The 414,401-nt window shown below is 42.2% G+C and overlaps 4 protein-coding genes and 1 pseudogene across 9 annotated transcripts; 1 reads left to right on the top strand and 4 right to left on the bottom strand.

Annotated features, from left to right (window-relative positions):
- Positions 1 to 39,045: 39,045 nt before the first annotated feature.
- Positions 39,046 to 225,064, bottom strand: XXYLT1 (xyloside xylosyltransferase 1). The gene is made up of 4 exons (XM_059920798.1): positions 224,469 to 225,064; positions 192,544 to 192,691; positions 113,450 to 113,582; positions 39,046 to 40,619 (listed from the first exon to the last, which is right to left on the bottom strand). The coding sequence occupies exons 1-4, from the start codon at positions 224,970 to 224,972 to the stop codon at positions 40,223 to 40,225; spliced, it is 1,182 nt and encodes a 393-aa protein (XP_059776781.1). The 5' UTR covers positions 224,973 to 225,064; the 3' UTR covers positions 39,046 to 40,222.
- On the bottom strand, positions 115,437 to 116,249 carry LOC132365389 (NADH dehydrogenase [ubiquinone] flavoprotein 2, mitochondrial-like). Its single transcript, XM_059922094.1, has one exon. The coding sequence runs from the start codon at positions 116,247 to 116,249 to the stop codon at positions 115,503 to 115,505; it is 747 nt and encodes a 248-aa protein (XP_059778077.1). The 3' UTR covers positions 115,437 to 115,502.
- Positions 225,065 to 227,319: 2,255 nt separating the features above from the next.
- Positions 227,320 to 228,334, top strand: LOC132364739 (heterogeneous nuclear ribonucleoprotein D-like). The gene is given in 1 exon segment (XM_059920799.1): positions 227,320 to 228,334. A coding segment is annotated over 1 exon segment (939 nt). The 5' UTR covers positions 227,320 to 227,349; the 3' UTR covers positions 228,289 to 228,334.
- Positions 228,335 to 232,983: 4,649 nt separating this feature from the next.
- Positions 232,984 to 391,762, bottom strand: ACAP2 (ArfGAP with coiled-coil, ankyrin repeat and PH domains 2). 6 transcript variants are annotated; one of them, XM_059920801.1, is made up of 24 exons: positions 391,501 to 391,762; positions 338,321 to 338,378; positions 329,611 to 329,730; positions 328,759 to 328,812; positions 297,111 to 297,169; positions 288,805 to 288,988; positions 284,592 to 284,636; positions 281,623 to 281,718; positions 275,775 to 275,849; positions 270,569 to 270,681; positions 265,919 to 265,939; positions 262,791 to 262,842; positions 261,416 to 261,516; positions 260,697 to 260,799; positions 254,452 to 254,660; positions 253,740 to 253,809; positions 252,115 to 252,206; positions 250,199 to 250,383; positions 248,953 to 249,045; positions 247,709 to 247,896; positions 247,174 to 247,283; positions 245,433 to 245,543; positions 243,167 to 243,228; positions 232,984 to 237,515 (listed from the first exon to the last, which is right to left on the bottom strand). In XM_059920801.1, exons 1-24 carry the CDS (start codon positions 391,551 to 391,553, stop codon positions 237,415 to 237,417), a joined length of 2,355 nt encoding a protein of 784 aa, XP_059776784.1. In that variant the 5' UTR covers positions 391,554 to 391,762; the 3' UTR covers positions 232,984 to 237,414. The 6 variants fall into 6 exon arrangements, with proteins under 6 accessions (XP_059776784.1, XP_059776783.1, XP_059776786.1 ...); XM_059920800.1 differs by having other exon boundaries at positions 260,697 to 260,802; XM_059920803.1 differs by lacking the exon at positions 265,919 to 265,939 and having other exon boundaries at positions 260,697 to 260,802.
- On the bottom strand, positions 274,863 to 275,011 carry LOC132365679 (U1 spliceosomal RNA; annotated as a pseudogene).
- Positions 391,763 to 414,401: the final 22,639 nt, after the last annotated feature.

A 414,401-nucleotide genomic window follows, 5' to 3' on the forward strand; every position in this document is an offset into this window, starting at 1 on the left:
CTTTACCAAATTCATTGATTAGCTCTAGTAGTTTTCTAGTGGCATCTTTAGAATTTTCTATGTATAGAGTCATGTTATCTGCAAACAGTGACAGTTTTACTTCCTCTTTTCCAATTTGTATTTCTTTTATTTCCTTTTCTTCTCTGATTGTTGTGGCTAGGACTTCCATAACTATGTTGAATAAGAGTGGCGATAGTGGACATCCTTCTCTTGTTCCTGATCTTAGAGGAAATGCTTTTAGTTTTTCACCATTGAGAATGATGTTTGCTGTGGGTTTGTCATATATGGCCTTTATTATGTTGAGGTAGGTTCCCTCTATGCCCACTTTCTGGAGAGTTTTTATCACAAATGGGTGTTGAATTTTGTAAACAGCTTTTTCTGCATCTATTGAGATGATCATGTGGTTTTTATTCCTTAATTTGTTAATATGGTGTATCACATTGATTGATTTGCATATATTGAAGAATCCTTGCATTCCTGGAACAAATCCCACTTGATCATGGTGTATGATCCTTTTAATGTGTTGTTGGATCTGTTTGCTAGTATTTTGTTGAGGATCTTTGCGTCTATATTCGTCAGTGATATTGGTCTGTAAGTTTCTTTTTTTTGTGATATCTTTGTCTGGTTTTGGTATAACGGTGATGGTGGCCTCGTAGAACGAATTTGGGAGTGTTCCTCCCTCTGCAATTTTTTGAAAGAGTTTGAGAAGGATGGGTGTTAGCTCTTCTCTAAATGTTTGATAGAATTCACCTGTGAAGCCATCTGGTCCTGGACTTTTGTTTATTGGAAGACTTTTAATTACAGTTTCAATTTCATTACCTGTGATAGGTCTGTTTATATTTTCCAGTTCTTCTTGGTTCAGTCTTGGAAAATTGTACCTTTCCAAGAATTTGTCCATTTCTTCGAGGTTGTCCATTTTATTGGCATATAGTTTCTTGTAGTAGTCTCTTATAATCCTTTGTATTTCTGCAGTGTCAGTTGTAATTTCTTTTTCATGTCTAATTTTATTAAGTCCCCTCCCTTTTTTTCTTGATGAGTCTGGCTAAAGGTTTATCAAATTTGTTTATCGTCTCAAAGAACAAGCTTTTAGTTTTATTGATCTTTGCTATCATTTTCTTCATTTCTATTTCATTTATTTCTGCTCTGATCTTTATGCTTTCTTTCCTACTACTGACTTCGGGTTTTCTCCTTCTTTCTCTAGTTGCTTTAGGTGTAAGGTTAGATTGTTTTTTTGAGATTTTTCTTGTTTCTTAAGGTGAGATTGAATTACTATAAATTTCCCTCTTAGGACTGCTTTTGAAGGTTTTGGGTCATCGTGTTTCCATTGTCATTGTTTTCTATGTATTTTTTTAAATTTCCTCCTGGATTTCTTCAGTGATCTCTTGGTTATTTAGTAGCACACTATTTAGCCTCCATGTATTTGTGTTTTTTACTATTTTTTTCCTGTAATTGATTTCTAATCTCATAGTGTTGTGGTCAGAAAAGATGCTTGATATGATTTCAATTTTCTTAAATTCTCTGAGGCTTGATTTGTGACCCAAGATGTGATCTATCCTGCACAATGTTCTGTGTGCACTTGAGAAGAAAGTGTATTCTGCCACTTTTGGGTGGAATGTCCTATAAATGTCAGTCAAATCTATCTGGTCTATTGTGTCACTTAAAGCTTGTGTTTCCTTATTTATTTTGTTGGGATGATCTGTCCATTGGTGTAAGTGGGGTGTTAAAGTACCCCACTATTATTGTTTTACTGTCGATTTCCCCTTTTATGGTTGTTGGTATTTGCCTTATGTATTGAGGTGCTCCTATGTTGGGTGCATAAATATTTATAATTGTTATATCTTCTCGGATTTATCCCTTGATCATTATGTAGTGTCTTTCCTTATCTCTTGCAACAGTCTTTATTTTAACATCTATTTTATCTGATATGAGTATTGCTACTCCAGCTTTCTTTTGATTTCCATTTGCATGGAATATCTTTTTCCATCCTCTCACTTTCAGTCTGTATGTGTCCCTAGGACTGAAGTGGGTCTCTTGTAGACAGCATATATATGGGTCTTGTTTTTGTATCCATTCAGCCAGTCTGAGTCTTTTGGTTGGGGCATTTAATCCATTTATATTTAAGGTAATTATCGATATGTATGTCCCTACTACCATTTTCTTAATTATTTTAGGTTTGTTTTTGTGGGTCTTTTTCTTCTCTTGTGTTTCCCACCTAGAGAAGTTCCTTTAGCATTTGTTGTAAAGCTGGTTTGGGGATGCTGAATTCTCTTAGCTTTTGCTTGTCTGTAAAGCATTTGATTTCTCCATCGAATCTGAATGAGATCTTTGTTGGGTAGAGCAATCTTGGTTGCAGGTTCTTCTCTTTCATCACTTTAAATATATCCTGCCACTCCCTTCTGGCTTGCTGAGTTTCTGTTGAAAAATCAGCTGATAACCTTATGGGGATTCCCTTGTATGTTATTCTTTTGCTTTTCCCTTGCTGCTTTTAATATTTTTCCCTTGAATTTAATGTTTGTTAGTTTGATTAATATGTTTCTTGGTGTGTTTCTCCTAGGGTTTATCCTGTGTGGGACTCTCTGCACTTCCTGGACTTGCGTGGCAATTTCCTTTCCCATGTTAGGGAAGTTTTTGACTGTAATCTCTTTGAATATTTTCTCAGACCCTTTCTTTTTCTCTTCTTCTTCTGGGACCCCCTATAATTTGAATGTTGGTGTGTTTAGTGTTGTCCCAGAGGTCTCTGAGACTGTCTTCAATTCTTTTCATTCTTTTTACTTTATTCTGCTCCTCGGCAGTTATTTCCACCATTCTATCTTCCAGCTCACTTATTCATTCTTCTGCCTCAGTTATTCTCCTATTGATTCCTTCTAGTGTATTTTTCATTTCAGTTATTATGTTGTTCATCTCTGTTTGTTTGTTCTTTAGTTCTTCTAGGTCTTTGTTAAACATTTCTTGTATTTTCTCGATACATGCCTCCATTCTATTTCCAAGATTTTGGATCATCTTTATTATCATTACTCTGAATTCTTTTTCAGGTAGGTTGCCTATTTCCTCTTCATTTATTTGGTCTTGTTGGTTCTTACTTTGCTCCTTCATCTGTAACGTATTTTTTTGTTGTAATTTTTTTTTTTTTGATGGGCGGGACTGTGTTGCTGTCTTACTGGTTGTTTGGCCTGAGGCTTCCAGCAGTGGAGTTTGTAGGCTGTTGGGTAGAGCTGGGTCTTGGTGCCAAGATGAGGACCTCTGGGAGACCTCACTCTGATTAATATTTCCTGGGGTTTGAGGTTCTCTGTAAGTCCAGTGGTTCAGACTTGTTGCTCCCACCACAGGAGCTCTGGCCCAACCCCCAGCCCGTGAACCAAGATCCTGCAAGCTGTGCAGGGTGGCAAAAAAAAAAGGGCAGAACGATAACAAAGAGTAAAAAATAAAATAAGATTAGAAAACTAACAGATATGTTAGAAAAAATAAAATATAAATGAAACAACCACCAGAAGGTAAAACAGAACCACTTTAGCAAAAAACAGAAAAAAAAAAAAAAAAAAAGGGCCAGAAAAGGCCTTGGCTGTGGGGGTTGGGGCTTAGGTGGGGGTGGGGCTTAGGCAGGGGCAGGACCTAGGCTTAGGACCCAGGTGCCGGAAAAGGCTTTCGGGGGGGTGGGGGGCTGGGCTTAGGCTCAGTGCGGCCAGAGGGCTTCCGGAGTGCCTCTGGCCTCTCAGTGCGAATGATCAGGCCCGGGACCTCAACAGGCTCCCCATTCACCTCTACTCTTCTTGCCCCCTGCCACGCCCCTAGGACCCACATGGCAGAGGGGGCTGCAGAGGGCAGAGGACCATGTCCGGGACACCAGCAGGCTCCCCGGGGCCCGAGTGGGCAGGGGAAACGCAAGCTGCTTTCTATCCCCGATCCTCCGACCCCCAAGGTTCCCTCTCCATTCATCTCTACTCTTCTTACCCCCACCTCCCTCCCACACCCCTAGGACCCATGTGGCAGGAGGGGGCCCCAGAGGGCGGAGGACCTGGCCCAGGACCCCAGTAGGCTTCCCAGGGCCTCAGTGAGCAGGGGAAAGGCCACCCGTATTCCCACCCCCCACCCCTGCCCCATCCTCTGAACCTCTGAGGGTACCTCCAGGCATGGGAACCCCTCCCCTCCCCCAGCCACCCCTCAGGGGCACTGGTCCCATCTGACCTCCACTTCTCCTCCCCCCTTGCTTCCCTCCACATCCTACCTGTTCACTCGGTGGTTCCTCCCATCCCCTTGGGTGTCGAGGTTCCCCACCAGCATCTGGTAGGTGCCCTAGTTGTGGGGAGATGCTAACTCAGCATCAGCATTTCTCTAATAAATAGCAATGTTGAGCATCATTTCCTGTGCCTGTTGGTCATCCGTATGTCTTCTTTGAAGAAATGTCTATTTAGGTCTTCTGCCCATTTTTTAATCAGGTTGTTTGTTTTTTGTTGCTGTTGTTGAGTTGTATGAGCTGTTTTTATATTTTGGAAACTAAGCCCTTGTCAGTCACAACGTTTGCAAATATTTTCTCCCAGTCTGTAGGTTGTCTTTTCATTTTATTTATGGTTTCCTTTGCTGTACAGAAGCTTGTAAGTTTGATTAGGTCCCATTTGTTTATTTTTGCTTTTGTTTCTATTGCCTTGGGATACTGACCTAAGAAAACATTGGCACAATTTATGTCAGAGAATGTTTTGCCTGAGTTTTTCTTCTAGGAGTTTCATGGTGTCATGTCTTATATTTAAGTCTTTAAATCATTTTGAGTTTATTTTTGTGTATGATGTGAGGGTGTGTTCTAACTTCATTGATTTACATGCAGCTGTCCAACTATCCCAATACTACTTGTTGAAGAGACTCTTTTTTTCCATTGTATACTGCCTCCTTTGTCGAGGATTAATTGACTGTAGGTGTGTGGGTTTATTTCTGGGCTCTCTGTTCTCTTGCATTGGTCAATATGTCTGTTTTTTGCCAATATCATGTTGTTTTGATAACTGTAGCCTTGTAGTGTTGTTTGAAGTCTGGGAGTCTTATGCCTCTAGTTTTGTTCTTTTTTCTCAGGATTACTTTGGCAATTCTGGGTCTTTTGTGGTTCTATATTAGGATTATTGGTTCTAGTTCTGTTAAAATTGTCATAGGTAATTTGATAGGAATCACATTAAATCTGTAGATTGCTCTGGGTAGCTTGGCCATTTTAACAATATTAATTCTTCCACTCCAAGAGCATGGGACATCTTTCCATTTCTGTGAATCATCTTCAATTTCAATTTCCTAAATATTTTATAGTTCTCACTGTATAGGTCTTTCACTGCCTTGGTTAAGTTTATTCCTAGGTATTTTATTTTTTGATGCAATTTTAAATGAGATTGTTTTCTTACTTTCTCTTTCTGATATTTCATGGCTAGTGTAAAGAAATGCAACAGTTTTCTGTATATTAATCTTGTATCCTGTTACATTACTGAATTCATTTATTACTTCTAATAGTTTTTGTGTGGAGTCTTTAGGGTTTTCTATATATAGTATCATGTCATCTGCATAGACCTTCTAATTTAAAAAAACTTTACTGCTTTCCACCTTTGTCCTCCCACCCCATTTTCTGGTGATCTTTCCCAAATGTATCATTCAACCCTATTATTAAATTTTTTATATTAGTATCATTTCTAATTTCCGAGAATATGTTATGATCTCTGGCTGTTCTTTTTTTTAATAGCTTCTATTTGTGTCTCATGAATTTAATACCATCTCTTCTTTCTGAGGATATTATTATTTATTTTGACATTTTCTTTATCTCTGGGTATTATCTACTTCTTCTGGGTGCCTTTTTTCAATTGTCTTGATCTGTTTTGTGTTGGAGGTTTTCCTCAAATATTTGATGGAACTTGACTGTGCCTTTGTGTCCAAATGTTATGGGAAACTAAGGCACAGGTGGGATGTAGGAGACTGGCGAGCTGCCTTGTGGGGTGAGCAGGAGGTCCATGGTATTTTCACTTGGGGTCCCCAAAGTCAGTAACTGTGGGTACTGGGCACTTCAGTTTCTCTAGAGAATAGAAAGCTCCTCCTCTTCCTGCCTGCCCAAGGATAGATGCCTAGCTTCTAGGGAAGAGGCTGGGGCAGGCTCATCTGTCAGGTTACAAATTCTTGTTTAGTCTGTTGTACTTAGGGCTTCATCACTGCCCTCCCACTCTCAGGCCTCCCTGGTTCATTATTCAGAAAACAAAGTTCCAGTTTCCTGCCAGATTAGGGAAAGGGTACTCATTGGTGAGTATCTGGGCAAGGACTACTTTTCCTCACATGGATTTTCAAAATCCTCTCCCTGTTTTCAGCCCCCATTTCCCTGGCGTCACCCCCATCTTTCTTATCTAGTGCTCCCTACTCCTGTTCTTTACAGGGGTTCTGCAAGGTGGACCAGATTCCTTCCTGCTGGTACCCCCTGCCTTCAGGCGCTTAGATTTGGGCTTTCTCCTCTCTGCTAAATCATTTCTCGTCCTTCTGTCTACTTCCTATCTTCATATATTGTGGTTTGAAGTTACAGACTTCTCACTTCATCAGACTTGGAGTTTTACTTTAGGTTTTTGTTTTATTTTGTTTTGGAGGTGATTTTCAAGAGGATAATGAGGCGGGTACAATATGGCCTCACTTAACCATCCTGAAACCACAAATCTGACTCTCAGATGGATAGCCCATAACCAATCTCTCCCCTGAACTCCAACAGTATGTTTGAAACTTCTACTTGGTTGCTTTTTTAAAAAAAATCTCACATTTGTTTTCAACAAGACACGATTTCTTCTCCCCTAAAAAAAAAAAAAAAGGGCTGCTTCTCTCTAAGCCTTCTGTATCTTAATAAAGGCATGCATCAAACTGCTCGAGCCGAAAACACAGGAGAAAGCTGTAATCCCCCTCTTTTATTCATACCAGCCTTCCTGCAGCCCTTTTCCTTGGCAAGGCCTGGCTGCTATCCCTTCAAAATATATCCTATTCTTTCATTTCTTATTCCACCTTAACTGGTCACCAGTTCAAGCCTACATCTTTCTATCACCTTTTGCCTAAACTGTTTTATCACCTCCTAACTAGTCTTCCTCCTGACACACTTGCCCACCTATACTCTACTTTCTATACAATGACCAGATCATGTCACTTCCCTAATTCAAATTCTCCAGTGTCTTCCCATCACACTTTGGATAAAACCCCATTCCTTCCTGTGGCAGATGAGGCCCTCCTGATGTGACGTCTCATTCTGACGCCACCTCCCTCCCTGGCCCTCCTCTCTGTCTTCAGCTACCCTGGCCCTCTGACAGTCTTTTTCCTTCCTTGGTGCCTTTGCTATTGCTGTTCCCTCTGCCTGGCATCCTCTTCCCCTAGGGTTTCACAGGGCTGTCTCCTCCTTGTTCAGTTCTTGGTTCAAATGTCACCTACTTCCCTGACCATTAGTTCTAAAGCAGCACCTCCCACTCCAGTCACTATGAAATCACCTTTATACCACTCATCACTGTGTAAGATGATCTTGCTTGTTTATTGGTTTATTTCTTTGTTACCTGTCTCTTTCCATCAGAATATAAGTTCCATGAGGGCAGGGACCATGTCTTTCCTGATCACTGCTATATCTCTAGTGCCTTGAATAGTGTTTGATACACAGCAGGAACCAAATAAAGACTTGTTGAATGATAGAAAAGTTGGAAGCCAGGAGTCCTTTGCTATTGTACCAGTTCTACAACTTTCAGGCTAGGCAAGCTTAAGCAAAGAACTTGACCTCTGTGAGCTTCAGTTTATCTTATATGTACCATGGGGATAATGGTCCTTGCCTTTCCATCTTTGATGGCGGGGGGAGGTGGTTGGTACACTGCTGTAAGGCTAAATGAGGTTGTGAAAGTGAAGACCCTCTGTAAGAGCTTGTTTATGAACTGTGAAGTCCTCTGAACATGTACAGGAAGGCTCCCATTTGCATACTTCCCCTGCCACTCCATTTATCCCAAGAGGGAGTGGAAGTGAAAGGAGGGCTGGAAACGGAAGAGGGTAACAGGGTTTAATACCCTTATTTCAGAGAGAAAGGCCCCACTGCCATTTGTACAGCAGGAAGCATCTGGGTGGTGTGTCTATAGTTGTTACACATTCCAGACCTGAGGCTAGTGGGGCTCCTGTGCTTCCCTGCAAGCTGAACCCAGAGAGGGCTTAAGCCAACCTGGTGTCAATCTGTGACCAAAGACTTCCTGGATTACACTCACTCAGCTGAAGTCCAGAGCATCTATAGTGTTTGTTGATGACATCTTTTTTTTTCTTTTTCTTTTTTTTAAGAAAAAGAAATCACAGCCAGCACCGTCTGGCACTGGTAAATGTTATCTCGGTTGGGTCAGGATGGTTCTTTCTCCATTTTGCTAAGATCATTAACCTTATTTTTAATGTTGGCTGTAATTTTTTTAAAGGATTTTTCTGCTTTCTAATGAGGCTTTTATTAATCCCCCTCCCTTCTCAGGGTTTCAGCCCACGGGTGTGGCTTGAACTGGGAGCTGAGCAGCACGTGGGCTAGAACCACAAATCAAATCCCTGCGGCAGCATGAGTTTCCATCAAGCCCCTTTTCACCAACTTTCAAGCCAGACCCAGCCTGATTCCCCTTCCCCAAACCATCTCCCTCCCTTCCGGATCTCTGTTTGCCTGTGGGATGCCCAGTGTGACTTTCTATAGTACTTCTTACAAGAAGTTAAGATTACCACATGGAAGGGGGGGGAAGGGAGAGTGATGAGAGTATGGAAGGGATTTTCATAGGATCCTGGTCCTGTAGTTTTTAGAGAGGAGTCTCCTTTCTAGAAGTAGGCAGAGCCTCTAGAACTGGAACCTGAAAATGCTCAGGTGTAGAGGGTAAATGTTTCTTAATGAGGTTAATTGTGGAGAAAAGGGCAGGGAATAGGCTTGGAAATCGAGAATCTCAGGGTCATCAGGAACACCAAGGTCAGGCCATTCGAGCTCCCATCTGTTGCTCAACATTCATCTCATGTTCTCTCACAAGAGGCTGTGCTGGCATACCTCCAGTGACGTGGAGCTCACTACCTCTCTAAGCCTCTCTTTCCCACTCTACGTCCACCTCAGGATTATCCTCCTCGGTCCCACTGAGCAGGGCTAAGGGAACATTTGAGGGCATCCTCTAATCAGATACTGGAAATTTTATGGGCAAAACAATTGCCACAGGGACTGTCAAGTCCCAGGAATTAATTTAGCTTGAAGAAAGGACCAATGTGAGCGCAGAATATTCATTAAATGGGGACACAGAGGGAGCTTTCCTGGCATGAGTGTTGACTTCTGGGCCTCCACCTATCTCCCCTAATTTGGCTCTAATGCTACATCCTCCCAGTTGCTCAGTGCTCTTCCACTGCCCCTCCTTTGGCCCTGGGATTCTATGATGTGGGCAGCTCTGGGCCTCTCTCCACTCTTCCCTCTTGCTCCGAAACCCACTGGTGCCATTTCTCTTCTCTACTCAAGGTGTGAGCATGGTTTTCACTTATTCATGCAATCAAATGACAAAGATTGAATGAGTGCCCACCATGTGTCAGGCACTGTGTCAAAGTGCTGGGGGCACAAGGATGCCAGGGTTCCTGCCTTCGAGCGGTGCAGAGATTACCGGCAGAGTTGGAAGATTGGCAAGGCAGCAAGGTTACAGTGGTGTCTGGGCAACAAACCCGTGGGCCCCACGTGACCCAGTCCCAGCCTTTTGTGGCATCCAACATCATGTAGTCCAGCAGCCAAAGTTAAATGCAACAGCAAGGTCCATCTCTATTTATGTTTTGTGAAAAAGGGGAAAGGTGATCCCATTCATAATGCCCTGCCACCAGTGTCATCATCTCTTATACTTTCTGGAAAACTCCTCATGTCTCCACATGCCCCCCATACTCTGGATCCCTCACTCATGACTCTTTTCTTAAAACAGGCCCTAGCACTTCTCTGTCCTTTCCCCCCAATAGTCCAGGCCTCACAGCTGCCTGTCAAGGGGCCCCTGGATTCCTGCTTCCCTCTGCAGGCCAGGCCGGGGACTATAGGATGCTACGAGTCAGAGGGTCCCGGACCTCCTAAATGCCTGCTGCGCAGGAGATGGAGACCTCTGCTCAGTGTGACTGCTTTCTCTTACAAGAAACCCTTGACACACGAAATTCTCCACACTGTTACAGAGGGACGCACAAGTGTTGTGGGTGACAGAGGAGGGATATCGAACCTCAGGTTGGGGTTCAGAGAAGGCTTCCTCTGGCCCTGAGCTGAGCAGTCATGGAGGAGCAGGAGGTGGGAAAGAAGAAATAGAGCAAGGAGCAGGAAGGGGGCTCTAGACAGAGCCACACCAGACTTGGGGCTCATTTCGGGAAGCACAGGACCGGGCCATTTGTTCCTTCATCTTCAAAGGCTGTTGACTAGAAAGACTGGATGTGGATCAAAGCGAGCTCTTCCCCTGAAGGCAGATCCACAGACACGAGGCAGCAGCCACTCTCTGCACTTCATACATTTTCCACTTTCTTGCCGTGTGGTACGAAGTGACATCAAGCACAGGTTTCAGACTCCCCCACTGAGTAGGTAGGTCAAGGGCAGTCACACAGACCCCACTTGCCTCACCCAGACTATGCCTGGGGGGCTTCCCCCACCCCCTTGGTGACTCCCTAGAATACAAAGATGCCAGGTTGGATTTTATTTTTATTTAGTTATTTATTAAAGTATTGTTGATTTAAAATATTGTGTTAGTTTCAGGTGTACAGCAAAGTGATTCAGATATATATATTTCAGATTATTTTCTATTATAGGTTTTTGCAAGACTGAATATAGTTCCCTGTGCTATACACTAAATCCTTGTTGCATATCTATTTTATGTATAGTATTTTGTATCTGTTAATCCCACACTCCTAATTTATTCCTCCCCCCTCCTTTCCCCTTTGGTAACCATAAGTTTGTTTTCTGTGTCTGTGTGTCTATTTCTGTTTTGTATATAAGTTCATTTCTATCATTGTTTTTTAGATTCCATGTATAAGTGATATCATATATTTGTCTTTGTCTGGCTTACTTCACTTAGTATGATAATCTCTAGGTTCATCCATGTTGCTGCAAATGGCAGTATTTCATTCTTTTTTATGGCTGAGTAATATTCCATTGTATATGTATACCACATCTTTATCCATTCATCTGCTGATGGACATCTGAGTTGCTTCCATGTCTAGGCTATTGTAAATAGTGCTGCTATGAACATTGGGGTGTATGTATCTTTTCAAATTAGAGTTTTTGTCTGTGCCAGACATATGCCCAGAAGTGGGATTGCTGGATCATGTGGTAGTTCAATTTTTAGCTTTTTAAGGAACCTCCATACTGTTTTCCATAGTGGCTGCACCAATTTACATTCCCACCAAAAGTGTAGGAGGGTTTCCTTTTCTCCACACCCTCTCCAGCATTTATTATTTGTAGACTTTTTGACAATGGCCATTCTGACTGGTGTGAGATAATGCTTCATTGTGGTTTTTATTTGCATTTCTCTTCTGCCCATTTTTTGCCTGGGTTTTTTTTTTTTTTTTTTTTGATACTGAGTTGTATGAGCTGTTTGTGTGTCTGTGTGTATGTGTGTGTGTGTGTGTGTATGTGCATATATATGTATATACTTTTTTTTTTGGCCATGCCACACAGCGTGTGGGATCTTAGCTCCCCAACTAGGGATAGAACCTGAGCCCCCTGCATTAGAAAAGTGGAGTCTTAACCACTGGAACACCAGAAAAGTCCCTGTATATCTTGGATATTAACCCCTTGTTGGACATATCGTTTACAAATATTTTCTTCCATTGCATAGGTGGTCTTTTCATTTTGTTGATGGTTTCCTTTGCTGTGCAAAAGCTTGTAAGTTTAATTCGGTCCCATTTGTTTATTTTTGCTTTTAACTCTTTTTGTCTTGGGACACTGATCTATGAAAATATTGCTACAATTTATGTCTGAGAATATTTTGCCTATGTTCTTTTCTAGGAGTTTTCTGGTGTCATGTCTTATATTTAAGTCTTTAAACCTAAATTTTGAGTTTATTTTTGTATATGGTGTGAGGGAGTGTCCTATTTTCATTGATTTACATGTAGCTGTCCAGGTTTCCCAACACCACTTGCTAAAGAGACTCTTTTCTCCATTGTATATTCTTGCCTATTTGTCAGAGATTAATTGCCCATGGGTGTGTGGGTTTATTTCTGGGCTCTCTATTCTATTCCATTGATCTGTATGTCTGTTTTTGTGCCAATACCATGCTGTTTTGATTACTGTAGCTTTGTAGTATTGTCTGAAGTGTGGGAGGAATATGCCTCCAGCTTTTATCTTTTTCCTCAGGATTGCCTTAGCAATTCGAGGTCTTTTTGTGGTTCCATATAAATTTTAGGATTATTTGTTCTAGTTCTGTGAAAAATGTCATGGGTATTTTGATAGGGATCACATTAAATCTGTAGATTGCTTTGGGTAGTATGGACATTTTAACAATATTAATTCTTCTAATCCAAGACCAAAGGATATCTCTCCATTTCTTTTCATCATCTTCAGTTTCCTTTATCGATGTTTTATAGTTTTCAGCAGATAGGTCTTTCACCTCCTTGGTTAAATTTATTCCTAGGTATTTTATTGTTTTGTTGTTGTTGTTGTTTTGTTTTGTTTTTTTTTAAATTTTATTTATTTATTTATTATTTATGGCTGTGTTGGGTCTTCGTTTCTGTGTGAGAGCTTTCTCTAGTTGCGGCAAGTGGGGGCCACTCTTCATCGCGGTGCGCGGGCCTCTCACTATCGTGGCCTCTCCCGTTGCGGAGCACAGGCTCCAGACGCGCAGGCTCAGCAATTGTGGCTCACGGGCTTAGTCGCTCCGCGGCATGTGGGATCCTCCCAGACCAGGGCTCGAACCCGTGTCCCCTGCATTGGCAGGCAGATTCTCAACCACTGCGCCACCAGGGAAGCCCTATTGTTTTTTTGACATGATTTTGAATGGGATTGTTTTTTTACTTTCTCTTTCTGATATTTCATTGTTAGCATAAAGAAATGCAACAGATTACTATATATTAATCTTGTATCCTGCTACCTTGCTGAATTCATTTATTTCTTCTAATAGTTTTTGTGTAGCGCCTTTAGGGTTTTCTGTGTATAGAGGAGTATCATGTCATCTGCAAATAGTGACTGTTTTACCTCTTCCCTTCCAATTTGAATAATTTTTTATTTCTTTTTATTGTCTGATTGCTGTGGCTAGGACTTCCAATACTATGTGGGATAGAAGTGGTGAGAGTGGGATCCTTGTGTTGGAATCCTGAATTTAGCAGAAAGGCTTTTAGCTTTTCACCACTGAGTACTATGTTGGCTATGGGTTCATCATAAATGGCCTTTATTATGTTGATATATGTTCCATCTAACTTTGGTGAGAGTTTTTATCATGAATATATTTCATCAAATGCTTTTTCTGCATTGATCATATTGTTTTTGTCTTCTGTTGGTGTGGTGTATCAAATTGATTGATTTGTATATGATGAACAATCCTTGCAACACTGGAATGAATCCAACTTTATCATGGTGTATGATCCTTTTCATATATTGTCAGATTTGGTTTGCTCATATTTTGTTGAGGATTTTTGCATCTATATTCATCAAAGATATTGGCCTGTAATTTTGGTTTTTTGTAGTGTCTCTGGTTTTGTATCAGGGTGATGGTGGCTTCATAGAATGACTTTGGGAGTGTTTCCTCCTCTTAAATCTTTTGGAAGAGTTTGAGAAGGTTCAGTGTAAGTTTTTTGTATGTTTGATAGAATTCCCCAGTGAAGCCATCTGGTCCCGGACTTTTGTTTGCAGGGATTTTTTTTTTTTTTTTAACAGATTCTATTCACTTCTAGTGATTGGTCTGTTCAAATTACCTGTTTCTTCCTGACTCAGTTTTGGAAGACTGTATATTTCTAGAAACTTTTCCATTTCTTCTAGGTTGTCCGATTTGTTGGCACATAACTGTTTGTAGTATTTTCTTATGATTTTTTGTATTTCTGTGGTATTGATTGTTATTTCTCCTCTTTCATTTCTTATTTTGTTTATTTGTGTTCTCTTTCTTTTCTTCTCGGTGAGCCTAGCTAGAGTTTTATCAATTTTGTTTAAATTTTCAAAAATGACAGCTCTTGGTTTTATTGACCTTTCCTATTTTTTTTTTTTGATCTCTCTTTGATGTATTTCCTCTCTGATCTTATTTCTTTCTTTCTGCTGACTTTGAGTTTTATTTGTTGTTCTTTTTATAATTATTTTAGGTTGTTTGAGAACTTTCTTGTGTTTTGAGGAAGGCCTGTATCGCTATGAACTTCCCTCTTAGAACCGCTTTTGCTGCATCCCATAGATGCTGTGAGCTTCATTGTTATTTATCTCGAGGTATTTTCTGATTTCCCCTTTGATTTTATTGTTGACCCACTTGTTTTTTAGTAGCATGCTGTTTAGTCTCCATGTGATCATTTTATTCCTGTTTTTCTTTCTGTGGTTGATGTCTAGTTTCATACCTTTGTGGTCAGAAAAGATGTTTGAAATGATTTCAGTCCTCTTAAATCTGTTGAGGATTGTTTTGTGTCTGAGTATGTGGTCAGTCCTAGAGAATGTTCCATGTGCACTTGAACAGAATGTGTATTCTGGGTTTTTTTTAGAGGTAGTGTCCTGTAGATACAGTTAAGTCCAACTGTTCTATTATGTCATTTATGATCTCTGTTGTCTTATTGATTTTTCTGTCTGGAAGATATGTCCATTGATGTCAAAGGGATATTAAAATCTCCTGTTATAATTGTATTCCTGTTAATTTCTCCCTTTATATCTGCTTGTATTTGTTCTATGTATTTAAGTGTTCCTATATTGGGTGCATATATGTTAACCAGTGTAGTATCCTCTTGTATTGATCCCTGTATCATAGTGTCCTTCTTTGTCTTTCTTTATGGACTTTGTTTTAAAGTCTATTGTGTCTGATATGAGTATTGCCTCCCCTCGCTTTCTTTTCATTTCCATTTGCATGAAATACCCTTTTCCATCCCCTCACTTTCAATCTATGTGTGTCTTTCACCATAAAGTGGGTCACTTATAGGCTGCATATTGAAGGTCCATTTTGTCTTTTTATCCAATCTGCCACTCAATGTCTTTTGATTGGGGCATGTAGGCCATTGACATTTAAAGTAATTACTGATAAGTATGTATTTATTGTCATTTTAAACCTTTTTTTTTTCCAGTGGACTTTGTAGTTCTTCTTTGTTCCTTTCTCCTTCTTTTTGTTTTTCCTTCTATGGTTTGATGGGGTTTTTTTTTGTATTATGCTTGAGTCCCTTTTTTTTCCCAGTTTCTGTGAATCTATTGTAAGTTTTTGATTTGTGGTTACCCTGGTTTTCAAGTATGTTAACCGATAACTGTATCTACTTGCTTTAGACTGGTAGTCATATAGTTTCAAACACATTCTAAGAGATCTACATTATTTTACTCCCCTCCCCCACATTCTGTGATTTTGATGTCCTATTTTACATCTTTTTTCCCATTTTTAAAAAAAATTATAGTTGATTTACAATGTTGTGTTAGTTTCAGTTGTGTTAGTTTCAGGTGTATAGCAAAGTGATTCCATTATACACACACATATATATCTATTTTTTTCAGATTCTTTTCCCTTCTAGGTTATTACAAAATACTGAGTATAGTTCCCTGTGCTATACAGGAGGTCCTTGTTGGTGATCTACTTTATATATAATAGTGTATATGTTAATCCCAAACTCCTAATTTATTCCTCCCCCCTCCTTTCCCCTTTGGTAACCATAAGTTTGTTTTCTGTGTCTGTGTGTCTATTTCTGTTTTGTATATAAGTTCATTTCTGTCATTGTTTTTTAGATTCCATGTATAAGTGATATCATATATTTGTCTTTCTCTGTCTGGCTTACTTCACTTAGTATGATAATCTCTAGGTTCATCCATGTTGCTGCAAATGGCAGTATTTCATTCTTTTTTATGGCTGAGTAATATTCCATTGTATATATATACCACATCTTTATCCATTCATCTGCTGATGGACATCTGAGTTGCTTCCATGTCTAGGCTATTGTAAATAGTGCTGCTATGAACATTAGGGTACACGTATCTTTTCGAATTATGGTGTTCTCCAGATATATGCCCAGGAGTAGGATTGCTGGATCATATGTTAGTTCTTTTTTTTTTAGTCAACAATTTTATACACATCACTGTATACATGTCAATCCCAGTTGCCCAATTCAGCACACTACCATCCCCACCCCACCGTAGTTTTCCCCCCTTGGTGTCCATACGTTTGTTCTCTACATCTGTGTCTCAACTTCTGCCCTGCAAACCGGTTCATCTGTACCATTTTTCTAGGTTCCACATACATGCGTTAATATATGATATTTGTTTTTCTCTTTCTGACTTACTTCACTCTGTATGACAGTCTCTAGATCCATCCACGTCTCAACAAATGACTCAATTTCATTCCTTTTTATGGCTGAGTAATATTCCATTGTATATATGTACCATATCTTCTTTATCCATTCGTCTGTCGATGGGCATTTAGGTTGCTTCCATGACCTGGCTATTGTAAATAGTGCTGCAGTGAACATTGGGGTGCATGTGTCTTTCTGAATTATGGTTTTCTCTGGGTATATGCCCAGTAGTGGGATTGCTGGGTCATATGGTAATTCTATTTTTAGTTTTTTAAGGAACCTCCATACTGGTCTCCATAGTGGCTGTATCAATTTACATTCCCACCAACAGTGCAAGAGGGTTCCCTTTTCTCCACACCCTCTCCAGCATTTATTGTTTTTAGAGTTTTTGATGATGGCCATTCTGACTGGTGTGAGGTGATACCTCATTGTAGGTTTGATTTGCATTTCTCTGATAGTTAGTGATGTTGAGCATCTTTTCATGTGCTTCGTGGCCATCTGTATGTCTTCTTTGGAGAAATGTCTATTTAGGTCTTCTGCCCATTTTTGGGTTGGGTTGTTTCTTTCTTTAATATTGAGCTGAATGAGCCGTTTATATATTTTGGAGATTAATCCTTTGTCCATTGATTCGTTTGCAAATATTTTCTCCCATTCTGAGGGTTGTCTTTTCGTCTTGTTTATGGTTTCCTTTACTGTGCAAAAGCTTTGAAGTTTCATTAGGTCCCATTTGTTTATTTTTGTTTTTATTTCCATTACTCTAGGAGGTGGATCAAAAAAGATCTTGCTGTGATTTATGTCAAAGAGTGTTCTTCCTATGTTTTCCTCTAAGAGTTTTATAGTGTCCAGTGTTACATTTAGGTCTTGAATCCATTTTGAGTTTATTTTTGTGTGTGGTGTTAGGGAGTATTCTAATTTCATTCTTTTACATGTAGCTGTTCAGTTTTCCCAGCACCACTTATTGAAGAGACTGTCTTTTCTCAATTGTATATCTTTGCCTCCTTTGTCATAGATTAGTTGACCATAGGTGCGTGGGTTTATCTCTGGGCTTTCTATCCTGTTCCATTGATCTATATTTCTGTTTTTGTGCCAGTACCATATTGTCTTGATTACTGTAGCTTTGTAGTATAGTCTGAAGTCAGAGAGTCTGATTCCTCCAGCTCCGTTTTTTTCCCTCAAGACTGCGTTGGCTGTTCGGGGTCTTTTGTGTCTCCATACAAATTTTAAGATGATTTGTTCTAGTTCCGTAAAAAATGCCATTGGTAATTTGATAGGGATTGCACTGAATCTGTAGATTGCTTTGGGTAGTATAGTCATTTTCACAATATTGATTCTTCCAATCCAAGAACATGGTATATCTCTCCATCTGTTGGTATCATCTTTAATTTCTTTCATCAGTGTCTTATAGTTTTCTGCATACAGGTCTTTTGTCTCCCTAGGTAGGTTTATTCCTAGGTATTTTATTCTTTTTGTTGCAATGGTAAATGGGAGATTTTTCATCATTAGTGTATAGGAATGCAAGATATTTCTGTGCATTAATTTTGTATCCTGCAACTTTACCAAATTCATTGATTAGCTCTAGTAGTTTTCTGGTGGCATCTTTAGGATTCTCTATGTATAGTATCATGTCATCTGCTAACAGTGATGATTTTACTTCTTCTTTTCCAATTTGTATTCTTTTTATTTCTTTTTCTTCTCTGATTGCTGTGGCTAGGACTTCCAAAACTATGTTGAATAATAGTGGTGAGAGTGGACATCCTTGTCTTCTTCCTGATCTTAGAGGAAATGCTTTCAGTTTTTCACCATTGAGAATGATGTTTGCTGTGGGTTTGTCGTATATGGCCTTTATTATGTTGAGGTAGGTTCCCTCTATGCCCACTTACTGGAGAGTTTTTATCATAAATGGGTGTTGAATTTTGTTGAAAGCTTTTTCTTCATCTATTGAGATGATCATATGGTTTTTCTTCTTCAATTTGTTAATATGGTGTATCACATTGATTGATTTGCGTATATTGAAGAATCCTTGCATCCCTGGGATAAATCCCAGTTGATCATGGTGTATGCTCCTTTTAATGTGTTGTTGGATTCTGTTTGCTAGTATTTTGTTGGGGATTTTTGCATCTATATTCATCAGTGATATTGGTCTGTAATTTTCTTTTTTTTGTAGTATCTTTGTCTGGTTTTGGTATCAGGGTGATGGTGGCCTCATAGAATGAGTTTGGGAGTGTTCCTTCCTCTGCAATTTTTTGGAAGAGTTTGAGAAGGATGGGTGTTAGCGCTTCTCTAAATGTTTGATAGAATTCACCTGTGAAGCCATCTGGTCCTGGACTTTTGTTTGTTGGAAGATTTTTAATCACAGTTTCAATTTCATTACTTGTGATTGGTCTGTTCATATTTTCTGTTGCTTCCTGGTTCAGTCTTGGAAAGTTATACCTTTCTAAGAATTTGTCCATTTCTTCCAGGTTGTCCATTTTATTGGCATAGAGTTGCTTGTAGTAGTCTCTTAGGATGCTTTGTATTTCTGCAGTGTCTGTTGTAACTTCTCCTTTTTCATTTCTAATTTTATTGATTTGAGTCCTCTCCCTCTTTTTCTTGATGAGCCTGGATAATGGCTTATCAATTTTGTTTATCTTCTCAAAGAACCAGCTTTTAGTTTTATTGATCTTTGCTATTGTTTTCTTTGTTTCTATTTCATTTATTTCTGCTCTGATCTTTATGATTTCTTTCCTTCTGCTAACTTTGGGTTTTGTTTGTTCTTCTTTCTCTAGTTCCTTTAGGTGTAAGGTTAGATTGTTTACTTCAGATTTTTCTTGTTTCTTTAGGTAGGCTTGTATAGCTATAAACTTCCCTCTTAGAACTGCTTTTGCTGCATCCCATAGGTTTTGGATCATTGTCTTTTCATTGTCATTTGTCTCTAGGTATTTTTTGATTTCCTCTTTGATTTCTTCAGTGATCTCTTGGTTATTTAGTAACGTATTGTTTAGCCTCTGTGTGTTTGTGTATTTTACATTTTTCCCCTGTAATTCATTTCTAATCTCATAGTGTTGTGGTCCGAAAAGATGCTTGATATTATTTCAATTTTCTTAAATTTACTGAGGCTTGATTTGTGACCCAAGATGTGATCTATGTTGGAGAATGTTCCATGTGCACTTGAGAAGAAAGTGTAATCTGCTGTTTTTGGATGGAATGTCCTATAAATATCAATTAAATCTATGTGGTCTATTGTGTCATTTAAAGCTTCTGTTTCCTTATTTATTTTCATTTTGGATGATCTGTCCATTGGTGTAAGTGAGGTGTTAAAGTCCCCCGCTATTATTGTGTTACTGTCGATTTCCTCTTTTATAGCTGTTAGCAGTTGCCTTATGTATTGAGGTGCTCCTATGTTGGGTGCATATATATTTATAATTGTTATATCTTCTTCTTGGATTGATCCCTTGATCATTATGTAGTGTCTTTCCTTGTCTCTTGTAACGTTCTTTATTTTAAAGTCTATTTTATCTGATATGAGTATAGCTACTCCAGCTTTCTTTTGATTTCCATTTGCATGGAATATCTTTTTCCATCCCCTCACTTTCAGTCTGTATGTGTCCCTAGGTCTGAAATGGGTCTCTTGTAGACAGCATATATATGGGTCTTGTTTTTGTATCCATTCAGCCAGTCTATGTCTTTTGGTTGGGGCATTTAATCCATTCACGTTTAAGGTAATTATCGATATGTATGTTCCTATGACCATTTTCTTAATTGTTTTGGGTTTGTTTTTGTAGGTCCTTTTCTTCTCTTGTGTTTCCCACTTAGAGAAGTTCCTTTAGCATTTGTTGTAGAGCTGGTTTGGTGGTGCTGAATTCTCTTAGCTTTTGCTTGTCTGTAAAGCTTTTGATTTCTCCATCAAATCTAAATGAGATCCTTGCCGGGTAGAGTAATCTTGGTTGTAGGTTCTTCCCTGTCATCACTTTAAGTATATCATGCCACTCCCTTCTGGCTTGTAGAGTTTCTGCTGAGAAATCAGCTGTTAACCTTATGAGAGTTCCCTTGTATGTTATTTGTCGTTTTTCCCTTGCTGCTTTCAATAAGTTTTCTTTGTCTTTAATTTTTGCCAGTTTGATTAATATGTGTCTCAGCGTGTTTCTCCTTGGGTTTATCCTGTATGGGACTCGCTGCACTTCCTGGACTTGGGTGGCTATTTCCTTTCCCATGTTAGGGAAGTTTTCAACTATAATCTCTTCAAATATTTTCTCTGGTCCTTTCTCTCTCCCTTCTCCTTCTGGGACCCCTATAATGTGAATGTTGTTGCGTTTAATGTTGCCCCAGAGGTCTCTTAGGCTGTCTTCATTTCTTTTCATTCTTTTTTCTTTAGTCTGTTCCACAGCAGTGAATTCCACCATTCTGTCTTCCAGGTCACTTATCCGTTCTTCTGCCTCAGTTATTCTGCTATTGATTCCTTCTAGTGTAGTTTTCATTTCAGTTATTGTATTGTTCATCTCTGTTTGTTTGTTCTTTAATTCTTCTAGGTCTTTGTTAAACATTTCTTGCATCTTTTCGATCTTTGCCTCCATTCTTATTCCGAGGTCCTGGATCATCTTCACTATCATTATTCTGAATTCTTTTTCTGGAAGGTTTCCTATCTCCACTTCATTTAGTTGTTTTTCCTGGGTTTTATCTTGTTCCTTCATCTGGTATATAGCCCTCTGCCTTTTCTGTGAATGTGGTTTTTGTTCCACAGGCTGCAGGACTGTAGTTTTTCTTGCTTCTGCTGTCTGCTCTCTCCATATGGTAGTTCTATTTTTAGTTTTCTAAGGGACCTCCATACTGTTCTCCATAGTGACCGTATCAATTTACATTCCCACCAACAGTGTAGGAGGGTTCCTTTTTCTCTACACCCTCTCCAGTATTTATTATTTGTAGACTTTTTGATGATGGCCATTCTGACTGGTGTGAGGTGGTACCTCATTGTAGTTTTGATTTGCATTTCTCTAATAATTAGTGATATTGAGCATTTTTTTCAAGTGCCTTTTGGCCATCTGTTTGTCTTCTTCAGAGAAATGTCTGTCTAGGTCTTCTGCCCATTTTTTGAGTGGGTTGTTTGTCTTTTTGATATTGAGCTGCATGAGCTATTTGTATATTTTGGAGATTAATCCCTGTTGGCTGCATCATTTGCAAATATTTTCTCCCATAGGTGGTCTTTTTGTTGTGTTTATGGTTTCCTTTGCTGTGCAAAAACTTTTAAGTTTAATTAGGTCCCGGTAATTAGGTTTTCAAGTATGTTAACCCATAACTAAATCTACCTGCTTTAGACTGGTAGTCATATAGGGTCAAACACATTCTAAGAGGTCTACATTTTTTTACTCCCCCGCCCCACCCACATTCTGTGCTTTTGATGTCCTATTTTACATCTTCACGTTTATCCTTTTGCTATTATTGTAGTAGTTATTATAGCTTTTACAGTTTTTTTGATTTTTTTTTAACATATGTACTGGCTTATTTAAGTGATCTTCAATTCTTTTATTTATTTTCCTTTCCTATTGATTCTTGTTTCTTTTCTATTTAGAAAAGACCTTTCAATATTTCTTCTAGGGTAGGTTTAGTATTGCTGTATGCTTTTAGTTTTTGCTTGTCTGAGAAATTCTTTATCTCTCTGACTATTCTAAATGATAATCTTGCTGGGTAGAGTATCCCAGGTTGCATTTTTCCCTTTCAAGATTTTGGATATATGGTGCCACTCCCTTCTGGCCTGCAAAGTTTCTGTAGAGAAGGCAGCTGATAGTTTTTTGGAGGTTCCCTTGTAAATGACTCTGGTTTTCTCTTGCTGCCTTTAGAATCCCCTCTTTAATTTTTGCCATGTTAAGTGTCCTGGTGTGGGTCTGTTTGGTTTCATCTTGTTTGTGACCCTCTGTGCTTCCTTGATATCTGTTTCCTTCTTTAGCTTTCGGAAAATTTCAGCCATAATTTCTTCAAATACATTTTTGATCCCCCTTTCTCTTTTTTCCCCTTCTGGAACCCCTATTATATGTAGGTTGGCACTGTTTATATTATCCCATAGATCTCGTACGTTGCTTTCATTTTTTTTTTCCATTTGTCTTTCTGTCTGCTCTTCTGATTGGGTGATTTCCAGTATTCTATCTTCCAGATCACTTATTTGTTCTTCTGCATTATTTAGTCTGTTATTCATTGCTTCTAGATTGGTTTATATCTAGGCAATTGAGTTAACTAATTTTGATTGGTTCTTCTTTATAGTTTCTAGTTCCTTGTTATAGTGATCTGCATTTGTATCAGTAATCTTTCTTAATTCCGTTGGATTTTTACTGCCTTTTTTTTTTTTTTTTAAATTTATTTATTTATTTATTTTTGCTGTGTTGGGTCTTCGTTTCTGTGCGAGGGCTTTCTCTAGTTGTGGCAAGCGGGGGCCACTCTTCATCGCGGTGCGCGGGCCTTTCACTATCGCGGCCCTTCCCGTTGCGGAGCACAGGCTCCAGACGCGCAGGCTCAGCAATCGTGGCTCACGGGCCCAGTTGCTCCGCGGCATGTGGTATCTTCCCAGACCAGGGCTCGAACCCGTGTCCCCTGCATCGGCAGGCAGATTCTCAACCACTGCGCCACCAGGGAAGCCCACTGCCTCCTTTTTGAACTTGGGGTCTAGTAGACTGGTGAGGTCTGTTTCATTGTTCTTTCAAAGGATTTCTCTTACTTTTTTTAAAAAAATTTTACTTATTTATTTATTTATTTTTGGCTGTGTTGGGTCTTCGTTTCTGTGCGAGGGCTTTCTCTAGTTGCGGCAAGCGGGGGCCACTCTTCATCGCGGTGCGCGGGCCTCTCACTATCGTGGCCTCTCTTGTTGGGAGCACAGGCTCCAGATGCGCAGGCTCAGTAGTTGTGGCTCACGGGCCCAGTTGCTCCACAGCATGTGGAATCTTCCCGGACCAGGGCTCGAACCCATGTCCCCTGCATTGGCAGGCAGATTCTCAACCACTACGCCACCAGGGAAGCCCTCTCTTGCTCTTTTAATTGGGAGTAGTTCCTGTACTTTTTCATTTTACTTAGCTTTCTCTATCTCTATGAATTTAGGAGAAACTGTTATCTACTGTGGTCTTGAAGGGCTCTTTTTATGTGGGAGCATCCCTATGTAGATGGTGTGAGTCCAATATTTTTGGTGCAAGGGCTGTTTTCGGTATGGATGCCAGCTAGATCTTTCCTCAGAGTGTGTTGGCCATTATCCCCTTAATAGGGGGTGTGATTAGTGTTGTGGTGACCAGAGCCTGTACTGGATGTTGGGCAGGGCCTCCTCTGTGCTTTGTGACTGTCATAGCGCTGTCAGGAGTGGGGTCTGCTCCCCAGTTGTTGGAGTAAAAGCCTTGAGGGTCAGGTTTCATAAGGCTCCATTGCCCTTGAGTGCATGCTCTGTCCCAAAGGAGGTGATCACTGAAGCAAGTGAGGCTTGTGTGGTCACAGAGAACCTAGACGCTTGCACAGGTGGCGCATGTGGTTCTGCCCAGAAGCAGCCCAAGGTCATGTCCGTTTCTCTGTTGTGTTTGTCCCAAACCTAGTGTTAGGCTGTGGTGTGCGTGGGTCAGTGCTGGGTGCCAGGGCACTGTGGCTACAGGAACTGAAGTGGTTGTGCTCCTGCCTGGGACCGGGGTTGCCTCTTTGGCAGGCTTCTCCCAGGACTTGTGAGCCCCAGATCTGGCTCCAAGCTGAGGTGTGGGGTGGGCAGAGCTGGAGTGCTCTGAACCACTGTGTACTCCTCCCCAAGGTGGCACCACCTGGTGTTTGCTCTGACAAAGTCAGATGCGGCCTGACCCACCTCCACTGTGTGCACGCCAGCAAAGTCTGCCCAGAGGACCTGCCCTGCCGTGCACGTGCTGACAGTGGGCTCTGAGGTTCAGACTGGACCACACTACTCGAGGGCAGAGTCCAGGACCCTCCAGCCCCTCGATCTGTCCCAGTGGACCTCCCAGCAGATGAAGGGGCTCCCCAGGGCAAGGGCCTGCCCCTGTGGACCTTCTCTCTTTTATAGATCCCTCCCAGGGGCGCTCACTCCACCCTGTTTTTTTGTTTGTTTGTTTGTTTTTTTGGTCCTACCTGGTTATGTAGAGATCTTTCTTGCAGCTTTGTTTATATAAGAGTTCTTCTGCCAGTTTCCAGTTTGTTTTCTCTGAGAATTGTTCCACAGGTACATTTTTTTGGATGTGTTTGTGGGGGGAGATGAGCTCCACTTCATCCTACTCTACCATCTTGATCCCTCCTCCCAACGTGGATTTTAAATGTTTATTTCCAGCTAGGCCTTGAAGGTACAGACTCTGGTCCAACTCCTTTGTTACAAAGGATGCAGGTAAGGTTAGAGATGGGATGTAAGGTGCTCAGGGTCACACGGCAAGTCGGTGGCTGTAGCAGGGCAAGACTGAGAACCCTAGCAGCCCAAGGCCCACCCAGACCCTGGATAGAAAAAAGTCCTTAGCTCACACTTATCCACAGAGCTCAGGGAATTACCTTATTCCCAGAAAATGGTAGCTCCCTGTATCTATCATAGTAATAGCCACCATGTGTTGGAACTCTGGTCCATGAGTTGGGACCAGAGACTATGATACTTATGTTATTTCACTTAGTCCTCACAATGGCCAGCAGGTGGGTATAACTGGGAGACTCAGAGAGGTCAAGTATGTTCCTCAAGGCCACACAGCCATGCTATCTCTCACCAGGGGTTGGGGTTCTTGTCGCATACTCCAGGACGCATCCCTCACCCCTAGTCCAGGTCCTAGGGTACCCCTCTATATGCACCCATAGCCCCCTCTCAGAGCACCCATGGTAGTGAAACTACCTCACTCTGTGAGAACTTCTGCTGGAGTAGGGATTGGCTCACACTCTTCACCACTGTGACCCCAGAATCTAACCCACAGCGGGGGCTTGGTAAATATCTATGACACACACAGATGAACAGTGTCACAGCTGGTTTATCAGCTTGGGTCCCCCTCCTCCAAAGCCCGTGCTCTCTGCACAGAATTATTCCTCTGTCCTTTTCCCTACAGTACGCAGGAGGTAACCCCAGTAGAGGCTCACAACTTTAACATCAGCCCTGGCAACAGCAGATGCTCCCTTGTGTTTGGTGGGGTTCCTGACCTTTGGAGAGCACCCCACCTGTCAAGTTGGCCAAGGTCTTGCTCTTCCTGCCAAGTGGAATCCCTACAGCCTGTCTGTGTGCCCTGGGCCACACACAGATCTTGGAAAGTGCAGAGGCAGGTAGGATCCAAGTCTGGAGGGAAGGGACAGCAGATAAGGCCTTGCTCCCTACAAACATCAAATGACCTTCCCTTGTATTCCCAATTGGACTGGCCTGGCACCTTGGAGTATGCTGGCTGTAAGAGCAGGACAGTGTCACCAGGGAGCCTGGGCCTGAACTCCTGCTCAAAGAAGGGGGCCAGGAAATCCGGAAGAGGGTACAGCTGAAGCAGGAAATGCCCACAGCTGAAGGACTTTGAGAGAAAGAGCAAAGAGTAGTTCAGAGGAAAGCCGAGGAGGAAGATGCAGGAGGAGGGCTGTGGGCAGCTGGGCTGCAGGGCCAGGGCTCCCAGAGCGGACACTGGTGTGCTACCCAGACTCCCCCTGGAGCAGCCTGTGTCATGACTGGACAGGAGAGGGTTGAAGGCCCTGCTGCCAGGCTCCATCCAGGGCTCCTCTGCAAGGCTGCCCCAGCTCCGGAGTTCTGTATGAGACTGGTTGAGGCCTTCGTCATGACCGCCTCACAGCTCAGCTTCTCCCTGCCCAGTCCTGCTCCCCTCCCCTCCCACAGAACCCTCCCCAGGAAGCCTCCTGCTCATAAGTCACCTCAGAGCCTACTTCCTGGGTGGGGGGAGAGCATAAGCCCTGTAAGGAGAGGTGGGGAGTGGTGTGAGATCATAGCACACAGTGGTTTGGACACAGGGTGAGATGGTGGGAGCCCCAGCTGGGAAGTTTCAAAGCACGTGGGGTGGTGGTAGGGGATCCTGGGGACCCCTGGGGAAGGAGGCTGGGCCAGGGAAGGCAGGCGGGAGAGGAGAGGCCACAGGGCTCCCAGGGAGATGCTGCAGGGGAGGAGGGTTGTCACGGCTTCCTGGATTAGAGATAAGGTTAGTTTCCCTGAAAGGTGGGACAGGATGAGATGGACCCAAGTTTACACTGAAGCTGCCTGTGACTGCGAACAAGGACTTACATTTTTCAAAGCACGTGTTCACTTAGCCTTGCAAGATTATCGACATCCCTGCCACTTTATGGCTCAGATTGTTGCTAACAAAGGAGAATTACTTACATCTCTGACAGCACGCCTTCAAGCACAGAAACTCTACACACATCTAGCAGGAGCTCTTAGCCCGGCTTCATGCTTCGGGTAAAAGCATTCTGTGCTTTGGGAAGTGCCAGGCCCAGGTTGGATGAGGGTTAGAGCGTTACAGCTTCCTGGCTGCCTGGGATGTGACAGAGGAGGCCTTCCTGAGAGAGGGCAGGATGACATAATGGGGAAACACTGGGTTCTACCTGGGGCAGCTTGGATGTGGTTCTTGTCTTTCCTTTTGTTGATGTGGTCTATCATATTGATTGCTTTGAACATATTGAACCATCCTTGCAACCCTGGCATGAATCCAACTAGATCATGGTGTATGATCCTTTCTGTGTATTGTTGGCTTCAGTTTGCTCATATTTTGCTGAGGATTTCTGCATCTATATTCATCAAAGATATTGGCCTATAATTTTGTTTTTTTGTAGTGTCTCGGTCTGGTTTTGTATCAGGGCGATAGTATCTTCATAGAATAACTTTGGGAATGTTCCCTCTTCCTCAGTCTTTTGGAAGAGTTTGAGAAGGATCAGTATAAGTTCTTTGTATGTTTGGTAGAATTCCCCAGTGAAGCCATCTGGTCCTGGACTTCTGTTTGCAGGGAGCTCGGGTTTTTTTTTTTTGTTTTTTGTTTTTTTTTAATTACAGATTTGATTTCACTTCTAGTGTGATCAGTCTGTTCATGTTATCTTTCTTCTTGACTCAGTTTTGGCACCCAGAGGGACTCCACACCAGGGCCAGAAACACCCCAGGCTCTGCCCGTGTTGCATGGTCCTGCTCAGGCCTCTGTACAGGGAGCGGGGCTCAGAGGATTTGCCCCAGTCCTCCCATCAGGGAAGGGGGGCTGGAGATAGCAGCTGGCCTCTAAGGCTCTGAGAATGTGGGGTGCTCGCGAGGCTGCAGGGTCTGCATGGAGCAGACAGGTCTCCCTCAGAATGCAGGTACACCTGGAGACACCCTGGGAGCTGAGCCAGCCCCAGTTAAAGAAGCCTTCACTCCGGAAGCGTTTTTGATCTTTACAAGCACCTTAGGGAGTGACTGGCCAGTCCGCTCATTGTGTCCTGCAGGGCATCTCTACTGGCTGGGGGGACTCAAGGCTCCCCAGGTTGAGACCCATGGTGGTGTGGGTCCATCTATCGAGCAGCTGTGCCTGGGAGGCACTCGGGCTGGTCACATAAGCTGAAAGCTCAGACAAGATTTTTGGTTCTCTCTCGATTTTAAATACCGCTCCCAGCCCCGCAGTTTGTCTGTGTTCCTCACTTTGCCTATCCTGTTTGAGGGGAAGGGAGTGTGCTAACAGTACATTTTGAGTGAGTTTCCATTTGAATGGGCATAAATTCCAAGTTGGTGACTGGTGAGTGAAGGTCTGAAGGTTCTGCATTTGATTTCAGCTCCCTGCCATGTGCACCCCAATGGATGCAGAAAATCATGTTACTTCCAGCAGAGCCAGGGCGTGGGGCTGCTTGGAGATCTAGGCCAGTCCACTTATCCCCTGGTTTTCACAGATGAAGAAACTGATCCCAGAGAAGGGAGAGGGTTTACCCAAGGACCCCCAACCTCCTGGGCACACCCAGGCCTCTGCAGAGTGGCGTGGCTAACAAAAAATCAGACGGCCTACAGGCGAGTGTCTGGTCATCCAGTGAGTTTAGGGATGACATTTAATGTGCCCCAAATGGCTCATTTATTATTTTAAAACAGTGTTTTCAGTAGTAACTCTAAGAATTCCCTTGCATCTGTGTATTATTTCTCAGCCTACCAAGCCCTTACGCAACTCTTTGCTTCCAACAACACTGCTTTGAAGGAGTTCTCATTACTTGTGTCTAGAAATGAGGAAAGAGGTGATCTTGCTTGTCCAAGATTGCCCAGGTAGTGAGGGCAGAAGGTGGACTCAAAGCCAGGCCTGTCTCAGGTGAGAGTTTCTCTTTATGGTACCACCTTGCTTGCTCAGAAATCTCTGCTTGCCCTGCCAAACTCCATGTTCAGCCCAACCTCGGGGCTCCACGCTGAGATCAGGTCTTAGGATAGGTAGAGGTTTGGCCTTTGGTTAAAACATGTGCCAAGTCACGGCTGCACTTGCCCCCTTAGCCCATGAGCCCCCGGGGTATCCTAAGTTGGGCCCACTGAACCAGCACGTCACTCCTTAGCTTGATGAGATGTTGTGGAAAGGGGGATGCTGTAGTTTGGTTTTGACACATATACAAGAATAAATCTCTTCAACGAGACCGCAAGCCTTCCAAAGGCCATTGTCATTTGTGTACACACAAAAGATGACGGTATCAGATATGAAAGCAGTCTAGAGATGCTATTTATTAGGTCCTTTTTATTTGGAGAACAAGGGTATCCATAGGGAAAGTTGAAAACCCAGAGCCTATTTAACCAAGATTGTTTTCTTATGGATGATGGTAACCATGGCCAACTGTGAGCTGTAAAGTGGCTAGGATGATGCTTACCTGTAATCGGAGGGAAAGCGGGTGGCTAGAATTTTATAGCCTTTATTGTTTATCTTTTTTTTTTTTAAATAAATTTATTTATTTATTTTTGGCTGCGTTGGGTCTTCGTTGCTGTGTGCAGGCTTTCTCTAGTTGTGGTGAGTGGGGGCTACTCTTCGTTGCGGTGCGCGGGCTTCTCATTGCGGCGGCTTCTCTTGTTGCGGAGCACGGGTTCTAGGTGCGCGGGCTTCAGTAGTTGTGGCACGTGGGCTCAGTAGTTGTGGCTCGCGGGCTCTAGAGCGCAGGCTCAGTAGTTGTGGTGCATGGGCTTAGTTGTTCTGTGGCATGTGGGATCTTCCCAGACCAGGGCTCGAACCTGTGTCCCCTGCATTGGCAAGCAGATTCTCAACCACTGCGCCACCAGGGAAGTCCTATTGTTTATCTTTAAAAGTAGTTTTCACTATGGAAAATATAGAAGTAAATACAGATGAAAATTAAAAAGCACTTAATCCTACTACCCAGAAAGGTTCTCTTTTTGGACTTCTGTTCAATTCATACTACAGGCATATGTTCCACTCACACAGCACAATTAATTATGTTTGCGTTGCATTGATTATAACAGGATCCCAATCAGGAACCAGCCTTCCAGGATTTGTCAAAAAGTTGTGGAAAAGCACAGGAGCACATGATGGCTTTGTTAGTCTGGCTGGGTTTCCTGTTGAGTTATTTTGCTGTTCACCATGGAGTTGTAAGGTCAAGGTTACTTGTGACAGAGAAGGGGGAAACTCCTGAGTAGGTGATCTCAAAGGTAAACAAGATTCTGTTTGGCTTTTGCCCATTTTGATCAATCAGTTTATTGCTTTTTCCTTGTAATGACAAAATACATTCATAGCTATAGAAACACTGTAACTACTGAAATTATTGCAGGAAAAATACCTCTGCTATTATGAGTCTAAAATGCTCCAGTGTTTCACTAACTTTTTTCCCCATTAAAATAATTGTTTTTTTTAATGTGGTGTTTGAAACACATGATTTGTTTTAGGAGTTGAACTAATGAAATACAGCAGAACAGGCAGGCTCTCTGTCTCTTTATATATTTACATACACATATACGTAATTTAAAAAATAAAATTAGGATCATACTATGCATATAATTTTGTATTTTGCATTTGTTACTTAATAGCATATTATAAGCATTTTCCAAGGCGTTTTTCAAAAATATGATTTTTAATGCCTAAAGTATTCCATTATATGTCTGTAACACACATTATTATTATTTTTTTTAAACATCTTTATTGAAGTATAATTGCCTTACAATGGTGTCTTAGCTTCTGCTTTATAACAAAGTTAATCAGTTATACATATACAATATGTTCCCATATCTCTTCCCTCTTGCATCTCCCTCCCTCCCACCCTCCCCATCCCACCCCTCTAGGTGGTCACAAAGCACCGAGCTGATCTCCCTGTGCTATGCGGCTGCTTCCCACTAGCTATCTATTTTACATTTGGTAGTGTATATATGTCCATGACACTCTCTCACCCTGTCACATCTCACCCCACCCCCTCCCCATATCCTCAAGTCCATTCTCTAGTAGGTCTGTGTCTTTATTCCCATCTTGCCACTAGGTTCTCCATGGCTTTTTTTTCCCTTAGATTCTGTATATATGTGTTAGCATACTGTATTTGTTTTTCTCTTTCTGACTTACTTCACTCTGTATGACAGACTCTAACTCCATCCACCTCATTACAAATACGTCCATTTCATTTCTTTTTATGGCTGAGTAATATTCCATTGTATATATGTGCCACATCTTCTTTATCCATTCATCTGTCGATGGACATTTAGGTTGCTTCCATGTCCTGGCTATTGTAAATAGAGCTGCAGTGAACATTTTGGTACATGACTCTTTTTGAACTATGGTTTTCTCAGGGTATATGCCCAGTAGTGGGATTGCTGGATCGTATGGTAGTTCTATTTGTAGTTTTTTAAGGAACCTCCATACTGTTCTCCATAGTGGCTGTATCAATTTACATTCCCACCAACAGTGCAAGAGAGTTCCCTTTCCTCCACACCCTCTCCAGCATTTATTGTTTCTAGATTTTTTGATGATGGCCATTCTGACCGGTGTGAGATGATATCTCATTGTAGTTTTGATTTGCATTTCTCTAATGATTAATGATGTTGAGCATTCTTTCATGTGTCTGTAGGCCATCTGTATATCTTCTTTGGAGAAATGTCTATTTAGGTCTTCTGCCCATTTTTGGATTGGGTTGTTCGTTTTTTTGTTATTGAGCTGCATGAGCTGCTTGTAAATCTTGGAGATTAATCCTTTGTCAGTTGCTTCATTTGCAAATATTTTCTCCCATTCTGAGGGTTGTCTTTTGGTCTTGTTTATGGTTTCCTTTGCTGTGCAAAAGCTTTTAGGTTTCATTAGGTCCCATTTGTTTATTTGTGTTCTTATTTCCATTTCTCTGGGAGCTGGGTCAAAAAGAATCTTGCTGTGATGTATGTCATAGAGTGTTCTGCCTATGTTTTCCTCTAAGAGTTTGATAGTGTCTGGTCTTACACTTAGGTCTTTAATCCATTTTGAGTTTATTTTTGTGCATGGTGTCAGGGATTGTTCTAATTTCATACTTTTACATGTATCTGTCCAATTTTCCCAGCACCACTTATTGAAGAGGCTGTCTTTTCTCCACTGTATATGCTTGCCTCCTTTATCAAAGATAAGGTGACCATATGTGCGTGGGTTTATCTCTGGGCTTTCTATCCTGTTCCATTGATCAATATTTCTGTTTCTGTGCCAGTACCAAACTGTCTTGATTACTGTAGCTTTGTAATATAGTCTGAAGTCAGGGAGCCTGATTCCCCCAGCTCCATTTTTCGTTCTCAAGATTGCTTTGGCTATTCGGGGTCTTTTGTGTTTCCATACAAATTGTGAAATTTTTTGTTCTAGTTCTGTGAAAAATGCCAGTGGTAGTTTGATAGGGATTGCATTGAATCTGTAGATTGCTTTGGGTAGTAGAGTCATTTTCACAATGTTGATTCTTCCAATCCAGGAACATGGTATATCTTTCCATCTATTTGTATCATCTTTAATTTCTTTCATCAGTGTCTTATAATTTTCTGCATACAGGTCTTTTGTCTCCTTAGGTAGGTTTATTCCTAGATATTTTATTCTTTTTCTTGCAATGGTAAACGGGAGTGTTTTCTTAATTTCACTTTCAGATTTTTCGTCATTAGTGTATAGACATGCAAGAGATTTCTGTGCATTAATTTTGTATCCTGCTACTTTACCAAATTCATTGATTAGCTCTAGGAGTTTTCTGGTAGCATCTTTAGGATTCTCTATGTATAGTATCATGTCATCTGCAAACAGTGACAGCTTTACTTCTTCTTTTCCGATTTGGATTCCTTTTATTTCTTTTTCTTCTCTTATTGCTGTGGCTAACACTTCCAAAACTATGTTGAATAATAGTGGTGAGAGTGGGCAACCTTGTCTTGTTCCTGATCTTAGTGGAAATGGTTTCAGTTTTTCACCATTGAGGACAATGTTGGCTGTGGGTTTGTCATATATGGCCTTTATTATGTTGAGGAAAGTTCCCTCTATGCCTACTTTCTGCAGGGCTTTTATCATAAATGGGTGTTGAATTTTGTCGAAAGCTTTCTCTGCATCTATTGAGATGATCATATGGTTTTTCTCCTTCAATTTGTTAATATGGTGTATCACATTGATTGATTTACGTATATTGAAGAATCCTTGCATTCCTGGGATAAACCCCACTTGATCATGGTGTATGATCCTTTTAATGTGCTGTTGGATTCTGTTTGCGAGTATTTTGTTGAGGATTTTTGCATCTATGTTCATCAGTGATATTGGCCTGTAGTTTTCTTTCTTTGTGACATCTTTGTCTGGTTTTGGTATCAGGGTGATGGTGGCCTCGTAGAATGAGTTTGGGAGTGTTCCTCCCTCTGCAATATTTTGGAAGAGTTTGAGAAGGATAGGTGTTAGCTCTTCTCTAAATGTTTGATAGAATTCACCTGTGAAGCCATCTGGTCCTGGGCTTTTGTTTGTTGGAAGGTTTTTAATCACAGTTTCAATTTCAGTGCTTGTGATTGGTCTGTTCATATTTTCTATTTCTTCCTGGTTCAGTCTCGGCAGTTTGTGCATTTCTAAGAATCTGTCCATTTCTTCCAGGTTGTCCATTTTATTGGCGCAGAGTTGCTTGTAGTAATCTCTCATGATCTTTTGTATTTCTGCAGTGTCAGTGGTTACTTCTCCTTTTTCATTTCTAATTCTATTTATTTGAGTCTTCTCCCTTTTTCTCTTGATGAGTCTGGCTAATGGTTTATCAATTTTGTTTATCTTCTCAAAGAACCAGCTTTTAGTTTTATTGATCTTTGCTATTGTTTCCTTCATTTCTTTTTCATTTATTTCTGACCTGATCTTTATGATTTCTTTCCTTCTGCTAGCTTTGGGGTTTTTTTGTTCTTCTTTCTCTAATTGCTTTAGGTGCAAGGTTAGGTTGTTTATTCGAGATGTTTCCTGTTTCTTGAGGTAGGCTTGTATTGCTATAGACTTCCCTCTTAGCACTGCTTTTGCTGCGTCCCATAGGTTTTGGGTCGTCGTATCTCCATTGTCATTTGTTTCTAGGTATTTTTTGATTTCCCCTTTGATTTCTTCAGTGATCACTTCGTTATTAAGTAGTGTATTGTGTAGCCTCCATGTGTTTGTATTTTTTGCAGATCTTTTCCTGTAATTGATATCTAGTCTCATAGCGTTGTGGTCGGAAAAGATACTGGATACGATTTCAATTTTCTTAAATTTACCAAGGCTTGATTTGTGACCCAAGATATGATCTATCCTGGAGAATGTTCCATGCGCACTTGAGAAAAATGTGTATTCTGTTGTTTTTGGGTGGAATGTCCTATAAATATCAATTAAGTCCATCTTGTTTAATGTATCATTTAATGCTTGTGTTTCCTTATTTATTTTCATTTTGGATGATCTGTCCATTGGTGAAAGTGGGGTGTTAAAGTCCCCTACTATGATTGTGTTGCTGTCAATTTCCCCTTTTATGGCTGTTAGTATTTGCCTTATGTATTGAGGTGCTCCTATGTTGGGTGCATAAATATTTACAATTGTTATACCTTCCTCTTGGATCGATCCCTTGATCATTATATAGTGTCCTTCTTTGTCTCTTATAATATTCTTTATTTTAAAGTCTATTTTGTCTGATATGAGAATTGCTACTCCAGCTTTCTTTTGATTTCCATTTGCATGGAATATCTTTTTCCATCCCCTCACTTTCAGTCTGTATGTGTCTCTAGGTCTGAAGTGGGTCTCTTGTAGACAGCATATATACGGGTCTTGTTTTTGTATCCATTCAGCCAGTCTGTGTCTTTTGGTGGGAGCATTTAATCCATTTACATTCAAGGTAATTATCGATATGTATGTTCCTATTCCCATTTTCTTAAATGTTTTGGGTTTGTTATTGTAGGTGTTTTCCTTCTCTTGTGTTTCTTGCCTAGAGAAGTTCCTTTAGCATTTGTTGTAAAGCTGGTTTGGTGGTGCTGAACTCTCTCAGCTTTTGCTTGTCTGTAAAGGTTTTAATTTCTCCATCACATCTGAATGAGATCCTTGCTGGGTAGAGTAACCTTGGTTGTAGGTTTTTCTCCTTCATCACTTTAAGTATATCCTGCCACTCCCTTCTGGCTTGCAGAGTTTCTGCTGAAAGATCAGATGTTAACCTTATGGAGATTCCCTTGTGTGTTATTTGTTGTTTTTCCCTTGCTGCTTTTAATATGTTTTCCTTATATTTAATTTTTGACAGTTTGATTAATATGTGTCTTGGCGTGTTTCTCCTTGGGTTTATCCTGTATGGGACTCTCTGTGCTTCCTGGACTTGATTAACTATTTCCTTTCCCATATTAGGGAAGTTTTCAACTATAATCTCTTCAAATATTTTCTCAGTCCCTTTCTTTTTCTCTTCTTCTTCTGGGACCCCTGTAATTCGAATGTTGGTGCGTTTAATGTTGTCCCAGAGGTCTCTGAGACTGTCCTCAGTTCTTTTCATTCTTTTTTCTTTATCCTGCTCTGCAGTAGTTATTTCCACCATTTTATCTTCCAGGTCACTTATCCTTTCTTCTGCCTCAGTTATTCTGCTATTGATCCCATCTAGAGTATTTTTAATTTCATTTATTGTGTTTTTCATCGTTGCTTGGTTCCTCTTTAGTTCTTCTACGTCCTTGTTAAATGTTTCTTGCATTTTGTCTATTCTATTTCCAAGATTTTGGATCATCCTTACTATCATTATTCTGAATTCTTTTTCAGGTAGACTACCTATTTCCTCTTCATTTGTTAGGTCTGGTGTGTTTTGACCCTGCTCCTTCATCTGCTGTGTGTTTTTCTGTCGTCTCATTTTGCTTATCTTACTGTGTTTGGGGTCTCCTTTTCACAGGCTGCAGGTTCGTAGTTCCCGTTGTTTTTGGTATCTGTCCCCAGTGGGTAAGGTTGGTTCAGTGGGTTGTGTAGGCTTCCTGGTGGAGGGGACTATTGCCTGTGTTCTGGTGGATGAGGTTGAATCTTGTCTTTCTGGTGGGCACGTCCACGTCTGGTGGTGTGTTTTGGGGTGTCTGTGGCCTTATGACATTAGGCAGCCTCCCTGCTAATGGATGGGGCTGTGTTCCTGTCTTGCTAGTTGTTTGGCATAGGGTGTCCAGCCCTGTAGCTTGCTGGTCGTTGAGTGAACCTGGGTCTTGATGTTGAGATGGAGATCTCTGAGAGATTTTTGCCGTTTGGTATTACATGGAGCTGGTAGGTCTCTTGTGGACCAGTGTCCTGAAGTTGGCTCTCCCACCTCAGAGGCACAGCCCTGATGCCTGGCTGGAGCACCAAGAGCCTTTCATCCACACAGCTCAGAATATAAGGGAGAAAAAAATAAAAAGATAAAAAGAGGATAAAATAAAATAAAATAAAGCTATTATAATAAAAAATAAGAAAAAAAATTAAGAGTAAATGTATTCAGAAAAAAATTTTTTTTAATTTTTAAAAATAGATTTATTAATTTTTTATAGTAAAAAAGAAGAAAAAAATTTTTAAGAAAAAAATTTATTAAAAAAATTTTTAATTTTTTAAAATAAAAAATATGAAAAAACTTATTAAAAATTTTTTTAATTTCTAAAAATAGAAAATACGGAAAAAATTATTAAGAAAGCATATATTAGGAAAAAAAAATTTTTTTTTAAGTAAAAAAAAAAAAAAAAAAAATGGACGGACCTAACCCTAGGACTGATGGTGAAAGCAAAGCTATACAGACAAAATCTCACCCAGAAGCATACACATATACACTCACAAAAAAAGGAAAAGGGGAAATTAATATATCCTGCTCCTAAAGTCCACCTTTTGAATTTGGGATGATTCGTTGTCTATTCAGGTATTCAACAGATGCAGGCACATCAAGTTGTTTGTGGAGCTTTAATCCGCTGCTTCTGAGGCTGCTGGGGGAGATTTCCCTTTCTCTTCTTTGTTCGTACAGCTCCCAGCGTTCAGCTTTGGATTTGGACCCGCCTCTGCATGTACGTCGCCTGAGGGCGTCCGTTCCCCACCCAGACAGAACGGGGTTAAAGGAGCAGCTGCTTCGGGGGCTCTGGCTCACTCAGGCCGGGGGAGGGAGCGGTACGGAGGAGGCGGGGCGAGCCTGCGGCGTCAGAGGCGTTGTGACGTTGCAGCAGCCTGAGGCGCGCCATGTGTTCTCCCGGGGAAGTTGTCCCCGGATCACGGGAGACTGGCAGTGGCGAGCTGCACCGGCTCCCGGGAGGGGCAGTGTGGAGAGTGACCTGTGCTCGCACACAGGCTTCTTGGTGGCGGCAGCAGCAGCCTTAGCGTTTCCTACCAGTCTCTGGGGTCCGCGCTGATGGCCGCAGCTCGCGCCCGTCTCTGGGGTCCGCGCTGTTAGCCGCGGCTCGCGCCCGCCTCTAGAGTTCATCTAGGCGGCGCTCTGAATCCCCTCTCCTTGGGCGCCGCGAAACAAAGAGGCAAGAAAAAGTCTCTTGCCTCTTCGGCGGCTGCAGACCTCCTCTCCGGCTCCCTCCCGGCTCGCCGCGGCACGCCAAACCCTTCAGGCTGTGTTCACGCCGCCAACCCCAGTCCTCTCCCTGCGATCCCACCGAAGCCCGCACCTCAGCTCCCAGCCCCGCCTGCCCCAGCGGGTGAGCAGACAAGCCTCTCGGGCTGGTGAGCGCTGCTCGGCGCTGAGCCTCTGTGCGGGAATCTCTCCGTTTTTCCCTCTGCGCCCCTGTTGCTGTGGGATCCACGCTGATAGCCACGCGGCTCGCACCCGTCTCTGGATTTCATTTAGGCAGCGCTCTGAATCCCCTCTCCTTGCGCGCCGCGAAACAAAGAGGCAAGAAAAAGTCTCTTGCCTCTTCGGCAGCTGCAGACTTTTTCCCGGACTCCCTCCCGGGTAGCACCAAAGCCCAAGCCTCAGCTCCCAGCCCCCGCCCGCCCCGGCGAGTGAGCAGACAAGCCTCTCGGGCTGGTGAGTGCTGGTTGGCGCCGAGCCTCTGTGCGGGAGTCTCTCCGCTTTGCCCTCCGCACCCCTGTGGCTGCGCTCTCCTCCGCGGCTCCGAAGCTTCCCCCCTCTGCCACCCGCAGTCTCTGCCTGCAAAGGGGCTTCCTAGAGCCTGGAAACCTTTCCTCCTTCACGGCTCCCTCCCACTGGCGCAGGTCCCGTCCCTATTCTTTTGTCTCTGTTATTTCTTTTTTCTTTTACCCTACCCAAGTACGTGGGGATTTTCTTGCCTTTTGGGAGGTCTGACGTCTTCTGCCAGCGTTCAGTGGGTGTTCTGTAGGAGCAGTTCCACGTGTAGATGTATTTCTACTGTATCTGTGGGAAGGAAGGTGATCTCCGCGTCTTACTCTTCCGCCATCTTGCCCCTAACACACATTATTTATCCACTCCCCTATTCAGCATTTTCAGTTGCTCCCAAATTTTTTCTATTATAAAAAAGGCTGTGATAAACAGTGACTCTCTGTCCACATCTCTTATTACAATAAATTTTAGAATCTGAATTACCTTAATGAGGTTTTCACAAGTATCAGTGATAGTGTGTCACTATCACACATAATACAATGCTTGGCACACAGCAGACATTCAATAATTGGTAGCAATTGGACTTACCTGGTGGCGCAGTGGTTAAGAATCAGCCTGCCAGTGCAGGGGACACGGGTTCAATCCCTGGTCCGGGAAGCTCCCACATGCCACGGAGCAACTAAGCCCGTGCGCCACAACTACTGAGCCTGTGCTCTAGAGCCCGTGAGCCACAACTACTGAAGCCTGTGCACCCGGAGCCCATGCTCCGCAACAAGAGAAGCCACCACAATGAGAAGCCCGCGCACGGCAACAAACAGTAGCCCCTCACTCACTGCAACTAGAGAAAGCCTGCACGCAGCAACAAAGACCCAACACAGCCAATAAATAAATAAGTAAATAAATAAATGAAATTGCCGTCTCTCAAAAACCACTAAAAAATAATAATAATTGGTAGCAATAAATAGGAAATCAAGTCCCTAAGAGGACAGACCCGTTCTGTCAGAGCTGAGAGTTAGGAGAGACATGTGCTCCGTTTCATCAGGGGATGATGTAGGCGGACAGTTAGGGGTAAGCAGATGAGAAGGGATGGGGTGGTGGGTTTTGCTCCCAGAATTAGACCGGCTTGTCAATACCTGAAATGAAATGATTCTCCATTTTGAGCCCAATATAACCTTCTCAGACGTAGTCCCCCTTAGGCCCCAGAGACCCACTGTGAGCACACTTATTAGCTTAATCACGTGGGAAGGGAGACTCTGAATGACATCGATCACACTCTTGATTCAGATCCTTCAGGTAGCGGGAAACTGTGATCAGAGAGCAAACAGCATAAATCACTGTGTTCTCAAAGATTATTTATTAGCTATTCTCACTCATGGTGGAAAAAAATTAATGAAATTGAAATAAAATAAGATGAAAATCCAACAACACTTCTTCCCCAAGGACCTCAGGTAGATTATACAAAATGGACCAATAGAGGCTTCATGTTTGTAACTCACTTACAGGAGAACTCATTAAAGCAGAAATCAAGTAATGACAGCCTAATTTCTTGTAAGGTATAGGGTCTGACCTGGTGCAATAACGTCACAAGGATGAGTCTTCCAAATAAAGAGACTAGAATGCTTGTAAGTCTAAGAGTGACAGCCCTTCCAAGCTGCACGGTTACACTCGGGCACTGCTGGGCTCCTCTTTGGAATGAGTCTTCCCAATCCAGACAATTCCATCACCTGTCCTTGCGGGTGGCCAATCTCTTCTTTGATGGCAGATTTGATTTCAGAGCAGAGTCTGGTCACCTGGAGCTGGATCAGATGAATAAGGGATAATGAGGTTCTGTGATGCAGTTGGGAGGTAAATGCTGTGAAGGTTAAAATAATGAGACCAGTTTTCTTATGTGGGCCACAGGTGCTGCTGAAGGCCCTCCCCAAAGAGATGGGATCTTTACATCTCCACCAGGCGCCACGAGCATCGTGAGACTAACCACACAGCCTCCTAGGACGCGCGTGTGGAAGGCTAGCATTCCTTTGGATGCTTAAACTCTGGGCTGGTTGTTAAAACCCTGGCTCATGCATTTAGAGCTCACTGGGAGCTACAGCAGTACTGTTTGTTCTGTCTCGCCTATCGATTTAAAATAAGTTTATATTTGGTCTAAGAAAGCCCAGTTCTTAAAAGGATTTCCATTCTTTGGGGGCTGAAGGCAAGGGGCACCGTTTTGTTTTTCTTCCTTCTTTTCAAATGCTCGCTTCCTAGCCCACCGGAAGAGGTCTATGTGTTTGTCCTTCATGACGCCTGGCCCCTGGAGGCAAAGGGTCCAGAGCACCAGTGGGGGCAAAGGGTCCAGTCATCATTGGAATGGCTTCAGGACAGCGACCCGTGCTGGGAGAGCTGCAGCACCTGATCACAAGGACGTCCCTGCAGTGTCTCTCTAGGAGTTCAGACACTGCCCCGGGCCTGTCCGAGAGGCGCCCCTCTCCTTCCCCAGATCCCGAGCCCAAGGGCATGGTGGGCGAGGAGGCGCCTAGGCCTCTGGGATAGGGGTGTTGCAGTTCCCGTGGTAGATCTTGACGTGGCCCTCACACCGGAAATAGGCATCGAAGACGTCGCTGTAGCCGTGGTCCCTCCACCAGGTGCAAAGCTGCCGGTTCCAGGTACAGTCCAGCACGTGGAAGAGCTCAGGATGCTCCATGCCGATCATGGTGAAGAAGTCCTGGTCCCCGAGGTGACCCCGGAAGTGGTACTTGTCGGCCAGCTGCTGCACCTGTGCCGGCTCCAGCAGGCGGCCGTACAGTGGGGACTGGCGCATGGCCTCCAGGTTGAGCAGCACCACCCCGCTGTTGAAGCCGGGGAGCCCCTCAGGGGGAGGGCCCCCGACCCGGGTCTTGGGGTTCTCATGACGGAACTGCCAGAATGTGTGCCTGGGAAGGGGAAAGAGAACAGATTTAGCCTGATGTGTGTGTGTGGGGGGGGGAACAGTCTGCCAGTCCTGTTCCCCCGGGTCCTCACAACCACCCAGGAGGGAGGTTCCATTTTCACTCGTTTTACAGCTACGAGAACTGAGACATTCTGAGGTTCCGAATCTGTGTCACACCGCCAGCAAGAGGCAGAGCCGGTCTGAGTCTCCCAAGTCCAAGCCTCACGTTCTTCCCACCACCCTCAGGATGACATCATCATCTCCATCAATCACATCTGTACAGACTTCGTGAGCACCAGGCACTGCATCCTACGAGACGGGTGTTCTCAGAGGCAACACGTCACCTCATGCCTGAGGACACTGCACAGAGAGGTTCAGAGACTTCCCCAAAGTCACACAATCAGCAAAGAGCACAAGCGGGGACTCAACCCAGGCATCCGGCTCCAGCGTCCGTTTCTGAGGTTAGTAACAATCTAGGTGGAACTTTCCACCCCCTTGTCTTTGTCTGTGATCTTGAAAAGGAGAGGAGAGAGAAAAGTTGGGAAACAATTCTGAATGGTGATCAGGTAAAGACATAGGGAGCTAAACACAGGCTGAATCAAAATCATTTTTTGCTTCAGAACAAGTCTCATTCATTAAAACCCCATGCCTAGCATTTCTGAAACAGCTCAGGTCCACCCATGGGTCAAGTGAAAGTGGCTATGGGACAGCCAAGTAGAATTATAGCAATTTTAGAGAGCAGGTCCGCTCAATTTCAATTTCTCTCTCTCTAGGCAGATTTAGAAATCTGCTCTAAGTCCACTGGATGTTAGAGCCAAGGGCCCCCTCCTAGGTCCTTTATCCACATGTTTCCATCTGGAGACAGGAAGTCAGATCCAGAAACCTCCCCGTGGGTGACAAGGTTAGAGCATGAGCCACTCTGTTCTGTAGCCTCTTTAACAGCAAGTTCCTGCACAGAATGGGCACAGGAAGGGGCAGAGAAAGACCCAGGCTCCATACCTGCAGAGATGCCGTCACAGCAGAGGGGCCTGCGACTTGGAGGAAGGAGGAAAGACGCAGGGCCCTTTGTCGTGGGCAAGGGCAGGAGTGGGCTGGGGCGTGTCCTGCATCAGGCTCCATCCCACCTGTTATACCAGCTTCGCCTCTTCCCTAGAGTCTATAGGATGGGGGATGCAGCATAGCAAAACCAGCTCTGCCCCCGGCCTGGAAATGCCACCCTCTGGCCTCCCACAGAGCAGCTTCCCGACCAACGACAGGGAGGAGCTGTGCAGTGGACGGCGCACGGGAAAGAAAACCAGAGGCCTGACCCGGGGTGGGCCACCCCGATGCATTTTCCAGTTCAACACATTTCTCCGGGTCTGGGAAGAGAGAAAGCTTCCTTGAGGTCTCGCATATCACAAGGGGGCCGAGAGTTTGCTCCTGGCCAGGGTAAAGCATTCCATTTGGACATTCTTACAAGTGGAATACACAGGTTCATTGTCTGAATTTCACCATAATTGGACTGTGAGTGGAACAGAGCTCTGGTGCCTACTTGGTGATAACAACCTTGGCAAAAATAAGCTTCCAAAGCAAACAGAGATGCTAGATCTTTCTAGCCACTAAAGCCTGCAGTGATGGGATCATAGCGGGGTTAGAATGCAGTTTGACAACTGTTAGTTCATTTTACCATATTTCTTCCAAATGGTTAATTTCAGGAACAGGTTGCAAACCAGCTAAAATTCTACCAAATAGACCTGGGCTACCACGGCATGGTAGAGGAGGGACCCTCAGACCAGGCAAGGTTTTTTTTTTGTTTTTTTTTTTAACTATTCTAGTTGGAAATTTTATTACCCCGCTCTCAGTAACTGATAGAGCAACTAGACAAAGGATGTGGAAGATCTGAACAAAGCTATCAACCAACTTGACCTAGTCGACATCTGTGGAACTCTCTACTCAACAACAGCAGAACACACATTCTTTTCTCCTGCAAATGGAACATTCACCAAGATAGACCATAGGCTGGATGACAAAACAAGTCTCAATATATTGAAAAAAGTTAAAAATCATATAAAGAATGCTCCCTAACCAAAATGGAATTGCACCTGACATAAACTAGATAGATAGAGAAAATTTCTAAATATTTGGAAATTAAGCAACACACCTTTAAAACAATCCACTGGCCAAAGAAGAAATCATAAGGAAAATCAAAGTATTGCAAATTGAATGAATAGTCATGTACCCTTTCATTCTCAAAAGCAGGTGACCAGCTGTCCCATGTCCTGAGAAACTGTCCTAGTCTCAGGCAAACCAGGACGGTTGGTCATCCATTGAAATGTTTGGGTTCAGACTACAAGTTATGTGTCACCGTAGGTACAGGGCTTTTCTCTCCCACTATCTTTTTTAAGGGGAGGGTTGTGCTATTGCCAAGGCACTGGATTCATTCTCCAGAGAGGAGAGACCCGGGGGAAAGGAGAAGATGGCAGCGGAGAGGCAGAGCCGGTGCTCATGGAGCCCCTGGACACCTCATGCCTCCATCAAGCCCACCGATCCTTCTGTACTTCCCCCACGGTTCTGTCCTCCCCTCCCAGAGGACGGGCGGGGGAACGTGGCACGGGCTGGTGGTGTGGGCGTAGCGGTCACGTCTGTGAGGTCTCCCAGCACCGCCATCACCTCTGCCTCCTCAGCACCTGGCACAGCAGCGCCTCAGGAACCATGAAGCGACGATAAGGACTGAGGAAAAGGTCAGTGCAGCTCAGGCTATGTGGCCTTCGATGTCATCTGGCACCAGGGGCAGGAAGAGGTCAGGACAGTTGCTGCTGCCGAGAAAAAACCTGCTGCTTCTCTGAGCCCTGGATCCACCGCTGCCCTGCTGCCAGGTCTATTGTGGGGGAGAGTGAGGAGCAGGGACCCACGAGAGGGTGCTCAGATGTTTGAGAAAGGTTCAGAAGGGTTTCGACTCTTGAGCAAGCTGGGGAGCAGAGGGCCATCGGCAGCCCCGGGACGCCCTTACCAACCTCAGCAGGGAAGCTCCCCCAAATCTTCTTGTCTACACAAGAGTGACCTGGCACTGAACTTGCTGGGCTCCGGAGGGCAGGGCCAGAGGCAGAGAGGTAGATGGAACATCCTTCCAGGCAGAGACCATAACCTAGGTGGCTCTTTGGGAACATGCTGCCTAGGACCACTGCTTAATCAAGACATAAGAGGCATTTGATAACAAACAGGCAGAAAGAACCAGGTCTGGGACATCAGCACATTATGATTTGTGAGGAGAAGCAAGGGAGGGAAAGGAAATTGGAAATGCAAGCTGCCTGGGGTGTCTGAAGCAGAAACACAGCCTGAAAATGAACCAATGATTCTCTAAGTACAAAATTACTGCTGTTATTTAAAGTGTTCCTACTACCCCAAGATGCACCCAGAAAAACAGAACGGCCGCTTAGGGGAATGGTGGGTTTCTCTGGCTTCCACGGCAGCTGGTTCTTGTGGAGGAACAGTGCTAGCCTTGGGGTAGAGAATGATAGAGGGACGTGGAAGGGATGAGAACTCATGTAAGGGGCTCTGATCCCACGTGGAGCAGCCTAACGGGGTGGGGTCCCCAATTCCACACCCGCGGCAGCACATGCGGGCTGCAAAGCCCTCTTACAATTCTCTACCTCACTTCTCTCCTAGCAGTGCAGGGACATTGTTGCCTGCATTTTAACAGAGGGAACAGAGGCCCTCAGTTGTCAGGGGCAGGGCCCCCACTCGGATCCAGGGCCTCTGATCTCCAAGGTCCCTTTAATCTTTGACTACTTCAGATTCCACCACAGGCTAACGTTCCAAGGAGCAGCACTTGGATTTCACTATTATTTCTGACTTTGGTTGGCAGACCCCAAGGCCACGGGTGCTGGGGACCAGGCCATTAGGTGATGCAGCCACTGCTGGCTTGGAGGGTGGTGGTCACGGAGCACCCCAGACCCTTGCCTTCCTCATGGGGCCTGGGCTGACCATGTATATTCACAGGGCACTGCCAGTAGCACATGCTGAGGCTGCAGGAAACCTCTGTATGAATGAAGGAATCCGGTTCTGAGAGCTTCCAGAAGTTTCTCAGATTAACCTCCATGGCTACAGCCCAGCCATGTGGTGCTGCCTAATTGTTTCATTTGGGCCTGTGTGGAGTCTTGTTCCCACCCCCATGGTCACCTGGAGACCCACACTAGAGGGGATAAGGTTTCTTCCCCCTTAGAAATAAACTTAACTGTAAAACGAGGCCTCGTGCAGATGGTCCATTGTAAATACCGAGTCCTTCCAGAAGTCGACGAGGCTTGCTGGGAAAGCACAAGCGAGGAGCCTTCAAGCACATTCTTCTAGTTATGGGTGATGCATTTTCTAAATTTTTTATATCGAATACGTCCTAATTAATAATCATAAAAAGGACTATTAAAAGCTAGTGGACTAGTTCTAGTGAGGAAAACCCATCCTTACAGGAAGGGGTGTTTGAAGTATTATAGTTTTGAAAAAGCAGAGCCATCTCCTCCCTCAGGTCTTTCCTCTGATGACCATTGCTAAGGTCACTCCAACAAGTCTCTCAACCAGAGGCCCTGGCTGAGAACCTAAAGCTCACGTCCTCCAGAAAAGGACCCACGTTGCCGTGAATCGTCCCTTCCTCCTCCCCGCACACCACCCCAAATCACAGACTCTTTTGCCTCCCTGTTTCTTCATGATTTTTTTCTCCTGGGTTGGCCTTTCTCAGCTCCTAAGGCTCAGTTTTCTACTTTCACTCCCAAGCAGGGAGAAGCAAAGATGGGAACACACACTGGGCCCGGGCAGTCTGCACAACACCCCTCAGGAAGGTGCTGGGAGCCTGTGCCGACTCAGGCTGAGTTCAAGCCGTAGGTTCTCAGGCTGAGAAGGCCCTGTTGTAGGTCTGGGATTCACAAGGACGGCCTCACACGCGGCACATCTCACCGTGGCTCACCCCTCAAGTGTGCCTCAGAGTCGAGGGCAAAGTCTCTAAGGAGCAAGGGAGGCCGGCCTCCACCCGGGGAAAGCTCGCCGTCTAATCAGCAAAGACTGGAATCAGGAAACACTACTTCCCTCATGCCCGTGCTTGTGTACCAGGCCCAATCAGCTCTTGTTTGACTTGGAAGGGACCCTGTTTTCCAGTCGTCAGAGAGGAAAGGCCAGGAGTGAAGAGCCGTGCTCAGAGGCGGCCCAGCGTTCCACCCAGCCCCGGTCCTGCGAGGTGACAGGGGACAGTTCTAGGGGATGCGGGGATGATTTCACAGCAGTGGCACTGTCTCTCTACCCTGCCTCGGGCTGAGGCTGAGGTTCTGTGGGACGGGCGCTGACCCTTCATTCTCTAGGGGAACCACTGTCTTGTGGTATCAAACTGGAGAGGGCGTGGACCGCATGGAGCTGTGGGCCCTGCGAAGCTTTAAACTGCCTGTTTCCCTAGGGCATTTCTTACCACCGAGAGTCACAGCTGACCCTTGTTAGGATCTCCTGCTGGCAAGGCCTGAAGCAGGGAGGTCTCTGACTGCTGGTCAGAGAGGGTAAGAAATGTTCCCAAAGTCACACAGGTTATCAGTGGTAGGACTGACAGGGGCCGCTCATTGGCACTGGTCAGTCAGCAGAGAGGTGCCCGAAAGTCCACCCTGCCGTGTCTCCTAGTTCTTCATGAGATGAACAGGAACACCAGAGAGCACACTGAACTGAGAAGATCAATCGCTGATCACTCAGATACTTAACAGACCCAACCCATGCGGAGGTGAGTGGGACATCCCTGCCCTCAGGAAACAGGCAGTGCAGCAAGGAGCTGAGACCTGGGTGTGAACACACCAGCGGTCCTGGGGTGGGGCTGGGGGGCTGCGCCTGGACCCTGGATGCCTGGGCTAGGGACTAGTGGGGTGAGCCCCTGGGCCTCTCAGGGCCTTGGTTTGCTCAGCGATCACGTAGGGATGGGGATGAGACACCCCTTAGGGCCGTCCTGGACTCCAGGAGCAAACACATGCCAGACCCTGCCCAGCGCCAGGCCCCTAGGAGTGGTCCTGGCTGTCACCATGGGTGCTCAGCCACCGAAGGCAGACGCCCTCCCTGCCCAGGCTCTTCTCAGGGTGTGGTGGTATCTCAGGGACCAGCCCTCGTCCACCAGCCAGGCGTCTGCAGGTTTTTGTTTCGACACGGCTTCCTGCTCCAGGGAGTCTGGAATGACTGTCTGTCTCGTTACCAAAGCAGCACCGGCTATGATCCGTCTACCTCTGTGGGACTCTAAAACCTGGCAGAACATTGGAATCAATCATGGAGCGTGAACACCCCTGCCGGCAAGGCTCTGACCTGCTGCAGGACAGCCCTCCGAACGCCCCCAGTCCTCCTTTGCTCTGGAGCCCTATGGGCGGCTTCAGTGGGCCTGAGGCCTCCCCTGGCACAGCACCACCAGGGCGCCAGCCGCTCCCCCGTGCCCTCAGGAGGGGTGGGATTCCCCTCCCTAAAGCATCTGTCCCTTACCCTGGCCCTCCCGCCATTCCCCGGCCTGCCGGACGTCTCGGCTGTCCTCCCACACCTGCTGTCCTAGAGCTGTGAACAGGTGGGTGGGGCTGGGGAACCCATCACCACTCAATCTGACAAATGGCTCTAGAGCACTGAGGTGCCAGCACTGGGCTGGGCCCTGGAGGGCTGCATGGCGAGGAACTGGGGGAGGCACAAGGGACAGAGATGATGGGGGAAGAGGCACTGCAGGGTTCAGCCAGGCAGACGGAGCTCGGAGGGGCTTCAGGCCTAGGCTACTACAGGGGTGGCGGAGCCGCCAACAGCACGGCGGGGCTGGGAGGATGCAGAGGGGAGTGACCACGTTCAGTCTTGAACAGATGCCCAGCAGGGAGCTGGACACAGGTGTGTCACAAGCACAGTGCAAAGCAGGCAGGACAGAATTCTGGAGGGTGCTGACATTTAGCAAAGGGAGGACGAGGAGCGAGGACACAGGTAGGACCTTTGAGTAGCCGAGCCGCCCGTCCCCCACACTGACGTGGGCCCTGGGGCCCTCTATCTGCCGTGGGACTCCCTGAGGAGCCGCACCGACCTCCAGCTGGACCTGCAGGCCCACTGTGTGCACTTTAACCCTGCATCCCCCAGCCCTGTGTCCCAGGTGCCCAAAGTGCCCCCAGCCTTCCTCCTTCACCCCTTCATCCCCATCCAATCCAGTGGGCCTCCTAGGCCTTCCCTCCCCAGGTGCTGCCCTCCAAACCCTCTTACTGACACCGACTGCCCATTCTCTGCCTCCCATTTGAACAAACACTGATCAGGACAGAATGACACCCCAGACAGCACTAAGTATCTCCAGCCCTCCCTCCCCAAGTGGAAACCAATCCTGCTGCCACTCCCCCAGACTGCAGGGATGCACCCTGCCCCCCCCGACACACCCTTCCAGAGCTGCCCCCCCACCGTGCACTGCAGCCACGCCATCAGTCTAGCTGCCTCCTCGCCTCCTGCTCGTCACCTCTGCCCACCACCCATACCCTCTTCTTCTCTGCTCCATCCCTAGGGCACCCTCAATAATTTCAACAGCCGTGATGAGAGCGTCACCTTGGCCTCAGGGTTCTTCAAGCCCCACTGGAGCTAGCCACTTGGCTCCCCCTTCTGTGCACCTTGCCACCAGAAGGCACTCTGCTCCAGATTTAATGTGATTCTCATCAAATTACCCATGACTTTTTTTTCACAGAACTAAAACAAGCAATCCTAAAATTTATATGAAACCATAAAAGACCCAGAATTGCCAAAGCAATCCTGAGGAAAAAGAACAAAGCAGGAGGCATAAGACTCCCAGACTTCGGACAATACTACAAAGCTACAGTAATCAAAACAGCATGGTACTGGCACAAAAACAGACATATGGATCAATGGAACAGAATAGAGAGCCCAGAAATAAACCCACATGCCTATGGTCAATTAATCTTCGACAAGGGTGGCAAGAATATACAATGGAAAAAAAACCAGTCTCTTTAACAAGTAGTATTGGGATAGTTGGACAGCTGCATGTAAATCAATCAATGAAGTTAGTTAGAACACACCCTCACACCATACACAAAAATAAATTCAAAATGGCTTAAAGAATTATAAGACATGACACCATAAAACTCCTGGGAGAGAACACAGGCAAAACATTCTCTGACTTAATCATACCAATGTTTTCTTAGGTCAGTCTCCCAAGGCAATAGAAATAAAAGCAAAAACAAACAACTGGGACCTAATCAAACTTACAAGCTTTTGTACAGCAAAGGAAACCATAAACAAAATGAAAAGTGAACCTATGGACTGGGAGAAAATATTTGCAAGCTATGCAACCAACAAGGGCTTAATTTCCAAAATACACAAACAGCTCATACAACTCAATAACAGAAAAACAAACAACCCAATCAAAAAATGGGCAAAAGACCTAGACAGACATTTCTCCAAAGAAGACATACAGATGGCCAACAGGCACATGAAAAGATGCTCAACGTAGCTAATTATTAGATAAATGCAAATAAAAATAACAATGAGGTATCACCTCACACCAATCAGAATGGCCATCATTAAAAAATCTACAAATAAATGCTAGAGAGGGTATGGAGAAAAGGGAACCCTCCTACACTGCTGGTGGGAATGTAAGTAGGTGCAGCCACTATGGCAAACAGTATGGAGGTTCCTCAAAAAACTAAAAATAGAGTTGCCATATGATCCAGCAATTCCACTCCTGGGTATACATCCAGACAAAACTATAATTCAAAAAGATACATGCACCTCTATGTTCACAGCAGTACTATTCACAACAGCCAAGACATGGAAACAACCTAAATGTCCATCAACAGATGAATGGATAAAGATGTGGTACATATATACAATGGAATACTACTTAGCCATAAAAAAGAATGAACTAATGCCATTTGCAGAAACATGGGTGGACCTAGAGATTATCATACTAAGTGAAGTCAGAAAGAGACAAATACCATATGATATCACTTACGTGTGGAATCTAAAATATGACACAAATGAATTTATGAAACAAACTCACAGACATAGAGAACAGACTTATTGTTGCCAAGGGGGAGGAGGAGATGGGGAGAGATGTATTGGGAGTTTGGGATTAGCAAACACAAACTATTATACATAGGATGGATAAAACAACAAGGTCTTACTGTATAGCACAGGAAACTATTCAATACCCTGTGATAGACCATAATGGAAAAGAATATGAAAGAGAATGTATATATATGTATAACTGAATCATTTTTGCTGTGCAGCAGAAATTAACACAGCATTGTATATCAACTATACTTAATAAAATTAAAAAAAAAAAAAAAAAAAGAAGGCACCGTCCTCCAGGGACAGGGAGCTGAGACAGATCCCCTCTGACCACATCCCTATGGAAGCTGCCAGTCGGCCCCTTGGGAGTCTCTGGGGCCCACTTCTCCTTATTTTCTAGATTGTCAGTCTTTCCTGGCTCCCCTGGTTCCCCCCGCCCCAAGTCTAAAAACTGCCCCCCAGCACCTCACCACATGCCTGGAACGTGACAGTATTGAAAGCCGCAGAGAATGAAGACCCAGAAGTGCTGCAGGAGGTGCCCGAGACCTTTGAGAGGTGAGCGATGGAGCCTAAGAGGCCGGACACTTGGCCCTGGGGACACAAGAGCAGGGGGAGCAGAGGCGGGGCAGGCAGATACCCCGGCAGCAAAGACAGGGCACAGGGAAGCGTATTTACAGACAGGGAAGCGAAGCCACATGCCAAGTTCCCTTGGGATGCGTGTGCCAGACTGAAGAGAAAGGAAACAGGATGAATGGCAGGGTGGCACTTTGAGGAACGATAATCATGATAATGGCTAATATTTAGTGAATATTATGTGCCAGGCCGTTTTAAGTTCTCATTTAACGTTTGTAACAAACCCATGAGGTAAGAACTATTATCTCCATTTTATAGATAAGTGTGATAGGAAGATATAAAACATTTGCCCAAGGTCAGAGGAGCCAGGCAGAAGAGTCTGCCAAGAAGAGGGAAATCCTGGGACGCACCTGAGCCTGAAGGAGGGAAAGAAGTAAGAAGGTGCAGTGGCTCTGAGGTGGGAGCAGGGGATATTTTAAAAAGCTCATTTTTGGTCAACTCTAAATCTTGGGAAGGTAAGAGGTGAAGTCATCTCTGGAGATAGAGGAGCTGGGGTGCAAGAAGGGCCTGAGAAAGAGAAATCGTCTATGAGGGCCCCTCAGAAATGCAATAAGGAATCAATAAAAGATGAATGAAAGAATTTTCTGGAGTAGCGAGGGCGTGAGGAAGCTCTGGATTGATAACCAGGATGTGCCTTATTCACCTTTATGTCTTGAGGAGAGCCTAGCATGGGCATTTGATTCCCAGCACACCCGTGAGAACTACTAAGTTTCAAATGAATGGATGGATGAATGGATTAAAGAATGAATGAACAAAAGAATAAGAGACTGTAAGATCAGATAGCAGAAATTTAAAAGAGGGGAATGTTGATGAAGGTGGGGGAACAACAGTTCAGAAAGGCAGTTGGGAGACAGTGCGCCCCGGACCCTGTGAGCTGGGGCCATGTAGGTCTTCACCGGGGGGAGCCAGGTCTCCTGCAGGGTGAGGATAGAGAAGGCAAGGGAGAAACGTTGGTCCCATGAGCTCTAGAATCCACACCTGTGATGAGATGCGGGTGTGACAAAGGTGAGCCATGAACAGCCGCAGATGGTAACCTGACCCAGTGGTGCCCACAGCTCTGTGGACAATGCCCTTCCCAGCGCTGGCTCTGGAAGAGCCCCTAGCTTCCAAGTAGCGGGGCTTGTACATCACTGCTAGGGAGCAGCTCAAATCTGGTGTGAGCCCTGGGACCAACCAGGAGACTGCAGGGCCTGCAGCCAGCAGGCTGGGCTGGTCACAACCCACGTGCAGGGGGCCCCAGTTCAGCTCCACAATCCTGCCCTTTCCCAGAAGTCGGGCTGAGGGAGGGACTTTCATCAGGGTGAAGACAAAGCCAGAGAGAGTCACCTTCAGAATTGGCTCACTGCTCCCAACAGCCCCGTGGCACTAGGGGACACGGGAGAGAAGTGCCCAGGACACATGCCGGGTGTTTTCCGGTTCAGTGAGCAGAACGTAGGCGTGTGCAGTGAGGGTGATGGGGAGGAGCACGGGTGGAATTTAACCTTGTGTCCGCACTAAGCTCAACACCCATCCAGCCCAGTGTCCTTCACCCTGGTGTGGCTGACCCGGGCACAGAGGCAACCGAGCTCCAGGAAAATGTGTTACTTCCCAAGCCCAGAAGCAGTCTGTGAGCTGTCCCACTTCATCTCAGCTGACCTGTGCCTTTGCCTGCCCCTGCTCGCTGTCCCACACACTGTGGCACGGGTCTTGGTCAAGGGTAAAACAAGTCATCGGCATGTTGACACAAACACTGGGGCTCTCCTCTCACCTGGCAGGCACACGGCAAGGCACCGTGGGGGGACAGCGACAGGCTAGACACAGGCCCTGCCCCACGGGAGCCTGTCACGGGCAACAGCACTTCTCAGATGTCACCATGCCAGGGACTCACCTGGGATCTTGTGAAAATGCAGATTCTCATTCAGATGCTGCATTTCTGACAAGCTCCCAGGTCATGCTGATGCTGCTGGCCCGACGATCATACTCAGAGGGAAAAAAAAGGTATTTTTAATAATTTTATAAAGAAATGAAAACCACATGAGTAGCAGTGATATTTTATCATGAAAATGGCCATGAAATAGGTGGCACGGCCGCTTGCAAATTTTTATGCTAATATTTGCTGAGCCTTCTCACGTTGCACAGTCCTGGGGGCCTGCTGGGGAGAGGCTTCCTGGAAGCAGGGCGCTTATGGTGCCAGGAGGGAGGGCCCAGGTCTGCCGCCTTCCATCCCCAGGGATTAGCGGTCAGTCTGGGGTGGAGGGGGAGGCAGGTATGCATTAGCTGTCCACTGACTTGAAAAAAAGTGCCGGTGCATGACGGGGTTAAGAGGTTCTGAGGCAGACAGTCCGCGTTCAAATCCTGGTGCTCTACTCACTACCCTGCACAAGGTGCTAAAGTGCTTTGTGCTTCAGTCTCCCCATATGGAAAAAGGGTTGTTGTGAGGATTTTATGAGATAACGCAGGTAAAACAATCCCATCAGACGAGATGATGGAAGCCAAGGACACACGTCACCTTCAGTGAGAAGCAGTGTGGGTTCTCTGTGGCTCAGTTCCCACCCCTGCCCCATTGAGATGACCCCTGGGGTCTCTCCTCCAGTTTCCCCAGCACCAGAAGCCTCTGTCCTCATCAACTCCTTCTCACCCATATCCCTAAGTCTTCAGTAAATATCTGTTCAAAGCCTGGTACAGACCAAGCGCCGCACCTGAAATAATGAGGAGGAAGAGGAGCTGCCATCACTCATGCAGCCCTTACTCAGCTTTACATACATTCTCTCAATCCCTCACGACATCTATGGTCAGTACAGATGAGGAAGGGAAGGCTCAGAGAGGTTAAGCAACGTGCTTGTGGTCACACAGCCCTCCTGCGAGGCTAAGCCCAGAGGTGAGGCTGCGGGGGCAGGAGGAAGTGCCCTCCCTGCTTAGTGTTGCACTCCCAGAAGGGCCCATGAATGTGTGGAGCCTACAGGGTGGGCTCTCAATCTCCTGTGCTCTCACCAAGTTCAGAGCTGGAGTGAGAAAGAACTCAGAGAATGGATTCTCAGAGGAGGTCTGGTTGGTGGAGCAGAAGACAGGATAGGGGATTCCACACACCAAGACTGGGGATGGGGTCTGAATTTCGTCAGGCCAGTTCCAACCATGGAGCAGGCTATGTAAGGGTAGACGGATAGCAGGAGTGAGCCAGCGTGCTCCCTGCCCCAGGTGCACTTAGAGGCAGGAAGCCTGGTTCCAGTCGTGGCTCTGGCCCTGGAACCAAAATCCCGTAGCTGAAGAAACCTATAGAGATCACCCAGGAACACAGAGAGTGGAAGCAACTTGCACAAGATCACCCAGCTGAGACATAACAGCTCACATGCCCAGGCACCACAAAGCTGCCTGAGGGCCCTCCCACGCCAGCAAGATGGCAGCCTCAGCTTTTGTCTCATGCTTTCCAGATTCTGACCAAGGAAAAACATACTCTTTTTTAGGGTCATAGTACATCAGTTCTTTCCCTAAAATACTTTGGTCAGCCCTTGCTGCCTGTTCTTCACTTGCCGTCATCTAGTAAGTTTAACCACCCAAGGATGCTCTCTGCAAACCCCCCACCCCTGCACACAATCCCAGGACCCCATCAGCCTTCGGAACCCAACCGCAGGGACCCATCCCAGGGGCCTAGAGTGTGCAGGGCACTGAGGACACAAAGGTGAATCACACAGAGACCTCTGTCCCGCAGGAACCATTTAGGATGGGACAAGTAGTCACCACACTGGGGACGGCTCACCTTGGCTCTTGGCAGGGAAGTCTCTCTGGCGATGCCGGAGACGGGCATCCTGCCAGCCAAAGGAGCTCAGGGTAAGAAAGGGAGGCCACAGAGGCAGCCACTCCCAAATTCTCTCAAAACACTGAAACCCTCCAGAGTCCATGCTTCATCCGTGTGGCCGCAATGTCTTCATGTGGACAAAGGGCCATCCCCATGAGACTTAAATTATTCAAGCATTCTAAATCCTCCTGCATGAGGTCAAGCAGGCAAAGAAACTATTGTCATTTGGAAGTTCAGGTTGAGGACAAAAGGAGGCTCAGTGGGGTCCCTGCAGGATGGTTCAGAGAAGGGGTGTGCGCTCTGGAGAGAGAATATCTAGGTTTGCCCCCAAGGCTCCACCCCTTTCCAGCCTCTCTGCAAGGGACAGTGACTTGGGACCAGTGTCAGAGAGTCCCATCCCCAACCCCGGCCCTGCAGTGAAGTCAGAGAGAAAGGGAGCAGGCGTTCGCCTCCCTGTGCCCCTCACACCCCAAGAGCCCTGCCCTGCCTGTGGGCTGTGGTGGGCGTTTATGAGCCGCCATCTGTGTATGGTGACAAGCTGACAGAGTCCAGGACGGATGAAGGGAGACCATCCTGGGCTCATTCTGACCATTCCCCCAGCGGCTGGCCCGGTTTAGTTCATGCTCTTGGGCCCCTCAGAGCCTCGCCCTTTGGGGGTGGTGATGGCACAGCCCATGTGCTTAGCACAGGAAAGAGGCCCTGGATGGCGGGCTGCGCCAGCCTCCTCCTTCACCCCGGGGCTGGCCCGGAGGCAGCCATGCCTTCTGTGCTGTGTGGGCCTCCTGCAACTCCGTGGTGGCCCAGATGCAGAAGGACTCTGGGGCTCTTTAAGCCTCTCCTCACGCAAGGGCTGCAGGGGGGCCGTGTGCGGGGCAGGGCGGCAGCATTAGAGGTCGTCTGCAAAGAGCACACTTGAGCCACACAGGCCTGGCCTCCAGCCCACCCGAACACCCAGCTTGTTCCCGGCCTGCTGGTGTGCCCTCACAGCTGGCTGCCCTCTGCGCCCCGAAGCCCCGCGGCTTGGCACTCCACTGCGCTGTCTTCGCTGTTTTCTTTCTTTTAAAGAAGGGAAGAAGAAGGAATTCCACAAAGCAAGCTGTCCTCCTGACAGGCCAGCTCAGAGCGCAGCTGAGCTAGGCTAAATCAAAGAGCAACATTACCAGGGGGTTATCTGAATTGTCTGGCTCAGAAAATACACAACTCCTCAAAGACGGCCTGGGATCCCGGCAGCTCCTCGTGCACGGGTCGCTGGGACTGACGCCCCTCCCAGTCTCTAAACATGCCAGGGGGTCCAGCAGAGACTGCAGACCTGCAGTTCCATTCAACAAGCACAGGGATTCAGAGCAGGGGCTGTGGAGTCAAGCCTGGGCTGCAGTCTCAGGGCTGCCCCTTCCCAGAGGTAGGGCCTCCAGCCAGTTACTAAACTCTGAGTGTGGTCATCTGTAAACCTGAGAGAATGAGATCTCTTTGAGGCTTAAGTTGAAGTGCCAGGGGAGAGCCTGGCACATTTATTAATTGAAGAAATACTTACTGAAAACCCACTATGTGCTAGACACCATTCTAGGCCCTGCGATACAACAATAAACAGGAAAGACAACTATGATTCCTACCCTCGTGGAGCTTAGTGTCTGGGAAGGATGCAGACCAGCCAGCAGGCAATCACAGTTCTGAGTGATGAGACAGGATGGCATAGCAATGGGGAGCTTTAAGACCCCAAAAGAGAGGCTCCTCACCCAGTCTTGAGGGGTTCAAGGAAGCCTTCCTGGAGAAACTGGTATGTGAGCCCCGATGTGAAGACTCAGGCAGGTGAAGAGCAGAGGTGGGCCACAGCGCACCTGGCCTGGGGAACTGAGTGCAGTCCAGCCCAGCTGGAGATGAGATGGGCGGCGGGCAGGGGCCAGACTAGGAAGGGTCCTGTGAGGAAGGTCAGGGAGGCTGACCTTGATGCCGAGGATAACAAAGGGTTAAAGCGAGGCAGCCTGTGTATGAGGAAGGTCACCGGCTGGGCGAGGGATGGCCTGGAGAAGGCAGGGCTGGAAGCAGCCAGATAGCTGGGGGCTGCTGCAGTGACCCAGGGGAGCATGGCGGTGGTGTCGGGGCAGGAGGGAAGCGGAGGATTCAGGAGATGGTCAGCAGGCGCGGGACAGGACCTGAGGACTGACGGGTGGATAGAGGGACTGAAGGACGGTAGGAGCTCCGTGCCCGGGTTTCTGTCCTGAGCACTCTGGGCGTGGCATAAATGGCAACAGCTATGTAACCATGATCACCGACTCGCGCAGGGACACGGGCCAGGTCGTTGCCCTGTCCGGGCCTCGTTCTCCCACCTGTACAACAAGGAGACGCTCCCAGCTCAGACCTGTGTGTCTCTGTGCCACCCCCTACAACCGCCTCAGTGCCGGCACATGCTCACTCCTCCCGCTTTTGTGCATTTCTCCAAACACAGGACCAGGCCGGGAGGACGCGGACAGGGACAGCTGTGAGACGCTGGCCGGTGTGGCCCATTTAATGCCGACGTCTTTGCAGACGACGTAGAGCAAACCTGCCTTTCCCCTGCTCCTTCCGGACCACAGTCACCCTCACCTCATCCAGGGCTGGTGAGCGTCCCCTGCTTCCCTGACACATGGGGCCAATTTCCTAGGGAGATGTTCTCCCCTCCAATCTGGAAGCGTGCCCCTTAGCTGCCTCCTTGGATCTGATCTGCTCAAGTCTCTTCTCCATGCCTTCTAGATGGATCACCAGAATGTCTGCCGAGCCTGGGAGGCTCCCTCTAAAGGCAGAGAAGGATGGGAACTACCCTGGCCCTCTGTCCCCACCCAGCTCTCTACTCAGGTGCCCACAGGCACGCCTGGGGCTCCTGGAGCTGGAAGAGCACTGTGGAGAGGAACTCCAGCCCCACAGTACCCAGGGCCTGTGACCTCTCAGCTCTCTCTGGGGTGGAGGGCCGGGGCCTAGCCTGAACCAGAACCGCCAGCTGGGATTTGAGTGCACATGAAGAGGGGAATTAAAAGAAGACAGATCAAAATTGGCCTTAAAATTAGACGCTAGTCCAAGCCACTACCTGCGGAGAGTGACTAGAATCCTCTGCAACGACAGCGGGCTGCCGGACACCACTCCTGGAGCCGTTCTTCTGGAATTCTCTGGCTGTTCAGGGGGCAGCTCTTCCTCCTCCAGGGCTCCTGGCCGCCCTCTCCCTGCCTTTCTCCCCATGGCCGTTCAGGCTGCCCAGTTGCTGACTGAGGAAGAAGCGTCCTGACTAGAACCACAGCCAAAAGAATCAGGTGCTTATTTTCACCCCTGCACCCCAGGGGGCCCTCATCCTGAAAACTCTGGCACCGCCAAGAGTCGGAGGGGGGGCTGCAGAGCTGCTCTGCTCTCCGCCCTGTGTGGAACCTGCAGGGCCGTCTTGCTGGGGAGGCCCCAAGTTCCCAACTAGTTCCCAGCCTGAGAAAAAGCAAGAAGAAACCTGGGCTGCGGACACACCTTGGGAAGGAGGCAAAGAAGACAAGGAATGAACCCACGCGGCAGAGCCGGGCCAGGCGCCACGGAGCCCAGCACCAGCACCTTGCCCACACCTGCACCATACCACGGGTGGGCCTGCATCTTCAACACTCCCCTTCCCTGCCGGACCTCCTCCTTCCCCTCCCCAGAGCCACCTGGCTCCTCGTCCAAGACCTAGACACCTGCCCACACGCACGGAGCCCACAGGGGCCCGACCAGGCCTCCTGCCTTTCATTCCGCCCAGACACACGTGCGCAGGGCTGCTGACACAGGATGCTCCTCCTCCTCGCTCACAGCCGGACTCCTCGTGGGAGATCTCAGGGAACTTTTACCAAACGAAGCCCTTCTAGCCTCTGCCCTCCTCCTCAGAGGCCGTCCAGGTGCAGATGTCTCACGTAGCCGGCTCCGAGCCGCCCGCCTCTCCCAGCAGCCCCAGTCTCCTGATGCAGATGCATGGGGCCACGAGGCCTGTGAAGGTGCCGATTCTTCCCTCTTCACGCCGTCTGCTCGTCCACACGGGCAGGAACCGCGAGGCTGCACGGTCAGGGGCCCCTCTTGCGTGGGCTGGGCAGGTATTTGCTGATGCCATTCTGAGCAGACAGTGCTGCCTCTCCTCCGTGGCACTCCCGTGTGACTCGGCTCAAGTCTGCCCCTGGGAAGGTTTTCTCAGCTAAGTCCGCTCTTCCTCTTCCCGGCTCAGGCTTCTCTTCCCTGAGAGCTGTGTGGTGAATGGCAGGGCTGTGCAAACCTTACTGTGCACACAGAATGTCTGTCTGGAGATCCAGTTAAATGTAGCCGGGGTTCAGCAGGTGAGAGGGGTGGGATCCTGCATTTCTGACAGGCTCCCAGGTGATGCTGCCGTGGTCCACAGGCAACACTTTGGGGAGTGAGAAAGCAGAGGAAAGAGACTTGGGATGCATGCGATGTTCCTGCATTACATGAGGTAATGCAGAGCCGAGAGCCCCTGAAGCCGCGGGTGCCCACAAATGCAAGTTCTTTTCCTTTTGCTTCAGTTTTCTCCCTGTAATAGTAGGAACGAGAGACCTCGCGAGAGGTATTGCCAGAGAATTAAATGAAATAACATCTGAAGACTGTGGTGCACAGCAGGTGACAGATGATGAGAGTTCTCCCTCCTTTCCTTCTGCTGTTAGTCCTGTGTCTGGCACATAACCTGTGTCCCATATGATCAGGGAGGGGGCTGGGAGGGCCCGAAGGCCTGTCTCTTAGACTAAGGGTCTCCACATCCAGCTCTGAGTGCCTGTGCGTGTGGTACTGGAGAAGTGGGTTGTTCAGGTCATGCTGAAGGCTGATTCCTCAAGTGATTTTGTTACTTGGATACGTGTGCATGAGCACGGACGCCTGCTAACACATGGGAGGGGCCATACAGAGCAAGGACCTACAGATGGCAGCCAGCCTGGAGAGCCCTGGGTAAGGCCCCAAGCCCTGCTGCCTCTTGGTCGGGGCAGCAACCACTGGAGAGGACCGTGCGTCCCCACTTAGTCTGATCCTCACTGTAAGTCAGCAGCTCAATAGAAGAAAGGTAGGTGCTTTTAGAATCTGCATTAACCAGTCTGGCTGGGGAAAGGACCATTCATCAGAACCCCTCCTTTTTCCTGGCCTATAGGTACTCAAGCTGCTTCAGAGATCTTGCTTGTTTCCAGGGAAAGGCTAGGGGCTCAGGGAACCAAGCTCAGTATGTGATATACAGCAGTGTTGCTTCTAAGGTTTAAGGCAAAGGCAAGAGGAGAAATCAGACTGATGGCCAATTCATCTTCAGTAAGCATTTACTGACAGCAAGTCTGCATCCTAGCCTCCCCTGCCCCCCACACATATACTTAATCTTTTCTGATTAAGATCAAAAGCAAACCCCTTTGATCTGAATCAGAAAATTATGCTGTTTCAGCTCATACAACTCAATATCAAAAGAACAAACAACCCAATCGAAAATGGGCAGAAGACCTAAATAGACATTTCTCCAAAGAAGACATGCAGATAGCCAACAGGCACTTGAAAAGATACTCAACATTGCTAATTATTAGAGAAATGCAAATCAAAACCACAATGAAGCATCGCCTCACACCGGTCAGAATGGCTATCACCAAAAAGTCTACAAATAATAAATGCTGGAGAGGATGTGGAGAAAAGGGAATCCTCCTACACTGTTGGTGGGAATGTAATTTCGTACAACCACTATGGAGAATAGTATGGAGGTTCCTTAAAAAACTAAAAATAAAGCTACCGTATAATCCTGCAATCCCACTCCTGGGCATATATGTGGAAAAGATGAAAAGTGTAACTTGAAAAGACATATGCACCCCAATGTTCATAACAGCATTATTTACAATAGCCAAGACATGGAAACAACCCAAATGCCCATCAACAGATGATTCGCTTAAGAAGATGTGGTACATATGCACAATGGAATACCACTCAGCCATAAAAAGAATGAAATACTGCCATTTGCAGCAACATGGATGGACCTAGATAATATCATATTAAGTGAAGTCAGTCAGACAGAAAAAGACGAATATCGTATGATACCACGTATATGTGGAATCTAAAAAATAATACCAATGCATCTATATACAAAACAGAAAGAGACTCACAGACATAGAAAACAAACTTATGTTTACCAAAAGGGAAAGGGCGGGGAACAGGGATACATTAGGAGTATGGGATTAACAGATACAAACTACTACGCATAAAACGGATAGGCAACAGGGATTTACTGTATAGCACAGGGAGCTATATTCAATATCCTGTAATAACCTATAATGGAAAATAACCTGAAAAAATACATATATATAAATGAATCACTTTGCTGTATACCTGAAACTAACATGATATTATAAATCAACTATACTTTAATTAAAAAAAAAAATAATGCTGTTTCATCATACTTGTAGAGGGTACCTGCTGAGACTGGGGGATCCCTCTGGCATGGTACCGGCCCACATCCAGTGCAGAGGGACACATGTGGCCAGAGAGGGAGCATTGAAAGTGATGGTGGTGCAAACACAGAGGTCAAGGGCTCTGAGTAGGAGAGATGACATGTGAGCCCCAGAAACCATGCTCTGTTCCCAGAGTGCATCCCTAATATACATACACACACGTGCACATGCACACACATACACACATGTATTTCCTCTGCCTTCGGGAAGCTGAGGTTCAACTTCCCAGCTAGTTCTGAGTTCTGCTTTTTTCAGAAAGAGGTACAAATTTGCCAGGAGGCCATTCCTTCTCCAGCCCCAGCCCTTCTCCATGCCCTGATAACATTTCACACAGCTATTTAACAAGCAAGGTTAAGGTTTCTTTTAACTGGCTATTAAAATCAGAGCACAGAGACAAGTTTTGTAAAGCTTGGTTTCCATAGAGGATAACTTTTCTTCTGTGGGTTTAAAAAAATGAGAATCTTGATTGAAACTGCAGGCAGCCACATAAACAGTAAAGCCCACTCAGTCTTCCAAATGCAAACAGAATGTGAGGATCTTTTCCCTGAGGTTAAAAGGAATGCAAATTCATATGATTTGTTTCCAAATTTTTTAAAAAGGTGAAAATGCTAGTAAGACTGCTGTGAACTCAGATGACACTTCCAAGTGCAGGCTGTACTGATTTTTACCTCGCCACACTCCTAAGAAGACCTTCCCTTGGCATCCAGCTTCTGAGGCTTCCTCTTTCTCTGTTCTTGTCTTCAAAAGAACAGGAAATGCCAGCAGGTTTGTTTTTCTCTGCCCCCGGGGTGCTCCCGTCCCTTTTATCAGAACAGTGGCAACTTCAAGTTAGAGGCAGCTCCTGGGACTAGTTTCAGAGCTGAGCTGGTTTTGATGTAAAAATACATACATACATATGCTCACATGCACGCGCGCACACACACACACACACACACACACACGCATATTTACTGGTAGCTGACATTTACTAAATGCTTATTACATGCCAGCCACTTTAAAAACAACTTACGTGAATTATTTCATCCTCACAACTTTGTGACGTAGGTTACAACAATGGCAATGATAATGGCAAACACAAAGCAGCACGTGTCAGCACATGTAAGCATGTTCTAAGTGCTTCACACACTTGAAGCATTCATTTACTCTTCACAACCTTGTAAGGCAGGCGCTATTATTATCCTCACTTTATAGGTGAGGAACCTGAGGCTTAACAGAGGTTGAGAAATTTAGCCGAAGCCACTCACCTACTAAGTGGTGAAGCCTGGGTTCAAACACAGGCAGCGGGGCCCCAGTGCCCCTCTAACGATTCCATCCTCACCGCCCCTCAGTGGACAGGAGCGCCCTGGGATCATTCCACCTAGAGAGGCACAGCCCCGAGCATCTACTCTGTGCAGTCCTGCTGCTTCCTCCAGGGGCGCCTTGTTCAGCAAGGGAGTGTGGGTGCAGAAAAGACCCTTACACACAGAGCCTCATACAGAGCAGTCAGCTGGGCTGAAAGACCTCTTCATACCAAATGTTCTAGACAGAGAAAGATCAGACTAGTGGAGGGGAATCAAGAAAGTCCCATGGAAAAAGAGATAAGCAACAAGGATATACTGTATATCCTTGTTTTTTTTTTTTTTTAATTCATATATATATTTTAAAATCAAACACAATTAAATAGAATATGGTTTAAGTACATGAATACTTCGCTTTAGAAGAATAACAGAGGTGGTACATGGTACCAAAAACTCACACACAGCCTTTCCACTTCTTCTGTTGATGAAATAGTGTGCGTCTATACAATCAAATATTGCAGTGGAGTAAATTCTCTGTTCATTCAAGACTTTCTCAAGGACAGAGGTGATTAATAATTATATATTCATATGTACATATATATACACAGAGAATTATAGCCACTATCGTCTAATAACCTATAATGGAGTATAATCAGAAAAATACTAAATCACTATGCTGTACACCTGAAACTAAATAATATAATCTTGTAAATCAACTATAATTAATTTAATAAAAAAGAAAGAAAGGCCCATGGAGAGCACAGCCTCAGCAGTGAATGAGGAGGAAGGACTGACAGAGGCCCAGTGTTGGGGGTGGAGGAGTGAGTGCGCCAGGGGCCTGGAGGCGACAGAGTGGCGGAGGAGACAAATATTGTTGAGTGCACGCGTACAAACCACCTAGAACAGGTAAATTCACAGGCACAGAAAGGAGACTAGAGGGTACTAGAGGCAGAGGGCGGGGGGATGCGGAGCTATTGCTTAACAGGTACAGAGCTTCTGTTTGCGGGTTATGAAAATATTTCTGAAATAGTGGTGATGGTTGCACCACACTGTGAATGGAATTAATGCCAATGATGGAATGCTTAAAAACAGTTAAAATGGCAAATTTTATGTTATATATATTTTAAAACACACACACACACACACACACACAGAAGCTGAGGAGAAGCAGCCAGTGGGCCCAGACTGTCAAGGTCCCGGGAACCACCGTCACTGCACTGCCCTGCTGCTGAGCCCAGGTGCCAGGGCTGCCATTCCTTCCCTTCGGGATCTGAGGGCTGGAGCCCTGGTGCCCGGCGATAGAATCCGACGCCTGACAGCCTTGTTCTTTGCCTGCATCCCCAAGGCCAGCTGCTCACTGGACCCCACCCGGGGCCTCTCCGCCCTCAGGCTGCCAGTCTCCAAGCCGCCTCCGGGCCCTCGGTCCCGCAGGGCTGTGGCTTTCCTTTTCTCACTGCTTCAAGTTCTGCAATCACAATCTGTTTTCCAAAGCTGTGGATGCCAGAGGAAAAGCCGTGGCAGCGGCAGACTGTGTAATTAACGTGGAATGTTCCGAGGGAGCCGAGGACATGTGGGACAGAGGTCAGGCTCTAAAACAACAACGCTTTCTGCTGCAAGAGGACTGTTTTCTCCTTTCCTTCTCCCTTCCCGGGATATCAAAACAATAAACCTCTGGGAGACAAAGAAATAAACCTGTCCTGCTTCACACGTACAAAGCAGGCCCTGGTGCAGGTGCGGGGACCCGCATGCGGGGCAACAGTTGGACAGACGATGCTCTGCCTCACTCACCACCTGGGCCTCCTGACTACAGAGACACACCTGCAAACACACACCATCGAAGCTCCCATCAACCCAGCAAGGTCACCTGGGGCGCACTGTCAGTCTGCATGCAGTCAAGTCAACAGAAGGAAAGTCCACTTTTTTAAAAATAATAAACTGGTTCACAAGCCCCTTTTCCTGTGAAAGTGAGCAAAGACAGAACTACTGAATAGAGAAATAAATGCACTAATTGCATTTGAAATCCTGTTCAGTATAGAGGTTCTTGAGAAAAATTTCTGTTTTTCAAGTGTAGCTTTGGTGATATTTGGGATCTGTTTATTGCTGGGCACAAAAAGGGGAGGGAAGAAAAAAAGTCTCACTTATCTATACTTTAAAAAAAAAAAAAAAGGAAGCCAGATTAAATAAAGTATCATAAATAATTCTCCAGAAGAAAAGTTTGGTGGAATCTGGAATTTCTAACTCCTATATAAAATCTTCTGAGAGCCTGCATTTGAAATGAATCTTTGCCACTGCTTCATGTATCACTGCTATATGACTGCTTACAACAAGTGGTCCAGCCATGTCCGTCCCCCACTCCTCCTGTGGCCTATGGACCTCTGACAGACAGGTGGACAGGGCTAGTTTCCTATTCATCTCTGAATCTCTGGTCTGCAACTACCTTGGGATCTTGCTCAGAAAGTGTGGCCTATACCCATACATGGAAGTGAGTTACAACTCAGCATTTTGACTGCCAAAATAACAAGATGGCATGATTTAGCTAGCATGGCGTCAGGGTTCGACCCCTCTCGCAGAAGGCAGATGTCTACAGAGTCTTCTATGCTGACCCTGGCTGGGGTGACGTCATGCTCCTCGCTGCCTTTGGAATTAACTGCAGCTCCTTAGCATAACACAGGAGACCCCCACGACCCAGCCCCTGCCTGCGTCTGACCACATCCTCCGCTGCCCCCCAGCCCTGCCCCTTGTGCTCATCCAGACCGGAGCAGCTGGAGTCTCTGCAAGTGCCACCTGCCAAGGCCTCCTCTGTGCTGCTGCTCCTCTCGGCCGCAGTGTCCTTATCCCTCCTCTTCATTAAATCCCAGCTCAGAGGCCACATCCTCTGTGTAGCTCCTTCCTCCGGGCCTTGGACACATCCGTGGTTACGGTGTCTATAATCATCCTGTGTGTCTCTCTGACCTATCAAGCTGTTGAGTTCTTGGAGGACAGGGCCTGTGTCTCTTTACATCTGAATCCCTGCTGCCTAGCCCAGTGCCTGGCAGGAAGTAGGGACTCAGTCTATATTTATTAAAGTGAATTTTTCCAGACAGGCACACTCTCACCACCAAGTAGTAAGGATAAAACATGCCTTTTCCGAAATGGCTAGACTCCACGTTGTGACCACCCAGCCAAGGCCGTGGCCAGTGTCTGTGAAGGGCTTTGGGAGCAACTGAAGCCACACCCAGCCTCAGTGGGGTAGCCACAGAGCACCTCACAGCATATGATAGTGAGGCCGCAAACAATAAATACCTCATTATCTTCAGAGCCTGCTGGGCCACTTGCCAGGGCCGCGCTACCCTTTTAGAGCCTGGACGTGCACCACCAGACTGAATGTAATCTACTTAATTAATTTACAGCACAGAATAAACACTGTACCCCCAGTGCTGCCCTCACTCAAGCTGCTCGAATCACATTGGGAAAAACCCACGGTGTCTCCCTGGCAGGTTAGCACCAACACTCCCAGGGCATCGCCATGGTGAAACTGGTAAACACACCCCCTTTTGCAAAACCTCTCCCTTCCCTCTTATTAATTTTTCTAGAAATGTATACAACTTTCATCTGCTTTAAGTAAATGTTTGCAAACGTTAATTAGCCCCAGGGATACTCCCTTAGTACACTACACATTTCAGTGAGATTTGGGCAAAATACGGTGGTTATACATGTATCTCTGATTAGCATATGTTCTGAATGAAAATGAGAGCACCTGGCCCAATTTAATTAAGATGAAATATATGAAACTGGGATGTGTCAGAAAACATGCCTGGCAGGTCTGGTTCCTGATTCTACATTTTTCAAACAGTGAAGTTAGACTGAATGTTTTCTGATTTGGCTACCTTTTACATCTCTAAGGAATGAAAAGCCAGTACCTGATGGGGACAATGGGGGCTAAAGCTAGTGACCATCAGTGCTGCAGGCAGCAGATGGAAGGTGAGGCTTGGAATCTTACACGGAAATGGCGATTTGCTCAGGACAAGAGACTGGGATTTGAGGCCACGAGGGTGGGCCTCGTTTCTCAATGTCAGCCATCCGGTGGTTTGGTTGCAAGAAAGGCAATTCCAACCAGCAGCCTATATTCATCATTTCTGGAATAGTAAGGCATACACGCTCTCAGGGCCCAGAGAGAATCAATCTAGGTAAGGCAAGAGAGGGGTTAGATTTTAAAAGGAAAATGTTCTTTGCCTTTCAAAGCCTTTCAAAGGTTACTGACATTCACCATCTCTGTGCTTTTACCTACTCGGATAAATGAGGGAAGAGGCAATGCTCTGTGACACCTCTGGAATCCATCAAGGGGCAGGTTGCTAGGCAAGAGAACTGTGATTCAGGGCTTGGGCCACTAGAATAAAAACTAAGAGAAACGATGCAGGCCTGTCAAGTAGCCAATCTGAATGGCATCCTTTGACCTCATGGAATAAGAGAGAGCCCCTGTAATATCTCAGAAGAAAACAGGAGCAGGGATCATGCCTCTGACTGCTAAGCAGGGCCAGCACAGGCCGACGGTACCTCCTGTTCCTGCCAAACCGTGTGTTCAGACACGGCCATCCAACAAGGGTACAGAAATACCACGCTCTAAAGGTACATAGCTTCAAGTCTGTTGTTTGGAATTCTGAACACGACTTCCTATAAAAACTATCTCCTCATGGTGTTTGGGCTCCTTTTTATACATGAAACACAGAATGACCTAGAGTTTAGAATGGGAGGACCAATGGTGAAGGGAAAAGGGGTGTTCATGGCCGTGAAACTGATGGGTCAGCAGGGGCACTCTGGGACCACATTCCCATGACGATGGCCAGGAGGGATCCACGTGTGTGTGCGCGTGTGTGTGTGTTTTGTGGGAGAGCAGGTCTGTGAGAGAAACATGGGGCTCCAGAAACAGAAACAGAAGCTCAGGGAAGGAAATGAAAGACAAGGAGAAACACCAAGCAGAGGTGAGGATTCTGAGTCCCAGTAACTCCTCAGTTGAAGTCTTTCTCTCTCAAAGGACTCACTTCCCAGGTGGGAACAAAGGTGAGCTGTTTCGCTGAGGCCAGGAGGGGGGAGTGGGGGCAGCAATAGACTCCCGCTGTTTGCTGGACCAGGATGTCCGTAACTCAGCTGTTCGCTATGATTAAAGAGCATTATGCAGGACCACGTGTTCGCCGAGCAGGATCAAGACCTCCAGCGCCCACAGGGCCAGACGGTGATGTGAGCGAGTGAGGCTGGGGCGGCATGTGTGGCGGAGGCGCTGGGGAGGGCTGGAGAGTACGGGCCATCAACACAGCCGCCACGCCTCAGTCCTGGCCATGGGACCTGGAGAGAAGGCAGACACAGGACTGTCCTGCCTTCTGAGTTTTAAATAAAAGTATAAAATATCCTGATTTTAAATGGTGGCAACTAATACATATTAAGAAAAAAATGCCACAGGAAAAAAAACCCAAAAAAACACTCTTCTGCCTGGTTGGTGGGATACTAGTTTGCAGCCCCTTTCCCAGTGCCTATAGTCAGAATAAACCGTTTGGTTCTTCGGTTCCCAAAGCTAGTTACAGACCAGAATCACTTAGGGTGTAGGTCCAAAATGCAGATTTAGAGACCCACCCTAGACCAACTGAATCCGAATCCCTCTGGGAGAAACCTAGGAACCTGTTTCTTGAGGTTGTGATTATGATGTGGCCACACTGACTCTGAGGAGCCCCTGACACGTTCGTTATTACTTTCCTTGGCTTCATTGGTACAACCAAACCCTCACTTTTGTCTCATACCTCTAGTTCATAATGAGAAAATAATATTATAAGAATAATAAAATGACAACACCACAAAAAATACCGACCAAGGCTTCTAAAACTTCTCTCCAGGGAAAGGACAGAGGCCAGCGTATGGGAGACCTGGGACACAGCTGCTGCCGAGTGTATAAAATTGTGTCTTCTCTAAAAGATTTATAAAACTTTAATATTCTACTCTATAATATACCCATATATATTTTAATATACCAATTTTCCCCCTACCAAATCTTTGAGAAAAACCGACTCCGGAGGAAGATGAAGTACGTTTATCCTGTGATTTGGAGGGCCCCCAAGAATTCCCCCAGCACAAGTGTCCCAGGATATTTACCAAAGTTTGAGAAGCACACACATATCTAGATCCATACTATTTCATTTAATCTAGGCCCACTGGCAAAATGCCACATGAAGTCCACAGGTGGGAGGTTACATGCAAAATTATTTGGCTTCTATTAAGACTTCTATTTAAATTTCTGCTCCCAAAAAAAGGCATGTGTGTGTGTTAGAAATGTGTTAGATGGGGGAGAAAATGATGACATAATAACAAGAAATCATCCTTCAACAACATACAGCTTTCAAAGGTTAATGGCTTAAGAGTGGTTTATTTACATTTTTTTTTTTTTTAATAAAAATAAGCAGTCAAAGGAAATTAAGCGCTTAAACTGCTCTAAAGGCCCTGCTCATCTGGGCAGCGAGGGTCACTTTTGGAGGATTTGCTCACTGGGCGGCTTTGTGGTGTGTGCAACTCAGACTCCTTTGGAACTAACAATCCATCCCGGAAGCTCCAGCCACGTGTATACCTCCTGTCTACACACAGGCCCCAGAGCAATGGCCTGCAGACCTGTTTCAGCCACCCACTGGGGCCAGAGGGACCTGAGTGCTATCTACAGGCAGCAGAGCCCCTGCAGGCATTCTGCCATTGTCTGCATTGTGAGGCTGCAAGGAAACCAAGGTATTCCTGCTGGGCTTAACTTTTCCTTTCTTGGTGACATCGCCAACTGCCACCAGCATTTAAAGTCACACCTCCTGTTTTCCTACCTTCTCTGACCCTAATATCATTACTTCTTAGTAAGCTTAAAGCTAGGGTCCCTGGAAATATTACATTTTAGTAAGTGTGAGAATTCCTGATTAATTTCGGGCAGCATTTCACTGCTGTGTAGCACTTAACTATTGATCTGAATGCCCCAGGTGTTGATTCCTATGGAAAAGATGCTTTAAATTAAATGTGGGCTCTTTATGTCACAGTGCCCAACTTGTTGTCATGAATAAAGTGATAATCACACAATCAATAAAGTTACTTCATATTATTACACTAAGGAAAGTGATAAAAGCTCTTTGTGGAAGCCAAATATACACCGTCATTCCCTCAGTCACTAATGTGCATGATGGCTTTATTCTCACCCTCACCCCACCCCCAAGAAAGTTCTGCCCCAGCTGGGACCCAAACCCACCTTCTCTCAAGGGATCAGCCACTTCCTCTCTGGGAGCCTCAAAATGGTGTCTAAGTCCCCTCAGCTGGAACGTTCCAGAGCTCAGTGCTTCTAAGCTGTTGTGAGGGAGGAGCCTCGAGAAGGTTCTCCCACCCGCATGCAGACCCGGGAGTGGCACAGGTGAGACCCCTGCTGGCGAGGCGTGACCCTGCACCCACACCGAGGGGAGGGGGGCCTCCCAGCAAAGAAGCTCTGAGGGTGCCGCATCCTCTTTCCAGCTTTCTTTCACCACTGTCTCCTCTGACTCAGGATATAATCCACTCCCCCTCCTATACCGACACGCTGGACAGCCCACTCCCCAGACAGGCGACAGAACCCGACCGTCAGCACTTACCCCTCCTGGGCCTCAGCTGAATTCCCAGACCACCCCCTAGAAGGGCGGGGGCGGGGAGGGGAGAACACACTTGGAGCCCTGCATATCTGGCCAGGGTGCCCACACATGACAGACAAACTGCCTGCTCCCGATGGTAATAAAATCAGGGGCTCCTCGGAGTCTTTTTCTGTTGCTAACAGGATTAGAAAATAAGAATAAATCCCAAACACACAGAGGCACCCCACCTCTGCCTTATGGAGAGAGAACATTTGTTCTGTTTTGCCTAGAACGACCTTCCACCTTCCATTTACAGCTTCCCTTCAACAAGACTAAAAGCTGTCTCCAAACTCCTTTCAAAAAGAAGCAAGGGGGCCACAAGGTGCCAGGGGGCAAAATTAACAACAGCAATCTGTACTCTCCCCACCATTAACCCCTTCCCAGTGTTTCCCACTTGGAGTGGATCTGATGATCAAGCTCGGTCAGGGCGGCCTCAGGAGGCAGGCGCGGTGGAGACGGCCACCTCACACCTTAAATGGACACGTCGCCCTCCAGCCACGGCTTCATGGGCAGCAGGACCCTTCTTCCACGCCAGCTGCCTGACACGACACAACAAACAAAAACAGTCCTGTCGGGGTGACACAGCTCTAAGGCCATTCAGCTCTCACAAAATCGAGCTCTGTCCCATTTGAAGTATGGTGACAAAATCCCTCCCCCACTGACCCGGCTTCAGCAGCCCTCTGTCCTCACCCCGCCCGCACGGCGGAGCCGAGCCTCTCATCTCACAGGCCTGCAGGGGGCGCCCTGGGTCGCCGGCTCGGACTTCCAGTTCTGGGCCGCGTCAACCACAGCCTACGGCCCCTCCCTCCGCTCTTGTTTTTCTTTACTAAATATAACTGCATATTCAACCAACCAGGCATAAACGTTAATTAGAAGTGCAAGTCACTACATTTACAAAAACATGACATCTGAGCAAGACATAAAAAAAGCCTAAGAACTAGGTATAAGTGGAACCCTTCTCAAAAACCTTCAACTGTTATCGAATCGCTGAATTTAACTCTTGTTTCACTCATTTGAGACTTAGTAACATCTTTCTCCTTTTAAAAAAAGTCAATTTCTTGTTTGTAAAATACATGTTCAAAATAAAAAAGCTGGAAAACTCTATAAACCATAAAGAACAATAAAGAACACACACAACAATCTCTCTCTCATACACACGCACAGAGACCCGAAGCTAGAATTCAGGGTGTTTCAGCAAAGCAAACCCCAGGATTACCCTCTACCACATGCTACTGTTACAGTCATTTCCCACAAAGTGTTTATCAATAATAAGTAAGGCAGCTATCATCTTGTAAATCAAGCATCACACTCAGAGTTTTACCTGCATTTTCTTTAGTTCTCAAAACAACCCCAAAGGTAGTATTATTATTTCCAATATATCAACAAGGTAGCAAAGTCTCAGGGAAGTGAAATAAACTAGAAAATGGCACAGTCGGGATTTTAAATCACCGCAGTCCATCTGCCCTCAAAACGCATGCTCTCTGCATCATACCAGATGCTTTCTCTTTGTTTTTACAGACCTCCACTCTTGAGCAAGAGCAGTTTTAAAAAGGAAGGCACATGCATGGTGCTTCCACATGAGAGGCCAACACCTCCACAGCCACCTTCATTACAACTAAGAAGTTCCTGTTCGAGAGAGAGAGAGAGAGAGAGAGTTAGTTTGCTAGGGCTGCTGTAACAAAGTACCACAAACTGGGTAGCTGAACAACAGAAATTTACTGCCCCACAGTTTTAGAGGCTAGAAGTCTGAGATCGAGGTGTCAGCAGGGTTGCTCCTCCTGGGGGCTGTGAGAACCCATCGGCTGCCTGCCTCTCCCCGAACTTCTGGTGGTTTGTTAGCGATCTTTGGTGTCCTTCGCTTATAAAAGCAAAGCCCGATCTCTGCCTTCATCCCCACATGGTACTCTCCCTGTGTAAGTATGTCTGTGTCCCAATTTCCCCTTTTAATAAGGACATCAATCATATTGCATTAGGACGCACCCTCATGATCCCACCTTAACTAATTATATCTGTAATGACCCTATTTCTAAATAAGGTCACATTCTGAGGCACTGGGCGGTTAGGATTCCAACATATGAATTTGTCGGGGGACACAATTCAACCCATAACAGTGAGTGAGAAAGAGAGAAATATATGGGGCAGGGAGGCAGAGGATGGAAGGGAGGGAGGGAGGAAGGGAGAGAGTAAGAGAGGGAGAGGGAGGGAGAGCGGGAAAGGAGAGGAGGGGGCTGGGCTGACTGGGGCTGGGCTGTGTGCACTCCCTCTGGCCAGGACACGTCCCCAGGGCGGGTGTGGGATGGTGTCGGTGTTTCTTATGAAAGGGGTGCCCCTGTCATTGTGAACATCTGTAAGCAGTAGGTAAGGGACATGCTAATTGTGACCAAGTTTGAATACCACTGTGCCATCTCTGGCCCACCCACTGTCCACCACTGGTAGTGACTCTTGAATCATATATTGTCCCACAGAATTCTGCTGCCTTCAAGCTGGTAAGGCTGACAGATGGGCTTTGAATATATGCTGCCTCAGAGAACCTTGGGGAGAACTTACCTGTCAAAACAGAATAGAATTTTCAAAAATACAAACTCAACTTAAAGATTTAAAATAGAGGTAAGGTGCCCTTATCCCATGCCTCCTGCAGGGAAAAAACAATACGTAAATATAAGACATCATTTGCTCACCCCAATGGTGAAAGCTTGCTTCAAATAGAGCATGTGTGCTATATATGCAAAGTGTACATTAAGATGGGCTGTAAACGCCGTAGGAACTCATTTCTTCTGGTTTACTTGGCATTACTGTCGCTGCATAAGTGTTGTGCAAGTGATGTTGGTGCTAATATCAATCAGCAAATTGGTATACCACATCAGCTGAAGTGAGAAAAAATGGTTGTAATTATTCTTAAAACCAACAGGACCTTTTCTAACAAAGAAGAGAATCCATAGACTAGGAAACCGAAACAAGGCTTGCTGACACCTCAGTGACATTCTGACAAAGGGCTACAGGAATCCAGGTCAGATTCTGTGAACTATTACAGCTCAACACGGGGCAACTGATAAACACCGGTTTAATGGATGCTTGTGGGTTTTCCAGGCCCGGGAAGATCTGCACACACCATCCACTCTTCCCACTCCGGCACCTGTACTGCTCCCCTGTGAGGCAACACGGGGCAGGGCCGATACGCCCACCCTGCCCCCGCTGGGACCACGCACATTCTCATCGCCAAGCCCCAGGAGGTGGGGGAGCCACACAAGGCAGCCAAGAGAACACAGGTTTTGGAGCCTGATCTGCTTTTCAGCTGCAAGCCATGCCACTCACTAGCTGAGCTCTTTGAGCTTCAGCTTCCTGTAAGATGGGAATATTATTACACGTCTAGAGGCTGTTATAAAGATTAAACAGCATTTTGTACAACTAGCCGTCGCACAGAGCCTGGCCATAGCCAGTCCTCGGTCAGTGGAACTTTCTGCTCTTCTTCCCTTCCATGAGAAGGATGGAGCCCTCTCAGGGAACAATCTCCATCTGACTGGACCACAAGTATGAAATTTAAACAGAGTTGGAGATCCAGCGGGAGCTCAGAAAACCCCCAACATCTGGCACTGTCTTCTGACAAGCAAGTATGAAAGTTTTGAAAGTGTATTTGGGGAGGAGGGGTGTATTAACATACATTAACACTTCTTATGTGCCAGGCACTATTCTAAGAACTTTATATACTTTATAATAGTTGAATTCTCACAACAGCCCTGTGAGGTAGGTTTTATCCTGATCCTTACTTAACAGATGAGGAAACTGAGGCACAGAGAGGTTAAGTGGCTTGCCTACGGTGACAGAATACGTGGTGGAGTCAGGACCAAACCCAGGCAGTGTGGACCTAGCACCCATGAGCTTAACCACACTATTATGCTGCCCTTTCTTGTCAGAATCCTTTCTCTGCAGCTGGTTTGGGATTTCCCCCTCAGTTTAATGGATGTTTTGCTCCACTTTTTGCTGTTGTTGTTGTTGGAGCTAGATATAATTTTTTATTGAAGTATAAGGTGATTTACAATGCTGTATTAATTTTCCCTTCACTTTTTTTTTTTTTAACATCTTCATTGGAGTATAATTGCTTTACAATGGTGTGTTAGTTTCTGCTTTGTAACAAAGTGAATCAGTTATACATTCCCTTCACTTTTTAATCATTCACTCCACAAACAATTGTTGACACTGACTCTGAGCCAGAAGCTGGGAAGACACAGCTGGGCTGGGAGGGAGGCCTGTAGGGCAATCCACAAGCCTAATGAATGGGCAGAAAGGGGCGAGGGCCAGGAGAGGAGGAGAGAAGAGCGCTCTGGGTGTTCAGATAGGGCGAGAGTGGGCTCCTGGGGCTGATGGTCACAGGATGCTATGGAGAAGGTGTGATCGAGCTGGCCGTGAAAGAGAGGGTTTCGCAAGGGGGGAGACAAGCGAAGAGAAGCCCCCCAGGAGGCAGGGGGGGCTCAAGCAAAGATAAGGTGAGCGCCTGGCACAGCAGTAAGGGAGCATGAGTGTCCAATCTGGCTGGAGCGCAGCGGGCCAGTCACAAAGGCCTTGGATGCCAGACCCCCCAGGGGCTACAATTCACAGTGCGTCCCAGCACTCAGTTATGGAAGCAGGGATCTGCTGTAGAACTCCCTCTGGATTCTGCTCCGTAAGGCTGGTAACCCATCCTCCTGCAGAAACTGTGCCCCATTCCAAACGCTCTCCAGGAAAGCCACAGGGGGCCACCTTCTCTCTCCTCAACCTGGAGCCCTGAATACAGCTGCCCTGATTTGTCCCCCCAAAACAGGGGGCCTGAGGGATGATTACTGGCCTGGAGAGCTGGGAGAAGCCGAGAATCATGAGCCTCCTGACTCCTACCCACCTTGAATCTCTTTTTATTTTCTTGCATGTAATAAATAAACCGTTTTGAGCACCTCCTCTGCATAAGGTGCTGTGTCAGGATCTGAGAGGAGGCCAAGAGGCTTCTGCCCAGGGCACATGATAGCTCCTGAATTCCACTGTGCCCCTATTTCGAATCACCTCTTGCCTCCAGGCACTAAACACCCTGCCAGTTCTGCAGCCACAAGTTGCTTTCAGCTTTCACACCCCCAAACTCAGAACTCTCCCACAGGCCCCTTTGAGACCCAAATCATTGTCATTTCTCTGACACCTAAAACACATCCCCCCTCCCCCGCCCCCCGCAAGGCCCACAGGCAGTCATGTTATACAACCATGTCATGAGCAGGAAAAAGTGCTTGCTAATTACAGGGCTGGGAGAACATCCCTTTACATGTTTAATAATGAGGACCAGGATTGGACATGAAATCCTAATGACCCACAACAAACACCATCTCATGCTGAAGCTGGCATGACTTAGTTCAGTCATATTTCCTGCACCTCTATCGAGCTTGTCACTCTGGAATCAGGCAGAACTAGGTAAAAATAAAAATATAAAGCTTCTGGAGCACTCAGGAAGGCAGCAATGCTTTATGTGCGTAGAACGGCGGAGAGACGTGAAGGAACTCTCCCTGTCGGCGCAGTGGAACCACGTCCCTGGGGAGGGAAGAACCTACCCACAGAGGGGGCCACCACCTGCAGAAGGCGCTGCAGCCCGGTCTGGGAAGAACCCAGGGTCTGGCCTCTGTGCCCTCATTCCCTGGGGCTGGGTGGAGGTTGAATTCTGGAGTGTGAGTGCAGAATGCCCCCACCCATCCCCACTGGTCAAAATCCTACCTGTCTGAGGTAGACATGCAGTTGGTTCCCCCCAGACCTCCTTCTCACTCTCCTCTCAGGAGACCAGACCTGGGGAAACTACGTTTCGCAGACTCCCAGGCAGCCAGAGCTCTGCATGTTAAGTCAGGGTCTGCCGAGGAAAAGTCCATGAGATGTGGAGGGAGGGAATGCAGCTCCTGGCTGTCACTGCAGGTCACCCCGAAACCAGATGTCCTGCTGCCGCTTCCAGGTATCCAAGAAGCAGGGCAGTGGAGGCAGCTTCTTGTCCAAACTCTAATCCCTGGACCTCACCTTAGGGTTGAGATCCTTCAGCTTCCTGGAGAGTCCAGAAACAGCTGTGGGGCTGGCAGCTGTACAATCTAGGAGTCATTCAAAAGGCCCAGTGTAGAACCAGCCCCTTCACCAATGCTATAAGCACCGAATTCCCAATACTAAAGCCCTTCTGCTTATAATACCTGGAGTGGATTCTGTTTCCAGCGCTGACCCTTGGTGGATAAACCATCTGGATAAACCGAGCAAGCTCGAATGCCACGGAACCATAGTAGAAATGCTCCTGGGAGCACCGCTATTTAAAGGAGCACCGCAAGACTCAAGGCGTGGACTAGTCAGTCCCCAGGGCAGCCCTGGAGGAAGGCCCTAGGTATTCTCACCTTGGAGCTGAGATGGAGGGCAGGGGGGAATGGGGGGCATGTCTGTGTGGAGGTAGATGGCAGAAAGTGCAGGCCAAGTGTGTCAGTGCCAGGACCGGGGCTCCGTTACCTAGAGGCTGATGAGGTCAGACCTCAGTGTGAAAAATGGAGAAGTGGAACCAGTAGCCAGGCTCAAAGGAGAAAGGCTGAAGCTGGGTGACAGAGCCAGTGGTGAGCAGCTGGGAACACAGAAGATTGCACCGGACTGAGAGTCAAGGCAGCTGAAGCATCCAGTGTCTGCCAGGCAGTTGCTGGAGCAGGCTGTTGATTAGTGTGAGCCCGGGGTTCCCATAAGGCTCAACGACAGGGAGAACCAATTGGATTTGGGTGTGTTGAGTTTTCTTAAACTGAGGTATCCCTGTCACCAAGGGAGAGGGGTGCTGCATTCTGTTAGGTGACATTACTAAGAGACCTCATGGTCAAGAGACAAGAACTTGTGCTACTGTGGGCCGTCTAGTCCATACTATACTGGATCTACTGGTGCATCTCAAAAGTGTGCAATGGCAGCAACGTTTCTGGGCAAGTTCTACTATTTTTTTTTCTCACAGCTTTAATCAATGTGCTTTAAGCCAGTGCTTCTCAACCTTCAATGTGCATCCGAATCACTTGCGGGAGGTTGGGGGGGGGGGATCTTTTGAAAATTCAGGGTCTGATTCAGTGGGTCTGGGTGCAGTCCAAGATTCTGTATTTCTGGTCCAGACCACAATATGAGTAGCCAGACTTGAAGCTTGGTAAGCATCAGTCAACATGTGAACTACTTACAGATGCATTACCAAGTGCCAAGTGTCTGTTCCCTATTTCACGGATGCAGATCTCACATCAGCAAAAAGTTAAGGAACTAGCCCAGGGCCTCTCAAGGGATAAGGAGCAACTAACCCACACACCAGCCTGCCAGCTCTCACCTGCTTACAGCTCTGTTTTCTGCTTTCCCTTACCCTACCCTGGGACCCTTGGGAGAATATGATTTAATTTCTCATTTCTGTGGACTCTAAAACCTGTGCCAGGGGGAGAGAGGTGGGGAAGAGAAGGGAGTTGAGGGGAGGGAGACAGAGATGGAGGAGGGAGGGGGAGGGGAGGGGGAAGGGCACGGAGAGCCGACTGTCACCCAGGACCAGGTGAAGGCTGTTATGGAAACACACCGTTTCTTGCCAGTTGACCCAGAGTCTTGTTAGTCCCTTCCCCTGGGATCCTAGGAGGCAATTCATGGCAGAACAATGCAAATAGCAAATAATCGTATGAAAGGATGCTCAGACTCGACAGGAGTCAGAGAAATGAAAATCAAAGTAACAATGAGATATTACTGTTTACCCATCAGAAGGCTGACACTAACAAGGAAGTAACCATGCTGTGGGGATGGGGAAACAGGTACTCTCACCAACTGCTAATGGAAATGAGGACTGTTGTAGTTTTTTGGGAACACAATCTGGAAACGTCTATCAAAAATAAAAATACTGGGTTCCCTAGTGGCGTAGTGACTGAGAATCCGCCTGCCAATGCAGGGGACACAGGTTCGAGCCCTGGTCCAGGAAGATGCCACATGCCGCAGAGTAACTAAGCCCATGCGCCACAACTACTGAGCCCGCGAGCCACAACTACTGAAACCCGCGCACCTAGAGCCCGTGCTCCACAACAAGAGAAGCCACCGCAATGAGAAGCCTGTGCACCACAACAAAGAGTAGCCCCCGCTTGCCACAACTAGAGAAAGCCTGCGTGCAGCAGCAAAGACCCAACACAGCCAAAACTAAATAAATAAAATAAATTTCTAAAAATAAATAAAATAAAATAAAAATACTATACCCTTCAGCTCAGTGCTCTTACTCTTGGGAATCTACCCCTGGGAAATAAAAGCAGTAGTTCATAAGGATACACACACATATACAAGGATGTTTATGGAAGCAGTTTATGGATGTCTATGGAGATAGTTATTTGTAAATTAAACAAAAAAAAACTGGAGACAAAGTGAATACCCATCAATATAAGAATGGTTGAATAAAATAAAGACCATCCCTTCCAGGGAATAAAAAGAATGAAATAAGAGGTATACCAGCTGGCTTGGAGGGATTTTTCTATGAAGTACTGATGAATAAGAAAAGCAGTATGCAGTGAATGTGATTGATTTTGTAAAACAATTACTTAAAAAAATCTTGTAGACATATGTATGTGTTTATGTGTGTGTTTAACTGTATAATTTTTATAAGCATAGTTAAAAGTATGGAAAGATGCCAAGTTATTTAAATGAGTTATTCAGTGTGGAGCTAGCACAGGGAAACAAGGGGAACAACGAAAACAAAACCAGTGCGTCTCTCCCTATGTCATTCTGTGTGTGTGTGTGTGTGTGTGTGTGTGTTTGTCTGCGTGTGTGTGTGTCTCTCTCTCTCTCTCTCACACACACACACACGTTCCTGCATTGAAGAATGATGAAGTATGAAAAGGTCACAATTTGTGGAGTCCTTGCTCTCCTCCATCCACGCTGCCAACTTACAAGGCTGCTGGAAGGGCAAACCTGCCACTCTGCCACACTGCTGTTGCCAGCAGATTTCTTCCATTGCCTGCAAGGTGTGAATCTGGAAGGTGTCGTGCCAGCAGTCACGACAGCCCAGCTGCATGCAAACTAGCTCTTTTTTCTATAGAAAAGGCCCATGTTTTCACTGATAGGCTCTTGCTGCTACCGCTACCACCATCACCATCCTGCTCACCCAGAGAAATGAAGGCTAAGACCAAAAGCATGGGCCGCACATGGGGAAAGAGGCCAGTGGCCTCCTCTTTCCCTGATCCTCTTCATCCTTTGGGGTACCTCCCGGAGCCCCAGCCTGGATTGGCTCAGTCCCTGTGGGCAGCTGTCCCTAAGGACACCGTGGAGGGCACCATCACAGGCCAATAGGTGTAAAGGTAAATGGCCATCTCATTCTCCACTCAGGGCCGGAGTTGCCATTCCCTTAACCCCACGTCACAGCCTCCTTAGCAGAGGAACACAAATTTCCAGGGAGAGGAAATTCACTCTGCTCTGGACAACATATTCTATTTTCTGAAAACTCTGCTTTTTAGTGAGTTCCTTCTTACATTGTGCTGAATGTCACCCCGTCCAAGCTTCTACTCTCTGGTCTAAGTCCTGCCCCTCCCCCCGCCCCCGGAGACACAAGGAACAAGCGTATTTCCTCTCTCACATGAAGACAGGGATCACATCCCCACGGGCTCTCTCTTATCTTGACTAAACATCCCCAGTTCCTCAGACTGGTGCTGAGCATACATCTCAGGAATTTCCTGATGGCAGGTCAAGTTGTTACTTGGACAAAGATGCCATGTGTCCAAGCCCTCCAAAGGAACAACCCTGCACCGTCTCCAGCAGAAGAAATCTGAAGGAGATACGGAGCAGGCTGGGGAGGAAGGCAGTTCCAAAGGCCCTTCTAATTCCCCAAGAGCCCTCCTCTGAAGAACGTGAAAGAAGCCCACCACTGGTGTTCCAACACAAATCACTGCAACCCAGCTTCCACGCTCAGTCCCAAGTGCATCCCGCTGAGCTTGTCTGGCCGTGACTTACACAGGGAAGGCTGCACAGATGAAACCAGGCATGGACAGGAGGCACGGGGAGAGGCGATTACACTGCGTGTCCTCGAGAAGGCAACGAGCACCTTGCTCCCTTATAACCACCTGCCGAAGCGCTATGGGCTGGAGCGAGGGCACTGGGCACACCAGGCTCACTGGCTGGCTGTGGGCGCCTGGGCCGCCACAGGAGAAACGAACCAATTCAGAATTAGAGAGACCTGGGCCTGGGATTTTAGAGCCTCAATCCTAGAAAGAGCTTTCAAGGATAAAGACAATAGTGGGTCCACAGTGTTTTAGGACTTCCCGAGAAGCGGGGGCAGTAAGCTTTCAAAATTTAGTTCCTTGAAGAAGGACGCTTAGTAGGGTTCTAAGAGCCCTGTGTTCATCAGGGATCTGTGTTATTAGCTGAGCAACATCGGGCGGGTCACTTCCTGCTTCCAACCTCAGTCCTGCCTTTGATAAAACAGGTATCCCTTCCAGACAATGAAACAGAAATAAAGATCCAATAAGGAAAATTACTATGTACACTGGATTGCTATATGACTGGCAGTTAACGGTATCCAGTAAGAGATAGGGTAGCTAGTAACTGGTATGAAACTATGGTGACCAGGTGATAACTTTGAGCCGCTTTTCCCAACAAGATGAAAAAAATGGACTAGATAGAAACTGAGTGAGCATTAAAGCTGATTACAAGTATAAATGTGTCCCTAGCCCAGGCCCCGCACAGAGGAGGAGGCTGCCACTGGGAGATGGTCTAAGGACTTTCCACAGCCATCGGATGGATGCTCCCAAGGGAGAGGAAAAGGGGCAGTTTCACCCCCGCTCTCCCGGAACAATGCTGAGTCTCCTGAATGCCTCTTTTGTTCCATGCGGCACAAAAATCACAAATATTTTTTAACTACCCTGTGTTTTTGTAGCTGTTTGTTCTTTTCTCAAAGGTCCTAAGATCACAGAGAGGCTTCCAAGAACAATAGCTAGTAACCTGCTCTGTGCAGTTGAAACAACAAAGCTGAGGGTTTCTGGCTGAAGAAGGGAAGGCTGGCAGGAGGGTCCGGGTTGGGCCAGTGGGGTGCAGTCCTGTCCCTGTGCTCCCCCTGGAACAGGAAGTTCTCACTGGGTCTGCAGGATTCCTGCGGGATGACTGGGGCACTTGCTGCATTTCTCCAGGATCAGATTCCAGTCAAAACTCACATGGTCTCTCTGCTCTCTGAAAATGAAAAGCTTAGGTTTCTACCCTGTTTTCTGTCTAAGGCCTCCATCAAGGCCCCAGGAAGGGGATGATCTGCTCAAAGAAGTGAAGAGCCTAGACGTCCAGTGGAGGGCCTCCCCCTGCCACTCTGCTGCTGTAGCTGTCCCATCCTCTTGGGGTGTCCTCCCTTCAAACACCACTGTCACCCCTCACTGCCCAAATGCCCCCACACAGACCACGGAGAAGGACAGCTTAGTAAAGAGCCTCAGAATGTGAGTGGAATCATGGCTCCACTATTTCTTGGCTCTGAGGCTGACCTTGAACGAGCATGTCAACGATCTGCGCCTCAGTGGTCTCATCTGGAAAATGGGGGTGATAATAATGATTTTACAGAATTGCTGGAAGGATTAAATAACATTCCATATAAAGTGCTTAGCACAGTGGCTGGCACAGGGTGTGCACCAATAAACGTTAACTTTATCATTCCCATCAGCAGTAACAGTATAAGTACAAGCATCTCTGTATTGCTATTAGCGTCACTAGCGTCAGTATTACTTCTTCAGTGTTCTCCTCAGATGAGCTGGGGTCTGTGAAGAATGATTAGTAATTGCTAAAAAGCAAAAGCTCAGCACCTGTTTCCACCTGTTTCTAATTTCACTCAAGATGTCCCTTCTCTGCGGCTCAGTCACTGGAGGGGAGGACAAGGTGAGCCCCATGCCGGCCCTTAGGGTGCTTACTGGAAGAACGGCGTGGGGGTGAGGCCCTGGGCAGCACAGCTCCTGCAACCCGTGCCCTGTCCCGCGCCCGAGCTTCCGCAGAGCCAGGGCTCCAGGACTTGTTTCCCGGAACCCTCACCTGCCACGGGGCCTGGGCAGTGCTCCCTGCTCCGTAGTCGCAGGCAGGGCTGCGCAAGTCGCGGGTTGAGGGTGGCCAAGGTTGGAGCCGGGGAGCACGGGGGGCCCATGAGCTATGTCTGGCCGCTGCCACCTCCTCCTTGAGCCCCTCCCCTGTGGCCCCAAAACCTGAACCCAAATACCTGCACCCATGGCATCCTCAGTTCAGCTGACATGTTGCCCTTGGAGACACTACACTTACTCAAAGTCTCACTGAGCTACGTGGAGGCCTTGGAGTCACCCAGCGGGTCTGAGGCTGCCGGGCCAGCCAGGTGTCTGTCTTTCCACCTGAGGACGTGGCCGACCCTCCCCTCAGGCCGGCCTGGGCCCTGTCTGGCTGCAGCTCCCCACGACTTCCAGGCAGAAACTTAGCCAAGTACTGCCCCAGCTTAAAATTCAAAACAGACAGGTTAGGAGAGAAGGGGGTCCCTCTAGTGCAGAGAGGAAGTGAAGGAAGTCTGGGTCCCTGTGTCAGAACTGGTGCAGAGAGGCACCCGGGGCCCCCTGGCTTGTCCCAGCTCTGCTCCTTTACCTCCTACTGGCCCTCACACCCTCCTGAGAGCCCTCAGAGCACAGATTCCCTGGACATTCGTTCCTCTACTGAACAGCCCCTGAAGGCCCCTTGGCTGCCCGGCCCAGCCAACTCTTTTATCTGTCTCTACACCTCACTATCAAACTCCCGTGGACCACAGCAGAATGCTCTCTCCTCCCTAAACCTGCTCTGTACTTTCTAACCACTGGGGTTTGGGGCTGAGACACGCTGGTTGTACACTGGAAAACGACACCCCAGACTAGAAAGGCTGAAGGCCTGTAGCTGAGACTCCAGGAAAAACAGGGTAGAAATCTAAGGCTCACCCCAGTTCTGCCATCAACTGGCCCTGCAACCTTAAACGAGGCTGACCCCTCTCCAGGCCTCGGGGTCCTTAATATAAATAGCGGGTACAGGACCCAGTCATCTCCAAAGGTACTGCTAGCACTGAGACTACATGAGAAACTCAAGACTCCAGGGCCCTTGTTCGTCATCCTTCCCCCACCCATGCAGACGGGGGAAGTAGGCTCTCTGATCTCCCCCTTCCCTCCCCTTCTCTCCAGGCTCCAGGGGAAGGTGGAAAAACCAGCTCAGTGTCTAGCCAGGAAGTAGCCCATGGCTGAGCACCGGCAGCCAGGCCCAGCAGTCTCCACAAGAGGATGCTCCCAAGCCCTGCTTCCCCTGAGCAGCCAGGCTCAGCTCCCCTGGAGGCAAGTCTCTCCGAGGGGAGAGGGGACTTGAAGAGGTGACAGCCAGCACTAATGACCACAAATTAGCAGGGAAGCTGAGAGAAGGAGGGAGGAGAGCCCAGCTGCTTTTTTAACCTTATTGATGGCACATAAACCTGCCTCACAGTCCCATCAGCGTGACAGCCAGGATGGATGTGCTACCCTTGGCATCGCAGCGCCTGAGAAGGAAAAGAGCATCTGGTGTCCCAACATCACTGCTTGCAGCACTCCAAGAAGAATGCTCTGCTCACTGTGCTCAGAGCGGGGCGTGTGACACGCTGGAAAGGACACGGGGCTGTAAGCCAGGAGGCCCGGGTACCGGGCAGGCTCTGCACGAACCAGCTGGGTAACCTTGACAGTCACTTTCCTCTGGTCTCATTTTCCTACACTGAAAAATGAAGGAGCTGGATGAGATGATTTCTATGTTCCCATTCAGCTGTGACATTCTATAAGTCTACTAAATGGGAATGAGAATCAGATCTAATCAGCTAGAACGAATTCAACCAATATTTTTAGGTATCTCTAACTTGCAAAAAAAAAAAAAAGATCCTACATAATTTTTTTCTGAATGGCTGGGGATGCTACAGACAGAAGAAGGAATCTATCGCAGTGGCTATAAGCCCCCCACCACCCCAGCACAAGGGGCTTGCCTGAAGCCTGCTGTGGGCATCTACTCCCTAGAGCCTCACTGTCCGCAAGCCCACCCAACCCTCTGAGCTGGCTGACATAATCAGAGTGGGATTAACCTGTATCAATCTTCGCTCTTCCGACTGATGAGGCTTTGGGGACTCTGGGACAGCATCGAAGTACTACTGTCTGAGTCATTAACATCTGTAGCATAACAGAGAACTCTCCCTGGAACATCTCTGGAGGTAGAAGACAAGTGAGTCCCAAGGGTTAGAAGGCCTGCGTCTGAAGAAGCTCGTCCACTGAATTATTAATGAAACCCTGAACACTGCTCAAGTCTCCCATGACAGATGGTTTTGCAAGCTGATGGTTCTGAGGCCAATTAAGAACGATCGTGGATTCCAAGGCAGTGCCACCAACAGTGAGTGTCTTCAAATGTCTCCAGAATCTGCTGCAGAAAATTTGGTCAGCTGTCTCCTTGAACACAGACGTGATAATCGCAAAGGAGGAAGGGGTGCCAGATGCTATGGGCTCTGGGACCACTGCCCCACACCAACTCCTGTCCTACGGCACAGAGCGTCACCAGAGCCCTAGCTACAGAGTGCTAGAGCAGAGGGGCCTTCAAAGGTCTCCGGATCAGCAGGCTCTGTGGAGTACCAAAGCCTCGGGAAAATAGGTGCCATGTGAAGAAAGGAACCTGGGTCCAAAAGTTTAAAAAAGGTTGCACTCAACAAAGCCAGGCCAGACTGCATACTCTAGAACTTCTCAGAGCCTTTAATGTGCTCTGTGAATTGAGAAAAGGTGAATATATATATTTACATAAAATATTCAATTTCCCAAACTTATCTCATCATGAAATCCTTTTCTCCAGGACATGTTCTGAGATTGGTTTTCCACGGAGCTCACCTTGAGAAATGTAACCCTAGACCACACAGCCCTCATTTTACAGACGAAGAGACTGAGGACCAGAGTAGTCACAGCGAGCCGGAGCCTAAGCAGAGTCCTTCATGCTAAATGGTCATGTTCTAGGTGCTTGGCAGCTGCTTTAGGGTAAACGTCAAGGCTTTCTCCAGTAGCTGACAAAAGAGCTGGGGGCCGAAATGCTTCTGGGAAAACAATGGGTGTGAATCTAAGCCCCAGGACCAACCTGGAGGGAAATGGTTTGTATTAACAGCGTGAGAGAGCTCTGAGACCTTCTGGCTTGGTACAGAAGAACACTTTCTTCCCTGTTAATAATTTGCTTAATGTTTCTATGTCTGCCCTGCTAGACTGTGAGCTCCAAGGGGTAGGGACCATGCCTATTTTATTCATGAATGCAGCCCCTACCCCTGGCACAGGGCCTGGCGAGCAGACAGCGCTCGGTAAATATTTGCTGACCGATGGACTAAAGAACACGTGCCTTAATCTACTTCCAAGGACTCAAGACACCTTGACGATGAGCCCTCTTGCTTCCAGATGCAAGAGCCCCATGGAGAAATGAATACAGACTGTTCCTCAGCGCCATGGGCCTGCCCCTGCTCCTTGGGGATGTGGTCAGCCAGGCTCCCACTAAAGCCGACCAGAGTATGGAAAGGGCTTGACTCCGGAAAGGCTGGAGTCAGAGCCAGCATTGGAACCATCCTCACGGATGCAAGACACATCTGTATTTCCTAACAATGATGCAGGGTGAGCAAGGTAGCTACGAGTTATCTGAAATATGTGGGAGAAAGCAGATGCAGTAGGAATATACGGTATCCCAACTTCTTTCAAGCCAACCCAGGATCCATTCATTTATTACATATTTACTGACCAGATACTCACGAGGAAAAAGAAAGAAATGAAAGGCTTGGTCTCCGCCCTCAAGAAGCTCATGGCCTAGAACGAGAGAAAAGATGTGTGTAGAAGTAACCACAGAACAAAGACGACAGTTACCAGAGATACACAGAGAAACTCTTTCCCTAAGAATAGGACAAAGAGTCTGATTTTGACAGAAACCTGCAGTGATATTAAATTTGGGGCCTGAAAAATGATGCTTGTAGCCTCCACTCCTCCCTTTGACTACAACAGTCCCAAAAATGTAAGGGATGAGGTGAAGGTGGGGAAAGCCCGGGGCCCGGATTCCTTTCATTCCCATCCCCTTCCTCTGGAGGCCTCAGGAGTTAGGACGCAGCCCAGGGCAGGCCTCCTTAGGAAGTGCCATGAAATAGCAGGGTCCTAGCCAGCAGGGTCCTAACCAGGAGGGGTGTGGGAGGGAGCTTCCAGGAGCGGGGGAGTAGCAGAGCCCAGGGTGAGCAGAGGAGGGCTGTGACAGCCATCCTCCAGGCTGGCCACCTGCTTCAAACCTCTTGGGGTGGGGAGTGGTTCCCAATGAGAATCTAAGCTCAGTGAATTTCCTGGTAGTACTGGGTGGCCCCCAGGCTTCCAAATACAAATTATCCCAACAACGTCAAGAAACCACATTGCTTTTCAACCGAAATCCTGTCTGAAATAAGTTGAAATGTCCACAATCAGGATCTGCGGCCAGGAGTGGGGTCAGACCGCAAGGCCCTGATGGCGCCAGTCTGGAAGCAGGGGCTGAGCCCTGCGTGGGGACAACCCCAGGAGTCAGGGGCTTTCAGTCCACACACATCCATCTTCCACAACAGCGGAGCTCGATCAGACGACAGCGCCCGCTATCAGGGAAAGTGGGCAGAGGGCAGTTCTGGGCAAGACAGACAAAGGAGAGCCCTGTCCATGAGTCCTTTCCTTTGTCCTTGTCACGAAACGGTCTCCTCTGAAAAGTGACGGCGAAAACAGGAGACAGGATGTCTGGAGATGGAAATGGAAATATGGGGGCTGCTGTTCCTTGAGGGGGCCCCTGAGCTCAACTAAGGGTGGCCTTAATATGCACATGCCCACTGAGCCTCCCTGAATGGGAGAGACGCAGAGGAAAACAGTGTTGCCCAGGAATCAAGGTAGTGGGGCCTGAGAGGGGCCAGGCAGACAAGGGACAACGTGAAACCAACACGAGGGTGCATTATCTAGACTGCAGCTGGAGGCATGGGCGCTCGGTCTAGCCAGGACCCAGACGAACGTACAGGGGCCTCCCAGAACTGCTCTCCAAATGGCCAGGAGGTTGGCACCTTTGCCCCCAGTTCCCATGCCCTACAGATGCCCCAGGGCGTGTCTGAGTTCTCATGAGACCGCTCACTACAACTGGAGCTGAAATTTGAGCTGGCCCAGGGCATGTGACTCCACAGGCTTCTGCTGCAAAATGTATCACATATTTCACCATATTTATTTTTTTCTTGGTCTCCAAGAAGCTAAGTGCTGACTGAATCCTCGATCAAAGCAATTAAAATATCTTACTTTTTACTTCCTCTTCCTAGATTTAAAAAAATCTTTTATTTTTCTATTTTAACATTACCTATAATATCTCCTTTATTAGATGCCACCTTAAAAATCTTTGCAAGTAGATGGGGGTCTGAGGTATAAATAAATCAATAAAAATATGTGAATTAAAATTTTGATTCAAGCAACTTTCTGGCAAGTTCATGACAACCCTTGAGATCACAGAGCAAGATAGCAGGGAGGACTATAAAACCACATCTAGGAATTACTGCTCTGCAGTCAGCAAATGAAAAATGTCAACTCTGACCAACGGCCACATCACATACACACTCTGTAAGGTTATTTTTAAATTTCTCTTTTGTCGTAGACCTTCCTTGAGCAAGCTGATGCAGTTTTCTTTTTCTTTCCTTTTATTTTTTAATGAGTTGCGTTCCATTCCTAATTCACGGAGGTGGAAACCCACTCCCACTGTCAGCCTGAGGCAGGGTAAGGCCCCGCCCAAAGGCCATCAGACCCCGTCTGAAGAAGCCGCACCAGCACCATAGCAATGGGGGGCGGGGGTAGGTATTTGTTCATACACCCACCCTCCCGGTGCTGGGCTGGCCCATGGGTGCAGATGAGGCCGAGACGCTGCCTGTGCTTGAGAACGCACAGTCCAACAGGCGCTAACAGAATCACATTCCCCCGGTGGAGGCAGGTCAGAGTTGCCCCCTCATTGGTAACCCAGATCTGTCATTCTGCAGTTCCTGCATTCACTTAGCGAATGTTCTCAGAGACCCTGCGTGCCGAGCACTGTGTCAAGTACTGGAGACATAGAGGTGATGAAGACACAAGTCCTGTCCTCTAGGAAGGAGCTCATGGATTTAGATTGGACCTTCCAACTCTGACATTCCTCAATCCTGTTCAGTCTTGACAAAGACCCCACAGGACAAGTGACTTACAGGGAAAGAAACATGCAGGTACAGAACGTCCATTCTTAAGAAAGAGATGATACAGAAAAACAGACAGCCCTGAAGGGCTCCTCCTCCTTCCCTCAACCTGATCCCACCCCCCAGGCCCCGACCCAGAGAAAACAGACAGTCAACAACAAGGCCACATGTCTGTCAGCTGGGCAGGGGGACTCCGCCTCTCAGAAGCCCTTGTTCTGCCCTGGTCGCCTAGTGGAAAAACACTGGAAATCTGGTGGGAGGTGATTTGATTTTCTTGCCTGGTTGTGATGCAATTATAATGCTATAAAGCAGAGGGGCCAAAACACTCTCAGAGGGAAACAGAAAGAAAGAGTCCTTTCATCTTCGTATGTACCCTTCTGCAACTTGAGGACAGCAACCAACACCTGGTCCATTTTACAGAATGTTCTCCCGGTGGATTTTCAGGACTAGGCTAAGAAATTAAAAGAAGAGGGCCTGAGGGGTAAGGGTGGGAAGAACCTGAGCTACCTGGGAGGGGAATCGCCTTTTGGAAGAGTCCTTGGGAAAAGAAAGACTCAGCTCCCAAGTAAATCCGAATGTTCAGAGATTAGTGCTTGAAAGAGAGGCCTTGGGAAGGCAGGGACAGAAAAAGTGAAATCTAAGCTTTTGAAATTCTCTCCGAGTGGACAGATGATGAGAAAGGAATCTGAAGTGTCTCTGAAATGATTACGTAAATCATCAAAAGAGATGATTGTGCAAATGTATAATCTCCCATCACATAGAATGATGATACACTACGAGAACTGGAAGGGAGCGTAAAGATTAGTAAATCCACCTCCCGTTGTACAGACCATTAGTGAACCCAGAGTCCAGAGAAGTGAAAGAGCCTGGAGTGCCAGGAACCCAGACCCCACGGGGACCACGACCTGTAACTGCGCGTGGGCACACCGCTGGCTGCTGGCTGACTCACGGACACGTGTTCCAGGCCTGCTAATGCCAACATGGATAGCTCAGACCCAGTGCGGCCCCCAGGAGGCAAATGACCAACCAAAGCCTGCGTGTACCCCAGTGCCTCCAACCTCACACGCAGACACCATCACCCACCAGAATGTCCAAGCCGGAACTCTGAGTAGCATCCTTGACCCCATGGTGCCCTCGTCCTCCTACCCAACTCTCCCTCCCTAAATCTCACCCCTGTCCCAGGCATTCATGCTTTCACTCCTCTCCAGACTAATCTCCATCGTGCAGCCAACCAGACCTTCCTAAAATGAAATGAAATCAGGCCTCCCCGTCCCCCACAGGACAAAGAACAAATGCCTTTGCGTGGTTTCTGAGGCACTCCATGTCTGACCCTTACCCTGCCCACCTTGGCACCCGGGACTGAACTCTCACAGTTCCCTGAAGCCCCCGGCCACTGCCGGTGCAGCAGTAAAACTCTCTTTACCTAAAATGTCCTTTCTTCTTGGCCAATTCCTACTTGTCTTCCAATAAGTCACCTTTTCCTGATGCCTGCCCTGATTACCCCTAGTTGAGTTCAGGAGCCTCTCTATGTGTTTACAGAGCCCCCATCACAATACTGATATCCATTCATTATTTGCTTACGTGAATGTCTCCCCCATTGTACTGTAAGCTCCTTGATGGGGGAAACTTTTATTTCTGTCTCTTCAGATACTAAAACACTGGCACACAATAAATGTTTGCAGTGAAAGAATGAATGAATGAATGAACGAATGAGTGAAAGCAACCACCAACACCGAAAGATTAGTCAAGCTGTCTTGTCCCAGTGGCCAAGAAAGGAATCCAAATGCAAGCTGAGTCATTTTAATTCTCTTGGAAAATAAAAGGGCAGCTCGATCATAAAAATGAAAAGAATTTTTCATCTTTAAAAAAATGACTTTATACAGATTTGTCAGTTACTTATGTGTGTTCCATTCTGGAAAAAATATTGCGTGGGGGAAAGGTGATAGGCTACAGATAGACAGGGAGAGTGTTAAAAGATGTCTCCTTCCGTGAAAAACAAAGTTTAGCACATACATTGACGTCTACACTTAAATTGCAGCAGTATATCTACTCCCACCCTTATTTTTTTTGATAACACTTTTATCGACACATAATTCACACATCATACAAATCATCCATTTAAAGTATAAAATTCAGTGGTATTTAGTATATTTACAGAGTTGTGCAGTTATCACCACAATCAATTTTAGACCATTTTCATCACCTCAAAAAGAAAGCCAGTACCCTTTAGCTATCACTCCCACGAACCATTCAAACCCAACTGCCCCAGCCCTAAGCAACTATTTTGGCCTATTCAGGACATTTCATACAAATGAAAGCATAGAATACGTGGTCTTTTGCGACTGGCTTCTTTCATTAAGCATGATGTCGTTTCATCCATGTTGCAGCATGTGTCAACACATCATTCCTTTTTATGGCCACATAATATTCCCTTATATGGATATACCACATTTTATTTATACATCGTCAGTTGATGGACATTTGGGATGTTTCCACTTTGTGCCTCTCATGAATAATGCTGCTCTGAGCACTCATGTACAAGCTTCTGAGTGGACATATATTTTCAATTTCTTGGGCATATATGCATAGGAGGAGAAGGGCTGGGTTATGTGGTTATAACTATGTTTAACTTTTTGAGGAACAGCCAGGTTGTTTTCCAAAGTGACTGCACCATTTTATGTTCCCATCAGCAGTGTGTGAGGGTTCCAATTTCTCCATATCCTCGCCAACACTTGTTACTGTCTGTCTTTTTTATTATAGTCATCCCAGTAGGTGTGTAGTGGTATCTCACTGTGGTTCTGATTTCCATTTCTCTGATGACTAATGATGCCGAGCATCTTCTCTTGTGCTTTTTGGCCATTTGTATATCTCTCCTGCTTTCTTTCCAGGCTCAGTAAATACTCAGTGTAATGCACTTTTCCCAGGACTTCCTGGTAGATCTCTGGGTCCCTCTCTGAGGAACACTGGGTACAGCTCCTGCAGCTCCCCAGTGGGAAGGACTCACTCACTAGCACCTTTAGAGATGACTCTGGAGCTGACTTTGAAGTGACAATGATTCAACTCAATAGGGGACCATGCAGACTGATGTCTTCTAGAAACTACTAGGAGGGGCTTGGCTGGGAGTGAAAGGTTCAGAGATGAGTGATGATGATAGAACTTGCTTGCTTTCAAAAACTTTACAGTCGAGCTGTGGTGACACCATAGCCATAAGCAAGGAGCTTTGGAAGCAAAGGGAAAGGGAGATGTGCTTCCACCTTACGGGTGATGCGTAGATCAGGGAAGGCTTCGTGCAAGTAGCTATGCTTGAGCTCAGCTTACAAAACAAGCAGGATTTCAACAGCTGGAGTTGGGGAAGGGCATGCCACGCCGAGGACAGGCATGCGCAAAGCCTTGGAGGGAAAGGAGAGCAGAGGCAACAGGCGATCTTGAGGGGCTGGACTCAGGCCAGCACCTTTGAGAATCTAAACAGATGCACCCAGACCCACACACAGCTCACTGTGCATACAGCTTCAGGGCAGGGGGAGGGGAGTGGATGGAAATGGGTCTGAAAGATCAGGTTGAAGCCAGATCAAAAGGGGCCTTCACACCATACTGTATGTGGCTTTGTCCTGCAAGCCACAAGGAAGGGAGGCCGACAGGGCCCCAAGGTGGCAGGATCCCCAAGGGTCTGCGCAGCTCAGGACCTGCAAATGCAATGCCACGGCCAAGACCCGCAAGTGGCAACATTCAGGCGCCTCCCTCCATGATGCCGTGCGGCCCCCTCCCCTGCAGCCGGCCCTCAGAAATGAATCACAAAAGTGCTCTCCCTCTTGCTGACCTGTTCCTCCAGCCTGTTCCTCCACCACCGCTGGGAGCAGCAGCCTCTCTCTGGCACAAGCATCCTAACTGCCAAAGCTCTGACCCCCATGTGGCTCAATCACCCTAGAATCAGAGCCCGAACTAGCTGGAGAAGGTCTCTCTTCTCACCCCCTTCCCAATCCCCACTCATTTCTAAACACACACAGTCATCACCCATGAAAGGGCCATGCAGGCCACTGCCAGCACGACACGTGCTCTGACTTGGTCTTCCACAATGCAGGTGGGTTTTTCAGTCCCAGCTCCACATTCTCATCTGCACCATGCAAGCAAGGGCAGGCCTTGGCTTTGCAGCTACCTGTCCTGGAGCAAACTAGATATATAGCATTTGGCTCGCTATCACATTGCTATTTCTGCTACTGCAGCAAAATGCACATGTCGGCAGTCATGAAGAATGGCTTGGAATCTGCTGCAGCAGGAAAATGCATCTACAGAAAGCCCCACTCCACTTGTAAGACACTTTTTCTACTCTCTTTCCTCCACGGTGGTTACAAGTCAATGACGCAGTGACGCTTCAAACTGAGAGGTGAGAATCTCCTCGTGAGAAGACTGTCCTCTGAGCATGAGCTGGGTAGGGCTGGGCTGGCAGAGCAGCCAGCAGGTGACAAAATGCTATGGTAAGTGTTTATCGGTGGCCCGGCATAGCAGGCTATTTTCACCACACAGGATGCAACGTTACGATACAGTAAAAAGAATACCGGATTATGCTTGAGGCCTGGTGCCTCCATTTTCTAGTTTTATGGCTTTGGGTAAATTCTGTAAACTGGGGACACTAACTCTCCTGGTTCTCCCCTAAGGGGCTCAGCGACTAGATGCGGCAATAAAGAAGTCTGGGCAGGTGGTCAGCATCTGGGAGGGCCAACAGGAAGATGCCAGAAGCCAGCCAGCCAGCAAGACTGCAGAGAGCCAAGCAGGGCCTCCCTCCTAAAGAACTAAGGAACCCAACAGGGCTGAGGCAGTAGGAACTCAGGCATGGGGGCTGAGGCTGGAGCCTGGCTGTTGAGCCGGAGGCTGCGGGCCCAGGGCCTACGTGGTGCTGTCGCTGGGCCATGTCTGCACCGTACACATTCCGCCTCAGGAGCTCTCCCCCACCTTCAGGGTCCTCAACCTCGGTACCACGAGGGCAGCCGGCCCACATCTGACTCCTTTCTGCGTCCCCAGCGCCCGGCACTGCCTCGACAGAGCAGGCCCCAAACACCAGCGATGAGCTTCATTCTTATTTCAACTTTAAGGAAAAGGTACCAAACGAACCACGTGGGTCCTTGGCACCTCCAGGTGACCACATACTCCGCGGTCAGAGTGTCAGCCCGAGCCCAGGGCTCCACACTGGGGCCCCAGGGAAGGCGACGGCCCCCGCCACAGGTTAGTGAGGGAGCAGCTGCAAGACCCGGATGCCAATTCTCACGTTGTCAGCGCCTGCCCTCAATTCCTGTCTAAACAGACCCAACAGTACGGGACACAATGCTTCCTTCGCATCCTCTCAGAAACACAGACCACCACCACCGTCCCCCCCAAACCCAAGCAGGAAACAGACTGAGATTCTCGCAGGCAGCTAAGCATAGCGAGTCATCTCAGGAGAGCGTTCCTTCTTTGGGGGCTGGACAACCACAAAGGGGGCACCCCTGGGGCCCATCAGTGCCAACCCGCACACCCAGGGAACAAGGGCAGCACAGGGATCCCGGGCGGTGTCATGGTCTGAACCCAGTCTCCACGTTTACAGGCTGTAGCACCCTGGGCGTGAGTTTTGCCTTTCTGGGCCTCTATTCTGTCACCTGTAAAATGGGGATAGAAACAGTATTGACCTCATGGAGCTGGGATAATTAAACATCCAAGCACTTTGAACGGTGCTTGACACATGGCCCACGTTCACTAATTATGAATTATTATCGTTATTTACACAGTCTACTTCTGTTCCCCCTTAATTTAAACTGCAACAGAGGAAAAAAAAGCTTCTGAGGCGCCAATGACATGGGTCTCGCTGGGGAGAGGAGGTATAGCCTTCTTGATGCACCAAGTCAGAGCTGAATAGCCAAGGAGTGATGCCACAGTTTTATTCTTCATTTACATGGAGGAGACCCCGAGGAAGCTGGATGCTCAAAGTCTAATAATAAATTAACCTTTCAGAGACGGATGTAGCCCTGTAAGGTTTCTGCAGATTTTCTAACAACTCTGTGAGACACACAATATGACTCTCATTTTACCACTGAAGAAAGTGTAGAAGACAATTCAGTTTGCTTAATTCCACGCATAATCCTCTATCAAAACTGTATATTCTGACAAACTGAATTTTCTAGTTTAACCAAGGCAGAAGTAGCGACATTCTGTCAACTGAATCTTCCGGTTAATGGAGTTCCAGGGAAACAGAATCTTACAGCATCTTATCCAGAAAGACCTTTTTTGGGGTGGAGGTGGTGATGGTCTCAGGAGCCATGGAATGAGGATGGTGCAGACAAGGAATCAGGCAGATCAAGGAGCATGAAATGGGGAGAGAGAGGCAGCTGAAGCTTGAAATGCAGCTCCTGCTAAACGGGAAGGCGGCTGCCAGGCTGTGACGAGGAGCGGAAAGTCCACGTTTCCTGAATGACATCGGAGTCACGGCAGCTACATCTGCAGGTAGACAGCTTTGCCAGCTCTGTGGAGGGAGAAGAAGGGAGGGGCCTTTCTCCCAAAGTAGGAAGAAGAAAAAATGTTGGTGCGTCCAATAGGTGCCCAAGAGTTCTAGAAGGACTGCAGGCAAACACGTGACCAAAGACCATCTGGAGAAATTGTCCCATACGTGACAGCATCTACCGGGCCCTAAAAGAATGTGTCGGCACCCAGAAAACCAGATTTTCAGCCTCTCAAATGATAACGTTCCATATTTTAATCACCTCTGCTGGAAGAACCACCACAAGGAGATGATCTGCTGTTTAAACCTCTCGGATGCGTTTTCTTTGCGAACAGTCACCATGTGCTGCATTGCATATTTAACACAACTGCTTTACTTATTTTACAAATACTCACACAGCACTTGTACCAGGCGTTGTTCTACGCACTGGACAAACATTAACTTGGTCAATCCTCACAGTTCCATCCCTACCCACGAGGAAGGTACTGTTTTACAGATGATGTCCCCAGGCACAGTGAGGTCAAGGGGCCAGTTCAAGGTCACTCAGGCAGTGAGTGGCAGAGCCAGAAGTCAAACCCAGTCCGGCCTGTGCCCTTAACCTCTCCACTATGCTGCCTCGTGAGCCTCACCCTCAGCCCAGTTCTGAGAGGGAGGAATGAAGTGACCCAGCTTCCCGAACCTGAGAGGCTGGGCCCTTCCTCTCCACAAATGCTGGGACCCCCTGCTCCCCAGAACCTCCTGGCCGGCTAGACAGTCAGAGCCCTGAATGCCAGGGCAGAACAACAGCTGCACACCAGAATCCCCTGCGTGCGAAGCTTAAGCTTTTCAAAACCCCTAGAGATCAGCCCAGATGTATACCAGAGACATCTAGGGGTTCAGTTCCCTTTTATCCCCATATAAAATTTAAGCTAATTTTTAGGTGATGATAGAAACAGTACGGTCTCAAAGCTGACTTAGAGAAATCCCCCAAAGCTGTGACTAACGCCCCATGGCCATGAAATCCATCTGTCAGGAAGCTCCAGGGAGCAGAGGCCCTTGGAGCTAACAGCTGTGAAAATGTACTGTCCTCACCTGGCGGGAACACCAGAAGGTGCAGGCCCCACCCAGACAGCAGGAAGAAAAAGCAGGTCTTTAGGACGGCATGGTTTGGAAAAGAGTGACAGACCGTGCTCGTCCCTGCTTGAAGCTGCCAACATCCATCTCACCCTGGTTCTCTGGCCTGAGACGGCCAAGCCAGCCCACCCGTCAGAAGAAATGACACAAACACAGAGAATCTATTTTTTCCTTAAAACGGAGACAGGAGACTATAAGTGAAGAGGGGAAAGCAAGAGGAGGTGGTCTGCGCGGCCACATCTGGGGACGTCCCTGCAGGCCCTGAAGTCCTTCCAGGCGACTCCCAACAAACGGAAACATTTCTGCCAGACCCTGGCTGTCCCAAAGCTTTCTTCTTTGTCCCTTTCTTCTTTGAATAGCTCCAGACATCCTGAAAACCTTGCTGGTCCCTGTGCTCAGAGCATGAGCATGACCCCTGCTGATCATTATGCCCCTGGGCTGCGTGCAAGGCCCGGGGGGAACGGGGTCCTGCAGGGAGTCGGCACACACATTTGTATCCTTGCAGCAGTCAGTCAACCCTTGGAGGCTGGGTGGGACTCAGGAAAAGCTACAGGCTGGGGCCCTGGTTTCCCAGGTAAGAACAGCGTGCCCACAGAGCCTTGCTCCAGAGCGGCCTCCTTCCTGCTGCTTGGTGCCTGGGCCAAGATGGAAGGCTTTTCCGTCCATATTTCCAACTTGCTGATGGTCAGGAGTGGAATGACCTTCCTTGGGGAAGGGAGAGGGGTTTGTGTGAGGGAAGGGCTATTAGCCACACAAAAGATCACTCAGAGGAAATGAGAGCTTCTCTGCACATCTGAATATCTGAAGGACTTTTTTGGGGAAGAGTACACACACACACACACACACACACACACACACACAAACACATCTTTGTGTGGCCCCAGAGTACCGAAGTGAGGACAATGGGTAGAAACCACAGGGAAGCAATTTTTATTTAACTTTATATACAGAAAAACATTCCAACGAACTTGACCAACAATAAAATAATGCGCTGCTTTGGAAGTGGCAAGTTCCCCATCACGGGAGGTAATCAAGCTGAGACCTAATAAGTCAGGGACGCTTTAGGGAGAATTTAAACACAAGAAAAGATGCCCTCAGCTGTTTCTCCTATTCCTGAGATTCTGTAATTATTTTAACAGAATCTACAACTGTCTGTTCGAGTTAGGAAAGACATTTCAATTCATCCTTCTCAGGTTATAAAAGAGGAACCCAGGGCAGGTAGAGAGGAAGTGACTTGACTGGAGCCACCCAAGGCTGTCTCTCCATCCCCTCATCCAACAATTATTCAGCAGGATGAGGCAGGCTTGTTAAGCATGTCAGTGAGAGCAAAGAGGCAGCAAGGAGATGGGAGGGAAGGAGGTAAAGTACAGGTGGATTAAATTTCCAAGAGCTGGTGACACTCTGAGCACCTTCACACCGCCCTGGAGACCCCAGGATGGCTCTGCACACAGTCCCCAGGCCTCAGCAGCAGGAGGTTGAGACCACAGGAAAGATACTATAGTAGAAACAGGCTGCTCTTGCAGTAAGGAGCAGGATGGGATTTCTGTAAATTAAGGGGTAGATACCGAAACTCATCAGATTCAAAGACACCCACAGTAAATCTTTCCTATCATCTTAGATGGGTCATGGATGAGGAATGGATGGATGGATGGGTGGATGGAGGGAAGGAGGGAAGGAAAGAAGGAAGAAAGGAAAATGCTCTAATACTTCCCTAACAGTAAGAGATATTTAATCGAAGTCAAGCTGCAGACTATCACAAAAATGAAGCCCATGCCCTCTAATAACTAAAAACATTCCCTCTTTGGTATAAAAGCTATGAGTGGCCTGACTGGACACAATTCACACTAAAACCTACACCACTGAGATTCCCCCAAAACCCAAAATCCCAAGAAACAGACTGAGAATAGCCATCCACAAGTCTCTTTAATTACACACTCACCACAGCAGCCATCACCAGGGACATCACTGTGCTGTGAGGAAAAGTGATAAAACTATTTTTGCCAGAGGGACCTGTACAGGTCAGAGCAGAAATCCAGCCTTTACCAAATATAACTGTGAACAGAGGTAGGAGGGCAGTTTGCACGGGGCTCAAACACTAAGGAGGAACTTGAGTGCCCTTAAAGTTTTTAATGGAAAGACTGTGTGTCTTTAACATGCAAGTAAGTACAGTCTTTCCTGGGTATGTGTGGGGCATTGGTGCCAGGACCCCCCAGGAATACCAAAATCTGTGGATGCTCAAGTTCTTTATATAAAATGGAGTAGTACTTGCATATAAACTACATACATCCTCCCATATATTTTAAACCATCTCTAGATTACTTATCATACCTAACACAATGTAAATAGTTGTAAATACAATGTAAATTCTATGTTAATAGTTGCCAGTGTGTGGCAAATTCAAGTTTTGCGTTTTGGAATTTTCTGGATTTTTTTTTGACCTGTGTTTGATTGAATCACGGATGTGGAACCTGGGAATAGTAGTTGGAGGGGTGCAACTGTATATGCTGTAAATCCCAAAAAAGGGGACTCAGGCTGGGAGATGGCTGGGCGTGAGGCTGCAAAACCTCTCCAGATCTGCTGCCTCATAATTCAGGAAATAGAGGGCAGGGGCCAGGAACGACCCCTCTGGGACCTCAGGCACAGAGAAGACAGGGACCCGAGTTCTAGTCCTGACCATGTGACTGAGTGACCCTGGGCAAATCTAACCCACGCCCAAATCAGTCTCTTCTGCAAAACGGGTATAAAACTATCTGCCTTCCCACTTTGCTGGGTTAGTATGAGGAGCAGATGTGAAAGCAACCTGGAAACAGTTGAGCCCTGCTCAAGCCTAAGGGACTGCAGTGCCGTTCCAACCACTGGCAGGAGCCAAGAAGCTGCCGCGGGAAGCTCACAGCTCACAGCACGCACCTGAGCTGCCAGCAAGGCGACTACATGGCTGTCCAAGGACCTGGACAAGAAAGGATCAAACGGAGGTCTGAGGAAGCAAATAGCTTATTCTTTGCCTCTGGAACAAAAGCCTTCATCACACGAGTCTAGATGCAGAAGACAGGTTCTCAAACTGAGACATGACCCCAGGGAACAAGTGTCTAGAAGGAGGTGGACAGACTTCAACTCGGTCAAGTCCCGGGAGACTGTCCATAAGCTCAGGCTTAGCTGCGGGCAGCCCTGGTCACCCCGCACGGTTATGCCAGGCCATGGTGCCCATGCGCCCCAGAGACCGTGCTCGCATCAGCCAGCTTGGAGAAGCCGGGGCAGAGAAGGGGCCCTGAGACAGTGGAGTGACAGAGAGAGTGGAGTGTGACACTCCTCTGGGTTATGGGGGTGGAGTGGCACATAGGGACGGTCACATTATAAGGAGAAGCTTGAAATGCTTTAATACTGGTACTTCGAAAACCCTTGACACCGTATGCTGTGAGCTGTTTTCAGTCTGTAATTTCCAAAACACAGATGGCTACTCACGGTCAGCTCCAATCTGGCCAGTTTCTGCACCTTTGCCATTGGGCTTTCCACACTGGTCTCTGGACCACGGAATAGAAAAGCGAAGTCATATTTTTTATCATGGCCAAGGGACCCAAAAGACTGTGAAAAGAAAAGGGCCAGCGGCAGCTTCGTGTAATGCAGGATACAGCCTCTTCCTGCACAGCACGCTGTCTTTCCAAGCCCGGACAAAGTCCTCCTGGCTTCAAAAGGCGGCCCCACCTCCCGCTCTACAGTAGCCCCTCTGGGGACATTGTCCACTACTGACCAGCACCAAGGGAAGATGTGGATTGTGTAGGACAGCAGGTGGGGGGGCCAAGTTGCTCACTGAGCACCTCTGTGCCTGGTGTTGTGTGATGTGTATATGACATCACTTCGTTCTCAACTGTTCATTGAGCACCCACTAAGCCAGTGATGCTCAAACAGGGGAAAGTGAAGGCAGAAACTCCAACATCAGAATCACCAAGAAGCCTTTTCCAAACACATCCTTTCACCTGCATTGCAACATGTGAGTCACATATCTCAAATATGCCATGGCACAGGGAGCAGAAATCACTTTATAACCAATATGCTGGGCATATCCCCATTTCACAGATGAGGAAACTGAGGCTTTAAAAGGTTTCAATATATTATGCAAAGTAATATGACTAGTAAGTGGTGGAACCAGGAGTCTACCCAGCTCTGTCTGACTTCAAAGTCGGATAATTTCCCGACATTCTAGTCTATCTTCACAATGCAATGAGAGCATGTACAATATAATCCCAGAAAACCAAGTGATTTGGTTTTATCCCTATGGCTAAAGTTCAGTCCCCTCTACTTCCTTGATCCTTCATGCCATTATCTGAAAATAATAACCAAGCCTTAAAACTCCAAGACATTCTTAGAGGACCAGAATTGGACGATGGCTACAGGAATGGTTTCAGTTGAAGGCTTCCAAATTGTACTTGTGAGACTGGGAGAGAGAATGGCAATGTTTTATCAGCCAAGGGCCCTGTCCGCAAAGAGTTCATACCTTTGTCGGGGGAGACACATACACACACACACACACACACACACACACACACACACACACACACACACGAAGCATCTGGCCTCCAATTTATGACCTGTTGAACGATCTCAGGGCAGTTAGCGCTGAGGAGTGGGGTTTACAGCTGGGAGCAAGGAGGCCCTCGGTGGGCTCTCTGGAAGTGGGGGCTTCCCACGTGGGCCTTGAAGGACGACTGGGGCGAAGAGCAGGATGGAGGGAGAGCATCCTAGGCAGAGGGAAGGTCATCCCCAAAGGCCACACATGTGGGTGAGCACCTGTTTGGGAGATAGCAGGGGTTCAGGGTTCCTGTACAAAAGGTATAGGGAGCTTGGTGGGAGCGGGGAAGGTGGGGATGTGGGGAAAGGCAGACTGAAAAGGTCCCCGAGTGGCGGGCTAAGGCGTGTGGACTTTAGAATTAGCACAACGTCTAGCATACAGTAGGTGGTCAAGAGAGTGTGTGAGAGGTAAGTCATCATTTAATTTGGGGCCCGGGAGGACAGGGATGGGGTAGGCTGCCCCTCGGCTGCAAAACACGCAGCTGTCAGTGAGCCAAGAGACGGTGTCCGGCGTGAAATGAAACTGAAAGTCAAGTGGACACTCTGGCTAAGAAGCTTCTAGGCAGCAGATAATGGTGTGAAGTGATGCAGAGGGAACCAGGGCCTTCAGCGTCAGAAAGAGCAGCAGGAAGGAAGCAAGGTCCGGAGGCACCTCTGAGTTACGGGAATGCGACCACTGAGAACTTTACAGGGTGCTCAGCCCCTCGGCTGCAGGCGGGGCCAGCTGTCCAGACTGTATACTCTTGAGGGTGGGGCCTGTGGCTTGTCCACTGAGCCTGGTGTAGAGAAGGCCCTCAACAGATACCTGTGGAATCCTTAACAGCTAAGCTACTAGTCACCAAGTTAGCATGGATAAGCTCAGATGTCCTGGGATGAGAGGACAAGGGCCACCTCCCAAAAATGCACCCAAGACCGAAACGTCCAGCTCTCGTTAATTGCCTAAGGTCTTGATCTTGGGTGAATCCAGGGCCAGCCCCGTGAAATCCGCAGAGTCTGAGTTTCCACTCCATTCCCCTCCTGGAGTTGGGCTGTGCTGGGCTGGGCTGCCCTCACCTACAGCCCCAGCTGGTTGCTCCCAGACGAGGACCCCTCCCAGCTTCGGAGATTCTGCTCCAGACGTAATACAAGCCCATGCAGGAGGCAGAGGCGACATTTCCTGAGCCCTCCTCCCGCGTCTGGGAGTGCACAGAAGCACAGGGTCAGCCTTTCCCAGTCACAGGCTGAAACAGTGCAGCCCTGGTGAAATTCTGACATGCGGCGAGTGCATACTAAAAGCTCTTGGGAATTTTTGAGACCAGCCAAGAATCAATAGTGAAAACAAAGCATTTACACTTTTGAGAGGCAGTCGTCTCACCTTCACTTCTTTCCTCTGATTCCTTCCACATGGAATCATGGCCAAATCCCAGTGGTTAGTTCTCAAGTTAGTATCTACATAGTTTGAGCACTACCCAAAAGGGAAGCTCAATCTTCCCATTCAATCCAGGGCCAATCACAACTCCCACACTGACACGGAAAACCAGGAGAAGTGGGGGGCAGGCCTAGTAAGACGCATTCATAGAGATGGGCTGCTTTTACTCTTCACCTTGGAAGTCCAGTCAATAGCCAAATTCCAGCCCAAGAATGGCCCAACATCCCCTTCCTGGTTCTAACAGATGGTGAATCCAGATACACTGCCAACCTCAGCAGTATTTCTGACCCTAACTACCTCAGCCTCTCACAGCTCCCTCCCCCTGCCTCATCCCCGGTGGCCCAGTCTTTTTCCTTCCATCCTTCCCTGCTCTGCGGCCTCGAGCTTAGAGTGATAACACATCCTCGGGTGGCCCAGGACAGACTTGGATTGCCCTTGAGGTCCTGGGGTGATTATTAACAGCATCCCCTTTTCACTCTCAAAGTATTCTAGTTTAAACAATAAATTAATGGTGAAATTAAATGGTCACCCCACCCATGCTGCACTTCCTCCAGGACTATTTCTCACAATGTTTATCTTTAATTACAACAGTCAGCCAGATCTAGAAAGTGGAGACTAATCCAGACTACATCCAGCTTCCTTCCCTCCTTCTCTCCTTTCCTTTAAATTTTACCCCCCATTTTGTTCCAAAAGGATTTATCTTAGTTAGCAAAGATGCCAGCAGGCCTCCTATAGAGAGCCACAAGCTTACTACAGGTGTACCCAAGTTTGGCTCTAAGATTTCTGTTAGTCAACTGAAAGCAAAGGACATCTAAACAGTTGTACAGAAGGGGAAACCAATTCATTATCCAGGAGAAATAGGACTATTCGTGACTCTAAGACCAGGGAGAAGAGTCTCCAGCTGGGCCGTCAAGGAGGCCACTCTGTGTGTATTGACAACATCCCAACATCCTCACTTCCACGCCTGTGCAGACAGCAAGGCCCGGGGGCTGGAGTCTCCGTGGGCCATCACTTCCCTGGCTTGTTCACGAGGCAGCACCGAACAGACAGGATGGTGGATGAAAAGCAGTGAATGTACAACTGCCGCATGACTCCAGGCCTCTCCTCCTTCCCTCTTGCCTTGGGTTTCTCTCCTCCTCTCCTCCCCGTCTAGACCTTCAAGCTCCTCAAAGCACCTTCAGACACTGAGAGTAGTTCAAAGATGTTCGCATACACATTAAAGTAGTTGCCCACTCTGATAAGTGGTAAGTCTGGGGATCTTTTTATTTTCTGCCCAAATTACACTTCTGGACGAGAATTATGATTGGCCTTGGCATTTTATGATTAGGTAAGTGTGAGGTCAATTAGAAAAATCATTTGATGGAATTTTGAATTACCAATAAAAATCAACTATTTCAAGTATAGGGAGAAAATATTTGAGAAAAAGTTTGAGCACCCAAAAACTTTTGCCATCAGCCTCCAAGGACCAGCCAACGACCAAAGCCTTCGGGAGGTCCAGGCCAACTGGAGGAGGCATTTGGTCAATTTTTTGCCTCAATGAACTTTCAGACCCAAAGTCTCAAACAGGCAGTTCTTGGGCTGAATCTGGTGCACCATTTTGTTTTGTTTGGCCAGCAAACCGTTTGCTTAATTGCCACTATTTTAAAATCAGGAGCTTTTACATTAATAACACATATTTCTGGCTTCTCTTAGAAAAAAAAACAAAACACCTGGCAACACCGGGCCCATATTCATGCAAAATAAACAAGATAATCAAAAACACCAGTTAAGAACCAGGGAATAGATGGGTTTTCAATCAACGGCTCTCCTTCCTTCTGTGTCACAATCCATTTTTAAACCTTCAAAAACTTGTATTACTTCCTGGAGGCATTTACCTGAAACTAAACTGCTACAGGCTGGATCCTGAGTTCCTGAATCACAAATGATTCTTGTGCCTGTTACAAGATGTTATATTCACTGGATGATCCTCTTTTCTTTTGAGAGCCTAACCAGATGTTCTCTCATTTTACACTTTTTAAAACAAAAAGCCACTCAGTATCTGATCCTGAATGTGACATGGCATGTGGACTGGAGACTGGGGCTCCTCTGCTCTGGTCTGTGCAGGTGGCTGGTGGGCACCTATCCTCACAGATATTCCATTTACCCACACATCTCTCCTACGTTCCAGCTGGCTGTTTCAGCCCCCTCTGCACCAACAAGGCCTCAAAGGCCCTCTCTACTCCTTTTATACAAAATATATTGCTTGATCATCTATCTGATGCATTTAACCTTTGACAGCAGCTGAAAGGATGTGAGGTGTCAGTGGAAAGGGGGCCTGAAGGACCAAGGTCACGCCGTACTCTTCCCAAACCCTGCTGACATCTTGGCAGGAAAGAGGAGGCAGAAGAAATGCGGATGCCTCTCCTGTACTCTAGTCATTCCTTCTAAACACACGATTCACGTTTATGCTTTTACCTTGCTTACGTGCCAACTTCCAGGCTGAGAGCTGAATACCAATGAACTACAGTTACATTATTAGGAACATGAAAATCTTGTTCGTTGCTGACCCAGGTTAGAGCACTAGAATTATACTGTCTTCTTTACAGTTCCAAGCTCACGATCCTTGGGTCCAACAAGATAAGATGGTCCTAGCAGTTAGGGCAAGGGTTTCGCTTGCTTATACTCTGTGTAGACACTGGGCTTCCTGTTATTAAGGGAGACAGTGTTTCCTTACAGGGCCAAGGGGTCAAGGAGAACCAGAGAAGCATCCAAACGCACTGGCACGCACTCCACGCTGCCTGACAGTAATGAGGCCCCACGAGCATCTCCATGACCTCACATTTCTGAAAGCCCATCAGGAGCAGCAAGCCTCATAATGAGTACTCATCTACAGAGGCAGGGACAGGCAGATTATTATATAGGAAGCAATTCTGGTTCCTAAATATGCATCTCCTTTTACAAATAGTGATAGAAAAGTCTTGAAGATAAGGACGCCAGGGACGGCTAGGTGCCTGGATCAACGTGCTCCTACGGGCAGCTCCTTGATGTGGGGGTCAATTCTGCCCCCTCCAAACAGAAGACCATGGGAACGCTCTACGATCAATAGCAAATGGCTTGTTTAAAGAAGTCACCCAACGCAGGAGTCAGAGGTAAGGCGTTCAGTTCAAACTCAAGTCCAGTTTAAAAGCTTGATATTTCTGCAATTTCAATTCTGCAGCTAACCTAGTGGCAGAGGCCTGGGGACTGAATATCCATTCCACTTAATCACCTGCAGAAATGCAGTCATGTGGCTGAAATGTGTACCCGAGGTAGCCATGGAGCCATATTGAAATTCCCCTCACGTGGAGCCAGTCATGCCTAACTTAGCCCTTTTCACACACTGTTTGTCACAGAAAGTCCCTCTTGTACCTATGTCACTGTGATTCAACTCTGCTATTTTGCCTCTTTTCCCCAGGAAGATGCTTACAGATAAGTCTTTTTTGCTGCCTAGATTACAAATGAGGTTCTCTCAACAAGATGTTTATTTGGCAAAAGAAACAAGTTGTAATGCAAAAAAAGGATAGTCCTCCGGGCCTGTCATCCTTTGCTGGGCCTCCGTTGGACCACCTGCCCAGGCCCACCCCCCAGTGGAGCCATCCAGGGCGGCAGCCCCGCCAGCTAGGCTGCCACCTCCCGGAGGACAGGTTCTAGTTTCTCTCTCCTGCTCAGCCAGGCCCACAATAAAAGCCCACTGGGTGAGTCTTCTATTTGTGCACAGGGCCAGGTCCGTCCTAAGCATGCTTCCTGGAGGCTATACCCCCACAGCAAATCCAAGCGCCCTTCCAAGAGACCTTTCAGAAGAAAGAAGCATCACACACACACACACCCCTTAGAATTCTGAAGGCAGAATATTAAACTGAGGATGACGTTGGCCACACAGTGAAGTTCTCAGTCCCACGTATTTGTGGCTCATCCAAGGGAAACCTCTAAACAGCAGCACTGACTTGGTATTTGCCTCTTTGGCATTTGTGTCTTTACTGAATTTCATCTGCCCTATCTCCCTCACATTATAATCTCCTTGAAAGCAGGAACCATGTGTTCTGCCTCGTAATTCCTCAAAGCACCTCATCTTACGGGTCACACGCGATGAACCCAATAAAAATTAAGAATAACAATGTTTCCTATGGATTGTCTTTAAAAAGAAAAATGTGAAAGCAATTTCTATAAAAACACCAGTGATGGACTATGGACCTTTACTTAACAGCTGGCCGACACACTGTTGAGGAAGCATCCTCTGATTAAACAATGGTTCCTTTATATGTTCAATCAACAGCTACTATGTGCCTGGCACCCGGTCTGCACACCCTAAAGCATGCAACCTGGCCTCACCCCATCCGCTCCTTCATTTCCTCACTCATTCTTCCAGTGACATCTGTGTCAGTCAAGTACCATGCCATGGATCTTACTGATTCAGTAGTGCCAGAGGACTCATAATGCACAGGATGACAGAAGAGCTGAAATGAGTAGTGTTTTCAGAGGAGGGAAGCCCCTCACATGGTCCCCACCAGGACCTCATCTCAGCCTGAGCACTCGGCCTTTGGGAGCCTCCCTGACTCCCATGGCCTTCAGATGACAGCAGATGTTCACAGCTTCCCCGGCGGGCACAGCCATCAGAGAGGAAATAATTATATTAACAGTAACACAATTCCACTCAGGTTTTCTGTATGCAGCTTTTTCCTTTTAAAATACATTTTCCCAGTGGTGTCATTAAAAAATAATAATCTTCTAATAGATATTTTTATCTCCACCACAGGGCAGGTATTTCTCTCCCCTTTTACTAGTGATTCCTGGAGGGGCTACACCACTGCCTGCAGGTTACACGGGCTCCGCAAAAGCAGTCAGCCCTGTCTTCTAAATCCCAGGGAAGAAGGAATATGGGGCTTCTTTATCAGTCACTAGTTTAAAAGCTGGCAAGCTTTTCTCTCTTTACTCAGATTTAACTCTAATAGAAACTGACAGGTTCAATCTTGGTTAATTTTTTTTAAAAAACACAAGAACAAGAGCCGAGAAGTTGGGCTTCCCTGGTGGTGCAGTGGTTGAGAGTCTGCCTGCCAATGCAGGGGACACGGGTTCGAGCCCTGGTCTGGGAAGATCCCACATGCTGCGGAGCTGCTAAGCCCGTGAGCCACAATTACTGAGCCTGCGCGTCTGGAGCCTGTGCTCCGCAACAAGAGAGGCCGCGATAGTGAGAGGCCCGCGCACCGCGATGAAGAGTGGCCCCCACTTACCGCAACTAGAGAAAGCCCTCGCACAGAAACGAAGACCCAACACAGCCATAAATAAATAAATAAATAAATAAATAAATAAATTAATTAATTAATTAATTAATTAATTTAAAAAAAAAAAAAAAAAAAAAAGAGCCGAGAAGTTGATCCTCAGGTGTCAGCGGGAAGAAGAAAATCTACTACTTTTCACCTCCAAGCCCCATGCTTACTCATCCTGAAACGACGGCGGGGACAGGTTCTCTTAAAAGCAGAGCTTCATGCCTAGTGAGCAATGGACCTGAATTTATATTGGCCGTAGAATCTTCAAGACACTACTGCTACATTAACGTCCTGACATAAGACAATCTGGAGAGGGATGGAAGATGCTGCTTGGCTAGATGTTAGAGCCGTGTCTGTCTGTTTTCCTCCCTCATACAAACTGATTTCAGACCGAGAAACGTGAAGACAAAATGACACCATGAGTTCACACAACCTCTCAGCTCCAAACCCAGAAACAAGCACATAGAATTGTTTTTTTTTAAATAATGGATTTTAAATGACATTTACTGATGAAATGGTATGCTGTCTGGGTTTGCTTCAAAATAATGGGGGTGGCTGGGGAGGAGGGAAGAGGAAAAGTGGAGGGGGGTAAAGATGAAACAAGGTTGGCTCAGAGTTGATAATTACTGAAGCTCCATGAATATTATAATACTGAAGCACCCAGGATACTAGATTCTGGACAGAATACATGATTCTGTCTACCTTTGTCTATGTTGGAAGTTTTCCAAAATAAAACATAAAAATAAAAATAATTATATTGGAAGACTAGCAATGTTTAATAAAGGAATACTGACTTAGGTATAAGGATGGCCAAGATACACTGTTTAGCGAATAAAAAAGATGCACAAGGGTATATAAAGTATGAGTCCACTTATACACACCATGCATGCACACACACACACACACACACACACACACACACACAAAACTGATAAATCTGTAGAAAATTTCTGGAAAAATAATAATCCTCATATACTGTTTGAATTTTTAATGAAAATGTATTACTCTTATATAATAATTTTTTAAATTCAAGGAATGTAGCAGGGGAAGGGAAATAGTAGGGGTGAAAAATGAGATGAACATTTCCATGAACCAGAAACCACTAGAGCCAAGGGCTGGAGTCCGGAAGCAGGTAGCGACCGGAAGGTCACGTTCTGGAGGGCACTGAAATACCGCAGGCCCCCAGCCAGGCTCACGGTGTGAAACAGGGGACCGGTGCCTGCCTCAGGCACAGTCTGTCCTCCTCATGTTCCCCCCACCACCACCTTTTCCTTCCTCCTCTGCTGCGATCTTCCGTACACATACCTTCCGCCTCTTTGAGCTCCTGGTTTCTGATAGAGGCATGTTAAAATGTCACTCCATCATTGTGGACTCATTGTTTTCTCCTTGTAATACTGTCAGTTTCTGTTCTGCAAGTACCTTATATTGCTTCGGGTATATAGTAAAAGTATAAAACAAGCCTGTATAGATGCTAAATTGCTGATGGTGCTTTCCTCAGGGGAGGGAGGGAAGAAGGGGAACAGAGCAACAACACCCTAGCTGCAAGGAATCCAGGAAAGAGAGTCTCCAGCCTTTTTGTCTTCCATAAAGGGAGGCAGGCTTCTATGGCAGGACATTCCTCAAACATGGGAAGGGGTTTCAGATGCTGAGAAGCCAAAATATCAGCACTAATTATGCTAAATTATCAGTTGCTCCAGTTTCACATACCATGAGGAAACTGAACCTCAGAGGTTAAGTGACTTCCCTAAGGTCACAGAACCAAGTGGCTGAGTGGAACTGGATAAAATTGCTACCACCAGTAGGAAGTGCTACTCTGTGCCAGGCACACTGTTTAATTTGGCCTCCAGTCAACTCCACCATATACAGTACTGTACAGTGCTATACTCTCCAGGTCTCAGCTAAAGAAACTGAAGCTCAGAGAGATCAGGAAACTTCCCCAAGGTCACACAGCCATGAGTGGCAGAGGTGGTATCAGTCCACTTCCTCCCCTCCTACTTCTGTGCTAGTCCTCACTTCCTTCCCAATGTCCCTGAGAGCCCTTCTCCAGTCCCAGGAGTGGGATAAAGCAGCCTGCAAATAAGCTGGACATTTTCATTCCAAGCATCTGGAAAGAGGTTAGGCTGGCACAAATGCTATCAATAAAAACCACATGACCCAAAAAGGTAAAAGAGTGGACACTATTCAAATATTTACCACAAAAGCAAATTCCTGCCTGGTGGGGTTATCAGCAGCTGACAGGATTAGCCTGCTGCTTCCACCTCATGGTGGGTTTGGGCTCAAACCAGCACACAGCCAGCCTGTGGAGCCAAGAGAGAATGAACCGGAAGCCCATGGCCCCCACCAACAAAGCTGCCATTCAGCAGCTCCTCAGGCGGCAGCTTCAAGACAGAGTGACCATGACCAATGGCTGTGACCCCAGCTCCTCAAAACACAGACACACACACACACACACACACACATTCACACACTCACTCATTCCAGGCTCAGCAGGAGCCCTGTGACCTGGCTAAGCCACTGCCAGGCTTCCTAGCCCCAGGGGCCTCCCCTGATGACCCAGGCCACAGTCTGGGCCCCGGCTCCTGCAGGGGGTGGGTGGTGGACCTCAGGCCTGGTGCCTCACGGAGACTTTGAGGGCTGCCTCCCAGCCTCCCTCCCTCCCAGCCTCCCTCCCTTCCAGTCTCCCACTCTCCCAGCCTCCCACCCTCCCAGCCTCCCTCCCTCACACCCTCCCACCCGTTTCCCTCATAAGCTCCAGTTCCACACCCTTTGTTCCTGCTCACTCAAGGATCTTATAAAAAAGCCAGACCACTGTCCTCTGCTAAAAAGGGAGGGTTTAACACTTTGGTAGGGGTAGAACTGCCAGATTTAGCAAAGAAAGAAGGGAAGAAAGGAAAGGGAGAGAGGGAGAGAAGGGAGGAAGGGAACCCAACAGGATACCCAGTTAAATTTAAATTTCAGATAAACAACAAATACTTGTGTAAGTATATCCCTATACAATATTTGGGATATACTTACATAAAACAAGTATTCGTTGTTTATCTGCAATTTGATTTAACTGGGTATCCTGCATTTTAACTGGCAACCCTATATGGCTGGGAGTGGGGTAGAAGAGGAGGTATACAGAAAAACACATCAGCTGGAAAGGAAAACACAAATGCAGTTGTGATGATTAAGGAGGGAGGGAGACAACGCCTTTACTGAGAGTCTCTTTTACACCAGAAACTTGCATGTGCATTATTTCATTTGAGTGTTCCAGTAATTCTGTGTATTAGACATATTTATGCCCACTTACAGATGAAAACACAGAAGTTCAGAAAATCAACTGACTTGCAAAGTGTCACATGGATAATTCGTGAAAGGCAGGACTATAATCCACGGCTTCTGAGTATAATCTGAGCACTATTTCTTCTACATATGGCTGCTTTGCCTGCTGATACACCCTTATAATTTTTATAGGTTGTACACAAAGCGGATCCAACAGTTTTCTTTACTTTTCCAATACATTCATAAGGAAGTAAATTCTAAACGGCATCCTGGACTAACACATATTTGCAAAATACAGTCGTCTATTTACAGAGATCATTCTACTTACAGAGAAAGCACTAGACCTTTCTCTCCTTTGGGCCACTTATCCCAACTAACCACACTGCCCAGCTAACCACAGTTCCCTGACAAAGAGGCAGAGAAAGAGTCAAGACGGGAAGGACAATGTTCCACTCAAGATGACCACTGCTCCCCAATTTTTAGATGAGGAAGGTCATGAGATATTTGACTCAACAAAATCTTACAGGGACCCAAGAGGAAAAGGCTCCTCTATCCCTATGCCAGCATCCCACGAGCCATCATTTTCCCGAAAACACAGTTGATTTGGTGTTATGTTCTGGGGGGGGAAATTGTTTTTTAAAAAGCTATCTGTCAAAAGGACAGTGGGAAATACTTTCTCCTCCAGCCCCCCAAGCCTCTAACATTTGTGGCACACAATCGAAGGGAAACAGCCATAAAAATGACTTAATATGTGCTTTTTTTGAAGTACAGTAACTGTCGGACAAGTGACTATAAAAATAACACAGCTGAGAAGGTCTAGATTTATTTCTGCTTAGTGAATTTCCAGATCAGAATGTGCTCTGTTCATCAGTTAAGTTTTGCTTTTGTGCTGTTTGGTTTCTAAATTTTCCTTTCTTTTCACAGATGCTAGCAGCTTCTGTTTATGACAAAATCTTGCCCATCTCACAGTCCACACTCAGGGAGACCACGTGGCAGTCAGGCCCCACTGCCAGTTCCTGGGGGAGGGGCAGTGCCCACAGAGGTGGGCAGACAGCCGCGGGGATTCCCCACCAGCTACGATGGCCAAGTCCATGGAGATGGGGCTGAGCCTGTGTGAACATCACAAGGGCTCGGCGCTGCCTGCCCTTGCTCAGGCCCTGTTTACTCCCCTGTCTTCATCCCCCCTCTTGCTTCTCCCACCCCTCCCTACAAACACACACACACACACACACACACACACACACACGCACAGACTCCAAAGTGGCAGACAACTAACACTTGATCTTTTGGGCCACTGGAGCCTCCAGTTTTCTTGTGGAAGATGGCAAAAAACCACACTCTGTTTCCGCCCCAGCCAGCACCAAACATTCTCAGCCTGAAACAGAGGACAAATACCCAAAGGCAATTACCCAGAACTGGCGGGCACAGATTAGCGCCTGGCAGTCATTTGCAGACTTACTTATCAGAGGTCTTTAGAAACATTTCAGCTGGAGGGGGGTGGAAGGCGGGGAGAACATGGACAGACTTTTAATTTCTGTTGATTCTGAGGGCGCAAGCCCTACAAACAAGGCATTTTTTTGGACTCTGCCAGCTGCCCTGACGCAGGGGTCTCATCTGTCTCATTGTACAGAATGATAACTAAAGATTCCGAAGGTGAGAAAAACTCAACTTCATTTTGGATCTAAAATCTTTCCAAGATTTCTTTTGAAAAAGCCAATTAAATTGATTTAAGTTTCACTGTTTGTAAAATCCTCAAGGTACAGAAAACATAAATTCTGGCCAACACCATTTACATTAAGTGTGATCAGGTTTCCATTTATATTACATGAGAAGATTCCAAACCGAGGCTTGGAGGCCTCAGGGCTCTAACTGCACTTAATAGTTAGCCTGGTCTAAGGATCCCTGGGGCACTGGCCCTACGGAGCAGTGAGGAGCTCACCAGCTGACAAGCAACCTCAGGTCAAGGAAAGACGATGCGGAAATGGTGAGGGTTGGAAGGGCTGGGATCACAAATGCCAGGGCTGAAAGAGGGAGGCCTCGGAGCCCACCTGCTCCCATCCTCAGATGCAGGAGCCCAAGCGTGGTGGCTGAGCAGGCACCAGCACATAGGACATCAGACCCTCAGTGCTCCTTCCATCTCCTCCCAGGATCTTCGTTCCCTGACCAGGGATCGAACCCGTGTCCCCTTGCAGTGGAAGCGTGGAGTCTTAACCACTGGATTGCCAAGGAAGTCCCTCCTCCCTTTGTTAAATCAACACCCCCAGACGTAAGATGCACCTTGTATGAAGGTGAGGGAATGAGGCAGGGAGGCTGCTATAAGTACAAGGGCAGATGTTTGCCCAAACCTCCCCCTTCCCCACACACAGCAGAGTAAAGGGCTCCACTTTGTCACTCTGGGGTAACCTGCAGGAGGATTATGTAAGGGAGAACAGCCCACCAGGCCCAGGAGTTATCGACTCATTCAGAGGCCTTGCAGGAATTTCCTGTTGTGTGATCTGGGTCTTGCAAATAACTACAACCAAGCCGAGGCTGTCACTCTCCTCTCTCTTAGAGGAAACGCGTGTTCTTGAGTCACCAGTTGCCGGTGCCCTGCAGCTCTCCAAAGACTGGGCCTAGCTCTGAGAATGCCCACAGGGAGCCAGCAGGAGGGTGTGCACTGAGAACGAAGGGTGGGCCAGCCCAGGGAGCAGTGAAATCCCAGCTCCAGGCTCTGGGTGAGCTATGGCTCTGGCCAGAGGAGGAAGAGTCAGCAACATGGAACTCTCTGTATCCAGGGCCGTGGGCCTAGTTTTTAACAAAAACCTGCATGTGCTTCTGCTTTTCCTTTCCTTTTTTAATTTTTTTAAATTGTAAGACGTATACTACGTACAAAGGAGTACATGCAAACACAGGCACCGTCCCTCAAGTGGAGCACAAAAGCAACGCAGGCCTCCAGCGGCAATCCCCACCCGTGTCTGCGTTCCCACCACTCCCCCGCTCCCTCCAGAGGCGACGGTCATGCTGGCTTTGGGAACCATCGTTCCCTTGGTTTTCCTTATGATGTTCACCACTTGCGTATATATCCCTAAAGATTACATTTCCATTTTGCCTATCAATGCACATAGCTAGCTCCCCGTCTGCTCGTTTTATCTTTATATAATACTCAGTTAGATGAATATATTATATTTATCCATTCTGCTGTCTATGAGGATTTAGGTTGTTTTGGGTTTGGGCTACTACAAATAATGCCACGACGAACACTCTTGAATGTGTCTCCTGGTCCTCAGGTGCTGGAGTTTCTTCATGCTGCACACCTGACAGGGAAACACTGCAGCACGAGAATGCGCTTTTCACTAGGAGATGCCAATCTGTGTTCCAAAATTATGCTGCCTCTCCCTCCCTGAAAGACACTGATAAACCCACTCCACTTATACAGAGGAGGGGTCACGGTGACTCGAGGCCAAGAAAACCTAGTTCATCACCAGACTGGCAAGTTAAAGCTATATCTTGATACCTCCTCTATAAGACAAAGCCCAAGATTTTAAAATTCTGAGCTGAGCCAGAACCAACAATCCAAATGGCTGGGCTTTCCACAAGAAAAAATGTCACAAACTCTGCCAAATGAATGAAGTAACATCTACGGATTCGGTGCAGACCCACCTGCCCATACTACTAAATATAAGCAGTAAGTACAAACGTGTCCCTGAGATATTCAGCACAGAAAGTCTGCAGACCGATCAATCCCAATCTGCCGAGGGTGGAGGGGGAGTGAGGAGGGGTCCTGGAGGCCGCCCACCAGCTGCTGCCACATACCTGTACACTGGCTGCATCTCCCTTGCTATGCCAATGACGGCGCCGGGCAGGAAGTTATCGAACTCCTCAAACAATTCCCGGATGTTGGTCTTGTACTTTAGGTCTAGGTCCAGCTGAATTATCCGCAGGATCTCTGGAGGAAAGAACAATACAATAATGAGACAGACACACATCCTGGGAGGCTCAGCCTCTGACAGAAAATGAAGTGGAAGGTGCAGAAAAGGGTACTGGATTATTCTTGCTGTCACTGAATAATGCAAAGACACTGCTTGAAACAAAGGCCCTTCGTCTACCAGCAAGCCCCCACTCACTAGAAGCCTTCATAAAAAACAGTGGCCCTGTAGATTTCCTTCCAATTGCAGACATACAGTTTCTATAAAACTAGGTAACCAGATCCCCCAGTTCAGGCCACTGTCCTGGTGTAATTGTCAAAAGAGCACCATTTCATTCTCAAAAGTATCTGATTTAGATGATACGGTACATGGACACCCTACTGAAAGCTCAAAGCATACAGGTGTTTCTCTTTGGGGTACAGGTAGTAAGTCACCCACAGAAGTCATTATTGCTTCAGGTTCTTATTACTATATATTTCTTCAAACCTTGATATGTGTGGAGTTAGGATGCTGACCCAGAGAGAAACAGCTAAAAGACCTAGATACTGTTTTTTTTTTTTTAACATCTTTATTGGGGTATAATTGCTTTACAGTGTTGTGTTAGTTTCTGCTTTCTAACAAAGTGAATCAGCTGTATGTATACATATATCCCCATATCCCCTCCCTCTTGCGTCTCCCTCCCACCCTCCATATCCCACCCCTCTAGGTGGTCACAAAGCACGGAGCTGATCTCCCTGTGCCATGCAGCTGCTTCCCACTAGCTAGCTATTTTACATCTGGTAGTGTATATATGTCCATGCCACTCTCTCACTTCGTCCCAGCTTACCCTTCCCCCTCCCCGTGTCTTCAAGTCCATCCTCTACGTCTGTGTCTTTATTCCTGTCCTGCCCCTAAGATCATAAGAACCATTTTTTTTTTTTTAGATTCCATATATATGTGTTAGCATACGGTATTTGTTTTTCTCTTTCTGACTTACTTCACTCTGTATGACAGACTCTAGATCCATCCACCTCAGTACAAATAACTCAATTTCGTTTCTCAAAAACTAGTTTTTAAAGACAGTCTTAAAAATAATCATATTTACAAGCATCATAGTTACTAGTCTGTCATAAGATCAAGGCCAAACAGTGACTTTGAGAAATCTTGAAACAACTGGATTAGTTTAGATCTATCCCTGAATTAAAGCTGGCTATTAATTTTTTATTCCAGCTTGCAAAACTCATATCTAGTTTCTTGAACTGGATATTGTACACAAAGGGTTTTATTCTTTCTTCTAAGTTGTAATATGCATTCAGCTGAGGAGTATATTTCCCATATCCACCGAACTTTCCAACTCAAGTTACACTTCCAGTTTCTTCCCCCAATTAGTTTTTGTATACTTGCAGGGTCAGGTTTTGTTTTGTACCTTCCTTCTTTAAAAATGATAAATAGTACTTCTAGAGACAACTACCCTATCCTCATTACACCTACAGTCTGCTTGATATGTCACTTACCAGTTGAAATTACAGTAACAATTCTGTGCTGTAAATATAAAAATGTTTAAAGAGAATACTGACAAATAAGGTTTATAGAAAGATCATATTAACTTAAGACTTGGCTATGGCTAAAGATGGGAGAGCAAAATGTATTTGAAATTTGACAGAATTTTTACTTCACAATAATTTAATATTACTGATAAAAGTGAAGGGGCAGTTGAAAATGGGTAATACTGAAATAACTGTTAACTAGCTTATGGAATAATGTGTTCATAGTTAGCCAAAGATAGCAGAAGACTAAAATGGTGCTCTGAAGTTCTGACATGGCACTTACAGCTGCAAGTTGCTAGGTTACAAGCAAGGTGTACACAGATGGAAATGAACAAATAATATAAAAAGTCTATGTAGATAGATAGGAGATTCATATTTTATTTCTCCAGTGACATATTTACAGTTGAATATAAATTAAAGGCCTGCTTGCACACCAAAGCCAGGTCCTTTAGGTGGTTCAGTCAAAGAGGTAAGACCTCCGGCTCGCTCACATGAGAAGCATCCACTCCTTGGCCCAGGTTTTGGGATTTTGCCAGCCTTGAGTTCATCAATAATTTTTTCAATATCCTTAGGTGTCAGATCCTCAAAGTAGTTGTCATTTATTTGAACCACTGGTGTGTTTACACAGGCCCCTGAACATTCCACTTCTATAAGAGTGAAAAGTTTGTCTGGTGTAGTCTCTCCAACCTTTATTCCAAGCTTTTTCTGAATGGCCTCCAGTATGCTGTCGGAGTTACAAAGCACGCAAGGCGTAGTAGTGCAGACTTGAACATATTTTCCAACTGGCTTTTGGTTATACATTGTATAAAAAGTTGCTACTTCATATACTCTCAATGGAGGTAATTGTAAAACTTCTGCAACCTTGTTCATAGCAGAGATGGGCAGCCATCCATTCTGTCTTTGGGCTAAATCCTGGCCTGGAAGCACAGCTGCTGCTTTATGCCCTTCTGGGTAGTTTTTTACAATGGCCTCTATCCTCTTATAGTTTTCCGGTGTGAAATCAAATGGAGTAGCTGGGTTATTCTCAGGAGTATATCTGTGCACAAATAAGGCTCCTCCAGCTCCATTCTGCACAGCTGTCTTATGCAAATTCCTTATATGTCTTCCCCACTGGGCAGCGAAGCCAGCCGCGCGGGCCCAGAGCACCGCGGAGAGGAACATGGCAGGCCAAGCTGCGGGCCTTCGGGCCGCGCCAGGCCTACTGTTATGTTTTTAATCCACTGTCTGAAAGACTAACTGAGCTATAATTAGACAGACTGACTCTCACAATCACCTGGCTCTTAAGAGCTGTTTGCTTCCGTTGCCCCCAGATGACTCAGGGGCGAGAAGGGAGGAGAGAGGCGCTGAGTTCATTCTCCATCCTTCATCCAACAGGACTGTCTGAGCTCCTGGGCCGGTGGTGCCAGCAGGGGACCAGACACCAAGCTGACTGGGCCTTGCCCTCAGGGAGGGACACTCAGGTGACTGAAAAGTAAGGAGGGACCTAGTGCTGACGTGACGTGGAAGAGGGGCCACTCGGGGTTAAGTGATGAAGGAGAAAGAGTAGTACTAAGAGAAGGCCTGGCCTGGGAATCAGACCACAAGGGAGCAGATTCCAGTTCTGTTGCTGATTAATTCTGTGACCCTGGGGAAATTATTTCACTTCTCTAGACCTTAGTTTTTTCATTTGTTAGTGCGGATGATACAGTGTGCCTCGTGAGGCTGTGACGCCGAGAAGACGAGATAACAGGTGGGAAACATCATCCAGGCTGTAGGCGCCACAGGAACCCAGGGTCTGGAGAGTAGGGAACTCACTAGAGCTTGAGGCAGTTGAGGAAGACTGAACGGAAGAAGGGGACTTGGGCTTGAGGAGCAGTGAGCTAACAGCACCACCTACCCAGAATGCCGGGCTCCCCCCTCAACTCTCCACCACCCTTTCATAACGGCCCAGCCGCAGAGCACAGCGCCGTCAGGACCCACTGCCCATGGAGGCCCCCTGAAGACAGGGACCCCATCTTTGGCATCTTGGCCTCCGTCCACACATAGTGCGGGGCCTGGCATTCAGTAAATACTCAGGAACGTTTGTGGAATTCAACAGTCATTCTCTAGATTAGTTTATGAAGACATCACAGCTCATGATTCAAGAAAACTGATTCATTTGTCTCTGTTCTACTTTCCTTTGTGATGCAGAAACAAATCAGTAATTGACATCCCATATGAGTTTTCTGAAAAAAAGTAAGTGCCAGTAGGTGAGAATCCAGCTGCCCAGGCCAGAGGGGAGCAGGCTGCCTCTTGGGCCCCTGTGGGAAGCGGGTAGATGAGAATGGGCCCCAGGCCAGCTCGGACCCGGCGGCCTGCCTGCCTTCACACTGCCCACCCCACACGTAAACGTGAGCAAAACTGCCACTTTCCCTCCTGCACTAAAGACAATGATCACAGCTACCTAGAAACTAGGAAGGGTGATGACCCAGGAGCCCGGAGGTCAGCAAGCCCATGTGGTGACACGGCTGCCTCCTAGAAGCTGCCCTAAACCGGGAAGGAGAAGAGAGACAGGCCACAAGGTGGAGTCTCGGGGGACCTGCTGCTCTCAGAGGTGGCCCTGGGGAGCAGAGGTCAGGAACCTGATGGTGACCTTAGGGAAGGACACTGTGTCCCAGGAGAGAATGTCCAGGCATGAGCTGCAGCCATCAAGAAGTCATGATGGGGAGGCCCCACCGCACACACCCCCCTCCAGCCATTTCTCTCCTTTCTTTCAGTCCACCTCCTGCGTCCCGAGCTCCCAAGTCCAGGGTTTCAGGCAGCTCTTACACAAGGTAGAGCAGAGCCCTCATGAGACAGGGACAGGATGGCACCATCATCCCAAACAGAGAAATCACATCATCGCCAGGGGTGGGGATGGCGAGAGGACAAAAGGGTGTTTGACCTGGAGATGGGAGGCCTCAAGGAAGTATGGTGGTAGTTTTGTGGCACCGTCAGGGCTATGAAAGAAAGGGAACTCTCATCCTCATGGCCCTGGGAGTACTTCCAATAATATCAGCAAATGCCACATAAGAAGCACCCTTTCTCCAAGTGGTTTTTAAGTGTCCAGTATTATTACACAGGCGACAGTTTTATTTCTCATAACCACCCGACATGTTAAGTGAAGTTATTCCCATGTTTAAATGAAGAACCAGAGGCTTAGAAAGGTTAAAAAAAATAGCCCAAGGTCCCACAACCAACAAGTCTCGGAGCTGGGATCTGAACCCAGGTCTGCAGAGTGACAGCCTGGCCTAATGAGAATTATGAGGAAGTCCTCTATATAAAAGCGGTAATTTCACTATAATTAGAGAAATTCCTGATCGAGGTGCCATTCAGTCTGTCAATCAGTCATTCTCCCTTGAAAGCTTACCATGTGCTATGTGTACTCTCTGGTCTTTCAAGATCATCTAAATCCTACTTAATCTGCCTGAAGCAACCCGAATACCTCCTTCCCTGGCCTGCCTGGACAGGACCTGGGCAGAGGGCCGAGCTCAAGGACATCAGATTCTCTTGAGGAGACCCAGTTCTTGCATCTGGGCAGAGCCTGGCCTTGTCTTAATACGCCCCTCAGTAAATCTGAGCACTTTCCCAGACCTTTAGGGACTGGCTGGGAGTGAACTTGGGAAAGTCAGGTGCAGCCCTAAGACACAGGAATTTGAGATGCTTTAATATTTTTTATAACTCCTCCTTGGTAAAGCACCTTTCAGGAAGGATTTGCTTCAGCTTGGGAAGACTTCTTTCAAGAGGGCCTTCACCACACAAGGTTAACTGATTAGGAAGGAAAGAGGCAGCAGCTCCAGCATGAAGTGACCCCTTCACACCAGTGTCAAAGGACTGACCCAGTTGTCAACTTTCAGGTTGAGGCAGGAGGACACGCCCTTCTATTCAGGGAGGCCAACAGCTCCCAGCACAGCCTGCACTAACATGCAGGCATCTGTCCAGACAGTTATCCTTTTATGTAATTGTGAAATAAGATGCCAAGTTGTAAATGTCGCTGCTGAAAAGAGGTAGATGCTTACCAGGAAGGCTGGAATTCATTAGGATGAGATTTTTTTAAAGGGCCCTGTTCCTCTGGTCCTTGATATAGTCATCTCTGTGGGAACTACATCCGGAGCGTTTTATACATAATGCTGAAAGATTGTTTTGAGGATGAAACAAGGTCGATATGTGGAAGTAGCAGCCACAGTGATGGCCCAGAGAAGATGCTGGTTGGAGGACAGCTGTAATGACAGCAGTAAGACCACTGAAATGTAAGGAATAAATGAATGAGATAACTGCCCCCAAAGCGAAGAGGAGATGAAATCTATAAAGCATGGGGGAGAATGTCTGAGCAAAAGGAGGAGTAGTAGTCTACAAGATGCAAAAAAAAGTCTTGCATCTCAGACTGGTTGAATGTCCGCCATGTCAGAATCCCATGAGAAGAAAGCAAAAAAGGTAGTGGACAGAATAATCTAGGATAATGGATTTGAAAAGGGAACCTGATAATAACTGAGGCCAATATATCCATTTACAGATGGGGAAACTGAGGACCAAAGAAGCAGAAGGACTTGCCAGGGATTACACAGTCCAGCTAGGTGGCCAAGCTGATCCCAGAACTCAGGTCTTCTGACTCCCTAGCCAATGCTCTCATGTTAACTAGCCCCCCTGCCACCACCCACTCCCAGCATGGACCATGAACTCCTAGGGAGCAGAAGATACTGTGTAATGGCCCAAAGGGTTGTGCACAAGACTTGCCAGGCACCCAACACAACTAGCTCATGGAGGATCTGCAAATTACCCATGAAAATGTAAACCTGAAGATTAATAAGTAGTAGCCAAAGAAAAGAAAGACTTCCATGACCCACACAATTTGTAGTCAACTTTTGGAAATGGGAAAATGGCTCTCCATATTCTCACATTAACTTCAGGCAGAGATGTTAAAAAAACAAACAAATCTTTACATTCCTCTAAGAACACACCTTGAGCTGTGCTAAATTCAAAGGGAAAATGGAGACTCAAGCTCAGCGCCCCGTGTGAGAGCCACAGCAACCAGCAGTCAAGCATTGTCCGCCCCGTGCCCACCATCCTCTGTTCTAGACAGACCTGTGCATTCCCGGGAATGTGTCTGCTGCTACATTCAATCAGTTGGGTGAGGGGTATTCCGACCAGCCCCTCAGACTTAAAATCTTCTCACATATGTGTTTAAATCACAAAAACAAGAACTGAAGTATCAATGTGTGCCTAGGTCATGTTCTCAGGTAGAAGGAAGCTTGGCTCACGTGTTAGGAAGAGACCTGTGTGTGCACCTGGTGTTTGAGGAACACACTTGTGGCTGGTCATCCTCCTCAGGTGAGTTCAACTCCCTGATGCTGGTTGCCCAGGCCTCTTGGTAAATGATGGAACCTGTAAGAGCTTCTGGCATTCCCACCTCATGGCTCAGCAGCTGGAGCTTTAAACGCTGGTTTCCATGGAGGACAATAGTTTGGCAAGAGCTCAGAAAAGCTGACGTGGGCTATTTCAGGAAATGGAAGAATTGCTGCCTACAAGGTATAGAAGGTGGTTCAGGGCTCACACAGGACTGGTGAATGTGTGATCACAAGATAGGATCCACTGAAGTATGTCAACTTAAACTGGTAAAAGATGCTCAGGACCTAGGTGGGCTTTCTGGTCTAAGACATACTTCCTCTTGAGCTTCAGCTCCAGGGGATAAAGTAAAAAATGTGGTGCCATCTTCACAAGAGGAGGTCGGCTCGCCTCGTCCTCTCATGCTCCAGTTTCAGGCTAACAACATGGTGCCACTCGGTTCTAACAAGTTGGAAAAGGAAAGACAAGATCCCAAGTGCTGACTCAAAATGCGCTTTCAAGACCTTCAAATCCCCATTACCAACATCACCACCCTGACCCTGGATGGCACTGAGGAGGTTCCAACTGCCCGGGTGATTGTTCTTGGGGTTTAGAAAGCCCATCCCTGCAGCTGTGTCTGAGGCCCTGAGCACCAGCCGGGCTGGGCTGTAGGGTTGATGCCTCTGCACAAGTGCACTGCAGAAGGCAATGTCCATGGCCTTAAAACCAGCTGGGAGGTTCCCAAGTCAACGTTCTCCGATGGAAACAGACTTGAGATAGCTCATCATCAGCCTCCAATTAAAGCAGCCACAAGGCATGTCATCTGACCATGGATGGAATTACAACCCGGAGTGAGTAATTACGGATACCCGCAAACAAACAAAAGGATTTTAAAAAACCTCCTTTCCTCTCCCCTCCCTTCTCCTATCCCCAGAAACAACAGACACATCTTAACACACACAAAACAACACAAAACATAATCGGTCAGGAAATGATGAGAAGGTAAGACTCACTTAGGTAAGCACGGAGCCCCCCATCCTGGGCAGCAGACGGGCCTTCTCCAGGGGCAGATGAACCATGCAAGCACCTTCTCTCCCTTTGAGTTTTTGAAAGAGCATCAGAGCTTCCCAGAGATAAATATTTATAACACATTAAAGGGCCCTCACCTCTGAACATCAGCCCAAGCTTTCCACTAACCCGGATGGGGCTTGGGGAGGAAGGGAAATCATGACAACTCCACGCAATGCGGGGCATCATGAGGCTGAGGACCTGGAAGCAGCTGCTTAGAAAGGGAGCTCACTTTCTCATTGTCTGCTTGGCAAGATTGCAGCAATTTGCCACCTGCTTTATCATCATCTGGACCTTGTTAATTGCTGCTCAGCAGCACCTCTGGCCTGCAGGATCCAAAGGGCACCTGAAAGGGGTGGAGACTTCCTCTAAAGGTAAGAGGCTCCTGACCGGGGAGGAGACAGTCCTGATGTGCCACACCAGCCACACCAGCCCGGCATTTCCTGCTAGAGGGTTTCAGGCTGTGTGTGATGGAGGGCCCGCCATTGCATTGCACAGACACAATCTGTGTCCCCGAGGGGGTCCGAGGGCTGCGGTGGTTCTCACATCCAACAGGGAACTTGGGTCACCTTCCAGCTGGGCTTTTCCCTGTCCTTCAGAGCTCCTTCTCCATTCCCTTCCCCGTGCAAGGCCCAGCTGCAGGACAGCTGGCTAACTATGGGAATAGCTGGCACGAAGGAACACAGTGGAACATGCCAAGCGTCCAAGGGGCTCTTCCAGCCTGGTCAGCTAAACGCTCCCTCCCTCGGAGCAGGGAGAGGGTATCTGTTGCAGGCCCATGCTGGGGTTTTACAACTACTGACCCAGCTCACGAACCTCCACTCTGCTCTGCTGGGTGGGTATTAGGACCTCCCATCTTCAAATGAGGAAGTTGAGGCTCAGAGAGTTTTGGCGACTCACCTAGGACAACCTGGCAAGGAAGTGTCAGAGTTGAGGGCAAGCACAGATTTGCCTCATACAGGTTTCTGAGAAAAGCCTTCAGACATCTCTGAAGTCCCTTTTCAAATTCCATTATCTTTAAAAACAAGAAATGCTGCCACATCAAGAGCAAAAATACCACACAGACGCAGAGCATCTCAGGCAGAGTTGGGGTTTCCCACAGCCACCTCCCTCAAGGCCCCCACCCTCAAGGAACTTGAAGACTATTGGGGTACCCTTTCATTGAGCAAGGGCCAATGGAGAAGTTTCAGGAAAAAGAGGTTTCATGCCACAAAAGTAAGTCGAAAGGAAGTTCTGAAGCCCCATACTTGCTCCGAAGCCCCACGCTTCCCTGCCTTGCAGGTCCCTGGATGGCCAGGATACAGCAGTGCTCGGGTCTGCAGGCTCAGCGCAGCCAGGAAGTCCCCCAGGCTAATCTATGCTTTCCACATCAGCAGCCGGCCCCTCCCCTGAGGGAGGAGGGGAAGGGAAAGGAAACGGAGTTCACAAGAGTGATTAATACAACCCGTTAGCAGTTCTGGTGAAAGGCTTTGGGGCCAAGAGGTTGAAATTAATGACCAGAGTCAGTTTTATGTATTAACTACAAAGCAAATTCTTTCTTCTAGCCCTACTCACCCCTCTCAAAATTAAGCATGGAGTGTTAGCTATGGCTCAGCCGTAACATTTTTTACAACTATCAGCTCCTGTTTTGTGGACAAAACAAAGTATTATGAAAAGACACGGTTTTCGCTTCAGCAGCAGTGCAACGGGAGTCTCCTCCCTCATCCTTAGCACCTTCTGTGACTTGGTATAAATCATATCCTTTAGGATAGGACAGAATTTATTTTGAACTTGGCTGAAAAACTTTAGGAACATATATAAGACAACACATAAAACACCCAGCCTCAATTTTCCTCTCACTCATATTGCCAATATGAAATTACAGCTCATGTACTTCTTTATGAAGTTCAATATGCAGGGGAAATTGAATTTTAGATTTGAAAAGCAGAAGAGCAGAATATCCCACTTTCTTTCATTTCTATGGTATGGATGTCCATGGTCCCTGCTGGCCTCTCCACAGCTTACAGCTCTCTGATGTCTGCTATAGACTTTATTTCTTGTCTCCAAACGTGTAAACTCTCCTTCCTGTTGGGGGCAGGACCACAGTGTGACTTTGTTCACCAGCACTGAGTCTATGCCTGGTCTCTGCTCCTCACCAGCAGGCTTTTTTTACGGACCCCTAGGGACGGCAGCTGTAGAAAGCAGTCCTCTCTGGGCAGAATAAATAGGTATTTTCTGGAAATGGCGATACAGCAGTTACCATGGGTCTGCCCAAACGGTCAAAGCTGGACTTTGCAAATTCCTCATTCTGAGGTTTTTTTATTGGAAGTATGTGGCTCTTGCTTCTAATCCCATCTGCCCTCTCTCTTTCCATCTTCCAGCCACTCTCTTCCTCTGCGGTGGCATTTGAACCTACCCCAGACCCACAGATTCCATTCAGAATTAGGGAAACTAACAAAGGTTTTATCCCATTACCTTGCAGTTCCTCATCCCCAAGCTCTGCCCTGACACACACTCCTGTCCCTGGGCCTGGCCAGCACCCCCCCACCGCCCCCTTCGGTTCACTCAGATGACAATGACAATAACAGGACTGATTCCTTATATTTTACAGCACATAGCGATGTTCAAAGTGCATTCCCAGATCACAAAACTCTTTCCCATGCTTTGGCTCATTTAATCTTTACAACAACCCTAGGGGGCAGGTGCACCTCTGTGGGTTGGGTCCAACTGCACATAGCAGAAGACCTAAAGTAACAATGGTTTAAACACACATTAGACCATAGCTAAGCCATCCAGGGATGGGATGTCTGCTTTGTGAAGTTATCAAGGGGCCAGGCTCCTTCTACCTTTTCATTCTGCTATCCTAGGTCTGGTTTCCATCCTCAAGGTCACCTCATGGTTCAAGATGGCTACTGATGCTCCAGCCAACCTGGCTGCATTCCAGGCAACAGAAAGGAGGAAGGAGGAAAGGCCCTCCCTCTTCTTTGCCCCCTGCCATAAGGCAGACCTTTTAGGCAACCTTCCTGGAAGTCCTTAACCATTCTTCTTATATCACACCAGACAGAATTTAGTCACGTGGCCACACCTAGCTGCAAGGGAAGCTGTGGAATATATTCTTTTACTGGGCATAATGCTGCTCCCTAATAAATGGGATTCAGTTAAAAATGAAAAAGGAGAGAATAGAGCAGCAACTAGCAGTAGTTCCACAGCAAGCAAGTATTCATTCCACCCACTCTGCAGATGAAGAAGTAGAGGCCCAAAGAGATTAGGTTTTGCTAAGGTCACATGGTCAATAACGGCAACCCAGGAACTAAGTCCACATCATCGGACCCATGTCCAGACTCTTTTTCCTTGTGCACAAAGTCCCCTTGCTGCAGTGGAGCCACTAGCGTGTTCCTGCCTGGACTCCTGTCTGCTCACCTTCCAGACCGTTGCTCAGCCCTCACCTGTTCCGTGATGGCCTACCATCACCTACCTACCTACCTACCTACTGAGATCTGCGCCCGCCAGTCCTGGATGCCATCGTGAAGGACGCCTGTCCTTCATCGCCTGCCGCTCACTTCCCTCCCTGCCTGGCTCCTTGCCCTGTGCCCCAACCTGTCTCTTCAAATCTGGGCACGGTCACTAGTAAGGTGAGCCAAGCCAGAGCCAAGCCAGACCCCAGCGAGCTGGAGCACACCCCAAAACTCCGTAATGCCCGCGGAGTTCTGTGAGAAGGATGCCTCACCTGGGCCCCACCCCACAAGGATGGTTGACATCTCCCAACACTGTTTCCAGTGGTGAACCTCTTGTGTGGCCGGCGCCTTGTTCCATTCTGACACTGAAATCACATTTCCTGCATGCTGCGCGGCTGTGCGCTAGAGCAGGATGCTGACCTTCAGGTCTCTGACAACAACACCTAAGCAAGCACAGGCAGTTTTGCCTTCAAGGTCCCAGCACCCTGGCCACTTCTTTCACTTCACAAAAAACAAAGGCTTCTGATTTTGGCAGCAGTTCTTCCTGGTGTGAACAATGGATCCGTCCCTCTTTCCTGGGGCTGACCTGCCTGAGTCCCTTTCACCCAGCAGACTCATCCTTCTCCAATGGGGCTTACAGCTCACCACCACCCTCAGACTCAAGGCTGTGGGTCTCCTTCAGCATCCTCTCTAGCTGATACAGCGGGAGGACCTGCAAGAGAGGGATGGGTACCACCGAGATGCTTACACCAGGAGGGTAAGTGGATCAGGCAGAGAATAGCCAACTTCTCCCCAAGGGAAGAAAGCCTGCCCTCGGGCACACGCCTGACTTCTCCCTGGGACCATGGAGGAGTTGAGGAAAGAGAGGCCCCACATCATTCCCTGTGCCCAGAAATCCACATTATGGCAACTTGCAAGGAGAAAAACCAGTTTCTCCACTTTATGAACCCAGAAATACCCCTCTGAGACAGGTGAAGATCTACCCATCCCCTTACCTTTTGAAGCAGGAGAAAAAAATCTGTTTTTCTTTCTAAAACATTAAAAGATTTTAGTCTTTTCAGGTGGAAAACCTGTGACGGTTTGCAAACTGACTTGGCTATGGTCAAATGGCTCTCCAGGTTTCCTGCCTCCTGAGCCAGGCCTCCTGAGAAAATGTTACATTATTTTGACTTTTATGCTACCTTACAAAAAGAAAGATGGAAACCATGGCAAAATGAATAGACAACCCACAGACTGGGAGAAAATATTTGCAAATGATGCTACCGACAAGGGTTTAATTTCCAAAATATGCAAACAGCTCATACAATTCAATAACAAAAAACCACACAACCCAATTAAAAAAATGGGCAGAAGACCTAAGTAGACATTTCTCCAGAGAAGACACACAGATGGCCAAAAGGTACATGAAACGATGCTCAACATTATTAATTATCAGAGAAATGCAAATCAAAACTACAGTGAGGTACCACCTCGCACCAGTCAGAATGCCCATCATCAGAAAGTCTACAAATAACAAATGCTGCAGAGGGAGAAAAGCAAAGGAAAAATTTACATTCCTACACTGTTGGTGGGAATATAAATTTGTGCAGCCACTATGGAGAACAGTATGGAAGTGCCTTAAAAAACTAAAATAGAGTTGCCATATGATCCAGCAATCCCATTCCTGAGCATATATCTGGAGAAAACTCTAATTCGAAAAGATACATGCACCCAAATGTTCATAGCAGCACTATTTACAATAGCCAAGACACGGAAACAACCTAAATGTCCATCAACAGATGAATGTATAAAGATGTGGTATATATATACAATGGCATATTACTCAGCCATAAAAAAAGAATGAAATAATGCCATTTGCAGCAACATGGACAGACCTAGAGATTATCATACTAAGTGAAGTAAATCAGAAAGAGAAAGACAAATATTATATGATATCACTTATATGTGGAATCTAAAATATGATACAAATGAACTTATTTCCAAAACAGAAAGAGACTCACAGACATAGAAAACACACCTATGGTTACCAAAGGGTAAGGGGGGAGGGAGAGATAAATTAGATGTTTGGGATTAACAGATACACACTACTGTATATAAAATAGATAACCAACAAGGACCTATTGTATAGCACAGGGAACTGTATTTAATATCCTGTAATAAACCATAATGGAAAAGAATATGAAAAAGAATACACACACACATATATATACACACACATATATATAACTCAATCACTTTGCTATACACCAGAAACTAACATAAAACTGTAAATCAACCATACATACTTCAATAAGAAAAAAAATGAACTATCTATCATCATCTATAAAATGATGAGGTTCCCATATGCCTGGGAACAAGGTACTGGGCTAGGTCATTTCTACATATTTTACCTAATTTAATCCTTACAAGTAGGGTTTATTGTCCCCATTTTATAGTTTTCTCCCATCCAAAATACAGTCTATGTTTCATTGCTTTCATCCCTGTTTACCAAGGTTAAGAGGAGCCCCTCCTGCTATGAATCTAAGAAGAATTACCCAAGAATGTGGAGCAGTCAAAAGACTGGCCCCTATGCTGGGAGTCCAGATACCAATTTTCATTCGAAATCCTTTTTATAACTTGTTCCCAACACAGACGCAACAACTGAAAAGATTCTACCAAATTGTACTTAAGCACTGATTGATTCATTCACTTGTTTTAATTTTAATTTCATTTAATTAATTTAGTTTCTGGTTTTTAATTAAAATTATTTGTTTTAATTTTTAAATTAAAGACATAAAATATAATGCCAAATTGACATCATTGCAGATGAAAGAAAAAAAAAGAAAAAAAAATTTAACCTCTAAATATTTTAGTAGGTTCTTCCTACCAAACAAGGACACTCTCGTCATAACGGTACAACCGTCAAACCCAGGAAATTAACATTAATGCATCACTACCGCTTAATCTGCAGTCCCATTCCAAATTTGTCAATTGTCCAAAAACAAAAACAAAATTTATGGTCCAGGATGGCATATGGTTGTCATGTATCTTCAATATGAAATAGTTCCTCAGTCTTCCCTTGTCTTCTGGGACCTGGGACAATTTGAGGAGCACAGGCCAATGATTTAGTAAAATCTCCCTAAATTTGGGTTTGCTAACGTTTCCTTCTGATTAGACTCAGGTTATGCATCTTTGTCAGGAACAGCACAGAAGTGATGCTGGGTTCTTCTGACTCCATCTTATCAGGAGGCACAACATGTCAATTTGTCCCATTATTGGTGATGTTAATTTTGATCCCCTGTTTTTTTAAAACAAGTAATGAAATGTGCTCTGCCTTATTTAATGAAATGTGGACTTAGGAGCTCTGGGCAAGTGTGAGTAGGCAGGATACTAGGTTACAGCCCTGGCTCACAGGCCTGACTCTGCCACTGTGTCTGGCCTTGGACGAGCCACTTCTTCTCTGAACATCAGTTTTCCCAGACTGTAAAGACAAGGGCACTGGAGCAGATGCTCTCCCAACCCCTCCCAGCCCTGCATCCTTGTGACTCTGAAGAGAGGTGGCCTTTTCCCCTCACTCATAGCCCAGCTGCTTGTCCTCAGAATAGCACAGATATATTAGGCACAGAAGATACTCCTCACTGTGTTGACCTTAGCCATGCCAAGCCAAGCAAGCCATAGTACTGTGTGCCCAGTACTATGTTAAGTGTGGAGGAGGTTCAGAAATGAATGACATTGTTCACAGCCGCAAAATAGCCAAATATAGTAGCATTTTCATTATATATTCTTGGCTGCTGCCACTGCTGTTTCCAATGTTTCCTTATCACCATTCTCCATGACTATTCAACATGACCATATGGAAACTAACACTTACTTAGTACCTACTAAGTGCCAGACGCTGGAATACTTTTAAATCTCCCAATTTCCATTTAACAAATGGAAATAACTTGCCTAAGGTCACACAGCTAGAGAGTGACAGAGCAGGAATGCACATCAGGCCTTTCTGGCCCTAGAGTCTGAGCTCTTTGGCCACATAATACTCCCTTTAAGCGTGTTTACTTTGAAACTGTCCCACACCCTGTGTCAGTTACCTGTAGCTGCGTAACAAACCACCCCAAAACTTAGTGGTTTAAAACAGTGTACGATTATCCCCTATAGTTCTGTGGGTCAGCTAGGCTCAGCTGGGCTGTCCTCAGCTGGGGTCTCCCATATGGACACCAGGAGATGGTGGCCAAGGCTACAGTCTTCCAAAGACTCAGCCAGGCTGGATGGCCACATCACACATTTTGCTTGCGGTTGATGCTGGCTGTTGGCAAAGAGCCCAGCTGGGGCTGTCAACCAGAGCACTTTCATGTGGGCTCTCCCTGGGGTCTTGGCTTCTCCCAGCAGGGCAGCTGGATTCCAAAAGGGAGCTTGCCAAGAACAAGTGTTCCAAGAGACCCAGGCTGAAACTGCACAGAGCTTAGAAGTCAGGCTGCATCACGTCCACTGGGTCTTATCCACCAAAAACAAGCTACAGAGCCTACCCAAATTCCAGGAGAGGGGACTGCACCCAGGTGTGAATGCTGGGAGGCGTGGCTCCTTAGGAGGCTGTCTTTGGGGACCAGCTATCACATTCCCTCACCCCATAGTGGAATTACAGATTATTTTAAATTTCTTCTTTATGCTATTGTAAATATCCTACCATATATATGTATGTATTTTTGTAATGACAAAAATAAATAAATTAAAACATATAATATTGTAATTATAATGTTATCAGTATGTCAAATATACACTAATGTATTATATATTTATGTGCGTGTGTATATATATTCACACACATATGCAGCTAGAAGAAAATGTGTATTTTTAAAATATTTGTCCATCTTTTCAAAAAGGACATGTATTGCTTTTAAATTAAAAACATTTCTAAAGGGATTAATTAACTACCTCACAGAAAATACCCATTTTCTGGCAAAGTCGATCAGATTTAAGGCATTTTGCCATGACCTCAAGTTTCTTTAAGATTCTTCTCAAGGTGGCCAGTTACCCATTTTTATAATCTTTTTCCTAAGGCAAGTCCATCTAGAAACTTCTGCCTTCCTCCTAGTTCACCACAAGGTGGTTTTCTGGGTTTCCAAATGCATTTTTTAAAGAAAAAGCAAACAATAAGCTGGGAGTTACTCTCAACTGGTTTCTTTTTCCTGTTATTTATCTAATTGTATTTGTGCTACATTTTCCCCATCTCCTCTTGCCAAGTAAATCTTGGAAGTTCAAGGCAAATGGCAGGTGCTTTGGGTATCTGAGCAGCTTAGAAAGACCCTCAAGTCTATTGGGATGAGTCTCTCAGAGGCCAAGTTGCATTCTCAGAGCTCCAGGCCTAGAGGAATCCCCAAAAGAAAGATCAGCCTTAGAGATACATGAGGACGCAAGATCAAAAAAGGGAAAGTTCAGTCAACCCTCTGCGGCAAGGAAGGTAGCCTGAGGCAGAGCAATCCCCCTCCTGCCAGGTGAGTGACTGTGTAAACCTCACGTGGACAATGATGGCTGAAGGCAATAGAGCTGTCACTGCCCCAGATGTAGAGACCCTCGAAACGCAACACCCAAGCAGCCAGGGGGCCCCCCTCCGAATCACGTCTGCCAAAGGATGCTGCTGAGCCTGGACTGGAAACTTCTGAAATTGAGTATGGAGAGAGCAGGGAACCCAGGCAGGAGGTGACAAAAGTGGGACTGAATTCTCCTGCCGGCCCGCCTTCCCAAAGGAGGGCAGGCTCTGACCAGCCAAGCACGGGCATCTGTGGGCAGAGTCCGCATGCATCAGCGGCTCTGGAAGCCTGAGGAGGCTGATTTGTTAAGTCAGTCCGTGCTATTTTTACTCACTTTCCAACCATAAACCCACACTTCAGATTTCATTGTTTGGGGTGGATTAAGAAATTCAACTTGGCCTTTCTTGTGGTTTCATTTCCTGAATGCCTGCATGAAGGAAAAACTTCAGCATTCCTATGGAAACATATGACATTTTAACCTTTTCTTGACAGGAGGGTGTCGGGTGATTGGTGTCTTGCCTGCTCTCTAAACCTACACTGCTCTGATTAAGCGGGGAGGCCATGGCCTGCCCCTTCTCTCCTCTACCCAGGCGGGTGGAGTCCCACAGGTTAGTGTTTATGGTCTGGCTCCTGGAATGCTAGGTCAGGGCAAACCTGCCTTACGAATATTCCGGTCCAACATTAGGAGATGAAGTTGCCTCTGTGCAATTCATATAACTGTTCATTGTGACATCATTAGAGTCCTTGGTGATAAACATCCAGGTACAGAGTTTGGTAACTGCCGGTGATGGAAGAGTTGAACAATCTTAAAACTATTCCCAAACGATTTCAATTATAAAGCCAGGCGTGACTGTGTGGTCACAGAAACAACGAACACGTACCAAAAGAAAAAAGAATGTGTCTTTTCTGTGGAAGCCAGGACGAGTCTTATTTTCTTTTAAAAATACTTCCACCTTCACTTATATCTGAAGTACAGTCCTGATGCTTGGTAACTTTAATTCCTTGAATATAAACAAGGTTTCTACAACTTCAGGGTCTTCCTGACTGACCAAAACACTTCTAGCTCAGGCCGAGCTATGAGTTTCTATTCAAGGATAGAGTTTTCTCCTTTTCGAAAGAAAAATCTGGAACCGCACCAAATTTTCCTTCTGCATCTAATGAGAGGCTTCAGATGCTGTAATAAAAATGGAAACTCGATACTGCTAGAAATAAATCAAGCATTCAGGAGGAAAAATGCTGCCCCAGGAAGCTGATCGCTAGGCACTGATGGGCATGAGCACGGCCCTGCATTCCCGCCCAGGAGAAGCGCCACGCCAGCCCCTCCGAGGGACCATCCCACCAGCAGCACACGCGGCCGGCGCGCACGGCACAGAGTTCTAAGACACCGGATGCCTCCCTGTTCGTGATGAACAACTCTGCATTCTTTCGATCGTTCAACAAATATTTACTACCCCCAACTGTATGCCAGGCACTGTTCTCGCCACTGCAGATGTATCAGGGAAGCGACAGGCAAGGGCTCTGCTTCTGTGTCACTCTCTGTCTGCACAGGACGACTTCAGACAGCAGTAGGTGCTGTGGAGAAGAGAAACAGTGACGGGGGCAACACGGCACTGTGAAGGGCTACAAAAGTTGGGGAAACAGACAGGGTCTTTGGAACAAGCAGCACTTGAGCTGAGACCTGCCAGATGGGGAAACAGAAATGCAAAGACCTGGGGGAAGCAAAGGCAAAGGGAGCCACTAGTGAAAAATCAGGGAACATCTTTAGCGCATCTGAGTGAAAAAAGGAGAGAGAGGTATGAAAGTCGTGGCTAGAGAGCAAGGCAGGCATCAGACCCGCAGGGCGGGGGAGCAGCCTGATTTGGCAACGTCCCTGCTCCGTAGACTTGGCACCTCTCTGTGCCTCTGTCCCCGCCCAGCTGTCCTGGTGCCTAATTGGATGTGCCCCTTGGCACCCTGGCTGTCTGGGCTGTGCTCCTAGCCTCTCAGCTTGACAGATGTAATTCCCCCCACCACCACCCACTTAGGGAGCCACTTCTCTCCATCACATAACCTTTGGGAGGCTGGGGTCCAAAGACGGAGGCTTGGAGGCTATTCCTAGAAGCAGACAATACCAGGAAGACTTAGGGGCACGTGTGCTCTCTCTTTCCTTGTCATTATGGGCTGGGTCTGGTCCTGGCCTCGGCTCTCTTCTGTGCTATTACCAAAACAATTCCTTTCCTCTCACCAACTGAGCTGGGGAAAGCTGCACATTCAAGCAAACCAAGGCATAATGAGGGTGGAAAAATAACCCCATGGGTCCTTTACCCCTTCCACATGTTAATACCTGGGAGAGATCAGGTTAAGTGATCACCAAGAGCAGAAATAACTGAAAAGCAGCCATAAAAGGACTCTCCGCAGCCTAACAGCCAACTGGCAAGGAGTAGGGGGTGAGTATCTGTGTACTTAATTCATTCAATTATTAGTTGAATAAACCTATAATACCTGGCACTCTGATTAGGATAAGCAAAACGAGGTCCCTGCCCTCAAACTGCTGATAGGCTAGTGATGGAAATTAACTAACAAAAATAATCATCTCAGGAAGCCTGTGATAAGTGCTCAGGAAGGGAGGGGCAGTGCTGCGGGGACGGTGAGGGGACAGTGAGGAGAAGAGATGGCATTCAGCGGGGCCTCGTCTTAGCCTGCTCCAGCTGCCATAACAAAATGCCGCAATCTGGGTGGCTTAAACCGCACTGATTTTCTCTCAGTTCTGGAGGCTGGAGTCCATGATCAAGGTGCCGGCAAATTCGGTTTCTGACGAGAGCTCTCGTCCCAGCTTGCAGATGCCCCCTTCCCGCTGCGTCCTCACACGGCCTTCCATCTGTGCTCACGCAGAGACAGTGCTGTGCTGCTGCTGCCTCTCTGCTAAGGACAGCAATCCCGCCGGGCCAGAGCCCCACCCTCAGGACCTCATTTAACCCTAATAAATCCCACAGGCCCCATCTCCAAATACCAGCACCCCGGAAGCTAAGCTTCAACATAGGAATTTCGGGGGGATACAATCCAGTCCATAATAGGCTTTGAAAGACACATATGAACCAGAGTCTGTCTGTGTGGGAAATGGCATTACAGAAAAGCAAAGGCAGAGACATGAGAGCCTGGAAGACTTCTGGAGAGAGCAGAAAGCAAGCCAGTTTGGCTGGAGTAAAGGATATGTGAGGGGCGCAGGGAGAGATGAGGCCGGAAAGGCAGTCTGGGGGCACGTTATGGAGGATTCCAGTGCCACATCTCGGCAGGGAACCAGGGAAGTTACTGATCATAAGACTGACAGGATCAGGCCTGCAGACTGCATGGCTCTCCCAATCCAGGCTGGGGAGGGGGACAGTTAAAAGGCAGCTGCAGTAGGCAAGACAAGAGGTCTCTGCTTTGAAGCAGAGGCTCTACTTTAAAGCCACGGCTCAGAATGGTGTGCTGCTGCGGACATGTGAGCTCGAGCTTTTCTCGGACTGGCCGACTGGAGCCCACCCAGGGTGGTGGGGAGCAAAGCTGAGGTCCCTATACCCGGGGCTGCGTACCCCAAACTCCCCTCTGGGCAGCAAGAAACCGCACAAGTCCCTTGACAGAAACACTTCTCTTCTCTCAAGCTGCCCAGTGGGGAGCCCTGGCACAGCATGGCACGGCACGGCCAGCTAGGAGGCAGGGCCACGCACAGCTACTTGTGGCCACAAAGGGCTGGGCTCCAAAGGGAGCATTCCAAAGGGAAGTAAAAAGTGGGGGCTCTCTCCAGTTAGGCTGAACTCAACTGCTTCTCACCTGATCAAACCTCCCTGTGCCCTTCCGGGCTGACTCTGGAGACAGGGAAACTGCAAGAACAGGACCAGAGCTGCCCGAGCCACCCACTGCCCTGCCCTCCACGGGGCCCACTGGTGGAAGGAAGGAAGAGGGGCCTCCAGAGGTTCCAGGGAGCTAGACATACCCTGTGAGCCACGGGCGGTAGTCCTGACAGCACAGATAAGACCCTGTGGTTTCCTGGTGAGGCTAGGAAGCCGGCGCCTCTCACAGGGTGCCAGTCACACATGGTCTGCCTCGCTGTGGCCCCTGAGTCCACTTGCTCATCTGCAGAACAAGGGGCTAGGCCTAGGTGGTCCCTCAGACCCCTGCGGGTTCTAACCCTACGACCACCATCACAGCACACACACCACGGAGGCAGCCGACCTAGGCGGCTCCTGACGCCAAACAACATTCTGAGTTTCATGAGACCTGGCAGAAGAACATCTCCCAGGGCGCCCTCAATATGCGCCTAAAAACTGGCATGAAACTGTACTGTATTAACTGGATCTTATTTTCTCAATGATTAAAAGCATCATTTCAAAGCTCTTTCATTTTCCTGTCTGGTTTTCAAATATACAGTCAGCTTCCTATTTCTCCCAATTACCTTCCCCCACCGTCCCTGCTACAGCAGTCAAATAACTCAGGCTAAAGGGAATCATATTTTAAAGGATGCAGGAACTGCCCCTCCCCACTCAGCACCTGCTTGCCATCCACGGGGGGCACCAGCTCCCACCACAGAGCCATTCTTATTGCCTATCAGAGGCCACGACCACCCTTCCCTGAAGGAAAGGAACCAGGTGTCACTCCCGGGGTGTCTTCCACAGGTGGCGAGTAGATCACAGAACCTGTGTCAGCAGGGATGCTGTTGACACAGCCTTTGGCTTTCTCACTTTGCAGGGGGCAGAGTCACCTAGCTTGGCAGAAAGACAAGAAACCCATGGCACAAAGAGGACCCAAGTCATATGGATGCTGCTCTGGTGATCTTTTTTTTTTTAAATGCAGACTGTGGATGATCCCATCCGTCAGCTTCTTAAAAACCAAGTCTCAGGGCTTCCCTGGTGGTGCAGTTGTTAACAATCTGCCTGCCAATGCAGGGGACACGGGTTCAATCCCTGGTCTGGGAAGATCCCACGTGCCGCGGAGCAACTAAGCCCGTGAGCCACAGCTACTGAGCCTGCGCTCTTGAAGCCCGCAAGCCACAACTACTGAGCCCACGTGCCACAACTACTGAAGCCCGTGCGCCTAGAGCCCATGCTCCACAACAAAAGAAGCCTGCGCACCGCAACGAAGAGTAGCCCCTGCTCATCGCAACTACAGAAAGCCCGTGTGCGGCAACAAAGACCCAACACAGCCAAAAATAAATAAAATAAAATAAATTAATTAAAAAAAAAATGCTTTAAAACACCAAGTCTCAGAGCAGCCAGGAAACAGCCTTGCCACTGGCAGTCAGGAAAAGCTCATTCTCCCTACCCCATTTCTGTCTCAAGTCCCCAGCCCTTCAAAAAAGGATAAGCCTTTCACCTATGAGGGGCTGAGAAGAAGGATCCTGGACTGAGGACCCCCATGGACCCAGTCCAAGGACTTGCCTGGACCCTCTTGCTCTAGGCACCCCATTCTTCATCCTCTTAGGACTTTTGTACCATTTGCAATTACACATTTAATTGTTTACTTATTTAGGGTCGGCCTCTCCAGGGAGGCTGTAGGTTTGATGAGGATTTATAATGTTAGCACCGAGCATAGCACTTGACACATTCAACAACTGCTGTTTTGAAAAAGAGGAAACATAAGATGTTCCCAGAACCAGACTCACTTGGGAGGGAGCTACCCACTTAAGAAGCTCAGTGTCTGGTGGAGGCAACTATAAAACAGTCATTCCTCAGAGCCAGCAGGGCTGGGCCCCAAGGGTCACAGAGGTGGACAGCAAATTCTGCTGGGGAGGAAGGTCAGAGAAAGACACCCAGGAGGTAAGGTTCAACCCACCTTCTTAGAGGACAAGTGGCAAGACCTCACAGGGAACAGGAGGGGCCTCAGGTTGACAGAGCACAAGGCAAAGCTGACCGACGGGAAAGGAAGCTGCCTGGAGCACTGGAGTAGGATCCTGGAGGCCCGCAGGCCAGTGTCGCTGGGAACTGGGCGGTGGATGACGATTTACCAACCAGAATGTAAGTATTTCCGATTTTTTACAGCCGGATGGTCATGCAGTATGCACTGACTGAGCCCCAGCCCTGTGGACAGGAACAGGGGGCAGAAGCCATCAAGACGTATGTATGAGGCATTTCATGATGCATGTAAGTTAAATCATCATGCTGCACACCTTAAACTTATACAGGGTTGTGTGTCAATTATATCTCAATAAAACTGGAAGAGAAAAAAAGAAAATTGTACATATAATTTTGCCTACTGCCAAACAAATAAAATCATTTAATATCTAAAAGTAGAGGTCAGGGTATAAGGGAGAACTGGTGAGACTTTGTGACAATCTAAGGGGGAAGGAGGAAGGAAGGGAATCTAAGATGAGTCCCTTGCTTCTGGCTCAGGCAACCTATCATTTGCCAGGATAAGAAACGGCAAATCTGGGGAAAGGAAGACAATCAGTTCTGGGTTACATGTTGATTTTGCTGTACCTATGGGTATTCAGATGGGGATTTCCAGGGCCAGTGCTAACTGAGACTGTTTAAAACAGGTATCCAGTGGACATGGTGGTAAGAACATTACCAGTGCTCACCCACACCCTGTTCTCCTGGCTCCTTGCAGTTGGGTGGCCGTATGACGAGTACCTGGCTGATGGACCGTGAGCAGAGGTGATGGGTGTTACTACTAAACAGTAACAGTGAAAGCCACTGCACCGCCCTATCTACTCTCCCTTTGCAAGCCTGTGTTCCAGGGGGGCGTGGCTACAGGATGGAAGTAGTCTGAATCCCTGGGTTGTTGCTTGAAAGGAAGTTGCCCTAGAGAGTGGCTACACCCAGAGTGAAATTTTCTTGGGAAAGAAACAAATATATACGAAGGCACTGAGATTTCAGGGCGTGTTTGTTACTGCAGCCCAGTCTAGCCTAGCCTTACTACTGCAAGAGTCATCAGTGTTCAGTGTACAGGCAGCAGCTGAGGTCAAGCCATGGACCAGGTAAGCGTGCACAATCTTTCATCTGCCCACACACCTGAAGAGAGAAGAGGCACCCCTGCCCTACTCTGGGGTACAGATCATAATCTTGGGTGGAAGGGGGCTATACAGACTGTCTAAATCCCCTTCAGGCAACTCTGATATTTGCATTCATCCTCCACCCCCATGATCTGAGAATAACTGGATGAAATGAGGAGAGAAGCAGATCTAGGGAATATGAATCCCAGTTCTGGGCCTCAGTCTCAACACAACAATCCATGCTTGTGAACCATCAGTGTGCACCATCTCTCTGATATGCCAGTATAACTTGATTAATTTACCACGTCTATTAAGCTCCCTCGGCTTCCCCAGTCCCTCACATCTGGAGAAGCACTGACATTGAGGAGGCTGGAGAAGTGGAGGAGAGTGACATTAGTTTGTATCTCCCAGTACAGCCTGCGTGCGCTACCTCCCTTTTGCCCAACTAGGGACTCAACACGCAAAAGGCAGAAGTCTGGGGCTGGAACTAACAATGTGAATAGCTCAGTAAGAAGATGCAAGTCACTGTTCCCATAGCAACACTCCTGACCTCACAGAACACATGCCTACAGTGTCTGCTGAAAATGTGATTTTAGACGTAGGATATGGCCAATTACTCAGAACGAATGGGAAGGAACTCTCAAATCCCTCACAGCTGACGTCCCCTCTCCAGCACATCAGTGACCACGTACCACATCCTCTCTCTGGGCCTTCACACTAGCACAACCAGCCAGGAGTCCCTGCTCGCGGCAGCTCTGCCCCTTCCTCAGGCTGGCGCAGGTGTCCTCCTGCCAAACTCCTCACCCTCGTATCCGTGCAGAAATACCTGCTCCCTGACAGTATTGGTCTATACAGTTCTACTGTCTGCTCGTGGTATTAATTAGGCATTCGTGTGTCTGTATGGTATGTGCTGTGTCTCACCCTCCTTTTATCCCCAGCCCAGGGAACAGGATCTGAAGGAGGCCCTCGACTGCAAGACGACCTCAAGTGCATGAATTCAGGACGCTCTCTTCAGACTTACTCTGTTAAATATTTCCACCAAGGACTTGTTAGAAGGTAGCGAAGCAGACCCATGAGACTCAAGGTCAGGAAGCAGAGACAAAGAATGGTCATGTGACTCCAGTTTTTGATATTTCACTGCTGACAGCTTTCAAGCCTCATGCCTCCTCTTCCCCTTCTGCCCCACACCTGGGCAAGCTGACAAGAAAGACTGGGGGCTCCCTCCTTTGATGCTGGTGGGATGTTCAAACCACACCAGCCCTGGCCTGTGCGGAACCCTCACCCCAACCGCACCGCACAACCACCATAAAAACCCCACGCCGGTCTCCTTTCCCTACTCTTGCAAGTCGTCTCAGACCAGTTTGGGAAGCCTGCCCTACTCTCCCCAGGAAGTCTCATTATGTGCTCTCAAATTTGGGGGGGGGTGTTTATTCTGGTATACACGGGTGGCCACAAAAAGGGGATACACAGGGATTTGCTGTGTCTGCAAGCACTGCATCTCCAGCAGGACTCAGCCATCAACTAAGAACTCCCGTGCAGCTCCGTCAACAGAGGCATACAAGAATACCGCCTTGCTCTGTCCTCCAGTTTGCATCCGTCCCTCTCACAGTGCCCACCTCTGAAGTACTGTGTTCCAATCTGGACCCCATATTTGAAGGGGGGCAGAGACCAACTGAAGCATCCCCAGAAGCAGGCATCTGGACCGTGAGCAGTATAGAAATACTTCCCCTGGGGAACACGCAAGGAAACCGGGGCTGTTTCCCCTGATTGAAAGTTGCCTTTGATTTTCTAAAAGAAAGGAACTAGGCTTCTTCACCGAGGTCAAGAGTTGGTATAAGCGTCAACATATAAAAGCAGGTTTGGGACAATGTAAAAAAGAACTTTCTAAAACCAAAACATGTCTGAAGATGAAAGAGGCTGCTTCTGGCGGCGGCAGTTCCCTGTCGTTAGGAGTCCAAGCAGGTTGTGCTGCACAACCTCATGCTTCAGGATGTCACGGGGGTAATTCAAGAACTGACGAAAGAATCAAACCTTCCAGTTTTTTCCAACCTTGAAATTCTCTGACCCAACGTAGCTACTCCCGTATCCCCATTAAAAACTACAATGTTCAATAGTCTGACCAGAAAAAGGATAGGGAAGTTCAAGGACTGGTTTGTAGTCACGTCCTATTTAAACCAAACCTGAATCTCAGCCAAAGAATCAGTAAGCTAAAGAGATATGTGTGTGTGTGTCTGTGTATGTGCGTGCCCACGCGCACGCACTCATGGAAATAGGTGGGGGGGTAGGGAGAAATGGTGATGAGATACAAACTCCAGAGTGGATACTATCAGGTTACAAATGGGTAATCAATCCCAAGAAACAGAAACAAACTAGCCTGATACACCCAGAGGAAAGCAGTTTCTAAAGGGGAACTCAATTTCATCCTTCCTGGGAGCGAAACACTGAACGGTGATTTCCCAAATTTCACTCAGAGTAAGTAATAAAGATGCGGCACAAATTTTAAAGCAAGCCACGACTACCAAATGATTTCCTACGTGTGGCTTCTGCCCCAGGAAGCCCTGTGCGTGCTGTGTGACTGGTGTGCACCTCTGAGATCGCTGTGCTCCCCACGCGGCATCCCGTTTCCCCTCCCTCCCACTTTGTCTCCCTCACACGTGGGCAGCCCCAGGCCAGGACAGAACAGGACGGGGGTGAAGTGGAGAGACAGAGCTGCTGGTGAGCAGCACCAAGGAGAGATGGGGCTCTGGGGTCCCCGGGAAAGCACTCTTGACCTTGCAGAGAAAGGAGGGGAGCACGGAGGGGAGGTAGACATGCAACACCTCTGGGAGGGTTTGACTCAGATGGGCAGATTCATTCCTATAACTCCAGATCCCCAGATCTGCGCTGATGCTGGGGGAGGGGGTGGCACAGACAGTCCCTCAGTAACCAGAGAGGTCACTTCCATCCTGGAGACCTGGCTGGTCAGGGCCAACAAGGAAGGAGTCTCAAAGGTCTGGGGATGATTTATTCCTCTGGCCCGCCTGGTCCTCAAAACTTATTTCCTTTGGCTGATGCCTCCCCTGATTCCCAAGCCATTTCCTGTTGCTTTTCTCATTTCATCATTCCCTTTTGAACAATTTCCTGTTCCTTTTTCTTTCTATGGAGGCTGTATTCCTCTTCCTGGCTCTTTAGCCCTTGGAAACAAGCAAACAAACAGATAAGGGTCAGCCTCTGGGGACAGTCCCCGTGGCCCCTCACAGCCCCAGAGCATGATGTGGCCCCATCTGGCCAAGAGGACCAGGCGGCAGTGGTGGCCAGAGCAGCCAGCGCCACTGCAAACGCGACCAAGCTCATGGCCCCCCGGCTCCACACACACCAAAGGCAGATTAGAAAGGCATCCGCCGCTCCTCCACCCCACAATGGCACATCTGCTCTCCAAGAGCGACAGCAGTACCGGCACTCCTTAGGAGAAACCACAAGAACTCTCCTGCTATCACAGGATTTTGTTCATAAGAGGTTTTCAAAGACAAAGTGGTATAAGACCTTTAGCTGTAAAAAAAAAAAAAAAAGCAAGTGACATGGTTCATCCCCCCTTGGCTAATGAGGGTTGACCACAAACCAAAATATAAAATGCCCAGTTGATTCCAAAGAATTAAGTTTAGACAAAAGACTTGGGGTGAAGGTTTCCCATGTGTCCAATGGGCAGTGAACAGAAATGGGCCAGGTGTTTAGAACTTAGAGTCCATTTTCTCTAATAAAAGACATAAAAGTGTTCATTTATTTCAGAAGTCAATGCTTGGTAGAGCTTTGCTTCCTCCTCTCTGATGAGGACACCTATATGAATGAAGACAATTTCCCTCTTCGCACTGGCCACCAGGCTGAAGAGCTGCTTCTGCAGCTATGCATGTCTTTACATCTTTTTCTATGAGACCTAAGCTTTCATTTTCTATATATTTACTCCCTGGCCCTGGATCTCTATTTGCCTTTATCTTTTTAACTTTGTTATTTTAGTGAGCACCTCAAATGCTCTGAGGAATAAGGCAAGGGATTAAGTAAGAAGATGGTAATAGATATCAACAATAATAGTACATTATCATTGTTTGTATGCTTACCATGTGCCAGATACTGTTTTAAAGTCTTCCTGTTATAAACACTCATTTGGTTGTCACAACAACCCTGGAGATAGGTATATTATTATTATCCTCCCTTCGCAAAGGAGGAAATCTGGGCCTGGAGTGGTTATGTGCCCACAGGCAGTATCTGGCAGAGCTAGGGTTTGAACCAGTGAAGTTTTCCTCCACGGGCCATACCCTTACCCAATGTGCTATACATTGGAAATATGAGGGGGAGGTGAATGAATTGTAATAATTAACTCACATACAATGGTTAAGCTCTCAGGCTAAATTCTGAAGCTAGTTCCAAATGAGCTGCAGTATTTTTCTTCATGGCCCTGGTTCCCCAAGATCTCCAGTGAAATGAGCTACTACGCTTTCTGTCTCAAGGGACACCCCACTTCTCCAAGCCAATTCCAGACCGGTATGACTAAAAACTGCCATATGCTGAGGTCCTGCCTTGTGCCAGACACTGTGAAGAGCACATTAATTAATTAATCCAAATCCCCTGATTCTTAGTCATCATGTTCCCAAATATTGTGCCAGCCACTAAACCAGGTATGCGCTCATGGGCAAGTCACCTAATCTCTCCGTGCTGGACTTTTTCACGTTTAAGATGGGAATACTACAGTACCTATTTTCTGATCGCACATGGTGGCTGTGTGGATCAGGGGTCAGCACCCATAAAGCACTTACAGCAGTGGCTAGCATCTGGTAATCGCTCAGTTAACGTCAGCTCTTGCTGCGGCTGCTGCCGCTATCACCTGATGATGACAACTACATAAAGCAACCTGTTTATCTATCAAAGCAATAATAGTAGCTTTCACTCTACAAGGGACTGGAATGCAACGTCTTCATTCTAAAAGTTCTAAGTCTCAAATCGCTCTCCAGATAAATCAGTCAGCCCTGTATGCAAGTGGTCAAGCCTCAGGCCAGAGAGCCAGACCCACTAGATGAGCAGAGTGTGTCACTCCCAAGGCCAAAACTTGTAAACAGCCCTGCAGAGGAGAAAACATCCTGCTGGTGTTTCATTCTCCTTCCTCCTCCTGGAAACCTAGCAATAAGCCAAGGTCTGCCTTCACCATGAAGAGGTGAAGATAATATGAAAAGTCTTGGTGGAAGGAAGGAAATTTAAAAAAAGAACCAAAGACCTTACATTTTTCATCCCTTTATGTGAAATCTATTTTTTTTTCCTCCCAACAATAACAACTACCTCCCTATAGAAGGTCAGAATTTAAACCATTAAGTTGGGGCTGCCAAAACAGCTCCCTAAACACAAAAAGCTTTACTGAGAATTTCTAGTGTGCTTGGTGCTAAAGCATGTACTGAGGATAAAAGAACTTCCCAACCTAGAGAACAAGTAGAAAAAATTAACTATGTTACTAAAGCTTACATCATGTGTTCATTTACTTCATCTCCTTTATTTTCTATAAAACCCTGTGAGGTACATATGATCCTCCTCATTTACAAATCAAGAAACCGAGGCTCAGGCATGGTAAATAAATGAAGACGTTCACACAACCAGAGGGCAGCAAAGCTAGGCTGAGGTTCAGGTTTGGGAACTCTAAACTCATCACTCTGTTCCCCCTACTGTCTGCCTCCCACTGAACTCTTGGATTCCGACTGGGATTGGCCTGCTCTGGGGCTCTCTGAGAAACCAGTTTCAGCTGTTGTAGCCACAGAAGAAGGTCAAGTCATTTCCAGGAATCCAGAGGACTCAAGCCTCTCCACACGGGGATCAGGACTCCCCTGTGTTTGTGAACAAGAAGGAAGTGAAATTGCCCAGAACCCAATTGTTACCTCAGTCCACAGGACAGGGGTAATTTGGAAGCAACTCAGATTCCAGCTCTCAAAACCCCAAGAGCTGAAGGGAACTAGTGTGAGGGTTGAATAGCCAGAAAAAGGTTGAAGGCCTGAGACTTCCCAGAGTCAAAGAGTTCCGTGACCCACTTGGTGGACCTAGGTCATCTGTGAGGCATCTCATTTTAAGAGAGAAGCACCATCCTACATTCTGGAATAAAAATCCTCTGTTAGAAGACAGGCTGAGTTTATCATCTAGAGAGGGGGAGAAGGAAAAAAACAAAGATAAAAATTAATGGCCTACTTTGTGCAACACTTCCTGGCATCTATAAATGCATTTAGTCTTCATGATGGCCCTGTGAGGTCCACCAGAGACAGTCAGAGCAAGATACACAGATGAGCCCTGCACCAAGGCCACCAATGGAGAACCCCATCTTTTATTAACAGTGAGTTAATTCAGTGCAAAGGAACAAAGGACAAGCTTGGTGATTGCTTCATTCCTACAATGACACTACACGAATTTTTCAGATAACACCTTCCAAAAAATGCTAGGTGTAGAATGCAGACTGGTTGTTAACACAGCGTGTGGAGCCCTCCACACTTCAGCTGATTTCCTTTCGTATTTCAAACTGTCAAATGCCATTTGATCATAACAAGGGGCTAACAGAACAGCATCCATCTTCCCTGTCTTTGCCTTTAAATTGAAAACACGACTGAAATCCCAGCTCCCCTCAGTGGCTATCACCATATCCCCAGACCAGCTTAAAAGAAATGGCCTCCTAATTCTGGAAGTTTAACAAAATCCTCGATCTTGGATTGAGTGTCGTGTGCAGCGTGTGTACACGGCCCACCAAGCTGAGGTGTCAGGTGCAGCCACTGGCCCTGGGGACTCTGTCTGAAGTGTCGGGTGTGAGGCCTCTGCTTGAGGCACCCTTTGAGCAAGTGACACCAGACTAAGCACAAAGGAAAAGAGAAGGGGAAAAAAGATTTCCCTGCTCTGCACTTTCACGAGTTGGATCATACGATATGTGGACTTTTGTGAGCAGGTCTTACATTTAGCATAAGGTCTTTCAAGGTGAAAACTTCTCTCTCAAGGGGACTTCCACAGAATCTCTCCACCATCCCAGTGCACCCCACCCGCCCATCCCCACCCCTCCATTGGTGGGGACCCTGAGTAAATGTGTCTTTTCCCTCTGGAGCCTCCAAGCTGGGAAGAGCTGAGGAACCACTGGTTCAAGGGAAGCAATCACAGCTTGCGGGAACTTGTTTCCCAGGCCAGAGGTCAGGCCCAAGCTCCTCTGGTAGGAGCTCCAAGTCCAAACTGCTGGACTAACACACAACCATGGAACCCAGGGAATAATATTAATCGGAGTGAGGCCTCCCAGAGGTCCTCCTCTCAGCACCAAGACCCGGCTCTATCCAACTGCCTGCAAACTCCAGTGCTGGACGTCTCAGGCCAAGCAACCAGTAAGACAGGAATACAGCACTATCCATCAAAAAAAAAAAAGAAACACAAAAAAAATATGATACAGACAAAGGAGCAAGGTAAGAACCTACAAGACCAAATAAATGAAGATGAAATAGGCAACCTACCTGAAAAAGAAATCGCAGTAATGATAGTAAAGATGATCTAAAATCTCAGAAATGGAATGGAGAAAATACAAGAAACATTTAACAAGGATCTAGAAGAACTAAAGAGCAAACAAACAGTGATGAACAACACAGTAACTGAAATGAAAAACACTCTAGAAGGAAGCAATAGCAGAATAACTGAGGCAGAAGAACGGATAAGTGAGCGGGAAGATAAAATGGTAGAGATAACTGCCAGGGAGCAGAATAAAGAAAAAAGAATGAAAAGAATTGAGGACAGTCTCAGAGACCTCTGGGACAACATTAAACACATGAACATTCAAATTATAGGGGTCCCAGAAGAAAAAGAGAAAAAGAAAGGGTCTGAGAAAATATTTGAAGAGATTATCATCAAAAACTTCCCTAACATGGGAAAGGAAATAATCAAGTCCAGGAAGTGCAGAGAGCACCATACAGGATAAACCCAAAGAGAAATACGCCAAGACACATATTAATCAAATTATCAAAAATTAAACACAAAGAAAAAATATTAAAAGCAGCAAGGGAAAAACAACAAATAACATACAAGGGAATCCCCATAAGGTTAACAGCTGATCTTTCAGCAGAAACTCTGCAAGCCAGAAGGGAGTGGCAGGACATATTTAAAGTGATGAAAGGGAAAAACCTGCAACCAAGATTACTCTACCCAGCCAGGATCTCATTTAGATTCGATGGAGAAATTAAAACCTTTACAGACAAGCAAAAGCTAAGAGAATTCAGCACCACCAAACCAGCTTTACAACAAATGCTAAAGGAACTTCTCTAGGCAGGAAACACAAGAGAAGGAAAAGACCTACAAAAACAAACCCAAAACAAATAAGAAAATGGTAATAGGAACATATATATCGATAATTACCTTAAATGTAAATGGATTAAATGCTCTCACCAAAAGACACAGACTGGCTGAATGGATACACAAACAGGACCCATATATACGCTGTCTAAAAGAGACCCACTTCAGACCTAGGGACACATACAGACTGAAAGTGAGGGGATGGAAAAAGATATTCCATGCAAATGGAAATCAAAAGAAAGCTGGAGTAGCAATTCTCATATCAGAAAAAATAGGCTTTAAAATAAAGACTTTTACAAGAGACAAAGAAGGACACTACATAATGATCAAGGGATCAATCCAAGAAGAAGATATAACAATTGTAAATATTTATGCACCCAACATAGGAGCACCTCAATACATAAGGCAAATGCTAACAGCTATAAAAGAGGAAGTAAACAGTAACACACTAACAGTAGGGGACTTTAACACCCCACTTTCACCAACGGAAAGGTCATCCAAAATGAAAATAAATAAGGAAACACAAGCTTTAAATGACACATTAAACAAGATAGACTTAATTGATATTTATAGGACATTCCAACAAAAAACAACAGAATACACTTTCTTCTCAAGTGCTCATGGAACATTCTCCAAGATAGACCATACCTCGTGTCACAAATCTAGCCTTGGTAAATTTAAGAAAATTGAAGTTGTATCAAGTATCTTTTCTGACCAAAATGCTATGAGACTAGATATCAATTACAGGAAAACCCTGTAAAAAATACAAACACATGGAGGCTAAACAATACACTACTAAATAACCAAGAGATCACTGAAGAAATCAAAGAGGAAACCAAAAAATACCTAGAAACAAATGACAATGAAAACACAACGACCCAAAACCTATGGAATGTAGCAAAAGCAGTTCTAAGAGGGAAGTTTACAGCAATACAATCCTATCTCAAAAAACAAGAAAAATCTCAAATAAACAACCTAACCTTACACCTAAAGCAATTAGAGAAAGAAGAACAGAAAAAACCCAAAGTTAGCAGAAGGAAAGAAATCATAGAGATCAGATCAGAAATAAATGAAAAAGAAATGAAGGAAACAATAGCAAAGATCAATAAAACTAAAAGCTGGTTCTTTGAGAAGATAAACAAAATTGATAAACCATTAGCCAGACTCATCAAGAAAAAAAGGGACAAGACTCAAATCAACAGAATTAGAAACTAAAAAGGAAAAGTAACAACTGACACTGCAGAAATACAAAGGCTCATGAGAGATTACTACAAGCAACTATGCCAATGAAATGGACAACCTGGAAGAAATGGACAAATTCTTAGGAAAGCACAACCTTTCCATACTGAACCAGGAAGAAATAGAAAATATAAACAGACCAATCACAAGCACTGAAATTGAAACTGTGATTAAAAATCTTCCAACAAACAAAAGCCCAGGACCAGATGGCTTCACAGGCGAATTCTATCAAACATTTAGAGAAGAGCTAACACCCATCCTTCTCAAACTCTTCCAAAATATAGCAGAGGGAGAAACACTCCCAAACTCGTTCTACAAGGCCACCATCACCCTGATACCAAAACCAGACAAAGATGTCACAAAAAAAGAAAACTACAGGCCAATATCTCTGATGAACACAGATGCAAAAATTCTCAACAAAATACTAGCAAACAGAATCCAACAGCACATTAAAAGGATCATACACCATGACCAAGTGGGGTTTATCCCAGAGATGCAAGGATTCTTCAATATACACAAATCCATCAATGGGAAACACCATATTAACAAACTGAAGAATAAAAACCATATGATCATCTCAATAGATGCAGAAAAAGTTTTTGACAAAATTCAACATCGAGTTATGATAAAAACCCTCCAGAAAGTAGGCATAGAGGGAACTTACCTCAACATAATAAAGGTCATATATGAGAAACCCACAGCCAACATCGTTCTCAATGGTGAAAAACTGAAACAATTTCCTCTAAGATCGGGAACAAGACAAGGTTGCCCACTCTCACCACTATTATTCAACATAGTTTTGCTGAAGTTTTAACCACAGGAATCAGAGAAGAAAAAGAAATAAAAGGAATCCAAATCGGAAAAGAAGAAGTAAAACTGTCATTGTTTGCAGATGACATGATACTATACATAGAGAATCCTAAAGATGCTACCAGAAAACTACTAGAGCTAATCAATGAATTTGGTAGAGTAGGAGGATACAAAATTAATGCACAGAAATCTCTTGCATTCCTATACACTAATGATGAAAAATCTGAAAGAGAAATTAAGGAAACACTCCCACTTACCATTACAACAAAAAGAATAAAATACCTAGGAATAAACCTACCTAAGGAGACAAAAGACCTGTATGCAGAAAACCATAAGATGCTGATGAAAGAATTTAAAGATGATACAAACAGATGGAGAGATATACCATGTTCTTGGATTGGAAGAATCAACATTGTGAAAATGACTCTACTACCCAAAGCAATCTACAGATTCAATGCAATCCCTATCAAACTACCAATGGCATTTTTCACAGAACTAGAACAAAAAATTTCACAATTTGTATGGAAACACAAAAGACCCCGAATAGCCAAAGCAATCTTGAGAAAGAAAAATGGAGCTGGAGGAATCAGGCTCCCTGACTTCAGACTATACTACAAAGGTACAGGAATCAAGACAGTATGATACTGGCACACAAACAGAAATATAGATCAATGGAACAGTATAGAAAGCCCAGAGATAAACCCATGCACCTATGGTCACCTTACCTTTGATAAAGGAGGCAAGAGTATACAAGAGAGGAAAGACAGCCTCTTCAATAAGTGGTGCTGGGAAAACTGGACAGCTACATGTAAAAGAATGAAATTAGAACACTTCCTAATACCATACACAAAAATAAACTCAAAATGGATTAAAGACCTAAATGTAAGGACAGACACTATAAAACTCTTAGAGGAAAACATAGGCAAAACACTCTATGACATAAATCACAGCAAGATCCTTTGTGACCCACCTCCTAGAGAAATGGAAATAAAAATAAAAATAAACAAATGGGACCTAATGAAACTTCAAAGCTTTTGCACAGCAAAGGAAACCGTAAACAAGACGAAAAGACAACCCTCAGAATGGGAGAAAATATTTGCAAACAAAGCAACTGACAAAGGATTAATCTCCAAAATTTACAAGCAGCTCATGCAGCTCAGTATTAAAAAAAACAAACAACCCAATCCAAAAATGGGCAGAAGATCTAAATAGACATTTCTATATACAGATTACCAACAAACACATGAAAGGATGCTCAACATCACTAATCATTAGAGAAATGCAAATCAAAACTACAATGAGGTATCACCTCACACCAGTCAGAATAGCCATCATCAAAAAATCTACAAACAACAAATGCTGGAGAGGGTGTGGAGAAAAGGGAAACCTCTTGCACTGTTGGTGGGAATGTAAATTGATACAGCCACTATGGAGAACAGTATGGAGGTTCCTTAAAAAACTAAAAATAGAACTACCATACAACCCAGCAATCCCACTACTGGGCATATACCCTGAGAAAACCATAATTCAAAAAGATTCATGTACCACAATGTTCATTGCAGCTCTATTTACAATAGCCAGGACATGGAAGCAACCTAAGTGTCCATCGACAGATGAATGGATAGAGAAGATGTGGCACATATATACAATGGAATATTACTCAGCCATGAAACGAAACGAAATTGAGTTATATGTAGTGAGGTGGACAGACCTAGAGTCTGTCATATAGAGTGAAGTAAGTCAGAAAGAGAAAAACAAATACCATATGCTAACACATATATATGGAATCTAAAAAAAAAAAAATGGTTCTGATGAACCTAGGGGCAGGACAGGAATAACAACACAGATGTAGAGAATGGACTTGAGGACATGGGGAAGGGAAGGGTAAGCTGGGACGAAGTGAGAGAGTAACACTTACATATATACACTACCAAATGTGAAATAGATAGGTAGTGGGAAGCAGCTGCATAGCACAGGGAGATCAGTTAGAGGGGTGGGATAGAGAAGGTGGGAGGGAGATGCAGGAGGGAGGGGATATGGGGATATACGTATTCATATGGCTGGTTCACTTCGTTGTCCAGCGGAGACTGCCACAACATTGTAAAGCAATTATACTCCAATAAAGATGTTAAAAAAAAAAAAGAAAATCCTCAAAATGATTCAGAAGAACCCCTCCCCCCAAGAAGCCTGATGAGTCTATCTGATCCAGGTCTATTTACCCAGAAACAAGGTCACTCCCTCTTCAGGTCTCACTGGACAATCAACACAATCCCTCCAACTCCCACACAGCTTGTAAAATTTCCAATATTCAAATTAGCACAGACGCTGTGGGCTGAGAAAATATTCTGGGGAAATTACTAATCCTGAAGGAAGTGTCTATAATTCAGTTAAGGAAAAAAATCTGAAGTTCCCCCCTCATGTCAAATCACTCTCATCTTCACCAAGAAAATGGACTACATTAAAAAGAAGAGTTTTATATATTCCTGTATCTTAAACGATCCCTTCAGTTTCATTTTCTCAAATGCTGGGTATTTTATTTGGCTCACTTTACAGGCTGTACACATCAGAAGTCGTAGCAAGGAAGGTTTGGTGTCCCTTCTGGCTACCCTTCCACAAAGCAGCAACTGCTCCGCAAATGACCTCACTACAGGTAAAGAAAAAGAAGAGAGAAGGGAAAAGGAAAGAAAAAAGGGGGGAAAGGAATGAAAGGACGGGGAGTCCTGGAGTATTGAGAAGAAGGACTGTTCTGAGAAATATAGAATAAGCTGGGTTTTGGAAGGCTCATGGTCTCAGAACTTAGAAGACTAAAGAATGGAAAAAGCAGCTTGGGTGGGGAATGTTCCATCATGATAATGTGACTAGTAGAACACGAAACTCTAAGCACACCTACACGTAACGGGGAGGAATAACAGCCTGGAAGGGACCTTCCCCAGAACCAGCACCGGGAGGAGAGATACACCTGAGCAGAAAGCCAGCCGCTGGTATCTTTGTTTGGGTCCTGCTTCCGGAGGAAAGCTGTGGTCTGGGGGAGTTTTTGATCTGTTTTTGTTTTTTCACTTTGATCTCTGAAGTCCCTTAATGACCATGGGTAATGAGGTCAATTTGTGCTAATTTATAAAAAGCAGCTTTCTGACTTTAGAGCTGTGGCACAAATGACTCTAGCCCTCCGCTCTGAGGTCGTGGAGTTACCGGGATGGGCTGACCTGGTCGGAGAGGCAGGTCCACCCGCCCGCTGGATGCTGAGGGACACAGTGGGGACAGCGGCTTCACTATCTTCTTTCAGGGCCCTCCTGAATGTTGAAAATGAGCCCTGACTCTTATTCCTCTCACAGGGGGCTCATATCCCTACTCTGCACCTGGATACCCACCTCTCCTTTCACAACAAGCCCAGAAGCCCCTCCAGCCCCTCTTCTCTCCTCTCCTCAGTCATTTTCACTCAGATCTGTAACCTCTTTATTTTCCTGTGAAGGCCTTCTCCTCCCTTAGCATCTGAAGACTTCAGACTAGAGCTTTTCCAGCTCCACCATCACTCTGACACCTGCCCTGAGGGCTAAACTGCCCCCTTACTTAAAAATTCCAAGCCACTTCCCTCCTAAATGCCTGGACTGGCTTCTTCAGCTGCCTTCTGGTACACACTATGTTTCCCTGAACTTGAAAGCCACCGCAGAGCTGCTCCCCAGACTATGTCATCCTCCTCTTCAAAACCTTCCAAAGCTGGCTCCTTGACCACATGCCACAAACAGAACTCCTCTTTGGGCTTTGATGTGCTCCATGGGGATCCTCAAATCCAGGCCACTCTCCAGGCCATCCCACAGAAGAATGCATGAAAAAGCACTTAAGTCACTAGTTGAAAATGCAAACCATGTTTCTCCCTTGCTGAAAACTCCATCAATGGTTACAAATCCCACTGTCCCGAGGATAAAGTCCCCAGCTCTCAATCCTGCATGGCCCGGCCCCACCCACCCCTCTAGCCCCGGTCTGCAGTGCCCTGGGCTCCAGCAACACTGGTTAGGCCTCCGTGTTTAGGGCACATCAAACACCTTCCATCCCCAAGGCCTCTATCTCCCTTATACTCTCAGGCTGTACCCCTCCTGCTCTGCTTTCTGGCCCAGCTAAATCCCACCCATCCGTCAGTCTCACCTTAAATGTCACCCTCTCAAGGAAGCCTTTCTAGCACCCCACACACACAAACCCCGAATCCCCACTAACACAGCACCTGCAGCTCCCCTCACTGCCCTTCTCACAACTGCAATTAATTAACCACCTGCTCAATTATCTGATTAATGTCTATCTGCACTGTGCGCTCCATGAGGACAGAGGTCACATCTGTTATTCTAAACCCTGTACCCCTAGCACTTAGGGCAGGATTTGGCTCACAGCTGGAATTCAATAAATCTTTGCTGAATGAATGAGGGAATGAAGTCTAGTGACAGCTCCTCCATCTACCTGAGTCTGCTTACTGGCAATATTGGCTGAAGATTTGCTTCTGATTCCCCCAAATTCCTCTACTGTGTTCCTTCTTTCGATATCTTCCCCACAGGCATTACCCAATCCAATTTTTTCGGGAAATTTCAAATTATCTATGTAGTACTGTGAGGAACCATAAGAAGACAATCAATCAGAGAGGCAATCTCCCCCAATATCTTGACCTAATATTTACTGGTGTGACTTAACTCAAGAGCTGCGGCATATAGAAGGAGAAAGAAATGGGATTCCGCCTCTGGAAACTATTCCACTAAGCTTCTGAGATTGTAATTGCACTGCACCCAAACTGAGGTAGAATCCCAGTTGCCTGGAACTTTTCATTTGTAGCCAGAAGTGAATGATGCAGGCTGCATTCTAGTGAACACACTCTTAATATTATGGGAAGACTTGAGGCTAAGGACATGCCTGGACATGATTAACAAAGTTGTGTACTTGTAAATTAGATGAATGCCAGGAAATATTTAAAACTTCCCTATCTTACTAAACACTTCAAAGATACGTCCTTGTTTACTGTCAACCTTTTACCCCCCAATTAAAAAAAGAAAGGGCAAATTCTTTCTCTCTGACAAAGGCCCTACTAAAGAAATTCACTGTGATATTAAATGCATCCAAAGGAAGCGAGTTCAACTAACGCCTCAACTAGTTTCCTTGGCTCTAAATTTAGATGTAAGAATAAACCCCTGTCCTTAGGAAAGGTTTGATTCCAGAGATACCACCTCTAGACAGGAAAAAAGTCTAAAGGACAGAATTAAATTAGCGTACCTCCCAAAGGTATAGTTAACAGAAATAGTCTCTAGCCAGCTAGCCACAAATGTAGGACTTCCCTTTACTCTCTGGGGAAGGAAATCCAGGAAGCAAGACTGAAACAATCCTCTGTGCTGGCTGGAGGAGACTGTGGGGCGGCAGGACCACAGGGACGTGCATTCTAGCAACAGCTATATCTGATCTGCAAACTTTCTTCTGCGGTTTCCTCTCATTTCCTAAGCTGGGCAGGCAGTGAGGTAAGGTATGCTGGCCCCAGGGAACTCTCCAGAAATCCAGATTCCTGCAAAGGCCCCAGTGAGGTGAGCTCTGCCAGGCATTTTCCAGACTAAGGGCCAAAGATGCCTCCTGGGTGCACATGGTCTTTCCAACCTTAGACCCTCAGGAATCTGAGGCCCCGATCACCAGCCAGCACTGGGTGATCATACAGGCCTATCCAGCTCAAGGTTCAACATCCAAACCTGCTTGCTCCCATTTCTATCCATAGTGCACTATCTCAGAACCACAGAATCTTGGGGTTGGAGGGTCAGAATTTCTTCCAATCATTTTACTCCATCAAGCGCTTACTCAAACATTTTGTGATTTAACTTGACGGAGACATCTCAGAGCCAGAAGGTGCAGCCTGCAAGAACAACATCAGACTGGCCTGAGTTCAAGCTCTGCTCTAGCTCTCACCAGATGTGTGATCTTGAGTCACTTCATCTCCGAGCCTTACTTTCCTCACACAATAACAGTCAGCAATAATTATGCTCACATCCATTGAGCACTTACTATGTACTAGTCAGTGTGCTGAGTACTTTACACTGATTAGGTAATTCAAACCACCCGAGAACCTTATGAGTTGAGTACTATGTTATTCCCATTTTACGTAAGAAACCAAGATCTAAAACATATGTGACTTGCCCACTATGCTACACAGACAGAGGGGCAACCTCTAGTGATCCAAGCTTAAAAATTAAAAAATTAAATTAAACGAATATATACTGAGCAAAGACATCAGAGGCCACACACTGGAGACGAGACAGATTTCACAGATTTACTCCAGGCAACTACTAAACAAAGAAAAGAACAAATAAATAGAAACAACAACCACTGGGGGAAAATATCAGAAACCAGAGTTGCTACAATAATGATAACATATTATAAAAATGTTAAGTTTTCAAAAAAAATCATGAGACACACAAAGAAACAGAAAAGTGTGACCCATACTAAGGAAATATAGCAGTTAATAGAAACTATTTTTTAATGTACCCAGATGTTGGATTTAGCAGAAAAAAATTCAAAGCATATATTATAAATATGTCCAAAGAACTAAATGAAAACATGTTTAAAGAATTATAAGAAAGTATGATAAGAATGAATCAACAAATAAAGATTTTTAATAAAGATAAAAAAATTTTTAAAAACCAAATGAAAATTCTGGAGTTAAAGAGTTCAATAACTGAAATGAAAAGGTACTAGAGGGGCTCAACATAAGATTCAAGATGGCAAAAGACAGAATCAGTGAACTTGGATATAAAGAAACTGAAATTATCCAATCTGAAGAATAGACAGAAAATATTATAGAAAAATGAACCAGAGCCTCAGGGACCTGTGGGACAACATCAAATATACCATATACATATAATGAGAGTCTCAGAAGGAGTGGGCAAGGGGAGATAGAAGAAAAACTATCTGTAGAAATAATGACTGAAAATTTCCTAAACTTGATGAAAAACATCAATCTACACATGCAAGAAGCTCAAAGAACACCAAGAAGGATAAATACAAGGAATTCTATAACTAGACAAAGCATAATCAAACTCTTCAAAGACAAAGAGAAAGAGAAAATCTTGAAAGCAGTAAAAGAAAAATATCTAGCAAAAGTGAAAACAAGATAAAGCATTGCCAGATAAATAACAACACAGAAACTCATCATTCAGACTAACCATGTAAGTAAGAAATACTAAAAGTCCTTCAGGCTAAAAGGAAATTATGTCAGATGGTAATCTGAATCCACAGGAAGAAATGAAGAGCACCATATTAAAGATGTGTTAATATAAAATATACAAAATTTTTTCTCATTTCTTTTCTTAACTTAAAAAACATAAAATTGTATGAAGCAAAATGATAACATTGTATTGTTGGAATTATAACATATATACATATAATTAATATGGCAATAGTAGCACAAAAGGAGGGAAAGAGAATGCAGCTTCACTGGAGAAAAGTTTGATTTTACAGGAATTAAGTTCCTATTAATCTGAAGTAGATAGTGGTAAGTTAAGATGCACATTGTAAGCCCTAGAGCAACCACTAAGAAAATGACTCAAAAAATACAGTAAAAATATCAACAGAATTGAAATGCTACACTAAAATATTTTTATTTAACATAAAAAGAAGGCAATCACAGAACACAGGCACAAAAAAAGACAGAAGACATACAGAAAACAAACAGCAAAATGGTAAACGTAAACCCAACCACATCAATCAATTATATTGAATATGAATAGTATAAACATCCTAAACAAAGGCAGGAATTGCCAGAATGGATAAAAAGCAAGATCCAAACTATGTGTTGTCAATAAATGACACACGTTAGATTCAAAGACACAAATTGGTTAAAAGTAAAATGGGATGAGCTATACCATGCAAACAATAACCATAAGAAAGCTGGAGTGGCCAAGTTAATAAGAGACAAAATAGACTTTAATGCAAGCATTATTATTAGAGATAAGGAGGAACATTCTAAAATGATAAAAGGGTCAATACATCAGGAAGATGTAACAATTATAACATGCATATGCACCTAAAAACAGATCCCCAAAATACATGAAGCAACAACTAACAGAACTGAAAGGAGAAACAGAGGATTCAACAACTATAGTTGGAAATTTAAATACTCCATTCTTGGTAACTGATAGAAAAGCTACATAGAATATTAGCAAGGATATAGAAGCCTTGAACAATACAATCAACCAACTTCACCTAATTGATATATATAGAACACTCCATCCAGTGATTGCAGAATATACAATGCACAGATTCAGCACACTGAAGTACACATGGAAGATTCCCTGGGATAGATTATATGTTAGTCCATAAAACAAGTCTTAATAAATTTAAAAGGTTTGAAATTCTATCAAGTATGTTCTCTGTTTACGAGTAGAAATCAACAACAGAAAGAACCTGGGAAATCTCCGAATGTTTAGAAATTACACACTTCTAAATAACCCACTGGTCAAAAGAGAAATGACAAAAGAAATCAGAAAACATTTTCAACTCAGTGAAAATGAAAACACAGCATGTCAAAATATGTGAGATACTGGACTTCCCTGGTGGCGCAGTGGTTAAGAATCCACCTGCCAATGCAGGGGACATGGGTTCGAGCCCTGGTCCGGGAAGATCCCACATGCCATGGAGCAACTAAGCCCGTGCGCCACAACTACTGAGCCTGCACTCTAGAGCCCGCGAGCCACAACTACTGAGCCCTCGCACCACAACTACTGAAGCCCGCACGCCTAGAGCCTATGCTCCGCGACAAGAGAAGCCACCTCAGTGAGAAGCCCGCGCACCACAACGAAGAGTAGTCCCCGCTCACTGCAACTAGAGAAAGCCTGCATGCAGCAACAAAGACCCAAGCAGCCAAAATTAAATAACTTAATTAATTAAAAAAAATATATGTGGGATACAGCTAAAGCAATGCTTAGAGAAAAATGTATAGCTTTAAATGCCTGTATCAGAAAAGAAGGATCTCAAACAAATAATCTAATCTTCACCTTAAGAAACAAGAAACAGAAGAACAAACTAAAAACCAAAGCAATCAGAGGAAAGTAAATCAAAAAGAGTAGAGCAGAAATCAACTAAAGAGAAAACAGGAAAACTCTAGAGAAAACAAGAAACAAAAAGTTGGTTCTTTCTAAAGATCAAAAAAATTGACAAATCCTTGACTAGACTGATGAGGGAGAGAGAAAAAATGAAAGAGAGAGAAAGGAGATAAATATTACAAAATGATGAATGAAAGAAGGGACACCATTACCAATCCTACAGAACAACTTTATGCCAAAAAATTAGACAGCTTAGATAAAACGGAAATCTATAGAAAGACATAAATTACCAAAACTGACTCAAGAAGAAATAGATGATATGAATAGGTCTATAATAAGAAACTTATTTCACAACTTAAAATCTTCCCACAAAAAAAAAGCACAAGCCCAGATGATTTCACAGGTGAATCCTATTAAATATTTAAAGAAGAAATAGTACCAACCCTTTGCAAAATCTTTCAGAAATTAGGAGAAAGAGACACTTCCCAACTCATTCTATGAGACCAAAAACATCACAAGGGAAGAAAATTTTAATTCTTAACAAAATATTAGTAAACCCTACATACCAACATATAAAAAAGATTATATAGGATAACCAAGTGGGGATTTACACCAGGAATGCAAGGTTGGTGTAACATCCAAAATTAATTAATGCAATACATCATATTGATAGAATAAAGGACAAAACCAGTGATCATCTCAAAAGATAAGATAAAAACTCTCAATAAACTGGGAAAATAAGGGAATTTCTTCAACCTGATAAAGGGCATCAATCAGTTTTTTTAAAAACCTATAGGTAACCATAATACATAAATGGTGAGAGACTGAATGCTTTCCTCCTAGGATTGGGAACAGGGCAAGAATGCCTTCTTTTGCCACTTCTATACAATGCTGTACTGGAGGTTCTAGCTAGTGCAATAAGGCAAAAAGATAATATTAAAAATTTTAATTGTCATCATCATCTAATTAATTAAAGGCATCCAGATTGGAAAGGAAGAATTAAGACTGTCTTTATTCACAGATGACATTATCCTGCATGTTAAAAATCCCAAGGAATCCACACAGAAAAACTACTAGAATTGATCACCTCCCAGAGGTCCAACCTCCATATGCTACATTTGGGGATTAGAATTTCAACATATGAATTGTGGGCAGACATAAATATTCAGTCCATTGCACCTAAGAATCTACCCAACAAAAATGAAAACATATGTTCACACAAAACACACACATGAATGTTCATAATAGCATTATTCATAACAACACAAAATGGAAACAATCCAAATGTCTATCAACTTGTGAATACATGAACAAAATGTAGTATATCAACACAATGGAATACTACTCAACAATTAAAAGGAATGAACTACCAATACATACTACAACATGAACGAACCTCAAAAAGATTATGCTAAGTAAAGAACCCAGATGCAAAAGATAACATATTGTATGATTCCATTCATATGAAATTTTCAAAAAAGGTAAAGTTATAGAGAAAGAAAGAAGATCAGTGATTGCCTATGGCTAAGGGTGGGAGCAGGGATTAACTACAAACAAGCATAAGGTAACTTTTTGGAGTGATGGAAAGGTTCTAAAACTAAATTGCAGTGATAGCTGCATAACTCTAAAACTTAACCGAAATCATTGAATTGTGCATTTACAATGGGTAAAATTTATGGTATGTAAATTGTATCTCAACAAAACTGGGAGGAAAAAAAGACAATGTATGTTTAAAAAAGTTTTTTAACCTTAAAATTTAGCAGCTGCTATTACAATGGTTACTGATGCTATTAAATGTTGTGGTGTTGGGCCTTTCCAAGTGGAAGCCCTCCAGTGATAAACTTTGCTACTGTCTCATGAATATCCTCTTAAATGAATTTAAATAAATCACTTAGAACAGTGCCTGGGTCTTAGTAAGCATTATGTAAATACAGGCATATCTCAGCGATATTGTGGGTTCAGTTCCAGGCCAGTGCAATAAAGCAAATATCACAAAAAAGCAAGCCACATGCGTTTTTTGGTTTTCCAGCACATATAAAAGTTATGTTTACACTATACTACAGTCTATTAAGTATGCAATAGCATTATGTCTTAAAAATATACATACTTTAGTTAAAAAATACTTTATTGCTAAAAAAAACTGAGCCTTCCGCAAGTCATAATCTTTTTGCTGGTGGAGGGTCTAGATAGCTGCTGACTGATCAGGGTGGCTGCGGCAATTTCTTAAAATAAGACAACAATGAAGTTTCCCACACTGACTGACTCTTCCTTTCATGAACAATTTCTCTGGAGCATGCAATGCCATTTGACAGCATTTTACCCACAGTAGTATTTCTTTCAAAATTGGAGTCAATCCTCTCAAACCCTACTGCTGCTTCATCTACTAAGTTGATGTGGTATTCCACACCTTTTGTTGTTATTTCGACAATCTTCACAGCTTCTTTACCAGGAGTAGATTCCATCTCAAGAAACAACTTTCTTATCTAGAAGAAGCAACTCCTCATCTGTTCAAGTTTTATCATAAGATTGCAGCAATTCATTCACATCTTTAGGTTCCACTTCTAATTCTGGTTCTCTGGCTATTTCTACCACATGTGCAGTTACTCCCTCCACTGCAGTCCTGAACCCCTCAAAGTCATCCACAAGGGTTAGAATCAACTTCTTCCCAACTCCTGTTAATGTTGATATTTTGACCTCTTCCCATGATTCATGAATGTTCTTAATTACATCTAGAATGGTAAATCCTTTCCAGAAGGTTTTCAGTTGACTTTTCCCTGATCCATCAAAGGAATCACTATCTATGGCAGCTATAGCCTTACAAAATGTCTTTCCTTTTTTTAAAAATTGAAGTATAGTTGATTGACAATGTTGTGTTAGTTGCAGGTGTACGGCAAAGTGATACAGATATATATATATATATATATATATATATATATATATATATATATATGTATTTATATTTGTATATATTCTTTTTCAGAGTCTTTTCCCTTATGGGTTATTATAAAATATCGAGTATAGTTCCCTGTGCTATGTAGTAGGTCCTTGTTGGTTATCTATTTTATATATAGCAGTGTGCATATATTAATCCCAAACTCCTTATTTATCCCTCCCCCTTTACCCTTTGGTAACCATAAGTTTGTTTTCTATGTGTGTGAGTCTGTTCCTATTTCGTAGATAAGTTCATTTGTGTCATGTTTTAGATTGCACATATAAGCGATATCATATGATATTTGTCGTTCTCTGTCTGACTTACTTCACTTAGTATGATAATCTCTATCTTAAGTCTTTTTTTTTAACATCTTTATTGGAGTATAATTGCTTTACAATGGTATGTTAGTTTCTGCTTTATAACAAAGTGAATCAGTTATACATATACATATATCCCCATATCTCTTCCCTCTTGAGTCTCTCTCCCACCCTCCCTATTCCACCCCTCTAGGTGGTCATAAAGCACGGAGCTGATCTCCCTGTGCTATGCGGCTGCTTCCCACTAGCTATCTATTTTACATTTGGTAGTGTATATATGTCCATGCCACTCTCTCACTTTGTCCCAGCTTACCCTTCCCCCTCCCCATGTCCTCAAGTCCATTCTCTAGTAGGTCTGCGTTTTTATTCCCGTCTTGCCCCTAGGTTCTTCATGACCATTTTTTTTTTTTAGATTCCATATATATGTGTTAGCATATGGTATTTGTTTTTCTCTTTCTGACTTACTTCACTCTGTATGACAGACTCTAGGTCCATCCACCTCACTACAAATAACTCAATTTCGTTTCTTTTTATGGCTGAGTAATATTCCATTGTATATATGTGCCACATCTTCTCTATCCATTCATCTGTCGATGGACACTTAGGTTGCTTCCATGTCCTGGCTATTGTAAATAGAGCTGCAATGAACATTGTGGTACATGACTCTTTTTGAATTATGGTTTTCTCAGGGTATATGCCCAGTAGTGGGATTGCTGGGTCACATGGTAGTTCTATTTTTAGTTTCTTAAGGAACCTCCATACTGTTCTCCATAGTGGCTGTATCAATTTACATTCCCACCAACAGTGCAAGAGGGTTCCCTTTTCTCCACACCCTCTCCAGCATTTATTGTTTGTAGATTTTTTCATGAAGGCCATTCTGACCGGTGTGAGATGATACCTCATTGTAGTTTTGATTTGCATTTCTCTAATGATTAATGATGTTGAGCATTCTTTCATGTGTTTGTTGGCAATCTGTATATCTTCTTTGGAGAAATGTCTATTTAGGTCTTCTGCCCATTTTTGGATTGGGTTGTTTGTTTTTTTGATATTGAGCTGCATAAGCTGCTTATAAATTTTGGAGATTAATCCTCTGTCAGTTGCTTCATTTGCAAATATTTTCTCCCATTCTGAGGGCTGTCTTTTCGTCTTGTTTATGGTTTCCTTTGCTGTGCAAAAGCTCTTAAGTCTTTCTTAAATAATAAGACTTGAAGGTCAAAATTACTCCTGATCCATGGGCTACAGAGCAGATGTTGTGTTAGCAGGCATGAAAACAACATTAGTCTCATAGTACATCTCCATCAAAGCTCTTCGATGAACAGGTGCATTTTCAAGGAGCAGTAATATATTTCTTTTAATATATAAATTTATTTATTTATTTATTTTTGGCTGTGTTGGGTCTTTGTTGCAGTGTGTGGTCTTCTCATGGCGGGCTTTTCTTATTGAGCACGGGCTCTAGGCGTGCAGGCTTCAGCAGCTGTGGCATGAAGCTCAGTAGTCGTGGCTCATGGGCTCTACAGCACAGGCTCAGTAGTTGTGGCCCATGGGCTTAGTTGCCCTGCATCATGTGGGATCTTCCTGGACCAGGGCTTGAACCTGTGTCCCATGCTTTGGCAGGCAGATTCAACCTCTGCACCACCAGGGAAGCCCAACAGTAATATTTTGAAAGGGATCCTTTTGTCTGAGGAGTAGGTCTCAATGGTGTGCTTAAAATGTTCTGTAAACCATGTTATAAACAGATGTGCTGTCACTGAGGCTTTATTGTTCCATTTCTAGAACACAGGCAGAGTAGATTTAGCATAATTCTTAAGGGCCCTAGGATTTTCAATATTAAACGAGCATTGCCTTCAATTTAAAGTCACCAGCTGCATGAGCCCCTAACAAGGAAGTCAGCCTGTCTTCTGAAGCTTTGAAGCCAGACATTGATTTCTCCTCTCCAGCTATGAAAGTGCTAGATGGCATCTACTTCCAATATAAGGCCGTTTCATCTACATGGAAAATCTGCTGTTTAGTATAGCCACCTTCATTAGTTATCTTAGCTAGATCTTCTGGATAACTTGCTGCAGCTTGTACTTCAGCACTTGCTGTTTCACCTTGTACTTTTACGTTACGGAGATGTCTTCTTTCCAAAAACCTCATGAACCAGCCTCTGCTAGCTTCGAACTTTTTTTCTGCAGCTTCCTCACCTCTCTCAGCCTTTATAGAACTGAAGAGAGTTCGAGTCTTGCTCTGGATTATGCTTTGGCTTGGAATATGTGGCTGATTTGATCTTCTATGAAGACCACTAAAACTTTCTCCATATCAGCAATAAGGCTGTTTCACTTTCTTATCATTCTTGTGTTCACTGGAGCGGCACTTTTAATTTCCTTCAAGAGCCTTTCCTTTGCAATCACAACTTGGCTAACTGGTGTAAGAGGCCTAGCTTTCATCATATCCTGGCTTTCACCATGTCTTCTTCACTAAATTTAATCATTTCTAGCTTTGAAAGTAAAATGTGTGACTCTTCCTTTCACCTGAACGCTTAGAGGCCATTGTAGGGTTATTATTTGGCCTAAATTCAATATCGTTGTCTCAGGGACAGAGAGGCCCGAGGAGAGGGAGAGAGACAGGAAAACGGTCAGTGAAGCAGTCAAAATGCATAGAAAATTTATCAAGTACACCATCTTATACGGGTGTGGTTCATGGTGCCCCAAAACAACTACAATAGTAACATGGAAGATAGCTGATCACAGATCACCATACCAAAATGTGACACAGAGACATGAAGTGAGCAAATGCTGTTGGAAAAATGGTGCCAATAGACTTGTAGGATGTAGGGTTGCCACAGGCCTTCAATTTGTAAAAAACCAAAAAACAGAAAACAGAAAAAAAAAAAAAATGCAGCATCTGCAAAGCACAATAAAGCAAAGTGCAATAAAACAAGTTAGGTCTATATTCACTACAGTTTACCCTTGAACAACACAGGTTTGAACTGTGCAATTGCACTTACATGCAGTTTTTCAATAAATACGTACTACAGCACTACATGATCTGAGGTTGGTTGAATCCGCAGAAGTGGAACCACAGATATGGCGGGGTTACTATAAAGTTATAGCAGATTTTCAACTGCTTGGAGGGTTGGTGCCCCTAACCTCTGCATTATTCAAGGGTCAACTATATTATCATTATTATTATTATCATCCTCAATGTCCTTATTATTAATGTGACAGGCATGCCTTGAAGTGCTCTGAGAAGGTGATCCTGAGCCCTCCAGGGGTGGCCATTGTGGACTCCCTCCTCAGAGGCTCTAGGGCAGCCAGAATTGTTCCTAAAAGGAGTCCCACTGAAAAGTGGCCACATTTCTTCCATTGGATAGAGCCTCTTTTAGCCTTAAAAAAAAAAAAAAAAAAATGTCATCTGTTTCTTATTTGTTCCTTTGTTCTTGGAACCATTCAGATGCCTGAGGAAAGGCCGCTCCTAGTGTATTGTAAAAGAAAAAGATCCAGGAATGACAAGCCTTTGTGTCCCATTTGCTCAGCTCTTAAAGCACCCCCTTCTGCCCACCCCACCAACTCGGCTCACAGAGCTCTCTGGAACAGCTCTGAGGGGCAGGGCAGTGCTGTACTGGGAGCCCTGCCTTCCCTGCACCCCAGCTGAGCCCCTCCTGGCAGGCCCAGCCCCTCCGGGGGCAGGATTTCAGCAATCCCAGCCACAGCTGCAGGCTTTCGGCTCGGTAAGCCATCCAGGGTGCTTCAGTGAGCCTGAGACTTGCCCTGACCTCCAAGCCACAGTCCCTTTTCCTCCTCACTGGAGGTGACCCAGTGTGTGTCTGGGATTCTGTCTCAGCTTCCTTGCCTAGCACTGCTGTTCCTCCCGGCCCGAGGCCACAGCCTGCTTTCCCAGATCACCTACAACCTCCCTTCTTCAGAAAGCTGAACCCCATCCCCTGTACAAGGGCCTTGGCCAAGAAGTACCCTAAACGTCGGCCTCTCAAAACACCCGGTAGGTTGCCATGCCCTCTAGAGCAGCGCTGTCTAACAGAAATTTCTACAATGATGGAAATGTTCCATATCTGTGCTGTTCAATGCAGTACCTACTAATCACAGTTGGCTATTAAGCACATCAAATAATGACTAGTGTGACAAGGAACTGAATTTTTAACTTCATTTACTTTTAATTAATTTAAATTTAAGTAGCCACATGTGTCCAGTGGCTACTGATTCAGACAGCACAGCTCTAGATACTGAACACGGGCCTAGCAATCCCCTTGGGTGCTCCCTAACCTCATCCACTGACCCTGCCCCATTCCCCCACAGCACACACCGGCCCTGGCTTCCTCTGCACCCCTTCCAGCATTATCACAGGACCAGCGACCCAGACATACACAGATACTCCCCCGGGGCAACAGGTGTGCTCACGGGGGTCTGAGGACTGTTCCTTTAGTATTTCAGCAACACATTTTAGGAGGAGAAAACACACACAGAGCGAGAGACCACACAGATGAGTCAGACCCGTGACGCAAACAGGAAGGATGGATGAGGCCCCTGCTTTCCCTTTTGAACTCTGAATAAATAATGTGCCTGGAATTTTGTCATAATTTCACTATTATACTAAGAGTTGGGGACCAGATTATGTAAAACAAAATTTAAGAGTCACATCAGACAGGAAAAAGAGATTATTATAAAATGCGTTGCAGGAACTAAAATACCAATGTAATGAATAATATTAGAATGAGATAAGACTAAGTCAACCATAATTTCAAGTCCTTAATTGTCTTTTCATGCAAATTTTTTAAAAAGTAGCAGGTTTCAAGACAGGCAGAGCAACTAGAAGAAGGAAAATCCTTTGTTTTGCGAGTGATATGTCCTTTTAAAAAGACAGTGTTGGTCAATTATCTCACAGCATAACCACCTTGGATTGAAAAAAATCAATATGCATCGAGGCAATTATTTTCTGCACCTCCTGCTACTGAACTGGCAATGAGTTTTCATGGCTCAATCAGTTTTTAGCTTAAAACAATAGCAGCCAGTCTCTATTTCTATCTGAGATATTTACAGCAAAAATGGAATGCTATTACAAACTGTTTTAGGGAAAAGACAGACTGAGAGTCAAATATTAGTGGTAAAATATTAAAATGTTTTAATCCTTTGGTTCAGTAATCTTACTGTGATGATTTATGAAATAATATTCGAAAAGAAAAACTATATACCTGAAGATGTTCACAAGCATCATAATCTAAAATGGCAAAAACTGAAACAATCTAAATAAATTAAATGTCCTATAAAAAGGGACATGATTAAATATCCACTTCACTCAGGCTCACACTTGTCCATGATCCAGTGAGACTGCTCGTCAAGGTCACAGATGACATCCACGTTGCTAAATCCAGCCCTCATTGTACTAACCAGACATCAGCATTCGACACAAGTGATCACTCTCCCTCTCTAGAAATGCTCTGATCATTTGGCCTCACACATTTCTCTAACCCAGACCAGGAACTTATAGAAAAGCAAACCCAGAGGCTTCCCGGCAAGGACCTACAGGCTCAAAACTGGGGGGAAGCTTAACACTGGCCCCACCCACTCATTACCTTCCATTCAAGTTGGAGACAGAAGCCAACCTGGGCTGCACCTGGCTCCAGGGCTAACCACAGGCTTCACCCTCAGCTCTCCCTTATCCATAAGGTCACACTAGCCAAACTGAGATGAATTCATGACGGCAGGTAATCCAATAACTGTTCAGCTGGGGCTTGGAGATAGAAACTGTATGTCAGGTTCACCCAGTTCTGTCTGACTTGGATTATAAAAACTAAGTTGCATTTCCTGACTGTGGAGTAATTATTGGGGAAAACATCCCAGAAGTATGCTTCACAAGGGAGGGATGCAAACTAAGGAGGTCATAATTGGCACAGCTGATTCATATAAAGGATGAGTAACTCTAAGTAGGAAATAGGCTCCTAGAAAGGAGTCATACAATGTAGAACATCTCCTCTCACTCCCCCCGGAGTTTTAGAAAAGAGCCAATCAGGAGCAAGCTGCCCAGGCATTTCATCCTGGGGAAGGCCAAGTGCCTGAAGAAAGAGTCCTAGGACTCCTTGATAACCTTTACTTACTCCATAGTAAGTAAAGGTTATCAAGTACAGAGACTCCAGGGCCTGGGTGTCCTGAGAGCCAGGCTGTAGGGATGTCCCAACCGAAGCCACACGAACAAGGGCAGCAACAGTGAGCACCCATATAACACTTGTTGTGCGCCCCGTATCATCCAAGCACGGTAAATATATTAACTCAATCGTCTTCAAAGCAGATACTATTATTTTCATAACTAAGTGGCAGAGCTGCCTTTAAATCCAGGCAGTGTTGTTCCAGTGCTCTTAACCATTATGTAACACATAACAAAACCTTTAACACAAACACCCCAGTCATCAGAGGAAAGTTCCATGGTGTTCGCAAGGCCAGGGCGCCCACAGTTCTTGATACCCAATTTGGGAAGTGACTCTTCTGTCACAGGGAGCAAAACACTCCCTCCACTCCCCACAGAGAACATTGATCACTACAGAAAATTCAGATAAAAGCCGCAGAGTCCTCAGATGGGAGCACAAACACCAGTTCTCGAGTTAATAAGTAAATATTGATAGGCATTTTGCCAAGCACACTGGAAAAAATAAAACTCTATAAAAATCAACTGATAGAGGCTGCTGCTTGGAAATAAATTTTTTAAAATAGATTTATTTGTTTGTCTATTTATTTGTGGTTGCGTTGGGTCTTCGTTGATGCGCGCGGGCTTTCTCTAGTTGCGGTGAGCGGGGACTACTCTTCGTTGCAGTGCGCGGGCTTCTCATTGCGGTGGCTTCTTTTGTTGTGGAGCATGGGCTCTAGGCGTGCAGGCTTCAGTAGTTGTGGCACGTGGGCTCAGTAGCTGTGGCTCACGGGCTCTAGAGCGCAGGCTCAGTAGTTGTGGCACACAGGCTTAGTTGCTCCGCAGCATGTGGGATCTTCCCAGACCAGGGCTCGACCCCGTGTCCCCTGCATTGGCAGGTGGATTCTTAACCACTGAGCCACCAGGGAAGTCCCGGAAATAAATTTTGATCAGTTGCATTACCAGGGATGGAAATTAATCTGCAACGTGAATGAAGAGTTGGGATATGTGGGTGCTGCCCTTGGGCCCGGGCACCGGTGTGGGAGCGGAACAAGGGCCCACGAAGAGGCCCCACTGGCGGGACCAGAGGCAGAATCCAGATCAAACATCCACAGTCTGTTCCCTTAGCCACTGGCTCAGGGGTCCCATCACGACCTTGGGAGAGAGGAAGTGGGATTTTATCCAAAGCCCCTCAAAATATAACCTCTGTGGCTCTGTATACCTATGGATAGAACTAATCATTTCCAACAGATCTTGTTGCCACCTTCATAAAGGTCCGAGCTCAAGGGCCTCTCCAGGGGTTATCATCCACCTGTCTCCCATGAGGACTCGAGGTGTCCCCTGGAAGATGGACATCCTGGCAAAGCTCAGGTTGCAGACACCCCCAGCCCCATGACACACTCATGTTGGATGTTAGATAAGTCCTTGCCCTTCTGTGTTCACTGAAAATGAGAGAATTGGACTTATCGACCATGAAGGTGTTTCCCAAACTAGTGTTTGAGGAACAGTGGCCTGAAAGCCATTTAGGATGATGTGGAAAGAAGTGTTCCATGAGTGAATCAATCTGGGAAATGCCGCTTAATCAAAGTTAAATAGATTTCCTTGTTGCTGTTCTCCAACTCTCCAGTATGATGAAGCACACTATCAATCTCCAAGGAGGGAATGAATGCTGTGTTTCCACATATTTTTCCATCACTGCTTTTCACATTTCCTATAACAGTCTTCCCTGGAGCATGCAGTTTAGGGAATGCTGCTCTACAAGATTTTTTTCAGATCCAGTGCTCTGGAAGACCATGGAGCAGCCAGGGTAGCAGCCCAGGGCTGGAGTCATTATGCCTGGGCTTGAACTCCAGCTCCAACCCAGCCAGCTGGGTAACACTGGCCATGTTACTTAACCTGCTTTCTTAGCCGTAAAATGGGATAAATGACCCATTCCCAAGGGTGGATCACGTGAGATAAGTCATCAAAGTGCATAGCACGGTTCACTGGAAGCAGTAGTGGAAACAGTGGTAGTGGAATTCTATTAACTCCTTTGGAATCAAGCCTGGAAAATGCTTTTCCCAGTGCTTACCAAGAGACGTGCACCAGGACACAGAACTTGCCTTTTGTCCTTACAACGTGGCTCCCCGCAAGTAAGAGTTTTTTTGTTTTTTGTTTTTAACATTTTTATTGGAGTATAATTGCTTTACAATGTTGTTAGTTTCTGCTGTATAACAAAGTGAATCATCTGTATGTATACGTATATCCCCATAACCCCTCCCTCTCGTGTTTCCCTCCCACCCTCCCTATCCCACCCCTCTAGGAGGTCACAAAGCACCAAGCTGATCTCCCTGTGCTATGCGGCTGCTTCCCCCTAGCTATCTATTTTACATTTGGTAGTGTATATATGTCAACGCTACTCTCTCACCTCGTCCCAATTTACCATTCCTCCTCCCCGTGTCCTCAAGTCCATTCTCTACATCTGTGTCTTTATTCTTGTCCTGCCCATAGGTTCATCAGAACCATTTGTTTTTTAGATTTCATATACATGTGTTAGCATACGGTATTTGTTTTTCTCTTTCTGACTTACTTCACTCTGTATGACAAACTCTAGGTCCATCCACCTCACTACAAATAACTCAATTTCGTTTCTTTTTATGGCTGAGTAATATTCCATTGTATATGTGCCACATCTTCTTTTTCCATTCATCTGTCAATGGACACTTAGGTTGCTTCCATGTCCTGGCTATTGTAAATAGTGCTGCAATGAACATTGTGGAACATGTCTCGTTTTGACAGGGTATATGCCCAGTAGTGGGATTGCTGGGTCACACGGTAGTTCTATTTTTAGTTTTTTAAGGAACGTCCATACTGTTCTCCATAGTGGCTGTATCAATTTACATTCCCACCAACAGGCAAGAGGGTTCCCTTTTCTCCACACCCTCTCTAGCACTTACTGTTCGTAGATTTTTTGATGATGGCCATTCTGGCCCGTGTGAGGTGATACCTCATTATAGCTTTGATTTGAATTTCTCTAATGGTTAGTGAGGCTTAGCATCCTTTCATGTGTTTGTTGGCAATCTGTATATCTTCTTTGGAGAAATGTCTATTTAGATCTTCTGCCCTTTTTTGGATTGGATTTTTTTTTTTTTTTGATATTGAGCTGCATGAGCTCCTTGTATATTTTGGAGATTAATCCTTTGTCAGTTGCATCGTTTGCAAATATTTTCTACCATTCTGAGGGTGGTCTTTCGTCTTGTTTATGGTTTCCTTTGCTGTGCAAAAGCTTTCAACTTTCATTAGGTCCCATTTGCTTATTTTTGTTTTTATTTCCATTTCACTAGGAGGTGGGTCAAAAAGGACCTTGCTGTGATTTATGTCAAAGAGTGTTCTTCCTATGTTTTCCTCTAAGAGTTTTATAGTGTCTGTCCTGACATTTAGGTCTTTAATCCATTTTGAGTTTATTTTTGTGTATGGTATTAGGAAATGTTCTAATTTCATTCTTTTACATGTAGCTGTCCAGTTTTCCCAGCACCACTTATTGAAGAGGTTGGTTTTTTCTCCATTGTATATTCTTGCCTCCTTTATGAAAGATAAGGTGACCATAGGTGCATGGATTTATCTGTGGGCTTTCTATCCTGTTCCATTGATCTATATTTCTGTTTGTGTGCCAGTACCATACTGTCTTGATTCTAGTAGCTTTGTAGTATACTCTGAAGTCAGGGAGCCTGATTCCTCCAGCTCCATTTTTCTTCCTCAAGATTGCTTTGGCTATTTGGGGTCTTTTGTGTTTCCATACAAATTGTGAAATTTTTTGTTCTAGTTCTGTGAAAAATGCCAGTGGTAGTTTGATAGGGATTGCATTGAATCTGTAGATTGCTTTGGGTAGTAGAGTCATTTTCACAATGTTGATTCTTCCAATCCAAGAACATGGTATATCTCTCCATCTGTTTGTATCATCTTTAAATTCTTTCATCAGCATCTTATGGTTTTCTGCATACAGGTCTTTTGTCTCCTTAGGTAGGTTTATTCCTAGGTATTTTATTCTTTTTGTTGCAATGGTAAATGGGAGTGTTTCCATAATTTCTCTTTCAGATTTTTTGTCATTAGTGTATAGGAATGCAAGAGATTTCTGTGCATTAATTTTGTATCCTGCTACTCTACCAAATTCATTGATTAGCTCTAGTAGTTTTCTGGTAGCATCTTTAGGATTCTCTATGTACAGGTATAGTATCCTGTCATCTGCAAAGTGACAGTTTTACTTCTTCTTTTCCAATTTAGATTCCTTTTATTTCTTTTTCTTCTCTGATTGCTGCGGCTAAAACTTCCAAAACTATGTTGAATAACAGTGGTGAGAGTAGGCAACCTTGTCTTGTTCCTGATTTTAGAGGAAATGGTATCAGTTTTTCACCACTGAGAACGATGTTGGCTATGGGTTTGTCATATATGGCCTTTATTATGTTGAGGTAAGTTCCCTCTATGCCTACTTTCTGGAGGGTTTTTATCATAAATGGGTGTTGAATTTTGTCGAAAGCATTTTCTGCATCTATTGAGATGATCATATGGTTTTTATCCTTCAGTTTGTTAATATGGTATATCAAATTGATTGATTTGCATATATTGAAGAATCCTTGCATTCCTGGGATAAACCCCACTTGGTCATGCTGTATGATCCTTTTAATGTGCTGTTGGATTCTGTTTGCTAGTATTTTGTTGAGGATTTTTGCATCTATGTTCATCAGTGATATTGGCCTGTAGTTTTCTTTTTTTGTGACATCTTTGTCTGGTTTTGGTATCAGGGTGATGGTGGTCTCGTAGAATGAGTTTGGGAGTGTTCCTCCCTCTGTTATATTTTGGAAGAGTTTGAGAAGGATAGGTGTTAGGTCTTCTCTAAATGTTTGATAGAATTCGCCTGTGAAGCCATCTGGTCCTGGGCTTTTGTTTGCTGGAAGATTTTTAATCACAGTTTCCCAAGTAAGAGCTTTGGTGACCACTGCTCACTGACCTACAGTCAATTGACTCATGTGAACCCTCTCCTGGACTCTGTAGGGCAGATCCATGACTACACTGTGACATGAAGTAAACCTAGAAATATCTGTTTAGACTGGGCTGGGAAGAGGGGGTCAAACAACCTTGTCCTATTCTGACTTCATCAGCCACTCGTTTAAGGATAAAAGTCACTTGGTGGAAAGAGCCCTGGACCACAAGAAGGAAATCTGGGTTCCCATCCCTGGTCCAATATGAGCCCCAGGGTCTAATGTGCTCTTGTGCTCCACCACTAGCCACCTCTCTGGACCTCAGTCTCCCCATCAGTAATATTTAGGGATGAAGTGAAGATAGGTTCTCAATTGGAGATGAACATTAGACTTATTCAGGGCACTCTCTGGAAGTAATCCTGTCTAGATCCAACCCCAGACCTACTGAGTCAAAAATCTCTATTTTCACTGCATATAAAAATCACCTCAATTTTTTAAAAAAAATCTCTGAGTGCTGGAACCCAGGCAAAGTATTTTGAAAAAACTCCCTGGGTGATTCCGATCCAAAATACTTGCCTGGATGATTACAAGCATCCCTTCCAGCATCTTATAAAAGGCCACCCGACTTCTGGGTTCCTCTATGAAGAAGGTGTCAAACATACTGCCTTTCAAATCATTGGCTGGACGAGGTCAGGATTGTTGGGAAGGGTCCTCAGTTCCTGCAGAGAGGTGCTCTGTATATCCTGGGAAGCCCAGCACACACTTTTACCCAGCTGCTTCGGGGACATTCCATACAGCTACCTATCTCTGCAAGTCCAGCTGAACCCTCTGCCTTTAAGCCATCCTAACACTCTCTCAAACCATGTGCCAAAAAAAGCAAGCACCAACTATCCCAGATCCTCCTCCCCAACTCTATACTCACTTCATCCCAAGTCTTGTCTTGGTGCTGTTCCTTGTTGATGATCCCATTTCTGCCCTTCTGGACTCCGAATCTGTACTGGAGTCTCAGGCTTCCCTTCCACAAAGACCCTTGCTTGGGTTCACTCCACTGGCTTGTCACACTTTGGGCTATCTCAGGTAGAACACCTATCCTGGCTGGCCCCATACACATCCCAGGGACCATCTAAAGCTCACAGAACCTGACTGGCCAAGGGATAAAGGCATCATAACCTGAGGCCCAGAGGGACCCAAAGCCTTGGCATTCTGTTTAATTCTGAGTTTGGGTCTTAGCCACCTCTCTGCTCCTCTCTTCCATCTGCACAGGTAACTGAGCATTGGATGAGGCCAATTTCATACTTGGAACAAGTTTCTGGAGCGTTGAATCTCACTCTGTTCCAGTCATCAGCACAAAGGGCTATAGAGAGACATAATAATGTGAAAACAAAAGAAATAAATGTAAGTGTTTAGAACTAATCCTAAAATCAACACACAATGGAATAGAGCAGAGATTGCAATGTAACCTTAAGGAGACCAACTAGGTCCCTGGCCAGGAAAATTGGCAGTAACCTGATAGAATACATTAATAAGTCTTAAAATATAAGCTGTCAATCAAAAGACTGAGAATCTCAGAAGCGAATGTGACAGCGCCCATGTGAGCCCTGTTTTGGGAGGAGGAAACCACAGGCATGGGCTTTAGAGCACATGGTTTCACTGCCCACCATCCCGTCCATCTTCCCTTAAATTTCTATGTACACACTCCTATATGTATAGCCTGACAAGTCTACCGGCAGCCCCAAAGATGAAAACCTAGGAATCCTGAGAACACTGTCGATTTGGCGTCCACAAGCCCAAGCTAAAAGGATATCCTCAGACTATCAGCTCCCTAGCTTCTAAACTTCTGTATCCAGAGTCACTCACTTGAGTCACCTCGAAAGAAGAGTTGCTTTAGATGAATTCAGAGAAGAAAGTAGGCCAGAACAATTCTTAAGGATAATAATAGTTCATTTATCTATTAACACTACAATTTACAGACTGCTTCATCAGAAATCATGAAATAATGTTTTTTATAATCTTGAAGTGAAGAAGACTTTTCTAGGTGGGACACAAAATCTAAGTCACAAAGGACTGACACATCTGAGAACACAAATATTTTTAGACTTCATGGGGGAAAAAAGAGTCAAAATGTAACGAACTATAAAAAAAATATTTTCAATGTATATCAGGGACAAAGAAAAAACCCTAATTTCCTTAATAAATAAAGAGCTCCTTGAAATCAGTAAAGAAAAAGTCAACAACTCAACAGAAAAATGGGCTAAGGATATAAATAGTTCCAAGAAAAGTAAATGCAGTGGTTCTTACCATATTAAAGGAGATCCAATTTCACTCAAAATAAGAGCAAGAAAAATTAATATTCCATTAGATACAATTTTTCACCTATAAAATTGGCAAAGATCAAATAGTTTGCTTACATTCTGAGTTGGGTATGGGGAAACAGACAATCTCATTCATGCTGGTGGATTTAGAAATTGATATAGACATGATGGAGGGCAATTTGGCAACATCTATCAAAATCTTAAATGCACACACTTTTGACTCAACAATTTCACTTTTAAGGATTCATCCAACAAAATCCTGCATATGTGTAAAATCACGGGTGAACAAGGTAGTAACTGCAGCATTGTTTTTAATTATAAAATTTGGAAATAATCTAAAGGTACATCAACAACAGACTAGTTAAGTAAATTAAATTCCATACAATAAAATACTCTGTAGGGTGGGGGAGGGATGGATTGGGAGTTTGGGATTAGCAGATGCAAACTGTTATATATAGAATGGATAAACAACAAGGTCCTACTGTATAGCACAGGGAATTATATTCAATATCCTGTGATAAACCATAATGAGAAAAAATATGAAAAAGAATGTGTATACATGTATAACTAAATCTCTTTGCTGTACAGAAGAAATTAACACAACATTGTAAATCAACTCTACTTCAATAAAATAAATTTTTAAAAATAAAATACTCTGTAGCTATAAAAAGAATGAGGCACCCCTAAACACACTGATTTGAAAATATCAACAAGACATTAAGTGAAAAAAAAAATAAGGTGCAGAACCTTTCCAGGGAGTTGAGAACTTGGTGGCAGGGATGAGGGTAAGAAGACTTATTTTATTTTCTCTGTATACCCTTTTGTGTTTTCTGAATTTTCTACCATGTGGCAGTGCTTGAAAATAAGACAACAAAAATTTAAAATGAGTTTCATCAATGTAGTAAATCTATACGCATCGATATCTAGACGTCTATCATATTATTAAGTGGGGGAAAAAAGCACATCTCATTTATATTGAAAAAAACCTCTTTTGTTGTGTGTTGACATATGTGTGTTCATAAACGCATAGAAAAAGGCTTAAAACGAAACATACCATCTATTTACAGTGCTCACCCTTGAGGAGGGGAGTAGAATTGGGGTAGGAAAGAGAGAACCAAGGAATCTGTGCACTGGTTACCTTTAAAAATCTGCATTTTAAAGATTTTTCTAATTGACCACCCATAACTTTTTGTTTTGATTACTGTATTCTTTGTTTCTAAAAGTTCTATTTGGTTGTTTTTCAAATGTTAGGTCATTTTTTTAAAGTTCCCTTCAGGTATTCTCAGGCTTGTATTTTGTTTCTTTAAACACGGTTAGCATACATTTTTTATGATCCGAATCTGTTAATTCCAACATCTGAAAGTCTTAAAGGGTCTGCTTCTGCTGTTTCTTGTTTTTGCTGGTTCTCACTCATTGTACCTTATTTTCTTTGTGTTTGGTTCTTTTGAGCTGTGCACTGTTCATCGTCCTTGAAAGTTATTTGTGAGAAAGTAGGTGGCCAGGGCAACACTCAACTAAGGTCCTGCCAGGTTTATGGATCATCCAAACCCCCTTTTACTTGTAAAAAGCAGGCCCTGGAGTCAGGCAGTCCACGTTCTGTCCAGCTCTCCCATCAGTGCGGTATCTTGGGACAATTTACCTGATCCCTCTGGGCCCAGTTTTCTCACCTGTAAAGTAGGGGACTGTACCTCCCTCTGAGCTAATGGAAGATAATACAATATAGTAAGGCACTCAGCACATGCCTGGCACAAGGTGAGGCTTCTCTAAATCATGGCATCTATCATTACTGTAACATTGTACAACAAGGATCTGACCCAAGGAGATGGCAGCAAGAATATGGAGAAGGGGAGGGCAGCTGGGAGGGAACAACTGGGAATGGGGTCTCCCCCTAAGGAGCCTGTAGGCTTTGTAGGCTTTGCGGGACCGAGAGCCACGCAGGCTGCATCTCAGCACTTCTCACAGGCCACCTAGTCCACAGCAGGTGCTAACAGAAGTGTTACAGAAAGTAAGACGCGTGTGAAAGGGACTGTGTGATAAACAGTGTGCCCCCTGGGCCCTCAGGTCCTCCAAGTTTGCTACCCAGAGAGTGATCGCCCACAGAAAGGCCACTTGGAAGTCACAGAGGTCCAAAGAAGAGGGGCAGAGTGCCACCAAGGCAACACCCTGGCTCCTAGAGCCCCCGCCCCCAAAGAGGGAAGACGTGTCAGGGACAATGAGACAGGAACAGCCAGCAGGTTCCGTGCAGAGCAGCCCCAAAGAAACTCTAAGTGCCCTAGGGCTGCAATGCCTGCTCACACCTCTGTGCTGCTTGGACGTGAACGTTCACACCAGGGTCCTCCACTGCCGGACCTTCACGACCATTATTTGTTAATTCAATGACTTGTACCCACCACTGCACCTCACTGAAAACCCTTTTGGGTCCACATATCCTTCAAGAGAGCAGCAGACGCAACTCCAACCCCAGGCCTGGGACAGATAGCGATACAAAAAGGGAGCATGCTGGCACTAGAGAAAACCCACAAAAGAAGCGAGTCTAACAACACTGAAATCTCATTTTCTAGAACACAAGGAACACAGATCTGGCAATCCCTTGGCATTTAAAGTAAGGTGCAAACAGCCTGACAAAACCATCCTCTCTGCTGTTAGTGTCTCTTCAACACAATTCCTCTGCGCAGTGTTTTTCCGTAAATCTATTACTGATTCTTCACAGCCCCCCGCTGCGGAACGCTGGGAATGTCATTCTTGATGCTGAAGGGGCTGGAGGCCAGGTAACTGCTGTGCTTCTTGTCTGAAGTCACCCAGGAACCTGGGGACATTTAGTCAGGTCAGCCCCTGGAACAGAAGCTGCCACTAACATCAGGGACGTGGGTCAACAGCTCAGCAAGTGATGGGGGAGGATTACGACCCTGAGGAAGTTACACGTGTGGCAGACACAGCACAAGGGAGGAGACGAGGAAAGTGCTTTGAAAAAGCCTCACATTTTTATTTCTAACAGAACGTGGAATTTGCTGCACACGGTGTTCTAGAAAACCGTCATCATCTTAAGCAAATCTGGTGCGAACCTATGGCTAAAAGGGCAGCAGGCGCATGCATACACACTCACACGCTGGCATCTCCACCTTCCGGTCAGCAGAACTGCCAGCCAGGTCAAGAAAGATGAAAGGTGACTGGATGACCCATGCTAGCAGGCAGGGTGTTGGGCGGGGACTACAGTCTCATGGGTCACTCAGGCAACCTGAGTATCTCATTCCCCAACCACCCCTCCCCCCCGCCATGTTCTTTAAAAACTAAGCTGTACTAAACATGCTTGATGTGCGGCTACCCTGGTGGTCCAGCTGCCCTGCAGAATCTAGCCAGGCTGGGAAACGCAGGCGCGGATAGTCAGGAAGCATCTACCGTACTTCCCGAAGGTGCTGTGATGCCATTTTCAGATATCCCACAAAAGAGAAGCACCAATAATCTCAGTTAGGGAGAGTTTATAAAGCAGTTTCACATGTATCATCTCAATCATCCAAGACAATCAGGGCATGGGTTTCTATGCCAAGTTGGTAGGGCAGAAAAGAGAGGAAGAAGGAGAGAAGACCTATAGACTGAGACTCAAGCAACACTCACACATTGCTGGTAGGCATGTAAAATGGTACGGCCACTCTGGAAAAACTTGGCAATTTCTTATAAAACTAAGCATGGAACTACTATAAGACCAAGCTACTGTTCTTTCAGGCATTTATTCCAGAGAAATAACAATTTATGTTCACACAAAAACTTGTATGCAAATGTCCTAGCAGCTTTTTTCATAATAAGCCCAAACTGGAAACAACCCAGATGTCCTTAAATGTGTGAATGGTGAAACACACTGGGGTATATCTATACTATTGAATACTACTCAGCAATAAAAAGGAATGGATTTTGATACATGCAACAACTTGAAAGAGTCTCCAGAGAATTATGCTGAGTGAGAAAAAAGTCAGTCTTAAAAGGTTACATACTTCATGATTCCATTTATATAGCATTCTTGAAATGACAAAAGTATAGAAAATGGAAAACAGATTAGTGGTTGCCAAGGGTGGGGTGGGGAGTGTGAGGAGTGGATGTGGCTATAAAAGGGCAACATGAAGGAGCCTTGTGATGATGGAATGCTCTGTGTCTTGACTACATCAATGTCAGTATCCTAGTTGTCATGTACTGTAGTCTTGCAAGATGGTACCACTGGGAGAAAGTTGGTAAAGGATCTCTATATTCTTTCTTACAACTACATATTCATCTACAAATAACTCAAATTTAAAAGTTTAATTTACAAAAAGAGAGAGAGGAAGACTTAAGAGACATGTAGCCCTTGTCTGAATCCCGATTTGAACAAACCTATAAAAACACATTTCTAAGACAATTGAAGAATGTGAACACTGCTTGGATATTAGATGATAATAAGGAATTGTTAATTTTGTTAAATGTAATAAAGATACTGTGTTTATGTTAAAAAAATAAAGGTACTTATCTGTCAGAGATACTTATCAAAGTATTTAAGAAGAAAATAATATGATATCTGGTGTGTGCTTTGAAATAACCCAGGGTTGAGGGAGAAGGCAGTGGGTGGGAATAGAGATAAAATAAGATAGGCCATGAGCTGATAACTATTGATGCTGGGTGATGGGTAGGAGAGAGTTCATTATGTTATTCTACTTTTGTATATATTTGAATTTTTCATAATAAAAGGTGCAGGAAAAGGCCCAGAGAGGACACTCACTGCCTTGCCTAAGGCCACACCATCAGTAAGAAAGAGAAGTAGATGCCAGAGGCACCCAGCTACGCTGTGAGCTCAGAGCTGTGGCTCTCTAATCAGCGTCGGGCACTAAGCAGCCCGGCAGCACAATGGTGGAGGCCCCAAGGGCCCAGGAGACCCAACCTTCATCAGAGATGCCACGTGTCAGGCTGAGCGGGAGGCTCGAGCATATCCTGCCCTTCTGCAACAGAAGATATAGACATTCTCAGAGGCCACGCGACAGAAAAACCGTGTGTTCATCTGATCCACCTTGGAAAATGGCCAGATCGGCCCTCCTTGCCCTCTGTATGTACAGATGGCCCACCCTGTACAAGAGGCCACTCTAGGGAGAAAAGGTAGGTCATGCTCAAATGCCACATTCTTCTCAAAGCCTTGCCCAAATTCCCTGGCCAAAGGTGCGCCCTCCTTTATCCTCTCACAGCTCTGATCAGTTATCTGTTGCCGCATAACAGGCTAATCCCAAACTCTGCAGCTGAAAACGGCAAACATTTATTATCTCACAGCTCTTGAGACACTTCAGCCACAGCTCAGCTAGATGCACAGGCTGCAACCATCTCAGAGTTCACTCATGTGGCTGTTGGTGGGCCTCAGGTCCTCTGGGCTGCTGGCCAGAGACATCAATTCCTTATCATGCAGGCCACTCCACAGGGCAGCGCATAACATGGCAGCTGGCTTCCTCCTGGGCAAGGGCTCAGAGAGAAAAAAGATCTCCAAGATGGAAGCCACAGTCTACAGTAACATAATCTCAGAATCTTTGCCATATTCCATACACTAGAAGTCAGTAAGTCCAGCTCACACTCAACTGAAGGGCATGAACACCAGGAGGTGGGGATCAGTGGGTGCCAGCTCAGAGGCTGCGTACAACACCCCCCAAAGTCCACGCATCTGTATGACAGGAATTTTAAATTCCTTCACTAGAAAAGTCATGAGGGCAAGACCCACATCTGATGCACGCCTTTTCCCTTCCCCTCCCCTCCAGGGCCACCACAGACAGCTGCTCTGTGTCTTGAGAGCAGCAATCACACACCTGTCCCCTCCCACGCCCTTGCTGAAGAGGTAGGCACCGGTGGCCGGGTTTGGGACCACATGACCCCGCCTGCGCTGGTCCCAGCTGACTGGATCAATGACAAAAAAAGTCAACAATTCACGGCCTGCAGGCTGGCCAGAAGATTCTCTTTCAGGCTCTGAAATGGAAAGTACCAAGAGATGATGCCTGTCATGGGGAAGTTATAACAAACCAAAGCCCCACGCAAGCTTCGGTTCTGTGGGAACAGAAAGAAACACGTTTTTAAAAAAGCAGTATAGAGAGAAGAAAATGGAGAAGTATAGACAGAAACAGAGGTACCATTAGAGAGAGGGAAAGAGAACGAATCACCAGAACAGACGGGTCCCCAGAGCTGCCCCAAATTACAAGCTCTCTCCTGTAATAATCCCTCTTCTTGTGTTAATTTGCATGAGTCTCGCTTTCTTAGAAGAGAAGAAGAAGAGAGGGAGGGAGGAAGAGCATCTAGGGCTCCTGGAGGGCCATCAGACGAGGGCCACAACACCCCATCAGAAGGCTTGCAAGAGGGAGCCTACTTGAGGTTAGCCACCAAATCAGCTCACGGTCAAAAGCTCACTCCTATCCCAAGCACTGTTGGTTCCCCAAATTCCACAGTTCTGTGATTAATGACTATAAGGGACAAACCTTATTATGTGATAGATGATGCTTTTAAAAAATATATCAACATTGAACCTGACTACCCCAGTTCAATGTAGAGGGAAAACCTTCACCCACTGGACCCACTCACCTCTCACTGCACCCCACACGCTCGCTCACCTCTCTCACTCACCTTCTCTTCTCAGAGGAGTTATGTCCCAGAGCCTAAGATGGGAGTAAGATTAGGGCAGAAACCAGCTAAGCCTGGTTAAGAAGTCAGTCCTGAACTAAGGCAAGAAGCTAGTGTGAGGGAGAGAAGCCACAAAGCCAAGCTTTAAGGCCACCTTTAGAGCTACCTGTGATAGCTCCCTGAGCGACAAGCAGCTCTAAAGCAGTATTTTATCACCAGAACTCCACACCTGTGGGGCTGATCCTATTCACTTAGTGGACCCCCTTGCCTGCTGAGACTTCTTCTGCATATGTGATGGGAATCACCCCCACCCATCCACCAAGGGCTTTCAGATTTTACAAAAAAGTTCAGGTTCACGTCATGTCCCATCCGCTTGACTTAGGACTCTCAAGAGGTTTTCACCCCCCAAAGGTCCAGGTCCAGAGGCTGCCCTGCGGACACCCTGCGGGCTTGCAGAGCCTGCCCTCTGGAAGCCCTTCTGCTAGGCAGCACGGTGACTGGGGGGTTATGTGGGGAGGCATTACGCGCCAAAGGAAGAGCTGAGCAAGGCCAGGAAGTCGGAAAGCCGAGGGCACGTTTGACCACAAACAATTTCAGGCAGCCACTCGGGCTGGAACACAGCATGGCTATGGGGGAGCAGCCAGAAACTCTGCTGAAGGGAGTGGGGAAGGGGGCTAACAGGGGCAGCGAGGCTTCAACCCCTGCCGCGCTCTCTGTCTCTGGAGGCCCAGGCACGGCACGGCCAGGCACATTCCAAAGGACGTCCAGAGCCAGAGTAAGTGGGCGGGGAAATGGAAGGAAGAGCAGGCCTGAGATTCATTCCAAGATGCTTAACCAGTATCAGCAATTACACACACGGCTTGCGTAGAGAAATAGAGTTTTCTCCTGCCAGGGGACGATGCACAAAGACAGGGACAAGGAGAAGATGCTCGTTAATGTACTTAATGTCAACCGCAGAGGTGCTTGCTGGACACGCTGGACTGATGGATTTGGGATCTGCTGCCACCTGAAGAGACAGCATCCCTAGGGCGTGCTGGCCTCCGCCCAGGCTGAGAGGCAGGCTGTCCAGCACCACCCTCGCCCAGAATACCTGCCCATCTCCTCCCTCACCCGCAACCCCGCAGCCCTCAAGGCCTGGCAGAAACCCACCTCATCCTCCTCAACGAAGTATCCCCTCTGAACGCTGGCAGAACTGATGGTATCTGGCCCATTCTCCATGCAAATAATCCGACACAATCTCCCCAGACCAGGCCCAGGGCTGCTGACCTCTAACCTCTGGCTCCGCGAGTACCCACTCGCTTGGGCTCTCTCCCGACCAGAAGGCGAGCACCCGGAGGGCAGGGCAGCTGCACCCACTGAGCGCCCAGTGTATGGCAAGAGACAGCCGCCCCTTCACAGGTGACAAGTTGCCGAGAATAAACGCTGCTTAACCTCTTGACGTCAATAAATGTTGGCTGATACCTTTGACTGGTAGCCAAGAATTTAAAAGAGGATCTTGAAAAGTCAAAAGACAGAATCTAATGGGGGGACCAAAATGGAAGGTATTACTGTTCAATTTGGCAACTGTCTTCATTAGCTTACAAAGAGCTCCTGGCATTAAGTTAATAGAAAGTGGTCTGTGTCACCTTATTACTTTTAGCATTTTATGGGAAATCTGCTCAGTCGTCCCCTTTCAGAGTAAGAAGACTGAAATGCCTCAAATTTTTTCCATAGGAGCTGCCAGAAAACGGTTTTCACTGCAACCACTGGACACATGTTTATAACCTTTGTTCAGTATTTACTCAGATGTTTTCACCCAGGCAAGTTCCTGAGTATCTGTTTGTCCTTTTGCTTTCTTCCTCAGGAGAACTCCTGCTCCTCATGCCACGCTGAACACTGGCAGTCAGGGCATCACAGGCTGCAGCAGGAAATCAGGACCCACCGTGCTTCCTCAAGGCTTGAGGGGACCCATCAAGAAGCGGTCGTCCAGAAAACCCAAGCTCCTGGTTGTGACTAACACACAAAGAACATCCAGTTTCTCTGCAATTTATCAGAAGCTGCTGGACTTCATCCCCAGGCAGTTCCAAACGGGCTTAAGAAAAAGTGTTGAGGCAGTGAGTCGGTTCTGGCATACGAAGGTGACCCACAAAATAGGCTAATTCAAGATACACGCCTAGGGGCTTCCCTGGTGGCGCAGTGGTTAAGAATCCACCTGCCAGTGCAGGGGACATGGGTTCAAGCCCTGGTCTGGGAAGATCCCACATGCCGCAGAGCAACGAAGCCCGTGCGCCACAACTACTGAGCCTGTGCTCTAGAGCCCGCGAGCCACAACTACTGAGCCTGTGCACCTAGAGCCCATGCTCCGCAAGAAAAGCCACCGCAATTAGAAGCCTGCGCACCTCAACGAAGAACAGCCCTCGCTCGCCACAACTAGAGAAAGCCCGCGCACAGCAACGAAGACCCAACGCGGCCAAAAATAAATAAATAATTAATTAATTAATTTTTAAAAAAAAGATACACGCCTAACAGAAACGTATTCATTTAATTCACTTGACAGAGATTTCCTGAATGCCCACTACGTGCGTGGTACTATTCTAGGCACCGGGAGCAGAGCAATGAACAAAACACATAAGACTCCCTGCCCTCGCAGAACCTACATTTGGGTATGGGAGACAGACGATGAAAGAAGAAAGTAAAATACATTCTGTGTCAGATGGGATAAGGACTATGAAGAAAAATAAAGCCATGCAGGGGTCGTAGCAGGGTGCTCCAGAGGGGATGGGTACACCGTTACACAGGATGCTCAGGGATGCCTCACCAAGGAGGTGACAACTGGACAAAGATCTGAAGTAGGTGAGGGAGCAAGCCCTGAGGATCCCTGGGGAGGCTGGTCCAGGCAGAGGGGGCAGGGAAGCTGGTGCGACTGCAGGAGGATGAACAAAGGAGAGCTCAGGAGGAGAGGAGCGGAGGGGAGCTGACGGGCAGACCTTTAAACAGGACTTCAACCCACGGGCATCGTAGGCAACATAAAGAGAGGGAACCAAGAGCGGTGAGGCTAGAACAGGTGGTTTCCAGCTACGATGCCACTGAAAGCCCCTGCGAGGAGGCAAAAATGGCCAAACAGATTGTGGTCCGTAGCCGTAAGTGGCCAGTCTACACTCTGGATCTTATCCAACCCCTCAGGCTGTAGGTGAGGACCTGCCCCCTGGCCAGGGAAAGGCCTTGCCCACGGGGCTCACGGAAAGGTGGCAACAGAGTTAGAAACTGCAGTCAGCTGTACCTGGGGTGGCCTTCAGGGCCACACAGAACAGGCCGGCTTCCTCTTTCCCAGGACGGCCCTTCAGAAGGCATCGAGTCTTCACAGACTTAGAGAACAGACTTATGGTTGCCAACGGGGAGGGATGGAGGGGGAGTTTGGGGTCAGCAGAAGAAAAGTATTACATATAGAATGGATAAACAAGGACCTACTGTCTAGCACAGGGAACTATATTCAATATCCTGTGATAAACCATAATGGAAAAAAAATGTGAAAAAGAATGTATATATGTGTATAAGTGAATCACTTTGCTGTACAGCAGAAACTAACACAACATTGTAAATCGACTCTACTTCAATTAAAAAAAAGAAGGCAGCAAGTCTTCTCCGGTGCGCAGGTCCGGTTCCCTCAAGGGTCCATTTCGGGATGGCACGGCCGCCCTCTGGGTCACCCTGCTCTGAAACCACTCCAGCTCATCACTGCCACAAAGGGTGCCCTGCTTGCAGAGGGGCACCAGACATACATCGCCCTCCTTCTAAACAACTCTGTTCCCCATGGCCCCACCACGTTTCGTGATCCACAGAAAGTTTTCCTCACGCTTTTAGGTCTCGGGCAGACTTTGGGCAGCCCCAAAGCCACTTCAGAGCTGCTCAGGAAGTAGTTGTGGTATAAGCAACAAAGAAGCGAGTAATTAAAGCGCCATGCCCAGCCGGAGGCTCCCTGGGCTCCGCTGCAGGGAGAGGAGGAAAGTCTGACAGGAAGTGCCTTTCCCTGCGGGCTGAGGCGTCCTGCGCCGCTTGCCCACCCTCAAGAGAGAGCTACGCCAGGGTGGTGTATTTACTACTCTAGTTCGAGGGCAGCATTTCTTAAAGTGAGTCCTGTGAAACAGCCCTGCCTCAGAATGTGAATAAGGATTCCTCAGAAAGGGGTTCTGTGATGTTACATTTGAGAAATACTGGGTGAAACTAAGTTAAACTTCTTTTTTTTAACTTCAGCACTTATCAGAGCTTTTTTTTTTTTTTTAGACATCTTTATTGGAGTATAATTGCTTTACAATGGTGTGTTAGTTTCTGCTTTATAACAAAGTGAATCAGTTATACATATACATATGTTCCCATATCTCTTCCCTCTTGCATCTCCCTCCCTCCCACCCTCCCTATCCCACCCCTCTAGGTGGTCACAAAGCACCAAGCTGATCTCCCTGTGCTATGGGGCTGCTTCCCACTAGCTATCTATTTTACATTTGGTAGTGTATATATGTCCATGCCACTCTCTCACCCTGTCACATCTTACCCCTCCCCCTCCCCATATCCTCAAGTCCATTCTCTAGTAGGTCTGCGTCTTTATTCCCGTCTTGCCACTAGGTTCTTCATGACCTTTTTTTTTTTTTTTTTCCTTAGATTCCATATATATGTGTTAGCATACTGTATTTGTTTTTCTCTTTCTGACTGACTTCACTCTGTATGACCGACTCTAACTCCATCAGAGCTTTTGATGTGCTGCTATGCACCGGACCCTCCGGGAGGAAAAGCACCAGTGACACGTGTTATTAGTCCCAGGGACTAAGACTCTTCAGACGCCGTCTCAGCCCCCGTCCAACCCTAAGACATCTGTACAGTCATTTATCCCCGTTTTCTAAACAAAGAGTCAGCGGTACAGAGAAGCGAGGCTGTTCACCCAGAGCCTCTGTTAGGAGTCAGGAGGGGGTTAGGCAGTCCGAGATGTTATCTTGAGCAGAGAACTCGGAGAAGCCCCAGCGAGCCCTACTCCTGAGGAGGCTTCTGAGACATTTAGCCACCCCAGCAGTCATGGCGGGTGGGAAAGTCAAGTACCACCTTGTTATCAGCTGGGCTGCTACGATGCAGGACTCCCTGGCAAACCAGGCTGGAGAATGTGGCTGAGGCCCAAAGTCTCAGCAGGACCTCACTCTCCTCCCGCACAGGTAAGCCTGAGGGGTGCAGGAGAGAGAGGGAAACGGTGCCCCCCACCCCGCCCTGCTGAGGCAGCCCTGTTCCCACCACGGCTCCTGTCTCAGGAGCCAGCAGAAAACTCCAGAGAGAAGGGGAGCCGCACTCATGCATGAGACCTCTTACGCAGTGACCGCGCCCACTAGTAAACAGGGTCCTCGAGCCAGTCGACATCACTGTCCTCTGAAGAGGAACCGGGGAAGGGAGAGAGCCCCCCTCACCACAGCCGATTCCACAACCACACTAAACCACCCCTCAGGCCACTTCATCCCTGAAGTAAGCAGAGGCCGTGGGACTAACTGTGGGTACAGCTGCCGCCTCTCCCACTAAGGATTTCAGGAACTGGCAAACCAGTTAAAACAGCATCAATGAGTTTAGGGGGCCCCTTGCTTCTGCTTTCTTCCGATACTGAGCCTGATGGGGTAGGGGCAGAGAAGAGGCCACCCCCAGGATCCCCACCCCTTCTCCACTGCACCCCAGGTTCCAGAATGCATGTACATACTGCTGCAGGACCCCTCCTACCAGACACATGTCTGCCTCACTGAGGGATGATTAAACATTGGTTATAGACTAGCTTCCTGATTTGGGTTCTAACTGAGCGAAATTATAAAGTTCCAAAAGCCAGCCTTAAAAGCCTTCTCTGTTTTATAAAACTGCTATGAGACAACAGTGGAGAATATTAATGACCCCCCCCACGGTAGTGAGTAAAAGCACAAAAAGCACAGAACAAAGAAGTCCACACTGAATATAGCTTTTACTACATTTGTCAAATTTCACCTAAGGAAAAAAGAAAAAAAGAAGATGGAATTTTAAAGGCTTTCTGCAAAAGACTGCACACTGATTCAATGTTTCAAGGAAGGAATGAATGAATGAGAGCTGCCCGTGTGGATTTTCCCATTTTGGTTTTATCTCTAGCCTGCAGGCTTCCTAGCCCTGACTGCATTCTTTCTCACGTGGGCCTGTAAACCTGGGCTGAGATGCACCCCTGCACGAATTACCTGAGATTCACACCAGCTTTTTCCATCCAGCGCCACCAACCCAAAGTGGATCCAAGAATGTCCTCACAAGAGTCCAATCGTCTGCCTCTGGCCTCAGGACACCAAGGCCCCAGGGACAGATCGCTGAAAGAAGGATGCTCAGGGGTGATGGCACCCACGATGCCAGGAGAAAGGGTGCTGGGAGTAGGACTGAGCCACCCTCTACTCATCACCAGTTGCCTTTTCGTTCTGTTCTACAACAGCAAGCATGACACGAGGCTTCAAGGATGTGACTCTGGGGCAGAGGACACTCAGGGCCCAAGTCCTATATTTTCAGGGAGTTTACAACATTTTGCATTTGCCTGATCTTTTTACTCACAAATCTCCTTAGGAAGCATGAGCAGGATGGGGCTGACCGTGTTGGTAATAATGATGTGCTATGATTGCACAGATTTCAAGTACTCTGATTCTGGGAGCTGGTCTTGGGAGGTGGGGGGGAGAAGCATTTTAAGCTGCATTACTCTATTTCCAGCTCACAGTAACCCTGAGGGGAAGGCAGGTCAGAGATGGCAATCCTCACCTGGGAGACAAGAGGTCACATGACTTGCCCAGGATCATCCAGAAAATCTCCTTCTCCCATATCAGAGGCTCTTTCCAAAAGGCAAAAGTGGGTGGCCTAAGTCTGAGAATAACTCCAGCCCCACACCCTTTGGTGCTGTGTTTGGAGGCACATCTCATACTGCCACAATTACTGGGCACTCACCATGTGCCAGGCACAGTACTGAGGGCTATCGGAGGTATCATCTCGTTAATTCTCGGAATGCCCTGACCACAGGCCAAGTCAGGAGAGGCTGCCACACTCGAACCCACCCCTCCTCTGTGTAGACACAGGATTGTACAGAACTTCACTCTTCAACTGCAGGCCGGGAAACCAACAGAAACACAAGGCACCTGGAAACATGACCCTATAACGTGCACAAACCAGAGCGGGCAGCCGCCCAGGCTCCACTGGGGCCCAAGGTCTATAAACGCCAATCTCCCATGGAGCTGGTTTTGCCCAAGGCTCATCAAGAAGCTGGAAGTTTTCGCTCGGAAGTTTCCATACCCCTACCTCAACAGACACCAGGGTAAAAATGGTCAAGTGCCCAGGCTAGCCTACAGAAGCCAAGTAGATACACAGCTAAAGCTGAGCTCTATGGCCCAGGCCTGGGTTCCAGGTTCCAGGGCCCAGGAGCCAGACTCATGGGGTCTAGGAAGGAAAGTACTAGAAGAGGAGAGCAGGGTCTCCTCGACCTTTCCAGGACTGAGACCTCATCAAGGTCTCATCAGGCAGTTGGCCTCCTTCCTCTCAACCTCCTTCTGCCTAGACTCAGGGGTTTCTCAAGACATGCCTGAGCCTATCTCCAAAAGACCCCAGGAGTGCACCAGGCTCCAAAATCCTTTTTTCCTCCTTCCATCCACCTTTCCCTGAACCTCATTTGTCATTATTTAACATATTCATCTCATTCCCTTGGGTCATCCATCTCCATTCAGTGTCAGGGGAAAGCAATCAGACTGGAGGCTAATTCACACCAAGTTTAGTTAGCACGTGCAAAGGACTGACGGGCAACAGGTTCCATGGCAGGAATATCTGCCTTGGTTTTACAGGGGTTTATGAGCTCAGAGTGGAAGACTGTCTGCTCTGCCTACTCTCATAAATTCTTCACTTCCTTTTGTTCTTAACCCACAGAGTTGCTAAAAGCTGAAGTTAGTTCATAACTGTTCCCACAGCAGCCAGTGTAACAACATCTGCAGCCCCTCTCATGGAAAGAGGGAGGCAGTGCAAAAGCTGGGATGCCTGTCAGGTCTCACCCGGCACTGCAGTTCACCTTCTGGATGTGACATGCTTGGTACACACGTGCACATGCACATACACACACACTCCAGATTAGCTGCTGCTTGAGGTCAGGGAGTCCACCTGTGGGTCTCTCACAGCCTGTCCAGCCAATGGACACCCAGTAAAGATATGCAGCTGGACACCAACAGGTCCCCCGGTAATCCACTCCCAGCCTTAGACCCATCGTAAAGCATGGATCTGGTCAAGTTCCTCCCTGCCGGCATGCTCACAAAGGCTCTGTCCCCTGTGTTTGGAGCAAGCCCCCCGCCTGGCATCCAAGCCCCCATACACATACAAACCTCCTTTGCCCACCTCTTTCATCACTGCTTCCCAGTACGTGCCCTAATGTGTTTGTCAAAAGAGGTGGTGTGCTCTCTCCCAAACACTCACCACACTCTTTCCAACTGCCTGAACTGCTCACTACCTGTTTCCACAATGACATCTTACCCACCCTTCAAAGCCCACCTCAAGTACCACCTCCCCTATGAAGTCCTCCTACTTCCTGCCAAATGCCTGTGACTCATCCTCTCCTGAATGCTCAGCACGGTGTGGATCTCCCTGGTGGTCTTCATGACGTCCTGCCTAATTGTTGGACCATGCCACCCATCCCACCACCATGAGCCCACCAAGCGACAACCCAGCAAACATCTCTGGGACACCCGGAGTGCCCAGCACCACGTCGTGCAAACATCAGACCCTTGGCAAAGGATGTCTATTGGCAAAGGGTTGACCACAGGACAGGAGAGCCTTCCAAGGAAGTCTCCCGGGGCCTGTGGCCGACCCTACCCACTGCTGACTGTCTGGGCACCTGCCTTCCCTGCCCAGGGGATCCCCACCTCAACCATGGACCAGGCATCGTGGCTCAATCTGGGTAAGGGCTGTTTTTATGGTCCGTGTCTCTAAGCCGGGGCCAACAGTTCCTTGGAGCCGTGTGACAAGGAGAGGGAAGCTGCTCTTTGCACCCTCCAGCTCCAGTTGGGAAAAAAAATATTTTCTTTTCCATTGCATAATGCTTCCAATGGCGGCAAACGCAACACCACTGACAGGAGATAAAAGCCCTGTGGGTGTGAGTGAGGAGCAGAGAGAGGCTGCGTGCCTGTGTAAGAGACATGGGCAGGCAAGTGTGAGCGGTAGGACCAGCCAGCCACACGTGGCTCCTCCAACAAGCAATGGAAGGAAAAACAAGGTCTGACTAAAATCAGAGCTAGTGCGTTCCACCAGTAAAGCCCCTTCATTTGTCTCTGAGGATGTGGTCTGAGCAGAAGGGGACAGTCGGGGCAAAACACAAGGGGTTAACCATCGCCCACCCAGCCCAGCCAGGCCCCCTCCACAGGGCTGCAGCGAGGGGCCCAGAAGAGGAGAGGAGGCCACGCTTTGGAGGCCTCAAGGGGCTGTGCAGGTACGAGAGGCTGGCACGCAGGTCTCGCCATCAGAACGAGCGCGGTTGGTCAAGGCCTCAGGAACCTGCGGGGAGGCCCAGCTCACCCTAGAACTTGGAGAGGTGGCCTGCCCTCAGCTCCTAGCTTCCTCTCCTGTCACGTGGGGACAGCAACTGAAGCTCGAATACAGCTGCCTCAGGTCCCCCTGAGAGGCCAGACATCAATGGGCTTAGAAAACTGTACAAAATCTGGCACGTGCAGGCTGAGACAGTGGGGCTGGGGCAGTTGACACAGGCTGGCTTTGTAAGGCTCACCTTTGGCCCACGAATTCCACCTGAGGGGAGCTAGCCTAAGCGCAACAAAGAGTAGCCCCCGCTCGCCACAACTAGAGAAAGCCCGTGCGCAGCAACAAAGACCCAACACAGCCAAAAATAAAAACAAATAAATTAATTAATTTAGAAAAAAAAAGCACAAAACAACAGCAATTTCTATGATTGAAAACAATGAATACAAAAAAGGCAGCAATAAAGAGCCATGACACACTCAAGACAGCACTAATGGTGCTGGAAAACAAAGCATCCTTCTGAAAATTGCAGTAATTCCAAAAGATCTGCCTGGTAGGAGCTTTGCAACACTGCCAAGTGTTGTGCAGCAGCCAGACTGCTCGGTGGAAACACCCAAACTCAGAGGGGAACTCCAGGACTGTACGTTTTATTTTATGATTATCAAACTTTAGTTAACTCCTAATAACGTGCTTCTTAGGAAGTGGGCTTTGAGTGGATGTAAAAATGAACCTCTGGCAGTGAATCATTTGCCTAAAGAACCCAAGAAAAGAGTCCGTGTTTGGGTCGGCACATCGCACACAGCTCCTTCCCCACCTCCTGATGTCGGCCCGTCAGAGCCCACAGATCACCTGGAGGGACACCTATGATCTGATCTACTGCATAGACAGCAAAGCTCCAGGCAAAGCCTCTTCTCCGCAGACATGGCCCCGGGGGCCAGGCCAGGCTCCGGGGCAGGGCAGAGTCAGCAAGGCAGAGGGGCGGCGAGCTAGGTCCCTAACTCTTGTCATCTGCACTTACAGTTCACAGCCTGGTCCATGCCAGGGCTGTGAGGCAGAAGTATCTTCTCTGTCCTGACAACCCTCTCCCTCTGGGTGCCCCAAAGCAAAACCTGGCCAAGAGTTTAGCACGTGATGGGCAGAGACCTACCAGCTGATGAGGAAGGGAGGGAGAAAGAGGGAAAGGAAGGTCAGGCACGCCTCCTCCCAGATCTCCCGGTCCTTTGCCAGTTCTTCTGTCTCAGAGCTTCATTCAAGGCCAATCCTGCATGCAAGACAACAGGACTGGGCAGGCCCCTAAGGCCCATCTAGTCAAGACATTTCAAAGTGCAAGTTTAACCATGAAACCTTTTGCCCAAATAGAATCCTGCTCCCAAGGCTGATCTACAGAGCAATCAAGAGGGACTGCTAGGAGTGAGGTGGGGATGGGAGAGAGAGGCAGGAAAAGGGTAGAACCCCTCTTCCTCCTGCTCCCCAGAACTAAAGAATCCCATAGGAGATTCCCGTAACCCTGGACTCTTCACTAGTTCAGCCTCCTCACCTCTAGGTAGGGAAACTGAGGCCTCAGCAAAGACACACAGGGGTTAGAGGGAGAGCTGGGACCAGCCCCCACGTCTGTCTTCTCCCCTGGAATCCAGGAGAGGAGGAGCCACACCTTCCTCCAGTCTGAGATGCCCACGGCACCTGCACAGGGCCTGCCCGGAGGGATCACACCTGCCCACCTGAGGGGAGAGAAATAACTGCTTGTCACTCAACTCCTCGGTCAGCTCTCATGTGTAACCTCCAGGGCTATGGCGGGGGACGGGGGGACTTGGGGAGCTGACCAAGCTGCACCTGGTCTCCTCACAGAATCATAAATGCCAGCTCTCCTCCCCGTGCCCTTTAGGTGAGTTTGTTCCCTATCTCCTTCAGACCTGAGCTCACTGAAGCTCCCTGAGCTCTTGCCTTACAGCTAAGAGAACATTCAGAGGCCTCTGTGGTGAGGAACTTGCCCTATGGAGACAAAGTCCCAGCCAAACGGTGGGCTAGATCTTCCTGTGCAATGACAACCTGCCAACAGGAACCCAGCCTCATCCTCTGACTCCTGAGTTCCTGCTTCACCAAGAATTCAAACAGTGGTGCTCCCGACTCCTCTCCCACCCTGGGCTGCTGGGCTGGAGCAGCGGGCCTCCACCAAGCGGCCGGGCCATCCCCTCAGCTGTCGGGTCCCGCCTGGTCTGGGAACTGCAGAAAACTCAACTAGTCACAGTTTGGATAGCTGCTACCCCAAGACCCCAGAACTCCCCTCCTCACCCCTAAAATGCTCAGCTCATGGTTCACTGCAGCCAGAAACGGGGGCTGGGGGCAATACCCAGGGCTCCAGAATCAATCATGGACAATTCGGAGGAAATGAACCCAGAAGTCTGGAACACCCCATGAATAAGACCCCCACCCCCTTCAAGTCTTCTAGTCCAAGGATAACCTGCCAGCACTTCCACACAAGGCCAACCTACCACAGATCAGACTATCACATCTCTTCTGCCCTGGAGGGACTAAAGCCCAGAAAATACTTCAATCATTCATCAGGGTTTCAGAAAAAGTCCTACTAAGTCATAATTTGCACCTCTCACATCTATAGATTTGATATTTTAAAGTCAGATAAGTACAGGTTCAAACCACAAAAAGCATGATCACAGACTGGGACGGAGGGTTATCTAGTCCAACCTGCCATTTTACAGATAAGCAAACTGAGTCCCAGACGGGGCTGCGTGTAAGGAGCAGAACCCAAGCTGGAGCCCAGATGCCCCGATCCAGGGACTCCACACTGCACAACTCACACTGTGAACTTGTGGATGGACTCCAGCAGCTGTGCAGCCCAGGGCCCTGCCCTGGAGTCTCTGTGCAGGAAACTCTGCACATAGAGGGCTTGGCTGGCCCCCTTGCCCTCTCCCTCGCGTTGCAGTGGAGCTCTTCTCTCTGATACGGGACACCAGCAGTATTGGGGCCAGGAAACCAGATGCAAAGTCACACCCCAGGGGCTACTGCCCCGCAGCTCAGGTTACCTCTGGGCATGATCTGATGCATGGCCACCGAGAGGAAGAAGATAGAGTCGCTGTAGTAGGTCCCGGAGCCGGCACTGAAGTGCTTCTGCATGGCCTCCACGACGGGGAAGAGCTTGTCCGTCAGCACACCGACATCATGGAAGACAACCTGCAGGAGGGCACGGGAAAAGGTGGAAGTGAGTACCCTAGCCGGGCACCCGGCACACGCGCCGGCTGAGGAGGGGACAGACCTCTCCAGGGCCCACGAGCATAGGACTTGGAATCCCTAAGAGCTAACGAAACGGGGAGCAATGGGGAGTCCGCAGAGGCTGGCTGTGGGGAGGGGGATGCCCAAGTGTGAGCGTGTGCAGGCAGGCACGTGGCGGGTAGTGAAAGAGAGCTAGGAGCCAGGATGGGGAATGGGAGCAGCCCCTCGTCTGCTTCTGAACTTCAAACTGGGCCACCCTGGAGGAAGCTCTGTGCCCAGTGACTGGAAACCAGGTTAAAGCACGCTCCACCGCACGCAAGAGGCGCTCAATAAACGCACCCAGGCCACAGCCCACATGTTCCTCCTCCTCCTTCTTCAACGCTCACAGACATCTGCTGCTGACCTTCCACCTGCCTCTTCCCTGGTGGCTAACAGGACAGGACGAGCCTGAGAAACGGCTGTGAGCTGCTCGGCCACCACCACCCAGACTCCAGGGCCAAGAACCTGCCTGAACGGGGCGCCGACAGTGAAAGGAGGGGCCATGCGAGGCCCCGTCTGGCTAGCCTACGCTCTCAGTGGCCCTGCCCACAGGAGAAAAGACAGGTGTGGGTGGTGCCCGAGAAGTCCCCAAGCAGGTAGGCTCCATTTTGTCACTTGCCTCTGCCCTTTCCCTCGACTCTGCCCGGGCCAGCCCGCGGTGTCACCCACCCAGCCCACAGTCCCAGAGCCGTCAGTGGTCAGACGGTTGGAATAAGCACCTTTGAAGGCCCTGCAGCGGCCAGCTGCCCCGTCTGCTTCTTCCTTCTTTAGGTTCTGCTTTTGGCCAGAAATCTGTTTTTGTCTTAACTCACTTAAGTGTTTGCTTTTTATCCTCAGATCCACTTAAATTTCTAAAACACTTAGAAAAGTGTTTTAGAAAAGTGTTTTAAAAACTTTAAAAAGGGGCTTCCCTGGTGGCTCAGTGGTTGAGAATCTGCCTGCCAATGCAGGGGACACGGGTTCGAGCCCTGGTCTGGGAAGATCCCACATGCTGCGGAGCAACTGGGCCCCTGAGCCACAACTACTGAGCCTGCGCTCAGTAGGAGCCTGTCTGGAGCCTGTGCTCCGCAACAAGAGAGGCCACGATGGTGAGAGGCCCGCGCACCGCGATGAAGAGTGGCCCCCGCTTGCCGCAACTAGAGAAAGCCCTCACACAGAAACGAAGACCCAACACAGCCAAAAATAAATATAAAAAGAATGATAAATAAATAAATAAATAAATAAAAATGCAATAAAATTAAAAAAAAAAAACTTAAAAAAGAAATCTTTTGCATTCTGTTGTTAGTCCTTATCATTCCCTAGCTGGAACTCTTTAAATTTTTTATCTCTTCATAGAAGTCTTTTTACAACTTCTTGACATTTCTCTTCTAATGCACTATTTTCCTTTATCCTTTTACTGACTGCTTTTTTTCTTTTACTTTGACTTTTTCCTTTTCTGTGACCTCTCAGCCTGGGATGGGGACTCCAGACCAGTTCTGCTGTTTCTCAACACAGGTACCAAACTATGGCTTTGGCCTCGAACACCCCACATGCTTCGTTCACCTGACATCCTGGCTGCACGAGAATCACAAACCCCACAAGCTTTTCCACCTCCTGCCTTGCCCCCCTCCAAACCAGACTCTGTTGTGCCCCTTGAGTAATTTTCTAAACATACAAATTCATTTCTCTCTCTCCTTGGCTTCAAAGCTTCATATGGCTCCTCAGTGCCCTGGGTTACAGTCCAAATGCCCCAGCAAGGCCCTGCGCTAGTGGCTCTGGCTACCCCCCGGCTCTCCCTCCCCTGCGGACTGAGCAGAACCGAACCAGGCAGTCCTTACCCTGCCCACCACACCTTGGTGTCCTTTGTCCTCACGTGTCTGCACGTGCTCTTCGCACCGTCTGGAACTCATTTTCCCAGCCACCATCTGCCAGGTGAACTCCCATCCAGTCTTCCAGCCTTGCTCAGACACCCACTCCGGCCTCCCCATGGCCTCCCACAATTCGTCACACTGCCCTGCACGCCCTGTGTCATAGGGAGGAAGGCGCCATTTCCCTGTCTGTCTCCTCTGCAGGTCCTGTTTCTGCATCGGCAGGATGGGGCACTCCTGGACGCCAGGGGCTGGGACTGCTCTTTGCCCTGGGCCCAACCCCAGGCCGTCAGGACAGGCTCGCTGAACTAAATGAGCTGCATTTTGCACAAGTTACTAGACCTCTCGGAGACTCAATTTCTTCATGGATAACACGGTAATGATGACACCTCCCTCCCAGGTGGCTGTTAGGACCACCTGGGACAAGCAGATAAAACACCTAGCCCACAGCCTCTTCAATAAGTGGTGCTGGGAAAACTGGACAGCTACATGTAAAAGAATGAAATTAGAACACTCCCTAACACCATATACAAAAATAAACTCAAAATGGATTAAAGACCTAAATGTAAGGTCAGACACTATAAAACTATAAAACTCTTAGAGGAAAACATAGGCAGAACACTCTATGACATAAATCACAGCAAGATCCTTTTTGACCCACCTCCTAGAGAAATGGAAATAAAAACAAAAATAAACAAATGGGACCTAATGAAACTTAAAAGCTTTTGCACAGCAAAGGAAACCGTAAACAAGACGAAAAGACAACCCTCAGAATGGTAGAAAATATTTGCAAACAAAGCAACTGACAAAGGATTAATCTCCAAAATTTACAAGCAGCTCATGCAGCTCAATATCAAAAATACAAACAACCCAATCAAAAAATGGGCAGAAGACCTAAATAGACATTTCTCCAAAGAAGATATACAGATTGCCAGCAAACACATGAAAGGATGCACAACATCACTAATCACTAGAGAAATGCAAATCAGAACTACAGTGAGGTATCATCCCACACCAGTCAGAATGGCCATCATCAAAAACTCTACAAACAATAAATGCTGGAGAGGGTGTGGAGAAAAGGGAACCCTCTTGCACTGTTGGTGGGAATGTAAATTGATACAGCCACTATGGAGAACAGTATGGAGGTTCCTTAAAAAACTAAAAATAGAACCACCATACAACCCAGCAATCCCACTACTGGGCATATACCCATAATACAAAAAGAGTCATGTACCACAATGTTCATTGCAGCTCTATTTACAATAGCCAGGACATGGAAGCAACCTAAACGTCCATCGACAGATGAATGGATAAAGAAGATGTGGCACATATATACAATGGAATATTACTCAGCCATAAAAGGAAACGAATTTGAGTTATTTGTAGTGAGGTGGATGGACCTAGAGTCTGTCATACAGAGTGAAGTAAGTCAGAAAGAGAAAAACAAATACCATATGCTAACACATATATATGGAATTTAATTTTTAAAAAAAAGGTTCTGAAGAACCTTGGGGCAGGACAGGAATAAAGACGCAGACATAGAGAATGGACTTGAGGACACATGGAGTGGGAAGGGTAAGCTGGGACGAAGAGAGTGGCATGGACATATATACACTACGAAATGTAAAATAGATGCTAGTGGGAAGCAGCTGCATAGCACAGGGAGATCAGCTCGGTGCTCTGTGACCACCTAGAGGGGTGGGATAGGGAGGGTGGGAGGGAGACGCAAGAGAGAGGGGATATGGGGATATATGTATATGTATAGCTGATTCACTTTGTTATACAGCAGAAACTAACACACCATTGTAAAGCAATTATACTCCAATAAAGATGTTTAAAAACAAAAATAAAAGGAGATAACCATAAAAAAAAAAAAAAAACACCTAGCCCAGGGGTTGCCACGCTGCACTTATTCCTAAGTGTTAGCATCCTGTGCCCACCCTCACCCCCTCCTCGGTCCCCTGAATTCCCTCAGTTCACAGATGAGTCTTCACTCATGAGCCAGCTTTTCCCTCTGAGCCTCATTACACCTCCAGCCACTGCTGGAAGCTGGAATTTAACAAGAAGCTGGAAGCTGACAAGAGGGCCTTCAGAAATGGAAGCCTCTGTATTCATAAAAAAGGAAGAGAAATAATGGATACATACAAACACACGCACACACACACACACACGCACGCATGTGCACACACACACACACACACACACACACACACACACACTGAGCAGGGCCTGCCACAGCTAAGCTACGAGGGAGAGAGAGAAGCGGCCAGCTTCCTCCCCTACCTGGGCCCCCATCTCACCCCAGAGCTTCACAGGAGACAATTACATCCCATCAGCATTAATAGATTTATGAGGACAAACTGTACTAGGTACGTTGTTCCAAACACTGTACGGTAGAGCCCGCTCCAATGAATATTTCAGATAATAGATCTACTTAAAGATAAATTAATATGTTCCATGGAATACACTTTCTGCAGCAAGAAGCAAACCACAGACACTGCAAGTGTGAATCAAAACACCCAGGCCTGCCAGTGTCTAAAACAGGTTTGCAAACTGTGGTCTCCTAAGGGCAGGGATGGAGTCTGGCACTCTCTGAAGCCCCCAGCCCAGCCAGAGGCTGGTGCCTGGCAGGGGGAAGCAAAGCAAGAGTGATGGAAAGAGAGGGAAAAAAAGGGGGGGGGGGGGAAGAACATGGCACCCCTCCCTCTGTTCCTCCTCCTTTTCAAAGCCCCCACTTCAGAGGCTGCAGGAAGAAGTACCACATAACCTGGAAACCTAGGACCACAAGGTGACACCCATATTGAAGGCAACTGACCAAAGAGAAGATCCAAGACAACGGTTTACACCAACTGAGTATACTTTTTTAGGGACGTAGCTTTAAAAGCCAAATCATTACTTGTAAGTTTTATTAATAAATTTATACATATTTTAAATTAAAAATCCTATGCATTATTATTTCCACCCCCCACCCAGCTTAGAAGCTGATTTTTTTCAAACGCTTCACGCGCCTCCTCAACATGAATGCCTTCATCAATCCCAGAGTCAAGCTGAGTCATTCAGAGCAGTTTTCCAGCACACGTCATCCTCAGCATCCATTCAAGATGTTTTGGATACAGCCCCTTATAAATGTTTTTGTGACCACTTTAAAAGGCTTGCTCGTATCAATATTCCACATTTATAATTATGAGATCAAAATCCCAGAAACAGTGGCTAAATCTGTGTTAAATTGCTTTGCCTCCTTTTACCTTTAATGAATGCTGTCAAGTAAATCCTAGAAGCGCCCCCATTCAATAATGACTGAAGCTGCTTCAGGCTAAGGTGGTCTCAAGCTGTACTTTGTTGTTCGAAATAAAGCATGTAGTTCAGAGAGTGCCGTGTAAAATAAGAGACCGGAAAGACTCATCTCTCTTGCGAAGGACAGTCTGGGGATGGGGGGAGAGGTGAAGCTTGCCTCACAACCACCACGCACAGCACCTTCTCAACACTTCCTACACGGGAGGCCAGAGCCCCCAGAACGGCAGAGCCTGGTGCCAGGCAGGGGCAGAGGTCTAGGCCCTTGTCTCGTTGGCACAGACAGGCCTAAAGAGCCAGACCACTGCTCCGCTGAACAGCCACTGGGGACATAAGCCATGCCAAGCCGCAGCTGAACGTGGTAGAGAAAACTCAAGTAGCACTTGGCGTACCCACTGGGAATCAGGACACACTGAGTTCTTGGAGCCAAGGAGGGAGGCAGTGGGGCCGGCCCTGCACAGAGGGAGACGCCAGGTTTCCAGGAAACGCCAAGGTCTGCCTGAAGAGCAGCAGCTCCTCCAGCGGCAGGCACAGGGCCGCGGGGCGGCCACAGCGCCCCCCGCGCTCGGCTGCCCCTGGAGGAGCTGCTGAAGGGCAGAGTGCCAGCGCAGCGCTCGGGGAAGCCTGCTCAAATCGCGGGGGTCCACGCACTGCAGGAACAGCAAATAGGCGTCCGCTTCTCCCGAGGGGCTGCCGGGGCACTGGGCAGGAGGGCTGCGGTGCCCACGTCTGGACTCGGCAGGAAAGTGCCGACGGCAACGTCCTCCAGGGGGTTGGCAGAGTCGCCGCCCACAGGGCTACCGCCCTGCTCCGTGGGCACCAGTTTTGGGTGGAATCACACCTGTGCTGGGCAGTCCAGTCGGGGCTGGAGCGGGCAGTTCTGGGTTCAGACGCGAACTCCACCACTTCATCACCTGGCAACCCTGGTCAAAATACCGAAACTACCTCGTCTACAAAATGGGAGAGAATCATGGCGGCGGTCTCACAGGCTTTGGTGAGGAATGTAGGAGGAGCTCAATAAAGGAGAGTTGACACTATCACTCCTTCCTTCCACTGTAGCTAGAATGCCTTTTCCATGCAAGAGTACCTAGATTTGATAAAAGAATACACTCTGTAATCAACAGCCCAAGATACGATACGGCAATAATCGGAGCTGCCTGGCTCTGCAGCACTCGAACGGGGTGGGGTGTCAGGGGGGTTACTGAGTGGGCCCCACCACAGGCCAGTCAGCTCCCACAAGCACACTCCTCCTTTGTGTAATCTGAGTAATCAATTCCAACAAGAGCTGGAGGGGAAATGATTTCCTGGGAAAAAAAAATTTGTTTTCTCATTGATGTGCACTATGAATGTGAAGGCATATTTTTACAATGGAAAGAAAAACCTGCTAACAGACTGGCAGTCTTTCCTTCTTACAAACATGCCAAAGACATTTATTACACCTCAGGGCCTTTGCACCAGCTGTTCCCTCTGTTCAGAACGCTCTCCCCCAGAATCATCGCATGCCTCGGTCCTTTTAGCTCTTCTGGTGTTGGTTCAAATGTCACCCCCTGAGAGCTTCCCCGACCAAAACAGTAGCTACTCTCCCCAACCCCCCCATCCCCCCAACACACAACCAGTCCTGGCTATTCAGTTATCAGATTTCTTTTCTCCAGAGCACGTATCACCACCTGACACATTAATTTTTAAGTATTTAGTCATTTTTTGCTGTCTCTCCCCAGGCCCCAACCAGCCTACGAGGCACCATGAAGGGGGGACCTTGTCTTTCCTGCTCATCGCTATGCACCCAGCTCTTAGCAAAGTGCTTCATGCCCGGTAGAAGTTAAGCAACTGCTTGTTGTAGGAAGGAATGAGCAAATGGATAGCAGAGATAAAGGCATTCAGAGAGGGGGGGTGACAATGACAACCTGGCCCAGGACGCAAAGCGGCGGCCCTGCAGGCCTGGAGAACTTGGAGGCTCCTTCCTAACCCCAGGATCTCTCCCGGGCCTGTCATGTGCTTCCTCACTTCCATCCTGGCTCTTCTCCCAAAGGAGAGGAGTTTCTTCCCCATGGGACTTATTCTAAGCCATCAGGAATATGGGTCTTCTTTGCACCTTTAGCCTGCTGGTTAGAATGTCAGGCGGGCCTGGGCTGCAAGATCTCACTTTGTCAGAAGGAGAGCTGTTGCCCAATACATTTTGTACCCAACCTGCAAGCTGCTTCAGAATAATTATGCCCTAGCTTTTAATTTTACATCAGAAATGATATCAAAGGTATGTCCTTAAATGAATGAACGTCCTGGACAAAGGAGCTATAGAGAGATGACTAAAAGATGGGTAGAGCAACGGAGAGATATACTGATTTCTTTTTTTCAAATCACTAGCAAGTCCTAAAAACACTATCAGTTATCAGTGGCTGCATGTTGTCCCCCTCCAATAACTTTAGCTCCCTTTGAAAACAAAGACCTCCCAGGATAAGTGAAAAACACTATAAATTTGTTAGTTTTAAATGAAAAAACTAAAAATTATCATTGATGAGCAGTTTTCATGGAAAAGAAAAATGTAAATCCACAGGTTGCCACCCCTCCATGCCACCTGTCCTGTTGTTCATCTTCTGCAAGATGTCCTAGATGTAATTCGATTGTGTCAGGCAGAACCACAAGCAGCTGAAGAGGAAAAAAGAAGCCAGCCCACCTAATTTCCAAAGTAATTTCTAACACCATTCTCATGACCCAGTTTACTAACAGCGCAAAAGCTACCGCCCCTCCCGCTACCCTCACTACAGGGCGTCCTTGTCCAGTTCCTTCCCCGCCCCCATGTCCACCTCACACTTACTGCGCCATCAGCAGTGTCTGGATAACCAGGTGTACAGTTAATGTTCTGGGACCCCTACAAGATTCCCAACATTGCAGCAGAGATGGGCCACGTTCCAGTTCTCCAAAACCTCGGTATGACCGAGGTAGGATAGGACGAGGAGGAAGCAGAACATAAGACGGGAAGGCCTGGCACCTGTAGAGAAGGCCCCCTGGACGGTGGGTGACTGACAGCAGAACAACCTCACCATGGGGGGATGTGTCCAGCAAGGCTGTGAGCTCCAGCCGTACTGCCAGGAGGGTGGTCTGGACCCGAGGTCCCTCATCTTCAGTGCGCGCAGGCCCTCACTGGGGAGTCCGGTAAAAAGGCAGACTCCTGGGTCCTGACCCCAGACATGGAGTCAGGGTCTGGGGTGAGGCTCAGGACTCTTCATCTAAAAGCCACCCCAAGCGATTCTACTGCAGGCGGCCCCTAGACGATTTGAGAAGGGGGGTGACAGAGGGCCCCACTCGACTCAGTGCCAGTCGGCCTGCCTCAGGGAACTGGATGGGTTCAGCTCTGGATACACATGCAGCATGGCCCTGGGCAACCTCTAGAGTCTGTCCAAAGGAGAAGACCAAGGTGACAAAAATGTGAGGAGCAGCTGAAGGACCTGTGGGTGTCTGCCCAGGGGCGAGGGTGGGCGGACTTACATAATCTCACACAAGTGCCAAGTCCTTCTCTCCAGCCCCGCCCTCTATCCCCACTCATGTTTCCACCATGTTTCATTTTCTTGCCTGTAATGGAGTGAGGATAAATGGCAACGATTAACCCCATTCCCCTTTGAGACCTCAACTGTCTGTTGACTCAGGAGCCCTAACAAGGAATCAAGGAAGAGCAGGCCATCATGTCTGGAGGAGAGGAGGCCCCAGGCTCACGAACTGGACCCGGTGCCCTCTGTGTGTCCAGTTGGCTGCACCAACTTTGCTTCCCCCTTTACCCAGAGCTCGTCCACCTCACCTCCAGTGGTGGGACAGTCTTGGGCAAGCAGATAAAGAGATGAAGACCTTGTTTGCACAGCAAGGTATAAACGTTATATATACAAAAACAAGCAAGAAAAAGGTTGGTCTGTCTTGCAGGTGCTCCACTCTTAGACCTTGAAACACCTGGGCCTTCCCAGTGGATTTCCAGGATGACCACCAGGAACTACGGCAAATCACTGGGACGGAGGGTGAGCAAGGATCCAAGAAAAAACAAACATGCCGAGAGGAGTAGAAGAGACAGAGGAATGGGCCCAGACGCCCCTCCAGGGCTGACTACAAATGAACGATAAGGCGACTCCAAAGGAAAAGTGGGGGCAAAAAAAAAAAGAAAAGGTGTGTGCTATCTTTCCAGGGTCTGCACGTGTCCGTGACCAGCTGACAAACAGTGCCATCGGATGGGCCACAAGCCCTTGCTGAGATTCATGACATAGCTGTGGGGTTCCATGAGCATAAATCTATAATTTCTACAGCACAGTCCATCCAACACCCACAGCCCCACGGCCGTCCCCACCACCCGCTGTCCCGCCTCCCACTCCCAGGGCCAGTCTCTCAGCACTGAGCAGTCATTCTTAAATGCACCCAGTCGCCCCCTACCTTTTCCAGCACTCACTGAAGAATCTGTTTAGTGATCTCAAATAATCTGTACATAGTGGGTATAAACATTCCTTAATTCACTTCTTTTATAAATTATGAGGTTTGGATTGTTTAGATTTAATACTGAATTTTCCTGACAGTTGGATCCAGTTTTCTACAGAATAATGTTTTCCACCCCAAAAGAAAAGAAAAGGTATGAAAGAGAAAGAAAGTAGGGAAGGGAGAAGAGATGGAAGGAGAGTCGTGACCCTGCAGTAAAAGGACTTTATTGTGAAATCTTAGGGTAAGTGTCCCAGCCCGCCCACCCACCAAGGAGTTGGGCTGTCAGGTCTTCTTCACCAGATTCCTTGATTTGTTCTTTTTCGTGTGGTCATCTCCCATGACCTATGACCTCCCAAGGAACGCTGCCATTGTACACAAGTGGCATCCAAAAGGATGCACGTAGCCCGCTTCCTGCTTCCACTGGGCAGGCGGGAAGGTGGCCTCAGCCAGGCCTCCCACACCCCCTCCTCGGTCCCACACTACCCCCCCTCCCTTCCTGGCTCTCTGGGATGGGGACACAGCGGGCGCCCAAGCAGGGGATCCGTGGCCCGCAGAGCACCCTGCTGAGCTCAGACTAGCCAGCCAGGACAGTGTCCATAGTTTTCTGAGGCTGCCTGCTCTCCTAGGTTTCCTGAAACCCCCTCGTCCCATGCTCCCCGAGATGTGGTACACACCTCTGGAGGGGTACAAAAGGGACTTCTAAAGAGGCAAAGAGACCAACCACTTTAATGCTCATAGACTTATTTTGATATGTAAAACACTTGAAAAATTAATTTAAAAAACACTTTAGAACTATGATTTCACAGATATTACCTAAGGAGAGGCTAAGGGAAAAAAAAGTGAGTCAGTTTAAAATACATATTAAGCAGCTAACGCTGCAGGCAGTTCTAGAATACTGGCAAAAACAGTGAAGGAAACAATCAGTGGCCCGACTCTGGGGACACTGCTCATGTCCATCGCTTCCTTCTGAGGGTGAGATGATGTGTTTAAAATGCCGAGCGCAGCACAGGCAGCCAGGAGGCGTCCACAGGCTGAGTCCCTGCCTTCCCCAAGGTCACACATGCTGATGTCAGGACTGGATCTCCTGACGCCCCGTCTGCAGCCTGCCCACTAAGTCCCCGCCTTAACGTCAAGCTGAGACTGTCTCTCCCCAGGCCACATCCCATTCCCAGCACTGCTCTGAGCCCTGCCACGCGAGGTACTGGCACCTGCTCATCGAGGGACCACAAAGGAACAAAAGGAAACAAGGGTCAGGCAGCAATGTGGACAACCAGGAGTCCATCCGACCCTCACCAATACCATGTCCTTCATGAAGAAGGTAGCCATGGCCCTCGGAGAGGCGGAGCCACCCGCTCCAGGTGGCCTGGTGGATGGCCAAGGCCCAGATTTGAGGCCAGGCCTTTCTGATTCCAGAATGTGGACAACCTCCGTGGCCTGCCCTCATGCCACTTTTCTTATTTTATCCCCTCGCCGAGGGGCCGAGCCCCGCTGAGTGTGCACACTACAACCCCAGCTCTGTCAAAGAGGTACATGTCCTTTACAGCCCTCTCGAGGCCACAAGCCCATGTCCGAATAAACACTTCTCCTGGATGGGCCCAGCATCCCCCCACCTCTCCCCAGCCCCCCAGCTTCCACCTGCTCCCCTGGGCTAGGACACTGGCCCCCTAACGGTCTCCACTTCATTCTGTCCAGGGTGACCCTTCTCTGCTCAAAACCCAGAAGCGGCCCCTCCCATTACTCCAACAAAGCCACAACCCTCACTGGGACCGGCCTGGACCTGCCCTCCTCCCGCTAAGCCTGCCCCCGTCCTACCACGCCCTCCCATGACTCCCACGGCTGCAGCCCACGGCCCCCCTGCTGCTCCTCAAACATGCCAGGCACCTGCTGCCTGTCACCCATCCTGCCACCCAAACGCTCTTCCTCAGTAGCTGCCTGGCCAGCACCCTCACTCCTCCAGGCCTCTGCTCCAATGCCACCTTCTCAGTGACGGAGCCCCTGCCTATCCAACTAAAGATCGTGACAGCCCTGCACCCCTCATCCTGCTAACAGCCTAACTCACCTCGGAGGACGCGGTACAGTTTGCTCATCTGCTTCTCAAGGAACAACAAAAAGATGAAATGAACCCTAGCCCTTTGCGAGCCCTTACTACACCGTGTCCCAGGCAGCAAAGCAGACAAGTATTATTGGCTCATTTACTCCTCTTCCTGCCAGAAGGTAAGCTCCACAAGGGCAGGGGTTTCGACTATTCCTCTGTTCACTGACACACCCAGTGTGTATCAGTGTCCTGGGACAGTGTGGGCACCTCTCAGGCACACAGTAAATTCTGGTTCCGTGGAGGTTTCACACGGCAGCAATGCTGCAGGGGCTCACACGGGCCTTAGAAAGAAAGCCGCACTCCTCTGCCTCTGGCTTCCGTGAGGTCCCCGAGGGCCAGCAGCGACCCCTGCCTTCCCCTGTGTCAGCATTAATCTGCTTTGGCCTTCAGCCCTGGGATCTGAGGTCCTTCCCTCAAGCTGTATGAGAGCACAGACCATTCTACTGAGGGGACAGCCAGGTCACTGGTGAGCGCCAGGCCCCTGCTGCCCTGCAAAGCAGCCGCCCAGCCTCCACCCTGACCTGCCAGCTGCCCACGGCTCAGGCCCAGCAGCTGTGGCTAGGATAGTGGAGACCCCTCTGCTCGTTGCAAAAGCCTGAGTGGGTGAGCAACACGGGCAGAGCCAAGAGGCCATATGTACAAGTCACTGATTCGACCCCTCATGTCTCAGAGAGGGAAAGTGAGGGCCAGTGAGGGAGGCAGGGCTCTCCCCGGGTTACATGGCCAGTCCCTGGGAGAGGCAGCCCCAAAGCCAGGCCCTGCGCCTCCCAGACAAAGGCACTCCACCTGCAGCTGGAGGCACCCTCCTCTACAGAGATTCGGGAAACGCTGGGGAAGACTGGGTCAAGTCTCCACACAACCAGAGAGCTTGCAGTGGCGCTCAGGAACACTCGAGTCTGCCCTCAAAACTTCCCTCCTTCCCTATTCCCAAAGCTGTCCTCAAGCTTCCACCTCCTGTCACAAAGGCAGCCGGACCCACACAGGAAAAGGGAGGCTACACCAAGTGCTCGGCAGAACCCGGAGTGGGCAGGGAGACCGCTGCCCTGGAGAAGAGCTTGGCAGGATCTGGGAAAGATGCACCTGGACCAGGAAAAGCCCTTCCAGGTGTGGAGTCTGGAGAAACTCAAGCACAGATGTGTATGCAGATGTGCACCCAGATGTTCACTGCAGCAATGATTGTGAAGACAAAAAAGTAGGGGCAACCAGAGGGAAAATGGATAAACTGACATCTTCCCATAATGAAATCCTACATGGCAGTTAAAATGGCCAAACAAGACCTGCCTGTATCAACATGAATACATCTCAAAACCATAATGTCGAGTGAAAAAAGAAATAGCAAGAGGATATAGAATGGGAGCATTTATATAACTGTTTAAGATATAAAAAGCAATATATATATTTTACATATATGTGTATATATGTGTGTGTGCATGAACACATACATATGTGGTAAAAGTATAGAAACAAATTCCACAAAGCATACCACCTCCTTGTGTGTGATAGTGAACACCGCTGAGGCAGCAGGGAGAAATAGGGTGGGCTTTAGCTAGATCTATAATATTTTATTTCTTTAAAAAATAATCTAAGCAAACAGAGCAAACTGTTAGCCCCTATTTAACTTATATAGTAGGAAAATAGGTATCATATTTTTTCTCAATTTTTCTATATTTTGATACTTCATAATTTAATGTATAAGGATAAAATGTTAAAAAAATGTTTACTGAAGTATAGTTGATTTACAATATTGTGTTAGTTTCAGGTGGACAGCAAAGTGATTCAGTTATATATATGTTTTTTCAGATTATTTTCCATTGTAGGTTATTACAAGATATTGAATATAGTTCCCTGTGTTATACAATAAATCCTTGTTGCTTAAGAGAAATTTTTTAAATAAAATACCACATAAGGGGCTTCCCTGGTGGCGCAGTGGTTGAGAATCTGCCTGCCAGTGCAGGGGACACGGGTTCGAGCCCTGGTCTGGGAGGATCCCACATGCCGCGGAGCAACTGGGCCCGTGAGCCACAGCTACTGAGCCTGCGCGTCTGGAGCCTGTGCTCCGCAACGAGAGAGGCCGTGATAGTGAGAGGCCCGCGCACCGCGATGAAGAGTGACCCCCGCTTGCCGCAACTAGAGAAAGCCCTCGCACAGAAACGAAGACCCAACACAGCCATAAAAAAAAAATAAAAATAAAAAAAAAACCACATAAGAGGAGAGAAAGCAAGGCTGTGTAATGTAAATGAGCCGGCACACCCTTTATTACAGAAAGCCAAGAGAGTGGGCTTGAGGAGCATCACTGCTGGGTCCTGACTTTCTAACATTAATTTGTAGACACAGGACCATTTAGGATTGTAAAGTGCTCCTTGTAAGGAGTCAAGAAAGTGTTCCTGGGAACAATTCAAAAGAAGTAAAAAAACAAAAACAAACAAACAAACAAAAAAACCACAGAGATGTTCTCTGTGGTGTTATTTACAGTGTGAAAAATCAGGAACTTACAGAACTGCTTACAAAAGAAACAGGACAGTAACTTATACTATACCCACACAAACAAAAAGGGCAAGATGAGACAGAAAGATGGGAAGATGTTTACGAGACGCACCACCACGTGTGGGTCCCGTATTAAGTGAAATGAGCAGAAAACCCCTTCTCCGGCTACAAAAAAGGTACCCGGCCAGTGGACAAGGCTCGAAGGGAACCTGGACAAATGAAGACGGTATATTCGATCTACAGTTTTATACTCTTGGTAGAAGCTGGGCACAAAGGGGCTGCTGTCACTGCTCCCGCCTGCCCACCTTTCTCTAAGCCCTTCCTCCTCACACCCCTCCCGAGGTCCGGGACTCTGATTCCTCAGAGCTGAAGACTCGTGGGGCAACAAGAACTCCCTCGCATTTTTCCAGGTCCTAAAAGATCCCCCAAAGATTTCCAGAAATCCATTCCAGATGCTGCACACGTCACAGAACAGGGCTCCAAGTCAACAGCTCCAGAGAGAGCAAGGTCCTACCTCACCTCCCAGAGCCAGGGGCTTGAGACAGAGCTTTCCCCTGAGTAAAGAGAAATGCTTTGCATTTGCCCTCAAAGCTTTACGGCTCTGTGAGAGCCACACCAGTGACTAACTTCAGTTGCTCATGTTTCTGATCAAAGCAAAAGCTGCTTGGGGAGCCAGAAGAACAGACAAGGAACCGCAGCTGACCCCCTAACGCCCCACTTCCTCTGCAAACACTGCTCTCCACACTCACTGAGCTATCTAACAGGCCAGTCTCCACAGCTGAAGGAAGTCACTAGCCAGGTTGGGTCTTAGGCGGGAACACGTGGAAGAAGTGAGGCTGGCAGACAAGCTCACACCAGGGAGCCCCTTCCACTGGAGACTGCAGGTGACTGGTGCCCCTGAGGCTGGGCAGCATGTAGCTGGGCACGCCATGCCCCGTCCATCACCCACTCCTGGCTGAGTGAGCCACAGCACAGCCAGACCCCGAGTGGGCGCGCGATCAGGGATCTGAGGCTTTGGCCAAGACTCAGGCGTCAGCAGTGCCCAACCCCGGGGACCCAGGACCGAAGTCTCACCCTACACTGACCACAGGTTAAACTCACGTTAAAACAGACAGTCAGCAGCCAAAATCGCAAGCATCTCGCCCTGCCAACCGCAGGCGCGCAGGTCCATCTCCCTCCAGGGGCACTCCCATATCGAGGTCTCCTCCCCAGGAGCCGTTCTCCCAAGCAGAAAGCTTGCTCCTTCCCCACTGTGAGAGAGCTGGGGACCACAGGATGTAATGCTGCTCAGCGGACCCCAGGCCTCAGTCACCCTCTCACTCTTACTCAGCACATACACCAACTGTAATAAAGTGTTCAGACCGGGCCACCTCTGTGCCAAACTTGCTCTTTTATTTTATAAGACAAACCTGAGCATTCAAGCGGCCAGCTCGCACAGCCCAGGCTGGGGGGTGGCCACCTGCACCAGGATCTGACCTGGGACACAGGATAAGCAGGTGCAGACCAGCAGGGCAGGGCCATGAGGTGGTATTCTCAGGGTGGACCCAGACAGGGGACTGCCGCTGGGAGGCAGAAGGCAGACCTGGATGGCCTTCACTGAGGACGGGGCCACCGTGCCTCAGGTCCACAGCAGGCCCGTCATATGTGCTGGGCACAAACAGGTCCTTTAGACGCATTGCATCATTTCATTTCATCCCCATACCAACATCTTGAGGTGGGTGATGGTGTTGTGCCCCTTGTGCAGATGAGGAAGGAGATCAGAGAAGGCAAACAACTACCCACCGCCTCCCAGAGGGATGAGGTGGACCTGGGATCTGCCCAGGTCCATCTGTAGCCAACACCACGCTCATTCGAGAAGCTCCTGCCCACCCCTGCGCCAGGCCACACCGAGAGGGACAGAAAGCCAACACGGAGCCCGGCCTCAAGGCCTCCCATCTGGCAGCTTCACCATCACTGCAGACAGCACAGGGGAGAAAAGAGGCATCAGAAGACGGACTCAGGCAACAGGTCTCCAGAGAGAGTGGACTCTCCAGGTAGGGCGAGTGGGATGGTAAATCAGAAAAAGGTACCAGAGAGCCTCCTGCGTCATGTGCGTCACCTCACATAATGGGGAGCCCGCTCCCCGGCACCCGGAGATCCTTGTGATACAGCAGGACTGGGTTTGATGGGGTGCTGACCGAGGCAGGAGACAGCAGCGGGGTCCTTATACCTCCACCCCACACACACAGGCTCAGCCCCCCTCCAGCCCCGCGTGCGCTGAGCCTTTCAGAAGGCTCTGGGGCCTGCACCTGAGGAGCCCAATCAGCTGGATTCTGGAGCAGCTGCTCAGCGGGGCAGGAAGCAAGGCCATTCAATGTACACAAAACACAGGAGACCGCAGGGCAGTCACAGGGGGGTGAGATCTGAAAAATGTGTCAGGCTAGGGACAAAACCAGAAGACAAAACAATCACACAGAGACCAGCACGGCCCAGAACTGGCTTCAGAACAAACGAAACGGACGGCAGGCAGGGAGGCGGTGTGGGCGGGAGACCTGGTCCCAGGCCCCTGTCCGCTGACTAGCTGTGTAGCCTTGAGCGAGTCATTTGGCGTCTCTGGGCCCGTTTCCTCACGGGTAACGTGAGGGGACAGGACTACATGGCCTTTCCAGTTTCCTCTGCCCTGACCTCTTGTACCTGCTGCCACATGAGGGAAGTGGGGCTCCAAACACCACGGTCCTCTAAGATCCCACGTCCTCGACAGAGGCTCCCAGCTGGTTCTCAGGGCAGAACTTGGAGAAGAAATGAGAGAGCCACTCAGAGCAGGCTGCAGCCCCCCTGCTCTTCTCACACCACCCGGTGACAAGGGAAAGAGGACACGTGTGTGAGGCCCCTGGGCACTGCGGGAGCCCTCCTGGGGGAAGCCCAGCTCTCCCAGAGCACCCCCTGCTTGGAGGGCCTGGGACGAACCACCAAAACAAACAGACATCACAGGCATCAGGGCACAGAGCTTACGAGTCCGACAGATCGTCTCCCATCCAGGCTCCACCACTTCAGAGCCCAAGCTCTGAACCTGCTTTGCGCTCAGGATCCTCACCTGGGAAACCTCTTCCTAGGGAAGAATCTCTCCCTCCTCACAGGACTGATCACTCTGAGGTTAAATAAGAGAATGAAGGTGGAATCCAGCAAGGGGCCCACCACTTCAACGGCGGCAACTGTGCGATAACAGCACTGATGCTGCGAGACACCTGAGAGAGTCTGGGCGCTTCCAAACCCCGCCCCCCACCCTGAGGTGCAGCCTGGCTTGGAGCAGAGGCCGGGAAATGAACCAATATCTCCCAGAGGGGCAAAGCAGAGTTGGCAAGCAGGACTTGGGAGGCTATCCCAGAAAGAGATGAACAATGGCTTCAAGACCCCCCAATCTCCTACCCTCCCACTCAGGAAAAGTCTGGAAAGGACACGTGTTTTACAACTTGCCAAGTCCAGTTTCAACATGCCAGTAAGAGAGCTATGGAATATCACTCAGGCCTAGAATGTCCCTGCCCATCTTACAGATGAGAAACCGAGGCTCAGAGACACTGAAAGCCTTGCCAGCGGAAGCCGAGGTCAGGGAGAGCCCTAGAGTCCAGGATCACGATACCTGGCAGGACTCTGAGAGTGAGCCGATGGGCAGGGGCTGGGCTGCTTATGGGAGAGGCTGAAAAGCAGCCCCAGGCACTGCTCACCAGCTGGGGGCTTTGGGCAGATCAGTGGCCACTGCAGCCCCGTCCTCCCTATTTGCATAAGGTGAGAGAGAAAAGCCAAGCCCCTCCTACCTCCTCCAGACCCCCATCAGTATCTCTGCATAGTAATACACGGGGGGGATAGTTCTGAAACCCCGGAAGAAGTCTCCAAACACACACCTGGATCTTCCCGGCTGGTTTCAGACTGGACAACTTCCTGTCTGGAGGACCTCCGTTAAAAGGTGCAAGGAAGACTTCATGTAAATCGAGAGGCCTCTCTAGAGGGCAAGGGCTCCCAATGTTGCCATGCACATCCTAAGGTGTGAGAGCACGCTCACAGGACGTCTGATGGGGCCAGGTGCTCAGCAGCCCACCCGCGCCAGCTCCACACGCTCGTGCTGGGTCTGACTCTACGCCAGGCCCTGCAGTACACCATGTCCTGAGACACAGAAGGAAACAAGACAGCCCTGCCCCCAGGAGCTTGCACAGGGGCCAACTTCAGCACAGCGGGACTCACAAGAGAAGGGCTAATGCAGGGTGAGGTGGTCAAGGAAGGCCTCTTCACGTAACTGGCACCCACCAGAGCGTAATCTTGAAGGGCGAAAAGAATGAACCAGATAAAGGAGGGCTGGGTGTTCAGGAGAGGAAGCACCTGAGCAAAGTCCCAGAGGCATGGAGAGGCTTCCACAGTTACGGGCAGCTCGGTAAGCAGAGACACACGACAGCCAGCCACCCCCCGAGATAGCCAGCCTCACAGGCGCTGCAGCTCCCTCCGCCTGTTCTGGAGCCCTGACGGCCCACCAGCCAGATGGCCCCTCCATCCCGCGCTCTCCTCCCCCATCTTCTGGTCATGACTCTCCTGCCAGGTACAGGAGACAAAGCCGGTCTGTTGCCCCAGCTGCCTCCGTTCCCTCCTCTGCAAGATTGGTAGAGTCCCACCCCAACTTACAATGGATGCACATCCCCAAAGCTCCCTGACTCCTACAGCCCCTCCTCCACGCTCACAAAGCCAGCCCCAGGCCACCTGGAATCCCCCGCCTGGTGTCTTCCTGCCCCCCAGACAGTGGCGGCCAGGGGCGCCCGGAGCAAAGCTTGCACTCTGCCTGATCCTGTACAGGTTATCAAACAATATCAACTAATCCACCTGTCCACCTGCCAGAGCTGGTGAAGCCCCTCCAGAATCCTACAGTGACCAGGACTCAAGGAGCCCGACCGTCTGGGCAGGTCTCACGGAGCCCATGTCTTGGACTGCCATGCTGATCTGGTAAGAACCAGGCCCCCTCACAGCAGTTGGTGGGGTATGAGCCACAGAGGGTGAGGCCCAAGACCCCACTCAGAGGGATGCATGGGAAAGGGAAATGAGCAAGCTCTGGGGGATGTGAGTCTCCCCTGTAGCCTGGCTTTTTAAAATCACAGGTTATACTTCGCTGAATTCCCAAAAAGATTATGAACAACTGCTGTGTGCAATCAGACCGAGAAAACAAACACCATTAAGAAGAGGTAAGCAAAACAGGAAAAATTCTCACTTTACTATAAACAAGTTTGAACTAGAACCTTCTAGAAACTTCTAGAATTGGAACTTCTAGAAAGGAACATTCACAAAAAAGATGCAGCAAAGCACAGTCCAGCTTCCCCATCCTGATAAGAAACAGTGGCACCTGCTCCAGACCACAGGCCAAAGCAAGCTAGCATTTGCTGAGCCTGTGCCCAGAGTCAGGCGCATGCTAGGCACGGTGGGCAAGGGAGAGCTGGTGATCAGGCCCTCTTCCTTCTAGCAGAAAAGAGAAAGCATGGACACATCTGAGCACCAAATGAGGCCACAGTCTGGGGTGCTTTCAGAGAGAGGTAAACAGTGCACTGTTAAGGGAAACGGGGGACGGAGGGAGGGTCAGAGAAGGAGAGAACACTGAAGTTTGGGGAACTGAGGAAGACTTGAAAGAACATGAGAACACCCTGTGCTATGGTCTGATTGTTTGTGTCCCCCCCCAAAATTCATATGTTGACATACGAACCCCCAGTGGGATGGTAGGAGGAGGTAAGGGCTTTGGGAGGTGCTTAGGTCATGAGGGTGGAACCCTCATGAGTGGGATTCATGCTCTTATAAATGAGGCTCCAGAGAGCATCCTAGCCCCGTCCACCACACGAGGACACAGTGAGAAGCTGGCAGTCTGCAAACAGGAAGAGGGCCTTTGGCAGAGCCCAACCATGCTGGCACCCAATCTTGGGCTTCCAGCCTCCAGCACTTGTGAGAAATAAATTTCTACTGTTTATAAGCCACCCAGTCTGTGGTATTTTGTCATAACAACCTGAACAGACTAAGACACCCTGAAATAAACCTGGGCATAACGGTGATTTTCGCGCTCAATCCACTGCTCTCCAGTTGAATCAAAGATGTTGTGCCTCCCAAAATGATGAGAAAAGGGTCCTCCCCGCAACACCTACTCAGGTACCATTAGTAGCAGTCACCACTAATTAGCCACCTGCCACGTTCCAGGGCCCCGGTGGTGCCTCATTTTTGCCTCACAGCCACTCTGGTAAGGTCCTGTGTGAAGGGTCAAAGGCTCAGAGGGCTTACATCCAGGGTCCCCCAGTTCCCAAGTGCCATAGACTGCATCTGGGCCCAGGTCTCAGGCTCCAAGCCACGCGCCCCTGCCCTGGGGCCTCTCCGTGGCAGGAACAGGACTCCTCTGGTGCGGGAAGGGTGGTGAGCCCCATCGAGGAGAGAAGAGGAGGCCGAGGGAGAACAGTGTGCGCCCACCAGGGACCAGTGCAGGGCAACAGAGGCCGGCCTCTCGGACACGCTGTCCCACCAGCAGGAGGATCACTTAATCACGGCTGCTAACAGTAATTACCCCAATAAAGAAAACAAATGGCTTTAATTTAAAAGACATTACGCTAACAGCAGGCTTTGTGCCAGCCGACAGGGCCTGGCTCAGCTGCTCAGAACAGGCACCTGAAACAGGAATGGGGGCACACAGAGCTGCCTCTTGGGGCCAGGCCTGACCATCCTGACCAGCCATCCTGACTGCCCTGAGCAACCCACAGGCCAGTGTGAGCGGCCCCAAGGCCAAAGGCAAGAGGCCTGGACCAGGAAGGGTGTGAGGAGGGGAAGCAGGGAGTTCTCCTGCCCTGCCAGGTACCCTGAGAGCCTGCCTGCTGCCGCAGGGACGGGAGGCTTCCCTTGGGCCCCTCCAGTCACAGCTGGGCTCCTCCTCTCCACTGGTGGTCTCACTCAGCCAGAGACAGACTGGGGAAGCTGCCACTCACCATGGGGACATGGCTGGAGGTGGGGATCCGAGCCCATCTGACTGCTGAGGACGCGGAGGCTCCAGGCAGCTAGGCCACAAGGGGCCTTCCAGGCCCAGCACCCAGGTCACAGCACCCTCCCCACCATGCTGTCCTCTCGCCCAAGTCCCCACCAAGAGCCAGGATACACGGGGCCGCTGACAGAACGCAAACCCTGCGACTCTGGCGAACTCACCGTAGGGGAGGGGCTCCACCTTCAAGCTGCTCCAAGAGGCACAGTTCCCCTTGCTAAGCAGAAGCGTGCCTCCCTTTACCGGAGGGCTCGTGCTAGGTGTGATGGGGACCCCAGAGGAAAGGATGTGCCCTGGGGAGCTGCGAGGCCCGTGGGCAGCGCCCAGCTGGGGTCACAGGGCAGGGACCAAGGAGGGGCGAGGAGGATCGGGATGCGCAGAGACCCACCCCGCACCCCATCCACGCTCTTCTCTCCGGCTGTGCTGCAGAGAAGCACTGAGGCCTTCTCCATCCAGGATCCAACCATCCCAGCTTGTTTTCCATCCACCTTTTTCTAAGGGCCTCATCAAAACAGGTTTACACACACACACACCCCCATCCACCGCCCCCCCCCCCCGCCCCCGGTGCAGGAAGGAAATGACCGCCCATAATCGCCAGGCAGATTCCCTTTCATTTCAGTCTTCCTTTCTAAAACCGGGGCGAGGGGGTGGTCAGTGAGAAAGGGGAACGCTCGTGGAGAAGGAACAAAAACAGCTCTGCTTGCGCCCCAGGCTTCCGTGGAGGGAGAGGCAGAGCGGGCTCCAGCCGAGCAAACGCGGTGCAGCGGCGCCCTCCACTGGCCGCGCGGAGCGCCGCACACGACTCGATGCGCAGGGGACGTGACCCCGCCTGGGAGCAGCAGGGCAAGCTCTCCCCCTACTGGGTGTCAGCGAGGATGCGGTGACCACCAAGGAGGGGAGGCCCAGTGTGGGCTGCACTACTGCAGCTCCTCCTCCATCGGCCTGGGAGGACCCTGCGCGGATTCTAGCCCTGGAGCTCCCTCCAGCGCGCAGCCCCAAGCAGAGGACAAACAACGTGGTTTCCCTCGGAGGAATACAGCTCCCCCGATACTAACTCCCTGGTCGTCTCAGGCACTGGACAGCTGGAAAGCTGGCCCCGAGGGAACAGCAGAGGTTTGGCCCGCTAGAGGTCAGGGCGGTGTCTCCCCTCCCCTCCCCAAGCCAGAGGGATCCTTGGAGACACAGGAAGAGGCTCCGCTGGGATGGGGTAAGCGACCCTGAATCCTGTCCACTCTGCTGTGGGGTTTAGGGTGAGCTGGCCCTCACCCACCCTCCCTAAAGGGCCAGAGGCTGCTGAAAACACTGACAAACAGAAGAGGGAAGAGCTTGGGCTGCGTCTAACCCCAGCGCTGTGCGCACTGCATAAATCACTGCCTCGCCTCCCAGGATCTATCAGCTCACCGGGAGGACGCTGCACCCAGAGGTTCAGAGTTTCCTTCCCGCTCCAATACCTGGTGATTCTGCAAGGCTCTGGCAGCAAGCACAGTCTTTATTCAGAGTGAATGTTTATCGGGGGCATCCGGGCAGGAGGATGATACAGATTGCACACCTCAAGGGCTCCCTGCCTTGTCCTGCCCTCCTACTCCCCAAAGCATGTGATGCAGTCCAGCCCCAGGGCTTAGTGTGGGAGCTCAAGTATGTCACCGGATCTCTCAGTCTTGAAGGCTCCTTCATGGGTCGCAGTGATGCTCAAGTGAGACGTTTCTGCAAGCACTTTCATAAGCTCTAAGTGCTGAACAAATATTGTTACTATTCTCCTAATCCAGTCTTCATACTAATAACAGCTCCTCATTGATTTCAGGCATAACATTACTCTACACATCAAAAATCTCCAAACCGTGTTCTTCAGAAACAAGTGTTTCCAGAGATGTTACAACATCTTTCAGGATGGGGAGGGGAGTCAAGATACCTGGTTTTTCTTGTAAAATGTATTTTCGTAAATATGTAAGAAATATACCAAATACATTTAGTTGGCTGTCCTTATCTGTACTTAATCATCTCACCTTTAGTCATTAGGGAAATGCAAATCAAAACCACAATGAGGACTTCCCTGGTGGTGCAGTGGTTAAGAATCCGCCTGCAAATGCAGGGGACATGGGTCAATCCCTGGTCCGGGAAGATCCCACATGCCGCGGAGCAACTAAGCACATGCACCACAACTACTGAGCCTGCGCTCTAGAGCCCGCATGCCACAACTACTGAGCCCACATGCCACAACTACTGAAGCTCGTGTGCCTGGAGCCCGTGCTCCACAAAAAGAGAAGCCACCGCAATGAGAAGCCCACACACCGCAACTAGAGAAAGTGCAGGTGCAGCAACAAAGACCCTACCCAGACAAAAATAAAATAAAATAAATAAATTTATATTTAAAAAAACACAACGAGATGCTACCTCACACCCACTAGGATGGCTAGAATCAAGACAGACAAGTGCTGGCAAAGTTGTGGAGAAATCGGAACCCTCACACATTGCTGATGAGAATGTAAAATAATAATACAGCTACTCTGGAGAAGGCTGGCAGTTCCTCACACTTACTATATGACCGAGCTATTCCATGCCCAGGTATATATATACCCAAGAGATCTGAAAACACATATCCTCACAAAAAGTTGTAAATGAATGTTCACAGCAAATTATTCACAATAGCCAAAAAGTGGAAACTCAAATGTCCATCAACTAATGAATGAATAAACAAAATGTGGTATAGCCATACAATGGAATATTATTCAACCATATAAAGGCATGAAGTACTGACACATGCTGCAACATGAACCTTAAAAACATTACACTAAGTGAAAGAAGCCAGACACAAAAGGTCCGTTTATATGAATGTTCAGAATAGGCAAATTTACAGAAAGCAGGTTAGTGGTTGCCAGGGCTGAGAGAAAAGGGGGAATGGGAATGACTGCTGATGCGTATGGAGTTTCTTTTTGGGGTGATGAAATGTTCTGGAATAAGGATCATAATTGAACAACCTTGTGAATATATTAAAAACCACTGAATTGTATATTTTTTGATATTAAGCAATCTGTCTACAAAGCCAATAATAAGATATATTTCTGATTCTAATGACATCATGAAAGAACTGCATTTCAATGATCTGTGACAATGTTATAGTAAGGGAGATCTCAAATTTTTCCAGTTTTGTTGAACTGTATATTTTAAAAGGGTGAATTTCATGGGATGTGAATTACATCTCAGGTTTTTTTAACCGCAAGAAAATGTAATCATCTGTCTTTCAAAAAATGACCTATTGGAACAGAGAACAGTCAAGTAATCATAAACAATGACTGTTACCCAAAGCTGGAACACTTCATACATGCACTGAAGCCCCACAGCAAAATCACCCAGGTGTCAGTGTATTTCGTCTACATGATGATCGCTGGTCTTATGTTATGGGCTTTGCCTTACAATTTCAACAAATACCTGTGAAATTATCCAGAGTATAGTGTACATGATACAATAATGCTATACAAATTTCTTCCCTACAGATCCATGACTAAAGCTTTCCATGAGAAACATGCACTGGTACATGAACTACTACAGTTGTATCATGAACATATTATAATTTAAAAGAGTTCCATTGCATTTGGTAAATTCTCCAAATTCTATAGTATAAAATGTCAGTTAATCTTTTCAAAGAGCCTCTCACTTCAGGATACATTTCTTTGATCACCTCTTTCCCAGACGGTCATAACTTAGTCAAAAGGTTCCTTCTGGTCAAGGTTCCTGCTGCTGTGACATGCCGGAGAAGCTGCACAACAATGTCACCTGTTTGTCATTAGCTTAATTGAGACAGCCAGCATCGAGGTCTTTACCCTCAGGCTTCTTTCAAGCCCCAACTATGAGCTGAGGCTTTTCAAAGCCACTCACAGTTTTGCTCTTGCAGTAAAAGAAACTCTGCAAATTCAGAAGAGGTGTGCAAAGAGCTTTAACACTTTTCTTGTTAGCCCAGTCCTCAGCACACGCTCCTGAAATCCAACAGTCTCTTTTAAGTGTGGAAAGCACAAGGCCTCCTTCTTGTTCCTACGTGTTATCTGGAGACAAAGCAACCCAGCCTCGTGCTCTGAGGAGGCTGAAATCTGATGTACGAGGGGCAGATCCCCGAGGACTCTTCTATGATTTCTTGGGTTGAATTAATATAGCTATCAATCAGTTGACTATAAAATATTACTGAGAGCCTAGAAAGTGCCAGGAACTGTGCTAAAAATATAACGGTGATGGAAGAAGAGGGAACACCTCTGTTTCCATTGTTTCGCGCCATCCATATGGAGGACCCCCCCCTAACTTGACCAGCACTCCCCGCCTCCTGCCCCCTCCTCAGCCCTCCTTCCCGACCTGTGCACACTACCACCTCCCTTAGGGAAGGAAGAGGAACTGCTGTGATGGGCGAGTTTGGGAGGCAGGCTGCCCCAGCATCCTCTCCTCTCCTCTGGAATTAGCCTCCGAGAGACTGCCCTCCCTGCAAGGCGGCCAGCGGCCGTCCAGAGCTGCCTGTCCTTTCAGAAGTCTGTCTGGTCTGTACCCCGGGTTGGGAGGCGCCTGGCCCTGTGTCTGTCTGTCACGCCCAACTCAGGCCAGAAACAGGGGTGACATTTACGGGGTGCCTGTCCACTTCAGCAGATGAAGAAGGTAAGTAATGCTCTGCCCCCCGCGGAGATGATACTCCAGTAGGGAGCGGCAGAATGCAAACTAGGAAACAGGGTAGTGACTTTCCAAACTTGCTTCCTGATGTCCAAAGAGCTCTCGCTCTCACTTCCTTCAGCCCCTGCTCAGATGTCACCGAATCCATGGGGCCTTCCCTGACCAGCTGTACAAAACAGCCCACAACTCCACACCCCAACACAGGAACGCTCCCTGTGTCCTTATCCACCTTTACCTTTCTCTATACAATGGATCACGATCTGACTCACTCTACGTGGACAGGTTCGTTTGTTTAAAGTCGATCTCCCACACACCCCCAGAGCCCCAGAATGGAAGCTCCATGAGGGCAGGGACTGGTTCTCTTCCCACTGGCACAGGCACCTAAAACAGGGCCTGGTGCCAGGGAAGCGCCCAGGAACATCTGCTGAATGAATGAGCACATGAGTACGTGCTACAAACAAGGTGATGGGAAAGATAACGAGGGCTAGGGTGGCTGCTGCTTTAGAAAAGGGGTTCGGGGAAGGCGTTTCGGAGTCGTTACCATCTGAGTGATAACACAGTGACGGCACAAGAGAAACAGCACAGGAAGCAATCCTGCTGTGCCCCTGAGGGTGTCCCACAGGGCTGGGTACGCTCCCCCAGGCCTCTGCAAGGGGCTGGCCACCCCGAAAAGGAGAGAGGAGATGGCTACAGGGTCCCGTCAGCGCTGAGTCCCCAGAGGTCGGCAGAGTAGAACCATGCTGTGAGGCTGGACACACAACAACGGACGCAGCAGCACTGGACTCCCTGCACAATACAGCAAGGCTGCGTTTAATCCTTACCGCCCCGTGGGGGATGGGTGTTTAATCCTCATTTTACAGGAGGCCCGGGAGGCCCTGAGAGGCGCGGGGGGTTGTCCACAGTCACCAGCTAGTAACTGGCCACTGGGGTTTAAACTCAGTGCTGTCTCCCTCCCTCAGGACCATGTTGTGCCCAACCCAGCAGGTTTAGCAACAGGACAGGCTGTACGTGGAGGTGACGCTAAGCGACACGGGTACCTGGGTGGCAGGGGGCTGTGCCTGTCCCCCCTCTGTGTCTCCTGCATTTGTGCATTCAGGGTCCAACACACAACAGGTGCTTAGTCATTCATAGGGCTTCCACATGCACGGGAGGCTCCTGAGGGAGATGACTGGTTGCCTAGCCCAAAGCTTCCCCTCCTCTCCTTATTAACTATTTTTAACTGGAACTCTGCTTTGGTTCTTCCTCCATCCTGCGGCTGCAACACAGATGTGATGACTAAAGCTCTAGCAGCCATTCTGGCCCATGAGGACAAGGGCCACTCTGTGGGGATGGTAAAACAGAGCTGGAGGGGCCTAGGACCCTGATGACGTCACGAAGCTCCTGTGCCAGCCCAGGAACGCCTCCTACCTCTGGACTCCATTTAGATGAGAAATAAAGCTCCATCTTGCTTAAGCTACCACTATGTGGGATTCCCATGGCATATTCTATCAAACTTAATGCAAAAGGAAGCCTTATGGAACACAAGCCTGGACCTAAGTTTTAGAAGGGTGAGATCCCACTGGACAGACAGAATGAGACAATAGATGGCTCGGAAGCAAAGCGAGCAAAGCTCCAGGAGAAGGGACAGCGTCTCCTGCAGCTTAGTGGGGAAAGGCTGGACAAGGAAGCTGAGGCCAGCAGCTGTGGGCCTGGAATGTTGGAATGACCTGGAAGACAGCGAGCCGGGAGCCAGGGGGTTCTGAGTGGTGTGATAAAAGCCCCATTTTAACAAGATGAATGAGCCTTCCCCAAGCCAGCACAGCCAGGATAGCCTGAATGAAAGGCAAATGCTCCCTGAAGGTCTACTCTGTGTCAGGCATTGTGCTCACAGGGCAGGCCGCACAGAGGCAAGGATGCCTGAGCTGGGTCTGAAGGTGGGCAGGAAAGCACCAGGCCCTTCTGCATCCCTTTTACAGCAGGGACTTCCATGCCTGCTGCCACAGCCTCGTACAGATTCAGATTTCCAGGCCCCATCAGGAGATTCTGACCCACAGGCTGGGGCAGGGTCCACGAGTCTGTATTTTGAATAACTGTCCCCAGGAGATTCTGATACAGTTAGTCCACAGACTTATTAAATGAGCTAGAAGCAGCTCCTATCCTGGTACCTCGAACATAACAGGTTTGGATGTTTATTAAATAAGTGAACAAATAGTATATTTCCATAGTGTTAGGAGATAACAAACCAGTGGATTTTGAAAGACTTTCAATAATGATTCGAAACAAGATTTTTCTGGTTAAGTGAATAGCTTTTTAGCTAGGATTTAGTTAACCAAAATGTAATCTAAAGTCACTAGTAATACTCTATGATCAATTTCTGCAACCATTTCGGCTCAACCATTTCTGTGTCACTTGAAAATGGCCTGAGAAGAGACCTCTGAGCGTGAGCACGCGTCCTAGGCCGGCTCACTGCAGCCCTGTCCTGCATCCTGCACCCCTGGCGGAGTCCCAGATCCCACCCGGAGGGAGGAAGAGCTTTCAGGCTGTCTCCAGACAGCCGGGTGGGCCAGGAGCTGCCTTCCTCTTCCCAAGGTGTTCTTACACACTTTAGGGCAACTCTCCCTGGGAGTGGACTGTTCTTTTACCTTATCTTACAAGAGAGAAGTGCTCCTTAAAGGGGGAACATGGTACAAAGAGAAAAACATTGGCCTAGGACTTGAGTCTAGCCCCAGCCTTGTCAGTAACTCCCCAAGTGGCCTTAGGCAAGTTTCCTCGCCTGGGCTGCTATATGCTCTTGAAGATCCCTTCCAGCTCTGATGCAACTGGGGTGAGAATTTCTAGTGTCATTCTTCCTAATTGATACTGAAAAAATAATTCCCATATAAGATGCACTCCCATATGTAAGACATGATGCTCGCTGCTAGGGATACACTTAAGAGAGGTCAGGGTCCAAGCCCTTAAGGTGCTTACAGTCTAGCAAGGTAGACAAATAACTCATTCAATAATTACATAATGACAACTGTGAGAAATGCTACTATGGAAAAGTCCTTGGTGTGATGAGAATGTACAATGGGGGCTCAGGAAAGGTTTACCAAGGAAATAACATTTATGCTGAGACCTGAAAGCAGAGTACCAGTTAAGGAAGGGGGGGGTGGGGTGGGAGGTACTCCAGGTAGAGGGAAAGGCATGTGTGAAGTGGTACCAGAAGACACATTCCAAACCTGAGGAAGAATTAAATGACAACTAAAATGAGGCAAACCTTTCAGGACTACATATTTAAAGAAAAAAATAAAACAAAAAGAGCACCTTTTGGCACAAACAGAAAACAGATTCACAAAAAATCGTTCAAAAGGAATAGGAGCAATTTTAGCTAGAACTGATAAACCCTTATCTGAACACAGCCATCTGGCTGAAAGCCCCCAGACCCTCATTCCTCAAGCCTCAGTAGGGGTGGAGTCAATTCCCTCAGGTCATCTGCAGCTGCCTCAGGCCTTGGGTGATGGCTATGGCTGTCAGAACTGGGCCCAGCAGAGGGAAGGAGTCAAAGCATGAAACACAGACTCCAAGAAGGGAAGCTGGCCCTGAGACTGGACCTGCCCTGGACAAGTATTTCTGGTGCCCATTATGTGCCAGGCGTAGGGATGGGAGATAAGACGTCGTACAGTCTACAGCACCAGGGAGGTACACGAGGAAGAGGAAGACGTGTCTTTTGAATGGGGGTTCCTTGGACGGCTCCGAGGAGGGGATGGTATCCAAAGATGGGCAAGACTCGGCGACGCACACAGAAAGGGTATCCTGACAGTGGAATGAAAGAAGCAGAGGCATGTAGGCTGGAAAGCACTGAGTTTGCAACAAGATACTGTGGCTGGAGCTCGAGAAGGGGACAGTAGAGCCCTAGCAATGGAGGAGATAGGCCTGAGTTGTGACCTCTGACTCAGAAAGTGGAGAGATGACATGTTGGTCTTCAAGGCGGTGTCTGGAGAGCTGGTCAAATCCCAGCTTTGCCCAGACTGGCCCTATGATCAAGGGCCCTTGGTTTTCTTCCTTGGACTAGCCCAGAATTTCTCAAACATTAAAGTCCCAAGGACCACCTGGAACAGGTTGCCAGGCCCTACCTCCAGAGACTGCAATTAGGGCAAATGCGATGGGCCCCAGGCTGAAAAACCCCAGGTCAGACAGTGGGTGCCAAGGGCCTGGCCAGCCACAAGCTCCAGTACCTGGATTCTTGGCCCCCTGTACATGGAATCCAGACCCAGGTACGTCTCCCTGACTATGGTGGGTGTTCCTGATGGGCTCATTTGTTCTGGGCAGAGGACAGACTTTTGATGCTATGGGGGGGAAGCTGGAAAGGAGAGCTGTGGAGGGCTGGGCACAGATTGTCCCCAAGTCTATGGACATTCCTGGGGGAAGGTGAAAACTAAGTAAAGAGTGGCCAAGGGCCCAGGAAGGAAGGAAGGACATTCTGGGTGGAAAGTATAGCTTATGTAAAGGCACATTCAGTACAGTTAAGACCTAAGGTGCACGTAGGGGAAGGACAAGAAGGTCGGCCGAAGAGGAGAGCCAGGGCCACAACACAGACAGCCCTACCAAGAAATTAGAACTTGATTCTGCAGACAACAAACAACAGACCCCTGAACCCTGCAGGATCCTGGCATCAGCTCCCCTTAGTCACTCACTGGGCACAAGCACATGGAACACTACTCTTGCCTCACCGCCCATCCCCCCACCATCAGGCTCCATCCTTTAAGATCACCTACTATTTCTATCCCAAAATCTGACCTTGGATCCCCTCTGTGCAACTATTAGGTCAAAACGAGGCAAGCAATTTAACTGAGACCATTAACTCTAAGTTAGGAATCCAATCTCTGACAAGCAGAGCCAGGAGGTGAAGCGAGATGATGGGGATGCAGATGGGTCCAGCCTGGGACAAGGTGACTAGCTCTGCTCTCCCCAGATCTTATCCGTACCTCCTGGGAGGAACCGGTGCTTCTCTAAATGGGTTCAGGACCCTTGAGGGTAGGGGAGAAGGGGGCACACAGAGGAGATGAGATGGTTCACACTGACTGGGTTTGGGCTTGACTAGTTCCGACTGAAATACCTTCGAGAAATGAGCTATTTGAAATGTCACTGTAACTTGAACAATTCAAGCGGCCGAAGACCCTGTCCAGCAGACTCTGCACCAGAAGCATACTGGTACGTTCAAATGACCTGCTCCATCCTCAAAAGTCAAAGACTGAGGGGCTTCCCTGGTGGCGCAGTGCTTAAGAATCCGCCTGCCAATGCAGGAGCCACGGGTTCGAGCCCTGGTCCGGGAAGATCCCACATGCCACGGAGCAACTAAGCCCGTGAGCCACTACTGAAGCCCGCGCGCCTGAAGCCCCTGTTCCCAACAAGAGAAGCCACCACAATGAGAAGCCTGCGCACCACAAGGAAGAGTAGCCCCCGCTCGCTGCAACCAGAGAAAAGCCCGCGCGCAGCAACGAAGACCCATCGCAGCCAAAAATAAAATAAATAAAATAAAATAAATTTATTTTAAAAAAAAGTCAAAGACTGAGAAAAGTAAAAAGAGGGGCAGGCTCTGCAGGCACTGACTGCTGAATCCTGTAACGCTAGCAAAGAGGGGAAGTGCCAATTCTCAAGGAGGCCGCAGTTAAAGGGGTAGACGCGTCAGGGTAGTCTGCTAACACCGAGGCTCCCAGACACGCCCCCGGACGCTGCCTCCAGCGTGCTGTGAATGCACACTTCAGCCAGTGGGATCGGGTTGAGAGGTTACGCTCCTACTGGCGTTGGCAGTGGGCAGCGCAACGAAGACACCTCCCTCCTGACCCCTGGAGCCTGGCCGGGCGCGCGCGCTGACTGAGCCACCCGCCCGGAACCTCCGGCTGAGGCCCCTCTCACCTTGCACTTGAAGCCGGCGGCGGGCGGTAGCAGCTCCCGCAGCAGGGCCTTGGCCACCTCGCGGCTGGCCTCCTCGCTCACGAAGTGCATGTTAAGCACCTCGTGCGCCTCGAACTTAGCGAGGCGCAACAGGGAGCGGAGCGCGACGCGGGCCTTGGCCTGCAGCGCGGCATTGTGTTCCGCCTTGGTGAACATCATCAGCAGGTGGTAGTCCACCGGCCCGGCCCCGCCGCCCTCCAGGCTCTTGGCCTTAGCGCCCGGGGCCGGCGCCACGGAGCCCTGCGGCAGCTCCGGCACAGGCGGCGAGGGCGCGGCGGGGGCTCCGGCGCGGGCCTCCTTCAGCCTCTTGGTGGCGCTGGAGAAGGTCTCCCGGCCGGAGCCGAGGTAGTAGAAGGCACAGACGGCAAGCGCCGCGGCCAGCAGCAGCGCGCAGTAGTGGGAGCGCACAGCGCCCAGACGTGCCATGGCCCGAGCGCATGGGGGCGCGCCTCGGAGGAGACCCATGCGCCACCCGCCCGCGGACAGGGCGGCCGGGGAGCCGCAGCGGAGAACAGTACCCCTGCAGCTACTTAGTAGCCCCGGCGGCGGGCGGCAGCCATGGCGGAGGCGGAGCCGCGCTGCCAATCCGCGGGCGCTGATGCGCCGAGAGGCGGGGCCAGGGCTGCCCGGCAGCCGCTGGGTCCTAGGCTCAGAAGGATTACATCGGGGATGCGCCGCGGGTCCGCAGGAGCCGCCCCTGAGTGGTCAGAGAAGCCGGTGAGGACTCGGACATACAGGCCAGCTGGCTGTACCGTCCGTGAAAAATGGCCCTCTTGAGTGCCCAGCCCCAGACGCTAGAAACCGAAGCTAAGACTTCGGTAGCAAAAAGACTAAACTGGACTCACAAAGAAAAATTTTCTCTATATACCTTTTCCCCCCTAATTTCTTGAAGGCTTTAAGTCCTCTCTCCGACTCCTCTCACACCTTGGAGACTATCAGGGGCTAAAGAATTTAAACTAGCAACTCCCTCCCTATTCTCGGTGAAGTAGGATTGACACCCGAGGTGTAAATGGCCTGCTCACCTCACTTGGCACCTCTGAGGCGGACCAGAGGCAATCTAAAGGATACTTTTTTTTTTTTTTAACTTTAACACTTTAAAAGAGGCTTAATATGTACCTCTTTTAACTGAGGCATAACTGAGGTCACTTGCCCAGGGTTTTGCAAATTCTGAGGCATAACTGAGGTCACTTGCCCAGGATCACACAGTGGCAGGTTTGACGATATAGTTGGACACTGCAACTACATAAAAACCCATTAACTTGAGTCTTCTGAGGACCAATGACACACTACAGTGTTTACGTAAACATGTACAAGTGGTCTGCATGCTTGAAAGAGGTGCAGGTGAAAACGCAGGCACAAATGCACTCACAAATTCTCTCACCCGTTTACTGTGCCATGCCATTATTTCTCAAAGTGTGGTCCCCAGAACCACAATTCATCTCGTTTTTAACTCTTCTTCTTTTCAGTTGGAGCAACACTTCTCTGAAAAACCTTGGACCTCTGAAGAATGCTTAGCAACAAGTTCAATACATGGTACTCACCTTGGGTGGGTTGGGGGGAAACAATAGCAAAATTATCTCACTTTAGTAACAGGTATTACTTTAGTTCATTTAATCCACACAGCTCTAAGAGGTAGAGGTATTATTTGCTTTTTTGCACTTTACAATTGAGGAAACTGAGATTTAGAGAAGTGAACTGCCCAAATCTAGTTGGCTAGTAAATAATGGATCCCAACTCAAGCCATACCACTTCCCAAGCCCAAACTTCCAGCCAAGATTAGCATTTAAAGTGGTAACTCAGACTCTGAGTTGTGTGTATTTTACCACAAGCTTCAGCAGATGACATTGTGGTTAAGAGAGCTGGATTTGGGCGTGGGCGGGGGGAGCAAGATGGCAGAGTAGGAAGACCCTGAGCACAGCTGCTCCCACAGGCACCAGAAAGCTGGATTTACAGCTAACTAGGAGTTGTTAGACTTCAGGGGAGGTACTTAATCTCTCTGAGCTGCAATCATACCCATATGTAACATGGGGCTAATATTAGTACTTATGCCTCATAGGGTTATGAGAGATAATCGATAAAACACAGTTAGAATAGTGTCTGACACTTAGTAAACAATAAATATAAACTATGCTAGAAACACCAAACTCTAAAACAAAGTCTAAATATCCAACAAGTACAAAATACAATTTAGCAACCATAGCTTTTCTAGAGTATTTACAAATTCTAAACCCCAAATATCCATTAAGACTTTATTACATGTACCACAGAATCTCCACCACTGTGTGCTACCATTGTATTATTACATTCTAATTATTGTTCATTAATAAGGGGGAAATAATTCTGGAATTGTACCTTTTAGTCCACCCACCTACACCATCAATAATGTGGATTTTTCCTCTGCCATTTATTCTGGAATTTATTCAACAAATATATTTTTTCAGACCTTTATAAGATCACTACTCCTGGAATTTATGGATAACGAATAACAAGATAATTTAAATTTTACATAGGAAGTCAGTAGACACAGGAAAATACTCAAGAGACTGGTCTTTTCTCCAAGCTTCTTCATCCTCAATTCTTTGACCATAAAGAAAAATTAATGTTGTAGCTTCCCTAGATATACTGCTGACTGGAATCTAAAATAGTGAGTTCAAGGTAGCCAGTGATTTATTTGATAGATATCAGATATCAAGTGACTACTACATGCCAAGCATAGTAGCACCTGGGGATACAGCAGTGAAAAAACAAAAGCCCTGCCCTCATAGAATTTACATTCTAGCAGGGAAAACAGACAAATAAGAAAAAGTATGTAGGCCGCCGCCGCTGCCGCGACTCAGACTGCATGCCAGTACCCCTGGCCGACGACTCAGCCGCTATGGAAGACGTGAACGAGTACAGCAACAGAGAGGAATTTGCAGAGGGGTCCAAGATCAACGCGAGCAAGAATCAGCAGGATGACGGTAAAATGTTTATTGGAGGCTTGAGCTGGGATACAAGCAAGAAAGATCTGACTGAATATTTGTCTTGATTTGGGGAAGTTGTAGACTGCACAATTAAAACAGATCCAGTCACTGGAAGATCAAGAGGATTTGGATTTGTGCGTTTCAAAGATGCTGCTCGTGTTGATAAGGTTTTGAAACTGAAAGAACACAAGCTGGATGGCATATTGATAGACCCTAAAAGGGCCAAAGTTTTAAAAGGGAAGGAAACCCCCAAAAAGGTTTTTGTGGGTGGATTGAGCCCAGATACTTCGGAAGAACAAATTAAAGAATATTTTGGAGCCTTTGGAGAGATTGAAAATATTGAACTTCCCATGGATACAAAAACAAATGAAAGAAGAGGATTTTGTTTTATTACATATACAGACGGAGAGCCAGTAAAGAAATTGGTAGAAGGCAGATATCATCAAATTGGTTCTGGGAAGTGTGAAATCAAAGTTGCACAACCCAAAGAGGTATATAGGCAGCAACAGCAACAACAAAAAGGAGGAAGAGGTGCTGCAGCTGGTGGACGAGGAGGTACTAGGGGTCATGGCCAAGGTCAGGGCCAAAACTGGAACCAAGGATTTAATAACTATTATGATCAAGGATATGGAAGTTACAATAGTGCTTATGGTGGTGATCAAAACTATAGTGGCTATGGCAGCTCTGGTTATACTGGGTATAACTATGGGAACTATGGATATGGACGGGGATATGCAGACTACAGTGGCCAACAGAGCACTTACAGCAAGCCATCTCGAGGGGGTGGCAATCACCAAAATAATTACCAGCCATATTAAAAAGGGACGTTGGAGAAAACAGGAAGAGATTGCTAAAGCAACCCGTCTTGCAAGGACAACATTGAAGCTTGGTCTTCTGTTGACCTAAGATGATTATTTTGTAAAAGACTTTCTAGTGTACAAGACACAACTGTGTCCAACTGTATATAGCCGCCAATTAGTTTTCTTTTTTACTTTGTCTTTTGCTATCTGTGTTATGACTCGATGTGGATTTGTGTTTATACAAATTTTATTTGTATGATTTCATGTTAAACCTCAAATAAATGCTTCCTTATGTGATTGTTTTTCTGAGTCAGGTACTAAATAGCTCTGTAAGTGTAATTTTAAATAAGTGATAATTAAGGTACAGTTTATTTTGTAGGGAGTATTGATCCATAGGGAGAAACTGTGGTCCTTTACTAATAGCCAGCTACAGTGTCTACTGTGTTCCCCTTTTTTGTTAGATGTATTCTATCTTCTAAGGCTTCATTTCCCTGTTAACTGAGGCTTCCACGTAACTTTAAGTAATGTTTTCTCTCTGTACATCTGGAGCCTTTGTCATGAAAGTTTCTGTGGCTTAGTTATAGTGTTGTGATTAGTGGAAGCTTTCTAGTAGACCATAAGTCTTCTGGTTATATTTTGAAAAGTAGCTTTTTAATGGCACAAAGCATGCTGGTAGCTCCTTTTATGAATAGAAAATATTTTGCTTTGTTCTTGTCTCTGGGAAGGCATTTGTTATGACTTGCTGTATTCAGTGGTCTGCTGGAAAGAGCTTTGGCTAATCATAATACCATAACTTTGTTTTCTTGCTTAAAATGTCTAGATATACCCAGGGGAAAAAAACACTTGAACTGTGTTACAGGAGCTACAGTTTAAGAATATCAGATGTAGTTACATTTAACACAAGGATTTTGGCAAATACGTACGAAGTTATTAAAGTCTGAACAAAAGTTAGATTAAAATATTTGTAGTAGTGGCTGAGTAACTAAATTAATTGTATACTATTCTGTTGGTATTATGTCACAGCAAGCACCAAACTGAACAAAATGTTTTCTGTTGGGGCATTCTTAGGAAGCTATATTGGGTGTTAGCTGTTATGTGGTGTGAGTTCTTAGAAAAAGTCATGGTAGGAAGTTTCATCATTTTTGGTGCAGTTAGTGCATGAGCTGGGTAGTTAAGCATATCCATATTCAGACTTAAGAAGGAATAGTGGGGAAAGGTATCCCTTAAATCTTATATAAATGCAAATCTAAGTGTGACCAACTCATGTCATTACAACAGATCTTCCTGGTGCATTAAAAACAGTTTTAGCTATAGATTTTGGAGGATGACCTGGGTAAATTCCAGTTTTGAATTTTACATTGTGTAGTTATTGACATTAAGGTCTCTGTTTCTGTGTCTGTGGTTCCATGTTAGCCATTAGGATTGGCATACATGTTAACGTGTGGAATAGCTGACCTCACCTTCAACCAAGTGAAAATTTTTTTATGCTAATGAACCTGCCTTTTTTTATCTGGTGCCTGAAACTTTCTTTGTTCCAATGTTTGTACTTGCTGGGCAATCAAGTTATGCTTTTGGCCTTCTTTTGCTCCTGTTTTGCTATTTCATCTTACACCTAGGCCAAGTACCAATGTTGACTATTGCAAGGGACTGTTTAATTCTTTCAACATGCAACCTTAGGGAACAGAAAGGAGCTTTTCATTTTAAGTTATGTTGTCAGTCAGTAGATGCAGTGTCTTCAGGGCAGTGAATCCTGTAAATTCATATTTATGATTAGGTGACAAGTTGACATTGAGATTGTCCTTTCCTTTATCAAAAATGAATAAAGCCTTTTTAAACAAAAAGAGAAAGTATGTAGTGTGTCATATGTTATGTGCTATTTTCTCAGCTTAAAATAGATGTATCTGGGTGTATAACAATATGACTAAATAGACAAAGAACTTGGTCAGCAAGTGACCCTTCAGTTCTAACTTTAACTGTGGTCAAGTTCTCTGACTTCTAGCCAGAGGAGATGGTTTTTCCTGTTGTATGATTTCTACATCTGTAATGTAACATAGAAATCTGATAGTTTAGCAGGCTTTTTTCTTTATTGACTACTACCCAATATTATCAGATACAGAGAAACAGACACTCCTCTACAGTAGATGGGGGTGTGTACATTGACACAACTTTCCTGGAGGGCACTCTGGCAATACTAAAATCTTTCTAAGAGAACTTTCAGTTCTCTCTCCTATCCAGATGAATGTTTCTTCCTGAGACAAGGGTCTCAAATTTTGATTGGCATTGGAAACAATGGGGAGCTTGGTAAAAACACAAGGGCTCAGGCCCTATTGTCTTCAATGAGCCTGGGCTTCGACGGTGATTCTTTTACAAGCCAAAGTTTGAAAAGTACTGCCCTCGCTCTTCACCGAGCCAACCTCTCTGGCTTCAGACCTTGGCTTAAATGTCACTGCCTCGAGGAATGGTCTCTAAACACCAACGCGTCCAGTGTCCAGATGAGGCACCATCCTCAGGGACCCCATGAGGGCCACCTATGAACTGCCCAGCCCTATCTTTCTCCGCTGCAAGAAGGCAAGACTTCAAGAGAACAGGTAGTGTGTCTCTTTTTTTTTTTTTTTTTTAACCGTAATATCCCCAGTACCTAACACAGTGCCTGACTCATTGAATGAGCCTCAAAAATACACCCACCCATTGTGAACCAGCATTCTCACATCTAGGAATTCATCCTAAGGAAATAAGGAAGAATGTACTCAAATATTTAGCCATAAGGGTAATGAAGAACTAGGTTTATGATGACAAGATGTTGAAATCAAATGTTCATCAGTAAAGTGAAACTAAAATAAAGATTCTGTCATTAAAAGTGATGTATTCAACAAACTATAAGGGAAATTTTTTAAAGTGATAAATAGAAGAACCTATAGAGACTCAAGAGATATACTAGCCAATTGCAATGAATGGAACTTACATGAATTCTGATTTGAAAAATCTTTTTTTAAAGAACACAGCTAAGACATTGGGAAAATTTGAATATTGACTATATAGTTTCATATTCTAAGGAAGGTGATATGATTTTTTTAAACAGTCCTTTTTTTCCCCCCTTTATGTTTTTAACTTTTTATTTTATATTGGAGGAGAGTTGATTAACAATGTTGTGTTAGTTTCAGGTGTACAGCAAAGTGATTCAGTTATACATATATATGTATCTATTCTTTTTCGGATTCTTTTCCCATTTAGGTTGTTACCTAATATTGAGCAGCGTTCCCTGCAGTTACACAGTAGGTCCCTGTTGGTGATCTGTTTTAAATATAGCAGTTTGTATACCTCAGTCCCAAACTCCCTAATTAACGCCAACCCCCCCCACCACCCTTCCCCTCTGGTAACCCTAAGTTTGTTCTCTGTTTTGTTTTGTAAATAAGTTCATTTGTATCATTTTTTTTTTAGATTCTGCATAATAAGCGCTATCATATTTAAAGACATACTCAACGATTTGTTGAAATGTCTGGCATTTGGTTTAAAAAAATGGGGAAGAGGAAAAATGGGTGGGAGTATAGATAAAACAATGTTAGCCATGAGCTAACAGCTACTGAAGTTATTGTCTCTACTTTTGTATATGTTTGAAATTTTCCAAAATAAAAACATTTAAAGAAATCCTTCCCAAAGTGATGCAGATTACTTAAGGACTCAGAAACTTGTTCCTCATTTATTAAGTGAAAGAAGCAGTTGACAAAACAGTATGATCCCATTGTATATAAACATAATACACACACCCAAAGGTCTAGAAGGGTATATACCAAAGAAGTAACAGCTTGCCCCGTACTCGGTAACTGTCAAATAGAACTTCCTAGGATGAATACGCGCTATAATCTGCCCTGTTCAAAACAGTAGTCACTGGGCACATGGCTAGTCAGCTCTTAAATGTGGCAATTCCACAGATGAACTGAACTCTTAATTTTGTCTAATTTTAATTAAATTTCAATAGCCACATGTGGCTAGTAGCTACCATCTACTAGCCACACATGAACATCACAGGCAGATGACGGAATTAGGATGGAATTCTTTTTACTTACCATTACCTAGACATTTTTCTACAATGAAAGAGCACTGTTTTGTAATAAGGAAAAGTAGGCTGTTTTCATTTAAAACATTTACTATCAGTTTGGATTCTCTTTGTCAAAGAACTATTATGAAAATGAAATGAAGTGGAATAAAGCAAATTACATAGAAAAGTTTTTTTTTTTTTTTCTTTTTTTTTTTACATAGAAAAGTTTTAAGTGTCTGCTTTCAACTAACTTTTAAAGGAAAGGCAAAAGCAGGCAATTCACTTCCAGGTCTGTTCTTTCAAGCCTCTATTCCTTCAATCTCATTTCATGCAAAAACATGTTTTTGTTTGTTTACTAAAAGGATTGAGTGTAAATGTGTTGCCTAGATTAGAAACTTCAACAGATATCTCAATCATAATAGAAAAAAATTAGAGCTACAGCAAAAAAGGCCTTTTGTGGTTTTTAGCTAATGAACTGGGAGCCATACAGCTCTGTGATCAGGCAGAAGAAAATATTTAAAAGATCAAAATGGATTTCATGGTTGAAGCAATCAGCAAATAGGATCAATCTGGACCAGTGTGACAGGGTTGGAAAGGAATACAGGACCTTAAACATGACAGTTATTAACATGTATGTCTGCAATTGTAGTTCACGATAAAGTGGAAGTCTGAGCATAAAAGAACTATGCCAGAGGTGAGATTTTTATTGACTTGACATAATTTCTTAGCATACAAAGAGTTTAATCAGGTATAATATTTACAATTCTTACATAATATACATTTTAGAATAACTATAATGTACTTTGTTCCATTTACAGTGACATCCTACAGTAAAACTACATTCATGAATTAGATACAAATAAATCCTCTACATACTAATAAAAAGTAAATGGATTGTTGGTTATACATTCTTTAAAATATACCTTTTCGCAGGTAGCAGGGAATATTACCTGTAATAAGTCTTTATGACTGGAATGATCCAGAAATATCACAAAGCACGTGTAAACACATATAGAAAAGGAGCTCATCACTTCCAAAAGTTAACCTTTAGCCTTTGTGTATAATAAATGGTGCCAACATTCTTTATAATGTAGCGAGCTTTCCCTGTTTAAAATGAACACCCAAAAGGTGGGAGGCGTGTTGAGGAAAAATAAGAAAATCTAGTACATAAGATAGTGAAAAGAGCAATGTAGAGAAAAGTTTACTTAATCAAACCTTGCTTCCCTCCCCCCATTATCTCATTTTAGTAGATAAATTTATGTAAATAGAAAAGGATGCCCCCAAAATCATATTTATAGATGTCAGGATTTGGTCAAACTGAATCCATGCCCCTTTTAGTTGTCTTCGTTTAGAAGCATCAAGAAATTGATAAGCACATGGTGAATTAAAATTACTTTTACAACGTTTGGCCTTCATCAATGTTTGTTATTGCAAAAATATAAAATTCCCTACAATTTAACATCTTTAAACCCTAATCTATTCCTTCAAAGTAATTTTATATCCAGGTTCTCCAGAATACTTGGAGTCTTCGTTATCAAAGCACAAGGAAAGCTGGCAGTCATTATCCAATTTTGCTGCTTTACAATGATTTCAAATCATTTCATGATATGAGTAAAGTGCCTCTTGTCTACTAGTCAGACAGGGGTTCTGGTGTCAGCTACGCCACCAATCAGCAAACCAGTGACCCGCTCTGTAAAACAAGAGGAGCAGCCCAGGATCAAAGAAGAGACACTGTTGGTGCTCTTAGATTAAGATCTCAGAAGTCCTACTGTGAGTAATGGCAAAGCACACTGTGAGCAGATGTGAGCAGCAGAACAGTACACCAAGGGATGCTGTTACAGTTCCACCTTGTTTCATTCCACTCACCACTCATTTTATTTGCGAGGAGCTCTGAATCCAATAAGAGTAGTAAGTAACTAGTCAGTGCTCTTTCCACTATATCATGCATGTCTGAAGTCATTCTGAACAGACAATTCTATAAAAATATAGCATTTTTCCAGCTCATGTCCACAGTCGAAAGTGCTATCAAACAGAAAAGTTAATTCCACAATATAAGAGTGATACGGGAATGTCTTATTCAAAATGGATAGTAAATTTAATCTTAAATACAATTTGGTTTATCATGACCCCACTTCACATGTGTAAAATTATATTTTTAAAATACTGCTTAACACATCACAAACTTAAGCTGTCCAGACTGTGAAAGTATAAGTTTTTTTTCAAAATGCACCCATGAAGAACCAAAGTAATATTCCAAATAAAATCTATATGTTTTACAAAGTAAACACCAAAGTTGATTAAAATCTACAAAGACCAGTATAAATTAGGCAAACAATGTAGTATAGTGAATCCCTGGAAATTTCTGAATTTCTAAGGATTGTACCAAAGGTAATTTTTAAAACCTTAGAAATCTTAAACATGTAAGTGTTAACAATGAAAAAATTGCAAATAATTATGCAATTACCTTTAGTCTAGTTCTAACATGAAACTGCATTTTATGAATTCCTCATAGTACTACTATTCTTATTTTGAGATTACTCTAACTTTTAAGTTAATGAGTTAATGGAATAATGATAAGGAATCAGAAACTAATACCAGCAGATCAGTGAGGGAATGAAAACAAAGGACAGTCAAATTGATTTCTGAAGCCCAAGAGTATGACTAACGTTGTTTATACTATAATTTATCATATTATACTGAATAATTCACAGCATAATGAAACTAAGATTTGTTACATACTACAGAAAGGCTATTAGTTGACACAGCTAATTCACCTTGGTTAAGAGCCAACCTACTCTGTAACTACTTGTAACCATTAAGTTACTTTAAAACCTTGCTGTTACTCCTGCATCATTTCTGCCAAATTTAATCCAAATCGGGTCTCGGCATATTCAAGAAATCAAGCCACAGAAGTATATTTTTGTATGTACAGGCTCCCTGTACTGTTAAAGATTACACTTTCTCTGAAGATATTCAGAACCATGATCTTTAGTGTACTTCAAATGCATCTCTAACAATTAAATTTAAGTAGACATAATTACTGCCATATTAACAACTCATGACTGAAGCCACAGGAGTTAAGAGTATGATCAAGAATTGCTTTTACAACCAGAGATCCCAGAGGTGATCTGAAGACCGAAGGTTGGATCCAAAAGGAAAACTGCCTAGGCTTCCTCAGATAAAGGTCAGATGAATTCCTAGGAGCAAAACAGGAATAGGCACTACAAAGGAAAAGTGAGGCTCTCTTTTCTCTTTTTCTTCTTTCTTCCTTTCTTTGTTTCTTTCTTTTCTCAACATATTTCCTTCTCCTTGAGCTTTTCGGACAATTAATTTCAAAGTACACTAATAAAAATGCTACAAATCAAACTTTTGCAAAGCCTGGTGACCTGTGACTGTGAGGTGAAACAGGAAAGATTTAAGGTTCCTGGTATTGTTGCAATTAAAATACAAGGCTTTGGAAGTTAGCATTTCCTTAGAAATAATCCCTAAATATATTTGTATCCTTATCTAATACACAGCAATTATTACTAAATAAGCATTATATGCATGCAATTTGGCCAAACAAATATGGAACCTTTTCTGTGATGTGAATTTATGTCAGTGTAATTCCTGTTTAGACAGATTCTGGTTTGATGTTCAGTCAACTTAGAAAACTCTACTTACTGGTGGGAAAATGTTAGAAAATTTATTATCTACCCAATGAAATATAATTTCTGTACTTATTTGGCAGCTCAAGTTTAAAACCTCTCATTTAGAAACTGAGTATCAATAATATTACTTACACGTAACTTGAAAAAGAAAGTTAAACTTAATTATGACAATATTAGAAAGAAACCATAAGGCAAATTACTTATTTTATACTCCTGACAAGATACGTCAATCAAAGATAGAATCAGACTAATCTGTAGCATATACCTGGAAAATTAGTATACCCATAATATTTTGGAATTCAAGGGTCTGTGATTCACGTAACCAAATACTAAAGCTACATAGATGCTATAATTTAAAAGAATGTATACCGTGTACAACAAGTACACAGGAGAGATGTTAGAAGAATTAAAAAAGCAATTTATTGCTGTATATTTTAGTATAAACTAAAAAAACTTGAGTCTTTTTTACTCCTTTTACAGAGAGATTTTTCCTTTCACTAGGAGCAATAGCAAAAATGTATCTGGAAAAGGACACATTTCAAATATAAAAATGTTCTACATTATTTTATAAGTCAACTTTGATAGTTACAATCTGATGAAAGCATAATTTTGCAACATTCAAGTAACCTTTGAAACACAGTTTTGTTACATCAATAAATTTGTCAAGGTTTTAGGAAATCAACTCAACAATGAAGAACTACAACTTCTATGAGATTCTTTTGGTAATTTAAAAAAAACTATTGTCGAGGGCTTTTTTTTTCCTTCATAAAATGGAATAAATCTAAAGGACTGAGTTATGTCAATCTGTACAGCCACTATATGTACGTTAACGTACTGGACAATAACTGAGGAATATAACTGCATTTATGAGCAAATGGGGGGCATATATTCTCTAGTTCTAATAATTAAATTACATATTGTGTATATGACAGCTAGGCTACCAAGAAACAAACAAACAAACAGAAAAAAACTATTTCTGAATCACCAACATCAGGGAAGCTAAAGCAAAGACATATTCTCAAGTCAGGCAGGACATCAGGCTCCCACTCGATGCCGATATGCTTGACTGAACGATCCTGGGCACGGTGCACAGAAGAAAAAAATCAATGCTACCACCCACTGGGAAAAAAAGATTATTTTGTCTAAACTCTTAGCATCTTGTAACCTAGAGATGGCCTAAGTCTAGATTTAAATTTTAACCTACAAAAAATAGCCCTTTAAACAGGCTTTTAAAAAAAATTTTTTAATAAAAAAAGTCTTAAAGTAGGTTCCTCTCCCAACTACTAGAGATCTATGTTTTGATTTGTAAAAATATCAATGAACGGGTACCTTTTTCCCAAACAACTCAATAGCTACTAAAAGTAAGTAAGTAGAATTAAAGAAGTAAAAATCTGTGAGTTTTCAGATGTATACATTAGGGAGTCACCAGATTTACTATTTTCCCCTTCTTAAAAAAATTCAAAATTTCTGTGAATCTTGCTGGAAACGATTTAGTTTCTCTGGATTATTGGATGCCATTTGGGAGAAATCACGAAAAATATCCTGGTAAGTTTCATCACCTGCATGAAAGTAAAACGAGGAGACTTTTAAAATTTACACAATTGAAAGTATTAATAAACAACATTCATTTTTACGACTAGTAACTATTTTATAATTCATTACATTAAAATTTTGTTCAGATGAGCATTTTTGGAAGAAAAAAGACCAACTAAATATAAGTGCTGGAAAAGTATATAGTGGAAGAAAAAAAAAAAAAAACTATACCTGAAGAAAGCACCTCAGATGCAGCCACAGAGGAAAGTTCAGAGTTAGAAAAGAGCAAAGATGCAAGTGTTTTAAAGCAATATAAAGAAATACATTTATTAACACATGAGAAATAGAAGTCATTCTAAATGAGGTAAATCATGTCATTCTAAATAAACAAGGCATTCTTTAAATAAATATTTCCCTTGATCAAGGCCAAAAGAAAAGACCAAAAACAAACACTAATGTTTCTGTTGGATGCAAGTTATTAGCAAGACAAAACTAATAACCATGTGGGGAAAAAGGCCTCATATTTTAATATTATCTTTTAATTAAAGGCATTTTAATTTAAATAGCATGTGAAAAAGTAAGTCTTTACTCAAACTTTAATTCTTAACTAAAACTAATGCACCTAATCCACTTTTTACTAGGCTTATAAAATAATAAAGCCTAGAAAATGACTTTAAAATCATTTTACATTTAGTTTTTCATTTACTGTAGGTCATATGAGCAAGGATGCTATGACAAAAGGGGAATAAATATCAAAGACATCTGCTAAATTAGAGTAATACAAATGTGTATATGTACAAATATGCTTGTAGAGAAGATTATAGATACTGATATTATAGCGGATTGAATACTATTTTTCTTGCAATGAAAAACTAAATATATAACACACATACAGGCTAACTCCTCAGACAAAAGATTCGTATAAAATGAAATCTTATTTTCAAGATGAATCATTCATCATGAATGCTTCCTGTTAAACATATTAGCTTTATGCAGAAGGTTGGCATAATTCTGTTTTCAAGATTTAGACTGTCAAATACTGTTTTAGATTATTATTGTTGGAACATGGTTTTATAATTATTCCCCATAAGATACCTTGCATCCATCTATTACACACTCATTGCTACAGTTGTTGTTAATAGTGCAGTAAGTTTTGTCAGCTTTTAAAAAGCGAGATTTTTTTGAGGCAATGGATGTCATACCAAAAGCTAGAGAATTAGAAAAAATCTCGGGGAGGGGGATACAGATCTAGTAAAAGGTCTAACAGCATAACCCAAGATTTTCAATTAAAAAATTTTTAATGCTTTTAATATTTAGTCAATGTAAAAAGCAAGTTATTAAAATCTCTATGTAGTTTTTCATTTAGCCCTGGAAATTTTCTCATGACCTGAATCAATCAATCTACTTTAAAAAGAAAAAATACAGTAAGAAGAGAATCTTAATAGGTTGGCTAAGAGTAACATCTAACTCATATTATTGTTACTAAAACAATAAAGGTTGATATGGTGGAACAACGGGTAAGACAATTCAATTACACCCATGTTTCATTTCATAAAAGTTTACCCCACATTAAAAGACAAACTACAATCTATTCCCATTATTAGCCACTCTAAAAGATATAAAATAAACTGAGAAGAGACAAACATTAAACATCACTTAACAAACCATATAAAATATTTAAATTTTTTTCTTACTCTTAGATGTTGAATTCAAATATTTAAAATATTTATTGTAAACATTATAAATATTTTAAAAATACTATTTAAACTGGAGAGTCTGGAGTTTTACTTTCCAAGAAAGTGTAAAGTGCAGATTATAATACAAAAATACCACACTGAATTTACCATTCAACACCAGAAATAACTTAAAAGGCACACATTATACATTCAAGAAGAAATAGGAAGAAGTATCTAATAGATGCTAACGCCAAATAGTTTACAGATAGCACCAGGTGAGCAATCTTAAGTATTACAACAGTACAATGGCAATATATGGCTTCTACTATTAGCAATGCATATTTTGTATAACAGGTTGTGGGATTTTTTTTTTCTTTTTGTGGTTTCCCAGTTTTTGTTTTTAAAGTACCTACTACACGAGTACATTTTAGTAGAACCATTGTACCATGCAAAACAAATTATAAGATTTGTTTTATTCACTGAATTAAATGCTTCCTTGAAGGAAAGTGTTGGTGCTACACTACTCATTGGTTTCACTTACTGAATACATTTTAAAAGAGTTAATACAATACAAAAGGAAGTCTCACCTTCACACACATACACAAAACTTTTTGTTAACATTCAGTTTCTAACCAAATGTTAATTAAGGGACTTATCAATATAATACCTTTCTTAGGCCTCAAAATGTGTTGTCAGAAAGCAAACGTTACAATAACAATAGTGACTAAGATATTTAATATAGTTAACACAAATTGAACTTCAATGTGATTCTTTAAATACAATTTTAATCATTTAGAATGTTTCTCACGGCAAATATAACTTGTCTACACTAGAATACATAAACAGTAACCCAGAATATGTTGCCCTGGAAAGTTCATATGAGTACATTTAACAGTCTATTATAAACAGTAAACAACTAACCACCCAATATTTGTAATACTAAGTTATATTCTTTAAATTACTTCATCACATTCTATTTCTCTTCAGAAAGTTAACTTTTCCATGTGCCTGGACAGTTCTGAGTTCTTTGAAATGTGGACTGCTATATTTCCACTGATAGTTTAAAATAGTTCTTGATTTTTGGTATTCAGAATAAGCACTGCAACAGCAGTGATGATCCAAGATTTTGCTAATTTTGCTCTCAAAATGTACTCCCCTCAAAGATATGGCAGCATGTGAGACCCTACTCCCAGGTGATCAGTGTATGATCCTGCCCCTTCTGGGCTGATTACAGCTTCCTTTTTGTAATTGATTAGATCAATGATCAATCTTCATCAGCAACATACTCAGGTAACCAGTAGTGGTTCACTAAAGCAGTGATTTTCAACTGGCTGAGAAACTCTGCCAACAATCAAGAGGAGTCACAGAGCCAGAGACGGTGGGAACCACCAAACTGGTTTCCAACAATTGAGAGCACGGCGTGATGTTGCACTCACCCACCCAGTCCTCCTACGAGGTGTGGGAACTGACAAAGAAGGATACATCTTCCCTTCAGGAAATGTGTGCTCTTAAGTCGCCTTGCAGAAAACAGGGGGTCTCAGGTCCATAGGGTTGTAGACAGAAAGTTCAAAAGTGGGGTTTCCTAGAAATAGGTCCATCATTCCCAAAGATTATATCTGAGTCTTTTAATGGTAGGGCTCTTCATAATGAAAAAATTGAAAATACCCGCCTTTTAAAACTACTCAGAATTCTGAGGTTTTCCTTCTATTGCTAGGCAACAAAAAAAGGATCTAGATAAAACAACCAACCAAAATCTATGAGAGAGAAATTTACAGTGATAAGCAGAGAAGAAAAAAGACCTGCTGCCTGAGCAAAAATATCTGCTCTCCAAAGACTCATAAAGGAAAAGTAGCCAGAGAGCAATTGCTGAGCCATTTTACCATGTCACCTGTATAAGTATAAAGTTTTTCTGCTTTAACTATGAGACCCCCAAATGAATTTAAAATCTAATTATTACCAAATCAGAATCTCATTTTATTCTGCTGATATACCATTTCCAGACTTTGGATCTATTTTTTAATCTTTTCTAAGCTAAAATTTGAGTGGTAGGAAAGCTTGTTTTTTTAAATAAGGCTTTTCTTCAAATTTTCATTCAAATAAATTGGAAAAATCTGTTTTTCTACTGTTGAGCAGAAGGTATATACTCATAAACTTATACATAAAACGACAGTGAAAGAGACATTTGAATGCTCCTAGATGGGGGCCGAAGCCCGAGCAGTTTAGGTGGAACTAGAAGCTGCAAGAACATAAGAGGACCTGTCCTTTCAAGCTTCCCAGCTCCAGAGAAAAGTCACCCACCGACCTTCTGACTAATCGGTTGGGTGCAGCTTCATCAGCAAACACCTAAGGAAAGAGCAGCTGACCAAACATTTACACTTAAAATGTCAGGAAAAAAAAAAAACTGTTTAACTTAAAATCTTGACGTTCACTCTTATCTCACGAATCAGGTCAATAGTCTTTGAATAATTTTCATTTTAAAGTGCTTAAACATAAAGGCCTCAAAAATGGCCTAGTAATACTATCACTTAAGTGTATATCTGTTACAAAATTATAATGTATTTAAAGTCTAACATTCAAGTTTAAAACAAATGGGTGAAATTCAGAATTAACGCTGAGACTTCACCCTTAATCAGCACTCTTACATCTTGGTACATCATGAGTCAGTAGTATTGTTTGATCCATAGGATTAAAGTGGGACACCCTAGATTAGAAGTATCTAGCTGAAGTGCCTCTATTCTCAAAGTTCTTATTTGTTCCCTATTAAATTAGACCAAAAATAAGTAATAAATACAGTCCTCTGAGAAAGGAATGGCCCCATATTTATCTTAGTTATATATTAATCTGGCTAAAATAAAAGTAAATGGCTGAAGCTAGCATAAAGTGCAGAAATTTCAGAACATACTTAAACAGGAAAGATAGATGATATCACAAGCCACTTTTAAAATAATACATTAATAGTCATTGAAAAAAAATCAAACATACTCACTTAAAACTGAACATTCTCAATTATTTTAGTCATGAATTCCTGAAATTTTTAACCAGCATGTATATGAATCTAAAACAGATAAATTAGTAATTCATATACTCAAATTCATGAAACTGGAGATCTAATTATTACTCTCTTCTTTGTGAAGAATGTCTAATCAGGATATGTTCATCAAAGAAAGAAATCTGATCAGCAACATTTCTTGCTTTTCTTGACATCTCGACTCAAAAATTACTCAAAATGAGACTTGAGCTGATCCTGAGTTCTCTCTAATAAGAATACGTCTACTTTGCCATCAAGCTCATGAAATGTTCTTCTAAATACTTCCATTTATCCAACAGATATTGTACAATTACTTGGGGCAAAGGTACAAGATAAAATTTGACCTTTTCCCTATACCTTTTAAACTAACTCCATTCGCATTATGGACTTCTTAACCTACTGGTAAATTTTATTCTTAAACCTTCAACTCATTTTTAGATCAAATACGGAACTCTTAATTCAATAAACTTCTTCTAGGCATTTTCCATACTGACTTTTATATGTCAACACATAGTGATTTGTTTTTTCCCTGAACACAATTTATAGAAATTCCCTGAATAACAAAAAGAAAACAATTTTGTTATATTCACTTGACAGCCAAAAAGAAAATGACTGCTGTGCTGCTGTAAGTGTATAAAGATACGTTATCATTCCATTCGCCTCTCTGGAATGTATATGGAAGACATCTGTACAGCAGATAAAGAAGCCAGCAGCCAGAGTTAAATACAGCAAGTAAATGTGTTCTGTAATAGGAATAGTTACGGATTTTTAAAGGCTCGAGAGTGAGCCACTCCCAAGAATTCAGTAAGTACAGTATATACCTAACAACTCACAATTTACAAGTAATTTATAAAAACTCTGTAGCATTAAGTTAGTTTGCTAAAGAACTATGAATCTTCCAATTGTAAACTGATAAATTCCTGGATGCATTTCTTATACTGCATTTCGGTATGGTTATTAGTAGAATATTGACCTGGCTGTCCATAAAGTCCTTCTGATTCCCGCATCTCTTCATTCATTCTTGCTAAACGTAACCTAAAATTAAATAAAAGAATTTTTTAGATAAGTTATACAATATAAATATTCATAAACTAATGAATTACATACGCAGCTAAGACGTATTCATGTAATTTTTTCTTTTACCAGTATTTGCCACTGAAACAAAAGTACTCTTAGTTTATCAGGTCCAGCAATCTGAGATACAAAAATACCTGTATTTTATCTTATACAATTCTCATGAGAGAAGACAATAAAAGACTTCTAACAAGGGCATTTCAGTTCTGTTTAAGCAGGTTCCTGGCAGCACCTCTAGCAGCTTACTTCCTCCAGACACAGAGAATTCCTGGCTCCTAAAGCAACCTGTCAAACTTTAACTGCCAACTGCTGAAATTATTGCTTCTATAGAATGGAAGCAGTAGCCTGTCATAAGTTCATTCTGGTTCACCCTGAGGTACGGTAGTTCCAGATGTATAAATAGCATGTGTTATCTATAAATACTGGGGATATATTCTGACCTACAGACATTATAATAGGTGACCATAGGTTACCAAGATTTTTGCATGGTTACTATACTGATTATACATTCTTTTTTGGGTTATTTATCCTGGCAGCAGGAAGACCTGTAGCACTGGATTAAGAAAACAAGAATTTCCTCTCATTTTCTTACTAACTTTAAGCAACATTTTGAAACAGGCAAATGTTACCTGTGGTGCCCCTCTCCTACTCAGTACTTCTTGCCTGTCCTCCAGGCTGCCAAATCCTCATCGCCTTCCCCGACTTCTGTCACCCTCTTCTAACATGCTCTCTCTGGCAGTTGCCGCATCTGACATGGGCTTTTCTTATCTTCAAAGTACCACAATTCCCTGCCATTTCCTTTTCAACCATTGTGTGAATTAATAATAGCAAGATAAGTCTCCCTTTTTGGTATTTGGACTTTTCACAGAGGATGCCTGTTTCAAAAAATTGTAAGTGAAACTGACATCCTCATACAAAGCAAAATGAGAAAACTTAAGACAATTTGGGACCATATTTTGGGGGAAGAGGGGCCATTACTGTAAGAATTGCCTGGGAAGCTGCAGCCAGGGTTAATTTCTCTATATATCACTCCTATCTTTTCTTTAATAACTTATCTTTCTCCAATTTTAAGTCTATAATGATTTAATAGATCTATATTTTCCTACAATAGTCTCCATAATAACAATAACCCCTCCAGTGAGGAAAAGAAGCTAAGTACAGAGAAAATATGTTTTGCTCTTTTGTTTTTTCATTTTGTTTTAATCTGACAGGGGTCAGGGAGGGGTGATATATGGCAAGTCAAGAATTCTCAGTGGGAGCTCAGGAGTTCAAGACAGTCAAGGGAGTTTCTATCTGTAAGTGACTAAAATTCAGTAGTGTAGATGGAACTATCTCTACTTATTTAACAGGGAATCAGCAATCCTGGGCTTCATTCAGAATAGAATGAATAAGCTATTCATACAACATATGCTTGAGACTTCCTACATAACAATAAAGTGTAGGTGACAACCACATTCCTAGATTCCAAGTGTAATGAACAACTCTGATCTAAGATGAAAATCAAATAAAGATCTCAAGATTCTGTCTTTAGTAGGTCATGTTAAATTGTATTCAAACAAATATTTTTACCTCAAAATAGAGTACTCATACGAATAATTCTTTAAAAAAATAAGCACAAACAGGTCCCCTAATTATCACTGCCCAAAGGAAATGCAACTGCAAAAGTTACTAACATCAACGCAGTTGGCTTCCCTGCTTATAATCCTCTAATTCCTGAGGTAGTAGAAAAATTGCCTGTTACTATACCAATCCAGCTCCCCACCCCAGTACTGTACTGAGAGTTAAAGAATCAGAAAAGTTACTGATTTTCTGTTCCTACTGGCCAGGCAGTATAACAGAAGTGGCTAAGCACACGGGTTTTAGAGCCAGAATTCTTGGTTTCAAATCCCAGTTCTACCACTTACTAGTTTCTCAAATTATTTGTGGCTTGGCTTCCTTATAAAATGAGGCTGATAATAATAAAACCTTCCTCACAGGGTTGATGTGGGAACCAAGTAAGTTCATGTATGTAAATTGCTGCACACATTTAACGTGCTTAGAGAAGTAAACGGCTTCTAGTGAAGAACCAAGTTTAAATTTCATGCCTACACACGAAACTCTACGTTTAAACCCTGTATAAGTAATACAGTGTATGGGAAATAATCAAGTGAAAAGAAAACACTTACAAGGTCACTATATCAGCATTGGCTGCTTCCACAGCTATACTCAAAGGGTCCTTCCCTTCTTCATCAGTGGCATGTTGATTGGCACCTCGTTTTAGGAATAAACATACCTGCCTGTTTAAGGGAACAGCGTTTTTGAGATATTGCCGATAAGAAAAAAAATTAGTATTCACCTTAAAAAATAAAAAGCACTACTTAAAGAAATAACATTTTCATTAGGAAATTCTTGATTCATTCTACAAAGATTTATTGAATATTGATTCTAATAATAAAAATCTACCATGATCAACATTTTATAAATCTCATGGAATTTTCACATTTAACCTGATAATATACAGCATAGTGGGATGTATAAATTATGGTCCCTACCCTGGAATATCATAAAAAGATGTACACAGATAACTATAAACGTAAATAAAACAAAAATCACTCAAGGTCATTATCTGGGAAAGAAGAAAGCCAAGGCAATGTTAACGTCATAATATATTAAGGATAATACAACAGCAACGAGTGGGAAGTAATCTTGCCAACTGTACTCCACAAATATTCATAACTTGAAGAAATTGACAAAAATGAAAAAAATGAAAAAAATGAGTAAATGGAGTCTATGAAGTAAAATGGGAATAATTATGATTAAGAAGAAAATACAAAGGATGAGTTAAATACAGCCATTTTTAAGTAGAGAAAAGTTTTTATGATAAAGTTATTGAACTGACTCTTCTTGCTAATAGAGGGAAACAAAACAAACTATGATGAAAATAGAAGATGCTATAAATAAACATTTAAAAAGGACAGTTTCTTGTCTGTCCAGGTAATAAGACTTGGAGATCCTGAGATATTTTACTGAAAAACAATGACCTATGACACAAACTTTATATAAGGCCAATATTTTGACTTTATTTGTACCCTCTAGTAGAAAGCCCATTTTTACGGCTCTATTATTCTGTGAATCTAAATATTGCTCCAGAAGCCACACATCCATAGCACAAAATAAGAATTAACTACCTTGTGGGAAAACTAAAATTTACAAAGTTACAAAACTCTCCCAAAATGTATGTGCTATGTACATAATGTATGTACATGCATAAAAATACACAAATACAGGGGCTTCCCTGGTGGCGCAGTGGTTGAGAGTCTGCCTGCCAATGCAGGGGACATGGGTTCGAGCCCTGGTCTGGGAAGATTCCACATGCCGCGGAGCAACTGGGCCCGTGAGCCACAACTGCTGAGCCTGCGTGTCTGGAGCCTGTGCTCCGCAACAAGAGAGGCCGCGATAGTGAGAGGCCCGCGCACCGCGATGCAGAGTGGCCCCCGCTCACCGCAGCTAGAGAGAGCCCTCGCACAGAAACGAAAGACCCAACACAGCCAAAAATAAATAAACAAATAAATTAATGAATAAAAACAAGCTCCTGCTTTAAAAAAAAAAAAAATACACAAATACAGACTTAAGTTGTCTGATGAAATCACCACAATTTCACCACAGTTTTAAATACTAAAACAGATCTATATAAAGAATTAGTAAAGTTCAAAGTAAGCTTGGCAATTTTCTTATCTGAAAAGTAACCATATTTTTTTTTCTGAATGAAATTTTAAAAAATTTTAAGTTCCAGCATGACAGTATAAGTCAAGGAAAGTATCACTTTACCAGCTCTAGCTAACAATCTTAACCTGAGAAAGAGCAAAACATTATTTCAAAATAATTTTTTCAAATAAAATCTACTTAAATATATAAGCACTAGTTTACCCCGTGTGCCCTAAGACAGTGGCATGGTGCAGTGGTCCCCGCCCTTGCACATCTCTCTGGTTCACATTCGCACCATTCTGAAGGAGAAACTCGCATGTCACCAAAGAGCCCTTAGAGGAAAAAAGAAGGTAACAATGGACAAAAAGCAAACAAACAACAATATATTTCTATTAACAGAGTATTTACTTTACTCTAATAGCCTTTCTATTGTATTTTCCCCAAAAGAGAAAATACCCCCCCGCAAAAAGTGGAGATATGATAAATTATATTATTTTCTTCCCAAGAACTACTTCTAACTGGGATTCAATATGCAGTTTGTGATCTAGCAAAACCCACTACTTTCATTACTAGAATTCCCTCATTAAGAAAAAAAATTGAGCTTACACAAAGTGATATTCAGAAATCACTACTAGCTGCTGCTTCTATTTTCTATCCCATCTCTTAAAGCAAACAATGTTAAAGCTATGCTCAAAATGAATTATGATTTTTTTTTATGCTCTACTACCACTGAAGACCTGAATTTACAAATTCATACCCCTAATACAGCCTGAATAAGTGGTGTTGCTTTGTTTTCCTCAGAATTAGCCCAGTTCACATCTGCGCCACGAGCCAAAGCTTCAGCCATTTTAGGAAGATTTTTTTCATACGAAGCCCTATAAAGCTGGAGTCCTGGATTAAGATGTTTAGAGTCGAGAAACACAGAAGAATCCTGCCTTTCTGCCTCTGAAAAGCAAACACAAATACATCAATAAAAATGAGCTCTTGGCAAGGAGGGAGGGAAAGAATGGGGAGTCATTGCTTCATAGGTACAGAATTTCAGTTTTGTAAGATGAAAAGAGTTCTGTGGATAGATGGTGGTGATGGCAACACAACAATGTGAATAGATTTAATGCCACTGAACTGTACACTTGAAAATTGTTAAGATGGTAAATTTTACATTATGTGTATCTTACCACAGCTTTTTGAAAAAGCGAACTCTTACCTGTATCACAGTATGAAAGTTGTGACATAAGAAACCACTAGTTTAACAAAATGAGCTAATGGGAGATTGTTCACAAAGGAATCTTATTTCCTATAGACTAATCACTCTCCATAACCTTCCTCTCTTATAAATACATCGACTAGTACACCAGGCCTTCATGGCCTTCCCAGTATCCAATGGATAGGTAAATTACTCTGTATTAGATTAAAATTAGGCATATGACTATAAGCCTGGACTTAGAGACTCAGAAGAGGCAGTAAGAATCCCTAAAGGACTTCACTACTAGACCAAACCTCACTTTATTCCTAAAATGGTCCTATACTATCATCACAATTTGCAGTACAAGCAGTTCAAATAATTTAAAGAATGCTTACTATCCTGAGTATTCTGCAAGATCATAACCACTGAAATCATAAAGGAGAGAATATAGGAGGAAAGCACAGGTCAGAAGAAAAACCTAACTTGGGGAGGATGTGGGGGATTTGCTCATCTCTTTCTCCTGATAAGAAAAGACAGCCACAAAAAAAGGTAACGGGTAATAAGAAATACCGTTCACGTGGATTAAAAATTATCCTTAGCTACTGACACATATCTTGAGGCTTAGAAAAATGTACAGCTAAGAGAGAACTTCCAAATATGAAAATAGCTGCTTTCTCATTCAGCAGTATTAACTGCCCCTTAGTACCTTCTAAAAGACTAACCACTTCCTTCAGAAACTATTTAATCAAACTTGGCATTTTCCACATGCATTTTTCAGCAAACAATACCAATTAACATTGAATTTCACCAAAACTCACCCGGCTCATATAAACTATTGGCTGACACTGTGGAAGGTAAAGATTCTCTTCCATCATCAGAGCTCTGCTGGATTCCACTGTCATTACTTTTGACTGTTTTAAAGAAAAACCAGCTAGTGATTAAAGTTTGCACCATTAAGAAAAAAAGTCCCACAATCAATGAGGTTTTAAAATGAGCTCTGATACATCAACGTGATCTCAGCCACCACCAGTAGAATAAATTTATGACAATTTTAATCCTTTGGAACACTTCACTTATCAAAATATGAATCAGTCATGAAGCCTGGCAATAAACTTATTTTCAGAGTCACAACATATCTCATTACCCCGTAATGTGTCAGGGGTAGTAAAGAGTTAATTTATCGTATGACTGTAAGTAACATGTAATTCTGAGACAATGGGTAACATCTAGAGAAATGGCCACACCGCACAATGACCACGGGCACAGACTTGGAATGCTCCACAAGAGTAGTACTTACTACTACGTAGTTTTGAAGAAGTATCAAAGTAGGAGAAGAGTGAATCTAGCTCATCAGGACAGAACAGAGACTCCCGCCTGGCCTCGTCGCTATTTACAGCAACCACTGGGGACATGCAAGTTAGCAAAGCACAAAGCAGGCCATAAGAAGGGAAAAGGGCAGGAAAAAACGTTACTGGGAAAAATTTAGGAGGAAAAAACAGGAAGGCTATTAGGTGGTTAATCAGATATTTAGGGCTTTTTGCATGATCGATTTGCAATTCCCATCTCCCCTTCCATTTTAAGCAGTTTTATTCCTTAAGAATATACACATTACGGTTGAACCTTGAACAACACAGGTTTAAACTACGTGGGTCCACCTATATCCAGATTTTTTCAATACTAAATACTACAGTACCACATGATCTGGGATTGGTGGCATCCACGGACGCAGAACCGATGATACAGAGGAACTGCAGAGCAGACGTGGAGGAAACACACACATGAAGGGCCAACTACAAATTATAAGAGAATTTTCAACTGATCGGAGAGTCAGTGCCCCAACCCCCGAGTTGTTCAAGGGTCAAGTGTACCTAGAAATGTGAATTATCAGAACACTACTTAAATTTAACTGTTTGAAAGACAGAGAAATCCAATTTTTCTTTAGGATATACAGAAGGAAACGGTTTTTAGCATTTAAAAAATCTACAGCAGCTACTAATTCAGAGATTAAGAAAGTGACTTCAGCTTAAGAAAATATTTATATAGACAACAAGTAAACTGTAATACCTGAACTTTGGGGAGATGCTCTAACTTGTTCACTTGTCCCAAGTTTAGAAATGCTCAGCCTCTTTTCTTCACAACTTTTGGAGGCAATCTTTTTTTCCTGCTCAGGAGGTGATGATGATATAGCATATTTATCCACAAATTTTCTCTCCACATATTTTGCTCTGATATACGCCTCCTTCTCCTGTCTGGTTGGTATACATAAAAATGTCATGATGTTCTGCTTAATCTCTTAGCATGGCTAATACTGAAAAGAAGCCATTACATATTGAATTTTTCAAAGAAAGTCACTAAATGTCATACCAGTTAAAACTGAATTTGCAACATTCTACAGCATGTTTTCCTTCCCAATATTTAATGAACTATGATTTCATGTTTAAATGAAAAACAAACAATAAACTGAAAAATCACAAGTATTAACATGGCACTCTCTTATTGTCTTAATTTCTATGCTCATTCAGTCCTATACATACTCTCTTTTGCTTTTTACAGAATGAAAAACATTACCAAGAAACTATTAAAATTTATAGAAATTAACTTTAATTCCATTTTTACTCTGATAAATAATGTCACATACTGAACTATCACTAGTCATGACCATAATTCTTCGTAAGACAACTACTTCAAAACAACATAGCATTTCTAACTTAAGGGGGACCAAAAAAGGTATCACATTTAAAATTTTTGATTTATGATACAACTATAAAACACCAAGTTTGTTCTATACCTTTTCTTACTTACATCCTTCTAAAATGCCTAGGTCTTTGGCTAAAATAGGATATCTCAAGGTCTGAAATAACTCAAAGAGACATGCTTTAGCAAAAAAATAAGAATCTGATTTAAGTGGTATTGGTTTAGAGGGCAATAACTTTTAAGAAGTATTAATTATCATAAAAATATAATCAAACATAGGATTATGGCAAATAAAATTTTAATACCTAATATAAAGAATCATAAAGTCTAAAATTAACATGAACAACAAAACTAATTATCTACCTTGAAGGCGGCCACTTCGTTCAGAATCTCCATATATAGAATTGGAAGTAAAATTTCAAACACAGCAATTAAGTAAGTACTCTCCCCTACCAGAAGCTACCCTTTTCATCTGTAATTCTTCAATATAATAATGCCATGTATGAAATACATAATTAACAAATATTTGCTGAATGAAGTCAAACAATGTGATACTATTCATTGTAGGTAGTAGAAACTTGATCCTTGGAGACATTAATGAACAGATTAACTCTTTTTAAAGGCCTGCCACTAACAGAACTTTGTCTCCTTTAACTGCTAAGAGTTTTTATATTCCTATGTGGAGGCTTTTTTTTTTTTAATTAATTTATTTTTTATTTATTTATTTTTGGCTACGTTGGGTCTTCATTGCTGTGCGCGGGCTTTCTCTAGTTGTGGCGAGCGGGGGCTACTCTTCAATGCGGTGCGTGGGCTTCTCATTATGATGGCTTCTCTTGTGGAGCATGGGCTCTAGGCGTGCAGGCTTCAGTAGTTGTGGCATGCAGGCTCAGTAGTTGTGGCTCACAGGCTCTAGAGCGCAGGCTCGGTAGTTGTGGCCCACGGGCTTAGTTGCTCCGCGGCATGTGGGATCTTCCTGGGCCAGGGCTCGAACCCGTGTCCCCTGCATTGGCAAGCGGATTCTTAACCACTACGCCACCAGGGAAGCCCTGGAGCCTTAATTTTTAAGATTCTCTCTCATCTGGAGACTATAATTTATTATCTGACTAGTAAAATATAATTATCTAATTAACAAACCCAAGAGAGACACAGCCACATTTTAACAGAAGCAGTAATGATCTCTTCTGAACAGTCTGTTTCAATAATACATATCAATTAAAGTGAAATAAAATAATAGCTATATTCAAGATGGCGGGGGGGGAATGAGGTAACACATTAACACACAGTACCTTTGTCCTGGTTGCGGTTTCTTTATTCCCATTTTTTCCACATCAGCTTCATAAACTCTATTCATAACATCATTCCCCAACTCACACATAAGCTGTTTGGCAGAAAGACAGAAAATAAGCAATAATTTCCTAAAAAACACTGTATAAATCCTTAAGCAAACAGAGCTATTTAGTTCTTTTTGCACGTTCTGCAAATGCTCATTTCACAAAGATGCTTAAAGTTAAAACAAAAGGAGACAAGGACTGAGAGCAATATCACCATTTTGCCATTCTTCACCGGAATACCTCCCCTAGAAGATTACTACTCCTCAAGAAAGCGTTTCTCCTCACCCATCTTCTACCAGATTTCTATCCCTTACTGTGGCTAGCACAAGTCTACACATTCACGACATGTGCTAAGTTAACTGAAAAAAGAAGCCTAAGTCCAGACACGGTAAGGTTTAAACAACTCAGAATTGAAGCAAACTATTTTCTCCTTACACTTTATTTATAAGTATTTCTAAATATTTTTTTAAGTCTCAATATTTTTTAAATGTATCAGACAGTTGTGTTTCAACCAAAGTTTCTAAACTGAATCCACTGAGTTCATATCTACATGCAAAGTTGATGCAGACATTAGATTGCTAGCCCCCACACCCCATTTTCTTCTCCTTTGAATTCATAACAATTTATGGAATCTATCGAAATAGGGCTCTACCACAGGAGCCAACTTAATCACTTTCATTTAGATGTTTCCACAGTGATTCCACAAAGAAAACTTTTTTACTTTACTTAATTGACAGGACTATTGGTTTATCTATGGATTGAAATAAAAACACAAGCACATTAAGAACACAATTTTCAGACAGAAATAAATGTAGAATACACTACAACCTTTAAACAAACATATATTTTTTACAGTATGGTAAACTAAATGCTGGGAATTAAAATGGGTATACTATTAACCAGTATAAATTTTGTAAATCTTATTAAAAACCCAGCTGTGATCTAAAATCTTTTATGACATTTTCATAGATACGAATCCTTACACAGGAAAAAGGATGTCTTAGTCTGATGACTACTACCCCTTAGAAATGTAAATTTCCAAATGTGCTATGCTAAAATATGCAATGATAATGACATGCTATACCAATCCATCACGCAGCTCACTACAGCAATATCTCATATTTTTAACAAAAATTTATATAATTATAAAATATAAAATTAAGGCAAAGAATCTAAGATAATTTGTGAGAAACCATAAAAATGCAGGGGTGCTGGTTTCCTTAAAAAGTGAACTGACATGGAGTTAAGAGTGCTACATAAGCTTAGCAATTTAAAAAACCAATAACAAAACACCAGATTTGCCAAAATAACATCAGATATGTTCCAATACAATTTAATTCACTGTTAGCACTGAGAAACTCATACATTTGTAAACCCAGATTCTAAAATCTTGACTTTGGGGAATTCTCTGGCAGTCCAGTGGTTAGGACTCTGCCTTTCCACTGCAGGGGGCATGGGTTCAATCCCTGGTAGGGGAACTAAGATCCTGCACAGTTGTGTGGCGAAAAAATAAATAAATAAATAAAATCTTGACTTTTATGTGAAAACATAAAATATTTTTAAGCAAATATTCATCTTACCTTTAAAAGTTCAGGCTCCCAGGTGTCTAAAGTTAAAGATCGTACTTTTGAAAAATGAACTCCAAGACTCCTAAGTGGGGAAAAAAAAAAAGACTGCATTAATATATAAAACTTTCAAATCTCTATTTGCACATTATGCAACTTATTTTTCTCTCTTAATTGGACATAGTCTCTAATATAGGCCTCAACACATATATGAATAGGGATAGATCTTCTAGTTAATAACGAATGGTGAATCAAAGTCCTCAAAAGTACTTCACAAACCAGAATTTTATCCACTTCATAAAAGATACAAAAACATTGGGCTTCCCTGGTGGCGCAGTGGTTGAGAATCTGCCTGCCAATGCAGGGGACACGGGTTCGAGCCCTGGTCTGGGAAGATACCACATGCCGCGGAGCAACTGGGCCCATGAGCCACAATTACTGACCCTGCGCGTCTGGAGCCTGTGCTCCGCAAGAAGAGAGGCCGCGATAGTGAGAGGCCCGCGCACAGCAATGAAGAGGGTCCCCCACTTGCCACAACTAGAGAAAGCCCTCGCACAGAAACGAAGACCCAACACAGCCATAAATAAATTTAAAAAAAAAAAAGATACAAAAACACACTGGCAGTCGAATTAGGCAAGTGGGAAAGGTCCTCTAACCAATGGGACACAATAATTTACAATGTGTGTTTAACGGAAAGAAGTCTCTCACCCTGGGCAGGCCTACCCACCGGTGAATCCCAGAACACTCGATACACAGGGTGATGCCCAGGTTGATGCTGGCCCACCGTGGGTCTGCCAGACCACAGTCACAACAGCTGGCATTGCCAGGAATACACTGGACTCGCTGCAATGCACTTTCTCCTTTCAATAATTTATCTTTCGACTCATTTCCAGAATCCAGGCTTCCTGTGGATGGAGATGATTTCTTATCCAGCTTCTAAAAGAATTAAGAATTATTAAAAAAAAAAAAAAAAAAGGATTGCAATACTACATTGCACACTACATGCTCCAAACAAATGCTTCTAATCAACAAATTGAAGGCCTATTATGGGCCTAAGCCAGGCACTGTTTTAAGAACCAGGGATTCAAGGATGAAAAGATATAGTTTCCTCCATCAATTGGCCTTTAGTCTTGTGGGGAGAAACACATTAATATTGAAAAACAACCCGACACAATGAATGCATGTACAAGATAAAATGGCAAAGAGAAAGGGGAACAGTAAATTAACATGCAGGATGAAAGACAGAGAGAGTACATGTGAGACTATTAAGACTCAAGAATAAAATAAATACTATTTTATACCAAGTTTTTCCAAGGTATTCAATGAACTGCAAGCAAGTTGTTTCAATTACTGCAGTGAATTACTGAAAATGGTATGGCCTTTTACTAATGAGGAGGTCAATTGCATAATTATAATTACGAGTGAATCAACAACAGAATGCACAATGTCTAAAATCTCAGGCAAAACGAGGAGAAAAGCAAAAGGTGGTAGATAAGCAAAAAGCTAATTTTTTAAGTGAACAACAAAGTCTATACCAATAACAACCAAATACAAACATGTAGTTTGGGGATCCTAAGAAATTAAAGATATGACCTAAAAAGTCTTCTGGTTTAAAAACATTTCAACTTTAACAAGCCAGTATTTTAGTACAAAGTCAACAGAAATATAATTTGGCCCTTGTCTTGCCCTTCTTGAAAACTCAATTCAATAGCCGTTAGGTGGGGCTAAGCAAAGAAAGTGTGGGGATACAGTATGCCAGAGAGGACTGAGCTGGGTGGGGAGCATACCCTCAAATGAGAGTGACCCTGTGCAGGTTGTTGTTCCCAAGCAGCAGAAGGAGGGTATTTGCATAGGGAGACAGCCCAACAAAGGAAGTGAGAGCCTGAGGATAGAGAGGAACTACGAAGTGGGAGTGCCACCTAGTGAGAGATGTTAGAGCCTGGCAGGTGGGAAATGGCAGCAGAGAAAGGATATTGGTCACATACAGGGGAACTGATTATGTAACTAAACCTGCTAAAAATAAGTGGGAGCCAGAATTCTCACTGTAGAGAAAGGGCTTATTTATATAAAAAGGGAGAGGGCTTCCCTGGTGGCGCAGTGGTTGAGAATCTGCCTGCCAATGCAGGGGACACGGGTTCGAGCCCTGGTCTGGGAAGATTCCACATGCCGCGGAGCAACTAGGCCCGTGAGCCACAACTACTGAGCCTGCGCGTCTGGAGCCTGTGCTCCGCAACAAGAGAGGCCGCGATAGTGAGAGGTCCGCACACCGCGATGAAGAGTGGCCCCCGCTTGCCACAACTAGAGAAAGCCCTCGCACAGAGATGAAGACCCAACACGGCCAAAAATAAATAAATAAATAAATAAAATAAATTTAAAAAAAAAAAAAGGGAGAGAGTTAGAACAAACCCTGTTATATTAAATTAGGACTGGAGATACCAACAGGCGCCCTAATGGTTTCAATACAAATAGATACATAAAGTAATACAGACGTAAATGTGTATATGTGTATATACACATGTATATTCCCTTATCTTGGTTTCTACAAACGATTCTCCACCAAAAAGAACTAGGGCAGTTTGGAGAAACTACTGATTTCAAGGCTGGTGCAGAGAAACTACAAGAAGATGAACTCAGAACATCTCATCATGTTAGAAAGTAGAGAACAACTCAAAGATTGTTGGGAACATGTCAAAAGGATACAGAATCCAGGGCTCCACTGGATTGGCCAAACTTGGGTCAATTTGAGCAACAAAACAAATAATGATAGTAATGAATTATAATACATTGAATAAAATAGAGGCCTATATTGATATAATTAAATTTTAAAATGTAAACCCTGATGAGGAACAGAATATCTACATAGTCTCAAAGTACCCCTCCCACACACAAAATACTATTACAAAGATAACATTACAGTAGAGAAGTCTAGCAGACACCACCTTACTCAAGTGATCAAAGTTAACATCACCAATAACGGGACAAATCAAAATCTTGTGCCACCTGAAAGGATGCAGTGAGAAGAACACAGCATCATTTATACAACATTCCTACCAAAGACGCATAACCTTGTGAGTAAACAAACCAACAATGAGGGACATTCTACAGAAATCTGTAATCTTCAATACAGTCAAGGTCAAGAAGGTCAAAGTAAGACTGAGGGACTATTCCTAACTGAAGGAAACTGAAGAGTCATGACAACTAAAAGAGACCTGTGCTTCTGAACTGCATCTTTTTGCTGTAAAGAACATTACTGGGACAACTGTTAAAACTTAATGATATTTGAGAATTAAATGGCAGTAATGCATCAATGCTCATTTCTTGATTTTGATGACTGCACTAGGCTTATACAGGAGAAACGTCCTAATTGTGGGAATTACTCACTAAATTAATAATGGGTGATGGGGCATATGTTAGCAGCTTACTCTGAAATAGTTCAGGGGAAAAAATTGTTTGTATTATACTTGGAACGTCTCTATAAATTTGAGATTACTTTAAAATTAAAAAAAAAAGAAATATAAACTGCTTTACTAAAACATGTTTGATAATGTGAATTAGCTCATAAGCAATTATCATATAGAGAAAGGATGTCAGCATAATGCAGAAATCATGTTGGTTCAGTCCCAATTTTTCCTTTATTAGCTAATGCTTTTGCACCAAATTAGAGAAGCCGAAAGCAAAGTACACTAACACAGCAGAACTTGGGCTGGCCACCTCAAGGAACACAGGACTGAAAATGACACCCATCTCCCCATTCTTCTTGGCTCATTTTGGCCATGTGCTATGACTTGAAAGTGTTTACTGCACCATTCTCTCTGATCTTTATGTATTTTGCATATGTCACCAAGGCCTCAACCCTTCTATACCCTTCCTTTAAGCTATCCTCACCAATTTTTAAAGTTAAGTCCTATCTGTACACTATACTATAGTGTTCATTTATTAGGAATTTAACTAGGCTAATATTGGGTTGGCCAAAAAGCTCATTCGGTTAGTGAATAAGTTGTTCCATAAAGTTCTTCGTGAAAATGAAAAATGTGTCTTTTATCTTTACTTAAAACCAAACAAACTTTTTGGCCAAGCCAATATTTTTACTGAGAGTTTAAGGTTCCAAAAATTATTCAAGTTACAAACTTACATGGTTTTTTAGATTGGCCCTATCCCTATTTTTCCTGTAATCCCTACTATTTCTGGTGTATGATTTTGCTAACATAGGTATTTCAGCAACACCACTAGCTCCTTCAACAAGATGATCTGGATACACACCTAAATTTGTTCCCTCTCAAAACTCCGCTAAAAACTAGAGAATTTTTTTAAAGGCAATTACCCAGAGCCCTTAATGGACAAAGGTGTGATAATCTGAATATGAAAAAAGAGTAATTCCCGCAATTAACTGGGACCCACTGTATTTACCAAAAATCCATGAGTGTATAATGATATCCCAAAAAACATATATCTGTCCCCACTTAAGGTAGCTAATAAATCAACCAAATGTGGTAATTAAAAGCAAAAAATTAAGCATTTTATTAAAGTAACTAAAAAGCTCCGTTGATGAAGAAAACCTGTATTTCAGACAGGAATGCAGACGAGAATGACAGAATTAGAAAATCATCATTTTGCAATTCCTAATGAAATTACAAATTCAGTTATAAAACTATTAGATGAATGGTTGATGGAGCATAGGTCTTATAGGGTCAAAGTAACACAAAGTAGATTTTGTTACACAAAATAACAAAGTAGACTGGGAACAAGAAAGGAAATGTAACATGACAATGGAGGGATCATATTGTCATCTCCCTAATCCAATGTGTCTGCTTCATGTTCACACAGAAGATTTTAGCATTAACAGTGGCTAGATAACAATACTGTATGTCTCCTGTTGCAGCATGAAGTATACACATCATCTATGTTGCAATCTATGAGAAGGAATTCTATAGGAACAAATAGCCCTACCTTTTCAGAACGTCATTGTTATGAAAAAAAGGAACTGTTCTAGATGGAAAGACAAGGAACATAAGACCAGATGCAATGCCCAGTCATAGAAGAGATCCTACTTTGTAAAACAGGTTGTAAAAGACATTTTTAGGACAACTGAAGACATATGAATATAGACTGGGTTACAGGCGATATTAAGAAATTACTATTAAGTGTGGAATGACATGATATCTCTAATCTACTTTAAAAAACTTAAGCTTTTTTAATTAAAAAAATTAAGACATTTATCCACAAGAATAGGGAGAACAGGAAAGAAAATAAGAGCAACAAAACTTGGGGAGCTGAAGAGTGGCTGGATGAATGGTAACTGAGTAGACCAAGGTAAAATCTAAGGAAATAATAAGAAAAATCTACGAGTCCATCAATTTATATCACATAATATTCAAAGAACTCAAGGATTTATACCAGTTATCTTGAAAGTGGGGATGAAAGTAGGAAGACTGATTGTTTAAGAAGCAGTTAGATCGAAGGTGCCCTCCCCAACACTGCCATTAGTGGACTGCTCTCTACAAAGACACACAAATGACTAGAGGTTTATTCTCTGGGAAAGTAAAATGGAGAGTGACTGGATGGGGTTTACCTAAAAGGTGGAAGGCAGAGGATTAATGTATACACACCGAATGCTGCGATCCCCAGCAATTAGCTCCAAGCCAGCCCCTTATCCCTATGCAGGAGATTGGCGAGTCTTCTCTGGGGAATCTTAGCTGAAAAGACTCCAAAGACCCTAACTCTGGTTGTTCCTCAACAAAATGGTCCACACTTTGCTGAAGCTCACAGTCAACGAAGTCCTAACTGTGTTCTCAGAGCTTCCAAAGAGGTTAGTCCTTAACTTGCAACCATGAGCAGATTACCAGAAAGCCAAGGAAAGCCCCTAATAAAATGGTTCTCAACATTGCCTATACACAGAAGTCATTTAGAAAGCTTTTAAAAATATTGATGCCTGGGTCCCAACTCCATTCAATTGTTCTGGGGTGGGACCTAAGCACTGGGATTTTTTAAAGCTTCTTGTGTTATCATCATGTGCAGTCAAGATTAAGAACCACAACTCTAACACTGCATGTATGCAAAAAGAACAGGTTTATATGTACAAACATTCAGCAAACAAAAAGAAACTCTTGGAAATTAAATATGTGCTAGCAGAACTGAAATATTCAATAGAAGGTTTGGAAGACTAACTGATAAAATCTCCCAGAATGCAGAACAAAAAACACAAAAAATAAGGAAATCATAAGACCAGCCCAGAAATTTCAGAAAAAGAAAACAAAGAAATTGGAGAGGAGGAATACTAAAGACTGGTAAAAAGAAAGACTCCAACAACAACTCTAGAAACAAGAAAAACTGCCATTAAAATTTTTAAGAATAATCATTTCCAACCTAAAAATTCCACACTCAACCAAACTATCAAACAAATGTGAGGATAGAATACAGACATTTTCAGACATGTACAGATTCACAAATGTCCCATTTTCAGGAAGCTAGTAGGAGGAAGTGGTGAGTTCCATTTCTTAAGACTCACTCATGGCCTTGCTCAAAAGTTTGTAAACTCACGGGGTAGCTAAAGCCAGACTACAACCCAAGACTCTATATTCAGCTTATCTTCTCCAGGGAGATTTCCACTAAAAATATGAGCTTTCCTTTTTTGCTTTTCACCCAGTTTTAATTTTAAATACCTTTCACATTCACTGTTTTATTAGAATAATAAAATATTTGGGGAAAAATACTTGCATCAGAATACCTGGGACACATTGAAATACTGGATTAAACATAAATATATATATTAAATGTATATTAAACATATATATAAAATGATAAAGAGAAATAAACAAGAGAAATTGAGTCTACAATTTAAAAATAAAACCCATTTCAATTACAAAAAAAAATCATCCTCCATAAAAACGAAAGTTATAATAATCATGCAATGTTGCAACTAAAATTAGAAACTTTGTCAATATATCACTTGGTATTGCAATATTGTTTACTAACCTCCGATTCATCACCCTTCTCTCTATAAGCAGTAGCAATACTGGTCTGAACAGCCTTAATCCATGCCTGGCGCAGCTTTTCAGAATCTGCCTGAAGCATACAACTTCTAAAAGGAAATAACATTGTTTTCTCAGACACTAAATTAAACCAAAAAATAAGAAGGTTTACTTTTTTGTCCACTTTGCTATTTAATAATTTTCTAACAAAAACTAATTTCTGTTGAAAGGTTTTATTTCACCTATCTTTACGACAGGGTATGTTCATAAAGAAATCAAGGAACCAATGAAATAAATTACCTACTGAAAACAAATCACCCATTCCTGTATATTAAAAAAAAACCCAAAAACAAAAAACTTTAAATTTGCCACATAAAATTACATTAATTTTTTCCATTGGGTAGATATATGAAATGATAGTTATCAAAGAAATTTATCTGATATATGACTTCAGTTCATTACCATGACAGTTAATATGTTTTCACACGGCCACATCAATCATCTTTATAGAATTTAAAGAATACGATACTGGGTAGAAGTTGTATAAATATCTGACTTAATACGTGTAATCATTAACTATTAAAATTTATTTTTAGAGCACTTTTTTCCTCTTCAGCTCATATAATCGCAACTGCAACACAAATCTCTCTGTATTCTGGAAAATTCTTTAAGACAAGCTATAGAAACATAAAAGCAACTCTCAAATTCTTTAGAACCACTCACTTTGTTGGAGAGACCACCTCAAAGCAGAATCGTCGTTCTATGTCCTCACAATGTTTCACTGTGCAGAGCCTTAGATCTTCCACCACCACAGTGGGATTATCCTACAATAAGGAAACAAAACTCCCATATTTATCAACCTAGGTTTTAAATACCAACTACCAATAAAAACATACTTAAAAACAGTACTTGAAATAAATGGTCTAATTTTAAAGGTTTATATTTTATCTTATTTTAGATTAATAATAGGAGTTATCAACATAGATATAACTAATAAAGGTAATTCTGCCCTGTTAATAATTTTATCTGCCTCATAAAACTGCTGTATAAGAATTAAATGAAATAGTTTATATAAACTTAGTCCAACACTTGGTAGTTAATTAGCAAGTGCTCAATAAATGTTAGCTTTCTGTTCATTTTCTTCTATTTTCTTTCATATCGATTTCTCTCCTGATCCTTACTCACATATAATAAAAGCTACTTTCCTCCAAAAAAAGAAGCCTTTCATGAGTCAAGTTTAAATAACTGCAAGAAAAATAAGAAGCCTATACGTGCTTCTTAAAATACCTAAGAAAATGAGAAATTTTTAATCATTTTTTAGTACTTAATAAAAAAATAAACTCAAAACCAAGTTTATCAGAGTAGAAATAACCATGGACTAATTAGTTAGAATAAAGAACTTGTACGGAATAAACCTGCTACCATAGAATAGCAAGTAAAATTTCACATTGTGTCATCTCAAGAGTAAAGTGGATATTTGAAATTTACAGTTGAATACATCATTCATAAAGGCTAACTAGGTAAAAATCAAGTCACCAATTAACTAATAGTTATTTTTCTCTAATTATCTTTAACATTCTCAAGTCACATATAATCTCATTATGCCTTTCCATTAAATAAAAATACCTCACTCTTAAAATCAGGTTCAGGAAAACAAATATGTAAAAACAACATTAACAAATTTAAAGGTTTCTATTTAAATTAATTCAAGCTTACACTTTAATGTAATTAATAACCTTTCTCCATTACCACTTTTGGCCCTAAGGTGATATTTCTTAAAAGGCACCCCTTCCTTCAGCATCAAAACAGTACTAGGGAATTCCTGTCTCACAGCTGGACAAAGAAACATGTGAAGGAATAAAAGTAATAATCCTGGGACACAGAAAAATCCATCTCAAAGCTAGGAACTAAGAATTCAGGACACAATGTTGACACTTTCCACTTCCGAGTCCTCTTATACATACCCAAACATAAAACTAATAAACAGTAATCTTGCACACATGCATATTTATGGACTTCAATGATTTACCAAAAGGAACAGTTAAAAAACTTAAACTGGGGACTCAATGGGTTTTCACTTAATTAACAAAACACCTACCTTAAACTTTTTCTGGTAAACCAACTGATTATTCTGTATTGAAAACCAGCGTCTAAATAAATACAAAATAGATTACGTTTTCACAAACATAATTTATTTCAGTTGTTGTTAGAAAAGAAATATTGGGGAAAGCACTAGAAAATCAGTTTATGGTAATTATGTTTTTAGAAGTGCATTGTTTTGTTTTGCTTTAGATAAACTGATGTTAATGAGATAACTACTGAAAGTAAAAAAACAATTTCAGGCAATTTTAAAACCACAGATTAGGAAAATAAAATTACTATATTTTGATTCATTTTTATGTCAGAAATTTATATCCTAACAAAAGTTGTCATCCTTTATGTCATTACCAAATAATAATTGTTTTAAAATAAAAATTTAGCTTTTTGAGCTTCCTCAAAAATAACTAAATCTTTCCCCCCAAATAATTCGCTTTTGTTATAAAGTAGAAATAAAATTATATTATAAATAAGACTTCATTTGTATACAATAAAAGACTGAAATAAATGGTGCTTTGTTTTCAACCTTTCTGAAGCTAATTCAGCAAGCGTTTGATTTGTTAAGCAAAACAGAAAATTGTATCATCCTTTTAGAACTGACATCACAGGAGATAGTTGCCAATTCACTTGGGCTTACTTTCATGTAAAATACTTCTAAGCAGAATAATCAAAGTTATGACTAAAAATGAGTCACCCAACTATTGTTCTGCTCATTACTATACATTAATTGGCAAACACTTTACTTGCAATCTTCTTTCGAAGAAAAAACTAAGTTACGTATGGCATATTTACTAATTCTAATTTATTAAAACAGTAAAAGGACCTAAAAAGACTTACAAAAAAAAAAAATCACAGCCAAAAGCCATTCATAAAAGGAAGCAAAAATTCTCATCAAGCATGAAAGGTAAAACAATTTGAGTCATTATTTTAAAATTAGTTTCATGTGAGATGATTTCTATCATAAACATTAGTTATTAATCTATTAGCAGATAGAGATTCTACCTTTTCATTGATACTAATACAAAGCACTAAAAATTGTATTTAGACATATTTAGAATTTCTATTTTAAAAAATTAAGTTAATTCTCCAAAGCTGAGAAAATGATTAAATACTTTTCTATTTTTAAGCTAGACAGATTGTTAGGTTTTCTTGCTATTTAAAAAGGTATCACCTTTACCATTAAAATAGAGACTTTGTTTGTTAAATAAGCATCTAGATAAAACCAAGTGGGTTGCCTTTAAATGCAAATCATCAAGAGGTGAGCTAGAAAAGGAAGAACTTCTGGGTCTCTTTGCTTTGGAACACATGGTTGGTTAGAAATGTTAAAGGAAATACCTCCAAACAAACAAAATGGTGCAGCCCTGCCACATGGGATGACATGCAATGGAAACAATCTCTGATATTGATTAAAGTGTTTTTTAAAAAATCATTTGAAGTAGGGTAAACCATATTAATAAAAATTCTTATATTTTATATATAGTAATCGTGTTATATAATTTGATGAAAAACTACAAAGAATTTTATTGCACAATGGAAAAACATCCATGTAAACTTTTCATGCTTCTGAGGTCTTCAAAAAATAAATTTCTTTTGACCTGCTGAATCTTAGAATAATAGCCTCTAAACATAAATAACAAAATACTAATAAAAACTTACGTTTTTTTTTTGTTAGAGACAATTTCCTCTGATTATTAACTTTATAGATCATTTGTATTTCTGAAACTCAGTACCCCTACCATCTATCTGCTTCTGGGTAACTTTCTCACATCATCAGTTTTTGTACACACTATAAATTCAAGACACTATAAATTCATCTTAATTTGACATCTCCTAAGGAAAAAAACCCCACAATATATCCTAGGTAGAAAAATATTTTAATTACTAAGATCAGTATGTCTTATGATACTATCTCCCCTCCTCTGCCATTAAAAAAAGAAAAAAGAGCTAACTTTACTCATTTACATTGATGAAGACCTTAATCAGGTAAGTAAAATAAAATATAATTTTAAATTGCTCCTGTAGGATAATCCTAGTTATTATTAACAATTTTAATAAAAGTAAAAATGAGACAGTTCATAGTCTATGCAATATGGAAAAATACTTAATATTCCAAGTTCATGCTACCTGCAATTTGAAGATTCTTTAAAAGATAATTAAATAATAAAAAAGACAAATGTTGGAAAGCATTGTGCTGACAACTACACTATATTCTGCAAGATTCACAAACTGACCACAAAGCCAAAATATAAAACAGCTTTTAAAAAGGAAAATTTCTTGGTTTTAAGAAAACTAAGACACCACTTTATATCTATCTCAAACTGAGGTAACTCAACATAATAAAGATTTTAGACCAAAATATTACATTCATAAACAAATATTATTAATTTTTAAATACCAACGACAGCTGTAGGATGACAAAATTTGGGGGGGGGAGGGAATACATTAAAAAATAAATCAAGTACCTTTTACAATTTTTGAGCACTAGTTCTGGAACTCAAAATCAAGAACATGGGTAAAAGTCAGACTTCTAAATCTGTAGAAGCTTTATCACTAAAACTATACAGATGATGGATTCATGCACATATTTGGCACATAGGTGCCAAAAAGGTGAACACTTAACAAAATTAAAAGCTTGAACATGTATATGTTCCTTTATCTAAAATTCAATTCAATTTTTCACAAGGAAAAAGACCAAAATGGTAAAACAAACAAAAGCTAGGAACTGACAATGTTTCCTTTAAACATAATTAATAAGGTGATTACCAAAGGGGTTAATTCCTAATTACTCTTTAAAAAATTTAAAAAGCATTTACTAGCTTATTTCCCTTAAAAAATACAGACATATATATATATAAAGGTATTCGTATTACTCAATCTATATCTTCTTTGGACAATTATATACATATCAAATGTTCTTTTCCAGATTAAAACAAATTGAGGAGATAAGCAATGAAAAGGTATAATTCCATTCCTCAAATAAGATGTTTACATTTTCTTCCCAATTTAAAACATGAGACTTTATATCCATTGCAAGTAATCCAACTGAAATGCAGGTTAATTATGAGCTTTCTCGTGCCAAAGAGGAAACTGGAGTAAGGTAGGGGTGAGGGGAAGGAAGCCATTTGGTACCTGATATGATCGGGCTTTTTCCTGTCATGTGAAAAAATGGGGCAGGATTAAAACATAAGGGAAAGGTGGTAAAAGAATGAAAACGCAAATGTGCAAAATAAGCAAAAGACTAGCATGATATGAAAATAAAGCAAGAATTAAAGGAACCAGCTTAAGCTCATAAACTAACAAAAGAGTCAAAAGTATCTGTTGCATTTTGCTCACATATTATACATACATGCATTTATACAGTTAATTCCAACTCTTAGGGATCTGAAATGCTAATATTTCAGAAATATTCAAAATTTTCTTCAAAGTATTATGGTATAGAAGGTTCTGGTAGGACTTAGCACACTCTGTTATTATTTTCTGCCTCTATGGTCATGGCTATAAAATATAAATAGTACCTTTCCTCATCTTAAAAATTTAAATGAAATAATCACTACAGTTATATATATATATAAACCTGAAACAAATGAGAACTTTCCATAAGGAAAAGTTCCTCCCATCTGCTCATCCTCTTTTCGTCAAATGATAGTGGAGACTCTAAGGCCACACATAAGTAGAGTTTATCTTTAATCTATCTATACACTTCTTGTCTGTATCTGTACTAGATTAAAATACTATATAATACATTTTATGCTTTTAGCTATATTTTCTAGTTCAACAAAGACTGAGCACAGCATGTAATTATTCAACTTCTTTATTCGTTTTAACACCTCACTACTAAATAATGTTAATATTTAATTATTTTCCTTGTTCCTTCATCTTTTCTAAATTTATCATTAAAAGCAAAAGAGATATACAGGTATTAGTAATCCATCTAGCACTGACTTGAGCTTGAAGTAAAGCTGCCACACTGAGAAGATGGCCTGGTATGGAAAGACTATTTTGTAGATATCACATCATCAAAAAATGTATATTATAGACATATAAAAATCTTAAGAGACAACACAAACCAGAAATCTGAAACCAACCAGAAACAAGCTCGACAATTCACATAAGACATAAAACGTTTCACTCCTTACGCTATTTCAATCATATCACACAAAATACCATCTCTTTGGTTAAATTTTAGATTATAGAATGATACTTTTAAGATATACTTAGATTTTATGAAACACAGGGTCAGGTTTTAAAACTACCTGGGAATTCCTAGTCAAATTCACATTTCCCTCAGGAAGATCTTTTTAAAAAGTTCATTTTGAAAATACTGTATGCTTCTACTCCATAAAACTATAGACAATGGCAAATTTGTCATCATATGATTGGCACCTTATGGTAACTACAAGAAAGTATGTTTCCTAAAACTAATCCACAAACAATTAAAAAAAAAAAAAACTTAAACAGTGGGCAGAAAAATAATCTGTACATTTGAACAGTTGAATTCCTGGATTTTTAAAGTTAAGGCACAAATATCACAAATACACAGTCTTTTATTCAGAGGCTCGTAGAATATATTAAATCAAGCTAGATAGAGAACTAACTAGAGAAGTAGGGCAGAATCTGGAAGTCATATACAAGTAAAGGGAAATTATTTGCACGTACTTCCTAAGATTAGATTTTTGCTAACCTCATATAAAAAAATTTAGATACATTCCAAATTTTTAAAATTGAAAAGCAGAAGAGAATTCTAAATAACATTTAATAGATAACTCTTTCTTTCTTCTCCCTTTTAGTTACTGACCTATAACCTAGAAAACACTTAAGACTTTTGTTGCAAGGTTTTGACTTTTGTTTTTGTTTTTGAAAAGAGATTTGTATAATGTTTATATGCTATATTCCTTAGAAGTCTCCCTTTAACTACTATTGTCATCAAAATATTCTTTAAAGGCATATGAAAATGAAATTAATTTTCTATCCATAATTTAGTCCTAATAATGCAAACAGATTAGAAAGGTTTTTAAAAATATTTTTAAGCTATTTTTTTGTTGTTGTTATTTAAGTTGTATTTTGTCTTAAATACAGATTGTTTGGAATTTCCATAGCAAGTTTTTTATTTATTTCTTTTTTTGACATTTCCTTTATGTTTCATTTTTTTTGGCCTAGTGGCATGTGGTATCTTAGTTCCCCGACCAGGGATCGAACCTGCCCGCCCCTGCACTGGAAGCACGGAGTCTTAACTCTGGGTTGATCCACTGTCTTCTGACCTTGGCCGTCTCTTGACTATCTGCCATAGCAAGTTTTTTTTTTTTTTTTTTTTTTTAAAACACTGAGTTTTAGGGTGGTTTCTTTTCTTTTCTTTTTTTTAAAGATTTATTGATTGATTGATTGATTGATTGATTGCTATGTTGGGTCTTCGTTTCTGTACTAGGGTTTTCTCTAGTTGCGGCAAGCGGGGACCACTCTTCATCGCGGCGCGCGGGCCTCTCACTATCGCGGCCTCTCTTGTTGCGGAGCACAGGCTCCAGACACGCAGGCTCAGTAGTTGTGGCTCACTGGCCCAGTTGCTCCGCGGCATGTGGGATCGTCCCAGACCAGGGCTCGAACCCGTGTCCCCTGCATTAGCAGGCAGATTCTCAACCACTGCACCACCAGGGAAGCCCCATAGCAAGTTTTTTAAAAAGCCAGGTTTTGAGCCTCAATTTTGTCACAAACCAGCTGTGTGACCCTGAATGAGCAACCATCTCCCTGCACTTCCATTTCTTTACTAAAAATTAGGGTGTTAACTACAATCTATGATTCTAATCAATAACTGTCATCCTATCACACAGAAATGGCATCTCCTTTAAAAAATGGCCTCATTTCCAAAGTTACTGTCTTCCTTACTTGGCAAATGATAGGTAACATATCTACAATTAAGAATTTAATAGTTATTCCCTACTTGATTTTAGTTATGTTTTAATGTCTATGTCAATTAATAAAATTCATGAAACATATAATAAAAAACCAAAAGCTCCATGCTTAAGTCAATGTTCTTCCGTTGTCCTAAATGGGAATGTGATTTTCCACTAACACTTACTGTGCTTCATTTTGAAGTCTGAGAGCATTTCTGATTGCAGTAGTCCATGGAAGTTCATTTCATTTCTTCTTAACATAATGGTACAGTTTCTATGGATTTACTGTATTTTCACTGTGTTAAACTTTAAGAAGGTTGTTTTGAAATCTGAAGGTTAAAATTCAATTCTAACATTACCTCATGAAACCATACTAGTTGAAAAATCTTTATTATAAAAATTTGACAACCACACGATTTTAATTTCCTACTCTGGCTATGGAAATTTGCCAGGAAAGGCTCAAAAGATTATTGGCTTAATACAGAATTTTAATTTTTCATTTTTACTTTATAATAGTTAAAACATTATTTCTTAACCAGGCCATCTAGTTGATCCATCTATATTCATGTATTATTTTTAAAGTTCTACATAACTCAAAGAGACTTAATATCAAATATAATCATTATTCTTTCCAGTTTATATTCACTCTCAAGTAAAGAAAAATTATTTCTAATACAACACACCATGTACCATTCAAATATCTGACAATATCGAATGCTATGGAAATACTCAGTGTATCACTGACATTTGAAAATATCAATAAATGTTTTTTCTATAACCTCATCACCAAGGACTCAAAATTAGTGCACAAGGAATCCATTTCAATGTATTGAATATCCAAGCATAATCGTTTCCAGTTAAATTAACAAATGTATACTAAATTAAACTTACCAAGAAAATTCTATTTATTTTGCTAATGTCCATTTTTTTAAAAAGAAAACAATCTATCATTAAGTGAATTCATATCTGTTCAAGCAGCAAATAAAATATACACATTCAACCAATAATATAATAGTATATCAATTAACCAGAACCCAATACTATTTTCAATTATTACAAAACTGTTCTAACTACTCTTTTTTCTTTTTGTGAGAGGCATCCTTGAATAAAAGACTAATCACTGCTATTCAGAAGAATGATCCTGAGACAATCTAATCTTTTTTTTGTTTTTGCTTTAATGTCTGAAATTATTCCACTTTATTAATACATGAGAAAATATAATAAAATATTTTACACATTCATTCAAAAGACATTTACTGGATCAATATATACAAAAATCAGTTTAGAAAAAAAATTTTAAGTTTTCGGTAGGCATCAAGTTTAGAAAAAAGGAGCACCAGCTGCCATACACACTTCACACATAAAAACAATTCCATATCCTAAAACTCCTGGTTAAAGTTATTGCAAAGATTCAAAGATCAGGATCACCTCACTTAAAGATTCACAAGCCAAAATTAAGTAAAAATGTACATAAACAGCATATAGGGGAGGAACCCAAAGGGAAAAAAAAAAAGCTCACTTGTCATATTCATCCATTATATTCAAAATATAATTTGCAATCAGATCTATTTGGTAACAAATATGGGAGGAAGTTCACATTTAAAAATTTATTCACTGTAATGATCAGTCACTACAGACCAAGCAGTATAAAAAGTATCCTTGCTTCCTGGTTTAAACTTCACTTAAATTTTAAAATTTAGAATTACTACTGTTACTTTTCACTTGCTTAAGGCCCCTTTCCTAGAAGGGCATCTTATCTTCAATGGACTGGGTTCAGGAAAGTTACTAGGGACTGTGAATTTAGAGAATTATGAAGGAAAGAGTTGCCAAACCACAGGGAAAGTCAGAAAACTGAGAATATGGAAAGAGCAAGACTAGATTTGAAATATATTACCTGTTCCAAGTTTTGAAGGCATTGCTGGCTCGTTTGAACAGATAACCTTCCATAACAATGCCATTTGCAGCATCTACATTATATTCTAGCTTAGAATCATCACTGGAGAAATCCTAGACAAAATAACACATTAAAAAGTTCATATGATTTTTACTGATTTCCCTAGACAACAAATCTATCCTAGAGAAACAGCTCAAACAGTAAAAAGCTTTGTATTAAGATAGTTATATCAACAATATTCATAAGAAAGCGGGGTAGACCTAAATGTTCAAAAATAGAAGAATGCTTCAACACATTGATGTATTTCAATCCAGTAGACTATTATGCAGTAACATAGATGAGTATACAGAATATACATTAAAAGAGAAAAAACAATATAAATTTTATAAGTTATACAGCTTGGGTAAATAAATTGTATATACACTGTGATTAAAAGCACAATATGTATACAAATAGACAAAGGGAACAACTCGATATTCTATAGGTGTTATGTTTTAAATGTTTTCATTTAATCCCAATATTTTATGGTGATGTGTCTGCTAACAATTTTTTTTAAAGGAATATGGGTGTATTTAATTGGGATTATTTAAATCTACCACTATTTTCTAAATATATTACTATTATGGTAGTTTTTAAAATCTGGTAGAAACAATAACTCCACTGTTTGGGGGTTCCGAAAAAGGATTAAAATAAAATTTATTTTTGCAAAGGAGAAGCACCACAGTGTGAAGTGAGCATTCAGAGCTCACTTTTTTATGAGGACTATAGAACCACGCATCATCATTTTCTATCATTCTAATCATTCTAGTTTTCACTTGAATGCAATTCAAACTTTCAATTTTCCTCCAAGGATTCATGAAGTTTTGAAATCAGAATTCCCATATTTAAAATATTTCCTGGTGAATTTCCAAAGTAATTTCAACAAAACTGCAAGATTGCTGTGATCCCCAAATTGAAAACTCTAAAAATTAGTCTTGAAACTTTCAAAATTATTTCTGGGCCAATAATCAAAATTAGAATGCTATCCTATTAGAGAGTAGTAGACTTTCTGTCTTGAGAAAGATTTTGGTAGAGGCTGGATGACCACCTGCCAGAACGCTGGGATGCGGGGGTCCTGCACTGGAAGGGAAACGGAGTGAGAATCACCTAAGGGCTTTCCAAATCTAAGAGTCTATGACTATGGAAAGAGGAAACAGACTAACTTCAGAATTAAAAACAAACACTGCTGACATCTCTCAAAATTTAATCATAAAGACATAATAATCCAAAATAATCAAATGAAATAACCTGTAAATAAATTGCTACATTTTTTCCTGCTTTTACTTTGGGGGAAAAAATCAGGGAAATTTTAATTCCTTCATTTAAAATTTACTTGAAGCTATAATTTATTTAATTATGTAGACAGAATTAAGTCAGGAACAGATATAATTGAGTTTGGCAACATTCTAAAAATTTCATTTGTAACATCGGCATCTTTTTTTAATAATCCTGAAGCCACTTAAAACATAAAAAAGACTTCTTTCAAAGTGCAATACATTATAAGTATTTTTTTCTAATTTCAACTATTTTTCTTGAGATAAATTAAGTCTTCAGTATAATTCCTATTAACATCAATTAATATTTTATAGTACTTAAAATGTGATAGATATGATTTTATAATGAAAGCAACCAATAATGTTGAATAAAATATATAATATTAGAATTTAAATACGCTGATGAGCTGACAAATTAGGAAGGAATACTCAAAGGCAAAAGAATAAGTGAAAATTGGAAGCCACAGGGGTTAGCAGAGCAAGGAAGCCAAGTATCCCCTTAAGGGCGTTTGTCTCATCAGGAGAACTTGAAGCTCTGGTGTGGGGCCCAAGGAAGAGAAGGCAAGACCAAGGCTGGCCAATGAGGGGACTCTAAGAGAAGTTTTCTCTTTTGAAACTGCAAGAAAGACAAGAAGGACCACTATTATCTCTTTGATTTAAGCTTATTTTAAAAGTCCTAGCCAGCAAGATAAACAAAAAGTAAAGGAAACAATTATTTGCAGATGATGTGACTTTGTACACATAACATCCAAAAGAATCCAGAGAGAAATCAGTATTAAAGAGAGCTTAAAAAGACTACTGGTTACAAAATCAATACATAAAAATCAAATTTTATTCTAATATATAACAAAAGTAAACAGTGAGAAAAGAAATTTTTACAAGATAAAATTTACAATAACATTTGCAATACAATTTAACAAAAGATGTACAAGAAAATTATCAAACTTTATGAAGGACATTAAAGAAAACTTAAATAAATGGAGAAATATTTCAAGCTCATGGACTAGAAGACATTTAAAATAAAGATATCAATTCTTCCCCAAATTGATTCACAGATCCAATGCAATCCCAATCAAAATCCCAAAAGCTATTTTTATGTAACCTAAAAAGCCACTCCTGAAATTTATATGGAAATACAGAACTTCGGCAATTGACTTTTGAAGAAGAGAAGGTAGGAGGCTTTGCTTTGTCAGATATCAAGATATGCTATAAAGCTAAAATAATTAAGATAGCATAGTATTGGCATAATTAAGACAAAAAGACCAACAAAACAGAACAGAGTCCGAAATAGACCTCACATGTATGGAAATGTGATGTATAACAGAGTACACAACACTGAGTAGTATGGAGAAACAAACTTTTTAATAACTGAATCTAGATCATTTAGCTACCAATGTGAAAATAAAAGGAAACTGGATCTCTACCTCATACTATATACAAAAAACCAATTACGGATTGATTAAAGATCTAGATATATTGATAAAAGACAAATCTATAAACATTTAGAAGATTAGGCAAATCTATAAACACTTAGGAGATATACCGTTGTGATCCTCGGTTGGGAAGGACACAAAAAGTACCACACAGAAAAGACATTTTAAAAACTATGTGAAAATTTAAAACGTATATACCCCAAAGGGGGGCTAATACCTAGAATATTTGAAGATATGGTCAACAGTTAGCTAGGCAACCTGATGGAAAAATGGGAGAAAGACTAACAGACATTTAACAAGGAGGCTAGCCAAGTGACCAACAGACTTAGGAGAAGGTCATTAGTGATTAAAGCATAAATTAAAACCACAACAAGATGTCAATATCTACCACTAAAATAGGCAAAAATTTAAAACTTTCACAATACAACGAGGTGGCAAGCAGCAATGGGAACTCTCACACAGTGCTGCTTACCAGGAGTGGTATAACATTTTGAAAAATAATTTAGCATTATCTACTAACATTGAACATATATACACACCCTCTGACCCAGTTTTATTCCTAGGTATAAATCCATCAGAAATGTGTGCATATATCCAAAAGGCATGTACATGAATATTCATAGCATCGTTTCTTCAACTGATCAATTTCAATTCTTGAAAAAATCTAAATAATTACATTAGACATACTTTTCCTTAATTTTTAGTTTGACTGGATCTTGTTCTTTTCCTTTTTTTTTTTTTTTTTTTTACCTGTAATGCAGCCTTGTGTCAGCATTTAACGGCAAAAAAAAAAAAGGTAAGTATTCATAATGAACAAAAACAGCATTATTCCCTTTAAGGAAAACAATAACTGACAATTATTTAAAATCAAATAAATTTATCAGATTTAATAATCTACTACTCTTGGACATTTGGTACAACATTGAGCTGTTTATACAATAGGGAAAGATATTAAAAGATGCATAGTGCAACAGAAACTAACACAGTACTGTGAAGCAATTATACTCCAATAAAGATCTATTAAAAAAAAAGATGCATAATATTCATTAAATAATTCAGTTTAAACAAATAGTCACATGTTTCTAAATTTCATGACCTCTCATTTTAATTAAAAATGATTGGTCCCAATTCTTAAAAATCTTTCCACAGTAACGTCATTAAAACAAGTTATCCAACCAAAAGTGATTCTAACTTTAAACAAAATAAAACATGGAGGTAGTCTTACCTGACTATAACTAGAAGTAATGAATTAAACATGGTCTGGTAGAAAATCTTCTGCTTTTTCAATAACGTTTCTCTTTGAGTATTAACAACCCATCACCAATAAAATTTTCCTTACTTTTATTACTGATTTCACTTTCATTTTTTTCCTCTGACATCTTCTATATCAGATCTAGTTTACTGGTATTTTAAATTCTAAATAAACCATAACAAGAGTTGATTCGACTGCTCAGGGGTTGAGCAGTCAAATACCAAGAGATAATACCAAGAGAATAGATTTCTTAAAGCAATGCTAGAAGGTATCTTTTTTTTTTTTTTTTGTCTTTTTAGGGGAAAGTGTGATCGCAGTCCCCCACTACCAAAATTTGTGCAGTCAAGTTTCCCACTTTTGGGGAAATTGTAGGAGTGGGATGTATAAGCCTCACCCTGGGAAAACCACCTCTGTGATCATGGTATCTCTCCTGCCAGGTAAGTACAGAACATATCTTTTTTCATACTTTTTACATACTTTCAACCTCCAGTTGTCTCCTTTTATTTTCAGATTACTACACACACAAAAATGTCAATGACTATATAAGATAAAATATAATTAGACTGAGTTCCAGGTATATCATATTCAAAGCTTTTAGCACACAGAAACAAAAACTAGTTTCACATTTAAATCTTCATTTTTAAATATATATTTTTCAAACATTAGTTTAGCTAGGCTTAGGCAAATTAATAAGAAATGCAAGTGAAATTTCAGCATCACCTGAGAGGGTAAGTGCTGCCTTAGAGTGACTGCAGCTGGAAATTCCTAGTACCAAACACACACATTGATCCTACAGCGTTCTCCAACCCCTGACCACCTCCACCCACACCCCATCCAACCCCTCCCCCACATACACACACACATTTTTACAGGTGGTTGGCGATATCCTAACTGAAACTATAAGTAGTGTTTTAAACTCTAAGGGCCACTTTTAAAGCAGTTAAGGCCCTAAGAGACTGATGTTTTTATAAACTGGTTCAAGAGCATGGCTTTCAAATATTTTGATATAAAAGAATAATAAAATACAAACCTGAACATCAGAAAAATATTTTATTTTTTTACAAAAAAAGGAGGAATTTACCTATACAATTTAATTATTAAAGCAACTCAAAGGATTTTTTCCAACACAATGATATCCTGCTGAAACCAATGATCAAGAAATTGTGTAAAATGGGAATTAATCTCCTTTAACTTCTCCCCTCAAGTACCTTTTGTTGAATGGTGGAATGTTTTTGCTCCATTTCTCTTTTCTCCTTTGCTGCATCTACAACCAGTCGATCCAACTATAAAAGGAGAAAAGGAGTAAATTATAGAGACTTAAAAGTTAAAGAAAGAAAGACATGATTATTTTTCAAAAATCATATTCCAAATCAGTCAGTCAATTGAGGTTTACCTAAAAAGGCATTTTGGCTACAACTTTAAAGTGGAAGTTCTTTTTTTTCTGGTATCATATCCTCTTTGAGAAGGTCTTTAACTCCTCTAGGGAAAACGTTTCTAAGAGCAATCATGGTTCCAAGCAATTGTGACAGGTGGCCCTGTCTAAGGCACAACAGTGATAACATGTTCACTCCTTGAATTAAGGAGAATGACTCTAGATTAAGTTGTCTGCTGATGCACTCAGCAATTCTGGTAGTCACTATCAAAGACAGAAAGAAGAAATACTGGTGATTTTTCTTCCCAAACAGCAAAAAGCAGCAGCTAAGCTAGTGTGTGCCAGCCTCACAAGTTCAACGTAACAGACACTTACAATCACTCAAGATGCATGATGTTTTCAAGTTGGCTTCCTAATATTACAATAAAATCTAAAAGGTAGAAAAAATAATTCAACAGATAAAAGAGAAAGCAAGAAAGGAGGGAGGGAGGGAATAGAATAGAATAGAGTAGGAGAGGACAGAATAGGATAGAATAGAATAGAATAGAACAGAAACCATTCATTAGATTAGGGTATAAAATCACCAATTTTTAAAGTCCTTCTTTTTAAAAAAAATGTAAAAACTTATGAAATCATAAAATCCCATTTCTTTCTTGATCCTTTCCATCAGAAGAGAAATATCTGACTTCCAGTATTATGACAAAAGCACTGGCTTCTTGAACTCCTCTTTGCTGGAATAACAAAAATTGGGTTATAAAATACCCCATTATGTGGGTCTACTCTTCTAAACTGTGATGTACATCATTTCATCTTTGAACACCCATTCACCTCAAACTGACTAATGTGTGATAAATGAATAAATAAAAATGTAAATATCAACAGACTACGGAGAATGACAAAGTATTAAATGTCGAAATGTTCTCATTGATATCCTTTAAAAACAAAACTGAAAAAGGCCTTCTTAAAAGACTGTGTGATCCTTTATTCACTATCACAAATGGTGTTTTTTTTCTACAGGAGACAAATTCTGACCACAGAATCTTAATATCACTGAATAATAATAAAGAACCAAAAGAAAACATACTGAAATAGAACTATCACTATTATAAAATATTTTACTTAGATGGCAACTACACTATTCCACTTTAAGATCTAATGCATACTTACCTTAGTGACATGCTGCATTGATTTAATGGGTAATGCTGTGCTAGGAAAATGTTTGTCCTCAATAGTTTCTTATACTGAATGAGTGGAATAACCATTATATCCTTGTTTTATAGCCTTTAAGTGAAAGGCATGTTAATGTTTTTCATACATTCAGATTGAAATGCAGCAGAAGGCAGCCCCCAAGATTCAAATTGATATTTCTAAACTTGCATGCATGTACTTTCCACACCAGTACTACAATGCCAGTGATGGTAGTAAAATTGTCAACTTGGTAGTAAATTTCTCTGCTGCATCCCACCCCACTGCAATTGCAGCAGAAACGGAGAAAATTCCCCTCTCTCTGTTGGGGCAGAGGTATAAAGAAAAAGATATCTTTCAACATGGTGGAGTACTGGAGGACGTATGAGTTGGGGAGGTGCGAAGGCTGGCAGTATTGTCTCCTAGATGCTGGGTACTGAATCAGGAAGAGAGAGTTTGGAGCACAGTAGCATGTGTCCCGTGTTTCTATTAGCGTTGGACATCATGAGGTTAACAGGCTCCTATACTTAACCAGGTATCCCCAATCCTCTACCTATGTTTTGAATCTCCTACACTCCTACCACCTCAGATTTCACCACTTCTCTTTCTGCTTTTCAACTTCTCCCATTCCCATTTGCTTTTAAATTTGTGCAAATTTAATAAATAAAATAATACCTTAAATAAAACCTTCCTACAACTCATACTCCCCTCTAGCTACTACCTGCTCTCTTTTCTTCACAATACAACTTCTTAAAAAATGTTTCCCTGTTCTCCACTTGCCTATTTCATATTCATCTACCCACTGTAATTTAGCTTTTACCTCTTGGACCCTCAACTCTCACATCAGTAACACATAACCTTCTTGCTGCTAAACCCAAGAGGTAGTTCTCAGTCCTAGGGTTACTCGACCTTCTTTCCAGCATTTGCACTGACAACCACCCCCATCTTTCTGAGACACTTTTTCCTTGCCCTGTGCTACCACGATTTTCTGGTTTTCCACCTCCTCTCCCATCAGTGTTCTCACGGAGCCCCTCTTACCTAGCCGTCTCTTAAAAGTAGATCATCCTTAGGGCTCTGTCCCAAGCCAAATTCTCTTTTTACTCCATACTCGTGGACTTTGACCTTAACTTACAAAATCAAAATTATTAGGCATGGTGTTCGGTCATTTATGTTTTTTTAAATAGGTTCATGATTTTGAAATACCTATTAACTCTCCTTGGGTCAATTCACACACTCTTGTGATTGCAATTAGCAATTATATGCTTTAGTATTATACGCTAAAGTACTCTCCTTTAGTATTTCTTTCTCTTGAACTCCAGATATACCCACTTAGATGTGCTATTCTCAAAATCAACACATTTAAACTTGAACTCATCGTGTCCCTCCACTCTCAAATTGGCTACATCTTAACTATTCCTCAAGTCTATCTATTTATCTCCACCCCTACTGCCAGGACCCTAGTTCCAGATGCCATAATCTCATAACTGAATTACTGAAAGAATATCCTAACTGGCCACCTCCAACCAGGCCATATTATCCACCAGGCAATACAGGCACCAGAGTTTAGATGCTTTTCAAGGACCTGCAAAATTACTTGAGACCTGGGAGGGTAAAAACTGAAAAACTGAAATTAATAACTGTCAAAATATACAATTATTGAAACTAGTCAACTACAAACCAATTCATTTTTTTGATAAATTATACTTAATGTAAGATGAGGGTACAATCTAATGTTTGATTAAGATGTGGGGAGTGCCTAGGGCCTAGGAAGGTCTTGCCTTCTTCCCAAGTCTGGGTTGGATGTACTACCTACATGTTACAGTAACACTTTGATCCTCCAATATGTGGCAGAGATAGCTGGTTGCCTCCCAACATCCATTCTCTCCTCCTTTCTTAAAAACAGAATCCCCAAATTCTAGTAGGTTAACATGGTTACATGCATTAAGACTAAATTTCCCAGCTTTCCTTGCAGCTAGTGTGACATTGAGACATACACAGAAGTGGAATATACAATTTCTAGGAAATATCCTTAAAGAGAGGAAATGAATCTTTCTTTCCCCTTTCCTCCTTCCTGTTGGCTAGAATTTGGATATGATGGCTAAAGCGTGATAAACCACTTTGAACCATTAGGTAGAATCCAAAGATATAATAAGCCTGTGTCCCTGCAGATTAAGTGACCACCATACTAGGCCTTTGATTTTACATAGAAGAAATAAAATTCTATCTTGTTAAAGCTCCTACTATTTCTGGTTTTCTATCACATGCAAACAAATCTAATCTCCATTTATATACCCAGACAGGGCACTTAGCACAGAGATTAATAGTGTGGTGACTTGTTATTTTCTTCCAATAGATTAAGTTCTGTAGAGGCAGGGAAGAGCATTTCTGTAATTCATAGCATATGCCCTGCACACCATCTTTCCCCAACACCATCCCAACACACACACACAGACACACATGCACACATGCATGCACCACATTTATTTTTGGTCAATGAATGCAATTCTCATTCTGCTCTTACCTTTTCCCCATTTCCCTAAACTCTATTTTTCATCCTTAATCCCTCTCCTCAGAAAGTAACCTGAACTATTTTGGGAAAGAAAATCAACTGAAAATTGACAGAAATCCAGAAAACTCACCAGTCAACAAAAAAGAATGTCCAGGAACAGCTCTAACATAAAGTTTTGATTAGATATCAAAAATAATTTGGATGTAATAAAATTTCTATAAAATATTCTTATATATAATTCATGCATGTGCATGTGTGTGTGCATGTGTATAAAATGAAAAAGTTCCCAAGAGTTCTATAATCTTAAGATTCTAAAATTTTATCATTCAAAATAGCAAAATGCAAATTTCTTTGAAAATAATAAAAGAGCTATAACTCAAATAAAATACCAATTAGGACAGTAACTCAATAATCCAAATGTAAGAAACAAAAAAATAAATCCAGCTATGTATACCGTAAAACAAACACTTTGTTTTAAAATTCTTTTCGGTACCCTCATATATTATCTGTAACATTTTCTTTAACTTTAATCTTATTTTTGGTTACACATTTAACCCATACATAAATCTGCTATAGCACCAAACTTCATCATTAAATAAACTGTCAAATTTCCCAATATGCTAAATCTCTTTAAAAATACAGATACTAGAACAAAGACAACAAAAGGAAAAATAAACAAGCCAATCTACATCAAATTAAAAAGCTTCTGCATAGCAAAGGAAACCATCAGCAAAATGAAAAGACAACCTACCAAATAGCAGAAAATATTTAGAAATCATATATCTGATAAGGGGTTAATATCTAAAATATATAAAGAACTCAGACAACTCAACAGCAAAAAAAAAAAAAAAAAAATCCAATTAAAAAATGAGCAGAGGATCTGAACAGACATTTTCCCACAGAAGACATACAGATGGCCAATAAGGGGTCAAAGGTACTCAATGCCACTAATGATGAAAGACATGCAGATCAAAACCACAGGGAGATATTGCCTCACACCTGTTAGAATGGCTGTCATCAAAGACAAGAGAAGATTGTCAAGGATGTGGAGAAAAGGGAACCCTTGTGCACTGTTGGTGAGAATGAAATGGCACAGCCACTATAAAAAAAATATGGAGGTTCCTCAAAAAACTAAAAATAGAACTACTATATGATCCAACAATTCCACTTCTGGATATTTACCTGAAGGAATCGAAGACAATAAATCGAAAAGATATCTGCATCCCCACGTTCATTGCAGCATTATTTAGCCAAGATATGGAAGTAACCTAACTAAGTGTCCGTCAATAGGTGGATTTTAAAATGTGGTATACATATATAGTGGAATATTATTCAGCCATAAAAAAAGGAAATCCTGCCTTTTGCAACAACATGGATGGATCCTGAGGGCATTACACTAAGTGAAATAAGTCAGACACAGAAAGACAACTACTGTGTGATCTCACTGATATGTGGAATTTAAAAAAAACAAAAACAAAAAACAGAACTCACAGAAAAAACAGACTGGAGGTTGCTAGAGGTGGGTGTTGGGGGTGGGGAAAATGGGTGAGTGGGGTCAAAAGGTACAAAACTTCCAGTTATATATATGTCAATTATATCTCAATTAAAAAAAATACATGGGCTTCCCTGGTGGCGCAGTGGTTAAGAATCCGCCTGCCAATGCAGGGGACACGGGTTCGAGCCCTGGTCCCGGAAGATCCACATGCCATGGAGCAGCTGGGCCCGTGAGCCACAGTTACTGAGCCTGTGCGTCTGGAGCCTGTGCTCTGCAACAAGAGAGGCCACGATAATGAGAGGCCCACGCACTGCGATGAAGAGTGGCCCCCACTTGCCACAACTGGAGAAAGCCCTCGCACAGGAACTAAGACCCAACACAGCCATAAATAAATAAATAAATAAATAAATAAAATTTAAAAAATATATATATATATTAAAAAAAAAAATACAGATATTGGTATATAACACAGAATCAAGAAGTACAGTACATTACCTGTGCACCAAGATCCTTCATGTAGGGCCCAAGTTCACTAAATAGATCATATCCTTGATGAAAGAAGGCCAAATGGGCATACATAAAGGATAACATCTGACAGGAGGAAAAAATGGTTAGCATTTTAAAATCAATTCTTAGATAAATATTCTGAAATTTTAAAAAAATTCTGATCCTATCTATTGTTTAAAAATTATTCCACCAGAGCCCAAAATATCAAACCTATTTAAAATTAAACTGAGTCATTTTTCTTAAAAGAGTATTACAAAAATATTTTCAAACTTATATTGCAATAATTCAAAGAATCAAGTTTTCAATAGCTTCACTATCTTCCCAGGTACATTATAAAATATCTATGTGTCTTTCAACAAAACTCACTGGCAAAACCTTAAATTACAAATAAAACATTAAAATATTAGGAGGGGACATATGAAGTTCTCAAAACAAAGTGATCACATATACTTTACAACCCGTAGATCACTAAGCACAACATGAAATAGGGGCATGCTTATTATTTTCTCAAGATATCAAAATAAAATGAGGCAACAGACTTTGCCAATACGAAGATTTTGTTATATTCATTCCAAAAATCCAAAAATGATTAACGGGTTAAGATTTTTTTCTAAGTTTTCCTACATTTTACCTATTCATGAGAGAAAAAACACTCTTATTTTTATTAGTTAAATTTTTACATGAGAAGGAATTAATTCAATCACAATACTGAAAGAATCCTCCAAACATCCATGTTATTTTTAGCAAGAAGAGACATCTGTTTAATTCTGTAAAATCTAAAATAGGTCAAAAGGTCCTTAATACTCAAGAATCCTTCAAAAGGAATTTTTTTGGAAGAGAAAAACCAATAAAATAAAACACAATGACAAAAGGACAAAGCTCACTAAAAGATGATTCTGGAATTAGATAACGCTGGTTGTACAACTTTGTGAATATGATTTTAAAAAACACTATATATATTTAAAAAAAAGAGAGGAAGAGATTAATAGTTGCAAGTACATAAAAAGTAAAATATGCCTGCACATCAAAACACAGAATAAGCATATTAAAAGATAAATAATAAACTAGGAAAAAGCATTTGACAAAGGGTTACTAGTCTTAATAGATAAGAGATGTTACAAATCAATATGAAAAGCATGAAGACCCCCACAGAAAAAGAGGGAAAGGACATAAATAGAGAACATAAGTGACCAAGAAAAAAAGGGGGGGGGCATTCATACTCACTTGCCTCAAAGAAATCCAAAATTAAACAATGAGATGACATTTTCAATCTACCAAATTGTGGTAGAGTGGGGGAAATTAATATCCAGTGTTGGTAAAATGTGGAAAAATGTTCACTCTCACTCTCACACACTATTAGTAGAAATTTTGTGTAACCCTTAAAATTTGACAATATTCCTTAAAAGTTTCAATAAATGCTTAAACCCTTTGACTAAGTAATCTCTTGTCTTAATCTATCCGAAGGAAATATCATTCATTAGGGTGATCACTATAATGCTATGCTTTACATCAAAAACAGGGAAATTACTTAAAATCCATTAACGGGAAAGTTAATTTATGGTATATTCAAGGTCAGCAAACTGACCTACAAACTATATCCAGCCCTACCACCTGTTTTTGGATGGCCTACGGGCTAACACTGGTTTTTGCATTTTTAAATGGTTAAAGAAAATGAAAAGAAGACATGAAATTCATGACACGTAAAAATTATATAAAATTCAAATTTCCATGTTGATAAAAAACGTTTTATTAGAACAGTCATGCCATTCATTTACATATTGTCTATGACTGCTTTCCTATTACAATAGCACAGTTGAGTAGTTGCAACACAGACCATATGGCCTCCAAAACCTAATATATTTACTACCCGGCCCTTCAAAAAAAATGTTTGCTCACCCCTACTGTATTCATATGGTAGAATTCTACCTGGCCACAAAAGTCATCATTAAATAAAAAAATATTTAATGACACATGATGATTTTGGAGTGTATTAGTGAAAAAACAAAATTATAGAACAGTATGTAGGAATGATTCCTATTTTGTTTTTAAAAATTAAATGGAATTTTAAGAGGTGTATATACATGTTCACGTACACACACAAACAGGCGCATGCACACAAACAGAGAAAAATGACAAAGATTACACCAAGATATTAATAGTGGTTCTCTCTTGGTAGTAGCATTTATAAGTATTTTTATTCTTCCTTCATATATTTTATTTTCCAATTTTCTACAATTAACATACATTACTCTCAATCTGGAAAAGGTGGTGGAGGTAAACAGGAAGTATAATGTACTCATCTGATAAGAAATAACATAAATATTAACAGAGAATTTAGGAAAAACCTAGGTGTGGACAAGGATCAAAAGCAATTTCTGTAGATCCTTTGAGAAAAAAAAAACACAAAAAAACTTCAGTGAATAAAATCAGAGAGGAGAAATTATTTCTAAGGTTCTCAAAATATAAAAGAGTGTAATGTATATATGACTATCATCCTCTGCCCACCTCCTTGTTAGCTTTAAGACGAAAAATGGGCAAATAAAAAATCACTGTTGCCATGCCATCCTTCAAATTTCATCTCGTTTGTTTTCTACCTGCACTCCAAAAAGCTGATACACCATCAACAGCCCAAAGGGAAAAATTCTGTAAAATGACACTATGTATGCCCTCAATCTCAAATTATTTAACTGTCTGCTTTAAGGAGATTACAGTGTAATAATAGATGAGACACATGTAAATAACTATAACATAAAGGAGACCAAAAAAAGTGGTTAAGTGACATACAAGAAGTACAAAAACATCATTAAGAAGATTAATTATGAACCTGGAATAAATAAATAAGTCAATAAATAAATACACATATACACACACATATATGGTGCTATTTTAAACACTTAAATGCATACATTTAACTTCATATTAAAATATTTAGAACATCATTTCAATAAATATCTTACTGATTTCAGGATTTCTGATCTCCGTTTTGATTGAAGGACATTAATCTGAGGGAAAATGCACTTGGTTAATCACCTATGCATTATTTTAAAAACTAATCCAGAATGCAATATTGTAAAATTTGCTTATTCTAATGGTTTAATACTTTTCCAGAAAAGTAAATGAAAACAAAGTTTAAGTTTTTCACCTTTTGACCTGCTTTTTGCAAAAACAGTTAAGACAAACATACCAATGAAACTCTCATCCACTTTTTCAACTTAAAGAAAAACTGGCCATGTTCAAACCCTAAAATTGTACTGTACTGATAAAACTATCACCTTGATAAACTTCTGAATTTCTTAGAATTCCGTCTTCTCTCCACCCTCCTTATCTAATTGCTCTTTCAACATACATCCTTAATACAAATTCTAATCATTTTTACCACTACCACCAACCACCACCATATCTTTTCCTGACTGCTACAATAGTCTATGAACTAGTCTCTGTTTCCACTCTTGACTCTTGACACTTCATTCTCCACACAGCAACCAGAGTGATCTTTTCAAACAATAAATAAGATCATGTACGTCTGTATTAAAACTTTGCAACTCCCTACTGCAGCCTACAAGGCCCTTTGTGAAGAGGCTCCTGCTACCTCTCCCACCTAATTTTCTATTACAGTACTTTCCCCTTTTCTGTGGTCCAACCACAACCCAAGAGTACTCCCACCTCAATGCCTTTGTACTATTTGTTCTGTCCTCGTGTCATGATTTTCTGCCCAGATGGGCACAAGGCTCTTATCCATCAGGTCCCAGCTTAAATAGTATCTCCTCGCAAAGGTCTAAAGTAGGCCTTTAAGCAGTCCTTAGTACACCAACCCTATTTATTTTCTTTATAGTATTCATAACTACCTCATATTTTATTTACTTATTTCTTTTCCCCAGCTAAAACATAAGCTCCATGAGATCAAGGTTGTGCCTTACTCCCAGTTGTATTCTCCAAGTTGTATATATTAAGCACTCAGAAATATTTGTTGAACAAATTAATAGACCTTAAATAAATATTTTAATTAGACTAAACTATTGAAAGATCAGTAATTATAAAAGTTGCCTTTTGTGGTATCTCTCCCAACTCTAGAAATTCACAACAAACACTTTATTTTTGTCTGTTATTATATATCAGCTGAATGAAATAAAATGTTTACACAAGAAAAGAATCATTCACTCTTTGCTAAAATTTCCAAAAGGTTACAGAATATCTTTTTAATATGTCCTTCACACTGAATATTCCGCCTGTTGTTTAATAAGATAATTTTAAAGCACTGATCAGAAAACAAAAACAGACCAATAGGGAATTCCCTGGTGGTGCAGTAGTTAAGAATCTGCCTGCCAATGCAGGGGACACGGGTTCGAGCCCTGCTCTGGGAAGATCCCACATGCCACGGAGCAACTAAGCCCGTGTGCCACAACTACTGAGCCTGTGTTCTAGGGACCGCGAGACACAACTACTGAGCCTGCATGCCACAACTACTGAAGCCCACGTGCCTAGAGTCTGTGCTCTGCAACAAGAGAAGCTACCACAATGAGAAGCCCGTGCACCGCAATGAAGAGTAGCCCCTGCTTGACGCAACTAGAGAAAGCCGGCGTGCTGCTACGAAGACCCAAGCAGCCAAAAATAAATAAATAAATAAGTAAAAACAAACCAAGAAAAATCTAATAACTTTGTTTACCTAAGCACTAGTTTCTTCTGCATGTCTGTTTCAAGGTCTATTCAGTTTTGAGAACTAAAATATTAACTTTCAAATGCTCTAAGTAAAAGCTTAGCAAAATGTTAAAAATGCCTCTGTTTGACAATGAAAAACAGCATACATTTGAAAAAACAAAAGTATATTCAAATATTTAGAGAAACTAAAGCATGACAAACTCTATAAATCTGAATATTTATTACTTACTATTCTCTAAAACAGACACTTTGGCCATATAATAAAATAACACAACAGTTCTCATTAGAAAAATCAAACAAATAGTTATAAGAGAGGTGAGGTCCTAACTTAAAACTACTGGATGGACATCAAAGGAAATGGACAGTTTATAATGTGTAAATTTGAAAATAATGAATATTTTAGCTAACTTCCCCCCTTCCCAAATAAAATTTAAAATTAAGCTGTTCATTCTTTCAAAAAACATTACCTATCTATTTTCTAACCACTGGACTAGAGGGAAGGGATATAATCTAGGAGTAGGAAAGACATATAAATAAATAATTTCAATAAATGAGATAAGTGCTCTAACAGCAATGTGTATGACAATAATATGGCAGCACAGAGGAAACAGAGACAAGAATGATTCATTTTGCCTGGAAAAGCTTGAGTAATTCTGACCACAGAACAGAGAATGAATTGCTAATGGGCAGGTTAAAAGCAACACAAGGAAGATCAATTTTTATGAGAACATCTTAATACTCTAGACAAGAAGCAGTAAGAACTAGTGTTGGGGCTGCAGCAGAGTGAGAACGAACAGGTTTAAGAGGTACATAGAACTTTTCAAGGCAATTTTGACTGCTAGATATAGTAGCTGAGAATGAGGAGAAGATCTGATATGATTCTCCAATTCTGATTTCTATGATTAAGAGGGTGACACTACTCAGTATGGTAACGGCAATACGAAGTCATTTGAGAAGAAGAAAGATTTTAGTTTTAGACACAAAAGGAATGAGGTACTGCTGAGAAAAATAATTTGTCACCTATATATGGTGATAATTCAAGCAAAGGGCATGATTAAACTGTAAGGGATTATCATAAAGTCAGAAAACAGGAAGACCAAAGATGGAACCCTAAAAGAGAGATTGAAAAGGTGGACAAAGGAGAGAAACCCAAGGTGGAAACTGAAAAGAAACATAAATTAAGATGATGACCTGCAAGTGGTTTAAGATACATCAAGATAAAAGTATGTTTCAAGAAAGAGAGTGTGGTCTACTATTTCAGTGAAACACCATAGTCAAGTTGGTTAAAAAGTACAATATATCTAATGAATAAGACCTTAACATGAGCCATTTCAGTAGAATGGGGTAGGCAGACTCAGTACTCATACTACTGCAGGAAGTGGTATAAATGTGAGGTAGATAAGAGGAGATAGGAAATACAGACTACTCCATGCTAGAAGCCTTTCATTAATAACTGGAGTGTACTTCATTTTTTTAAATTTAACTTCCCACTTACTGAACAGGAACTTAATAGAAAAAAATCTTAAAAGTCATTTTCTACTGTTTTCGCAAAGTTACCTGAGTAGTTTTTAATCACTAATTTGCAATATGTTTACTTAAGTATTTTTTTTTTTTTTTTAATTTATTTTTGGCTATGTTGGGTCTTCGTTTCTGTGCGAGGGCTTTCTCCAGCTGCAGAGAGTGGGGGCCACTCTTCATCGCGGTGCGTGGGCCTCTCTTGTTGAGGAGCGCAGGCTCCAGACGCGCAGGCTCAGCAGTTGTGGCTCACGGGCTTAGTTGCCCCGCGGCATGTGGGATCTTCCCAGACCAGGGCTTGAACCCGTGTGCCCTGCATTGGCAGGCAGATTCTTAACCACTGCGCCACCAGGGAAGCCCTACTTAAGTATTTTTTAAAGAAATAATCTGTGACCACTGTTAAGTCAACAATCTATGGGAACTCCCCTGTCCCAGATCACCTCGCAACTTACCAAATATCGATCTCTACTTTTAAAAAGCAGCACCTAATGCAAATATGAGAACATTATTTCCAGAAATATTCTTCATTTGGCAATATGGTGAGCCTTTGTACCTCTAAGAATCTACTCTAAACAAATTATCAGAAATGTGACAGAAGATTTGTATACAAAGATCTTATTATCATTTACAATTATTGAAAATTATACTTCCACTATTGCCAGCAAAAACTGGCAACACTATATCTGATAACTGGATATTAATTAAATTGATACAGTATCTCCATAGAATAAAATAGAGCAATTAATAACGCTTTTCATGACATTTTGAAAGGGGGAAGTATACTGTTAAGTGAACAGGGGAAGAAATCAGAACTAAAGGTATACACATGCACACACATATAGTGCATACACAAACACCCAGACACCTGGAAATTTTTCACAAAAAATCATGGTTTAATTTTAAACTACAGAAATAGTATTATTTATTTCCTTGAGTGCAATCACTCAAAAGTAACAACACGTTTAATAAGCATTTTTTGAAAACATATAATAAACATACCTGAAGTACGTAATCTAGGGCTATGTGTCGAAAACATTTTCTTGTTGCTGTCAGAATGTTTGTGGCTTCTTCAACTTCATGCTGTTTGTTTCTTTGTACTTGAGCATTTTTTACTAATGCGTTTTCTTTTTCTTCACTGACTTTTTCAAACTGCTTCTTGGCATCTTTGAATTTTCTAAGATCTCTAAAAAAATTAAAACAGTGAAACTTTCATAAAACTATCTGGATCAAAAATTTTACCAAAATAACATTTAGAATTTAATTCTTATGTTCCTCTACTTATTTATTTATTTGCAAATGACACTCAATAGCTCTTCTAACTAACATATATATTAGTTTATGAGTACATACTATTCCTGATATAGTCAGCTAGCATTTCCTTACTTAAATCTATACAATTTAATGTGAAAATAAATTATCAAATTAACATTACAGAAACATAAAAGGCAAAGTTAATTTTTCTAAAGACAAATTCTGGGACATGTACTAATATTTAACCAAATAATTTTTATTTTATGTTTTTTACATTTATTTTTATTTTCTTTAACTGATGTATGGTTGATGTAAAATATTATATGTTACAGGTGTATAATATAGTTATATACATTTTTTTTTTTTTTGGTCAATCCCAAACTCCCTAACTATCCCTCCCCCACCCTTCCCTCCTGATAACCATAAGTTTGTTCTCTGAGTCTGTGAGTCTGTAAAGTTGTTGTTGTTTTTTAATATTTATTTATTTATTTTGGCTGCGCCGGGTCTTAGTTATGACACATGGGGTCTTCATTGCAGCCTGCAGACTCTTACTTGCGGTATGCAAACTCTTAGTTGTGGCATGCATGTGGGATTTAGTTCCCCAACCAGGGACTGAACCCAGGCTCCCTGCATTGGGAGCATGGAGTCTTACCCACTGGATCACCAGGTAAGTCCATCTTGCCTTTCTTTTTTTTTTTTTTTCCTGTTTTTGTGTGTGTGTGTGTGTTTCTTTGTGTATTTTTGTCTGTTTGGTTTTGCTTTTACCATTTGTCTTGGGGGTTTTGTTTGTTCGTTTTCTTTTTTTTTTTTTCTTTCGCGTGGTGCAGCTTGCAGGGTCTTGGTTCTCCGGCCAGGGGTCGGGCCTGAGCTTCTGAGGTGGGAGAGCCAAGTCCAGGACGCTGCACCGCCAGATAACTCCCAGCCCCAGGGAATATTAATAGGTGAGAGCTCTCCTAGATGTCTCCATCTCAACACCAAGACCCGGCTCCACCCAAGGGCCAGCAAGCTCCAGTGCTGGATGCCTCACACCAAACAACTAGCAAGACAGGAACACAACCCCACCCATTAGCAGACAGGCTGCCTAAAGTCATACGAAGCTCACAGACAACCCAAAACACATCACCTGACACAGCCCTGCCAATCAGAGGGACAAGATACAGCTCCAGCCACCAGAACACAGGCACCAGTACCCCACACCAAGAAGCCTACACAAGCCACTGGACCAACCTCACCCACTGGGGGCAGACACCAGAAGCAAGAGGAACTACAACCCTGCCGCCTGTGGAAAGGAGACCCCAAACACAGTAAGTAAAACAAAATGAGAAGACAGAGAAATATGTTGCAGATGAAGGAGCAAGGTAAAAACCCACAAGACCAAACAAATGAAGAGGAAATAGGCAATCTACCTGAAAAAGAATTCAGAGTACTGATAGTAAAGATGATCCAAAATATTGGAAATAGAATGGAGAAAATACAAGAAACATTTAACAAGGACCTAGAAGAACTAAAGAACAGTGATGAACAAGACAATAACTGAAATTAAAAATACTCTAGAAGGAGTCAATAGCAGAATAACTGAGGCAGAAGAACGGATAAGTAAGCTAGGAGACAGAATGGTGGAAATAACTGCCGCGGAGCAGAATAAAGAAAAAAGAATGAAAAGAATTAAGGACAGTCTCAGAGACCTCTGGGACAACGTTAAACACACCTACATTCAAATTATAGAGGTCCCAGAGGAAGAAGAGAAAGAGAAAGGGTCTGAGAAAATATCTGAAGAGACTATAGTTGAAAACATCCCTAACATGGGAAAGGAAATAGTCAATCAAGTCCAGGAAGCGCAGAGAGTCCCATACGGTATAAACCCAAGGAAAAACACACCAAGACATATTAATCACACTAAGAAAAATTAAATACAAAGAAAAAATATTAAGCAGCAAGGAAAAAGCAAAAAAGAACATACAAGGGAATCCCCATAAGGTTATCAGCTGATTTTTCAACAGAAACTATGCAGGCCACATTGGAGTGGCAGGATATATTTAAAGTGATGAAAGGGAAAAACCTACAACCAAGATTAATCTACCCAGCAAGGATCTCACTCAGATTCAACAGAGAAATCAAAAGCTTTACAGACAAGCAAAAGCTAAGAGACTTCAGAACCACCAAACCAACTCTACAACAAATGTTAAGGGAACTCCTCTAAGCCGGAAACACAAGAGCAGAAAAAGACCTAGAAAAACAACCCAAAACAATTAAGAAAAAGGTAACAGAACTTACATATCGATAATTACCTTACATGTGAATGGATTAAATGCTCCAACCAAAAGACACAAGCTCGCTGAATGGATACAAAAACAAGACCCATATATATGCTGTCTACAAGAGACCCACTTCAGACCTAGGGACACATACAGACTGAAAGTGAGGGGATGGAAAAAGATATTCCATGCAAATGGAAATCAAAACATTTTGATTTCCATTTGCATGGAATACTCATATCAGATGAGATAGACTTATTCATATCAGATATGATAGACTTTAAAATACAGACTGTTACAAGAGACAAGGAAGAACACTACATAATGATAAAGGGATCAATCCAAGAAGAAGATATAACAATTACAAATATACATGCACCCAACATAGGAGCACCTCAATACATAAGGCAAATGTTAACAGCCATAAAAGAGGAAATTGACAGTAACGCAATAATAGTGGGGGACTTTAACACTTCATTTACACCAACAGACAGATTATCCAGAAAATTAACATGGAAACACAAGCTTTAAACAAGATCGATTTAATTGATATTTATAGGACATTCCATCCAAAAGCAGCAGAATACACTTTCTTCTCAAGTGTACACGGAACAGTCTCCAGGATAGATCACATATTGGGTAACAAATCAAGCCTCAGTAAATTTAAGAAAATTGAAATCGTATCAAGCATCTTTTCCGACCACAACGCTAAGAGACTAGAAACCAATTACAGGAAAAAAACTGTAAAAAAACACAAACACAGAGAGGCTAAACAATATGCTACTAAATAACCAAGAGATCACTGAAGAAATCAAAGAGGAAATCAAAAAATACCTAGAGACAAATGACAACAAAAGTGCAACCCAAAACCTACGGTATGCAGCAAAAGCAATTCTAAGAGGGAAGTTTACAGCAATACAATCCTACCTCAAGAAACATGAAAAATCTCAAATAAACTATCTAACCTTACACCTAAATGGACTAGAGAAAGAAGAACAAAACAAAACAAAAAACAAAGCAAAAAAAACCAACGTTAATAGAAGGAAAGAAATCATAAAGATCAGAGCAGAAATAAATGAAACAGAAACAAAGAAAACAATAGCAAAGATCAATAAAACTAACAGCTGGTTCCTTGAGAAGATAAACAAAATTGATAAACTTTTAGCCAGACTCATCAAAAAAAAAGAGGGAGAAGACTCAAATCAATAAAATTAGAAATGAAAAAGGAGAGGTTACAATGGACATCGAAGAAATACAAATGATCGTAATAGTCTACTTCAAGCAACTATATGCCAATAAAATGGATAACTTGGAAGAAATGGAAAAATTCTTAGAAAGGTATAACCTTCCAAGACTGAACAGGGAAGAAATAGAAAATATAAACAGACCAATCACATGTAATGAAATTGAAACTGATTTAAAAGTTTCCAACAAACAAAAGTCCAGGACCAGATGGCTTCACAGGTGAATTCTATCAAACATTTAGAGAACAGCTAACGCCTACCCTTCTCAAACTATTCCAAAAAACTGCAGAGAGAGGAACACTCTGAAGCTCATTCTACAAGTCCACCATCACCCTGATACCAAAACCAGACAAAGATATCACAAAAACAGAGAATTACAGACCAATATCACTGATGAATATAGATGCAAAAATCCTCAACAAAATACTAGCAAACAGAATCCAACAACATATTAAAAGGATCATACACCATGATCAAGTGCGATTTATCCCAGGGATGCAAGGATTCTTCAATATACGCAAACCAATCAATGTGATACACCATATTAACAAACTGAAGAACAAAAACCATATGATCATCTCAATAGATGCAGAAAAAGCTTTTGACAAAATTCAACACCCATTTATGATAAAAACTCTCCAGAAAGTGGGCATAGAGGGAACCTACCTCAACATAATAAAGGCCATATCTGACAAACCCACAGTAAACATCATTCTCAATGGTGAAAAACTGAAAGCATTTCTTCTAAGATCAGGAAGAAGACAAGGATGTCCACTCTCACAACTATTATTCAACATAGTTTTGGAAGTCCTAGCCACAGCAATCAGAGAAGAAAAAGAAATAAAAGGAATACAAATTGGAAAAGAAGAAGTAAAACTGTCACTTTTCAAATGACAGGATACTATACGTAGAAGATCCTAAAGATGCCACCAGAAAACTACTAGAGCTAATCAATGAATTTGGTAAAGTGGCAGGATACAAAATTTATGCACAGAAATCTCTTGCATTCCTATACACTAACAACGAAAGATCAGAAAGAGAAATTAAGGAAATAATCCCATTCACCATTGCAACAAAAAGAATAAAATACCTAGGAATAAACCTACCTAAGGAGGTAAAAGACCTGTATGCAGAAAACTACAAGACACTGATGAAAGAAATCAAAGATGACACAAACAGATGGAGAGATATACCATGTCCTTGGATTGGAAGAATCAATATTGTGAAAATGACTATACTACCCAAAGCCATCTACAGATTCAATGCAATTCCTATCAAATTACCAATGGCATTTTTCACAGAACTAGAACAAAAAATTGCACAATTTGTATGGAGACACAAAAGATCTCGAATAGCCAAAGCAATCTTGAGAAAGAAAAATGGAGCTGGAGGAATCAGGCTCCCTAACTTCAGACTATACTACAAAGCTAGAGTAATCAAGAGAGTATGGTACTGGCACAAAAACAGAAATATAGATCAATGGAACAGGACAGAAACCCCAGAGATAAACCCATGCACCTATGGTTACCTAATCTATGACAAAGGAGGCAAGAATATACAGTGGAGAAAAGACAGTCTCTTTAATAAGTGGTGCTGGGAAAACTGGACAGCTACATGTAAAAGAATGAAATTAGAACACTCCCTAACACCATACACAAAAATAAACTCAAAATGGATTAAAGACCTAAATGTAAGACCGGACACTATAAAACTCTTACAGGAAAACATAGGAAGAACACTTTCTGACATAAATCACAGAAAGACCTTTTTTGACCCACCTCCTTCAGTAATAAAAATAAAAACAAAGAAATGGGACCTAATGAAACTTAAAAGCTTTTGCACAGCAAAGGAAACCATAAACAAGACGAAAAGACAACCCACAGAATGAGAGAAAATATTTACAAACGAAGCAACGGACAAGGGATTAATCTCCAAAAATTACAAATAGCTCATGCATCTCAATATCAAAAAAACAAACAACGCAATCAAAAAATGGGCAGAAGACCTAAATAGACATTCCTCCAAAGAAGACATACAGATGGCCAAGAGGCACATGAAAAGATGCTCAATATCACTAATTATTAGAGAAATGCAAATCAAAACTACAATGAGGTATCACTTCACACCAGTTAGAATGGCCATCACCAAAAAATCTACAAACAGTAAATGCTGGAGAGGGTGTGAAGAAAAGGGAACCGTTTTGCAACTGTTGGTGGAAATGTAAATTGATACACCCACTATGGAGAACAGTATGACGGTTCCTTAAAAGACTAAAAACAGAATTAGCATATGACCCAGCAATCCCACTACTGGGCATATACCCAGAGAAAACCATAATTCAAAAAGACAGATGCACCCCAATATTCACTGCAGCACTATTTACAATAGCCAGGTCATGGAAGCAACCTAAATGTCCACTGACAGATGAATGGATAAAGATGTGGTACATATATACAATGGAAAATTACTCAGCCATAAAAAGGAATGAAATTGGGTCATTTGTAGCGATGTGGATGGACCTAGAGACTGTCATACAGAGTGAAGTAAGTCAGAAAGAGAAAAACAAATATCATGTATTAACACATATATGTGGAATCTAGAAAAATGGTACAGATGAACCTATCTGCAAGGCAGAAATAGAGACATAGACATAGAGAAAAAAAATATGGACACCAAAAGAAAAAACATATGGACACCAAGGTGGGGCAGGGGGGTGTGGGGTGAATTGGGAGATTGGGATTGACATATATACAGTAATATGTATAAAATAGGTAACTAATGAGAACATGCTGTATAGCACAGGGAACTCTACTTAATACTCTGTGGTGACCTAAAAGGGAAGGAAATCCAAAAAAGAGGGGATATATGTATACATATAGCTGATTCACTTCGCTATACAGCAGAACTAACACAACATTGTAAAGCAACTATACCCCAATAAATTAGAAAAAAAAAAAAAAAGAATGACCAAATGATTTTTAAACAGTAGTATATACCATAGGGAGCTTGTTAAAAATGCAAGCTCCGGGCTTCCCTGGTGGCGCAGTGGTTGAGAATCTGCGTGCCAATGCAGGGGACACGGGTTCGAGCCCTGGTCTGGGAAGATCCCACATGCCGCGGAGCAACTAGGCCCGTGAGCCACAACTACTGAGCCTGCGCATCTGGAGCCTGTGCCCCGTAATGAGAGAGCCCGCGACGGTGAAAGGCCCGCGCACCGCAATGAAGAGTGGTCCCCGCTTGCCGCAACTAGAGAAAGCCCTCTCACAGAAACGAAGACCCAACACAGCCAAAAATAAATAAATAAATAAATAAATTTAAAAAAAAAAAAAAAAAATGCAAGCTCCAAGGGTCCTCTACCAGAGATTACAATTCTTTGTGTTTTCAGGATAAGCCCTAGAAATCTGAGGGATTTTCTTAAGACACGCCCTTGATTTCACTGTTACGGTGGTCTACAGACCACACTTTAAGAAACAACATTCATTTATTGTTGAAGAAAATTAGAAGGCCAAAGGACATGAATATATTCTTAAAACACACACACATAATGCTTTCTAAAAGAATTATGTACCAGTAAAGAGCAACAGTATCCATTTCAGTAGTCTGAAAATCTGAAACCCTGATTCATTAATGATCTTAGGTAAATATATAACATCCTTTTACTTTTTCTACCAAGGAATTAGGCAAAGTAACTTGAAGACAAATGACTTTAAAATAATAACAATAATAATAACGTGTACCTAGCAAAGACTTTAATAAGAAGCCATAAATTTTCATGTATACACTCTATAAGGACATTCTGAATATTAGTCTATTTTGAAGTGATTTATAAATGATCTGCAAGACATCACCTCCAGAACAACAAATTCTAACCTACTAAAACAGAAGTGCATTATGTTCATGAGATCTGCCACTATTTATAGCTTTTAACATCTGAATACTATATCATAATCAACTTTATCTGTAATTTAATATATTCTCAGTCAGGAATTAAAAGACATAAAGTGAAATTATTAATGTGGAAAAGGAAAACGTTCCTAACTGGGAAGTTCAGATAATTTTTTTATTTCTAGTTTCATTTTATTTCACATATAAAATGTGATGAATGTGACACAAAAGGTTTGCTTTCATTACTTATTATGCACCTTCATCACTCATTCTCATATATTCTATTATCTTCTCTACAAAGAAAATACCATATTGAGACAACTAGAATAACTGATAGTATTTCAACCACTTTTGGGATCTGCTTTGATTTTTTAAAGATCATTAGGTTATTTATTTACATTAAAAATTTTTTTTTAGTCTGTAACAATTTGAACTATGTATCCTGAACACAAATTTCATAGTATAAATGATTCACTGAAAGGCATGAAGTCTGACTCCTTTACAGAGTAATTCAGGAAAAAATGCAATATAAATTTCACAAAGCAAAAAACACACAAAAACTCCCATATTTTCACTAAGTCATGTTTCTAAGTTCTCTCAAAAGATACCAACTCCCAGATGCGATCATTAACTGGTTGCTTTTCTTTTCTTTTCACTGCAACTGACTTACTCTTTGACAAAGTTCTGAAGCTGTGCCTTAATCGATCTCTGAGTTTGGTCAAATAGGATCTAAAAGAAAAGAAGGAACATTAAACAATTAGAAAAGTAAACAAAGAAAATAATTTTCATGTAGTTCTGTAAATATTACATCCTTCCAGCAATGTTCCAATTCTAATAACACCTACATTTCTTACTGAACATTGCATAAGAAATATTTAAAAAAGAAACAAACTGATTTTCAAGCCAATTTCATCTGTTTAAAAAATAAAATTACTTCTATTTACAGAGGAATGAAATGTGCATTAATATTTAAATACAATCTTCAATCAGTAGAGCAATTTATTTCCTTGATTCTAATTCAGGCTTTGGAAGACAACCTAAAAGAGTAATACAAATTCTACTCTATCCACCACAGAAATTTCTTACTCTAATATATTAAAAAAAAACAAATGAAAACAATTCTAGAACTGCCTTATACCTTAGTTAGAGGTTTCTCATCTAGGAAGACCTGTGGATTTAAATGTCTTAAATTCAGAATTCAAGTAAATATTACATAGCCCTTCAGGTTAAATTATTGCTAAGATTAAAGATGAGAATAAAATTTTATTTCTCATGACAATATTTTACGCCACTTAACGGATGCCACATATTTAACTCTGTGTGGTAAATTTCACAGGGCTTGGCATGGGAATTCCAAGTACTTTCATAATTTACAGATACACTTCATTCAGAATTTGAAACACATGTCAGATGAAGAGGCAGAAAAATAAATATTAAAAACAAAAAGAAAACCTTATGTCCTTCAACTAACTAAAAGCAGTACTAAAAAAATTCAATCTCTACGGAATCTTACTATTAGCAAAGTCTTACGTCCTTGCCTAAATGCCAAACACACACACACACACACAAAACCTGGACTGAGTACAGGGTTTCAAAATCTGTCAATTCACTTCCAAAGGAAAAACAGTTTTGTATTATGTTAATCCCAAAGTATTAAACCCAAATTAAGCAGAAGAAAGGAAATAATGAAGATCAGATTGGAAGGCAACTAAATAGAAAACAAAATCAATAGCCAAAACCCAATGAAACCTAAAGCTAGTTCTTTAAAAAGACCTAAAATAGATAAACCCACAACCAAAGTGATCAGGAAGAAAGAAGACACAAATTTCATACAATAAAAAGGAGAGGCTTCCCTGGTGGCGCAGTGGTTGAGAGTCTGCCTGCCAATGCAGGGCACACGGGTTCGAGCCCTGGTCTGGGAGGATCCCACATGCCATGGAGCAGCTAGGCCCGTGAGCCACAATTACTGAGCCTGCGCGTTTGGAGCCTGTGCTCCGCAACAAGAGAGGCCGCGATAGTGAGAGGCCCGCGCACCATGATGAAGAGTGGCCCCCGCTTGCCACAACTAGAGAAAGCCCTCGCACAGAGACGAAGACCCAACACAGCCAAAAATAAATAAATAAATAGACAAAGTAAACAATGTGTTTAAAAAAATACATTAAAAAAAAAAAGACTAAAGTTTAAAAAAAAAAATAAAATAAAAATAAAAAGGAGAGAGATGACTTCACCACAGATTCTACAGATATTAAAAAAGGATAATCAGGGGAACAATTTTATGCTGATAAATTCAATAGATGAGATGGGGAAATACTTTGAAGGACAAAAACTAACAAAGCTCAACTGTAGCAACGTTTTCTTAGGGGAGTTTCCCAAGGCAATAGAAATAAAAGCAAAAATAAACAAATGGGATCTAATCAAACTTAGAAGCTTTTGAACAGCAAAGGAAACCATGAACAAAATGAAAAGACAACCTACAGACTGGGAGAAAAAATTTGCAAATGTTGCGACTGACGAGGGCTTAATTTCCAAAATATACAAACAGCTCATACAACTCAACAACAAAAAAACAAACAAACAAATCAAAAAATGGGCAGAAGACCTAAACAGACATTTCTCCAAAGAAAACATACAGATGGCCAATAGGTACATGAAAAGATGCTCAACTTCTCTAATTATTAGATAAATGCAAATCAAAACTACAATGAGGACGGCTGACGGCAAAGGTCCCCGGAGCCGGCGGCCAGCCGAGACTGCAAGGGCTGAGAAGGCGACTGCAGAGTGCTGAGAAGGCGACAGCAGAGCAGGGCCGGGTAGTGGCGCGAGTGAATTAAGAACCCTGGCATCGAGAGATTAACCAAGATGGCGGAGTAGAAGGACGTGCTGTCACTCCCTCTTGCGAGAGCACCAGAATCACAACGGGCTGCTGGACAATCATTGACAGGAAGACCCTGGACTTCACCAAGGAGGATACCCCACGTCCAAGGACAGAGGAGAAGCCACAGTGAGACGGTAGGAGGGGCGCAATCAGAGTAAAATCAAGCCCCATAACTGCTGGGTGGCTGACTCACAGACTGGCGAACACTTATACCACAGAAGTCCACCCACTGGAGTAAAGGTTCTGAGCCCCACGTCAGGCTTCCCAACCTGGGGGTCAGGCAACGGGAGGAGGAATTCCTAGAGAATCAGACTTTGAAGCCTAGTGGGAATTGGATTGCAGGACTTTGACGGGACTGGGGGAAACAGAGACCCCACTCTTGGAGGGCACACACAAAGTAATGTGTGCATCAGGACCCAGGGGAAGGAGCAGTGAGCCTGGGGGAGACTGAACCAGACCTACCTGCTGGTGTTGGGGGGTCTCCTGCAGAGGCGAGTGGTGGCTCTGTTTCACCGTGGGGATAAGGACACTGGCAGCAGAGGTTCTGGGAAGTTCTCCTTGGCGTGAGCCCTCCCAGAGTCTGCCATTAACCCCACCAAAGAGCACGGGTAGGCTCCAGTGTTGGGTTGCCTCAGGCAAAACAGCCAACAGGGAGGGAACCCAGCCCCACCCATCAACAGTCAAGTGGATTAAGGTTTTACTGAGCTCTGACCGCCACAGCAACAGGGAGGGAACCCAGCCCCACCCATCAACAGTCAAGTGGATTAAGGTTTTACTGAGCTCTGACCGCCACAGCAACAGTCAGCTCTACCCACCACCAGAGCCTCCCATCAAGCCTCTTAGATAGCCTCAACCACCAGAGGGCAGACAACAGAAGCAAGAAAAACTATAATCCTGCAGCCTGTGGACCAAAAACCACAGTTACAGAAAGATAGAGAAGATGAAAAGGCAGAGGGCTATGTACCAGATGAAGGAACAAGAAAAAACCCCAGAAAAACAACTAAATGAAGTGGAGATAGGCAACCTTCCAGAAAAAGAATTCAGAATAATGATAGTGAAGATGATCCAGGACCTTGGAATAAGAATGGAGGCAAAGATTGAGAAGATGCAAGAAATGATTAACAAAGACCTAGAAGAATTAAAGAACAAACAAACAGAGATGACCAATACAATAACTGAAATGAAAACTACACTAGAAGGAATCAATAGCAGAATAACTGAGGCAGAAGAACGGATAAGTGACCTGGAAGACAGAATGATGGAATTCACTGCTGCGGAACAGACTAAAGAAAAAAGAATGAAAAGAAATGAAGACAGCCTAAGAGACCTCTGGGACAACATTAAACGCAACAACATTCGCATTATAGGGGTCCCAGAAGGAGAAGAGAGAGAGAAAGGACCAGAGAAAATATTTGAAGAGATTATAGTCGAAAACTTCCCTAACATGGGAAAGGAAATAGCCACCCAAGTCCAGGAAGCGCAGAGAGTCCCATACAGGATAAACCCAAGGAGAAACACGCCGAGACACATAGTAATCAAAGTGGCAAAAATTAAAGACAAAGAAAAATTATTGAAAGCAGCAAGGGAAAAACAACAAATAACATACAAGGGAACTCCCATAAGGTTAACAGCTGATTTCTCAGCAGAAACTCTGCAAGCCAGAAGGGAGTGGCATGATATACTTAAAGTGATGAAAGGGAAGAACCTACAACCAAGATTACTCTACCCGGCAAGGATCTCATTTAGATTTGATGGAGAAATCAAAAGCTTTACAGACAAGCAAAAGCTAAGAGAATTCAGCACCACCAAACCAGCTCTACAACAAATGCTAAAGGAACTTCTCTAAGTGGGAAACACAAGAGAAGAAAAGGACCTACAAAAACAAACCCAAACCAATTAAGAAAATGGTCATAGGGACATACATATCGATAATTACCTTAAACGTGAATGGATTAAATGCCCCAACCAAAAGACATAGACTGGCTGAATGGATACAAAAACAGGACCCATATATATGCTGTCTACAAGAGACCCACTTTAGACCTAGGGACACATACAGACTGAAAGTGAGGGGATGGAAAAAGATATTCCATGCAAATGGAAATCAAAAGAAAGCTGGAGTAGCTATACTCATATCAGATAAAATAGACTTTAAAATAAAGAATGTTACAAGAGACAAGGAAGGACACTACATAATGATCCAGGGATCAATCCAAGAAGAAGATATAACAATTATAAATATATATGCACCCAACATAGGAGCACCTCAATACATAAGGCAACTGCTAACAGCTATAAAAGAGGAAATCGACAGTAACACAATAATAGTGGGGGACTTTAACACCTCACTTACACCAATGGACAGATCATCCAAAATGAAAATAAATAAGGAAACAGAAGCTTTAAATGACACAATAGACCAGATAGATTTAATTGATATATATCGGACATTCCATCCAAAAACAGCAGATTACACGTTCTTCTCAAGTGCGCACGGAACATTCTCCAAGATAGATCACATCTTGGGTCACAAATCAAGCCTCAGTAAATTTAAGAAAATTGAAATCATATCAAGCATCTTTTCTGACCACAACGCTATGAGATTAGAAATGAATTACAGGGAAAAAAACGTAAAAAGGACAAACACATGGAGGCTAAACAATACGTTACTAAATAACCAAGAGATCACTGAAGAAATCAAAGAGGAAATAAAAAAATACCTAGAGACAAATGACAATGAAAACACGACGACCCAAAACCTATGGGATGCAGCAAAAGCAGTTCTAAGAGGGAAGTTTATAGCTATACAAGCCTACCTAAAGAAACAAGAAAAAGCTCAAGTAAACAATCTAACCTTACACTTAAAGAAACTAGAGAAAGAAGAACAAACAAAACCCAAAGTTAGCAGAAGGAAAGAAATCATAAAGATCAGAGCAGAAATAAATGAAATAGAAACAAAGAAAACAATAGCAAAGATCAATAAAACTAAAAGTTGGTTCTTTGAGAAGATAAACAAAATTGATAAGCCATTAGCCAGACTCATCAAGAAAAAGAGGGAGAGGACTCAAATCAATAAAATCAGAAATGAAAAAGGAGAAGTTACAACAGACACCGCAGAAATACAAAGCATCCTAAGAGACTACTACAAGCAACTTTATGCCAATAAAATGGACAACCTGGAAGAAATGGACAAATTCTTAGAAAGGTATAACCTTCCAAGACTGAACCAGGAAGAAATAGAAAATATGAACAGACCAATCACAAGTAATGAAATTGAAACTGTGATTAAAAATCTTCCAACAAACAAAAGTCCAGGACCAGATGGCTTCACAGGTGAATTCTATCAAACATTTAGAGAAGAGCTAACACCCATCCTTCTCAAACTCTTCCAAAAAATTGCAGAGGAAGGAACACTCCCAAACTCATTCTATGAGGCCACCATCACCCTGATACCAAAACCAGACAAAGACACTACAAAAAAAGAAAATTACAGACCAATATCACTGATGAATATAGATGCAAAAATCCTCAACAAAATACTAGCAAACAGAATCCAACAACACATTAAAAGGATCATACACCACGATCAAGTGGGATTTATCCCAGGGATGCAAGGATTCTTCAATATACGCAAATCAATCAATGTGATACACCATATTAACAAATTGAAGAATAAAAACCATATGATCATCTCAATAGATGCAGAAACAGCTTTTGACAAAATTCAACACCCATTTCTGATAAAAACTCTCCAGAAAGTGGGCATAGAGGGAACCTACCTCAACATAATAAAGGCCATATATGACAAACCCACAGCAAACATCATTCTCAATGGTGAAAAACTGAAAGCATTTCCTCTAAGATCAGGAACGAGACAAGGATGTCCACTCTCACCACTATTATTCAACATAGTTTTGGAAGTCCTAGCCACAGCAATCAGAGAAGAAAAAGAAATAAAAGGAATACAAATTGGAAAAGAAGAAGTAAAACTGTCACTGTTTGCGGATGACATGATACTATACATAGAGAATCCTAAAACTGCCACCAGAAAACTGCTAGAGCTAATTAATGAATATGGTAAAGTTGCAGGATACAAAATTAATGCACAGAAATCTCTTGCATTCCTATACACTAATGATGAAAAATCTGAAAGAGAAATTATGGAAACACTCCCATTTACCATTGCAACAAAAAGAATAAAATACCTAGGAATAAACCTACCTAGGGAGACAAAAGACCTGTATGCAGAAAACTATAAGACACTGATGAAAGAAATTAAAGATGATACCAACAGATGGAGAGATATACCATGTTCTTGGATTGGAAGAATCAACATTGTGAAAATGAGTATACTACCCAAAGCAATCTACAGATTCAATGCAATCCCTATCAAATTACCAATGGCATTTTTTATGGAGCTAGAACAAATCATCTTAAAATTTGTATGGAGACACAAAAGACCCCGAATAGGCAAAGCAGTCTTGAGGCAAAAAAATGGAGCTGGAGGAATCAGACTCCCTGACTTCAGACTATACTACAAAGCTACAGTAATTAAGACAATATGGTACTGGCACAAAAACAGAAACATAGATCAATGGAACAAGATAGAAAGCCCAGACATTAACCCACGCACCTATGGTCAACTAATCTATGACAAAGGAGGCAAAGATATACAATGGAGAAAAGACAGTCTCTTCAATAAGTGGTGCTGGGAAAACTGGACAGCTACATGTAAAAGAATGAAATTAGAATACTCCCTAACACCATACACAAAAATAAACTCAAAATGAATTAGAGACCTAAATATAAGACCGGACACTATAAAACTCTTAGAGGAAAACATAGGAAGAACACTCTTTGACATAAATCACAGCAAGATCTTTTTTGATCCACCTCCTAGAGTAATGGAAATAAAAACAAAAATAAACAAGTGGGACTTAATGAAACTTCAAAGCTTTTGCACAGCAAAGGAAACCATAAACAAGACGAAAAGACAACCCTCAGAATGGGAGAAAATATTTGCAAATGAATCAACGGACAAAGGATTAATCTCCAAAATATATAAACAGCTCATTCAGCTCAATATCAAAGAAACAAACACCCCAATCCAAAAATGGGCAGAAGACCTAAATAGACATTTCTCCAAAGAAGACATACAGACGGCCACGAAGCACATGAAAAGATGCTCAACATCACTAATTATTAGAGAAATGCAAATCAAAACTACAATGAGGTATCACCTCACTCCTGTTAGAATGGGCATCATCAGAAAATCTACAAACAACAAATGCTGGAGAGGGTGTGGTGAAAAGGGAACCCTCTTGCACTGTTGGTGGGAATGTAAATTGATACAGCCACTATGGAGAACAATATGGAGGTTCCTTAAAAAACTAAAAATAGAATTACCATATGACCCAGCAATCCCACTACTGGGCATATACCCAGAGAAAACCGTAATTCAAAAAGACACATGCACCCGAATGTTCATTGCAGCACTATTTACAATAGCCGGGTCATGGAAGCAACCTAAATGCCCATCAACAGACGAATGGATAAAGAAGATGTGGTACATATATACAATGGAATATTACTCAGCCATAAAAAGAAACGAAATTGAGTCATTTGTTGAGACGTGGATGGATCTAGAGACTGTCATACAGAGTGAAGTAAGTCAGAAAGAGAAAAACAAATATCGTATATTAATGCATGTATGCGGAACCTAGAAAAATGGTACAGATGAGCCAGTTTGCAGGGCAGAAGTTGAGACACAGATGTAGAGAATGGACATATGGACACCAAGGGGTGAAAACTGCGGTGGGGTGGGGATGGTGGTGTGCTGAATTGGGCGATTGGGATTGACATGTATACACTGATGTGTATAAAACTGATGCCTAATAAGAGCCTGCAGTATAAAAAAACAAACAAAACAACTAATACTAAACTTTCATTGGGTTATTTGTATGGAAACATGTTAATATAAATGTTTCAGACATTACATGAAATTTCTAAAAATCTTATATTTGTATTTGTATGGAAATATGTATGGAAATATGTTAATATAAATGTTTCAGACATTAAAAAAAAAAACTACAATGAGGTCTCACTTCACACCAGTCAGAATGGCCATCATTAAAAAGTCTACAAATAATAAATGCTGGAGAGGGTGTAGAGAAAAGGGAACCCTCCTACATTGTTGGTAGGAACGTAAATTGCTGCAGCCACTAGGGAAAACAGTATGGAGGTTCCTTAAAAAACTAAAAATAGAGTTGCCATATGATCCAGCAATCTCCCTCCTGGGCATACTTCCAGAGAAAACTCTAATTTGAAAAGATACATGCACCCCAATGTTCATAGCAGCGCTATCTACAATAGCTAAGACATGGAAGCAACCTAAATGTCCATCGACAGATGAATGGATACGTGGAATACTACTCAGCCATAAGAAGGAATGAAAGAATGCCATTTGCAGCAATATGGGTGAACTTAGAGATTATCATACTAAGTGAAGTCAGCCAGAGAAAGACAAATATTATATGATATCACTTATATGTGGAATCTAAAATATGACACAAATGAATTTATCTATGAAACAGAAACAGACTCACAGACATAGAGAATAGACTTGTGGTTACCAAGGAGGAGGGGAGGTGGGGGAGGGAAGGATTGAGAGTTCGGGATTAGCAGATGCAAACTATTACATATAGGATGGATAACAACAAGGTACTACTGTATAGCACAGGGAACTATATTGAATATTCTGTAATAAACCATAGTGGAAAAGAATGTGAAAAAGAATATATATATATATATATATATATATATATATATACACACACACACACACACACACATAGCTGAATCACTTTGCTGTATACCAGAAACTAATACAACTTTGTAAATCAACTATACTTCAATAAAAAAATTTTTTAAAAAGAAGATATCAGAAACCTAAACAGAGTTCCCTGGTGGCCTAATGGTTAGGATTCTGGGCTTTTACTGCCGTGGCCTGGGTTCAATCCCTGGTCACGGAACTGAGATCCCACAAGCCACATGGCGTGGCCAAAAAAAAAAAAGAAACCTAAACAGAATTAAAGAAATAGAATCTATAGTGAAAAACCTCCCCTATCCTATAAAGTTAAAGCTAACTTTACATAAAACCTAGCAACCCCAATCCTAGGTATTTGCCCAAGAGAAATGAAAACTTAGGTTCATAACAAAATCTGTATACAAATGTTTTTTAGCAGTTTCATTCCTAATTGCCAAAAATTGGACACAACCTAAATGTCCTTGGAGAAACAAACTATAGTATATCTACACAATGGAATACTACTCAGCAATAAAAAAGAAAGAACTATTAATACATGCAACCACATACATGAATCTCAATGCATTTTGATAAATAAGTCATATTCAAAAGGGTACAAACTGAGTGAGTCCAGTTATATGACATTTAGGAAAAGGCAGAACTATAGGATGGATATCGAATCAGCAATTTACAATGGTAGGGAGAGGAAGGAAAGGGTGACTAACAATGGGTTAATAATAGTATTTCTAGAGTTAATGAAACTGCATCTTGATTGAGGTATGGAGACCCAACTGTATGCATTTGTCAAAACTCATAAAACTGTACACCACAAGGAATCAATTTTGTTACATTTAAATTTGAAAATAACTTTAATACCCTCTAGGTCCACCCCATTTGTCACAAATGGCAAGGTTTCATTCTTTTTTATGGCTGAATAATATTTCATTGTATATATACTATACATATATACACCACACCTCCTTCATCCATTCACCTATTGATAGGCACTTAGATTGCTTCCATATCTTGCCTATTGTGAATAATGCTGCAATGAACACAGGGGTGTATATATCTTTTCTAATTAGTGTTTTTGTTTTCTTTGGTTAAGTACCCAAGAGTGAACTTGCTGGACCATATGGTAGTTTTACTTTTTGTTTTTTGAGGAATTTCCATACTGTTTTCCATAGTGGCTGTATCAATTTATATTCCCATCAACAGCACGCAAGGATTCACGTGTCTCCACATCCTCATCAATGCTTGTTACTTGTTAACATTTAGATAACAGCCATTCTGACAAATGTGAGGTGATTATCTCATTGTGGTTTTGATTTGCATTTCCCTGATGACTAGTGATGGTAACCATTTTTTCATGTGCCTGTTGACCATCTGTATGCCTTCTTTAGAAAAATGTCTATTCAGGTCCTCTGCCCATTTTTTTAATTGGGGTATTTGGGGTTTTTTTTGATGCTGAGTTGTATGAGTTCCTTGTATATTTGGGATATTGACCCCTTGTTGGATATAACATTTGCAAACATCTTCTCCCATTCAGTAGGCTGCCTTTTCATTTTGTTCATGGCTTCCTTCACTGTATAAAAGCTTTTTTAGTTTCATGTAGTCCCATTTGCTTATCTTTGCTTTTGTTTCCCTTGACTGTGGAGACATAGCCAAAAAAATATTGCTAAGACAGATGTCAAAGAGCATACTGCCTATGTTTCCTTCTAGAAGTTTTATGGTTTCAGATCTTACATTTAAGTCTTTAATCCATTTTGAGTTTATTTTTGTATATGGTGTGAGAATGTAGTCGTCTGATTCTTTTGCATGTAGCTGCCCAGTTTTCCTAACACCATTTATTGAAGAGTCTGCCTTTCCCCCACTGTGTACTCTTGCCTCCTTTGTCATATATTAATTGCCCATATAAATGTGAGTTCATTTCTGGGCTCTCTATTCCGTTCCCTTGATCTATGTGTCTGTTTTTGTGCCAGTACCATACTGTTTTGATTACTGCAAGCTTTGTAGTATAGTTTGAGATGAGGGTGAATGATACCTCCAGCTTTGTTCTTCTTTCTTAAGATTGTTTTGGCTACTTCGGGTCTTTCGTGTTTCCATACATATTTTAGAATTATTTTTTCCAGTTCTGTGAAAAATGTCATTGGGACTTTGATAAGGATTACAATGAATCCCCAGACTGCCTGAGGTAGTATGGTCATTTTTAAAACATTATTTCTTTCAATCCATGAGCACAGTATACCTTTCCATCTGTTTGTATCATCTTTAGTTTCTTTGATCAGTGTCTTATAGTTTTCCAAGTATAAGTCTTTTATTTCCCTAGTTAGATTAATTCCCATGTATTTTATTCTTTTTGATGTGATTGTAAATGGGACTGTTATTTCATTGTTAGTGTATAGAAATGTAACAGATTTCTGCATATTAATTATGTATCTTGCAACTTTACTGAATTCATTGATGAGTTCCAGTAGTTTTTTGGTGGCATCTTTAGGATTTTGTATACATAGTATCATATGGCATCTGCAAACATTGACAGTTTTATATCTTCCTTTTCAAATCTGCATTCCTTTTATTTTTCTTGTCTGACTGCTGTGGCTAGGACTTCTAATATTTGCCATTTGCTACAACATGCATGGACCTAGAGGGTGTTATGCTATGTGAAATAGTCAGACAAAGAAAGACAAATATTATATGATTTCACTTATATATGGAATCTAAAAAACAAAACAAACGAACAAATATAACTAAAGAGAAACTACAGAAAAGCCTATTAGAACTAATAAGTGAATTTAGCAAGTCTGCAGAAATAAAGTCAGTATACAAGATTCAGTGGTATTTCTATACACCAGCAATAACCAATTAGAAACTGAACTTTAAAATATATCACTTACAATAGCACCAAAAAATAGGAAATGCTTAGGGATAAACTTGACAAAAGATATGCAAGACTTGTGCAATGAAGACCACAAAATACTGCCAAGAGAAATTAAAGAAAACCTAAATAAATGGAGAGATATATTGTGTTCATGGATTAGAAGATTCAATATTAGTAAGATGTCAATTCTCACCAAACTGATCTATATAGATTTGATGCAATCCCACTCCAAATCCCAGTAAGGCATTTTGTAGAAGTTTAAAACTTGATTCTAAAATATATATGGAAATGTAAGGGACCTAGAGTAGCCAAACCAATTTCGAAAAGAAGGAAGAAAGCTGAAATACCTAACTTACTTGATTTCAAGACTTATTATGAAACCTACAGTAATCAAGGCATTTGTAGTATTAAAGACAGGCGGGCTTCCCTGGTGGCGCAGTGGTTGAGAGTCTGCCTGCCGATGCAGGGGACACGGGTTCGAGCCCTGGTCTGGGAGGATCCCACATGCCGTGGAGCAATTGGGCCCGTGAACCACAACTACTGAGCCTGCGCGTCTGGAGCCTGTACTCCGCAACAAGAGAGGCCGCGAGAGTGAGAGGCCCGCGCACCGCGATGAAGAGTGGCCCCCACTCGCCGCAACTGGAGAAAGCCCTCGCACAGAAACGAACACCCAACACAGCCAAAAATAAATAAATAAATAAATAAATTTATTAAAAAAAAAAAAAAAAAAAGACAGGCAAGAAAGATCAATAAAACAGAATAGAGTCCAGAAATGACCAGTACATGTGGTCAACTTTTTTTTTTTAAACAAAAGATGCCAATAGGGAAAAGATAATTTTTTGAGCAAATGATGCTGGAACAAACAACTGGACAGCCTTATGACCAAAAAATGAAACTCGACCCTTACCATGCAACATACACAAAAATTAACTTGGGATGGATCTACAGATCTAAACTAAACCTAGAATAGTGTTAGTGAACTTGGGTTAGGCAAACATTTCTTAATAGTACACAAAAAGAAAACTATAAAAGAAAAAAAGATCAATAAATTTACTTCATCAAAATTAAAAACTATTGCTCTTAGAAAGATACTGCTACAAAAATAAAAAAGATAAGCCAAAGCCTGGGGTAAAATACATATCTGCAAAACACTTACCTGACAGAAGACATATCTGGAATATAGAAAGAACTCTTATAACTAAATAATAAGATAAACAGCCCAACTTTTTAAAATGGGCTAAAGATCTGACATTTCACTGAAGAAAATACATGGGTGGCAAATAAACACATGAAGATTATTGGGATCATTAGTTATTAAGGAAATGCAAATTAAAACCATAACAAAATTAAGAAGAGTATCCATACCAAGTGTTGGCAATCATGTGGAACAACTAGAACTCTCATACACTGCTTGTATAAAAGGATACAATCAAATTTGGAAAACAATTTCCAGATTTTGGAGGTTTTCTTTCATGAAATTTAAAACTTTTAGAAACTTAGTGTATAAAAGAATATTAACATCATTATAAGCATTAATAAATAATAAAAGAAATTCTTCTTTCCATAATTTTTCTTAGCAATTTTTTTGTAGATTTCACTATATAAGTAGTTTTGTAGAAAGTTAAACATACTACCCATTCTACCTCTAGCTATTTACACAAAAGAAATAAAAGCATACATCTATACAGACTTTTACACATATTTTTTATAAGCAGCTTTATTTGTAATAGCCAGAACCGGGAAACAACTCAAATGTTCATTGTATTGGCTTTAAAATACGCTCACAAATTGTTTGACATTCTTCCCTTCAAAAGTGGAGCCTAGGGCTTCCCTGGTGGCGCCGTGGTTGAGAATCTGCCTGCCAATGCAGGGGACACGGGTTCGAGCCCTGGTCTGGGAAGATCCCACATGCCGCGGAGCGACTAGGCCCGTGAGCCACAATTGCTGAGCCTGCGCGTCTGGAGCCTGTGCTCCGCAACAAGAGAGGCCGCGATAGTGAGAGGCCCGCCCACCGCGATGAAGAGTGGCCCCCGCTTGCCTCAACTGGAGAAAGCCCTCGCACAGAAACGAAGACCCAACACAGCCATAAATAAATAAATAAATAAATAAAAATTAAAAAAAAAAAAGTGGAGCCTAATTCTTTTCCTCTTGAGAGTGGGCTGGTCATAGAGACTTACTTCTAACAAATAGTAATATGGAGGAAGTGACAAACAGTAACTTCTGAGACTAAGTAATGGATAGTATTGCATCTTTCTCTTTGCCCTTACTCTCATATCATGTGTTTTGGGAGTAACCAGATTCCACGCAGTAAAAACCACTCAAGCAACCCTGCAAAGAGGCCTCTTGGTGAGGAACTGAGGCCTGCAGTCAACAGTCATATGCATGGCCCTATCTTGGAATTGGATCCTCCAACCCCAGTGAAGCCTTCAAATTACAGTAACCCCGGCCACATCTTATCAGCTATCTCATTAAAGACTCTGAGCCAAAGCCACCCAGCTAAGTCTCTCTAAAAATTCCGGGCCCAGAAACTGAGATAATAAATGTTTGTTGTTTTAAGCCACTATGTTTTGGGGTAATCAGTTATACAGCGAAAGATAACTAACACATCCATCAACAGGTGAATGGATAAACAAATTGTGATATATCTACACAATGCAATACTATTAAGCAATAAAAAAAGGGGGAATAAACTATTGCTACACAGACCATGATTGAGTCTCAAAATCATTACGCTGAAAGAAATTAGACCAAAAAAAAAAAAAATCCATTTACATATAGGTCTGGAAAATGCAAACTGATCAGTAATGACAGACAGCAGATCAGTGATTGACTAGGAATGACGAGGTGGCAAATCGGAGGAGGAATTATAAAGCGGCACAAGAAAACTTTTGAGGCATAATTGTTATGTTCATTAAATTAATTGAGGTGACAGTTTTATGGAGGTATACATATGTCAACATTTATCAAATTGTACACTTTAATATACAGTTTATGTCAATCATTCCCCAGTTAAAAAAAAAAAAATCAATATATTCCAGAGAAAGAAACAGAATGGTTTTTGCCTATTATTGTTATTTTAAAACTACAAAAACATTACTAAGTTCTCCAAAATATAGCATTACCTAAACTAAAGTTTATATACATTTGGATAGAATGAGAAATATTTCAGGCAATTGTCAATAATCTAGCCTATTTTAACACCTCCATTAGAATGAAAAGTATGTTGTAATTCAAAGGCAACTGAGTAAAAACTGAGTCTCCCACTTGCCAGTTTCAAGCTATCCAGCTACCTAACAGCTAACTCTTCTTTTCCTCTGGTGAACTGTTGCAAAGAGCTGCCTCAATAGGGCACTAATCTATTCCCCACTAAGAGAGAATTTGCAGTATTTCTTAAGCTTTAAGACTTTGCCTTGTCAATGTCTCTGGAAATTAGGTGACAAAGGAATTTTGCAAGACTCTTCCCTAAATTTTTGCCCTTTACCTCATTTCCCTATTTTCCTTGTGTAGAGTTCTACTATCCTGACTAGTTGGGGGTTCTGATCAAGATCTTACCCAAAGTGCTCAGCAACCACCCAAAAACTTTATCTGGGCTTTAGACCAAAAACAAAATTTGTTTCATCCTCAGAATTGAGTACATACAGGTCTTCTCTTCCATGTCTATACCATAAAACCTGGGATGGTATAATAAAGCCAGAGTGACAGATTCCTTGGGTGGGGTGAGTCGGGGGGTGGGGTACCAACACAAAAGCAAAGGTTCAGTTCCATTTTTGGAAATGAATGGCATTATTCCTAGCAACATATGTATGACAAATAATCAACAATGTCATTTGACCTATCTGCTACTTATAAAAGGATCTTACCTTTTAAGAGCTAAGAGTGCATAAATGTCATGGCTGTTTAAAACCAATGGCTTACACTCAGGTTATTCCCCATTCATGTCTACACCCAGTTAAAGCAACACTATCTAGCTGTGTTCCGGAAAGGATGAAAGCTGAGATACACTACACAGATGGCAGACACTCTAGGAACTTTAGTAGAAGAATAGGCTACACATCCATAGATAGCATTGAACTATTTTCAGTTCTTGCCATTTAGGTCCCATTGGCCGAGACTAAAAATTTTGTAGTCTTTGTGATCCATTTAAATATTACTGAGCTACCACAGCAGTCTCTTCTGACGATTCTGCATGACATAATCATTCCTGTCCTTTCCAGAATCTATAGGCACAGGGCTATGGCTGTTAACACTGTGGATTCATTGAATCTTTTAATCTCATTAGGCCTGTTTATTACAGGCTTATAATAATCAAGAAGACTCTTCTTTGCTTTTATCAGAAACAGGTCCCAATATGCAAATGAATATTTATTATGTGTTCCTGTTTTTCTACATCCCCTGCCTGTCCTAACCTATCCATTTATCTAACCTCTTCTTTCTCCCTTTCTCTAAGGCAATCAAAATCACCTGCAAAGCTAACAGAAAATATTAATACAAAGATCCAAGCTTATTGAAGGAGGACAGAATCCCTCTGTATTTTTTAATAAGTTCACTAGGTGATTCTGTTACTCCAAGATTGAGACAAATCGCTCTGACCAGGGGTTCTCAAGTGTACAGTATTATAACCTGGGGAACTTTTAAATACCCTGATGCTGAGATAATTAGAAAAACTGGCAAGTATCAGGAATCAGAATTTTTAAGGTTCCCCAGATGTGAACCAGCATTATCCACATCACTTGCGTGCTTGTTAGAAATGAAGAATCTCCAGAACCACCCCAGACTTACAGAATCAAAATCTGCATTTACCATGATTTCCAAGTGCTTGTTTGGGGGAAGAAGCAATGCATTGTTTCTCAAACTGGGCTGCACAATGGGATGACCTGTGGAGCTTTAAAAATTACTGATTGCTGGTTCTTACTCCCAGAGACTCTAATTTTAACTAGTCTGGGTTGCAGCCCACTAGCACTCCACTGAGAAGAATTCATCAAGCCATCTAAATCACTAAATTACCTTCACTAAGAGCAAAAAGGGGCCTCCCTTCAGTGGATGTCATGACAGATACAGTCCTTGGAAGTGGGCAAAAACAGTCTTGAGAGCAGAAGTCAGCACATTTTTTCTGTAAAGAGCTAGACGGTATTTTAGGCTTGTGGGCCATGTTGTCTCTGTCACAGCTACTCATCTCTGCCATCGTGCGAAAGTAACCACAGACAATACAGAAGCAAATGAGCATAGCTGTGTTCCAATAAAAATTTACATGAAAAAAAGGGGAGGGGGCGATGGGCTAGATTTGGCCTGTAAGCCATAGTTTGCCAACCCCTGCTCTAGAACAGTGGTTCACAAACTTTAGAATACAACAGAATCCCCTGCAAGCCTTGTTCAAACACATATTGCTGGCTTCCAGCCTCAGAGTTTCTGATTTAGTAAATCTGGATGGGCTCTAAGAAGCTGCTACTCTAACACGTCCCTAGGTGATGCTGATGCTGCTGGTCCGGGGACCACAATTTGAGAACCACCGATCGAAAGTAATGGTCCTCAAATTTTACTGCATGTCAGAATCACCTGGGGAGATTTTAAAGTTCTAATGCCGCACTCCAGATGACATAAATCAAATCTCTGGGAATGGGAACCAATTTACTACTATAAAGGTTCTCAACGCTTGGGTCATGGCACACTAAAATAGTTCCATTTTAGGGGAAAAGTTACCTGGCATTACTATTTGAATCATCCAAAGCTATTTTAGTCACAATCTGTTTGTCATCACTTCTTTGTTTTGTACCCCTTGTCAAATATTGCACCTTTCTTTTGCTCATTTTTCACAATTCTTGCTCCTATTGTTATTTTTCACATTTTTCCTATTAACAAGGTATGTATGATGGTTTCCTTAGCATCATCATCATTAGTTATAAGGTATTCCTATTAGAATGCAATTGATTTTGTTATTTTTTGGCTCTTACTTCTTGGTATTTATTTATTATTGGCTTTTAATGTTAATTAGCCAAAGTCTGACTCTTGATGAAATTTAATTATGTTTTATTTTAAATTATTAAAAAACATTTATGTCTGAAGATGGAATTAAATGCACATAATTACATCATTTTAAATGGGATTGCAGACCTTTGCAGATTCAAAAACATTTTGAAAATTTGATTTTTTGATCATAAATGAGCGTAACATTTGTTGAATAAACTAAAATGAATTAATATTTCCTATCTTTACTAAATGCCTAATTTTATAATCTTGCAATATAATTTATTTTAAAACATTTTAAGAATGCAGAAAATTATACACATAATCAGCTTTTGAACCTTAAAACATATCTTATTTGATCTCATATTTAAATAGATCTGATTTTTACTGGTTGTTGTTTTCCACCATAATGGACAACTTTTTCATCAAACAGTGCTGGAAAGCCATTACATTCATAAGGCAAACACAACATTTCCAAAATTCTCTTCTTTAACCAAAATGTATTTTTACATGAAAGAGTTATTAAATAAAACAGTTGCAGAAGCACATCATACAGGACTTCAACACAAAATATCCATTTAATACAGAAAAAGATTTGTACTTTAAACTTCTGCAAACACAAAATAAGAAACAAAGTTCTTTTATCACATTAGTTATAACTATATCAGATTAAGAAGCTGCTTAAAAGGTTACTACTCAATTAACAGCTAGAGCCAGAATGCCTCATACAATTGCAAAATTGTATAATATACCAGCCTACAAGGAAAATTTCAGAACTTTGTAATTTCCAAAGAAGCAAAGGAAATAGAAAATGTGCCCCATTCAAATAACAGAATTAACAGATGCGTTTGATGGCATGCCAAATAAACACAGCAATAATTACTAACCCAGAAGACAACTGTATCAAAAAGTTTTCATTGTTGCCTGATGATTCTACATGTTAATAACTGTACTCAAATTAACAGCAATAGTTAAAATTTCTGAATAGAAGATTATCTTGGAAGAACACTGTTTTCCTAAGCACCGAAACAAATTCCTAGGGATGAAATACTCAAATGCCAAAAGAAAACTTTAAAACAAACAAAGAGGATAAATTTGGAAACATCGTAACTTTGCATACTGATAGAGCAGCCACAAAGAGAGCAAGATGTAAATTTACCTTAAGAATTCATTTAGAAAGCTGTGAAGATCTAGTAGTACATTATTTCACAAAGGATCTCTTATATGTAAAAGGTTACATGTAGATATAAATTCCAAATTAAATTTTATGAAAATGATACATGAATCTAAACAAAATACTCAAAACATTTCATTTTTTTTCAGCTTTTTGTATAGAAATGAGACAAGTATATCACGCTCTGGGGACTTCCCTGGCTGTCCAGTGGGTAAGACTCCACGCTTCCAATGCAGGGGACATGGGTTCTATCCCTGTTGAGGGAACTAAGATCCTGCACGCTGTGCAGCGCAGCCAAAAAAAATTTAAAAAAGGAATAGCACTCTCTGCTGTTTCATACAACAGTGTACTAGCTGTCCAAAGGAAGAGTTTTGCCTAAGTTTATGATTTAAAAGTAGAATTCAAAAAGTTTAGGAGGAACAACTTTCAACTTGCAGATTTGTTTATTGCTAGTTATTGACTTTAAAAGGTGGCTTAGTTAACTGGTGTTCTAAATCTGATGATCTTATTTCAAACAATCCTTGATATTTTTGACAATTAACATGTACCAACAATCTTTATGGATTCAAAGTGTTGGAAACAAGAGGTTGAGAATGAGTCACTAGGGAGTCAGTGCTATAATCTGAATCCAAAAATAGAATTATTAAAAGTGGGTAAATGGGGTTTAGTAAGTAGAGCAACTTCTATGTATACCTACAGAAAAGCTTCATCATTTTATTCAAAATCCACTCAATTTATCCCAGAAAATTTAAGCATTACATGTGTCAATGAAAGAAAAGGAAGAGCAGCCCCACTTAATGAATGATTGCTCCTTTAAGGTATAATTTAAAGAGATGGAATTATTTAAATTCTAATTACAAGTGATAAAGGAGTTCCTGTCAATCAGGAGGAAAGGGCAATAAATGCTCATCTGCCTTTCACTAATATGTCTACCTATGCAGACAAAGTTCTCATCAATGACAATGGCCAAAAATTTGAAAAGATCATCAATTTTTAAATCTTGATCAGGAATTGCTTGAAACCATTTCATGCATAAGACCTTTTTTTTTTTTTTTTAAGTTATGTTCAGGGAAGCCAGCTCAAGTTTCTCATTAAAATATTTTTTAAATATATGGAAGTGTTATACACATTCAATATGTAATATCTTTCCTAATACTTTAAGTTTTATTTTAACATAATTCTATAAAAATAAATTATTTATTAAATATTTATTAATTATTTAACATAATTTCATAAAAAAGAAATCTAAACATTTTTCACCAACACCCAGACAGGACATGACACCTTATGTCCCCCAGAAGTTTTCTCCAGTGTCTCATACAAATACAACCATCAGTTTCTACCTGCACCATGAGATGAAAACAGTTGGGAAGCACTGAACTACTATATTCTCACTACCTAAAACCATTTGTTGAGCGAATGAGTAGACAGCTGTAATATGGAAAACCAAACTCACAAAAAAAACAAAACAAAAAGGGTCATACATTTTCATAGAATTTTATGCAGCAATTCAACTTCAAAACTTCATTCAGCAAATAATCAAAATAATATTCCAAGTTCCTTATACCAACAGCAAATTAGAATCCAAAAGAGTCATCAGCGACGTTACAGAAACAGAGCTCTAAGTTCCAGGAAAACAAAGTAGTCAAATCAACTCTAGTACATAGTAGAATGTAGCATATATGACCTGCTCTGGAAAAGTTATGAGTTGGCACCTTATAAAAAACATATGAGTTAAAGAGCAACCCTAGGACATTCTCATTCTATAAGGAATAAGGAACAGTACTATCCATTTTTACAGAGAAAATAAATCACAAAAGAATCCAAATAATTTATTTTTTAAATGACTGGATAATTTAAACCCAATCTATGTTTAATCTTACTTGGCTAAAAACCCAAATGGTTATATTATTTCAAACATTTATTTAAGCCCACAAAGTTATTCATAAATATCATCTCTGTAACATCTAGCCTTTTATCCTGATACAAAGTGATACACCAAGACTTAAGTGTTATGGGCTTTGCTATAGAATATAAAGCAGATTCCAGTGTTTATTACCTTTTAGAAAGCAGTTTGTCTTATCCTATAAAGTCTCCTTTATCCTATAATGCTATGTAATTAAAATTTCACTGAACAGAATGCTACTAAAATAAAGCATTTTATACAACTAGGCTTTCCCACATTTTTAACAAATGACTCTGAGATCATATTTAAATCTTATAATAATTAATACTTTATAATTAAAAGTCATCTAGTAAAAGCTCCTTCATTTTACAGAGGTGGAATGCAAAGCTTAGAAAAATTAAATGACTTCCCCAAGATAAGAATTATGCAAGTACTAAGGATATAACAGCAAACAAGATATGTGTCATCCCTATCTTTAATCTAGTTGAAGTGAAGTATACAGCGTTATGATGGGGGAAGAACCTTTGCCACAAATATAAAGATTCTGATTCAAGTACAAAGAGGTCACTCCTACTGAAAAAACTAAGGGAAAAGTATTTGTTAACAAGAAACAAAAAGGCAAGGTAAAACACAGAGCATAGCAACTATAAAAGGAAAGAAAATTAAAAGAAAGTAAACTAAGGTCTCACAATTTCATACCTATAGCTATTAGTAGAAAAATTTCTGAGATGCTGTAAAAAGGAATATGGGAATAAAACTAGAAAGGCACTAGACATCTTGGTGTAGTATCAGAGCTCTCCTATATACATATATATAAGTATATATGTAAACACACACAAGTTCACCAACCTATAGCATTTAGATCTCTAGGCAGACAGGCAGACAAATAGTGATCTCCTCTTAGTTTGCAAATTATCATTCTAAAGCATATTAAGCATTTCTAAAGAATATTAAATACTTTTAATTGTCTATCTGTTCACCGAATTTTCACTGATTTAACACATCTTTATTCATTTAATGACTAAAGAAACATTACAAGGGTTGTCATAATCTCAGTGTCCTCAACCCTGCCATGAGTAACTCCTTCCTACCAAGGACTCTTCTAGGTGGTAGTAGCAGAGATGAATACAACAAAGTGCCTACAGTCATAAAACTTAGAGAAGAACAGACAATAAAATAAGTACATATATTTAAGAATGAGACCACATACACATACACGGTATGTGTGTGTGCACGCAAAAGGCAGGGTAAATTGATAGACAGTAACCATATGGTGGTCAAGGAAGGCTTCTCATAGAGGCAGTGATCTATTAAAGTGAGGGAGACCTATAGAAAGAAAAGGAATATTGTAAGGAAACAGTCACACATAAACGTGGAGGAAGAACATGCCGCACCGAACAGACTGCAAGTACAAAGGCCCTAACATGAGAATTACTTTGGCATGTTCAAACAACAACAAAGAGCCCAAGAGGCTACAACCAGACAGAGAAGAGAGATGAGATCAGGAAGTTATCAGCTGGAGCCTCATCATATAGGACTTGGTTAGGATTTTATTCTGAGTGTAACAGGGAGCTAGAACAGGAGAGTACTGTGAATTAATTTATATTTTTAAAAGTTCATTCTGGCTGCTGTATACATAACTCACTGTATTTAGAAGGGCAAGTAGAGAAGCAGAGATACAAGTTATATAATCTTAAACAAAAGGTGGTAGTAGTTTAGACTTGGAGGTGACAGAGCAACTATTTATTGTAGGATCTGGGGTATATTTTCTTAATGCGTGGGACATGGAATATGGGGGGGAAAAAGAAAAGTCACAGAAAGAGGTTTCAAGGATGAAAATTGCTAAGACTGCACAATAATTTGCTTACTAAAACTGTTTTCAAAATTATAGCCTTTATGGTTGGTGTGCCAGTTGTTTACTGGCTTTCACCACTACATCACCCTTCCATAATCTCCTCCTCTATGCTGCCAGGAGCTAGAAATCTGCAAAGCATATTTCCCAAACCCCCTGCAAGCCAAGAGGTTAGGTTTTGCAAATAGGATCTGATGTTAGATTAAGAGGCAGGAGATAAGGAGAAGCCACTTTTTTTTCTGCTTCTGTTCTGACACAGCCATTAGTGAGCAACTGAGCTACTCCAAATTTCGGCAGCGTCAGTGACCAATCTGAGGGTGTCAATGGGACTGCAGGCTCCGAGGCTCTTGCAGCCACAGCAAGCAGGCAAGCCCTGACTTCCTGGCTTGGCAACAATTGCAGTGTTCTCAAGAGTGCAGTACTTAGGGGCTCTAGCACCACCACTTCCACCCTTGCTCCTGCAGCCCCTAAGGACAGTAGCGCCTTCCTATGTTGACTAATCTCTAGGTGGCATCACTGTGGCTTTTTTCATTCCTCCAACCCTTCCAACACTTTGTAACCAATTCACTATATTAAAACCTTTCTATAAGAAATACCATATGTGGTTTCTATTTTCCCAAACGGATACCAACCAATATAGTAAAGGAAGCAGTATCACTCCCCAGGATCTAGCTGCACATATTTTGTTCCTCATCACAACACCCTTACACGCTGGTATTGCAAATTCTACTATTCCCCTTTTATAGAACAGTAAACTGAAAAATGAAAGTGATTAAATAAACTGACCAAAATTATACAGCTAATAACAGTGAAGCCTAAACTCAAAGTTGTTTCTATCTAAATTCTTTGTTCTTTTTACAATGTTAAAATCAAGAAATATTGATTGCTTTCAATTGAAAGGAAAAAAAAAAAACACATTATTGGAATCAGTTCAGGAAACCAGTTGCACATTAATAGCACTAGCACTAAAAAGATCAATCTCTATCCTCTTGAAGGAAACTATATTTATATACCTTGCTTCAAACAAACCTCATTTTTAAAGACTCAATTTACTATAAGAGAATGATTTATAAAATACTCTGAACTTAAGCTTTCTTGACTGGACAGATTTCAACATACATTTAAACTATTTATTTACCAAAAGTTTATCTTACTCATAACTTTTCACATATAAAACTATAACAAAAAGCAAAATATTCTTATATAAAGCAATAATATAAGACTTACTGATTTAAAGAAAATATCAGAAACAGGACTACTACAAAGGATACTATATTACAAAAAAAATTTAACCTATTATGTTAATTTAAAATCAGTAACTTAAAAAAAAAATTTAATTCTTATTATATTACACTTTTTAAGAAGTTTGAATCCAAAAGGTCCCTTGATTTAAAAAGAAATCAAATATATTATACACTAGCAACCAAATTCAATAGAAGGCAAAAAGAAAATTAATAAGAGGTCATTAAAAACAAATTGGTGCAAAATATTAGAGCTAAAATCATAAAAATATTAGAAGAAAACAAAGGGATTAATCTGCATGATCTGGGATTTAGCAATGGATTCTTGGATATGACCCCAAAAGCAGGAGGAACAGGAAAAAAAAAAAAAAAAAAGATAAATTGGATTTCAGCAAAATGAAAACTTTTATTTTTTTATTTATTTTTATTTATTTATTTATTTTTGGCTGTGTTGGGTCTTCATTGCTACACGCAGGCTTTCTCTAGTTGCAGCGAGTGGTGGCTACTCTTCATTGCGGTGCACAGCCTTCTCATTACGATGGCTTCTCTTGTTGCGGAGCACGGGCTCTAGGCACACAGGCTTCAGTAGTTGTGGCACACGGCTCAGTAGTTGTGGTTTGCAGGCTCTAGAGCACAGGCTCAGTAGTTGTGACGCATGGGCTTAGTTGCTCTGTGGCATGCGGGACCTTCCTGGACCAGGGATCAAACCTGTGTCCCCTGCACTGGCAGGCGGATTCTTAACCACTGTGCCACCAGGGAAGTTCCAAAATTAAAACTTTTAGAGAGTGGCCAAGATGGTAGAGTAGAAGAACCCTAACCCTAAGATCACCTCCTCTCACGAACACACCAAAATCACAACAATCTGCAGAACAACCATCGTTGAAAAAGACTGAAAGCTACCAAAAAAGATTCTCTACAACTAAAGACATACAGACAGAACCACAAGACTGGTAGGAGGGGGGCACCTGCGATATAATCAAATCCCATACCCCCTGGGTAGGCGACCCACAAACTAGAGAATTAAATTACAGATGTTCTCACACAAGAGTGAGAATGCTGAGCCCCACATCAGGCCCCCAGCCTAGAGGTCCGGCACCAGGAAGAAGAGCCCCCAGAGCATTTGGCCTTGAAGGTCAGTGGGGCTTGACTGCAGAAGCTCCACAGGACTGGGGAAAATAGAGACCTCACTCTTAAAGAGCACACACAAAATTGCAGGTACACCAGGCCAAGGGCAAAAGCAGTAATTTGACAGGAGCCTGGGACAGACCTAATGCTGGTCTTGGAGGGTCTCCTGGGGAGGTTCCTGGGTGACTGTGGCCCACCCTGGGGACACAAACACTGCTGGCAAATGTATCAGGTAATATTCATCTGCGTGAACTCTCCTGGAGGCTGACATTTTGGCACAAAGACCTGGCCCCACCTAAAAGCCTGTAGGCTCCAGTGTTGCGACACCTCTGGCCAAACAAAAAACTGAGCAAGGGCACAGCCCCATTCATCAGCAGACAGGCTATCTAAAGACTTCCTGAGCCCACAGCAGCCTCTAGACACACCCCTAGAATGGCCCTGCCCACCAGAAGATGAATACCCAGCCCCACCCACCAGGGGGCAGGCACCCGCCTCTCCTGTCAGGAAGCCTGCACAAGCCTCTAGACCAGTCTTACCCACCAGGGGGCAGACACCAGAAGCAAGAATATTACAGTCCAGCAGCATGTGGACCAAGTCCACAAACACAGGCCAGACACTACCCTGGGACCAGCTGGCTCCTAGCCCTTGTGACAAGAGGGGAGTGCACTGCTGAGACACATAAGACGTCTCCTACAGAGGGCCACTCTTCCAAGGTCGAGAAACTTAACAAACCTACTACATACATAAAAATACAAATAGCAATTTAGACAAAATTAGGTGACAGAGGAATATGTTTCAGACAAAGGAACAAGATAAAACTCCAGAAGAACAAAGTGAAGTGAAGACAGGCAATCTAACCAAGAAAGATCTTGTTCAGAATAACAATGATAAAGATGATCAAAGAACTCAGGAGAAGGGATGCACAGAGTGAGAAATTAGAAGTTTTTAACAAAGAATTAGAATATATAAAGAACAGCCAAACAGAATAAAGAATACAATAACTGAAATAAAAAATACACTAGAAGGAATGAATAGTAGACTAACTGAGGCAGAAGGATAGATCACTGAGCTGGAAGATAGAATAGTGGAAATCATTGTCCCTGAACAGAAAAAAGAAAAAAGAATGAAAAGAAATAAGGACAGTTTAGCAGACCTCTGGGACAACATCAAGCGTGCTAATATTCCCATGATAAGGGTCCCAAAAGGAGAAGAGAGGAAGGGTCTGGAAACATATTTGAAGAGACAACAGCTGAAAACTTCCCTAATCTGGAGAAGGAAATAGTCACCCAAGACCAGGAAGTGCAGAGAGTCCCATACAGGATTAACCCATAGAGGAATACACCACAACACACTGTAATCAAAATGACAAAAATAAAAGATAAGAGAGAATATTAAAAGCAACAAGGGAAAAGCAACAAATAACATACAAGGGAACTCCCATAAAGTTATCAGCTAATTTTTCAGCAAAAGCTCTACAGGCCAGAAGGGAGTGGCAAGATACACTTAAAGTGATGAAAGAGAAAAACCTACAACCAAGAATAATCTACCCAGCAAGGCTCTCGCTCAGATTTGATGGAAAGGTCAAAAGCTTTACAGACAAGCAAAAGCTAAAAGAATTCAGCACCACCAAACCAGCTTTACAACAAATGCTAAAGGAACTTCTCTAGGCAGAAAAGGCCACAACTAGAAACAAGAAAATCACAAAATGGAAAAGTTCATTGGTAAAGGCAAACATACAATAAAGGTAGGAAATCATCCAAGAACAAAGCTAGTAGTAAGGTTAAAAGACAAAAGTAGTAAAATCATTTGTATACACAATAAGCAGTTAAGGGATACACAAAACAATTTGATGCAAAATATAATATCAAAAACAGTGATCATGAGGGGAGGAGGGTACAAATGCAGGTTATTTAAAATGTGTTTGAAATTAAGAGATCAGCAACTTAAAACAAGCATGTATAAATATAGACTCCTATACAAAAACCTCATGGTAACTGCAAAACAAAAATCTATAGTAGATATACACACAAAGAAGAAAAAGGAATACAAACATAACACTGAAGAGAGTCATCAAATCATAAGACAAAAGAAGAAAGGGGAAAAAAGACCTATAAAAACAAATCCAAAACAATTAAGAAAACGGCAATAGAAACAAACATATTGGTCATCATCACCTTAAATGTAAATGGACTAAATGCTCCTACCAAAAGACAGAGACTGGCTGAATGGATACAAAAATAAGACCCATGTATATTTGCTGCCTACAAGAGACTCACTTCAGATCTGGAGACACATACAGACTGAAAGTAAGGGGACGGAAAAAGGTATTCCATGTAAATGGAAATCAAAAGAAAGCTGGAGTAGCAATACTTATATCAGACAAAATAGACTTTAAAATAAAGACTGTTACAAGAGACAGAGAAGGACACTACATAATGATCAAAGGATCAATCCAAGAAGAAGATATAATTGTAAATATATATGCACCCAACATAGGAGCACCTCAATATATAAGGCAAATGTTAACAGACACAAAAGGAGAAACTGACATTAACACAATAATAGTGGGGGACTTTAACACCCCACTTACATCAATGGAAAGATTATCTAGACAGAAAATCAATGTAGAAATACAGGACTTAAATGACATATAGACCAGACAGACTTAATTGATATTTATAGAGCATTCCATCCAAAAGCTGCAGAACACATTCTTTTCAAGTGCACATGGAACATTCTCCAAAACAGATCACATGCTGGGCCACGTAGCAAGCCTCAGTAAATTTAAGAAAATTGAAATCATATCAAATATCTTTTCTGACCACAAGGTTATGAGGGTAGAAATCACTACAAGAAGAAAAACTGCAAAAAAACCAAACACATGGAGGCTAAACAATATGCTACTAAACAACCAATGGATCACTGAAGAAATCAAAGAGGAAATTTTAAAATGCCTGGAGACTAATGAAAACAAAAAAAAAACGACTATCCAAAACCTATGGGATGCAGCAAAAGCAGTTCTAAGAGGGAAGTTTATAGCAATACAATCCTACTTCAGGAAACAAGAAAAATCTCAAACAAACAACCTAATCTTATGTATAAAGCAACTAGAGAAAGAAGAACAAACAAAATCCAAACTTAGTAAAAGAAAAGAAATCACAAAGATCACAGCAGAAATAAATGAAATAGAGACTAAAAAAACAATAGAAAGATCAATGAAACTAAAAGCTGGTTCTTTGAAAAGATAAACAAAATTGATAAACCTTTAGCCAGACTCATCAAGAAAAAAAGGGAGAGGGCCCAAATCAATAAAATCAGAAATGAAAAAGGAGAAGTTACAACCAACGCCACAGAAATACAAAGGATCATAGGGAGAATACTACGAGCAATTATATACCAATAAAATGGACAACCTAGAAGAAATGGACAAATTCTTAGAAAGGTACACTCTCCCAAGACTGAACCAGAAGGAAATGGAATATATGAACAGACCAACTACCAGTACTTAAATTGAATCAGTAATTTAAAAACTCCCAACAAGTAAAAGTCCAGAACAAAATGGTTTCACAGGTAAATTCTACCAAACATTTAAAGAAGAGTTAACACCTATCCTTCTGAAACTATTCCAAAATATTGCAGAGGAAGGAACACTCCCAAACTCATTCTATGAGGCCACCATCACCCTGATACCAAAACCAGACAAAGGTATCAAAAAAGAAAAGTATAGGCCAATATCACTGATGAACACAATGTAAAAATCCTCAACAAAATATCAGCAAACTGAATCCAACAATACATTAAAAGGATCATACACCATGATCAAGTGGGATTTATTCCAGGGACACAAGGACTTTTCAATATCTGCAAATCAATCAGTGTGATACACCACATTAACAAATTGAGGAATAAAAACCAAATGATCATCTCAATAGATGCAGAAAAAGCTTTTGATAAAATTCAGCATCCATTTATGATAAAAACTCTTCAGAAAGTGGGCACAGAGGGAACCTACCTCAACATAATAAAGGTCATATATTACAAAACTACAGCTAACATCATACTCGATGAAAAGCTGAAAGCACTTCCTCTAAGATCACAAACAAGACAAGGATGCCCACTCTCGCCACTTTTATTCAACATAGTTTTGGAAGTCATAGCCACAGCAATTAGAGAAGAAAAAGAAATAAAAGGAATCCAAGTTGGAAAAGAAGAAATAAAACTGTCACTGTTTGCAGATGACATGATGCTCTATATAGAAAATCCTAAAGATGTTACCAGAAAAGTAATAGAGCTCATCAATGAATTCAGTAAAGTTGTAGGATACAAAATTAACATACAGAAATCTGTTGCATTTCTATACACTAACAACCAAATATCAGAAAGAGAAATTAAGAAAACAATCCCATTTACCATCACATCAAAAAAGAATAAAATACCTAGGAATAAACCTACCCAAGGAGGCAAAATGAAAAGACAACCTACTGAATGAGAGAAAATATTCGCAAATGTTGTGACCGACAAGGGATTAATTTCCAAAATATACAAACAGCTCACACAGCTCAATATCAAAAAAACAAACAACCCAGTAAAAAAAAACGGGCAGAAGACCTAAATAGACATTTCTCCAAAGAAGACATACAGATGGTCAAGAGGCACATGAAAAGATTGCTAATTACTGTGAAATACAAATCAAAACTACAAATGAGGTATCACCTCACTGTGGTCAGAATGGGCATCATCAAAAAGTCTACAAATAGTAAATGCTGGAGAGGGTGTGGAGAAAAGAAACCCTCCTACACTGTTGGTGGGAATGTAAATTGGTGCAGTCATTATCGAGAACAGTATGGAGTTTCCTTAAAAAACTAAAAATAGAGTTGCCATATGATCCAGCAATCCCCCTTCTGGGCATATTTCTGGAGAAAACTCTGATTTGAAAAGATACATGCACCCCAATGTTCATAGCAGCGCTATTTACAATAGCCAAGACATGGAAGCAACCTAAATATCCATTAACAGAGAAATGAATAAAGAAGATGTGGGGGGGGGCGGTGTGTGTGTATGTGTATATAGATATAGATATAGATATAGATATATACATACACACACACACACAACAGAATACTACTCAGCCACTAAAAAGAATGAAATAATGCCATTTGCAGCAACATGGATGGACCTAGAGATTATCAAGTGAAGTAAAACAGAGAAAGACAAATATCATAGGATATCACTTCTATGTGGAATCTAAAAAAATGATACAAATGAACTTACTAACAAAACAGAAATAGACTCACAGACACAGAAAACAAACTTCTGGTTACCAAAGGGGATAGTGGGGGTGGGGAGGGGAGGATAGCAGTTTGGGATTAACATAATACACTCTACTATATATAAAATAGGTAAACAATAAGGACCTACTGTATAGTGCAGAAAACTATACTCAGTATCTTGTAATAACCTACAATGGAAAGGAATCTGAAAAAGAATATATATATGTATAACTGAATCACTTTGCTGTACACTTGAAACACAGCATTGTAAATTAACTATACTTCAATAAAAAAAATTAAAACTTTTATGCATCAAATGACATTATCAAGAAAGTAAAAAGACTACTTATAGAATGGGAAAAATTATTTATATATCATATATCTGACAAGGGTGTAATATCCAGAATATATAAAGAATTCAATTTAGAAAAACTTTAAATGGGCAAAGGACTTAAGTGGACAACAGTGGTAACAATAGCAGAAGAAAATACACAAATGGCCAATAAGCAGATGAAAATATGCTCAACCAGATTGGTCATTAGGGAAATGCAAATCAAAACCACAATGAGGGACTTCCCTGGTGGTCCAGTGGCTAAGACTCCACACTCCCAGTGCAGGGGGCCTGGGTTCAATCCCTGGTCAGGGAACTAGATCCCACATGCCGCAACTAAAGATTCCACACGCCGCAACTAAAAGATCTCACATATTTTCAGTAAACGTTTACAAAACTTATAAAGGAATTTCACGACATTCCAAAAGTAATATATACCCCTCATTCTTGAAGATCTGTCCTCAAATCTTAAACACAAACATAAATAGCTCAAAAAATACAAGTCTTTAATATTAGCAATTGATTAGACAAAGGGGATATATTTGTATCTTAAAAGAAATAGCTAATTTTAGAATGATGACTTGTACGTCTTTCTTCTTGAAATTGCTTAAAAACTTATAAAGGCACAACTTAAAGGAAAAAAATTAACTTTTATGGGTGCGTACTTCATTGAAATTAAAGTTCACTATTATAGAATGGTAAATAATACACATCTATACTTTCTCCCTCTCTGTCTCTCTCTCTCACACACACACACATTTTAGATCCACCCAACTAAAAAGTTGTTGACAAATCAAAGTCATTCATTTTCCAACTTAAGTAATTTTATAAAATACTGCCACCAAAGTACTAAAACATGAACATGGTCATAATAACACCTATTTAATAAACACTTACTGTGTGAAAATTTATCATTTCTTGAAGACTGTCAGAAAATTTGGTCAAACTTGTCTATGAGAAAGAAATCAAAAGAAAACCAAGTCATTTAAGAGCTACTAATATAGGCCATAAAAATGTTACTTCAGCATTTCTGACAGAAAGATCAAGTTACACTGTAAACAGTAACATTTATTTCTCACTAGGACAATCTCACTACCTCTCAGGCATGCTCTGCAGAGAGGTCAAGTCTACATGTAGTAACATAAAACCCTAGAACAGTCAAAGAATTAGCCTGCCCTACCAATACTATTATACTAGCAAATCAAAATGGCCCATGTAAACCTAAGGTAAAATTGAGTATATCAAGACTATGTCCATTTAGGCATCTATGGATCACATAATCATCAAATTACAACCATTTCTGCACCAGTTATTATTCTTCATAAAAGAAATGTCATAATACCACATAGTATAGCAAGGGGTCTAAGCTAACACAGCATAGCTAGCTACCAGAACTTTCCTATGCAGCCCCCAAAATGTATAGTTAGATACTAGTCTTGGGTTAATGCTCTCTGCTTGCCCCGATAAACAGCTACTAATAAGCATGATCCTACTCTCACTGCTCAGGTCCCCTTGTAGATGCTTCAGTTCACCTAGCAGCAAGTATAGTAAACTTATATCCACAATGCAAATCAACCATCACCTTCTAACTGTCCTAGAAAACAGGATTATATCAGATAGCACCAACAGGTGATAGCTTTTCCACTTCTAATTTTAAGGACCACTACTACTATTAATAAGGTAAATGGATGCATAATTCTCTAACATCTTGTTTCATTTACCATTTTAACTAAATTTAATAATACTAACCTCAACTACAGCATCATTGCTAGAATACTGTGCCAGGTCTCGAATCCCATTCATGAACTGTTTATTTGCAACACAAAAGGCTTTTCCAGTATCAATCATTGCAATACATAGCTTCACAAGCTGGAAAAGAAAAACATCATATCATTGAAAATAATTTTACAAATTACTTAATCAAACAAGTGTTAGCATTAACCACATGAGTAAGCCTAGTTAAGACAAATTATAGTTCATCAATAAACCCAAAATAGACTAAATGAAAATTGTTCTTTTTTTCCTTTGGCTTAAAAAGTAAATTCATAAGAGAACTGTATCAAAAAAAGTTGACCTTTCAAACAACAACAACCATTTTATCAAGTTAAATTCAATCCCATAAATTAACTCCACAAAAATGTATTAAGCACCCCTTGGAAGGAAGAAAAGGAAAGTTTAGGCAGAGCAAGCAGTATGACAGAAGATTTTAAAAACACAACTGTGGTATGGCGGAGGGAAGGGAAGTAAACTGGTATGGTGGGTTAGTCATGCTGGTCATTTTAATATCAGACCCTCAAAGCAGAATTGCTTAATCAACCATATTTCTCTAATGCCTCCCATCTAGGCATTGTGCTAAATCTTAGAACAGAGCTTCTCCCTCTCTTCTCCTGTCCCCTCCTTTCTTCTTTCTTTTTTTCATCTTTTTCTTTTTCCCTTTCATTCCTTTTCTCTCTTTTTTTTTCTATCCCTTCCTTGTTTCTTTCTTTAGTTCACTCAGATACAGAACATTTTCTTTAAGCAAACAAAATCTTGGGTGAAAATCAAATATAAAAAAAGATAAAAGTGGAGCTGCTCTAGATGAAGGAAGGGTAATGAGAGGGTGGGAAGAGGGGCCACCAAGAAGAGGATAGAGCTCGGGAAAACTTTAGAAGACAGCTCAAGGATCTCAGGAGTGTAATTTAAAACTGTTACCCTGGGACCGGGAGGAACAGAAGTGAAAAACATAATCTCTGTTCTAATTCTAACCATTCAAAAAGCAGATAAATTCTATTTAGCACAAGTACAACTGCTATGCTCATCAAAACCATGCAAGAGGGAACAAAGGAGGAACGTGTAATGAGGGCTATGGGGATCAAGGAAGGGTTCCGGGAAAAGGTAATACTTGAGAAAAGCCCTGAACACCAACAGGAATTAGCCAATCAGATAAGGGTAATAAGAAGACACTTCTCTAGGAAAAGCATGTTCTAAGGCCCTGAAGCTTAGATGGCAGGGCAAACCAGGGGCACTAAGTAGCTTAGCACAGTGTGAAAATGTATACAAGGGCCAGATCAGGAAAAGCCCTGTGTGCAAAGTTAAGGTGTTCACATTTTATATGAAAGGAAATGGAAAACAATAAAGATATCGAACGGGTGAGTTAACCAGAGTTCCATTTTAGAATGATGAGCTAAAAGAAGAAAAAGTAAGATAAGGAAGTAGAAAGAATAAAGATAAGGAGACTAGACCAAAAACTACGAGAGCCTGAATTAAGGCAGTAATAAGCAGGGAGAGAAGAGAGGAGACAAATTTAGAAATTAGTTGAGCACCTAAGTACAATTATGCAGATGGTGTCCTACCAAAGGGAAAAATAGAGGATGAAATCCAGCCTGAGCTCTGCTTGCTGAGGGCTATATCTGCTACAAGATGCTAATTTGCACAAAGACACTATACTGTCCAGCAAAGACTTGTCTTAACAGTGTTGGGCCTGTGAGGTAGGCCTGAGCTAGATGGGTCTGTGAAATAAGCCAAGTGGAAAGTCTATCAAAACCAAGTGAAAATAGATACTTAAAGCTCAAAAAAGAGAAGTGTACTATAGATACACACACAGGAGTCAGTAGCAAATAAAGTATCAGTGCTACAACGCTACAGCCTAGAAAAAAAGCAGGGGTCACAGTGTGTACAGTGAGGACCCCACAAAGGAGACTAAAAGAGGAAAAGGGAAAGGTAGGAGGAAAAGCAACAGATTAATTTCATCAAAGTCAAGAAAGAACAAAGTATCAAAAGATGGATGATGAATAGGTTGAAAATCCATAAAGGTCAAGTTTTAAAAACACTTAAAAAAAGTTTGTTGAGTTTGGTGACAGTCACCAGCATCCCTAGCAAGAATTGTTTTAAGAGAAACTGGGGGGCTGTAGCCAGATTACAGTGAGTTATGAACTGTAGATGAAGAAGACACAATGAGAGGTCAATTCTTTGCCAATATATATTCTATAGAATATCCCAGGGGAACATTCTATACCAAAATAAGGACTCTGTGATCAAATAAGTCTGGGAAACTCATTTCGTCAAGTTAAACAGATTTCTTTATTACTAAATTTGTAAGAGCTTTTGATATATTAATGTGTATTATGAGTCCTAGAGAGGAAGTATATAATAGGTAGCATTTCTCAAAATTATCTGACATTGAATTCTCTTTAGAGGAAGCATCCTCATAGGACCAATGTTCCACAAAACCCACTATGAGAAATGCTGGCAGACACTAGTCCTTCAAATAGTTTGCTATTTCAAAAAAAAAGATATCTTAACAACCAAAAAAACTAATTCTAAAATTCATATGGAGTAACCAACATGCAAGAAGAGCATCAAAAAAATTGAAAAAGAGTAATGAGGTGGGGACATTAGCCCCATATTAAAATATATAGGTGCAGTAATTAAAAGTCTGGTAATAGATGTGAATAGACAAATTGGTTAATGGAAGAGAATACAGAGTGAAGAAGCAGATACAAAATGCAGTACTTGATTAAGTAACACTCCAGCCAGGGGGGTAAAAAATTTTCCAATAAATGACACAAGGATACCGGATAGCCATCTAAAGCCATCTAAAAAAAGAAAGAAACTAAGTTGTATTCCAAACCCCCAAATTAATTTCAGATGGAATAAATATTTAAACATAAAACATTAAATCAGAAAACCAAGAGAAAACAGGAGGTGGTATTTTTTATAATCTCAAAGTAGGAAAAGTCTTTCTGAGAAGGATGCAAAACTCAAAAGTCATAGAAGAAACTAATCAATTCAAATACATAACAAGAAAACATTTAGATAAGGAAAAAAAAAAAACTTAGTCAAAAGACAAATGACAATTTTGGAAAATATTAGCAACAAATCACAAGGGACTAACTTCCCTACTACAAGAAAGGGTATACAACTCATTTTTGAAAATCCAACCAGCCACTAGAAAAAAAATGGCAGACAGACATGTACAGGTAATTCCCAGAAAAGAAAATTCAAATATACGTATGTCCATGAAAAGAAATTCAACCTCACTCATAATAAAAGAAAGGTAAATTACTATTTTTTTATAGAAGAACAAAGGTCAAAAAATGTGATAACATGCTGTTTTAGAGAAGGTAGGTATGGGGAAATAGGCACTCTCGCACACTGTTGGTGGGAATGTAAACTGGTACAATTTCTATGAAAGGCAACTTAGCAAGAGCTATAAAAATTTTAAACATACATGCCCTCTAATGTAGTAATTTCACTTTTATAAATGTATCATACAGATATATTTGCACATAAGGCACATGACACACATGTAAAGTCATTCGTTGCAGTCGCAGTAAAACACTGGTAGCAATCTAAGTATCCATCTGTAGGCAACTGGATATATAAATTATGATATATCCATAAAATGAGATACAATCAACCATTAAAAAGAATGAGGCAGCTCTATAATTAATAATAAGGAATAAAATCTAAATTATATATTTTAAGAAAGCAAAATGTAGAACAATGCTAATATCTTTGTTGGAGTGGGGAGAGAGGAGTACAAATACATATAATCTTTCACATGCTTAAGAGATTTCTGGAAGACCACACAAGAAACTAGTTCAGTATACGCCTCTGGGATACAGATTAGATGATGACTAATTTTTCACTGGGTACACTTTTGTACCTTTGAATTTTGTACCACATGTGTGATATTGCTTATTCAACAAATTAAATAATTCAAAAATAATTAAATTGAAAGTTTCCATAAAAACAGAAACAGACAGGTTGGTAGTAGAACATTATGGTTAAAAACAGGTTTATAGGCTCAGTTGGCTTAGGTTCAAATTCTGCTGCCAAACTTAATGCTCTAAGTGATTCGGAGAGACCTCAACCTCAAGAAGCTTCAGGTTCTTCTGTATGACACAATGACAATGGTATCAAACCATAGAGGGTTACTATAAGAGTTGAGAATAATGCACTTAAAGATCTTAGCACAAACTGTTACTGGCACATGGTAATTACTTGATAAAGATTTGCAATTCCTTGTCAGAGGTGAGATTTTTCTCTTGTTTTGTTTTGTTTTGATTCAAGAGAAACAAACATTTTTGTTTACTTAAAATAATGCGGTGGTAGAGAAGGAAAAGGAGAGAGATGGCTAAAGCAAAGTCCTGAGAAGTTAATGTTTGGAATTACATAGGAAAAGGGATATTTTTATCACTCAAATGGGAAAAAAAAATGGAATAAGGACAGATTCTGTTAAGTTTCTAGATTAAAAGCAAGAAATAAAGGTGTTCCCACCAAAAGGAAGTAAGAGACAAGTTCCTCTACTAAGAATGAAGAGCAAGGTGGTAAATCTTGAGAAAACAGTGAAATATAAGAGATGCCAAAGATAGTAAGATAACCTGATTGAGTCTCGGAAAAATTGCTTTGCACCATGAATCCCAGGTATGTGTAGCTCCACCAATTAGTTTCACCAAACAATTGTGTAACTTCTCCAGTAGGGCTTTATAGCCCAGATATGGGACAGAGGATAGAGATGGTTAGACAAGTATAGTCAGTATTCTGCAGAGTAGGTGTTATGGAAAGGAAACGAAGGTCTCCAGAAGAGAAATAATGATGTGATAAGTTAAGAGTAGACTGGAAGGGTTCACAGCAGTATTATACATAATAGCCAAAAAGTGGAAACAACCCAAATGTCCATCAATTGATGAATGGATAAACAACTTATGGTATATCCATACAACAGCATATTATTCAGCCATAAAAAAGGAAATACTGGCGATGTTACAACATAGACGGATGAACTTTAAAAACATTATGCTAAGTGAAAGAAGCCTGTCACAAAAGGTCAAATACTGTATGATTCCATTTATATGAAATGTCCAGAACAGGCAACTCCACAGAGACAGAAAGTAAATTAGTGGTTGACAGAGGATGTAGGGAGAGGGAAATTGGAAGTGACTGCTAACAGGCACAGAGTTTCTTATCAGGGTAATGGGATTAAGTAGTATATTCACATTGTGAATATGCTAAAAACCACTGAGTTGCACACTTTAAAATGGTGGTTTTTTATGTTAGGTGAATTTTATCTCAATAAAAAAAATTATTTTAAAAAATATATAGTGAATAAAAAAGGGATCTGAAATATGAAGCGGATAGACTGAAAGACTAGAGATTTAGATAAGCTTGAAAAACAGAAGCAGGAGGAGTCCAAGATGAGAACTGGAAAGACTGGAAACTCACATCAGAAAGTAAGGTATCAATGAGCATTCCACAGTTTCAGAGATTACGACTCTGAGCAACAAGGCACAACATATGGCCAGGAAGGCAGGTATCAGAATTAGAATAAAGGTCACTATTCACAGGCATTGGAGGGAAAATGAAATTGTCATATAGCTGAAGCACATATACACTGCAGCTATTCAGAGGGAAGGACTGACTGGGTGATAGACAGATACTCTGCCAGCTGTCAAAGTCCTTATTAGATGACAGTGATGACAGCTATACTAAATAACTTAAGCCTACAAAGAGGGAAGATTTTTACCTAACAGTAAAATGAGGGCTTTTTCCCTGTTAAAGACAATCTGTCTTCAAGGAGCTCTAATAGTTTGTTGAAAAGACACCACCATCATTAACATTTATTTAGAACTTATCATGTGTCAAAGCACTTAACATGTATTAGCACATCTTATTCACATAATAACCCTATAATAGATACTCTTATTTTTTCCCATTTTGGAGATGAAGAAACTGAGACATAGGAAGGTTTAGGAACTTGCCCAAGGCCATACAGCTTAGTAAGTGGTAAAGCCTTGCTCCAGGCTTTGTGCTCTTAATTACTAGACTACGCTACAAACCAAAAATTGCAATAATATTATAATAATTTAAATGGAAGTACAATTTTAAAATGTAAGAAATGTAAAGATGCAAGAAATAATGCAATACCTGAAAAAGAACCTAAGTTTGGTAGTACCTGAGCTGTGATTTAAAGGGTATCTGCTTAACAAACAAGGAACAAGCATTCCAGTGAGAAGATGCAACAGATAGGGAAATTATATCTAGATGGCCACTATGATGCTCTGTGATATTGCCAATGCCAGAATACCTGGCAGAATGGATAAATAATTGGACCTAGTCGAATAATGCCATCCATTCATGGAGCATTACTCACCAGAAAGAGTCTAACTACTGGTGGCATACATTATAAGCAAAATAAATATAAGCTAGGTAGGTCATCAAGCTAGTTAAACCTGTTGCTGCCGTGATTTGCAATATTACAGGTACAACTGGCCCTGCACAAAGTTATGAAATCAGTAAACTAGTTTTAGGCAACCCCTCCCCTCCACAAGTCCTTCAATGCCACCTCCTTCAATAACAACCATTTCTTGCTCCTCACAGGCTCTCTTCTCTAATTGTAACTCCTCATAATTCTAAAGTAAAAATGATCAATAATAGCTTAAGAATTTGGGAAAGGGACATTGTATAAGGGATCAAGATCTTAAACTAGAGAAATATAAAAGTAACTATGGAAATTCTATTTGGGTGGAAGATGATATTTTAAAAGATGCCAAAGCTTCCATGATGCCCTGAGTAGCCCTTCGGGTAATAGGGACTCTAGAAAGGATTTAGAGTTCTTAGTACTGAATGCCAATACTGTGACAACTTGGTTTAGATTTGAATCTTTTGGTTTTAAGATTCTACCAGTCTCTCAACTGCAACCAAATGATATAAAGGGGGGGGGGGGGGAAAGATAGCTGCTCATAAAAGCAAATCATTAACAAAAATACTGTAAGAGGATTCTGTTTAGGTACTTTAAATTTTGAGGTCCCCCCGACACAAAGTGTTTTGTTTGATTTAGATGCAGTTCTGCCCAAAGAGAATAGATATCCTTATTGTACTACTCTGTGATTCTTTAAAAAGCCTTCTCCTTCTATATACTCTCATAAACCTACCAGAAAATCAAAACTACATCTTCTGCTGCCTACCTTAACGGTTTAAAAACTTTGTTTCACAGAGTCCTTAAAGATAAATGTAATACCTCAGGGGAAAATAATAATAATAACAACAACAATGATCCCATATATATATAATTTTAAATAGAAAATAAAGTTCTTGAAAATAATATCCTTACAAAAAATTCTAACATTAGTTTTTAAAAACACTTGCCTGGAAGCTTGCTAGTGTTCCTCAGAAAATTTCCAAGTGGCATGTGCTCCCTCAACATGGATCCAGGAGTACAGTGGTGCACAAGAAGAGCACTGAACTAAGAATAAAACAGATGGATTCTAACCCTGGTTCTGCCTTTTCTAACTCTGTGATTTGAAGCAAGTCCTCTTCACTTTCTGGGCTGTGGGACCCTCATCTATAAAATGGAAATAATCCACTTGTCCTACCCACCTCACAGGATTATTGTAAAAATCCAAAAACATACTGTATATCAAAGTGCTTTGAAAACTACAGAGTACTGCACAAAAATAACTTATTACTAAACATTTTCTAAAATTATTTTGTTTTACATATATAACTAATAACTACTGCTTTATATAGTTTCTATACTATTTACATTATATACATAAATTACATGATTTCAAAACATTTGAAAACCATCAGTCTAGTTAATATATCTTATATCCTTGTTATTCAAAATGCAGTCCATGGAACAACAGCATTGGTATCACCTAAAATCTGGTTAGAAACACAGACTCTCAGATACCAAGACTTACTGAATCTAGATCTGTATTTTCACCAGAACCCCACATATTCCTATGCACAGTAAGGTTTGAGAAGCACTGCTTTACATAACAATTCCATTTATAATAGTAATTACATAAATAGGAAATTATTTTCAGAAAAGGTATTCAAATATACACATTTATCTCCAAAAATTTTAACAATGAACAATGGTTACTTAAGATCAGAAGCCATGTCTTACTCATTCTCATATTTCACTCTGTTATACAGCAGATAACATTTCTTGGGTAGAGGCCAAAAAAAAAAAAAAAAGATTATCAATAATTAACACAGAAGATAGGAATCAATGTACATTTACCCTTGCATAGAATATGACCATTTAATATCAATTATTAAATACATATTCAGCATTTCTGGCATTAGCTTTAAAAAACGGAAGGAGTATTTAAAATTTTATATTTGAACATGGCCACACCCAAATGTATAAACAAGAGTGGTTAGGTTACATATAATATCCATTAAGCATCAAAAAAGATTGCAATCTTTTTGATAGAGAAGGAAACAACCGTCCAACAATATAAAAGATGTCTAGTCAGACATGGTTCAAATTCTTGCTCTGGCACTTAGATTAAATTTTCAACAAACTACTTAATGTCTCTAGCCTCAACTTCTTCATAATATTGGGATAATATTAGCATTTACCCTCACGGAGATAAAAGAAGTCACTTGAACCATCTAGTGTTACAGGCACAAATCATTATGCAAAACAAGAATTAATGTTTTAAAAAGTTAAAGTAAAATTTACCTTATCAAGTTTCAGTTCCAATTCTGCCACATCTCCTTCTACTTCTTCCAAAGCAGCCCTAGAAAAATTAAACATAAAGTTACTTTGTGTTTAAACATATACTTTACTCTTGAAAAATAACTCCAAGTAAAAAAATAGATATGAATGCTAAAAAATTACACTTCACATAAAGTAATAACTCCCTTAGAACAACGTATGAATACTTCATAACCATGTATTACAACACATAATACAATTACTGTTTAAGGTAATGAGAGAACACATTAGGCTAATTTACTCAACGCATTCATGTTATTCAAATTAATAACACTAATTAGAACTATTAAGCATATGTTTTTAAAAACAAGTAAGAAATTGTGAAAGTTGAGCCTTACAAAGACTCATATTTCTATTCAACAAAGCACATGTAACCAAACAGCAAAGCATCCTTGGCAACCAAAAATAAAGGCTTTTACTTTTAGAAATAGTTCAGAAAGATGTTATGACCCTTGTTTAAGACAGCGTTTTGTTTCCAATGTATTTTTAAAGAAATCAGCAGATTCTCTTCCTTGTCAGGGGAATGATAAAATTCTAACACTAAGTAGTACTTGATATGCCCTATAGGGCAACATCCCAAAATTGGAAATTTGGAACAAAACAGCAGCAACTAAAACTTTTTAAGGATAACAAGATTTTATACTTAAGAGTAAAAAATGTTATTCATCTACTTTAAGCCATCTATCTATCCATTTTAAGACAACTACTTGATAAACTAGCAACTTTGCAATACCTGTTTTTTTTTTTTTTTTTTTTTTTTTTAAATTTTTATTTATTTATTTATTTATTTATTTATTTATTTATTTATTTATTTATGGCTGTGTTGGGTCTTCGTTTCTGTGCGAGGGCTTTCTCTAGTTGTGGCAAGTGGGGGCCACTCTTCATCGCGGTGCACGGGCCTCTCACTATCGCGGCCTCTCTTGTTGCGGAGCACAGGCTCCAGACGCGCAGGCTCAGTAACTGTGGCTCATGGGCCCAGTTGCTCTGCGGCATGTGGGATCTTCCCAGACCAGGGCTTGAACCTGTGTCCCCTGCATTAGCAGGCAGATTCTCAACCACTGCGCCACCAGGGAAGCCCAATACCTGTTTTTTGAATCAACCGAAATTTGTTTCAATTGGATAACAGTGGGGGACTAGCCACCCAAAAAGCTATTTTGAACTCTGGGCAAGAATTCTCAATTAGACACTGTTAAGAAGAGAAAAATAGCTAAGATATAAGCTCTATTCCCAAAACTACCCACATAACCTCTGTGTGACCTCTTGAATGCCATTTTTATCAGCTTGTGGTTCTACTTCTCTACCTGGTAACATTTACTGAAAAAAATTTTTAATCTCCAAAATAAGAAAATTATGTAACCATAAATTATTCAGTAAAGAAATGCCAATTCCATAAAATGAGATACTCTAACACACAGTTAAGAAAACAAGAGGTGCTATACTTCCACAGCATAGAAAGAGAAATGCTTGTCCCCTAACTAAAAGTTTGTCATTTTCTTCAGCAGTGTTTTCAAAGTACACATTGTTCCCTTAGCCTAGAAAACATTTCCCCTTCACATTAATCCTCATTCTCTTCACCTGCCTCTATGTTACTCATCGTTTAAAACTTAATTCACAAAAGAAAACAAATATATTAGTACAAGGATATCTATTTTTTGTAAATAGATTTAAAACCTACATGTCCAGCAATGAGAAATAATGTAAATAAATGATGGTACTCCATCCTATTATGTGAGGCAGCAGGTTTTTAAATGAGATTAATCTGTCTCTACTGAGATGGAAACATATACATTACAGACCATCACAAGGGAGGAAAAACAAGTTACAAAATTACATATAGTGTGAGCCCAGTTTTTTTGGGGGGGTGGGGTGGGGAGCCTATTCGTTTATGCATAAGAAAAAATCTGGAAGCATATTTACCAATCTGCTAACTATAACTTTGAAGAATGGGGATCAGAGGGCAGAAAGTGAAAATAAGGATTTACACTTCTTATGATTTATACTTCTAGATTGTTTTAATACTTTCAATGATTATGTGTTTTTAAATAATTTTTAAAGCTAATAAAGGGGGAAAAGAAATAAGTTCAGACATCACCTTCCTAGGAAGTGGGTCCTCTTAGAAGCTCTATCCCTGTCCACTTCTCTCACTAGTTCGAGCTCCTGGTAGCAGTATAGAGACTCAAAATGTTTGCCGAGTCAAGAAAGAAACTCCACAATTTCAGAAACTTTCTTCATTTATACTTTTTTTGTTGTTGGCCGCGCCGCACGTCTTGCGGGATCTTAGTTCCCCGACCAGGGGTCGAACGCAGGCCCCCAGCAGTGGAAGCATGGAGTCCTAACCACCAGACCACCAGGGAATTCCCTCTCCATTTATAACCATTTAAAACCTCTCCATTTATACTTTTAACCTTCATTTAATTTAGCTTGACTCAATCTTCAACTTCAAGAAAATCAGTTGAACGATCAGCTTAAGATTTGATTTAATCATTGGTTTCTACTAAACATATAGTTTAATAGAAATTTCATGTACATTCCTCAATCTTATTTCACTGTGCAATACTACGAATTTATTTGTGAAACACTTTTAAACACCTTTCTTTAAAGAGAGGTAAGAGGGACTTCCCTGGTGGTTTAGTGGTTAAGAATCCACCTTCCAATACAGGTGGACGTGGGTTCAATCCCTGGTAGAGGAACTAAGATCCCACATGTTGTGAGGCACCTAAGCCCATGCACTCTAGAGCCCACGTGCCTCAACTACTGAGCCCGCACACTCTAGAGCCTGCCTGCGTACCGCAACAAAGACCTGACGCAGCCAAATAAATAAATAAATATTTTTTAAAAAGAGAGAGGTAAGAGTTTATGTATAAAATTAACAGGTAAAATGTGTTTTGCCTATCATTTTAAAATAAAGCTCACTGTAATCACATATTGAGAATCTGAAAGTTTATCACAGAGGTTCTTCAATTCAACATTTCACCTTCTCTAAAAAAAATCTCTGTCCTTGGTCATCTAAGATGTGTGTGAAAACTTGTAGCAATAAGTAAGTAGCTAGTGTCTAAAGCAGCCTGGTTAATTGTTGAATATTCCTTGGTATAAAAAGAAAAGTATATGGACAGAACATGGTCTCACTTCAAATTCTGTCCCACCACTCACTTATCTAAGGCTAAGGTATTTTATCTAAGTTTTTTCATCTGTAAACTGAGTAAACAAATACCTATTTAAAAGAGTTGTAAAGAATGAGGGACTGTACATATCACTGACCACAGTATGTATGTACTACAACACAAAGAACACAATCAATAGGAGCTTCTTTCTCTCCTTTCTAGTCCCTGCATTCTAAGATGAGTTTTGCCTCCCTATTGCTTCTACTCCTTATGCAAGACAACTATCCTGGAACAAATTTTTAATATATACATCAATAAGTAAAACAATCTACACAACAATCCTTCAAATAGTGAAAGACAGATATTATTCCTTTCCAACTCTCTCAAATATTTATTGAGCATATGGGCTTTCCTGGTGGCACAGTGGTTAAGAATCCACCTGCCAATGCAGGGGACACGGGCTCGAGCCCTGGTCCAGGAAGATCCCACATGCCGTGGAGCAACTGGGCCCGTGAGCCACAACTACTGAGCCTGCGCTCTAGAGCCCGCAAGCCACAACTAGGCCCGCACGCCTAGAGCCTGTACTCCACCAGTGAGAAGCCTGCACACCGCAACTAGAGAAAAGACCACGCGCAGCAACAAAGACCCAATGCAGCCGAAAATAAATAAATAAAATAAATAAATTTATTAAAATATATATATTTATTGAGCATATAATTTGTATAAATGTGCAAGGCATTAAAGAGGACAATATTATAGACCCTACACTCCATAGCTTAAAATGTAATTAAAATTATTAAATTTTAAAAGTTACACACACATTAACAATGAAAGAAAACACATGATTAAGTAATAAAATAAGAATAATATAAAATAATGTTAAAAGATGGTAAAATAAAGGGCAAAAAAACAGAAAGCAGTCAGCTAAGTCTCACAGGATTATTATAAGCAGGGGTCAGCAAATGACAGCCTGTCAGGCAATCTGTCCCGTAACCTGTTTTCACATAGCACATGAGCTAAAAATGGTTCTTGCATTTTTAAATGGTTGAAAAAAAACAAAAGAAAAATAATATTTAATGACACATGAAAACCATATTAAATTCAAATTCCAGTGTCCATAAATAAAGTTTTATGGAAACACCGTCAAGCTCATCCATTTACACATTGTCTATGTCAGCTTGCACGCCCTAGTGGCAGAGTTGAGTAGTTGGAAGAGAGACTATATGGCCTACAAAGCTTAAAATATTTACTACTATCTGGTCCTTTATGGAAAAAGTTTACTGACTCCTTACTATGAATATCAGATACAAGAACATGGATGAAAACGCTTTTTCATACATGAGCTACATACAAGAAAATAATTTTTAGGACTCAGGTCTGGTTGGCTGTACCCTAAGAAACTGAATAAGCCCAGATTTCAGGGAAACAGTCACTTTATTTTTTTAAATTTTATTAAAGTATAGTTGATTTACAATGCTGTGTTAATTCCTGCTGTATAGCAAAGTGATTCAGTTACATATATATTCTTTTTCCTATTCTTTTCCATATGGTTTATCACAGGATACTGAATATAGTTCCCTGTGCTAGACAGTAGGACCTTGTTGTTAGGGTCACTTTATTTTTAATAATAACTTCATTCTTTTATCTATTCATGCATCACAGATCAACTCACAAAAGAGTTAACTAAAAATAAATAATAAAACTAGAATAGGAAAAAATCTAGCAGCAAGTACTAACACTGAGACATTTCTAATCACATGGTGATCACTTTGGGCTGTGAATTAAATAAAGCTCTATGAAAAGCACAAACACAGAACTCTCCCCACCCAGATAACTACACACCCCTGGTGTAGAAATAAACTTGTTTTTGTTTTTGTTTTATTTTTTTATTGAAGTATAGTTGATTTACAATCAACTTTTTAAACCACTGCTTTTACAAGTTTATCCATAAGAATAACTAAATAGTATGTGTAACATGAGCATTACATTTTCTTTATAAAAGAAAATTATTTGAAAGAAACAGGAGGTATGATAAAGAATTATTCTACCCATCCATTTGAGATCCTTTAAAAAAAAAAACTGTTTCCACTTCAGCTTTGACAATATGCTTAAAACGGAATGGATAATCTAAGACTAGGTCACATGATGATGCAATCTAAAACACAACTACAGGATACTCAAGATCACTTATTAAGCACATAAATATCCTCAAAGCATTAAAGATGGATCTGAGGCTCTGTCATAACTACCTCCCAAAGAATAATGAAAGAGATCAAACAAATACTCAAACTATAATGTACAGATTTTGAAACTAACATCTATGGTCCTTGTTTTATATAATAGATATATTCCCAAAGGCTGCATATAAATTGAATAACCATTTAGATACTCAGAGGAGTTGCCTATATGTCTATCATGACCTACCATCCCCATCCAACTCTTTCAGCTCAACAGCTTTATCCACCGTGGGCAATGCTGGGCTATTCTTTGCAAAGATAGGACAATGGCAGGATCAGGGATAGTTCACTGATCCAAGGGTAGCCCTATAACTCAACAGATGGCAAAACTAGATGACCAAACTCCCCATATAATGAGATGGCTCTCTCTGGGTTTTTGACCAGAAAAAACATGACACACCCTGGAAACTTACTTTTTTAAAAGAAATCCCTCATTAGATCATTTTGTAATGTGAATGGCCTCCCCTTATTTTGTTCAATAAGCTCTGAGCCCTTTATAATTGGGTCTCTGTAATACCTTTTTATGTTGAGAGGGAATGGAATGGAGTTTTAAAAAAACTGTCTAGGTTTGAATCCATATTTTACTTCTTACTATCTATGTAATGTTGAACAAGTTCTTCGTGTTTCAATTTCATCTACAAAATACAGGTAATAATAACTGTATCTCCCATAGAGATGTATGAGAATAAATTTTTAAATACATATGAAAACCTTAGCACAGTACCTGACACTCAGTAAGTAATCAATAAATGTTAGCTATAATCATCTATAGTGTTAAAGAAAATACACAATTTCTTTTCATTTTCATTTCATGGGGCCAAAAGAGAAGAAAGCAGTAATAAGATTAAGTTATCACATACTTCCAACAAGAATTTGAAATGGTTTAAAAAGGAACAAAAAATTTACAACAGGCCTTTTATCAGCAGATAAAACAGCAAGTCCAAACTGCTTTAAAACACTTCAATACTTTTGCCCTCTTACAAAAATTACATGTCAAATACACACTGGAGTCTTCTCCTAACTTCTTCATAACTTCAACCTAGCCACAGGAGAATATAATAAAATTTATTTGAAAATCCTCTAGGTTTTCTATGGTTATCAAGGTTGGTTCTATCTGACTCCTCTAAGAGCCTACAAACAGAGGAGAACCAACACTGCAATCAGTACCAGGGGGAGTTAAGGCCCTGAATATATATTTATTAGACAATAATAGTAAGCCACCTTTTAATAAACAACAAGGTCTTCCTGTATAGCACAGGGAACTACATTCAATATCCTGTGATAAACCATAATGGAAAAGAATAGGAAAAAGAATACATATAACTGAGTCACTTTGTTGTACAGCAGAAATTAAACACAACATTGTAAATCAACTATACTTCAATAAAATTACATAATAATAATAATAATAATAAGCCGCCTTCTTAAAAAGTCTCCGCCTTTATTTCTGGGAAGTCTCAGTGAAATTAAAAGGACGTTCTCCTTTTAAAAGTATATGCTAGGGGCTTCCCTGGTGGCGCAGTGGTTGAGAATCTGCCTGCCAATGCAGGGGACACGGGTTCGAGCCCTGGTCTGGGAAGATCCCACATGCCATGGAGCAACTAGGCCCGTGAGCCACAACTACTGAGCCTGCGCGTCTGGAGCCTGTGCTCCGCAACAAGAGAGGCCGCGATGGTGAGAGGCCCGCGCACCGCGATGAAGAGTGGCCCCCGCTTTCCGCAATTAGAGAAAGCCCTCGCACAGAAACGAAGACCCAACACAGCCATAAATAAATAAATAAATAAAATTAAAAAAAAAAAGTATATGCTAGAAATGTTGCTAGAAACATTTATATGCAACATAGTATGCTAGAAATGTTAACTACTCCTATTCGCTCAGATTGGTCAACTAAGCAAAACTGGCAAGATTCATGAGAAATTCAGTCCTGTTAATGGAAAAAAGAATCGTGGAAAAACAGACTAGAAATGGAAACCAAAATTTTAGTCTAACCCTCTACCAACTAATATGAGTCCCTGGAAAGATCTCTGAATCTCTCCAGACCTCAATTCTCTCATCCATAAAAAGTGACGAATGGACTGAATCATCTTTAATATCACTTCCAGATAATAACATTCTATTATTCTGGAAAAAGCATTCAAAGGAAAGCAAGAACCTGGATTTGATTATCTTCTCCCAAGCAAGGTTTCCTTCAGGCCCTCATTCACACTTTCAACAGAGTTAGAGAATAAAAGAAAAAAAATGTAAGCCATGAAAACCCTCACCAAAATTTATATTGTTTCACTCATCCCTTTCAAACGCCTCCTCTATAAGCTTCTTAAAAGATAATGAACATAGATGAAAATAGTGGGTTGTTTTTTTTTTAAGTTTTTTGTTCAGCTCAACATTTTGGGGAAAAAATGTATCTTCTGTTCACACATGTATTTTTCTGAGTGAGTTCCATTATATTTCATTTTTAAAGATTGTAAACATTATTCTGCCATTTCTCAGAGAAAACAGAACATTTTTTAAAAGTTAGTTAAAGGAACACATACCTCCTCTCTTCTCAAGTTCTCCCTTGTCAATACACAGTATCCAAAGTAAAACCACTGAAGCCAGAAAAGAGCGTAATTGAAAAGGCAACCAAACCACAGCCCAAGATCCAGATGTAAGTACTAGGTCTAAGTGAATGAATACCACACTCTCAAGTCATTACTCAGGCTTCAAGAACCCTATCAGTCAAAGCTCATCATTAAAAAAAGGGAACACTCTTAAAATATTATCCAGATCATCCTACATAGAGAATAGCGAGCGGGAAAAGTGGAGAAGTACAGGATCTTCTGTTCCTAGAGTTCCAGATTGTCTCAACAGGGACATAATTTCAATAGTCACTTCCAGAAGTTGCTCTGCATAGCAGATAGGAATTATACACAAAGTTATTTTTTTATCATGTGCAGTGGCAAATATTCACTATTTACAGGAAACTAGTCTAAGGAAATACTAGTAATGTTTTATTTTGATCAGATACAAAATTATTTTATATTTTTTCTCACAAAAAGTCAATAGAAAGCCATATTTCCATTTCACCGTCCTCTAACAGGCTGAATTTCTTGTCCAGGGAGTTGGCATATCCAAGCAGGTGCATATGCTACTCCTAATTGCAGTAGGAGTTAACTTCATTCTACTGTGCCATAAAAGAAGGTAGTGGAAGAAGGGATGGCCCATCTATTATGTTGGGATCAATAAGTGACATATGACTGGTTAACAGTCCCTTCCAGTTTTCACAGTAGAGGATGTAAAGCTAGAATGAAAGCACTAGTCATCTAAAGAAGGGTAATGTCACTTTCATGAGAAAAAAAAAAAAAAGAGGATTAAGGGAAAAAAACTACAAACTTACGAACTATAGAATATTGCCTTCAACTGGGCCCAGAAAAATAAAAGCTAAAGAAGAAAGTATTTCTGTCTTGAAATCACAACAAACTCAGGCAGGTCTACTTAAAAAATAAATAAATTTTTTTAAGTTGACTTTCTACAAAGGCAGTCCAGTCCCTTATCACTGTAGTAGGCATTGCCATAACAGGAAAATAAAGTAGTTACTATTACTGTTTAGAGGATTAAGAGCATATGTTCAACCAAAGCAGTTAAACCGCAATGCTTATTCTATTAGTGGAGTGTCACAGGCGATATAGAGAGAAGAAGCTCTGTAAACTTCATGGTTCATAACAAAGGAAGAGAAGATTTCTATGAGAAAAGGACACTGAGACTGATATCACTGTCAGGATGACCAAGGCTTTCAAATAAGATGGGACTATCAGCAGATTCACAATGAGAGAAAGAAACAAGATGGTAGGGACATCTAGGGCCAGGCCCAGATACCACTGTCAAAAATTATAATCGGAGACCTGCCATGTTCCTTTTCATGGCTGTTCCCCCATTACCCTTTTTAGGAAATAGAAATGGTATACTAAAGACACAGGTTATCCTCTGCAAATCAGAGCAGGTAGGTGAGGTAACTACATACTGGGCCTTTCAGGGTTCTCTCCATAACATATCAGAGACTGATAGACAAATCACATCTATAACTTTCCCAGACTCCTCCAGTAACAAAAAAAAAAATTCACTTTAATACATAATTAAAATAATTTTGCATTACCTCTTCCCTGTGTTTTACAATTTGCATGGCACCTTTTTGCATGGTATAGCATGTATTGTATTAAGAGATGAATATAAAATAGTAATATGAAATAATAAATAGAAAAAATATTAAGAGGAAATGAGCAACAACCCCAGAATCACAGAATCAAAGTGGAAGAAACCTTGGCAAGTTGCTGAATGTCAGAACTGTTTAATGAAAGCAGAGCAGGGGCTTCCCTGGTGGCACAGTGGTTAAGAATCCGCCTGCCAATGCAGGGGACACGGGTTTGAGCCCTGGTCCGGGAAGATCCCACATGCCACAGAGCAACTGAGCCCGTGCGCTACAACTACTGAGCCTGTGCTCTAGAGCCCGTGCTCCGCAACAAGAGAAGCCACCTTAACGAGAGGCCCGCGCACCGCAACGAAGAGTAGCCCCTGCTCTCTGCAACTAAAAAGAAAGCCCGCACGCAGCGACGAAAACCCAACGCGGCCATAAATAAATAAATAAATAAATTTATTAAAAAAAAAAAAGAAAGTAGAGCAGCTGTGTTTAGAAAAGCACTTCACATAGTATTTTAGCTCCATTAAAATGTTGCAATTTTACAAGATCTGTAAACAGGATGCAGAAGAATACAAATTTAAGAGCATAATAAATAGGCTCAGGGTTTTGAAGACAATGTTCACACTATAAACCATCTTTGGATAGTAAACTTGTGACACTGAAGCCCCTTCTACTCCTCAGTGGAATGAGCACCTCACCACCACCACCACCTCCTCCACAAAGCACCCTATGTTCACTTCAAATAGAGCACCTGGCACTCAAAATAATTCAACTATTGGTCTAGATGTCCAAACTGAGATGCCTTGAGCAAAGACTATGATTCCTTTAGCTATATATCCCTAGTTCAGTTAGTTAACAAGTAAAACACCTGTTTACTGGACAGATGGAAAGATGCAGCATTTAAAACAATTATGTAAGCTGGGGCCCAGGGCCACTTATGGTGGTTATACATGCATTGCAGTGTACATGTATTTATGTGTAACTTTCCAATTCCTTTTCCAATTATAATTACAATTCCAGACTTTAGTTATTCCAATCTGCCATAACCTCTCCAGCCTCATACAGGTGTTATTTTAAAAGTCTTTAGAAAAAAACGAAAGAAAAAAGAACACACAAACAATTCCATAAACCTCAAAATCAGATTTACAATGAAACAATGAAAAAGACAGTTCTTTCCACATAAAAGGAGGAGCCTATACACCTTTACTGAACCATTACAATACCTATAATTTCTTTTAAAGTTGAGAGAAATGGGAATTTTTTTCACAATATAATCCTCTAGCATGTGGAGTAATAGAGGATTTGGAAAGTAGCTTAAACTAAAGAGGATTTCCTCATGGACTGGATGTGAAGTATGAGCATATATATGCACAGGTATGCCAGTGAGCAGATAGATGTGTAATCAAAGATGAATTAAAAGTTTTTGGCTAGAGCAGCCAAAAGGATAGAGTTGCAGCCAACTTGAGATGGAGAAGACTATGGACAGAACTGGTTTGGGTAGAAAAGATCTGGAGTTCAGTTTGGGACTTGACTTTGAAATATTTATTAGATATATAAGCAGTGACATCAAATAGGTGGATGGATATAAGAGTCTGGATTTTAGAGGTCTGAGCTGGGGGTACAAGTTTAGGAATCATGGGCATATCGATAGCATTTACAGCCATGCCACCGGACATTATCAAAAAAAGTGAAGACAGAAAAGAGGATTAAGGACTGAGGTCTGGGACACTCTGATATCAAAGGTCAGGAAGAACAAGGGGAACTAGCAAAAGAAACTGAGAAGAAGCAACTAATGAGATAAGATGAAAACCGAGAGTGTGGTGTAAAAGGGAACTGAAAAAAGCATATCAAGGAGGAAGGAGTGATCAACTCTGTCAAAAGCCACTAACAGATCAAATAAGATAAGGGCTGAGAATAAACACCAATTTTATGACTAGTCAAAATGGTTGAAAAATAATTTTTTTATGTTGAAAAACACCTCTACTCTGGTATTTTGATGAACCAAGGGTGTACTCCTACGGAAGGAATTACTTTAAAATTTTAAAACAGACGTTTGGAAATTTTTCTAGGAATATAACGCACCTGAAACTAAAATAAGAAAAAAAAATTTCCCAACTAGAAACTCTGAAAATGCATATTAACAATAAACAAGGAAGACAAGTAGCTAGGTTCCCCTCTACTCTTCTCCATCCTCAATCTCTTCCTAGAAGCTAAAGCTAATTAATTATATGAAAAAGAAACCTTCTTATTCTTTCTCAGGAAGTCCAGGGCAAAAGTTCTATTGCCACTCATAATATTAAACACAATCTAACTCCTACAAATACAAGGACTGCTAACCTAGCTCTAACTCTCCATGAGACAAGTTATGCACCAAGATCTGTACTTTCTTTTCTTTCTATAAAGTTGGGATATTTTGCATTCCAATTCTACGGTTCTTTTTGTATAGCTACAGTTACTGTTACCCTTTGCTAATAAATTCTCGAAATTAAAAGCAACACATATACACAAGATCAATAATTTTAAATTAATTTCATTAACTGCTTAGGGATGGGTTATAAATCTGTCCCACAAACTTGCTAATCTTGTCTTTCTGCAGTAAACAAAACTGGAAGTCTAGGTTATCTTTGTTTAAATAATCTAGCAACAGCAGTCTTAAATGCAATCATATTAACTATATTGCTGAAGAGCCAGGAATCTTTATACCTCAGATTTTATTTTCTATCAACAAGTCCTCATCCTCCTGTTTAACAATCCTATACTCTAAAGGAGATGGTGCAACTTAAGTAAGAGACTGTACAGTTTTGGTACTGAGCATTTATTCATATTCTGTAGTTCACCACTAGCTCTACCTAATCCACTGATTCATAATGGCTACAGATACAATGGATGCTTATCAAACACTTGGTTGATCTATTGCATCTTGGTTGCACATTGATACCTAATATTACCAACTAAATAACAGGAAACTAATCATTCTAAGACATCAAATGACTTAACTCAGAGAACTAAAAATGTACATACTTTCATAAAACTGCTAATGTGACACTTCCAAGTAAGTATAAACTAAGACACCATACAAGTTCAGTGCATTTCATGTTTAACACAATTCAAGGGGAAAGAAATACAAACTACTACTTAAACGTTTACAGACTTAATGGCTTGACATAAATCTTACTTGTTCTATGGTTATGACCTGTAGCCTATCTAAATCTGTGTCTAACAACTTGTCTTGTAAAGGAATTCTACTGGAGTCTCAAAATAACTGCTGACAAGTCTATTTTGAATTTGTCTTCATTTATGCCATAAGGAGTGGGATACACGTGTATATGACATACACTAAAAGCTAGAACATATAAAGATGCCAGTTAAGAAAGTCTCCTGGAATAATGGGAACCACACTTATCTCTGACCAAATAACAAGCATGTCAAAATACAGACTCCTAGATCTCTATCCCACTCACTCTGACATAACCTTAACCTGCACAGTTGAGGTATGTGTAATTTTAATAAGCTCCCAGTGACTCTGATGCAGTCAGCCACAGGAAGTCACTACCTTCAAGGGCAAAAATAAAAATACACTTAACACATAAACTTTTTCTTGTAAAACACATAATATTTTAAAATAAAAAGAAATCATATGTACATTAGTGCATTGGGAATAGAAATCACCCTTGGCTTTAACATTCTAGTGACTACCTTAAACTATTATTACTGTTTCCCCAAAGAAGATAAGATTGCCAACAAACACATGAAAGGATGCTCAACATCACTAATCATTAGAGAAATGCAAATCAAAACCACAATAAGGTATCACCTCCCACCGGTCAGAATGGCCATCATCAAAAAATCTACAAACAATAAATGCTGGAGAGGGTGTGGAGAAAAGGGAACCCTCTTGCACTGTTGGTGGAAATGTAAATTGATACAGCCACTATGGAGAACACTATGGAGGTTCCTTAAAAACCTAAAATTAGAACTACCATATGACCCAGCAATCCCACTACTGGGCATATACCCTGAGAAAACCATAATTCAAAAAGAGTCATGTACCACAATGTTCACTGCAGCACTACTTACAATAGCCAGGACATGGAAGCAACCTAAGTGTCCATCAACAGATGAGTGGATAAAGAAGATGTGGCACATATATACAATGGAATATTACTCAGCCATAAAAAGAAACGAAGTTGAGTTATTTGTAGTGAGGTGGATGGACCTAGAGTCTGTCATACAGAGTGAAGTAAGTCAGAAAGAGAAAAACAAATACCGTATGCTAACACATATATATGGAATCTAAAAGAAAAAAAAAATGGTTCTGAAGAACCTAGGGGCAGGACAGGAATAAAGACGCAGACGTAAACAATGGACCTGAGGGCACGGGGAGGGGGAAGGGTAAGCTGGGACGAAGTGAGGGAGTGGCATGGACATATATACACTACAAAATGTAAAAGAGATAGTTAGTGGGAAGCAGCCACATAGCACAGGGAGATCAGCTCGGTGCTTTGTGACCACCTAGAGGGGTGGGATAGGGAGGGTGGGAGGGAGACACAAGAGGGAGGGGATATGGGGATATCTGTATACATATAGCGGATTCACTTTGTTATACAGCAGAAACTAACAACATGGTAAAGCAATTATATTCCAATAAAGATGTTAAAAAAAAAAAACCTATTATTACTGTTTCCAACAATGCTGAAGAAAAGTAAAAAGTGTGTTTCTTAGGGAAACACCTTGACACTAAAGTTGTATTTATTGTATGGATATGTGGCTTTGTTATATTCTGATGAAGATATATTATTTAAACCTACAGGAATAGAACCACACTCCTAAAAGGGACAAGGGTTCCCCTGAAGGAGAAAGTCATTCCCTTCATGTCAATTGTTAAGGTAGCATCCATCATCTGGATAAAGACTAGGAGAAAATACTGCAGTGTCCATCAACAAATGAATGGATAAGCAAAATGTGGTATGTACATACAATAGAATATTATCCAGCTTTAAAAAGGAAGGAAATTCTGACCTATGCTACAACATGAATGAAACTTGGGGACATTATGTTAAGTGAAATAAGCTAGTCACAAAAAGATAAATATCATATGATTCCACTTACATGAGATTCTTAGTCAAAATCATAGAGACAGTAAAATGGTGGTTTCCAGGGACTAAGGGTAGGAGGAAATGGGAAGTTATTATATAATGGGTACAGAGTCTCATTTTTGGGAGGTGAAAAGAGTTCTGGAGATGAATAGTGATAATAGTCGCACAATAATATGAATGTACTTAATACCACTGACATGTACACTTAAAAATGGTTAAGATAGTACATTTTATGTTATATGTATTTTACCACCATAAAAAATTAGAAAATAAATTAAAAGAATTTCTTCACATCAAAAGACATATGCATTTTACTTAATTCTTTCCTTGATAATCTCTAACCTGTAGTCTTTTGCCTGTGACTGGCATATTCCTAGTACTAGCCAATTTCAAACTTCTAGGTCAAACCATCAAGAAATTTACAGATAATTAACATAATTATGTTGCATTTAAACTCATATTGGATGGCAAAATTTGTTTTAAAGCTGGGTCTTGATGATGGTAAAGGATTACATCACAGACTACACAGACCCACTGACCAACCACTCAAAAATCTATAGTTGGCTTAAAAATAAGAATTAGCATACTCGATTAAGGTAGCATAACTTGTTGCTCAGAATATGAAATTTGAAATTCTGAGTAGTAGTACTGAGCAGAGATTTAAGCCCTTTTGAGGTGTGAGAAGTCTTTGTAAAATCAATCTTGGGGATAATAACAAATTAAGGCCATAACAACTGCCTTTGAAATCAGCAGTAATTTTTTTAAGCTTTGCATATTAAAATATAAGTAAGTTTTTCATTCATTCAACAAATATTTCTTTAGTATTTATTGGATGCCAGACACTATACAAGGGACTTAGGTAGGATACAGTAGAAAATAAAATAAATCTCTGTTCTCATGGAACAGGTTATGACAATCAATAAAGAAATCTAAGTGGGGTTAAGACTATCAACAAATATGTACACATATTGTATCAGGTAGTATAAGCACTTTTTAAAAAGGCAGGATAAGACGATACAGAGTGATGGAAGGGGATTCAATTTTAAATATTTAAGAAAAAATATTCATGGCTGAAATATACTAAGGAATGGAAAGAAATTGTTTCAACAATATAAGTAGTGAAGAAAATAGCTGAATAAATGTGATTTTTATTATATTCCATAGAGGGGAGTTCTACATAAATTTAGACGTTAAAGCACTCAAGCTTTGTTCTCTTTGTAACTAGTTTTAGTTGGAAATATTTATTGATTTAAAATTTTATTGATTCTGTCTTATTTTATTTGGTGGGCTACATCACAACCAAGATTTCTTATCTTAGGACACTAATCAATTAATTAGAAAATTATAGTCCACAAACAAAAGTGCCTGATGTTTATTTAAAAGTAAATATTGCTTAAGAGAATAAAACGACAGATCATAGGCTGGGAGAAAGTATTTGCAAAATACATATCTGATAAAAGACTGCTATTCAAAATATACAAAGAACACTTAAAACTCAACAATAAGCAAACAAACAACCCAATTAAAAAAATAGGCCTAAGATCTGGACACCTCACTAAATAAGATATACAGGTGGCATATAAACATATGAAAAGATGCACCACATCATAAGTGATCAGAGAAATACAAATTAAAAAAACAATGGGGGGGTAGGGGATTAAGGGATACAAACTACTACGTGTAAAATAAATAAGCTATAAGGATATACTGTACAGCACAGGGAATATAGCCAATATTTTATAATAACTATAAATAGACTATAACCTTTAAAAATCGTGAATCACTATGCTGTACACTTGAACCATATAATGTTGTAGATCAATTATACCTCTATTAATTAATTAATTTTAAAAAACAACAAGATACCACTATACACCTATTAGAATGGCCAAACTCCAGAATACTGACAACACCAAATGCTGGTAAGAAGGTGGAGCAACAGGAACTCTCATTCACTGCTCCTGGGAATGCAAATGGCACAGCCACTTTGGAAGACAGTTTCGGGGTTTCTGATAAAACTAAACATACTCTTATAATACATACCATACAATCCAGCAATTGTGCTCCTTGGTATTTACCCAAATGAGTGGAAACCTTTTGCCCACACAAAAACCTGCACATACATCTATATAGCAGCTTTATTCACGATTGCCATAACTTGGAAGCAACCAAGAAGTCCTTCAGTAGGTGAATGGATAAATAACCTGTAGTACCTCCAGATAGTGGAATATTATTCAGTACTTAAAAAAAGGAATGAGCTATCAACCCATGAAAAGACATGGAAGAAACTTTAATGCATATTACTAAGTGAAAGAAGCCAATCTGAAAAGGCTACATATGGTATGATTTCAACTATATGACATTCTGGAAAAGGCAAAACTATGGAGACATTAAAAAGATCAGTGGTTGACAGGGGTCAAGGGGATGGAAGGATGAATCAGCAGAGCACAAAGGATACTTAGGGCAGTAAAACTATTCTGTATGTCACTACAACGGTGAGTGCATGTCTTTCTTCACTTGTCAAAACCCACAGGATGTACAACACTACGAGCAAACCCTAATGTAAACTACAGGGTTTGGGTGATAATGATGCGTCGATGTAGGTTTCTTGATTGTGACAAAGGTACCCTGGTGCCTGATGTAGATAGTGGGGGGGGGGGGGGCTGTAAGTACGTGGGGACGAAGGGACATGGGAATTCTCTTTACCTTCTGCTCAAGTTTGCTGTGAACCTAAAACTGCTCTAAAAAATAAAGTCTATTAAAAAAAATACATTTGCATGTGTCTGTATCATCAGTTTGTAACTGTAAAATATTTTCAAATGTATAATTATTCAATACCATTGATTTGATAAATTCTCTATGTATAAAAGATAAAAATAACTTTCTTTTAAAAAATAAGATATGTATATATTCAAAATAAGCAGTAAATGAAGCAGTAAATTTTAAAAGTCTCAAGTCACAGAAGGTGAAGTTTTAGGGTGAAAAAAAAAAACAACATTAAAAAGTGAAGAGAAACCACAGATTGAGGACAGATTTTCATTGACAACAGTTTAGTACATCTGTTCAATCATTCCACAAATCAGAAAGAAAAGGACAAACTGGCCAATAGAAAGTAGGGGGAAAATATGAACAGGCAATTTGTAGAAGAGGAATCATGAGTGGACAATTAACATGAAAAGATGCTCAACTTCATGGGCAATTAAGAAACAAATTTAAAATCACAAGACACATTTCACACTCCTCAGATTGGCAAAAACTTTAAAGTCTGACAATACCTAACATAGGAGAGGATATGAAACATACAGTCTCACACATAGCTAGTGGGAGTGTACACAGATATAACCCATTCATAAAGCAATCTGTCAACATCTGGTAAAATTAAAGATGCATATGCCCGGGGCTTCCCTGGTGGCGCAGTGGTTGAGAGTCTGCCTGCCAATGCAGGGGACACAAGTTCGAGCTCTGGTCTGGGAAGATCCCACATGCCGCGGAGCGACTGGGCCCGTGAGCCACAACTACTGAGCCTGCGCGTCTGGAGCCTGTGCTCTGCAATGAGAGGCCGCGATAGTGAGAGGCCCGTGCACCGCGATGAAGAGTGGCCCCGGCTTGCCGCAACTAGAGAAAGCCCTCGCACAGAAACAAAGACCCAACGCAGCCAAAAATAAATAAAATAAATAAATAAATAAAGAAGCTTTCATTAAAAAAAAAAAAAAGATGCATATGCCCTTCTACCTGGTAGTTCCACTCCCTAGCTCTCACACATGTGCAGAGACATGCACACGAGCTTCACAGTGACACTAACTATGAACACAGTAGCACTAAGAAAAATAGGAAACAAATGTCCATCCACAGAAGAAGAGATAAATACAATGAAGTATTTTCTTACAATGGATTTTAAAATACCATGAAAACTGTGAAAATAAATAAACTAAAAGAATAAGAATCAATTAGGTTGAATCTCACCAATTATAACACAGGAAGTAAAAACATGACCAGCAAAACACTTTCAGGTAGCCTGTTATTTGGCAAGCAACTCTTTGAGCATAAGCATTGGCTGTCATAAAACACAAAAGGAAATTATCCCAACTTATAAACCCAATTTACCCTCAAGGAAATGAATATCAAGATCTCAAATATTTATATCCAGCCCATTACCCCTCTCAGAGCTTCAGACTGCCTACTGAACATCTCTGCCTGAATGAGCCATGCTTAACTAAAAAACTGGGCATTATCTTCTTCACCAAACCTGCTGTTCTCTAGCTCAGTGATTAGCAACAAACAGTATTTGCACAGTTGATCAAGACGTAACTCTGGACATCATCCTGGCCTCCTTCCTCCCCACCCCTCATATGCAAGCAAACACATCCTATCATTCTACCTCCTAAATACTTTGATGCTATCCCACTAACTACCCGGAGCAAACCATAATTTCCTCTCATCTGAACTGCAGCAACCACCTTCTAAAGGATTCTCTTGCTCCAGTGAAGTTAATCATATCAACACACTGCAATCAAAATGTTCTTTAACAAGCAAATATATGATCAAGATACATCAACCTCCTACTTAACATCTTCAATGGCTCTCCACTATCCTCAGGTTAAAATCCTTAATGTGACACAAAAGGCCCATGATCTGGCCCTTATTTATGCCTCCATCCTCACCATTGTACACTCTCACTTACTTTCGGGCCATTCAACACGCAGTTCTCTGCCAGAAGCCCTTCTCCTCAAACTTCTTCACCTCAGTAATTCCCAATTTGTTCTTCATCTGTCAGCTTAAACATTCCCTATTTTAGGAAGCTTTACTTGGCCATGCAAGACAGAGATCTTTCTTATCAGCCCCCAGGATTTAATTCAATTGTATCACTTAACACACTGTAAGTTAAGTGTCCATTTGCTCCCAGAGACAGAGACTGTGTCTTTTCACCAAAGCTCCAGAACCTAGTTTAAAGGATTAACAGGTTGAACTTTCTTTAAAAAGCAAGAAACCTGCAATTTCTTGCCATTTGCAATTAACTTGCTCTTGGGTGGTTGCTCAGTCTGCTTCGAACCCATACTGAAGATTATTGTTTTTAATAATTTCTGGGCTTCCCTGGTGGTGCAGTGGTTAAGAATCTGCCTGCCAAGGCAGGGGACACGGGTTCGATCCCCCGTCCAGGAAGATCCCACATGTCGTGGAGCAACTAAGTCCGGATGCCACAACTGCTCAGCCTGCGAGCCACAACTACTGAAGCCCGTGTGCCTAGAGCCTGTGCTCCGCAACGAGAAGCCACCGCGATGAGAAGACTGCACACCACAACAAAGAGTAGCCCCCGCTCACCACAACTAGAGAAAGGCTGCGCACAGCAACAAAGACCCAACACAGCCAAAAATAAATAATTTTAAAAATAATAATTTTTCAACAATCAAAGAAATAAATAAGATGTTCAGATAAGAACATTCATTCTATAAAAGTGTTTTGTAGGAAATATTCCCAGATAAATAAATAACTAAACACACACAACATGGCTATTCAAAATATTGAGATATTACATAACACGGAGATACTTGGAATAGACTATTAAGTGAAAAAGGCTTAAAGTGGAATTGCAGAAACAAATGTTTTATGAGTATGAATATTTTAAAGGCTTTTTTTTTTCTTACACAGTGATACACAGCCTCCCACAAAGGTTGACCAATTTACACTCCCACCAACTATATATGAGTATACCCAAATCTTTGTCAACTGAAATATCTTAAATAATGGCAACTTAATATGGATTTATTCCCATTTATTTAATGCAAAAGATGAATAACTTTTAGGTTTACTAGCCATCTGCTTTCTCTTTTTTTAATTGCCTATTTATGATATTAGCCTATTTTCTTTTTTTAACCATTTTTTTAATTGAAGTACAGTTAATTTACAATGTTGTATTAGTTTCATGTGTACAGCAAGGTGATTCAGTTATGCATAGATATATACATACATATATATGTATTCTTTTCAGATTCTTTTCCATTATTACAAGATATTGAATATAGCTCCCTGTGCTATATAGCAGGTCCTTGTTGTTTATCTATTTTATATATAGTAGTGTATATATGTTAATCCCAAACTCCTAATTTATCTCCCCCACCCCCTTTCCCTTTTGGTAACCATAAGTTTGTTTTCTATGTCTGTGAGTCTATTTCTGTTTTGTAAGTCCATTTGTTTCACTTTTTTTAGATTCCACATATAAGTAGTATCATACGATATTTGTCTTTGTCTGACTTACCTCACTTAATATGATAATCTTTAGGTCCATCCATGTTGCCGCAAATGGCATTATTTCATTCTTTTTTATGGCTGAGTAGGTATTAGCCTATTTTCTATTGAGTCAGGTTTGCAATTAAAAAAATATTTAAACAGCTTTACTGAGATATAATTCAAATACTATAATCACTTAAAATATACAATTCAATCTTTTTTAGTACATTCACAGAGTTGTGCACCCATCACCACTAATTTTAGAACATTTTCATCACCCCAAAAAGAAATCCAATGCCCATTAGCTAGTCACTTCCCATTCCCACTTCCCCTGCTCCCAGCCCTAGGCAACCACTAATCTACTTTCTACCTCCACAGGTTGGCCTATTCTGGACATTTCATATAAATGGAACTGCAAAAAAAATTTTTCCCAGTACAATACTTTGGATTTATTTAAATGGATTTTGGTTAAGAGGACAGGGAAGAATTATTACATTAGACTCTATGTTTATGGATAAGTTGATATAGAGATTTTCAGATATCCAAGCTAGGTATTATGTTTCTGACTTTTAGATGGAGACTTCTTGCATTTCCAACCAAACACATTCTTGAATCTAGATATTCATTTGTATCAAGTCTTATCTAAATAGAATACAGATCAGCAGAGGCATTCCTATGATCCAGTAGAAATATACTCAACTCAGGAACAGCCAGATAGAAGAGATGCATAGGGTAAGGTATGTGGGAAGGGGGCACGGAGCTTCCATGCTGAGTGTGCCACTCTCCGCCAAAACTCCACGTGTTCACCAACCCAGTAGCTCCTGCGAGACATTTCTAAGAACTTTCTAAATATATAGGATTTGACGCTTCTTTCACACATTCCAAATATTTTCCCATCTATGGAGGGGAAGTTAATATTTTTATATAGTCAAATCTATTTTAAGGCTTTTGCCTTTTGTGTCATGCTTAGAAAGACTGTCCTGATCACAAGTTAATATATAATCTCATCTATACTTTCCATTACTATATTCAAGGCTTCAACTTTAACATCCAAATCATTACTCCACCTAAAATTTATTCTGGAGAAGTGTTAAGTATCCTACCTTGTTTTTTGCCAAGTAGTGAGCCAGTAGTCCCTCTTTATTTCTCAAGTAACTATTTTCTATTGATTTGAAATATCACCTTAATCATACTCTAAACTCATATACATTTGAGTCTGTCTCAGAACTTTTAAAAATTCTGTTCCTTTCATCTGTCAGATGTGAGCTCAATACAACACTATTTTAATCTTGGTATTCCAATAATACATTTTAAAATCTGATGGGGGACATCATTGCTCTTATTTTCTAAAATTTTCTTGGCTAGTCTCACACATTTGCTCTTGCATTTAAATTTAGAGATTTAAATTTATAAATTAGTTCAGGAAAAATTTACACTTTACAATGTTGAGTCTTCAAGCAATAGACATGATTCCTTAGTCATATTTTCCCTTTTTGTCATCAAGTTTTTAGTTGTTGTATAGTTATAAAGTCCCACATATTTTTGTTGACTTCATTTCTATTCATTTTATGTATTTTTTCACTAACTTAAAGGAGATTTCCCTGAACATGTCTTTACTTCTATCTGCTTACTTGGTATACAGGAAAGTTACTAACTTTTATGTATAAACATGTTCAAAATCCTTTTTTAATTGTTGTATTCATTTTCATTGTATCTGCCTTATACTTAATCAGACCTAAACATTATAAGCTGAAAAAGGACTATGGGAATATGATCAGAAAATGAATGAGATTCAGAGTAACATTTACACATGATTCCAGAGACTGTTTTATAAAGTATATTACCTATCCATGCCTTTAAAGTATAGCAGTGTGCATTGTTTTGTACGTTACTTTTTTCAAGGGGGTATTCTGACTATATTCAACAAGCTAAATTTCTCAAGGAAGACCAGAGACATTTCCAAATAAACAGCAGAAAGAATTATACAGCCATGAATTTGGGAGACCATGGATAGAAGTAAAAGGAAAATAACCCTGTTCTACTCAGAATCCATCTGACATAGCTTTCAATCTAAAAATGTGATTTACTACTTAACTTTGAAATACTAGATGTGCCTCACAAACTAACATGTTTGTTTTCCCGGGGTGGGGGAAAAAAAACTTATTGTCATGCCACAGAAATGTATCCTTGTTTAAGAGGAATCTCACTGGGACTTCCCTGGTGGCGCAGTGGTTAAGAATCCGCCTGCCAATGCAGGGGACACAGGTTCGAGCCTTGGTCCAGGTAGATCTCACATGCCGCAGAGCAACTAAGCCCGTACGCCACAACTACTGAGCCTGCGCTCTAGAGCCCGCGAGCCACAACTACTGAGCCCGTGTGCCACAACTACCGAAGCCCGCGTGCCTAGAGCCTGCGCTCCGCAACAAGAGAAGCCACCGCAATGAGAAGTTCGCGCACCACGATGAAGAGTAGCCCCCACTCGCTGCAACTAGAGAAAGCCCACGCGCAGCAACAAAGACCCAATGCAGCCAAAAATAAATAAATAAAAATAAATAAATTCATTAAAAAAAAGAGGAATCTCACCAAGACTGGAATAATTTATGATAGAAAAATGATAAAAATCTTTTTAGTGGTGAGCCATCTTGAATGATTTTTGTATTAGACTTAATTTGGGATGAAGAGGGTGACTATGTTGCTTTTCCCTCTCTCAGTCATTTGATTACTCTTCCAGAGACTCAGGATCAAAATAAAAGACCTCTTACTTATGTTGATCACAATAAATCTTACTACACTAATGGTTTCCCTGTGATTAAGACTTAAAGGCTAACTTAAGCAGGCAGGGCAAAAAGACAGCATCTCTTCCTATTGTTTTTCTTCCTATTTACTCTGACAACATTCTTGTATGTCTTAAATGTTTCACTTAATTTCCAGAATCAGGTCTATGTCAATAGGAACTTTCATGAGGACAGATTACCTCTTAACACAGGCAGTTTACCAAAAAACTCCTTTCTTTATTATTTAAATTAGACTTTGCAGCCCATACAGTTAAAACAAAAAAAGAACAGGGAAAAACATACACAAAATTAAGCAATTAGCCTGGGGTTTAAGTAAATTTATTGGTACTATGGTCATTTCTGATCAATCTATTACTTTGATAACTCCCCACTGCATAACATAGAGAATAAAAACATCTAATAAATGAGACTTTTAATAAATGTAATCCCCATTCCCACATTACCTATTACTCTAGCAGCAGTTATTCCATCTGTCAGTTCTGGGCTCAGTACATAAACCAGTTACGGGAGGCAGGGGTGGGGGGTACCCATTCCTCAGCAGAAAATCTGAAAACTTGTAGTACCCAGGCAAAGAATGGAGTTGGTACAGACTGTGTTCTAATCCTCACTGTCATTACTTTGCTATGTTATACTGGCCAATCACTTCAAATCTGATTTATTTGTTATCTATAACACTCCAAATATTATCACTTACCCTACTTTCCCAAAGGAGCTTTGAGAATCCTAAAATCTCTGAGTCAGGGGATAACCCATTTTGGGCTTCCCTGGTGGCAGAGTGGTTGAGAATCTGCCTGCCAATGCAGGGGACACGGGTTCGAGCCCTGGTCTGGGAAGATCCCACATGCCATGGAGCAACTAGGCCTGTGAGCCACAATTACTGAGCCTGCGCGTCTGGAGCCTGTGCTCTGCAACAGAAGAGGCCACGATAGTGAGAGGCCCGCGCACCGCGATGAAGAGTGGCCCCCGCTTGCCACAACTAGAGAAAGCCCTCGCACAGAAACGAAGACCCAACACAGCCAAAAATAAATAAATAAATAAATAAAGTAAACAATGTGTAAAAAAAAAAAAAAAGATAACCCATTTTAATTGTTCCATTTCAAAAATACAGGAAACAAATCAACTGCACTTAAGTATTTGAAAGGAAATAAATACAAAAGAATAAAACACTAAATAAATATAGAGAATGAGTATTACAAAGAATAAATTCTACAGAAATTTAGAAAAGATGGAAGTCAGTGAGGGAATGATGAGATGACTGTTTTGAGCAAGGAGACATGACTTCAGTTTTTTCAAAAAAGGGAGACCGGTAGGAGCATGTTTCTTTCCTTCCCTAAAGTTTACAAACATTAATAAAAAGAAAACTATTATTATAGGAAACTCCACCTACTATGAAACTAGGGAATGGCTACAATTCCATACCACAGATACGCATATAGGTCCAATACCATGAAATAAGGACAAAATGAAAAGTGGAGCTACCACAATTTCACTAATCTTAAGCAAAGTACAGAAACGTCCTGTTAACAGCATATAACACGATACCAAATAAACATCTGTCAGTCTTAGCTGAGCCTCCAAGGTACTACCTGCCAACTACTTACTTCCACTATCCAAAATGAAGGGCTACACCACGAAGGAAGTGGCCAAAAAAAAAAAGGGCAATTTTACAATACTTAGCTAATCACCCACCTCCAAATATTTTTAAAAAGGGTGGAGGTGGGGAGGATCTGGAGAGATCTAAAGAGAAGATGGAAACTGGGGAGAAGAGATTTTCTTTGGAGTGAGTTGTCAATAACACTCTCAAATCAATGGGAGTGGACTGGTGTTTTACCCTCGCCTCTCACCTAGTAAGGAGGGCTTCAAGGATACCACTCCGAAAACTTGGTATCTGTCTTTTGGAGCTTAGGGACTCTGTGGACTGGTTTTATCTGACTTCTACCTGAGAAAACTAAAGACTAGCAGTTGATTAGAGTGATCCACAGCAGCAGAGCAGAAGACTAGAGTTACAAAGTAGCTGCACTGTCACTGCTAATAGGCCAAGGAGTGTTTCCCATGTAAAAAAATATGAACCACTTGAGAGCTGTCTTGGGCGTGTTTTATATCCTGGAATGAGGAAACTTCTGCAGAGGCTGAACTGTACCACCGGATGCCAATGGACAGAAATACTGTAAACAACCAGCCTAACAAGAAGCATTGGCCTATGACAAGAGAAAAGCAGTTAGAGATCCACAATGATGGATTAGAGATCCACATTGATGGATTAGGGAGTAATAGTAATAGCATTCTCTAGGCTGGTTCTGTTTTTGTTTTTAAACAGATTTACTGAGGTAGGTACAACTGACAGTGCATATATTTAAAGTGCACAATTTGATACATACACACACACACACACGCGCGCGAAGCCATCACCAAAATCAAGATAATAAACACATCCATCACCCCGAAAATTTCCTCATGCCCCTTTGTAACTTCTGCCTCCTGCCCCTCCCCTCTCCAGGTACTGTGTGTTGCTACAGATTAAATTTTTAAGAATTTTATAGAAATGGGTTAATATAATATGTACTCTTTGATCTGGGTTCTTTTACTCAGCATGCATATTTTGAGATTCATCCACGTTGTATCAACAGTTCATTCCTTTTTGTTACTGAGTAGTATTCTGTTTTAAGGATATACCAGTTTATTTATCCACTCACTTGTTGATGGACATTTGGGTTGTTTCCAGTTTTCAGCTATTACAAATAAAGCTGCTATAAACATTCAGGTACAAGTCTTTTTATGGCCATTTGCTTTCTTTTCTCATGGATAAATACCTAAGAGAGGAATGTGTGCATCGTATGATAACTGTATGTTAACTTTTCAAGAAATTGCCATACTAGTTTTCAAAGTAGTTTTGCCATTTTACATATCTACTAGCGTGTAAGAGAATTCTAGTTACTCCACATACCTGCAAATACTTCGTATGATCGGTATGATTCATCCGTTTCATTTTAGCCATTATACTAGGTATGTAGTGGTATCTTAGTAGGGTATTAATAATTTGCATTTCCCTAATGACTGAAGAAGTTGAGCATGTTTTCAAATGCTTATTTGCTATCCTACATCTTCTTTAGCTAGTCCTGAGAGGTGAAAGAAGGCTTCTGGAAAGTGGTAATGTTGACACTGAGACAGAAAGGATGAATAGGAGTAAGCTAGGAAAAGGGAATGGAGAAAGCCTTCCAGGCAAAGGGAACAAACAGCCTGTTCAAAGACTGGAGGAGGCAGGAGAGAGTATGAGTTGCTTGAGGAGCTGAAATAAAACCTTCTGAGGAAACTGGAAATCCACATATGTATATAAAATGTCCAAATTTTTTAATATTGGCACACTTTTAATCAATGTTAATTTTTAACATTATACAAGTCAACACAACGCATGGCAAGAAAAATATATGCCTATGGGCCAAATATGACCATGTTAGCCAGTTTGTAATCTCTGATAGAGAGGAACTAAGTAAAATTATTAATACAATTAATCTAATAGACATATAGCTATCAACTAAGATTTATACTCTGCAGAGTATGCATCTTCTATTTAAACATTCATGGACCACTTTAAGAAATTGATTAATTAAGCCACAAAGAAAATTCATAAGTTTCATAAAGTAGAAATAAAACTAATCACACTCATTAACCACTAAGTATTGAAAATTGAAAGAGCAGAAGTAAACAAACAAAAAAATCCCAATCTTAGGAATTTTAAATTTTTCTGAAACAGTGTTGAGTTAAAAAGAAAATCAAAACTACATAGTAATAATATATGACAAATAATCATAAAAACATTTCACATCAAAATTGGTAAAATCCAGCAAAAGCTAAGCTCAAAGAAAAACTTATACTCGTGAAGACTTTATACTGAATATTAGACAAAAAGAATGTAAATGAACTCAAAATGTCAGATTTACTTTATTCTTTCTTAGAAAAGCAGAAAACAGAATTATGAAGGCTAAGGCTGATAGTAATAAAAAATAGAATTGATCAAACTTGGGAATTCCCTGGAAGTCCAGTGGTTAGGACTCAGTGCTTTCACTGCTGAGGCCTGGGCTCGATGCCTGGTTGAGGAACTAAGATCCCACAAGCCACGGGGCACGGCCAAAAAAAAAAAAAGGGAAAGGTGATAAAACTCAACAACTAATATGGGGAGATAGATAAAAAATAAGTATTATGGGACACCATATTAACAGGATAAAAAAAGAAAGCATCAATTAAAACATTATGAATGAAAAAGACAAGAAATCTACAATATTTTACATGACCCTATGTTGTACAAATTTGGAAGCCTGAGTGAAATACATATTATATTAGTTTCCTAGGGTTCTCATAAGAAATTACCAAAAACTGGGTAGCTTAAAACAATAAATTTCTTCTCCCACAGCTCTAGAGTCTGAAGTTAAGGCACCGGCAGGGCCATGCTGCCTCTGAAACCTGTTCAGCAGGATCCTTCCTTGCCTCTGTCTAGATTCTAGTCATCGATTCCTGGCTTATAGCAGCATCACCCCAGTCTCTGCCTCTGTCATTACATGGTTGTCTTCTCCCTGTGTGTCTGTCTTCACACTGCCTTCTGCCTCCTTATAAGGATACCAGTTATAATGAATTAAGAGTCCATCCTACTTCAGTATGACCTCATCTTAACTTAATTACATCTGCTATGACCCTATTTCCAAATAAAGTCACATTCTGGGACACTGGAGTTAGGACTTCAACATGTCTTCTGGGGGACACAGTTCAACCCATAACAGATACTTCTGGGTAAGACAAATTGCCAAAGAGTGACAGAAGGGTCCAATCTAGGTGAATTATATAACAATTTCAAGAACAAATAATTTGAAGAGCAAATTATACCAGAGCACGTAGAAGTGGGTACTTATTGGGTTGGGTTTTTTTTTTTTTTCCACTTAAAAAAGTCAATATAAGGCTTCCCTGGTGGCACAGTGGTTAAGAATCCGCCTGCCAATGCAGGGGACACGGGTTCGAGCCCTGATCCGGGAAGATCCCACATGCCGCGGAGCAACTAAGCCCATGCACCACAACTACTGAGCCTGCGCTCTAGAGCCCGCAAGCCACAACTACTGAGCCCGCATGCCACAACTACTGAAGCCCACGCGCCTACAGCCTGTGCTCCGCAACAAGAGAAGCCACCGCAATGAGAAGCCCGCGCACCGCAACGAAGAGCAGCCCCCGCTCGTTGCAACTAGAGAAAGCCTGTGCACAGCAACGAAGACCCAATGCAGCCAAAAATAAATTAAATAATTTTTTTTTAAAGTCAATATAACACTATAGTAGTCCCCACTTCAGTTACCCATAGTCAGCCACGGTCCAAAGATATTAAATGGAAAGTTCCACAAATAACCCATAAATTTTAAATTGCACGCCATTCTGAATAGTGCAATGAAATCTTGTGTCACCTTGCTCCGACCCGCCCACCACTGACATCATCCTGGCTTGATGATCCAGGATTACCTGAAGTAGATGATCATCTTTCTCACATATAATCAGAACACCAACAGTAGCCTTGGGAATTCTCTGGTGGTCCAGTGATTAGGACTCAGCGCTTTCACTGCCAGGGGCCTGGGTTCAATCCTTGGTCAGGGAACTAAGATCCCACAAGCCATGCAGCGTAGCCAAAAATGAAAAAACAAAAAACAGTAGCCTAACGCTTCATCACAATGCCAACTTCATTTTATCATCTCACATCATCACAAGAGGGTGAGTATATTACAATAAGATACTTTGAGAGACCACACTCACATAATTTTTATTATACTTTATTGTTATAAATTATTGTTACTCACTTACTATGCCTAATTTACAAGTCAAACTTTATCATAGGTATGTATGAAGAGGAAAAAATGGTATATATATGATTTAGTACTATCCTCAGTTTCAGGCATCCATCGGGGGTCTTGGAATGTATTTCCTGTAGGGGAGACTACTGTATTACCAAAACCTGAAACAGAACAACAGCTCATTATAACTTCTGAATATTAATAAAAATTCAGAAATAAAATATTAATAAGACCCAGCTGTGTTTTTTAAAATTATGACCAAATGAAGCTTCCAGGACTGTAATAATACTTAAACATTATTAGGAAATCCATTAATTTAATTTACTATGTTAATAGGTCAAAGAAGAAAAGCAACATGGTTATCTCTCTAAAGACTGAATGTTGGTATCCCTCCAAAATTGATATGCTGAAACCTTAATTTCTAATGTGTTGGTATTTGGAGGTAGGGTCTTTGGGAAGTAATGAGGGTTAGATTAGGTCACAAAGGTGATGATGGGATTAGTGCCCTTAGAAGGAGATTAAGAGACCAGCGCTCTCTCTATACATCAGGAAGAAGGCCCTCATCAAGAACTCAACCATGCTAACACTCTGATCTTGCACTTCCAACTTCCAGAACTGTGAGACATAAATGTTTGGTATCTAAGCCACTCAGTCTATGGCAATCTGATATGGCAGTCCAAACTGACTAAAACAGTCTCAGATGACAAAAAGGCATTTGACAAAATTAAACACCCATTCCTGATTTATAACCCTATTTATTCAAAAACAGTTACTTCTTGGGAATTCCCTGGCAGTCCAGTGGTTAGCACTCTGCACCCCAGGTTCAATCCCCACCCAGGGAACTAAGATCCCACAAGCCACGCAGCCCAGCCAAAAAAAAAAAAAAAGGAAGTTACATCTTTAAGATATGCACACACCACACAGAGAGAGAGAGAGATAAGAAAGCACATTTGCTTGGACTAGTCCTCCCTCACTCAAAATTTAGCAATAGCTTCTAAAATTTTAAGTGTTATATCCTCTTTTACCCAAATTATTATGTTCCTTTTAGGTATTTATGCTACAGATACAATAAGGCAAATACACCAAGAGTACAGAAGGAAGCTCACAGGAAAAATAAATAAACTAAAAATAAAAAACCCATCAGGGGACTGGTTATTCAAATTACCATTCACTAATTAGTACACAGCCACTTAAAGAGTACGCAGCCATTTAAAGAGGCAGATCTCTATGTACTGACAAAGAAATATGAATATTATATTAAGTGAAAAAAGCTAAGTGAAGCAGACAGAAGATGATCTGATCTCATTCATACAAGAAAAATGACTGTGTTAGCATAAATAGAGCAAAACGTCTGAAAGCATACACACTAAGTTGTTAGCACTTAGAATTTACTTTAAATGTATTATTTTTCCAATTCGTATAAATTGCTTTTAAAACCTGTACAAGAAAAAATAAAGCTTCATAATTTTTTTAAAGATAGAATAAAGAAAAGGGTACTGCATATAAAAGTTTGAAGTGGTCACGACAGCAATGTTTAGGTGGCAACAAAAGAAAAAATTAGAAGACACAAGAGGGTATAAATTAGAAGGCCTTTGCAAAGTTTACCTCAAAGGCAGTGTAAAGACACTGAGCATTTTTGTGTATAAAAGTAAAAATGATGAAATTAGTATCACAGGAGGACTGTTGTTAATACAATATTGGGTTGGCCAAAAAGTTCGTTTTGTTTTCCCATAAGGTGCTGCGGAAAATCCAAACGAACTTTTTGGCCAACCCAATAATAATAGGTAGTGTTGGGTTGGGCAGGGAACAGGTTATCTAGGGAAGAACTATAATGAGGCTGTCTATACTGGGGAGTTATTGAGGTCAGTCTGAGGTGTGACAAAATAATTGTTACTAATAATTGGGATACAAATGTTATCACATCACTTGCCTACTAAAAAACACTTTAATGGCTATCCACTGCAATCCTGAATGCTTTACTTGTTCTAGAGAACAAGTAAACAAGAATAAGGAATGGAGTTATAGATAGCCAGTGGGAAACTGTGCCTTGCCTAGAACCATTAGGTTAAAAAGACAAGAAGACTGAAATCACTGTGCTTTATTATCTGTTTACATATATTAAAGAAGAATTCCAACACTCTTAGAACAGTAGTCCTTGAATACTCCTTGAATATAGGTTCACATCAGAACAACCTAAAAGACATTTTCAAAGTATCTATGCCTAGGTCCTATTCTCCCCCAAAGTTCTGATTCAATAGGCCTGGAGCAGAATCCAAACAAAAGTATTTTGGATAAAGCTCCCTAGGTGATTTTGATGTGCACCTCTGATCCTCTGGTTTAAAACTGCTTATTTGACTACATGGATGGTTTCTCAAATAATCAAACATTAAAATAAAATGAAAACTAACACATTGTTAATATAGAGGGCAAGGGCCTTGACGTTAAGTCATCTGTTAACTTTCTTAGAATCAAACTCTCCCTGCATAACATTGTCATATTTTTACTTCAATGACTGCAACTAGCACCTGTGGTCAGAATACAGCTGGCTGGATTCAAATCAAAAGCGATGCCATTGTTTACATCTCTTGGAATCATAGTAAAGCAGCACTAGTAATGCATTAGTGCTGTAATTATAGGAAAGATTACACACAATTTACACAATAGCTGATTGATAAGCAAGAAATCTCCACAATAGTGTTCTACAATTGTGAGTGGTGGTTTGAATTAAACAGTTTTGTAATTTATACAGACTTTTTCTATTGTCATAGCTAGCTTTCTGCCATACTTAAAAGATCACAGTTTTTAAATAAATACTGTAAGAGCAAGATTATTTCTTAATACCTTCAAATGTTGGATTCTCTTCAAGAGATTCAGAAACATATAGTTATTTTTGCTAAGAATTAGTTTTCTAATCAAATGTTTTAAAATGTTTCTTTGGTGTATTTATTTGATACTATTAAAGAACTCCTATGGAAAGTAACAGAAGTTTTAGATACCAGGCAACTTTCACATACAACTTACCCTTCTAATTCATTTTTCAAGTCAAAAATGAGGTGTCAGTGGTTATGTCTTTTTTACCTCTTACAAAATTAATCAAACACATAAAAATAGACAGAAGTATATGATGCACTCCCACATACCCATCACCTGGTTTCAACAATTATCAAAACTTTGCCATTCTTGTTTCATGCAATCCTATCCTACTTTTTTGCTGATGTACTTTAAAGAAAACACCAGCTGTTATATTCTTTTATTAACCTTTAACTGATAAGAATTTTTTAATAGAAACTCTTTATCATTATCACACCTAATAACAGTAATTCCTTAATAGTATCTAATAACCATTTCATGTTTGACTTTCCCAGATTGTCTCAAAAATGTATTTTTTACAGTTTCGTTCAAGGCTATACCATTTTGTACCAAATGTGATACTCTAAAATATTTTTGCCTCAAAAGTTAATGTTTTATACACTAACCAAATTTGAACATGTCATAGCTCTATAAGAGCTTCCCACTATGTTTATATGACGATCCACCAAAATCCTTAACGTGATATACAAAGTCTTGCATGTTCTGGCCCTTACCCAAATCAAGGCCTCAGGTATGACTGAGACCTCTCCTAGCTCCATAATAATCTAGTATTTTCTTAATGGTAAGTTGCCCCAGTGAGAGATAATGGACTAAAAGAATCAAAAAAGTACACTCAGCTAAAGGTAATGAAAAAGCAATCCACTGCATGAACCTTTTTTTTTTTTTTTTTTAACATCTTTATTAGAGTATAATTGCTTTACAATGGTGTGGAACCTTAACTGAATGCTGAACCAAAGCAAAAAAACTACTTACAAAAGACCTTACTGGCACAATTGGGAAAATGAGAACGTGTAATTACTGTTAGTGTTATAAAGGTGGTTATGAAGGAGAATGTCCTTATTTTTAGAAGATGCATTTTGAACTTTCAAATGTTTTTTTAAAAATGTACATGCTGGGGAATTCCCTAGCAGTCCCATGGTTAGGACTCTGCGCTTTCACTGCGAGGACCTGGGTTCGATCTCTGGTCAGGAAACTAAGATCCCACAAGCCGTGCAGCACGGCCAAAAAAAAAATTAGAAAATAAATAAATAAAAATGTACATGCTGTATGTATATATGTGTGTGTGTGTATAAGACAGAGGGAGCAAATGTGCCAAAATATTAACAACCAGAGGATCTAGATAAAGGTTAGATAGGTATTCATTGTACATCCTTTCAACATTTCAGTAAGCTTGAACATTTTTAAAATAAAAAGTTGTGGGGGGCAGAGGGGGAAGGGAAAGAATGTACTGCCTCCTTTTCCCCATAGTATCTTTTTTTTTTTACTAATAGCACTTATTTTTGTAAACAAAACTTCAAAAATAATGGCCAGAAAGCATACTCCTATTTCCCAGGAATAAAATATGTTAATAGTTTTCCAGACTCCTATTTCCCAGAGATAAAATACGTTAATAGTTTTCCAGACTTTTCCAGACTTTTTAATAGCCCTTTTGACATACACAGTGTCATGTTACACATTCTAAATTATATTCTATATTCCACTTTTTCTTTTCACGTAATGTATCATGGACATTATCTGCATAAATTGAGATCTATTTCTCATTCTTTTATGAAAGGCAGCATAGAACAGTGGTTTAGATAGATAGAGCAAGTACTGGCAAATTTTCCATATAGAGCCAGATAGTAAATATTAAGCTTTGAGAGCCATACAGTCCCTGTTCCAACTACTCAATTCTGCTGCTGTAGCAAAAAAGTCATCGATAATATGTAAATAAATAAGTATGGCTGTGTTCCAATAAAACTTTATTTATGAACACAAATTTAAATTTTGTATAATTTTCATTGTGTCATAAAATTATCTTCTGGGTTTTTTTCAACTTTTAAAGATATAAAAACATAGTTCACAAGTAGAAATGACAACATAATTTGCAGGGACCAATGGAAAAAAATAAATGAGGCCTCTTGTTTAACAATTAAGAATTTCAAAATAGTGACAGAGCATTAAACCAAGCACAGGGCCCTTCTAAAAGAGTGAAGCCCTACATGACTGCACAAGTTATATAAAGCACATAGAATGGTCCTAGTAAATACAAAGCACTTTTTAAGTGTTAGTTATCATTATATTTTAATAGCTAAACAGTATTCTACTTAACCAATATTCTACTTGCACAATTTTTCTTATAAATAATGTGATAAATTTACCTGAAAAATATCCTTGTTCATATAACTTTGCAAATTTTTCCTATTATTCCTTAGGAGAAATTCCTAGATGAAAAAATGCTAAATCAAAGCATATGTATTTTTTAATTCTGAGATATTTTACTACTCTGTCCTTCACAAAAGCTCTACCAAACCACACACTTTCCAACAGTATGAGGACTGTTTCCCTATACCTTTCCTAGCAATGGGAACTCTTAAAACTGTCAATTTGACAAACAAAAATAGCTCGCTTTAGCTTTAAATATGCAATCTTATTGCATCTTTATAATTTTCCTTATCATCACTGCCAAGGGCACTTCTGGACACAATGTGCAGCAGATTATATTTTCCAAAGATGGCCACACATGATCATCTGCAACAAGACCTGGCCATTCCCCCATCAAGATGCAGAGTCTATTTCTCCACTCCCTTGAATCTGGGTGACTCCTGTGACCGCCCTTACAGAATACAGTGGAAATGATGCTGAACCTGTTCCAGGCTTAGCCCTTAATCGGCCTGGTAGCTTAATTGGCCTCAAGAGTGAGATGACATGTGAAGAGACGGCAGAAGAACCATGAAGCACAAGGGCGTCAGACATGTGAATGAAGAAGCCATATTGGAAGTGGATGGTCCAGCCTCAGCCATCCAGTTGTCATAACATGGATCAGAGATGAACCTTCCAGCCAAGACCTTTTCAAACTCCTGACCCACTAATCATGAACAAAATAAAATGGTTGTTTTAAGTCACTAAATTTTAGGTTGGTTTGTTACAGAGCAGTGGATAACCAGAACATGATTTAAAGTAAAAACTGATAAAAAATTTTTTTTTAATTTTTGAATTTAATTTTATTTATTTTTTTATACAGCAGGTTCTTATTAGTCATCAATTTTATACACATCAGTGTATACATGTCAATCCCAATCGCCCAATTCATCACACCACTACCACCCCCCCACGCTGCTTTCCCCGCTTGGTGTCCATACGTTTGTTCTCTACATCTGTGTCTCATTTTCTGCCTTGCAAACTGGTTCATCTGTACCATTTTTCTAGGTTCCACATATATGCGTTAATATACGATATTTGTTTTTCTCTTTCTGACTTACTTCACTCTGTATGACAGTCTCCAGATCCATCCACGTCTCTAGAAATGACCCAATTTCGTTCCTTTTTATGGCTGAGTAATATTCCATTGTATGTACCACATCTTCTTTATCCATTCATCTGTCGATGGACATTTAGGTTGCTTCCATGACCTGGCTATTGTAAATAGTGCTGCAATGAACATTGGGGTGCATGTGTCTTTCTGAATTATGGTTTTCTCTGGGTATATGCCCAGTAGTGGGATTGCTGGATCATATGGTAATTCTATTTTTAGTTTTTTAAGGAACCTCCATACTGTTCTCCATAGTGGCTGTATCAGTTTACAGTCCCACCAACAGTGCAAGAGGGTTCCCTTTTCTCCACACCCTCTCCAGCATTTGTTGTTTGTAGATTTTCTGATGATGCCCATTCTAACCAGTGTGAGGTGATACCCCATTGTAGCTTTGATTTGCATTTCTCTAATAATTAGTGATGTTGAGCAGCTTTTCATGTGCTTCTTGGCCATGTGTAGGTCTTCCTTGGAGAAATGTCTACTTAGGTCTTTTGCCCATTTTTGGATTGGGTTGTTTGCTTTTTTAATATTGAGCTGCATGAGCTGTTTATATATTTTGGAGATTAATCCTCTGTCTGTTGATTTGTTTGCAAATATTTTCTCCCATTCTGAGGGTTGTCTTTTCGTCTTGTTTATGGCTTCCTTTGCTGTCTGATAAAAATTTTAAGATCATACATCCCCAAGTCAACATGCACTTAAAAGGTTATCTTAAAGAAACATACTGGGCTTCCCTGGTGGCGCAGTGGTTGAGAATCTGCCTGCTAACGCAGGGGACACGGGTTCGAGCCCTGGTCTGGGAGGATCCCACATGCCGCGGGGCAGTTGGGTCCGTGAGCCACAGCTACTGAGCCTGCGCGTCTGGAGCCTGTACTCCGCAACAAGAGAGGCCGCGATGGTGCGAGGCCCGCGCAGCGCGATGAAGAGTGGCCCCCGCTCGCCGCAACAAGAGAAAGCCCTCGCACAGAAACGAAGACCCAACACAGTCAAAAATTAAATAAATAAATAAATAAAACTCTGTGTTCCCTTAAGAAAAGTACTAGGGGAAAAAAAAAAAAAAGAATTAACCAGGCATACGAATTAGAAGGTCAAAAATCAGTGAGAATTTGAGGATGATTAAAATAGTATCATAAAAATGAATTATAAGGAATCTAGGCTGATAAAAAAAAAAGAAACATACTTACTCCAATGATTTCATGATTACTAAGAGCATCTTAAGAACAACTATTTTATAATCACTTAAGAAGCCTTAATATTTATCTCATTCTGAATCAGGTTGTCAAGGAACAACAGTTTCCAAAAGACTGTTATAGATATTCTGACTAGACAGTCAACTGAAAAATTAAGGGTTTACCAAAGTGAAAAAATAATGTTATTTTAGGGAACTCACTGGTGGTCCAGTGGTTAGGACTCCGCGCTTTCACTGCTGAGAGCCCCGAGTCTCTCAAGGTGGAAGGGGAAATTTTTTTAAAAAACTGAAAAATAAAGAAGAATATGATATTTTAAATTTTTTCTATACAACTACAATAAGCATTAATTCTCTGAATAGTTCAGTTTGTGAAATTAACTATTTCCTTATAAACCCCAAGTATAAATATTTTGGTAGCCTAGAAACAGACTAGGCTCTCTAGAATTATAACAACTACCCAAGAGGATCTAAAGATTTTGGCTTGATTTAATTACTATGTAGTGAAGGAAAAGTTACACAAGCCCTAGCAGCTGTCACGTATTACTTATAGTTTTGCAAATTCATCAATAGTACAATAACAGAAAGATTTCTAAAATAAAAATAGTATGTTATGTGAAAATGGAGAATGTATGACTATCTTATGAAAGTAATTTTTGGCAATAAAAGTCTGTAGCCTAACTATTGTGCTCAAAGTATTATGCTGAGAGTGAAAGGCAATGAAGACAGTGGTGGTCTCTGTACCAAAGAGTTTATAATCTAAAAGGGAGTATGAGATGAGATCATATCAGTTTGTAAAGTAAAATTACAAAAGGCTACACTTCTGTGCCAATTCTACTTAACAGCACCACCTGGGTGTCTACTAGGTATCTCAAACTTAAGAGGTACAAAAATAGAACTCTTTATTTTTTACCCAAAACCTGTTCTTCCCTTGCCTTCCCCTTATCAGCAAACAATACCTCTATCCGCCCAGTTGCTAAAGGTAAAAATGTCATTTTTTATTCTTGTTCCTGACAAGCAATTCAACAGCAATTTTTTTTGATTCTACCACAAAAATTATCTCTACTATCTCCCCAAGTCATCTCTTGCCGGGCCTAGCCTGATAAGGAAGCCACTGCAGGAAACTAGTTAACTGTTCTCTCCACATTCACCCTTGCCCCTCTACAACCCATTTTCCGAACAGTACTCAAAATATTTTTAAAATATAAGCCTTATCATCTCTCACCACTGCTTTCTAATGGCTTCCTATTGCACTAATCATAAAATCCAAACTTCTTACTATGGATGACTTACAAGGCCTAACATGATCTGATCCCTGTTTCTCTCTCTCATCTCCTACCATTGTTCCTCTTGCTCACTTGCTCCAGCCCACGCTGGTCTCTTTTAGTTCCTTGAAGATCATGCGCCTTCCCATTTCAAGGCTTTTGATTCACAAGCCTCTCTTCCCCCTAGTTCCCAATCCATGGTACCAGAGATCAACCGGAAGACGACCAACTATCATGGGCCTCCTGATGGAAATGATACATCACCACTTACAAGTATTCTTGCCAAAAATGTTTAAACTGAGTCTATCCAGAGGGAACAACCAGACAATTACAGAATGTGGGAAATTGTACAAGATAATTTGTCTACCCTCAAAAAAGTAAGTAACATGATATTATTAGTTATCATATTATCTGTAATCCAGAAAAGTGGAGGAATCATCACTTTGAAAACAGGAATAAGCAATAAGTGTTATGCTATAACATCTTGATAGAACATATAATACAACCATTTTCTGTAAATCATAAAACCTTCCTAGCAACAGTGAAAATTTATAACATACTACTAAATAAAAAATAGCACAGCTACCAAAACTTTGCACTATGATTTTAAGACGGTAACGTGTAAACTAACAAACACAGATGAGACTTTTGGCAAAATTGCAACCCAGATGAGATGAGACTTAAGTTGCAATGAGGTAAATAAACTGCACGTGAGACAGAGGTGAGACTTTAGGAGCCAGAGGGTGGAATGTGGTAGACAGAATAATGGCCTCCCAATGATGCCAACATCCTAATCCCCAGAACCTGTGAAGATGTTAGGTTACATTGTTTGGGTGAATTAAAGCAGCAGATAGAATTAAGGTTGATAATCATCTGACCTTGAGATGAGGAAATTATCCTGGAATTATCTGGGTAAGTCCAATGTTACCACAGAGTCATTATAAGGGAAAGAGGCAGACAGTGTCAAGTCATTGCTAGCTGTGAAGACAGAAGGGGGCCATGAATCAAGAAATATGGGCAGCCCTTTGAAACTAGAAAAGTCAAAAAATAAAGATTCTGGGACTTCCCTGGTGGCACAGTGGTAAAGAATCCGCCTGCCAATGCAGGGAACACGGGTTCGAGCCCTGGTCCGGGAAGATCCCACATGCCGTGGAGCAACTAAGCGCGCAAGCCACAACTACTGAGCCTGCGCTCTAGAGCTGCAAGCCACAACTACTGAGTCCACGTGCCACAACTACTGAAGCCCGCGCACCTAGAGCCCATGCTCCGCAACAAGAGAAGCCACCACAATAAGAAGCCAGCACACCACAAGGAAGAATGGCCCCCGCCTGCTGCAACTAGAGAAAGCCCGTGTGCAGCAACAAAGACCCAACACAGCCATAAATAAATAAATAAATAAATTTAAAAAATAAAGATTATTCCCTAGATCTTCTAGAAAGAAATGCAGCCCTGCCAACACCTGATTTTAGCTAAATGAGACCTGTATTGAAACTCTGACCCTCAGAACTGTAAAATAATAAACTTGTGTTGTTTTAAGCCACTAAATTTGGGATAATCTGTTATAGCAGCAATAGGAAACTGACAAAGCTTATTCAGTGACTGGACTAGGATGATCATCTGCCACACTGTCCACCTAACAAAGGAAAGAATTCACCCTCTCTGGAGAAAGATAATATCATCCAGAGCATCTACAGTTTTTCAAATACAATGTATAGCATGAAGTTAAAAACTGGGCCCACCAAAAGAAAGAACTAAATAACAACAACAAGAAAACACAAAACAAACAATAACAGACCCACAGATGATCTAGATATTGGTTTTATTAGTGACTTAAAAGTGGCAATAATTAATCTATTCATGAAACTAGAGAAAAACCTGCAAGAAACAGATGAAGAGTTAGCGATTTTCACCAAAGAACAAGAATCTATAAAAAAGAAAACCAAATGAAATTTCCAAAAGTGAAAAGATACAATTGAAAACTGCACAGACAGGTTTAACAGCAGTTTATACACCGCAGAAGATGAGGGAATACAGATCAATAAAAATATCCTATTTCTCTATGAAGAATAATATTTCAAAAAAGAACAAGAGACATGTAAGACACAGGAAAAAAAATTCTAACATATGTGGAATTGAGTCCCAGAAGAAGAGAAGAAGTGAAGCAGAGGCAACATTTAGAGAGATAATAGCCAGGAATTTTACAAATGGATGAAAGATTCTCTACAAACCCCACGCATTGAAGAAACCCTACAAGCCCCAAGCAGGATGAATACGACACAAACCACACCTACACATCATGGTAAAACTGCTTGAAAACCAGTCAAAGAAAAAAATCTTAAAAGCAGCCAGAGGAAAACAGACACATTATGCTCCAAAGAGCAACAATAAGCAAACAAACTTGTAACGTAAATGATAAAAACATAAAAAACATAAACAAGAGACAATGAAATGGCATTGTGCTTTAAAAAAAAAACCCAACCTACTATTCTATGCTTTGGGAAAATAGCCTTCAAACATCAAAGAAAAACAAAGGCTTTTTCAGACAAACAGAGATGGCTCTTAGCCAGCCCATAAAACCTGAAAGAAATGCCAAAAGAGGTCTTCAAATTAAATGATAAATGTGCTAGGAAGTATCTTAATTCATTTTATTCATATAAAACTATTACCTGACCATAACCAATAAAATCTAGTCTCTTTATTATTACATTAGTTTAAATACTTTAATTTGAAAATTCATAGAAATGAATTTTTAACTTACTATAAAGCTTCCCTTTGAACAGAAAATTGAAAATCAAAGTAAAACAACATTATCTCCAAGTTAAAAACTATTTTTTAAAAAAGGAAAAGTTTTGTTTATTTAAAAATGAACATGGGGAATTCCCTGGCGGTTCCGTGGTTAGGACTCTGCTCTTTCACTGCCAAGGGCCTGGGTTCAATCCTTGGTCAGGGAACTAAGATCCCACAAGCCCCAAGGTACAGCCAAAAAACAAAAAAACCCCACACATTTCTGGCTAGAACTAAAAAATTAAAATCATTAGTCCCATCAACTTTAATTTTATATGAGTCAACTTTAAAAGTATACACACTTGCTCACATCTTTGTCTAAAAGTGACTCTAGAATACATACAAAGTTAAATCCTTGATATTAATTGCCCTAGTGTTAGGGGAACCACTGACTAAAACCACCCACCCTGGCCAGGCACCAATGAGTTATCTTGCGACAGGAGGTCCTGGTAAGGAACATGGAACTAACAAGCCACCACCAACCAGAAGAATTCAGTAAAGGTCAAAAGGTGATGCCAGTCCATATTCTACCAGCCTCCCAAAATCCTCCTCGCTGTAATCCATCTTGGCTGAGCGATGCATGCACCATCAGGAAGGACCCTGAGTCAGAATGACTGGCCATAGACAACCCAGAAACTAATCCCATCACTGTAAAACCAGAGACTGCAAGCCACGTGGCAGAGCAGTCCTCCTGGGTTCCCTTACCCTCCTGCTCTCCACCTGGGTGCCCCTTCCCAATAAAGTCTCTTGCTTTTTGTCAGCATGTGTGTCTCCTCGGACAATTCATTTCCAAGTGTTAGACAAGAACCCACTCTCGTGCCCTGGAAGGGGTCCTCCTTCCTGCAACAGTAATGCCTATTCTCCATTGCCTGCCTTTGGTTAAACTATTTTACCATTTTTTTACACTTCAACACTGAACTATAACTTTTTAAGCAGGGAAAAAATTTATATTTAAATTTGAGTATGTCTGTGGCATCACAGAAAATATAAAAACTTTTAACAGAAAAACTGATTATATTTCAATAAAGAATCCTGATGTATTTCAGGTACAAATTACTACAAGATTACAATCAAGTTAATTCCTTCTATGAGAATTTTTTCATGTACACATTTACCCAGATCTTTATAGAGGTTTAACTTGCATCGCTTCTCATCTGTCTAACCTCCAAATCGTAGGTATAATTCAATGGAAACAGATTTCATGTACTCTCAAGTAAACACGTACATTTCTTCATAGTAGTTTCCTTCTACAACCTCTCATTTCACTTATCCTTTGCTCTGTCATCATTCAGGATTTAAATCCTTAAGGCACTGTACCTTCAGTTGTTTTTTCTCCTCCTATTCTTCTTTTGCTCACTCTTCTTTCTTAAATACTCTATACATAAAATCTACACATGGTCCTTTTTAAAGACCTTTACTGCTCTCCCACAAAGTGAAGTCTGTCCATCTACTTTTATTGTTTCATCATCCACAACACAGATGATTTTCATACTTACAAGTAACATGCCTAATCCTTCATGCATTCTAGATGCTTCCAACCGATACCTTATTATTTCCACATGGGAATGCCTGCATCCTTAACTAAATCATCCAAGCTTCTCTTCAAGGATACAAGAGAAAGAGGAAGGGGAATTAGCATTATTAAGTGGGTACTCCCCACCTACTTCAGTGAAAAGCATTTTGAATTCTCAGTAATGCAGTAGTGTTCTCACTGAGCCTAGGTAAAAGTAAGAAACCTACCCAAGGTCTCACAACAAGTAAGTGAAAAAGAAGTCAAACAGGTAATCAACCTCCAGAGCCCACATACTTGGTCCACATTCACTACCCTAAAAGAGTGTTCTCCAGTAGAAATTATGCTTTGCATACCAACAGCAGATCAAATACATCCATTTATCTCCATTTTCTCAAAAAATCCAATTAAAATGACAGAAAAGGAAGGCGGGTTAATACACAGGACAAAGAACAGAAGCAATAATAGTAGCAACACAATTCTGGAAACTGAAAAGCAAATAAAAGAACAGTAACTCAGACCAGAAAATGCCAAAACCTAAGTCTTCAAAGTACACTTGTGAAGCCAATGTCAAGCAAGAAGATTCACAATACAGAATCCCCAAATGGTTAGAGGCATGAAGATGTCATATGTCTCAAAATACCGGGATGGAGGTGGGAGGAGGTGGGACGGTGAAAACAGGATTAGTTGAAATCTTATACTCATAAGGAGCAACGAGACTCTTCAGATCCTCATTCCACTCCTCCAACCTGATATGACTACCCCTCCCTGACCCTGACAAAAGATGGGAGCTTTATTTTCTGTAAAGGTTTACATAATTAAATCAAAAGTATTGATTAAAACTCAGTTAAAAATTCCCTATGAGACGGCCTTCCCTGGTGGTGCAGTGGTTACAAATCTGCCTGCCAATGCAGGGGACACGGGTTCGAGCCCTGGTCCGGGAAGATCCCACATGCCGCGGAGCAACTAAGCCTGTGCACCACAACTACTGAGCCTGAGCTCTAGAGCCCGCGAGCCACAACTACTGAGCCCATGTGCCACAACTACTGAAGCCTGTACGCCTAGAGCCCGTGCTCCACGATAAGAGAAGCCACTGCAATGAGAAGCCTGTGCACCGCAACGAAGAGTAGCCCCCGCTCACCACAACTAGAGAAAGCCCGCGCACAGCAACGAAGACCCAACACAGCCAAAAATAAAATAAAACATAAAATAAATTAAATTTACTTAAAAAAAAAAATTCCCTATGAGAGAGAAACTTCAGTAAGAAGTCTCTACCCCACAGCCCTTCCCCAGCCCCTTCCCTAGCTCAGTTCCCTGAAATTCAGCACTTACGCTCTATCTAGCAGGCAGAAGATGGCTCTTTAAGGACATGTCAGATAAATAAGAAAAGACCTAAAGATACTGACATTTGGGAGTGGTCCCAATGAAAATACTGCCCTGTAGTGAAACTCACCAGTCAACAAGCTATAACAAAATATACCATACTTCCAATAACTTTTTAAGTGCCTCATTCTTTGATGTAAACAGAGAGCCAAGAGTCCACAGAAACACATTAAGGAAAACTTCTAAAAGGAGACCAAAACAAACAACAAACAACCAACCAAAAACCTTAGAGAAAAGGTAATTCTGAGAGGAAAAAAAATTGTTGACTATGACTAATTTCTTCAGATGTACAAGGAAAGCTCTTGAAGAATGGGTTGACATTAAAAAGGAATATTCATAGTAAGAAAGAATTCTTGAAAACTAGGATTAGTAAATAATTTGGATATATCATCCAGAAAGTAGAACAAAAAGACAAAGAAGTAGAAAAGGGGAGAAAAAAGAAATTAGAGGATTCATTCAAAATATGAATATAAAAATAACAGGTTAAGAAAAGAGGAAAAGAAACTATCAAAGAAATAATAAGATTCCTCAGAACTAAAACACATGAGTTTTCAGATTGAAAGTACGTGTCCAAGACAATAAATTAAAAAGACCCACTCAAAGGCACATCATCATGAAATTTCAGAATACCAGTAGTAAAGAAAAAATCTAAAAAAACTTCAGGGACAAAAAATGAATCAGGAAATAAAAACAGCACCACATGTCAACAACAACACTGAAAACCCGAAGAAAATAGAGCAATGCCTGCAAATTCTGAGAGAAAATGGTTTCAATCTACAAACCTACAAACATTTCCAAACAGGTAAAGTCTAAAAGGAAAAAATAAAATGCACCTTTTCAAGGGAGGGTAGTGGCAACTGCACTCTGCCAAAATAAGTAAATAGAAAAGGCAACAACATGAAAATCAAGAACAGTAAACCCAATACATGAAAGACAGAGGGAATTTCCATATCAAAAATAAAGGGAATCAAGAAAATGAAGACAAACCACAGACTGGGGAAAGAAAATTCCAAAATACATATCTAATATAGGACTGTTCTTTAAAATATACAAAGAACTCTTAAAACGCAATAAGAAAACAAACAACCCAATTAAAAAATGGGCCAAAGACCTTAAAAGACACCTTAACAAAGAAGATATACAGATGGCAAATAAGCATATGATGACAAACAAGCTCACATCATATGTGATCAGAGAAATGCAAATTAAAACAATGAGATACCACCACACACCTATTAGAATGGCCAAACTCCAAAATATTGACACCACCAAATGCTGGTGAGAAGGTGGAGCAACAGGAACTCTCATTCACTGCTCTTGAGAATGCAACTGGCACAGCCACTTTGGAAGACAGTTTGGGGGTTTCTTATAAAACTAAATATGCTCTGGCAATACTTACCATACAACCCAGCAATTGTGCTCCTTGGTACTTACCCAAATGAGTGGAAAACTTATGTCCACACAAACATTTGCATACAAATGTATATAGCAGCTTTATTCACAATTGCCAAAATCTGGAAGCAACCAAGATGTCCTCTGGTAGGTGAATGCATAAATAAACTGTGGTATATTCTGACAATGATCTTGTATCCTGCGGCCTTGTTGAACTTATTAGTTCTATCTGACTTTTGTGCATTCCTTAAAATTTTCTATGTACTAGATACAGTCAGCCCTCCATATCCCTGGATGCAGAACCCGCAGATAAAGAGGGTTGACTATACTACACCATTTTATGCAAGGAACTTGAGTATTCACATATTTTGATATGCACAGGGGTCCTGGAACCAATCCCCATGGATACCAAGAGACAACTGTATATAATCTAAAAGTAGAGATGGATTTACTACTTCTTTTCTTATATGTATGCCTTTATTTTTCTTTCTTGCCTAACTGCTCTAGCTACAATCTCCACCACACTGCTAAATAGAAGTGGGAAGAACAGACTTTCTCTTGATCTTAGAGAAAAACTTTGTCTTTCACCATTAAGTATGATGTTAGCTGAGAGTGTTTTATACATGTCCTTTATCAGGTTGAGGAAGTTTTCTATTCCTAATTTATTGAATATTTTCTTTTTTTTAATTTTTTAATTTAATTTTATTTATTTTTTTATACAGCAGGTTATTAGTCATCAATTTTATACACATCAGTGTATACATGTCAATCCCAATCGCCCAATTCATCACTATTGAGTATTTTCATCATGAAAGTGGGCTGGATTTAGTCAAATGCTCTCTCTGTATCTATTAAGATGATTATGTGGTTTGCATCATTTGTTCTATTAATACGGTTTACTACATTGATTGATTTTTGTACTCCTGGGATAAATCCCACTTGGTCGTGGTGTACAATCCTTTCTATATATTGCTATATTTGGTTTGCTAATATTTTGTTGAGGATTTTAATACCTGTATTCATAACAGATATTGGTATGTAATTTTCTTGTGATATCTTTGGCTTTGGTAGCAGGGTGATACTGGCCTCATAGAATCAGTTGGGAAGCGACACTTCCTTCCTCCTGTTTCTTGGAAGAGTTTATGAAGGACTGTTGTTAATTCATCTTTAAACATTTGATATAATTCATCAGTGAAGCCATCTTGGCTTGGGGTTTTCTTTTTTTTTTTCTTTTGGGCGGCATTGGGTCTTCCTTGTTGTGCGTGGGCTTTCTCTAGTTGTGGCAAGCAGGGGCTACTCTTGGTTGCGGTGCATGGGCTCCTCATTGCGGTGGCTTCTCTTGTTGCGGAGCACAGGCTCTAGACACGCGGGCTTCAGTATTTGCGGCACGTGCGCTCTAGAACGCAGGCTCAGTAGTTCTGGCGCATGGGCTTAGCTGCTCCGCGGCATGTGGGATCTTCCCGGACTAGGGATCGAAACCGTGTCCCCTGCATTGGCAGGCGGATTCTTAACCACTCCGCCACCAGGGAAGTCCCTGGGCTTTTCTTTTGAGGAAGCTTTTTGATTATTAATTCAATCTCATGTCTATTCAAATTTTCTATTTCTTCTTGAGCCATTTTCAGTAGTTTGTGTCTTTCTAGGAATATATCCATTTCATCTAGCTTAACTAATTTATTGTCTGAGAATTATTCATAGTATTCTCTCATAATCCCTCTTATTTTTGTAAGACAGCAATGATGTCCCCTCTCTCAGTCCTGAATCTAGAAATTTGAGTCTTCTCCTTTTTTTCTTGGTCTAGCTAAAGGCTTGTCAGCTTTGTTGATCCTTATGAATAACCAACTTCTGGTTTCATTGATTTTCTCTAGTTGTTGTACTAGTCTCCATTTTCATTTTTTTCTGCTCTAGTCTTTTTTATTTCCTCCCTTTCCCTGCTTTGAGATTAGTTTGCTATTCTTTTTCTAGTTTCTTAAGATGGAAGGTTAGATCATTGATTTGAGATCCTTCTTCTTTTTAATATAAGTGTTCGTAGGTATAAATTTCACTCTAAGCACTGCTTTAGCTGCATCCCATAAGTTTAGTACGTTGTACTTTCGTTTCCATTTGTCTGAAAGTATTTCCTTATTTCCTTGTGATTTCCTCTTTGATCCACTGGTTATTTAGGAATGCGTCGCTTAATTTTCAAGTATTTATAAATTTTTCAGATTTCCTTCTGTTACTGACTTCTAATTCCATTCCATTGTGGTCAAAGAACATATTTTTCATGATTTCAATCCTTCTGAATTTACTGAAGCTTGTTTAATGCCTTAATATACAGTCTGTACTAGAAAATGTATTTATGTGTACTGGAGAAGAATATGAATTCTGCTATTGCTGCATGAAGTGTTCTATAGATATCTATTAAATCTTTTTTTGGTTTATAGTGTTATTCACATCTTCTATTTCCTCGTTGACCATCTGCCTAGTTGTTCTACCCATTATTGAAAGTATTTATGTCTCTATTATTGTTGGATTTTCTATTTCTCCCTTCAATTCTGTCAATTTTTGCCTCATGTATTTTGAGGCTATATTAAGTGCATATGTTTATAAGTATATGTCTTCCTGATGGATTGACTCTTTTATCATTATAAAACGTCCTTTATCTTTAGTAATTTTTGTCATAAAGTCTATTTTATCTGATATTAGTATAGCCATTCCAGCTGTCTTTTGGGTACTGCTTGCACTGTTTATCTTTTTCTATCTTTTTACTTTCAACCTATTTGTATCCTTGAATCTAAAGTATTTCTCTAATAAACAGCATGTAGTTGGATCATCATTGAAATTTTACATAATAAAAAGTTTTAAGTAAATAAGGCCGAAATACATAGAAAGACATAACCTCTTCTGAAATTGAAGAAGCTATTATATAGACAAAATATTCAAGAATAGCCATTAAATTTTTGGAAAAAACAGTAACAAAGGAAAACTTGTCCCACCGGATATCATAACAGACTATAAAATTTTACAACTAATATATTAACAATATTTGCAGGAGAACAAAAAATTACATTGGTACAAAAGAGTAGAATCCAGAAAAAGACCCATGTTCGTATACATATTTGTATATGCACGTATGTGTGTAATTTTAAATCAATGGGGAAAGGATGGATTATTCAATAAAAGGTATTAGGACCAGGGCTTCCATTAGGAAGAAAATAAAATAGGATCATCTGGGGGCTTCCCTGGTGGCGCAGTGGTTGAGAATCTGCCTGCTAATGCAGGGGACACGGGTTCGAGCCCTGGTCTGGGAAGATCCCACATGCCGCGTGAGCGGCTGGGCCCGTGAGCCACAACTACTGAGCCTGCGCGTCTGGAGCCTGTGCCCCGCAACGGGAGGGGCCGCGATAGTGAAAGGCCCGCGCACCGCGATGAAGAGCGGTCCCCGCACCGCGATGAAGAGTGGCCCCCACTTGCCGCAACTAGAGAAAGCCCTCGCACGAACCGAAGACCCAGCACAGCCAAAAATAAATAAATAAATAAAAATTAAAAAAAAAAAAAAAAAAAAAATAGGATCATCTCCCACACTCAAAACTAAATCCAGCTGCATTACATGAAACTAAAAATTGCTAAAAATAGAAAATATCCTATAATAATGGGAATGGGAACACTTTTCTAGGGAATACACGAAAGCCAGTTTTTAAACTTCTGTATTATAAAAGACACCATACACACACTTAATGCAAATTTAATTAATGCAATAAAGCCTGTGGCTCGAGAGATGGAGTAAAAAGAGTGAATTCACTTCCAAGTCCACCACTTGAAAGTCTACCATTAAGAAGTCAGTTTAACTTCTCAAAATATCCAGTTTGGTATTTTTTTAAACATTTTAAAAACAAAGATAATAATTGCTACATCACAATATATTTTAGTATTAAATGAGATGGTAGCTATAAAAGCATCTAGTATAAGGTCTGGTATGTTATAAAAGCTTGTTCTTCCTTATTTCAACTTAAGCTGGTACTACATTAAATGAGGAATTAGAAGCTGCAATGAGGAGTAGCTGGGTTCCTGTATTTTGGTTCATGATAAAACTGTTGATACTTTATAATTCCATTCTACCACTTCTGAAATAAAAACACATTTTGCTTCATCTCTTGCCCACTGTATTTTCCATGTATATAAAGTACCAATTGTTAAGAGTGTACCTGTTCTAAATATGGAAGGTAAAGAGACAAACCAGCCAGGATTGGCACCAGCTTAAGAGCAAGACATTATATGTATGTGTGTGCGTGCACACACGCTTATGTGTGAGCGCACACACGCTTATGTGTGAATTTATTTATTTTTTCCAATGTCTTTCAACCATTAAAACCTTTCACCCTAAAACATCTAAGATTTTTATCCTAAGTTGCTGAACAAGGATCATATCTGAAATAGAATCAAACAATAAACCTTCAGAACGGTACAAAATAAACATTGTTAAGGATAAAAAATAAACGTATCCGATAAAGACTCAATATTTTTATATTTGAGGAATGAATTAGAGCAAAAATCTTCCACAAGTCAAAAAGCACTTGGGACTTCCCTGGTGGTCCAGTGGTACAGCATCTGCCTTCCAAGGCAGGGAACTCCGGTTGGATCCCACATGCCCCGGGGCAACTAAGCCCGCCAACTGCGGAGCTCGCGTGCCTCAACGAGAAAGCCTACGCGCTGCAAACTACAGAGCCCACGCGCTCGGGAACCCACGCGTCACAGCTACAGAGCACACGCGCCCTGGAGCCCACGTGCCACAGCTAGAGAGAGAAAACCCGCACGCCACAACTAGAGAGAAGCTCGTGCACCGCAAGGAAGAGCCTGCACGCCACAACAAAAGGTCCGCGTGCCGCAACTAAGACCCAAAGCAGACAAAAAATAAATTTCTTTTTTAGAAAAAGCACTAATTCAACTTTTTATTTCAAACAAAATTTCACTTCCTGAGTGAACCATATGTTTATATAAAGGAAAAAGCACAATTTTTATAAAAATTTTACAAATTTACAATTTAGGGCCCAAACAAGTTCAAACTTCTTCACCAAATGTTTGTCAAAATGGATAATTCCGACTTTAAAAAAGTACCCTTAGATGCATTCACTTTCCTGCAGATTTTAAATGAACAAGATTTTGAACTTCAGACTGGTTTTTTAAAAAACTAAGAAGGGAACCCAAAATTACACAATGAAATGTGCCTTCCAATCTAAAAACAAAACAAAATGTTCACAGGAATGTAAAAGTAACCACTGACTATTCAAATTACTAAAAACAATGTTGCAACTGCAACATCCTTCTCTCCCTATTTCAACCAGTCTTCCTCCTGTTTTCCTTACCAATTTAATAGGAAAATTAATGTCTGAAGCTTGAACACTGATGAAACTTTTCTTCAGCAAGAGCTGCCATTTACGTTGATTCTACAACATTCAAGGCAGTTATGTCCACATACCACATACCATACTTAAACGCCACAAGATTCATTTGTGAAGGATAATAAAAATAGGATTTAGATTTAAAGCAGCACAGTAGATCAGGACACTACAAGGAATAAATAGTACAGCTGCCTTGCTGTCAAAAGAAGAAGCCCAGCCGCCACATATCTTCTCTTTTGATACAAACACTTCAATATATCACTCATAAAGTGCACAATGCTTTTAAAAGTTTCGCTTATACATAAGGCATGTGAATAAAAAGATTTCTGAAACATTATTTTCAAATGCTATAGAAACCTACACAGTAATGGGATTATAGGAAAACTGTAAAAATTAGGAGTGTGAATGATGAGACTTTTATTTACTGGCATTCTTGCCTCTATTGCAGATCTAATCTAGTCTCACAAATGTATACAAGATACTGGAGTTCTCTGAATCTTGGTTTGTCTTCCCAATTTGCAGCCAACAGCAACTGGAATACCGGAAACAACTCTAGAAAATCCCTAACATCCTAATTAATATACAATAGAAATTACATTCAAGTCTAACAAACTATTCACTATAATATTCACTATATTCACTATAATATTCCATATGACTTAATCAGTATCTTTTCCTCTTATTTTATATTCAATGATTCTTTTATTTTAAAAACAAAGACAGCACATGGTTTGTGACCAACACCAGGGATTAGAAGCATTTCCAAATCACTTCTCTCAACTTTTTTTTTTTTTATTGAAATTTAAACTGTGAAACAAACTGAGCACAAAGCCACATTCTCTAGGTAAAAAGTGCCGTGATTACCTCATTGCCCAGTAATATTAACAACAATTTCACCAAAAAAGTGGAACTTTTTAAGGTACACTTTAAAAATTACTTCCTTTGCCACACAGTCCTGGAATCTAACTTGCAAAGCTGTCCTAAACAATCCATTTGTATCTCCTCTGAGTCCATCAAATCACGCACAATATGTTTTAAAAACTAATACCAACAATAGCAATCAAACCAGGTGCACGTTTTTACAAGCAACAGCCCTAAGCTCCAAACAAAATTAACACCAAAAAACAAACAAAAAAAAATCAAAGGACATTCTCTTAGGAGTTCCTTAGTTTTACAATAGTTTTCTTTGCTTTTCACTGAAAAGAAAATGGCAAATGAAATTAACAGTGATAACGATGAGAACAGTTAGTTCCCAGGCAGAGGATGCAGGAATTTACAACCCAGGCTTGGCCTAGAGATCAGCGGGCACACACACATCAATGGTCAGGGGACGCTTTCAAGACATGTCACTATCTAACGGAAGTTCTAAAGGCCTTATTTTTAAGGCCTTAAGGACAACCCTATAAATGCACTGTAAAACACAACCTAGCAAAACTCCATTCTCCAAAACAATTCAAGAGTTTCCTACGATGCCCGAAACCGAAAGAGTCTGTGCTCTGGACACCCTCAGGACTGCCGCCTCTCTCAAGGCAGGGAGGCCAGCCCATGTGAATCGGAGTGCCACCTCGTCAGTTTATGTGACAGATCCACTGGGAGCATCCGACGGTGATCGGGGCCCTCCCGGGCCGACGCTGCTGGAAGAGGAACAGAAATGCCATCTTCAGGGCCCTCCTACTTCCGTTCTCAAAACAGAAATGCACTGTTTCTCCTAGTCCTCACCCCTCAGCCCGGCACCTCTCGACAGCGGTGCCCCTCCAAAGAGCTTAGGTGTAAAGAAAAGCCTACAGTCTCGGACCAAGGTGGACAGAATGCGGTTGGTCAAAGCACTCCCACCCCCGACTCCCGTGCAAAATCAACCGCCAGCGCCTTCCGAGGAGCACCACCCCTGGCAGGGGACACGCCAGCAGCAGAAATCGACATCCCAGTTCGCCCCCCACTCCTTCCTCCTCGGCGTAACAGGAACTAAGTGAACTGCAGGAGGGTGCCCTGCAAGCTCCCTCAAAGAGGGGCTGGGGTGGGGGTGGAAACGAAGAAGCAGCGGAAGGAAAGGGAAAGGACGAGCGGCAAGAGGAAGAGAACGAGAGCGCGCTCCGCAAAGGGCACGAGTCTTCGGGGACACGGCTGCACCCCAGTTCCCCGGAGCTGGTGCGCCCCGCCTTTCGGGCGCTCCGCCCCGGGCAGAGAGCGAGGAAGGGGGATAAGGAGGCAACGTCCTCCTCTGGCCCAGCCTCGCCCCTCACGAAGGGCTAGTCGGGGCTGTCGTGCCCTCTCCGGGTCGGGAGCGACGGCATCGGCAGCCTGCCCCGTCGGAGGGCGCGGACTACGGGGCCTCCCGCGCGTTCCGCGGGCTGCCTTTCACGCCCCCACCGCCGGGGGAGGCAGCTCCGGGTGACGCCTGCCCGGCGCCGGGCGGCCGCGTCGGCTACCTGAAGCGGGGCGAGTCCTTCAGACACTCCTCGAAATCCACCGTCATCTTCATCCTGCCTCCGCCTCGTCTCGCAGGCGGCGCTGGAAGAGCCGAGGGAGCCGCGGGAGCGGCTGCGCTGGGGACCCAGACGGCTATGGCTGGCGCACGGCCGCGACTAGCGCTGCGCAGAGCTGCGGAGGGCACCTCGCCCGCTGGTCATAGCAGCCGCGAAGACGGCGGCGGCAGCGACGACTCGTCAGGCCCCAGTCCTGCCCCTCTTCCTCCCGCCCCCAGCAGAGGACCGACCTCAGGGAAACGACCCGGAGTGACAGCCGCAGCCAGCCAACCACGAACACGACGGCCAATGGGAGGGGCTTCCGGTAGCACCGCCTGCGGGCGCTCGGGCAACGCGCCTGAGCGACGGTAGCGGAAGCTAGTGAGCGGCGCGACCGTGGGAGCCTCCTTGCCAAAAGCGTCCCGAGGGCCAACCAGGATGCGCGGGCGTCGTTAGGCGGGACGAACCGGTTGCTGGGAGGCCGGCAGCTGAGGCTCCTTGGGAAGGAAGTCACGTGGCTGAGCGCCGCGCTTCCCCCGGAGCCCCCGCCTCTTCTCCTGATTCTCCAGCCCCGCCCTGCTGAGCTGACAACAAGGAGGAGCCGCCGCCTGCAGGTCTGAGAAAGGAGAGTTGCTTTTCAAGACAGCTTTGGCAGAAATCTGAAAAGGTTAAAAGAGTAGAGATCATAAAAGGAAGAGATGGTCTAAGCCACCACTTCCTTTCAGTTTAGAGAAACTGAGGCCAGGAGAGGAGCGAGGGTAACTTTAATGATAAAATCCGTCTTTCACTTACTGGCTTCATCACGTAATAATTTGAAAGTATCTCCCATGTATTGATATATAATCTCATATAACCAGAGACTACTTTCAGAAGGAGTTGGCATTTGGGGTGGGCATGGAAAGATCAGAAGGATTTAGACAGATAGGGGAGGCAGGGCGTTTTGTGTGGAGGAACCGTGCTCCAAACCACAGAAAACATTCCTCTTTACTGACGCCTTTCTCTCAGTAGCCTTTGCCAGTTCTAAGATGATAGGATTCTGAAAATGCAGGCTCATTTACTCAACTTGCAACACCTGCCCTCTGATACACGATTTTTCTAGGAGCCACTGTAAGATATTCATCTTCTGATCCCCACAATAATCCCACAATCCCCTACTTCTGATTCTTAGATGCCACGGATTCATGGCATGTAATAAAAAGTACCATGGATACATTGTATTTAAGTATATACTTCTAAACCCAACCTAAAAACCATACCCGTAAAAATGCACAGGGAGGGTGTTAGAACAGCATAGTGGCTCTGGAGGTGAACTTCCTGGATTTACCTGCTAGCTTTCTCACGGCAAAATGAAGATAACACCACGATCTGATAGAGTTGTCCTGAGGCTGAATAGATAAGAACTCAAGGCAACAGTGCCACAAAGTAGTCATTCAGTTAATGTTGGTTATTATCATAATTGTACCACTTTCTTCTTCAGTACCATAAGCAGAGGTTAGGTTTAAGTCTTCTCACTTCCACTGCCTAAAGTCTTATATAATAACCCTTTTGACCATCTGGTTAAGTATAGCATGATGGCATGCTGTTTTTCATAACGTATGGTTATATCTTGATCTCTTCCTCACCTTTAGAAAGTAACAGCATACTTTTGAGACATTTCAAAGAATATATATGCATTATATATGTTTCTTCTTTGTTTATAAACTTGGTTTCTTTTTTTAATTGAATTGCATATCCCTAGAATCTACACAGCTTCTCTTAATAACTAGAAACTATTGACAGTTAAACATTCAGTGTCCTCAGATACTTCAGTTAGTCAAGACAACCTCTTCTAGATTTGTAACTTCTGTGTCAAATTTAGAGAGTTGGCCATTTCTACATTTAATTGTATTCCATATGCATGACAACTAATCTGTATATACAATATCATATTGTTTCAATGACTCAACACAATATAACCTTTTGGAAGACACCTAACATGACACTTTGAGATTCAGATTAAAATTCAACTGCATGGCACCATCAATGCAAATAACTAAGCTAATTATCAAATGAACATCTTTCTGTGGATGGCTAAATTTACATATACCTAGTTAGTGATAACACTGTCACAATTTTTCTTTGCCCTGTGATAAAGCAAGCATTTTGGGGTGTCAATTGTAAGATACGTCCTAAATTGAGAAATATTAAAAGTGAGATAGGGTAGGAACATTGAGTCTTAGAATAGAAGAATTACAATATTATTATTCTTATAATAATGGAAACCCAGGCCCCAAGATACAAAAATAACTAGCTAGGTGACTCAGGCCCCATGATCCAGACTCTAACTGCAAACTGCCCACTCTCCCTTTAGAATTCAGCCTTTACAGTTGTGGCTCTGTCTGCCTGTGAAGCATTTCCTTTTCATCTCTTTAAAACGCAGCTCAAATGCCACCTCTTTCAGGAAGCCTTCTCTGTTTGCTGAAATACAGACCTCTCTTTTCAACACACAGTGAAAGTTAGTTACCAGGCCCAGTCTACACTCTTAGATGATATAAATGATCAAAACTTAAATCTCTTCCAAATTTCTTCTCCCCAGACTTCCCAGTTCCTTCCTCCAAACCCTCTGGAACCCTGCATACCCACAGCCCTTCCCAGAATGCTTCTGATTTCCTCTGAGAATACTTTTGACTATACATCCTCTCGAGCAGAGGTTGTTCAGTGCCCCCTCTCCGATCCTTCTGAACCAGGATACATAGTCAGCAAGAGTCTAACTCTTGACAGCAACTTATAATTTATATTCCACCTTCATGTAAGAATTTCTTCTTTGAGGCTAATATCATCTAAATAAACCACTGTCTTAGTTGCCCCATTGCTGTTATCTACCAATCTCCTAGTAGCCCCCTCCCTTAGGCTGACTAATTGCATTGCAAATTATCTCAAGAAAAGGGAGTTATGATGAAGGTAACCATGAGCAGTTACTAGAACTGAGAAGCCCAGAAACTCAGGCATCTCTGGGCACTGGTTTCCCTCCCTTAGCAGCTGTATCCTCTCTCTTTCTCACCTACTCCCCAACTCCCACCAGTTTCCTCCTTGCTCTCTTAGGGATTCTGTTCCCCTGTGAACCTGGCTTGCATATAAGCCCTCATTGCTACTTGTTCCTTCAACAAGTTGGTTGTCAGATGGCTATAGGGGCCAAGCAGATAATGTAAATGAATGAAGCTGTCCAGGTGTGAGCATATGGCATGGGGAAGGCCATGGTGAAGGGGAAAGCAGGTGCCCTGTGTTCTACTTGGCTTCAGTTTTTGCCATATCAGACTTCTGAATTTTACAAGAGAAACCAAATAGCCAGATTTCAACGTGAAACCTTCCAATTCTCAAACGTTGGCAACCCATTCAAAATATTATAAAACATTGCACAGGTCATAAAAATGTATCAAGGCCACTCTGCAACTTCTGCTAAATATTTCTTGACAATTCTTGACGTATCCTTTCAACCTATGCTCCTGGAGCTTATCATTTTAATCTGTTTTCCAATTCCCAGATCCCAGGAGAAAATCCGATTAACCCAGCTCATCTTTTCATGACAGGTCACACAGGTCCCTGGCAAGCCGATAGAAGGGCAGGATCACTCAACTTAATCATTTGTACAGGAATGGTGTCAGGATGCAGGATTCAGGACAGCTGACTACTAGACAAGGCAATTTCCCTAAAAGAAGGTGTCGATGGCTAGGTCCCATAAAGCACAGCTAGTAAACTCTCATCCAAGACTTTGGCCTCTCACTCACAGTCTTCCAACCCCAATTCCTACCCTCAGCTAAGAAGATTTCAACATTCACTCATTCCTTCTTCATTCAATAATATCCACTGAGCATGTACTCTGGCCAAACCCTGTGGTAGGCTCTGAGGTTTACAGGTGAAATAAACAGTGTCTCCCGTCTAGAGCTATCAGACCAGAGGGGGAAATATGTGATTACTTCTGGGCCAGGGGCATGCACAGGGGGCTACTCATACTCTGATGGTCATTTCTCCCAGTGAAGGAAATAAGGTTTCTCATACCTCCACAGATATGAGGGATTTTGAAAAAGTAAGATCCAAGAGAAGGTGTGGAAGGTCTTTCCAAGGACTTTTAATCACAGAGAACTATGTGACTAAAGCACAGAGGTAAACGGTGACCAGATACCAAGGACCTTGTCTGCCACACTAAGGAATTTGTATCTTAAAGCAGTGGGAAGCCACTGGGAGAATTTAAGCCTGGGAGTGAGATCTGATTTGAATTTTAAAGGAGAGTGGGGCAAGGGGGTGGGAGCAATTTCGAGGTTTTCAATCAAGGCAACTGCAGTCAAGAGATGTTTAGGAGGGCTTCCCTGGTGGCGCAGTGGTTGAGAGCCTGCCTGCCGATGCAGGGGACACGGGTTCGAGCCCTGGTCTGGGAAGATCCCACATGCCACGGAGCAACTAGGCCCGTGAGCCACAGCTACTGAGCCTGCGCGTCTGGAGCCTGTGCTCCGCAACAAGAGAGGCCACGACAGTGAGAGGCCCGCGCACCGCGATGAAGAGTGGCCCCTCTTGCCACAACTGGAGAAAGCCCTCGCACAGAAACGAAGACCCAACACAGCCAAGAATGAATAAATAAATAAATAATAATTAAAAAAAAAAAAAAAGATGTTTAGGAAATACAGTTAAAAGGTTCTGATGGCCAAATGAATGTGAGGGAGGCAATGAAGACTGAACTCCTAGGATGACTCCAGGTTACAGGTTGCAGTGACTGGTAGGAGGTGATGTCATTCACACAGAGAGAAGAAAGTTTATCTCTTTGGCTCAGAATATGTCACTCCAGAAAGTCCTTACATGTTCCCATGTTAAACTTTGTCTCACCCAGGACATTCCATGCACAAGCCCAACCTTCAATGTTCCCTGCTGCCTCACTCACACACATTCACTTCACACCCCAAGTCCCGACCCCAGGACTCTCTCTTTCAGGCTGTTGGTATCCACCTGTCTGGTCTTCCTCCACCACTTCAACAGCTTTTTTTTTTTTTTTTTTTTTACCATGTCCCCTACCTCTCCCTAGGTCATTCCCTGGCTATTTCACACACCCAGCACTGGATCAATCCAAAGATTTCCTTCATGATGCCTCCCCCGCTAGTTGTTGAGCAATACTGGAGACAATTTATATCTTAAAGCAATGGGAGCCATTGGAAGTGTTTAAGCAGAGGAGTGTGATGTGATCCAATTTGTATGTTAAAGGGGGCTGGATAGGCAAGAGTTGAAGGCTTTTACGGCTGAGACTGTATCACTGCATTCAGTAGTTCAAGACTTGGACACTACATACTCAGGCGTTTCAACTGTCTTTGTACTATTTATCTGTTGCCACATCCCTGGCGCACTGACACAATGGCTATTGCCAAACTTTGCCAGCCAAGCTGTGGCCCACGCCTCCATGATCTGTAGATAATTTTGCCTCTTCACAAAGAAGACAGGAGTCATTAGGTAGGAATACTCTTCCTAGCCCTGCCCCGCATACTCATCTATATTCCCATCTTCCTTACTTCTTACCCACCTATCTCAGAGGAAAGTGTATCTCTTCCTTGTGCTCCAGACCTCACCCCTTCCATTCTCCTCTGAGAAACGTTCTTTCTCGGTATCCTCACCCTTTCTCTCCACTGACCTTTCTTTTCTCTTTGAAGAAAAGAGAAAGAAATAGAAGCATATATCCTCTGTATCAGTAAGGATCATTTTTGTTGTAAGAGAAACTATTTGAGTAAGGCAAAAATAAAGAGTTCATGGTAAAATAGGATGATTTCACCTGGAGTGGGGATGATACGCTTTCCATGGACCTTGAGAAGTAGTTGGAACCAGGCCCTGTAAAGTCTGGATACTCCCTCCCCTCTGTCCTTTCCAAACATCTGCTTTGTTCTTCTGCACACCTGAAGCTTACTTCACCTGACTGTCCAGGCCCAGCTCCCGAGATTAACCAACCAACCGGCAAGAAAGGGTTTTCTCTCTTGACCCAAATTCTAAATTTCTTGGGGGAAGTATCAGCCCAGCTTGGATGATGTACCCCATCAAGGGCCAATTGACCACATCAAGGGGACAGCCACACACAAACATAGCTTCAGAAGCCTCCCTCTGTGACCATGTGGATAGGAGATCAGTTAGCAAAGAAGGCGGACAGGTGAGTTGAGTAAACCCCCCCTTTGGCTATTGCCAAATCTCCCTCCATTGCTTCCTAAGATTCTTAAGAGCATGGTCGCCACATTTTCTCCTCCTGTTCATTCCACTATCCACTGCATTCTGTTCTCTACTCCCTACCCACCCCCATCAACTGTTTTCAGTAAGGTCACTTTCCGATTGCCAAGCCAAAGGACACTTTCCAGTACTTATTTTTCCTAACATGTCTTCAGCACTTGACACTCTTGGCAACTCTTTTCACCTTGGAAACTCATAGCGCTCTCATGCTTAAAATTCTTCAATAGTTTATCATCACCTAAAGCTATGGTTTTTAAGCTTTCCTTAATCATGGGACCCTTTGTTTAAAAGAAAAAGTCTTTCACCAGTACCCACTATTAAATGGGTAAAAGCAGAGTTGGTGTGGTTGAATTAGGGGTGGGAGACCCAGACCCCTGCCCACCTGGGCCCACTCCGCATTCCCAGATGACCCACCAGTGGACTCCAAAGAGATCTCACAGCTCTACTGAATAGAATTTGAAAACCACAGATCTGTAGGATAAACTCCAAATTCCTTAATTTCATAAATAAGGCCCCATCAACCTGCCAACCTTTCCTACCTTTGCTGCCAATCTCTCTACTCCAGACAGGTTCAGCCATCCACGAAGGGATTCTTTCAGTGGCTTTGGTGTGCTTTTTTCTCAGCCCCACCATGGTACATGATGTTTCCTCTGCCTGAGTGGGCCTCCTTCCTCTGTGTGCCTGGTGAGCTCCAATTCATTATTTGCAAGTTGGCTTAAATGGAATCTCCTCAGGTGCTTCCCACATGACGTGACTTCTCCTTTGTGTCAGCACATAACTCCATTAGAACAGAGTTCAATTCAGCTTTATAATTTGAGATTTTTATACTCATGTTCTCTTCAGACCTGGAGCTGCTGGGTGGTGACATTATGTTCTTTTCATCTTTTTAGCTCTAGAACCTAGCCTAGTGCCTGGCACTTACTAAGTGTCTGATAAATGTTGAGTAAATAGATGTATTTGTCTCCCCAAATGATCTTTTTCTTATTCGCATCCCCATGATTACTTGCACACGTGTATATACTTCCCCACCAGATTATGAGCTCAGATAACAATACTTATATGTTAGGGTGATGGTGAGAACTAAATAAGATATACATAAAAGTGCCTAACAATGCCTGATTCATTGGGAGTTTTTCATCCTGGCTGTATAACAGAATCCCCTTTAGAGTTGTTCTGTGTTTGTTTGTTTTAATGTAGACTTGTGGGCCCTACTTACTAAATCAGATTTTCCAGAGGTGGTCCAGGGCATAAGTCCCACAGATGATTCTGATGCACAGCCTTCATAATTGAAACTCAGTACATGCTACCTAATGTACATTTTGTAACTGGCATAGGTCCTGTTGGGTCTATACTTCAGTACAGTCTGTACCCTCTGCTGCTCTTCTTCCTTCCTTCTGCCCCCTTCCCACCTTCCTGCCTTTATTACATAGTAAGAAGACTTACTCTTTGCCCAACTACGAACCCCACAGATCCAAAACACCAAAGTTTCTAAGCATTAAGAATCAAGAATGTAACTTCTTGATCTGGCTATGGTCTCTCTCTGAGTGCTTTCCTGGAAGTCCTCTCTCATAACCACCACATTTAATTGATCCTCAGATCCTGTTAACTTTTTCTTGTGTAATAGCTCTTGAATTTGTGCCCATCTTCCAATCCTCATTGCCACTGCCTTGGTTCAAGGCCTTCAATATCCCTTGCCAGAATTATTCTAAATAGCATCCTAACTGGGCTCCTTGCTTGTTATAGGTTGAACTGTGTTCCCCTCAAATTTATATGTTAAAGCCCTGTGCCCAGTACCTCAGAATGTGATTGTATTTGGAGATGGGGTCTTTAGGGAGGTATTAAGGTTATGTGAGGTCATAATGGTGGGGCCCTCGTTTAATAGTATGAGTGATATCCTTATAAGAAGAGGAAGGGATCCTAGGGATGCAGGCACACAGAGAAAAGGCCAAGTGAGGACACAGAGAGAAGGCAGCTGCCTGCAAGGCAAGGAGAGGGGCCTCGGGAGATACCTGCCAACAAATTGATTTTGGACTTCCAGCCTCCAGAACTGTGAGAAAATAAATTTCTGTGGTTTAAGCCACCCAGCCTGTGGTATTTTGTTATGGCAGCCCTAGCAAACTAATAGAGTCACTCTGTCTTTGAATGCCTTGGGTGTCCGGGGAATCCTCCACTTTACTCAGCAGAGTCAACCTGCCACCGTCAAAGCCGGAACGGCTGTCATTCTCTTTCCCAGCCCTCCTCACACAGAGGAGGAGGGATTGTGACCTAGGCTTGGCCAGTGAGAAGCAGCCACCCCAATCTTGGTCTCAAGTCATAGACAGAAGAGGAAACTAAAAACATTGTTTTGTCCAGTCCCTTTACTTTATAGGTGAAGAAATGGAGGCGCAGCAAAGAGTAATCTGTGCACTTATCAGACCTCATGGGGATTCCATGCCAGAGCCCAGGCTCAGCACACTGCTTCCTATTTCTCCTAAAAGCCCAGGAACTAAGGCCAGCTCCACTGGTGCTGGTCATCCAGCATCTGAACACAGTCAGGGCCTGGTCAGCAAGGACAGAGGGGCACTGGTGTCTGCCACAATGGCAAAGGATCAATGTGACTAACCCTGACAAATCAAAAAGAAAAAGAAGGAAAAGACCAAGAATGCTCATATCTTAAAAAATGGAAGTAATACAAATGGACAAAAAACTACAAAATTCAGAAATCAAATATATGCAAATTAGAAAGATATACCTTTTCCTCCCCTCTCAGATGGTAAAGATGGAAAAGAATGCCCTAGAAAACAACCCATTAGAGTGTAAATCTCCTGAGAGCAGAGACTTCTGTTTTGCTCCCCACTATATCCCTATCATGTGGCACAGAGCCTGGCAGATAGTTGGGGCAATTTAATATTTAATATTCAGTAAGTGACTAGCACACCTGTGTGAGATCGGCTTTCCTTACTGCACAGGAAGGAAGTCAAATCCAAGCCCTGCAGCCTTCCCTCTGCCACACACAACACATAAGAAAATACCTGTTCTTTAAAGAAGTATGACTGGCTGTACCACACAATTCTGAGAGCTCTGGTACATGAGAAGATAAAGTACCTTCAAAAAGGAAACAGGAAACATGTATAAGAAGGAAAAATTAAGTAAACACTGGTGAGACTGTGTAGATAGAGGTTCTCATACACTGGAGAAGCATAGAACTTTTCTGAAGGACCCTTTGGCAATGTGTATCAAAGTGCTAAATATGTTTATCCTTGAATTTATCTTAAGAAAAGGATAGGAGATATGTACATATACATGTTTGCTGCAGTGTTATTTCTGGAGAAAAAAAGATATATTCTAAATTTTTACTAATAGCTGGGTTAAATAAATTACAATATATCCATACAGTAGAATACTATGTAATCTAAGTCATTCTTGGGGGGAAAAAAAAAGAGAGAGAGAGAAGAAAATAAATCCAATATTAGCAATGAATGTTAGTTTTGGTTTAATCCTTTATGTAGTACCTTCTTTCTTTGTAAACATATATATTACGTTTATAATTGGAAAAAAAGTCTTCAGACCTATTATTCCAAGAAAAGTGGACCCTAAAGTGTTTAAAATTTTACCTATTTGCTCTATTTTAATCACTTGTATCCTGCATGTCTCATAAATTAAGAAAATATTAAATAATAAGGCAGTTAAAATGAAAGTTTTTCTAAAAAAATGAAAACTATGGGGAAGAGAATAAAAAGTTATGCTAAGAACCCAGGCTCTTTTTTTTTTTTTTTTTTTTGGACAAGGTTAAAAATAAAATACACTGTTATGTTGTTCCAATTAACTGAGAAAAGAATTCATACCACTAACTCAGGAAAGACAAACATTTTCCAAGAGAAATTTATACAAGCTTAATTTCTGTTCCTATCACCTGTTAGGCAACTAATGTGCACTTCCACTGAACCCTCTCTTTAGTGCTGAATTCATGGCTTTGAAAGTGCTTACACATGAGGATGTGGTATTATCACAAGGACACTTTGGTACTTCCTTTTAGTGGGCCTCAAAACACATACCCTGTTTTCTTTACTTTTGTTATTTTAAAGAAAGTTTGGTATTTCCAAATATGAAAATGAAGCTTTACTAGGGGACTTCAGTTTTGTTGCTGTTGTTTATGATTTAAATACTTTGAACATTTGCACATGTACAAAGGGGTATGCAATGAAGGGTAGGTCTCCTTCCTGCTGTTGTTGATGCTAGGGGCACTCATGTCTTGGGCTTCACTGCTTCCTTCCTTACCTACCAAGGGCCACCCATGACCTTCAGCAGAACATTTACTGCTTTTCTTCCTAATATCTGTCTTTTGCCTTTAACTGCCTCTTGGCAGAGGTGCTAGGGAAGTAGAAGGCAATAGAAATAAATTTGTCTTCTTCCTCCTCGTCTTCCTTCATGTGCTAAAGTTGGTATTGTTAGGTAAAACCAAGCTATTGATTTTCATGGCTGAAATTTAAAACTTTTTTTTTCAATTTTTATCAACTGTAGGAATAGAGCCAAATATGTCCCTCACTAGAAAAGCTAAGAAGCTGCCCACCTCATTCCTTAATCTCTCCTAATGACAAGGCGGCTTGTTGTTGTTGTTGCTTAAAAAAAGAAAAAGAGGGGGGAGGAGCTGACAAATTTTACCTATTTATTAGTTCCTTTGAACACACTGTGCTATATCAAGGTATAGATCTACATTACGAGGGAAGTATTCTCTTTTAAAATGTAATGTTGACATTACTCATAGCCTTTTGCACCAACACAAATGCTTGCCCAAATCCTATAAATCCAAAGCTACACATTCAAACACCAGATGTGTGTGCTCTGGGAATGCAAGGGGAAGGATGACATTTCAAGTTAGTAAAATATCGAGTACAAGGCATAAACTGTTAGAGAAGTGGTAGAGTCCAGGAGTACAAGGGGTTAACCGCCCCATCCCCACCTGGGGCCTCAGTGCCTCAAGTGTAATGCTGTTCAGTGTACTGTGATTTCAACGTGACTGGTCACAACATAGCTACATTCAAAGAACAGAAATTGTCCAACTCCTCTCATCCCAGCCACCACGACTCCAGTTCCTCGCAGTTCTGACTCCAGCTTTCTTACCTCTCTCAGAGAATTAGAACACTTGTTAGAGCAAAACTAATAGGCAGGCTAGTGCCAGTGGCGTGCTGCCACTGACAAAAGGGGTGTGTATCACCGCTGGCATTGGTTACGTTGCTACATACATATAATTAGCCAGAGTCAACCCTCCCCTCCACCCATGGAACAGCTGACCTGCCAGGCAACTTCTGGCAAAGAAGTTTCACAGAGATGACCATCAGGCATGCAGAGACCACCAGTCTTCTGATGGACATACCAGCTCTCACTGTTCTCCTCAGCTGATTCCATAATTGGCCTCTGAAAGGGGCCTGGGTGGGCAAGGGCACTGCCACAGAGCTGTCGGCAGCTTGTTGACATGACTCGAAGGCAGCTGAGGTGGGTGGCACTATGGAGATAAGCAGTTCACACTTCCCCATCCTTCCTCCCACTCCCTAACTTGGAAACACAAGGTACTTTGGGATCTGAAATCAGCCTCCCGCAGCTGCTCTGCTCTGGCTTGTGCTTTGCCAACTGCTTCCTTGGGGCCGTCCCTCAAGGAGTGGTTGGGTTTTGCCTTTTAGCTCACTATAGGTCACAGCAAGACATTTGGCCACACAACCAAACAGGGAGGACCTCCTATATCAGGAGTCATGATCTTACAGAGCCATAAGAACCTTCAGGATTCTATAAAGGACTCACCCAGGGTGACACAGCCAGCTTGCAGAACAAGAATTCAGACAGGTCTCCTGAAGCAGTGTTTCTCAAACTTGTGAAACCAGGATCCATGGTCAGAAATACATTTAACCTCATTACCAATGAGTGAGTGAAATGTAGACATACATGTGATTGAAACAGACATGGCATGACACAGTATTACCCTTTCCAAATGCTATGCTCTATTTTCTTTTCTGTTGTTATTATTATCATTATTTTTTGGCCGCGCCATGCAGCTTGCAGGATCTTAGTTCCCCAACCAGGGATTGAATCCAGGCCCTTGGCAGTGAGAGTACAGAGTCCTAACTGCTGGACCATCAGGGAGCTCCCTCTGTTATTATTTTTAAAAAGCTTTTTTGACCTACTAAATTGGTCTATGACCCACTAATGAGTCACAACTTGCAGTTTGAAGAGGCCCATACACATAAGCAAAAACTCCTTGTGCTATTTCATTTTGAACCATCTAGCTCATTTTTAACTAGGTACATAGTAAAAATTTCTGAAAATAAGAGTATAGTCAGCCCTCTGTATCAGCCCTCTTCCTCTGTCTTCAAAGCCAGTAATGTACAGTTCTGTGTCCATACTTCTATAGCCATGTCTCCCTCTGACCACAGCCAGGAAAGGTTATCTACCTTTAAGCAGTCATGTGATTAGGTGGGGACCACTTGAATAATCCAGAATAATCTCTGCATCTCAAGGTCCTTAATCACATCTGCAAAGTCCCTTGGTCATATGAGGTGGTATATTCATAGGTTCCAGGGATTAGAAAATGGACATGTTTGGGGAGGGTATTATTCTGCCTACAACAAATGACCTGATCTGACTTAGGTTTTACCAGGATAACCCTGAGTGCTCTGTGGGGAATAAACTGTAGGGGACAAGGGTGGAAGCAGGAGACCAAGTAGGAGGCTATTATAATAATCCAGGTGAGAGCTGATCAAGGCCTGAGTGCCAGCAGTAGAGGTGGTGACATGTAGTCTAATTCTGGTTGTTTTGTGCAGGTAGAGCTGACACGATTTGCTGATGGATTGGATGTGGGGTATGAGAGGAAGGTGTCAAGGATAACTCCAAGGATGACACTCTCCCCCCCACCCCCTTAGAGTACTTGACATATGTTGTGTTGATTTGTTTAACTATCTTCCCTGTAAGACTGAAAGTTCTAAGGGAGAAGGGCTCAAATCTGGCTTGTTCATTGTTGTATTCTCACATCAAGGAGTGCATAGAACATAGCGATACAGCTCATAACTGCTATTTATTGAGCCATTGCTACGTGTCAGGCACTTAACATAATCTCATTTAATCATCAGAACAGCCTTATGAGGTAGGTACTATTATTATCCTCATTTACTAAGTGAGGAAACTGAGACCCAGAGAAATGAAGTGACATACACCAGTGAATACAAGGGTGGAATTCAAATCCATATTGAGAGGCTTCCCTAGTGGCGCGGTGGTTAAGAATCCGCCTGCCAATGCAGGGGACATGGGTTCGATCCATGGTCCGGGAAGATCCCACATGCCGCAGAGCTACTAAGCCCGTGCGCACAACTACAGAGCCTGCGCTCTAGAGCCCACGGGCCACAACTACTGAAGCCCTCGCGCCTAGAGCCCGTGCTCCGCAACAAGAGAAGCCACCGCAATGAGGCAATGAGAAGCCCGCGCACCGCAACGAAAGAGTAGATCCTGCTCGCCGCAACTGGAGAAGGCCCACGTGCAGCAATGAAGACCCAATGCAGCCAAAAATTAAAAATTTTTAAAAATAAATAAAACAAATCCATATTGAATAAATGAAATAAATTAATTCTTTCAAGATAAGCAAACATTTGGGTTTAGCTAAATATTCTAACCACATATGAAATGGGAGAGGGAGAAAAGGACATAGACTTACAAATATTTCAAAGTTTTAGCCGTAGAAAAATCATGTCAAAAAATAACAAATGTTAGTGTCACTAACTTAAGGGTTCTCAAACTATAGTCCATCTTAGCTGTGGTTTGGTTACTGTGATGACTATACAGACAGTAATTTCAAAAATGTTTTATAACCAATCTGGAGGCAAAGAAGAGAAAAACAGATGACATCAGGCAGACCATGGGGGCACAGTAAAAAAATGTCCAGACATGAGAGTGAAGAGGGAGGAATTTTAGTCTTACTTTAGTCCCATCCACTCATTAGCCAATACTCTTGAGATATTTATTTCATCTTTCTGAGACCATCTCAACTATAAAAAAGATGTAGTATTTTCTGCCTTGCTACCCCGTAGACTCTTGGGAGAAACTACATTCATTCAGTCAGTAGATACAGAGCACCTACTATGTGTGCCTGGCATTGCTCTAGACACCAGGAACATGTCATGAACAAGACAGACAAAATCCTTGCCCTCATGGGGCTTGCGTTCTAGTGGAGAGGAGGATTGACAAAAGTAAGAACAAATAAGTAGATAATTTCAAGAGTAATACGCACCCTGAAGAAAAGTAAAAGAGGACAGGTGTTATAGAGTGATCAGGGAGGAGGTAACATCAGACAGAGACTTGAGTATAAAGAAAGCAAGCTAGACAGTGATCTGGGGAAAGGGCAGTCCAGGCAGGGTGAACAGAATTTGTTAAGTTCCTGAGGTTAGAATGAACTGGGGGTTCACATGTGAGGAATAGCCAGGAGTGAGCATGGGGGGATAGTGGTAGATGATGCTACAGAGACGGGCAGGGGCCAGGTCATGCATAGCTTTGCAGGCCATGGCAGAGAGCTGGGGTTTTATTGTGCATGTGGTACGAAGATAATGAAAGCAAAAATACGCAAAGAACAACACAAATAGTAGACAACAGAGGTGTAACATGGACTTTGGCAGCAATATGGCACATCTGTTAAGAAAAGCATGGGCTCTAGAGGCTACCTGGTTGGAATCTTGGGTGCATCACTTACTGTGTGTGGCCTTGGATAGGATATTTAATTTCTCAGTGCCCCAATGTCCTCACTTGTAAAATAGCAGTAGTAATAGTACCTACCATATTAGGGTTGTTTTGAAGATTAAATGAGATATTACACATATAACCCTCAGAATACTTTCTAGAATTAAGTGCTCAATAAATGTTAGCCATTATTACTATCAGTTACCAAGTTGTACAACTAATTGAGTTCACTAAGGTAGACTTCACTAATTCAGAATCTGCAAGTTATTTTTTAAACAGAAAATTTACATATAAAGAAAAACATTTTTAGGGCTTCCCCGGTGGCGCAGTGGTTGGGAGTCTGCCTGCCAATGCGGGGGACATGGGTTCAAGCCCTGGTCCGGGAGGATCCTGCATGCCGCGGAGCAGCTGGGCCCGTGCACCACAACTGCTGAGCCTGCGCTCTGGAGCCCGCGAGCCACAGCTGCTGAGGCCTGTGTGCCTGCAGCCTGTGCTCTGCAACGGGAGAGGCCACTGCACTGAGAGGCCCGCACACTGCAGCGGGGAGTGGCTCCTGCTCGCCACAGCTAGAGGGGGCCTGCACACAGCAACGGAGACCCAACATAGCCAAAACTAAATAAATAAAATAAATAAATTTTAAAAAAAAGAAAAAGAAGAAACATTTTAAAACAGGAAAACTAAATGCATATTTCTTCTATATAAAGAATTCAGACAATAAATGAAATTAGCCTCCCTGAAGGTTCTGAATGTGCTTATTTATAAAAGGTTTGAATAAGCACACTGAAGGGCTTTATCTGCTTGTTGTTCCTTCCTTTGGGGGACCAGCCCTCCCTCTTCCGCAGTTATTCTTCTTGGTCTGTGTAGTCCTGGTGAGGAGTGAAGATGAGATCCAGCTTTGCCCGGAGTTCTCCATCCGCACTCTGTCTTCTCCATTCCTGCCTCCTTTCTCCAACGTACACACACAGTGATTGTTCGAAGAAGGAGCAGCACAAGACTCAGACTGGGCCAAATCAGAGTCCTCCTTGGGAGTTTTTCAGAGAATGCTCTCTCTTTCTGGCATCTCAAGCCTCTAAGGATGACATAGACCAGGAAGTAGCAGCCAACTCTACCACAAGGTGGAGAGAATGAGGCCAGCACAGAGAGAAACAGAGTCAGAAGGCAGAGACAGCCCTGCTGAGAATTCAGCCACAACTAAAGTCAGCTCTATGTACCTCTGGACTTTACAGTTATGTGAAACATAAATTCCTATTCTGCTTAAGGATTTGGTTTCTTTGCACCAAAAGACTTGACATACATACCTTCTCTGAAAGATGCTCTCTGATTTTCTAAGATATCTGTAATAGTCTGCATCTATATAACATTCTTTATAAGATGCTTCAAGAACCTGACCAAAAAAAAAAAAAAAATCATTACGGATGTTATACAATGTGTAAGGATGAAAGTTAGAAATCAGTTGTCAGGTTAGCTGATAACCCAAGGCAGGCACAAACTTCGTCAATATTTTTGGAAACCCACGTTTTCAGATCTACAGTGGACCTCATGCTAGTTATTGGAGTCACCTTAGGAATGAACTATGTCATGTTAAGTTTTCATTGTATTTGTTACTTTTCAGGGAGAGTGATTTCAGTCTCAGTAAAACCTAATACATGTAGTAGTATCACAGTGGTGCTATTTTTGCCATCTTTGTGTAATAATAAAAAGGCATCGTCTGTTTTCAACAGTCTAAAAGGATTCCATATCCACAAATTCACCCTATTTCATATTTTAGTAATTTCTCCCTTACTTTCACAGTGTTTAGCAAAATCTTGTTTTTGTTTGAATGTAAGAAGGAAATTGGAGTAATGTGTAATTGAAGCAAACCAGATTAAGAACCAAGCTATTCTAAAACCCAGCTGCCAACCAGCTACTCAGTCACCCACCCTACTTAATATGTTCTCTTGGAATTGAATAGCAGCCAAAACCAAATTCTCTTCAAAACTGGATTAAGATGCATGTGGGTAACAAAATGCTCTTAAACAAGCCTTCCCATATCAGTAAATAACATGAGAGGAAAGAGGCAGATGAAAAATCCCTGGGAATTTATGAAAACTTGTCAGAGATGTTTATCATTTAGGTTATGCAAGAAACTATCCTAATAATAAATGAGCACACTGAAAAAGTCCTTGTGTAACACATACCATATTTTACTACCATTTGAAAAGTATGTAAAAATGTTTTTCGTTTTTTTTTTAACCTTTCTAAATTCAGGCACACAATGCCTTCAAGAAGTTATTTTTGGTGCTGGTACAGTGTTCTGACACCTTCTCCCTGAGTAAAATTGACACATCTGCTGAAATTAACATTTTTATCTCCATGGACCCACGTGTCCCTGAGAAATATAAAATATCATTGCGTTTTTCTGCTAACCAGCATTTGGAAGCAGACAGCTATTCAAGCCAAATCTCCTCATTAATCCATATCTCCTTTGAATATTGTAAGGCCTTACACAGGGTGAATAAACTCAGCTCAAACTAAACCAAATAGATGTGTCTGTGGTACCCCAAATCCCATGTGTTGGGATCTGCATATAGATAATACATTGGCAATCCAGCAAGTTTGCTTGATGCCCAGATCTAGAGAGGAAGGAAGAGCAGTGCAGCTGTAATGTTTCCTTACATCCAATACAGAAACAGGTCCAAGGCACTGGAATCTATGCAAAATTTCCTCTTGTTCCCTCTACCCACGTCTCCTTTTAATTGACCCTAGGGCTCCATCATTACAGATTGGAATCACAATCTAACGTTTCACTAGTCAATATACCTCAAGACTCAAGAATAATTAAACATTTGTCATGCACTTTCCTATGTGTTAGAAATATAAGAAAGATGTACTTAGTCCAAGGGAATAGAAGACAGGTACATAAATAATTATAACACAGAGCAGAATGTGGTAAGGGAGAAATAAGTATAATGTAACAGGGATTCAAAGGAAAAAAACCACCACATATGAAAAAGCTTAATGAAAGAAGTGAATCTTGACCTAAAAGACAGGAAAGATCAGAATGACAGAGGCTGATACAGAAAAGAAAAAGAAGGTGAGAAAGCCCGAGCTATGTTAGTGAAAAAAGAGCAGTCCAGCTTCACGCAAACCAAGGGAATATATAGAGGGTAGAAAGAAAGGACCTAAGGGCGAACTGAGTTTTGATTTTATCCAGTAGGCTGTAGGGAGCCAGGGCCCTCCAAACCAGGAGTATTTTAATGCATGATTAGGTTTGTCTTAAAAGAAAATTAACATCCAGGAATAGGATGGATGTAGATTAGCAAGGGTGACAGAGGAAGGACTGAAGGAATGAGACTAGTTGGAGGGTAGATAATAAAGGATCAGAGTGAGAAGAGTTACAGAGAAGTTAGAAAAGTACAGATTCAAGAGATATTTTAAAGGTAATATTGACAAAGCTTAGTAATTTATAAGATGTTAGGGTAAGGGCAGGGAGGGCATCAAAGATGGCTTTGCATAGCATGGGTGACAGGAAGACACTACTCCACAATTATGGCATGGCTTGGTACGGAAATTTTATGAGTTTAGTTTTGTACACATTGAGCTTAAACAAAAGAATGTAAACTTTAAGTCTGCTTTTTCTCAGATATCCTTTAGAAAAATTTTGCTTTGACTGCTGAGTTCCAAAATTAGCTCCAAGCTGTCTAGCTCTGTGCTCAAGTGTTTTGTTTTGGGGCGTTGGAATATCCCTTTCTCTAAGATCTGCCACTTTTACTGTCCAAAATTTCATTTAACAAAAGATAGGTGATGGTAATTTAAATGTTTTTCTCAGTAGACTTTTTTTTTCTTGCTGTCAGTAGATATTTTAATTTTTATTATAACTAAATTTTGGATGCAATAACTTTTGTTAATAAAACGTGTGAACAAAGAAGCATAACGTCTGGGGTTCTAACTTAATATATACCAAAGCGTCTGACTCTAAAAAGGATTTCTTAGTTGTTGTGCCATCTGTTTAGAGACTAATTAATGGTTTAAAAATAGATGATCTTTTGAAGGCAAATGACATCAAAATCGTGGAATATATTAATATAGATCGTAAACCTACACACAGACAACAATGATATGCTTTAGGCATTGCATTAAACAGGCTGAGATGATGCCACGATGAATGAACATTATGTGTACGTTACAATTTGTACAGATAAGGAGGTAGGTACTTCAAAGAACAGTAAGGCAGGGTTATTTATTAGGTACTTTCATAGGTCTCTTTTCAAATGTTACTGCTGATGATTAATTTTTAAACTTTATCTAGTCATATGTGCATTTTTAACCTATATACAAAGATGAACCTTCTCTTTCTCCTAAGTCTAAACATTTTCTAAAATATAATTATAAACATACAAATCTCTGCTCCACTTTGCCTATCGTTCTATCTCCATATTCCCTTACACAATGCAAGTTCTTGAACAAGCTGCCCACACATGCAATATCTATTTCCATGCCTTGTACTCATTCCTCAGCCCCCTGCAATGTGGCTTCCACCTTCACAAGGCCAATGAAGTCAATTCTCACCAAGATCATCCTGATCTAGGTGACCCTAAATCAAATGAAGAAATGAGTTAATTTATCTAATATACTTAGTAGAGTATCTGAAATATTCAAGATATGTTCCAAACTTCTGTCTTTTCTTGGTACCTTCTGACTATATGTAAATCCAGCAAATGATCTTTCCATCATTCAAAATAATTGAAAAGTCATCACATTTTCACTCACTTGTATTTATATAACTAAACAAGAAAAATAGCTAAAAGAATAAAGTATACCCTTCCATTTTAATTCTTCAAGAAAATCTCATCAACAAATGTAATATAATTTTCTGGAATTTGGGCAGAAGAGAAGCTAAGTATTCAGTCTGGTTCTCAATATTTGTAACTTTTTTGATTCGTGTTCTGGCTGGGACAGACAACTGATATCTTTTCAAAAGTGTTAAAGACCTTCCTAAGATAGGGCTGGGAGAAGTTCAAGGACTATTACATTACAGTAACAACCCATTCACCCTGGTGTGAGCTTTTTGGCAATTACAGCCAGAAACAAAGACAGGAAGCTGGAAATGAAACAAGCCTCTTGGCATCAAGGAAAACAGTCACAAAGGCCACATCCAGAAACTGGTAACTACCCTCAGATGTCTTACTTTCTAAAAAGGCCAGCATGTTAAGGCTTGGGAAAAATCCCTTCAATGTGCTCTTGAGGGCAAGACTGTATTTCAGACAGTACAATAATCAATGTTGATAAGAACAAACCAGTCAGTAAGTAAAGATTATGTTTGGGATCCTTATTATGTGAATCTTGGACAATGCACCATTCTTTAGCAAGATTTACTTCCAAAATGCTTATAGGTACAAACTTCCAGCTATAAAATAAATAAGTCACAGGGATGTAATGCATATATAGGGAATAGAGTCAATAATATTACAACAACTTTGTATGGTGATGGATGGGAACTGGTCTTACTGCTGTGATCACTTTATAATGTATAAAAATACTGAATCACTATGCTGCACACCTGAAACTAATACAATATCGTATGTTAATTTTACACGTATGATGTGTATCATTGAGCGTATCATTATAACAACAAAAAAGGCAGAGTTTGGGTAATTCAGTTTTGAGAAATTTTACTTGGGGGGAAGAACTCATTTTCAGATAATCCTGAATAATGAGTTAATAATTCTGAACTCCCTCCACTATGAAAAAATATAACCACCAAGCCTAGACAGGGCCACAGCTGTTCAATCCAAGGAGAGATTTATTGTGAAAATAGAGTCAGAGAAACTAGATTCCAAACTCTCTGCCAAAAACCAGCTGGGTAATCTTGACTTCTCTTTGCTTTGGTTGACTTCTCTGAAAAACAAGGACATTAGACTAGTTGATTTCTAAAAATCCTTTCCAGTTCTAATATTCAAGCATTAAGTATATGAAGATGCTAAAGAGTAATGGGAAGGAAAAGCTAAATCACATTATAAACAATTATCTTCCTTTTATTCATTCAATAAACATTTGTTAAGGCTTCTATTGAGATGACCTATACCAAGCTCTGAGAAATACTGTAGTAAGTAAAAGAGATCCTGCCTTGAGCTTTCTGTTTAGAGAGGGAGTCAGGCAACAACAAAGCAAACCAACCAGATAAGAAAACAAGAGTCTGAGAATAATAGGAAAGACATCTTTTTTAGATAAGATGGTCAGGGAATGGCACCTCTGGAGAGGTCATGTCTGAACCTAAATAATGAAAAGAAAAGCCATATGAAGAATTAGTGAAGAGCATTTCAGGAAGAGTAACCTTTAATGCCTAGGCCCTAAAAAAGGGGGAAAACTCAGTAAACTTGAGAAAATGAAAAAAAAAGTATGACTATAATAATTAAGCAGGAGAGTGGCACGAGAAGATTTGCAGAGTTATCTGGGGGTCAGTACACACAGTCTTGTTAAGCCATTCTAAGAAATCTGGACTCATTCTTAAGGATGGTAGAGAAATCAGTGAAGGGCTTTAAATAGGGCAGCAACACTTGCTGTTGTTATAAAAGATGGATTGGAAAGGGATAGAATGGAAGTGGGGAAATCAAGTACTTAGGAGGCTGTGGTAGGAGTATAGGCAGAGTATGATGGTGGTTTGACTATGATACTGCAGTAGGGATTGGAGAAGGGGAGAGATTTAAGATATATCATGGAGGTAGAATCAAAAGGGTTTTCTAATGGATTGTTTCCACATATTTGAGAGAATGAAGGGAATCAAAGTTGAAAAATAATATGGTGCTAAGTTATTGATTTTGGGAGAATGTTTTGGGTGGGGAATAGAGCAATTAAGAATAATTAGAGAAAACTATAATCCTGCAGCGGGTGGACCAAAAACCACAGTTACAGAAAGATAGAGAAGATGAAAAGGCAGAGGGCTATGTACCAGATGAAGGAACAAGAAAAAACCCCAGAAAAACAACTAAATGAAGTGGAGATAGGCAACCTTCCAGAAAAAGAATTCAGAATAATGATAGTGAAGATGATCCAGGGCCTCGGAATAAGAATGGAGGCAAAGATTGAGAAGATGCAAGAAATGATTAACAAAGACCTAGAAGAATTAAAGAACAAACAAACAGAGATGAACAATACAATAACTGAAATGAAAACTACACTAGAAGGAATCAATAGCAGAATAACTGAGGCAGAAGAACGGATAAGTGACCTGGAAGACAGAATGATGGAATTCACTGCTGCGGAACAGACTAAAGAAAAAAGAATGAAAAGAAACAAAGACAGCCTAAGAGACCTCTGGGACAACATTAAATGCAACAACATCCGCATTATAGGGGTCCCAGAAGGAGAAGAGAGAGAGAAAGGACCAGAGAAAATATTTGAAGAGATTATAGTCGAAAACTTCCCTAACATGGGAAAGGAACTAGCCACCCAAGTCCAGGAAGCGCATAGAGTCCCATACAGAATAAACCCAAGGAGAAACACGCCGAGACACATAGTAATCAAAGTGGCAAAAATTAAAGACAAAGAAAAATTATTGAAAGCAGCAAGGGAAAAACGACAAATAACATACAAGGGAACTCCCATAAGGTTAACAGCTGATTTCTCAGCAGAAACTCTACAAGCCAGAAGGGAGTGGCATGATATACTTAAAGTGATGACAGGGAAGAACCTACAACCAAGATTACTCTACCCGGCAAGGATCTCATTTAGATTTGATGGAGAAATCAAAAGCTTTACAGACAAGCAAAAGCTAAGAGAATTCAGCACCACCAAACCAGCTCTACAACAAATGCTAAAGGAACTTCTCTAAGTGGGAAACACAAGAGAAGAAAAGGACCTACAAAAACAAACCCAAAACAATTAAGAAAATGGTCATAGGAACATACATATCGATAATTACCTTAAACGTGAATGGATTAAATGCCCCAACCAAAAGACATAGACTG

Source organism: Balaenoptera ricei, chromosome 4 (assembly GCF_028023285.1).
Source record: "Balaenoptera ricei isolate mBalRic1 chromosome 4, mBalRic1.hap2, whole genome shotgun sequence".
Taxonomy (NCBI): Eukaryota; Metazoa; Chordata; class Mammalia; order Artiodactyla; family Balaenopteridae; genus Balaenoptera; species Balaenoptera ricei.

Excerpts from the sequence above, each read along its gene's own strand:
- LOC132365389 (XM_059922094.1), bottom strand. The coding sequence starts at position 116,249 with ATGTTCCTCTCCGCGGTGCTCTGGGCCCGCGCGGCTGGCTTCGCTGCC.
- XXYLT1 (XM_059920798.1), bottom strand. The coding sequence starts at position 224,972 with ATGGGTCTCCTCCGAGGCGCGCCCCCATGCGCTCGGGCCATGGCACGT. Across the intron at positions 192,692-224,468 it reads CCGCCGGCTTCAAGTGCAAG|GTTGTCTTCCATGATGTCGG; the intron begins GTGAGAGGGGCC and ends GCCCTCCTGCAG. Across the intron at positions 113,583-192,543 it reads GCATCAGATCATGCCCAGAG|AGATCCTGCGGATAATTCAG; the intron begins GTAACCTGAGCT and ends TCTTTCCTCCAG.
- ACAP2 (XM_059920800.1), bottom strand. The coding sequence starts at position 391,553 with ATGAAGATGACGGTGGATTTCGAGGAGTGTCTGAAGGACTCGCCCCGC. Across the intron at positions 265,940-270,568 it reads GCCTTCAAAACTTGGAACAG|GAAAAAGCCCGATCATATCA; the intron begins GTAATATATTTC and ends TTCACATGACAG. Across the intron at positions 253,810-254,451 it reads GAGTGTTCTGGGATTCACCG|GAGTCTTGGAGTTCATTTTT; the intron begins GTGGGTAGGCCT and ends TTCCCCACTTAG.